At 37.3% G+C, this 465,047-nt stretch overlaps 18 protein-coding genes across 50 annotated transcripts; 12 read left to right on the top strand and 6 right to left on the bottom strand.

The window, feature by feature from the left end:
- Positions 1 to 37,813: 37,813 nt before the first annotated feature.
- On the bottom strand, positions 37,814 to 127,830 carry khdrbs2 (KH domain containing, RNA binding, signal transduction associated 2). 10 transcript variants are annotated; one of them, XM_055170437.2, is made up of 14 exons: positions 127,391 to 127,828; positions 110,890 to 111,017; positions 93,220 to 93,336; positions 88,873 to 89,019; positions 81,399 to 81,526; positions 76,705 to 76,903; positions 62,561 to 62,643; positions 62,427 to 62,485; positions 61,419 to 61,611; positions 57,734 to 59,106; positions 57,191 to 57,238; positions 53,858 to 53,964; positions 41,929 to 42,002; positions 37,814 to 41,301 (listed from the first exon to the last, which is right to left on the bottom strand). In XM_055170437.2, exons 1-9 carry the CDS (start codon positions 127,479 to 127,481, stop codon positions 61,583 to 61,585), a joined length of 981 nt encoding a protein of 326 aa, XP_055026412.1. In that variant the 5' UTR covers positions 127,482 to 127,828; the 3' UTR covers positions 37,814 to 41,301; positions 41,929 to 42,002; positions 53,858 to 53,964; positions 57,191 to 57,238; positions 57,734 to 59,106; positions 61,419 to 61,582. The 10 variants fall into 10 exon arrangements, with proteins under 10 accessions (XP_055026412.1, XP_055026411.1, XP_055026413.1 ...); XM_055170436.2 differs by having other exon boundaries at positions 57,734 to 59,103; XM_055170438.2 differs by having other exon boundaries at positions 57,734 to 59,103; positions 61,419 to 61,605; positions 127,391 to 127,827.
- Positions 126,848 to 147,989, top strand: LOC129416166 (isoaspartyl peptidase/L-asparaginase). Of its 3 annotated transcripts, none has more exons than XM_055170439.2 (7): positions 126,848 to 126,906; positions 135,476 to 135,684; positions 136,581 to 136,723; positions 139,676 to 139,833; positions 145,318 to 145,436; positions 145,609 to 145,719; positions 146,775 to 147,989. In XM_055170439.2, the coding sequence occupies exons 1-7, from the start codon at positions 126,863 to 126,865 to the stop codon at positions 146,975 to 146,977; spliced, it is 987 nt and encodes a 328-aa protein (XP_055026414.1). In that variant the 5' UTR covers positions 126,848 to 126,862; the 3' UTR covers positions 146,978 to 147,989. The 3 variants fall into 3 exon arrangements, with proteins under 3 accessions (XP_055026414.1, XP_055026415.1, XP_073729329.1); XM_055170440.2 differs by lacking the exon at positions 126,848 to 126,906 and adding an exon at positions 134,126 to 134,224 and having other exon boundaries at positions 146,775 to 147,985; XM_073873228.1 differs by lacking the exon at positions 126,848 to 126,906 and adding an exon at positions 134,538 to 134,587.
- Positions 147,990 to 153,081: 5,092 nt separating this feature from the next.
- LOC129416160 (sorbin and SH3 domain-containing protein 1) lies at positions 153,082 to 210,229 on the bottom strand. 11 transcript variants are annotated; one of them, XR_008635188.2, is made up of 28 exons: positions 210,112 to 210,229; positions 199,212 to 199,254; positions 198,571 to 198,657; positions 196,411 to 196,527; positions 195,407 to 195,519; positions 194,531 to 194,663; positions 193,993 to 194,129; positions 193,815 to 193,875; positions 191,048 to 191,122; positions 188,892 to 188,921; positions 188,689 to 188,785; positions 187,409 to 187,523; positions 184,003 to 184,086; positions 178,006 to 178,055; positions 175,732 to 175,907; positions 170,512 to 171,843; positions 168,451 to 168,527; positions 167,732 to 167,896; positions 167,559 to 167,605; positions 167,326 to 167,440; positions 167,119 to 167,244; positions 164,749 to 164,943; positions 163,758 to 164,306; positions 161,246 to 161,344; positions 158,950 to 158,996; positions 158,812 to 158,864; positions 157,987 to 158,093; positions 155,413 to 155,446 (listed from the first exon to the last, which is right to left on the bottom strand). XR_008635188.2 is itself a non-coding variant. In XM_055170418.2 (27 exons), the coding sequence occupies exons 1-27, from the start codon at positions 210,115 to 210,117 to the stop codon at positions 155,379 to 155,381; spliced, it is 4,389 nt and encodes a 1,462-aa protein (XP_055026393.2). In that variant the 5' UTR covers positions 210,118 to 210,228; the 3' UTR covers positions 153,082 to 155,378. The 11 variants fall into 11 exon arrangements, 10 of the variants coding, with proteins under 10 accessions (XP_055026393.2, XP_055026399.2, XP_055026394.2 ...); XM_055170418.2 differs by having other exon boundaries at positions 153,082 to 155,446; positions 158,812 to 158,996; positions 210,112 to 210,228; XM_055170424.2 differs by lacking the exon at positions 158,950 to 158,996 and having other exon boundaries at positions 153,082 to 155,446; positions 210,112 to 210,228.
- A 1,252-nt stretch (positions 210,230 to 211,481) lies between these two features.
- pik3ap1 (phosphoinositide-3-kinase adaptor protein 1) lies at positions 211,482 to 232,863 on the bottom strand. 3 transcript variants are annotated; one of them, XM_073873224.1, is made up of 17 exons: positions 232,597 to 232,863; positions 226,907 to 227,326; positions 226,579 to 226,823; positions 225,501 to 225,645; positions 225,161 to 225,303; positions 224,463 to 224,589; positions 222,744 to 222,940; positions 222,295 to 222,465; positions 221,857 to 221,917; positions 218,159 to 218,434; positions 217,992 to 218,060; positions 217,696 to 217,896; positions 217,516 to 217,578; positions 217,190 to 217,357; positions 215,378 to 215,451; positions 214,586 to 214,686; positions 211,482 to 212,486 (listed from the first exon to the last, which is right to left on the bottom strand). In XM_073873224.1, exons 1-17 carry the CDS (start codon positions 232,664 to 232,666, stop codon positions 212,372 to 212,374), a joined length of 2,646 nt encoding a protein of 881 aa, XP_073729325.1. In that variant the 5' UTR covers positions 232,667 to 232,863; the 3' UTR covers positions 211,482 to 212,371. The 3 variants fall into 3 exon arrangements, with proteins under 3 accessions (XP_073729325.1, XP_073729326.1, XP_073729327.1); XM_073873225.1 differs by having other exon boundaries at positions 215,378 to 215,448; positions 232,597 to 232,860; XM_073873226.1 differs by lacking the exon at positions 232,597 to 232,863 and adding an exon at positions 228,380 to 229,687.
- A 307-nt stretch (positions 232,864 to 233,170) lies between these two features.
- On the top strand, positions 233,171 to 248,196 carry kifbp (kinesin family binding protein). Its single transcript, XM_055170625.2, has 7 exons — positions 233,171 to 233,707; positions 233,820 to 233,918; positions 244,659 to 244,738; positions 244,820 to 245,003; positions 245,153 to 245,246; positions 246,822 to 246,934; positions 247,007 to 248,196. Exons 1-7 carry the CDS (start codon positions 233,261 to 233,263, stop codon positions 247,883 to 247,885), a joined length of 1,896 nt encoding a protein of 631 aa, XP_055026600.2. The 5' UTR covers positions 233,171 to 233,260; the 3' UTR covers positions 247,886 to 248,196.
- A 6,006-nt stretch (positions 248,197 to 254,202) lies between these two features.
- Positions 254,203 to 258,064, top strand: srgn (serglycin). 3 transcript variants are annotated; one of them, XM_055170942.2, is made up of 4 exons: positions 254,203 to 254,256; positions 254,799 to 254,875; positions 255,937 to 256,084; positions 257,426 to 258,064. In XM_055170942.2, exons 2-4 carry the CDS (start codon positions 254,809 to 254,811, stop codon positions 257,661 to 257,663), a joined length of 453 nt encoding a protein of 150 aa, XP_055026917.1. In that variant the 5' UTR covers positions 254,203 to 254,256; positions 254,799 to 254,808; the 3' UTR covers positions 257,664 to 258,064. The 3 variants fall into 3 exon arrangements, with proteins under 3 accessions (XP_055026917.1, XP_055026916.1, XP_055026918.1); XM_055170941.2 differs by having other exon boundaries at positions 254,217 to 254,334; XM_055170943.2 differs by lacking the exon at positions 254,203 to 254,256 and adding an exon at positions 254,583 to 254,601.
- Positions 258,065 to 259,536: 1,472 nt separating this feature from the next.
- Positions 259,537 to 267,380, top strand: vps26a (VPS26, retromer complex component A). Its single transcript, XM_055170597.2, has 9 exons — positions 259,537 to 259,729; positions 260,394 to 260,543; positions 260,625 to 260,700; positions 263,660 to 263,816; positions 263,963 to 264,127; positions 265,078 to 265,184; positions 265,400 to 265,468; positions 265,705 to 265,847; positions 265,987 to 267,380. The coding sequence occupies exons 1-9, from the start codon at positions 259,727 to 259,729 to the stop codon at positions 266,098 to 266,100; spliced, it is 984 nt and encodes a 327-aa protein (XP_055026572.1). The 5' UTR covers positions 259,537 to 259,726; the 3' UTR covers positions 266,101 to 267,380.
- A 1,035-nt stretch (positions 267,381 to 268,415) lies between these two features.
- On the top strand, positions 268,416 to 278,394 carry supv3l1 (SUV3-like helicase). The gene is made up of 15 exons (XM_055169391.2): positions 268,416 to 268,897; positions 269,077 to 269,154; positions 269,283 to 269,390; positions 269,474 to 269,588; positions 269,716 to 269,884; positions 269,979 to 270,090; positions 270,181 to 270,258; positions 270,402 to 270,493; positions 270,639 to 270,819; positions 270,914 to 271,007; positions 273,586 to 273,805; positions 276,251 to 276,331; positions 276,442 to 276,618; positions 277,541 to 277,689; positions 277,808 to 278,394. The coding sequence occupies exons 1-15, from the start codon at positions 268,621 to 268,623 to the stop codon at positions 278,199 to 278,201; spliced, it is 2,325 nt and encodes a 774-aa protein (XP_055025366.2). The 5' UTR covers positions 268,416 to 268,620; the 3' UTR covers positions 278,202 to 278,394.
- A 2,480-nt stretch (positions 278,395 to 280,874) lies between these two features.
- On the top strand, positions 280,875 to 296,053 carry hkdc1 (hexokinase domain containing 1). The gene is made up of 18 exons (XM_055169392.2): positions 280,875 to 281,122; positions 282,012 to 282,174; positions 283,340 to 283,488; positions 283,735 to 283,854; positions 284,020 to 284,115; positions 284,210 to 284,309; positions 284,498 to 284,681; positions 284,824 to 284,979; positions 286,117 to 286,350; positions 286,440 to 286,744; positions 287,417 to 287,565; positions 291,102 to 291,221; positions 291,462 to 291,557; positions 291,651 to 291,750; positions 291,873 to 292,056; positions 295,088 to 295,243; positions 295,394 to 295,627; positions 295,713 to 296,053. Exons 1-18 carry the CDS (start codon positions 281,060 to 281,062, stop codon positions 295,861 to 295,863), a joined length of 2,760 nt encoding a protein of 919 aa, XP_055025367.2. The 5' UTR covers positions 280,875 to 281,059; the 3' UTR covers positions 295,864 to 296,053.
- A 9,111-nt stretch (positions 296,054 to 305,164) lies between these two features.
- Positions 305,165 to 322,205, top strand: hk1 (hexokinase 1). Its single transcript, XM_073873223.1, has 19 exons — positions 305,165 to 305,263; positions 305,989 to 306,855; positions 309,982 to 310,144; positions 313,027 to 313,175; positions 313,452 to 313,571; positions 314,350 to 314,445; positions 314,555 to 314,654; positions 314,860 to 315,043; positions 315,119 to 315,274; positions 315,366 to 315,599; positions 317,547 to 317,851; positions 318,481 to 318,629; positions 318,856 to 318,975; positions 319,064 to 319,159; positions 319,250 to 319,349; positions 319,489 to 319,672; positions 320,216 to 320,371; positions 320,583 to 320,816; positions 321,051 to 322,205. The coding sequence occupies exons 2-19, from the start codon at positions 306,793 to 306,795 to the stop codon at positions 321,196 to 321,198; spliced, it is 2,757 nt and encodes a 918-aa protein (XP_073729324.1). The 5' UTR covers positions 305,165 to 305,263; positions 305,989 to 306,792; the 3' UTR covers positions 321,199 to 322,205.
- An 806-nt stretch (positions 322,206 to 323,011) lies between these two features.
- Positions 323,012 to 330,288, bottom strand: tacr2 (tachykinin receptor 2). The gene is made up of 5 exons (XM_055170972.2): positions 329,717 to 330,288; positions 327,378 to 327,572; positions 327,019 to 327,169; positions 326,149 to 326,345; positions 323,012 to 325,361 (listed from the first exon to the last, which is right to left on the bottom strand). Exons 1-5 carry the CDS (start codon positions 330,109 to 330,111, stop codon positions 325,169 to 325,171), a joined length of 1,131 nt encoding a protein of 376 aa, XP_055026947.2. The 5' UTR covers positions 330,112 to 330,288; the 3' UTR covers positions 323,012 to 325,168.
- Positions 330,289 to 331,479: 1,191 nt separating this feature from the next.
- Positions 331,480 to 354,524, top strand: tspan15 (tetraspanin 15). Its single transcript, XM_055171229.2, has 8 exons — positions 331,480 to 331,682; positions 335,411 to 335,596; positions 338,043 to 338,117; positions 340,062 to 340,157; positions 341,532 to 341,645; positions 348,766 to 348,816; positions 349,423 to 349,539; positions 353,328 to 354,524. The coding sequence occupies exons 1-8, from the start codon at positions 331,497 to 331,499 to the stop codon at positions 353,484 to 353,486; spliced, it is 984 nt and encodes a 327-aa protein (XP_055027204.2). The 5' UTR covers positions 331,480 to 331,496; the 3' UTR covers positions 353,487 to 354,524.
- Positions 354,525 to 362,814: 8,290 nt separating this feature from the next.
- rufy2 (RUN and FYVE domain containing 2) lies at positions 362,815 to 376,725 on the top strand. Of its 6 annotated transcripts, XM_073873218.1 has the most exons (20): positions 362,823 to 362,967; positions 363,147 to 363,297; positions 363,481 to 363,618; positions 367,568 to 367,741; positions 368,149 to 368,267; positions 368,677 to 368,777; positions 369,499 to 369,624; positions 369,716 to 369,778; positions 369,861 to 369,926; positions 370,055 to 370,124; positions 370,197 to 370,298; positions 370,664 to 370,780; positions 370,886 to 371,053; positions 371,136 to 371,233; positions 373,389 to 373,508; positions 373,627 to 373,756; positions 373,881 to 373,975; positions 374,051 to 374,099; positions 374,642 to 374,722; positions 375,750 to 376,725. In XM_073873218.1, exons 3-20 carry the CDS (start codon positions 363,543 to 363,545, stop codon positions 375,891 to 375,893), a joined length of 1,899 nt encoding a protein of 632 aa, XP_073729319.1. In that variant the 5' UTR covers positions 362,823 to 362,967; positions 363,147 to 363,297; positions 363,481 to 363,542; the 3' UTR covers positions 375,894 to 376,725. The 6 variants fall into 6 exon arrangements, with proteins under 6 accessions (XP_073729321.1, XP_073729319.1, XP_073729320.1 ...); XM_073873220.1 differs by lacking the exon at positions 363,147 to 363,297 and having other exon boundaries at positions 362,815 to 362,967; XM_073873219.1 differs by lacking the exon at positions 362,823 to 362,967 and having other exon boundaries at positions 362,995 to 363,287.
- A 364-nt stretch (positions 376,726 to 377,089) lies between these two features.
- hnrnph3 (heterogeneous nuclear ribonucleoprotein H3 (2H9)) lies at positions 377,090 to 383,982 on the bottom strand. 3 transcript variants are annotated; one of them, XM_055171236.2, is made up of 10 exons: positions 383,847 to 383,982; positions 383,036 to 383,145; positions 382,746 to 382,901; positions 382,454 to 382,597; positions 380,846 to 380,984; positions 379,480 to 379,664; positions 379,149 to 379,354; positions 378,907 to 379,042; positions 378,761 to 378,817; positions 377,090 to 378,637 (listed from the first exon to the last, which is right to left on the bottom strand). In XM_055171236.2, the coding sequence occupies exons 2-10, from the start codon at positions 383,121 to 383,123 to the stop codon at positions 378,579 to 378,581; spliced, it is 1,170 nt and encodes a 389-aa protein (XP_055027211.1). In that variant the 5' UTR covers positions 383,124 to 383,145; positions 383,847 to 383,982; the 3' UTR covers positions 377,090 to 378,578. The 3 variants fall into 3 exon arrangements, with proteins under 3 accessions (XP_055027211.1, XP_055027212.1, XP_055027213.1); XM_055171237.2 differs by having other exon boundaries at positions 383,851 to 383,899; XM_055171238.2 differs by lacking the exons at positions 380,846 to 380,984; positions 382,746 to 382,901; positions 383,036 to 383,145; positions 383,847 to 383,982 and having other exon boundaries at positions 382,454 to 382,590.
- Positions 383,983 to 384,406: 424 nt separating this feature from the next.
- On the top strand, positions 384,407 to 387,076 carry LOC129416816 (phenazine biosynthesis-like domain-containing protein). Its single transcript, XM_055171239.2, has 9 exons — positions 384,407 to 384,582; positions 384,706 to 384,802; positions 385,127 to 385,225; positions 385,313 to 385,422; positions 385,526 to 385,555; positions 385,646 to 385,734; positions 386,037 to 386,212; positions 386,300 to 386,362; positions 386,905 to 387,076. The coding sequence occupies exons 1-9, from the start codon at positions 384,499 to 384,501 to the stop codon at positions 387,015 to 387,017; spliced, it is 861 nt and encodes a 286-aa protein (XP_055027214.2). The 5' UTR covers positions 384,407 to 384,498; the 3' UTR covers positions 387,018 to 387,076.
- An 83-nt stretch (positions 387,077 to 387,159) lies between these two features.
- LOC129416818 (phenazine biosynthesis-like domain-containing protein) lies at positions 387,160 to 389,783 on the top strand. The gene is made up of 8 exons (XM_073873222.1): positions 387,160 to 387,658; positions 387,797 to 387,893; positions 388,062 to 388,160; positions 388,240 to 388,349; positions 388,449 to 388,478; positions 388,571 to 388,835; positions 388,955 to 389,017; positions 389,203 to 389,783. Exons 1-8 carry the CDS (start codon positions 387,500 to 387,502, stop codon positions 389,313 to 389,315), a joined length of 936 nt encoding a protein of 311 aa, XP_073729323.1. The 5' UTR covers positions 387,160 to 387,499; the 3' UTR covers positions 389,316 to 389,783.
- dna2 (DNA replication helicase/nuclease 2) lies at positions 389,419 to 401,944 on the bottom strand. Its single transcript, XM_073873215.1, has 23 exons — positions 401,520 to 401,944; positions 401,070 to 401,120; positions 400,055 to 400,980; positions 399,804 to 399,977; positions 399,516 to 399,699; positions 399,167 to 399,315; positions 398,944 to 399,075; positions 397,874 to 398,102; positions 397,666 to 397,783; positions 396,746 to 396,902; positions 396,474 to 396,665; positions 395,018 to 395,248; positions 394,783 to 394,899; positions 394,585 to 394,694; positions 394,357 to 394,466; positions 393,020 to 393,241; positions 392,640 to 392,833; positions 392,390 to 392,479; positions 391,354 to 391,561; positions 391,185 to 391,274; positions 390,902 to 391,084; positions 390,626 to 390,772; positions 389,419 to 389,902 (listed from the first exon to the last, which is right to left on the bottom strand). The coding sequence occupies exons 1-23, from the start codon at positions 401,547 to 401,549 to the stop codon at positions 389,849 to 389,851; spliced, it is 4,098 nt and encodes a 1,365-aa protein (XP_073729316.1). The 5' UTR covers positions 401,550 to 401,944; the 3' UTR covers positions 389,419 to 389,848.
- A 1,840-nt stretch (positions 401,945 to 403,784) lies between these two features.
- LOC129416819 (E3 ubiquitin-protein ligase TRIM62) lies at positions 403,785 to 407,212 on the top strand. Its single transcript, XM_055171242.2, has 6 exons — positions 403,785 to 404,533; positions 404,647 to 404,742; positions 405,255 to 405,488; positions 405,600 to 405,643; positions 405,819 to 405,952; positions 406,485 to 407,212. The coding sequence occupies exons 1-6, from the start codon at positions 403,910 to 403,912 to the stop codon at positions 407,048 to 407,050; spliced, it is 1,698 nt and encodes a 565-aa protein (XP_055027217.2). The 5' UTR covers positions 403,785 to 403,909; the 3' UTR covers positions 407,051 to 407,212.
- Positions 407,213 to 465,047: the final 57,835 nt, after the last annotated feature.

Here is a 465,047-nt window from a genome sequence, read left to right as displayed (position 1 = left end):
CTCAACTTTATAGTCAATGTGAGAAAAGAACAAAGATAGAGAAGGAGAGTGAAATTTAGATACCAAATACCTTGAACCAGCTGCACAGCAATATATTAATTGGGTAATAGAAAATCTTGATTCCTCTTCCATTTTAGTCGAGAATAAATCTGCAAGTTTATATTGCATAACATCAGAGAGTCTTCAGAGACATGGAGTTGTGTTGATTTTAGCCTCGCAGGAGGTACTTCACACGTTTCTCATCGGCTCTTACATTAAAGCTATCTGTAAGCCCTTCATCCTCACTTCTGACTTTTAAGCATAATTGCGCTTGAAATGAACATTTATTTTGAATGTCAAGCGTCATTAAGGCTAGCAGCATTTGTTCGTCGTCTGCCACAAATGTTTTTTTTCTGAATGTCTAATGTGGGGGTGCAGTTGCTATGCAATGGCGTACTGCTTTCTCTGGCTGCAGACGTGTCCTTGAACATTGAAATATGCCCTTTACTTGATCAAAACTCTCCGTAGATTCCTTTACTTGCTCCCTTCATAATGGTTTGCCTCCTTTTTCTTACCTTGTACCCTGGATACGCCAACTTGCTAAATTTAGAGGCAATTAGAGGCACCGTGGCGTTAGACCTGCATTGCGAATGCAAATGGGTCCCCTTGGTAGGGCAAAGACAAGTAATAGTACCATTAAGGGACAAATTTAATGAATGCTCCTACCTTTGAGTGTGCATATGGTTTCGGCCCAATTGTTATTCTTCAAATGTGCGCCGTTCTCTTTTATTCTGCGTTGTTATGTATGAATCACTAAAACGTCCTGCAGTTTCTCTGTCCTGAAGTAATGGTGTCGTGGGCGAGACTAACAGTCTGCTGTCAAAGGAATAACTGGTTACAATTCAGCTTGATAAATCTCAACACATAATGGTCAGTACTATAACACCTGTCATTAAGTATATCAATGTATTATTTACATTGTTCCAGAGAAACATTCAAATTTATCAAATGCACAGTACTTGATAAAAGTGTGCCAAATGCCTGAAATAAAAATATTTAAGTTGAATGGAGGAAAAAATACATTTCTTGTGTTTCTATGCTTGATGATACACTGACCGAATATAAGATTTATTTTATATGACCTCAGGTCACAGTGTTGCTCTTTGAGCACGTTGTGAGCAAGTGCTGGGTTTGCTTCAATCCCGGTCACACTAGTTGAATTAAATTAGCTTTGCAATTTAAAAATGGAGCTCGACGGACAAGGGATTAGTGCAAAATAATATGCATCTGGATATAAGCAGTGCACAGCTGGGGAATTGTCAGCAAGAGACCTTCATGTTTAATACTTGGTAAAGCTTGGCTGAATTTGACAAAGCTATACCCTTCCACTGTCTTGCATCAGTACCCAGTACATTGGTGCCGTTGTAACTTCATGAAATGGATTTGCTTATTAGGCATTGTGGCAGGCTTGAATTCATACTTTTACAACTGAGTAACTTTCAATTTATGATGCTACATTTGAATTGAATTCACAACACCTGTGAATTTGAAGAATTTAGATTGGTTTAAAGGTATTCATTCTTGTAAGCAGATGAATTTTAGTTCTACATGACTTAACAGAAAAATGTATATCGTTCAGTTTGCACAAATATGCCTAGTACTCCCTTTCTTAACATATTTCTCTAAATCAAGTTATTGTCCAAATATAACAGGTTTAGTTTAGTCATAAAACATTCAGATCATAAATAAAGAAAGTAAATATGGTCATCATTTATATTTGCCCCATTGGGGTAAAACATTTGTGGTGTGTTACACACACACACACACACACACACACACACACACACACAAAAAAGGTATAAATTGCACTAAAAGTGGTTTACTTGCTTGTAATCATAGAAGGATCACTTTGAGTGCTACATAGCAACACTGTTGAACCATAATTGGTGCTGTTATGGTTCTGCATAGCACCATATGAAGTGGATGGATAAATGGATTCTGCCTATAAAACTGTACTTTTGAATGGCCTGAGGGTGGGATTAAGCGGATTTGACGCAAAGTATTTGATGAACGTGGTGTACCTGTCCAGAGCACTTGGTTACAATCATTATTTCATTTTTGACGGAGGTTGCGTTTAGCGGCTTTTGCATTTGAACTGTTCATATGGTTTTACATTGGTGCTATAGTTTCAGCAGCAACAACATAAACAAACAGCTTTTGTCGTCTACATGCAACTTCCGGAAGCCATTTTGCATAGAACCAATAGCAACAAATTCTTTTAACAGCACCTTTGTTTATATATTATATCTAACGGGTAACTACACTCACCTAAAGGATTATTAGGAACACTGGTTCAATTTCTCATTAATCTAATGGTGTAATGGTGAGGGGTATGTTGTCTTGGCACACTTTAGGCCCCTTAGTGCCAATTGGGCATTGTTTAAATGCCACGGCCTACCTGAGCATTGTTTCTGACCATGTCAATCCCTTTATGATCACCATGTACCCATCCTCTGATGGCTACTTCCAGCAGGATAATGCACCATGTCACAAAGCTTGAATCATTTCAAATTGGTTTCTTGAACATGACAATGAGTTCACTGTACTAAAATGCCCCCCACAGTTACCAGATCTCAACCCAATAGAGCATCTTTGGGATGTGGTGGAACGGGAGCTTCATGCTCTGGATGTGCATCCCACAAATCTCCATCAACTGCAAGATGCTATCTTATCAATATGGGCCAACATTTCTAAAGAATGCTTTCAGCACCTTGTTGAATCAATGCCACGTAGAATTAAGGCAGTTCTGAAGGTGAAAGGGGGTCAAACAGTATTAGTGTGTTGTCCCTTATAATCTTTTAGGTGTCTGTGTAAAATTAATATGTACAATGTTAGCTACAGGTCCTTAAAATTCTTGCCTGGCTGCCAATCCTCTTCACACATTTGTTCTTCATGCTCATCATCTCCCCTTGTCTTAAGGAAGCAAATTTTTTTCCCAATGAGGTATGGTTTCAGAGATCCGTTTAGCCACTAGCCAGACCGATAAATTAATAGGGACTGAAAGTTAATTTCAATTCAGGTGCGTAATCGCAACGTGTGTGCGAATGATGAAACTATCTATATACTATAGGTGCTATTGTATAAGGCACTTAAAAGTGGTTCCCCTATGATTACAAGATTACGGTGCTTTTTTGTATATGTGGCATTTCAGGCACTGATTATTAACATCATTTTAATGTTTCTGAGAATATTTGTTTACATTTAGGTATTTAGCAGACACTTCCTAATCCAAAGATTAGGAAACAGTACAGTGATTTGTCATATGGAGGTAATAATACAAGAAGTGCTTATACCAAGTTTCACAATTCTGAAACAATACCTGTTGAGAGAGAAGATAGAAGAGAGAAAGAGCAGTCGGCAAATTTGTCATTTATTGTGTAAATCCACTTTAAAGGGGACATGTCATTAAAATCTGACTTTTTCCATGTTTAAGTGCTTTAATTGGGTCCCCAGTGCTTCTATCAACCTAGAAAATGTAAAAAAGATAAAACAAGTAACTTAGTTTTGGTAAACCATTCTCTGCAAGCATGTGAAAAAATAGGTAATTCAAATATCTCTCCTCTTGTGATGTCATAAGGGGACAATACCACCACTTAATCTGCACTTAATCTAACCACGGCATTGCAATTTAGTGCAGAGAGAGCGAGAAAATACTTTACAGCAAAATTGTTTTCAATTTCAACTTACTTTCGGTTTCGTTTTTTTAATGGTCTGACTAGTTGCTAAACTGATCTCTTGAACAAATGCCTCGTCAAAAATAACAAATGTTTTGGTTTCCTAGGTAATCTATGTGTTGTTTTTTTGCTTATATAAATAAACTACATTTAAAGAACTTTGTTGTTATTTATTCTTAGCGGAGTTTACCGGAAGCTACTTGCAGCCGCTTGTTTATGTTGTTACTGCTGAAACGGTCTATAAAGTGGCATTTTTTTAACATGCTATAATAAATTATACAGTATTTTGAGCTAAAACTTCACATAAATACTCTGGGGAAACCAAAGATTTATTTGACATCTTAAAAAATGTCCCATTTAATTTGAAGTTCAAATACTTATTGTACATCTTGTATGCTATGCCTCAACTCGATTTAATTCAAATTTAGGAATTGAATTAGTTCAGTTCTGAATGGTGCGCATTCCTCTATTATAGAGTACATCATTCCTGCATAATATGGTTTTCCAGCTGGAGGCCAATTGGGGATAGTGCATCTGAAAGCATAATGTATTCAACGGTGTGCCTGTCCATGCTTAAAAGCGGTGATGCCTTTTACCTATCTGCATGTAGGGATAATTTCTCTCCATTTATCTTGAGAAATTGAGATAAATGGGTTCTTCTGTTTACACGTGTTTATGTAGTGCACTGAATGAAGTATAATTGTGTTTTGTAATTGTGTAAATGTAAGTGCTCAATTTTTAAGAAACCATATTTCTCCTATCTATTCTCATTCATTCCAGCCTATCAGTGCATTAGCAGATTGTAATCGCAACATTAGTTCTTTACAAAAAAAATTAGAAATTGATTAAAAAAATAAAAATAAATGGCCAGTGATTTCTATGAAATGTGACCTTGATGAGTTGAAGGGTGCAACGCGTATGGTCCTCTGTGAGCAGCAAAAGGTCTCGTGCCACTGGATGGTAATTAGTTCCATTTGTCAGCCCTTCATGAGGTTAATATCTGAGAATGACCAGTCTCATACTGGGACAGATACAGTTGGCTGCAAAGGGTAACAGAAGTACTTCACCATCACAAGCGTATATGCGTTCCATGTTTAAAGCTTGATTTGTCCAATTCTATGAATCTATGGCAAATGTTTTATCTCAATAGCTTCAAAAGAACAGACTAAACATTAATTTCTGATGTAACCCTCAAAAGAGATTTTCTCTGCCACGTGCTATTCAGAATTGTTTAAACATTTAAGACCCTGATGAAAGAAAATGTACCGTATGTGAGCGTACGTAATGGATTCTGCCTAAAAATATATATTTTTTAATGGCCTGCGGGTGGGATCAAGCGGATTTGACATGTACCTATTTAATATATGTATAGTACGTGCAAGGTGCATTCGGTTAAAATCATTATCAAATTTTTGACACATGTGGCGTTTAGTGGCTTTTGCATCTGAACTTTTTTGTATTCAACAGAATAAAGAAACTCATACATACAATAATAATGACAGAATAAAATGTTTTGGGTAAACTATCCCTTTAACAAAGACCTGCTTGTCGATTTTATTGATTGTCGATCTTAACTTTTTTGTATTCAACAAAATAAAGAAACTCATACATACAATAATAATGACAGAATAAAATTTTTTTAGGTAAACTATACCTTTAACAAAGAACTGCTTGTCGATTTTAGTAGGGTTTAATGTAGTTAAAGGGATTGTTCCCCCCAAAATGAAAATAATGTCTTTAATCTGTTCATCTTCGGAACACAGTGTAAGATGTTTTATATTTAGTCCGAGAGCTTGTTGACTTTCCATTGAAAATCTATTAACGGTATACTGTCCATGTCCAGAAAGGTAATATAAACATCCTCAAAGTAGTCCATGTGACATCAGTGGGTCAGTTACAATGTGTTGAAGCATAGAAAATACATTTTTGGTCCAAAAATAACCCTAACAACTTTATTCAGCATTGTCTTCTCCTCCGTGTCTGTTGTGAAGCGCATGGAGTGACGCGGCTGACGTGTTATCTGGTGCGCCCCATCTGTTTTTTTTTTGTGCACCCGGGGGCACAGTCTGAGGGAGACGCACACTGCAAGTTTGGAAAAAATAAACTTCGCAAACATGTCTGAGGATAACACGTCAACAGCGTCGTACGTCAGCAGCATCACTGTGCACGGGCATTCGCAACAGACGCGGGAGAGAAGAGAATGCTAATTAAAGTCGTAATTTTTGTTATTTTTTGACTAAAATGTATTTTCAATGCTTCAACACATTCTAACTGACCCACTGATGTCACATGGACTACTTTGATGATGTTTTTATTACCTTTCTGGACATGGACAGTATAATGTACGTAGATTTTCAATGAAGGGTCAGAGATGAACGAAGGTCTTACGAGTTTCGAACGTCATGAGGGTGAGTCAATAATGGCATTATTTTCATTTTTGGGTGAACTATCCCTTTAATTAGAATCTCATGTTCCTATATAATTTGAAAAGTTTTGTTTAAAAATAAGTTTTTCCTCAGGTCAAGATAGGAGTATAACAGTAATAACGCTTTTGCCCGGTAATGATTAATCCATCTGTCAGAGCAGCTGTTTACTTTGACCTTACGACCACAAAGCCTCTGTTTAAGGTTTTACACCTCATTTTCAAACCAAACCGCGGCTCGATAATTTAAAATATTGTTTTTTTGCATTCTCCGGTTTAAATGGAAAATATCCTCTGCTTTCTTTTCAGCTGTCAGCCGCAACCTCTCTTATCTTGATGTGTAGGGCTCTTTGTGGTAGCTTTTATCGACTCGTGGTGTAATTTCTCCTCCTCTAATCTTGCAGAAAGTAAGCTTAAAATGTCATAGATAAGCACTTTTTGGAAATTGTTTGTGGCCCAAAGGGAATAATTTTGTATTCTCCGGCATTCCACCTTGGCGTAAGCAGTAAGAGATGAAGTATAAAGTCTTGCATTCATAGAGAAGCGATTTGATTCACCGTGCTTTAGCGGTGGACAAATATAGGACGTTCTGAAAGGGTACGGCAGTTTATCATGTACGTATTGTGTATACGTTTTTCGAAAAGAAATGTCCTAGATCTGTGAATAATAAATATGAACGTGTGAATATTTCTGAATGGAAATGGGCTTGGTTGCTTGATGCTGTGTTTCTTATCTAGAGTTTGGTCTCTGGTGTATTTTGTTGTTGTCACATTGGTGTATTTTCATAGCTAAATTACATGTGCATAAAATCGATCCTACCTTGACAGGGCTGCATACATCCACACACAGTATGTTTTACATAGTGTTAGATTGTGAAAAAAATCCATTACACTGATGCGAAACATCCTGCAGTTGCCTCTACACCCCTGCGCCTAATGTGTCTGGACATTGATTAATAAGCATGGGACTCTGGTGCACGTGATGGTGTGAAATGAAATAGTGCTCATCCTAGGCTGATGTTCGTTTCGTTCTTTCCTATACCCTTCTCTTCCTGTGGTTCACTATAAATGTATTCACCTTTTCTGAGCTCAGAATCCATGCATAACAATAAGTGCGCTGCGAGTTGCATCTACTAATCTTTGGTTCTTTGACAGTTTGCCTCGGTGTATGTGGGAGCTGGGAAGAGAATGTGTGTGTGTGGCAGGCAGTAGACTGGAAGAGTATTTGATCATGTCTTTGACAATAGCTGTGACAGTGACAGCCGGCACTGCCGGTGGAAAGTCAGTCTGACTAGAGCTTCTGCCGGTGGATCTTGTTTCTGGAGGGTTCGGTTTTCTGCTCTGATCTGCACACAACATGGATGATGACTCTTTGGGACAGACTTAAATATGTTGTACATTGAAACCTTAGGGTTATGTTAACCAACCACAGACTCTGGAAAATAAAATGGTTACTTTTTAGATACTGTATATGAATAGGGTACACTTTGGTGTCCTATTAAGTTTCTAATATATTCCCTATTACGTTTTGTTATGTAAACTATAAAGCTGCGTTTACACCAACCGCGTTTGAAGCGTCAAAATCGTGACGTCTACTGTGCCTAGTTTGCTGCTTGAACAGTTTGAATGCATTGGCGTGTCTAGAGCGAAGCATTTGACGTGCGTCAGAGGCAAAATCCGCTTCTTGTGGGAGGGGCAAGTGCTATGCAGTTGTATGTTTGCAAGATGGCTAATGTTGATAGTGCATTTATTGAGAGAGTTCCCGGTTTGTATTTGGTCACCTTACTATAGGGGGAAAATAAACGGTGCGGGTCGATAAACGTCACGTGAAATGTGTATTTACAACTTACCAGATTTCCCAATGTCCTCACTGACACTCTTCCAAGCGAGGTCCTTTTTATTCTTGTCTCTGTAGAAATAAGAACTTGTGTCGTATAGCTCTGGGTGACTGCTTACAGACAATATCAAGTGTTCCTTTATGTTGAAGAAGTGACTCCGGGCGGGGCTGCCGTCACAGCAGCAAGAAAACTCCTGATTGGTTAACGCGGCACAAAAGACACCATTTGCGCGTACCGCGCCAGATGCTCAATTCACGTGAACAAGGCGGAATTGCGTCTTCCGTGCCGCGCAAAACTCCTCATTCACGTCGCGAGACCTCCAGACGCATGTCAACGCGTCTTCACATTAACTTAACATTGAAATCACTTGCGCTTGACGACTCTACCACGGCTGGTGTAACTGTGGGTTTACACCAAACGCGAAGCATGCAATCGCATTGCGTTGCTTGTTCTAGATTACTCGCGGGATTTAACTTCGTGTCATGCAAATTTTTTGCTCGAGTTGCATATTTTCAACTTGGGCGAAGACGCGTTTGAGGCGAATTGCGCGTGTTTTCACAGCAAATGGGCCGCCCATATCGCGTCATTCGCATCGCCCCATGCGAGTACGCGTCTGATCGCTTCTTTGCATTGACTTTGTATGTAATCTACTAGCGCAAATCGCTGAACTCGCATCTGGTGTAAACCCACAGTAAAAGCAGCATAACAATTTACACTGATAATTTTGTTTTAAAGTTTACATACTTTTAATGTATTTGTAATAGTTGTTTATAAAATAAAAAATGAAAAGAAGAGTCTCAACATCATACAGTCGCTGGTGGAAAGAGATTAAATACTATATGCAGAAAACGGTAAATAAAGGGTTCCCACGGGTCCTTGAAATCCTTGAAAGTTTGTGAATCTGGGGGAAAAAATTCAAGGCTCTGGGAAGTTTTTGAAAATATACATACATAGATACAGGTCATTGAAAGTGCTTGAATCTATTTTATTTATGAAAAAAATCCATATTATTCCCTGTGTAGTGTAGGATAATATCATAAAAGTTCTAGACTTTTTAAGCACACATGCTAAACTGTTCGCTTTAAATCTTCTGTATGTGAATGCTGATTCATACCAAAATGCTTTTTTGCATAGTTTTGTTTGACACATGAAAACCTCTCGGGTTACTTAGGTAACCGTCAGGGAACAAGACACTGTGTCTCCCTTGCCGCACTTCCTGCGTCCCTGTAACGCCGTCTTTGGCAAATATTTCAGCTATACTTCCTGGTTCTTACGTCACCCTGTCTTTTTCGTTAAGCCTCACCATTTGTTGAATTTGATATACACATTCAGACGCACTTACCCCTGGAGGCGTACCCAAAGTGTCATCGAAGTGACGCAGCGCGAGTTCCCTCGAAAGGAAACTGTAACAATGTATCTTAAAAGGTAACACGATGTAACCTTGCTCTCACTTGAAATGTGTCTTCACATTTAGTCCTTGAATTTGAGGGTATTGGACCTGGAAAGTCCTTGAAAGGTCATTGAAGTTAACTAAGGAACCCTGTAAATAATTTAGAGGACATAGAGGATTTTTCTGAAGACAGTTTAAAGGGGACATATCATGAAAATCTGACCTTTTCCATATTTAAGTGCTGTAATTGTGTCCCAGTGCTTCTGTCAACCTAAAAAATGTGAAAAAGATCAACCCATTAACTTAGTTTTGTTAAACCATTCTCTGCAAGCATGTGAAAAAATAGGTCATTGAAATTTGGCTCCCCTTGTGATGTCATAAAAGGATAATACCGCCCCTTAATCTGCAATATCCAACCACAGCACTTCCTTTTCTTGCATAGATCAGCTAATTTGCATTTTTAAGGACACACCCAAAAAGGCACGTTTTTGATCACACCTACAAAGTGTCAATTTTAACATGCTATAATAAATTATCTATATGGTATTTTGAGCTAAAACTTCACACATGTACTCAGGGGACGCCAAAAGTCTTGTGAAATGTCCCATTTAATGGCTTAGATCAAACAAGAGACTTGAAAATATATAACAGCATTAAACAGTTGTTGATTGTTTAGGTAACCCCATACAGTGTTGGGAATCAAGGGTAGGTAAACATTTAAATTGGGTTATTTTTATAAATCTAGTTATTGTGTTACTTAACTTATGTGGAATTACTTATTCGGGGAATCAAAAACGAATCCTCTTATTTTTAAATTTGACCCTGTCTGTGAAAACCCAGCTAAAGTTGTGATTTACTGTTTTCTACATAAAATCATCCACAAAACGTTAAGTACATTCTGTGAAAATATAACCTTGATATATTTTATTTTGAGTGAGTAAGGTCGTGGCAAAGATTGAAATCAATGACAGAAATCCAACTCTAATGCTCCAAATCTAACATAAATTGAGACTTTAGCCGAATCTCATAGACAGGGTGACAAATTATTAACATTTTGCAGATTCTGCAAGGTGTAAACTTGTGACCTCAATGGTAGTTGTTATGAATATTAATATATGTTTGCGGTGTGAAAGCCCTGGGTACCCAATCTGTATTAGCAGCTGTATGATTGACAGGGGTGATGTTAAATTAGGTCTTACTCTGCTGTACTGTATACTTTATTACAAGATTTGTTGTAATCTGTGATCAGTCTGTGCCCTCAGCGTCTTCATCTCGCTGCCGCAGAACAAATATGAGTGCGAAGAATATCCATTACTTTGATTTACTGGAAGAGCGTAATGAATTTTAATGCAGAGTATTGTTTGATGTCATCATTATCCATGGATGCACTTTCTGTACCCATTACCGTAGTTATTGGGAAGACATGCAGGTACACTACTGTAATAAGCAGCTGCAAGCAGTAGTTAAAAAACAGCCACTTGTTTATGGTTACAGAAATGTGTTACAGAAATAGATTGAATGAATGTTATGCAAAAATGTTTTGTTATAGGAGCTTTTTGTCATATCTTTTTATCTGTAATTTTTGATGGAAATGTTGTTATATGGGACTGTGATCAGTTCTCTAAACATCTACTGTCAGATTATTCCCCTGGAAGTGAATGGATTGCAGAATGGAGATTAATGTTTTCCTTCGAGCACAAAATATGTGCTCATTACATTACTGAACTGGAAGGGAAAACCTTGTATTTACAAGAATTGCAGATTAAAGAAAGTTATGCTAAACAAAATTCAAATCGTAACACAGAAAGCACAAACCCGATTATTCATTTTAAACCTGCATCTTCAATAAGGAGACAAGCCAGTGTGGTGACTTCCTCTGGAATAAATATGAAGATAGGGGGATCGTTTATCATTCGGTTTTATAATATGGACAAGGCTTTAGTGCGTTTTTCCATTTCCTTTAAACCATATATATTTGTTACATTTTTTGCATTGTTCTTAAACCATAGAAATTGACTGACTAGCTGCTAAAAGATTACATGACTTCTGACACAAAGGTGTTTCCTACTCCCACACCGCATGGGACATAATCTACTAAATACAGTACATTAAAATGCTCTTCATGAATTGAATTTGTTAGACTAGAGCTTTGGGGCTTTCTCCTCTTGCATGCCAACTAGCTCTCAAACATGCTTTGCAATTGCCCAGTCCCTGTCCAAGTATGTCAACAATTGCAGGATGGTGTTTACCTACATTTCAGTTGTTCATTTAATCGCAGCGGCAAGGTGTCGGTGAAAGCTTTAGCTTTTTGTTTAATCTCTCAATGCGGTGGTGCTCAATCTGTACTCATTAATCACACCAGCTTGTGCTAATGTGCCGCTGTCCCACCGGATGGGCATTTCAAAACTCCCATGTGGTAAAAAAGCACAAATTTACCTCCGCCCTAATTTATTAATTGACCTTTTCCCTTCAAATCGCACTTTGGCTCAACGGACACACGGCAGCCAAAACTTTCACACTATGCGTCTCAGTTCGAAGCCCAACTGTGTCCGAAAATTAGTTTTCGACCTTGTCATGTGTTTCTTTTTTAATCTAGGACCGGACTGATAGATTATTGCACTGCCTGCCAAGAAACGGGGAAGGGTGTTTGTTTAGAAGGGCAGAGATGCATACCAATAACATAGTTCATCAACTCCCATAACGCTCATTGTCTTTGCAAAATATTGCTGAAATTAGAATGAATTATGGAATAAAGTCTAAGATTTCATAAGGCCAAACTTGGAGTGACCTCCATCATCTGAAGCTCATTTGAAGGTTTCACAAATCCAATCATCTTTAGATGCATCTCCATTGCCACTTTGTGGTTTGCGGTGTGTTGTGCTAATAAAGAGGACAACAGTATCAGACTGCGGTTACAGCTACAGAAGGGTTGCTGTTGTCGAATATATCAGCTAAATCTTCCACACACTATAATCCCATTGCAGGGCGGCCTGGGAGTGTTGTAACTCAGAATGAGTTTATCTATTTAACAAATTAGAAACGAACTACGGGGGTGAAATTATTATGATACATGACTACCACAACCTAAGGTCTGTTTTCAATTAGTGTCAGCATCTACCCTGATAATGGAGTAGGTTGTAACAACAGCACTCTGTACAAGACACTCATTTGTACTGTTTATGGATTATCAGTACACAAAAATGCTTCAACCCATGGTTGGGTAAAATATGGATGAACCCAACTGCTAAGTTAAATTAACCATGAAAAATCTATATTTTACCCAAGCATGAGTTGAAGCAACCCAGTTTAGTTTAATTTAACCCTCCTAAGCCCCAATTTTTTTGTATACGTTATAGTTCCGAGGGGGTAAAAATGACCCCAGAGATTAAAAGAGTGATTATAATACATTTTTAATGATACAAATAATATATCTTTTTTTTGTTTACTTCCCATCTATACATTAATGCTGTGTTTTGGGAGATATGAAGTACTTTTGTATCTGTTTACCACTAAATTCCTCAACTACACCATTAGCTTGCCTGTAAAATTTCACATAAATTATGATCTAAAGTTGATTTAAATTGTTTTAAGATATTGATCTAGATGTAATGTGTTGAATTCGGCCATCAGGTGTTTAGGAAAAAAACATAAAATAATTATTTATTTAGGAAATAAATCATTTCGACCAGCAGAGGCCCATAGAGACCCATTCATTTCAGTGGATGTGGCCAACTACTCAAGTCACTACTTTAGTGATACATTTTGTGAATTTATGTATAATTGTTCTCACCAAGATGTGTACAAATGACACGCAGTGTGATTATTGTGTATAATAGATACGCCAATTTCCGATTTTGCGTGCATATGATACGCCAGTCCTTCCCATTCACTTATATGGCGAATCGTTTCGTGTCGTTTTATTTATTGTTTTCTCATTTTTTTCTGTTTTTAAACCATTTTCGCTTGGGTTTAGGGTTAGATTTTACATTTGTTTAAGCAGGTTATTTAATATACAGGCTTCTCTATGTTTTCATCTATATTTAAGCCATGGTAGCTTGGAGTTGGGGTTAGAGTTGGGGTTTGGGTTAGGATGTCATTTTTATATAACAAAAAGTTGTTCTAACCCTAAACCCAAGCGAAAATGGTAAAATAACAGAAAACAAATGAGAAAACAATAAATAAAACGACACGAAACGATTCGCCATATAAGTGAATGGGAAGGACTGGCGTATCATATGCACGCAAAATTGGAATTTGGCGTATCTATTGCACGATAATCACACTTGTACGCTTTTTGGTGAGAACGGGTTGATAATAAACATTAGAAAGGACATTAAAAATAAACATTATTTTAAATAATACAATAATTTCAAAACTCGCGCATGTCTACTTTTCTGTGTTTAAATTTTCTGATTTTTTTTGACAAATAAAATGTCCTATTCATTTTCAATTGGGGTCATTTTTACCGCCAAGGGACTATTTAAGTAAAACATTTTACGCCTCTTTAGAATAACAAAATCAAGCCAAGTTTTTTATATAAATCTTGACAGATAATCTGGAAAAGTCACAAAATCTTATTTCACTGAGATGAAGGGAACCACACTCTAAAAATGTCTGGGTTATTTTTGACCCATAATGGGTAAATATTGGTTAAAAATGTACCCAATGCTAGGTTATTTTAAACCAACTGCTGGGTTATTATACCCCATGATTGCATAACAACAACTCGACATTGGGTAATTTTTGACCCAGCATGGGGTAATTTTTAACCCAACATGTGTTCTGTCCAATATTTACCCATTATGGGTCAAAAATAACCCAGCCATTTTTAGAGTGCATGTTTTTAAACTAAAAAAAAGTGGCTTGGGGGTAAGATTGACCCCAAGGGTCTTATTAGGGTTAAACACAACAGATTGGTTTGTCTATATTTTACCCAAGCAAGCAGATTTTCTTGAGTGTACATTACTTACTACTCAGCATTACAATAAGCAGGCATGAAACAAAATCTTACAATACTCCCATTCCCAAAATAGACAGGATAAATGGTGTAACAACCCAACACTAATCACTTTGCTGGTGTCGACCTGAGAGTTTTTTTGACTACAGAATGCAAATGTAGCTGCTTTGTAAAGTGTAAGAACAACGCACTCCACCAGGATATGGGCCATTATAGTGCATAGCTTCTCTTCTTGACAAAGAAAAGCCAGTGGGATTTGGAAGTCTTAGTACTTTACTTGTGTGTTGTATCACAGCTTTTCCGTCCATTCTGGAAATGCAAATGAACTGGAGACGGGGGCATTGGGAACTTATTAACACACCGTGTTTTTTTCCTCCGTCTCTGAGGATATAAATGAGTGGTCCAGACAGATGAAGAGCGTGTCAGTAACCTGTGCCGCTGCGAACGAGTCACTTATACATCTGGTGGGAGAGCTCAGAGCTACTGCCTTGTTCTGTCCAACTCCCTCCTGGCTCCTCTAAGTAACACACTCAATTTTTCATGACATCTGGGACGATGAGTTCATCAGTTTTAAATAGGACATTTTCTCAATATTACCCGTTTTAACCAGGTGGCTTTTGGCATTCTCGACTGATATGAAAATGAGCAGGTTGAAGGTAAATGTGCTAAATAGAGACCTTGTGGCGGTCAATGAATGTTCTCTTTTACTGTATAACTTTGAGTAACTTTGAGTGCTGAAAATGTAAGAATAATTATACCACAGGGCTGTTGAATGCTTTATTCTGATTTATTGAGAAATATTCCACAGGTATACATTATTAGGTATACAGTACTGTGCAAAAGTCTTAGGGCATCTAGTCTATAGTGATCATGTATAATTATTTTTTCAGTCTTTTTATTAGAATACAACCAAAAAATACAGGAAATGTGTATGTAGTATTAGAAACTGTATAAAAGTATAAGCTGAAATGTTATAGGATAAACTCCCTTTCCACTTGAGCAATAGCAGGCAGCTGCAGGATCTCTTAAACCTAAATGAAATGAAATCCTAATTTCTAATTCTAATCGAATGACTTCAGGACTTCAGTCTCCTCAAAAAAGCTCAAGATGTGTTTCGTGCCAAGAGAGGTCACACTAAATACTGACTGATGCCTAAAGAAGACATTTAGTCCTGTGTACATATTTCCTGCATTTTCTTTTTGTATCTTAAAAAAGAGTGAAAAATAAATATGGATGGACTTTAAACTTTGCTAAAACAACAAAGCTGGTGATGGTGGCCTTAGACTTTTGCACAGTACTGTACACCTAACCTGTCAAATGTTTTAAAATAGACATTACCAGATCAATGTCTTAGCAATGTCTGTGGTGTCCGGTCCTTTGAATTATTTTAAAATAATGCCTGTCGTCAATTATTCCTTATTTGAAATTTAACAACGGTTTAGATATGAGAAGCACTGCATAGTTTCCTTATATAAATTTGGTAATTTGGAGGGCAATCAACTTAACAGAAAACCTTTTTTGAAAAGTTGAAACAACAAACACTCTAAAAAAAGATGTGTTAATTTTTACACCATTGTTTGTGTCATGTTATTTAACACATCATGTCTAACTAACAGATATGTTTTTTATAGTGAAGGATCAACAAAATCCACATTTGTATGTGTGTGAAAAATGGGGATGCCTATTGTTATACGACCTGTAAAAACCCAGCAAAAGTCTTTTTTTTTGTTGTTATTTTACCTTCTCAACATAAAATCATCCTACATATATGTAAAGAACTTTCTGTAAAAATATAACCTTGATATCTTTCATAGTAACTGAGTAAGGTCATGTCAAAGGTTGAAATTAAAGTGATTTTTCATGCTCCTAATCTCCTAATTGGATTATGAGACTTTAGCTTGCATTATCACAGGCAGGGTCACATATTTATTTTGTATATTCAATGTGAAGTATATATTATGAATATATACATATTCTAAGGGTCTTATCTAGCGAAAAGATTTTTGACAATAAAAATAAGAAATATACACTTTTAAACCTAAATTTCTTGTCTAAGTCCGGTCCTGAAAGCGTCAGCGTGACCTCACGCAATACATCACGACGTCAAGAGGTCACAGAGGACGAACGCGAAACTCCGCCCCAGTGTTTACAAGTGTGTTGAAAGAGGAGCGTTCCGACATTGTTGTATGTCAACTGATACTAATTAATGTCTTAGTGGCAGTTTATTGTTTACAATGGTCCGCAATGTGTGTTCTATATATGCAACACGTGACCTCCCTACGTCACTACGCATTTACGTTAGGTCACGCTGGACCGGACCTAGACAAAAAGTTGTGGTTTTAAAGTGCATATTTGTTATTTTTATTGTCAAAAATGACAATCGTTTCGCTACATAAGACCCTTATGCCTCGCTTGAGATCGTTTATAGTCCTTTGAAACTCCGTTGATAAAAACTGTTACGTGTTTAGTTAAGTGTTAAGTGTTGGTGTCCATTAAAGTCCATTAAAATGAGAAAAATCCTGCAATGTTTTCCTCAAAAAACATCATTTCTTCTTGACTGAACAAAGAAAGACATCAACATTTTGGATGACATGGTGGTGAGTAAATTATCTGGATTTTTCTTTTAAGAAAATTGACTATTCCTTTAACACGCTAACATGTCAAAGTTTTATTAGCAACCTCCAAATTCTCTCACAAAGAGCAAAGGGCATTGATTCATCCCTATTGTTGAGCCCTTCAGTATTGGACAGAATCTGCCTGGCCTATTCAGTAATCTTTTGTAGACTGCAGTAAAGGTACAATAGAAGTCACAGAGCTCTTGAATTGCTGTTTATATGACCTTGACTATATTTGTTGTTTTTGCTGTGTGTTGATAATCATTTCTGATCTCTTGTGTTGACTTTTCCGATTTACTTTTGTTTGTTCTATGCAGCCTCTTCTCTCAGTGTGCAGCTGTATATTTTTCTCAATGAACTCACTGAGCATGCCGTTGCTTAATATAAATAATCTTGCATATGAAACAGAAGCCCATATGGCTTACCGTATCATATTTGGGAGTGTTTGGTTGGAATTTTCACTTAAAACGTTCTTTTGCAGGCCATTTAGATGATCACAATGTTCTGTGTTAAATGTCTTTGCTACAACAATTCCAAGCACAGAATTGTTATTTTCAGTACAAAAATGCCAAGCACTATTATTCCCGACAATGAACAGGGGGAAAATCTCATCATATTACTTTGCCTACCAAATAATGATGAAAGATATTTAGCAGTTATTTTCACCACAGATAATGTTCACACGCAACATTTAATGGGCAGCTAACGCTCAATTATGGCCTCAGATATGCTAATGATGAAATAATTAGTTTCAGAATGACAGGGTGGCTGTCATAAATTCAGAGGATGAGCGGACCGATTTGGATTTTGACAGTAGTTTTAGAAAGGCTTTAGAAATATAAAAGACTCTTATCCGATCTTCAGAGATATGTCTCAAAGTGATCAGAAGTTTGACGGCTGATGTTTTTGTCTGGGATTGCTCTTGCAATTCCACTGATAATAATCAAGGGATATAATTGGATTTCATCATCCAGCATGCCATTATAGAAACAGTTCACATCATTGACACGAGCAGAGGCCGACGGAGCACAGAGTGTATTCTTAGATAGAAAACAAACAAGCGCGCACCTCCCTCACCACTGTAACCTCCAGCACCCACAATGCATCAGCCTGGCAGTAGACTCCTCTCTCCATCCTCCTACACACTTCTTTCTAAATTTGTCTTGCGGGCATGAAGATAGACACTGGCAATTCATTGCAGACTAACATCATTATCCCAGTTGTGTACGGCTCAAATGCCTCTAATAAGTTTGTGCTGGTATCACTGGGTGAGAGTAGAGGAGTGTCTGCGAGGGGCCCTGAATCCCCAAAGATGTCCTGTTGTGGCTCCAGGAACCGGAAAACAAATGACTTGCTGTGCGCTTTCCCATTCATCAGAAGCATATGTTTTTTTTCTCTATTTCTGTCTCTCTTCTTTTCTATGGGTTTCGGTTTACGTGTCATTTTAGTGCCAGCTTTGCTTAGACACAAAGCTCCCGTGGGACTCTTCCTAAAACTATTTTTTATTCAGTGGTGCACAAACAAACAGGTTTTTGCATTTTCCCAATCGTTCTTAAAAAACAGTAAGTTGCTTTAAGGGAAAATACACCAATGATTTATATATTTGTTTGTTTGTTTCTCCTTGAAACGTTAACATGTTGATTTGATATGATCAATTATAAAGCATAGCACAATGCAAAATTAATGCATTCTTGCAAAATTAATGTGAATAATAATGTATGCGGCTGACTCACAACACTGAACAATTGAGCTCTGAACCTTAGTTACCCCAAAACTAAATTTTATTGTATGATATTTTACTATAATTGGTAACCTAAAGTGTCAACTAAATTCAATTATATTTATTTGTATCGTGATGCAGTTAAATGCTGTATTCTTGGTTGAGAAATCTTCCACAGCTATGCATTATTTTATGATAAACACACACCTGACCTGCCAAATGTCTTAAAATAACCATCAGAGCAATGACTGTGGTAGCCGTGGTATAAGCTGGATAATTAAATCCTGTCCTTTGAATTATGTAAGGAATAATTGACGACGGGCCATTGAATTATAAGAAAATAATGCACACCAAGGTGGTAATGCGGCACGACGCGAAGCGGAGTGCCGTTACACCGCAGGTGTGCATTATTTTCAAATAATTCAAAGGACCGGAGTCAATTATTCCGCTTATACCACGGTTACCACAAACATTGCTCTGGTACCTACTTTTAAGACATTTGACAAGTTAGGTGTGCGGTTTACAGAAAAATAATCAACACCCATAGAACATTTATCAGCCAATCAGAATGCAGCATACAATAGACCCGTGGTATAATTGAAAATAATGTACACCCACAGTTTATGGCTTCGTGTCGTGCTGCATTGCGTATTTTTGTAAAGTCTGCAGTCTTGTTATATACTACAGGCAGCATGTATAATTTTAAAAATAAAGGTTCCTTAAAGGAACATTCCACTTTTTTTTAAATATACTCATTTTCCAGCTCCCCTAGAGTTAAACATTTGTTTTGGAATCCAATCAGTCGATTCTCCGGGTCTGGCGCTACAAATTTTAGCATAGCTTAGCACAATCCATTGAATCTGATTAGACCATTAGCATCGCGCTCAAAAATAACCAAAGAGTTTTAATATTTTTCCTATTTAAAACTTGACTCTTCTGTAGTTACATCGTGTACTAAGGCCGACAGAAAATTTAAAGTTGTGATTTTCTAGGCACTATAATCTCATTCTGGCGTAATAATCAAGGACTTTGCTGCTGTAACATGGCTGCAGGAGGCGCAATGATATTACGCAGCAGCCGAAAATAATCCTCCTAGTAACTTTCAATGGCAGGGGACTATTTTCGGGCAGGACTAATATCACTACGCCGTGCAGTCTACTGCAGTCATGTTACAGCAGCAAAGTCCTTGATTATTACGCCAGAATAAGAGTATAGTTCCTCGCCATATCTGCCTAGAAAAAACACAACTTTTAATTTTCTGTCAGTCTTAGTAGTACACAATGTAACTACAGAAGAGACAAGCTTTAAATAGGAAAAATATCAAAAGTCTTTGTTTATTTTTGAGCGCGATGCTAATGGTCTAATCAGATTCAATGGATTATGCTAAGCTACGCTACAAGTGGTAGCGCCAGACCCGGATATCAGCTGATGGATTCCAAAACTGTAAAAATCAAATGTTTAACTCTAGGGGAGCTGGAAAATGAGCATATATATTTTTTTAAAAGTCGAATGTCCCTTTAAAGGTTATTTGTTGCACTGTATGGTTCCATAAAGAACCTTTAACATCCACTTGCACAAAAGGTTCTTTATAGTGGAAAAATAATCTACGGATTATAAAAACAAGAAAGAAATTCTTTTAAGAACCATTGACTGAAAGATTCTTTAGGGAACCAAAAATGGTTTCTCTATGGCATTACTGTGAAAAACCCAGCACCTTTATTTTTTAGATTCTAGCCAAACTTAATGCAGGCTGCACAGATGAATAGCGTGCCATTCTGTGTCCTTGCCACATTCTGTGTAAACCTTGAACAGAGTGACAAACTTGGTTGCAAAACGGATTGCTGTGGACTGCCGGGCAGTGATGGGCTTATGTTCAATGACATGGAAATAAATAAAAAAACCTTCTCAATCTGCTTTTTTATTTTTTTAGTGCCTTTCACGTCAGCCACAAAAAAAAAGTTTGTGTCTGAATTATCTTCATTTGTGGCTTTTTCTCACCAAACATTAAAATATGTGATCTTTCGCATATTAATGAGTTAAATTAATCTCCATACGGCACTTTGTAATTAATTCAGTTTTAACGCTCTAGTTTTGGCATTTTAAATTGATCGTGACAACACCTCTATTGTTTTCTTATTCAGTTTGAAAAGCAGGTGTTGTATGTGAAAAGGTATTTTATTTGGAACAATGTGTTTGCATATAAGCACATACACATTTTTAAACCCACCAAGGCTGTACTTATTCATACTTATGACTAACACGAACATCCATCACTGATGTTCCAGGCAAAATGTAAAAAAGTACTGACCACAGCTTCCAGCAATGCAATTTTGGGAACAAAGCAATAAAACTCTTCATTTTAGGGCTGATTTTGCTTTAAGGCTTCAAAGATGCATTATGTTTTCATAAAAACACAGACATAAAATTCTCCACCGTGAAACCTCGGAGGTGCATAAAAAAGGGGCATCTTCGTGACTTTGTACAGATGTTTTCTAGCCAGATAAACCCATACAGCAATTGTGTATTTCAACTGAAATGTGATTTCATTATTACTAAAGTATATGATTTGGGATTTGGGATATGAATCTGATCCACCTAAAAATAACACACTTTTGCAGAGCTTGACTTTATTCTTTAGTAGAGGTTAATTATCTTTGCCCTGGGTTTGATCTAAAGTTTGCTCACTGCTTCTGTTTTATGTATGATGGACATCTCTGCTATCATTCATTATAGAAGCTGGTGGTTCTGTTTAAAACAGCTCTGATTTGATATTATTATTTTCAGAGCAGTAAAATCCCAGGCACATTGGGTGTGGGTGGAACATCAGTATACTGCAAAGAATATGCACTGAATTGACACCAACCCAGTGTGTGGGGTCAAAAAAGATGAACCCAACCTGTTGGGTTGTACAGTAAATTAACTTATGGTTGTTTCAATCAAAAATGCTGGGCTGTTTAACGCATTGTTGGGACAAATATAAACATTTTCTTGGTTTTGTCCTCTTTTGACCCAACGTTGGGTTGGGAAAAAACGAATTATCTATAAAACAGCTTTAAAGCAAATAATAAATAGCCTAGAGCTGAGTTTATAAATAGTTATTAAACACAATGTAGTTTATGTTAAACAAATGATGTTTATGGTATTAGCGAGACAGAAAGTGCTTTGCATATAACCCTGTCTGTGTCATCCTTCGGTAGCTTGAGCAAACAGCATGCCTCTGAGCATCTCTGAAGATGATCACCTCAAGCCCAGTGGACCAATAATATTTTTCATACATTTTCTCTCACCTTTAGACACTGCTCTGGGCTGTAGAGACAGCCTGCTGTGATTTAACACAAAGGATAAAGAAATGAATAACTGCCTCAGCCAAAGAGCAAAGCCACAATCCTCGCTATAGCCAAGTGTAAACCAGATGCATGTGCTGGACTCAGATTAATTAGCGTCCTGCTGTACATCCTAATACCTTAGAATCTTACATTATACATACACTAAAAATGATATCATATCAACATATATTTTTGTTACTTTAACTTAAAAACTTAAAGGAAAACACCACCGTTTTCACTATTTTACTATGTTCTTACCTCAATTTAGATGAATTAATACATACCTATCTTTTTTTAATGCTTGCACTTTTAATCTTTGAACAGCGCGTCGTGAATGTGTTAGCATTTAGCCTAGCCCCATTCATTCCTTGGGATCCAAACAGGGATACATTTAGAAGCCACTAAAACGTTAATGTTTTAAGACTGTTATGCTACGTACACACCAAACGCGGGGCATTGCGTTACTTGCTCTAGATTACTTGCGGGATTTAACTTCATGTCATGCAAATTTTCATGTCATGACACGTTTGAGGCGAATAGTGCGTGTTTTCGTGTGATTGCGTCTTTGCATTGACTTTGTATTTAATCTATTTGTGCAAATTTTTGAACTCGCGTGACGTGTCTGGTGTGAACCCACAGTTACATGAGTAGTTACACGAGTTAGTATGGTGGCACAAAATAAAACATGGCAATTTTTTTAAGCGAATAAAAAATGAGAACTATAATGTATGGCAGAAAAGCACTTAGTTTGCAATACTTTGATCTTGGCACGCAATAACATTATCACTCCTGACTACTCCTCTTCTCCCTCAAAGCCAATATTACTAAATATAGTATGGCAACTGTTTGTTCAAAGTTAAATTAACATTTAACCTTAAAGGGACAATAACAAGGATTTACCCCCATCTAGTGGTGAAATTGTATTATGCATTTAAACGAATAGTGCTCTCTAGCGCCTCGCTTTTCCAAATGTGTGTTGCAACTATGGTAGCCATTATATTAATTTACTGATCTCCTTGTCCGTTTCAACTGGAAAGGCATTTTCGGCTGGAGCTTTTTGTCCCTCTCTGCTATTATCGTTTATCAGTATGGCGGAACGACATGGAAGCCTCCTTACCCGTTCAATGTAAGTAAAGAGAAGAAATTCTAAGTTTAGAAAGAAAAGTCAGATCTTCGGCAGAGGTAATTTAACACCAATGAGGACATATTTATGAATAAAGACATTGATTTTGATTAATAAAACACTTACAATCCTACTTACTGTGCCTTTAATAAGTCTTTGTCTTTACAGAATAAAACTATAAAATAACAGCCTCATGCAAAGCATTCTTGGAACCAGAAATCCTCATCAACTGTCTTAATTGTACTTATATTTTGCATTAACCAGAATCTTGACGAGAAGTAACAGCTACCAACAGCTTCATATGCAGTTCTTCAGGATCATGCTCATGTAGCAGAGGTTCACGTGTCCTCTATGAGAGCCGTAGGACCCAAATTGTCATTTTGCCTTCAAATAAAATGAAATTACTTTTAGCACCCTAGACAGTATGAAAGAGGGCAGTGTGACACTGCAGGTAGTAAAAGTGGGAGTGGATTTCTTGGGGCTGTATGTAAACTGTTCATTATTCCACTGGGGTCCACATCATTAACCTCTCAACCGTGTGACCCACCCAGCACATTTGATTAACTTCACTGCCTAACTCCTCTCATTTCACTGAGAGTCACCTGCAGTACTGCTGTCAGAACCCATTACACCTGCAAAACAAACCCTTCCCACAAAATATATTAATAATAAATAATCATGATCTGATGAAAGGCTCGGTTTAGTTTTGTGTGTGAGAGTGCTTATATACCTGTGTGCTGTATTGCTATTATGTTTGCAAAACAGAGAACCTTTCCCTTGCTTGATTTTTGGACAGTCTGTTTGCAATAAGAAGCTACACAAGGGAAAATTTCTTTCACTTTGTAACTGAGTAATTGATCTGAGATTGGTAGCTCAAGAAACAAAGAATTGATTCCCCTTTTTTTAAAAGTCACTTTATATAATTTACATTTAGGCATGTAATTAATTTTAATTGGAATGTGAGAGACATGTACAGAAATAGCAGTGGGTTGAGGGTGGGTGGTTGTATTATGGGCATATGGGGGCTGTGTGGCCATCTACCTTCCCTGTGTATGATAGACACACATTTTGGCATGGAAAAAATATTAGCATTAAAACATTTCCACTTTGCTAGAGAACACAGTGTACTATTTCATCTGATTTTCTTCTGTTCTTCAAGGAAAACACCTTTTTCAGTATTTTACTATGTTCTTACCTCAACTTGATTAATACATATCTATCTTTTTTCAATGCCTACACTTAATCTTTGTACAGTGCGTTGTGAATGTGTTAGCATTCAGCCTAGCACCATTTATTCTTCAGAATCCAAACAGGGATGAATTTAGAAGCCACCAAACACTTCCATGTTTTCCCTATTTAAAGACTGTTACATGAGTAGTTACACGAGTAAGTATGGTGGCACAAAATAAAATTTGGCGATTTTTAAGCAGATAAAAATGAGAACTATATTGTATGGCGGAAGAGCACTAAGTTTGAAGCACTTCCACCTTTGGGTGCAGTAATATTGACGGAAGTTTGAGCAAGAGGGGGAGTAGTCAGGAGTGATGATGTTACTGCGTGCCGAGGTAAGTAACTTTTCTGGTTATGCGTACTGTCAAATGACTTTAGACCCACATTTCTGGCAAAATACAACCTGATCACTCAAATATAAAGTTTATTATAAGCTCACAATTGACCTTTCCCTGAAGTTTGATTGACAGGCGGCCTGACCAATCATAACACCAAAAATTATGACGCTATACGCCATTGTGTCCGACACTTAGGCTATGTCCACACGAACCTAAAAAAAAATCCGTAAACACGAAATCACTGAAACCGACTGAAAGCGGTGTAGTATATATGCCGGACCAGTATGGGGCGCTGTAATTCTGCCACAGATATACACTATACACAGAGAAGAAGACTTTGAGCATGCACATAACCAACGTATGGTGTTGTCCATTATCGCTTGTTGGTCACCACAATTGCATAGAAGCAAGAGATTTTGTTGTAAGCTAGTAGGCTTTAGTACCTTCTGTAGCACGAACACAATCACATAGTCCGCCGTTATTGTTGTTGCTGTTACGTGTGACGCTTCCGACACGTGATGTGATGACGTTTTCGCTTCACAAAATATACGGATTGGCTGTAAACCGCAAGGGTGTCAGTTTCAGATTTATCCACTTTAGGAGCTGGTTTCAAAAAATAGCGGATTCAGTCTCCCAAAACGCCGGATCCGTGTGTATGAAACGCCAATACGATAACAAATTTATACGTATACAATGATACGCGTCTCCGTGTGGACAGCCCCTTAAACCACAAAGAAGAGTTAAACTGGCTGCACTCTATGTAATTTTAAATAGTCCTTTGCGATATGCTTGTTGTCACTCTCTGCTATCTCAGCTAAAAGCCATGTCATAGTGTTTGATCTCAGCTGTCACTGTACAACAATAAAGGACTTATACCAGAATAAAACAAACTCGCACAAGAAGACTCGTCTGGAGTTTTACCTCATAGCCACACCGCAGCTCAAAACTTCTGACACTGCCAGAATTTTATCAGAGGTAAAATCTCACCAAAGTTTTACCTTGACAGAAACCAGAGGCGCTAACCACACGTTACGTCGTTACAACAAGCACACTATAGGCTACTGTTACAGTAGTTACGCTGTACTAACGCTAGCTAGGATGACCAACTGAATGTGTTGTTATAAATACATGCTGTTTCTGCTTTTTAATGATTGTAATAGTGAACAGAGAGCTTTATAACCAGCTTTATAGGAACAGTGTTGCTCTGTAATGTTGTTATCCTCCGTATCTATGGAGGTGGTGGTTGTTTCGTTTAACCCTGTGACTTGTAGGCAATAGCTTTAGTCTTAATTTTGTTATGCTCACATCCTGAATATATCCCTCAAATGCAAATTGCAGACCTTCTGTCTGAAATCGGCATGTCATTTTTTTTTAAATTGGTCACTACTTCTAGCCTGGTTAAAACCAGACCATTCTCAGTAGTAAATGAGTTATGGTCTGGCAAAGCTTCATAGCCAAATCATTTCCAAAGTGGCGTCACCAACGGACGTCTCTCAAATGCCTCTGTATCCAATTGGATAGACCTAAAATCAATCACAGCGATGAAGGAGATGATGGATGCAGAGCTATATCAGACTTTTGCCGGATCCAGTCGGTAAGACAGCGATAATATCTTTTTTTAGATTTGAAGGCTTCGGGTGTTGTTCTTTGCTCGGGTTTAACGAAAAGGAAAAGTCTAAATCGCTTAATACAGATGCGATAGCTGATTCAAACGAGTGATGTTCCACCAAAGGCATCCATCTTGTGCTGTTTACACTTGGTATTAAGATGTGTTTTCATTGATCGTATCACAAGTGGACGAGAGAGACACATCACGTTTACACCTGGTATTTAAATCCATCTCTTTTGTCCACTTACGACCGCTTCTGGCCTGAATGCTGTGAGAGGATGGTCTGTCATTTAAACGCGGGCCGGAGTAGTGATGAGTTTATATGGACGCAAACTAATATTATGTCAGAGTCCACTGCTTTTGTTGTAAGTAAACATGCTGCACAGTGTTTTGAACATGTATATGTTAGAGCTTTCTCTGAATTTTCAGCGCAATTGATGGAATAGGATCGCACAACTTTCACACGCTTGCAAAATGAAACTGCGGAGATCAGCCGCTTTAGTTTTATCAATGAAAGGCTAAAAATAGCGCTGTACACCGTGTGTTCGCGCTAAAAGTCAGAAAAGACGTAAAACATTGTGTTTCAGATTAGATAAATAGGCGGAGAGAAGGCGGTCGCATGTGGCTGTTCGAACACATGTGCGTTTTACACTACAAAAGCAATCCGATCAAAAGGGGTTTCGACTACCTCTGAATGTGGTTGAAAGTGGTCGAAAGTGGACGAGCTCAAAACGTTTTGAACACCGTTTACACCTGGCATTAACGTCGTCCCCTTGTGATCCGATCAAAGGAAACACATGTTGATGCCAAGTGTAAACAGCCTGTAATGTACAAAATCTGCTTCACCGTGGCTGCTCTGTCGTCATCGTGTAAAGCCCGCCCCAATGTTTCTGATTGGTGTCGCAATTTCTCTGTATTTGGGCTTGAATGGGCGCTTTGCCGAGCAAATCTAAATTTTCCCAGGCTACACTATTTCCAAACAAAAATTGCACACAAAACCTAAGTAAATAATAACTTGTAGTATGATTGACAGTTCTAAAATAATTAATTTAAACATTAAATACGTTTCATTTTAACCTTGCTTTCCGTTTAACCCCAGTAAGAATCTGTGGTGATTCTCAAAATATTTCTTTCAATACTGTAGGCTAACTTTGCTATAAGAAAAGTAAAAATTTGAGTACAAAAAAATACTTCCTCTTTTCCCATCTGTACAGTTAAGTGGATACTGTCACATGTATTAAAAACACGTCTACATCAGAATGCAACACATCAAAAGGGCAAAACGAAGGCTGGTAAAGACTCTTTTAATAGAGTGAAGTCCTTGGAGGATGCTGGGAAGACATAATGGCACTGACAATCAACTGGCTGAGTGCCTTTCCCGCTCTCTTTTCATCGGCTGGGATTTGGAGGTTGCCTCTGTCTGTGTCTGTTCGAACCCGACACAGAGCGAGAGAGTCAGCTCGACTTAAGCGGAGCAGAGATAAAGACCACGAGGCAGTGTCGAGACCCTGTTACCCATAATCCCACAGACTGCCCTGTGACAGTGATAGATTAAAAGAAAAAAGAATCAAAGCTTTTGCGTTGTGGTGACCGTAAATAAATACATCACAATAAAAGTCTGATGGCTGAAAAAATGACTTCCACGCCAAGATGGCAACCATTACAGATCTGTCTGACAGAAGAACAGAGGCTGAGGCGTGATTGCTTTTTCTCTTTCAGACCTTGCAGCTTTAACAAAGCAAACGAAAAAAAATAGCTTTCTCTTGCCGGTCACTTGTTTATGCCTGTTGAAGACCAGTAATTCACATTGCAAACATCCTCATGTCACTTGCTATCCGAATAGATGCCTCATTAAAAAGGAAGTAATGAACATCTCAAGCTAGTTTTATAATGCGAAACATGTCAATGTAAAACCAAGCATGTACAGTATATTTAATAAGAACTATTGAAATAAATCAAGTTTACCAAAACCCAGGTGTAAGTTAAATTCTTACAAATATGTATGACTGCAAATAGACTCATCTAAACTCCCTTTCGCCTTCAGAACTGCCTTAATTCTACTTGGCATTGATTCAACAAGGTGCTGAAAGCATTCTTTAGAAATGTATTGATAGGATAGCATCTTGCAGTTGATGGAGATTTGTGGGATGCACATCCAGGGCACGAAGCTCCCGTTCCACCACATCCCAAAGATGCTCTATTGGGTTGAGATCTGGAGACTGTGGGGGCCATTTTAATTCAGCGAACTCATTGTCATGTTCAAGAAACCAATTTGAAATGATTCGAGCTTTGTGGCATGGTGCATTATCCTGCTGAAGTAGCCATCAGAAGATGGGTACATGGTGGTCATAAAGGGATGGACATGGTCAGAAACAATGCTCAGGTAGGCCGTGGCATCTAAATGATTCCCAATTGGCACTAAGGGGCCTAAAGTGTGCCAAGAAAACATCCCCCACACCATTGCATTCATGAGAAATTGAACAGGTGTTCCTAATAATCCTTTAGGTGAGTGTATGTATGAGTACATAATTACTGGCATCTCATGGGAAGATTTTAATTTGTATTATCTTGTTCATTATTACATAACGGCACATTAATATTTTCCCATTTTTCTATTTAAACCATGACTGTCCTTTAGTTGTGCTGTCATTACCACCATAAACAACAATTTCTCCTTGAATGCATGTATATAAACTGTACTGTAGGAAGAAGAAAAAAATATTTTTTAGGTGGTGACCATGTGGTCAAACCAGAAGTTTTGAAAGATGATTCGTTATATGTTTTATTTAAATAAATAAATCTATAATTAGCCCATTATTAAGGATTACAGTACATTCAAGATCCCTTAAAGTATTGAGATATGACATGGACAGAACGTGTACAGTATTGTACATTAACCAACACTGTATGCTGCTAGCTGCAGATTATTTAAAAGCTGCTTTGCTACCATTAAAGATGGAGAACATCACCCTCATGACCTTTCCAACAACCAATTAAAACAGCATTACAGGCACTTCACAAGTGTGCCAATGTTCCAATTAACAAGATAAATAACAGCATTTGAATTCTGTCCCTCATCTAAAAACAATGTAACTTGTTAATGGACGTTTCCGACTCTTATACCAAAGTAAATGAAAATAAACAGAAACATTACAAAGTGTAAAAAAACAATTACTATAATCAATCATTTTGAATAATGTCGCATCATAAAACCAACATGAGTCAGAAGTGTAAGAATAGATTGACTTGACTTGTGAGGTATTCTGTATCGCTGTCAGTCTATTAGCTAGAATTGAAATAAGTTCATGTTTCAATGAGTATGTGTCAGACATGTGGAAATGATAATTGTGACATGGTGGAATCTCATATTGCTTTAATTTTCACCTATAATTTAACATTTCAGATGCTGCATCCGTGTTGTTTTTTCTCTCTGATAGCCAGACTGGATAAGATTATTCTTGTCTTGTTACCATGGTAACATGTGGAGACGGATGTTTGTTTATAGTTTAAAGTATGCGTACACTTTTGCCATAAATCATTTGTTTAAATAATTTTTTTTTTAATCTTTAGACCCTCCTCTAAAGGAGGACATTTAAATACTTAAATTGTGACAAACAGACTAATGTACAAATGTAGATGATGTAATGGTGTTTAAAACAAGTCACACTTTGAGACAGAGTCATTTGTGTGGTCTTGATTCAGAGTTTCTTTTCTGTAGGCAGTATGTAATGGTTCATGTACAGTATGCAGAATTGAACATTTCCCACACGTTGAATCCCAAGCTAACGTTCAGGGAGGTGGCCTTTATCACTCTTGACATGTGTTCTGTGTCGGCACAAGGACTTCAGTTGCGTTCGGTGGAGAATTATAATGAGATACTTGCCTGCCTGACGAACAGCTTGCCCCTCCAACACAGCTTATACTTGCATTGAACTGATAAGAAGACAAACTGTTATTTCAATAATGTTAATCGTCTTTTTTTCCACATCTCTGATTCTGATTTTGCAAGTTGCACTCTTTCAGTTTCCACCCACGTTTTGGACAGTCCTCACCAGCTATTTGTATAACACGAACCAGTTTGACTCAGTGGCAGTAATTGTCCTCTTGACATTGCATGATGAATAATAATATAATGTCAAGAAGAAAGATCAAGCCGAAAAGATTACCATCCAGTTGAGTCCTTTTCACTTTGTTCAAAATACATTAGTTGATTTTTTTTATGGTCAGGCCTCACACCACTTTTCCTCAGTTGTTTCATGGAAAAGGACCCCAAAGGAGCCAATTCTTTATCTCGGCTGGGGTTCTTTAAGCTTCTGAGAAGAAATTTCCTCCATGTCATTTATTCAAAGTTTAAGACTACAGGTGGACCACAGCATGAGTGATATCATGAGTACAAGGGCACAATTTCCCATCAATTTTTTTTTCCACAAAAACACAAATAGCTGATACTGAATGCTTTTGTAGGGAGTAAAGAAAAGCAACTCTCTATGAGCTTGTGGCAGGGCTATAGTATTAACATGCTTATTCAACATTGTTGAACTGAGAGCCATAAAACATTACATTTTTCGGTACTTTCGTCAATTCAAACTTTTGTGTCTCATCAGTAGGGTGACTATACTGTACGTTCCATTTTTCAGGGAAGTGTCCTGGCCAGGATTTTGGGTGCATCTTCCGAAAGTCGTATTTGTTGTATTCATATTTGTTGACCACATATGTCATTGAGGTTCTCAAATTTCAAATAAAAAATATACAATTATTTTAGTTTCTTTCTTACCTTGAAATGTAGGTTGCTTTTCTAAAAATAGAACCTGAAATAATAAACCTCGATGACGTATGCGGTCGGCAAATACGACTTACGGTAGACACATCCGAAATCCTGACCAGGACGCATCCCGGAAAAATGGCACGTATGGTCACCCTGCGCATCAGATCATTTGTTATAGCATGTCCAAAATGGAAATTGGCTACTGCTCCTCACTCAGTTATTAACAGACAGTGAGTGATTTTGGTTAAAAATAGATCTGATTACTTTGAATATAGTATCTTTAGCTGAATGAGTGCTACAATGTGTGGGTGGGGCTTTGTTAGTGTGAAATCACATAACCAAGAGAGTCAAAACTGAATGTCTTGGAAGTCTAAAATGGGGATAAAATATGGGTGGATTTTTTTTATTATAGGGTGGTTTTATTCACACACATTTATGTCCAAAAACCTTGTAAAAGTGGATTTATATGTACAAAAGGTTAAGGTTAGGGAAACATTTAAATTGAATATACACTCATTGAAAGGATTATTAGGAACACCTGTTCAATTTCTCTTTAATGCAATTATCTAGTCAACCAATCACATGGCAGTTGCTTCAATGCATTTAGGGGTGTGGTCCTGGTCAAGACAATCTCCTGAACTCCAAACTGAATGTCATAATGGGAAAGAAAGGTGATTTAAGCAATTCTGAGCGTGGCATGGTTCTTGGTGCCAGACGGCCCGTCTGAGTATTTCACAATCTGCTCAGTTACTGGGATTTTCACGCAAACCATTTCTAGGGTTTACAAAGAATGGTGTGAAAAGGGAAAAACATCCAGTATGCAGCAGTCCTGTAGGTGAAAATGTCTTGTTGGTGCTAGAGGTCAGAGGAGAATGAGCCGACTGATTCAAGCTGATAGAAGAGCAACTTTGACTGAAATAACCAATTGTTACAACCGAGGTATGCAGCAAAGCATTTGTGAAGACACAACACGCACAACATTGAGGCGGATGGACTACAACAGCAGAAGACCACACCGGGTACCACTCATCTCCGCTACAAATAGGAAAAAGAGGCACGAGCTCAACAAAATTGGACAGTTGAAGACTGGAAAAATGTTGCCTGGTCTGATGAGTCTCAATTTCTGTTGAGACATTTAGATAGTAGACTCAGAATTTGGCGTAAACAGAATGAGAACATGGATCCATCATGCCTTGTTACCACTGTACAGGCTGGTGGTGGTGGTGTAATGGTGTGGATGATGTTTTCTTGGCACACTTTAGGCCCCTTAGTGCCAATTGGGCATCATTTAAATGCCACAGCCTACCTGAGCATTTTTTCTGACCATGTCCATCCCTTTATGACCACCATGTTCCCATCCTCTGATGGCTACTTTCAGCAGAAAAATGTCACAAAGCTTGAATAATTTCAAATTGGTTTCTTGAACATGACAATGAGTTCACTGTACTAAAATAGCCCCCACAGTCACCACATCTCAACCCAATAGAGCATCTTCGGGATGTGGTGGAATGGGAGCTTCGTGCCCTGGATGTGCATCCCACAAATCTCCATCAACTGCAAGATGCTACCTACTTATTATGGTCTTCTTAATAATCCTTTAGGTGAGTCTATTTCTCTTTATATGTAATACCTTATTTAATTAATAATTATATTTTTATACAAATTTAGTGCAAAGGGTTTTTTTTACGTCTAACCTGCCTAATCAACCTGTTTTTTATAAAATCAAGGACACGGTTTCAATAAAAAAACTTTATCCCCTAAAACAAATTCAGTACATTTTAAAATGACTTTGCTATCAATTCATCAACCTTTATGACAGCTGTCAGCAAATAGCCAACATTTTGATAATCCACAAAAGACCAGGGAGAAAGAGTTTTCGAAATCTAAAGTCCGTGAGCAAAATGGAGAGAGAAGACATTGGAAAATGTCAAAGTCTCTTTCTCTTTGAAGGTCTTTGAGATTTCACTTTTATTCCTTGCAGAAACGGAGGTGCAGTGTTTTCATAAGAGACAAAAGCCAAGCAAACTCGGCTGCAGGGCTTGCCACATTGATAAGGTGAGGTCAACACAAGCTCATAATCGACTTGAACAGCTTATGGCGCTCGCCCTCAGGGAATACCCACATATCAACAAAAGCAGTTCAGTGGAGGAAGTAATAATCTGCTGATATCTGGACTGTGGCATGGGACTACCATCGCCTGTGGCATTCAGAAATGGTTTCCAAACAAATCCTTTCTAGAAAAAAGGGAAGAGTGTTTTAAGTGATTTATCAATACTCTTTGGAGCCTTTGTCTTAATTTATTTTAAACCCTCGGGGTCTTAGAGCACAAATGCATTTCTAGCATAGATTGCATTGCCTACCTACATGTATGAATTTAAAATGTCTGTGTAGTTAGACTGTATTTTGTATGAATGTTAATTTCTACATCGATTTACCTCTTTTTACACTTTGGTTTCTAGGCAAATCAGATAAATATATACAAATGATGCAAATTGAATTTAGCCTAAATCGTAGCCAATGAGTCAACATTGGTAACAAAGACTGACATGTGTCAAATCAGCTTTGTTGATCATCACCCATTTATTTCTATTCAACATTGTTGTCATTATGTTAGATTTTGAGTCACGTTATTTGAACAAAAATCTTCTTCTTTAAGAAATCTAACAGAATTTATTGAGGTTTATACAACATAAAAAAAAACTAAGAAAATAAACATATTTTCTAACCTTTTTTTAAACCTCAATAAATGTATTAAAAAAATGGTTTAGATATATTTATTGAATAACAAGTAATCTTTTTATGCATTTGCCAGATGCTTTTATCCAAAGCGATTAACCGTGCATTGCAAAGTATAAATTTTTTTCAGTATGTGTGTTCACTGGGTTGGAACCTGTGTCCTTTTGAACTGCTAACGCAATGCTCTATCACTCAGCTATACAATTTATTAAATAGTAAATATGAATTGTAAATCATGAAAATGCAAAAACAAGCAGTCACTACATACAGTTTTACGCCTCATATAATTTTCCATTGATTATCCAGTAGAAGATGTTGTCTACAATCGCACCTGACACCATAAACAAAGGCTGGTGATCCGAGGGACACATGACTATGATGGATCATGAACTCTCAAGTGTATGACTTGGGAAATATACATCATGCTGTCATGTATTTTCATACAGCGTGAACACAAGCGTGTGATGATACATAGGGAAAACAGCATGACCTTCACTATAAATCCCCAATAAAATCATTTTTCCCGTTTTGCATATCCCAAGAATAACTCTGTGCCTTATGTTTTGACACAGCAGTCTGTAGCTATTAGGATCAAACTCATTTATGGTGCAACACCCTTGTAGCTGTGACACTGTTGAAATACAGCGACTCCGCAGTGGATGCCAACGAAACAATAGTTTTAGTGACAGCATGCATTGTTCAAGGACATGCTTGCATCGGAAAAAAAGCTTCGACCTGTTTCTGCCAGACATTGCGTCTGTTTTTTGTGCAGCTCGGCTTTTTGCGTTAATGGTACGTTGTGGCTCGGCTAAACAAAGAAAAATGACGCAGACACAGGACTGTCAGAATAGTCCGATTACTTTTTAATTAGCAGATGGATGGAGGCATGTTAATGTGATGCCCGCGTGTACAGTAGCTGTGGTTCCTGTGCTGTTGTTGTCGCATATGAGAATGAATCCTTAATTATGAACAGCTGGTGAAAACCTCACTGAATCTGATTATAAGGTTCTTCTCACTTCTTAAGACACGCTGCAAATGTACCTCAGGAAACAGGAATGGTTTTCACACACAACCTGTTATAAAATATTCCACTTTCGAGAGACTTCACCAGTGCTTGAGAAGATATGGTGTCCCTTTAAATTGAGTCAGTATGTTGGACACTTGTTTATACAGAAAAGTCTATTGCAGGTACATTTCTGGGAATGCTTAAAACTCGTTTGAAGTTCCTCTGTCCTTGACTACAGTACAGTGAGACTTAACAGCTTTTTCATGGATGTTTGAAACAGCTGTCACACTGACGGAGCGGGTTTAGCTTCATTGTGCCATATAACTGTTCAGAAGTGCTCTCCATATGAACAATTTGCAAGGAACATAAGGCTGGAAAGCCACATTACCGTGACTCTAAAAACAAATCGCATTTCATGTTTGCTTTGGGTTGTTGCGCCATGTAAAAAATGTCAAGACTAATACAGAAATAATGTATGATGTGCAGTATGCTTTATAGTGTTCCAAGGCCCAGGGATTTTTAAAATAGGAAATTTTGTTGCATTTATCATCCATCCCCCTGTATTCAAAAGGGGAATTAAACAACTTTAATAATAAAGCACTACACATGTCTTGAACTTGAAACACTCAATTATTTATTTTTTAAGAGCACCTATTTCATTGCTAAAAACAAGGTTATTTTGTGTATAATACAATGTGTTTGCGTGGTTTATGGTTAAAAAAACATTATTTTCCACATACCGTACATTTTTGTAGCTCCAGATATCCTGCCTTCCTCAAGTGCATTGATTTTTTACAAAACATATCGATTTGAAAAGCGCTGTGTCACTGATTGGCAAGCTAATCTGTTTGTTGTGATTGGCCTGAATACCTCTGACGTCAGCCGGAAATGTCACGCTCCTTACCATGTTTAAAAGATTTGCTCACAATGCTAACAGGAGTTAACTTACAGGCTGTGAGTCCAAGCGGGAGGAATTATGATAATGACCGTCGTGTCCATGTCAACAGGCTCAGTATTGTTGCCTAATCCACGTGTTTGTTGTAGTCCAAAAAAAGATTTACGTTATAACTTGCATCATCGTTTAATTTGGGGTATGTACCTTTTGCATAGCATTAACGTACTTATACACACAAAAGGAAATGTAAAATCGTGAATCGGACAATAGTTGTTCTTTAACTAACACTAAAAAAACAAAGAATAACCAGGTAATTTTTTACTACTCAATGCTTGAGAGTGTAAAAAATGTTTTCTAAAGATTATGAGAAATTAGATTTTTTTATTGCTTTTGTTGATCATACTCATCATGTTTCGTGCAAACATCTACATTTACTGTATGCATTTGGCACATACATACATATTTATTCAAAGCGACACACAATGCATTCTCAATCCATATGTTTATCAGTACGTGTGTTCCCTGTGAACAAAAGGGAACAAATCAGAACAATATTTGAAGGCTCCCTTATTCATAATTTTTATAAATTAAATATACTAGAACTTGACATGTCCATGCAGATGTATATTCATTAAAAAATAACCAACCAATATGAAATATTTAGATTTTTTGGTTGTTTTAGCATATTTTAATGCTTGTTTTGTTTTATTTTGAATAATTTTAAGCCATCTTGGAAATGTGTTTTGGCCCCCTGACTGAAAATCACTGAGCTACAGTATTTCTGTTCATTACAAAGATAAATCTAAATAACTACTGTAACTAACCTTACCAGTGGCGGCTCATGACTGCTCTTCCGAGGGGCGCAAATTCAAAATATGTGTTTGGAGTGTCATGTGTGTTGTTTGTGTTTTCAAAATAAGGGTTTGTTGTGTCATGTTAACCATGTGCATTACGTGTTTTGTCAAAATAAGTGCCTGCCTCACACACGTCAAAACCTTTTATGATAAAATATACGCTCACATTCACAAAATACACGCGAGACACTCCCTTAACAGTAAACTCTGATTACGCATGAGATTATGCAAGTATCTGGCAAACGCGAGCTCTTTTATCATAAACCCTTTAGACGCGTCTGCAGCAGGCACTTATTTTGACAAGACACGTGATGCACATAGGATCACTCAACGCGCAGAACCCATATTTTGAAATTACGAACCACATACATGACGGGCTACATACATGTTGTGACGAATTTCGCATCAAGCGCCCTTGAATAAAGAAGTCACCGACCGCCACTGAACCTTACACATTATAGGCTTTTGATTAAACCTTAGTGGGCGTGCATACCAAACCCCTTAGGGGCTGGACACACCAAAACTTTCAAACGCCTGGAAAACGCCAAATGTCAGCTGTTTTTTCAGCTGAGTGCCAGCTTTCTTCAGCTAAGCGCTTTGGTAGCTCTGATACGTCAGCTGTGAGACGGTTGGTTGCTGTGATACTTAATTGTCCCGTCCCTCCTCCACTGTGATTGGACGGCCGCGTGATAACTGACATTGACGAGCGGAGCTTTTCATCAAAAGTTGAACATTTTTCAACTCTCGGCACTCAGCGCTGAGTACGGAAAAACCGCCGTGCGCCGGTTTTTCAAATCAGTTTCTAAACTTGTCATCTGTTGTACGCTTATTGAGAAAGTGATGTCCTTGCTTCATAGGGCTCAAAGTCTGACTCATGTTAATTGGGAGAAGGAATGCAATTTTGACTACAGATATTTAAAGTAGTCTCTCAAAAAATATAAATATGCATGTAATGGTTTGCCTATACAAGAACCATTTAAAAACATTTTAAAATAAAATACACAACTAAAACTTAAAATTCAAGACAACTTCCTAATGCAATAAATTTGCATTATCTTGAAATGTGAAGTACTGCTTATGGCACACTGCAAAACTTCTGGTTCACGCTCTGAACGTCACAGCTCTAAATCTCAAGAGTAGTCATGCTGTAAGACACATTTAAATGCAATACTGTCAGAAAGTGTGTCGACGAGAACTTTTTTGTGCTGTCAGCTCATCCTCATATCCTATCACCGGAGCCTGGATTCATGCCTGAAAAGAACCTATGAATTCTGATGAACTGTTTCATCAAGTTCCCATTTTCAACTGGGTTTTGAGATAAGACTAGCTCATCAAATGACACCGACTGTTTAAACAAAGCTACCTGTCTCTAACCAAGAGGAACCATCGGTGTTTGAACTTCTGCGCTGCGTTGTTTTATCTTAGAGAGAGCTTCCCGACTCGCTCTCTTCGCTGTCTTTGCTCTGAAAGTTCAATTTCAATATTTTCAATAAATCAATATTTTGAGAGTAGATTAAAATTCTTCCATTATTTTTCTTATAATAAGCGAGGGCACACAATACGCATTTTCTCTTTGTCTATGTAACCTTTATTTAGCATTTTGCACACGAGTCATAATGGATTCAGGTGTGTGAGCACTGATCTCAAGAACAAATTGACAACAAATAGAGGAAGGGAATGCAATACAACCAAAAGCAGCAGTTCGTCACAACAGCGATTAACATGTTTGATTACTATTGGGCATTTAAAGGGACCATAATGTTTTCTGCACTCTTCACTGAACCCCACTTACTGTATGTTATTCAAGGTTTGTGCAGCAATAAATAAATAACCACGTTTTACATTCGCTCACTTGTGATGTAAGTTCTGATCATGATTCCTGCAGCATTGTTGTCCACATATGCCCTCCATGTTTCACGCTGCTGATCACGATGGGCCAACCTGCTGAATTCTCAATAGGCAATCATTTGTAAATGCGCAATTATATTTTAACATGCTCACGGTCACAATGTCAAAAGCTGACAATGGCATTCTTTCCCCCTTGCAGTAGTAACACACGAATGATGGAGATCTTTAAGCATTTCTGTTGACAGAGCACCTCTCAGGTCCACTGCAGTTTTTTCCAGGCATTAGCTTGCAACCCGCCAGATGCCAGACATCAGACATGCTTATTCACTGTCAAACAGATGCTCCTCGGATGCTTTATGCTTCAGTCCTCCTCTTTCTGCTGCTGGGGACGGGTTCATACAGGAATGAACCTGGGTGACATTCGGCCCTTGTGTCGGTGGCAGGCCTAGCTGCCTAATGAAGGGACACGGGTTGGCTTGGCACACCATTTATTAACGTCAGGGAGAGTCACAGCAGGGTCTGCTGCACACTTTAATGATGGCACACTCGGGCACAGTGTTTGGAGGCATTTGTGTGAGAGAGCTGCAGTCACATCAGCTATAGGCTTTGAATTTATAGACGGCCAATTCTTTTGAAGAGGAAACGGCATTTAATGTGAAATGTAAAGTATACAATTTTTAACAAAGTCTGGATCTGTAATTCATTAAAAAAAATTCCAAAAATACAATTTAAAAATATTTTTGGCCAAAGTATCACATTAATGGATTCTGCGAAATACTAAAGCAACATTTCTGAATGGCCTGAGGCATTTGATCATTTGATATGTTATTCTTTGTTTATCTTTGACCTTAAATTGTAGACTCTGGGATCTTAAACCTGAGCACATTTGATTTTCTCAGGTTTAAAGAAATCATGGACCTTCATTTGTACAGTTAAAAGAAAATTTTATTTTAAATTCTGTCTAAGCTGTGTCTATAACCCCAAGGACACTTAAATGTTGTTAAATTGCCACTTAGAAAAACATGATTGAATGCTCTGGAATTTTTACAGCAAGGATATATCTCACAGATGACAGGCATCAAGAAACCTTAAGCAGACAGGCTGAGAGGTGTCAAACATTTATTTGAAAATATATGATTATACATCCTAAAAAATGGGTCAAATATGGACAAACCCAACCATTGGGTTATAAAAAAAACCTATGCTGGGTTTGTTTTCACTTATTAAGCTAATATTGTGCGTAGTTCAAATGTGTATACAGATATTTTTCTTTCCTGTTAGGTACATTATGGCATAAATTTGGTTCGAAATTGAAGTGTCAACTGTACATATGGTTTCATTAATCATTGTATAAATATTGAGGGGGTTTTAACTGTTATTTTTGATTATCGGGGTAAATGCATCATTTACTTCGAAACTCCAAAAAGGCCTAAGGGAAGCTTTTTTTGCATAAATAACTACTCACAATCAAAGCTGACCTTTAAAGCCAATTAGCTTTTAGTATCCCTTTAGTGTGCTGTCAAGCCTTCTTGTAGAGAGAAATAAAGCTGGAGGTTAATGCAACATGTAAAGATAAACTATCAAATTATTTCATATTGATGAAAATAAAATCTAAATTAGTGAAGGTTTTCAAAACAAATGCTGCAACACTGAGCGACAAAGCCTTAAGTAAATTGAAGGAGCATGGAAAGGTTTTAGGTTACTAGTGGTTGCAAATCTGCCTAGATGCAATCCACCATGCAAAAGATTTTAAGTATATGACATTGCTAAGATTTTAGCAATGTCATATACTTTTCTGATGAGACATTGCATAAATTACATACTTATTATATCCAGTTATGTCCGTTTATCATTTGGGATTAAAAAGATGCGTGAAAAGAGGATCTATGATCAACTGATTATACACTCACCTAAAGGATTATTAGGAACACCTGTTCAATTTCTCATTAATGCAATTATCTAATCAACCAATCACATGGCAGTTGCTTCAATGCATTTAGGGGTATGGTCCTGGTCAACTCCAAACTGAATGTCAGAATGGGAAAGAAAGGTGATTTAAGCTATTTTGAGCATGGCATGGTTGTTGATGCCAGACGGAATAAACAGAATGAGAACATGGATCCATCATGCCTTGTTGCCACTGTGCAGGCTGGTGGTGGTGGTGTAATAGTGTGGAAGATGTTTTCTTGGCACACTTTAGGCCCCTTAGTGTCAATTGGGCATCGTTTAAATGCCATGGCCTACCTGAGCATTGTTTCTGACCATGTCCATCCCTTTATGACCACCATGTACTCATCCTCTGATGGCTACTTCCAGCAGGATAATGCACCATGTCACAAAGCTTGAATCATTTCAAATTGGTTTCTTGAACATGACAATGAGTTCACTGTACTAAAATGGCCCCCACAGTCACCAGATCTCAACCCAATAGAGCATTTTTAAGATGTGGTGGAACAGGAGCTTCGTGCCCTGGATGTGCATTCCACAAATCTCCATCAACTGCAAAATGCTATCCTATCAACATGGGCCAACATTTCTAAAAAATGCTTTCAGCACCTTGTTGAATCAATGCCACGTAGAATTAAGGCAGTTCTGAAGGCGAAAGGGGGTCAAACACAGTATTAGTATGGTGTTCCTAATAATCCTTTAGATAAGTGTATAAAAACTAGACCTTACAGCATAGCATCAAAATGTATTTAGCCATATTGAAACCTTAAAACAATGTCTGGCTCAACATAGCTTTTACCACGGTGTGGTAAATCACTGTAAACCGGATTGCATTTGGGACTCTTTGAAGAATTCAGATTGGATTTTTGCAGTATTGCACAATAAGCAATCCAGTCTGTCTCTCTGCTGTGGTTTAAATGAGCCGATCCAGACGTGAGTTGAATCTTCAAAACCATTGTTCATCTTTCATCTGCTGAAAAAAAAACAATAAAATGCTATAGTTTGGTGTCACTCAAATATAATTTCACATAAAACTGTGAAACAATGGTCTTTTAAAAGACCCTGTGAAATTCATTGAAACATTTTCTTTAATTTTGTGTTGACATGTATCTTATTGAAACAATAAGTCTGGTTGCTGTATATTAAATATGCATATAAAATGCATATATGGTGCACTTTATATGCATAAAAATTCATATATTTATCTGATGTGAATCATACAAACATTACGATTATTATAAAAGCAATAATAAAGCACCACTCCTAAACCCAATGTGACTGGGAAGAAAGCAAATTGTACAAATCTCATTTGCATGTTTAAGTACAAATTTGTACAAATTAACCACCTTGTAAAATACTTAACTGCCATAAGTTAAATAGCCAGTTGTGTTGAAATAGCCAAAGTACATGAGAGTTCAGATGCAAAACCAACAAAGTGCATGCAAGCTTTATTTGGGAAAAACATTTCCACGAGCATTTGGTTAATATCCTGATTTCATTTTTGATGTGCAGCTTTTGCATCTGAGCTAATCGTGTGCTTTTTTTAACTTATAACACATGATAACATATACCAAACATGTTTTTTACAGTGACTTACATAAATGTTCTGCCAAGAATGTCCCTATTTGTGAAAGTACTTTAGGATCCATGATACTGTAAGTAGGAGTTACACTGTGGAAGGAGAGAAAGGAAAGAAATATGTCTTACCATTCATCTCTAGAGCATCATTGATTTCTGGTATATATTTTGCCCATGTACAAACAAGATGATTAACACTGTAAGACAGCGAAAACACAACTCAAACTATGTTGGCAGTGACCTTGAGAAGGCACTGTTACTTTGACAATGCTCGGTCTGTTAGATGATGTTGTCTACATCCCTGCAATTATCTTCAGTTTTCAGAACAAATCCCTCAGCTGAATTTGCCAAGTGTGTTATGTTACCGTAATGGCAGAGAATGAGAGAGTTCAAGTGTGTTCCTGCAGGCAGATGGTGTCATTGTATCACTGTCAACGCTCTGTATTTTTAGTCCAAATGTATTAATTGACTCTTCAATCATAACATGCACACACAGAAAAAAACTTCTAAATGAGACTCAAGCTTTGAGCAATGTAATTTGTTCAAAGTCAAACTTTCTTTTAGTTTTTTCTAACCAGCTGTACATGTGCTCGAGAGGGAAAGATATCAATTTGCATTTGTTAAATGTATTAACAGTAATCAATTTAAAAACTAATCATAATTTAGCTCATTAATTCTCTTGGTTGCTTTTTTAAAGGAAAAAAAATGTTAAAGTAGGCTATGCAAATTTTATAGGAGTATACTGTGTTATGCCGTACTGGTGTGTCTTTTATACAGAAAATATCTTTTTTTTTTTTAAGTGTAATACAATTTAAAGCAACACTATGTAGTTTCCATGTAAAAATGACTTACAGCTCCCCCATGTGGTTGAAAAGCGCAACAGTGCCTGGTATCAGGCACTCTTCTGCAGGCAGGGGGAGGGGCGGAGCTGTGTTTCCTACCCTCCACCGCCACTTTCAGAGTGTGCTTGTAGCAGCTAGGAGGCTGCTCAGGTTGCAGCAACAGTACCATTTGTCCAGTTAAAAGTTGTTTTAACACTGAAATAATTTTAGAGACATTATTTAAAGGTAAAAAAACTACATAGTGTTGCTTTAAAGTGATTTGATAGTTGTGTAATGATAATTGATGTTATTGAAGAAGGTCTTGAGTCTCATTTGTCTGGTAACCTACAATAGGTGCTTCATGTGTTCTTCTAATTACCATTTGTTATCAAGTAGAAAATTATAAATCAACATGATTTTCTTAAGTTTCATTGTTTGTTTATAACCATGCGACTATTTATACAGGGCTCAGCATGAATAAGTACCTCCATTTGAAAATTTAAAATTTTCTCCATTTGTTAGTCAATTTGAGACCAATTTGCTGTATTTTTACACACCAGTTTTTTTTTAAACATTTACAGTATGTTCTTAACATAAGTGTAAAAGTCACCATCTTAAGGATACTAAAAATAACACATTTAAATCCAATGAGGTGATGCAAAAATGAGTACACCCTACAAAAATTCTTTAAAAAAAAAACCAATCTAATATTTTGTATGGCCTCCATTATTTTGGATCTGAATCACTTTTACCCTGTGCTTCTTCTAAAATGAATTAGTGACCTTAGATGTGTGTTTTGGGTCACAATCATGTTAAAAGATTGCCCGGTGACCAACAGCACGGAGTTACATCTTCTCTTTAAGTATTTCACAATACATCTATTCATGATGCCATCTATAAAATTCAACTCTCCAACACATGCAGCACTCATGCAAGCCCACATGTTATCATGCATTTTTCATTGTACTCTTCACCCTTGCCACACCATAAAGTTTGGAACACCTCAGAACCACAAAGATTCATCTTTGTCTCATTACTCCACAGCGAGACCCAATAGACTTTACCTTTCTCAATATGATCTCTAGCAAAAGGCTTTTTGTGCATTGGCTTTACCAGTGGCTTTTTCTGTGGATGACAGCCATGCATGCCTCTCCTTTGCACTGTACGTCCGTCATGTGGTGTCACGGGAAACACCCCAGCTTGACTTTCTAATGATTTAACCAATTGTGCTGAACTTGCATGATGATCACAAAAAGCTCTTGACGAGGTGTTAACTTCAGTAGACGTCCTGGACATCACAAAGAGCTTCCCACAAATCCATCCTTTTTTTAATTTTTGGATCCCTTTCGTGACAGTATTCAAACTTATTAGCAATGCATAACTAATTATCTTGAAACCTTGGCCATTTTATGCAAAGAAAAGATTACTTTATTTCTCACGTCTTGAGATTTCTTTACCATGTGGTGCTATTCTGTCACCATTACATGAAAGTGGATTTTCCCTCTTAAATACCACTCTCAATTACCATCCTGTGACCACCTGTGTGGTGATTAATTATATTCATAATTTCCCACTGAATTCCTGTTAATTACACTTTATTTAATTTTTTGCTAACATATTCATCGGTGTGTACCCATTTTTGCATCACCCCTTTTGATTTAAATGGCGTGTTGCAGGTTAACCACCACTGTCGATTAATGGGTACATAAATCACTCAAGATATGTGTATAATTTTTAAAATGTCTCAAAAATGGTCTTAAAGACCACTTTTTTATGTTTTTGGTATTAACTGTTTTTACGCAATTCTGCGATGACGTCACGTTGGGGAGAAGTGGAGAATGCCTCAGCCAGAGCCATAGAGATAGATGAGACATTTATTGCTGTTTAATACTTACGTATATAATTTGGAAATCATATATACATCGTAGGAAATATATAATGTGTTTTACTGCAAAGATACCATGCTAATTATTATTTATGATATATGTGGAGATAAATAAAACTTCGCAAATCTGCTGATTTGATCCATTCATGTCCTGACCACCAGGCTAGAGATTTTTAAACATCCTTAATCCACACTTACTAGTCTATCAAATAATATCTCAAATATATTGTTTTGTGAAATAAAAGGATGCTTTGTTATATTGTTTATGCGATTATAACGAAACACACAATCATTTTATGCAGCAGCAGTCAGCAGCTGCAGCATACTCGGATCCGACCGCATACATACTGTAATAAACAGGCGTTCGGCGGCTTTTTACATCACGACAGACTATGCCATTTGAGGAGGAACCGCTCATTGATCACCGTATTTTTATAAATCCTGTACATGTTTGGACCTGCCGAACAGGTTGAGCACTACTTTGTTGAGCAGAGAGGCTGCACAGTTTGATCAGCGGGCTGCGGGAACCGGCGCACATCACGCCGCCAGACGGTGTTAACTCCAAATGTATAACTATTATCAGATCGGCCCACCGGGAAAGTCCCGACTCTCCCGATTGCCATTCCGCTACTGGCTGTAAGAAAGTGAGTGCGTTTGGGTCGCTGGTCCCCGCGAACAGATGTGACGTGCCTCACTAAGCTTCCAGGATTAGAGACATGCTGCCAAAACCGTTTGTGCTGAAGATCGCATAAAGTTACACCCATTTCAGGCTGTCTGCCTATCTCTCTATACTATCCTCGTCTTTCTATAGTCATTCTCAATGCTCTCAAGGCGGCTTTGGTCAATTCTCTCCCCAGCGTGACGTCATACAGTGCGTTGTGGGGGAAAAGAGAATCATTGCAAACCACTGTACTTTTTCATACTTTTTCGGGTTTTGTGATACCCAACAACATAAAATACAATGGATAACAGTTTAAATGTTTATTATCAACAAGCAAATTGCACAAATTAGTTGAAAAATTTAACCTGCAAAACGCCCTTTAAATGAGTAATTTTTTTGTATCCTAAAGATGGTCAGTGACTTTCTCTCTTTTTGTTATTTAAAAGAATTCTTTAATAAAACTGGTTTGTTAAAATGAAAGTAAATTGGTTTCATATTGACTAACAAATGGAGAAAAATCTTAATTTTCAAAGGGGGTGTACTCATTTATGCTGAGCACTGTAAATAAAGACTATTTAAGGATTTAGGATGCCATGGAAACTGATACTGTACATATATCTACAGGTAAAAAGAGGTATTCATCATTTTTTACTGTATAATGCCAGTTAAGAGGTCGAGATATATATATATATATATATATATATATATATATATATATATATATATATATATATATATATATATATATATATATATATATATATATATATATATATATATATATATATATATTAGTACTGTGCAAAAGTCTTAGGCCACCACCACCAGACTTCTTGTTTTAGAAGTTTTAATGTCAATCCATATTTGTTTTTCAAGCAATATTTTATTAAGATACAAACAGAAAATACAGGAAATATGTACAAAAAAATTACATTTTCAGGACTGATTGTCTTCTTTAGGCATCGTCGATGTTTAATGTGACCTCTCTTGGCACTAAACACATCTTGAGCGTTTTTGGGCAGAATGAAGTAAAAAGATTAATTTCTTTAAATTATAGATTAGGATTTCATTTTATTTAGGTTTAAGAGATCCTGCAGTTTTCTGCTATTGCACAAGTGGAAGGGGAGTTTACCCTACAACTTGACACATCACCCTACTGAAAAATCCAGCTAAGACCTACGGAGCCCTTCTGATGACATGGTAAAACCTTTTTTTTAAATCGTGGCCACGAATTAGCAATTCGTTCCCACGAATTATTAAATCGTGCGCACGTTTTAGTAATTCGTTCCCTCGTTTAAGCTAAATCGTGCGCACGATTTAGTAATTCGTTCCCTCGTTTAAGCTAAATCGTGCGCACGTTTTAGTGGTTCGTTCCCTCGTTTGGGTTGAATCGTGCCCACGTTTTGTTAGCTCGTTCCCTCGATTGGGTTGGATCGTGGCCACGTTTTGTGAATTGGTGCCCAGAATTTCATTTAAACCATTGGGACATTAACACAACGCTAACAAGATCAAATTCACTCTAGCCATTATTAATGACGCATACTTAATGCAGTTTTATAAATTCCTGCCAAGAATTTCATTAAAATCATCGGAATAGTGACGCTTATTGCAGCTCAATGCATTAATACATTGCTATTAAGTATAAAATTCATACACCTTATGGCTTCTGTTTATCAGTTTATTTACTCCTTCACAGAATTTCATAAAATATATTGGGACATAACGTGAACTAACGCATTGATACAGTGCTATATAAGGATCAAATTCATACATCTTGGGTCTTAAACCGTTTTATTAATTCCTGCCCGGAATAATAAAAAACAATAATCGGGAAACTAACATGACCCTTAACGCATAAATACAGTGCTATTTAAAGATCAAGATTAATCCACATACCCCATCAATGAGCCATACCTCATACACAGCTCCACCAATTCCTGTGCAGAACAAAAAAAAACCTCAACACAACCTTTAGGACATTAACATGACGCTTAATGCATGCTAATGCATTAAATACAGTGCTTTTAAGATCAAAATCACTTTATTAATAAGTCACATATTCCTGCACAGAATTAAAAAACATATTGGGACATTAACGTGACGCATTAATTAATTTTGTCATTTATTTTGGTTTGTCCAACTAAAAAATCACCCAAGTGACATAAAGAGATTTTATTAAGTTATTTTATTTTAGTGATATTTAAGCCCCTGAATTATTTAGTTTAATTAATTCCTGCGTCACGGTAATGTCCCAATATGTTGGGACAATATATGGGCAGGAATAAATAAAACAGAATATGTATATGACTTATTAATACTGATTTTGATCTTTTACTGTATTTAATGCATTAGCATGCATTAGCATCGCTGGTCAAACTGTGCAGCCTCTTTCCTAAACATAAAAGTGCTCAACCTGTTCGACAGGTCCAACCATGGGGATTTTTAAAAATATATGGGGATCATTGAACGGCTCCTCCCCAAATGGCATAGCCTGTCGGCCTTTGACGTAAAAAGCCGCGCCGCTCAATGCTTGTTTATTGCAGTACATATGCGGTCGGATTGATCCATCAAGCAGATAGACTATTTGATAGAAAGTGTGGATTAAGGATGTTTAAAATCTCTAGCTTGGTGGTCAGTACATGAATGGATCAAATCAGCACATTTGCAAAGGTTTGTCTCCATATGGCTATATAATACAGTTTTTCTCAATTGCTTTGGCTCAATTCTCAAATGAAAATTTTATTTTCCAAAACAATAAGATCAGATCTCTAAACAATTAGCTTATTGTTCACATCAGATTGGAATTTCTTATTGATTTGAGCAAATTGCAAATGCTTTGGCACATGTGTGCAAACAATAAGTACAATCGTCTGCAGTTTGCCCAACAACTTATTGCATATGGCTTGTTGATCAAAACTGATGAGTCAATTCTCACTTAAACTGTCAAACTCTTCACAACTTCTCAATCATTTGTCATCGTGTACACCATCACATTCAAAACGATCCATTCACTTATCAAAAACTACTAAACATGCATGTACATTCCATAAATATCTGACATAGATATTGTTTGTAATGTCTGCTTCATTGGAGATTTTTTCCCTGGTGCATGGCAATGGAAAACATAAGATGTGATGTGGATGAAAATCTTTGGCCTGACCAACAAGAGCGACAGGATGTCCAACAAGAGCGACAGGATGTCCAAGAAGAATAATTAGTTTATCATTGAGGTTATTTTGTAGTTATTTTAAATGTAATACACATACAAAAATAAATGAAGTGAATAAATAGAAATGTTCATTTACTTTTTTCTATGTACTGTTGACTCTTCTCAATTATTACGATTTTTTTATGAAACCTTATTTTCTATGGTGGACTTTCATGGTGAAAAAACAACTAAACATTTTGACCAGTGTTGCTCACACGATGACAAAAATACTTTATATTTTGGTGCCCTTGGCCAAATTACTGACAAGATAACTAGGTTTTGAAGCATGAATAAAATGTTTTGGGTGTGTAACTTCATTTTGCAGACATGCAATTACAGTTTTTCTCAATTGCTTTGGCACATTTTTCGCAACAGTCTTATTATTCTCTAAACAGTGAGTGCAAATGTCACAACTGTTTGCTGGAACTTCAGAACTTAATTGCATGTCTGCAAAATGAAGTTACACACCCAAAACATTTTATTCATGCTTCAAAACCTAGTTATCTTGTCAGTTATTTGGCCAAGGGCACCAAAATATAAAGTATTTTTGTCATCGTGTGAGCAACACTGGTCAAAATGTTTAGTTGTTTTTTCACCATGAAAGTCCACCATAGAAAATAAAAAAAATCGTAATAATTGAGAAGAGTCAACAGTACATAGAAAAAAAGTAAATGAACATTTCTATTTATTCACTTCATTTATTTTTGTATGTGTATTACATTTAAACTGAAATCTTGCTTGTCCAATTGCTGTACATTTCATATTTCTTATGTTACAACAAAAATACAATAGAAAATAACTACAAAATAACCTCAATGAAAAACAAATTATTCTTGTTGGACATCCAGTCGCTCTTGTTGGACATCCTGTCACTCTTGTTGGTCAGGCCAAAGATTTTCATCCACATCACATCTTTATGTAAAAAATCTCCAGTGAAGCAGACATTACAACAATATAAATGTCAGATATTTATGGAATGTACATGCATGTTTAGTAGTTTTTGATAAGTGAATGGATCGTTTTGAATGTGATGGCGTACACGATGACAAATGATTGAGAAGTTGTGAAGAGTTTGACAGTTTAAGTGAGAATTGACTCATCAGTTTTGATCAACAAGCCATATACATTAGTTGTTGGGCAAACTTCAGATGATTGTACTTATTGTTTGCACACATGTGCCAAAGCATTTGCAATTTGCTCAAATCAATAAGAAATTCCAATCTGATGTGAACAATAAGCTAATTGTTTAGAGATCTGATCTTATTGTTTTGGAAAATAAAATTTTCATTTGAGAATTGAGCCAAAGCAATTGAGAAAAACTGTAAGTTCTGAAGTTCCAGCAAACAGTTGTGACATTTGCACTCACAGTTTAGAGAATAATAAGACTGTTGCGAAAAATGTGCCAAAGCAATTGAGAAAAACTGTAAATACAAATAAGAAGGGTAACTTTGCAGTATCACATTACATATTTTCTACTAAGTGACTTTCATATTATAAACGAGAGTATTCAACTGCAATATGGCAATATCCTCACAACATTATTATTTCTCAAAACTTTGACAAAAATTATTTTCAAAGGAACTGTATTATTGCAGTTATTCAAAGATGCACACATTATTCCGCATATGATTTAAATATTAGTCGAGAGTATATAACAGCAATGAACGTCTTATATGGCAATAAATATCCAAATAACTTCAAATAACAACATAATGAAATTAATAAAAAGACAAGGAAGCAGGATTGGCATGTAAATTGTATTATTATTACCGGAAAAACAGCAAAATAACTGAAATAAACTCTGAGATAAATGAGCAATAACAGTGGAAAAAACGTTATTATCTATCAAAACTTTATATGACAAAAATTATATTTAAAGTTATTCAAAGATGCACACATTATTCATGAACACGTTCATATCTGGCCTGGCTTATGTAATAGCTGATTGACAGGTGCGCAACTCCGTCTTTCGAACAGGTATAATTTTGTATAGACAGTTACTCATTTAGGAAAATTATCCATGATTTAATGATTTTATTATTATTATGAAAATGTTTTTTTTTTTTTTGCAGATTGATTACGATTTGTATACCCTAGTTTAAATACAATACCTTTTTTTTTACCACGGAGGGCCGGTGGTATACGGAATTTCCCGATAGATTTTTTGGTCCCACTCCGCCCCTGACTGTATTAATGCGTTAGGCATCACATTAATGTCCCTACTTTTTAATGGCCTACTGGGCACAAATTAATAGAACTGTATAAGACCCAAGGTGTATGAATTTGATCCTTATAGCACTGTATCATGAGCCAGCTCACGTTAATGTCCCAATATGTTTTTTAATTCTGTGCAGGAATAAATAAAACAGACTATGTGACTTATTAATAAACAAAGTGATTTTGCATTAAGCGTCATGTTAATGTCGGTTGTGTTAAGTTTTTTTTTATTCTGCACAGGAATTAATAAAACTGTATATGAAATATGGCTCATTAATAAGGTATATAGATCAATCTTGATCTTTACATACTGTATTTATGCGTTAAGCGTCATGTTAATGCGCCGATGGTTTATTTTTTATTATTCCGGGCAGGAATGAATAAAACGGTTTAAAACCCAAGATGTATGAATTTGATTCTTATATAGCACTGTATCAATGCGTTAGCTCACGTTATGTCCCAATATTTTTTATGAAACTCTGGGAAGGAATAAAACTGTATATATACACGAGCCCAAGGTGTATGAATTTTATACTTAATATACTAAATGAAATTCTGGGCACTTATTCATAAAACGTGGGCACGATTTAACTTAATCGAGGGAACGAGTTAATAAAATGTGGGCACGATTTAACTTAATCGAGGGAACGAATTACTAAATTGTGCGCACGATTTAGCTTAAACGAGGGAACGAATTACTAAATCGTGCGCACGATCCAGCCCAAACGAGGGAACGAACCACCAAAACGTGCGCACGATCTAACAATTCGTGGGAACGAACTGCTAATTCGTGACCACGATTTAAAAAAAAGTTTTACCATGTCATCAGAAGGGCTCCGTAAAGACCAGCATAAGCTGGTGAGCTGGTTTTGGCTGGTCCCCAGCTTGGTTTTAGGTGGTCCCCAGCTTGGTTTTAGCTGGCTTTGGTGGTGTAGGAAGCTGGCTTTGCTGGTGTAGCAAGCTGGTCTAGCTGTGTTTTTGTCACATTTTAAGCTGATCCAGCTGGACTTAGCTGGTCATGCTGGAATACCAGCTGGCCCACCAGCATGACCAGCTTTGTCAGGCTGGGAGGACCAGCGTAAACCACCTTAAACCAGCTAAATCCAGCTACCAGCTTATGCTGGTTTTAGCTGGATTTTTCAGTAGGGCAGTTTACATTTTTATACAGTTTTTAATACTATATACACACATTTTCTGTATTTTCTGGATGTATTCTATTGGAGAGATTGAGAAACAATTATATCTGATCACTATAACATTGCAAAACACTATAACACTACAAGCAAAACAACAAATCTATTTCTGGCATGGTGTGTAGATAGATAGATAGATAGATAGATAGATAGATAGATAGATAGATAGATAGATAGATAGATAGATAGATAGATAGATAGATAGACAGACAGACAGACAGACAGACAGACAGACAGACAGACAGACAGACAGACAGACAGACAGACAGACAGACAGACAGACAGACAGACAGACAGACAGACAGACAGACAGATAGATAGATAGATAGTAAAAAAGGTTTAACCAATTAAATATATATATATAGATAGATAGATAGATAGATAGATAGATAGATAGATAGATAGATAGATAGATAGATAGATAGATAGATAGATAGATAGATAGATAGATAGATAGATAGATAGATAGATAGATAGATAGTAAAAAAAGGTTTAACCAATTAAATTATGCAAGTCAATTCTACCTACTTTTATAGTTTTGACTTGTAAGAAGTTGACATAACTTAGAGAAATAAGTTGTTTAACTTAATTTGTTAAGTTAAAGTAACATAAAAATATGTTGATTTGATAGCATTTTTACAGTGTATTTTTCAAAGTCAGTTCTACAAGAAATTTGAACATAGATCGAAGCTTTAAATGAATTAGTTATCATGTTTTCAAACGTCCTTGAATTATGCAGATTTTATGGAGAACAATTATCCGCCTCAAACAGCTGTAATTTGCAAAGAATTAAAGAGATGAAGATATGGTTAAGTGATTAACTGATTAGGAGAAAACAGTCCAAATTCACAAGCCGTCGCAAAGCACTCTGGGATTGTGGCCCCCGGCTTACAGTACATTTATAAGCTCGGCATGAGAATGACTTTGTACTGCATGCCAAAAAACATGAATGACACTAAAATCATTATACCACTGAAATCATTATATCACCATAATACAAATTAGACAAATAGCAAAAAAAACTCTTTTCCAGACACTTCATATATACTATAGAAAGTTCTACAGCAGCGAACAGCATGAGTCACAAATGCATGTCTTACTTATAGTAAGTGTATGAATGGAGCTTTCATTTAATTAATACTCAAGAGATAAAGTCATTCATAATAAAAACACTCGGAATGCTGCTAATTGAGATTTATTAGTCACAGTTCAGTATATAGTCATACTTTAGGATGCTAAGTGTACTAATTTTGATACAAACTAGTTTAGATACTGCTATGAGTCTACTTAAATGGACGGCAACTTTGTATTGGCAGAATCACACATGCTTACATATGAGGTAAAATTTGATGCAATAATGCGTTCCTCTAATCATTTTATCTACAGTTTTTTTATCATTATTAAACATTCAAATCCATCACGTGGCTCTATGGGTTATGTCATTTCGTTGTTTATATACTTTATGGATTTAAAATAACATTAATTTTATAGGATAATGCAGTTGTTGTGCAAAATGCATTAATGACACAATTAAACAAGTAATTTATTAAAACTTAAATAAATAAAATGTATTACAATTTTATTAAAAATGCTTCAGATGTAAATATGATATCAACATGTCATTATTCCGATTGAATATTATTTGATATGAAAGTTAGTCAATACTTTTATTTTGGAGGTTTTTGCATGAAAGCAGGGATGTTCAGATTGTTGGAAATGTAAGTCCCATGAAAAAGACTGAAAGCTCTATAATATTTCGTTTGATGTCTGTGTATGCACAAATTTTGTAAGCTGTGCACACTGTGCCCCCTTCAAAAAAAACTGGTGCGTGACGCCCCTGCTGAAACCTCATATACGAAAAATTTCACCCATCTTCTCATGCAGTCGCATGGCTTCTGTATATGGAGGTTAAAATGATGCCGTTTCTTGTTCTGAGGTTCTGTTTCCAAACAAATCTACTTACCTGACATACAGCATCTGCACGGATTGTTTACAAGCACTTCAGCTAAATAAATCCAGCTTTCTTGCTTCTCACCAACTGGTTTGCAGCACATACTGACTGGAAAGCACCTGGAGTGGAAAGAAAAAAGACGTTTTTTCGGTTAAACAAATGAAGCGTTGAAAGAGGGATATTTTACTCTTGGCAACATAAAAAACGAGAGACTAACTCTGGATACTGTATGTCTAAAGACTTTTGTGTATGAAGCTGATGCAACGGTCTGTTACAATATTGGTGACTAAAGATACTAAACTTTAAGAGACCAAAGTGACTAAATTGCTCAGAGATGGTTGTAATAACATGAATCTGATCTGTGTTGACTCGCTAATGTATTTTGTCTGAAATTTCGATTCTTGCCTAAAAATTAATAGCCTGAATGTCTCAGGGGCCTTTTTGTTTCAAACCACATCATGCTGTTGTTTTGTTGCGTCGATTAAAGGCTTTTAAAAGCTGCTCTCTCTCTCTCTCTCTCTCTCTCTCTCTCTCTCTCTCTCTCTCTCTCTCTCTCTCTCTCTCTCTCTCTCTCTCTCTCTCGCTCTACAGCAATGGGCATCTCTTTCATAGAAAACAACAGTCATTTTCAATGTGATTGAAAATCTACTGCTGCTTGACAGCAAATTGAATTTTTAGCTAGCGAATTACAGCCTCGCGGCAGATGAAAACATTGTGTATTAATCTGTTATTGTCATTATAAATGCATTCTGTCTCACCACAGACAACAAAAGAAAGAAAGAAAGAAAGAAAGACATTGCAAATCTGTAGTTAGATCTTTACATTCAAGATCAGTTAGAAATCCTTCAGGTTTGTGCATTTCTGGGACAGCTATGTGTCACAGAAATACCTTTAGCTCACACTGTAAAAGCATTTTTTCCAAATCAACATATATTTTTATGCTATTTTAACTTTCAAAACTTACAATAGTATGTTGAATTGACTTGCAAAACCAAGTTGTTTTAACTTCATGCTGCATTTTTGCAATGCACAAATCATCTTGGTTTTGACTGCTGCAACACTTGTGAAGTGAAGACTGATGAGTTTGTATACATGTGGCCTTCAAACTTGACTATTTCATGCCTAAAGCACTGCTGGGAAATGGCAAAGTCACTACCTGTGTGACATTGATTAAAAACATTAACCATTTTATTTATAAAAGCCTAAAGTCATTTAAAGCCTTGTGACAATATCACAAATATTTCAAATAAATCAATTGTTAATTTCCAATTATGACTATATACAGGAAGGTCATTTTTCATTTAATAATTTAATAAGTTCTGGGATTTGTAAAAAAATATGTATGTACATTTTTTGCATATCATGTACATTTTTATTTTAAATACATTCTCAAACTTTAGAAAGAATGCAAAGCAAAAATATTTTCACCAGTGGTCTCAGACTTTTAGATCCAAATGTAATTGCAATATACGTAAAAAAAAAAAAACATTTTATGCCGACCTTTAACTGTATGAAAAACCACAGCAGTGTTAATGTAGCTACAAACATCTAACATATACCGCAGCTTCTCTTGTAATATCTTCCTATTTTCAAATAAGCCATCTGATAAGCATCAGTGATTTAATCATCCTTTGTGCCCTTACAAATGATCCTCCATCTGAAAAACACACAATCTGTTTGAGCATGCTCCTGTCTTGTCCTAATTAGACGATAAAACATTGCTGACCTCTACGAAAGACTTTCATCCATCAAATGGACCGAAATAAATCTGTAACATTGGTCAAAAGAAAATAGGATAATTCATGAATAGATTGACAAATGCAGGAATACAGGAAAACAGACAGACTTCAGGCTATCTTTAGAAAATCTTCTACAATGACACTGTTGCATAAATTGATCACAGTTTGTGTGTGATACATAATGCTGTAACCAGAGAGTAAAAGAGGGGAATATGCTAAATGACATGCATTTTCAGTTCTCTATTTATTATTGATAATGTACAGTGTATGTGTGTGTGTTTTACTTAAACACTGTTAATTGTTCAAAACGTTGCTGAAGGCCATATTATTTCATAAGATAGTCATTCCTTAGGGTAGTGTATTGAATCTATAGATGGTTTCAGCAGTAACAACATAAAAAAGCGTCTGTCGTGGTCCGCACGTAACTTCCGGTAAACTCTGCTAAGAATAAATAATAACAAAGTTCTTTCAACATAGTTTATTCATATAACAAGCAAAGGCATTTGTTCAAGAGATTAGTTTAGCAACTAGTCAGACCATTAAAAAAATGAAACCGGAAGTAAAGTTCGGATCCAGACTTGTATCGCGTCAGCACACGTGCGTCCGATGAAACTGTCTACAGGTTATTTTCAACCCATTGCGACAAGCCCAACAGTTGGGTTGAAATTAACCCAGAGCATTTTTATATTTGACCCAAAAATGGGTTAAAACAACCAAGCATTTTGGATTGAAACAACCCAGCGTGCTGTGCTTGTCCTTTTTTGACCCAATGCTGGGTTGAAAATAACCCAGCATGTTTTAGTGTGTATGTCTAAAACTGTAAGTCTGCATCATACAGGGGTGGGTTTTTGTTTTCAAGATAACTCAGTGGGATTTCTTGGCTAAATGGTTTATTAATTGCAGTGCCACAACAGAACATTAGCACATGCCATCAAATGCTTTGTTTCATAGTGGCACTTGAAGAGATGTAGATTTGTGCTAATGCTTTAAGCGCATGCTGTGGTCAGTGAATGTACTTAGGCCTCCTGTGTTTCAATAGCATATAAGTTCACTGGACCACAAATTCTGAAATCATTCTGATACTAGTGAAATGTAGGAGGACATTGGCATGCATGTTTTTAAACTGGATAGTGAGTGGTTAACACAGTTTTGTGCAAGTGGCACTTATCTTAAGTTTCAACCCATGGTTGAGTAAAATATGGACAAACCTAGTCATTGGTTTGTATAGAACCTGTAAATATTTGACCTGAAAAAAATTATTCATTCACTTCACCAAATTTTTTCCAAGGTAAGTGGCTGCAATCAATCTATTTAAGCTACATTTAGACAAAAATTCATGATAAATATTTTGTTTAAATGTAGCTTAAACAAACTGATTACAACCACTTAGCTTAAAAAAAAAACAAGTAAATTGAATAAATAATTTTTTTTCAGTGTACCCAGCATTCATTCGTTTATACTCCCTTCATTTATTGTCCATATTTCAAACAACCATCCGCTGAAACAACCCAGCAGCATTTTTATAGTACTGTATATTGAATTCACCCCTCTGTTTTATGTTTGCACGTGTAGTCATTATAGGGTTAAGGATACTTTTGTGACCTACCAAGTTTGATTCAATCCATCGCATCTCTGCTTACAAAGAGACTGGCACCTGTTGGAAGGATAAACATTATTTCAGAAATTGTTTTTGAGGCACTATTAGCACAATACACTAAATGAATAGACAATGAGTGAGATTACAAGTCCAAACCAACTTACAACGGCATGCACGATTAACAAATGGATTGAAAACAGTTGGACAAAGCATGTGTTTTACTATCAAAAAAGTAAACCAATTTGTGGGGCAGGACAAAAGCTGTCAGAGAAGATTCGAGAGCAACCATCTTTTTCAGCGTTTCTGGTTAAAATCTTTAGTTTAGCTGGTCAGGTATTAAACATCAGTTTTAGCTTGTTTTAAAAGATGGATTGTTATGATTTGTCTTATGTGTTAGTAAGTCATTTTTGTTGTCACTAGTTAACTTTATTAGTGGATTTAGAGGGCCGAGGCATTTAGTTGGGGGTTAGTGAGGGCAGGTTTACTTTTTGAAGTATAAATAACTTAATTTATGACTGGCATTCGCAACATTAGAGTTATTATTAGGGTTACCTGCTTAATGTCTAGTCATCCTTTCGGTGTCTTAAAACGCGTCAGCATTCAGTTCTAACAGTCACAGAAAAGAGTTCAGGTCTCTTTGGGGCCTCAATATTTAAAAGCATTGGTATTACAACACAAATCCAGCCTTTTGATGTTCATTAACATAAAGAGCAGAAGAATATATATACTGTATAATGTAGGTAGCAAAGATAAAGCATTACATTTAACTGGATCCCATTCACTCCTGTGAGTGAATTGACTGTACTGTACCGTACTGTATGTACGTAACACCAAAGGCTGGGGAACATCTTATTGTAATGTGGGGACGTTCTTACCTCCTCAATCTCCATATCTTTCTCTAGTGCAGATGCTAGTGCAGACAAGTCGGTCACAATTTTTGTTTAATAAGCTGAAGCTTAAAGAGTGTGTTAAAAAAGATTCAATTTATTGATCTAAACAGTTGATTAACATGTTAAACATTTAAATGACTAATCAAGAGTCAATGAACAATTTAGAGCTAATGTTAAAAATTATTTAACAAAGTTTAATTGTATTAATGTAGCTCATCTAATATTACACAAAATGACGGTTTCTTTTTGTTGCATTTCTTTATGTATATAAAAAGACATATTAGCCATTTTCTCAGCTCAAACAGGCATTTAGTACTAGACAACCTATCTAATTTTACAAAAATGATCTCATCCTTATTAACAATTATAGCAACACAAGTTTAACAATTATGATCACCTATTTAGAGAAGCTTGCACAAGGCGCTTTACATCTTTTTTATTACATTTTTTATACTGTATGTACAAATACAAGCTACACACAAAGCAAAGCACTTGATGCGGCTACTTACATAGCCAATTGCTTTCAAACCCAATACTGATATCAAAATTAAATATACAAACTCAGTATTTACTGTCATCAAATCAAGAAGTATTAAGAAAGATGTTATGTACAATGTGAGTCTCTTCACTGTGGCGAAGACATTTTTTGTTGTTGACTGAGGCTAATTCCATGCTTTACATTTGGGGGACAAACAATGGAAAACTAAAGGAAGTAGCATTCCATGTGGAAAAAGAAAATCTATATATACTGAATTCAATTTTATTCAACGTTCATGAAGTTTTTTACAAAGAAGTCCACAATTTCAGATAAAAAACAAGGGAACTAGTTGGGATTTCCAGGGTTTGGGGTGAGTTTAAAAACACTTATCAATTATTAAGATGCCTTTTTTAGATTATTTCCTAACTTAGGTTGATGATCTGATGATCTGGAGCACCTTTAATATCTACCATAGGGGTGATCTCTGTAGCCCCCTCGACTGAGTCTTGATGCTGGAGCTTTTAGGTTGGGTCGGGATGATATCCATTCCTCTTCTGCTAAAATAAAGGTGATTAAACAGATGAGAAATGCAGAGCTCAATTTCAATCAGGTTCATTAAAAACGTAACATTTTATGTATTTCTGAGGTTAAGGAAGAAGGAGATATAAAACAAATGATGTGTTAGATACGAAAGATTGCAGACTCTTTAAATGGTTGAAAGACATTGCTGTGACAATTCATCTGGGGACAGCTATCCTAAGGGCATAATTTCATGTGACATTAACCTTTGTTTTCTTTTTGTTTAAGCATTTCAAAATAAAAAAATGGACCAACTTACAGATACTGTGTCAAAAAGTCTAAGGCCAATATTAAAAATATTTTTTTTTTGTTGTATTATTACAATTTTATACATTTTGTTAATGACAAATGATATGATTTGCATAAATGTTCTTTGAAAACCGAACAACACAAAAGTTTCCAGCCTTATGATTTTCACAAAAATAACGCCTTCCAGAAAAGTTTCTTCTTTAAATATATAAATACAATATATCATATGAAAGAACAGACCCTCTGCTTTCAAAAAAAATATGTTTCATCCTACACATATTTGTAAATAGGGGTAGGTTTCTTCAAAAATAAAAACATTTTAATAAAAAGAGATAATTGCGTTTTTTGTGAAGGACTTTTGATAGAGATCAGATTCAGAACGATGATCAAAACTTACATGGAGTTCAAACTGTTTGTCCTAAGGGAATACTTCCGGGTTTTAGAAGTTGGGTAAGAGCGCTAATAATAATAATAGTGGAAATATGGATTGCCGGAAAAACTCGTCATTGGCAGAGAAGCGTTTTCTCTTAATTGACAAGTTAACTCGTCAATGGCGGGGAAAGAGTTAATGTGTCTCCTTTTCCTTCAATGACAGAATTAGTTTGAACTGGTACTGCATCAATTCCAAAGGACAGACAAAATGTTCATAATATGTACCCCAGCTGCCACGGAGGCTGTACCCATTCAACTCTTTCGCCGCCATTGACGAGATAAATTGTCAATTAAGAGAAAACGCTTCCCTGCCAATGACGAGAATTTCCGGCGTTCCGCAATACCGCTATTATCCACCAGGTGCAACTTATACAACCCGGAAGTAGCGCCCTCGCGTGAAAGAGAAAGAACTCTGTGTATGTTTTAAAGATCGCTCTGCATCTGATCTCTATCAAAAGTCCTTGACAAAAATTGAATTATCTCAGCTTTTTGCTCAAAATTTTGTGTTTTTGAAGAAACCTACCGATATTTGAGAGGTGATAAAAAGAGAACTAATTAAGGTAGGATGAAACGTTTTTTTTGATTGAAAGCAGAGGGTCTAATCTTTTATTTGAGATATTATTTGTTTATATATTTAAAGAAGAACATTTTCTGGAAGGCATTAAACTTTTGCGAAAATCATGAAAAATGCTGGCGCTGGCTGGCAACTTTAAAAAAAAAACGCTGGCGTGGAAAGAGTTAAAAGTACAGCTTTGAACCTATCTTAGAGGCACCTGCAATATTAGTACCAAACAGTGGCGGCTCGTGACTGCTCATCCGAGGGGCGCAAATTCAAAATATGTGTTTGGAGTGTCATGTGTGTTGCTTGCCCTTTCAAAATATGTGTTTGCTGCGTCATGTGAACCATGTGCATCACGTGTTTTGTCAAAGCAAGTGCCTGCTGCGCATGCTTCAAAACCGTTTATGATAAAAGAAATGCTCACGTTCACAAAATACACGCAAGACACTCCCTTAACAGTAAACTCTGATTACGCATGAGATTATGCGAGGATCTGGCAAACACAACTCTCTTTTATCATAAACCCTTTAGACGCGTCTACAGCAGGCACTTATTTTGACAAGACACGTGATGCACATAGGATCACTCGACGCGCCGAATACATATTTTGAAATTACAAAACACACACATGACGGGCTACATACATGTTGTGACGAACTTCGAAAAAAGAAGTCACCGGCTGCCACTGGTACCAAATGTATACATATCTGTAACTAATGGTACATATTAGGACCATTAATGTCCCAGTGACAGCTGGGATACATATTTTGACCAGTTTTACAGTGTACCTAAACCTCAAAAATTTACTAAAGATCATCTTGGATTATTCAATGTAGATCCGAAAATCTGATTCCTTTGAATAGTGACCTATAAATGTGCAGTCTCTTTTTTTATTCCTTTTACTGTACATCCCAGATTTTCAATGTAGTCTTAGACTTGACTGTATGTTTCAAAATTCCCATTTCCTATCCAGTGTACATGTTTAGCTCGATCCATTGTCATAAATTTCAGAAAAATACGCAATGTCACAATGCCCTAATTATCAGTTACCAAAGGCAGATCAGATGAGGCATGAACTCCTGGCTGAGCTCACAGTATGACCCTGCTGTCATTTAAACACAGTATGTGTTGGGAGCCGATGCACCATTAGCCTCTCCAAATGTGATCGCTGGGCCATTGAAGAAACAATCAGTCTGCTTTCAGGGCAAAGAACCCTAACCTTCATTGTTGCTAATGACTGTTTCTTTTACAACACACAGAGAGAAAAGGGGAAAACCCATTAGAGTTCATGTCAAAACTCTTTATATTACAGTATTCTGTGTAATGAGCACCACCAGACTAAAATCTCTCCCTTGAACACATTACATTTAAAAAAGATTCTTCTTCACCGTGAAAGCTATCTCTGACCTTTTGCAGTTTTAACTACACAACAAGCACGACGTGTCGCAACACAACGAAATCTTGGTTTCTTGTCAAAAAGTCTTGCAATATTAATCGACTCCTGTTCGCACACTCCGCTGTACAATTTGCCACACTGTAAAATGAATGAGTGAGCACGTCTACAATGGGAGACTGGCATCGGTAGAAATGCCAAGAACAGAGGGAATCCTGTATCAAATGTAATCCAGCGAGGGCACGTGTTCAAACGGCAAAGTAATGACTGAATGGCCAATCCTACTCTCTTGGTGGGCATCAGCAATGCCTCCAGCTCTCAGCTGGCTTTGGTCCATGATTTCAAGTGCATCTCAAACCCAGCCCTGGGGCACACTAGTAGGGTAAGATGGCAGCTGCTCTGCCATGGGCCTGGGTGATTTAGCAACTGGCAAACACCAAAAGGCGTTTCTTCTTACCTTTTAGCTGTGAAACATTTAACAGCAATATGGAAAATGAATGAGACATAAGAGGTTTCTTACTGGTACGGGCAATGTGCCATGACTTAGTTTCAGGCCGCCTGCTACATAAACTACTGCTATGTTGAAGTGGATCATCCAGAATGTTTATGAATGTTTTAGGGAACAAAAAATGTTGCTTTAGAAGGATTGCAGATCATATCCTTACCGTAATTATTGTAGGTTTCATCGTTATTTCCTTGTCCATATTCATAATACTCTGAGACACTGTTGAGAAAAAAATATTTGTGAAAACCACATACAGTAAATTAGTTCTTCTATAAGTCTTCTATAAATAAATACCTTTTTGACTGGTTACTGTAATTGTCATCATAGGCCTCATAACTCTGGTCATCATATTCCCCATCATAACCATCATCATACCCCTGAAAAGCACAATAGCATAATCACAGATTCAGACATCGGGGGACTAAATCAGGCTCAATGCAGCATTCTAATTGTTTAGGGTTGAAAAATCAATGTTTAATTACATTGCAAAAGGATTTCTCTAATAAATATACTCCCAGAGTGGAGGTCTGGCACAGATGAATCATGTCCAACACAAAATATTGATCAATGAGTAAAACGACAATTGTCTCATTTGCCATGTCTGTAGACAAGTGGATAATGTTTGGGTCGATACAGTATGACTGACAAATGAAACAATAAACAGATTAAAACTTCATAATGGGGTCTTAGGAAATTCTTGCATTTTTTAGCTGTCACTGATAGACTGACCAATTATCACACTATACAGCACACTAAATGTGTAGTGAACCTGTTCAGAAGATCAAAAGAAAGACTCAAATAGACCGACAAGTATCAAATAATCAAAACTGACCATTTTGGCCTAATGGAAATCCTGCAGCACTTTTGAATTTCTTCACTTTGGTATGAAAGCATCTGCATAATGTCTTTATAATGAGCTGGACGGCAGGAGTACACTATCTTATACCTAATGCCTAAGGCTTAAGCTTAATGCTTAAAATCAAATGGCTTTAAGTGTGCAGTTTTTAAATATTGATGCCCATCCATTTTTGGCCAATAGGCTATTGTTCAAGTCACATCAGCATTTAACTTGATTTAGGTTGCGTAGGAGATGGACATTCTCTTTCTACAGTCCATTTAATTACAATACATAAAACGGGTGAGCGAATCAATATTTTTGAGAGTGTTTATTTCTTTTTGATGTATTTAAAGCAAAAAGTCATGGACTAAAGCCATGAAATTCTACATTTTGTTGATTTTGCGCTCTTTCACAATCGCGAACAACTGGAGGGACTCACTGGCAGCTGACATCTATTTCCAGATTGTACAATCAGCATTTTTGTCTCTTGTAAACCCTCAATTAAACTAATAAATGTGACCATTTAGTGCTGTGTTCACTTCCAATACGGACACAAATATGGTGGCGGGCATGGCGGAAGTGACGTCTTTGGTACCCATGAATACTGTAAAAAGCGTTTCTGTGCCTTAGTAGATTTAACAAAAATAAAATGAGTAAACTCTTGAATTCTAAATTTTTGAATTCTTGTCTTTTTTAATCAAAATATGAGTTAAAATTAAAAAAATTCTAAATGAACACATTATTAAGTAAATTCAACTTAATTTTATATGTATAATCCACTTAAATTTGTAAGAAGGAAATAACTTAATAATTTGGGGTTGGATCTATGATTTTATTAAACATAACTAAAGGGCGATTTATAGTCGTTCGTAGGTTCTACGGCGTAGGCTATCCGTAGGCTATCTGTAGCCTGTGCGTAGCTCTGCGTAACCTGATGCGCACCTGGCAAAAATTTTAACAGCGCGTCAGATCTACGCGGACCGCAAGCGCTGTGATTGGTCCACCAGAACCCTTCCCGTCAGGTAAAAAAAACTGTGTCATAGGTATTTCCGTTTGCGACGGTGAAAACAAAGAATTGCTAAGTTGAGGAGTGATTTAACTCAAACTGCAACAAAAGTCGCTGTTTATTTACATCCATCATTGCTAGTCTTCTCAAATTATACACCACAAGTTGGTGTTTCTTCTTCGTTTGTGGCTTAACTTGCAAAGGTGCTTCTTCTTTGGCGTTCGCGCTGCTACTGTGGTTACACGCGTGGTTACTGCCTACCAGCGGCCTGCGCGCGTGTTTGCACGTCGACGCGGACGACGACGCAAAAGTATAAATGAAAACCGACGCAGAACCTACGTCGTTGCGGCTACGCTGTAGGACCTACGCACAACTATAACGAGCCCTTAACTAGGCAGTGGACTCGTAGTTCCCAGCATGCATTGCATGGGACTGCATTTGGAGAATAAAATTTGAATTTAAATGCTATTTTATGTGTTTTAACTAAAAATAAAGACTTTTTAGTGTTTAATGTTTATTAATCTTCATGATTTGGAAGAGTTTCTGTTTCTACTTTTAATTTTATATTTACCATTGTTAAATGTAAAAAAAATTAAGGTAAGTGGTTGCAATCACTTTATTTAAGCTACATTTAAACAAATTAAAAAAACTTTTGTTTAAATGTGGCTTAAATGAATTAATTGCAACCACTTACCTTAAAAATTTTGTACCCAAATGAAATTGAGTGGGCACGTAGATTGAATGAAGTTTCGTGCCCTCATCTCACGGAATTAAAAAAACAACAAACCATAAATAAGTTAGCCGTTTCAAGAAAAATAAGTTAATCTGAGTAATACTATTAGTTAACTCAACTTGATTTTAATCAAATTAATTAATAAATCAGAAGACTGTCAGGATTTGGGATGCGGAAGAACCCAAGTGCGGACATGGATAGACAACACAGGATATTATTAACAAAACAGGGTAAAAACAGGAAAAGAAAACCCACGAGGGGGCAAACACAAATCTAACAAGACTGCACTAAACACTATCACTTAAACAAAACACTAAACTGGACGACAAGCTATACACTGCAAACTCACTGGTAGACTCTTTGATGAACAGAGTAACACTAACGAACCTGCACTGGACAACAAACACAAGGACTCTTAAGTAGGGAGAAAATAAATTACATACACCTGGAAATAATCACAAGTAAGGGATTGTGGAAAAAGTGACGAGACCTGGGAAATGCGTGGTCAGAATAAACCAACACTAAAACCACGCATCTCCCACATAAAACATTGTACTGTCAGAACCCTGCCATGATAACTAAATCTAAATACAAACAAGGATCTGGCAGGATCCTGACAAAGACATTAAATAGTATTTTTCATTTAAATGTTACCTATTTTAATTAAGTCTATGTATAATGTGCTTTGTATGTATTTTTACACTTAATTTATTGGCCTTTTCTTAAAATGCTACTTAATATTTTCACATGAACTAAAATCCATATTATTAATTTGTCCTTACTCAAAATATCAGTTAGTTCAATAAACTTGCAGAAAGTAGTTTGAAAATGTTGTCTTCATTTTATTGAGTTAGATCCAAGTAACAGTTTTAACAGTGTATGCTAATGCATACAAACTCCACTTAAATACTAAATGAATCATTAGTGCAAAGTTCAGATAACACAAAACACTTGCTATATTTAATTAGGCCCAATCTGTCAGAAAAACCTGGGCAAGCAATAAAAAGCACTTAGATTCTGTTGTTTCTACTGACATTAAAATTCTGCACAGCATTCCGGTTTCATGCGTATGAAAAAGGATTAGACTAAATTAAAGTTAAGGATTATGCCAGGGATTAAGTTGTTCAAGTGATCAAACACAGAAGTTTCCTTCCATTTCTTTCGTCTCCTAGTAATGAGGTCAGAGATCTGTCCTCCTCTCACTAATTGACCGGTTTGTTAACATTGCCTGTTGATAAAGAGCTATATTAAGCAGCAGAGTATGAAGACGCAGCGTATTTTACAGCATATTTCAGAACATGTCAATCACACTTGCACACTAGCAACAGCTTTCATAGGAAATGTGTTAGCATTGAGAGGTAGTTCATGACATCATCGTTAAGTAGGGTCATTCCATTATGAGCAAAATTAATGCTTCGTTTAACCACTTACGGAAATGGCAAACATGCTTTTTGTCTACTGAAAATAGTGAATAGTGAACTAAAAATATACATCCAAAAGGAATTGATTTTCTACTGTTAATTTATATAGTAAATTTGACAAGCCAAACACATTACATAAACAAGACATAAAGTACTTGGCAGTAAAAGCATGAAACAATGTGTTACATACTGTACAGCAAAGCAAAAAACCCTCGGCGTCCATGCAACACTATGTGGCCAAGATATCACACACTATAATGATAACAATAATAATGTGTTGTTCAAAAGGTCCTTGCGTCTGACCTCTTTGACTTTAACATGCACTTACAAACCACTGTGCATCACTAGAGGAGGCTCTAGTTAATGGTGCTTGATGGTTACATTTCAACACTCATTTGAAAGCACAATTAACTCTGCTCATATTAGCTAACAGGAAATAAATCAAGTGTTAGAGAGCCCAGCAAAGAGTAATTAATATAGCAGACAGCCAAAGGTCTTTAATACTCGGCTTCATTATCAATTGACAACCACCAACACCTCACGACAGTGACTGATCTGCGCTTGAGCCAGCAGCCGAATATGTTTTCACACTTTAAGAATGGAACAGAAAATGGATGGTTGAAAATCTTTTTGTCTGTGGTTTCGTCTGGAAGCCTCTTTGTCTGGCACACGCTTGCTTAGTCTATACCGATTTTTCAGAGCTAATCATTTCTGCTTGAAATATGAGCAAACATGGGCTTAAGGCCAGAGAGAGTGAGCGTCTGATATATACTGACGTATAGCATCCAATAAGCTGTATTTCTGTTTAACGGCCCATTGTGGTTCTTGCAAAAACGGAGTGATTTATAATTCTCTCAAACGTAATCAAAATAAGATTTGGTACTTAAATAGACATCAGTTTGATTTTAAAGGGAAAACGTATAGGTGTCTAGTGATATACAGGTTTAGATTGTCAGATAAATACAGTATTTTGTCGATTAAACACAGTGTGTACGACAGAGGGGATGAAACAAGGTGATGAATATATTAATAACACTACTGTGCATCTAAGATGATGGAAATTTTAATAACAGATTTTATGGACAGACCTACATTTGGATCATTATTAGATCATTCAAATTTGAGCTACTGTTTGCAAATTAACCATTACTGCACCCATACAATTATTAATAGTTACCCCATAATAGCAATTGCATTATTTGTTGCAACTGACTAAATAGATTACGTTCTGAATCAAATCTCATTGAATCTTTCTATGTTTGTTATTGTGTGCTGTTTCATATCTATTGCCCAATGCTGAAGTGAAAAGATTTACGAAGCCTTTGCCTCAGGCAAATATTATCACAAATAATTTAATCAAACAAATTACGGTCTGCGCGTCGGATTCGATTTTATTTTTCTTCTCAGCAAAGGATGTCGCCCCTTCACAACAGAAAATGCTAATAATTGGTATGTGTATTCATATAGCATGACAGCTCGTTGAACATTTTTACAACAGAAACCAAAGAACAACCACATGAATATTTATGAGCTAAAGGAAAATTGGAGGGGATTCTGAATCCGCAGGCTTGAGTGACGAATCAAGGCAATGCATAGTGAATGCAACAAAAATGTGTACTCCCTTCACTGTAAAAAAATTAACGTGAAATTTACAGTAACTTACTGGCAACAATTAGCCAGTAAGTTACCGTGAATACTTTTTACAGAAAGGGTACTGTACTTCCATTTACAGTATTTTATGTATACACTGTGAAATCAAAAACATTTAAATACTGTGATTTTAGTTGTATTTACAGTATTTTATGTATACACTGTGAAATCAAAAACATTTAAATACTGTGATTTTAGTTGTATTTACAGTATTTTATGTATACACTGTGAAATCCAAAGCATTTAAATACTGTGATTTTTGTTGTATTTACAGTATTTTAATAATACACTGTGAAATTAAAAACATTTAAATACTGCGATTTTAGTTGTATTTACAGTATTTTATGTATACACTGTAAAATCAAAAACATTTAAATACTGCGATTTTAGTTGTATTTACAGTATTTTATGTACAGTATACACTGTGAAATCAAAAACATTTAAATACTGTGATTTTAGTTGTATTTACAGTGACTTACTGGCTAATTGTTGCCAGTAAGTTACTGTGAATGTTTTACAGTAAGTTTACTGTATTTACATTTACAGTATTTTGTGTATACACTGTGAGAACAAAAACAATTAAATACTGTGATTTAAGTTCTATTTACAGTATTGATTGTTTTACTGTAAAATAAAAAATACTGTGATTTCAACTGTTTATAGTACTGTATTGCATACAATACATAAAAAACAGTTAAGCATTGATGATATAGGGCTGTATGCCAATAATCGTACAACATCAATACATTTAAAAGCACAAGATAAACTTTTACAATCACCCAAATAAAAGATCGAATTCAGTGACCTGATGACAGGCATGTAGATATTACTGCTACAGTAACCTTCAGAAACAGAGCTTGCTGTTACCGAGCAATCTACTGCGCATTTGCAAATCATGTTGAAATAAATTTTAATAGGGGTTATTTCATGCACAACAAGTGTGGCTGTAATAGCCATAGCAACTGTTTTCCTGATTCAGTAATGACTAACCAGGGAATATACAGCAGACTGTACAATGCACAAGACCTAATATTTGCATATAAAACAGTTTAATCTGTAAGCCAAACACCCTTTTATTATTTTCATACCGTAAATGCAACTTTTCATATTTTTAACTGTCCGTGCAAAGACAGGAATCCTAAATCGCAGACCTGGAATAATATGCAGGGCCTTCAGGCATTTCACCTGGCTCTCGGTGAGGAGCAAATTATTAAACTCCTTTTTGAGATGCGTGTCGTACATCTGTTTTATTAAACGAGGAAGTTCTGCATGAAGAATTCCATTTTAATAATTAGTTCACCTGAGAAATGTCAAGTCAGCGCTGTAGAGAAGCCCATTGTTAAAAAACAATTACAGCCCTGGTGCGAACCTTCCTTTGATATAGTGCCAGTGAGCTTTTCCTAACATTTCTATTCTCCACCATCAATCGGCTCTTAGCATGCGAAGTGGTGTGCGATACTGTGTATTTAGGGAAGTGTTTAAAAGGTCAACACTCAAGAGCTTCTTTCATTGACCCAGTTCATTTATTCATTCACCCTGAGCTAGCCATGACCTTAAGATGTGTGTGTGTTATGCTTATTAATTCGTAATGTTTCAAATCAGAATCTGATTGTTCCTTATTCATTGTTAAACATAAACCATTCATACTTTTCTGTGGCTGAACTGAATATTTACGCTAGAAGAAGTAAACACAATTCTGGTTTATCCTCCATTATGTTTCATGCTAGTATTTAATTTTGCATAATTAGGTTTTGTGATTTCATCCATCCCATTTGCAAAACCTTTAATTACGTTCTTATTTGGCTATTTGTGAGGTCATTGACACTGATTGGACTAATAGGGTTTTAATTTGCATGTAAATAAGGCCAAAAATTTGACAAATACAGCCCATATTAGGCATTTAACTACTCAGAAAACATAAACATGTCTCCAACCTTTTTAAAAGATTTAGAGAGATGATCCAAATATACACAGAGTATTTACTGCTTTTGGATTCATAATAGGGATGTGCATGTATGTCATTTTTTCATTTCAATTAATCCATAGGTCTGAAAAACGAGTACTGGATTAATTGAGGTCGGGGCAATGAAAAGGGTGTCATTGTGAAAATGAAAATATTTTTATTAAAAACACTCAAATAAAACTTAATTTTGATGAAGCTATGACAGAACAATGAACACATATTAGATTATTAATGAATATATGTTTTTTAACAGAAACCTCTGAAGGGAAAAGCTGCGTGATGAAGTTACACTAAAGGGTTAATAAACACAAACTGATGCGCTTTATATATGACGCACATAATATTAAGCCTTAATACAACATAAATGTATTATACAACGTGCATCTGCACAAAATGCAAGACTTAAACTAAGACTTAAAACTAAGTTATGTACTGCTCGTAATGCTCGTACGGCTCTGGTATCTCTTGACATTTGATGTTTAAATATGAGATGATAACCCATTGAACTTGTGACGACGACTGTATTTTCGTTTTACCAAAAGTGAATCCGAAAATCACGGCATCCTTTTAAAACATAGTGTCTCGACTCGAGGTGTGTTCGACTTTACAGCATTGCACGGATCAGCCGGTTGCTGCGGCACGGGTGCTTGGACTTATCTGTTTGTTTTTGAATCATGTTAAATTACTGATGTCATATGATACGCCGGTCTACACAGCTCAACGCGATGTCAAATACGCCCCCAGTCTTTACTACCACAGGCGTTTGTAACACTAACCTAACCAGACATCCAAATGCTCCATAACTACAGAAAATAAATAAATAAACCCATGAGCGAGCTACCTGCAATTAAAGCAACACTACAGAGTTTTTGCTCCCCCTACATGTTAGAAGCGGAATTGTCCATTACCACTGTCGTAAATAATTTAGCCTACTGCAGCATAGCTGGCTCTGATTGGATTGTACGTCTGCCGTAAAGCAAGTTTTTGTAGTTTTCACTCGAACTACAGGACCACGACCCGATGGTTGTAAACTTCTTTAGTGCGGTTTTGGCCGATAGAGGCCTGCAAAGCGAATGTGAAAGTGCCGTTCACCCTGTTTCGAGTGGATGAACGACTGAAACTTTTTTGGAAACGTTATTTTAAGGTAAAAAAACTCTTTGGTGTTGCTTTAAGACACGAGCTACCAGCAGCTCACAAGCTACCAGCAGCTCGCGAGCGACGTGTTGGAGACCCCTTATAGACGGTTTCATCTGTGAACTTCGGTCTGTATTTATTTATCGGTCTGGATTGTGTCTAAACTGATCTTTGAAACAAATACCTTGTTGAAAATAAAATGTTTTGGTTCGTGAGGCATAGATCACCTTTGTGACGAGAGGTTTTGCAAACAGGCAAGAATTCAAGAAACTATAGCAACATTACACAGTAATGTTATCAGTGTAGTAGTTGATACACTTTAGATACAAAACGAATTTACTTGTCATTTATTTCCTTTGTTTTTAAAAAAAAAAATACTGTAAAAGCACTCTGCTGTTGTTGTAGTTCTAAAATTAGGTTTGAGAGGAGCCTAAACATTCAGGTCTCTCAATCATCATTATGGTCGTATATAAGGCAGCCTTCCGGCCTCAGGGTCCAGCTGCAGTTTTTCCGGCATCCCTCCTCCTCCCCATCTCATCCTTCACTGCTCTCTTTCTTCCTCTAAGCAGTTCTGTTGCAAGGGGGGGTCGAAGTTGGGGCTCGAGCCCCGGCCTCAGGTTCGCTCTCTCTGAAGGTTCAGAGCTCAGCTGCAGAGCTCCCTTCGAGGACAGCATGCCAAGTTTGTTTACCATTAATCATTAAGATCTAAATGTGCAGGCGAACTATTGAATTGATTTTATGTGGAAGTCTACCGGAAGTTGCGTTTAGTTCACAAAAAGTTATCTGTTTATGATGTAGCTGCTGAAACCGTCTATAAATCTTCTCCTGCTGTTTTGAGTCATCTAAAATGTACAAAAGCAAAAACAAATAACACAGTCTCCTCATAACTCCAAGTAAATCCCAGATTCTGAACACAGCGTGTGAAAGTTTATGTGATTGTACAAAACGTATAAATATTTCAGAAGGTAAGCATTGTTTAGTTTATGATTTTATGGTTCTATGATCTTAAACAAAAATGGCATTTTAGCACTGAATTGTTTAACATTGTATACTATTAACACAACAATGTTCCACTAAAGCTAACGCTTATGTTAACAGTAGTCCTAACACTGTACATGTGAAACATTAAGAAAAAAGAGATACAGTATGCAGCGTGAACGGCACAAAACATTCAAAGAAACTGAAGACTTTATATAATAACAAGGCGCTTCAGTGCTGTTACTATGAATGACGTAATTCTCGCCTTTCAGTAAAAGGGCCAATCCTAAAGGAGGTTTGTACAGTGTGTTGTGAAGCACTTGTGTTGTAGATGATGCAATATTGATAAAGTGTTTATTTAGCGCATTTTGACATTAAGAAACAATACAGTTGATGTCAGGTTTAGTTTTCTTCATGGCCACATTCAGATGTCTGTTTATGTTGTGGGTAGAAAAAGGGGCAGCAGCTCAAGCACAGAGGAGTGGCAGAACGCTTTGTAGAAAAGTGAAGAGGCTTTTGAGAGAGCACTTGTGATGTCTGAGTAGAGCTGTTATGCTGAGAGGAAGAAGAAGAGGCAGTCTGGCACGACTCGGCTGATGTACACAAGAGCTGTGATTAACTGCATTCAAATCCCCACCAACAAAAAGAGCAGAACATCGCCACACAATGAAGAGAGCATTCCTGTGTCTTTCTTCTTGATAAACTGAAACCTGAATAACAGCTTAAGTTTCTATCAATGCGGATGGTGAAATGTAATCTGTTAGGTGGAAACCTTGTATCTCCATATTTTTCATTCAAACATTAATACTACTGGTCCCCATATAACTGGTATATATGAAGAGTTTGGTTCCAAAACGCATTAAATCCATTTTGACAAATTTCGGTAAAAACGTGTTTTCTATACCAAGAATGTGACAAGATGAAAACCACAATTTTCTGTTACAAACTTTCACATGGCATCTTTAGGTTATAATAACATAAAAAATTCAAATCCATAACTTGATTTTCAATGATTTATTGTAAAAACTGTTTTTTTTTCCAAAATTCTATAAATCTATTGGATCAGTATAAATGTGCATTAATATTTGCCTTTTAATATTCATTTAGTTAAACAGTTGTACACACTGATAAAAAAATAAACATTAATGGCATTAACCAAAACACTTACTTTGTCATATTAAGATCACTGTCATTGCTGCTGTTATACTTGAGGTTGTCGCTTAACATTTTTCACAGCGATCAGCTGTAAAATGTTTTGGTCCTGCTCGATTTTCGTTGACTTTGAGTAAAATAATGGAAAGTTTTTCATAAGATCCCTTGGGGTCAATGTGTTAGCCCGAGAGAAGCTTGATGCTGTCGGGAGAACAAGCAACTGGCTCCGAGTGCCTCTCACGTAAATTATTAGATGTTGATTGCTTACGTTTCTTTCCCGTCACAGAAAACCACAGGTTGTTTTTGTTTGTTTGTTTATCACGAAGTACAAAGTAGATGAGAAAAACTAGGACTCTGTGTACTCAACGCGCCGCCATTGTTTGTTTACATTGCTTGAATGGTGGGCTGTAATTTTTGGATTTATTGCATTCTGTAAAAAAAGGAGGAGTGCCATTTATTGCGTTTTGGAAAAAAAGGGAGAAAATGTGACAGAATAACATGGCGGATATTGTATTTTGTGTAAAATTAAGAATTTACTTTTAAATACTGACCTTATACAATACTGATTTTGGCAGTAACTAATTTTTTTTAAAAATGGCATTTATTGCGTTTTGGAACCAAACTCTTCATATATATATATTAGTAATATTTGGCTCAGAACTTGTTACATATTTCTGAAGGAGTGACTTTATAACAAGGAAGACATCAGCCTGTTTTGAGGATGGTGAAAACAATGGTATACAGATAAGTAAATTGTGTGAAAAAGAATGCATTTTTCAAATGAGGTGGAATCGCGTCTACCACGCCGCGCTAACGGCGCATTCACACGGGGCGTCAGCGTTAACGCTTCCCATTCACTTTTAATGGGTGACGCCATGCGTTGCCGAACTGAATTGTGGATCCGTCGGCGCCGCGTCAGTGCCGTTGCTCGCAGCCGAAGTTGAACATTTCTCAACTTTTTAAGCGGCAACGCGTGCGTCAGCCAATCAGATCGCCTTATGCAAATTACCTAGACAGAGCCAGCCAATTACGTTTATGGAAGAACGGAGCATGTGTAGCGGCCACTGTTATTGGCTGTTGGCCACACTTCAGACAAGCCTTCCGTTAAGCGTTAACGCTTACGCCCCGTGTGAATGCGCTGTAAACGTCTCATTCGCGCAGCGAGACCTCCAGATGCGTGTCAACGCGTCTTTACATTGACTTTTAACTGTTCCTTCACACGGGGCGAAAGCCGTAACGCTTGATGGAAGGCTTGTCTGAAGCGTGGCCAACAACCAATAACCGTGCCCGCAACACATGCTCCGGTCTTCCATAAACGTAATTGGCTGGCACTGCCTAGGTTATTTGCATAAAGGCCGGGATATACCGGGCAGCTTTCCAAGTATAGTCCCCGCGGCAACACGCGGATGGCCGCGTTCAACACTATACGCAATACAAATTATTTCTTATTCAAATGATTACTCTACCAGGCCGTCAGTGCAGCACTGATGTGGTGACATTTACAGTACATTAAAACATTAGGATAAGTGAAGAAAAATAACTGATCCACCATTGCAAACACAGTTTAGAACAAACAACAAGACAACAAAGAACAGGAATAAAACAATATGGTAACAAACATGCTCCACAGCTTTCTGTTCTTGGACGAGGTAAAAGTTAAAGAAGAAAAACGATAGTGTGTGTGCAAATTCTGTGCAAATTTCCTTTGTATAATTGTTTGTAGTGGAGTGTCCTGTCTAAATATTTTCACGCAGATGCACTGTTGTACGCGGACTGTACGCGCACTGTCCGCGCGGTCTCAAATTTTGGGCTGCACGCGGACGGTCCGCGCGGCCGGCCGCGGACCCTCCTGATGACAAAAATGACGTCATGCGGACGGCGCGCATATGCGGACGTCCCTAGTATACTTTCAGCTTAAGGCAATCTGATTGGCTGACGCACGCTTAAAAAGTTGAGAAATTTCTACCGCAAGCAACGTCAGTGACGTGGCACCGACGGATCCACAATTCATTTCACAATGCATGACATATCCCATTAAAAGGGAATGGGAAGCGTTAACGCTTAGGCCCCGTGTGAATGTACCGTAAAAGGCTTGACGCCTCTACCGGGGCTGGTGTGAACGCAGCATTACAGTTCACTTCGCAAATAACAGACTAACAAAAACAACATAACAGATGATTTTCTGAGGCAATAACTGCGCTGTTTAGAGACACACAGAGGTAGCCTCGTTCACACAATCTCTCGCTCGCTTGCTCGCCCTCTCTCTCTTTCTTTCTTTCTCTCTCTGTGTCTCTGTTGCTCTCTTTCTAATAACTTCATTAATAACTGCACTAGAATGCTATCAACGGCTCAAGCCTCCATTGCCAGCTTTAAAATGACGTAGAAGCAAAAGACAATGACAAGCAAAAGAGCCGTTGGATGAGATGCGGAAGAAATAGTCCTACTCACAATAGCAATATAAGTACAAAAACCGGACAAATCCCTTTAAATATATCATCTGATCGATGTCTTGAGGTGTGGTAACCGTAGTATAAGCGGAATAATTGACAATTATTCCTTACTTATCCATCTCTTTTTAAACAACGCATTCTGTGACCAGAATTTTTTAGGTTTTAAATATTCTCATTGTAGTTGACATAGTTTTTACTCTATGCAGGACTCTGCCGTTTCTGCAAATACACACCAAATTAGATGCAATTTTTAAAAAACAAAATGACTAAAATATTCATGAATTGTAAGACAAAAATCCCAAAGGATGGGCAAGGCTACATTTCGAAACTGCTTATTTCTCAGTCCACCTTCCTCCACCTGCGAACTTCAGACCCAATTACTCACAGAAAAATGTCCACGTTTTGGAAGTGTCGAGTAATATAGAGGCTCCCCAGCAGAACTCAATTCACACTGGTAATGAGCCTGTACTCCACCATTTCTGCATGCAGACAGAGCAATCTGACACAGCGCTACACGTATAGGACTTCTGTATATGGCAAAAGCTCAGTGGGAACTGAATCCATGAGATATTGCCTTTTTCATTTGGTTTGAGTTTGACGTTCACTTGGATGCAAATTTTCAAAAATAACCTTGAGCGCAAAAACTTTTTTACAAATGATATAAAGCTTCCCATTAATTCTTGATTATCCTTAGTCATATTACCAATACTTATTGATAACGTGATGATCTCTATACTTTACACTATTATTCATCTTTAACACCACAAAGTTGTTCTTTATGGCAACATGTGAACTCGCAATAAATAGTTTTCAATCTGTAAGAGTGTGTTCTGCCTGCACTGATTCATTCAGCCTTAAATAGACAAAAGCAGCTTCTGTAAGATTTTTCAATTAGTTTGATTTAAGGTATCATAAAAGGTATCTTAATCGTGTGTATGTATATGTGGAAGCAAGACTTTCTGTATATGCTTTATACCCAAACTTTAATCATTAAATTAACAAAACTGATGACCATGTACTCCACATAGTCCTTGGTACCCTATTTTCAAACTGAAACACAAACTTCCTAATAAAAATACGATCATTAAATACACTGGATATGAGTTCACTTACATAGTCTTCGTATGATTTGTGCGTGACCTGCAGTATCGATGGTCTGTATCCAGGGGTCCCTGGAGATCCTCTGGCCCGGGGTGCAGATACTCCTCGAGCAAGTGTGGGTGTGGGGAGGGAGGTGCGTGTACCCACAGTTCCTCTGGGTGCTGCTGCTCCTCGTCCAAGTGAAGGGGGTGGAGCTGCACCTCCTCGACCTCTAAAGATTTACAAGCAGACAGAGATAAGTTACAATAGTCTGCTTATCTTTGTATTTATTCCAAAACATACAAACAAGCTATCAAAATACACAATTAAATATTCACATCTGCTTAATCTTCATAAATTCTAAGAATCTTACAAGCTTCACTTCTTCGAATTATTTTGTTATATTTATGTTAAAATAGTTTTGCAATTTAAAAAATAATAAAGATCTAATTTCCTTACCATAAACAATATGGGTCTGTTTCCCGGACAAGGCTTATCCAAGTTCAATACTAAAATGTATGTTTGAGATGTCTTAATTTAAAAACATTTTGTAAGATGTACACCAGTATTGTTTTTTTGCACGGTATGTTCATAAAAACGACTTAAAGTAACACTCCATTAAAAAAAATATATGCTCATCTTTCAGCTCCCCTAGAGTTAAACATTTGATTTTTACTGTTCTCCAGGTCTGGCGGTACCACTTTTAGCATAGCTTAGCATAATTCATTGAATCTGATTAGACCATTAGCATTGCGCTAAAAATAACCAAAGAGTTTCAATATTTTTCCTATTTAAAACTTCTCTCTTCTGTAGTTACATCATGCACCAAGACCGACAGAAAATAAAAAGTTGCGTTTTTCTAGGCCGATATGGCTAGGAGCTATACTCTCATTCTGGCGTAATAATCAAGGACTTTGCAGATGTAACATGGCTGCAGCAGGCGTAGTGATATTATGCTGCGCCTGAAAATAGTCCCCTGCCATTGAAAGTTAAGGCTCTGCGGAATATCATTGCGCCTGCTGCAGCCATGTTACATCAGCAAAGTCACTGATAACGCCAGTTTGAGAGTAAAGTTACTAGCCATATCGGCCTAGAAAATCACAACTTTTAATTTTCTGTCGGCCTTAGTACACAATGTAACTACAGAAGAGTCAAGTTTTAAACAGGAAACTATAGAAACTCTGGTTATTTTTAACGCGATGCTTATGGTCTAATCAGATTCAATGGATTGTGCTAAGCTATGCTAAAAGTGGTACCGCCAGACCTGGAGATCCAAAACAGTAAAAATCAATTGTTTCTCTAGGGGACTTTAGGGGAGCTGGAAAATGAGCATATTTTCAAAAAAAGTGGAGTGATCCTTTAAATGTCCTAATATAACTAAAGCCTAGTCCTGGATTAATCTAAACCCTGTCTGGGAAACCGCCCCTCAATGTTTTAACACAGACACTTCAATAAAACTTGAATCCACTCCATAACATCCTTCATAAAGCACAATATTGATTGGACAGAGTTCTGTGTAGCCACATAAAAAATCTGGTTTTTATAGTTTATCAGCACAGAGCCATGCAGTCCATGATGGTTTGATATTACTGCAATATTCTGTGGAATCGCAGCAGTATAACCTATCCTACTAAACTCATTTTGCAGTGACAACAGTACAGTAATTTGGTGCAGCACAATTGTTTACATTTGAAAAATTTACATTTGGTGTTGTGAAGTCTTTTGCTGCAGTGAGCTGCTGTTAGCTGTGTTTTTATCTTCAGCAGCCCATTAAAGTGCTGTGAACCATTCTACCAGTGACACAATAATGTTAGACAGCATAGTTTTCAAAGATATTGCAATCTTCATCTGCCTCAGCTCAATTCACAATTCTGCTCTGGTTACACATTGTACCAGTCTAGCGAAACGCATCGTTATAGTCTTCAATAACCAGCTTTAGAACATACAGTACTGTTATATATGGGCATTCAGTCCAATAAGGGACAGCTCTCTGCTGAGCTTTACTGCATTTAGTGCTTAAGAATTTTGAAAGTCGTGTATTTTGGAGTACTACTCATTTTTTCCCTGCCATGTGCAGGTGTCCTTTTTAGGACAATAGACAAATGCATTGCTACACCTTTCTGGTGGAATGAAGAGGCGAGTTTGTTCGTTTATGGTCTAATTTTTCTGACCCGATTGCTGGTGCAAAACAGCAGATGGAGTTGGCAGTGCCGATGAATGGCAGATGTTTCGGTCAGCAGACATCTACATTCCACCCATCCATATCCGAAGATACTACAGAGTAATGTCCTCATCAGTGTTGTTTTTCTGTACTGATTTGCGGTAATGACTTCTCAGGGCACCGTAAGGAGCACATCAGAGAGAGGTGGGGCTTTATGGCTTTATCCATAAGAAATGGCAAACGAAGAGACCGGATTTGGAATCTATTACCTGGGGTAGTGCAAGCTGTCGCTGTTGTGTGGGGAAGTATACAGGGATCTAAAGATTTAAACAAGCCTGAGCAAGTATGGAATTTATGAAATAAACATTAAAGAGGGAGAACTTGGTGTGAATAATGTATGATGGTACATGTAAGTTATGCTTTTGATGTGAACAATTAAAGCCTCACCTGCTAACCTGATTAATAACTCTGAGCCTCTGGGTGTTTTCATTTTTAAATAGTGCACAGATGTGTGGCTGTGAGAATTAGGCTTCTGTTAGAGTTAAAGGAGTGTTTCACCCAAAATTCTCTTATAATTTATTTACCCTCATGCCATCCCAGATATGTATGACATCTTTTCTTCATCTGAACACAAAGGAATCATTTTATATTCATTAAATGTTACATTCTGTACTTTTGTCTCATATTCATCTCACAGATTTCTTGTCTCCAGAGCAATTTTGTCTTTCCTGTCACAATAGTTATGGAATTAATTTTACATCCATTAATCCAAATGACTTCAGCGGGTTACAGTAAATGCGCGTTTACACCGGATGCAGAAGAGGCGACAAGCGCGAGTGATTGACATGTTAAGTCAATGCAAAAACGCGAATAGGCGTCCTGCGGCACTTTACACGTAAAAGGCGCGATACGTGCAGAAGGCACATATTATGCGTACACTAACATGATTATTGCGTATGAGTGATTTGAGGTTTTCTTGAATTTTTTGCGTAAAGTTTTTGTTGAATCACAATTTGTTCGTGAAAACTAGGGCCGGGACTTTAACGCGTTAATTAAGATTAATTAATTACACAAAAAATAACGCGTTAAACATTTTTAAAGCATTTCAATCACACTTATTTTTGCACCGCAGAACATTTCTCATTGGATGAGTTTCGGCGGACCGATTATACTGGAGCACCAACTAGCGGTCATGACTTCAGACAACAACAAACCACAGTGAAAATGAACGAAGAAGCTGATGAGATCGCTTTGGTTGGCCCTGTGGATGGGAATTTTTTTTATAAAAAAGAACGTATGGAAGCGTCGATAAGAGCATGGTTGTGTAAGCTATGCAACAAGGAATTCACATATCACCGCAGCACATCGAGCCTCAAGTATCATCTCAATGCGTGGACGTTAGCCCGACTCTGAGTACAACGACTTGGTTGAACAAAAATAAACAATATTTTGTTGCTTAAGCTTATGTATTCAGTCATTATTCATGGTATACTAAAAATCCATGTGAAAAAATAACTTCTCAATGTTCTCAGGTCAAATATTTATATGTGATTAAAATGTGATTAATTTCGATTAATTAATTACAAAGCCTCTAATTAATTAGATTAATTTTTTTATCGAGTCCCGGCCCTAGTAAAAACACATCTTACGCACAAATTTGTGCGTTCGCATGCTTAGTGAATCAGACCCAATGTTTATGAGAGATAATGATTTATATTTTTTGTTTATGTAGTGACTGATACGCTGTTTACCTATGGCAACATAAATTAGTGTGGTTTAATATGGTGCCAAGTTGATAACGTTGAATCTGATTGGTTCTTGCATGTCTTGAAATAAAATACACATGACTAGTCACAACTAGTCACAAGACACACAAGAACCAATTAAATGTGATGGGGTAGTTTCCCAGACAGGGTTTAAGTCTAGTCCCAGACTAAAATGGATGTTTGAGCTGTCTTGGGTGAAAACAGCTTGCACTGACATAAATATATAAGCGCCATTGTTTTGTCTCAAGATGCACACCAGCAGTGGCGGCTTGTGACTGCTCATCCGAGGGGCGCACATTCAAAATATGTTTTCGGAGTGTCATGTGTGTTTTGTTTGTGTTTTCAAAATATGTGTTTGTTGCGTCATGTGAACCATGTGCATCGCGTGTTTTGTCAAAATAAGTGCCTGCTGCATGTGTCAAAACAGTTTATTATAAAAGAGACGTTCACAAAATACACGCTCCCACTCTGATTACGCATGAGATTATGTGAGTATCTGGCAAACGCGAGCGTCTCTTTTATCATAAACCCTTCAGACGCGTCTGCAGCAGGCACCTATTTTGACAAGACATGTGAGGCACACAGGTTCACTCGATGCGCCAAACACATATTTTGAAATTACAAACCCAACGGGTTACATACATTACATACGAATTTCGCATCGTGCGCCCTCAAAAAAAGAAGTCACTGGCCGCCACTGTTATATAGACCGTTCACCATAAATGAATAAAATTCATGTCTTGACTTACAATCTGACTTCAGTATTGTATGCAATTGGTTACATTTAAGATTTACTATACCTGGTGGTGGCTGCAGAGGCCAGACGTAAGCCACGCCCCCGAACAGTTCTTCCTCTGCTTGTATCATCTGAGCCATTTAAGTAGGAAAGCTCACGAAGCTGCTCCTGTCTTATCTCATCATTGTAATCCTATAAGAGGTAAAAACAGCAAACATCACATAAAAACGTATTTATATACCAATGATTAAAGATACTGTTATCTTCAGAAACTATACTTTTTGTCATTTTCTGGCTTTCAATGTCCTTGTTGCTGTTATAGGGCCATGTGCTAACCAGCTGAACACAAGAACTATGAAGGTGTTGTATATGCATCTTATATGAATACTACTTCTCAATTCCTGCCAAAAAGAAATTATTCAGTTGGATACACATTTTGCAGGCACCGGCATCAAAGTAACTCAGCTACAATTGCATTGCCAGAATGTTGGCATGGAAGTCTTAAATTGCTAACTTAAATTGCTTACTAAATTGCTAAGGAAAATAAACAAAACCTGTTTTAGCTGGTTTATCAGAAGACAAGGTATGTTTATGCATACATATTGGCACAAAGACATATTGATAAAAAACGGCATATGATGCGTCGTCCAACACACGCCGCAATGCCAGCTCATTTCTCATATGGAATGAGAGGAATGAAAGAGGCAGAAGAAAAATAGAGCGCGGCGGCTTATTAACTTTGTTTGACATCAGCTATCAGTGCATTGTTGTGAAAGAATAATTCCACTTTCTGCATTTAAAAAGTCCCTCTCTCATTTGATCGAACATGACAGGGCCCTGAATCACAAGGCCGATTACAGAGTGGATAGCGCTTATTTTATTATCATGTCACTGCCACAGGCAGATAAACGGAGCCTCATTTCCACCAGCCACTTATTTTCCTTCCTGTTTGGCACAGCAGCTGGGTACAGGCAAATATCAGACACGGCAGTTAGAGGAGAGTGCCTTTTTTATACAGATATGCTCAACAATCAATAAAGATTGCATCGTTGCGGTTTAAAGCTTTTTCTGTGGCCACTTAGTTTTCTTTACTGTCAGTTTCCTAGGAATAATTGAGGAGCTCAACTTGCACAAACCTCTACACGCTACCAAAGATGAGATAATAAAACAGCACATAGTATAGACGGTTTCAGTAACAACATAAACGGCATCATGGAAAAAATCGAACTTCTAGTAAACTTCCACAAAGAATCAAATAGAACAGTCCTTTAAGAGTAATTTGTTTCTGATAACAAGCTAAAAAAAAATAACAAGTAGATATCTAAAGCGTATTAAAAACTACACTGAGCTAATGTTACTGTGTAAAATTAATGTATAGAATGTTAAAGGGACACTTTATTGAAAGTTACCAAGGGGACTATTTTTGGGGGCGGCATAATATCATTGCGCCTGCTGCAGTCATGTTACGGCAGCAAAGTCCTTGATTATTACGCCAGAATGAGAGTATAGTTCTAACCATATCTGCCTAGAAAATAGCAACTTTTGATTTTCTGTCTGTCTTAGTTTACTCTTTGGTTATTTTTTAGCGCGATGCTAATGGTCTAATCAGATTCAATGGATTATGCTAAGCTATGCTAAAAGTGGTACCGCCAGACCCGGAGATCGTCCTTAATCCCATCCTCAGGCCATTCAGAAATACTGCTTTGCTGGCAGAATCTATTAAGAGTCTGATAAAAAATGCGAGTTTACAAGAAAACATGTCAGACACTGTTAGAGGGTTTTGCATCTGAGCTCTTCAAAATGACGCTTTCATGTTTGCATAAAGGCGATTGTTTGTCTCTGTTAAATTACATATTCAACTTCAGATCTACATAGGAAATACATTTTGTTTGGAAATACAAATGTTTACAGGGTTCCCACACCTTAGTTAACTTCAAATTCAAGGACCTTTCAAGCACTTTCCAGGTCCAATAAATAAATTCAAGGACTAAATGTGGGGACGCATTTCAAGTGAGAGCAAAGTTACATCGTGTTACCTTTTAAGATACTTTTAAGATACTTTTGAGGGAACTCGTGCTGCATCACTGCGGTGACACTTTGGGGACGCCTCCAATGATAATGCATCTGAATGTGTATATTCATTTCAACCAATGATGAGGCTTAACCACAAAGGAAGTGTGACGCTGGAGCCATGAAGTATATCGCTATCTGAAAAATTGCCAAAGACAGCGTTACAGAGGCGCAGAAAGTACGCAAGTTTCCATTTGTCAAACACAACTATGCAAAAAAGCATTTTGGTATGAATCAACATTCGCATACAGACGATATAAGCATTTAAAGCGAACAGTTTAGCACATGTGCTTAAAAAGTCTAGAATTGTTATGATATTATTCTAACACTACACAGGGAATAATATCGATTTTTTCCCCCCAGAAAATAGATTCCAGCACTTTCAATTAAGTATCTATGTATGTATATTTTCAGGACCTTGAATTTTTTCCCCCAGATTAACAAACTTTCAAGGATTTCAAGGACCCGTGCGAACCCTGTGTTTAGAAATAGGACTACGGTCACATGTTAATGGGGGGGGGGGGTGTTAGAAGTCATTATTACTATATTATTTAAAGAATATCTTTTTTGGAGAGGGGTGTTAATTTGTTTCTCAGTAAACACTTGAGACAATCCTTAAAAATATTAAATGCGTGTTAAGAATTTTGATAGGAACAGCTGGGCGGATTGCTGTTTCTGAGACAAGTAGTACCTGGAGTCAGTCAAGAGGAGCATCGGATGCTGGTGGTTGAAAAGCAGTAAGAAATATAAATATAACTTGAGCCGAGTGAAAATAGTCTATGCCACTTGAGGAGGGAGGAAAACAACTCACAGTGTAGTACATACAACATGCTCCGTCTGTGGACTTTGATTGTTATATCTATCATCTCTGGACAAACTAAGATTGACTTTCACTTTCATTGCACATACTGTCAACTCCAAGACCAGGCACTAGGTATGTGGGTTGAGATACCCTCTTGACTAGAGTTGTAACATCAGAGTCTGTGAGGTTTTTCCTGTTGGATAGGCAGCTATAGTGTTGTTCCACGTCTGATTGCATTCCTTTCCCTTTAATTGGAAAATGATGGCAACAAATGGGCAGACAGAAATGTATTTTATACTGATCAGATGTAATAAGCATACTGATGGATTCATTATACAGTGTGTCTCATGGTGAAACTAATTATGTTTTGAATTCTAATGGTATGGATTGATTCAGGGTGTAAACAGGGAATCTTAGTAAACACCAGATCAGAGTGGGCCAGAATTAAAATGACAAGATTTTGTAGCTCTAAATTCTGCTGGGTTATTTTTAAGCCAACGCTTGGTAAATATTTACGGAAGCCGAGATAAGCCATGCACTATTATTATTTTTGCTTGCTTGTTTTCTCGTGATCACGACTTATTTCTCGTTATCTCTAGATAACAAAAGTTGTTTTCTCGTGATCTCGACATAACAAAAGTTGTATTCTTGAGATGTGATGTGATTAAAGCTTATGTGTACTCGATAGAACGTGTTGTTTTGTTTGTAAACAGCAAAAGTATATTTTGCTAAATTAGCATGGATGAACAAATGAGATTTTACTTGGATCAGAGATTCACTCAAGCTGAAATAGATTTGTCAATATTTACAATTTTACAGTGGTGAATTTAGGGACCATCTTTAAAGGGGAGGTTTAATGCTATTTCATGCATTCTGACTTATTAACACAGTTTAAGAGTTGTAGTCCTCATGCTAAACATAAGCAAAGTGTCAAAAAAGCAGTTGAGTTTGTGACGGAGTATTTCTGAGCCAAACTCATGCCTCCTTTTTCCTACAAGTTTCGGAAAGTTTTTTTCAGATGGGGGTATCCGTTACGACTAATTGACCCCATATTCCTTTTATGGGCCTTTACCACCAGAAAAGCACGCACATCAACAAGAGTGAGAACGCGGTATCACTGCACAGGAACCAACAACTTTGTTTTAGCAAGATAGTTCGACAAAAGAAGTGTGTTTTTGGATGTGAGAAGAAAACCTTATTTAGCTTTCCCTGTCTTAAGACAACAATGGATGCAGTTCGTTTTTCCCGGACAGCAAGGTAATTTGGAATGAGTTTGTTTGTTCCCTGGCTGCATTTTGGGCAGGATTGCTTTACAAACAAGGCTCAGTTTGACTCCGGATTTTCCCCCTTTTTACAACTATTGGAGGGGTCGAAACTTTAAAAGACCCCGTTTAGGAGTCACAACCACAGGCGTAAGTAATTCAAAATCTTATGTGTTTTGTTTGCAATCGCGCATACATGCATGTAATGTAAACAACACCAACAACAGCACTTAGTACTGCATTTACAATATTTACACCTTTTAAAACAGGCAAATGCAGTTTAAAAAATGGATTATGTTGCTTTTTTATTAAAATAGCGGATAAACAAGCAAGGATTAATTATCTGATAGAGACGTCCTGCTGTAATCGTTGCTGCTATTGTTCCTGTTCATCCATTACTGACTAAGTATGCGATTCTGGATCATATTTAAAATGTAAGGCTGGTTATTTAAAAAAATATATTAATCTATGTCGCTGTAAATCCAAAAGTAGTATCCAAAGCTGCCTATACTCTTAACTCTTCAGCTCCGCCCACCGCAAGCCTTCAAGTGTTCGACCTTTTACGCCAAAAATCGGAAAGGCTGTTCTTTCTTTTATAAATCTTACAAAACAAAAGACTCTTTGTATGATAGGATGTGTAAAGCCCGGTGGTGGTGTTTTATTTTTAATAAAATAAATCTATTAACATTTACATTGTAGTTGTGGTGCTTTTACATTTTTGGATAAATGCGCCTACATTTTTGCTGGTGCTCCTAACTCTTTAAAGTTGGGAGCACCAGTGCTACCAAATAAAAAAGTTAATTTTGAGCCCTGCTATATATAAGCAAGATTAACATTAGATTGGCAAAAACGTCTTGTGTTACGTCAGCTTTAAGTTACTCAATAATATACAAGTTTTTACTTTTAACAGCATTTAAATGGAATGACTTAAAGTCAACAAACAGTCACAAAACCAACGTGTTTATGTGGTTGTCAGTTAATGCACACTTTTTTGATCGATTTTTGATATTTATTTAAATAAACTGTTAAATACTATTAAAGATAGAAACGTGTACAGTATTACTTTAGAGAAGGTCCCTAAATTCACGAACATGAACAATAAAACTTTATGTATTTATTAAGTCTATCTGCTACACAGCTACACGTGTGGTAATGGCGAAGACCCCAACTCATATGCATTAGCAGTCCACTTCAAAATACACTGAATATTATGGACAGGAAATTACATTATGAAATTTGGATTATCATGTCAGGATAACGAGAAAACAACTTTTGTTTTTCGAGATCATGAGAAAATTAAATCGTGATCACGAAAAAACAACTTTTGTTATCTGAAGGTCATGAGAAAACAACCTTTGTTATCTCGAGATAACGAGAAATTAAGTCGTGATAACGAGAAAATGAGCAAGCAAAAATAATAATAGTGCATGTCCTCTGTCGGCTTTCTTAAATATTGGACATGTTGGGAGATAAATAAACCTATGCTGGGTTGTTGTTAACCCAACACTGTAAGGCCTAACAGTCAACTTAACTCAAACCATTTAAGTAAACCGGTTGCATTAGGCCATTTAAGTTTTAAAACATATAAATTTAAATACTGTGAACTTGAGTCATGTGCAATTATGCACTTATATGTAAGTAGTGTGAACTTAAATATAGGTGCATAACTGCATATGACTCAATTTGTTTAAGTTCACAGTACTCAAATGCATGGTTTTAAAACTAATGCAACCGGTTTACTTAAATTGTTTGAGTTGAGTTTACTTATAGGTTTTACAGTGAACCATGAGGTGGAACAACATTGCATTGCATAAAAAACCCAGCATATAATTATTTATTAACCCAACATATGTTCTGTCCAATATTTACCAGGCATTAGGTTAAAAACAACCCAGTAGAATTTAGAGTGTAGTTGCCACACAATTAAAGCTTGTATATTCTGTACTGTATATTTTTGTACGCTAACATATACATTTTAGTTTTGTGTATCTTTAAATGTTTTAATTATGCAGAAAGATGTTTATTAGGTATTTTAAATGGCAACCCATATTGTGTAACAACAAACTGCAACCTAACATGTTCATTGAATTGAGTGCGCTCACTGGATACGTGTTCAATGAACTGTAAGTTAACATAGCCAAGTCTTTTAAAAAATGTGCCTATACAGAAATAGATATTTAAAGATAAACCTGACAAATGTTCAGTGAGGTAAAAGTATGACGACTAGCCCTGATCTGCTGTACAAGACTGCAAACCAAAGGGATCCTTATTGTTAAATGTTGGTAATGTGAATGAAAAAAGGAACATGAAGCTAAATAGAAAAAGGTTGATGGGGCAAATATTATTTTGCTATCATTGCATTACAAACTCGGTATATACAGTAAGTCTGAGTCTCAGCAGTTGCTCTCTATTACTGGTATATGAATAAGACTTCCTTTAAAATCTAGTTAGCTTGCTTCTAGGCTTGCTGGTGCTAAAGAGAAACCCACTCACACCTGCTAAAGATGCTGTGTTTTACATGAATCACCGCTTTTCTAGTGCCTATAGCAATGTATAATGTTGCATAATCTTATCCACATAGTACGCATTCAGCAAAGGATTATCAGTTGTTCCTGTTGATTTGACTGGAATTACAAAACATGTATATTGTCTACTGTTTGTAATACATAATACGGTTTAAATGATTAACTGTAATATGAAAACAAAGGTTGTGAAACATCAAGCTGCATAGAAACTAGATACATCTCAAGAATCAAGATGGTTTGGTCTCTTCTGTTTGATACGCCCATTCTGCAGTGGGCAATAAAATAAAACATAGAGGATGCGACTGGATCATTGATGTGGATGCTGTAAAGATGTGACCTAAGAGAATAAGTGCTGTGTTGTAGAGCCCATGGCAGGAGAGGTGAAAGCAGGATGGGGCCAAAGGGCCAAAATCTCTCTTTGAACACTTCTTGCCCGAGGTCGACACCTCACACAGCTACATTAATATTTACAGTCCAGACTATGTAGAAATATTCAGTTCACACATTCATTATCTGCGAGAGCTCCAGGACTCACTTTTCTTTTCCGTCTGATTCTGACATTAGGGTTGCTTTTTTGTGCAGCCTGCCTTAAAAGGCATCGCATGCTAATGCATTTAACAAAGAGAATTCATAACCCAGGGACAAATTCATGTGGATTTTAAAAAGATATCGTCGTTCTTTCAGCATTCAAATCAAACATCCAATTTGGCCGGGTTCCCCAATGTATTTATTTAATCGCATGCATAACTCTATAATGTCTTTTATGCTGTTGCAATAAACATGAACCAGCATATAATCAGCATTGGTTGGTTCGAAAACCATCTCATCTTTACCTCCAGCACACCATATCTCTCGAGGAATCAGAGTATGAAAACTTACTGGAACAAGGAATTTCTTAATCTCATCCAGGGCATGACTCATGCGGGAATACGCTTCTCCAGCTGGTGCAAAGACCTCGATTAAAACATGAAGATCATAGTTCAAATGGGCGTATTTCGCCTCGCCGCTTTTCCTCAGCTCTTCCTCCTGGACATACAAAAAATGCATAAAGTCAGAAATTCTGTTTGAGCACTAATTATGTCATTAATAAATAAAAAAAATTGCATAAATGACTGTATGTGCATTTCAAACATTTATGAGGCTAAATTTCAAATTACAGCTGTGCAAATTGTAGGCAATGTATTCTGACATGGGTCATTTTTTCTTCATATTGTATAACAATTCTCATAAAAGCACATGAAAATTGTGAACAGTGGACCTGCTCTATAACACATATAATGAATGCGTATACTATGAATCATTATACTTAATGCTGCCTGGGGGCCTTTTGTCAGAAATAAATTGACATTGTCACCTTTCTGATTAAGTCTTGCTTTCAGATGAGCACCTTTTTTGTGACGTATTGACCAACGTATCGTAACCCATCCTTGAAATGTGACATCAACAGTTAACCCATTTAGTGAGTAACAAACATACACACTCATTGGGCAGCTATTACCTCAGTGCCCAGGGAGCAATAGGGGAACGTGTCTTGCTTATGGGCACCGCAGTTGAAACCTTCCAGCTGTGAGACTCAAATTGGCAACCTTTTGGTTACAAGCCCGACTCTATAACATCTAGGCTGCCTCCACTACAACTGCCCAGAGATGTATTTAGCTTCTCAATTCTCTCTGATTGTTAAAGTTGTTCTGTAGCTCTTCAGAAAACTTGAAACTTTAGAAAGCTTATAATTATCGCAGCCAACATAACCGTCTTATGTTGATTACCATTTGACTGTGGGCTCTACTTAAAACAGGACAGCTTTGATGTAGGGGCCATTTAGCGGTGCCTGATCACTGATGTAGCCCCTTCAGTTTTAATAAACACTTACTGATGCCTCCATCATGTCAAAGTGACCCAGCCATTTTTCCCATCATCCTTTGGATGGACGAAAGGTCAGGAGGCACTTAAGGTTTCTCTGAAGGGCAAAATCATATTTTGGTTCTACCACTGGAAAATTGTGTAGTTCAGAGAAGGTTCAGACTGTTTTGTTTTACCGATTCACGCATGTAGGTTTGCGCGCGTGTGTAAGCGCCTACACTCATTTTAAATTGAATGGCTAGAATAGGATGGGTGGTAGGAGACAACAAGAAGGTAACAGATGACATTTGTTCTGTTTCAAGTCTGAAAGCTTTAACATTCTTTTCATGTCAGTCCATGAAGAAAATGTTGCATTGTTTCAAAAGACAGGTCTATCTCCCAGGATGCATTTCAAAAGGCACTCAAGTAAGTATGTCTGAGAACAACACAATCCTCTTCAAATATGACAAAATGAAGGGTTCCTCTGATTCCAAGTCAAAAAACAAAAACAAATAGTAAACTTGACATTTATAAACATGACAATTTACCAGTGCCCCTATGGAGTTAAATAGCTGAAAATAAAAATTGTACCCCGGCTGTCACTGGGGCAGTACCCTTTCTAAAAAAAATATCTCAAAGATACATATTTGTATAGTAAATACATATCTGTACCTAATGTTATATATAAGGACATTTTTAAAGCGTACTGCACCAGTGAGAGTTCAAATTCCTCACGGACATAAACTATTGCTATAAACATGCACAACAGACTTTTAATTTAATATGTATAACAAGCCTGTACTAGTTCAAGGTGAATACAGTAAATGGAATATGTTTGCATTAATGATTGCCTTTGGGATTTAAAACAATCCAACATATTCCTGTTTGAGTTTCCCATAAATTTAAATGGATTTTAGATGACACCACATTTATCTGCATGATTTTGCAAAAAGTTCTTCAAGGTTTTGAAGAAAAGTGCTTATAAAACTGATAAAGAACATTTAGCTTCCTCACACAGAAATGTTCATGCAGTAATAATCAAATTCTCGATTTGGTTAATAGAATATAGGCTACAGGACGTATGACTATATTTGCTTTTTAAACACATTTATAATGTAGTTAATTTTTACATTGGCAAATAACAATAATCATTGCAGTATTGTTCATATTGTTCTGTTCAATCTGCTTGTTAAGTCTGACGTCATGCAGCTCTTCCGGGTCTAACCGATCTCAAATGCCATAAGGAACTAACAAAAAATCACGCAAATATGCACTCGTGTCATAATGCAAAACTACCAAAAACACCTTATCCTAATTTTTATCTTCATAACAAAATCCGAAATTGCCAGACATGAACTCATGGACATGGATTTTTTACGAATTAATAATATATTGCTCTGTGAGCCTGGAAACTGAAGAAATTTTTGCCTAAATGTGATGATTTAACATACCATGGCTGCAATGGCACAATGATATTACGCAGTGCCTGAAAATAGTCCCCTTAGTAACTTTCAATAGCAGGGGACTATTTTCGGGCACTGCGTAATAGCATTGCGCCTCCTGCAGCCATGGTATGGCAGCAAAGTCCTTGATTATTATGCCAGAATGAAAGTATAGTTCCTAGACATATCGCCCTAGAAAATCACAACTTTTAATTTTCTGTCAGTCTTAATACACAATGTAACTACAGAAGAGTCAAGTCCCAAACAGGAAAAATATCAAAACTCTTATTTTTGAGCGCGATGCTAAATGGTCTAATCAGATTCAATGGATTATGCTAAGCTATGCTAAAAGTGGTACCGTCAGACCCGGAGATCAGCTGAATGGATTCCAAAATGGTAAAAATCAAATGTTTAAGTGGAGTGTCCCTTTAAATAATATTCTCTATGGAAATCAGTGGAGGCTTGGACCCGGAAACACTATTCGTACATCATGACTTAACAAGCTAATTCCCACAAATCTAGATTACAGTAAAATCATCACCTAAATCCCATGCAGTATATTATACATATATATTATATTTATGCATTTGGCAAACGCTTCTATCCAAAGCGACTTACAGTGCATTACAAGCTATACATTATTTTCAGTACTTGTGTTTCCTGGGTTTGAACCCATGACCTTTCGCTCCACTATCTCAATGTTCTATAAACAAGTACTTGCTTTATAGTGCTGTATTTAATTCAATGCAGCAACATTCAATAACTTCAGTATGATCTATTATGAGACAGGAGCAACAAACTGTGAAATAATATATTTAGAGTGATTATCTGTAGGTAAATAACCAGCATGTCTCTTAGGGCAGCAATTTGGCTGAATCACAAAATAGCATTTCTAATCAGCAACATTCCATCTAAAAGTCATGCTTTGTAGACAGGGTTCCTACCTGCTAAATTATTGTAACTACATTTAATAAGATATGCGTTACTGTAGGTTTACAGCTGATACATAGTACACAGCAAGTATCGTAGAACAGGACTGTAAAACAAAGCTACCATTTGAATTTTTCAAAAAGAACAAAACACTACTGTGAAGTAATCACTATCATGAGAAGCTGCTGAGTTAACCGTGTTTACATTATGTCAATGTCTGAATCAGTATAATAAGACTACAAAGTCTTTTTCAGACAAATTACATAATTTGGTTGCTTGTCATGTACCCACTCACGGCAAAAATATTGACAATGATAAACTAAACAAACTAAACAGCTTCTTTGGTTCAGTTATTCGGCTAGTCCTTTGCTGCTTCATATGTGATAAAATGCTGGATTATTTTCAACCCAGCATTGGGTCAAAAAGAGACAAACCCAGCAGTTGGGTTAAATTAACACAGAATTTTTTTTTATCTGACCCAACAATAGGTTAAAACAACCCAGCATTTTGGGTTGAAACAGCCCAGCATACAGTAGATTAAATTACACCCAGTGGGTTGAGTTCATCCTTTTTAAACCCAATGCTGGGTTGAAAATTACCCAGTGTGTACTTCTTCATGAAATTGTTTGTCTGTTCAAGAATGTTTTACTGGCAGAAAGCTAAAAATATATTTTGCAGGTAATGATCCTCATACACAGCATCATCTCACTTTGCTCTGTCAGCTCCTGCTGATGCTGTGTTTTACTTACAGAAATTATAGTCTTATAAGGGATAAACCTTTGGTGGGGGGAATAAATGATTCTACTCTGAAATAAATGCTGTTCATAGCATGTGCTATTGCACTCGCTTAGTAGACAAAACCTAATACTCCATGGTTTCACATATGGTTCATTTTATTAAGGTTCATGTAAGTGTAAATCCACCTAATAAAATGCACCTTACTTTTGTCAGATAATATACTGTATGTATTTGCTGATTAATATGCAATAACGGGCAGTTAATGAAGCCATCTCACCTTGCCTTTGTCTCTCATCGAACCCTTGCCAAGGATGGACATCTTTGCTCCCGTTTCCTCTTGTAATCTTTTCATGGAATTGCCCCTGGGCCCCAGCAGCTTCCCGACAAAATTAAACTGTAATAGAAGAGAGAAGAGGCAATACAGTCGGTCTCTTGCACAGCTTGTTTCCTAGACAGTTGCCTCAGCTACCGCGCAGTCAATAAAAAACTATTTGAAATAAGTTTGTTTTTCTCATCATGCGCAATACCTGTTACAAGCCAGAGAATGAAAATTCTCCTTTTGCCTCAAAAATTAAATCTGTGACAATATTCAATCAAGATTTTTGTGAAGTTTGTCAAAAGCCATTAGTCAAAAACCCTACACGCAGGAGTCTACACCTGTTTCAGCAGAGAGTCGTAGTCGCTCATGTGTCTAATCGATGTTTGGGGTCAGTGGTCGGTCTTTGCCGCTTTCAAAGATATTATAACATGTACCAAATGCCAAAAGGGATCCTCAAAACGATCCAGAAGTCCATGCTTGAGTGAGGCGTAACATAATGAGTTCATTTCCAATGGGGATTCAAGTAATACTGTCCAGATGATGAGCTATCTAGCAATTGCCTTGGGGCAGCAACTAACATTTCAGATGCGCAGCAGATCAGCGGTCATCGAGAACACTTGGCCTGCATCATTTTTACACCATCTTTCAATTGATTCACACATAACACGGTGCGTGCAGATTGCAATCAGTCTTGGGCTTCTAAAAAATTTCTGAGTGACCTTGTAAAAAACTGTTTAAAAAACAGTGCCATGTCTTTTAAAAATATTACCACAATTCCCTCTTTAGATTTGATTTGCTTTTTCGAAAACATCTTTATTAAGCAATATTCACTTTCTTGTATTTGTACATTTACATTTAATACATTTATTACATGGCTCACTGGAATGCTTGATTCTGATTGGCCAAAACTTGCAGGTTTGTTATTCCCAGATAACAACCGCGTAAAACTAATAACACACAGTAACATGGATGCTGCCAATCGCTTTGAAAGGCACGGTTTAATATTACAAAAAAATGTAATATAAAAATTTATTTTAATATCATGTATGACATTATATTTACAAATGATTAAATCAAACAATGTGTTTGTGACATTTGAACGTCTTATCTTAAAACCAAAAGTAAACTGGGCTCATTTCTTAAAAATGAGCTAATAAAAAATTTCAAATCAATATAATTATTGCTCCTTACTTACAGTATCATAGCTGTGTAATAAGTGGGATAATGTACAAGCAGCCGGTTGTCATCGCGAAATAAGCCCTTTCAGTGTAATACAAGACCCTCGACTTCGCGCCAGGACCTGATCACATTGTCTGGGCTTATTTCTGCAATAACAACCGACTGCCTATACATTATCCCTTACAAAGTATACATTGTATATCAGCATGTGTGTTCCCTTAACAGTCATTGAACGTCGCTAAGCAACAGATAATCTGTAACAGATAATTCGAGTGGAGTGACATCAATTTTCCCATCTCGCTCAATGTGAATCATAATTAGGATTTTCATTTGCCAGCTTCATGTTCACTGATGGGAGAGCCTCACTTTGGAGCCAGGGCAAAAGAAAACACAGAAACACTGACATTAAAAAAACCCTGCATCTTAAACGGAGACTCCACTTTTTTAAAAATATCATATGCTAATTTTCCAGCTCCTTTAGAGTTAAATATTTGATTTTTACCGTTTTGGAATCCATTCAGCTGATCTCTGGGTCTGGCGCTTCCACTTTTAGCATAGCTTAGCACAATCCATTGAATCTGATTAGACCATTAGCATCTCACCAAAAAATAACCAAAGAGTTTTGATATTTTTCCTATTTAAAAATTGACTCTTCGTGTACTAAGACCATTGGAAAATTAAAAGTTGTGATTTTCTAGGCAGATATGTCTAGGAACTATACTCTCATTCTGGCATAATAATCAAGGACTTTGCTGCCGTAACATGGCTGCAGCAGGCGTAGTGATATTATGCACTGCCTGAAATTATACAACAGTTCTTTCTGGTTCTCGAATCTGATTGGCTAAGAGCTATACGATATTGTGCTGATAACGGCACTGTAACCGCTTCACCTTTCGTATTATTCCGCCACCTAGTGAATGGAGGTCCTAAGCAAGCTCATCTCTGAATGGAAAAACACAGACGCGATGTTTTAATCACTCTCCGTGTGTCTTATTAGTTTACTAGCTCATAAATCAGTCTGATCAGTCAAAGATCAGCGCTCTTGTATGTTACGTTAAAGTTAATGGGAGAAATGTCTTGTCACATCGTGTGGACGATTAACACTTGGAAAGAGGAATATAAACATTCGTTTTTTTTCTGGAGCTATATCTTTTATCAGAACGCGAAAACACCGTGGAACTGCAGGTAAGCCCCGCAGCTTTTAAATGTGGACATTGATCATTTACTTTATCGTGACGTGACTATTAAAACATGTTATGAGATATCGCCACTGGTATATTTATAAGCAGCATGCAAAAACATCTCTCTGACACTTATAAAAAACCGTTTTATATAGTAAGTTACTGACAAGAACAAAGTTTAATAATAATAATCGAGTGCTCGTATCGCGTTAAGAATAAATGAGAAAGCAATAGTAACGTTACACAAGTATAGTTTTATTAACTTTTACCTCGCGCCAAAACAATAACAACACAAAAGACACTAAATATGAATAAAAAAACAAGTACTAGTTTGATCATGACACCAAATACTGCTGATTTGATCTCATTTTGACGATCATAAACAAACAAGGCCAACATGAGAGCCAGGGAATACCTTTCAGAGATGTAGCCCAGAGAGGGCGGTGGTCAGCGGGGCGAGTGAACACTGACGTCCGCTCATGCTTTGGTTCTCATTCGTACCGAATCTGACTAAGCAAACGTTCAAACAGGCGCTATCTTTACTAATCGACTGCAGATTTAAATATAATACAGATACATTCTCGACTGAACTAATCTTAAAACTACACTTTGTGACCAAGAAACGGTAATATAAAGAAACGGCTTTTCCGTCCATTGAGTTGTTATGAGATTCAAAGCAGCCGAAAGTTTTACCTGTTATTCTGGCCGCCCTCAAATCCGTGGCGGAAGAAGTAGTTCTCAAACAAAGAGGCTTTTAAAATAACTCCGTTGTTGTTTTCTAGTTTTCGTTTTTAAACGTGTGCCGTCGAACTGTTGTATAAAAGCAATATCGCTCTCGGAGTCGTGTGATATAGCTCTATATCATCACGGCTGTGATTGCCTCCGGCACTCGGCCTGCGGCCTCGTGCCTCTGGCCTAATCACAGCCGTGATGATATAGAGCTATATCACTCCTACTTGAGCGATATTGCTTAAATAGTCCCCTGAGTAACTTTCAATGGCAGGGGACTATTTTCGGGCACTGTGTATGTAATATCATTGCACCTCCTGCAGCCTTGTTTCGCCAGCAAAGTCCTTGATTATTACGCCAGAAAGAAAATATTTTTCCTAGCAATATCGGTCTAGAAAATCGCAACTTTTAATTTTCCGTTGGTCTTAGTACACGATGTAACTACAAAAGAGTCTAACTACAAAAGTTTTAAATAGGGAAAAAATCAAAACTCTTTGGTTATTTTTTAGCGCAATGGTAATGGTCTAATCAGAATCAATGGATTATGCTAAGCTATGCTAAAAGTGGTAGCACCAGACCCGGAGATCAGCTGAATGGATTCCAAAATTGTAGAACTCAAATGTTTAACTTTAGGGGAGCTGGAAAATTAGCATTTTTTTAAAAAAAGTAGTGTGTCCCTTTAAGACATACTCTCAGTGCTGTTATACCAAATATAAGCCCTCGTGTAACACCACCTAGCCATTTAAAATAAGAAACCGAAACTTTTAAATATCTTCTAAAATAACACAAGCCAATCGATCTCTTAAGTCTTTATCCATAAAATATGAGTCTGATTTTATATACTTTTAAACATATATTCCTGTTTTCTGTTGCTATGAGTCAGACATCACTGTGGGAACAGTTCTTGCCCTTCATATGTTTGCAAAGGTTACCTGATGTGTGTTGGCCAAAATGAAACAGTCGGCTATAACGCATGTTGACACACCCCGCCTACCACATGGCTGGAAACTTCTAAACACACGCTCCACACAGCCAGGTGCAGCTGTAGCTAGATGAACTGTCAACATATTTGCTTGGAGCCACGAAGCGAATGCAGTTTCAGGTAAGGTAAGGATAGAGCATTATATTTAGCAACACTGCAGCATTGCGCAAAAGCGTCACAACCGTCCCTCCGGCGGGTATGCTATAGGTGTGCTGTTTGCCTCGCTTCCAATGGGTGTGTATGACAGGAAAAGTCTGCAGCTGGCTGGGCGCCTCTGAGCAGATGGTTGCCTCAGATACAGTGTGAAGAAGCTCAATGGGTGACTGCGGTGGAGTGGCCTGTTTTCATTAAGCTAATGAATGTCTGGAGTCACTCGCCGGCTCCGAAGTGGGCAATTTAGGTTTTATTAGGAAGCGCAGTTCAGTGCTGGATGAGATTTGTGGTGATGCAAGCTGTCCCTCACATTCCTCGGCAAATGCTGGATGCAGAATGGTGACAGACAACACATAAATGTTAAATGTTGATGTATTCCAAACAAATGTAACTTTTAAATTGTGTGCTGTTGTCCAAATTTGTGACCCTGTCTCTGGAATCAATATTATGAGATTCAAAGTTTGATTTCAATCATTTATTTTAATCTTTGACATGGCCTTAGTCACTATTAAACATATTTACACAAAAAACTGTAAAATGACTTTAGCTGGGTTTTACATTTGCATGTATACATAAGGCACAAACTTTAATTCAAAGCAACTCACTGTGCAGTCAGGTATTGATTTTTAATTGCTCCATGTGTTGAAATCAAACCTATGACCTCAATATTGTTAGTCCAATGCTCTACCAGTTGAGCTATGGCCTGGAAAAGCATGCACTGCTCTGTTTATTGATACCAATAAAGCTTGGATGGCTGTTCGCTGTGCTATCATGCAGAATCACTTATTGAGCTCTGAGTATGTAAGGCTGGCTGAACAAATGGCTTTTCACACACGAGTCCCTTCACCTGTGCTAGATTCTCTTTGATGTACATTACATTGATTTCTCTGTCAAAATCTTTTCAGAACCTATTCAAGCCACTCAGACCACTGAGCTCTTGATCAGCTTTACATTGGCACGATCGCCAGAGACATTTTAACATTTATCACCCAGTGATAGTGGAGTCATTTCTGTTGATTCATCAGAAACGCTCTTCATACTTTATATATACGACTTTAAAGGTGCAGTGTGTAAATTTTAGTGGCATCTAGTGGTGAGGTTGCAAATTGCAACCAACAACTCAGTTTACAGCTCACGCTTCGCTTTTGAAATGCATAGAGAAGCTACGGTAGCTACCACAGGACAAACATATCACCGTTAAAGATAACTTAGTAAAAAAAGTTTGTCCGTTAAGGGCTTCTGTAAAAAACATGCCGGCACAAAATGGAGACTTCCATGTAAGGGGACACTCTGTGTATGTAGATAAAAACGTCTTATTCTAAGGTAATAAAAACATAATAGTTCATTATAAAATGTCTTTATACACCCCTGATAATATAGTTTTGTATATTATTTTGCATTTCTGTCAAGAGATCCTTCTAAAAATTACACACTGCACCTTTAAAGGTGAAGTGCACGATGTTTGAAAGCCAATGCATGCCTCTACGCCAATAGAATCTGGACATTCTTTTGATAGACCCGCCCACACATACGCAAACCCAGGCAACGATGTCGGTTAGAAGACACGCCCCTTACTGCTGATTGGCTACAAGTGTGCTTTGGTAGTCGGCCCAACTCCCTTTTCCAAAGCATTTTTCAGAAATCGTGCACTCAGAATTTAATCTCTTTGTCTTCTGTAAGTAAAATCACAAAGGTACAGTGACTGGAAACAGTTACAGTATAACTCATTGCCCTAAGGCTAGCTTTACTTAAAGGAGCAGTATGTAAGACATTTATATGGTCTGGCCAGGATATTGTCATTTAAAAAGTGGAGTTGCAGCCCTCAACTGATGTTTATGTTGTCATTTTGTGTATTGGCCCCCAGTTGTGTGATTGCAGTACCAGTTTTAGCCACAAGTTTTGTGATTGCAATACCAATTTTGGCCACAGTCCTACATACTGTTCCTTTAATTTAAACGTGTTGCTAATTAAATGAACAGATCAAATACATTTTGACGCAATCAAATAGCACTCAGCATTAAGTGAAAGGGACACATGCTTTTATAAATTCACTAAACATGTCGACAGTGGGGAAGTATTTTTAAAATTTTGGACGAATAGTTTTGGTTGCCAAACATTGCTCAAAACATCTTCCCTTTTGTTCAGCAAAACAGAAATGTATGCAGGTTTGTAACAACTTAAGGGTTAGTAAATGATGAAAGAATTGTTATTTTTGGGTGAACTGTGCCTTTAAGAGTCTAAGGGCCCGGTTGCATGAAAGTCCTTAAGCTATACTGTAGCAACCACTTCTCCATTGCGTGATTTGTCAGAGACTAACGTAAAGTACTTAGTATAAACACTTAGGTAAGGGTGACAGTTAAGACCTTTGTTGCAACGCTCTTAAAGAAATCCCTTACCTCAGGAATTTTTTTCTCCCTCAGGGAAACCGTCACTTAGGAAGTTTCCTGCAACCGGTGCACAGATATACTAAGCGGGGCAAATTAGCGTAAGAGCGCAATTCCAAGAAAGCGCAGATGGGAGTGGTAATATCTGCGGGTTATTTACTAAAAAAGCGCAAATTAAATAACACAAGCTTAACAGCTGATTTCCATAATGACCAACGCATTCTACCAAGAGCAGCGCAAATTAGTTCAGGGTCCCAAATATGCAGAGCTGATCTTGAATTCAGCACCATGGACATCTCAGCGAAACATCAGGGTGTGTAATCCCAGCTAACGAAGCTATAGTACACTAAAAAGTGTCTGGTATTACATGACTTCTCCTAGTGACTTCTATTTTATTTACTTCAGCAAATAAAAATAACCATCAAGTTGTTTTAAGCGAATAACATTGCGATGACGTCGAGCCCCATATATAAAGACAACTTCAGTGGAAACAGCTAGAAGGTCAGTCCCGTGGTTTTAATGTTCGCTACGTCATAATTAATTCGGCAAATGCGTTTCCATCAGTGGCGGCTCGTGACTGCTCATCCGATTTGTTGCTTGCGTTTTCACAATATGTGTTTGTTGCGTCATGTAAACCTTGTGCATCACGTGTTTTGTCAAAATAAGTGCCTGCTGCACACGCGTCAAAACCAATTATGATAAAAGAGACGCTCACGTTCACAAAATACATGCAAGACAATCCCTTAACAGTAAACTCTGATTACACATGAGATTATGCAAGCGTTTTTTTTTAATCATAAACCCTTTAGATGCATCTGCAGTAGGCACTTATTTTGACAAAACACGTGATGCACACAAGATCTCTCGAAGCGCAGGAAACATATTTTGAAAAAAGAAACCACACACATTACGGGCTACTTACATGTCGTGACGAACTTCGCATCGAGCGCCCTCGAATAAAGAAGTCACCGGCCGCCACTGATTTCCATCTCCCATTTTTTGCATTAACTTTTTTCGCATGAATCAAAAACCACCTCAAGTATGCGTAAAAACTTTTTTGCAAATCAAAAGATTTTGAATCGAAATTTGGCGATTCCATCACTCGTTTTCAATGCGATGTTTCAAAATGTGCATAAAATCATGGTGATGGAAACATGGCTTGTGATGCCTTTTTTTATTTAGCAATAATTGCAGCCATTTCAAGCGCAATGTAATTAAAGACATGCTTTTTCTGAGTTAAATAATGCTGTCATAAATACCAGTCATAACACACATGCAAACATTAGTCAGCTGTGTTGCGTGAATCATTTAAATAATCTCCTCCCAAAAATTTTGCGTCTAAAACGGAAACTCTTAGAAATGCATATGCAATAAAGTCATTTCCAAAGCCACATCTTATCAGCGCTAAATATCCACCGCGAGTCTTTAGTAAATCCCGACATCGTTATTTAACGACAAAATGATGGCTTGTGCGAGCACAAGCTGTTCGTAAATCTGGCCCCAAGTATGCAAATAGTCTACATTTTTGTATCCTAAACTCTATTGATATGACAAAGATCTATATTTAAGTAGGATTTTCACCACTATTTTTAGCACACAGTGTGAAACATGCACATCATCTGTTAGGAAAAAACAATAGTACACTGATCTATTTTTGGTGCATCTCATAACGTCGCTGAAGAAATTGGAACATGTTTTTGCATGGTCTCAGCCTGATTGCTGCCCATTTGTAATGATGACTGAATACGTTCTTTAATTTACATGAAAACGTCTTGCTGAGGGTCACAATGACATTAAGCTGAGCCACAAGACACCACCTAAATTGTTATTTACAGACTGCTGTTTCAGACTGTGCCAATTAAACCTGAAACTACATTCTCTGCATAAACATCAACCAGTCTGCATCCTACGCTATAATTTACTATCATGTCTACGGCCAAAAACTTCTGAATATCCTTGAGGCAGTTTCAGCAAAAATGGCATAAAAGGCTCTTCAAGCGTCAGAGTGAAAATGCGCTGCCAGCCAAAGTTGGCAAGGGGAATGTTTAACATTAACATTAGTAGCAGTTAGGCTGTTTGAGTTGGAGGTTGAAACATTGCACTCTTGCCATAAGCTGTGGAAACGGATAAGATCCACAGATGGAGTTAGATGGGTATTGCCAGTTTAGCCAGCTGTGAGCCTAGCGCTGACTGATAGCAGGATTATTGCTGGAGACTAGGATAGCTGTAAAAATGGCCAGGAGGGATGGCTTGGCCGCAGACGCTGGACATTAGTGGTTTGGGGGGTTTAAAAAGTGGCAGGGAACTAACAAGCAGCAGGAGAGTGAAAGAGTAAGTGCTTTAATACTTTCTACTTACCACTTTCTACTTTAAAAATTAAAATATGCCTTTCACCATATACTATTTATACAAGCAATAAGCCAGTTAAGGTCAGGTGCTATGTGACTTACCATTATTATCACTTTTCTCATACACATTTGCCATGCATATATTCTATTCTCAGAAATACATACGCAAGTAGAATGCACATTATAGAAAGCACATAAAAACACATATACCAAACAGTTCAGCACCTCTAAAGAAGGAAATGGAGCCTGAGGAAAAATTGATGATACATCCGCCGCATTACAGAACCCATATTGAGCTCTGACAGTCTGGGGCTGACAGCACAGATGCAGGGTAAACAAACAGCACATTAAGACCATCTCACAGTCAGTAGACTGACAGGTTAAAGACAGTCATCCATACAGATGAGAAGCAGCCATCCTCTCCTAGATCTTAAAACAAACTGATGTCCTAAAAAATCATATGTTTACAAGGTTGCCGAGTGTAACATTATTTACGTCGTAAAGATTATGGCATGTGCGCCGCAGATAAATGGCCTTCCATTGGCGTCTTAGTGGGTGTGTTATCCCATGTGGTGCTGGTCGGTTGAAACACACTGGGATAAGCCGTATAAACCGATTAGGAAAGATGTCACATTCCCATTGGCTCATTGATTCTTTACTTGACTTTCTTGTCTTTCCAACTACTGCACCCAACAAGAAAATCATTGTGTTTATTAATAAATAACCTTCCCAACAACAAACAACAGCAGCTTCTAATACATTAAGAAGATACAACTATTCCTCACCATTGTGTATTTTTGGTTTTGATTTTTTCCTGTCCGTGTACCGCTCGATTTTGTATCTGTTTAGCAGCTTATCTATGTTAAACACCTTTGACAAGGTTGGTCGGCCTTTGGGACCGGGGAATTCTTTAACAAGACTACAATGGGATTATCTTTGTGTGCAGAGCTTGCTACACCTCCATGTAAAGGTCATATAACTGAGGCAGATAAGCCTGAATCTATAGGGACAACAACCACAGGCGTAACTATTCAATGGATTAGATGAGTTTTTTGGAACTATACAAGGAAACCTTGGAAGTCTGTCTGTGGTAAATCTTTTAATGTCTTTTCTGGTTACTTGGTTTTGTTGAAAGGTTTAGGTAAAGCCATGTGTATAGACAATAATGAAACAATGCTGAGACTTCTAGGTGTTCTACTTTGACAGTTTTATGAAGATATTCACATACACTTCCTTCTGGCTTATGCATGAAACAGATCTTACAGTATGTTCAAATGTTCTGGATGCTATACTGACTTAACAGTTATTTATGTGAAATTATGTTGATTTAACTTTATTTCATCTTTACAATTTATTTTTCATTCAGTTCAAAATAGTTCAGCGTGACATTGTGAAAAAAATTGACATTCATGTGTTGTCACCGTGGTGCGGATAATGCTGTTTTATATGCTCCCCAGCATGTGTCACTAAAAAAATGTGTTTGTCAATTGAATCTTTCATCCCTATGGATTTAGGTGAATGATAGAATATAGCTTATCTCTGCACCATTTTGATTCATCAGCGTGATCTGCACCAAAAACAAGCATCACTTCAACTGTGCGTCTAATGAGTCTCTGCACAAACAGATGTACCCATAGGACATTTACTCAGTCTTAATTACAATCCTCTGATATATCATATGCCAAAGCAGTTGGCTGTAACTAGCAAAAACACACACTGCAGCATAAAGCAAGATGCCCCATATTTTTACCCGCACACATATTTCAGTAATACCTTTTGAATAATGGCAATCAAAATGACATCGTCCTCTGTGGGGAAAAGACCACAGGCACTCAAAAAATCATTTTGCATAAAATCCTATGATGTGCAGAAACACCCTTTGATAGATTGTCCAAAACCATCACTTTAATCTGAATATAGTGGTTTCCATGGCAACCACATATTTTACTTTACTAGACGGTGATGCAGGTACCCCTATTCATCTTCTGGCCTCGCTGCCTTGCCTTGACTATCAGGGCTCATAGGCATCTGAGGTCTGTTTCAGCAGAGACTATAATTCACTTGAAACCTCTTCTCTGTGTCGGTTATTGTAAATCACACACTACTGTATTTGTTTGCATACAGATAACAGTTTATAAAGAAAAAATGAGAACATTGTGATGTCACAATGATATATGTACAGGTCCTTGTAAAGTGATCTAAGAAAGAAGAATTGAAGTAGGATGCAAGCACGAATAAAATAACTGGTGATTCAATATTTGGTGGACACCATTCAGAAATCATAATTTTCCATATTTGCTGAATGTTTCAATGCAGAAGCAAATGCTGTACTTCTTAATAAGATTAACGTTTGTGTGCGCTCGAGTGTATGTGTGTGTGTGTGTTTATAGGTAAATAATCACTGTGCTGAAAAGATGCTAAAAAATTTAATAAATGATGGTTGCCCTTGATTTAGAGTATGTAACTCGTTAAGAGGATTGTGGAAGGCTGAAAGGCTGTACACTAAACAAAAATAAAACACAAAATCTTTACTTAAACAAGTTTTTGTTTACTTTGTCTTCCATACCCTTGACAATACTGCATGGAGACGTAGACTTAATATGCATTGAATAAATTCATTATGACAAGAATCTGTTGTCAATGCCACTGAAAATGCATTCCATATTTACAGGTATTTCACATTTTTAATACTCTTATAATTTATAGAAATAAATGTGATGTGAATATTACAGTAAATAATTCATCAGATTACTTTGCACAGCAGAGATGTGCAGTAAATATGTTGTCATACAAAGCAAAGATCTGGAGCTCTATCTTACACTCGGTGCAATGCGCGACGCAAGTGTCTTTTGCTAGTTTCCACCCTGCGCAATTATAATTTTCACGTTAGCGGCGCGTTGTTTAAATAGCAAATGCATTTGCGCCCCCTTTTGCGCCTATGGGCGTTCTGGTCTGAAAACGAGGTGTGTTCAGGCGGATTGTTGGTGCGTTGCTATTTTGAGGCAACTAAAATAGACTACGCCATTGACAAACAAAAACCTGCTCTAAAGTCTAAAGTCAATGGCGCAATATGTTTTTTTGCTATTTAAAGAGCGCATTAGTAATATGCGCCTAAATGGGACGACAACACGGGTTTGCTTAACATATACATGAATGCGCAGCAGCACAAAAAACGCTTTTAAATATGAAAGATTAAAGGATTGAATGTAAAAGATTATTATTGAGTCTCTTGGACATAAATGAGGACTAATTATGAGACGTTAGAAGGCACAAAGAGCTGCTTCACCTGCAGCCTGGTAAGTAAATAAATGCTTTGCTTTAAGCAAATGCATCTGTTTTTAAATGTTTTTTTTTTAATGCTACCTCACGGTTTTATTGTATATGATGACTCTATACCTGTCGATATGGTGAGATGAGAAACATTTTTAAGTAATGCTTAAAAAAAACTGACGCTGTCCAAGTGCTGAAACGTGCGGAGAGCCGTTTGTAAATTCTTTATCTCCTGTTTGTTACAAATAAAGTCTTTTTAGAGTACAAACCTTTTCTTACATACTTGTAAATAATGTTTTGATGATATTGGATAGCCATAGATTTAAAGCAATTAAAAGCCTGCTTTTTTACTTCCATGACTAAAAGAAAACTAATGAAAAAATAACAATTTCAATACAAGTGAAAAACAACACAATTATTTAACATTAATCTTAAACTGGGGATCTTCTTCCTCCGCTTAGTTTTTCAGTTTACAAAGTCCGTCATCTAAATAGGGATTAGACATAGCGCCAGCGCAACTTGCTTTTAAAGGGGATGAGAGCTGAGACTCTCATTGGTTTATTGCACGTTACACCCAAAATACTCCCATTACAATGGGACCAACCCTTTTCGACCATGCACTCGGCGCACAAACCATTTTTCCCGTCGTTAAATTAGCAAAAGTGGATTCGGACACGCCCATTTAGACGTTGCGCTTTAGACAATGCCCCTGAGCTATTACAGTCTTAATCTAAACCAATTCACTGGAATAAATATGCAAATACAAAGTAAAATCATCACAATTTAAAGGAAACATTGACAGATTTTTAAGTGTTGGAAGCTCCTCGTTTTCTGTTTACACTACTGGCCCTTGGGGTCTATATGACCACAATTTGAAAGCATAATTGTAAGAAAAAGAAACATTTTCAATAATACAAATAATATATCTTTTTTTAACTTCTCATCTATAAAATAAAGCTGTGTTTTGAGAGATTTGAAAGACTTTTGTACCCATTTACCACAAAAATCCTCAACACCATTAGCTTGCATGTGAAATTTAGATTTTTTTATGAAAAAAATCACTTAAATGATTATCTAAATGTAATTTAAATAGTTTCTGGATATTCATCTAGGTGTTAGGTAGAATTCCACCTTTTTCTGGTTAGAGATAAACCTAAAGAATTACCATTTAAGAAAGAAATAGCTTTGACCAGCAGAGGCCTATAGAAAGCCATTCATTTTACTGGATATGGGCAACTGCTCACATCACTACTTAAAGGGAAACTTCACCCATTTGCATTAAGCTTTGTACCGTTAGAACCCCAGTCATGTTTTTTAATGGTCGTGCATCATTCCCTCAGTTTCCCCTGAGAGGGGAGAAATACTGATTTCAGTGAGGCACTTCCTTCTTTCAATGATGTAAAAATCGTCATTTTGCGTCTCTGAAAGAAGGAAATCCTGTATCTCTATTGAGTGTGAAAGACTACAGACACTCATTCCTCATTTTTCCATGGGGGGGGCTTTGGGTGGCACCCACTCACGCTTCACACCAATAACTTATAAGGGGGGGGGACTTACTAAAATATACGAACACACACCCAAAAAAAACGACCAGCCGCCATCTTTATGCTAAGCTAAGCTAAACAGAAGTTGTGGAGCGAGCCAGAATTCATGTTACAATAACAGTGGAAGTTAATCAATATTACATGGAAGAGGGTGATTTTACAAGCGTGATGCTCTAATCCGCTGTTCATTGCACCTTTATGAGCCACAATACTGCAAAGAGCTGAGGCAGATGTAGGAACAGAAGCCCGAGGAGTAGGCCGGAGCCTGGGCGTCGGCTGGGTAGAGGAGCCCGGTGAAGAAGCAGCAACCATCGGCCTCTGCTGCGTAGAGAAGCTTGCCTGTTCTCTCGCTGTGTGGCTTCTTTATAACATTTCTGCATCAGATAAGGATATGGACGTTTGTTTGGTGAAGGTTTCTATGCAAGAGAGGAACTTTGCGCGCGTTTGGAACGTTTATTTCACGGACATGTTTCGGTTTACGAGCAGACGCGCTGCGGAGTATATAAGCTTGGACGGACTCGCGCCGTTTGCTTTCGGTTTAACATTTCTGGATCAGATAAGGATATGGACGTTTGTTTTGTGAATGTTTCTGGTCGCGTGCTTATTTCAAAGACGTGTTTCGGTTTACGAGCACAAGCTCCAAGAGCTGAGGCAGCGCGTCTGTGGAGATATCACGGCGCATTCACACGGGGCGTAAGCGTTAACGCTTAACGGAAGGCTTGTCTGAAGCGTGGCCAACAGCCAATCACAGTGGCCGCTACACATGCTCCGTTCTTCCATAAACGTAATTGGCTGGCTCTGTCTAGGTAATTTGCATAAGGCGATCTGATTGGCTGACGCACGCGTTGCCGCTTGAAATGTTGAGAAATGTTCAACTTCTGCCGCGAGCAACGGCACTGACGCAGCGCCGACGGATCCACAATTCAGTTCGGCAACGCATGACGTCACCCATTAAAAGTGAATGGGAAGCGTTAACGCTGACGCCCCGTGTGAATGCGCCGTTATGCAGGGGACGCGTTTGTGTGGAGGATGCAGGGATAAACGGACGTCTGACTAAAGTGAGTGTTTATATTTTCGTTGTTATACTAACGTGGCATTTATGTACACAATAGCATATCTGAGCGGTGTTTTATATGTCTATATTGTGAGAGCAGTGAGGCCAATAATAACACAAATGTAATTACAGTAAACGAGAGACAAAAAGAAAATTGGTAAAACTAAATAAACATTTAAATTGCATACACTTTTTTTAAGTACTTGGAAAGACATTTGTACTGCGGATCTGAAACCGCACGTTACTGTTTGAATAAGACTTTGCTACACACCAGGCCAGAGTGTTATTGTGTGTACCACAATGTAACATCACGTTTAAAAGTAAATCATGATTGGTGTCAGTTAGACACAGTGGTGGTGGCTATTTTCTTTGTTTTACTAACGTGGCATTTATGTACATAATAGCATGTCTGAGCCATAGACTGTAAAAAAGAGGTCTGAGCCGTGTTCCGAGTAATGGGAGTGGCTTGCAGAGCTGTGCATTGTGGTGCATAGTGGCAGTTGTAGTTTTTCATACAAATGTGCTCTAAAGTCACATTTTGTCTTTTCTCTGTCAAATAGGCACAAAATTCTACATTTATGTTACATTTTGACTACAAATATGACTCACTTTCCATAAAGATTAATGTTCCTATCGGTGAAATGGCCCTTTAAGTGATACATTTTGTGAATTTATGTATATATAAACATTGGAAAGGACATAAAATAAATATTATTTCAATTAGTATAATTTTTTGTTTTTGATGCATTTTAAAATGTTTGTTTTTACGAAATGACAGAAATTTAACTGAATGTAAGCGTGTGTGTGTGTGTGTGTGTGTGTGTGTGTGTGTGTGTGTGTGTGTGTGTGTGTGTGTGTGTGTGTGTGTGTGTGTGTGTGTGTGTGTGTGTGTGTATGTGTTTGTGTGAGCATGTGTTTTCTACATTGCATTTGTGCACAAGTACCAGGCCTTCATTTCTGTGTGGAAATTTTCAGATTTGTGCTAGATTTATTGATTTTTTTGACAAATGAAAAAAAATACATTTTTGCATTTGCCATTCATTTTCAAGTGGGGTCATGTTAAAATCACAAAATTGTATATTTCTTAGATAAAGGTAACCTTTTTTTTAAACTAATGAAATGTTGTTTGGGGTCATATAGACTCCAAGGACCAATGAGGGTTAAGGAAATATCAGATAACAAAGATAGTTTGACCTTTTCTAAACACTTGAAAATGCCTTTTACTGTAGATTCCCTATGCCAAAACCTGCTGCAGTCTACAGGCACTCCAGCAGAAAACTGGTTTCCTGTCGTTTCTCCCTAATTTCTTCAAAACAACTGTCTGTAGACATAATGACCATAAGCTGCTAAACTGATTACATTTCTTTGCATTTAAAAAGAAAGTAAACGGTTACTTTTCAGTACATACACAAACTGTTCCTTAGTATGCAGCCTATTAAAGGATCCACAAATAAATACAGCACTGAATAGCCTGAACTCTTTCATTTGAAAAATCTTTATCGATTTGACTCTATTCTGTTTTGCAAAAAACACAAGAATACGAGTTTTTCAAAAACACATCCTTCAATTTCTGCACATATACGGTCAGTATTATTAATAACTTATTCAATGCATGATTACAGCATATTAAAATACATAGTCTAAACTAAATCAATGCAATTACATTGTAGGGCTAGCTCCCCCACTGCAGGAAAATCTTACCATTAAAAAAAGAGTGTAAAAAGGAGAAACAAGGGTTTAGGAAATAAACTAACATAATCAAACTGTTACAACTTTAGCACAACATCTAAATGCCTACCTTCAACTGCACAAATCTACTAAAACCATAAAACAGTCAGCATACATTTTAGCACTATACGAAATCATTTCCTAAAGCAAAGTAACAGTGAAAAACTAGTGAGCATATGAGAAGCTCAAAAGCTTTAAGGATTCATCTGTGTTATGCTCATGGGCTTTCAAAACATCACAAGGCAGATTACACGTCTGCCTCGTGTTGCATGATAATCTCAGAGAGGTTCAGAGTAAATAACCAGTTACTAAAATTAGCCCTGTACAGTATTTATTTTTCATTATACTATGATGCATATACATTCATCTTTTATACTTGTAAAGCTTCATTGTTATTGGCAATATGTGATATCCATTACAGTTGACATCCTGTGATGTGATATAGGCAATGAGTCAGACCATTAACTGTATCAACTATATAATCAAACTGGCTAAATGAAAACTCAGCCAGTAGACTACAGTTTGACTTCATGGTAGATCTAGAGAATAAACCTGATCCTCATAAAAAATAAAACTGATTAAATGTTGAAACCTGCATCAAAAGCTCAATCAATCTTCATACAAAACAAAATAAAACAGTGCACACAACTGATAGTGTTTATAAATAATATTCAAGTGTTTTACCAATATTGCTTGCATTTATTGCTCTACAATTTAACAGTTGCATAAGAGGTAGCCAGCTGGTATAACAAAGCAACAACAACAACAACAAAAAACAAGAATAATTTCCTGATTATAAAACAAGGCAGAAAAATATCTGAACAGGTAGAAACAGATGTGGCATGTCTGTTACTAAGGGAGCCAGACCTTATCAAATATATGTGTAAATAAGAGCATCTGCAGTACAGCACACATATCAGAGTATTAAGTCATAATAACAAGCGCAGTAATCTCATAACATTAATGAATTACATTTCACCCCCTGTGATCTCAAACATGAGTGTAACATTGATTTGGCTGTCATGTCATCACTCTATTGTAGATATTATACAACACTGAGGTGGAGGAGGTCTTACCTTAGGATACTGCTGTACTGGAATCAGCACTCTCTCTGACAACTTGATGTTTTTGTTGCTGATGATATCCAAGTATTTCCTCACTTCACCATCCTTCCTCAACTCATCTCCTTCAAATTTTTCAATTTCTAAATGAAAGAAAACAGGTCTGGTCAATGTGATAGTTGGCAGTAGTGAAACATACAAATCAAAAGATTGTCAGTTATGGAATCACTTCTGACAACACTGCAAATACACCAAAATGTGAGACCACACTGTAAAAATGTACAGAAAACTTGTGTTAATGTAAACAAATATATAATATTATTTATATTATTATATATAATTAATTATATAAGTATTAAATCGATCTAATTTTTAGACATTATTTCACATGCAAACCGTGTGCCTCAATATTTTCTTGTAAATATTTTTTTTTATAGTTTAGGTTCAGTAATTTCACTTTAATGGCAATGAAAAAATGAGTAATGAGTCAGTTATTACAATGCTTTATTTTCACAAATGTCACTTTAGTCATTTCATTGGTAATTAACAAATTTGACTGTCTTCGCTGCAAAACCCTCTAAGTGCATGCAAGCATATTTAGCGAAAACATTCAATTTGAATGAAAAAATCACTTCTTTGGACAAGACATAACAAACAGTTGCAAAATCACTAAAGATGCAACTCGAAACCAGCCTGGGTTTCCCCATGCTGCCTTGTGTGCTAATTTATTCACGCTGAAAGTCTAGCATGGAAACTATGGACCAATGTTGCCCCTGAAATAGGGAACCAATCACAGAACGGGGAGGGGGCAGCAAGACGATGACGACATCTATGCGACACACCAAAGCAGTTTTGTTTATCCAACACGGCAGTAGACACAAAGTTACTTTTCGATGCAGCCTTAGACAGTGTTTTAAGTAGTTTTGAACGCAAGTTTATTAAAAAAAGCAACTTATGACACCAAACAATTTCATATCCAAGAAGGATGTTTAGATATGGCAAGACATGATAGCCATTGAGTTTTATAGGACCAACCTGCTAGGCATCGTCGAAGTCCATTTAACTTATAAATGATAAGTGGTATTTATTAATATCATATTGTCATTATGCTTGTACTGTGGTTGTCACAGTGCCACTAAGTTGTGTTGCTTTTCAATATCAATAAACAGCTACGGTTTAGTTGCATAGCTTTTAGCTGTGTGCACACGCACCTACGCGATAAAAGTTGTTTACATTTGAATTGATGTTGCTCTACATACATCATCTGGAATAATTGAAACGATTGGCTATGAGCTACCTACAGACGCATTTGATAGACATTCGTAGCGCCCAATAAACTGGTCTGGGCATTTATATACCACACCTCAAATACGAGTAAATGAGCAAATGGTTCCCAGACCACATCTCATTCTCCATGAGACTGGTCTGGTGTTAGCCAGGCTAAAACACTGCAAACATGTAAACTGAAGTACACATTAGGGGTCGCTGAGCCTGTGATCCATATCACTGCCCTATCGGGTTGTATTAAGGTCCAAGTACTCACAAGGGACTCAAATCTGAATGTAATCCACAGTCACATTCATTTTTTGTGCACTTTGAGGAGTTTGCTGAAAAATTGGCGTTGTATTTAACGGATTCTGAAAAAAACGATATTTCAGAATCGCCTGAAGCTGGGATTATGCGGATTTGAAGAAAACGTATTTCATAATCATACAGTATAATATGTGCCAAAAGCGTTCAGTTAGTATCATTATCTCATTCTTGATGGCGTTTAGCTTTTGCATCCAAGCTCTTCATTTCTAGGTCATCAACGAAATAGTTTGTGACACTAACCATGCTAACCATGTACAGCTTCTCTACAAAAGGGCAGATTTTCACACCCTGTAACATTCATAAATCATGCAGAGCACTTTGCAGTGTGGAGGAAAAGGCTTTGTGTACAGTCATTCAGATCTTCTGAGCTGCATGGTGGCTTGTTATTAACAGCAATTAAATAAACATTCAGTGTAGAACTTAACCTGTCAACTTAATCCTACTAAACCCTTATTCGCATGACAAACACAAATTGAAAAGCTCCTGCACAAAACAGTAATATTTTGTGCTCGAGGAATTTTATGGTGCTTTCGAGAATTGAACCAGAGACTTAGCAGCCACACAACATTAAAAAGCCTTGAAATGAAGCTGTCACCTGGCTTCCTCCAGGGATCTCCTTCTGTCACTGCTAAATTAATGCTCAGCAGAATTGAGAAATATGAACCTGCGCAACTCTTGTAAAACATAGAGAGGGAAGTGATAGGAAAGGAGTAGGGGAGAGAAGTGAAAGAAGAGGAAGAGAGCGAATAGAGAAAAGGAGAGAAGAAAAGAGGAGTGGAGAGGAATGGAGTGAACAGGAAAAGTAGAAGTCAGCAGCAGTTGAAACCATTATTTCTCACGCCAGCTCGGGGTGAGACTCTCTCAGCTGCCTAAACCTGCACAAAATCACTTTCTTCTACTTTCAAATTTGCAGCAGGTGTGACAATGTAATAGGTTGCTTGTGAGTCCCATGTTATGCTTGTAAGTTATATTATGTGTACTTGTTGTCTTTTGATTGCTTAAGGCTGCATATTAGGCAAAGAAATGTTACTTTAGTTTTGCTTTGGCTTTAAGTTTGTTTTATCACCTTCTTACCCCTCTTGATATTTATGACTTTATGGTTCCATGGGTGGGTTTTATGCGGCCTTTGTTCTTCCTGTTTTACATAGTGTTTATGGAATTATGGGTAATGTAGTACTGCTGAAGGTCAGCTCAACCCTATGTTGAGGGGCAATCACTTATAAACTCACCTACCTGTAAAGGATTATTAGGAACACCATACTTACACTGTGTTTGGCCCCGTTTCGCCTTCAGAACCACCTTAATTCTACATGGCATTGATTCAACAAGGTGCTGAAAGCATTCTTTAGAAATGTTGGCCCATATTGATAGGATAGCTTGATCTTGCAGTTGATGGAGATTTGTGGGATGCACATTCAGGGCACGAAGCTCCCGTTCCACCACATCCCAAATATACTCTATTGGGATGAGATCTGGTGACTGTGGGGGCCATTTTAGTACAGTGAACTCATTGTCATGTTCAAGAAACCAATTTGAAATGATTCGAGCTTTGTGACATGGTGCATTATCCTGCTGGAAGTAGCCATCAGAGGATGGGTACATGGTGGTCATAAAGGGATGGACATGGTCAGAAACAATGCTCAGGTAGGCTGTGGCATTTAAACGATGCCCAATTGGTACTAACGGGCCTAAAGTGTGCCAAGAAAAGATCCCCCACACCATTACACCACCACTACCAGCCTGCACAGTGGTAACAAGGCATGATGGATCCATGTTCTCATTCTGTTTACGCCAAATTCTGACTACCATTTGAATGTCTCAACAGAAATCGGCACTCATCAGACCAGGCAACATTTTTCCAGTCTTCAACTGTCCAATTTTGGTGAGCTTGTGCAAATTGTAGCCTCTTTTTTTCTATTTGTAGTGGAGATGAGTGGTACCCAGTGGTACTTCTGCTGTTGTAGCCCATCCGCCTCAAGGTTGTGCGTGTTGTGGCTTCACAAATGCTTTTATTTCAGTCAAAGTTGCTCTTCTATCAGCTTGAATCAGTCGGCCCATTCTCCTCTGACCTCTAACGTCAACAAGGCATTTTCGCCCACAGGACAGACGCATACTGGATGTTTTACTCTTTTCACACCATTCTTTGTAAACCCTAGAAATGGTAGTGCGTGAAAATTCCAGTAACTGAGCAGATTGTGAAATACTCAGACTGGCCCGTATGGCACCAACAACCATGCCATGCTCAAAATTGCTTAAATCACCTTTCTTTTCCATTCTGACATTCAGTTTGGAGTTCAGGAGATTGTCTTGAGCAGGACCACAACCCTAAATGCATTGAAGCAACTGCCATGTGATTGGTTGATTAGATAATTGCATTAATGAGAGATTGAACAGGTGTTCCTAATAATCCTTTAGGTGAGGGTATATTACTCATTTTAGATGTTTGTGTTCATGTTATTTTCTGTGTTTATAGTATTGTTTTTTTTTAGAATATCATTATATGCTGTAGCATTAAGATTTGTGTTCACGGGAAAAAAGGTCAGTAAACTATGTATGAACTTGTGTATCCTGATGCCTTTTGGACTACATCTCCACAGCAAGAAAGAATAGAGGATCCTATGCTTTTTAAGACCTGTGAACCAGCAGCATAGCTACTTTATTCGGATACAACAAAGGCTGCCTGTGGCATTTATTTTACTATTGTTCACACTTCACACATTCCTGAAATGTATCTCTGTTTGATTCCTCTGAAATGATCACCTCTATTTCTATAAATAAACTGTTTATTTTCCCAGCAATGATCTTAAAGCAGCTTTGCAATCTGGAAAATAATTAAAAATACTATTGGCTTGTTAGAATGCAATCTGCTGGTAACAAACATTATTAAAATAAAAAATCTCAAAGAGTTCAAAAACCATTAAAATGTGGGGAAACATTTTTTGTATTAAAGCTCAGAATTAACCATAGCATTTTCTTTCCAGATGTTCATTCGAATACAGACTAATAAAAGCCTTATTCTTGCAAGTTCAAAAGCTATGAGTGATGTGAACTAAAAAGTTACAGAGGTCATTCTTTATCATTGTGCCTGTAAGCAAGATAATTCATCTTAGGTAGCAGCAGGAGGACTGTGCAAAATAAAAAGAAGTGGTAAAATAACTGTTTTTCTAGAACAATAGTAAAGAATGACATGACTTAAAAGTTAACTCATTGTTGTTATTGATTTTGAGATAACATTTTTCTGCTGAGATTCTGCTTTCTCTCTCTCTCTCTCTCTCTCTCTCTCTCTCTCTCTCTCTCTCTCTCTCTCTCTCTCTCTCTCTCTCTCTCTCTCTCTCTCTCTCCTCTACTAAGTCAAACGAAGCCGAAACTGAGAAACGCAAGTGATACCTAACAATAAGGGATGCTGAGAAATGCTTTTGGGGGTGAGCAGGGCTGTGTGGCTATATATCTTGATTTATACTTCCCAGAAGAAAGGCACAACATCCTTAATGAATGTTTGTTTCTGCTTAAATAGACGTAAACATACAAACGAGGGGCACATTTTTCTCATCATAATCCACAGGGAGCTAAATCGTATACTGTGCTGTTTCTGTGCTATTTTATTTGTAAAGGAAAGATTTCTTCAGCTGCTCAATTCAAGGCTGCATGCTATATTCCTTTGATTTTTGCACCGTAAAACCTGCCAGTGAGCTATAAGACAAACAAACCAACACAACATTAAACAAACAACAGATCTTTAGGACCTCTGTTGGGCTTTTATTGATTTTGGATGCCCTTACACATTAAAATCTCTTGAGTACATGCGTGTCGTCTTTGCAGGAAAGTAAAAGGGTTTTTGGTTGTTACGCTTTGACCATTCCAATGGTGAGTGGCTCGGAGGAGTACAACAGAATAAGAAGGGAAATTTAGGCTTCATTTCATGCTTGCAAGATGATTTAAGATAAATCTCTTTGAGTAATGGCCTACAATTTAATAAACGCTGGTTATACACATGATCAGAAACACCATGAGGCCAATCCAACAAATTATAAATGATGATTAATAACAATATAAAGGTTGGTATGGCTGTTGGAAATATTATATGGTAAATTGAAGGTTTTTTGATGTAGTAGATGTCCACCCCTTAAGCCACCTTTTATAACAATCCATCAAAAAGACAACCAAGCTGTGACGGCTTCCAGCAAATCTGGAAAGATAGCATCCAGCTGGCTGTAAAATGAAAATTTTAACTCAGAGTGACATTCATTTTGTAAAAACATCTTAATAGGTCAGATCAGGACACTGTGAAATACCAAAGTTAAAAAAATCACACAATTCTGGATGGCAAAATCTTTCTCTAGTAAAACACATTTGAAGGTCACATGTTATAATGTAATTCCTTGCTGTCATACTTATGTTGCGCTTTGTTTCTCTGTGATCTGTAAGATTTTTAATGCATATTTTCTTTGTGCTTTCCTGACATTAACACACATATACATATACACATACACTAAAAGCTACAAAGGTACTTTCCAATAGTAATTAAACATAGAAAGGCAGTGACTCACAGTATGGAGGTGGCAACCAGCACAGAAATGAGAACTGTGTTTAGTCTTGGCAAACTATCCCCAGCAATATTTCCAAAGAATCTGCTACAGATTGTGACCATACCATCATTCCCATCCTATTCAAATGATTATAATTCACCAGTCCAAAAAAATAATAATAACAGAGAGCTCAAGCAATCTCTGCTGTCAAGGCCCTTTGACTGCCTTTTCCAATTTTATAACATAAATCCTCCTTTGAAGGATATTCTTGTTCTGTAATAATGCCTAATCTGAACCCATTCAATCCAATGAACACAAACAAATTATCCTGAAGTTTCATGACGCACTTTAGAAAATTAGACTGGAAAGCCTGCACAGATCTACTTGTAATAGTATAAATAAATGCTATTGTAAATACAGTGAAGCAATTAAAAATGTTATCACACACAAAAAACATTAGCAAAAGTGCTATTGCAACTGGAAATGAGAATATTCACTACAACAGGGGATTTAATATTATTTATTAATAGCAATTTATTGAGTAACTTAAGAAACTATTAATAGGAGTGTTTTAAAGTTGAAATGAAATTAAAATGAAAAAACTGTTATTTGTTTTACAGTATATATTGTTTTTTTTTTACAAATGACTTATAAGCTTCATTATTTTTTTAAATCCTGGGTTGTTTTTTTGCCCTTTAATCAAAAATGCAAAGTGGAGCACTGTGAACACAGACAGGCAGAGTGATACAAACAATGCAATGTTTCTTTGCCGGGGTGGGATATTTGAAATTTTTCATTGACATATAGGCTACTTTAATAATTTCCCGCCAGCCTTTTTGCCTTCCAAGAAAAAAATTCTATAAATATATAAACATACACATATATCCAATGAAAAAGCATACCCTCTGCTTTCAAACAAACAAAACGGGTAAAAAAAAAACTTTCATCCTATCTTTTTATAACCTCTTAAATATGGGTAGGTTTCAAAAATATAATAATTGCATTTTTGTAAAGAAATTTTGTTAGAGAACAGATTTAGAATGATTGTCAAAACATACACAGAGTTTAAATGAAATTAAATAATTAAATTCGTTTTTCCTTTTTTATAAATTGGGTAAGCGCCAGTGGCAGCTCGTGACTGCTCTTCCGAGGATGTGCTAATTCAAAATAAGTGTTCGGATTGTCACATGTGTGGTTCCCTTTTCCAAAATATGTGTCCTGCTTGTGGAGAGATCCTGTGTGCATCACATGTTTTGTCAAAACCGTTTATGATAAAAGAGATGCTCACGTTCCCTAAATACACGCAAGACACAGTAAACTCTGATTAGGCATGAGATTATGCGAGTATCTGGCAAACGCGAGCGTCTCTTTTCAAGTTCAAGTTCAAGGCAGCAGGCACTTATTTTGGCATGACACGTGATGCACACACGATCTCTCAAAGCGCAGAACACATATTTTGAAATGACGAACCACACACATGACAAGCTACATACATGTTGTGACGAACTTCGCATCGTGCGCTTCAAAAAAAGAAGTCACCAGCCCTCACTGGTAAGCGGCATCTAGTGACTAATAGCTGAATTACAGATTACCGTAAAAACACGACAGAAAAGCGTAATTAGCAGGGAAATATTTTCTCTTAACTGACGAGATAACTTGTCAATGGCAGGGAAAGAGTTATAATAAGCCAAGATGCTTTTTAAGACACAAATAAAAAAAAATCACAAACTTGATTCTGAATTAAACAAAAGCACATCTGCATGGAAGATGAAGCAACAGAAACTTTTTAATGTGTTTCAGATGAGTTTGGGTATAGGGGCTCATTTTAATTCATGCATCTGTGCAAAAAATACTTCAGTCATTTCTATTAGAAGCCTCCTGTTTCTTCATTTCTTATCTTACTGCATTACCTTATTTTACCATATTACATAAGCTTTGTGCCCACCAGGTGCTTCTTCTTCTTATTCCTTTATTTCGTAATGCCATTCCAGTATCTATGGCTATATTTATGGCGATAACCAGTTAATCCATACACAAGTTTTATTCAGACAAGGTTGGGGGAGGGACAATTTTGTATCTCCAATTTGTCTAACTTGCATGTTTTTGGCCTGTGTACTGGAGTAAACCCACGCTAACACAGGGAGAACATGCAGAAACTCCACACAGAAAGGCCACCTGCCCTAGCCGGGCCTCGAAACGAATATATACAGCAGGTAAAATAAGTATTGAACACTTCACCATTCTTTTTTAGTAAACATATTTCCGAAGGTGCTGCTGACATAAAACCCTCACCAGATGTTGGCAACAATCCATGCAATCCACACATTCAAAGAAACCAAGATGTCCACAAATCAGGTTATGTGTAATAATGTAAAATAACACAGGAAAAGTATTGAACATGCTTACTAAAATGTATTTAATGCTATATACAAAAACCTTTGTTGGTAATGAAAGCTTCAAGACACCTCCTAGATGGAAAAACTAGTTGCATGCACTGCTCAGGTGTGATTTTAACCCATTCATTCTTTCTCTGAAAGGTTTGCCTGTGTCATGTTACATGATTACACATAACTTGATTTATTGACATCTATGATTCATTCCTTTGAATGCGTGGATTGCATGGGTTGTTACCAACATCTGGTGAACATTTCATGTCAATAGCACCTTTAGAAATATATTTACCCGAAAAAAAGTATTGATGTGTTCAATACTTATTTTACCCGCATTATATAAAAAAGTGGTCTCTCTGACAATAGTGCTGTTGAATTCACATGACAGCTGCAATACATTTTTGAAAATCAATGGTAGAATAATAATCAGACAAATGAATCCAGGATGAATCATAATACTGTAGTTTTGTTTCAGGAAAGAAAAAGAAAAATTTAATGCCAGTGTTTCACCTCCACACAGTGAAGGACATTTTGTCTTTCTTTCTAATTAGAATAAAAGTGAGACTGACTGCTTCACTCCTCTCACCTGCACTCTGAACTCCTAATAAGGGGACCAAAGACAGGTCTTTAATATAGTAAGTCGACAGATGTCAGCACAGTGGGCTCCTGCACCTTTCAGGGGTTGCCATAACAAAGTTAGAGCTCTGAGTGACACTAAATGAATTAGGTGAGTTAAAGGAAAGTTTCACCCAAAAATAAAAGCATTCAATCATTATTTTCTCACCGTCATGCATTTATTTTATTCATGCACCAGGGAGACCTGTGTTCTTGTGGTTTCATAAATCAATACGTATTGAGAAAACACTGATTCATTCATTCAACACATGTGCACAGATTACTAAAAAGACAGCCTACATATACTCACATACTCATACTGCCTGCAGCTAAAGACTGTTTGATAGTAAAACAGAGACATGTATACAAAAAAGCCTAAAATCATTCACAAATCTCTTTTACTTAAATAGCTCTTCCAATCATACAGTAATAAAATCCCTGATTGAACTTTTGCTAGAGGCTGTTATTACACACAAATAAGAAAATGAGAGTAAGGTTGCCATGAACTAGAAGGAGACAGGATTTCTGCTCCAGCTCCACTGGTTCTCCTGGCACATGCAGTGTCACAGATGAGGATAAAGAAGAGCACAGGGACACAGCGAAAGCTTGTGGATTGCAGACATTTGTTCAACCTGTCTGAAGCCCCCGGCGTAGTGAAATAAAAACATCACACACTTAATTCTGTATGCATTTTGTTCTCCTGCCAAAATGCACATTAACATCTGCCGCATGTATAATATTGAGCAAACACATACAAATTATTCTGGGGGTGAAAGAACAAGCCTGTTTGAATATATCCACTGTCAGCCATTCCCCTCACCAAAGAGGGAAATTTCATCAAGCCACCAAACACGCTTACAGAAAGGTGCTTCTCATTGGCTCAATGGGTTTCCCATTTTTAGAAGGTGTTGTTGAAACAGCAGAAGAAAAAAACTGATATCCATCCTGAGAAACAACTACACTTGGAAACTGACTGGAGTTTTATCAATCTATGCAATGCAATTCCTTGTACATTCACAGCTAAAATCACTGGCCTTATGGTACTGAAAAAACCCCAAACATGATGTAAAAATGTCCTCATTTAAGCTTAATGAAAATGGCATTTAAAGGTGTAGCTAAATTGGACAAGCAGCAAAAAAGGTTTGATCTAGTGAACAGACATACAAGTGTATTGTAATGCAAAAGTTGCTTTAGATAAAAGCATCTGCCAAATGCATGCATTTAAATGTACCGTAAACCTAGGTGACCTTTGCTAATAATGAAAAACTGAAGTGTATTGAAATTCAACTGCATTAAATGGCTGTACAGTAAGACTGTCTGGATGACGATTGATCGAGTTTCATCATTCATGTACCAAACACATCAGTTATAGAATGCTATAAAATCATGATGCAGATATACTATAATAATTAAGCAATATCGCTCGAGTAGGAGTGTGATAAGTCAGACACACGGAGAGTGATTCAAAAAAGCGCGTTTGTGTGTGTCCGTGTGTGGGTGCAGTTTTTCCATTCAGGGATGAGCCTGTTTAGAGGACCTCCATTCACTAGGTGGCGGAATGATACGAAAGGTGAAAGCGGTTACTGTGCCGTTATCAGTAGAATATTGCACGCCTCTTAGCCAATCAGATTCGAGAACCAGAAAGAACTGTTGTATAAAATATAATAATTCACAACTAAACAAGGTCTTTATATTGCTTTCAGTGACTACAAACCATAAAAGAGACAAAGACACGCCCTTTATTATTTAGGGTATTAAGCCATTCATTCTGGCTGTTGAGCAACATCAACCTATTTATCAAAAAATCAAGGTAGCTGCCATTAACCTATTAACCTACACATGATTGCTCTGTGATAGGAAGCTATGGCTTGATAAGTTCTAAAATGGGAAGCTGTTAGGACAACCTGATCCTATCAACTACCCATTTTAAATAGCTCACTTTCTACATACTAATGTCTCCTCCTTGGAAGATTGCAGTAGTCAGTCTGTCAATGGCTGTTACTATGCAATCTGCAGGTCACATATAAATGGCAAGATTTAAGGCATGCTTAGGAAAATGGAAACCTTGTGAAACACAGTTTTCTGTTTTAAAGATTATCGTTTTTTAGGAGTTTGTAACTGCTATGGTAGTTTGTGCAATTGGGATTTGTTTCCAAAGTATAGGCAGAATTTGAAGGTGTTTGTATTACTGTTATTTATACAGTACTATTATACACTTTAAATCTTTACACATGGGGGGAGTAAATAAAACATACAGTAATACCAGAAAACACTTATTCGTTATCTGATTAAAGGCAGAGTAGGCAGGTTTAGTCAAAAAAAAGTCTAAAACACTTTTTTCCAAATTTGTTTAAACTCTCTTTATATACCAATACATAAGTAAAATGTAGGTACTCTGAAAAAGAGAGTATAAAAATCAAGTGTCTGTAGACATCTCACGACTGTTTTAAACACAGCTAATTTTCCATTCACTCCACCCCCTCCCTTCTAGGTTTCTTCTAAAGCAACGCCCCGAAACACGTGAACACGTGATGCCGACTGCTTTGCTGTTGGAGAAGCATTTACCTCAGACAAGCGGAGAGGAAGAAGCGCAGTGCATGCAGTAACATCATGTCATAATACACCTAACTTTATCACTATGAATATAAACACATAGGATGGCTTTTAGTACTCACTATTGAGCTAGCATATCGATACTAGTAAAGTTTAAAATATATTTTGTTTGATTCGGTAACGAACGAGCTAGTTATATTTAGCCTGTAAGACATCTAAAAACAGGTTGCATTGATTGAAGTTTTTTCATTGCCATCAGTTACACTGTGATGAAGGTGAATTTCGTGGAGGATTTAAAACATATACAGTGTTTTGCATGTAAGAGTTTCTGTGATGAAAGCATTGTTGACTCTGAAGAGGACTACACTCTGGAGACAATACCGCTACCGGATCGTCGACTCGGGGAAAAGCCACGCGATATTTAATCTTGTTTGATTTATTCCTCTTTTTTGCCTTGTTTGCCTTCGCTGACTGCATATGCAGGTACTGTGAGTTCTGAATGCTCTTTCTCTGCCGTACTTTTGCTCTTCCTAAATTTCGTGCCTCGTGCACTTGATAATCAATTGGGTGTGCGCATGTCTGGGCAGATCCTGTAGCAACAGGGGTGGTAGCTATGATTGCGAGAGAGATTGACAGTCGCACAAGCCAATCATTTGTTTCGTCCCAAATGGAAATAATTAGCTGTGTTTAAAACAGTCGTGAAAGGTCTACAGACCCTCGAGTTTTATACTCTCTTTTTCAGAGTACTTCCATTTTACTTATGTATTGGTATATAAAGACAGTTTAAACTAAGTTTTGTAAAAAAAAGTTTTTTAGACAATTCTTGCCTATCCTGCCTTTAAGTGTGTATAAAACTGTGCTGTTATCTGAATCTCTGTCTAACAAAAACAAATGTCCAATATATGCCCAAATGTTTTACTCATATGTGAGAAATGCTTGACGTGCATGTTCAAGCGTTCATCAGAGAGGACATTTAAGTAAAGTCCTACTTTATGGTTATCACCTTTAGGTAATATCCATTTGAAAAGTGTTGTCGGTAAGCATATTTTTTGCCTGCCTCACATTTTGTCCCTCTGAGGCACAGAAAGCTACAGTATTTTTGAAAACTGGCCCCAGAAGTGGACGCAGTTGCAGTCTGTCCTTTTCTAACTAAGTAGTTTGCATCAAGTCACCTCTATAAAAAGCAATTCAGCAATGTGCTTTACAAGATCAAAATGACAGACTGGAATTTGAAGAATTCTTTCTGTTCTCTCGAGAGGAACAGCTTATTCCAGTTTGGTGCTTCTCTGAAGTGGACTGAAGTTTCACCTGGAAATTGAAGCATCCGGGTGGATACGATGCATATGTTTTTAAAAGTTCTGGTAAAGGACAGACTCGGGTATTTCACAAAGTTCCTTATAAGTTTGCAAGGTCCATTTATACAGTAAATCCCCTTATCACAGTGTCCTGTACACTTTTAGAAAGAAAGATACAAAACTGTCACATACAGTATAGGTCCTGTTATGTACCATTTAGGTACAGATAAAGTATATATACCAACATGTACCTCTGAGGTACTATGCGCTCTTTAGGTACAAAAGTGTTCCTTTCAAAAACAGCTTTTACCTTTTTTCTAAGTGGGGCCAAATTTTAGTTGCCAAAGCTAAAACTGTAAAAAAAAAAATACAGCATGAAGTTAAAACAACTTGAAGTGTTGAAATGTTTTAACTTATATTTTTATGTTACTTTAACTCAACAAATTATGTTGACTTGACAAAAATGCTGCATTTTTTTACAGTGACATGGCTTAGTTGCACCCTAGAAGGCAGACACAGATTTTAGATCATAAAATTTGACCAGCTGTTTTTGCCTTATTACAATTTTATAGTTATGTCGACAGAGACTGGACTTGTTCCAAGCAATCTGTTAAACACTGCCAAAGGCCAAAGTCGCTCTTAATAAAAGGTTCCTAGTAAATTCACATTTAGTGTGTGAATTTCCCAAAATAATTCAATAAATAAAAATAAAAAGAATACACAACACCATAGAAATCTCATATACAATATAATCTAAATAATTTAACATTTGATTAACAGATTACAGCAAATACAGTATGCAATCTAACATCTGTTTACACTATAAAGCATACCATCATATAAAAATGGCAGAACTACACACAGTGGCCAAAAAAGAGTAGGCTACATACTAATACTGTAAGTCTTTCCCACAAAAGACTTCCCCACAAGAATATTTAAGCATATTTAAAACATGAAATCTTTAGCTGTACAGAAAGCCACCTGATGTATTTGTCACAAATGCTCTATTCATTGCTAAAAATGTGTTTTGAAAAGGATTACAGCTTTTGTAACATACAAAAAAAAAACATAACCCTAAAATTATCAAATTAATCTTTGCAAGCTACTTCACTATTATTCGAAGAGGTCTAGACATTAATGTTACACAGCAGGCATGGATCATTAGCTGAAGTGCTTAGTCGTCAGTTGTTTTCAGGCCGCCTGGTGTTTAGGATAAGTTACCCATTTATTGATCGTTGTTGTAATATTAATCACTTCCCTTTTAAAGGGTGTGAAAAAAAAATAAGTACAGTAGATTCTGGGAGAGGCTCCACAATCCACCCGTTTTATACACTTTTATGCGGGTATCCGCGGGTACCCGACCCGTTGCAGGACTCTGGCTCCTACCCTGAACTTTCTATTGAATGCATACAAATTCATAGTGACTTACAGTGCAATCTATACATTTCATTTGTATCTCTCTGTGTGCGTGTGCACGCGTGTGCATGCGTGTTCCCTAAGGATCGAATCCTTGACCTTTGTGGTGCTACTGCAATACTCTACTACTGGAGCTATAGGAACACATCATATAACAAATAATGTATAAATAATGTATACACTGGCAGGGTACCAGTATCTCAGCATGAAATTCAACAAACCGCACAAAGAACTAAATTAGAAAAAAAATGATTTGCCACTACTGAACCTGTCTTTGTAATGTGTTACAGTTGAGAGAGCTTTCTTCATATTTTTATAATTTGCATGTGGTAGTCAGTGTAACAAAGTGAATGTCTAATAATGATCCAAATGAAAATAGTTTTTTCCTTTACTTTGAACTTTGATCTTCACTATACAGCCACTGATTATCATTAATTCCATGTCAAAGAAGCCTTGTGTGCAAAGCAGAATATTCAGATTAAATATGCAGACTTTCATTATAAATTATTTAGCATACAAATGACTTATTATCCCATTTGTGGAGATAGAGTTATCTTGATCAGCTTATTATTAGGCTATTAAAGAAAAGTTTTTATTTCTATGCACAGACAAACCCTGACATAATTGCCATTTTAAAAATGCATAAACTGTGTTACAGTATTAGTACATGTTTTACGGGAGGTTACACAGAATTTGAATCAAAAGATTAAAAAAAATAAACAAAATAAGAGTCATAAGACTCATTATAAGAACCATCAAAAAATGTTTTGATTATGTCATGAACTGTACCCAATCAGATGCATGTGCTTTAGATTTTAAGAAACAAACTGAAATAAAATAACACGCTTTTAAGAAAATCAAATAAATTCTTCATGTTATTTACTGCTTAATGACATGTTTTTACTGAATTTTCTGACTTGGGCCAGTTGTCATTTAATTACATGCATGCTTATTCAACAACACACACCCCACTGAGCTCCTCTGCACTTGAGATAATCTAAGCCAGTGTGAGTATATTGTAATAGCCGTAATTGCCTCTTAATTACTCTGCTTACTATCTGATGGCTTGTCAAGGACTGCTTTTATCTTATTCCCATATAATGACTTTCTTAAATCATACCATATTACCAGGTTCGATCATTATATGACCTCACATAGATGAACAAATGAATGCAGTCTGAAATATTATAAGCAGTTGACTGACTGCACAGACAATTTTATATACTGTACAAAAATCTGGTATGATGAAAATGTACAGTATCAAAATCTTTACTCCATCAATGTTCATGGCGATCCTCAGTATAGAGAAAATAAAGATTGTGTTATTTTGTATTGCAGATGTAACCCCATCTGTGAAATCCAGACTAAAGCCTTAAAATCTAAATTTGAGATTTGGAGCATCAAAGTTTGATTTTACTGATTTTAATCTATCTAAATATATCAAAGTTATACTTTCACAGAATGTTATTTACATTACAGTATGTGCCATGATTTTTGTAGAAAACAGAATATCACAAAAATTACTTTAGCTGGGTTTGCAGGCAGGGTCACATGAAAATTGCTTGAGGATTCAGTACACTGTATTACCAGGTTTCACTGAATGAGTGAGTTTGCCTTATTGCTTGAGGTGCTTTCCCAACTGAAGTAAGTGATGTTTAATTTTGGTGGTAGGTTAAAGATTGTTTCAAGACCATAATAGGCTAACTTAATCACGTAAACCAAAAACAGTCTGTTTTTCTATATGTGTAGCTAGTTACAGTTGTATTGCATTAATACCGCCGTTGCGTATTTCATGTATGTTTGACTGGAAAAGATTTTCATATTGTTATACTTCACTCGTTGTCTCAAGTGCGAAAAAAAGCCTTTATAAAGTAATAACGAGCCTTCCTTTAAACACTCATCTTTTCTTACTTCAAAAATGTTCACCTGAGGACATAATGACTGATAAACACCTGACTGACTGCACATTCATTCTGCCAGGGTTCAGGAACGGGCGTTGGTACAGTGCATACTCATAAAACGCTTGCATATATTGAATACATACAGGACAATGAATGTACAGAAAAGACGCCACGCCAAACAGATACGAGCCCAAATAATGTAATAGCAGAAACAAAATCAAGTTTACCTTCAGCGAGAAGGCGCAACGCATGCACGAACGACGGGTCCAAGCTTTCCTTCTCGGCAATGAGATCTGGCAGGTACTTGTCCTGATCCATCACTATACCTCTCCCAAACACCGCGAGTGCAGGTGAGACCAAAGTGCTGACTGATGGAATGAGTCTGTGGATTTTGCTTTTAAACGGACTGCGTAATATCTGGCAGCTTTAGGGATCGGGTGGTTGTCGCACGCGTGAAGCACACGGTTTGAACGAGATCAGTGCTGTGTACCCATATCCTCAAGCACGATATAAACGCAAGTCTTTCATATAAAACCTCCCACCTCAGTCTGAGAATGTATGCTCTCACTCCGCCCATCTATATCTGGATTGGTCGACTGCATGCAAAAATCAGATATTGTCTGTATGGCTTCGGGTCTTTGAATACGCACAAAGCAGATCCGTCACCGCTGTCCATGGTTCTGAACGCTTTGTCTTCTTTTCAAATGCTTTTCTAAACTCGCAAAGAGCCTCGGTGAACAGTTTCATTGAACTTGCTTTGCATATAGGTTTTTGACAGATTATGTTAAATTGACCGTATGACTTTGCACAACAAACGCTTTCACGTTACATTGGCATACGATTTTTTTCGAGGCGACTTAGGACTTTAGGTACACGAGACTGGTCTCACATTTACGACCCTGTCTGTGAAATCCTGGCTTAAGTCTCATTCTAATTTGTTATTTGAAGCACTGATTTCACATTGCTTTCAATCTTTAAAATCACATGCCTTACTCAGTCAACATTAAAGATAGCAAGGTTATATTTTCACAGAATGTTCACATTTATTTAACATTATGCTTATTTCATGTGAATCAAACACATTCTGGGACATTTTGTGCTGCTACAATGTTCTAACAGTTGAGCTACAGAAAAATGTGCAGTGCATTTTAAATAAAACAGAATTTCATTTATTTATTGAATAATGAATAATACGCAATGAAACATTGGTCATTTTTCACATACATCCTTAAAAATAAAGGTGATGCCATAGAAGAAATGTTTCTTTATGGAACCATCTAAAAATGGTTCTTCATAGCAAGCATATATATTTTTATTTTTAAGCGTGTGCTCATGCAAAGTAAAAGAAGGGGTAAAACTAATTATATTATTTGGAAATACAAAATCATAAATAACTAGGACAAGCATAAGTTACTCGTTCCGAACAGCAGAGTTGGAAGTGGGATTTGGTAACGTCCGTGAATACTAATAAGCGGATTTTCCATTTGCCTCAGTTTGCCAAGATGGATTAAGCTGTTGTGACAGAAAGTCACAGATAGTGCAAACACTCACAAACACACACCAACACTTAGCCAAACAGCTAAGCACATATGGGGGTGGGGGGATAGACAAAGAGACAAAAAGTAGAAGGCAGTGAAAGGAGAAACAGGGACCAGCTTGCCTAATTAATAACTGAATGGATTACAGTGCTGTTGGCAAACATCTGCACCCCAAGTGTCATATTTACTGTCTGCCTGTGAACTATGAACATAATTACTGAATAGCGGTCCGCACAGAGAGTGTGTTGAGAGTTGATGCTATAAATTAAAAACATTTGGCACAAGCTATCACAGAGCAAAACCTCAACTCTCCTGTGAATACTGCTGCCAAGATATTCATAATGTATATGAGGTTATGAAAATAAGACAGAAATACAACCATGCATGCTCACTGGATTAAACATTTTAGTGATTTGGATGTCAAATGCATAAATGAACACATGTCACATTACAAATTTCTATTTTTTATTGTTTCAGACTATTTTTGTAAGTTATACGTCATCTTGGTTTTTCCTTCTTACTGATGTTGTAAAAAATATAAGATTTTGAATCATACTGAATGATTATACATGTATCTAAAATCAAAGAGACATCTTTTGATAGGGTAAAATAATACAGTTACAGGATCTGTTATTTAATTTAATTTAGTGGTTGAATTCTCTCTAATTTCTTCAGCTGACATTCACGTCAGGTAACTGCAGGCAGGTCCTTGTTTTATATAAGCTTTAGCAGTCTGGTTGAAATCCGTCTGGCAAATAGGACAATCAAACGGATTTGTGGCTCATACATTGATTTTTGGGTAGTGAAAAGGAAAGGATTAAGGAAAAAGAAATAAGGTTTTATGGAGGATCAACAACTTCTATACATCACTCATCACTCAACATAATGAAATTCTATTGAAGAGCAAAGGCTATCACTTACTATGCTTCTTTGGTCCCATTCTTCAAGATGAAAAACCTTTTTATTAATAGATTGTGATTTATCAAAAGACATTCACTTTGTCTAATTTGTTTCTTCTCTCATTTATTCAATGTCTTCCTTTTTGTGACATCTTAAACCTTTATCTTTTAAATGTTAGTGAGAGTAAACATTAACATTTCAATAGCAATTTAATCAACTTCACCATCAATCATTTCTTTCTTGGGTTTTGTGTTTATACCTGCCGTTTTAAAATAAATAAATTATTTGATATTAAACTGGGACATTTGTTCAAGGGATAAAACCAGTGCAGTCTGTGTTTTTACTCTAAATACTGTAATTTAAAGATTTACTTTGCATGTATTAAACCAGTTAAAATAGCTTTATGCAGCACTCTAGTGGCCAGAAATATTACTACAGCATCACATATACAAAATTGTTTCTAATTGTTAATAATTTGGGAGTTTCACATTTTTGACCTTTAGGAGGAAATTTTTTATTAAAGTGATTGTTCGCCCAAAAATAAAAATTCTGTCATCATTTTCTCACCCTCATGTTGTTACAAACCTGTGTAAATTTCTTTGTTCTGATGAACACAAAGGAAGATTTTTTGAGAAATGTTTGTAACCAAACCATTTTTGGACCCCATTTACATCCATAGTATTCTTTTTTCCTATTATAGAAGTGAATGGTGTTCACAAATGGTTTGGTTACAAACATTTCTTATATCTTCCTTTGTGTTCATCAGAACAAATACATTTATACAGGTTTGTAACAACATGACATTGAGTAAATGATGACAGAATTTTTATTTTTGGGTGAACTATCCTTTTAATGTGACTTGTTGACAATAGATGGTATTTTCAAGCATAAGTTTAATTTGAAAATATTAAAAAAAATCATAAACAAAACATCTGTCATTCAAAGTTTGTCACTTTAATATTCAAAATATTATTCTCAACATATAAAACCATCAAATTTTGTCTTAAGTGAGTTTTCTAAGACGAAGACACACAGGATCCAATTCATCATGAAGTCACATCATCAAGAAATGAAAGATTTTTTTTACTCCTGTGAAGAATAATTGCTCTTAACTGAGACTTTTAAATGATAAATTACATGGCTGTGACAGCACCACATGTTTAAAATACTCAATTTTAATCTCACAGTCAAACTGGAGCAAGTCATTTTTAAATGACTTTACAGTTCTGAACAAGCTCCCGAACAAAATTCATTATTAAAAACATGACATTAGGTGTGCACGAGAGAATGGCACAGCTGCCGTTGTAATAAATTGATTGCCATTTGTTTTGTTTCATAAAAATAATTGTAACACAGAAATTGACGGATGACTTTCAGGTGTCTGAGACCTGAGCCATACTTTTTCCGAGGCACTTTTGTGTGTATTGAAAACTTTGAGTGAATGTAGCCAGCGCGGGGATGACGGCTTTGTTATTTTAGCAGAGTCTCAGATTGTAGAAATGCAATAGCCCACAGTGTGAATTATTAACCAGCACTATAGAGAGAAATACAGAGAGGGAAGGAAATCTGGTAATGGGATATTAAGCTTTGCTCAATTTGAGGACCATGGGTTCACATGGCATCACACACCCCTGAGTCACATCAACCTTCTGCGTCTTCGCTTTGAGATTTATGTATTTATTTATTTTTACAAGCTCTCTGCTTCACACAAAACCATACATTTTACCCTGACAGGTGGAAATTGAAGCAATGCTATAAACATCATATAGGCTGGAAACAACGTAATGTGTTTTAGTACTACATTCTGTTGGATTAAACATTTTTTGCCCCCTTATACTGACAAGAAAGAAGTCAGGTGGCATACATAACAAGATAAAATGGATTCAGCACATTTAAAACTTTAATAAGAAAACAACATTATAATCTATGCACAAAACCAGCAGGTATATTATTATTATGGTTTAATTATTATGGTATTTTTTTCTAAACCAGTATTTTGTCTTGTTCAGTAAAAATATATATACAAAAAAAGAATATTTAGGCTGTATACCTCTGAGGTAAAGTTGTATTTGATAATAAGGCCTGTTTTCAGGAAGTGTTTTTTGAAGTTTTTTTAACTTCATTATTTTAAGCATAAGTTTAAAAAGATTCAGTAAGGTTTATGCTAAAAATATGAAAAAACCTTGCCAGTGGGGTAAGGAAAAATGAACAATATTATTTGACAGTGTACCTTGTGAAGTAAACATGGGTGGGTATGGAGCACCAAACTGTTTGGCTCTGTTAATTTAAAGATTTGTACGCTCACATACAGTAAAAAAAATTGTGTGCTCTGAAGAAAAATGCCAATGTTGTGACAATGCATCACAATGGTGAAGACCGGAATGAAAATAGCTGCCCCTGGCTATAAGACTCCATGCAGGCAGTAGGGTTAAACAGGAAGTTTGCAGTTCCCTGACAAGCCAAAACCCTTTGTCATCCACAATAATTTCCTTTGTGAGCTCTCCTGTGAGAAAGTTTAATAAGAGCCTGTGGGCAAAAAAATGAAAAATAATAAATATATAAGACCTTACATTACTAATTGAAATAGCTTTTTTGAACCAAAGGCTTCCAAATATCTGGAGTCATTTCAGTCTGGCTTTTCAGTTCAGCAATTATTTCAGTCTGAGAGACCTCTCCATGATCAATTAAGATTAACTCATTTTATGGCTCCCAGGTTGCTTGTATACAATGCTGGAAGTGTCTTGGCTTCCAAGTACCATTACAGAGATAAAAGGCAACTGAGGGTTTTCTATACATAAGCAATGTGTTTTCAGAGAAACTTAATCATCTGTTTTTATATAGGAGTGCACAATATATTGAAATAATTTAAATATTGCATATATGCATATGGCAAACTAATTGGTTTTAAGTTCACGTAACATTTTAGCAAGGAGACTGGCACACAAATGACGTGTGTAACATGATCAACAATAAGTAAGAATGTGCAAACATGTTTGTATAATTTTTAGTTTTAAAATATATTTTAATAAAGTTCAATTTCATTTTAAAACTTATCATAGTATATATATGTATGTTACATTATTTACAGTAGCGAGATATTGGTTCTCACTTTTTTTTAAGTCGTGCCATCTACAAACTGAGTTTTGATCTAATAGAAAACCACAGACAGAGATGAAGTACTTCAATAATGTTTTCGAATGCATATTATTTTCTTTGTTTTCCAATGTGGACACCCGATGTGAAGAATCCTGAAAATAATAATAGATTCTACAGTATCTGCAAAATGTAATCCATGAGCTACAGTACATTGTGCCCTCTATCCCAAAGGTTCAATACCAATTTGCACCCAGTTGATATTGTCATAATGCTAGTCAAAAGTATACTTTGTAACCTATTGTGTGTTACACATGGAATACTGAGCATGTACAGGAAAATGACAAATGAACTAAGATCTTGATAAAATGTACATAATTTAAAAAAATGATAAACACCATATTCTGTGATCTGACACTGCTAAACTATCAGCAGTTTAGACCAATGAAATCAGAGGCAGTGGCTGCCATTTCTCTCATTCAGTTGTGTCAAGGGAATCCAATAAATGTAATTGCCACAAATGCACAACATACAGCATGTTTGTAGAAATATGTGCCATTGATTCCAAGAAACAAATGGTTCTCAGGTGCAAATGAATTGGTGAGCGGAGGGCAATGCATCACAGAGTATATACCTCCCCATACATCACATACTGTAGTGCAAGTCACTGGGAGCGCCAGCCATTTGTTCTGCAGTGTGGCAGAAAGGGAAATGAACTTGCTATCATTCTCAGGGACAAACAACGGCTAGTGTTTCCCTTCTCATTAGTTGAAAACCACATCTAAATAAAGAATCCATAGCTTAAGTGTTTGATCTCCCTGTTGTCTTCTTAAATGCATGAGCAATACTCAGATCAATGAGTAAGACCCACTAGGAGAAAGATGATGCTTTAATTCATCATTAACCCAATGAGATTGGGTTAATCAGTGCCCTTTGGACTCGTGGCTCTTTAATGTATTTTATTACAGCTTAGCTTTAGAAGAGAAATCAGCCCAAAGACATTATTTGCCTGTTTATTCCTCTTAAAACCAACTTCACAATAATCTGGTCACAAATATATTTTCATTGCAATCATGAGCAATAACCTTTATTTAAAGGTTTTCAAATGCGCCCACAGGAAAAATACTGTAGTATACTTTGGTAGCCTATTTACTATAGTAAAATGTAGTAAAATAGTGGTTTTGAACCTTACCATAGTAAATATTAAAATATACTACAGTATTTACTACAATTTATTAATACAGAATACTACAGTAGGTTGCCTATAGTAAACATTATAGTATATAAGTACAGTATATAACCTATATAAACAAAGTAGATAACCTAGTACTATAGTTAATTTTTGAAATCCATCCATCAAATCAAAATAATAATTTATGGGGGAAAATATTATATATTTAAAAAAAACTTTTAAAGTATCTTCACAACCGATATGACCTATGAGGCGTTTTACTGCATGCATCATTAGGCAGACACAGTTCTCAGGTCAGGTTTTATAACAACACGCCATACCAACGTGCAAGCAACGAGGTAAGTTTGACCTGCAATAGTTCAATCTTTATAACATGAAAACAACTAAGCATATATATTAATTGTTTGAAACGCCTGGATTAAACTAGTTTAGATCGGCGCATACTATTTAATTCCGTCGGCATGCATACAAAAAGCGCGTCTAAATCAGTATTTCCGGTTTAGACACGCGGTATGTTTTTGTTGTGTACACGTCATGGATTTAAATGATTGTCAGTCACTGACATACACGTTTAGAAATATAGCTACTGTTTATTCAATGTACAGTAGAGAAATATCTGACCACATGCTAACCGCACGCGTTTGTTCAAAATGCAGAAAAGTGGTCATGCACGTAACTTCACAAAGTATTAGTTTTGTGTGGTAAATATAAACATTTATAAATATACATTTGAACAGTACGCACACTGTCCACGGAATATATTAAGTACATTGACAGTAGGTTTCAATAATAAGTTACAGTAATACGGTTACACATTAATCTTTTCATTTTCCAAAGTCCACAAATATCTTAATTTTACGTGCCATTATGGCTATAGTTTCTGGCAAAATGTTGTATACGGCAGTATTTACTATAGTAAACTAGTCAATTGTACTGTATACAGTATTACTTTGCTCATGTATTCAATAGTGTTCTGTTCTGTAGTTTTAACTGTATTAAACTGATAAGCTGTAGTAAAAATACTGTATCATACTTGAATATTTACTGATATAGTTCAAGGACATAGTATTTAATACAGTAGGTTTATACCTGCATAAAAATACTGTATTATAGTAACTACAGTATTTTTTGCAGGTATAAACCCACAATAATACATTCAGGCTCTATAAATCAAAGATCTTCGTCAATTTTATACTGGATATTTTCTAGCTTTACAGTAGTAACTGTAGAGATTGTGCTGTTTTAGCCGAGATTATGGCCACGTTTTTGTAAGGTTGTTCATTTGCTGTCTTGTTTTGGAATACAAATGAAAGCAGTTGTTTCAGGTAAAGTAGACGGAATTGCTTCTTTCATACTATAGTGTATCTCTCGGAGACCTTGCTTTAATGGAGCCTGAGTAAACATGACAAGAGCCTGAAAAAAGCTTTGCTGTAAACAACCATATCCACCCTCATGGAGATGAGCTGTGAAAGTTGCATTTACCCACTCTGTCAGTGTTCATCTGAATAAATTACACAGCTCGGTACAATTCAAGGGCAATGTATTAAAATGTACTAGCTCTCCTGACAGCACATGCACATTTTTTTCAGGACTGGAGGTAGACTGAGGATGAAGAAGACTGCGATTGTGGTGCACGGTGGAGCGTGGGCCATACCGGACGCACTGGCAGAAGCATCAGTGGACGGAGTCAAGTATGCTGCCCGGGCCGGCCATTCTGTCCTTACGAATGGAGGCAGCGCTCTTGACGCTGTGGAAAAAGCTGTTAGGTGTTTGGAAGATGACCCGGTGTTTGATGCAGGTTAGTTATGCTCATAATTAGGCCCAGATGTGATCTGCATACATTACTGATTTTAAATCCATGAAATTGTGCAGAAATAAATTGTTTTTAGTAGCTGAAAACACGGATTAGTGAAAATGCTATACAGTATATTTTGTCCTTGAACTTTATTGTGAATTGCTAATGGTAAGTAATCTTTTCTTGCAAGTACTTGGAGCATATTAAGTGCACATTCAGTGGTTTGTGAGAGACTTCATCTAGGCTCTTAAGTAGGAATGTACTGTATTTCAGCACACCCCCCTGACACCTTGCTAATGATCATCTAGAGAGTAAGGTGAGAGAATCTCAAATAATTATCAGATTACACAAAGGAAAGCAGTAGCAAAACAAGACACTTCATTAACACACCCGGCCTGTCGGTGTCAATCTCATTTGTGATGGCTAACTGCCGCTCTAAGTGAAATGGCTGATCCTTTTCTATATCTGAACTGCACTTTCAGCAGCTCATCAGAGGATCATTTTAAACACCGGAGTATCCAGAGGCGAAGACTGATCAATAGATGACTAATACAATCCTGTTGAGAGTGCTAAGAGCTAGACATCAGAGTGGATAACAGTCAGGAGTATGTCAGAGAAACGGGTGCTGGTGTGGGCCTCCATGACAGAGATAAAGAAGAGAGATTTGTGATGTTGTATTACTCCTACATCGTTTTTTTTTCATATATCAAGCTGGAGCGATGCCTGTATGCTGTCTCGAATAACAATGCACAACTAAGTTGGTGCTGATAGTTTTTTGTAAATTGTGTTGAAAAACGTGTTTGTCCATTTATCACATTAAACAAAATCTTTTAAAGTTTATGGAGTTAAGCAGACATCTAGACATTCAGAATTAGACTGTAAAAGCTTTCTTGATGCAGGTCATGGTGCCGTGCTTAATACTGATGGAGAAGTGGAGCTAGACAGCATCATCATGGATGGGAAAACACTTGCCACTGGAGCCATTTCCTCTGTGAGAAACATTGCTAACCCTGTTAGTCTGGCACGTGCTGTGATGGAAAAGGTATCTTTTCTACACTCATTTCTTTTACTAGTGGTTCGATAGGTTTTTTTAATGGCCAATATTAAGAAGCAATGTGGCTGATTGGCCAATTTGAGCCTGATATAACACAAATGTATTTACAGTAAATGAGAGACAAACAGCAAATTGGTGAAAATAAATTATTAGGAATTCCATAATTTAGGAATATATCCTCTTAAATATTTACAGGACATTTGTACAAATATGTTTAGTTCAGGCATGTAGCATGCACTAAAACTTGGCATCAAATCATGAATAAATCAAAAGGTAACATGATGGTTGGTCATTTTGTCAGATGTTGGCTTTACATTTGTGGGGGGGGGGGGTCATTAGAAACTTATTTGTGAAAACCCATCTGAAGTCTTTTATTTTTGATTTATTGTTTTCTTTACCCTAGATTTCACAGTTTGCGTCACATTAAAGGATTTATCGGATGATTTAAAAAAAATCATATCATTAAACATACCAAATATCGTCAATATACTGGTCTCTCACTATTTCAGCCCAGTCTCACGAAATTACGTACCTATAGGCACGTGATTTTTTTGTGATCTTAGCAAAAATTTCTGTTTACGTGACATTGTAACGTATTGGTTACTCAACTGTTTTTCCTATTTTCTTACCATTGTCGCTTTTGACGTCCTTACCCAAACCCAACTCTAACCCTAACGCCAGGCGACACTGGTTTAAAATTTAGAAAAAAAAATTAAAATCTGAAATTTTTTTATAAACCAATACTAAAAGTGACATCCTAACGCAAACACCAAATCTAACCCTAAACCGAAGCAACAATGGTTTGAAAATAGGAAAAAGCAGTTGAGTAACCAATACGTGACAATGACAAGTAAACAGAAATTTGTGATACGATCATGAAAAAACACGGAAATTCGTGACAGTATCAGGAAAATGAATAAAAAAATTACGTACTGGGTAGCACTATTTACATAATAAATATGAATGTAACTATTGTTTATGTGATACACTTATGTATAGAAATTCAATATATAATCTTTCATGAAATAAATGCCTAAGGGCGACTCAATAATTGCTCATTATGGAAAAATATGGCAGTGTCTTAGTTCACAAAGGAATTAGTGCTTATATCAGGAGAGGCCTATCTGGCGATATCTGAAGATTTCATATAAAGGCCTGCAATCGCTAAAAATACCCTAATTTTGTTCCTCTTTTCTTATAACAGATTAAATGATGTTCACTCTAGAGGTGATGAGATATCACACCTCTTTGGGTTCAGGTTTTCTTTTCCTCAAAAGCTTTAACTCGTCATTTGTTCAGCTGGTTTGTGATGAAAGACTCAAAGGGAAGTAATTGCTGCCTGATTTTCAGATTGATTTCAATCAGCGCTTTTTGTAATGGCACAGATAGAGTCAGACATAAAGATTTTTCTTCCTGTGCACGGCACAAAAGTCTAATGCCATCAAATGAGGAGGCACTTTTATTTATATAGTATTTTATACAGAGAGAGAATATTTAAAGTGTCTGAAAGAAAGGAAAGTAAATCATTAGTTGTTAAAGTACAGCAATATTATAAGATCTTATACAATTCCTAAAGTCTGATGTTATTTGTGAGAAACCAACAACAAAGGAGCCACTACACTAGACTGACAACATGTCATAGTCTCATTATTTATTTATATTTTTTGTATTATGCAGCACTAGATTTGATATTTTGCGTCTTATGCAATTCATACATTTTTAAGTGTGGGATTAATTTTATGCTCAACGACAACCTTTCACTTTAAATACAGCGAGTTCACCTTGCAAGCCAGATGACATGGACGAAACAAAACCCCTGGAAAACATGAGAATTGATTTGCTGCAGCACCTGTCTTGACTGCCCCAAAAGACCTTGGCCTTACACTGGATTGGCAGATCTCTTTAATAGCCAGTATTAAAAATTCATCAGGTCTTGATCAATGCTGCGATCGGGCTTCGCTGACCTCATGCTCTGGCTTGTGCATCTAAAATGCACAGCTTTTGACAAAGAAAAATCACATTAATAACCACTTTAATATTTAAAAATTTCCTGAGCAAGTTTGATGTTGTTCAGAGATTTACACCGAGATTAAATTGTAATATTAAAGGCATTACACATAATAGTAGTTCCACATGGTGATGTTTATTCTTAATATTAATATAAAGTGAAACGGGATATACTGCGTGGTGTATTGTCATTTTGGGTGTTTTTTATGTTGGAAGTTTTGTTTTTAAATAGTGTTTATGTTTGTTCATTTGAAGCAGTTAAAATAATTAATATGGGTTAATCAATTTATCATCTGCATTTTTTTTTATCTTTCTGCTGTTTTAGTTATGCACTATTACAGTTTGCAAATGTAAAACAGCATTTTTAAAGAAAAGTGAAATGAGATTGGTAGTGTCATTCATTGGTTAATTTGTTAAGAATCAGTCAGATTTTTTTCTTGTATTTGGTTTCTTGCTAAAAAAAAGATAATACGGTAACACTTTACAATATGGTTGTAGTAAACCTTAGTAAATAAATTAACTAACATAAATTGTTCAATTGTTCATGCATGCTGCTTTACTTAATGTTAACATTTACAATGCTTTATACATGTTTAATAAATGTATTAGTAGATGCCGTTAACATTAATAAATATGAATATGAATCAATCTAGTAGAAGTATTCTTTATTGTTAGTATGCATAATTGTTAACAAATACAACCTTATTGTAAAGTGTTTCTGATAATACTTTACTTTCCTGTGGACACTGGCTATGGCCCTGTTTTTGTGGTCAGTAAATTGTGTCCATATTGTATGTCTGATTTTATACATGACATACATGAATTATTTACATTAAAATGCTAAATAAGCTTCTGCTTTCAGATAAAAAACAGACATCACTTATTTACATTTTGTCTTGATTTTTTTGCTCTCTTTCATGTTTTTTTAATCAGACAGATCATGTCATGTTGACAGACAGAGGAGCAAACATGTTTGCAGAACACATTGGTTTTCCAGCGGTCCATGATTTGGTTACAGAGACAGAACGTAAGGAATGGGAACACTACAAGAAGTATGCAGTCGGCGTCAAAGAGCTCTTCAACTCACAAAGGTGGGTAATTTCATTTTTGTTGCTAAGCCCGTACTGTTTCTAAGCCTTAAGTTTTTTGTGTGCTCTATAGTGCTCTAAGATGTTTTCCATTTGCCAATTCCCAGACACACTTGACCTCAGAGACAGATTTTGACCTTATGGTTAGATTACATTGTTAGCAGAATCTTTTGAAATATTTTTGTGTGCTTGCAAAGAAAGCATCTAAAGTAAAGGGTTGTCCTGAACAAATCCTCAAAACATCCATGAAGTGCTTTTTTGTATCTCATGTCATGTTTTGGAGGTAGGGGTCTTAAAAGGGTCATATTGGAGAAATTGATTTTTTTATACTGCAAACTGTGACTTTTAAAGCTCAAAACTTTTCTTAAAACTTCAAATGCCAAACAAATGTATGATATGATCCCATTAATATATAAAATCCCTTTCATCAAATACAATTAGGGCTATATACACTTACCAAAAGGATTGTTAGGAACACCTGTTTAATTTCTTATTAATGCAATTATCTAATCAACCAATCATATGGCAGTTGCTTCAATGCATTTAGGGGTGTGGTCTTGGTCAAGACAATCTCCTGAACTCCAAACTGAATGTCAGAGTGAAAAAGAAAGGTGATTTAAGCAATTTTGAGCGTGGCATGGTTGTTGGTGCCAGACGGGCAACAATCTTCTCAGTTACTGGGATTTTTATGCACAACCATTTCTAGGGTTTACAAAGAATGGTGTGAAAAGGAAAAAACATCCAGTATGCGGCAGTCCTGTGGGCGAAAATGTCTTGTTGATGCTAGAGGTCAGAGGAGAATGAGCCGACTGATTCAAGCTGATAGAAGAGCAACTTTGACTGAAATAACCACTCGTTACAACAGAGGTATGCAGCAAAGCATGTGTGAAGCCACAACACGCACAACCTTAAGGTGTATGGGCTACAACAGCAGAAACCCCACCAGGTACCACTCATCTTCAACCCAGTCTCACCCCATGGCGTCAATATTTGACGACACTTGACCATGCGTCAATATGTTGACGCGGAGGGTATACCTTTCGCGTCATTTTTTGACGAACTGGGGACTTCAATACTATTAAGTCTGTTGCATTCTCTTTCCTATTTTCTTACCATTTTCTACCATTTTCGCGTCGGTTTAGGGTTAGATATACATAATGACATCCCTACCCAAACCTAACCCTAACCCCAATGTCAGGTGACAACTGTTAAATTTCGCGTACCCAATAGTATTGAAGTCCCCAGCTCGTCAAAAAATGACGCGAAAGGTACACCCCCCGCGCCAACACACCGACGCATGGTCAAGTGCCGTCAAACACCGACGCCATGGGTGTGAGACCGTGTTATCATCTCCGCTACAATTTGCACAAGCTCACCAAATCGGACAGTTGAAGACTGAAAAATGTTGCCTGGTCTGATGAGTCTCGATTTCTGTTGAAACATTCAGATGGTAGAGTCAGAATTTGGTGTAAACAGAATGAGAACAGGCCCCTTAGTGCCAATAGGTCATCGTTTAAATCCCCCGGCCAACCTGAGCATTTTTTCTGACCATGTCCATCTTTTTAGGACCACCATGTACCCATACTTTGATGGGTACTTCCAGTGAACATGACAATGAGTTCACTGTACTGAAATGGCCCCCACAGTCACCCGATCTCAACCCAATAGAGCATCTTTGGGATGTGGTGGAACGGGAGCTTTGTGCCCTGGATGTGCATCCCACAAATCTCCATCAACTGCAAGATGCTATCCTATCAATATGGGCCAACATTTCTAAAAAAAGAATGCTTTCAGCACCTTGTTAAATCAATGCCACGTAGAATTAAGGCAGTTCTGAATGCGAAAGGGGGTCAAACACAGTATTAGTATGGTGTTCCTAATAATCCTTTAGGTGAGTGTACTCTTGTGATAAGTTATCATTCAGTCCTTAAATTTTTTTGACAGTGTATTGAAACAACTTGAAGTGCAAGTTAAAAAGTAATTCAGTAAAGACAAGATTTAACTGCACACACACACATTAGTTTATTACACCCAACGTTTTGGTTAACAGTCTTAGTCAAGGTACTTCTTAATTCAAAGTGGGGAACATCATAAATAAAGGCAATGATTACCCACAAGTGACGATCATGAAATCATGATCAACGATCTCATAGATAGTTATAAATACATATCAACCCCAACCTGGTATAAAGTAAATCCTATCATCTTATAAACAACATTCTCTTTATATAGCATAATGAAGAGATTGCATGCTTATCTAAAAAAATGTGGCTCCCCACATGTCTTACCACAAGACAAAAAACAGCTTTCTTTCCTATTATGACCTTAGATATACCTGAATTTTTGCTTTTGTTCTTAGTCATATGGTTTGAGGACAGCAGAACAGTTTTGGCTTTGAGGCCATTGGGCTGAGAATGGCAAAACATTCACATGCTGCCCCTGTACAGAGCTCATGTCATTCCCTCAGGCTCTCAGACAGTTCACTTAGAGCTGTACAGGCTCCAGCACAACAGCCGTACCTGCCACCCTCACTTCCCCTGGCTGAGCATCGAGTCAGGGCCGTGCTGGGGTGTAACCCCGGCTCCCGAGGGAGTCTGCAAAAATAGTGCTGTGAAGGTGCTAAGTGACAGTTGGCTGAGCTAGTCTTTCATCCCTCCCTACTGTGGCTTCATTATTGATAGCCTGCCTGTTCACCCTACACTACAGCCAGTGGGCTTTTTAACCCACACCCCTAAAACTCAATTACCCTCCACCTTCATTTAGGTGATTATAAAGCTTCCCTCTGGTTTGACCGTGCTTTTATATAACCACAGTTACTGTGTCAGCGTTCCCAATTCACACGGTGGCCATTGCATTATTTTTATAAAATAATTAAAAGTACTGAGTTACAAAAGTGCTATTTAATTTGTTCCTGACACAAACTAACAAAAGAAGTTTATTTTACTACCTTTGTGTATTAATATTTAACATATACACTCACCTAAAGGATTATTAGGAACACCGTAGTAATACTGTGTTTGACCCCCTTTCGTTTTCAGAACTGCCTTAATTCTACGTGGCATTGATTCAACAAGGTGCTAAAAGCATTCTTTAGAAATGTTGGCCCATATTGATGGCATAGCATCTTGCACTTAATGGATATTTGTGGGATGCACATCCAGGAAGCTCCCGTTCCACCACATCCCAAAGATGCTCTATTGGGTTGAGATCTGGTGACTGTGGGGGCCATTTTAGTACAGTGAACTCATTGTCATGTTCAAGAAACCAATTTAAGATGATTCGAGCTTTGTGACATGGTGCATTATCCTGCTGGAAGTAGCCATCAGAGGATGGGTAGATGATGGTCATAAAGGGATGGACATGGTCAGAAACAATGCTCAGGTAGGCCGTGGCATTTAAACGATGCCCAATTGTCACTAAGGGGCCTAAAGTGTGCCAAGAAATCATCCCCCACACCATTACACCACCAGCAGCAGCCTGCACAGTGGTAACAAGGCATGATGGATCCATGTTCTCATTCTGTTTACACCAAATTCTTACTCTACCATCTGAATGTCTCAACAGAACTCAAGACTTATGAGACCAGGCAACATTTTTCCAGTCTTCAACTGTCCAATTTTGGTGAGCTCGTGCAAATTGTAACCTCTTTATCCTATTTGTAGTGGAGATGAGTGGTACCCGGTGGGGTCTTCTGCTGTTGTAGCCCATTCGCCTCAAGGTTGTGCGTGTTGTGGCTTCACAAATGCTTTGCTGCATACCTCAGTTGTAACGAGTGGTTATTTCAGTCAAAGTTGCTCTTCTATCAGCTTGAATGATTCGGCCCATTCTCCTCTGACCTCTAACATCAACAAGGCATTTTCGCCCACAGAACTGCCGCATACTGGATGTTTTTCCATTTTCACATAATTCTTTGTAAACCCTAGAAATGGTTGTGCGTGGAAAATCCCAGTAACTGAGCAGATTGTGAAATACTCAGACCAGACCGTCTGGCACCAACAACCATGCCATACTCAAAATTGCTTAAATCACCTTTCTTTCCCATTCTGACATTCAGTTTGGAGTTTAGGAGATTGTCTTGACCAGGACCACACCCCTAAATGCATTGAAGCAACTGCCATGTGATTGGTTGATTAGATCATTGCATTAATGAAAAATTGAACAGGTGTTCCTAATAATCCTTTAGGTGAGTGTATCTTTATGAGACATCGCTTTTATTAAAAGCGACTTAAAATGTATTCAGTCTATGCATATTTATATCGCTTTATCACTACTGTATGTGTTTTTCTAGGAATCGAACCCATGACCTCTGCGCTGCAAACCCAATGCTCTACCATTTAAACTACAAGAACAATTTATGTTGAATATACATTTATAAAACGTAACACAGCCACCTGTTCTACAGGATAAGAACTTTACCAACTAATTCCCGCATCTGCACACTTCATTAGGTTGTGTATGGATGTGCGAAGATTTACTGCGAAACTCTGTGATCACTTTGAAGTGTGAAATACGAGCCACCGTCATGCGGCTTTTAAATGCTGTTTTCTCCTGGACCGATGAGCAAGATCCAGGCATCGCTGGTGATTTAAAAGAGCAATCAAGCAGCTGTCAAAAATGATTGATGCCTCGCTTCTGAAACCTGACAAGTGATTCTTCGCCACCTGCTTCAGACGAATATTCCTCACCAGGAAGGCGTTCGCTCTCCGGTTTCTCCAAAAGGAGAACGACACCGAGGCTGTTTTCTTTAATATCACCTTGATCCGTCGTCCTCCCGCTTTCAAACACATAACACTTGCTTGTTTTCCGCAGTGCTGGTGCCCTAATCAGAGTTTCATGGGATATAAAGCCTGTGAAATACAAGGGCCTGTGTTCATCTTACATTCTGCTGTCTGTCTTATTTCCTTTAAAGTGAGACTGATGTGCAGATCATAAGATTCCCGTTGTTTTGTCTTCACGTACACATCAGCAACGATACAACGCTTTCTCAACAAATGCTCCTAGTGTACTTTTCTAGGATATTGCAGTGATTCAGAGCAGCAAAGGGCACTTTTCTTCCCGCACTTCCTTTGTTGACAGGCAGATGATGATGAGTCAATTTGGGATGTGCAGGCACTCTTAAAAGCATGTGTGAGGCTGTTATTAGCCGGCACAAATCTCTCACATCGCCAGAACGGTGCTTTCTTGACTGAAAACCCCAACGGAAACAAAAGTAATTGCACAGAGGCTAAATTTAGAAGAGAGTCAGAGGCTTTTACATTTTTCTTTATTCACTAGATTATAAATGTACCGTGCTAAGTTGAATTGCAAGACAAAAGCCTACATGAAGGAGAATAACAGAGCTAGGGGCGCATTTGAGTGTAATGATGAATAATAATGTACCTTCTGAAAATACCATGTCTCAGACCATAAAATTATATATCAGAAGAAAAATCTCAGGGCTAATCCTGTTATTATTCAACCTTAAAGGACCTTTTTTTGTTATTACAGTGGCCATGATACTGTTGGTGCCGTGGCTTTGGACTCTTTTGGCAATGTGGCGTGTGCTACATCCACCGGAGGAATTCGAAACAAGATGGTGGGAAGGGTCGGAGATTCTCCTGTTATAGGTGAGCCTGATCAAAGATAGAGGACACAGATAATGTCATGGGTTGAATGAGCCGTTTTGGTTTGACGTTGTCAACTCTGATCGATATTCAATTGTAAGAGTCTTTTCTCCCGAGGTAACACATATTAAGGCCTGAGTCTTGTCTGTCCTGCTGTCTTTTTCTGTGTGATAAGGATCTGGTGGCTATGCAGACAACAGAAGTGGTGCAGTGTCCTGCACCGGACATGGAGAGTCTATCCTCAAAGTCACCTTAGCCAGATTAATTCTCTTTCATATGGAACAAGGTATGCGACTTTTACACTAATCCTCATGAGCGTGTCAGTGTGCATGCACCCTTGCTTGTTTATTTGTAGAGTATGTATGGGCTCGTATTTGCTTCTCTTGATGGATTTTATGTCTTATCCATAAAAAAAAATAAAGCTTCATTGATTCTTTTTTATTTGGATAGTTGATGGATAAAATGTCCAATTTTCTTATTCAATATCACAAGATTTTAAATGACACTATTTATATACAGTCTCATGCACGCAAAAAAATCACCAATCAGTGTTCGTGTCAATCTTACATCAGTTTAAAGAAACAGTAATACATATTTTGAAAGGGACTCGTGTGGACTCGAGAATAAGTCTGATTCCAAATGTATTCGAGTACGAGTCGAGACCGTGTCAAAATGCTCAAAAGTCCATGACAAGACCAAGACCATTAAAATATGGTCTCGAGATCAAGTCCAAGACCGAGTCCGATTCTCGAGTACTACAACACTGGTATAATCTATTAAAATGTTGCTGTATATATAATCATGGCTAAATGACATTGGAAAGATACACATTTGTTTATTCATATCTACTCCTATATTTGTGTTTATACTATGATGTAATTTCAGTTCATATTGTTTTGGCTTATTTCGACTCCTACTCACCCACATACTGCTATTATTATCAGATTTTGTACAACCGAGCACAATGAATGTCAAACTGCACCAAAATGTGATGTGATGCTGCTATTGCCAGTCATTTTAATTGGCTAGTGAGGCAGGAAAGATGTGATAGGTTGACACAACAGTAGGCAGATGATAATGAGCTGTATGTGTTTGTGTGTCTGGGGGGGAGAAGACTGGAGGGGTCAGCAGGCTGTTGTTTTCTTCTGCATTCTGTGGTAATGAAATCTTTGCTGTTTTCATATTTCCACTTTATTTTTTTAAATGATTGGGCTTCCTATTAAAACAGGAGCCTTTTATAATACTTCGACTATAGTGTTTGGTTGGTGTTTTGTGCTTAAACCTAAAATAAAAAATCAAATGATCGGTTGATTCAGAAAGTGTTTTCTTTGTGCATTGCAGGGAAATCAGCCACATTAGCAGCAGACACCTCACTGGAGTACATGAGAGAGAGAGTACAGGGAGGTGGAGGGGCTATTGTTGTGTCCTCTACAGGGGAATGGGCTGCCAGGTTTACCACACCACGCATGGCTTGGGCCTCCATAAATGGGGACAGTCTGTGCTACGGATTAAATCCAGGAGAAGAGTTAATGGAGCCGAAATGATTTTCCGACAATAGGGGTTTTTATGTTGCATATGTCAGAAGCTAAATAACAATAACAATTTTAAGACTTTATTTCAATTAGTAACAATTACAATTTTAGTTGATTTTGTTAGTTTGTGGTCATTTGGGGTAACTGGTTAAATGTAAATAATTAGAAACCTAAAGAGTTTGTTTTTTACATGACTAAATGTAAGAGGCTCTTTTTCTCAAGGAAAAACAAATAGTTCACAGCATGGCATGTTTTCTGATGGGCTTGAATTATATCAAATATGGTACAATAAGGTTGTATTATTATTATTTAGTAATAATTATTATTATTACTTTTATTATTATTGATAGATATTGTGCAGATATTAAAGATATAAAATAAGATATGGATAAGTTTTTAAATATGAAAACTAATAAAATTCATATAAAATACATTCACAAAAATATTCTTAATCAAAGTAGTTCACAAAACTGCCACTGACTCTGTATTTTTTGTTTATCTTCCTCATTTGTCTATAGAGTAGTGAAGATTCAGGAATAAAAATGGAAAACTGTTTAATTATTCCAGCCGCATGGGAGGTTTAAGATGCATAATAAAACTATTTGCATAAAGCTTAACCCTGTACTAGAAATAGGAAAGTTTTAGAAACTGTTCTTAGTTTCTGTATCTGTTTCCTTGGCCTCCTTTCATTTGTTGTTTTCAATGTGTGGTTTTAAATTAGGACTGGCTATAAATATTTAATTGTGAGGGTATGCTATACAGAGCACCCTATGTCCTATTATTAAACAGCAAGGATTTTTTTGTATATTGATTTTGTATATCATGCATACAGTACAAACACAATTTCAGAGCAAACAAAATTTTACTCAACACATTTTCATAAAAGAGGTTTGTTAGGTTTTCAGTTTTATATCTGTTAGATTCTGAGAGGAAATGACATCATATAGTACATTAATTAAAAATCAAGTCAGAGGAAACATCATTTGTTAGCAGATACCACTCAGCTTTATATTTTGTAACATTTTATTACATTTCAAATGTGACTAAAATGTGCACGATTATTTTCTGTCCTTGTAACATATATCCTTCTCTTTAGCTGCATTATATTAACAGTAGAAACATTTTACTCAACGTTTTTTCTTAATGTAGCAAACGCAGAATCTCAGGCAGTGCCCAAATTAAAAAATATTATAGTTTATTATAGTAAAATTACCATAGAAAAATGAAATAAAGTTACTCTAGTAAATACTATAGTAAATACTACAATAAAGATACTAAAAAAAAGCATATTAAAATAGTCTATAGAAAACGAACTATAGGAAATGAAGTAAAATTCCTCTAGCAAATACTGTAGTATTTTTTAACCATTCTATAATAAAGTAAACTGTATTAAAGTACTATAGCAATTTATGGTAAACATACTATAGGAAATGTAAAATTTCACTATAATATCCTATAGTATACTACAATACACTATAGTTTACTGTAGTAAGAACTAAAGTATACTATGGTACGTACTACAGTTTATCAGTTTACTATAGCTAATACTAAAGTATACTACAGTATTTTTAATGCGGGTGGATGTCTACTTCACATAAATCAGTTTCTCTTCTGTTTTAAATGTATCTGATTATTCACAACCCCTGTGGCGTGGATGGCAATTAACATGTTGACATGTTTTGATCAAAAAACAAAATAAATGTTTTTGCCAGGATGCCTTTACTGTATTTGATCAGAGTGCTGTTAGATCAAAGCAATAAACCGAGCAGGTATGTCAACATTACAATAACTACCCAGCAGTATAAAACTAAAGTCTGATTTCTAAAAAAAAAACAACAGTATGCAGAGAGAGCAACTCCTGTAAAAATAAACAGATCTAATGCCAACAGAGCTGAAGTAGGTCAATAGATGGAATTTATTATTTTTTTCTCGGTAACCATTTTCTCCAAGCTGCTAAAACTCACTCTGTTAGATCTGCTTGAATCTATTTAAAAGAAGACGTATTTATTGAAATAAAATGCCTAGTTTCAACTTCAAAGCAGTATGAAAAGCCAATAAATACTTGAATGACATAAATCACTGCTTAAACATAATCTTGGCCTTATTGTAAGGTTTCACCCCACCACTTGCTTTGAATATGTTTGTATAAAACATATAAAAAAAATTCAAAATCAACAATTTTGCAAGACATTATTAATTATTATGAGATTAATCCACCTTTTCTATAAACTGTCAGAAATAATGGTCAAAAATGTCCCTATAGCTGTCACATGTGGCGGCATACCCTTTCAAAAAGTTTGCACCTAAAGAGCTCATATTACTTAAGAGGTGGTACCATATATCTTTTACCTAAATGGTACATATTAGGACCTTTTTTAAAGGGTACTGTAAGCGTACCTCTGTAATGCTAATATGCAACTTTGAAGTACTAGGTATACTGAAAAAAATATACTTTCAATTTACTCAATTTTTAAGGTAATTGGTTGAAATTAATCTATTTAAGCTACATTGAAACAAAAAAATAGAAAAAAAGTTTTTGTTTAAATGTAGCTTAAAAAATTGATTGCAACCACTTACCTTAAAAAATTGAGTAAATTGAATGATTCATTTTTTTCAATGTATACTTTTTGAACGAGTAACAGCTTTGTATCTTTTTTTGATTGCGTACTCATCCAGAATTAATCATAAACAGTGTATTTTTTATTTGCATTAATTGTTACTGAAAGTGTCTCTTAATTCTGTAAGAGGCAAAGGACTGAATCACATCGAATCACATCAGAACATAAATTCAATAGCAAGTGTGAGTGGATTCTGCATGATCCACATTACATATGCTCAGCTTTACAATACAGGTTCTCCCCTGCTGTCTCAATATTTATGAAAAATATCTTTGATCAAGATAATTCCACATATCACAGTCTAGAGTAAACAGTAACACAATTGGTGTTAAATGGTTTAAAGAATTAAACAGAATTTACCACCTGCGGTTGGAGAAAATGAGTTGTGATTTAGCAGTGATTCAGTGTCACATAATCAGTGTCCTACTGTGTGTTTTTCTCTTCTCTCAATTGAACGTTTCTTCAATTATAAATCAACTGCCAACATCTTAAACTGCAAGGGCTTGTACAGTACCGCACGTTTATGCTTTATTGAGTTCATATTGTGCTCAGAGCGCCGGTGTTGTTTTATTGTTTTTATTAAATGCCTGAATAGCATTATGTACTTGTAAAGCTTTCACTTTTTCAAGGGTCTAGTTAATTTATAAGTAAAATGTGTTACTTATTTCGGCAAGGTGCAGTACATTCTAAATTCTTGATTCTTGTCTCCTGCGTGTGTCTCGTGTGCACGATAACGGTATGTCAGGATGCCATTTCTTTTTCTTTGGTGCCTCTAAGTGGTACTAGGCAGTATTGCAATCGATTCATAAAATGATTATGAACAATCAAACTCAACAAACTTAAATGAGCTTCAAGGGTTAAAAGGAGACAGATTGATAAAGACTGACATCTTCAAAATTATAATAATTCATTTAATTTGTCATATTTTATTTTTGGGTTAACTTTCCTTTAAAATATGTTACCCTTGACCACAAAACTAGTCATAAGGGTAAATTTTTTAAATTGAGATGTACACATGAGCTGAATAAATAAGCTTTCCATTGATGGTGTGTTGGACAATTATTCAGCCGAGATACAACTATTTGGAAATCTGGAATCTGAGAGTGCAACACATAAAACTAATGATAAATACTTTTTTATATATTTACAGGTAGAATTTTTACAAAATATCTTGATGGAAACTGATCTTTACTTAATATCCTAATATTTTTTGGCATAAAAATATCGATAATTTTGACCCAAACAATGTATAGTTGGCTAGAAATATACTTGTGTTACTTATGACTGGTTTTGTGGTCCAGGGCATCATATTACGTGAAAGGAGCAGGTCATTCTCCGCTCCGTCATTCAGCCAATTTTTTTTAAATTTTCCAATCCTGCAGCCATGGATCAAAGCGAACATCAAACTACAAGGTGTGTAGTGTACATTAACTGATGACATCTGCATCTGTGTAGTTCTTTAATGAAAAACAGTTTACGCAATGTGATGTTGGAGCATTATAGTATTCAAAATATATATTTTTATATATTTTTTTAAATCACATCCTCATTGGAGGCTGAACCACTCGGATATTAAAAACCTAGAATCGCCCCTAATTATTGAAAAGGTTTTTTTTTTTTGCAACTACAGTGAGGAAAATAAGTATTTGACACCCTGCTATTTTGCAAGTTCTCCCACCCAGAAACCATGAAAGGGGTCCGAAATGGCCATCGTAGGTGCATGTCCACCGCGAGAGACAATCCAAACAAAACAAAAAATCACAATATATGATTTCCTAAACTATCTATTTGTATGATACAGCTGCAAATAAGCATTTGAACACCTGTCTATCAGCTAAAATTCTGACCCTCAAAGACCTGTTAGTCTGCCTTTAAAATGTCCACCTCCACTCCATTTATTATTCTAAATTATGCACCTGTTTGAGGTTGTTAGCTGCATAAAGACACCTGTCCACCCCATACAATCAGTAAGAATCCAACTACTAACATGGCCAAGACATAAGAGCTGTCCAAAGACACTAGAGACAAAATTGTACACCTCCACAAGGCTGGAAAGGACTACAGGGAAATTGCCAAGCAGCTTGGTTAAAAAAGGTCCACTGTTGGAGCAATCATTAGAAAATGGAAGAAGCTAAACATGACTGTTAATCTCCCTCGGACTGGTGCTCCATGCAAGATCTCACCTCGTGGGGTCTCAATGATCCTAAGAAAGGTGAGAAATCAGCCTAGAACTACACGGGAGGAGCTGGTCAATGACCTGAAAAGAGCTGGGACCACCGTTTCCAAGGTTACTGTTGGTAATACACTAAGACGTCATGGTTTGAAATCATGCATGGCACGGAAGGTTCCCCTGCTTAAACCAGCACATGTCCAGACCCGTCCTAAGTTTGTCAATGACCATATGGATGATCCAGAGGAGTCATGGGAGAAAGTCATGTGGTCAGATGAGACCAAAAAAGAACTTTTTGGTCATAATTCCACTAAACGTGTTTGGAGGAAGAAGAATGATGAGTACCATCCCAAGAACCCCATCCCTACTGTGAAGCATGGGGGTGGTAACATCATGCTTTGGAGGTGTTTTTCTGCACACGGGACAGGGCGACTGCACTGTATTAAGAAGAGGATGACCGGGCCATGTATTGGGATATTTGGGGAACAACCTCCTTCCCTCAGTTAGATCATTGAAGATGAGTCGAGGCTGGGTCTTCCAACATGATAATGACCCAAAGCACACAGCCAGGATAACCAAGGAGTGGCTCTGTAAGAAGCATATCAAGGTTCTGGCGTGGCCTAGCCAATCTCCAGACCTAAACCCTATAGAGAATATTTGGAGGGAGCTCAAACCTGAAACCTGACTGATCTAGAATAGATCTGTGTGTAGTAGTGGGCCAAAATCCCTCCTGCAGTATGCGCAACCCTGGTGAAAAACTACAGGAAACGTTTGACCTCTGTAATTGCAAACAAAGGCTACTGTACCAAATATAAATATTGACTTTCTCAGGTGTTCAAATACTTATTTGCAGCTGTATCATACACATAAATAGTTAAAAAATCATACATTGTGATTTCTGGATTTTTTTTAGATTATGTCTCTCACAGTGGACATGCACCTACAATGACAATTTCAGACCCCTCCATGATTTCTAAGTGGGAGAAGTTGCAAAATAGCAGGGTGTTCAAATACTTATTTTCCTCACTGACCAAAAACATTGAAAATAATTATCTCTATGTATGAAGGGAAGCCTCAGTGTTACCTTAGTAATGCATTTCCTATCACTTGCCTCATAAACTGCTGTCAGTTCAAATAATTTGAACAGCTTTTTTGCGTAAAATTTTACTTTTTTCGAGTAAAATGGTTAAATGAATAAAGAAAGCAACTTGCCCCACCTAATGTAGGCTATCTTGCACTTGTTTATCGTTGCTGCTCCTTTGAATTGGTTTGATGTAGGTTTAAAAATGAAACTGTTGCTGAAAATTGTGATAAATAAACAAGCTGTGTCAGTTAAAAGCTGAGATATTGTTTATTAAATATTGCATAATGAGAAAATCACAGCAGTAAATAGTGTTTCAATTCAATGTAATTGTAACAGCACTGCAAATAAACAAAACCAAACAAACAAGAAATGCAAAATTCGCAGCTGCATACAGATCATAAAGTAATAATTATACATTACACATCTCAGGTGTCTTGAATAACTGCGGTGATTGTGGTAAAGAACCTGGTAATTGTCTCCTGTCACAAACTTATGTTAACATGTGTTTACCTCTAGGCATAAAACAACAACAAAAATGAGGCACAGTTCAATGATGAGACATGAGAAAGGCATTTATATCCCAACACAGTGTAAGAATCACGCATTCAGTTATTAGATTGCCTACGTTAAGCAAATCTCTGTGCTTTCCCGATATTCTTCATTTAATATAATCTGTAATATTTATAGAGGTTGCTGTAACTTCAGTCACTTATTTATACTTTACATATTTACAACTTTGACTGAATAGGAAAAATTACATTTCAACCTTCCTATTCCAAGTTACACGCTTCTCAGAACACTACATTCATGAATGCTACGCTAGATTTGAATGTTTCAAAAGGCCAAAACACAAAGTTCTCATATTTAATAAATGTGTTCTCGATCTTCTATCATTACTTCATGACAAAGTTTTAGCAACAACCACTGATTTACAAAAGGACAAAAATATAATCTAGACATTTTCAATGAGATTTTCCAATGTCTCCTTTTGAACCGGACGGAAGTGTAAGATACGCATTCAGTTGAGGACAAATAATCCTCATGCGCTCTAGCAGCACAGTCTCTGGCATTATATGGAATGGACCGTATAAAACTATAGGGGAGATTTAAAAAAACAAAAAACAATGCAATTGTCACATTGTTAGAGGACAGAAGCCAAACTGGTGTTTTCTAGTTCGTAATACTTCTTAAATGGAAGCAAAAGCAAATCTACGACCATACACACTGTAGTAGATATGAACAACATTCTGGTAAGGAAGACTAAATGCTAATCAATGGAAAAAACGCAACGGTCCAGATTTAGCATCTTCTACTGTAAATGGCACTTTGAAAACGAGGTACGGCAATCTCATATGGATCGTCCAATCCCAACACACAAACAAATGCCAGCCATAACACTGTAAATGTCAGTGAGTACCTGGATTAACATCATCATCAAGCCTTGTGTTAAAGGAGGTACTGTAAAAACACTGCGTCTCGTAATACACTCTTCAGAACAACCAAATCAAAATGAATTGAATGATTGAAAAAGACGACATACACAGCACTCAGGCAAATAAATAGTATGAGGCAAAGCATTTAGTCAGAATAAGTTCTGTTTTATGGGGTTTAGTTTTAGCCCTTCACATCTTAGTGCTCAAACAAGCTTATTCATTTTTGGTTAGCAAGTCCAAAATTGTATGCACTGGAGATTTGTGAGTTGGTCAGTAATGATCTAATAAACAGAAATGTTGTAAAATTCAGTAAGTGCTGTGATGATACAAACATGCTGCATCGAAACTCTCTCTAGGCTTTAAGTCATGTAGCTTATGAGCTAAAAGGTCAATATCCTCCTTAACTTGACACTGACAGAGACCTTAAATAATTTTGATGTCTACAAATGGCTTTTTTGCACTGTCAAATACACTGTAGAGGTCAATGCTCATATTGGAATATATATTGAAATCACACTTCTTCAAAGAGTGTTTTATGAATCCACATTTCTAAAGCAATTTAATAGAAACACTTCATATTAAACTTTCTTCAAAGCTTTCCTCACCCCAGTAACTTTTTAATACAGACACCTTCAGATGCTTTCACTATACTGTCAATCTTACACTCTCACATTTATAGCAAAAATAAATTGTATAATTTAATACTTTTTTTTCAGAAATGGCTTGTATGTCAGGTATGTGATGAAGTGTTTTGCGCTGCACTTCAGTACAGTTTGCAGCTGTAAACTCGTTCATTTTCCTCAGGATAAGAAATATAAATGGCTTTTAGCTAAATCTGAGCATTTCAAAACAAATAAAATCCTTCATTTATTAGATAATACCAACATCTGACACTGTTGTTCAATTGAACTACGTGTTCCTTGCTGACATGCCGCAAACCTTACTGATCACATACCTCGACATTCACCCGGACAAGATTAAATTTTGGTTGGGAGGAGATAACTTCATCTGATGTCAATATATTATGAGTGTCCCAAACAGGGTCTGCCTGTTAAGCACAGCGCTAGAATCTCTTCACACACACCATAAATTCTTCAATGATGTTGGGTCACAAATGGACGACTTTTACATAGTTGCCAGGAAAAGTGCCAAACTGTTTTGTCCTCTTCGATGTACCTGCACAGAAAAGCCAACGGTAATCTTCTGTGTCCAGCAAAATATATATAAAAAAGTATTAAATAAGCTAACTTATCTTATTTTAAAAAATGCATATTTGTTATTTTCTTAAAGGTGTAGGGTGTAGATTTTAGCACCATCTAGCAGTGAGATTGTGAATTACAACTGACAGCTCAGTCCACCGTTTACCAAAACGCATAGAGAAGCTACGGTAGCCGCCACAAGACGAACATGTCAGTGTCTAAGACAAAATAGTGACAAAACGCACTTTGTGGAGCAGTTTGTCTGTTTAGGGCTACTGTAGAAACATGGCGGCACAAAATGGCGACTTCCATGTAAGGGGACCCGTGGTGTATGTAGATAAAAACGTCTCATTCTAAGGTAATAAAAACAATACAGTTCATTTTGTAAGGTCTTTGTACACCACTGATAATATAGTTATGTAAATTATATTGCATTTCTGTCAAAATTTACACACTGCACCTTTAAAGGACAACAACACCGTTTATCAATATTTTACTATGTTTTACTTCAACTTATACAAATTGATACATACCTGTCTTTTTTCAATGCATGCACTCAATCCCTGCACCGCGCGTCGTGAACGCGCCAGCATTTAGCCCAGCCCAACTCATTCCCTAGGATCCAAACAGGGATACACCCAGAAGCCACCAAACACCTCCATCTTCTCTCTACTCAAAGACTGCTGCATGAGCAGTTACACGAGTTAAGTATGGTGGCACAAAATAAAACGTGGCAATAAATTAGAGGTCTGCGCGGGACACAATTTTTAGTCCCGCTCCCGCCCGCACCCGCAATGTTCAGTCCCACTCCCGCCCGCTCCCGCAAAGATTTGTAATTTTTAGTCCCGCTCCCGCCCGCATCTGTGATATTTTGTCCCACTCCCGCCCGCAAATGCCCGCAGGCAGGATGGATGGATGTTTACTTTCTGTCTCAGGAAAGGTCTTAAAAAAACGTGCGTGCACATATAATTCCTTACCAATACTTGGTAACAGGCCCAGATGGCTAATCGGACCAGGAGAATTCCCGGTGGGCCGGTCTGTTTTTTGGCAACGAGGCCGGTTGTTGTCATGCCACCAGGTTGAAGGTTGCTGTCATAGGCTGCCTGCAGTCACAGCAGCCCCACCACTTTATGCCCAAATTGATTGTGTCCTGAGTCCCGACCACTTATTGGAAGAATTTTTGCATTCGAGTCCATTAACTTAACATCTAAAATGAATGGAAAACGCAGGACGTGCTGAATTTCTTCTTCTATTCAAAGCGTTCGCCTGTAAATACGAGTTTTGTTTCAGACGCGTCTATATCAAGATTTAAAGTAAACTTGGCAACTTGATGCGAACGGTCTCTCAAAAGAAAAGGATATACAAATCGTATTTTTTTAAGTCATAGATGTAACAATGAATCGTCTGTGAATCGTCAAATATTGTCTATTGCAAGAGTATCAAAAATCTATTTGATGCAAAACTCATCAGTTTATTGGAAAATAAAGTAAGTTTCATGTATGATGTCAAGTAATAGATTATTAAATATTTCCATTTCTTAATAAAATACATTTGTTTAATGTTTGTTCATTATTATTCATTATATATATATATATATATATATATATATATATATATATATATATATATATATATATATATATATATATATATATATATATATATATATATAATGAATAATAATATATGAAAACCAATAAAACGTGGCGATATTTAAGCAGATATTTAAGCGGCAAAAAAATGAGAACTATATTGTATGGCGGAAGAGCACCCAGCCCGCAGCACCCCGACCCCGGTGCGCAGCAACATAATCACTCCTGACTACACCCCCTCTCACTCAAACTTTCGTCAATATTACTGCGCCCGAGGTCGAAGTGCTGCAAACCAAGCGCTCCTCCGCCATACAACACAGCTCCCAATTTTTTTCGCCTAAAAAATCACAACATTTTATTTTTCGCAACCATACCCACTTGTGTAACCACCCATATAACAGTCCCAAAATAGGGAAAACATGGAAGCGCTTGGCGGCCTCCAAATTCATCCCTGCCTGGATCCCAAGGAATGAATGGGGCTAGGCCAAATGCCAACACATTCGCAACACGCCGCACAAAGACTAAGTGTACGCAGTGAAAAAAGACAGGTATGTATCAGTTTGTCTAAGTTGCGGTAAGAACATAGTAAAACACTGAAAAACGGTGGCGTTTTACTTTAAGCATAAATCTAGTGACGTTATAAAATATTTGCACTAAAAAATACTAAGAGCATTAAAGTTTGATTTGGATAATTGATTTTACGTTCATTTCAATATTTGGTATGATATATAGTGATATCAAGGTTATATTTTCACAGAATCGTCTTTATTTTATGTAAAAAAAAACACAGGGTTTTCACAGGGAGGATCACAAATAAGTAACTAAATAAGAACACGTTTAAAGTAGCATGTAGTTTTATAGGTAATGATTTAACACAGAAGACTCAACTTTCTGGAGATTTAATGCTATTAGTAATGACACCTACCCACAAACCAGCCATCATCACATTTCTCCATTACGTTGACCAGATCTCCTTCCTGTAGTTCCAGCTCATCGTCATTCTGAGGCACATAATTGTACAGAGCCTGAAATCTACAACAGATTACAATGCATCATCACACATTGAACAGCACTGAAAACAATCGCACAATACACAGTGTATTGACCGAATGTGAAGGCTGGTTTAGTCTAACACCGAAATATAGAAAACAGTTAATGAGCTTCAATGAAAAGCATTGCACTTTGTTTAGTCTGTGTGTCACAATAGAAGTCATAAGGCTGCCCTGCTGGCACTGCGGCGTGCCAAATAGCAGGCAGGGAATTTCAACAACACTTGCATAGTTCAATAATACAAAAGCAAATAATATGGTCTCAGATTCACTTTAGTTAATGGATTTGCTGTTGCTGGATGACATTTTCATCTTTCATTTACAGGTTGAAGCTTAACACAATAGTTGAACATTTCTTCAACTGTGCAGAGCGCATAAATATTTAATAAGGTACGCACTGATGATTGGTTGTCTGTCTGTTGCTAAACAATTCAAAGTACTGCATTATATAAACTCATATAATGCAGGATAATGTAAATTTGGCATTACAATCTAATGCACCTCAATCCTGGAATAATCAAGTAACTTAAAGTTGGGTGCTGTTAACCCCTCTTTCAAAAAGGGGGACTTAATACATTCTTAAACCAGTCTAAGGATGGTGTGTATCTGGTTTTACCGTGGTGCTCCTCCTGAATGTCCTGCATTTTTAAGGGCAGTAAAAAAGACAGTAAATTGACAGATGCACGATATGTTGTACTTACATTCCACAGCTCATGCGTCCAGGCTCAGGACTGCTGCTCTGGGACAGGGGTTGCTGGGAAATGATGAGAGAGCGTTTATATGGAGGACACAGTAGTCGGTGGGCGGAGTCTATGGGGCGTGACAAAGTGCTGCAGTACCTCACTGAGGTCTCTGCAATATTCATGATCTCATTACACACTGCCTCCTATTGGTGGAACAGGGTCAGCACAAGAGGTGGCCACAAACCGGGAGTGGGGTCAGTCATTCAGATGGAAATTTGAGTTTGAGGAAGGGACGGAGTGGTTAGAGAAGATAGGAATGGAAGTCCGGTAAGTAACAGGGCAGAAAGGAGGGAATGTCCATTAATACCAGGAAAGCCAGAAGTGATGGTAGTTTCCAGAAGACAGGCATGGAAGAGTGAGACAACACAGTGAGTGCATATGGAAGGAGGGAAATTAAAGCCAGTTTTATATACACTCTCAGAAAAAAGCTACAAAATTAACTTTTAAAAAGGGTCCTATGATGTAACATTTTTGTACATATTGAGGTACCAATATGCACCTTTTATGTACAAAGTATACTTTTGTAAAGGCAGTGGTGGGCCGTCAAGTATAGATAGATAAACACTATCTGAATCACTGATTTATATTTTAATATAGTTTTCAATGAATGTGTATTAAATGAATTCCATAGTAGTCTATTATCTTCATTTCACAGCTTTTCTCTTGGTTGCCCTTCTTCCAGTAGTGTATATTTATGATAAAGCATTTATCCAATCATATTTCAGCCAGCGGCTGACATCATGTGTTGCCAGGGTCAAAAAAATCTGCCTAGGCCTTCGGAACGAACAGTGCAGGCGCCTTCAGCTTAAGATAAATGGCAATGAAATCATTGCATTAACCAATCAGATTTCGAATTGGCCTTCTAGAAGGCTTACAATAATGTTAGCATTTTTGCCTCATTTGATTGGATTGACCCTCAGCAGTTTCAAACATACCGGGGAAAAATTTCCAAATGCAGCTTATAAAAACTGGGTTTTTTGACTTGTTAGCTGTACACCTTGTCACACAGCAGCTTTTAGGTATTATTCTGTTTTTAAGTTAAATCTGTAATAAGCTGTCGACCCCAAAAAACAACAGAAAAGTGGAAACAGGCAACTTTTCATAGTACTCATATTAGTAGAACTGCGTCCACTAGGGGGAAACATAGTCGGCGATCCACTTTTTTCTCCTTAAAGGCTGAGTTTTACGGCTCGACAGCTTATAAAAACTTATTTCTGAGATTTTTTGGCCTGTTAGCTGTACACATTTTCACACAGCAGCTTTTAGGCATTATTCTGTTTTTTGTAATAAGCCAGAAATGACAAGGTGGCAGCCTCTCGCAATACAAAGTCAATGGAGACGGTTGGATTGTTTCCCCCCGGTGGGCGTGGGGCGCTGCGCTCTGTCTCTATTGACATTTTTGGCTGTGATTATTCCCGTGTCATCTGCTTCGGTCGCACTGGCATTCTCAGCCCTAAAACGAATTCAAACTTATGCCAAAAATACTACTGGACAGTCTCGGCCTTCAGCATTAGCCTCTATGGCAATAGAAAAGGACTTCATGTTGTACAACAGAGTGATCGAACTCTTCTTGAGGAAAGAAAGGAGGATGGATTTTGTGTACAAATAATCTGTAGGCTAATTTGGTGAATTTAATGCATTTTATTTAATAAGCAAATACTATTTGTAAAATGTAAATTTTGTGAATATCAATTTTTTTATAGTAAACCTTTGAAAAACTATTTGCATTATCCTTGAATTACAGACTGTCAACAAAGTAATTTGTTATACTTTTGATTCTTCAAAACAGTCGGTAAGCAATTTATGCAATTTCTTTTGCAAAAAATAAAGAGTTGCCTTTATCTTTCAAATGGGTTTCTGTATAATATTTGCTACGTTTCATAGTGTCTTTTTATAAAAAGTAACAATTTGATTGTTATTCCTTCAGGTTTAAAATATACAGTAATTTCTATTTTACTTTGCAATTTAACGGTTGATGTATTGCTATTGCCCTGATGTCATAATGATAGTATTACGAGACGGATTAATTCATGTAGGACAGCACTAAAGGCCTAGGTGGGAAATGCACGGCCCGTCACAGTGAAAAGGTACCACCCTAGTTTTGTACCTTCATGTACCTTTATTTCTGAGAGTGTGGGACTGGTTTATTCGCAAAGCAGATTCCCACCATGTTTTCTCATGCATTATACATTATGGGTGAGTTTAGGATTACAGAATATTAACATAAAACAAACACTGAGCCTAATTGGATGCAATGTGTTTTTTTAAAGGCCAATCGGTACAGATCATGAACCTTCTCATATTTAACATTCACATGTGACATCAAGTAACAAGTATGGAGTATTCAAATGTGTGGAGTTATCGTATAAAAGCCTCATTAAAGTCAACTTACCGTGAATGAATTGGCGTTCATGTTGTTGTCTTGGATGTCAAACAGCATGACAGGACTTCTTGAAGATCTCCCATAATACTCTACATCGTTTTTTAATGGCTGTGGACAAAAATACATGAATAATAATAATTAATCTGCATCCTTTGATCTCTAAGGTTCCCAGCAAGCAACAGTTGTTATTTCACCATCTAGGTTAACTATAGACCTGATATAGTCCGGCTATAAGTACCACTGTGTCGTTTTTAACTTGCGAGATGTATGATATCCCACCATGGGCAAAGTCAATGATTACAGGGTGTTTTTATATTTATTTATTTATTTATTATAGGTGATGGTTAGATGTCTATTAAAGAAGACATATCATGAAAATCTGACTTTTTCCATGTTTAAGTGCTATAATTGGGTCCCCAGTGCTTCTATCAACCTAGAAAATGTGAAAAAGATCAACCCAGTAACTTAGATTTGGTAAACAATTCTCTGCAAGCATGTAAACAAATAGGTAATTGAAACTTATGATGTCAGAAGGGGATAATACCGCCCCTTAATCTGCACTATCCAACCACAGCACTTCCATTTAGTGCAGAGATTAGCTCATTTGCATTTTAAAGGACACACCCAAAAACGTCACATTTTTGCTCACACCTACAAAGTGGCAATTTTAACATGCTATAATAATCTACATGGTATTTTAAGCTAAAACTTCACATAGTATATGTACTTTGGGGAGACAGAAAATGTATTTAACATCTTAATATTGTCCCCTTTAAATTTTCACCGACAACCCCTTATTGTCTTGTTTTTGCCTAGACGCCTTTTTTAAACGGCTATTAGACGTCTTTTAAACAAAAAATTGCTTGCTGGGTTGAAACAAGCCTGCACCAAACAACTTTATCAGTTTTTTGTTCTCCAGAAGACTTCAAGGATAAATCAATTTTCTTAAAAAAAATCCAGATAATTTACTCACAACCATGCCATCCAAAATGTTGATGTCCCTCCCCGTCCAGTCGAGAAAAAAACACGTTCTCCGAGAAAAACATTTCAGGATCCCTCTCACCCCAATGGACCCCAATGGACCCCAACACTTTAGATTTAATGATTTAATGCAGTTTAAACTTGAATTTTCAACTAGGCATAAGGGTCTTATCTAGCGAAATGATTTTCATTTTTGGCAAAAAAGCACTTTTAAACCACAACTTCTCGTCTATCTCCGGTTCTGTGACGCACCAGTGCGAACTCACGCAATTGCGTAATTCTGTGGAAAGGTCATGTGTTACATATATGAAACGCACATTTGAGGACCATTTTAAACATTAAAACTGATACAAAGACATTAATTTGTATCATTCCACATACAACAACTTCGGAACGGTCCTCTTTCTCCACACTTGTAAACACTGGGGCGTAGTTTTGCATTTGTCATCCGTGACCTCTTGACGTGATGACGTATTGCGTGAGGTCGGGCTGGCGCGTCACATGACCGAGAAGTTGTGGTTTAAAAGTGCATATTTTTCTTGTCAAAAATCGCTAGATAAGACCATTATGCCTCGTTTGGGATCATTTAGAGTCCTTTGAAACTTTGAAACAAGTTTTAACTGCATTAAATCTGTTACGTGTTGGTGTCCATTAAAGTCCATCAAAATGAGAAAAATCCTGGAATGCCTTCCCCAAAAAACACAACTTCCTCTCGACCGAACAAAGAAAGACATCAACACCCCGGATGACATGACACAGTAAATTATCTGGATTTTTTTTTTTTTAAGAAAATGGACTAATCCTTTAAGTACCAACAGTGATAAAGTGAAGCAGTGAAAATACAAGTTAAGGGTGAAATAAAACTGAATTAGTGAGTTAGTATCAGTCACAACATTTCATATAAAACCTCAAACAAACAAGAGTCAAAACAACATGCTGGGATTCTCAATACTGTACAAACAGTGAATTTTACTGTACTGTACAATTACCATGTTTATTTTTCACTTATTTTAGACTTTGTAGTATCAGCTGAGGGACTGCACTATACCTGTAAAACATGCTTCAACTTGAATTTCTTTGATGGCAAGACGATTACTTGGATGTTTAAAAATTGTGAACAAGTTGGCAGCTCTAATAAATATTTATTGACATTTACACCACTTGCAGTGCATCACAAGGAAGTAGGCGGTTTGGGATTCAGCCATAATTTTTATTAGTATGTGTGCTCCCTGGGTTACGAACCCATGACCTTTTGCACTGCTAATGCAATGCTCTACCATGAGCTATACAGGAGATTTTCATCAGAAAAGCATGCAACTTCACAACAAGCAGCATGAAAAACCAACATCTAGGATTCATGCAGCAATGTTTTTACATGTGTGTGCTCACTTAAAAGTGTGTTTACTTTCTAACTCACTCAGATGAGTTATTGTTCCCTGTTTCAGTCTGTTACAACTTGTGCACTTGTAAACCGTGACTTTGCTTAAACGTCTATAAAATTGGGACCTTGAACAAACACACCACACCATGCAGAAGATACCTCTGCTGGGCTATTGCCCCTGCTGTAAGGAGCCTTGTGGAGGCTGCCAGCCCTGTCTATATCTGCCCCATTCCTTTCCTGTAACTCTTGATCCAACCTGATACCCCCATTAAGCCAACCCTCAAGCCCAGCACCCCCACATGGACTCAGGCTGCGAGAGAGGCGAGGAGAGGGCGGGAAAAGAAGGAAGTCCTCCCCCTGAGGTGGAGTAAAGGTGAGGAACGGGTTGGCCGAGCAGGGGCGGGGTGGATGGGCTGGAGGTAAAGGAGATGTGGATGGAGAAGCCATTGGGGAGATACCGTAGGGGCTGCTGCTGACGGGAGGCACAGGGCTGGCTGACAGGGATGGGGGCAGGTATTCACCCAAGCGGTATGAGGTGCTTGGCAGAGGGGGAAGGGGCGGAGTGGGTGCGGCAGGGGGGCTGCTGCTGACACCTCCCACTGTGAGAGAAATCCACTCATTGGAGATGGCGTGGACCTCAGGTGAGACAGATCGGCAGGGGGAGCGTGGGAGAGGAAGGGGGGAGGTGATGAGCCGATTACGAATGGGCTTTTGGGTGGCATGGTGGGATATCAGGATGGAAAAGATGGAGGAAAGGAAGGAAGAAGAACGTAAAAGGGATGGTAAATCATAAAACAGCATAAAAACAGTAGGGATGTGTAAAAAAGAGTGATGGTATGGGAACAAAATTTTCGTGTTTAAATGAGTATAGCATTTCTGGTTCATTAAAGTTTATGGCATGATTATTTCAGTCAATTATACTATACATCTGAACACTACACCAGAAATACATCTGGCTTTTTCATAATAACGTAGAATATCTTCCAGTATATATTTTTTAACTGAAATAAATAAGGAACCATTTTCAATTTCCAACCATCACAGCTTATAAATAATTCAAAATAATAGGAAAATGAATGATCAAAACAATGTATAGAGTTTAAAATCCAATGATCCTCATATCAGGATCAGAGATTTTTGTAAAGTTTACCTGTGGAGAGGCATTAGTGCTCCGGTGAGGAGAGTGGCTGACAGGCGGATCCGGGTAATCCACTCCGTTTTTCACTCGGGGTCTCTTGTGCACCTCTATGTAGGTTACCGGGAAGATTCCCTGCCGGTTAGTGCCAGAAATTTTGCCTTCATACCAGTTTTCATCCACTCTACGAATCAGTGTAATACGCTCCCCCTTCCTGCAGACACAAGACTTTGGATTAACTACTCAGATTGCATTGATTTCACACCAGGAGAACGATAACTTCAGTGAGTACGAGAGCAAGTTTCAAGGTAAGGATTTTGCTGTTCTAAACCTATAAAACAAAACTAATGATGACTTAAAGGTGGTGTGTGTCAATTTTAGCATAATCTAGTGGTGAGATTGTGATATTGCAACCAACAGCTCAATTCTAAAACGCAACAGCTACTGTAGAAACATGAAGGCGACTTTCATGTAAGGGGACACGTGGTGTATGGAAATAAAAACGGCCTATTCTAATATAAGGTAATAAAAACAATACAGTACTATGTAAGGTCTTAATACACCACTGATAATATACTTATGTATATTATATTGCATTTCTGTCAAGAGATCCTTCTAAAAGTTACACAATACACCTTTAAAATAAAAAAATCTTTGTCAATATTATTTAAAAAAGTGGAGTGCAGGGCTTAGCATGTACAAAGTATTTTTAATGAAATTTAGTACAATAAAAAAATTATATTTGAGGTTTAGTGCAGATGATGGTTTTAAACCTTAACGTAGAGATAAATACAAACTCAGAAAAGCTGTCACTGGAACAGAAAAAAATGGATACTAATGTGTACACTTAAGGTATCAATATGAACCTTTAACTCATTCTCCGCCAGGCTTTTTTTGAAAAGTTGCCCGCCAGCATTTTTTGTGATTTTCACAAAATGCCTTCCAGGAAAATTTTCTTCTAAAATTTTATAAACGTACAAATATATCAAATTAAAGAACAGAACCTCTGCTTTTAAACAAACAAAACAGGGAAAAACGTTTAATTCGATCTTGATCTCTTAAATATGAGTATTTTTCTTTAAAAATAAAAATTTTTGAGCAAAAAGCTAAAATAATTGCATTTTTGTGAAGGGAATTTGTTTAGAGATCCGATTCAGAACAATTTTCAAAACATAAACGCAGTGTAAATTAATAAATAATGGTTGACTTTTTTATAAATTGGGTAAGCGTCATCTAGTGGATAATCACGGTATTACAGATTACCCTTAAAACTCACTCAATCAGGAACACGTTTTTTTCATGCAAATGTTTTCTCTTAATTGACGAGATAACTCGTCAATGCGGGGAAAGAGTTAAAGGTAGGGTTTCACATTTTAGAAAATGCTAACGGTAGCCGACTAGCAATGAATCCCACCCTCCATTCAAATCGTCATCCAAAGTCACGCCTCTTTCAAAGTACATGAATACGCAGAGATCAAACGGTCACATCTCATGTCTCATTCACCCGTGAAAAAACTTTGCAGTACAAAGTGAATAACCAACATAATCAACTGGTTTACATCAGAATTAGTTAAAGCACACTTTCGGTTGTGTAGACGTAGTAACTATATTGTTACGCTAATCCGTAAACGAACACAAATTTCATAAGAAACACAATGTTTCATCAAAGTAGAATATCTGAATCCATCTCAATACAAACATATCGGATACCTACCTTACCAAAATAAACAGTGCAACGACCCTTTTAGACCCTTTGCCTCCTGCAGCTGTTTACGTCTCGTGGTAAAGCAGTAAAGTTACCGATGTTCATTTGGGTTTTTGCTATTTGCTGATCCAGGCAGTTTTTGCTGTTGTCGTTATAAAACATGTCTTTCGTTTTGTGGCTCCTGTGCATGTTGTCAATTCAGCAGGAAAGTTTGCCATTCTCCCTCTGTTTACAGACGGGAGGTGAGCACACGTGAACGCGCCCATGACGTATGATGTCTGTGTGAACAAGATGCGCGGTGGCATTCAAATTACGCTTACGGATAAGGGACAAAAAAGGCAACGTCTGTTCGGACAGAGATCTATGATTGGTTGAACATTTTTTGGTCCTACGCCTTTCACAGATGACATAGATTTCTATAAATGCATTTAAACAACTTAACATAGTGATTGCTATCAGGATGTGAGGAGACTTTTAACCAACATAACTAAAAATGTTCAGGAACAAATGTGAAACCCTGCCTTTAAGGTACTACTTTTCATCTATTTAGGGTAAATAAGGTACACATGTGAACCTTTATGGAGACTACTGCCCCAGTGACACCTACTGTACAAATTTGTTTGATAGTGCAAATTGACAATAGACTAAAGCATGCTTTATGATAAGCTCTATAAAATTACCTTCCTGAAAGACATTTCAACGACTGTGTCACCGGTAAAATTGAAACGAGCAATAGCCTCCCCATATTCCAGCACTTGGACCGGAGCACACTTTTTGGGCTGAACTTTCTCTGTTGGAGGCAGGATCTGGAGAAATGGCATGGAGATAGAGATCTTAGTGTACATCCAAATACTAAAAATGTATACTAAATTAAAACATTAACATACATCAACGTAACTGCGTGGAAAAATTCCAACTCTCCCATGATGCTCTCCTTCAAACCAGTTCTGGTCAACCTGCCGGTAGATGTACACAACATCTCCCTTTTGAAATGGTAGTTCCCTGACAAAATGACAGCACAGTGTGTTTAGATTACATGTGTAATATAGTGCAAAATAAATTTTATACCAACACTTATTTATTGAGAATCATTGATGATTGTGAATATTGTAACACCTACTTTAGAGTTTCTGCTCTGAAGTCAAATCGTGCAAGAGCAGGAGTCCTCTGCAAACAATCAAAGGCATAATAATCATTAACATCCCGTTTACAGTACTGCATCCATTGCATCATACCGACTGATCTGTCACAGAAAAAGAGCCAAGCAGGATCATTTACAAGTCGATATCTCACCTCTATGGGTTTTTTCTTGTCTTTCTCATTAATAACCAGCAGGTCACCGAAGCGATCATTAGTAATGAACTGTTGATGAGTCACTACAAGCCCAGCGTGTCTCCGAGAGGCTGTGTCTGCTTCTTCCTGCTCTCGCTTCAGCCGTCTCTGCTCTTCCAGAATTTTCTTACAAAAAATACAAGTTTAATTCACTTGTGTGATTTTAGAAAAACACTTTGGAAAAGGGAGTCGGGACGGCTACCAAAACACACTTGTAGCCAATCAGTGGTAAGGGGTGTGCCTACTAACCAACATCGTTGCGTGAGTTGCATATGTGTGGGGCGGTTCTATCAAAAAAAGGTCCAGATTCTATTGGGGTAGGGGCGTGTTTGTTTAGGTGATTTCAAATGTCAACATTGGCTTTCAGAGATCATGCACCCCGCCTTTAAAGTACAATGCTAACTGTAATAACGATAGTAGACTACATTTAATGATTCTGTATAAAGCCAACATTATTATGCAAATCATCCAGCATATGTGCTTTATCAAGCCTGGTAGATAAAATAAATGATAAGCAACTAAATATAGATAAATAAGCAGTTTATTATATTTTATAGAGCAAGAACGTTGGATGCTGGTTTGGTTAAGAGAAAGTTTTTCAACCAGCAAGTCTCACTTGGTCAACCATCTTCATCAGCACCATATCTACAAACTATCATATGTCAAAACAAATGGGTCACCTCTTTATCTCCGTAGCGTTTCCGGACAGCCTCGTCTGAGTTCTCTCCATGACTTATTGGGTGTGAGGAATCTGAATCTGTTTGAGAAACACACAATTCAGTTTCTGTTTCCATGATAGCAAAAAAGTGCCAGAAGCATTGCACACATGATTTCTTTCCTTTAAATCATTGAAAAGATGTCTTTTTGGATGATAAAACAGAAAAAAAAATATTATGTTAAATACAATAGACTATTTAACCCAGTTATGTGAACATGCAATGGCTTAAACATCTTACAGTTACATTATAAAACTTACAATAGTTTGCACAACTAAGTTTTTGAGCAACATGTGACTTGTAAGATTAGCATAAGCCATGGTTTATCAAAAAAAGAAAGAAAAAAAATCAAAACTCAGTATGAAGGAAACATTTCAAGTGGCTTAACAGCGTGCAAATACACAACATTATGACAATCTTTTCACAAATGTGTGATGTGATATGTATAATGTAATTTGAAAAATAGAAAGAAAGTAACAAAAACATAATAATTAAATAAATAAAATCAGTGCACTGGCCGGAAATTAAATAGATTCACCTTTGTGTTACACTACTACAGCATAACATTTGCATAATTTTTTTTTTCATTTTAGATCAAATCTGTGAAGCTGCATTTCCAAGGCTTCGGAATAAAGAACTTTACCTTCGTATTAAGTAAATTTTATTTTTTCCTGAAACAATGATAAATTTCTCGCTAAGAGTGACTTATCTCTTTAAAGGATTAGTCCATTTTAAATCCAGATAATTTACTCACCACCATGCCACCCAAAATGTTAATGTCTTTCTTTGTTCAGTCGAAAAGAAACCACGCCTTTGAGGAAAACATTCCAGGACCCCTCCCACCCGGTAATGGACCCCAACACTTTTAATGCAGTTTAAAATTGCAGCTTCAAACGACTCCAAGCAATCCCAAACGAGGCACAAGTGTCCCATCCAGCAAAACGACCGTCACCCTTGACAAGAAAAATATGCACTCCTAAACCACAACTTGTCCTCCTCCTCCGGCTGTGTAACGAGCCAGCACGATCTCACGCAATTGCGTAATGCCGTGGAAGGGTCACGTGTTACATATGAAACTCACATTTGCGGACCATTTTAAACAATAAACTGACACAAAGATATTATAATTAGTATCATTCCACATACAACAACGTTGGAACGGTCCTCTTTCTTCACACTTGTAAACACTGGGGCGTAGTTTTGCATTCGTCATCCGTGACCTCTTGACGTGATGACGCATTACGTGAGGTCGCGCTGGCGCGTCACAGGACCGGAGGAAGACGAGAAGTTGTGGACCAAAAGTGCATATTTTTTATTTTTCTTGCCAAAAAAGACAATCGCTTCGCTAGACAAGACCCCCACGCCCCGCCTGAGATCACCCAGAGCCCCTCGAAACTGCCACATCAAACCGCATTAAAACTGTTAAGTGTTGGGGTCCATTAAAGTCCATCAAAACTAGAAAAATCCTGGAATGCCTTCCCCAAAAAAACACAATTTCTTCTCGACCGAACAAAGAAAGACATCAACACCCCGGACGACATGATGGTGAGCAAATTATCTGGATTTTTTTTTAAGAAAATTGACTAATCCATTAAAGTATGTATTTCATCTGTTAATGATTAGCAATGGATGCATCAAATCTTTAAACAAACTGAACGGCCCACAGCATAAAATTTGTCTGGTTTGTGGTAACACTTTTTAGAGATCACACATTGCAAATTTTACACACAGTAATATTCAAGTAATAATAAAGAATAATAATACTACTAAATGGCTGAAGTGGAAGTTTTTGAATAAAAGAAATGATATGACACACAGTTACACGGCACAACAAAAAAAAATAATATGCCAATTTGGTACCAAAAGATGGCCACACAGTGCACACTGCAGAAATGGAAAAAGTAAGTCACTTGGTGATGAAGGATAGAGGAAGAAAAGGCTGAAGATGAGTGGTCACAGACAGACATAGTCATGCCTGAACATGAGTGTGAAGTATTGAACACTCATGGCACTCGGCATAGCCACCTTCAGCGTGATCTTTACATTCCACATCCGTAAGGTCATCCGAGTTGCACCCTTCACAAGGAGAGGTTTCTCCATTACTCAACCTCTCCAGCACCTCCAAAGAGGACAGGCGTTGAGGAATAACAGGCCTTGGCTTGGGACAAAAGAGACGGTTCTCTGTCAGGTCTCCGGCCATGGGCTTCATGGCCGAGAGGGGGCAAGTCTTTTTGGCCTGTTGACCGTGTAGTGATCTCCTTAAGGAGAAAGGGGCCGGGCCCATTAAAAGTAAGTTCCTCGGTGGAGAACATCTCTTGTCTTGCAGTGTGGTGGCTTGTTGACGCTCATGCCTGAGAATGGTGGTGAATCGAGTGTAGGAAGCAGGGCAGGTGCCTTTACATTTGCTTTGTTTGAGGTGGAGAGGGAAGTGATCGTGATGGAGATGATGGTGATGGTGGCCTGTAGGTTCTGAGGTATCGCTGGAGGAATTCTCTTTGGCAGCATCATGTCTACAACTGGTTTTCTCCTCCATTTTCCCCTCATTTTCCAAAGGAAAGTCAGTTCTTAAGGTGTGATTCACATGTGTTGAAACAGAAGGTTCCTCTTTGGAAGTCAAAGCTGGGCAGTCCTCATTATGTGCAGGACCTGGCATAACCAAAGTCTCGGCTGACAGAGTCGACTGGAGGAAGCAGCTTGGTACGGGGCTCTGTGAAGGGCTTGGGTTGCTAGGAAGTATAGGCATCGAGGCAGAGCGAGTGGGGGCGGAGCTGGATCGCTGTATGATACGCTCAAACTCCATCACCCGGAACGTGACGGCATCCCGCGGGATGATTTCAGTCCTCTTTTCGGTGTCATCTCCAGGCTTCTCAAACAAAGAAGCCAGGCAGCGGACACTACCATTGGGGCTGGACCCCAGAGAGCTTGGCCTCTGAATGTTGTGCATGTTCTTATAAAGGGCAGAAAATTCTGTACTTCTTACTGATCCCAAAACAGGTCCATTTTTATGAAGGTTTTTGTTCTCAAGTGAACAGTTGCCCTCTGAGGCCGAGTTTAACCTGTGATCATTGTCGGTTCCATCTCCGTTCTGTGAGCCACAGGCGTCTTCGTGTAGATCCTCACAGCTGTGCGCTTTGGGCCGCTGTGTCGGCTCAGCCCGTCTCTCCTGGCTCTCATCAGTAGCGGGCGATAGCTTGGGCTTAAACTTAGAGGGAAGGATTTGAGGGATCCAAGCTTTGGCAGCTGACAAGGACTTTTTAGTCTTATATTGAGAAGCTAGCACATTACTGGCAATAACTGAGTGACTATTTACAGATGAGCTGGGTGAAATCATATAGCCATTCCCACCTTTATAATCCACTGGCAGGCATGCAGAATAACAGAACAAACAGTGCATTAGATTACACTTGCAGTAAGCACAAACACAATAGTCCCACACAACTAGCAAAGGATGTATAAAAATATTACATTTGTCTGATGAAGAATTTTTTTATCAGTAAATATTATCTGAGGGGCGGTTTCCCAGACAGAAGTCTAATGTATTAGAATAAATAGTCTCAGGGTCAACTATAAAACATCAGGGCAGTACATCTGGTCACAATATGTACCTCAGTTGTCACTGGGGCAGTATCCTTTAAAAAGGTCCTAATTTAAACCATTTAGTACAGCTATAGTACCAATATGTACCTTTAAGGTATAAAAATAAGCTTTAGATCAAAAGATGCCATTTTAGAAAGGGTCCACCTCAGTGACAGCTGGGGTACATATTGTGACCATTTATTCTGACATATGTATAAACACTCAATACGGTAAACAATAAAGCAAAATATTTCCCTTAAAGGGACACTCCACTTTTTTTGAAAATATGCTCATTTTCCAGCTCCCCTAGAGTTAAACATTTGATTTTTACCTTTTTGGAATCCATTAAGACGTTCTCCGGGTCTGGCACTAGAACTTAGCATAGCTTAGCATAATCCATTGAATCTGATAAGACCATTAGCATCACACTAAAAAATAACAAAAGCGTTTCGATATTTTTCCTATTTAAAACTTGACTCTTCTGTAGTTACATCGTGTACTAAGACTGACAGAAAAATAAAAGTTGCGATTTTTTTAGACAGATATGGCTAGGAACTATACTCTCATTCTGGCGTAATAATCAAGGACGTTGGTGCTGTAACATGGCAGCAGGAGGCGTAGTGATATTACGCAGCAGCCGAAAATAGACCCCTTTGTAACTTTCAATGGCAGAGGACTATTCGGATACTAGAAAATCGCAACTTTAAATTTTCTGTCTGTCTCAACACACGATGCAACCACAGAAGAGTCAAGTTTTAAATAGGAAAAATATCGAAACTCTTTGGTTATTTTTTAGCGCAATGCTAACAGTCTTATCAGATTCAATGGATTATGCCAAGCTACGCTAAATGATTATATTGATAAAAAAATATAGTGTCCCTTTAACTATCTAGATTCAAAATTTATAAGCTAAAATATACATTTAAAAAAATATTTTTAAAAAATAATAATAAAAGCAAAACTGTTAAGAATTTGTGAAGCATTGATATGGAAGTAAAGTAAACAATACTTAAACTAAAAAATAAAGAATTAAAAAGAAATAAAGAAGAAATAAAGATATTGCATAATAATAATAATAATAATAATAATAATAAGTATTATTATTATTATTATTATAATTATTATTATTATTATTATTATTTAAATCATATAAACAACTAGAATGTTTAATTTCGAGAAATTGCAAAAGAATACACACTGATAGTTCCTTAAATAACATTACAGTGAAAACTGACCATACCCATATTTTGTTCAAAAGAATCTCATTTTGATGCCAAAAATTACATGCAAGTTACTAAAATATTCCCCAGAAAAGCTGTTGTTTGAATTACAGTCTGAATGTTTTCTCAGTTTTCTCTGGCTCTTTTCTTTCATATGTCACACTAAAGCATTGAAAAGACAATATCTCTTTGTATTTGAAAGGTGTTTCAAGAAAACACTCTGAAAATAGAAAACAGACTGAAAACCATTTATCTAAAATTTATCACTTGATGTCTGACTTGCAATGCGTTTTCAGTGCACCATCTGTTTCCTATTCTGAACTTTGCTCTGAAAGAGACAATATGCTTTTTCATTTCACCTCTCACAAACTCCCCCAAACCACTCCAAGACTCATTCCCAATCTGGTATTAACTCATCAGTGCTACTAAAAGCACTCCACCCAGATCTCTCACCAAGAAACCTTTGTGTACAGTGAGGTCACTAACCGCTATCCACAGGAAGTACTGGCAGGAGAGTTCTGAGGTTGCATAACAAGATCAAAGCATAACACAGACCAGATTAAGTAAGCACAGTAATACATGTTTATCTGCACTACTGATCGCAGCGTTGCTAGATACACCTGAATTCCTTAAAGCTGTACAAGAACAATGTCTCCTAACAAATAAGATATATTATAACCGCAAATGTTTATTTTAGGAACAATATTTTGCTGTGGGAATAGATCGGGACAGACAGTTGTGATTACTAAATGCAAGCCAGATTCAAATTCACTGCAGCCACACCACCACATTAACACCACAGCTCGTTATGTTAAAAGTTAAACTGCTAAGCCACAACCAGGCATCATTTAACCCTAAATTCATCACTTAACCCTAACCCTGTAATCATTTTTACAGTCAGGTACAAATTTGGAAAAGTAATTTCTGAGAACTTTATGAAGTGATGTGTGACTCCATATTTACTCCTGTTTTCAGGACTCTTCACAAGGATGTCAATCCTGTATTTATTTACTAAAATATTTTGCTTAAAAATACCCCAGAAAAAATAAAGTATACTAAAATGTACTTAAAGGGCTAGTTCAGTGAAAATTACCCCATGATTTACTCACCCTCAAGCCATCCGAGATACATGTCTGTCATCTTTCAAACATAATTTGAGTTATTTTAGAAAATGTCCTGGCTCTTCCAAGCTTTCTCTGACTAAGGCATTGTGTCATGTTAACTATTAATGCATACACCCTGCGTCTTCAAACCTGTTGTGTGCTGCTTGACCCAAGCGGTCCACCCTTTGGTTTGCATGTGCTAGCATTCCTTTGGTTGACCTAACATGAGTAGTTGACCCCCTCATTCCTGACCACCCCTGAACATGCAGCATGTTTATCTCTGGTGTAGGGTGAGTCACTATCATCAGATCGACCCATTCATCTCTACAGCCAAACCCTGTCCACACCGTCCACTTCTAAAGCATTCGGCCACCCAACTGATCCGCACCTCACGTGCTTATTCTGACCAAAAGATCACACCAGCAAGTGTGAAGACTAAAGGTAGAACCGGACATCTGTTATGTGTCAACTGTAAGAAAAGATCAGCTTTAACAAAACGCAGAAAGACAAATGGGCAGTGTACTTGTGTGGAACAGTAAAAGTAGGAATGTGGTAAATGCTGAGATGAAGGAAGCTCAACGAGGAAGAAATGGATCTGCTTCACTCTATGTGACATTTATTTAAAGAGACATTCTACTTTTTTTGAAAGCTCCCATAGAGTTAAACCCTTGATTTCTACGTTTTGGAATCCATTCAGCTGATCTCTGGGTCTGGCGGTACCACTTTTAGCATAGCTTAGCATAATCCATTGAATCGGATTTGAACCATTAGCATCGCGCTCAAAAAGGACCAAAGAGTTTTGATATTTTCCTATTTAAAACTTGACTCTTCTGTAGTTACATCGTGTACTAAGACCGGTGGAAAATTAAAAGTTGCGATTTTCTAGGCCGATATGGCTAGGAACTATACTCTCATTCTGGTGTAATAATCAAGGACTTTGCCGCCGTAACATGGCTGCAGCAGGCGCAATAATATTATGCAGTGCCCGAAAATAGCCCCCTTGGTAACTTTCAATAGCAGGGGACTATTTTCGAGCACTGTGCAATATCAGTTTTAAATAGGAAAAACATCAAAACTCTTTAGTCACTCCTTAGCGCAATGCCAATGGTCCAATCAGACCCAATGGATCACGCCAAGCTATGCCAAAAGTGGTACCGAATGGATTCCAAAACGGTAAACATGAAATGACCAACTCTAGGGAAGCTGGAAAATGAGCACATTTTCAAAAAAAAGTGTCCCTTTAATAATAGGCTATGAAGACCTAAATCGAAATATTAATAAGCAAAAAAGGCCTTATTTTCATTAGATCCTCAATAAACTCACATACGAACTGACTGTGATCCTACCTTTGGATGAAGTGCTGGGGTGGCGCTTGTTAAGCGCTCTCAAGCCCTGCAGAGGGATGTCGCCGCCCTCCAGGACGCTCTTGTAAATGTGGCGATCACATTCCGGAGCTGCCTGCCCACCGGCAGACAAGCCGTCCCTCGTTTCAGCTTCACTGCCGCCTGTTTTACAGGCCGAGCTGGGCACAAATAGAGATACGAGGTTGTGACTTACATAAATCAGCATATTCACGCAACATGTCTAAACAACATTTAAAATTAACAACTGGTATGGGCATCTTTTGAACAGTGACGATAAAACCATGATTTGTTAGTCAGAGACAGGTGGTTAAAGGGGAGGGGTGTTCTCCTCCTGGAGAGGATATGATTGATCAAAAATATGTGAGTCTTTATCCCTAACGAGAAAGTTTAGACTGTCCAATGAATGAAAACGATAAAACAAATCTAATAAATAGATAAATGAACTGATAACTGAACTGTTAGCTAAATAACTCTGTATTTATTCAGCCGTGTTTGCTCTTTGATATAGTTGAGACAGCACCAGCTGCTCTTGCCCTTATCTGTGCATTCCACAAGAGCGTGTGTGGCATCCTTTAAAAAAATTCATATAAATCTATGCTTTCTCAGCCAACCATTAAGTCATTTTGGAGATGCACTGCCTCAAATATGCTGTCTTGTGTCTGATATTTCCACATCATGAACTGCAGTAACTCTGTGTAATCTTTACAAATGAGTATGTCGAGAAAAAATAACTTCCTTATCTATATGATACTTTGCAGGCCACTATAACGCAATATTACAGGCTGTCTGGAGTCCAGTAAAGCCTATCTGTGTTTCAACAGACCATTAACACGACAGCTACATACTTAGGGATTTGCCAGAGAATCCAGGCCTACACTATGACAAAGATATCATATGCACAGTATTAGTCATATACATCAACAGCTCCGTTGATGTATATACACTTTCACCAGCCAAGGTGCTATTTGGTGAACCAAAAATAGCTCATCACTATAAAGAAATGTAGTTTGGGATTTTTTATAATTCCCACCCAAAGTGTTGTGTGTACAGTACAAAGTGCATTTATCTTGTGACTCTTGTGATTGACATACGGTGAAAAATGGCCATGAGTGACGTAACCGGAGGAATGCGTCAGATGCTTTCCGCTGGAGACATGTGAGGTGAGCACACGTCATTCCAGACGCTACTGGCTCCATACTCAGGAACCTGAGCAGCTGTCTGACAACTGCTGGCATAGAAGATGCTCTCACCTGATTTATCTGACCATTCGTTTTCCCAAAGCAGCTCAAAGTATTTTCATGCTGTTCGGCTCGTTTTCAAGGATAGCGCAGTTAGTCATAAAGTAAAAGTATGTTTCTCTGGAGGTTACACATACTCTGGCTTAGCCTTTCAGACATTCCTCAAGTTATGGGAGCATATTTTTGGTGTAGTGTTCTGGCTGAACACAAGCTGGGTTTTTGGTTTACAACTGGAGTAGTAAAGTGAAATGTGGAAAAACTATAAAAACATTGAACAATCCAATTATCAAAGAGATGAATTCATTCATTATTATGTGTCACCATTACATGTTTGCTAAATAAATCAGGTAAAAATGTGCTTTGTATTACTAATAAATGCATTTAGTGTTTGAAAATATGTACAAACAATAAATAAAATGTTTTACGTTAGACCTGCTTTAGATGTTATTTTTAGTTTTTTGTAAACAGTAAAACTGAGAATGGAATGTTAACAGATACCGTTCACAACTTCAAAATGATCTTTAAAATGTAATAATATTTATTTCATCCCATCATCAAACCAGAGAGCATGTAAACAAGTCTTCAAAGTTGTTGTCATAATAATGCAGCTATGATGTGCCGTGATGATGCGATCACATTCCACGGATAACCGTATCTCCCCAAAACAATAAACAGATTTGGGGGAATGGGTGGAGGCATGCTTTCCTTTTTTTTGTCATAAATTGATGTTTTATTGTTAAACACACATCATCACACACTATGAACACCATCCTCCCCTGAACCTTTTACACACACATGCACACAATATAACGCTTGTAAGCACACATGCGCTGGACAGCCTGTACTGCAAATGGTCGCTCAGGAAACCGAAAAGGAAATGAGGGAAATCTCCACACAGCCCGTGACAGCTCTCCCTAAGAACAGAGGCTATAGAGCGAGACATACAAACACAGACACACACGCCCACATTTGAAGAAAATGGTGAAGAGGAACGTTTGCAAAAGAAGCATTGACTTACTATTGCTGTAGGTCGGAGGATGTTTCCAAAGGGCTGAAAGAGGGGGCACTCTGCAACAAACCAAACAAAGAAGTCATTGATAGCTCCACGGGCTTGACTCTCTGGCAGCTAAAAAAGAAGAAGGCGCATTAGTCAGCCAGGCGTGCGACCGTCAGTGACACTCTCTCTCTTGTGCTGCGTCCGAAGCTCTTGAACTTATCTGGACGAAGCGTAGGGTGAAGAAGTAAGCAAGTATCTTGGCCTGCATGCAAGTTAGGGGGGAAAACAAGCGTCTGGAAGCGAGGGGTGGGATTAGCGGGGGTAGTGAGGGGCGCCCATTTGGGAGGGGGCTGTCAGCGGTTCCACCAATCAGATTCTTTCTTTCACTGTGGCTCTCTTTTGTCTGCTACTGAGTCACTCTCATTACTGGCCGACCAGACCAGGAGACAGTTAACCAGCTGGTGTGGGAAGCAGGCCAAATGACACGGGCAGACGTATGCACGCACACACTCGCAGATTTACACACATCTACGATAAGAATATCTGGGACATGCTGTTTAGATTCACAGGGTGATATTAATAGCGCGTCAAAGGAAGTTCACATAATTTGCGGCATGAGCCAATAAGGAGAGCGGCTGTTATTGCCGGGCGGCAACTCCCAATGGCAGATCGGAAAGAGCCATTCACCGGGGCTGCTTATAGCCCCTTGCATTTTGAATGGTTTAGAGGGGTCTAATTATAGGCCACTGTTTCTGTTGCTCCCCTCCATGTGCTCGTCGCTGATGGTAAAAATAGCAGACGTGACAGCACCCCCCCACACCCCCCCAAAAAAACAGCACCGGTCGTGTTTGCAAATACGATTGCACAATCCTAGCCCGCGATGTCCCTTTAGAGGAATGCCACATGCATGCCTGCTCCCCAAGTGCACCCTCCCTCCTCTTACCGACAGAAGAAAAGCACAATCCTGACCGCAACATGCTCATCCCATTGGTTGCTAGGTTGAATAACCTTTGGGAATTAATACAAGCTTTGTAGGAGAATATCAGGTCAGATGCATGGATTACTCTGTTTATACAACCATGTACGTTCTAGAAGTTACTTTCTGTCTTTTTTTCTCTAAAGCAGCCAGCATAGCATCCCAAGAGGCCTTCACACGAGACTTGACACAAATGGCACAATACCAAAACAGGAAGCATGCTTGAAAGCCTTATCTAAAGTGGCACACATCTTAATCTAAATACTTGTGACAGCCACTACAATACCTTTGTGTGATGCAGCTGATAGATGACATCATAAAAAAGTATATATAAGCAGATATAAACACATTACAATCCTGTATACTGTATATAAAACCTTAAGGTGTAAAAAGGGCAAACAGATGATTCTGTTAGTGAAAAGTAACCGAAAGGTCCTTGAGTTTGTAAACCAGAGATTGACAAACAACCGATGTTGCAAAGCTAAGACTGTCATAAGTGAGATTTAAGCTGGCTACTTTACATTCTTTGCATTACGTGTGGAGATGGAGGGTGAAAGTGACGTGCACTGTATGTCTCAGAGGATAATATATCAAAGCCTTACGTTATTTGAAATGCCAACCAAAATAGCATTTCTCATATAAGGGCTTTTCTCTATACTGGAAACAGCATCAGGACATCTCAGACTTCATCAAGGTGTAGCCTATTATTTTAGTAGGTCAATATCGTACAGTATACTCTGTGTGTATCAACAATTTATGAATGTATAAAACATTTAATTTAAAGTATTTATTGGACATATACTCTAGCTCATATAGAAAAACTAAAAAAAAGAGACAGCAATATGTTTACCACAATAATTACTTGGATATAAATTCCTGTAAGGCTTATTTGTGGAACACAGTGATAATAATGTTTGTTTAATGTGTTTGTTTCCAAACAGGTGCAGGAGATGACTCAAGGAAATTTACAACTTTTCTGTATTATAAATAGCATACAATGTGAGCATGCACGCAATGCAACTTAACCACATGAACGAACGGGGCTTATCAGTCCATTTATGGAACTAGTACTGTTACTGTAATATGAACTAAACTGATACAATCAAAGTGCAACATATAAACAAGACCGTTGACTTGATAACATGAGCTCTGGTCAAACGGACGCATAGCGGAAATGGAGACGTATGTGGCATGGGTGGCATTCCATACGATGGTAAACACAGGAGACGTGTTGCTCTGTTTGTCACCGACCATCATATGGTCTGATGTCAATCACTGAGCAGGACGGGTCACATGCAGTCTCAGATCAGATAACCTCAGACTCACATACATAACTTCATGCTTAAATTTCTCTTAGTCAAGGTGTCATCAAGCTTAAAGGTCTGTGGGGACCGATTGTGACCTCAATCTATTGTTGAGAACATAATTGATGTTTATTAGGAGCAAATCTTCTCTTATTTTGTGAAATGTGTGAATGCTATAAACGCCATTTTGTCTTTAACAACTATCTTACATAAGGACATTTCTAATTCTCCAAGAGTATCTCAGCATTGCATCATGAAAACAGCTGGACTGGGAAGCATCAGTAGTATCCCTAAGGGAGATGACTCCTCAGTTTCTTCCCTAAACATGGAGATCTGAAGAGAGAAAGGAAAACCTTCTCTAAACTTGCCGTGATGCTGACTGTAAGATTTATGAGTCTCCCCATCCGGAATGCAGCCTGTGACTCAGTGACCCATACTCAAGGGTTTGGTTTCACTGAATGAAGAATAGTTTTAAAGATGTGTCAGACAGTAAAGGCCATTCAAACAAGACAGATGTATTAAAGGAACAGTTCGCTCGAAAATCTCAATTCCGAATATTCAAATTACAGCAAACAGACAGTTAAAAATTTAATTCTTAAAGAATTAGTTAATTTTCTCCAAAAAATCCAGATAACTTTCTCACCACCATGTCATCCGGGGTGGTGGTGTCTTTCTTTGTTCGGTCGAGAGGAAATTGTGTTTTTTGGGGGGGCATTCCAGGATTTTTCTCATTTGATGGACTTTGATGGACCCCGGCACATGGCGGTTTTGGTGCGGTTTAAAATTGCAGTTTCAACCGAGTTTAAAAAAACTCTAAACGATCCCAAACGTGGCATAAGGGTCTTATCTAGCGATCTAGATCTAAAAATATACACTTTTAAACCACAACTTCTCATCTATCTCTGGTCCTGTGATGCGCAGCACGACCTTACGTAATTGCGTAATGCCGTGGAAAGGTCACGTGTTACATATATGAAACGCACATTTGCAGGCCATTTTAAACAATAAACTGAAACAAAGACATTAATTAGTATCATTCGACATACAACAACGTCGGAACGGTCCCCTTTCTCCACACTTGTAAACACTGGGGCGTAGTTTCGCCTACGTCATCCATGACCTCTTGACGTGATGAAGTATTGCGTGGGGTCGCGCTGGCGCGTCGCGGGACCGGGGATGGACGGGGGGTTGTGGTTTAGAAGTGCATATTTTTTATTTTTCGTGTCAAGAGTGACAATCGTTTCACTAGATAAGACCCTTATGCCTCGTTTGGGATCTTTAGAGTCCTTTAAAACTGCAATTTTAAACTGCATTAAAACTGTTACGTGTTGGGGTCCATTAAAGCCCATTAAAATGAGAAAAATCCTGGAATGCTTTCCTCAAAAAACATAGTTTCTTCTCGACTGAACAAAGAAAGACATTAACATTTTGGATGACATGGTTTTATCTGTTTTTTTTTTAAAGAAAATGGACTAATCCTTTAAGGGTTCCCTTAATACACAAAAACATAATGGGTTTCTCACAAGAATGGGTTTCTGAGCGAGGAGCAACCACCCCCATCACCTTGGGGTGTGTCATGGTACTGTACGTGTCCATAAGCAAGTGTGAACAAATGTGCCATTTACTCACAGGTGTTGAGTTGATGACAACACTCCACAGGCTCTGTGCCACTGATAGCATAGCAACAGCCTTTCTATCTTTTACAGAACGCACCGACAACAAGCCACCGGCACTTTACTTACCCACAACCGGTATCAAGGTCAGATAGAAAGTTTACACAGCAAAAAAAATGACTGGAGAGATTCCTGCAGAATGTTATGAGCTTTTGCATTAATTGAAGTGGCTGAGCAAATCTGGCGGGTAAGCTGATAACGCAGTGCAACTTTTAAGACAATGTTGCTAGGCAACGATCCCCAAAACAGGCAACAGGGGAAAGCTAAAGGGAATCAGTTTGGGCACTGTTTGTTCCCAACTAGTTGCATGGCATCTTGCTGTACATTTCAAGCCTGTGTATTACATAAATGAGTAGCCTACAGTTCCTACACAAAGTGCCCAGTGTTAGCACATTAGCTATAGACTGATGTGAGTACTCAGGATTACAGATAGTGATCAAGACCGCAGTCTCATAGTTCACTAACTTCTAAAGTAGTTTGCCTGGTGATCCACAACCACAAGTCAGATGTCATTATATAAAAAATTACAGCCAGAAAAGAAAAATATAAAGTTCAGATCAAGGAATCAGAAACAGAATATGATCAAGATGCCTACTGTGTAATTGAAAAGTGATGCTTAACTTGTCTACCCATAAGGTTCATCTTCTCAGTCACACATTTAGATGAAATCATCCTCTATGTATGTCACTAACATCTGACTTTATAGACCCCTTCAAGGTTTGTAAACATTGAATGACTATTGGGTGCGCGCGCAGCATGGGGTCAAACTGTTCATACCATCCAGGCTTTATAATTTAATCTAACAGGGCTGAAAAATTATGACTTACCTGAAATGAAGTGAGCATTACAAACACAAGCCTCTTTGATATTTGCATTGTTCCAGTCTGCACGTTAATTGCTTGCAGCATGAATCGCGAAAACTTAACGGAAGACCTGGTGCGATTTTAACAGCCCACAACGTAATTAGGCATTTTTGACGATAGCGAATAATACGCAACTCAATCTGCTATAATGGCTTTTCTGACCCGATATGCGCAGTTGGAACCGCCTGTGACGTGAACCGTGAAGGGGTCTATAGACAGTTTTAGCGGTAGCAGCATAAACAAACGGCTTTTGTGAACCAAACTTAACTTCCGACAGACTTCCGCAATAAATCAAAAATAACAGAGTTCCTCTAGAGTAGATTATTTCTGATAACAAGGCAAAATAAATAACCAGTAAATTACCTAGTTCAAATTTATAGCTAAACTGTAACAACCATTACATTTAGCTGATGTATACTGTGTAAAATAAATGTATACAGTGTTAGCTACAGATCCTTAAAATCTTGCTTGTCTGCTAAATCCTCACATAGGTGATCCATGCTCAGTTTAGTCACTAGCAGTGGCGGCCAGTGACTTCTTTTTTCAAGGGCACTCGGTGCAAAGTTCGTCACAACATGTATGTATCCCGTCATGTGTGTGGTAAAATAAGTGGCTGCTGCAGACGCGTCAAAAGGGTCTACGAAAAAAGAGACGCTCGCGTTTGCCAGATACTCACATAATCTCATGCCTAATCAGAGTTTACTGTGTCTTGCGTTTATCTTATCACAAACGGTCTTGACGCGTGTGCAGCAGGCACCCATCCCGACTAAACACGTGATGCACATGGCTCACATGACGCAACAAACACATCTTTTGAAAAAACAAGCAACACACACGACACTCCGAACACATATTTTAAATTTGCGCCCCTCGGATGAGCAGTCACGAGCTGCCACTGGTCACTAACCAGACCGATAAACAAGCACAGACAGGAAGTTAACTTCGGACCAGACACAAAACTGTGACAACGCGCGCGCGTCCAATGAAACCGTCTATACAACTTTTAACAAAACCTCTGCGCTGCTGTTAGTTAATAGCAAGGAGTAACATAGATATGAGGGAAACATACATATTTGCATACAGGAAGTGGCATAAGGATGGATCATTTAAACATAAATATTAATGTAACAGGTCCTGAACAAAAAGGGGATGACATGCAATGGGGATTGGGATTGGTGGTTAATGTTATACCGCAAACTTACCACTTTGCCAAACTCCATCTCAGTAAAGAACCTATACCACGGCTCATTCTCTAAATCTACATCTTCCGGACATACGTCCCGAGTCTACAGAAATATGGCAACAAAGAAAGGAGGATATAGACAGAGAAAAAAGAAACGATTCAGAATACGAAGACAATGAGGCTGAAAGATGATGTCACATGAACTCGCCCTCATGATATTAGAGAGTAAGAAAGGCTCCAGGCCGAGACAGCAGAAGAAACAAACATGAAATTAGATTTGTTTGTTTTTTTGTTGATGACCGAACACTAATGATAGGAACATCTGTTTATGTCAAAGGAAAATACTGAAAGATAATGGAAATAGAATTCATCACATAACTTGTTATTGATTAAGTTATGTAAACATAAACGGAAATTCAATGTATATACATTACAATACTTTATATTACACTGTAAAAAATTAGCTGTAATTATTTAAACTTACTGTAGAAGATAAAGACTGAAAATGTTTTATGTTCATTTAACATTGAACAAACTGTTGCCAGTAAATAACATAAATGTAAACTCTACAGTAATACCCAGTAATACTGTCATTTCTACAGAATTTTTTTACAGTGTATTTTATTCATAAAATAATTTTGCTTTTAATATATTGTAATATAATGAACTTCATTTTTACATTGCTGATTATTTTTATAAATCATTTTATTTAAAATTGTAATATATGGTGGACTGATTGTAGTCCTAGTGGTCTTGGACATTCACCTTAAGCGGCTACTTAAAGGAATAGTCCATCTTCTCAAAAGAAAAATCCAGACAATCCACTCACCACCACGCCATCCAAAATGTTGATGTCTTTCTTTGTTCAGTCGAGAAGAAATTATGTTTTTTGAGGAAAACATTCCAGGATTTTTCTCATTTTAATGGACTTTAATAGAGCCCAACACTCAACACTTAAAGGTGCTGTACGTAACGTTTCTACTTAAACTAATCCATTTTCAATTGCCTGTGTGCGAATGGGTTGTAATATCACATTAAAATGATCCACTTTGCGGGTTTTGCTATTACCTCTGAAAAAAAATATTATTATTTTTATGTGAAAGTACCGGGCCGGATTTGGCGCGAAATCCAGTGACGTCACCCGCATGCGCGTTCCCGAGCCTCTCGCCTCGTCTACTGACTTTGCGCTCAACAGCGACGACACTGTCTGATAGCAGACTGAAACGACCTGCTCCCAGCACAACACAGACTCCAACACAAACTCCACATATTGTGAAGAAAAGTTATCTGCTGAAGCTCTTAAGGCCAAACGTGAATCGGATCAACAACGGACAAAAACACGGATTAACATTGGCAGGGCATTTGAATTATGGAGAAACCTCCGCTTTGTTTTGGGTCTAAAAACGGATCCGGAGTTGGCTTTCATCCTTTTGGACAGGTAAGCTAACATTACTACAAAGCATGTCAAATATATTTCCATTGTGCTTTAGTTTTTTAGACGTTGTTTCGGTTTGCTAGCCTTCGCTTTAGCGTGTGTTCGCCCAGCCGTCGTCGATCGATGACGTAAACCTGCGGACGCGTTTGTTTGCGTGCGTCCGCTTTTTAAAAGTCTTTAAACTCGTACAGTCTGACATTGATGGGAACTGAGATTATACAGTGTGACATGGACTTAACTACGATATTGATCACACAGTGTGGCAAGCAACAACCCTAAAGGACTAATAGCACAGTGTATTTACTGTTATACTGAAATTGTTCAGTGTAGTTCACTAACCGTTTTCGTTATCTTACCGTAAATGTACATACGTAACACCACATTACACAGGCTAAATGCAGTCAATTAAACGTTGCAGTGGGAGTTTACCTGAGTTTCCAGCATGTTGTGTGATGCTTTCTCCGGTGTGTTACATCTCAGTTTGGCCGTCGCTCATGAGTTCGAGCACGCGCTTGTAAACGTATTGGTTGCAATCTAAACCATCACCGCTAGAGGCCGCTGTAAACTACATACAGCGCCTTTAACTCAACACTTAACAGCCTTTTTCAACGGAGTTTCAAAGGAGTATAAACGATCCCAAACGAGGCATAAGGGTCTTATCTAGCAAAACAATTGTCATTCTCGACAAGAAAAACAAAAAACATGCACTTCTAAACCACAACCTCCCGTCCAGGTCCTGTCCTGCGTGACCTAACGCAAATGCGTAGTGACGTAGAGAGGTCACGTGTTACATATACGAAACGCACATTTGCGGACCATTGTAAACAATAAACTGACACAAATACATTAATTAGTATCATTCCACATACAACAACGTCGGAACACTCCTCTTTCTCAACACTTGTAAACACTGGGGCGTAGTTTCGCGTTCGTCCTCTGTGACCTCTTGACGTCATGATGCATTGCGTGGGGTCACGCTGGCGCATCACGACCGGATCTAGACGAGAAGTTGTGGTTCAAAAATGCATATTTTTTATTTTTCTTGTCAAAAATGACAATCGTTTCGCTAGATAAGACCCTTATGCCTCGTTTGGGATCGTTTATAGTCCTTTGAAACTCCTTTGAAAAAAAAAACGTTGGGTGTTGAGTTGGGTATTGGATGTTGGGCTCTATTAAAGTCCATTAAAATGAGAAAGCTCCTGGGATGTTTTCCTCGGGAAACATGGTTTCTTCTCGACTGAACAAAGAAAGACATCAACATCCTGGATGACACGGTGGCGAGCAAACCATCTGGATCCTCTTCCAAGAAAACTGACTATTCCTATGATATAAAATATTATATATAAACTACAATGAACTACACATAATACAAGAGGCACATACTGCACACATTATCTTCTGTCCTAGATCAGATCTGACCTGAGCCATTTTTAATACAATTAGAAAAAAGGCCAGGGTTTAAAATGCACTGCATGTCCTCCACAGTAAACCTATTACAGCTGTATGTCATCAGAAAACATTATGCAATAGCAACAGCTCCAAGAATGAGTCACACTAAAACATCAATCATAAAAAATACAACGCTTCCATGAGAAACAGCAGTTTACAGTCCACACATGTACGTATACAGTAAGTCTGTATACAGCGCTCGGTCTGGAAACTATTAAAGTCTTTGGTGACTATCACTCATAAAGGGTTCCCCTTCTGCGTATACTTAGCAATGACGTGTACACTAACTGTATATATCAACACAGTCGATGAGATGAGGATGTGTATTTTATGAATTACATCATCTAAAAGAGATCCCCAGCACAAGTCACATACTCATATCTGATGATGTCATGTATAAGACTAATACAATTGCAGCCGTGAGTGGTGAGTATGCTGTACTTGTAAGTGAAACAGGCAAAAATCAGCCCTAACTGCAACGCACGGCATGCACAGAACTCCACCACCAACAGCACATGCAAACATACAAAAAACATCATACCGGTCTCTCCAGCCTCAGTACAGAAGATTTTCCTGGCTCGTACTCAAATATGCTCCTGGGCTCGGCACGGTACTTCCTGGTGTCTACTTTCTTGTCAGGGGGCTCCCACTCGTTCCTGCAAGGATGCATGGAAACAGAGTGTTACGGTGAGGGAGGTGGAGAGTTGCTATGGCAACCAACAAGGACAAGCATAGATATCTATGAGGACAAGTATTGGCTAAGCGTTACTATACGTGCTGCTTACAGCATCTTTTAAAAGCCCTGGATTTAGGCTATTCATCTAATAGCTATGACTTTGAAATAACATGTGTTTTATAATGCATTAAATCTACACACATTATCAGTATGTGTGATCCTGGGATAAAACAACGCTCTACCAATAAAGCTACAGGATACTTTCTCAATTAACTATAGCCATAGCACAAACGTTGTATATAAAAAGAAAATTAAATGGCCTCATTACCACCAAATTCTAACAAATTAGAAAGTAACAGGAGTTAAAGGAAAACACCACCGTTTTTCAATATTTTACTATGTTCTTACCTCAACTTAGACTAATTAATACATACCTATCTTTTTTTAATGTGTGCACTTTTAATCTTTGTACAGCCCCTCGTGAATGTGTTAGCATTTAGCCTAGCCCCATTCATATCTATGGCTCCAAACAGCGATGAATTTAAAAGCCAATGAACACTTACATGTTTTCCCTATTTAAAGACTCTAACATGTTTAGTTATACAAGTAAGTATGGTGGCACAAAATAAAACTTTTGTTTGGAGCCATAGGAGTTCTCCAACTTGGAGAAAATATCAAAGATTAACGTTAGCAAGTATTATTGTGGTAATATCAAATAACTTCTTGATGGTTTTACTATGGTATTTTTAACCCATCATGGGTAAATATTGGACAGAACACATGTTGGGTTAAAAATAACCCAATGTTGGGTTGTTGATATGCAACCATGGGTTATAAGAACCCAGCATTGGGTCTATTTTAACCCAGCTGTGTGTTCTGTCCAATGTCCCAACATGGCTTAAAAATAACCCAGACATTTTTACACAGGGTGTAGCAGTTGTTGAATTTGAAATCACTATACAGCAATCGCTTATAATGTCAGTATGACAAATGTTGCCATATTGAGGCCAAGTGAAGAAATGTCTATGTTGTGCAACACTAGCATGATGTAAGAATTCACACTGTAATACAAAAATTTCATCACATCATTCAAAACTCCTGTGTTAGAGTCTTCATAAGTCAATATACTTTATTAAAATGGTCACCTGTGAGGTGTTAGGGAGGACGTGCGTGTTGGCACAGGCATCTGTACTTTTGAACTTCCCACATCAGCAGCGCTTTTTGAGCGAGGAACAGTCCGCACTTTAGAAGAAACGCAATTGACAATTTTATGCACTGGAACACAGCTTTCTTTTAAATAAAATCCGGATTCATTTAATAAGTAAATACAAATTATTAAAACACTTACCATCCTCAGCAGCATGTGTTGGGCTGTCATCTAAAGAAAACGTAGGAAAGAGATTAAATTATTGCTAATATTGAGTGATTAAAGTAGCTTCTAAATGTGTATTGAACGTAGTACAATGTAAAAATTCCTTGTTGCACTTAAATTTTTAAGTTTAATCAATTTGAAAATTACAATTACTTTCTTGACTAGTGAGAAGTTATAAAAAATAAAGTTGAAAAAATTTTACTTTATTTGTATAATTTATAGCAACTTCCTCATAATTCTTCTTCATCAAGAAAGTGAAAATGAATTGTAAATTTAAGTTGATTTTACTTAAAAATATAAGCGCAACAAGGAATTTTTACAGTGTACTATTTAGAGGAGGACTGGGGCTATTTAGAGGAAGACTAACTGGCAAAGCTCTCCTGATTTTGCCAAGGTGTTGATGTCCTCAGGGCAACATTATGTTGACCCTGGGACAACATTTCAATCAACCAATCAGATTTTAGAAATAAGTTTACAGTTTGTTTTAAGTTTAAGCTTAAAACCAGGATTAGCTGTTTCTAGACCTTTGTCTTTCACTTATCATGTCCGTCTGATTTTAGGGTTTGGTTATGGTTAGGGTTTGGGGTGGGTTTAGGTTTTATTTAGAAAAATGTTGTCCTTGGGTCAACACAATATGTGGCCCTGGGGACATCTCTCACTTGGCAAAATCAGTTCGAGCTAGCTGGCAAAACATAAAAGTCCTGGCTAAAAAAGAATTCAAAATACGTGACCGTCTGGGAAATTCAGGCTAAAGTCTCATAATCTAATAATTCGATAAGGTGCATCAAAGTTTGATTTCAATCATTGAATTCACATTTATTTCAATCTTTGACATGACCTTACTCAATATTAAAGATATCAAGGTTTTATTTTCACAAAATCATCTTTACATTATATATGATGATTTTTCAGTAAATCATAAAAATATTCTTGCTGGGTTTTCAGATACTAAACATACAATATGTGACAGCTAGCCCATGTCACCCTACACAAAACAAAGGCCCAAAATACACCACATACCCATACCAAAACATAAGACTGCGCTCTAATGCTGCATCTCCAGGGGGTTTCTAAACATCTAATATATAGCAGGTGAAAATGACTAGGATTAGTGTGACATATATAGAAGTCATTATCAGCCAATCATCAACTAGGCCACAATATTGCTTTAACATAATTTAACCAGTAGATGGTGGGCTTGCCCTAGCAGTGTATTTTTCAGATGGCCTTGTTTCAAATCACAAATTAAATAATTTTCGACAGAATGCATGCATTTCTAAAACTTTAAACTATTCCAGGTCACATCGATACGAGCTAAAATAAATATTTCAAAACATCGCATCGCATTGCTAATCCAATAGATTCACAAAGGCCATTAGCTGTGTTGTGACCACTTTAATAATTCAGCAGTATAGTTCTCTACAAGCCCAGGCATCAAACACATCACAGAGGAATGAGAGCTTTTAAAATAGAGTCAATCAATCTATAAGTTTTAAATACATGGTGGTGTGGTCTTGAAAATAGCTCTATTACCTTGAGTGCATTGATGCCCCTAAAGTGCTGTAAGTGCCACTAAAGTTGTTGACAGTGTGTATGTATAAAACCACATTTATTGGTATTTGTGACAGAATGGAAACAAACATATTAAAATGCTATTAGTATTTTCATACAGTAGCAAACCCTGGTGACCTCCATCTAAATAAAAATATACAGCCACATTGTGTGTACGACCTCTGATCATCAGCCATTCTAATAACAAATGCACATTAGTTTATGTTTTCGGTTATTAACAGTCTGAAAGTACAATATTGATGTTCATCATGGCAAGGCAACATCTACTTTTTGTAAATGTATAGTAGGATACAAAAGTTCATATTTCAAGGAATTCAGAATTGTTCTTTTTTATTTGAATGATAATTTCATTAGAGAATTAACAAGAATTTCTTATTTCTGACATCATAATTAAATGCAAGGTGGTAACTGTATACTAGATTAGCAATTTTGATATTTTTTTTAGTTCAAGGAAAACCAAAATGAAACTGACATTTAACAATGACCAACAGAAGCTCCAAAGACTCCAAATGGATGTGAGATGTCCATTAAAGTTCACATTAAAACTGTGTCTAAGGTACCTCTGGTTCTGATCGGCCTGTCATTGCTCTCAGGGAATATGTAGGTGGGACGATATGGATTTTCTTCGAGAGGCTCTGAGTAAGATGGGTGAAAGACAAAACACAAACTGACAAGGATGAACACACACCAAGATGTGACCAGACTTGATGAACACAAAAACATAAAAAATGTTAGTAGCACTTTATTTTACAGTGCGTGTACCTACCTTCTACATATATGGCAAATATGCTGAACTCACAGACAAATGCGTGGCACCCAATTTCGAGTGTATGGTAATTAAATGGTATCATTACTGTACTTACCAGTGGTACATTCTTGGTAGTTATTATTTAACTCTAGATAAGTACTGGGTAATATCAGATACATACTCATAGTGTAGATATACTGTAACTACCAAGAAACACCACTACACCCACAAATGAACATGCAATACAAATATTTAGTACTTACATGTAAGTGTGGGTTAATGACAGGTACTTAAAGTGTATGTATACTGTAACTAATATCAAACACTACTGTACTTACAAATTGTATGTACATGGTAAGTGTGTCGTACATACAGGCCTTTACCTACTCAAGCATTACCTACTGGGTACATTCACTAGTAGGTCCATAGTAACTGCATGGAAACAGGACTGTAAAATAAAGTGTTGCATTTTACACATTTATTACACAGGACCTAACACCTAAGATATAGCATAGTATACATATGCCACTGTTAGTTATATTAACTAGTAAAACCATAAAATAAGATGCATTGTTGTCTATAACTTATATTGTACATTCATTTGCAAGTACAGTAGTGCCTCTTGTCAGCCACAGCATACCTACACTATAAGTGTCAGGACCCGTCTGAATCATGTGTTAAATTAGATTTAGTCTTTGTGTTCGGGGTCCTGGCAGTACCATGTTTTATGTGGGAGATGCATGGTTTTAGTATTGAACTATTCTGACCACGCATTTCCCAGGTCTCGTCACTTTTCCCCCGATCCCTTACTTATGATTCTTTTCAGGTGTGTGTCATTAATAGCCTGGTAATACCATCCTCTGCTATTTTGCTTCGCTTCATAGACAGAGTCTGGCTGGGCACAATTGACAATCGTTTTCCTTCTCGTGGGAGGGGCTTGTCTGAAGTTTAAAATCATTGGTCTAAACGTAAGCCAATCACACATAACATTTAGATATGATGTGCTTTATGCGCCGGATCAGCCGCATCGATCGAATCTCTGCTGTAAAATACACGTATGATGTGAAAACAAACCCATCGAGCGAAAATACCAGAGTTAACATGGCTATGAACGACTTTTGCAGATTATGTAAAGTAAATCGGGCCATAGCTAGTTGAACACTATCCTTACGGTGGCTTTCCACTCACGTCTAACGGGAGGAAAGCCCCTCTCTCCTCTCAAACTCTTCCACCAGACAACCATAACCATATGTAAATTAAATCTTCCTACCTTATTTTCTGGTTAATCAGGAATGTCACCAAAGAATGCTTGCCCACGCGTCCTCCACCATTAACTGTGAACAATATAATTCCCTTCCATGATTTCTCGATCGTTGTGCACGTCAAGCTGTGCTGCACACAGTTTCTCGCTGACGATCGGTAAAGTTGATAAATTAAACTTTTCCAAAAACTTGTCGGGAGTAGGGCAACAACATAATCTCCATTCAAATGTTTAACAAACACTTTTCTTGTTCGGGTTTTAGTTGGCAAGTGCCGGTTCTCCACAACAGAGCAAATAGCTTTCTGTGTCTCCATGTCCGCAACAAACTACAACCGTGACTCGGCGTTTAGCGTCTACGTCACGGCTCTCAGCCCGCCCTCTGTTCGTTGATTGGACGGTCGTTTTGAGACCGGGGGAAAACGGTTTGAATGGGAGGTATCTCAGACTGAGTACAGAAGCGTAATGAAATTTAGCGGAAGTACGAAGTCTGACGTAGTCAGGCTATGTCATTAAGTTTTCCCTACTTAAAGTCCTTGTGTTTGGTGTTTTGTACTGGTCCGTTTTGTCCTGTCAGTGTGAGTATTTGAAGTCTGTTTAGTTTAGCCTAAGTCCGGTTGCTTGTTATTGTTTTTGTAGTTTAGTCTAGTTAGTATAGTCCTGTGTAAATCCTGTCTTTTGTTCAGTTTATTGTTTGTTATTTGCCCCATCGTGGGTTTTGTTTTCTTGTTTTATATTAATAAAGTGTTTAGTGTTCATATACGTCTGCGCTTGGGTTCGTCTCTAAAAATCCTTACAGATGATAACAAGCAACTGGACTTAGGCTAAACTAAACAGACTTCAAATACTCTCACTGACAGGACAAAACAGACCAGTACAAGACACCAAACACAAGGACTTTAAATAGGGAAAACTTAATGACACACACCTGAAAAGAATCATGAGTAAGGGATCGGGGAAAAAGTGACGAGACCTGGGAAATGCGTGGTCAGAATAATTCAATACTAAAACCACGCATCTCCCACATAAAACATGGTACTGCCGGGACCCTGAACACAAAAACTAGATCTAATTTAACACATGATTCAGACGGGTCCTGACAATAAGTATGTATCTGGTATTACCTAGTACTTACCTAGAGTTACATAATAACAAGTATGTACCACTGATAAGTACAGTAATGATAGCATTTAATTACCATGTAGATACTCAAAAGTAAGTACCACACATTTATCTGTAAATACAACATATTTACCATGTATGTACAAGGTAAGTACACATACTGTAAAATGTATATGTGAATAACAAGAAAAAGCTATACCTGGGACTTTGTGGATCTGTTTAAACATGCTTTTGTACCAGTCCTTTGATATCTCTGTGTTCTGTAAGAGAACAGTATGCAACGATTACACAGATGACATCTATTATTTAAATAAGGTTTTGGATACATAATACATGCAGGTGTTTCCTACAGTAAATACTACGGGGGTGTGCCTTACCCGCACTGGGACTCGAGGTGCTGGTGCAGTAGACAGTTTAATTCTCTTGCCTTGCATGTCTACTGGTGTTTCAGTGGGAGTTATTATCTGGCTGACGGCAGGGCTCTGGTTAGGGCCACTGCCCTTCTCTGCAACTGTATTTGAAAAACAAACAAAACAAAAAATAAATGCACACTAACCTGGTCATTTTGAATACATGTGTGTTTGAGTGATTGGATGTTTGAATGAAACCCTGAAGAGGTTTAGTACCATGTGATTTTCACCATATCCAAATTAGCTAGTCTGTATCTGTGGTTTTCATGCAACTGCCCAGAATAATGGCAGGTGTGATCCTCACCCTAATTCCTCATTCCTACGGTTAATATCATGCTCAATATATTATGAACCCGCAAGCAAACATTGATAGCACACCGAGATTGAAATAATAATACCAAAAAAAATCTTTGCACCACACCATCTTGTTTTCATTCATATATCATATAAATCATTTTACTTTTCAATACTTCTTGAAGTATTGAAATGCTATTGTGTGATTTACCTCCTCTGCTGTGCTGCAGTAAGACGATTGTAGGATTCACGCTGCTGGTAGGGGGATACGAACAGGACGCTTTGGTTGATGAGCTAACAGCGCTTCGTGGCTCAGGACGGGACGTATGCTGAGGTGAGTCCACCTGAAGGACACACAGAAGCACTCTTCCTTCACATTTTGGTTGTGACATACAAACTACTTTGAATCTCCCAGAATTCCCTCTTTGAGGCCATTTGGATAAAATTTGCATAAACTTTTCTATCAAGTAAATGATGGTTAGGAGGAAGACTTCCTTACAATATTGCTGAAAACAATGAAAAGGTAATACTGATTATTTTTGTTCTCTTTTAAAGAGGTTATATTACAGTTCATTACAAGAATATTATGTCATCTTGCTTTTAAAACACTGATAACAGTTCGATCATTGCAGGCATTGAAAGTCACATAAATGATTTTCTAAAATGTGTTATAAATGTATTTTTAAGTTAAAATGTATCTCTCTGTGGTCTAAGGGGTTTTTAGGGCTCTGGGAAAGTTTTAACCAGCACTGACATTTGTGCTTAAAAACATAATAATGGCTAAAGTCTCATAACACTGTGTTCAGCACAAACTGGGCTACAATATCATATGAGCAACATGTATGTACATGTTTGTGTTTTTAAGAGAAAAATGTTTATGCATAGTTTATGAAAAAGCAATAAAAATTGTATTTGCCAATAATACAGTATATTAGATGATATTGCTTGCATAACTAAATTTACTTGGTAGTCCAGATACGGTATGAGCTGTTACATTTACTGCCTGTATATCACTTTAACACAAAAAATTAATTTTATAAAAAAAGCATATAGCTAAAAAGGAATAAAGTGTGGCACAGTGACTCACCTTTGTCTGTGTCTCATTGACTTGTGTTGAATTTAAATCAGCTGTGGTGTTGTTTACATCTTTATGCGCCAGACCTGTTTCTGTTTCTCCATTGACCGCACCAAGCCAACCACCTGTGATGAGTCCAAGCAGTTTGGATTTAAAAAGGATCTGTAAATATCCCAGAAACTTCAAACATAAAAAGGCATAAACATGATACAGAGCCGCCCGCACTTGGCAGTCAAACTGTTTGTTTTCAATGCAAACCGCAACTTGCGACAGAACTGATTCCTTAAACCGCCCCGAAACGAATCACCAGCCAGAATCTGTCAGAACTGAACTAAGTCTTCCTTCACAGAGATGCGAATTTATTGCTGAAAAAAATATTCTCTGAACTTTGTCATGAGAACAAGGAGACCATTGAACCCACTATAAGAAGTGTTTGTTTCAATGGCCTTTTTATTCAGGCACAACAACAATTAAGGCATCTCTCCCTAGAGCTGGAAGTTAGCCAGGATAGTTCCAACATGGAGACGGTGAAATGTCCTAACTGAAGGTCCGCGTTTCCAGACCTCACAGTGGGTGTGAGGACAAAAGACTTCTTTGATGACCTCCAGCAAATATGAGCGTTCACGCGGGGTTATTCGGCCAATGAAGTTGACTGTCAGACAATGTTGTATATGTTCAACACCAAGCCACTTGAATAAACTGTGATGCATGATTTAATGGCCAATTTTGCCTGACATTTAATGATTGATGATATATCAATACCACAGCTTCACAAATGTAATAGGAAAAAGGAAACTCAAGGAAGCAATAAGAAAGCCTTGCAGTTAATGGGGGTACAGCAAAACAAAATGTTTGAGAGCACTTTTTAGCATACATTATCTGAAGCTACAAACAAATCATAAATGCCATTATTATAATATACAACAATTAGTCTGGCACCGTACCGCTGTCTGAAATATATTCGGAGCACTCACTCTTTAAAAACATAAAGCTTGCATTTTTCATTTCCAACTCACATTTGGCTGGGTTCTCGGGTGGCTCTTTGCTTGTGTTCTCTTCATCATCAATGTGCACAAGCGTCGCTCTCAACATAACAGCACCCTTCCCCATGCAAACACGAGTTGGGTCCAGCTCTGCACAAACAAGAAAAACAAATAAATTATGATCTTTTCTAATATATTTATGTAAATGACACACACATATTTAAAGGAAATGTATTTTTTCCCTGCCTGTGAAATTCAAGTCTCATTATGTCTAATTATGAGATAAGGAGCATCACAGTTTGATTTCACTCACTGATTTCATGTTTACTCAGTCAATATTAAAGATATCAAAGTTAAACTTTCACTGAATGTTCTTTACCTATTATAACATGATTTTATATACAGTATATTACAAAAAAATACTTTTTTGCCTGGGTTTTTACAGGCAGGGTCATATATGGTTATACATCAAAACAGGGCCGGTTCTAGATATTTGGAGGCCCTAGGCAAAATTTATGTTGGAGGCCCCTCTAATTTTCAGAATAATGTGAGAATTTTTCTAACCTATAAGAAATCATTTAAGCACTACAGTTATCAAACATCTTTTCCTCCATTACTTTATCAAGTTAACAAATTGATTACATTTATGTTAAAATTTGATTGGAAATTATGCAAAACCACACATGTTAAACATTTTAAGGCAGGAAAAAAAATTAGGTTGTTGTGGAAGCAGGATTTTTTTTTAAACCCAGCGTTTGTGGGATAACACAAGATAACAGTTTTTCTTTCTTCAAAGAGTGAAATTAAAAATAAAAACACAGACATTATTTCATTAAATGAGCATCAGTAGTTTTTTAGTAGTTTTTTTTATTTTAGCTGGTTATAAAGAGGATTTCCCCTCTTACTGAACCAATAAACAGTATAAAGTTATCTATTATCTACTTTTAGACCACAGATATATTCATATGTATTGCATTAGGGGAGAACCGGGGCAAAAGTAACGTGGGACGAAAGTAACACAACGATTTTCTCTGAACCTTGATAACATTTACATCCCAGACTATGACAGCATCTTTAGCACACAAACCATTGACAGAGCTAACAAATATTGCGTTATTTACCAACACATTCTCACTTCCCAAGGCGTCAAAATCTGAAGCATGCTCAAACGCCCTCAGCGCCAGCACGAAGACGCGAAGGGCGCCCCCATGCGCCACCACATCGACGAAATGGGAACTCCGTTACTTTCATGCTAATCCCTCAGCGTCGGATATAGACGAAAGGGAATCCCGGAAGGTGATGCCGTCACGTTATGTGACGATCGGCAGGATCATGCCGCTTCTGGACGGTAACTACTAATTTTTTTTCCAATTTTTAAACCATTGTCGCTTGGGGTTGGGGTTAGACTTGGGGTTTGGATGTCAGTTTGTTTATACTTTTTGTCTTCTGATTTTTAAGCCACTGTTGCTTGGGGTTAGAGTTCGGGTTTGGGTTAGGATGTCTGTATTGGTTTATACTTTTTGTCTTCTGATTTTTAAACCATTGTCGCTTGGGGTTAGGGTTAGAGTTGGGTTAGGATGTAATTTTATGTAACAGAAAGTCGTTCTAACCCCAACCCCAAGCGACAATGCTAAAAAATTTGGAACAAAAATTGAGTAGTTACCGTCCAGAAGCGGCATGATCCTGCCAAACGTCGCATAACGTAACGGCATCACATTCCGGGATTCCCTTTGGTCTATATCCGACGCTGAGGGATTTGCATGAAAGCAACGGAGTTCCCATTTCGTCGATATAGTGACACATAGGGGCACCCTTCGCGTCTTCATACTGACGCTGAAGGCGTTTGAACATGCCTCAGATTTTGATGCCTTGGAGAGCGAGAATGGGCTGAGACCATGGATATATTCATATGTATTGCAATACCTTATATATAGGCTTCTTCAACTTCATGCATAGCTGCAAGAACCGACAGGTGGATGACATCAACGCCAAGCGTGAGCGAATTGTGAAATCATACAGAGGAGTTTGCTTATCAAGCCTTCTCGCGTACTTTAATGTCAAACTTTATCTATTGCTGTCAGTAGTGATTGTTGGACTAGCACATATGGATTTAGCAGTTATGGAGGCCCCCCTCCGAGCTTGAGGCCTATAGCGCCGGCCCTGCCTTAAAAACGTAAAAAATATTTCTCTCACCAGTTGGCATGAGGTCAGGCGAACTCTTCATGGTTCTCAGCGGTGTTACTCGCACAGCAGATACAGTGCGTCGGCAGGCTGGATGAGCTTAAAGACATATATCCATCAGCGGGAATATTGAAATGAACTGTCACAGCAAAATGACTATTAGTAGACTTTATTGTTGGACTTTATAGAGAATAATACATTATTCTTGACTAACCATAGCTATATAAAGCCCCTGGGACATTTAAAATTTAACAAAGATAGTAATTTACAGTGTTCTTGGTTGTCTGGCACAAATATCAGGAAAGATGGATGAACGGAAGGAAATAGACATCCTGGCAGTGAGAATACTGATTCAACAATGAGTCAAGCCAGAGGACAGAGAGACTCTGTTTCTGATTGCTAAGTCATGAGCCAAATAGACAGATTTATTCTTATTTACTATTGCCTTCATTTACTGCAGTGTTTTGATATAACCTGAATGATGCCTTATTTTTATATATGATTCTATATGTAGTTTGAACAAATTTACAACACTCATACAGTACAGACAACACGTTTATGATGTTTATACAATATCGTTGTAATAACAGGTTAGCTAGACCTGTGTAATGTTAAAGAGCTGGATGAAGGTACAAAGAGAATGGCGTGCTTACCGGGGGCTGCATCAAATTTCACTGTGCCCTCTGCTGGAGAGGCCTGCAAATGAAAAGAGGTGAAAGATGAGATGAATCTGAAAGGTGTTCAAACGGGAACAATGTTATTTCACGTCAGACTGTGAAGAGCTGCTGCAAAAGCTGCCTTAAAAACAATTAATTAATTTGAACAAATTTCCAAACATTTGTGTTTACTAACGTTTCAATATTGCATTTCCCTTATCTGCTATACTTTCAATCAACAGATTGCGTCTTGTGTGTATCTTATCCATCTACATCAAATGCACTGCAATCCACCTGGTGTTTTTAGTAACGTTGTAATTACACATTTCACCTTTAAATGAATTCAGGAGTAATGTTACAAACAATTAATTGTGTTGAAGCACCAGCGGCTGTGGTTTACACTGGAATAAGATACAAAGTGATTTGTTACCGAGCATTGGTTGAATGGGAAAAGTGCCAACAGAAGTGAATGACTTTCAGTAGATAGCAATGGAAAGTTAAACAAAAAAAAAAACAGTTTCTTTTCAGTATTTCAGTAGACCAAGATATAAGCCAAGAACCTGGACCACAAAACCAGTCTTAAGTAGCATGGGTAACAAAAGCCAAAAATACATTGCATGGGTAACAATTCTCTATTTTTCTTTCATGACAAAAATCAGGATATTATGTATAGGCTAAAGATCATTTTTCATGAAAAAAAAATGTGTACTTAGGGATGCACCGATAGGATTTTTTTGGACCGGATTTTTAACCTTATGTTACTAATAAGTGAGGGATTGGACATAGACATGATTTTTTATCTTTTCCCATTTTTTCCTTTCAAAGCGCCATTGTGTGGATGGGTGGACTCATCTTCTTATGCGTATTGTCACTAATATGGAAAGTATGAAAATATGGAAATTAGTATGATCATTTGCTGGTAGGCTATGTGCCTTATTACAATGTTTTACGCTACGTCCAACAACTTTAAAGCTGTGTGCTGTATATCTTGTGTCTGTTTGATTTATAAATATACAAAGAACGATTTTCTTTTTGTTGTTAATATGAACATCTGATGGGAGATGCCATCTTACTTTAAATTATTATTAATCCCTGACTGCATTAATGAATGCATTTAATTGCATTTAATTTAATTAACCAGCAGATTCACATTGCCAAAAACACTCCACTCATACGTTTTTATGCGTAAATATGCACTATGTATTGTTTAATAGCCTCTCTAATTAATAAATCTGCATTAAGAAAACGAAATTTACCATTAAAGGCTGTTTTTAATGTGTTTGGTACGTTGCTTACGTTATCCGCTAAAGCACTCTGAAAGCGCTATTCATTTTACCGTAACTCCTCAACCATTTGCGCTATCAAAAAAGGAATGGTTCCTAAAAGAAGATAAATTGCACCAATCGCTTACCTGTAGTCGAGCGCGTTCAGGGCGCAGTAGAGAGAGCAGATCTGAGTGAAAAGGGAGTAACACCGTTAAACGCCTTTGAAGCAGTGAGGTAAAAAAGCCTCCTAAATGTATAACACTGTTGACGCGCTGTTGGTGCCTTGGGACTTGACAGTCCGACTGTTTAAGTTGATTTTCAATAAAGCAGTGTTGATTTTGTTAGCTTCTGGGTCCTGTTATGTTTCAGAACCTGGTAATGCTTAGGTAAGCCACGGGCTTGTTTCTCGCCAAACTCGCTGTATACACCTGAAATATAGTCTTTGGCAGGATTTGCGTGCACTATTATGTGCATCCTCTTAAAAAAATGATGATTAAAAATGGATTGAAGTGCGATCGGAGCTTTTCGTTTTGCGTTTCTGTGGACAGCGCATCTCGGGAACGGAGGTATGACTTTTAAGACTTGGGTAAACTTCCGCGGGGTCTTAAAAAAATAACATTCAGAAAGTTAAATTTAAGTCCTAGAATGAAGATCTGGGCGTTTTAAAGCCATAGATATAACTTTCTGAAGGTTAGTTTTTTGTAAAAACCCGCGGGAACCCTGATAAGTGCAAAAATAGAATTTAAAATGTGTAACGCCGGTATCAACGGTTTTGCGAAATCCATATCATGGCGTGACACAATACCGGTAATTACTATCATACCGGTTTATTGCCCACCCCTATGAGATGGTATCATATTATGGTGTACAGTTACACCAATCAGAACACAAAAGACTTCCCTTACATTGTTTACACAGATAATAGACCTGGTCTAAATGAAAGCATCTAACATAGACTATAAATAACACAGAACGTCTCTTTATGAACAGTTATGTAACAGCATTTGCAATTTAATCGTATTGGATTATGTAAATATAGTGTTTATATTACTTGTGTATATTTCATATCACACTAGAAGAGGAATCACAGTAGATTTAAAAACAGTCCAACAATGATATCTGCATGCAACACAATTTAGGATTTTTGGAGGGATTACCTAAACATTTTATTTCTTTCTTTCTTATATGAAACTCTGCATGCTTTATAGAAGATATATTACTAATACAGATTTAGTTAAGCCTTTTGTAACTAAATCAAAAAGCATATGAAAGATTTATTCATACTAATCTGTCTGAATAACCATTTGGCGGCTTACCTGTTAATATAAAATCTTCAGCTAAAGGCCTTTAGCTCAGCTTAAAGTCCTAACAAAGACCCAAAACAGGGAGGGAGCCCCTTTAAATTCACTTTGTAATGGCCTATCATACGAATCCAATGCTATCATGCCCTGTTCTCTTCTAACCACCTTTCATAACCACGCTTTGCCTCTTTTATGGCCATAAATGCCAAGATGGACCTGTCAACACCTGCCACCTGGGAATGTGGCACCCACTCAGTATGTGATGCTCAAATTATAGCATTCTGCTTTCCATCCTCTTCATCCCTGTCTGGAATGCCAGACACCACATGAGGATGTAAACTATATTAAGATAACTGTAAGATAACAGTCCAAATATTTTACGATGGACATTTTGTCATATTAAAAGTACTTGGTGTTATTAGCGGCACATTTAAGAATGAGGCACATACCAGGTCTGGACCAGAGACAAACTTGGTCACAGTAAAAGTTTAAAAGACTTATGGTCTTTTAAAGGTCAAATGCTGTCCTTAAAAAGCCAAGTTTAGGCCACTTTAATGTATTAGAGACACTTATATTAATGAATACGATGTGATTTAAATGTCATGCTATAAATAATGATTAAAAAATGAGCAAAGCAACGGATAGGATAGCATAAATCACTAAGAAATAAATCTAAACTTAGTTCTTTTGTGCCATTAAAACATTACTTTTAAACTTTTAAAGTTCATCATGAGTAAAGAAATGGGTGAAACACCATTTGTACTTAGTCCAGTTCTTATTAAAGTCAGAGATCATTCAAGTCACAGGTCATAAGTCTTGGTGAGAAAAGGGGGCCTGCGAGGGCTATTTTGTAGCACAAGCCAAATCCTCAGTTTTATTCCAATTCCAACTCGGCTAAAGAAATGTTTAAAAAAAAAATTACAAGGAGATTCAACCTAAAACAATGCTGGGTTATTTTCAAAAATGGGACAAACCCAACTTCTGGGTTAAAGGATTAGTCAATTTTCTTTTAAAAAATCCAGATAATTTATTCACCACCATGTCATCCAAAATGTTGATGTCTTTCTTTGTTCAGTCGAGAAAAAATTGTGTATTTTGAGGAAAACATTCCAGGATTTTTCTCATTTTAATGTACTTTAATGGACCCCAACACTTAACAGTTTTAATGCGGTTTAAAATTGCAGTTTCAAAGGACTCTTAACAATCTCAAACGAGGCATAAGGGTCTTATCAAGTGAAATGAAAAATAAAAAATATGCGCTTTTAAACAACAACTTCTCGTCTTCCTCCGGTCGTGTGACGTGCCAGCGCGACCTTGTGTAATACGTCATCACGTCAAGAGGTCACGGATGATGCGAAACTTACCCAGTGTTTACAAGTGTGGAGAAAGAGGACCGTTCCGACGTTGTTGTATGTGGAATGATAATAATTAATGTCTTTGTGTCAGTTTATTGTTTAAAATGGTCCGCAAATGTGTGTTTCATATATGTAACACGTTATGCCTCGTTTGAGATCGTTTGGAGTCCTTTGAAACTACAATTTTAAACTGCATTAAAACTGTTAAGTGTTGGGGTCCATTAAAGAAGTCCATTAAAATTAGAAAAATCCTGGAATGATTGTTAAATAAAAGGCATGCACAATAATACAACACTCAACTACAAACAAAACAAGTGTGAGCTTTTGTGAGCTGTGTGACACTAATTCTTATAAATAAATATCCTTTAACAATAAAACGTTGCAGTATTATTTTGTTGCATTCTGAATTTCTTAAAATTTCCTGTCAATAATCCTGCTGCATTTGACCATTTTTAAAAACTTGGCAAAACCCCAAGAATTCCGGGGTGTAGAAAAGACTGGACTTTGATATCATGTGATTGCAAAACTATTGGCACAACGAAGGACTTTTTGAAACTTATGAAATATCTGTGACAACCCTCCAATCACCAAAAAAATCCAGATGATATTACCAAAGAACCTTTTGGCACATCATTACAAAATTCCTAAAATTCCCAACAGTGTGTGTTTGCATATTACACTTTTTGCTTAATCTGAATATGTTTTTAACCAGCAACTTTCAGCTATAACATTTTTTATATCAATTATTCAGAATTCTTCCGATTCTGTCATGTTTTGTTAATAATTAACAAGCTGAAGGTCATCACGTACTGTACTGCCATCCCTGACAGTTTTCCCATTCCGTTATGCCAGCCCCATTAAAATGATAAAAGAGGTGACACAGTCAAAAGTGTCATGATATTCCATCTCTAGGGATTGCCTCATTCTATTTCCATGGCTATTTCAAAAAAATTCAGCTTCCTACACAAAAGAGATGTACAAGGGGCCTGCTGTATCCGAACAGGGAGGGGGGGCTCGTTACATAACCCAGTTTTACTTCTGCTTTGTCAACAAATGACAGAGAGAGAAAAAGGCTCACCAGAATCACAGCACACAGCTCCAAACATGGTTTGAGAAGAGCGCTGTGGGAGAATGCCACTAAATAATATAAACATCTACAGCAGACACTAGACCAGGGACTCATCCGTCCTTTGCTGTGCACATTTAAACAACCACATCATAAAAGGAAAAGTATGCAGCTGCTGTGTGTTTTTCAGGCATAATTGATCCATATATGCCTTAAGTCACAGCTATTAGTGTGGATTTTAGCAAGAAAGAAAACTAAACAAAAGCAGGTGTAGAGATAATGTAATTCAGTTCAATAATACTAGCAAGAGGGGAGAGCAGGAGCGAAAGTACCATTTTTCAGAAAAATTTAATTTTAAAAATAGACAGAGATATATTTTTGCTGTGATCAGTAACTCACAAGTGTGTTCTATCAATATCAGGTGAGATTTTGTAAAAATGTAAAACGACTTCAGTATAATTTTATTTTAAACTTAAGTAGTGAATTGTTACTTTTGACCCCACCTGCAGGGACGAAAGTAACACACAGGTGAGTCAAAAGTAACACAACAAAACAAAATAGATTTTTGTGTTACATGTGTTTTTATTAAATATACATGACTATGACCTCGTTAATATGTAACTGCAAACATATTTTGTAATTTATCTTTGTCAAAAATAATGAAATTACATTTTCATCAAAAGCAACAGTACAAAGTTTTTTTTACAGATATTAGGACACATTTCTCAAAACTTAGGTCACTTTTGCAAAACTCTTCACACTGTTCAAAACAATAACATAATACAAAACTGAATAAGACAGCAATTTGCTACATTTCTACAGTAATATTTTAATGAAATATATTTTAAATTTTAAAATTAAATGCTATAAAAACAATTGGACAATTGGACCAGCCACAGCTGTCCACAGCCGAGTAGATTAGCATTACCATTGTATCAGTAGAATTAAATAAATAAACAACATAAAATATTGATGAATCATGTCTGATTCATTCCAGTAACATATATTGCAGTGAATTATAAACAGAGATGCGTCCTTGATTTACACAACAATGCTACATGTTGTTAGTGTTTTTTTAGGTCATTGCTTTGTGGATGATAAAGTGTGTTTGTCGGCTGCCAACCTTTGCTAGTGTTCTGGAAGAATGAGTTGATTTGAGACTTGAATAAAGTGTTTTAGTGCATTTTGAATGTGAAATGAACTGCTTTGCCAAGCTGAAAGTTGGTTAGGAGAACTGTATGAAGAGTTTTGCAAAAGTGACCTAAGTATTGAGAAATGTGTCCTTGCATCTGTAAAAAACTGTAAATTGTTGAGAATAAAACATTTTTTCAACACTATGAAAATGAAATTAAATCAAATTAGAATAATATACATTTTTTACATATACAACACTATTAGCAGCGGGACAAAAGTAGCAAGTGTTACTTTTGTCCCGACAGGATCTCCTCACATTTAAACCCAATTTACTTTTATTTTGAAAAACTCTGAGAAGTCAAACTTCAGTATGAGCACTAAATAACCTGTAGATTGATCAGTATTTTAACACATTAAACCAAAAACACAACGCATTATAAGAAAAAAATTACAGCTTTAGGAATTTATCATGGTTGAAAACACCTGTCTGGATCTACACGCGAAAAACGTTAAAGTAAATAACGCAATATTTGTCAGCTCTGTCAAGAGTTTGTGTGCTAAAGATGTTGTCATAGTTTGGGATGCAAATGTTATCAGGGCTCGGAGAAAATCGGTTTGTTACTTTCGTCCCGCATTACTTTTGCCCCAGTTCTCCCCTAATAACAATTATTTTAATACTAAAAGTTATTTTAATACTAAAAATCATTTAAACACTGTACCTTTAAGCAAAGACTACCAATTACAATGACTTAAATGGTCAACAAATTGTTATTAAGCACAATACTCCTTGGATTTATAACAAATGAGGCATTTACCACAGAAGGACTACAACCGCTGAGAGATATCTTCCCAACTGATAAAACACACATCACGCCCCCTAAAATAGGGTGACATTTAAAAATAAAAAAACGGCACAATATTATGTCATGGAACAGATATGTCCATTATCTCTGGAAGACGTGAGGACATCACAGCTGTGTATGATGAGTCAAAGTCTCCTGGCTTGGCCCTCACAGGCCCCTGCATTTGCTGAGCGGGACAGGCGAGGTGGGAGGAGCGCATGGTGCATGCACAGCATCAACAATAGCTTGAGCCAGAAAAAAGCCTTTGTGGGCAGCATGGATGTTCTAGAAGGACAGATGAGGCAACGATAATAAGTTTCACACTTGGGCTACAAAGCAGTGTGGAATGACAGGCCCTTCTGTCTGCGTACATATCGAATGAATGACAAAGTTCATAAGACACAGAGGGATTGATTTCCAGTTTTAGACTGAGATTTGGGATACTGAATTTTGGTACCCGTAAGTAGGCCTACACAGCTCAGAATGTGAAATAATATACATATGTTGACCATATCTCTATATTAGTTGCTTTTTTTAATGATATTTAGAGTTAATATCGTGCAACCTAAAAATTCTCTTGCAGATAACAATCACTAATAAAACAAAAAAGCAACTTATCAGGCATTATAATTTGAACTTGATACTTTTCCAATGCATTTCCACCCCGAGTCCTAATAAGTTTTGCTACGAACGCATTTGTCTCCATGACATATTGATGACCTGCTGTTTGCTCTATGTTATAAACACGGTGTTAGAAATTGTAAAGCAGTGCAACCATTGGCTGGCGACTCTCAGTCAACAACTGTTCAGCCAATAAAGATTTTTGGAGTCACACTTGGAATGCAGACACCGACAACTGCTGCAGACCTCTTAGTTATGTGGCTGGTGCCTGATAATTTTGTCAGGGGATGTCGACTTTTCCACCACAACTAAAAACAGCACTGTGATAATCCAAACATTTCAAGTGCTTCCCTAATGGTGGGCAACATGATGAACAACCTGAAATCTCGGTGTTGAGCAATAGCACAAAAACAGGCTTTATAAAGAGCGCTCTTTAAGGAGCAATTCACAATGATTATAATCAAATTTAAAGAATGACAGACTTTTCACACCCTTTATGCTCTGCATTTAAACTATGAATCCTCATTGGTCATGGTCAACCACCATCCCAACACTGATCTCATACCAGCTGGTCTACAATCTGTCAAAGCAGCACGCGGTGTACAGAAAAATCTGTCAGCACAACACAACCTGAACCAGACACTTGTTGTTTGCATTGGCACACTGCTTTATGCACAAAGGCCTTGAAATTTGTGCCATTGTCAAAATATAAAGGCTCACACACATTCAAAGTACCACTCAAAACCACAGCCAATGGGGCTTGAATAAAGTGAGGGGAGAGATGAAGGTTGCTTAGCAACATAGGGTAACATTAACTCGATGTCGAGTCGATGGGTCTGGTAGAAAATCCCATCGAGGATGACTCAATCATTGAGTTTACAAGAAAGAAAACAATGCACAATGACGCCTCTAAAATCAATACAAAACCTACTATCATGATTGAGTTATGCAATAAAGTCAATGGCATATGGCTTCTAGTTTTAAAATAGATACACTAAAAATACCCCATATTTTCATCTGTGGGATATCTGTGAAAAACTGGCAAAAATTGCATAACGCATGACTCATAATTACGCAACCTATTGTAAAACAAAACAGCAAAAGTATTAATACAATAATTCCCAAAATCCTGTCGATGTGAGCTCCATAAACCACCATGAATAGAAAACATGCGATTCTAATCCCACTCAAAGCACTTAACCTGTCCACTACCAATCTCCTGGACTTTAATGTCTTATCCCACTTGCTTTTGTTCTCTAGCTGTCCATATTCAATCTACATTATGCAAAACAAAATACGTAAGTGCATCCAATAAGAAAGGCAATCTTTCATTTTTAGTTCACAAGTATCTGAAATAGCAGTAAAATGTGAAGTGGCACCAAATGAGACTTAGGGAGACATTGAATAATGGCACGCTATTAGCAGTCAAATCATGTCTGGGCATAATTTCAATGTTAAAAGGAAGCTGCAAACAACTTTCATGGAATTTAAGAGCACTTGAGGTGCTTATAGAAACAGACTAGCTTTAAAATATTACTATAAAAGGTATCATGGTCAACAAACTTGCCCGCTGTAACAACCTGATGATCCACAGAGCCAATCTTTTGGGTGCCTGTTCACCACATTAGACAGTAACACGATTCTACATGTGGGTTATAAAATATTAACCACCCAACACAAATTATTCATTATCTTTGTAAGGTGACTGCTTCCAAAGATGCTGGCAGTAACTTCACCCAAATGTTGCCATCTCTCACCTACTTAAGATTTTAATGTTGCTCACTTCCTCTTTGCTGAAATTCTATATATCACCTGTGCCAGAAGATGATAACATCAGTGTATATAAGTCAAAACATCTATAAACACAGATATAAATTAGGTCGTATTAATGAATATCGAAGTTAAAGATGAAATACAGAATTATTTAATACTAAACACTATGCCTTTTAACAATATAGTGGTAGGAAGAATGCATTATACTGTAATACTGTATAATACCAATAAAATCATTTTAAATGTACAGTATGAAAAAGTTTAGCTATTAAGATTTTCTATAGGGTTTAACATTTTTAGTACTGATCAACTAAAGTAGTCCCAGGGATCGCAATGCTGTTCCTCTGCCGTCATCATGTTATTAAATTTAAACCACTGGATTCCTTTCAAAATGCCACAAGAAAAATGTTAAACATTTTTTTAAATTAGTGTTTCATTTTATTAGTCTCCATTTAAAACTTCCCCTGGGATATTTACACAGTGGTTATGTGGAGACCTGTTATTTTTCATCCCCAAATACAGCATTTGTATACTTTTCTGTTTACGAGCCAAATCTCTAAATCTACATCGTATACGGTTAAATGATCCCGAGGGAACAGCCACAGCTTTAACCTTTCCTTTGCTTTTAAACATTACGTACAAACCATAAAAACATCACAATCCATGTCCACTGATCGTATACACAACTTTTTATGACTTGATAAAAGACTTGCCACACACTTAAATGATTCATGCTTTTATAAAATTGACTACTTTTGCTTAAAGAACTATAATGAATACTTTGAGACGGTTTTACAGCATTGTTTGGTGCCTGTGTGCCAGTTCATTTTGGCAAATTAACCATTTAACAACATGCTGCATCAGAAAGCGCTGCCTGCCTTATATCACAAACTTGCCATCTAAAGTCCTAGGTTAAGATCTGATAAGTTTAATGTTCGTAATTGGTTCTGAATTGAAATCACCATGGTTACTAAATTGATAAGATATGATTCTAAGTAAGGATGTTCCCAATCTAATCTTTTTTGTAAACAAGCAGATATGCTATTGTACCGTGACACTGACTTCTATATAAACTGCCTGATTTGTCCCTTTTATTTTTTCAGGACATTAAAAAAGCACTGAACGGAGTTTCATGTAACTGTCTATTCCCATATCAAGTCAATGCTTCCTTATTTGGATGTCAAGTGCAGCAGTGATGAGAATACAAATAGCCTACAATGAATCTTTCACCCTATCACCTTCATAACCGCTTCAACCTTGTAACATTACGAATTTCCTTATTCATATTTTATTTTTACAAGACTATATATAGCAACATAATCACTGGTGCCTAAGTAACAAATGGTAACCCACGTTGCCGCACTTCTGCAAAGCGCTGCAAATGTACAGTAGGCTATCTGCAATGGATGGATGCTGCGGTTAACCCTGAGGCAAAAAAATCAAACAAAAACGAAAGCGTGCAAACTTTAAGCAAAATATCATTTAACCATTCAGATACTGGGACTATGACAGACTGAAGTATGTGGATGCATATACTCACCTTCATAAGGAAGCAGTCCAGCTTTCTGTATTGATAACACTGCTGTCACAGCAGCACGCGCTTGCCCGAGCTTGGAGCCTCGCGCTGTCATTACAATATCCCCTCGCTCACTGGAGTGGGTGGAGAGGGGCGTTCCAGCAGGAACATTTACGTCTCACAATAATAAAACTCAGCTTTTAACATTAATGTTTTTAATGTTTTAAAACGCTTAAATATAATGTTTTAAATAATAATATGTGACCCTGGACCACAAAACTAGTCATAAGTAGCACGGATATATTTGTAGCAATAATAGCCAAAAATACATGGGTCAAACTTACAAATTTTTATGCCCAAAATCATTATGTTTCATAAAGATATTTTATAAATTTCCTACTGTAAATATTCCAAAACGTTATCAATAGTAATATGTGATATGATTTTTACAGGATCCGGTGAGCAGTCAATCTAATCAGGTTTCAAATACATTTGTGAATTCTGAAGTGAGTCGGTGTAATAATTAGTTTCGAGATTTTTTGGTAAAAAATCTATATATATTTTCCAAAAATAAGCTTTTTTATGTCGATTAGGGCGAACGAAATCATTAGTGAGGTAAATATGCACGTCTCAGAAATATCCACTAGAGGTCGCTGATGACAAATGGACCGGGATGGTCCTCCAGTTGCTACCATTATATGATCAACAGTGCTGTGAAGTGAACGGTGGTCTCTGTATGAGTCCACTTAAATTACTGAACATGAGTGAATATTGATCGAGTGCTGCGGGCGCCATCATGTGTCGAGACGTGGGGATTCATTCAGCACCCACGTGATCAAATAGCCTGCGCGCGTATTTTGGCAACAGAAGTGGTGTTGTTCCCCATTGGTCCTAACGTGTTAGCAACTCAGAAGGTTTATTAAAAAACGTTTTCCCAGCATCAAAATGTATGGTTTTTGCGTTTGGTTTGCACTAATATAATATACTAATATACGTATATGTATCTGGCAACTTTATTTTTGGCCATCTGCTAACGTCTTCTATCCACTCCACTATAGTACACGGATCTGGTAGCTGTGTTGAAAATGTTGTAAGTCAACTTTTTAAAATAACTTTCTCTGTCTGTGTTGCTTCACTGTTGATTCATACTTCCGTTGCCAAAATGCGTGCGCATACGCTGCCACGTCATCATTGTGTACAAACAGTAAAAGGGTCTATAATGTCCACTGTGGTTTCAGACACCACTAAATACATAGGCTACAGGATGTTATTTCGGGCACAGCCCTGATGTGTAGATCTAAATGCTATGCAAATCATGCATGGCATTTGCAACCAGTTATTGGTTCACATAATTGGTTTAATTCTTTACAACACACACTTAAAAATATTGTCTGTTTATTGTCTGTTAATTCAGTTACCCATTCTCCCCTCCAGAAAATACAGAAGCAAGTAAAAAAGAAACATACATGTCATCGTGGTTCAACAAACATAAAGGGACAGCGAAAAACACACATACAGACACTCACACTGTCACTTGCTCTCTTAACACCACGCATTCACACATTTTGTGCTGTTAAATATACTGCTTTCCTTCTTTACTCTTTATAGCTCAGTAAAGAGTGATATTTAACATAACCAGCATTGAAAGGCGAATCCATGAATAAATATAGGCTACTAAAATGATTGCAGAATGTATTTGTCATGCAAAGTTTAAATAAAAAGTAGGCAAATTGTTAATTTTGCTGTTTGGTATACTGCCCTACAAAGGCTAAGTGCATCAACTACGCAAACACTGAAACTGAGAAAAATACCCTTAAAGTTTTTACACCAGCCAGTCAAACATGTTATTGCAATTTTGGCACGTACGTTTCTCTGAAATGGGACAAAATTAAACCAGGAGACTTTGTCACAAGACACAACAGATCTCACAAAGCCCATTTCAACCCTTAACTCAATTTTGACCAAATGCCTGGTTACTGCGCTTTGGCTTTGTAGGGCAGCCAATATCTTTAAGAGTGGTTAAACTGAACAGCAACCAAACAACAATATCAGTTTACCCATAAAACATAATGCATTCCTTCATCTGAAACCATTTAGAAATGGAAACTAATAAGATGGTTATTTTCATTGCAAGTTGTCTGATAAATTTCAGCACTTAAAAAACACTGAAGTCGGAGCTACAGTCTTTCGTCCCACCATAAATGGACATTTCAGCTCACTTAGAAAAGTTCATATAAATTGCACAGTGAAACAAAATGAAAGCCACCCATGTTGAAGTGGGTCTTCACCACGTCCGTCTTGGTATAGGTGGAGGTGGCATGGGCCTTTGAGGCGTCACTGGAGGAATTGCACGGGAGGGATTTGATACATAACGTTCATGTAGCGCACTCTCTGCATTCCTAAAAAAAAGTGTGGGTAACATTTACAACAAACTCAACATTTTACTCTTACAATAAACTAAATAAAATGTAGTTTGCAGCATTTGCACTTAGGCTGATGCACAGTTTTAAATCAGTTCTGTTTTTCTTTTCCCCTTTCTCCATCTCAGCATTACTAATATATCTGATTTGCATATACGAGGAGCTTCTGAAAATGTAGTGCATTTTATAACCCACATTTTATCTTCAAGATTTAAAGTAAGATGTTTGTACACATGATGGAAAGTTAAGCTAAGTGGAACCTGACTTCGTGGTTGGAAGAGTTTTTGATGCTGTGGTTTGTCACATGAAGAGGTGTAGCGTTTAACTGTGCTTCACCTACTAAGTTTTATCTAAACATCTGGTGCATTAGGTACGTCTTGCAATAACATTTTGAGAGTATGATCATTCCAAACCACAAAATATCCTTTACTATTGGCATACGCTGTTTTAACTTTCACACCTGTTTTTAAGCTGTAGTTAAAACAGCCCTTTACTATGACCAAGAAACTAAACACATTTTCTAAGACTGATACAGCAGCTGTAGAGGTCGACCGATAATGGATTTTACTCATACCAATAACTAAGTCCCTGCTTGCCGATAATTATTTGACCGATAGTTTTTAAAATGGAAACTGGATAAAAAACAAACATAAAACAAGTGAAACAGTGCTGAAAATAAAAATATATTCGTTACATTAATAAGAACAGTGGCGTGTTTACGCACCTTGCAAACCACGCAATTGCATGGGGCCCCGCGGGCTTGGGGGTTTTAATATACTCTCTCTGTGCTCTCATAACTGCACAACATTCACTCGATGGTCAAGTTTACTTTAAAGGCTTCACACCTGTGATTGGTGGTTTGGTTTGATCAGTGACACGCATCTTTTGTTCCACACGTACAGGTATAAACATGATAAATACACCACATAGGGGTTTAAATCACGTCAAAAATGCATAAATCATATTCTGTATCTCATCATTGTCATTAAAATCTCATCTTTAGTGTATGTCTAGTCTATATGCTTGTTGTATCTCACAGTAAGTTTGTTTTTGCAAACATGAGAGTTATGTGATTCCCATCCATAAATTCAAGCAATAACCAACTTACAATGTTGTTTGCTGGTGTTTGTTAGTTCAGTTTGTTAGATCAGTCTGAATCATAATCTAATGCTTCCTCTTTTTCCTCATTTAGTTTTTTAGTAAGATATCAGACACTGAAGTTGCAGTATTAATTACATTGCTGTAAGACATTTGCAAGCAAAAAATTCTTGTTTAAAAAATTGTTATACGCCTCTCTCAGATATCTTTTGCTTGCAAATGTCTTAATTTTATATACTGAATATTATTGTTGTGCAATTCAAATGAAAAATGGGGGGCCCCGGTTCTTGGACATTGCTTAGGGCCCCCAAAATGGTAAACACGCCACTGAATAAGAAGTACTGAAGTAAATACTCCCACTGGTTAAATTGAAATTACATAAATGTATATATGTGTAGTACTTTTTTTACTTCTTAGCACTTAATGATTATCTAATCAAAATAACAAAAGATGTATTGCAGTTAATAAAAAATAACTGAATTCAGATTTGATTTGTTGGATATGTTAACGTAGCCAACAGCTGCGTATTTATATTATAGTATATATAATATAAATTATAATATAGTTAGCTTTTTCTTGTTATTTACTTATGGTTAATATGGATAAAAATCATGGATAAAAGTAACCAGCTGGATATAAACTATGCAAATTAATGGTAATAATCATGACATTAAACACTTGGGTTGGATTTATCTGCATGTGTTTGAGGTACTACTAATATTAGCATCCTGTCAGCCTTGACGGCAAACTTGGGTTCCTGCTGTTGCTTCTCTGCTAATGCAGCATCTGTTCAGCAAATGAATTACTTTATAAAGATATGAAGAAACGGACGCAACTCGGTAAACTTTCGCCATGCATCTTTTGCCAAAAGCCGATTGTTCCACCAATTAACTATCGGTGCCGATTAATCTGCAAAACTGGTTTAATCGATCTATCTCTTAGCAGCTGTATCTTATGATCAAGCCATTTGAAACTCTTACCGCTCTGGTAGTCGTGGTGGGACTCTGGGTGGAGGGAGCACAGGTGGACTATCTGCTGCAGGGCGAGTGGGCCGTGGAGGGAGCGGAATATCCGGAGGTTCCTTAAACCAAACCAGTAAACACATAAGAGAGGTCAAACAGAATCAATTTGTGACCCTTTCTGTGAAACCCAGGCTAAAGTCTTATAATCTGAGATTAGGAGCAACTAATCACTAAATCAACAAGTTTGATTTCAATCTGTGAGATGACCTACTCATTCCGTATTAAAGATATCAAGGTTATATTTTCACAACATGTACTTTACATTATGTAAGATGATTTCATGTAGAAAACCAAAAATCACTAAAAATAACTTTAGCTGGATTTTCACAGACAGGGTCACATATAAGATTGTGCCTGTTTTTTCTATCTGAAAATCATGAAATTCGTTTTGTATTATATCGTTGCTGTTCTTCTAAAAGCTTGTATGTCCAAATTCACTCATTTTCAATAAACAGAAAATGATTACATGATTTCACACTGTGTTGTCCAAGTTGACAAGCAATTTTTTAATACATTTTATTAGATAAATATTTGCAAAACCCACTGAGAAACGTAAAGGGTGATGCATAATAAAAGTTTATGAAATGAAAATCAGAAAATACGGAGATATGAGATTTTTCAGATGGACAGCGACGTTGTCCTGATGTAAAACATTTCATGAATAAAGCATAAGGACGTTGAATAATGGATGAAGTTGACAATTATCATAATCATACTTTCTTTGTTTTAAAAACTCTAAAATAAGCTTACCTCACATTCTCCTTCTGCTCCGCTGCTGGAGCTGACCGTGCTCTGAATGCTCAATCTGTGACTGCTACTACCTACTCGAGACAAACATTAAATTTTACACCATGCACTACAGAGCATCTTTTAAATTCAATTGACTTGTAACAATGTGTGCGTTTTAAGATTTTTAAAGAGAATTTTTTTTAAGTTTTAAAGGTGCAGTGTGTAAATTTTAGCAGCATCTAATGGTAAGGTTGCGAATTGCAACCACGGCTTAGTCCACTGCTCACCGCTTTTGAAACACACAGAGAAGCTACGGTAGCCGCCACCGGACAAACATGTCATCATCGGAGACAACTTAAAAAATTATCCGTTAAGAGCTTCTGTAGAAACATGGTGGCACAAAATGGCGACTTCCATGTAAGGGGACCCTTGGTGTATGTAGATAAAAAGGTCTCGTTTTAAGGTAATAAACACATAACGGTTCATTATGAAAGGTCTTTATTACACCCCTGATAATACAGTTTTGTATATTATTTTGCATTTCTGTCAAGAAATCCTTCTAAAAATTACACACTGCACCTTTAAGAGATCTTATTTTTTAGCACCAGTACTAATGAAAAGCAACGTTGAAAAGCAACGTTCTGCAAATTTCAGATCCAAGCTTGATCAAGTAAGGGATAAACCACGGCTAGCCATGCATTAAAGGGTTTTAATGCACGACGTAGAGGCGAAGAACCACCCGACGCGTAGCATGGCTAGCCGTGAATTATCCCGCTTATACCTTGGTTATTTGCCAAGTTAAAGCTGTTATTAATGTTTACAGTGTAATTTTTTAACAGACGGGTAAAAATTACAGTCATTTTCTTAAGTTAAGGCTCGCACTCCATCCGCTTTAAATAAAGTAGTGCTGAAATAAAACCTGCACACTTTAAAGAGAGATGCACTTATGTCTCGCTCGCTCGCTCACTCTCTCTGCAAGTGTAACTGTGTTACTATGGTTACCAATGTTTATAGTAGCAGATTAATTTCTAATTGTAATCAAACTGACTAGAACTACCTGTGCATTAAACGGTTTTAATGCACACCTTCCAGCCAATCAGAATCGAGAATTTAAACAGACCATGGTATAAACAAACATAAACTAGCTGATTATATATATATATATCGTTTATCGGCCGATAACTGCTTATTTTTAACATTATCGGTTATCGGTCTGATAGCAAAATTAGGCCGATAAATAAAAGCAAATAAATTATGGATTATTTTGGTTTGTTGAACCGCTTCACTTGCTCATTGCTGGCCATGTGGAGTTTTGATTGGTGCTTTCTGTCACATAGCACGAAGATGACACATGTTGCGGGCTTAAGAAGGGTATGCTAGTCTAGCGCAAAGACAAGATCTCTGCGGTCTGGGAGTTTTTCATTGTGAAATTAATATGTATATTTATCGGCCTATATATATCGGTTATCGGCCCCCAAATATAAAGAGTTATCAGTTATCGGTATCGGCCAAAATCTTCATATCGGTGCATCCCTAATATATATATATATATATATATATATATACTTATATTTATATCATTAGAATATAATGTTTGGTAGGACTTGAAAATTACAGGTGTGTTTAAACTAAGCTTAGCAGGAAGTGGCCATCCAAGACCATGTCTGGATGCTTCTGATCAAAAAACTTTACTTCATCAGTCATTCAGTCTCCATTAAAAAACATATTAAGTGCTTTATCAAAATAGATCTAGTATGAGCTGTGAAACGTGATGACTTTCACTTTCAGATGGTATTTTTTGCAAAAGATTATAGAAGTTATTTTGTGACATACTAGAAGTGCTTGAGGTGCTTCCTGTCTGCCAGCTTCCTCTCTGCAGCGGTCTGCTCACAGGAGGGGGTTGGGTAATCGAACGAGGTGTAGATTCATACACCGAGCAATTTATGTTCTTATTAGGCACCCAATGAACGTTTGTTTGCATTGGCGCTGTAATCATAAGCTCTAATGAAAAGACAGAAAGAGTCAGATGAAAATTTCTATTTTGAGTCTCATGAATTTAAAGATTAATTTCTCTATACAAAAACAAATAATACAAAAAATGTGGTGTATGGTATGACAGAACTCCATGTTGAAAGATTTATATAGTACAAATGGATTACCCGTCGTTCCTTTGGTTCGACAGCGTCGGGTGATGCTGTCTCTTAACTTCTGTAAATTTTCCTTTTGAGATAAATGGACACACATTTGCAAGGTTAAACCAGTTGTCTGAGTAATTTTAAAGGGTTACAAAAGAACTCTTTTCGTCATTACATTTCAATATATTTTGACTATATTTTCCTGCTGATAACGGAGAGAATGCGATCTTCCGTCTTGATCAAACTGCCAAGCCTTGAACTCGTGAACAGCCTCTTCAACGGTCAGCTCACCCACCTTCACTCTTTCCTGTAGAGAGATGAGCTGCCTTTGTCCGGGAGTCTTCATGCCAGCATATGGGTCATAGTCACTGCTCATTTCCCTGTCTCTCACCAGCCGTGCAGGTGCTACCAGGATGAGAATATAGTTTTTATATTTTACTTTCAACGTAATCTAACCCCAAACACTTTCCATTACATTCAGACGCAAGAAAGTTGCATACCTGTACAAATATCCTTTTCTGGCCTTTTGCTTACAGAGTATAGAGGAGGGTCTTTATTAAGCGAAAACACTGTAAAACGTAAAAAAAAATAATTTCTTCATTAAAAATACCTTAGATCCACTCCACACGCTGTTTACTGTAAAAGCGTAAAAGGACACGGTTTGTACCTTTAGAAATGTAAGTGGCATTCTCCTCAGGATTTTGTTTATGGACCGGTCTTGGAATGGGTGCAGGTGGTCGATTGAGAAGCTCAGGAACGTTGGGATGCGGTTCCACAACATCATAAACATCATCTGGGAAGCATGGATTGTACGGATCCTCCTCCTCCTCCAATTCACCATAAACTTCTGGGTCAACGCCCATGTCATGGTATTCACCATCCATATCAGGTAATTCTCCGTTGTTTACCGTAGGTTCAGACTGTAAACACTTGCCAGGTTTTGCTAAATAAGAATCAAAGGAGATTGAAGCTTAGTAGGCCAATAGTAATCAATAATTAGCTCAAAATTAATAGTAATATTTGCAATGTATACACTCCATAAAAACGCAAAACTTAGTTTTGTAAGTCAATTCAACCTACTATTTTAAGTTTTGACAAATTAAGTTATAGAAGTTAAAGAAGACATCATGAAAATCAGACTTTGTTTGTTTCAGTGCTATAATTGGGTCCCCAGTGCTTGTATCAACCTAGAAAATGTGCAACAGATCAACCCAGTAACTTAGTTTTGGTAAACCATTCTCTGCAAGCATGTGAAAAAATAGGTCATTTGGCTCCACTCGTGATGTCAAATGGTGATGATACCGCCTCTTAATCTGCACCATTCAACCACAGCACTGCCATTTAGTGTAGATATCAGCTCATTTGCATTTAAAAGAGCACACCCAAAAATGGCACATTTTGGCTCACACCTATAAAGTGGAAATTTTAACATGCTATAATAAATTATCTAGATGGTATTTTGAGCTAAAACTTCACATGCCTACTCTGGCGACACCAAAGATTTATTTTACATCTTAAAAAAGTCTTGTGAAATGCCCCTTTTAAAGTAATATAAAAATTTTGATTTGATATCATTTTTACAATGTTAAAATGTATTTATTTATGTCAGGTTTGTTACCAGGTTGCATGTTAATAACATTGATATAATAATAAAGTTTCAGTTGATTCCCTATCATCCCAGGTGTTACAATAAAACAATGCTAATATTGTAAATATCTCTAAGTAACAAAGTTTCATGCTTTTATACAATTGGGTAAAGACCAAGGCTTTGAACCGATTCACGGAACGAAAAGGAAAACCAGAAACTTTTGTTGTTTGCAAGGAACAGAAACGAAAAATAAAAAAGTTCCGTAACGAAAAAAATATATATACGTTCCGGAACAGAATCGTTTATTTAAAGTAATGGTAACCGGTTAATACTAGGGATGCACCGATAGGATTTTGGGGCCGATATCGATACCGATTTAAACAGACAACTTCTGGGCGATACCGTTGCCGGTATTAAACACTTGTGTACAATACTATACAGTTGGTCTATTAGCTAGTTTATTTCTGCATCAAATTATTTTTACCGAACATGGATTGGATCTAATTAACATTCAACTGACCATATAAATATTGCTACTTCAAAAAAAGTTGACTTCTTTTCCCCCAGTAAAGTGCAGTTTGTTTCTTTTATTGTCCAAGACATTTGAGCCAGCTCAACAAAGGTATTCTGTCGGTGCTTAAGTATAGTGCACACCAGAACATTAAATCATTTTAATTGAACAACAGACATGCAACTCATTGCCTTTATGCGGTTAATTAATAAACAATCGGTATCGGCCTTTCTCATGCTATTGCCGATATGCCGATGAATATCGGCGGCCGATCCACTGGTGCATCACTAGTTAATACCGTTATTTTTTTTCGTTCTTTGTCAAGATTTCTGTGCAATATGGTGAAGTTCACTTCCGGTCGTCGTTGACTCATCTGAGAAATGAGAAGCTTGCCACCAGCAAGTAATCTACTCAAGTCAAAGTCTCTAATGCTCAATCATAAGAGGTAAATATTGTAGGCTACCAAGTATCTCAAGTTTTTTTATACTAATTAGTGGTGTAACGGATCGCAGTTGATCCGTGATCCGTACAGATCACGTCCCACAGTTTGGCTCGCATGGATTAATACGCAAATTTGAATAGGGTGAAAGTTGATCATTTGCATGTGTTTCACAGGCCTGCAAATGTTAACACTTAAGTAATTTTAAACAATTTAACCACAAAAAGGCGCTAAAGTGAGCAATTTTCTATACGCACATGTGGTTGAATGTGTCCGGTCAAACTCCAATTAAACGTGATTATCCCTATGCACTTCAAAGATCAGGGGCCCTTTTTTAACGATCTGAAACGCAAGTGCGAAGCTGGCATCCCCATCGTTGCGCAAAGCGCTACAATGATGTCAGAAGACGGGGGAATCCCAAGCTTGCCAGCATAAATCAGGCACGCCGTGTAACAGGAGGTGGATCTGCCTCTACACATGACCTGACGCCAGCAGAGGACATCGCTGCGTCCACCCTCACCCCTTAAAGGGTTTGGGGGCTTTGAAATCGGAAACGCAAGCAAGGTCCAACCCCAAAGTACACTTACAAATCAAGTTCATATACATTAAGGTTTCTTATGAAAACATTTTAATTATTATTTACATAAAATAAACGTAATACAGCCATACAACAAACTTATGAAAATATTTTACTCGTTATTTGCATGAGAATTTTTTAACGCAGCCACACAATAAATAAAAACTATCACCACAATTCTCACCACTATGATATCCCTTATCTCATGTGTTAATATTTTTTATTGTAACAATTTATGATTTGCAAAAATAACTGTTGCATCTGTGTAGATTAGATAAGCAATGCGCGTTGTGCACGCTATATATTATGGTCAAGCATGCGCCCTTAAAATAGCATAATGAGCCACGCACAACGCGCCACTGACTTTAGACTAGTTTTTTTTGTCAGTGGCGCAATTGTTTTTTGAAACTGCAAACTAGCATCAGGGATGGTTTGCGCCGGAACACGCCTCCTTTTTTGCGCTGAACCGCCCAGGGAGCTCAAGTTCATTCCCTAGTTTGCCGACGTGCGTCTGTGGAGGGAAAAACCCGCTGTGCGCCGGTGAAAAATACGAATTATATATGCGTCACTGACAAAGTCAATTGCGCTGGCTGCAAGATAGGGCCCCAGAACTCTTAATGTATAAACTTTAGAGAGAGTTGGGCTACTGTGTCTCATACTGTAGTGTGTAGTCCATTAAAATACATTTGGCGAATAAAGCACTAAAAAACAACGTAATTTTAACTTTACGTGGAGCGACTGTTTATGCTGCATGTTCTTACCAAAGCGCTGTTTGGAATTCGTCCTCCGTGTGCGTGCACGTGTTTAAGTGCACTTAACAAATGTAGGCATGTCAGGATTACAGTTATGCCGCTTACATAATGTAGCCTTTTTAATGTTTGATGACAAGATAGAGACTTAAGGAAAATTATGTAGACTAATAATTTAAGGTTAAAGTCCTAATGATCAGCCTACTTATCTGAATGTCCCACACCTGACCTGGAACGTTATTAACCATTTCGAGAACTTTATTTTTTTGTTCTAACCGGATCAGGAACGTCAATTTTAGGGTTGAACCGAAAATCGGAAACGTCAAAATACTGTTTCTGTTCGGAACGAACCAATTGGGAAAAATTCTGGTTCAAAGCCCTGGTAAAGACAGATTTATACAGTATTCACTGTACTACATCAGGGCAGACAAACAGAAGGGTATCTGGAGGTTATTATAAAAATATAGAGTGACATGTGGTGTCAGTGATGTTTTCCAGTACCTTCAAAAAACTTTCTCAGCATTCTCTCTTCTGGGTTGGCGTCTTCCATAACACTCTCTAGGTCCTCATCTGTAAAAACATAGATTATGTGAACATAATATACATTAGACTTTGCCTGAAAACTTGAAACATCTTAAAATGCATTTACATGCAATAAACGTGACTTTGTATCTGTTATCTATACTAAGTAGACTACCGAAAAGCTGAATCACTAACGTTTTTTGTTGATTTAATTAATTTCTTTATCATTTAAAACACTTCAATCAGTGTTTAAAATGTATCATAAATAAACATGCATTGTTTTGCCAATTATAAAAGATGTGCACTTTTTACTGAACAAACACAACTTTTGAGTGTAATTCATGACTGCAATAAATGTCAGGAAATAACAACAAATATGTATAATTGTTAAATTATGACAGTTTTAATAAGTAAGAGTGCCTCATACAAATTCATCTCAGGATTGAGTTTTATCATACACTCATAAATGTCCTCATTATCAAATCCTGTGATAAACTCTTGGGATTTTGTCAACATGTCTTCATAGATTTCATCCCCAGGGCTGTTCTGAGACTCTTCCATATGGACCTTAACCATGTCCACTGTTTCCTTGTTGGTTTTATGAAAGAAAAAAGTTTAGCATAAAACATTACAGCATTCAATTTCCCTCACAAATGTAACATGCACTAGACATCCTCATTCTCAAGATTAAAAAATGTGTTGCATCAGTACTGTAAGTCTTACACAGCAAGATCATTTAGTTTCGCACATGCTGACCAAAAGTTGTTTTTAAATGGTTGACTCAGTTTACCAGAATTCATAAGCTATTGTGCACATAAAGCATGTAGACAAATTTTCATTATAAAAATAGAAGGGAATGAACTCACAACATATTCATCCATAAACTGTTTTAAATCAGAGAAGCCACTCTTTTCTGCTAGTTTGTTTGGGTAATCCCCATCTTTGTTCATCAAGCTGTAGGCCTGCAAAGCTCCAGGACACCGCATTAACAAAGATGTCAATTTCTTTAAACCGTACTTAGCAGAGAAGTGAAGCAGTGTTGGAAGTTCCACATCACGACTATCTAAATGACAAAAAAATGATTTTTTTATAGTAGTTTATGTACTTATTATTACAATGCTTTCAACTTTTATGTGCAGAAGTAAACATCACATTTGAGAAAATGGCATAAATTTACAGTAAGGTTTTTTTGTTAATAATATTTTATGTATTAGTGGACATAAGCTCACAATGAGCAATGTACATTTTCACAGCATATATTAAAATATCATCGCTGACATTTCCGAAATTTCGTATATCTCCAAATTTTGTCATAAATCATTATTATTGGTCATCCATCCTTTATGTTTGTCAATGGGTTCTGTACAATACAAAGTTAAAAAGTGCTTGGTAACTTAGACAACACAGTGTGTAATCATTTAAAAGTACTGTTTTTTCTTTTTCTTGAATAAAAGTGCATTTAGACATACGGCAGTTGCTTTCGGAAGGACAGAGATGATATGTTTGTTTATTGTGCATTAAATAATGCTATCAGATTTCAAAAGACAAATAGTAATTGTTGAAACATATCATATAATAATATACTCTCGTATAAACACAAAAAATGCTGGGTTGTTTAAAATCCATGGCATAGTCAAATATGAAAATCTTCTAGGTTACTTAAAACCAGTGGCAGCCGGTGACTTCTTTTTTCGAGGGCGCTCAATGTGAAGTTCATCACAACATGTATGTAGCCCATAATGTGTGTGGTTCATCATTTCAAAATATCCGCATCGAGTGATCCTGTGTGCATCACGTGTCTTCTTAAAATAAGTGCCTGCTGCAGCTGCGTCTAAAGGGTTTATGATAAAATAGACGCTCGCTCATTAATCGCATAATCTCATGCGTAATCAGAGTTTACTGTTAAGGGAGTGTCTTGCGTGTATTTGGTGAACGTGAGCGTCTCTTTTAGCATAAACGGTTTTGACACGTGTGCAGCAGGCACTTATTTTTTCAAAACACGTGATGCACATGGGTCACATGAAGCAAAAAACACATATTTTGAAAACACGAGCAACACACGACACTCCAAACACATATGTTGAATTTGCGCCCCTCGAATGAGCAGTCACAAGCCACCACTGCTTAAAACCAACGGTTGGGTTTGTCAATATTTTACCTAGCCTTAGGATAAAAGACTCCAGTATTTTTAAGAGTGCAATATAAAGAAATCTAATACATCATGTCATTTAATGTTAACAAATGAAAAATTTAACAAACATTAACTATTAACTAACTTAACACCTGTTCTGGTAAGACCCTGCTATAATGGGACAAAATGGGCTTCACATAGAAATGCTGTATTCAACCTAAATAAATTTGTAAGCATTTTGTATTACTGTCTTAGCAGCCTCTGTGTCAAAATGTATAAGCAATTTGATAAAATAAGACATTTAAAAGCATTTCTTAATGATACAGTTAAACGACAGTGGCCTTGAACTAACTTTGTGTTACATTAAAGATGTTTCTCACAAAATGCATTTGCAGCTCGTGTAAACTTTATCACAACCTAAAACGTGTAATAAACATGACATAAAAATGCTTACTGCCTGTTGTGTTCTCCTGTTCAACTTGACTAAACATCTCTAATCCACACAAAGGCATCCGTTTTTTGAGACAGTCAGCAAGCAAAATATCCAGTGACTCAGGAACATTTGATGTGATGTTGAAAGCCTAAAAATAAAATTATGCAGAATTAGATCTTTTTTGTAAACATGCAAAGCTCAGTTATTAAAGTACAGTTAATAAAAAGAGAAGTCTCTATTTGCAAAAATGTCTCTTTCCTAAAAAACTTTCAGCCTGCAGTAGCTTTCTACATAAGCCTGTGTAATGGAAAACATTATAGTGCTTTAAACTTATTACGTAAAGTGTCTTTTATATTTACGTCATGTACGTTTGCATCCAGACATGCTTTTAAGCTTAAGGGCTCTGTTTACACTCTAAAAAAAATGTTGGGTTTTTTTCAACCAAGTATTGGGTCAAAAAGGGACGAGCCCAGCCCACTAGATTGTAACTGAACCCATGCTGGGTTGTTTTAACCCATTGTTGGGTCAAATATAAAATTTTCTGGGTTAATTTGAACCTTACTGCTGGGCTCATCCCTTTTTGACCCAACGGTGGGCTGAAAATAACTCAGTATGTTTTAGAGTGTATATTTTATGTGTACATGTATTTTAACATAATTGTGAACAAACTTTATTGATATAAAATAGCTTTGGCTTAATGGGTTTTATTTAAACATTACCTGACACATGAACTGCATAGGGTCAGACATTTTTTCTAGGTATGTGCAAATTTCTTCCATTTCTGTGTAATATGTTACTGTGGATGAACAGACTGCTGAGTCATTTTTATAAAGCGTTACGGAGACTATCCCAGCTGGCATATCTAAAAGAAATAAAACAACATCAGGCAAACTTAGAAAAACAATCAAAACTACATTTTATCAATGCCTCAAACACAATGCTTCTTTTATAATAAATAACCCCTATTAACAGGAAGCAATATGTAAATTCAGCTGAAACCGAAAGAGACAGTGAGGAACTGATATAAAAAGTTCCTCTTTCTGATGCGTTTTTTCTTACCAGGTGATTGTACAGTAACAATACACTTGTTTACAAGAGTCGCAGGCATTCGTTTAGCTGTCGAGTGTTCAGAGCTAAACTCCACTTCCAGGCCGTCTTCGTCATCTAAATTCTTCATCATGATTATATAAATATTCACACAAGTCTTTATGGGAACAGACAAACGGTGAGAAAGTCATGAGATCAGAGTACAGTAAAGCCTATTCAAATCATTAGGATATATCTTAATTCAGCAAATGTTCACGTAACACCGACTCCAGTTTTTACACTGAGCTACGTGGTGAGGTCCCAACAAAATGTGATTTGATTCGACCTAATGTCAGCAAATGCTTTAATACCAAATGCTGAATCAGCAATGAGCAGTGTTAGAGTTTACAGCATTGTAAAACGACTGGATTTCCACACCAAGTGGAAATTTCCGAGCTTATATAAAGCACGTCTTCCTTCAGATCATTAAATCATGGATTGCATAAAACATAATTGTTTGGGTCCTTAAAAAGTTTAACAAATAATTAATCATGTTAATTAAATAAAATCCAAGAGTGGCGCACATAAATTGAGCTTCTTCCACACAGTGGGACCACGCCGAATACCGTAAGCCTTATCCCTAAAATTATGCAAAGCGTTAAAAAAGTTTATCTTTAGAATCTGCATGAGTCACATCCTGTCAACTTTATATTAAAGAAAGAAGTCTGTGTCAAGGAGTATTGCATCTGGACTTGTGCGTCATAGCTGCAGGCCCTAAAATAGTTATACCATTAAAATAGGACAGCGCTTTACAATGATGTTATATTTGTTTAAATTAGCTAACATGAACTAAAATGCAGCATTTATTAATTTCCGTTCTTGTTCTTTTTACTATATATTTTTTTAGTTGTAACTGTTAACATTAGTTCATGCACAATGAACTAACATAAACCATTGCATCGGCATTAATAAAAAAAATGATTGGTCTAAACTTAAGCCCTGTCCTAACCAGCAGACTCTTCATGATTCATGTTAGCTAATGCATTTACTAATGTTAAAAATACAACATTATTGTAAAGTGTACAGTACTCAAAAATAGCTTTACATGTACCCCACGTAGCACTCTGTCTGGTTGAATAGTGAGACAGGGCTGGTCTTCAAGCGATGGCTCAGAGACATTTAAAGAAGCTGGCTCAGTAGGACCAACATCATCATCATTTGGCTGTTCTATCTCATCAGGCAAAGGTAAATCTTCAGGAATGTCAGGAAATATGAAGTCATCCTTGTCATCTTGAGGATCTCTCTGCTCTTCTAGTTGAATATTATCAATCTCCTGGCAATTTGCATCAATAGATCCTTGAAAAAACATTATAAGTTATTGCGCGGAAATATGTTTCCAAAAAAATTAAATAAGATGAGACAGAACATAAAATACATACCATCATTAATGCACTCCAGTACAGTAGAAACATATACTGATGGTTCATCGTCTGAACTGAGCTTTCTCCAATACTGCCAGTGTTCAAAATAGCCCTGGGATATTTCCGTTTCTGATAATCCACACAAAAATGCAACAACTTTGTGAGGGGGTTGGAAAAAATCCTGAAAAGTGTCCAGTGTTTCCGGGTCATTCTGCATGTCCATGAACTCTGCAGACAGTAAAGGTATGACGCACTTGCAGGAGCCAAACAGCTCCTGACTTTTCAACAAAATATTTTCATTTATATTATACAAAACGATGGAGTCCTCCAGAAAGCTACATGACGCAGTCAAGATTTGCTTTAAATAATCGGCCCATTCACTGGCCTCGCAGGTATGAACGATTAACACCTCGCACATTGTGGACTGTCCAGGATGTGCTGCAAAACAATGCACACAGTTTTTATTAAAAACACATCTATCCATCTAAAGCACATATGCATTAAAAGTATGCCAGCAAGCATGCTAAAACAAGGCTAAATTTGGGCTGCCAGTGAAAGTCTAATAGACGTCTAACCATAGCCCAAAAATAGACGATGCATATAATTTTAGAGCATGTAAAAGAAACGAAAGCAAACACCTCGTTGGAATATCAAACATATTCAAGTTATTTTGGCAAAAATGGCATGTAACCAAATTCAAGGTTATTTAGGGTAGAAGTGGGTTACTCATAGGCGGAATATATTGGGCCTATTAGCCGTCATTTCAACATTTCAGTTTTTGCTTGCTGGGTAATAATTTACTTGATGAAATATTTAGAATTATACAATAAATAATAAAAAACAGTGAAAAGCTACAAACTAATATTTTTAAGGGAATATTCTTTGTATTCCTCCAAACTTTATTTCTGTAAACAACAAACTCTATCTACTGTAACTAATTCAAAGTATACGGTTTATTTTGTGATTAATAAATTTGTGGGTAATATACTGCTCTATACATTTACACTTCTATACCTTTCCTCTAGAAGAGTATGCACTGTTTAAGTTTATTTTTTTAAAAGTTTTTGTCTGCTCAAATTTATGCTCGGCTAACAGCTGTCCAAATGCACAAACTTTAGCCTAAATGTAAAATTTGGCTTGCTTATCCCGTGAAAGTTAGAGAATAAGGAATTTTGCATAGCATGCAAAATGCTGTAATGTTTTTTTTCTGATTTCTAGCATTATACGTTAAGACACGACAATAAAAAATCTGAATCAACTTACAAATAATATCCACTATAATTATACTGCTGTATTAAACGTATAATTTGTCATAATTTTAAACAAACGTCCCCAATCTTACACCATCATCGGTTTATATTCCAAAAATAATTAAAAAGTGCAACTTCTAAATCTTTTTGGTTATTATGTAAACTGTAGCATCTATAGGCCTATTATTGATTCACACATAACATTTATTGGTAATTATGTAATATATATGAGATAACTCACCTTACGTCTTGTGATACCAGATTGTAATAAATACTGTCCTGCTATAGTGGCTGCACACAGTGTTGCTTCTATCTTCCAACGACACCTTTCTGTTTATCGTTTTTCTTACCTTACGATCAAAATACTCTTAGTACTTGATTGCGGTACATGGCCCATCTGCCCTCAGCCCATGACTTACATCTACTAAAAAAATAGTCCATTTCCTGATGGTGGGTGGCCACGTCACTTCCTAAAATACTATGTGAAGCACTGTCTAAACTGACATAAGCTACTGTAGGCTGTGCACCAAATAACAGAAGTAATGCACAGTTCAAAAACCATCTGAGTTAACAGGTTTTACAAAAATACATTGTGGCCTCTTCAAAACTGGCCGGCGAAATCTAAAAATTCACCTTATATTTGTCTTATCTAGGGTTTTCTAATGTTACTAGTTAGATTTATAGTGGTATCAGTGGTATGCAATACTACATTCAGTTGGTGTTGGAATGGTATTAAAATTCTCAAAGCTCAAAACGAAACAAAGTGTTTCATGCATACCAAATGAATGCATAGTGCATTAAACTGTTTAGTTCACCCTTGAAATGTGAAGAAATATGGAGGGTAAAATGTTTCCTTTTCACAACAGATCTGTATTTAAAATAGTATCATGGACTGCATTTCAACAAACCCATAGCCATCCAAAGTGCTTTACAAGTTGCCTCACATTCACCCATTCAACTCACTCATGCATACACCGACAGCGATGTCAGCCATGCAAGGCGACATCCAGCTCACCAGAAGCAGCTGGGGTTGGGTGTCTTGCTCAAGGACACCTCGACACTTGGTCAGGTGGAGCCAGAGATTAAACCACCAAGCTTCCGGTTTGTAGACAACCTACATAAACCACTGAGCCACTGCTTGGATATCTATTATAGATATCTTAAAGGTCAACAGGGCATTTGATTCAAAATCAGCCAAATATATTATATTTTTTTACCTTGCAGAGCAGATAAAATAACTGGACAAATGCTCAGGTAAGGCTATTAAAGGTGCCATAGAATTAATAACTGTATTCAGCTATAAGCATAGATGAATAATAAGAGTTCTGTAAATGATAATGACAGATTCTGAGCCTAAAACAAGATTCTTTCGTCCTCCTTATCTAAACCTCGTGCATGCAAAAGACCGCTGGATTTTTTGCCAATCTCAACATAACAACAACTGTGACGTTACAGTTGAGACGTACGCCCCAACATTAAATTACAATGTTGTTACAATGCTAAAAACTAAGTTGTGACTGCTGAGTTGGCGCTATATGCTACCGTTTAAGCCGAAGGTATACTAGGGACGTCCGTGTAAGCGCGCTGTCTGCATGACGTCATTTTCGTCATTAGGGGGGTCCACGGTTCCCCGCACGGACCGTCCGCATGCACCCCAAAATCTGACGCCGCGTGGACAGTGAGCGTACAGTCCGCGTACAACAGTGCATGCGCGTGAAACTATTTAGACAGGACACTCCACAACAAACAATTATACAAAGGAAATAGACAGCACTTGCACACACACTATCGTTTTTCTTCTTTAATTTTTACAAGAACAGAAAGCTGTGGAGCATGTTCGTTACCATAATGTTTGATTCCTGTTCTTTGTTGTCTTGTGGTTTGTTCTAAACTGTGTTTGCAATGGTGGATCGGTTACGTTGCTTCACCTATCCTAATGTTTTAATGTACTGTAAATGTCACCAAATCAGTGCTGCCCTGATGGACTGGTAGAGTTATACAATGGAAAGTATACCTTGCGCGGGAAGTATATTTGGAAAGCTGCACAGACCTGTACGCACGCGAGCCGGACATGGACGCAGAAAAAAGGTATACCCCAGTCTTTACCATTGACATTGCAGTTACATTTTGCAAGTCCATACTGAAAAAAACATCAACTTACCACTCAGATCCATTAACAATATTCTGGGAAACAGCCAATCAGAGCAGAGCTAAGCTAAGCTTCAAAATAAGGTACTAATAAACCATTTAATTCTAAGGCAAATCCTAGGGTTGTAAATGGACATGCAAAATGTTTCTGGATAATTTTTACACTTAATAAAGCCACATAAGTTCTATGTAGATATCAGAGAATAATTGAACATATTATTTCAATGCATTCTTTGGCATCTTTAAAGGGTGAAGGCAAGAAAAATCTAATCTTTTTGTCTCGTTTCAAGTACCTTATTTATTTTAAAGCCTAACTTTTAAGGCCACATGACCATATGTGTACTAAATATTGTTTGCCACTAATTCTAAAAAGCTTTTAAACCTAACTGGACTTTAATTTAAACAATAGACCACCAGTGAAAAGTTCCTATCTTGCCATTAATGACATTATTGAGTCCACAACTGAGTACAAGGCGGAACTAAAACCTAGCCGTCTGCCCTAGCAGTTTTCCAGGTACTTTTGGGTCAGGTTATGGCTGCATGAGGAAACGAAACAAATAAATTATGTAAAACTGAGATAAATTAACCACTGATGGTTTTTGATCCTGACCCTATGTGCTAAGTACTGTGAGAAATATTTCTATGGTTTCCCACAACAGTTTAATCCGGCAGTTCTTGTAAGCCAATGACTTATCAGTCTTGGTTAGATAATGGTGTTTGTGACCCTAGGTTTATTAGAGAAGTCCTCAATTATGGATGTCTAGGTTTGTTGTGCTCTCAGACAAGCATGCTTTAACTTATTTTTTTATTTGGTGATGTGAAAGAAGAATAAGGAGTGTCATCTTGGATGAACTGAAATTGCCTGGGAGGAACCTCAAATAGCTAGGGCACATTATTAGAAAAATATTTTTTTTTAAAACAGCAACTACTAAATATATGGCTGTAACAGATCCTGAGTCAATTTTATAATTTAGATTGATAAAAGCAATCATTTTATTTTCATAATTCACTTTTTACCTAGTTATTTAGGTACTTAATTAATACATACCCCATAGGTTATCCTCTGCTTAAACAGATGGCTATTACATGATATAATAGGTATACATTATCAAACAAACAACCTGGACCATGTTAACATTGTCATGTGATTTTTTTTTTTTACTTAAAGGTCCCGTTCTTTCTGTGTTTTTGAAGCTTTGATTGTGTTTACAATGCGCATTATAACGTGTGTTCATGTTTCACATGTAAAAAATGCGGTATTTTTCACACAATTTACTTATCTGTATAGTGCTGTTTTCACTGTCCTCAAAACAGTCTGATGTCTTCCTTGTTCTATGAAGTCCCTCCTTCAGAAATACGTATTGAGTTCTGAATGTAGTTTGTTAAGTGTGTTGTGATTCGATAGCAGCTTCGCTTGCCGTTAGCTTAGCTGGTGACTGACGTATTCCTGTGGGCGGAGTTTAGTCAAAAAACTGTTCTAGTGACGTCATTAAAGCAGGAAGTAGAGGGCTGTAGTCCAAACCGGCCGTTCGTTGTAGGCTTTGAAAGGCAAATTCTGTTAAAGAAAATATATCGCCTGGCAGTGATCTTTGAGCTTATCATGTTACAGGTATTACTTATGCTATTATAGCAACATTACACACTAACTAGGGTTCAAAAAATGGGATCAGAAAGAACATGACCTTTAAGTGTCTAAGCACCACATTTCAAAACAGACTCTTGCCCGAAGCACGATGTGATGATAAAGTATTATCAAAGGTACTGAACAGGCAGTTCAAAACTATATTTGACATAACATCAAACCCACAAGCCAGTGTGTGAGCAGAGCTGGAAAAAGCTCTCAGCTAAAGTATTTTGGACCCTATGTATTCACAATTATATGTCCCCATATATTTAATTGCAAATAAACCAACGCCCCTTTAAGAATGCTGCTTCTGTGCATTTGGAAAACATATCTGCAACATAAACTGGCAGCTATTACAGTTAAAGAAGACCAAGTCCAACATTCCTATGCATAATACTGTACTTTTTACTACATTTTATAAAATCAAGTTGTTTTTTTACCTTTAATACTTAAATGCATTAAAATCTAGTACTAGCTTATGTATACTTTTATTTAATAAAAACTTTTATTTTTACTTGTGTGCTAGATTTTTATGTAGCCTAACTAATTAAGTATTAAGATATTTAATATGAAATGTAGTGGAATATAAAGTATGATATACTTAAAAATGTATTGAAGTAAAAGAAAAACACCCTGATAAAGTACAGATAGCCTTCGTGAAAATGTAAAGGAAAATACTTGATTACCTTTGCCACTTGAATGGAGAAAGACACAGGGGCAGATATGGAACCTTATTGGGGTGGACTGATTCCACATGCGTCTACTCCGAATTTGAGACCTCACCTGACACACACATTCGGTACATACACAAAGGCGCACTTATAACAGCTGGATAAGCAAATTGATTATGATATTAGTTTAGAGTTTTTGTTCATTTGTTCGATTTAATCATTTTTTTTCTAAGCTAGGTAAGTGTGTCTCCGAGCTATGAAATCCAGAGCTGTGCAGACCGACAAGCTGGTGACGTCAAAGTACCGCGAGAAATCATACAAAGGCGCCTGCTTTCGCGGTATTTTGATGTCATCTGCTGTCAGTTCTTGCAGTGCTCCGTGATGTAAACACATGTTTTGTCTTTGCTTGAATTGCCTGTAGGTGGCGCCAAAGTATTAGTATCTAGCTTTTCTCGTAAATAATTTTGCACATATGCAAAAATATGTTATTGTAATAAATAATCTAGTATTTAACTTTTAATCATTTAAAATCCATCGCACATACATACTGTCTTATATATAACATCCGCCTGTATAAATGGACGCTAGGAGAATTTTCTCGAGCCTTTTGAGTGTACAGCAGTATTCGTCACTGACCTCTGCTGGGTATCTCTTGTAATAACTAACGTTATAGGAAAACATGGCTGCCAACCAGAGCACTGAGTGGAAGGCCGTGTGCGAGAAATTTCGCCTTGCCCAAAATCTTAACGATGTGGAGTCGAAAAAAGACCCCGAGAATAACCCTTTCCGCTCTAAATACAAAGCGAGGGATCTACTGAAGGAAATCCACTGTTCTTTGAAAAAGATTGACATCGGAGAGGAGGGGGAGGTTGACAATGAAGCTGACTGCAAGTCCGGGCAGATGGTGGATGGAGAGCTGGAGAATGATGCTGGGAAAGCGTGTGCAGGAGACTCTCCAGCCGGTATGAGTGCGGCGAGGCTCGCGGTGATCGAGTATTATCTCGGTGTGAACCACATAGAAACCGAGGAGCTATCCGCCGGCGAGCAGCATCTCATGACCTGCATGAAACTCGTTGACAAGTGCACAATAACACAGGAGAACGTCTCGTTGTTTATACAGGCCCGGGTAAATATAAGAGGCCTTACTAAGTGTTTAATTTACGGTTTTTATTGTACACGTGGAATAACTTACTGGTAAATATTGCTCCTTAAAGTGTGATTATTTTTTTTTTTTGCAGAATCAGCTCGGGATTTTGTGGGCTGGAAGAGATGAAATCGAGAAAGCACAGGGGTTTTTGGAGATTGCCGAATCAATGTATTTGCGCTACATGAAAGAGGTGTGTGTGCGTGTGTAACTGGTAAATATCACGTTGTGGGGACAATAGATAGGTGTGTGTCATGCACTACTGAAAAGAAACAGCTAAAACCAGCATAAGCTGGTGAGCTGGTTTTAATTTGTGTAGCAAACTGTTTTAGCTCTGCTTTGGTCACTTTTTAAGCTGGACCAGCATTGCCAGGCTGGGAGGACCAGCTGAAACCAACTACTGCCACCCAGTTCACCCAAAAATGAAAATAATGTCATTAAAGGCGGAGTGCACAATTTTTGAAAGCCAATGTTGACATTTGAAATTACCTAAACAAACACGCCCCTACCCCAATAGAAACTGGACCTTCTTTTAAAAGACCCGCCCCACACATACACAACCCCGGTAAGGATGTGGGTTAGTAGACACGGCCCTTACTGCTTATTGGTTACAAGTAGGGATGTTAACAATTAATCGATCTTCGATTAATTGTCGATAAGAATTGAATCGATAAAAATTAACGATTGTCGACAAAGCAAGCACGTGTGTCCGGCGCCTGCGCAAAGCACATACACAGCTGGTGAAAAAATTAAACAAGCGCGAAGAAGTTAAACTAGCCATGATCACAACCAGAGGTGGGTAGAGTACCCAAAATCTGTACTCAAGTAAAAGTACAAGTACTTATACGAAAATGTACTCAAGTAAAAGTAAAAGTATCAATCTAATTATTTACTTGAGTAAGAGTAAAAAAGTATTAGATGAAAAAACTACTCAAGTAGTTAGTTACTCGTTACTTCCGATCTGATAAAGAAGTAACGCAAAAGCACTGAATTTCAGACTACTTGAAGGGTTTTCACAAACCTCTCCTTAAAAGTCTCATTGTTCTGCTTATATACAAGTAAAGCAGCCTATCTCAGTCCTGCAATGGGTACATTAACATTACATAATGTGTCGTTTGAGAAAAAATCTCAAACACACACACACACACAGATGTTTTTCTGACGGTTAACTCTGTATTTATTTTCATGTTCACAACACAAACTTGTCAGCATATGCCTTTAAACATGCAAACAGTAAACAAATAAGAACGTGTGTGTCTGTTTGTTATCATGTTTTTATATGAATAGGTTATTTTCATTGCCATTTAAGTGCAAATACTGAACATAAACAGGAGCTTAATAAAAATGATCATTTTAGAAGTTCATATGGAACTTATCTGTTTTTGCAAATCATCTCTACATTTATTATAATTTATAATACATGTTTCTTTCAAATCAAACTTTATTCTTTTATTTTTATTCATTCATTCTTTAGGAAGGATTTAAATAAAATACAATCCCGTTTTTATTTGAATGTATTTTCTACACATTAGTGAGGTGTCCGGATTTGTGTATAAATGCAGTCATTACATTATGCTGTTAAGTTTGTTTAGTTGTGGGGAAATGATATGGAAATGTGCAGATGTGAACGTGCTGTTTGTATGGTTTAACTTACATTAGGATTTGTAATCGCTTGCACAAGAGTGCATATGGCAAAAAAACTCTGACAGTGTGTGAAATGACCATTAATACTGTTCAAATAGACAATACTGTGACACTTACTTCAGGCTGGATCTTGAATTCCTGTACGCTAAGATGTCAGCTCGTTTATTGAACAAAGCACGCATCACATTATGAAACTATTCTTTTTGACCTCTTGGAGTGAAAACATAGACCGAACTTGAAGCCACGCATGATCTGCCTCCGATAACTCGAACAACGCACACGCGCCCTCATCTGCTTCTCCTATCATCTACAAGGCCGCGCGGTCGCGCGCGCTAAAAGGGTGACCTCGCGGTCGCGCGCGCTAAAAGGGTGACCTCGCGGTCGCGCGCGCTAAAAGGGTGACCTCGCGGTCGCGCGCTAAAGGGTGACGCAGCCTTTTTCGCGCAACTTTCGAACACGCCCTATAAACTTTAAAATATATATATATATTCATTAATTATTACCATTTGACAGTAGCGCAGTAACGCCGCCGAATGTAGCGAAGTAAAAGTACAGTTTTTTTCACTAGAAATGTACTTGAGTAAGAGTAAAAGTACCCATCCTTAAATTTACTCTAAAAGTACTAGTTACCCGAAAAATGTACTCAAGTAAATGTAACGAAGTAAATGTAATTCGTTACTACCCACCTCTGATCACAACGATGCTTGATGCCAAACACTCGCTTGGGCTTTATAACCTCATTCGAGACGAGGCTGGCTGCTAACGCAACGAAATGGCATCCGTAGTGGATCTGAGAGGTTCCGATGCCGAAAATCTAAACACAGTTACTGAAAGCAAAGACCCTTTTCAGGGAAGCCTGCAAGATTAGCATAGCAACGCTGCTAACACTGCTTTACACAGGGAAGGAGACCAGAAGCCATTTTTAATAAACAGATTAAAATGTAAAACTTACATTCTGGCAAGAAACTGTTAAATGTAAACTGTAACTGACTGTCGTTACACTCTGAACGCCCACAACATATATCATTGATCATCATCATGACTGGCTGAGGCGCTACACGCTAAACGGATTTTCTAATGGAAGGTTGAAGTCTTCATAATAAGCATCTTTGTTGAAAATATGCCGCAGGTCTAAAGCTGAGGTGACGACGGGAAAAGTGCCCTTTGTGTGCTTCTTGGATATAATTACAACAAGTGATGTATCAACGACTCAGAAAGCGAGGTCAACAACTAGAAAAATAACACTTGATGATAATGAAAACTTATTTTGTCATGGACGCACGGCCTTTCATCCGACTCTGCGCGGAGGGCCCGTTATGAGGCGGAGTTTACTGTGTCTATTAGTCATTATATTTCATTACGAGATTCAATTGATGATTTTTATCAAAACACCAACTACATTGACTCATTTTACAATCCCACTAGCATGTTATTTAGACAAAATAAAAACTTTTAATTGGCGTGAGGAAGCTGGCATTTTTACGCACACTTTTATGTCATTGGCTATATGTCACTGCTGTAATGGCTTATTGCACTATTACTGTTAACGATTATTCGATTGATTGATCGTTAATTTAAATGATCATCGAATGTGGGAAATTGCATATTTTGACATCCCTAGTTACAAGTGTGTTTTGGTAGTCGGCCCGACTCCCATTTCAAACATTGTGCATTCCGCCTTTAATGACTCGCCCTTATGTCGTTCCAAACTTATAAGACCTCCGTTTATCTTCGAAACACAGTTTAAGATGTTTTATATTTAGTCCGAGAGCTTGTTGACGCTTCATTGAAAATGTACGTACGGTGTACTGTCCATTTCCAGAAAGGTAATAAAAATATCATCAAAGTAGTCCATGTGACATCAGTGGGTCAGTTAGAATGTGGGTTGGAGCATCGAAAATACATTTTGGTCCAAAAATAACAAAAATGACCACTTTTTTCAGCATTGTCTTCTCTTCCGCGTCTGTTGTGAAGCACATGCGTGAGACTAGAGTCACGTGACTGCGGTGATGCGGATGACGTGTTATCTGGTGCGCCCCAGCAGTTTTTTTTGGGGGGGGGTTTGTTTGTTTTTGTTTATAGGTGCACAGGAACAATCCTTCCTAAAATGCATTAAACTTTCGTTTACAAAGACGTGAAACTCACCGAGTGGTCGGGTGTTCACTGATATGCTCACACAAAAATCGCTGCAAAAGATGCTTTCCAACAGGTGTTTTAGCATTCGTTGTAAACTTGTGGACCTATTTTTCCAAACGCCTCACACCCGTACATTCTTTCATTGAGAGCTTGAATAATAAACACTCCAGCCCAGTTGGTGGCGATAATCCACTTTGCCAATTGACCTTTCGCCGGCCCCTCCCCCAAAACGGCCATTGTCCAATCACACATCACAGCAACCGTTATTATGCGAGCACCTCCGACAAACATTCACGCCCGCAGCGTTTGTGAGCGGTGCATACAATGGATAAAACATTGTGGACTGCCCCATTCAGTTAAATGTGTCGAACATTTACGAAGCATAAATACGTCTGCACAAAGGTAAGGCTTACAGCTAACTAGTTACAGTGTGGTCTAGATCTACTAACTAGAGGCAAGAACACAAATTGGACCAAAGTTATGATTACCATGAATATAATTGCCAGAATGTTAACCTACTCTCTATGCTAAATTTAATGAGTTATTTTGCCAACAGTAGTTAACATGTTAGCTAACGCTAGCTACATTAGCTGCTGTTGTGTTGGGACTTTCAGCTCCCCAGACCCCAACTTTATTTTTCGTCAGTTTACGACAAAAACTACAATAAAACCTGTTGGAAAGCATCTTTTGCAGTGATTTTTGTGTGAGCATATCAGTGAACACCCCTGACCACTCTGTGAGTTTCACGTCTTTGTAAACGAAAGTTTAATGCATTTTAGGAAGGCTTGTTCCAGTGCACCTATGCAGCCATTGTAGAGGTGGGGGGTAATACAGTGCTTCTCAAATAGTGGGGCGGGACCCCGAGGGGGGGCTCGAAGCGACACCAGGGGGGGGGGGGGCGCGCGAGACCCGGGGAAAATACTTTTTCAGGAAGTGTTTTTTTTGCACCGTCACTTAAAGACATTACAACCAAAACACGCTGATAAGCCGCTTGATTTATTGATTACATTTAATTGAATTTTTCAGTATCAAATGGTCAAAAAATATACTGTAAATAAGGACTGATTTATTTTATTTAAGGCAAATTGATGCATTTTTAGTCTTTTCTGTTACAGACTAAAAAAAACAATGTTAATAAAGTTATTCTTTGTTGTAAGTTGATTGATATTTCTTTTTTTGTGTTTTCTTTAATGTTAATAAGGATACAATGTTTTGCAGACGTGTAATTTTATAGACAAATTATACTATTTACAGTCGCGGCGGAGAGTTGGGGGGGGGCGCAAAATGTTTACTTCTTCCTAAGGGGGGCGTGACAGAAAATAATTGAGAAGCACTGGGGTAATACAACAAACACCCGAAAAATCTGAAAACAGGGCTTTAAGTGTAAAATACCAAACTTGTCTTTTAAAGGAGCATTTCACCTGTAGAAACATTTATCTTTTTTAAAAGTGGATAATATTTGTAGTCGAAATGTAACAGACATTTCGAATTTGGTGCCTATTTGACCGAGAAAATTAGTGTTTGTAGTCTCACTCCCTCTACAAATATATAGGACTTCTTTCTTTCAATGATGCAAAATGATGGTTTTTACATCATCGAAAGAAGGAAGTGCAACACTGGAATCCATATTTCTCCTGTCTCAGGGAAAACAGAGGGAATGATGCACGCCCATTCAAAAACATGACTGGGTTTCTAACTATACACAGCTTAATGCAAATGGGTTACTTGATAAAAGTAGTCTGCTGAATGATGACATGAAGCATCTGAATTCACCCGTAAAAATGTTTTAATAAACTGTTGAAACGTTATAGTCACACACCGACTCAATAAGAAAACGTTATTAGGGGCAGTCGTAGCCTAGTAGTTGGAGAGTCGGGCTTCTAACCCAAGAGTTGCCGATTCGAGTCTCACGGCTGGCAGGTTGCGACCAGTGTTGTATAAAGTACTAGAAAGCAATACTTGAGTAAAAGTACAAGTATTATACTAGAAAAAGACTTTGGTAGAAGTGAAAGTTGTCTTTTAAAATATTACTCAAGTAAAAGTCTTAAAGTATCTGATATATACTGTACTTAAGTATTAAAAGTAATTTCTGATATTTAATGTACTTAAGTATTTGAAGTAAAAGTAAAAAGTTTTTTTTTTTAAAGCAAGCGGTTAGAACTTTGATTGTGAACTTTATTGTGGCTTTCTTATAGTAAAGCATATTCAGGGTTCCATTATCTTCTTAATCTCAATCATCAAATAAAAATCATTTTTTTCCAGGACTTTTCAGGCACAATTCTCTTAAGTTCAAAGAGCAAACAGCATATTTTAGAGCTGACATCAAATAAAAAAGCAGAAATTTCACTTTTGTATGAACTTTGGGTAAAAATGAAAAATAAATAATAACTTATTTATTTCAAAACATGAGCATATTTTTGAAAAAAAAGTGGAGTATCCCTTTAAGTTTACAGTGGGGCAAAAAAGTATTTAGTCAACCACCAATTGTGCAAGTTCTCCCACTTAAAAAGATGAGAGAGGCCTGTAATTTTCATCATAGGTACACTTCAACTATGAGAGACAAAATGAGGAAAAAAATCCAGAAAATCACATTGTCTGATTTTTTAAGAATTTATTTGCAATTTATGGTGGAAAATAAGTATTTGGTCAATAACAAAAAAGCAAGATTTCTTTCTCTCACAGACCTGTAACTTCTTCTTTAAGAGGATCCTCTGTCCTCCACTTGTTACCTGTATTAATGGCATCTGTTTGAACTTGTTAGCAGTATAAAAGACACCTGTCCACAACCTAAAACAGTCAGAATGCAAACTCAACTATGGCCAAGACCAAAGAGCTGTCAAAGGACACCAGAACAAAATTGTAGACCTGCACCAGACTGGGAAGACTGAATCTGCAATAGGTAAGCAGCTTGGTGTGAAGAAATCAACTGTGAGAGCAATTATTAGAAAATGAAAGACATACAAGAACACTGATAATGTCCCTCGATCTGGGGCTCCACGCAAGATCTCATCCCGTAGGGTAAAAATTATCACCAGAATGGTGAGCAAAAATCCCAGAACCACATGGTGGAACCTAGTGAATGACCTGCAGAGAGCTGGGACCAAAGTAACAAAGGCTACCATCAGTAACACACTATGCAGCCAGGGACTCAATTCCTGCAGTGCCAGATGTGTCCACCTGCTTAAGCCAGTACATGTCCGGACCTGTCTGAAGTTTGCTAGAGAGCATTTGGATGATCCAGAAGAAGAGTGGGAGAATGTCATATGGTCAGATGAAACCAAAACATAACTTTTAGGTAGAAACTCAACTTCTTGTGTTTGGAGGAGAAAGATGCTGAGTTGCATTCAAAGAACACCATACCTACTGTGAAGCATGGGGGTGGAAACCTCATGCTTTGGGTCTGTTTTTTTGCAAAGGGACCAGGACAACTGATCCGAGTTAAGGAAAGAATGAATGGGGCCATGTATCGTGAGATTTTGACTCAAAACCTCCTTTCGTCAGCAAGGGCATTGAAGATGAAACGTGGCTGGATCTTTCAGTATGGCAGTGATCCCAAACATACCGCCCGGGCAAAGAAGGAGTGGTTTCGTAAGAATAATTTCAAGGTCCAGGGGCCTCATTTATCAAACGTGCGTACGCACAGAAGTGTGCGTAAAGTGTGCGTAGGAACAGTTTTACGCAAAGTGTGGAATTTATCAAATTGCACTTATACTTAGAAATGTGTGTAAATATACGCACACCTCTGAGTATGCGTACGCAGAGCATCTAGTGGTAGAATAGCGATACTACATATAGGACCCTGTTCCAGTGAGTAAAGAAGTGTCTATTTTTTATCCACAAGCAGGTGTTAAAAATGATTAATGTCAGTATGGTAACAGCAAATAATTATAATGATTTATTTGTGATATGTATCTGTAACTGTGAAAGCTCTACATGTGACTTGTATAAATGAAGTCTCCGACAAATGCTTGACACAGTGCAATGGCTTATCTTGCGTTATTGGAAGACTTGGCAAATAATCCATTCCGCCGGTAGCGCGTTTTAAAAAATCGCGCCAATGATGCTGGTTATATGCTGCTGTCCAAGGTGGAAAGTTGTCTGTCCTCCTCCAGTTGCACTCGTTTCATGTCGGTGTGCTGTGACGCGTTTTTTTTGCTGATAATTTAATGTCAAACCACTTTTTTATTTCTGGAAGTGTTCTCTCCTCATATTCAACGGAATTAAACTCACTGGTAACATGTTCCCATGCAGATTTGTTTTCTTTTGTTAGTCATTCCTCCCGCACTAAGTAAAGCAAACAGGGTGTGTTATTAGGATTTATCCACCAGTAACTCAATTTCTGTGTCTGTAAAATTCCTCTTTTTCGCTCTCTTTGTCATTATTGCGATGAGGGGAAAAAGCAAAACCACGTGACATATAACGGGAGGTGTTGTCACCATATATGGCTCATTGGAGGCGTTTCGGAATGCAAATGACTATGAACGTGCACGAGCATGGTGCTTAAGAACAAGTGGGATTTATCATCAAGGATTACTTACTGATGTGCGTACGAACCCCGTCCGCACGTTTGATAAATCCCGATTTTTTTGTACTTAGGCACATTCTAAATTTCATTCGTAGGTACAAAAATAGAAAATTTTCTACGCAATGTTGATAAATGAGGCCCCTGGAGTGGCCTAGCCAGTCTCCAGATCTCAACCCCATAGAAAATCTTTGGAGGGAGTTGAAAATCTGAGTTGCCCAGCGACAGCCCTAAAACATCACTGCTCTAGAGGAGATCTGCATGGAGGAATGGGCCAAACTACCAGCAACAATATGTAAAAACCTTGTGGAGACTTACAGAAAACGTTTGATCTCTGTCATTGCCAACAAAGGGTATATAACAAAGTATTGACATAAACTTTTGTTATTGACCAAATACTTATTTTTCACCATAATTTACAAATAAATTCTTAAAAAATCAGACAATGTGATTTTCTGGATTTTTTTTTCTCATTTTGTCTTTCATAGTTGAAGTGTACCTTTGACAAAAATTACAGGCCTCTCTCATCTTTTTAAGTGTGAGAACTTGAACAATTGGTAGCTGACTAAATACTTTTTTGCCCCACTGTAGCTGCTCTACTAAGAAAAAATGCCAACTCGTTGTGTGGCAATGAAAGCACTGTGACTTTGTGAATGTACGCTTGCATTGTTGATCAATGTATAACATTAGCACAACATTAATTAACATAAAAGGAAATCTCAAGTTTGACAAAACGTATGATGCTTTTGAAGACGTGAATACAGTGCTAAACACTTTCTTTATAACCTGCCACTGATTAACATAGCAGTTTTTAAAAAATATTTCTCAATCTAACATTAGCCTACCGGGGGGAATATTCGGCCGGCAGTTATGCTATAATGTTACCATAAACAGTTAAGCGTGTTTCAGTTGAGGGTTCTCTGTGATTTAAATAAATCCATGGGAAAATCAGCGGTGTAACGTTAACGTTGACGTTTATTAAACATGTGCGCCTGGCCATCACATTAGACAGATAATTATCTAATATCTAATTATTATCATAACTAATGTTGAATCACATTGACATTGTGGCTTTACTAAATAACTATTTTAACGTACCTTGATGCGATTCTTCAGGTTGGACGGGGAGTTTTTAAATGACAAAATGTAAGTGATTTTCGGTAGGCTTAAGAGGCACTTTATTCGGTAATCGGGAATTTTTAATTCCAATGTACAAAAACAAATACGGCCACGGGTGTATAACGTTAGCTTTCTCACCCTGTTCATCATCGGGGTGGTCGATTACGATAACGGGAGGTCCTCCAGTAGGTGCATTCATTGCAGTTTCAGTTGTGCTTCCTCATCCTTTGCCAACACTACGCTAAAATAGAGTGTGCGTGAAATAGAGTGTGCGCAGCGTGCGTAAATCAATCTAGAAGCACTGATTCGCCCAAAACCTCCCTTATTGAGGTCGCACACATTTCTTCTGATTTTATTTTGTAGTAACGAGTAACGAATATGCTTAGTGGAAATATATCGGAGTAAAAGTATACATTTTATCTAGAAAATGTAGTGGAGTAAAAGTGAAAGTAGACATAAATTTAAATAGTGAAGTAAAGTACAGATACGTGAAATTTCTACTTAAGTACAGTAACGAAGTATTTTTACTTCGTTACATTACAACACTGGTTGCGACTGTGGTGCCCTTGAGCAAGGCACCTTAACCCTAATTGCTCCCCGGGCGCTAGGATGGCTGCCCACTGTTCTGGGTGTGTGTTTCGACTTGCAGTGCATGTGTTCACTCACTAGGATGGGTTAGATGCAAAGGTCACATTTTGCACATCACTTTCACATTTGTGAGCTGCCTACCTAGACAGCAATTTGGGGCATCATAACCATGTTTTCGCCTACAATTTTCACAATGTCAGTTACTAGTTATAATATCTTGCTTTGATAAATCTTATATGCAGTTACTTCCATTTTTAGATTAGCCTACTTTGAAATGTAAAAATTTTTGAGAATTGCATAAACGAAATATAATTGTTACTATAGGTCACGTGTACAGCACTTGCATTAAAATTTGGGGTTACTGCTTTTTGTAAATAAAAATATTGCATTGTAATTATGTATTTTATATGATGAAGGGACTCTATGTCCTATTGAAGAGTTTTGTTGCAAAGCGTTTTTTGGTTGTGCATTCCAATTAATATCAATTCAACTGCAGATGGTTTGTTTTGATTTAAACCTTCATAACTTAAAAAATACAGCTAAGTAGCACCATAAAACAAAATAATAACATGATAACATAATAATAAACATGTTTTGACAAAAATGTTAAAAAATGGATTTGTCTCGTTTTGCAACGAAACTCTTCTATTGTTCTGCAGCTCATTTGGTTTTGATTCCCATTGAATACTGATAAAATCTATAACCTCTGAAGGTCACTTAGAATAAAAACATCTGCCAAATCTATAAAAAAAATGGGGTTCTGGGAATAAGATGGTTTAAATTTATCTCGTACTAGTTAGAAAGTGCTAGAAAGTTTACATGGCAGAACTAGCTATCCATGCTTTTTCAGGTTTATAAAAGAAACTTGTGTTTTGATCTAATGTTTTAACTGATTATGATTATCGTATTTTTTATTTTTATTAGGATGGCCAAGCACCAATGGATCTTCAAGATTTTTTTGTGCCAGAAGGAGAAGAATTATCCCAACAAGAGAGGACAAGAAGGTAATATCCGGAATCTCAACGCCTTCCTTACCCTTAATTCAAAGAATTGTTTAACACCCATCTTTACTCTTCTCACAACAGGTTTGAAATGGCTTATACTCACACACTTTATTACCTTGCACAAGTGTACAAGAATCTACAGCAGTATGAAAGAGCTGGACAGTACTGCCATAGTACACTACAGAGACAACTGGAGTACAACCAGTTTGTGCCACTGGAGTGGGCCATTAATGCAGCCACATTGTCACAGTACTACATCACCAAGGTACGATTAATATACAATCTTATTAAAGTAGATTGGTCTGTGGAGTTTCTAAACAACTTTGTTTACTCTGTAATCTTAAATTTGGGTATTTAATGCCAATGACAGGATCAAAGAAAATCACTTATGTCTTTGTTTTCACTGTATCACAGACACGTTACATGGAGGCTCGCCACTGCTTGGCTGCAGCTAGCGTCATTGCTACCCTTGCTGGAGAAATCCCTTCAGAGGCAGCTGCCAAAGAAAGTGTGTTTCTGAGTAATAATGTTTAATGGGAATTTATTAGGCTATTGGAAAAAATGGTACTTTCCTCTAATTCCATTGCACAACTCTCTCATTTTAGGCATTTCACAGGTGGCTTTAGTTTTACTTGCACTACAGTATAGGAAAACTATACTGAAATACTGTCCTTTATTTAACGGAAATAATAATTGTGTTTGACAGCATCTGTTTCTTGTTGTGACATTCTGATGCAATTTAGTAATCATGCTTGTCAGTTGTATATCATTGCTCCAGTTCCTAAATTTGTAACCGCCAAAAGACATCAACTCTGTTGGCGTACAAGTATGCTAAATATTTTGCATGAGAATGTTTATAAGATGTTTACTTAAGTAAATATTTGTCTTTACTTAGATGTAACTCATCAAAAACTGGAACTAAGGAAAAGGAACTAAACAGTTTATAAAAAGCATAAGACTGTATAACCATGAGCAGATTATTAGGTATAATAATTTTAATGATGATATTTATGCTTATTTTAGTTTGTTTGCTTTATTCATGGTTTCCACGGGTCCTTACAATCCTTGAAAGTTTGTGAATCTGGGGGGGAAATTCAAGGCCCTGGGACGTTTTTGAAAATATACATGCATAGATACATGTCATTGAATGTGCTTGAAATTATTTTATGCAAGAAGGCAGGAAAAAATCCATATTATTCCCTGTGTAGTGTAGGATAATAAAAATTCTAGACTTTTTAAGCACACGTGCTAAACTGTTTGCTTTAAATGCTTATATCTTCTGTATGCAAATGTTGATTCATACCAAAATGCTTTTTTGCATAGTTGTGTTTTACACATGAAAACGTCTCGGGTTACCTATGTAACCTATGTTACCTATGAGACGCTGCGTCTCCCTTGCCATACTTCCTGCGTCCCTGTATTGCCGTCTTTGGTAATATTTCAGATAGCAATATACATTTCTGACTCCCGCGTCCCCCTGTCTTTGTCGTTGAGCCTCACCGTTGGTTGAATTTGATATACACGTTCAGATGCACTTACCCCTGGAAGCGTCCCCAAAGTGTTACCGCAGTGACTCAGAACGAGTTCCCACGAAAGGGAACTGTAGCAATGTATCTTAAAAGGTAACACGATGTAACCTTGCTCTCACTTAAAATGTGTCCCCACATTTAGTCGTTGAATTTGAGGGTATTAGACCTGGAAAGTCCTAAAAGGTCCTTGAATTTGAAGTTAACTAAAGTGTGGGAACCCTGTTTATTTAAGTTCTAGGGGCAGTTTCCAGAAGACAGGTCTTATCCTAGTCCCAGACTAAAATGCATGTTTGAGCTGCTTTAATTCTGTTTCAATTTAACATATTTTGTTGAGATTGTTTCGTCTTAAGATGCACACCTGTAATGTTTTTTTTTGTAAGGTATGTTTGTAAAAACGTCTTAAATGACCTAATAATAATAAGGCCTAGTCCCTGTCGGGGAAACAGCCCTCCTAATGTGTTTGTCCACTTCCTTCTCTCTTACAGCACTTTAGTTCTTTAAAGTTTATATAACATAGGTTTGTATTAAATACCTTTTAATGCATCTTTTTAAAGGTGAGGCTGAAAATGAAAAACGTGAAGAGCTGCTTCAGAAGCGAGCTGAAATTGCCAGATGCTGGATTAAGTATTGCCTGAATCTGCTGCAAGATGCTAAAAAGCTTCTTGAGGTAATCCGTTTGTTATTTAATATTGGTAAAAATCGTTTTTTTTTTTATTTAACTTCTTTCTATTCTGCACAGGATAACATTGGAGAGCTAGACTTGGATCGACAGGAAGAACTGATGAGAGCGCGTCGGAACGAAGAGGATGAAAAAGAGAAGGGACGAAAGAGTGCCGTACTTTTTGGTTCGAGCGATACATTTGACTCCATTTGCAGTCTGGAAGAGAAAGTAAGCAGTATTTTCCCTTTAGATTTCGAAGAAGCCCGTGCAATCTTCCTGGTGGGTCAAAGCTATGTAGCGCAAGCCAAAGAGTATTATGCAATGGATGGTCACGTGACCGATCATATAGAGATCTTGCAGGACCATAGCGCTCTCTTCAAGGTCCTAGCCTTCTTCGAACAGGATTTGGAACGGCGTTGTAAGATGCACAAGCGTCGAGTTGACATGCTGGAGCCGATCTGCAAAGACTTGAACGCTCAGTACTATTTGCTTATCTGCCGGCAGCTGCAGTTTGAACTTGCAGAAACCTACTACGAGATGATGGACTTGAAGTTGGCTGTGGCCGACAAGCAGGATCAGCCCGACGTGCACACTGTTAAAAAGTTTAACCACTTGTGTTCTGCTTCTATGAAGTATTATCAGATGTTCCTGGACTCCATCCGTTCACCAGAAGGCAAATTTCCTGAGAAGATTGAGGATGACGTGCTGAGGCCTGCGCTTGTGGCCAAGTTTCGAGTCGCAAGACTACAGTCTAAGCTTATCTCCAATCATCTCCCCACTCAGCTGGAGAACCTCAACCTCTCACTAGAAACTTACAACTTTGTAGTACAATACTGTGAGGAACATCCAGAAGCCAAGCAGGTGGTAGAAACCGAGTTAGAGCTGAGTGAAGAGATGGTCTCACTGCTACCTCTGAAGATCAACAGAATTCAATCCAAAATGGTCTCTTCCACCTAATATAAGATGAACAAGTGTATTGTCTGCACTGTAATATCGCTAACAGAAATATAAACAACTGGCAAATATACTACTTCTTGGTATAAACTCGTCCACTACATCCAAGCTTTGCCTTTGTTACCTTATAACCAAAAACTTTTGTGGACTGACGCAACTGCATGTTTACAGTCACTAATCTATTTAAATGTGCAATTGTAATGTTATTTCATGTGAAATGTTCTTTCAGATGTAATGTTTATTAAGTCCAAGGTGTAAAATATAGCTGTATTAATATTAATGCATTTTATTCCAATAAATAGTTAAATACAGAATTAGCTTAGTTTTGTCTTATTTAGCATACACAAAATTGAACTAATTGACTTCACATTCAAATTTACATCAATCTACACACACTTAAAACCGTTAAAGTTGTGACAGCCAGCAAATTACAGCTACAATCCTTATATAGTATGTTGACAGTTTATCTTGCTAAACGCAAAGAGGAAAGTACCAAAGATTACAGTGCCTAATGTATAGATAACAATTCACTCTTAAAAAAGGATCATGTGTTCATTTTTACACATCTTTGTGCATTAAGCTTTTAACACATTATGTGTCATTTTATGTTGATTGAAATATAAAATATTAAAATATAACACAAGTTGTGTTAAAAGTAACACAAAATGTGTTGTTTTAATGATAACACAGAGATGGGTGGATTCTGGGACAACACATTTAGTGTGTTTTCCCAGAATCAACACTTATGTGTTGTTTTTAAAACATCCGTAAGAGTGCTCATTTTGGAAGTTAAGCCTTGTGCGTTACTTTAAAATACACATGGACTCAAAATGGACAAAATGTCCATGCCCTAATAAAAATAAATTAATATTTTCCACTTTTATTGACTTCTTTTAACTAGAATGAGTTCTGATCATAACTACCTAACTAAATAACGATTGGATTCGAATTTTTTAAATGCCAGTTTACGTGATGTTTATGTTTCACATGATGTTTACATGATGCCACTTTTTATTAAATTTTTCTACATATACTAAATGTGGATCTGATTTAAAAAAAAATATTACATCATAGCAACATTAATTTTGATGCATTATTTTTTTAGCATTTTCAGATTTTTGTAAACATATTATAAAAATATATGATATAACAACTGATATAAGATCTTAATAACAGTTTTTAGGCCAGAATAAGACATCATCTTAATGAAACATTTGTTCATTTTTAGCATTTAACCCTATAAATACTTGTTTGTTTACATAATGCCAGATTATTTCTCATTTTGGCTAAAAGTATAAGGGTCTTCTGAACTTCTATGTCAAAATCAAGCTCAATTTTATCACTATAAATAAAAAATAAAAACAAATGAAAAACGATGCAAACAAGAAATGTAATGACATATTTAAATGAAAAAAGCTTGTGACCTATAGTGGCTCGTATACGGATTGGAATTTGTAATTTGCAGAAAGTATAATGGCTTTCTTTTGTACACAAAACGACCACAAACATTAAAGGTGAAGTGTGTACATTTAAGAAGGATCTTTTGACAGAAATATAATATAGATAACTATGTTTTCAGTGGTGTATAAAGACCTTACAAAATGAAATGCATTTTTTATTAGGGAAGAGCAGGGGCGAAAGTACTATTTTTCTGAAAAAATATTATTTTAAAAGATAATGTTTAAGATAGTGATGGAATTTTGAACAAATGTAAAACGACTTCAGTATAATCTCATTCACATACATTGCGCATTGTTACTTTTGACCCTGTCAGCTGGGACGAAAGTAACACAGCAGAACAAGATAGATTTTCGTGTTACACTTGTTTTTAGTAAATATTCATGACTATAAGCTTGTTAATATGTAACTGCAAACATATTTTGTTATTTATCTTTGCACAAAATAATGAAATTACATTTTAATTTTAAATTTCAGTTTTATCAAATGTTTCAAAAGCAACCCGACAGTACAAAGTTGAAATGTTAAGAATAAACATTTTTTGAAAACAGCTTTCTGGACCTACACGTGTAAAACAGTGACGAAATAGCGCAAAATTTGTCAGCTCTGTCAAGGGTTGTGTGCTAAAGATGCTGTAATAGTTTTGAATGAAGATGTAGTCAGGGCTCAGAGAAAATCGCTTTGTTACTTTTCATCATGAGTTACTTTTGTCCCGGTTCTCCCCTACCTTAGAGGCTGTTTACACTTGGCATTAACATGTGTTTTCGTCGATCGGATCACAAGTGGACGACGTTAATGCCACGTGTAAACGATGTTCAAAACGTTTTGAGCTCGTCCACTTTCGGCCACTTTCAACCACATCCAGAGGTGGTCGAAACCACTTTTGATCGGATCGCTTTGGAGTTGCGGAACGCACATGTGGTTGAATGCGTTCGAACAGCCACACGCGACCGCCTTCTCTCCGCCCTTTTATCTAATCTGAGGTATTAAACACAAGTTTTGACTTCTGGCGTGAACATTCCGTGAACAGCGCTATTTTTAGCCTTTCATTGATAAAACTAAGCGGCTGATCTCCGTAGTTTCGTTTTGAAAGCGTGTGAAAGTTGCGCGATCCTATTTCATCAATTGCGCTGAAAATTCAAAGAAAGCTCTTACATACTCATGTACAAAACACTGTGCAGCATGTATACTTGCTAAACAAGCAGTGCACTCCGACATAATATTAGTTTGCGTCCATATAAACTCATAATTACTCCCGCTCGGGTTTGAATGACAGCAGAGAGACTCGCCCACTGTCTCACAAACCACCCCCTCATAGTATTCAGCACAGAAGCGGTCGAAAGTGGATAAAAGAGACGGATTTAAATACCAGGTGTAAACGTAATGTGTCTCTCTCGTCCACTTGTGATCCGATCGACGAAAACACATCTTAATCCCAAGTGTAAACAGCCCCTTAGAATGAGCTGTTTTTATCTATACACTGAGGGTCCCTTGCATGGAAGCCGCCATTTTATGCCATCATGTTTCTACAGTAGCCATAAATGGACAAACTCTGTTGTCTCGTTAACTCCTTTTACCGCTACCGTAGCTTCCTTTTGTGCTTCGAATTGGAGGGGTGCAATTCGCAACCTCATCACTAGATGCTGCTAAAATTTACACACTGCACCTTTAATTTTTCAGTACACAAATGCAAACCACACTCAGAAATCTATAGCAACACACACACACACAATTTTAACTGCATCTTTTATTCAGTTTGCCTGCAGTGCTATAATACTGCAGAAGACAAAATAAAGGAAAAACAGTATTCACTCCATACATAGGCCAACAATAGGAAAATGGCACCATCAGACGAAAGACAGTAAACATTTCAAAACTTTTAATTTTGAATCCTTGTCAACAAATTTAAAGAATGTATAAACAGAATTCATGATTTATGTTTAAATAGCACGCAGATTAAAATTCCCGTTTTAATTAGGACATTTTTGTCCTTCCTTATCCAAGTGTAACAATGTTGTATAACTGCTTTAAAAACATTTATGAAAAAAAATTAGAATAAAATATTAAAAATCAAATAAAAATACACCTTACAGCAATAAATACATATTTAGCAAATGTTATGCTGTTTGCATTAACACAGCCAAAATCACAAAACAAGAAAGTTAAAAAGGACAGAAAAATGTCATTGCAAGTGCACAAGGGTTAAGTGCATTTAACTGTTTTGTTTTTCTTGTAGTTGAGATTTATACTGAGCAACATCCGTCATGTGTTTATAAGGAATAAACTGTGCAACTAACGGATTTCTAACAGACACTTAAACTAGTAATGTGAAACGAGCAGTTGACTCATAAAGTAATCCAAACCTATTGCACTTCCTTCTGTATATATTTCAGTCATTTTAAACCACTGCTTCTCTGTCTTGTTCTCTGTTGTGTTCTTGTTCTACTCGATCCAAAATAAAACAGGTATTTTACAGGGCGGTCATCGATGACCGATACAAAATTTTATGGTGATAAGTGTCCTCCTATAATTTCACACTAACAAAAAAGCTGAAATAGAGTCTGAAAAAACTTGAATTTTATTTCAGAGTATGAAAACCTGTTTGTTAAAATCTTTTGCTCCTCAAATTGAATTCAGTAAATCTGGCAATGATCCAGGTCAAGATTAACCAAAGAAACCTCTGCTTTACATGCAAAATACAAAAAGAAATTGCGTCATAGTTTCGACCATAAAGTGGAGGAAATACTGAGAGTGCAGGTTGTTTCCCAAGACTGAGCCATCACTATGAAATGTTTTAGTCAGGTTTCTAAAAAAATTACCATTATGAAATAACTGTGAAGCCCTACCAAGCCAAAATAGCACACTCCTTTGTCTTGTGATTTAGCATCACATCATTATACATGAGATGTGTGTAGATCTCTTTTGGTTTTGTGAATTCTTTTAGTCAACTTTAGTATGTTTAGAGACAAACAAAATACAGACTCTGGACCTAACCAACTCTGAGCTATATTTTGACTGAATGAGAAGAAACTCATCGTACATTCCAGATTTTGACAAACAGTCTGTTTCTTTTTCATTTGAAACGGGTTCAATGGGACTTAAACCTAGTGTCACAATGCATTGTCATAAGTTATAGAAATCATGAGTTAAAGATTTAAGAATTAACATGTTCGTAATAACATTTGTGTTCTTAGAATATATATTATTCGAGAAAAATACTTTTTTGTTTTTTAAATGATTTGAAAAAGTGACATGTCCAGTTGCCATATGGAGAAATTAGCCATGCATGTAAACTTAAAAACTTTACATAAGTTATAAATGTATAAAGACAGAATTTCCCACACTTTCCTAGCATGCACGTATGCAATGGAACTATTCTCCAGCCATACTGTAAAATTATTAAATGGAGAAAACATTGTCATTTCCTGTTTGAGCAAAACCACTTCCTGAAAAATATGACAGCTTAGTCTCATCTGACAACTGTGTTGACATTATCATACTAACAGAGTACAAGCATTTCTTCTCATAACAATATAAATTTGCAATTATATTCATAAAATAGATTTATATCAATTTTACTGCCTAAAACTAATTAAGTGTGTCATTTCCTGCAAGTGGTTTGTTCCACCCAGTCTGTGTGTTCTAGTTCTAACTTTTTTTCATGAAGATGATTTACAAGCACATTACTGAAGATACAATCTTTCTTTATATAATGCTTCAAATGGCGGTTTTCTCCATTTGCTAACCCAGGAGCTAACAATGGAAAACACAACAATATGGGTGGGTTACTTCTTTGTTTTGTAATCAATTGAGCATATTAAAAAGTTTATAGAATGATGCTATTCATAATTCTGCAGTGCAATCACTCAAAGTTGATATTTGTCAAAATGCCCTTGAATTGTAATGTTACAGTTGTACAAAAATTTCACATTCATGTAAAATTAGCCTTATAGGAATTTCTAGATGATTCATGTGGAAATAACCTTGTACTGTCAACATACAGTGTAAGTTATTCTCACCAACATGTATATACACTTTTAATTAGCAGTGTCGAAGACTATAAGTTATAGCACAATAAAATACATGTATAGTGATGTGGTAAGTAATTTGGCATAATGTAGAAAATTGTCAAGTGTCGGTGATAGGGCAGTGGCCTCCAGGATGTTACAGCAGATGATTTGCAACAAGTGTTGCTTAAGATTGACACTATAGTGTAGAATAACTCAACTGTAAGGCGCTTAATATTTGGCAAGGAGGCTAACTGTCAAAACAGAACGAGCAGAACAGGCCCTATTGGCATTGCATTAAAGTAATAGCAAAAATAGTCAAGGAAACCTAAATAAGTTCTAAGATCACCTATAGCATTATTTGTTTATGAAAAAAATATTTGGTTATACAGTAAAATGCATGCATTTAAGCATGGCTAAAGTGTTTTAATATGTCTGTAAAATGAAATTCATACATGTTGAGCATGGCTTAAATGTTTAAATCAGGGGTTCCCAAAGTGGGGCTTGCAGGCACCAGGTAGCATTCTATTAATAGTGTCACGACCGGTGCAAAGTTCTGGTTGAATAAATAACATTTAATAAAAATAGACAAGAAACAAAACACGAGAAATAAACAACATCATGTAAGTAAACACAGGAACACTAAAACTGAGAACAGGTACACACAAGGAATCAGAAACAATGAACTGCAAAGAGTATGACAGAGACAAGGGTATATACACACACACAAACACACACACACACTAATTGACAACAGGTGAAACAAGACAGGCAATCAATGAGTAAGTGTCCAGGTGATAAGAATCAGAACAGACACAAAACATGACACGGACTAACCGTGGCAAATAGTCTCAATTATTTATTCAACATTTATGTTAACATTTTAAACAATACTAAACATATCAACAGGTAAAAAAAAGGTTTTGAGTAGACTATCTCAAAAAGTAGCCTTCCAGATCCATTGTGGTAGCCCTTGCTCACAAAAAGGTTGGAGACCCCTGGTCTATAGCTACTTGGGTTTGGGGGGTTTTCTGTCATCACAATTTAAAATAAAAAAATTATTACATTAAGATACATTAATAACATTTTTGTAATGCAAATGCAGTGAGAAATTATGTATCTCCTCATTTAAGCTTTCTTGTTGCAATTTTTGTTTTGTTTTAATCTGATTTGTTGTGCCATAGCGTATGTTTTTAAAAAGACCGTTAAGTTTGCTTCATGTTTGTCAGGTGACGCTACTATCCGTCCAGAAAGGTTTGTTATAATGACGTTAATATGTAGCCCCATCTTTTTAACATTGTGTGCGCAGTAAACCTTGCCAAACCAAGACGTTTTGTAGGCAGATTTCAGGAAACAATGACGCACACGGGGCAGTACTTATTATTGTACTGAGGAAAAGCTCTTGTCTGAAGTTCGCTGAGACATTTTCTTTCACGTCTTCTTCTTGACAGAGAAAATAGGATGAGATTTTACCACAGAATAACTTTGGCACTGGCGATAATATGCCTGTTCGCACACAGTGGACTGGGTAAGTTTATTTTTCAGCATTCGTTTGTTTTAAAGATCAGTAATTAGTTCATAAAAACAAACATGGTACGATTTGAATTACGATATGATAAAACGTCACATTCAAGAACATAATAAATATCTCTGAAACTCGTAACTTACTGCTCTTCAGAAAGGTTCAGAAAGTACTATTTACAGCTCTAAACAAGTTATATAACTTAACGTAAATTTAAAAAAAACGTTTAACGTTAATTTTTATAACTTTTTTTTGTGTGTTAAAGTAAACAATTAAATTGATGGAATGAGTAAGTTGCTTGTAAGTTACCGTTATTTCTGCGTAGCGCTCATGATAAAGACACTTGTAACTACCAGGAAACGCGTAAAAAATAGACTACAGTCTTTACGTAAGTTAATCTAAAACAACTCATTTACCTTAACAAAGATGTTTTATTAATGTATTTCCTTCTTACACAGACATTTTTTAGGTTTCAGACGACATTAGAAATAAGTTTTGAATTAACATCTTTATCATCCTAGGGTAGTATAAGTCACTTGTGTGGAAATACTGCTTCCTGTCTTTTTTTAAAGTAGCCTTAATTGCATCTAGTCTTTGTGTTGTAATGTTATGCTTGCAATGGACCCTGATTCTGATAAATAAAGCCAAACTGATCAAATTTCATACTTTCATACAGAAAAACAAATGATCATAGCTATGTGTGACATTTTAAACTGGTTTTCAGTATGCTATTCAAGTATTAGACTTAAATTGAGTCAGTGTAGAATATAACCTTTACATGTTTTGATCAATTTGACAATCAACATTAACTGTAGGGACTTTTTGTAAGACATTTACACATACTGTGAATTGTACCCAACAAATATATTTATCTGTATGGTAAATTTAAATGATAAATATAGCCTAATGATATAATGATAATGATAAATATAGCCTAATGATATAATAGCCTAATATCTTAAGTGTTTGTGTATTTAATTGATTTTGTTGGAAAGTTCAGGATTGTGTAAAGCTTTTTATTAAATATACATAGTTGAGTGTGCTCATCTATGACTTTGTATTATCAGTGAGCACAGGAGCCCCAGCCAAAGGCCAATATATGTGGGTGAAATGCAAACCTGATGACAAAGATGCGAACTGTATCACACAGAAAGGTCCCGAGGTGCCCCTTGAAGGGAACAGCCCTCGACTTCCACCTTCTGCTGCAAAAGAAATGTAAGTTAGTCAATTATTCATTTTGTTAAGAGTTAGTACACAAGTATGGTGTGTCATCATGTTGAAGTTGCTTTGCCTTTTTCCATTTAAGATCTTGTCATGTCATAATTTAGTGGCCACGATTGAGTAAAGAGAACAAGCCCAGCTGAAAAACCTTACCTAGGGGTATTTTTCTGGAAAAGTTAATTATATATATTTGTGTATATATATAATTTCTCATCATATACTTGTGATGAAGAATAAGTTGGTGAATCATACATAAGGATCATTGCAGAACAGCTTCTGTCATCTATTGATATTCACTTAAAAGATTTTCAAACCTGGGAGATTTTTTTACAGGTATTGTTAAGAATTTTACTAAACAAGGTTTGAAAATGTGAAAGCAAAACATGTTGTGAAAGGTGTTCATGCATAAAGGAAGTCAGAGGTTGCTTACAAAATGCTTGCTCTAGCATCAGCAAATGGAGCAATCGGAAAATGGAGATTTCTTTGATTCAGATATGTTTTAGTTGTCGTTCTTTCTTGGAATGACTCGCACCAAAATATATGAAGACAGTTGAGGGTATTTCCAGTGTCATGGTTTAAAGTAAGTGTAAAGGTTTAAACCACATAATTCAGATGTTTGTTGTATTTTCATAACCGTTGTGAAATTTGCTGAAAAGTGCCTAAAGAAAATAAGGCCTTTTCTGTAGGCTTTTACTGAGCATAACATCTCTGGATTGTGTCATATATGTTTATAGCTCATAGAGTGGTTTTGTTTAGTTAGAAAACAATTTTTACTATTTGTTTTATTTTTACTCACATTAAAAATGTCTCACTCATTTGATATGTTTATCTCATAATGTGTTTATTTGTGCATATCAGTGAATTTACCTATCAGCCAGAAGCCAAATCTTATGTTTCCGCTCTTTCGTTTTATCTTTTTGTGGTAGTTTCATTTTCTGCTCAGCAAAAAATTATCTTCATTATTTCTCATGCTGGGTCACTTCCTTCCACATATCAGTCACACGGTTGCCACAACTGTAGTATTTCCTCCATTAGCTACATAATCTTTATTTTAAATATTACTCATCTTAATAAACATTTTCATGATAAGTAAGCTGTAAAAACTTTGTCCTAAACTATAGAAATATTTTTTTATCTTTTTTTTGTTTGTCACAAGAACTACTGAATTGCATTTTTGGAAACTTGAGATTGGTGTAGATTGCATTTTGCTTTTACAGTGCATTAGCTGGATGATTAAGAAACTAGCCATTAATGTTCTCAACATAAAAAATACAGGAAAGGCTGAGAGGATGTTGGACCACTTTTGAATGCCTTTGTGCTTTTGTTTTCTAACAGATTTCCAGTTACCACAGAGGAAGCCACTCCTGAGATGGAGGAACAATCAGGAGAAGGCTCAGGTAACTCGGACACAAGGATTTTTCTGAGCGATGGTCCACAGCAAGAGATTAACAAGATTGAAGAGGAGGGATCAACAGAGGCCAGTGGAGACATTGATTATTCCAACTATGTCTTCCCTGAAAAAATGGATAAGCTTTCTGAAATGGATTTGAAACAGGAAGATATGATTCCGTAGAGGGCTGCAATCCACCCAGTGTTTTTATTTTTGTTTTTTGTCAGTACAATGTGAAATATGCAGAATATTGCTTCTTGGTCACATATATAATATAAAAAAGTATATTTGTAACTGATATACCCTGCAAGTTGTATGTATATCTATAAAGAATATTATATAAAATGTTATTTTATTTACTCTCTGTGTCTACAGTGTTACCCATAATCAGATCAGACATAACTATTAAAACAATCATTTGACTTTTGGGGAGTGGAAATATTGCTCTTGTAGAGGCAATCTCAACAAAATGTTGGTACATGGAGGAGTGAATTTTGTACAAATTTTATCTACAAACTTCTTTTTGCCAGCATTATATTGTATTGTTTTATCTATTGATCATTAAACAAAACACCTTTTAAACTAGAGTATTTTTCTTTGTTAACGTGTCACACCAACGAAAGAGGAATGAACAAATGTTTTACAAATGAGATGAGATGAGGTCAGCCTTTCAAGCTTCCTGTCTTACCAGAAGACTGTTATCACACTCAGGCTTGTTCATCTATGTTGTGCGTTTCCTGACTCCTACATCTCATGACCTGTTTCTTAATGTCTGTGGTATTAAACACTGAAATCTTCAATTTATTTTCTAGCCTGAAGAGTCATGCTGCTTGAAATGTGTTATACTTACAGTTATTTTATAACAAACAACTTAGACTATTGACACAGTAATTTTCAAAATAAAATAAGTAACTTTGTAGTCATAAGAGACATTTGCATTTCTTTATATTCTGACAAATGTATTCACAATGGATTATGTTATATTTACGTGTCTTTGTGGCACTTTATTCACAATTGTTTTATTTGCTATTTTCGTAATAATAGAGACAACCATTAAAAAGACAGCAGGAAAATGATATAGACCGTAGTTTAAAAACATATACCGTAAATGTTAAAAATATGTGTTTCGAAATACTTGGGTAGCCCATGTCATTTCCTTTTTACACCTACACAGATTCCATACTTCACAGTTTTTAGCAGCAATAAAGTGCATACCCATATAAATCATACATGAGTACTCATGTGCTTTTGTACATGAGTACTCATGTGCTTTTGTACATGAGTTCAATATAAATGCCAACTGCTTAACATTTAATAATTTTTATTCCATTAAATGTGTCTGAATATTAACAGCATGCTACAACATGCAGCACAATTACCAGTAGCCTACTCACACACCTGCACTGACTTGCTCAACATTGTATTCATCTTATCATTGTGTCTCAAAACCAGTAACAGCCCTTATTTTGTTGATTTTAAATAGCTGGACTAATAGTGAGATAACTGAGAGATAATAACATCTTTCCAAGTTTGAAACCGGAACTTTCCTCACCATGGACATGTAGACTATAAACTGTTTATTGGAGGAATGTCATAATTAACAATATTTTTTTACGTAACCTACAAAAATAAGGCAAGAAATTATTCTATATTCTAAAGTAAATACAATTTGTATAATAAATACAAATATAATCATAAACAACTTTGAGGTGCAATTGCAAACTATCAAGAATTACAGATAGGATACAACATATATGTTTTAAAGGATAAAAGTGTTAATTAAACTGCATCGCAAGCATACATCACAAGGGAAACGTTTACCTAAACATAAGAACTTTTATTTTGAAATACGCATATACTCGTTAATGTTTCTGCATTCACTGGCGTTTCTCAATCCGAAGGCATAAGCCTCCGGAGGTCGCATTTGCAGGCTGCATGCGTCATCAAGACGTATTATTTCAGAATACGAGCAATTATAAAGTTGACTATATTCTTAGTTAATCGTAAATTGCTGTAATATCCTTATGACTTGCGAATGTAATGCTTAGTTAACTTTAAATAACTAGGCCTGATGACGTATGTATCCTGCATATGCGACCTCCGGAGGCTGCAGCCTTCGGATTGAGAAACGGCCACTCACTGTGTTGCTGTGCTTAGTTTTGCTCAGAGACACAGGAATCAAGCGGACGCTTACATACTGTAGGAGCTAACGTTAAAGCTAAAGGTGCTAAAGCTACAGAGCTGAAATGGTGAGTATGAATCAGACTGCATTTTTAACGTGAAATTTTGCCCCGCTTACATTTCTTGTACGTGGAACAGCAGCTCATAGTTCTGGCATGTTTGCACTTTTCCTAGCCTAAAGTAGGCCATGGAAGTGGTGAAGGATTCGTTAAGGGTGGGGAAGATGGGTTATCATACAACGATAACATACTTTTAGTAAACTGACTGACAGTCCTCGTGAGAACTGTATACTGTTTGAGGTTGTTTAACGTTATATAACTTCCATACGCAGTTACAACAGGGCATTTCACGACACTTGCAGTATAAAGACTATTAAAGGTCGGTCTAAACTATAATGTTAGAAGGTTTATTTAGGTTTTCGACAAACCTAATATTTGTAAGAAATTTGTTAACGCTGTTGTGTTTTCTACAGTCATTCCTGGCGTTATTTGTGTATTGAGCAATCCAATTTCAATGACTACAACAAAACATGCTTTTGCACTTGGTCAGCATTTCATTGCAATATAAGGGCTCATTGTTTTTCCAGCCTGTTAGATGTGACCAAAACATTTACCATACAGAATAGGTTTAAATCTTCATATAGATGAGCAGATTTCTTTCTAATGCTGCAACAGATTTTGAATGAGGTATTTTTTCCTCACACCAGTTACTATGTACATTTGACTTTTTCAGAGTTTTCTCGGGGGTCTTTTTGGTTCTGTGTGTGATATCGATGTTATTCTGAATGATGCTGAAAGCAGAAAAACGGCAGAGCTGAAGACAGAGGAAGGGAAATTGGAAAAGCACTACCTGTTTTATGATGGAGAATCAGTTTCAGGAAAGGTGAGTGAGCAGACTTCACCTGTTCTTGCTTGAGTTACCTTGTCATGTCATTTTACACAGCTTGTCTTGTGTCACCCCAAGGTAAATATCAATGTGAAACAGACAGTCAAGAGACTTGAACATCAGGGAATTCGCATTGAATTTGTAGGACAGATTGGTAAGTTCATAAACACATTATTCTCTATCCAAAGTCGTTCATCTATCACAATTCTCTCATAATTTACTTATCCTCATGCCATCTCAGATGTATATGACTTTATTTCTGAACACTCTTAAGTATGCTGGCCGGGATATTTTTATTCCAGCGATGGGTCCAAAAGGAATCAGCCCAACCACTTGGTTTATGATTTAACCTAACCAATTGTTGGGTCAAATATAAACATTTTTCTGGGTTAATTATTTAACCCACTTTCTGGATTTGTCCCTTGGTTTGAAAATAACCCAGCATTTTTTAGAGTAAAGAACTAATAAGTTTACATTAAAATGGCATCATGCTATTCAAGTAATGCAAATGACTTCAGTGGCTTAAAGGTGGGATAGGCAGGAATTATCTAAAAAACTTTTTTACAAATATGTTTAAACTGTCTTTATATACCAATACATGGGTAGGGTGTTAGTACTCTGAAGAAGAGAGTATGGAACTTGAGTGTCTGTAGACCTCTCATGACTTTTAAACACAGCTCATCATTTCCATTCGGGACAGAACAAATGATTGGCTTGAGCGACTATCACTCTCTCGCGCGACCATGGCACCACCCCTGTTGCTATGGGATCTGCCCACACATGCGCACACCCGATTGATTTGATTGTGCACGAGGCACTCTAGGAAGAGCAAAAGTACGGCAGAGAAAGAGCATTCAAAACTCACAGTAACTGCACATCCAGTCAGCGAAGGCAAACAAGGCAAAAAAGTAATAAACGAAGAAGTCAAACGAGAGTAAATATCACCTGGCTTTTCCTCGAGTCAACGATGCGGTAGCGATATTGTCTCCGGAGTGTAGTCCTCATCAGAGTCAACAATGCTTTCATCACGGAAACTCTTCCATGCAAAACACTGGCTTAATAGTGAGTAGTAGTACTAAAAGCCATCCTATTTGTTTATATTCATAGTGATAAAGTTAGGTGTATTATTACATGTGATTGTGACATGATGTTACTTCATGCACCGTGCTCCTTCCTCTCCGCTCGTCTGAGGTAAATGCTTCTCAGCGCGGCGCGCGTTCATGTGTTTTGGGGGCGTGGCTTTAGAAGAACCCAGAAGGGAGGGGGTGGAGTGAATGGAAATGATGAGCTGTGTTTAAGGTCTACAGACACTCAATTTTTATACTCTCTTTTTCAGAGTACTTACATTTTACTTATGTATTGGTATATAAAGACAGTTTAAACGGGTTTGTAGAAAAGTTTTTTTTTGGATAGTTCCTTCCTATCCTGCCTTTAATAAATGTTTGCTAAAGCATACAAATGCATTTTTAAGAGAAAATTGTATGCGGTTTTCAAAGCTTTGCTATTTTGAGCCCTTTATATTAAAATAACATTATAGCATACATACACTGTAAAAAAGTTGCTGTAATTATGCAGCTGTTGCCAGTAACTTACTGTAGAAAATAAAGACTGAAAATGTTTCATGTTCATTTAACTTTGAACAAACTGTTGCCAGTACATAACATAAATGTCAAATCTACAGTAAGTTACTGCCAACCAGCTGCCACACTGTAAAAAATGTGCTGTAATTATGCAGCTGGTTGCCAGTAACTTACTGTAGAAAATAAAGACTGAAAATGTTTCATGTTCATTTAACTTTGAATAAACTGTTGCCAGTAAATAACATAAATGTAAAATCTACAGTAAGTTACTGGCAACCAGCTGCCACACTGTAGAAAAATTGCTGTAATTATGCAGCTGTTTGCCAGTAACTTACTGTAGAAAATAAAGACTGAAAATGTTTCATGTTCATTTAACTTTGAACAAACTGTTGCCAGTAAATAACATAAATGTAAAATCTACAGTAAGTTACTGGCAGCTAGTTGCCAGTAATACCCAGTAATACTGTAATTTCTACAGAATTCTTTTTACAGTGTATAAAATTAAAAAATATTAATTTGTGTTCAAAACAAAGTCATACAGAGTACATCTCGAGTTGCCTGAGGGTGAATTATTTCTTTAAGGCATTCATGCAGTAAACAAGGTTCAATATCTCAGTTCTGTTTTGCTGCAAGCTTAGGAGAGCATGTGGATGTCACATGGAAAAGGAGCTAGTCTGTGCTACACATTTTTTGTGAGGGAGGAAATCTGTTATGGCATCCAACTGTACACGTGTCAAAAGCTTTAACGGTGCACATATTAATGGCTAAAACATGTCTAAAACATTTTTTGTTTCTAAATTCTAAAGCAACATTAAACTTTATTATGCAGCGCTGGATTTTACTGCAAAATAAACACTGGTTGGGTGATCAGTACCATGTCCTTTTTTATATGATAAATATATGACTGCACTATATTGTTCTCATTATATAATGCATCATTGACGCAGCATTGTCCGCTCTGATATTTTTTTACATTGTTCCTGGCAGCCGATCTCCTGTACTGTGCTTGTTTCATCCCACTTGTAGCTGTCTTATATAGTAAATATTTAATGTCCATAAGATGCCATTTGATGTACAGTCAGGATTAAATTGCAAAATCAACCTCTTAGCAATGATGAGGACAGGGTTCTGCTCACTCCACTGGGGTTTCTTTTGCAGTAATGACCATTTAACTGTTCATTATGCCTTGCATAGACTATTACCAATACAGTTATTGTCTTTCATTGCTTGATCTTAGCAATCCAGAGTGTGCTGCATGCGTTTACAAAACCAACTTTATGAAACGGTTTCCCAGATAGGGATTGAGTCTTGTCCAAGACTAAAATGCCTGTTTAATGTTGTCCAAAATTAAATCAGCATGCACTGACATATCTTAATATAGCAGTGCCATTGTTTAACTCAAGATGCACACAAGTAATGTTTTTTTGTAAGGTATGTTTGTTGAACTCCATTAATCTAAACCCGCCCAGGAAACTGCTCCTAAATCTCTAGAAATAGCATAAGAGGTTGTTTTTTTTTATTTTTCTCCTACAGAGCTGTTCAGTGATAAAAGCAATACTCATGAGTTTGTAAACCTTGTGAAGGAGCTTGCTCTGCCTGGAGAGGTGACCCAGAACCGCAGCTATGACTTTGAGTTCATGCAGGTGGAAAAGCCGTACGAGTCGTATGTTGGAGCGAATGTGCGGCTCAGGTTAGTAGACACTTTGTGGAAACGCTGCAGTAAACACTTCTGGTGTGTTAAAAATAAAAACATTACTCTGTTGCTTTAGGTAGCCTAGATGCTGTGTTATCCTCCTAAATTTGCCTGGAATGATCATGTGTTTAATGTCTCATCAGGTACTTCCTTAAAGTTACAATTGTGAGGAGGCTGTCCGATTTGGTGAAGGAATATGACCTCATTGTCCATCAGCTGGCAACTTACGCCGATGTTAACAATTCTATCAAAATGGAAGTGGGCATTGAAGACTGCCTTCATATAGAATTTGAATACAATAAGTCCAAGTAAGTGCAGTTGTATCTTAAATTTGAGAACTTTGATATTGATGTATTTGCAATTAACTTGAACAAAATTTTTATTGATTCACTAATTTTACACATGTGGGTGATTCAGACTTCAGAAAATTCAGACTCAAAAGGTGTCCAGCATCAGATTTTTTAAAAAAGCCATTGAAGCCAATTTTTTTTGCGCATATGAGATTAAGGTCTAAACTTACTATAACCATTATTTTTAGAGGATTTAAAAAATATTTCCTATAGAATTATTTAAATTTTTTAGATTATCATTATCAAAAATTATCATTACCGCAACATGATATTACATAAAATATATGCATTTACAAACTCATGTTTTGGAAATGAGAACTAAAAAGTTGTCTAGGTACTATAACAAACAAAATTTCAACTTTTATCTGGAGAAAAAAATAAGAACTGCCTACCTGGTAGCCATCTTGAGTGTCACAGTCAATTATGTCCCTTCCAAAAAATTTTTTTTAAATGTTAGGCTTTAACAATGATTGAAAATTGTTGTGGAGGATGAGAAAATGTTTCTTGGACAAATTTATATTCCTTATTATTGTCTCTACATTTACCAGGGATCACCAAATACCACATGTTTCTTTACTGTAAATGTTTAAAGTATAACATGCAAGATTTTTTTTTTTATTATAAATATTTCCATGTCAAAGAAAAAATCCAGTCATGGACACGTTGCAGTAATGAAAATTTTCCCCTCAAATGTGGAAAAAAAAACAAAATTTGTTTGTATGATGACATCATGTGCAAAATAGTACATGAAGAGATGTTTGTAACTGTACGCTTCTTATTTTGATACTCTTACTTTGCATTTACTTTTTCATCAAAATGTTTCATGACGCCTCATAAGTTTAATTTCGTGAGAATCACTCATACTAGTTAAATTCTGAGCTAACAGTTGTCGTCTTATTACTTGTCAGGTATCACCTCAAAGATGTAATTGTGGGTAAAATTTATTTCCTGCTTGTACGAATTAAAATCCAACACATGGAGCTTCAGTTGATCAAGAAAGAAATGACAGGAATCGGTAAGATCTGAGTGCTTTTATTTTGCAGAAATGATATATAAGGTGTATAATTTTTCTTCAGTGAAAGTGTAAGGAGTCAAAAGTAGTTTAGTTTCTTCATTTTATGTTCAGTCACAAGAAGTCTTTCTCATCTTCCTTAAATACCTAAAATGCCATAGTTTTGATTTTTTTTTTTTTTAATAATGTAAGATTTATTAAATTGATCATGCTTGTAGGGCCAAGCACAACTACTGAGACGGAGACTGTGGCTAAATATGAGATTATGGATGGAGCACCTGTCAAGGGTATGCAACATTTTCAATATACTGTTGTCTAAATTGTGTAAAATACATTAGCAAATACTAATGGTAGGTTTATGTTAAACAGTGTTGCACCTATTGTGTTCTTATTTTCCATTGAACAAAAAAATGTAAACAATTTCGAGTGACAGATATTTTAGCCATTGAAATATTGTGCTGTTAGTGTTGCCAGTTTTTATATTCCCGAATTGAAAATTGTGTAATAACCTGAATTTTGCTAGGTGAATCTATTCCCATTCGTCTTTTCCTGGCTGGTTATGACCTTACACCCACAATGAGAGATGTAAACAAAAAGTTCTCAGTGAGGTACTTTTTGAACTTGGTGCTTGTGGATGAAGAAGATAGGAGATACTTCAAACAGCAGGTACAGTCCATTTGTTTGAGAGAATTAAAGAAATAGTTTGCCCAAACATGAACATTTTATTTTTAAAATGTCTTCTGTTTGTCAAGCAAGACATGTTTACTCATTTTTGAAGTCCCTTTTATGCTTTGTTTTTGAAAAGGAAATTGTTTTGTGGAGGAAGGCACCAGAGAAAATGCGAAAACGCAATTTCCATCAGCGCTACGAGTCACCTGAGCCTCGGCCAAACCTTTCTGCTGAGCAGCCTGAAATGTAAGCATGGTGATGAGAGCGACCCACCAGGGATACTTGTGCCTCTCAGTGAGCGGTCACAAGAAAGAACTACCACTGAACATACATACAGATCGCTGTTCACATGGTCGTCCCTCACAGCTTATTGCTGATAAACTGTGCCTGAATTTGCTCTATCCACCCTGCCGTCCACAGCAAGCAATCTGTTACAAGTATACAAGGACACTTTTTAGAAAGCACTGAAAACCATGTCCATCGTATAGCACATCTTGTTGCACGCCTCCCTAGATGAAGAAATGTTTTTAAAAGTGCACTCACTGGTATCCTCTATGTTCCACTTAGAGCAAAAACATGTAGACCTAAAACACATTTTAAAGAGCTTCCTCATGCATGCATGCTGGCTGGTTGGTGTAAATCTGAGTTCATAGTAACCGTTATTAAAGCTGTGGGTCCATTAAAACAAGTGAAGAAATGTAATGAGAAAACGCCCAGGCCAGACTGTATTCACAATCAGCTTTAATGTTGTCATACATTTCTGTTTAACTTATTTTGTGTCTGTGTTCTTTTTTTTCCTTATATAGTCTATATGTGAAAAAAGTTCTGACCTTGAAATTACAAATATATATGTCTATATACAGTATATATATAAAATATTTAAGGAGGCTTTTGCAAGAGGCTTTGTACTAGAAGCTTAAAACTATGGCCACTTGTGTATTTGGGTATTTATATATGCAACTTGTCAGCCCAGTTTTGGGTAACACTGGTTCAGTAGTTTTAAAGGGCAACTTGAAGTACCCGTTTAGTTTTCTGAATTTCTTAGATGATTCTTCACTAATTGATGCTTAATATCAGCTACACTGCACTCATATTTTATAATGCCAACATTTTCAGATAGGCCATAGAGAATTCATGAAATTGTTATATCCCTTGCATGTCATTCTGCTTTAAGGTTTCTTTAAATAAGGGTTGTTGACAATTTTCATTTCAGACGTGCTGCTTTTCTATATTTTGTGTGGGTTATGAAGCAAAAGAATTTATTTAGACTCTTTCAGTGTCTGTCCCATAGACTAAATGATGTATATTACAGGCTGTTAACTTTAACTTTTTCTTCTGCTTTGGTTTTAAAACACGCACTACATTACTAATAGAAATGTTTGCATTAAGTGACGCTATGAAAAAGATATAATGGTGAGTGTTTGCCAAGTTGTGGAGGGGAACTGTGTCATTTGTACATCTTGAAAAATTGTACATATTCAGTCATAGATTGTTTATCTGCCAATCTGTCAAATAAAATGCAACTTTGTACTTTTGCATTTTTACTTCGATTGTGAACACCATGAGCTCTTATCCCCTTTGTACAATGATCAAAAATCTGAATTTTCTCATTATCCATTATGTGCAATCTACAGAACATGATTATTATCAGAATACACATTTCACAAGTCGGTAACACTTTACAATAAGGTTCCTTAGTTAATGTATGAACTAACATGAACAAATCATGAGCAATACATTTGTTACAGAATTTATTGAACTTGTTAATTTTAGTTAATAGAAATAAAGCTGTTAATTGTTTGCTCATGTTAGTTTACAGTGCATTAACTCAATGGTTCTCAAACTGGGGGCCGGGACACCCAGGAGGGCCCCAGTTTTATGACATTTTATAAAATACATTACTTTATCATGAATTATGTGTAATTAAACCTAAAAAAAATAAGGCTACTAACCAACAGCACGTCATTGTATAATTTCATGTTTTGTTTAATTAAAATGTTCTTTGCATTAGTTTGCATTAACTAACGTTAACAAGATTTTATTAATAATTAATACAAGTATTAATAATTGTGAAATTAACAAAGATTAATAAATGCCGTGTAAGTGCAGTTCATTAGTTCATGTTAACTAATAATGTTAACTAATAAAACTTATTGTAAAGTGTTACCCCCAAGTCTATGAATTACTAGGAACTATTGATTTGAAAGCTTTTGATCTAAACAAAATCTGACAACCAACATCTCTTTGCAATAGATGTGTCTGTTAATCACACAAAATATACTGAGTATATTATGATGAGTTTGAGATACTGCTAATCCCATTTTCAGTTTCACTGACTGCACTAATAAATTGTTTGTAGGCAGCGCGTGCCTGTTGTCGTACTCGTCTGAGTAGTTTTGGTGTATGCCACATATAAAACCAAATAACAGTCAAGATTGTAAATGCTGTAGCGAGCTAATTCTCCTCAAAGAGCATCTTTTAGTACATATATAACATATTTTCTTAAAAATTCTCGAATGTTGCCTTTTATACTTTAAATACAATTGTAATAAAAAGCAGGCATTACTTCGGACTGCAAAAAAATTCTTGGGGCCTTTCGCACGTTGTCACTGAAGGGAGCTTGACCTCCTTGTCATCATAGGCGCTGTAGCTGTTGTCAACTGTAACGTAGCCGTATCATAAATATGACGTTTATAATATGAATTATGCGATTGCTGCATTCGACACTATTCTATTAAGACCGCTGCAATAGATTTGCGAAACTTTTAAAATGTCGGTAAATCGCTGCATTTATTTGTTGTCGCGCTCCCACATCCGACACCGAATATGTGCTAGCGCTACCTCGTCAACTGTTGAGATAATAAATAACTCTTCCCTACATCCTACAAGAAGGACATGTGAAAACTTGGCACTGGTGAGGAGGCATTCGTCTTCAAACAGCTCATCGAGATCACTGGACACCTCACTGTTTGTACCTCTCCCCATCAAAGGTGATGAGGGAGGAGACGGGGCAGTCGGCGCAGAGTTAACGAAACCCCTCGACAAAAGTAATGAAATTATTTGAAGTAATTTATGGTGTATAATATATTATCGATAGATCTGGCTACAAATGACTGATTAAATAAGTAACAGGTTTCTTTGTAGACTGTTCAGTCACCAATATCAGAAACGATGTTATCATTATTATTAAAACGGAGGATCTTCTTTTTTTTGCCTGTTTTGACAGGTGAACTTCTTAAAGTACTAAATAGATTCTACAAAAGAAAAGAAATGCAAAAGCTGGCTGCTGACCAAGGACTTGATGGTAGGTTTCGTTTCTTGGTAACAGGGATGCCTATTTGCTCTCTCGAAATTATAGATATTTTAACATTACGTGTTATTGTGTTTGTTATATGCATGTTTAAAATCATTCACTTGTTTGCTTTTCAACAGCCCGTCTCTTTCATCAAGCTTTTGTAAGCTTTAGGAAATATGTGCTGGAAATGAACACTATAAGTGCTGACTTACACATCATTTTTAATGACATCATCTGTGGAGCTGGTGAGTACTGACATCAAAATAAATCATCTGACAGCATTTGTAGATAACCTAACATAGTTTTCTTTTATTTCCCCTCATTCCAGGGCACATAGACGATATTTTTCCATACTTCATGAGACATGCCAAACAGATATTTCCCATGTTGGACTGTATGGATGATTTGCGAAAGATCAGTGACTTGCGGGTCCCTGCTAACTGGTACTGAAAGTGTTTAATCCTTGTGTAGTTGACATATGCTCTTTTAAGAACATGAACCATTTCTTGAACAACATCATGGATATTCCTTTACAATACATCTTGGAAATGTGATAATTGTGTGTTGCAGGTATCCCGAGGCCAGAGCTATTCAAAGAAAGATTATTTTTCATGCCGGACCCACAAACAGTGGCAAGACCTATCATGCCATTCAGAGATACCTAGCAGCCAAATCTGGAGTTTACTGTGGACCTCTAAAGCTGCTGGCCCATGAAATCTATGAGAAGAGTAATGATGCAGTGAGTTTAATTTTTCAGACCATACTATAGTCTTTTATCTTGAAATTAATTTTCATGAATTAAAAAAAAGATCCTCTATATGATTCTCCATTAGGGGGTGCCATGTGATCTAGTGACAGGAGAGGAGAGAATATTTGTTGATCAAGAAGGAAGGCAATCTGACCACATCGCCTGTACAATAGAGATGTGCAGTGTTACGACTCCTTGTGAGTACAATATGTGAATACTTTGCATTACTGTCAACATTTAACGTAACAATGTAATTCAATGCATCATTGTTTAAATATTCTTTTTAGATGAAGTGGCTGTCATTGATGAGATACAGATGATCAGAGATCCTTCCAGAGGGTGGGCGTGGACGAGAGCTCTTCTTGGTGGGTTTAATAACTAAAGACGTCACCATTGTGGCACCATCACATTCAGAAGCAGAATATTTACCACTTTATGTTCTCTGTTGGAATTGTTTTTTAAAATGTATACAGATACAAATGTGATGATGTATACACTTCCTGAATAGGCTTGTGTGCTGAGGAGATTCATGTGTGTGGAGAGGCTGCAACCATTGACTTTATCACTGAACTCATGTTTACCACTGGTGAAGAGGTTGAGGTAAGACTGAGGTTAAGTCCTTCATATAAATTCATTAAGAAACGTTAGGGATGGACTATCTGTTTGTCCAGTCGATGTTTGGAGGACCTGTTTGAAAACATACTAGTATGATTTGATGAAAATGCTCTGTTCTTTATCTCTTAAGGTTCATAATTATAAGAGGCTCACTCCATTCTCGATCTCAAATCAAGCAGTGGAGTCACTGGATAACCTGAAGCCCGGGGACTGCATTGTATGCTTCAGCAAAAATGACATCTACTCCATCAGCAGGCAGATAGAAATCCGTGGCCTGGAGTGTGCTGTTATTTATGGCAGTCTGCCTCCTGGTAAGACTCTTTGAATAAGTTTTGTTTAGATATGAAGGTTATTGAACTGGCTGCACATTTTTTACATTTATGTAACATTGTGTTTGGGCGACAGGCACTAAGTTGGCTCAAGCAAAGAAGTTTAATGATCCAGATGACCCTTGCAAAATCCTTGTTGCCACTGATGCAATTGGAATGGGACTGAACTTGTGAGTTATTCCTTAATATCATAAGTATTTATCATCTAAGGCATACATGGGCAACATACGGCCCGGGGGCCGGATCCGGCCCGCATAGGGCTTCAATCCCGCCCTCGCGATGCACTCGCAATTTCGATGAAACTGTCATGGTTGCAGTGTTTCCATACATTGATTTATCAGTGACAGAATCAACACTGGCTGCCACGTAGATTTTTCATGATTCCCATTTACACTTTTTTTTACCATTTAAAACATCTTAATTCATTGCAGCCAGCGCTCAGCGTGCCTCGTCTCTCTCTCTTTCTCTCTCTCCTTATTACGTGCAGCGCCTCAAGCCCCCCGCCCCCTCCCCTCTCTCATGTTGCATGCAGCGCAGCTTTCTCACATAACAGTGAAAAGTATTTTAACTCCACGTTCCTGCGTGTACTTTCTTTTTCGCGTTATTAACGTCAACAGTCACGGGTGTTATAACAGAGGAGACGGATGATCATATTCATCATGACTTTACAAAAGGTTAGCAGTAGTGTTTCCCACATATACCCCGTTCTGGTGTGAGTCTGTGTCCGAGCTTTCTCCCTACCTATGATGCGGTATGCCCGTGCACATGTTCTGTAGTAACAGCAACCGTGTATTTTCTCATATTTTTGAATTTGCAACAAATTGTCTGCGATATACAATAAAACTACCACTCGTATTTAAAATAAAAAGCGCTCATAACACAACAACACTGATGAGAAGAGCAACATAAGTACAGCCTCAATGTAAATGTATGATGATTTTTTTCAGACGATGTCGCGTTTTTAGCAGCAGTTAAAGAAAGAGCTGGTTTGATTAAACAAAAAGAGTTACTGGGTCCTGTTTAGTCACTATTTTATAGACAACAGAACAGATAATGTAAAAAAATAGCATTCAGTTGTGTTAAAATGCAATATAATGTGACAAATCAAAGAGTAAAACACGACGCAATGATGTCACATATATGCTAATCGGGGTGTGACGTCATCACCGCCACAGTCTCTCAAAATCCTGTGGGAAACACTGTGGTTGTCAATATAAAATATAAAAGAAATAATAATAAATCGTGTGTGTGTGTGTGTGTGTGTGTGTGTGTGTGTGTGTGTGTCTGTTGCTGTAGTAACCATGGTTTTATTGTGGTAAAAGTGTACTAACCATGGTTTTTTGGTCAATTGATTACTATGAGCAAAACCATGGTTTTACTACAGTAACAATGGTTTTTTGGTCTTAACTGTAGTAAAACCATGGTTCATTTTCGTAAGGACAATATGCAGGGTAGGAAATGAATCCTTGAAATGTAATCCAGTTATTGTAATGTTAGAGTAGCCTAGGTCAGACAGGCCTAGCAAAATTAAATTTCAGGCCATGAAATAGGCTGTCAAAGTAACTGTAGATTAGCCTTAATTAATTAATTTTTACCAATTAGTCATGTAACTATGTCTAATTGCAGTTTTCCCAAGTGTGGCCCTCCGCTTACTTTGGCAAAGTAAATGTGGCCCTCAGTCTAAAACTGTTGCCCACCCCTGATCTAAGTAGAAGGCCGCAATGAGTTTTTTCCTCCTTCCCCTCCACCTCACACGCAAAAGCATGTTATGGAGTGCTGTCAATACCATGCCAAACCATCAGATGGCAATATATCCTTAACCTTAAAGCCATGTTGGCCAATCAGAAGCCATTGCAAAGTTTCCCCTCAGCACATCACAGGCAAAAAAATAATTATTCATTTTGGATTCTCTGTCCTTCAAACATTTGTGCCAAGTTGTTGCATGCATTAAAGGAATAGTCTACTCATTTTCAATATTAAAATATGTTATTACCTTAACTAAGAATTGTTGATACATCCCTCTATCATCTGTGTGCGTGCACGTAAGAGCTGTAGCGCGCTGCGACGCTTCGATGGCATTTGGCTTGGCCCCATTCATTCAATGGTGCCAGTCGGAGGTGAGGTTGGAGGTGACCGGGCACATCAGCGTTTTTCCTGTTTGGGACGAGTGGTTGTGCGAGCGGGTTTGGTGGTACAAAATAAAACGTAGCGCTTTTCTAAGCGGATTTAAAAGAGGAACTATATTTTATGGCGTAATAGCACTTTTGGGAGTACTTTGACTCGCCTGAAAAGTCTGCTCCCCTTCTCACTCTCATAATGGGAGAGGGAGGGTGTTACTGCGCCGAGTCGAAGTACTTCCAAAAGTGCTATTACGCCATAAAATATAGTTCCTCTTTTAAATCCGCTTAGAAAAGCGCTACGTTTTATTTTGTACCACCAAACTTGCTCGTATAACTACTCGTCTTAAATAGGAAAAACGTTGATGTGTTTGGTCACTTCTGGCTTTGTCTCTGGATGGTGCCATTGAATGAATGGGGCTAGGCTGGATGCTATCGAGGCGTCCCAGCGCGCTCCAGCGCTTACGTGCACGCACACAGATGATAGAGGGATGTATCAACAATTCTTAGTTAAGGTAATAACATATTTTAATATTGAAAATGACTAGACTATTCCTTTAATATAAAGCATATTTCAGGTGAGGTTTGAGCATCTCCAATTAATCGAGTTCTGTTTTAACATCTTTTGTAGGAGCATTAGGAGAATCATCTTCAATTCTTTGGTAAAACCAAATGTGAATGAGAAGGGGGAGAAGGAGCTGGATACTATTTCCACCTCACAGGCGCTACAGATTGCTGGGCGAGCAGGACGCTTCAGCTCTGTTTTTAAGGAGGGTGAGGTGACTACTATGCAAAGGGACGACTTGCCTGTTTTAAAGGAGATCTTGGGGAAGCCTGTTGACCCTATTGAGGTAAGGCTAGTCTGATTTTTGTGTGGTCGCAGTTAAGGGATGCACAGAATAGTTTCGGCAACCCAAACTATTTGGCTATAGAGACTAGAGGTCGACCGATTTGTCAGCCGGCCGATTTTTGGCATATTTAAAAAAATCGGCTTTGGCCAATTTAGCTGCAAAATTAGGCCGATTAATATGCAGGCGCATCTGTGGCACCTAAGTGCTGTTGTAGAACTCGTGCCGCTGCCTCTTGCTGCAAGCAAATCGCTCCCGTGTGTGTGCAGCCGTGCCTTGTTCACAAACAGCTTTAGTAAACGATGGCGGGATCGCGCAAATTAAGCAGCCAGTACAACAGCGCGACGGGCTTATGTCTCGCGGTGCACTGTCCGTGCAAAGATTAGGCTCATTTCATGTGATTAATGAGTGATGATGATCTTTGTTTGCGTGATAGCAGTAACACTTTGTTTACAGTTTTGCGCTTCTCAGCCTGGATTAGAACAGCGTCCGATTCGCGAACTGACTCCTTTGAACGGATTTGTTTGAATGAACGGTTGAAACAACAGATCTGTCCCAACACTAAACTCACAAGACGTCACTGTCAGCACAATCAGTCACTCATAGCGCCTCAGAAATGAGAATGTAAATGTGTTTAGAAAGATTTGAAACATTTACTATGTTAACTTTATAATGAATAAATAATTTATCAGGTCTACCAAATAAGGATTTTATCCTACAAAGCAATAAAAGCCATGGTAAAAAACTGATCATAGATGATGACAGCAGAGTGATATCTGTGTCTGATAAATGCATGGTGCAGAGGAGGTTGTAAAACTCTTCAGAAAGACCAGTCATAATTTTTTTAAATACTTTGACTTAAATACATTTTTACATTTAAAATATCTGCTAATGATGCGAACATTTAGATTATTATGTATGTACCGTAAAACTTCAAATAATAGCCGAGTCCCAAATAGACGCCTGTCTCTTTTAGACGCCTGGTGTGACGACAGGTTTGGGTAAATAAACGCCTGTCTCAAATAAAGGCCTGGTCTGTTTTTAAGTTTCGGGTTGTATTTAATCTTCTAAAACCCGTCAGATAGTCTGTTTAAGACAGTTCTATGGTGCAGATTGAACACGCTAAAGTTTTTTTTGCTTACCGGTAGATGTCACGTGACAGACGCAGTCTTTCCGTTACTCATCACTATGACAACACAACAAGCTTCGTCGCCAGGATTGAGGTGATGATGACAGTAGCGAAGTGGCAATCGGAAGAGACGGGACTTTTCCCGGTGGGCCGGTAGTGTTTTGGGCCGCTGATAATAGCCGGGCTTTCAGTCTTTTGTCATGCATGCACTCCCGCCACACATTGTATTTCTCGCACGGAAACACTATTTATCATATTTAATATGCTGCAGCGCCCAAAATGTATCTGGCCGCACTGCTCTCTCTCTCTATCAAGCCCGTCTTCCCTAGAGTTCTAGTCGAGCGAGCAAATACAAAAAAAGAGAAAGAGGCTACACAATAGCCAATCAGAAAATAGCACTGTTGTATCTGGGTAAGATTTCACGCAACAACCAATAAAAAAACATATCCTTGTTTGCTTTATTTATACTGCCAATAATTTAAGACTGTTGTTATTACACGAACTAATTTGTTAAACACATTCAAATTAAAAATAAAACGTAATATGTGGTAACCTCCTGCTGTCATGCTGGAACAATTAAATTAAAAGCCTGTCTCTTATAGACGCCTGTCTCTTTTAGACGCCTGGTGTGATGATAGGTTTGGGAAAATAAAAGCCCGGGCTATTATTTGAAGTTTTACGGTACATATAGAAAATCGGCCAAACATATCGGCCATCGGCTGCCCTGATTTCTAAATATCGGCATCGGGCAGAGAAACCGCCATATCGGTCGACCTCTAAACTCCACCCACAGGAATACGTCAATTGCCAGCTGCGTTTTTTTTACACTTGAAACATGAACGCATGTTTATTGCCCACTGTAAACACAATCAAAGCTTCAAAAACACAGAAAGAATGGGACCTTTAAGTATCTCTAAAGGGCGAGATGAAGCAAAATGGCTTTTTATCTATAAACTCGCATTACATGGATAAGAGAGAGCATCAGAACAATACGTATTAAACAAAACAAAGTTTTACAAATGGGATTCTCAGTTAAATAAGCTTCTTGGATAACCGTCATATGAACCAAACCATGACATTGGTCTATTGTTTCACCCCTATCGAAAAGGTTATTGCTCTGTAAAATTATTCAGTCTTTACATTTTCGGCCAAACACTGGAAATGCTTTTTTGCTATTCACGTCCAAGTAGTTTTGGTTGCTGAACATTCTGTGCGTCCCTAGTGGAGTAATTGCATCTATTTTATAAGAAATCTAATAATTGGAGAAAGGTGTTGATTTTCTGTTTTTTAAGTCTTATGAATTTTGATTTTGATATCAGGTAGCAGGATTACACCCCACAGCAGAGCAGATAGAGATGTTTGCCTACCATCTGCCCCAGGCCACTCTCTCAAATCTCATTGTAGGTGCCCATACTGGAAATAATATTTTTTAGATTTTTGTGTTTCTGTATATGCATAAAAAATTGCGTAAGCATTAAAAGGGCCATTTGCATTCTGCACCTTTGTACAGGATATATTTGTGAGCCTTTCACAAGTGGATGGAATTTACTTTGTGTGCAACATTGATGACTTTAAATTCTTGGCCGATATGATTCAGCATATTCCTCTGAATCTACGCTCTCGCTATGTCTTCTGCACTGCCCCCATCAACAAGAAACAGCCCTTTGTGTGCACATCTTTCCTCAAGGTGAGAAGAATAAACTTTATTTATGCACAGTTCACAGTTGAATTGGATTAGGGAAGCTTAATATAAGGTTTAACCACTTGACTTTAAACATTTAGGCATTTGAATTAGTGTAGTTAAAATGCATTGGCAATAATATCACCAACATAGTGTTATACAGTATTAACAACAGTTATTTCTTGTGGTAGCTCTTTTGGTCATCATTGCATAGTTACTTAGAATATAAATATTTCAAAATTTCTAATGTATTAAAAGGACACTCCACTTTTTTTGAAAATATGCGCATTTTCCAGCTCCCATAGAGTTAAACATTTGGTTTTTACCGTTTTGGAATCCATTCAGCTGAACTCGGGGTCTGGTGCTAGCACTTTTAGCATAGCTTAGCATAATCCATTGAATCTGATTAGACCATTAGCATCGTGTAAAAAATGACCAAAGAGTTTCAATATTTTTCCTGTTTAAAACTTGATTCTTCTGTAGTTACATCGTGTACTAAGACCGACAGAAAATTAAAAGTTGCGATTTTGCCATGTTACATCAGCAAAGTCCTTGATTATTATGCCAGTTTGAGAATATACTTCATAGCCATATCTGCCTAGAAAATCACAACTTTTAATTTTCTGTCAGTCTTAGTACACGATGTAACTACAGAAGAGTCAAGTTTTAAATAGGAAAAATATCGAAACTCTTTGGTTATTTTTTTGCGCAATGCTAATGGTCTAATCAGATTTAATGGATTGTGCTAAGCTATGCTAAAAGTGCTAGCGCCAGACCCGGAGATCAGCTGAATGGATTCCAAAACGGTAAGATTTAAATGTTTAACTCTAGGGGAGCTGGAAAATGAGCATATTTAAAAAAAAAAGTGGAGTGTCCATTTAACATTAATGCTAACATTATTAATTTTTTCATGATGTGTTCTCTGTAGTATGCCAGACAGTTTAGCAGAGACGAGCCACTGACATTTGACTGGGTGTGTCGACATGTGAATTGGCCCCTGGCTCCTCCCAAAAACATCAAGGACCTTGTTCACCTAGAAGCTGTTCATGATGTGCTAGATCTTTATCTTTGGCTCAGGTAAATTTTTCACCCAAAGAATAACCCAAACCTCTTAATCGTTTTTTAGGTAAACGATAAATAATGAAGTATCCCAGTCCCACAATTATAATCCCGTTATATTTCTTTCCTCCCACAGCTATCGCTTCATGGACATGTTTCCAGATGCTAACCTCATCCGTGAGATTCAAAAGGAACTAGACAACATGATCCAAATTGGTGTGCGTAACATCACTCGACTTATTCGTGCCACAGAAAACCAGGGTGCCTCTACAGAGCTCACCACTGCCTCCACAAGACTTCCTGGTTCAGACCAGCCACCAGTCAGGAGGGGGCGACAGTCCAAGGTTCAGAATCAAACAGAAGAGCTCATGGTAACAGACTCATCACTGGGTTCAAGGCTGGTACGGGATGGACTGCTGACCAAGGAGCTTTTACACCAACTGCAGAGAGAGTGGGTCAGAGAACAGAGCCAAAATGGAGACTCCTCAGTTTTAGCAAATAAGATCAAAGGGAAAAGAAAGAAAAAGTGAACTGTCTTATTGTGACTTTTCAGTACTTTGGGATGATCCATCCCGTTGAACGATACGGCAGCATGGATGTCTTTCTGTGCATTGCAAATGTTTGGGAGTGATGGACATATATCTTGCTGGGAGTGTGAAAAGAGGATTATACTTTTATCCAGCCAAATAAAATTGATATTTTTAATGCTCCCCATTACCTGACCTCATCACAGGATATAATTATTCTTCTAAAAAATTATAAATCTTATTTTTATCCTTACAAAACTCCATGACTGTTCTCATGATCATGTAATGCAAGATTCTCAATGACCTAGTAATCTTGTCACCCCATTGAAGGACAATAATATTTACCCTCCTTCTATATTTAGAAGGAGGGTAAATATAATTATTTATTTAGTAGCGTTAAGCAATCTGAAGCTATTTTTGTAGCTCTTCTTGACCAATGAATTACTACAGCTCACATGTGGAACGATTTTTTTTATCCAGTGTACACATTACTTGCTTACAGTCAAGGTTAATGTAAAGGTCCATTCTAAAAATCAATGCAAATCAGAGCCCATCACATGTTGCGTTTTTTCTTTTACTGACGCTTAAGACCTATTAGTTACCAAATATAACCTTAAACTCTTTAAAACTAAAGTCAGTTATTATCACAAAGTTTCAGTGGAAGATGGTTAACCTTTAGCAAATGTTTGTTCCCCTGTTTTTTATACAATGTTTCTGTCAAACTTGCAACCTTGTTAGCAAACATAATCTGTATGATTTTACTGTTACCAGTGAAACAAACATTATTAAATAATAGGTAAATAACATTTGTGGTTAGCAGTTTTAATAAAAATATGCAAGGTTAATGAGTTGCACAGTGTAAAATGTAAAAAAAATAACATTTGCATTTTTAAGTATAATTAACTTGGTTTTGAAATCATTTCAACTTTGATTTTTCCTGACTAGCAATTAGTTGCTTTAACTTATAAAATGAATTTAAAATTGATCTTATTTAACTTTATTAAGTTACAGCAACTTACTAGTCAAGATAAAGTCAAAGTTAAAATGACTTCTAAAACCAAGTTGATTATATTTTAAAATTTTAATGCAATAATAGCCTTTATAAAAACACTGCAGTACACAGTTTAGTACCAATTTATGGTTTGCATGTATTAATAAGCTAATAAAGAGAATCTTGTTTGTTAACAGGTTTGAATGCAAGAAACAAAATTTGTCCCACAAAATGATGTGTTGGATTTACTTAAAATATATATGCACCATTTTTGCATCACACTTTTTAAGTATTCCCAACTTTTATAGTTTTACTTAAAATTAACAAGAAAACCTGTGTTTTATGTACTTAAATTTTTAAGTAAAGAATGTTGATGAACTCAAATATTTAAGTTCATATAACACATATTTTCTTGTTTATTTTAAGTGAACTTATTCCAAGTTGGGATTACTTAAAAAGTGTGATGCAAAAATGGCGCATATATATTTTAAGTAAATCCAACACATCATTTTTTTAAAGTGAAGTTGAAGCAATTTAGTATACCCAATTCAGCTAACCTGCATGTTTTGGACTGTGAGAGTGTACACAGAAACTTCTCCTGAACAAAGTCTTTGTCTGACTTAGCTCTTGCTTGAATCAGAGACCTTTTTGCTGTGAGGAAACAATGATGCGCGCAAACCCACTGTGTTGCCCTCTACACTGAGCACACACTTCTCAATTATGGTAACAATGAACAAACATATATATTTTTAAATAACTCTAAATACAACATATAACTAACATTAACAATATATCAACATAAATAAAGTCAGCAAACATTAAAACAGTCATCTTTTTCAGCAAATATTAACTAAAGAAGTGAACATGTTTTTTTTTAAATTGCTTGTTCAGATTACTCAGTTTGGCAAGTTGGGTAAACAAATTGGACAAAAACTTAAAACTCCAGTCAACAAATGATATTTGTTAGCAGGATGATTATGCTTATTTTTATTCAGTGAACACAAATTAATGAATTGATGCCTTTCAACAAGAAAAACTTGTTTTGTTTTTTTACAGGGCATGTGCTTCACAAAATGGCTACGACAGATGTCATAATTTTTGGCTGGCATCACAATAATAGGTTACTTACGATTCAGCATGGAGTTCACTAAACTGTGAAAAATATTTGGTAGACCTTGCTCTCTGTGTTTGCTAAAAGCCCCATTTAATCCTTGTCTGTTACTATAGTAACTACATTAGCTAAATACCTTAATCTATGCACACTACTACTTTTGTAACCATTTTCTTTGGTTTAGTTAAACCAAACTTTTTGCACATTAACACATTTATATATTTACTGCCATGCATTTACATAGAAAGCAGATCATGATTTTATCATAGTCATTGATCATAGTTCTGAATAAAGATAAGAGTCCAACATGTCTGTTCTACATTTAACCTCATGTTTTGCTCACTGTATCTCTTTTACCTTCAAATGTTTACATATTTAAGGATGTTTACCTATTTAACTTAAACAGAATAGAAAGGATTCTGTTTGATCTATTGTTTAACTCTTGGTTGTTTTTTCTAGGTGCTGTTCACTGGGCAGGTCTCAAAGGAAAGTGCTGTGTGGAGTAAAGTCAAACACATTGCTAGGAGAGATTTGAGAGGCTGGAGCAAGACCATTAATGATTTAGCCAAGAAAGGGGAGGGAGAAGCATATGCTTGTGTATGGAATAAAACCTTTGAGGAAAACTGTCCTCCACACACAAGTGAGAAGCCTCTTGGTGTACAAGAGAGTTAGATTTAGGCACAAAGGTGCTTTGTTTAATTTTGATGATACTTTAAAAGTTTTATAATACAAGGACACCATCTGCTTCAGGAAGTCAAGATGTTTGCGGTGCATTTGTTGTCATTTTATTTCACAAAGCTCCAGGAGGATCAGATTAAGAAGGTAAAGTAACTCTTCATCATTAATGTGATCCTTTAAGTGAAATCCAGATCTGGAGCATCAGTTAGATTTAAATCGATTTTAATATTGGTAAAAGATATTAATGTTACATTTTCATAGAATGTTCTTTACATTACTTAAGATGATTTAGTGTAAAAAAAATAACAGGCAGGGTCACAAATAATTTTAACCTAAAAACATTTTTTATTTGCACCCACAAGATTCCTATTGGTTCATGTTACAGGTACTGAAAGCTGTGATGGCTATGAGGTTGCATTTGTAATCTAGCAGTTATGCCTACACAGATCAGTTATTCATTTGTGTCTGTGATGTTTGTGTAATGTTGAGTAAGAGTTTGTGCCCTATCTGTGTATTCTTAGATTTTGTCTGTTCATGATGAATGTGATTGCAATGTGGCCTGTGAAATCATTAACTCTTCTCTCACAGGCCATTCTGTGGAAAGATAACTACAGTGAGGATGGGACCTTGACCTCTTCATCTACATTTATGAGATTGATTTCTTTTCACAAGTTCACTGTCGCCCCTTTTTTATTTTTAGGCAAAATACGTACAGTGATTTTTACCTCATGTTTATGTATGTATTATGCGTACATCTTTACTTTAAAAGATTTTAAAAATTTGAATCAAGTCAAATGTGTCCAGAATGATAGTGTGTAATACTTTACAACAGTATAAATTTTATCTCTGGTAACACGCCTATTTTTATCTTTCACTCTGTCATACTGCGTCACATACTCTTTATCTAGGTCATTTTTCCTCTGAGATCTTTTAAATGCACTTAAAATACTGTTTATCATTATGTTGCATAAAATGCAGCCTTATAAATGCACTCATATATGCCAAAGTGATTCAAATATCTGTTTCTCAACAGGTGGACAGATATCTGTATGCAATGCGCCTGTCTAATGATCAGCTGGTAGATATATCAGCTCGGTTTCGTCTGGAGATGGAGAAAGGACTATCAAGTGAAAGCAATGCTGCTGCCTCAGTGAAGATGCTCCCAACTCACGTGTATTCAACTCCTGATGGCTCTGGTACATTAAAATAACACAGCTATTTACAAGACCCATTTGTTAAAAAAACACCTCAAACATTTTCAACTTGCATTTTTCACTTAAAGTGAAGCAATTTTAATAGAAAAAAATGAAGTCATTTAAAGAGCACCTATTGTCCGATTCACGTTTTTACATTTCCTTTAATGTGTGTATTAGTACATGTTAACAATATGCAAAAGGTACAAACCCCAAAGTAAACGATGACGCGAGTTATTGTCTCCAACATGAATCTCTTTCCTTGGACTACAACAAACACACGGATTGAAGGCAAAAATGTACTTCCTGGGATTGGTGATGTGGACCAACATTATCATAATTCCTCCCTTCCATCCCTTCGGACTCACAGCCTGTAAGTTAAGTCCTGTTAGCAACCGAATCTTTCAAAAATGGTAAGGAGCATGACGTTTCCGGCTGATGTCAGAGGTATTCAGATGTACAGATTAGCTGGCCAATCAGGGACACGGAGCTTTTCAAATCCGTGCTACAAAAATCTGCGATATGTGGAAAATAATGTTTTTTAAACATAAACCTCGCAAACAGATTGAATTATACCAAATATAATAATGTTTTTTAGGAATGAAATAGGTGCTCTTTAAGTAAATCCAACTTTAAAGGTGACATAGAATGGTTGAACGGAGTATTTATCCTTGTTCTGTGATGTGACATGTAGACAAAAAACATTTTGTTTGGGCCTGTAATGCCTTAGAAGCTTCCTAAAAACCTCTATCAGATAGCTCTATTAGGGTGGGGGATTTCAAACAACTGGTTTTGCACCTATTTGGCTCCCCCTACTGGCTTAACTTGCAATCTCATTAGTGATTGGCTGACTTTGCTGCCACTCAAAAAATGTAGCCAATTATTTATACTTGTGGAGGGGCAGTTAGATGCCTGTGATGTCATAAGCATCAGTTTTTCAGATTGGGCTGTTTTCTGGCTGACATTTCTAAAAGAGGAATTTCTATGAGACTGAGATGTTTAGCATGTTTAGCACTTTTTGTATGTTTGTGAATGTGGGTAGACTACCATTATTCAACAAAGACAAGGTAAAAATGGTTTTTCATTCTCTGTCCCCTTTAAGTGTAAGAAATAACCTTGAATGTCACATCAAGCGATTATTTACCAAGTGGTTATGGTATTCCTGCAGAACGGGGAGAATTCCTAGCACTGGATCTGGGAGGCTCAAAATTCAAAGTACTACAGGTGAAGGTTTCAGATAATGGGAAGAGAAACGTTCAGATGGAGAGTGAAACGTATCCGATTCCTGAAGAGATCATGAATGGAAAAGGTTCAGAGGTGATCACTGCTTTACAAACCTTGTTTGAAAATATAGAAATCATAAAAGTGGTTAAAAAAGGTATAAAACATATTACAACAAAAATTTTAGGATCACAACAAAAGTTGAGAACCACTTTAAAAATAATAATTGATAATTGGTTTTTATTTTTTTTATTTTACAAGCGATAATGTAATGAATAATCTAGAATTAAAAATATATATTTATGCTAAGTATTGTATTAATAATTTTTTTTTATTTTCCAGCTTTTTGAGCATGTGGCAGAATCTTTGAAAGCTTTTCTACAGAAGCACGACAATAAGCAGAAGAGAAAACCTCTCGGCTTGACTTTTTCTTTCCCTTGTGCCCAATCTAAAATAAATGAGGTACAGTACAATGCTCATGCTCTTGCAGTCATATAATTTGCTTAAAAAAACTTTTCTAGACATTGTTGACATAATGTCAATATACCAGTGAGAAAATGAGTGAATATTTCAAACACTTACCGTAATCTCTTCATTGACTTTTTTGGGTTGTTTGTTTTGGCACAGGCTGTCTTACTGTCATGGTCAAAGAATTTCAAGGCCAGAGGTGTTCAAGGTGCAAATGTGGTGCAGTCATTAAGAGATGCAATGAAGGAAGTTGGGGTATGAATTTAGTTTTTCTTATCTTTTACACTAAACAAATCAGAATGCAGAAAGCTATATTTGCTATTAAATTGTTTTTTCTATGTGTGTGAAGGGTGTTGATGTGGATATCCTAGCTATAGTCAATGACACAGTTGGGACCATGATGACCTGTGGATATGATGACCATAACTGTGAAGTGGGAGTTATTATAGGTAGGATCCCAACCAATTCTCTCTTAATAGATTTGATAATGTTATGTAATTACACAAAAACAATATTGCCTCTGAAAAAAAAAAGGTCTTTGACAGTATAAAGGATACAAGCCATAAAACATAAAGAAGGCAGGGTAGCTGTTTCTTGAGGAATATTCAAGATTTTAACACAATCTGCCTTATATCAGGTACCGGCACTAATGCGTGTTACATGGAGGAGATGAGACACATTGACATGGTGGAGGGAGATGAAGGCAGAATGTGTATCAACACTGAATGGGGAGCATTTGGAGATGATGGGGTGCTTGATGACTTCATCACAGATTTTGACCGTGAAATTGATGCTGCCTCAGTTAATCCAGGAAAACAGCTGTAAGTTCTTATTATTTAAGTCATTTGATGTGTGCACGTATAACTTATTATTGCTAATAAAAAGTTTATTTTTGGCTTTGTGAAAAGCATCATCAGACTGAGATATTAATGCATTATCTCTGCCTGGTTGTGTTGATTCCAGTTTTGAAAAGATGATCAGTGGAATGTATATGGGAGAGCTTGTGAGACTGATCCTGCTGAAGATGGCCAAGAAGGGTTTGCTCTTTAATGGCCAGGTCACGGATGATCTCCGAACCAAGGGGAAATTTCAGACCAGCTATATCTGCTTAATTGAACAGTAAGAAAAATACTGCCTAATATATTAATAAATATGAAGTGACGTGATTGTCAAGTACTGTAACCCATTCTTGAAATCTGACCACTGCATTTAAAGCTGCAGTGTGTAAATTTTAGTGGCATCTAGTGGTGAGGTTGCAAATTGCAACCAACAACTCAGTTTACAGCTCACCCTTCGCTTTCGAAATTCAAAGAGAAGCTACGGTAGCCGCCACAGGACAAACATATCACTGTTAAGGATAACTTAGAAAAAAGTTTGTCCATTTAAGAGCTTCTGTAAAAAACATGGCGGCACAAAATGGCGACTTCCATGTAAGGGGACCCTCTGTGTATGTAGATAAAAATGTATCATTCTAAGGTAATAAAAACATAACGGTTCATTATGAAAGGTCTTGTTACACCCCTGATAATATAGTTTTGTATATTATTTTACATTTCTGTCAAGAGATCCTTCTAAAAATTACACACTGCACCTTTAACCAAGTGAGTAGTAAACACATGCACTGCAAGTCGTGCACACACACGCCCAGAGCAGTGTGGCTGTATCACTGCAGCACCCGGGGAGAAATTGTGGGAAACATGTTTTGCTCAACGGCACCAACCTGTGGGCCATAAGACTCATACCGGCATTCTTTGGGTTACAAGTCTGACTTTCTAACCATCAGGCCACGATTGCACCCTAACAGTGTTAGAAATGGGTAACTGGGTAACAGTATAATTAATCACATTTACTGGCTTCCTTTTGAGTAAATCAGCTTAGACCAACATAAATTTTTGTTAATGGATAGTTCTGGTCAGGTGCTGGTTTAGCTAATGGATCAGGGCATCCTTACTAAAAGTCTACGTATGCACAAAAGCCAAAAATTGCAAACGGCAAAAAATACTTGTGTACGCACATTTCCGTCCCCGTTTTCTGCATACGCACGCTTTATAAATGAGACCCCTGATCTTTTTTGTGATGCTTGTAGGCCAAGTTTTACTGAAAAACACAATTAAGAAAGCCTAGTGGAAACCTTAGCACACTAATATCCAAAACACAACACATACTTGCCAGCCAGGTTACCTTTTCAGCAGTTTTTGCTTTGTTTAATTGAAATACATCAGTTACTTGTTTATTCTAACCGGTAGATGTTTCTAGGTATAAAAGTGGTTTGGAAAACACCAGGGACATCTTAACACAACTGGGACTTAATCCATCAGAAGATGACTGCATCGCCGTCCAGCACGTCTGCACCATTGTTTCCTTCAGATCGGCTAATTTGGTTGCCGCCGCCTTGGCTGCCATTCTCACACGGATCAGAGAAAACAAGAAGCTGAAGACCCTCAGGACCACTGTAGGAGTCGATGGAACGCTCTACAGAACACATCCACAGTATGCTTTTCTATTTCAGAGTCAAACATTTTACGTGATAAATAATTTATCGTCCATAATATTTCAATAGCTGTATCTGAATTGCCCAGGTACTCCAAGAGACTTCATAAAGTGGTCAGATATCTAGTATCTGATTGTCACGTGCGCTTTGTACTATCCGAAAGTGGCAGCGCAAAAGGTGCTGCCATGGTAACTGCAGTGGCACAGCGGTTAGCTGCACAGCGTCAGAAGGTCGATGACACCCTGGCGACTTTTGCGTTAGACTTCACGCAGCTCCAGGAAATCAAGGAGAAGATGCACATTGAGTTGGAGCGAGGTTTAAAGAAAGAGACGCACTCCACAGCTTCTGTCAAAATGCTCCCGACATTTGTTTACAGGACTCCAGATGGGACAGGTGAGGCACGCTGACTTAAGAGGAACCTTCATGGTAGGAAATGTCACACCATGATTTTGCCAAGCAAGAAATGGACCATCATCATACTAACTTAAACTCAAATCACTCTGACCATAACGTACCCCTTAAAATTGGAGAGAAATAATATGTTGATAAGAACGGTACACTGTCAGAAAAATAAATTGGTCAAAATATGTACCCCAGCTGTCACTGGGGCGGTACCCTTTCAAAAAATACAGCTTTGGACCTAAAGAGTTCAAAAGTGCATATTAGTGCCAAATGTATACTTATCTGTACCTAATGGTACATATTAAGACTTTTTAAAAGGTAACTGCCTTAGTGATAGCTGGGATACATATTTTGACCTTTTTTAACAGTGGAAATAAGCCCCTAACCCACTCTAAAACCTAGAATCCTACAATCTGATTGGTTGATAGAAAGTTGCCCTATGACCAACAATGATGTTGTTGATCCAAAAAAATGTCCTACTTTCTAAAATCCCGTTCATGGTTCTCTGCTCTAAGTTCTTAGCTTTTTATTTAGGTCTTTATTTAATTAATTTAGTTTCTTATTTGATGGATATGCACAAAATAACATAAAGATACATTATAGTCGTTTTGATTTTATTGGCTGAGCTATACATTGTTTGACAGTAAATGTTGTTCCTTCCAGAGAGAGGAAAGTTCCTTGCCCTGGATCTCGGAGGAACCAACTTCCGTGTGTTGGTGGTTAAGTTACGTACTGGCATACGTAATTCTGTCCGGATGTACAACAAGATTTATGCCATCCCACTGGAAATCATGCAAGGCACCGGAGAGGAGGTGAAACTCTAGCTTTCATTTAAAGTATTACAGAAATGCACTTTAAATATACAGTAAGCAAATGTGTTCATGTCACATCATTTTAGGATCTGTGCTCATGATAGAAATTCATCAGTACAACGTTCTGAAAATGTAAAGATGATATACATTTTTTTAAAGATCACATAGCACAATGTTTCTGCCAATCTCATTCTTGGGTACTTAAAGGGGTGGTTTCCCGGACAGGGACCAGCTTAAGCCAGGACTAGGCCTTAGTTTAATTCATAAATATAACTAGGTTTAACAAACATGCCTTAATGAAAACAATACTTCTATGCAATTTTAGGCAAAACAAAGGGATCTGATGTATTTTAAGAAATGTCAGTGCAAGATGTTTTTAGATCGGATAGATCTTACATTTATTTTAGTCTAGGACAAGTCTAATCCCTGTCAGTGAAACTGCCCCATAGAGTATATATTTAAACCTTTATATGTCCATAGTCTTATGTGTTGTCTGACTTATAAAAGACAGGACAGCCTTTCTGTTTTTTTCCGGAAAAGGCCTAACTCTTGGAAGCGTATGGTGGTAGTAGATAAAGAGTTATGAATACAGCACTATAGTAGTTGGTTACATTACATGCACTTCCCTGGTGAAAAATGAATATGCTTTATTGTATTTAGTGCAAATATACATAGAAAGAAGTACCATCTTTAAATATATTGAAAGTATGCTTACAACATATTTGCTTACAATTAAACTTTTAACATACTTCAAAATAATTATAATTTAGTATTTTTCTAAAAGAATTCTTTAAAGTATACTTTAAAAAGTATACTTTAAAGTTAACATATTTCTAAAATAAATTATGTAGTATCCTTTAGAAACAGTATATTTTAAGTAAATTTTGAAAGTATATGTGGTGTACAAATGTATATTATCTTTATGGAGAAATAACGCATACTTAAAATTACGAGAGGGCAGTATGTATAGTAACATTTTATATTATACATGTATACATTTGTAATGTACTTTCAACATAAATAAAACACATTCTAAATTCACTTATCAAGTCTGCATTTTGCACAACTACAGTTATGTGCTTAAATTGTATTAAGTACACTTGAAGTTGTTCCACTTTAGCACACAAAAGTACACCAAATACACTTAATGTTGTACTTTATTATAATTAAATTACAACTAAAATATATTAAAGTGACACCATGTAATTTTTCAACCTTCATAATAAATTTTCAAGACCCTTGTGGTAGTACATCGACTTTAAATAGGTTGAATGACATGTCTACCATAGCCTGACGGGGTCTGTATCACTTTTACTCGTATTTTAAAACTTAGGGTTTCTGGTAGTAACCAGAGCACCAAAAAAAAAAACTACAAAATTCGACTGCTTTACGGCATACGTCACTTCCTCCACACAATTTGTTTTTAACGTGAATTCTGATGGAGGCTACTTAACGAGTGTAGAGAGCAACTTACAGCATGTGGCTCCGTAGCACAGTTTTAGTGTCACGGACCTATAACCCGGGTTCGATTCCCCTTTAAGGCAATTTTTTATAAAAACTCACGATCTTGATTCATACATAAATGCGATCTTCTTTATAAATGACGGCGATTATCTTGCTTATCGTTCGCTGTATTCAGATGCTGTGTTCACGTATTTACCTTTCTTTTACTGTGTCTATGGTATTTATTTACATTACAATCCAGGATGCTACAGCAGTCAAACTTGCTCACAGTGTAAAACCAAACCCTACTCATTCACCAATCAGATCCGAGCGTTTTTCTCTTCTCTCTTCCTCATTTGCTGCGTTCCGCTGTCACTCGCGTGACGTATTACAAAGCGGCAGACTTTAGGTCTGCTTGGATCACATCGGTTTACTTGGATTTGGAGCGACAATTTTCACACAAAAGAGAGAAAAAACGAGCGCCATTGCGGGAAAATCCTGGTGGCGAGGGAGAGAGAGACGATGCAACAATATTTGTTTGGAAAAAGGCAAGGTCGTTTGTCAATTGGAAGGCTGCAGCCTCCGGAGGTCAAATATGCAGGCTGCATACGTCATCAAGCCTCGTTTATTAAGGTAAACTGAGCATTACATTCGCAAGTCATAAGCATACTGCAACAATTTACGATTAACTAAGTACAATAGTCAACTTTATAATTGTTAATATTGTGAAATAAGACGTCTTGATGACGTATACAGCTTAGAAATACGACATTCGGAGGCTGCAACCTTCGGATTGAGAAATGGCTTCTGCCACGACGAGTTCCTCATCAGAAAGTTGTAACATGACTGCGTTTCTCCCTGTTGTCTCAAAATGTTGATCGTTTAGCGTTTTAAATGTTAAGTTTTTAGTTTAGTTTTAAGGTTGGCCAGTTAATTTCCTTTGCGACAGTGCTGCGGCGCTTGTGGCCTCTAGGGGCGCTAGGCGTGAAAAATACACGTCTAGCACCCCCTAGTGGCCAAAAAGTTTCATGGTGTCCCTTTAAGTACAAAATTAGTTGTTCCAAAACAGCACTCTTTAAGTAAACTAATCAATAGCACACTTTAAGTATACCGGTCATTAGTATGGCCACAAGTATACTGAATGTCAAAATTAAATATATTTAGTATACTATTTTTTTACCAGGGTTATGCACCGATAGCAAACAAACACTTTAGATTAGACTTTTATTTATTCAGTGCCTGTGGTTTAGAACGAGGTATTTTAAAGGAACAGTATGTAGGATTGTGGTCAAAACTGGTACTGCAATCACAAAACTGGTGGCTAAAACTGGTACTGCAATCACACAACTGGTGGCCAATACACAACATGGCAACATAAACATCAGTTGAGGGCTGCAACTCCACTTTTTAAATGACAATATCCTGGCCGGATAAGTATTTGAAATGAAAATTATTTAATCAAGGCCATTTTATAATGAATTGATATAAATTTCTAACATACTGTTCCTTTAACGTTTGGGACTGCTCCATCATTCAATTGTAAACGTTTGGCAAATCAGGCCTCAAACTGGGCCTTGTTTGTAAAGTAATCGTCTTCGAAATGCAGGTAATTACAAACATAAACCCATTCGCAATTACCTTGCTGTCCAGAGAAAAACAAATTGCATTTACTGCTGTCTTAAGACAGCGTTGCTTAAAAAAGTTGAACAAGGATTACTTCTCCTTACTTCCAAAAACACACTTCTTTCGTTGGGCCATTGTTGATTCTTGATATATAACAAAGTGCAGTGATGCTTGTAACTTCCATTCGAAGGAAAAATGCTAATGAGGAGCGTTTTCACTCTCACTCTGATTGACGTGTGGGTGTGCTTTTACAGGGGAAATGCCCATAAAAGGAATAAGGGGTCCATGATATGTAACAATTCGAAAAAACTTTCAGAAACTTGTAGGAATGATGTGGAGTCAGTATACTCAACTGCTTTTTTGACACTTTTCCTTTGTTTAGCATGAGGAATCTAACTCTTTAACTGTGTTAACAAGTCAGAATGCATGAAATACCCCTTAACCCACCCTTTAACAATTTTTTCTTACAGCTGTTTGACCACATTGTTCAGTGTATCTCTGATTTCCTGGACTACATGGGTATGAAGAACACCCGCTTACCTCTTGGCTTCACCTTCTCTTTCCCATGCAGTCAATCGGGTATTGATAAGGTAAAAACATTAGTTACTGTATTGGATATTGTTGGAATCCTAAGAATTTCAAAAATGAAAATACAAGTGTTCATTGGTTACTTCTTTTGTATTTCTATGCAAAAAAAAATTGGGGGTGAACTATACTTTAATAAAAACAAAAAAATATATAGTAGGTAAATACAAATAATAAATAATGTAATAAATAAAAATATCCAAAGCACACATAGTTACTGTCTCTTGTATGATCTACTTGTTCAGGGATCTTTAGTGAGCTGGACAAAAGGCTTTAAAGCAACAGACTGTGAGGGGACTGATGTTGTGGATATGCTGAGAGAGGCCATCAAAAGACGAAATGTGAGGGGAAAACAAACATCAAGTATTTTCACAGTAATGAAGTTAACCACTAAACGTTCATAGTGTGATATCAGTTCATTTTTTGTCTTTTAGGAATTTGACCTAGATATTGTTGCTCTAGTGAATGACACAGTTGGCACAATGATGACATGTGCATATGAGGACCCCAAATGCCAGATTGGTCTTATTGCTGGTATGTTTTTAGTCAATAATATATTCAGCTATTATGCTTTATGCTGACCGACAGCCTCACTGTTGATTCTAAACAAATACGTGAAATAAGGTTTACACAGACTGTATGATCTAACTCTGCAGGAACGGGCAGCAACGTATGTTACATGGAAGAGATGAAGAACATTGAGTTTTTGGATGGTGATGAGGGACAGATGTGTATAAACACAGAATGGGGGGGTTTCGGGGAGAACGATAATATTGAAGACATCCGAACCAGATACGACAGAGAGGTGGATGAAGGATCACTGAATGTGGGAAAACAAAGGTAAATTAAACATACCTTTATTTGTAAAACGTGTTTCTTAAATTACTGTTTTCTGGTATTTTCTAGTGGTTTTCATGACTTAGCTATACAAGTGCCATACAAATGAAATGCATGCTTAGATTGTATCTTGTGCTGCATTAACTTTTTGCACACATGGAGGCAGTATTGTACAAAGATCTCGTCACAGTATTGGGACAGTGTTTGCAACCTGTTTATCCATGCAAACAGCAATGTACAACAGTGTTTTGTGAATATTTTAATAGTTTTTTTATTTAGTTGTTTAATTTTTTTTTATATACATTTTGGAAAGGATTTGTGTTGTATGTTTTATTTAAATAAATATGTTTATTTAATATATGAGGAGCCCAGATGCAAAACCCTCTAAGTGCATCTGACATGTTTTTTTTTGTAATGAGCATTTTTTATCAGACTCCTTAGTTTTTTCTGAATGGCCCGAGGCCAGGATTAAGCAGATTTGAAGCAAAGTATTTCATGAACGTGTAATACATGTCAAAAGCATTCGGTTAAAATCATTATCTCATTTTTGTCGAAGGTGGCGTTTTGCTTCTAATCTCTTCATACAAAAATATGTAGACGGTTTTAGCAGGAACAACATAAACAAACGGCTTTTGTGGCCTGAACTTAAAGGTGCCATACAATCTAAAACTGTATTTAGGGATGCACATTTTCACGTTTTAGGGATGCTCCGAATTGAAAATTCTTGGCCGAAACCAAAAATCAAAAAAGAGGAAACCAAGTTCGAAAACTGAAACACAGAAGGAAATTATGCCAATTATTAGTACCGTTGCATTTATGGCCATGACTGTGTGCTAACTTTACTAGGGGTTTGACGGATCACAAAACCCACGGTTCGGATCACATTACAGTTTTTGAGGCACGAATTGAATTATTTTTCGGATCAGCAAAAAAGGGGTGGGAAAAATCTAATAATAAATAAAGAAATTACAACATTTATAAAAAAGAACAAAGTTGCACATTAAGTAAGGTCTGAAATTAGCATTAGGTACAGAAATCGAATTAAATGAATCATAACACTGTCTTTATTGTAAAAAATTAAATATGCTTAAAATCACCTCTGTAGCTCTAAAAAAAATTATATATATATGTCTTGGGTTGTCTGATTAACATCAATGACACAGACTTAAGTAGGTTAATTGAGGTTACTGTCTCTTTAAGACCAAATAAGCACAGACTGGTTTCTGACTGTAATATATTTATACACTTAAGACATAAACAAATGTTTCTATTAGAAAAAGAATACTGTGGATATCATTTTGTTTGAATGTGCCTATCAAGAACAGAAAGATGTTATGTTCGCTTGCTTTTTGAACGCGTCTCTCCCGTGTATGCACTTTTGTGTGCACTTAAACACGCACATGCACTTACAGACGGAGGGCGAATTCCAAACAACAAAGCATAAACACTCGCTCCACATAAATACGATACGTAATGTATTTTAATGGACTACAGTTTAATATACAGTAGCGCAACACTCTCTACAGTTTACACATCAAGAGTTCTGACCTTTTGAAGGCATGATCACGTCTGACTGGAGTTGGACCGGACACATTCAACCGCATGTCTGTCTGTGCGTACAGAAAGCTGCTCACTTTAGCGCCTTTTTGTGATTAAATTGTTTAAAATCACTTGAATGTTAACACTTGCAAACCTTTGAAATACGTGCAAATGATAAACTTTACATACTTAAATTTGCGTATTAATCTGCGAATCGCATGCAAGCCGATCCATGATCCGTACTGTTTCACAACCTCGGGAGCTAGGGAACGAATTGAGACACAGAAATACGTCCACACCACAGACATGTTGCTTCAAACAAGCATGTGCAGGTCGCGGTTTCCGTTTGCTTCATCACAACATTTCGGCCGTATTGTTTCGGTGAAAAGAGTCTTTCAGCCGAAAACCGAAAATGCTCTTTTGGCCCATTTTCGGCCGAAAATTTTCGGTGGCCGAATATTCGGTGCATCTCTACTAGGCATGGATGAATAATAAGAGTTCTGTACACGGTAATGACTTATCATTTGTCTCAAACATGATTGTTTATTCCTTATGTAAACCTTGTGCATGCATGAAACCAATAAAAACTCAACATTACACGGACGGTGATGTACGCCCCAATATTAAATACGATTAATTACACATTAATTACAATGTTGTTACAATGCTAAAAACAAAGTTGTGACTGCTGAGTTGGCGCTATATGCTAGTTAATGCTGTATGCTAGTGTTTAGTTTGAAGTTCTACTCTTGACGTTTTGCAGGTCCATACTGTAAAAACACAAGTAAACTTGCGTGCATGTCCAATCTCAGAACAATTTGTTGTTCCTTAAAATCGGTATCTTCTTCTGATACACATCAAACATATAGGGTCTGTTTACTTAATGTGAGCTACTGACTTGAGCCTCATGATCCTCTCTGTGAAACAACCAATCAGAGCAGAGGGCAACATTTATTATTCATGACCCTTCCAAATAAGGTAATAATGGATAATTTCATTCTAGGGAAAATTCTAGGTTTGTAAATGGACATGTAAAAACGTTTCTGTATAATGTTTGCACTTAATAAAGTCACATTCCTTCTATGTAGATATCATAAAACAATTTAACATTGTATCAATGGCATCTTTAACTTCTGTAAAGAATTAATACCAAAGAGTAGATTATTTTTTGATAACAAGCTAAATAAATAACAAGTACATTACCATTATCGTTTAAATCATCGCTAAGAACTACACTGAGCTAACGTTACTGTGTAAAATTAATGTGTACGATGTTAACTACAGATCAGCTGCCAAATCTCTCTTTACACAGCGGTGATCATTGCTCACTGTCTCACTGGTACTTTTTCTAGAGGTCAGTTTAGCCACTAGCCAGACCCATACAAAGACCGTAAGTTAACTTCGGGCCAAGCGTAGCCACGACAACTACGCATGTGCGTCCAATGAATCCAATGTATAACCTGTAAAGCCAAATGTTTAAAATTCTTGCTTGCAGGTTTGAGAAAATGACCAGTGGGATGTATCTGGGAGAGATTGTGAGGCAGATCCTTATTGACCTTACAAGACAAGGTCTTCTGTTTCGAGGTCGCATCACAGAGAGATTAAAGACCAAAGGCATCTTTGAGACCAAGTTTCTCTCACAGATTGAGAGGTAACATCTGTAGCATTTTTGTCCAAATTTAATGACAGTAACCATGCACATTTACAAATCTTACCGTAGATATTATTTGTGCGGAAAATAACACAAAGTAGAAACTTTGTCAGAAATTGTTTATTGACAAAGCTCATCTCATTCACATAGTGACCGCTTGGCACTGCTGCAAGTGAGGAGTGTACTCCAGCATCTGGGTTTGGACAGCACGTGTGATGACAGTATTATTGTCAAAGAAGTGTGTGGAGCTGTTTCACGTCGGGCAGCTCAGCTCTGTGGAGCAGGCATGGCAGCCGTTGTGGACAAAATCAGAGAAGATCGTGGGCTGGATCATCTTGAAATAACTGTAGGAGTGGATGGTACACTTTACAAGTTACATCCACAGTGAGTAAAGATACCAGATTGTATAATTTTACCATTTAATGGTCACACTCAAACCCTAAACTTGACTTTTCCCTTCTTATTATAGCTTCTCCACAATCTTGAAGGACACTGTCAGACAGCTCGCTCCTAAGTGTAAGGTGGATTTTATCTTATCAGAGGATGGCAGTGGAAAAGGGGCGGCTCTGATCACAGCAGTTGCAAGGCAACACAATGGAGATAAGCAAGATGTTCGCTAAACGCTGTTCACAGAAGCATGTTCTTGTATAAGATGCCTTATGCTGTTTTACGTATTATTTTAATTCTGTGTACATAAAAATAACTGCCCTTATGGATCTTGGCATATAGTGTTCATTTTATTATTTTTTGTAGTATTTTATTATTTTAAAATGGGATGATTAGTGCAATAAAGTTTGCATCGCTACAAAATGTTTCGGTCTCACGTTCATTATGTATGAGCATCAACCAGTTGTCTTGGTATCTACACTCACTGTATTTCACAGTCTCTTTGAAGGCCTTTCTGTCATTCACTTTCCTTTTGTTCAGACTCAGTGAGCAGTTTTGCATGAGCAGTCAGAATGAATGGTGCACAGAGGCCAAACCAGGGGGCGGTGGCCGTGCGCACAGGAATGTCATGACTGTATTTAGTATTTCAATTTTGAATTTGACATGGATCTTCGAATCAAACATAGCTGGCTTTGAATTATAAACCTACATTAGTTTAATAAAAATTCTGTTTTAGTTGAGAATTTACCATGAGTATATCAAGTATGTTGCAGAGTAAATCAGCATTTTTGTACTGTTTCAATACATTCATGTGTAATAACAATTGCACATTTCCAGCGGTCTTTGCTAATTTAAATTCAAATGGGATTAGACAAAGCGATTAAAGTAGGCCAGGCTCTGGTCCCAAATCCTTATGGAGAAGGAATGGAAAGGTTTACTCACCATAATCCTTCCCTTTAATGCTAACTAACTAGGCCTACTTCTCTGGAATAGTATGTTGCAGCTGTAGCAATAGAGACCAATAGCATGCACACTAATACTTGCATGCAAAATCATGCATGCATATTTACATAAAAGCCTAGACCAGGGTTGCCAGATCTTGTGGAAAAAACAAACCAGACAACACTGGATTGCATTCGGTTGTATTAACAAACTCTACTAAGCAGAATAACAAAGAAAAACATATTTCCCTTGTAAATGCTTTCCAAATAAATAAATAAATTTTCACTGTGATGCATATTGTGTCTGCCAAGCAAGTACTGTATTTTCACATTGTTTTGTTTGATTTTAATAATAATCACAAGAAAATTTCAAATGACAATTGCGGAGGCATTACAATAGCACTCTTCTCAGTCCAAATGCATTGTTATGTTATGTAAGCGTGCATAGTTAAATCCTACTTGATCTCAAGGAGCCAGCCAGTTCAACTGACACTGAGATTCCCTAATCTACTTTTATAAGTAATGCACCTTTTTACGTTCCCAAGATTCATTCAGTTATGGAAAGTGATGAGATGACTGAAACTTTACCATATGTAAGTACCGAAACTACATTCTTCCTGTTTCTGTGCTGGTGAAGCTGCTATGCTTGGATACAAATGCTTATGGAGATACAAAAATAATTAGATATAAAACTGTACAGATTGTTTTTGCTGCTTAATGTTGGAACACATTTAGTAAAATCTTGTTTGATCCAATTTTCTGTGGATCCTCCAATAACTAATTGTGGCCCTCTTGGGGCTCATCATGGACCCCGGATTGTTTACCCATTGGGCCCAGGAGAGGGGGCACCATTCATAAAAATGTTATTTAAGGTCCCAGGTTTTTTAGCAATGTACCTGTGTAAAAACTACCTGCTTATATTATTCTGTTACGGTACAATATTGAACACTGCAAAGTTTTATGTATTACTCAACAATTGATTTTTGTTTATTTTTAACTAAAAATACGGATTGGAGCTTTTAAGTTGATTTGTCATAAACATTATGACCAAATATCCACAATGCAATTACAGTTCAACTGTTAGGATAGTAGTTACATTCAATATTTTAGTCTTAACACATTTTATATGTAGATAAATCATAGTTGGTCCTATATCTTTTATGGAAATGTGGTTTGCTGCTGTTTTCTGTATTTAATTTTGTTAATGCCTTATTTCACCTTATTGGATTAAGTGATTTAAATAACAAATAACACATTAGTTTGTTTCTAAAATAATTTTTAGCTAAATTACTGTATATAGGGGGTGAAGAAATGTAACACACTGGTTACAATCAACTGTTTTTAACAAGATTAACCTCTATAACATAATGCTCTGACTTCTTACAGTACAAATAATCTTGTTGCACTTGAACAATGACATTAGAGGTATACGTCCATGACTAATTTATGCATAAACTTAAAGCATTAGTCCTCAAGGACAGTTCCTGGGTAGGTCATTTGTGATGTGAATATAAAAAGCTTTGCAATAGTGAGACGGTGTTTCACATTTCTATTGTAACAGAGGCTAAATAAACATAAACACTCCCAGCATCAATAAGTCTATGAGGAAGTGATATCATACACAAAAATACTTTATCAGTTGGACATTGTCCCCTTGTAAATACGTCTGTCCCGGAAAATTGTGTGATGCTCATAAGTGACTACTGTCTCAGTCACTATTAAGTATAATAAAAGTAATGATCAACTATAGACGGTTTCATCAGATGCATGTGCGTTGTTGCGGTTACGTGTCTGATCGGAACTTTACACTGTAAAAAGTGTTTCTGTGCCTTAGTAGATTTAACAAAGATAAAATGAGTAAACTCTATTAAAAAATGTAATCCTTGTTTGTTTTAATCAGAATTTGAGTTAAAATTACATAAAAAGATGAATAATTTGAGTAATTCTAAATGAACACTTTATTGAGTAAATTCAGCTTCATTTTATCATGTATAATCCACTTAAATTTGTAAGAAGGAAATTTACTTAATCATTTTGTGTTGAAACTACATGAATGATTTTAGTAAACACAGCTAACTAGGCAGTAGACTCGTAGTTCCCAGCATGCTTTGCATGGGACTGCATTTGGACAGTGAAATTTAAATTTAAACGCTATTTTATGTGTTTTTAACTAAAAAGAAAGACTTTTTCGTGTTTAATGTTCATTTATCTTCGGGATTTAGAAGAGTTTTTGTTTCATCTTTTGTAGTTACCATTGTTCAGAAGACTGGTGCTTGTGCATAGACTGCATACTGAAGTATGTCGTCCTTTACAGCTGCCCAAAACGAAACTGGGTGGAATAAACAGTTCGTGCCCTCATCTCACAGAAAGATAAAGTCTAAATCAATGTTTATGGAAACAACAACAAACCATAAAAAAGTTACCTGTACCAAGAAAAGTAATTTAAACTAAGTAATACTAAAACTATTAGTTAACTCAACTTAATTTTGTTGCGTTTGTATTAAGTAATATTACAGTGTTTATTATACTTAAAAAAGGCTACAAGTTGACTTAAAACATCAAATGCAGCCACTTGCCTCAATTTTTATAAGTTAGATTTAGGTATCACTTTTTACAGTTTACTTGCGGTCTCTGTATGTTCAATGGTCTGACTAGTGCCTATTTGAAAAAAATTACAAATGTTTTGGTTGCCTGAGGTGATAGGAAACTGCAATCATGGATCACTTCTCTGTGAAAGGAGGTTTGGCAGCCTGTTTGAAGTTAACATTGTATACATTACTTATTCATTTAGCGGCCGCTTTTATCCAAAGTTATCCAAAGACTTACAATTGCTATATATGTCAGAGGTTGCATTCCTCTGGAGCAACTAGGAGTTAAGTGTCATGCTCAGAGACACAATGTTGTGTCACAGTGGATTCGAACCGGGTCTTTCACACCAAAGGAATGTGTCTTATCCACTGTTCCATCACCACCCCACATTGATTATAGTACACATTTTACACAGTAATGTTAGCTCAGTGTCGTTTTTTATAAGCTTTAGCTATGAAATATGCTCCGTTTCTCAATGTCAAGGAAGGATCCTCGGAAGCTAGAATTTTCGAGGATGCTACGTCATTGACGTCCGCCGAAGGACTGTTCCAATGTCGAGGATCCTCGAAATTTCAGCCAAGGACTGAGTCCGAGAAATATCCCATATACAGGAAAGGATGCAAATTTGTATCCTTCGTGCTCTTCACGTGCTGAAATCACCCACAATCCTATGCGCGCAGCACCGAAAGCACACCTTTCAATCACGCAATGACGTGCACTTGCTAGCCTGTTCCATTTAACGTGTTTGAATGCTTCAAAAGGAGCCTCGCCTAGCCTCTGAAGGAAGTGACTTGTAAGGACTAGTCCTGCCAAGGAAGTATCCTTGACATTGAGAAACGGCTATGAACTATGGTAACCTACTTGTTGTTTATTTTGCTTGTTATCAGAAATAAACTACTCTTAAAGGACTTTTGTTATTGATTCTTTGCGAAGTTTACCGGAAGTTACGTTTGTTCCACGAAAGCCGTTTGTTTATGTTGTTGCTGCTGAAATCGTCTTTACTTATTCATCCATCATACCTAGGCTATACACTCCCACTAGGAACCACCATTTTCATCAGAAGTGTACAGTAACAGAATAAAAATAGACCTTTCTCATCACTTCATCTCCGTAGATGTATTTTTGTTTGGCCGGTTGAGAAATGTAAACGTTATTTTGGTCTAAGAAAAACTTCAGCACCCCTATTTACTTGTATGTTAAGTATGTAGGTTCCTCACCAAAATGGCGGTACCAGGACTTTGCTATGCATTACTGTGTTTTGGGGTGGTGATTATGGTTTTTCTTTTTTTTGGTGTTTGATCCATACCTGTTAACTCACAAGATGTGAAAAATGTGACAAGTTTCCGAAAAAAATCTTTAAAGGGGGGGTCTGGGGGCCCAAAAGAAAAATTAAGAATTTAACATGTAAATGAAGCATTCTGGTGCAGTCTGACAAGAAAATAAAGGGAAAAGACAACATTTGCAAGTGAAATAAGCACTTTTATTAATACTGCTTTTTTACCACAATTTTTTGGAACACCAGCCAACATGTTTTAATTTTATATATACACTCTAAAAAAACAAACGGTGCTATATAGAACCAAAACTGTTGCCCTGGATCGCAATCACAGAAGAACCGCCTCCAGTGCCACACAGCACCGGTGAAGCACCAGTGAAGCACCTGTGTAGAACCATATAGGGGCCATATAGAACCACTATAGCACCAAATATGGTTCTACATAGCACTATATGGTTCTACACAGGTGCTTCACTGGTGCTTCACCGGTGCTATATGGCACTAAAAACGGTTCTTCTATGATTACGAGCCAAGAACCACTTTTGGTGCTATATAGCACCGTTTGTTTTTAGAGTGTACAAAAAATGCTTTGAGCAATATTTATATAAATTAAACTAAACACTGTATAATTAATGTAAATTAACAATTTGTAAGTGTTTTCATGTGTAGCACGACACGCTGTAATATGGGATCAGCTGGGAACTATAGCTGCCTCGTCGTCTGTATAGGTCACAGGGCCAAATGAGTGCCCTAAGCAGATTTTACTGTGGTGCCCTCTTTAGTAAAAAAAAATCACACACAACTGTATGTGTGAGAATAAAACGTACTAAAATTGTATTGTTATCATTTATAAATGTATTTTAACAGCAACACAAACTGCATTTATACAAATATGCAATTATAAATTATAGCCTATCTGCATCTTTACCTTGCAGGACTTTAGCTAAATCTAATGTAACAAAGCTAATCTTACATGTCAGTATCAATCAAAGCATTTTTTTTGGAACCAAAGCTATACATTTTCACAGGCTTGTGAACTGACCTGAAAGAAAGGCACGGGTTTTATTTTGGACTTTTCTATTCCATTTAAAGACAGAATGCTGTCTCTTTTCAGGCATAGCTATCAATTAATTGTGACGTGTGTCACTGTTCAAGCGAATGGCGTATGATATCAAATTATCGCGAGAGCAGACTCCTCCGCATGCTTTCTTGTTGCTCTCGCGGTACTTTTACGTTTTTATTGAAGAGATCTGCGCAGCACCATTAAAACACACATTTGATCATCTGCAGTCAGGTGGCCGGGGCGCGGCAGATGCGGGGATGGTTGGAGTTAATATAACATCATAACCGGAATGCTCTTTCGTGACTGACTTTTCAAATGTTTAAAATGTTTTAATTAATACTCATAGTTTAATATGTTCCTGCGTGCCTTATTTATAGACACTGCGGTCTGCACGAGGCCCTTATTGTCTACCAGTTGCTGTTGCGTGCTGACAAGCTTAATAACAGGTTGGTAAAAGTTTGATGCGTTAAACGTTAAGAAAAAATGTATCACGACAAACTTGATAGACTTAATAACAACAGATTACACTTGATTTGGCAAACTATAGTAACGTTATTCAAGTTATAAGTCAATTTAAAAGCATAACTTTGTTGGAAACAAACTTACCTCAGAATAACTGATGTAACGTCACCGCGAAATGTTGTCCATGAAAAATAAGAGGAACACCTTACTGCGTTTGAATGCTGATTAGTCAAAAAACGCGAGGATGATTAAGACGCGGGGCTTCACTTTGACAAGTCTCACTTTAGTCTATCCGTGTGTCTCAATTCGTTCCCTAGCTCCCGAGGTCGTGAATCAGATATCGTGTACACAGGTTCGGGCACTGGTAAGGACCCTAGCTCACTTCACATTGGGACGATGTTCACTTATTTTTCTGTCACGGCTGCTTAAGCGCGTTGTAATCACTCACAGCTGTTACTCATCAACAACCGGCAAAACCAACATCTTTCTGACTTAATTTTAAAAACAGTACATTGTGAAAAATGCTGTCATTATTCTCTTACATATCTGTGCACAAAATTGGAGGCATATAATTACATTTTAAATGTAATAAATATATTTACAATTTTAAATAAATATTATTCTTTTAAATATTGAGTAGATTGTGGTCCCTTACTGTGTAGCAATGTGTGTTTATATTTACAACTAAAACAAACGTTTGTCTTTATAAAAGTTCTGTAACATTTCATAAAGTTTATTGAGTTGGTTCACGTGATGTTCGGTTGGCGAGCTTCAGAAAAGGTCACGTGATTTCCGGTTAGGGAACATAGGGATCATCGATGCTCACTGGTTTTTGCGTTGCATTGTGGGAATTTTTAGGGAACGAACGTTCCAGTGCACTGAACGGATTTTGCGATTGAGACAGCCCTTAAAATGGCCGACTCCCTGATCAGTGCCCTGACTACTGAACAAGGGAGCTGATTGAGACACACGGTATGATCTTACATTTTCTGACTGAGGTAACGTAACGTATATAGTATGTACTTTGGGATATTCATAATCGGACATTTACTCACTCATCAGTCTAAACCAGTCTAATCGGTTGTAGAGTTACCACATCTACAACACAGTACAGTATATCATGTCCTCACTTAGACAACAGCATCCCATTATGCCCTACTAGTATGTGAATTGAAAAATAGTATGTCTGATTCCTTCTGTTGTCAGTATGCGTTAAAATACATTCTTAAAAAATAAAGGTGCTTTACAATGCCATAGAAGAACCGTTTTTGTCAAAATGTTTTTTTAAAGCAATGGTTCTCAAACTGGAGCCCGTTGCACACTGGGGGGCCCCAGTTTAATGACATTTTATAAAATACATTAATTTATCAGAAATTCTGTGTAATTAAACCTCAGAAAATAAGGCTATTATGCAACAGCACTACATTGCACAATTTAAAGGCCTGGTTTTACAGACAAGGTTTTGCTCAGGCCAAGAAGACTAGGCCTTATAGAGGGTTTTCACCACGCGTCATCAAAGCGGCAGACGCCATATTGGAGGCACTCCGCATCACAACAAAGCACAGGCAGTAAAGTATATCCCGAACGTCGTCAAGGAAAATGGTTAATTATTGCCGTGTTTGAGGTTGTACCAACAGCACAGATTGAAAAAACATTTGGAATATTATCGACTTCCAAAAGTTATTAAAAACCAGGGAAAGGAATGCAAGAAATTATCAGAGGAGTCGCTTGTGGTTGGCAAAGCTCAGGAAAATTGTAGTATTGTATTAGAAATATGATTGAAGTCCATAAAGTATAAAACAATTATGCTTCTACTTGTTGTGCTTTAATTAAAGAGTATTTAATATGTTCTTTTAGTGTTTGCACAAAATGTACTTAAACACAACTCAAATTTGCGCTGCAATGCCTTAATACCAGTGTGCTTAATTGCTCATAACAACTTTTCTATTGTAATGATAATAATATTTTTAATAGTAAATTGTAAAAACAATTATTGCTTTTATTGTTTTACTGTGTGCTTATTTTACTGTAAAGCACATTGGTAGGACACTGACTATTTTAAATTAGCTATTTAAATAAAGCTGACATTGACATATGGGCTCGGAGTCGGCATGAAAACCAGGTAGTTGAATATATCGGGATATGCAACTGAAGGAAGAATCGCCGGGTCTTCGCGGAACCTAGAAGAGGGAGCTAACTCGTAAGGATCTGCACCGCCTATAAATTGTAATTTCTCGAAATATCGTGCCTTTTCTTGTGGTCCAAGTCCTTCCCTATATGCCTTTGCATCTTGGACGCGTTTTCTGATGTTTAGACATGTCTACATTCACTGAAAGTATCCAAAGCGCACAATACTCCACTGTACTCCGTTCAATTCTGTACAGCGAGTGCCTCCACAATGGCCGCGCATCCGGGTTACCGCCCAGAACGTGACGTCGGTGAAAACCCTCTATATTAAAACATATTGGGGTGGTTTCCTGGATAGGGATTAGACTAGTCCTAGACTAAAATAAATGTAAGAGCTGTCCAAACTGAAAACAACTTGCACTGAAATATCTTAGAAATACATCAGTGCCCTTTGTTTAGCCTCAAAATGCATACAAGTAATGTTTTTAGTAAGACATGTTTGTTAAAACTAGTTATATTTCCTAATTGAACTGAGGCCTAGTCCTGGTTTAAAATAATCCCTTTTCGGGAAACCACCCTATTGAGGTGGTTTCCCATACAGGGATTATCTTAAACCAGGACTATGGTTTAATTAGGAAATATAACTAGTTTCAAAAAACATACCTTACTAAAAACATAACGTGTGCATTTTGAGGCTAAACAAAAGACACTGATGTATTTTAAGATATGTCAGTAAAAGTTGTTTTCAGTTTGGACAGCTCTTTATTTTAGTCTAGGACTAGTCTAATCCCTGTCCGGGAAACCGCCCCTTTATAATATAATATTATTATATTAAAATATTTAAGCATCTTTTATAAACATGCCTCAGAAAAAGATATTACTGATGTGTATCTTGAGACAAATCAATTACACTGGCATATTTTAAGATCTGCCAGTGCAAGTTATTTTCAGTTAAGCCAGCTCCAACATGTGTTTTAGTCTAGGATTAGCCTTAAACCTTGTCTGTGATGGGGGATATGTTTTATTTAATTTAAATGTTAAGTTTTGGAATGTTTTATGTTAAATCTTCTTTGAGGCGGCCATGAAGAGATGCACCGTACACAAGGGGGACTCCACACCAAAAGAGAACCACTGCATTAAAGCATCTTTAAAGGTTTTTCAGATTATTAAAAAAGGTAAGAAGGAAATGGTTCTTTTAAAGAATAGTTATTTGAGGAACCAAAAAAGGTTATTTTATGTCACCGCTGAAAAGAACCTTTTAAGCATCTTTATTTTTAAGATTGTAGATACTACATTCAAAAAATAAATGATGGGTTATTTCAACCCAGAGTTAGGTCGAAAAAGGATGAACCCAGCCCCATTAATTTAACCTAAGCTGGGTTGTTCCAATCCAAAATGCTGTTTTAACTATTGTTGGGTTGAATATAAACATTTTCTGTGCTATTTTAACCCAACAACAGCTGGGTGTGTCCCTTTTTAACCCAATAAAAATAACCCACCATTTTTAGTGTGTATACATGTTCTTCATAAAATGACATTGCCATAATAAATCCTCTATTAAATATATAAATAAAGAAAAATCTTTCATCTATGCTGGTCTCGTGACGTATCTCTAGTGAGACTATCCGATTGGCTTTGAGCAGTAAGAGGATGTTAAGCTCTCACACTCACGTGCTGTTGACAGGAAAGGAGGATGGGCGAATACCCCAGAGCATGACACACAAAAGCTGGCCTGTGTTACAAATTGTGTTTCCAATTACTATGAATCTAGTTGCCCTCAGTGACATGCATTTAGCAATTAACTCGCATTGTAAAATGGATTACAGGAAAATTAGGTATTCGTTTCCTTGAATAATGAGATTTTGCACAATTTAACATCTTTGTATGTTTTCTCCTGTAGGGTCTTTCCCAGCTGTCCAAACATTTTAGGACAAGCAGGTCACTTCTGTTTGACCCCCTAATGTCATTTTTTTGGTCTCTTTTTTGACTGTCCCCCCTGCTGATCAACCCCGAAATTACATCACTAACTCTGATGTCTCCTTGTTTTCTCCTGCTTCACATATAACCGTGAATAGATGCATGAAGCTACATTGCCTTTGCTGATTTGACTTTGGCTGTACGATTGCATTACTCAGCATTTTCACTGAGGCTGTTGAGGTTCATAGGCTGCCTCAGAATCCCTTTGGGTCTGTGACGCATTGGGGACGTGCTTTACGTGACGCTCTCTGGTAAAGCCCCTTTCTTTTCTTAAGTCTCCTCCTTCAAACAAAGAGGAAGAGAATGAGGGTTAACACGAGAGAATAAGGAAGAGCAAAGAGAGACTGAAAAGGAAAGAAAAGCACAAGAATGAAGGTGGGTGAGGAGTAAAGCAGGCAAGGAGGGGGCTGTCAGCTGTGCTTGGCCTCAAAAGCCTGCCCATAAACCTCAGCCAATAGGAGAAGAGTGAATGGGCGGTACTTTAGCAGTTCCCCATCCCAGCCTTTGCTGCATCTCATGCGAGCACGTTATATACAGCTAGACTTCCTAGGCCGACGAGGAAAAGACAGACCGTTGCTGGGAGGGAACACCACTACATGCCGGCATCTCTTATTACAGTTAACCCACGTCGCTTCTGACCCTCAAACCCGTTTCCCTGCCTTACTGGAAAGGATTGTAAGGTATTTCTTCAGGTTTCAGGAATTTTTCACCAAAGAGGTGAAGCAGGATGATAGCAGCACAGCTTCTGGCCTACTACTTCACTGAGCTGAAGGATGACCAGGTCAAAAAGGTGAGTTGACATCTTTTGTACTAAACGTCGATTTTAACGGTGACCACACGTGTCATTCCTTGCTCTTGCACGCCCATGAAGATGCGTGACTGCAGGTGTCACCAAGGCCGCAGCATTTCGAAGCATGTATAGCCTCTCGTCTGAGTCGTGAGATGCGCCATGTCTCACGTACCTCTAGCTGCAGCAGATACGTCACACTCCATGCGCCAGCGATGGTAGGAGGATGAGGTTTACCCTTGTTAGCCATCGCAGCAGAATGTCGGATATGTGCTGCAATGTCCTTGAAAGCAGGATGTGGGGCGTCGATGGGGCATGAGGAGAGAGACGTTTTTTTCGTCTCTGTGTGTGAACGTGCTGATTGGAGAGTATGTCTCCATGTGGGGGAAGGTGGTCCTGAGCATACGAAACCCCCTCCCTACCGGTATCGGGTTACCACAGCTGACTGACAGCTCGTGCTTTGGGAGTTTTGACGAAGCATTTTAGTTGTAGGGAGGAGGGGGAAAGACACAAACACTGAGCGGGAATGCATGTATATACGTGCCTAGATAGCTTTGAGGTGGTGCATTCTTTTATTTTAACTCATGTGCCTTTGCTAAAAAAAATTGGTTTTTATAAAACACCTTTTTAGATGTTTTAGGATTTAGCTTTAGTGTGTTAAATTAAGAGTTAGTTAGTGGCTTAAGTAGGATAAAATCTGTTACATTTTTATTTGTTACATGTCATCTTTATTACCGCATATTGTTATAAAACCTTTATATGGTTGAATTTAGAAAATATCTGCAGCAAATAATATAACTGACCTTATATATATTTCGTAGATTATTTTATCCAAAAATGTACAGTGCATTCAATCATTTTCTCGGTATGTGTGTTCCCAGGGGATCAAACCAATGACCTTTGTGTTGCTATTGCAAATGCAATGCTCTACCAGTGGAGCTACTGGAAGTCATGGCATGAATTTAATTGATATACTCCTTATCTTATCCTCATGCTTATAATTCAGCATCACACTACTTCTGACACCAATGATGCAAAGTCTAAAAACTGCATCCTGGATTCGATGCATAAGACATTATATAGGCCTCATTAATAACTTAAGAAGACAATTTAGTCACATCCTCAGAAGCAACAGTTATATTGTGTAACAACATGGTTACTGTAACAATGAAACCTATCCTGAGCTGTGACACATGCAGTCTAACACCTGCGCTGCTCTCAACTGATAAGAGTTTTTATGACCGCTATTCTTTACTAAGGTGATTGCAAAACAATATTGTTTTACATACATGTCTCACATCACTCATCTAAAAATATATAAATAGATGAAAATAAAGCTACCATTTAATTTGCATTCACTGAGACTTTAGGCCTTTTTGAATGCCTCAGGAGACGGCTGGACTTTTCATGTTGGTTATGCAATGACCTGGTTTACACTCCCTCCTATTGTTTTTGTCAACTAACCAAATTAAAGAGCTTTAAATAGTTTGATAATGTTTGTGCATAAAGTCATAATCGAAACAGAGACTTAAAGGTACAGTGTGTCATTTTTAAAAGGATCCCTTGACAGAAATGCAAAATCATATACAAAACTATATTTTCAGGGGTGTATAATGATCTTTTATAATGAACCGTTATGTGTTTATCACCTTAGAATGAGACATTTTTATCTACATACATCGAGGATCCCCTTACATTAATGTCACCATTTTGTGTCGCCATGTTTCTACAGAAGCCATTAGCAGACAAAGTGTTTTTTTTTACTAAGTTGTCTCCGACGATGGCATGTTTGTCCGGTCGCGGCTATCGTAGCTTCTCTATTGCTGCGTCCGAAACCACCTACTTCCATGCTATATAGTAAGGCGAAAAAACTGTAGCGACGGTGAGTATTATGTCCGAATACATAGTATTCCAAAAACAGTATGCGAAAAGTACCCGGATGACCGAAAGAAGGGCGAAAGCACTAATCCGGCCGTTTTCACGCTGGTATGACATGATGTGATGACAACGTATGTCACGTGATGTATCAACATGGCGGATATAGTATGTCCGAATCGCATTCATACTACTAGGATTTACACTATATAGTACCTACTGTTTTAACAGTCAGTAAGTAAGTACTTCATCTCATTCAATACCTACTGAACAGTATGCGGTTTCGGACGCAGACCCAGTGTTTCAAAAGCGAGGGGTGAGCAGTGGACTGAGCCGTTGGTTGCAATTCGCAACCTCACCACTAGATGCCGCTCAAATTTACACACTGCACCTTTAATAGAGACTTTTCTTGTATGTTTGGTATAAGTTATTTGGTATAATACTGGTATACATATAGATTTATTTACCATACTAAAATATATATTTTAAGGGAATTTATATTCTTATTCTTATAACAGGTTTATTATTAATCTGTATGTTGTCAAATAACTAAGTAAAGCGCATAAAGAAATTAAAAACACTAATGTAAATAATTATTCTACCAATAGCATCAATTACAATGTTCAGACCCAGTCTCACATAACATGTGCTCACAGTATTATAAATCATGAGTCATGCTGAGGTGCAGGTGCTAATGTTTATAATTGTAGCTCATTCTCATTCCATTAGACTTTCATAAAACTTTTTCAACTTGTCATTTACTTGACAAATATTGTCTGTGTTTATGAACTGTATGTCTCATTGACTTCTGGTATGTCTGTTAAATTTAGTTTCTTGGTTTTATATTTCAAGGACAGAATGACCTCACTGAAATGACATTGAGGCATTGATTTGATCACACGTTAACTTGGCACACGCAGCATTACTGTGTGTTCAGTAATAATATTGATTACAATTAAACATCTTCTTTAAGAAGACACCAAATATTTACTCAAGTTGTTTCTACATTTACATTTTACATTTAGTTATTTAGCAGACGCTTTTGTCCAAAGCGACTTACATATGATGTAAACAATAGAAGCAATTATAGCAACACAAGAACAAGAATAAGTGCACTGGAAATAGTCTCATCAAGTCCAACACAGTATACATAGGCAATTTTTTTTAAGAAAGAAAAGGAAAAATAGATAATTAAATTGAACACAAATACTGTATGTCCTCCTAATAGTAATTTGTTATTATCTTTTTTTTCAGATTGACAAATACTTGTTTTCCATGCGGTTCTCTGATGAGACACTGCGAGACATCATGGCCCGTTTCCGAAGGGAAATGGAGAACGGGCTGGCCCGAGACACCAACCCAACAGCTACTGTCAAGATGCTGCCCACCTTCGTAAGGTCCATTCCTGATGGATCAGGTCAGTCTGCAAATCTTTTGGACTAAAATCACATTAAAATGCACACACACACACGCATTCACCAAAAGTAGTCTTAAAGGAACAGTATGTAGGATTGTGGCCAAAACTGGTATTGCAATCACAAAACTTGTGGCTAAAACTGGTACTGCAATCACACAACTGGTGGCCAATACACAAAATGACAACATAAACATCAGTTGAGGGCTGCAACTCCACTTTTTAAATGACAATATCCTGACCAGACCACTGTTGTCAGTGATATAAGTATTTGAAATGAAAATGATTTCTTAATGTCTAGTGACATATCAGGGCCATTTTATGATTAATTGATATAAATTTCTTACATACTGTTCCTTTAAGCAAATCCATGAATAATTTCACAATCCTTCTTTTAGATATATTATGATACTGTTTAAAGCATGTATGCCACTGTCTTTTTCTTTTAATAAATGGCCATGTATTGTATAGCAAACTGGAGAGCATGCATTTCTACACATCTTAGCAAAACTTTCTTAAAGGGATAGTTCACTTTAAAATGAAAATTCTGTCATCATTTACTCATTCTCATGTTATTTTAAACCTGTATGAATTTCTTTTTTCTGATGAACACAAAAAAATATATTTTGAGAAATGATGGTTAACACACAGCAGTAAGTGACCGTAGACTTCCATAGTAGGAATTTAAAAATATGATGGAATTTAATGGGTACCGTCAACTGTGTGCTTACTATCATTTATCAAAATATTTTCTTAGTCATTTATCACAATACTTCCAAAATATTTTTTTCCTACTATACATTAGGAAAATGGTTTTGTCAATGGTCACTATCTGCTGTGTGTTTATCATGGTTTCTCGGAATATCTTCTTTTGTGTTCATCAGGGGAAAAATGCATACAGGTTTAGAACAACATGAGGATGAGAATTGAAAATGATGACAGAATTTTCATTTTAATGTGAACTATCCCTTTAAAAACAAATATCACTTCTCTTCTTTGTATCTTTTTAAAATGCTTTTACAACAAAAAGATAAACTAAATAAATACATATTGAACTGATGACTTCATGTAATAAGATCTGTACTCGGACATGAGTGGGGATTGTTTTGAGTAAAGTTATTAAACTTGTTGCGAAAGTAGTAACAAAACTAGTTTAACCAGTATTCAGTTTGTAACATTATACAATTCCTAATTGCTATTCTTTCAAAAAACTTTTATATAATAACCTTAATGCCAATCCCCCAATGCATGTTTTTATGTTGTCAGTATAGTGTGGTCACAATATTGAACCAATTCTTCCTGAACCAAAACACATTAGAGTTGCATTGACATGTGACCATGCCTTTCTGCATGACCTGCAGCCTCCAATCAGAGTCACTTGGTTACATCACAGATTATGTGTACTGTAATCCTAGATTGGTACATGTCAGTTGATTTCCGTGTACTGCATCTGACTGCTATCTCTCATGTGTATTAATACATTTGAGTGGTTATTTGTCAAGTTTAATTTTAGCAAATAATTACAGATTTATTTATTTGCTAATCATATGGATAAAAATGAATCTTAACCTTATTGATTTGTGTTGTTGCTTTTTGATTGATGCACCTTGTTTGTAGTATAGTACTGTACACATAAATCAAGTCTAGAAATAACCTGTCAGAAGTTCACCTCCCTAGTCACAAGTTATTGGACACTAGAGTATAAACAGTTCTACTTATCTATTAATATCCCATTCATATAATGCCTGAGTGTTTACAGAAAGCCTGTGGTATATGAAAATGCCCTATACTGAAAACCAGCCCCTGCTGGTTAAGCTGGTATATTCCAGCCTGGTCAAGCTGGTGGGTCATTTAGTTTTAGCTGGTGGATCAGATCACCTACCTTGAAAGAACTCATGTTTATTGTGTTTTTTTACAGTGATTACTAAATTAAAAAACTATCACTGTAAATAACATTTTTATAACATGAATCTGTCTGTAATGGAATATAATATGTTTAGTACTACATGTGATTTTGCTGTTTTTTTTTACTATTTACACCTTACAGTAGTGATAAAATAACAGATAACAGTATTAAAAACCTTATAAAGCACATTACATTCAAATCTAACAACATGAGGTGGTCAGAAATAAAACCCATTGAGTTTCATTGTTGCTTGGCAACATGAACTGAACATAGTATCAACAATCTGGACACGTCGAGGAGCCTTCGGGAACAAGAATGATGCATTTTAACATGCCATTGCTTTTCTCTGTTTAATCTCTTTTACTGTAAAAGTCACAAGCAGACTTGTTAATCACCGCTTTAGTATAAAATTTGCTGCCAAGAATTCATGGCTATGTGCGTGTATAGGCTGTTGACTGAGAGCGCTGCCTTAGTTGATTGGTTAATGTCAGTGCCAAGCTCAGTTAAGCATTCCCGAATAAGCCCCCTTGGTCACAACCAAAATAAATGTTGTTACACAGTCTCACCATTACAAGAATAGTACACTATTGCCAGTTTCGGTTGGGTTATGGTGTGATATGGCAGTACTGGCAAATTTCTTTTGGGTTGCCTAAAAACATTTTCCAATTAGATTTCGATTAAAATTATTAAAATCTTCTCCACCCCAAACAAAATCTCATATGCTTTGTCTTTTGAAACCGGTATGAACTTTTCCTCATTGGACAAAAGGAGATATTTAGAAATATATTGGTTGTTCTTTCCCATGCATTTACAGTGAATGTGACTGATCTTAAGCACATAATATAGTTCTTTCATACATAATAAAGCATTTTTAAAAATGAATTTTTATTTTCTGGGGGAACTTTTGATTTAAAATGTGGACTCTTAATAGTGTTGAACAATATTGGTAATAGGAACGATTTTTTTAATTCTCTTACAGAAAAGGGAGATTTCATTGCTCTGGATCTGGGTGGCTCTAATTTCCGTATTCTGCGTGTAAAGGTATCACACGAGAAGAAACAGACTGTGCAGATGGAAAGTCAGATATATGACACACCAGAAGATATTATCCATGGCAGTGGAACACGGGTACATACAGTATAACCAGTTCTTTGTTCACAACACACTTCATATTACTCATCAGTAACAAGTGTCTAGTGCAAATATTTTTAGTGTAAATATATATATGCAAAATGACATACAACAAACTAATAGCAGGTAATATGATATTATTGATGATATTTTTGTGATTGGAGAAACAAAAAATATCACATAATATATCTTAAATGAGGTGTTTTCATCTTCAGAGGTCCTACCATTCATCTTTCTCTAATCTCTCCATTCTTGGCTCATTGTTTCCTGCAGCTGTTTGACCATGTTGCAGAATGCCTTGGAGACTTCATGGAAAAACACAATATTAAAGACAAGAAGCTTCCTGTGGGATTCACATTTTCATTCCCTTGTGCACAAAGTAGACTTGATGAGGTAATAAACAATTTGATTCAGTTTGAGTGACAGTTTTGCAACCATGTAACAATGTACATAATAAAAGGTATCCTGGTTATTAACACATGTATGGTTTAATAGATCAACACTGGGTTTGGCAAAATTTATGTAAAAATAAAAAAATGATAAATGTCATAGTTTTAATAAGCTTGAAGCTTTTAATCGGAGGCTGACATTTTGTTTTTCATCACTATACACGACGTCAAATGGTTGCAATAAACCCCATTCTATTAAAGCTACAGCGAGGTAAATGTGATAAACAAGTTGAATCAGTATATGAACCTATAAAATGATGTGAAACAGAAATGAGAGCTATAAACGCACACAGACAGCAGGTGGCGGTATTTGGATCGTATTTCTTTATAAATACAGCATCAGGTCTTCTGTTCAGCCCCTTCACAGAGAGTAACATAAATGAAGAATAATACTGAATACTAATGAAAGAAGATCAAAATATAGGCGATATGAGAGGTGAAAACTATAGAAGATACCATAGTATATACTAAACTGTAGTAATATTTCACAAGAATCATTAGACGTCATTAATTTAAGAACGCAAACATAATGGCGGCCTCCATAGGTTAAAATGAGTATTACATGTTTTTAAATAAAACTATTTAATGTGTTTGTATCAATTAATTTTAATAGTTGACGGCAAATATTAAGTAGCAAAGCATATAAGTCTACATAGCCGGGGTACCTTAAGAGATATTAATCCTGTACACATTTTTATACATTGTTATTACATGTTTTTAAGGCTGTTCTGCTGACTTGGACCAAACGTTTCAAAGCCAGCGGGGTTGAGGGAATGGATGTAGTTAAGCTTCTAAATAAAGCCATCAAAAAACGTGGGGTAAGTTTCATTGAGTAATTCCTAATCTTCAACCTGAGTTTCATTAATATGCTAAAAGACCAGGGGGAAATTTATTGTAAGAATTTAATTGTAACAATTTCATTTGCAGGACTATGAAGCAGATATCATGGCTGTCGTCAATGACACTGTAGGAACCATGATGACCTGTGGCTTTGATGACCAGCGCTGTGAAGTTGGCATCATTATTGGTATGAAACCAATCCAGATGTAATACCTACAGACCTCTAAATAGATTGCACTCGATTTGTACTCATATTAAATTGCTTATGATTAGAATGTAACTTTTGTGCATAGGTGTACAGTACACAAATGGCAATAACACTTCAAACATTATCCAATCAAAGCTTTTGTGAACATCTGTGTGTGATGGCATATGCATCTTTGGTCTCTCAGGTACCGGCACTAATGCGTGTTACATGGAGGAGCTCAGACACATGGACATGGTGGAGGGAGATGAAGGCAGAATGTGTATCAACACTGAATGGGGAGCATTTGGAGATGATGGAACATTGGAAGACATCCGAACTGAGTTTGACAGGGAGATCGATCGCGGGTCGTTCAATCCCGGCAAGCAATTGTAAGCCACAAAGTCTCTCACAAAAATGTACTTTATCTGTTCAGTCTTTCAAAAACTAATGTTAATGTTTCACAGGTTTGAGAAGATGGTCAGTGGGATGTACATGGGTGAGCTGGTGAGACTAATTCTAGTAAAAATGGCCAAAGAAGGACTGCTCTTTGAGGGCCGCATCACCCCAGAGCTGCTTACAAAAGGAAAAATTGAAACCAAGCATGTTTCTGCTATTGAGAAGTTAGTCGTTAGTCTTTTATTACCAGTTCCTCCTAAAATTAATTTATGGATTAACATGGATCAAACTCACAATGATCACTCTATTCTCTAGGAGCAAAGAGGGACTATCCAAAGCCAAGGATATTCTGACCCGCTTGGGCGTCGAGCCATCTGAAGATGACTGCATTGCTGTGCAGCATGTTTGTGCTATTGTCTCTTTTCGCTCTGCTAATCTGATTGCTGCCACTCTGGGTGCGATCCTCACACGTCTCAAGGACAATAAAAATGCCCCACGTCTCCGTACCACAGTGGGCATTGATGGGTCCCTCTACAAGATGCACCCACAGTGAGTATTGTATTTAGATGATTGGTTTAAAATTAGACTGCGGTAGTACCATGGTACTTTTGCCTTTTTTTGTAAGTGAAATACAATGGTGACATGAATAGATTATTTAGCCAGACACAAAAGCATACACTGATAAATGTTATGCAAAATGTTTCATGCCTAATAAAGTAAAATATACACTCACCTAAAGGATTATTAGGAACACCTGTTCAATTTCTCATTAATGCAATTATCTAATCAACCAATCACATGGCAGTTGCTTTAATGCATTTAGGGGTGTGGTCCTGGTCAAGACAATCTCCTGAACTCCAAACTGAATGTCAGAATGGGAAAGAAAGGTGATTTAAGCAATTTTGAGCGTGGCATGGTTGTTGGTGCCAGACAGGCCGGTCTGAGTATTTTACAGTCTGCTCAGTTACTGGGATTTTCACGCACAACCATTTCTAGGGTTTACAAAGAATGGTGTGAAAAGGGAAAAACATCCAGTATGTGGCAGTCCTGTGGGCGAAAATGCCTTGTTGATGCTAGAGGTCAGAGGAGAATGGGCCGACTGATTCAAGCTGATAGAAGAGCAACTTTGACTGAAATAACCAATTGTTACAAACGAGGTATGCAGCAAAGCATTTGTGAAGCCACAACATGCACAACCTTGAGGCGGATGGGCTACAACAGCAGAAGACCTCACCAGTTACCACTCATCTCCACTACAAATAGGAAACAGGCTAGAATATGCTCACCAAAATTGGACAGTTGAAGACTGGAAAAATGTTGCCTAGTCTGATGAGTCTCGATTTCTGTTGAGATATTCAGATGGTAGAGTCAGAATTTGGCATAAACAGAAGGAGAACATGGATCCATCATGCCTTGTTACCACTGTGCAGGCTGCTGGTGGTGGTGTAATGGTGTGGGGAATGTTTTCTTGGCACACTTTAGGCCCCTTAGTGCCTATTGGGCATTGTTTAAATGCCATGGCCTACCTGAGCATTGTTTCTGAACATGTCCATCCCTTTATGACCACCATGTATCCATCCTCTGATGGCTACTTCCAGCTGGATAATGCACCATGTCACAAAGCTCCAATCATTTCAAATTGGTTTCTTGAACATGACAGTGAGTTCACTGTACTAAAATGGCCCCCACAGTCACCAGATATCAACCCAATAGAGCATCTTTGGGATATGGTGGAACGGGAGCTTCGTGACCTGGATGTGCATCCCACAAATATCCATTAACTGTAAGATGCTATCCTATCAATATGGGCCAACATTTCTAAAGAATGCTTTTAGCACCTTGTTGAATCAATGCCACGTAGAATTAAGGCAGTTTTGAAAGCGAAATGGGGTCAAACACAGTATTAGTATGGTGTTCCTAATAATCCTGTTAGATTAGAATGTTAATTCTGTCATCATTTATTGTTACAAACCTGTATAAATTTGTTTGTTATGATGAACACAAGGGAAGACATTTTGAAGAATGTTTGTAATCAAACCGATCAGAGGCCCCATTGACTTCCATAGTATTCCTTTTTCCTACTATGAAAGTCAGTGGGGCCTCTGATCGGTTTGGTTACTTTTAAATCCCTAAGATTTAACACTGAACTCTCTTGTTAGCTCTTGTAACAAAGACAAGTTCTATTAATATACATTTAACAGGAGCAGACGTGCCTATTTGTTTTGCCACAATGGACATACTATAAAACTCCGGACACTAAAAGTTCATAGAGGTCAGATTCATTTCTATGACATTTATATCACCCGGTTCACAATTTTAAGCCTTCTGTGAGTCTTATATAGTTAATACTTTGTTTACTCAGTGAAACTTGAGAGCGCTATAAGTTTGATAAGCTTTCAGAACAGTATGTGACAAAAGACCTTCATGGTCATAAGCTAGACATCACTGAAAACTATTTTTAATATAATGATTCTAATTGGTCTGATGTGTCTCTAGATATTCCCGACGTCTGCATAAGACCGTACGTCGTCTGGTGCCAGAATCTGACGTACGCTTCTTGCTCTCTGAGAGTGGAAGTGGCAAAGGTGCTGCTATGGTTACAGCCTGGGCTTACCGATTGGCCGATCAAACACGTCAGATCGCCGAGACTCTGGCAGAGTTCCGGCTGAACAAAGAACAACTACTGGAGGTGAAGAAACGAATGAGAACCGAGATCCAGAATGGATTGAGCAAGAGCACCCAAAGCACAGCCACGGTTAGGATGTTGCCCACCTATGTGCGAAGCACCCCGGATGGATCGGGTAAAATTATACAACAATTTACAGAACAACATTGTGTATTTCCTTTAGTATAGGCAAGTAGATTTTCCTGATTATTTTCTTGTAATGGCCACAGATTAAAAACTCATGCATCATTTAATAAAAACCATTCAGTGGTCCCCTGATTTGGACAAATTAAAGGTCCAAGGTGATTCGGTAGCAGCTTAGCTTGCCTTTAGCTTAGCGACTGACGTATTCCTGTGGGCAGAGTTTAGTCAACAAACTGTTCTAGTGATGTCATTAATGCAGAAAGTAAAGGGCTTTAGTCCAAACTGGCCGTTCGCTGTAGGCTTTGAAAGGCAAATTCTGTTAAAGAAAATATATCGCCTGGCAGTGAACTTTGAGCTTTATTATTTTAGAGGTATTATTTATGCTATTATAGCAACATTACACATTAACTAGGGTTTAAAAAATGGAATCAGAAAGAACGTGACCTTTAAATTCTCTTGATCTTTGTTGAATTGCATCATAATATAATCCTAGGCTTATTCAATACAGATGCATGACATTGTATTATATCCCTGTTGGTGATTAAAGCTGAAAAGATTTAACCTGTATCCCAGCCTATATGCATACTCTGTATCTGAATCTAAATTTTCTCTTTGGTTCAGAAAATGGAGACTTCTTGGCCTTGGATCTTGGAGGTACAAACTTCAGGGTGCTGTTGGTTAAGATTCGCAGCGGCAAGAGGCGAACTGTGGAGATGCATAATAAAATCTATGCTATTCCCATAGAAGTAATGCAAGGAACTGGAGAGGAGGTGCACAATCACTTTTGCATTTTTCACACCGTTTAAAAACTCTTTTAAAGATCTTTATAAGCATAGAATATATTAAAAGTCTTTTTCGAAAGGTATTAAATAACTTGAAAAAAATATATTTTTTTCTTGGAAACAAGTAATTTTTCTGCATCTTTGAATTAATGGCATCAAATTAAAGAGTGTAGCAACAATTTTTTTACAACTGTTCTTCAACAACCACCTGCAGCTCTTTGATCACATTGTGGCCTGTATATCCGACTTCCTGGATTACATGGGAATGAAGAATGCCCGGCTGCCTTTAGGCTTTACCTTCTCCTTCCCCTGCAGACAGACCAGCCTGGATGCGGTGAGCTGGTTTTTCTCTTAACTCTTCTAAATGAAGTTTTAACTCAAACTGCACATTGAATGAAATCCTAATTCTGTGACGCATGCAGGGAATTCTGGTAAAGTGGACGAAGGGCTTCAATGCCACAGACTGCGAAGGAGAAGATGTTGTAGGTCTCCTGAGAGAGGGGATCAAACGAAGAGAGGTGAGCCACAGCATACTGTCACAAAAGTGACATTGATCGCCAATGTGTGTACAGTTCACTCATGTTTTGTATATGCTGTATTGCGCACAGGAGTTTGATTTGGACGTAGTGGCTATAGTGAATGACACAGTGGGTACAATGATGACCTGTGCATATGAAGAACCCACTTGTGAGGTTGGACTAATCGCAGGTACAAAAATATAATAATATACTACGTATTCAATATTATATTTAAAATTCAATTTATATATATATATATATATATATATATATATATATATATATATATATACCTACCAGAGCTTGCTAAGATGTGTGTGCGGTTTTAGGAACGGGCAGCAACGCCTGCTACATGGAGGAGTTGCGTAACATTGAGACAGTGGAGGGAGATGAAGGCCGAATGTGCGTGAACATGGAGTGGGGAGCGTTCGGTGACAATGGCTGCCTGGATGACATCCGGACTATATATGACGATGCTGTGGATGATCTTTCTCTTAATGCCGGCAAACAGAAGTAAGCATTTCTTACCTGGTCAAATGTGTCACACATTTAATTTTGTTTTTACAATTAATTGCTTTGGCATGTATTGCACTCATAAATGTCTTTTTGGAAGTATCTGCTAGATCAGTGGTTCCCAAACCTTTTCAGCGTGCGGCCCCCCTTGTGTACGGTGCATTCCTTCGTGGCCCCCCAAAGAAAATTTGTGACAAAAAACTGTTCCAAAACTTAAAAACATTAAATTATACAAAAAAGTAGTGCTTTTGGTTAGTTTAATTACACAGAATTCATGATAAATTAATGTATTTCAAAAAATATCATAAAACTGGGGCCCCCTGGCACCGTCTCGCGGCCCCGTTTGAAAACCACTGTGCTAGATGAATAAATTAAATTTTTATGTACCATATTTCATAAATTGTTCGAAAATAAAATGCATCGTAAAGTTGCATGTATATAAAGTTTAAGTATTTTGAATGCATTGTGTGTTGTGTGTAGCTTTTTATGATTTATCCTGTTTGTTTGTTTGTTTGTTTATGTTTGTTTTATGTTCACTTTCAGGTATGAGAAGATGTGCAGTGGTATGTACTTGGGAGAAATTGTGCGAAACATCTTGATTGACCTGACAAAGCGTGGTTTCCTCTTCAGAGGCCAGATCTCTGAGACTTTAAAGACCAGGGGTATCTTCGAAACCAAGTTCCTTTCCCAAATTGAAAGGTACAACAGCAATCGTCTGATATATTGTTTCATTCCATCATGAAAATCAGACATTAAACACCCGTTTTTAGATTATAGTCCCCAAATTCTATAGTAGGCCTACTTTTTGTTTACATATTGTTATATTTTGTTTAGCATATCCTTTTCAAAAAACTGCTCAGTGTCTGATTGGCTCAGTGGCTTAAAACATTTTGTCAATCTTTCCCTCTAGTGACCGTTTGGCATTACTGCAAGTGAGGGGCATCCTGCAGCATTTGGGCTTGGACACCACATGTGATGACAGTATTATTGTCAAGGAAGTGTGTGGAGCTGTATCCCGCAGGGCAGCTCAGCTCTGTGGAGCCGGAATGGCTGCTGTCGTGGACAAAATCCGTGAGAACCGTGGACTGGATCATCTGGACATCACTGTTGGGGTTGATGGCACTCTTTATAAACTTCATCCACAGTGAGTCATTTAAGTATTATATTTCGTACACCATCAGGCATTTGTGGTAATTAGGTACATATTCCAAGTTATGTGTTTTATTAATTGGTTAAAAAAATTGAGGGACTAGTTCACCACCATATCAAAATTCTGTCTTGACTTACCTTAATTTCTTTGCAAATCTTTATGATTTTCTTTCTACAGTGAAATGATTCACTGGTAGTGGTAATGAATATGACCTCCTTCCTCTCCACATTTCTCACGTATAATGCACCAGACTGTGAAGGAGCTCGCCCCGAACTGCAACGTCACCTTCCTCCTTTCAGAAGACGGCAGTGGAAAGGGCGCTGCCTTGATCACTGCGGTCGGGTGCCGTCTCCGTCAGCAAGAACAAAAAAACTAAATCCTGCACAGAACAAACCCTCAGCCCTACTCACCGGCTCTCTCCAAGCCTCTAAATATTCATGTGCAGCTGTGACTTTGCTCTCCTTCACTAAGATCCATTCGCTCATGCCCAGAGCTGAGGTTTAACTCATTGCTTTCCGTTTCAATCCTTTAAAAAGTATTTGTTACTGTAAGCCTTTCTCTATATGTGTGTGTGTCAGTGTGTGTTGTTAGGGGTCGGCCTATCTCTGGCCACCCAAGATGTTCTATAAGATGTTAAAATGTTGTTATAATATTTATGGATGTATATTGAGGAAAGGGAAGAAATGTAAACACAAACATTACAAACATTAAAAGTTAAGACATTTGACCAATATGAATATATTATTTATTTTATTTTTGTATTTGGTGGCTGCGTTGTACCATGATAGACGTGGATTCCTAAGATAAAGAAGATATTTTGTCGAGCGTATGTCAAGCTAATTCCAAAAGTTTGTGTACTGTATTTTGCTTGTGGTGTGAATATTAGGAATTGCACAATGATATTATCATGGCCAGAGTGGGAAGAAAATTTTAGTCTTGCGGTCACAGCTGCTATTCCTCTGCAATCGGTTCCCTTTTGGGATGCCCCTTTTGTATTAGTCAAATCATATAAATGAGTAAGAAAATATATTGCCTTTGCCTATTAACATCTTACCATATGATATCTAAAGACTTTAGCAGATTGTTCCGCACATAGCTTTTGTCAGGTTCTTGCTGTGTATGTATGCAGGTTATCAGCCCTGCAAACAACAGTGCTGATTTCCAGCTAATGTCTTTCTGTGTGCCCCGGCTTGGTTGTTAGTGAGTGATCACATGTAGTTAATGTGGGTGAATCTGTGTAGTGACTCATAGATGAATGCATGCCTTATTTGTTAACTGAGGTTTAGCATCCACTGATTTTGTACAATTTCATAGTTGCACTATTTAAATAGATGTTCCTGGAAAACATATAGAAGAAAACCATTAAAATATTTTGAAGAACTACATTTATGTTCCGCTGTTTCCTTTAAGTTGACCAAGCAATTTAGTGTTAGGTATCTAAACCTTGTGTGATGTGTGTGCGTGTGCAATAAAAGAAAGGTCTTTTCTTGAATTAATGTACTGTACTAAAGGTTGACTTGCAAGGTAATAAAGGTACACCAAACGCTATCTCACGAGAATTCAGTCATATTTTACGAGTTGGCTAATTTGTATTAATTCATACGACCGCATTCGTAAGTTTTTGTACAATTTGCCTTGACCCCAGTGATGTTGGGGTTAGATACACTGAAAAAATGATTCATTGAATGTAATAATTTTTTTAAGGTAAGTGGTTGCAATCAATTTATTTAAGCTACATTTAAACAAAAGTTTTATATTTTATTTAACTTTACCAATCTTTTTTGTTTAAATGTAGCTTAAATAAATTGATTGCAACCACTTGCCTTAAAAAAATTATTAAATTCAATGACTAACTTTTTTCAGTGTACGGGGTTAGGGGTTTGGTTTCCTTGTTGTTGTTTTTTTCATGAGAGTCGTACGTTTTTGCACGATTAACTTCGTATGAATTCATACGAATTAGCCAACTCGTGAAATATGTAAACTTAAATAATCCACATCTGATCTGAACAATAAACAGTACATTTTAATTCCTAAATTAGATAATTTTATATTAAAATACTTCGTATCGTCCCCATTCGTGTGATTTTTAACATGCCTCTGGGAAACCAAACAATTAAATTCAAGTTTTAGGGGAAAAGGCTGGTTATTATTCTACTTTTCTGCAATTACACATTTTTAGGTAACATGCCAAATTAAATTTAACCATAAAATCCACAACAGACAGTAAAACCCAGCTGAATAAACTCTGATATCAATCCAATGACACTTTATTTTCTTTACACCAAAGAACAAGGTAACATTTAAATTGACATCAGAACAAGTGTTTGGACATACATGCAGATTTATACATAATACATGTAAACATTGAATTTGAGCTTCCTTGTTTACGTACAGTACAATTATAACACTGAAATGTTTGTTTAGTTTCAAGTATAGTTAAATAATGTTACGGATCACTATCAATAATTTTGGTATATATCTTTTTACTATTTTGACAATATACAAGCTAATGGTACATGCAGTGTAGAGTATAAACACTTGGATGGATATTCTGTAGTATTAATCATGTGACCAGCTTTAGGATACGCTCATTAAAATAATGACTCCAATTACAACCAAAAATGTTCTGATTGAAGATCTATTTAAGTTCCCATTTTCTTTCTTTTTGTTTTGGAACTAATTCTCTGTATTTTTTGTAAACCAAGAAACACATATTCGAGAAACATAATAATATATTAAGAACTTTCTTTTCTCTCCGGAGAATAATATATATACAGCATAAAATGGTTCTTGATACCGTACTGTAATGATGATGTTAAGAACCCTTACTTTTAGAAATGTAACAGATCCAAATTTAATATTGAGTGTGCCATTTGTAACTGCCACTTGTAAAATTCATTGCTATTTTACAGTGTGATAAAGCACTATATACACTCACCTAAAGGATTATTAGGAACACCGTACTAATACTGTGTTTGACCCCCTTTCGCCTTCAGAACTGTCTTAATTCTACGTGGCATTGATTCAACAAGGTGCTGAAAGCGAAATGTTGGCCCATATTGATAGGATAGCATCTTGCAGTTGATGGAGATTTGTGGGATGCACATCCAGGGCCACCACATCCCACAGATGCTCTATTGGGTTGAGATCTGGTGACTGTGGGGGCCATTTTAGTACAGTGAACTCATTGTCATGTTCAAGAAACCAATTTGAAATGATTCGAGCTTTGTGACATGGTGCATTATCCTGCTGGAAGTAGAAATCAGAGGATGGGTACATGGTGGTCATAAAGGGATGGACATGGTCAGAAACAATGCTTAGGTAGGCCGTGGCATTTAAACGATGCCCAATTGGCACTAAGGGGCCTAAAGTGTGCCAAGAAAACATCCCTCACACCATTACACCACCACTACCAGCATGGAGAGTGGTAACAAGGCATGATGGATCCATGTTCTGACTCGACCATCTGAATATCTCAACAGAAATCGAGACTAATCAGACCAGGCAACATTTTTCCAGTCTTCAACGGTCCAATTTTGGTGAGCTCGTGCAAATTGTAGCCTCTTTTTCCTATTTGTAGTGGAGATGAGTGGTACCCGGTGGGGTCTTCTGCTGTTGTAGCCCATCCGCCTCAAGGTTGTGCGTGTTGTGGCTTCACAAATGCTTTGCTGCATACCTCGGTTGTAACGAGTGGTTATTTCAATCAAAGTTGCTCTTCTATCAGCTTGAATCAGTCGGCCCATTCTCCTCTGACCTCTAGCATCAACAAGGCATTTTCGCCCACAGGACTGCCACATACTGGATGTTTTTCCCTTTTCACACCATTCTTTGTAAACCCTAGAAATGGTTGTGTATGAAAATCCCAGTAATTGAGCAGATTGTGAAATACTCAGACTGGCCCGTCTGGCACCAACAACCATGCCAAGCTCAAAATTGCTTAAATCGCCTTTCTTTCCCATTCTGACATTCAGTTTGGAGTTTTGAAGATTGTCTTGACCAGGACTACACCTCTAAATGCATTAAAGCAACTGCCATGTGATTGGTTGATTAGATAATTGCATTAATGAGAAATTGAACAGGGTGTTCCTAATAATCCTTTAGGCGAGTGTATACTGTAGTGTATGTACAGAATATATAGTATGTATACTAGAACTAGTACATAATCATCAATACATAAACAAATAAGGCTTGGTGCTTATGCCATAAGAGTACATTAATACTCCAACTGTAAAGCCCACAGAACCCCCCACACAACATGATAGGAGTGAAATTCAAATTCAGCTGTGAGGTATTGAGTGCGGCCATGCTTGATTCCTCTCTGTCCTTTTTTCCATTACGATAATACACTAAGCTTTGATAAGTGTGGATGTGGTATCTTCAGGGTCGCTGGCATGGTTGCGGACCACAACGCTGGCGGTCTCTGTGCGAAAACTGCGCCTCATGTGTAAGGTTTTCATGTGCTGTAGTTCCATGTTGTCCTCCTCAGATATATTCACAAATGGACAGCACTGGAATGCTTTGCGGAAACCTGAGCGAAATCTTTAGGAAATGGGAAGGTGCAGTCACATAAATACTGATAGTATTACATCTTCAATCCAAGACTAAGTTTAAAGTGTAAGACTAAGACTAAGTATAAAATGTGTTGTTTATGAATACATTATTGAATACAGGACTACACTGGATAGCAATGGAAATTTTATTATAACACACAGTTTCTTTGGAAGCACACACGCACCTGACCTTAGTGTTGTCAAGACCACCTAAACCGAGACCAAGTCTTGAAATAAAATTCCGAGTCCTCTTTGTCTGAGACCGAGACGAGACCGAATAAAAATGTGGTCGATTCCAAGGCGAGACCAAGACCTTTAAAAAGTGGTCTTGAGACCCAGACCGGTCTCGGGAGCTGCAGCACTGCCTGACCTAAGTTAACGTCTTTGTTTGTCGGTCTGGCGAGTGACTAAACTGATCTCTGATATAAATACATTGTGAAAAAAGTTTCAGTTTCCTAAAGACGAAGGAAAGTGGCGAGCATAGATCACCGCTGTGTGGGGAGAGGTTTGGCTGCCGGGCGGGAGTGCAGGAATCTGTAGCTATACAGTTTTTTTGTTGTTCGTGTGGCTCAGTGGATGGTTGGTGCACTTTGGCTATGATTTGAATTATGGGGTAGTTTACGTGTTGTTTATTTTGCTTGTTATCAAAAATAATCTACTGGGACTCTGTTGTTATTAATTCTTTGCGGAAGTCTACCGGAAGTTAAGTTTGGACGTTTGTTTATGTTGTTGATGCTGAAACTGTCTATAAAACAGTGTGTGAAGTGTGTCTTTACCTTTGGTTTAGACAGCAGTAAATAATGGGGTTGTACATAGTTGAACTCATTGCCAGCCAGAAGATGGTCAGGTAGACCTGCTGGATGTAATGTTGCTTGTATATGTCCTTGTTGAAGCTTCCCAGAATGAAATAGATGTGGTAGGGGAGCCAGCATATTGCAAAGGTCATCACCACCACTATCATCATCTTCACAACCTTTAATAAATGAAAGAATTTGCACTTGATTTCTACACAAAGCGATATCTTCAAACCAATCCAACCCTGCCAGCAATGAAAAGGAGCTAGCAGACGCACAGGCAATTTTCTTCTCCAGAAGCCATCTTTGCAGTACCCAGTAAATGATTTAGATTCCTTAATTACATTTGATCCAAAAATACACGTTTTAAAGATGTACCGAATTATGAGAATTGTCAGATAGTAGTGGCGTCAATTAGGATTATGCAGAGAAACTTGAATAGATGACATAAGTTACAATGAAACAGAAGTAGCGATTATCTAATTTTCCCTGTAGAGACCTATCCGAGTGAAACGGCTTTTAAAAATGTAAAAAGGTAGGGCTTCATCCATCAAGAATTGATTGGATCATTGGAAGTTGGGTCATGTTTCTATATGCTAATCGCTGCGATTTTTTTCCGGGCTCCACCCATCTGCCATACCCTGTGACCTGAAGTAAAGAGAAGTCGCTTCGAGGAGGGGATGAAAATTTGTGTTTTTGATTAAAGATTATGAGGGCACATGAATAAAAATAATAATAATGAAGCTCACAAGTCATTTGTATAAAAAACACAATATTCCAAAAGATTTAAGTTTTTAATTTCAATTTCATTGTGACTTTAAGTTATATACAGTATGTTTTAGTTTCTCTGACCTTGCGTTTTGCCTGTATATGATTCTGGTAGTGATCTGATGCTTCTCCAGGGATCTCACTACCCCACAGCCTCCGGCCCACCAGGCTGTAGGTGACCAGCATCACCAGCAGAGGGAGTAAGTAGTTTAGGATAATCACAGCAATCTGGTACCTAATGAGATTATCACTTCATCAGTCAAATGTGTGTTTGAAATATACTTCACTATCTGACTTTGCACTAAACAAAGGAGAGTGGTAATACATTCTCTCTACTGGGAAGAAAATTTAAATTAAAATGACTCTCAGTAGAAAGGCATCACAAGGTTATTAAAGGCAATGTGACACTGCAGGAATAAATAATATATTATCCAATCTCTTACGAGAGCTGATGCTTCCCTCCATAATCTCCAGGCCATTCCACCATACAGACAGTCCGAGGAAAGAAGAATTTGGTGCTGGCATAATAACACTGAGGAAAGGCCAGAGCAAATGCCACGGCCCAGATGAGCCCGATCAGAACTTTAGTAGTGGTGGAGGACAGCCTGGGTTTCAAGGGATGGATTATAGCCATATATCTGCAAATTTCAACAGAGTATATCTTAATAAAAGTAAACAGTATATGAATACTGTTATGAGTTTGGTTCCAAAACGTGATAAACGCCTTTTTTATATATGGTCAGTATTTAAAAGTAAATTCTTAATTTTACCCAAAATCCAATATCCGCCGTGTTATTCTGTCATCTTTTCTCCCTTTTTTTTTAACCCTACCTTTTCTGTAGAATGCAATAAATCTGCTCAACAAATCAAAGAGCACCATTCCACGCAATGTAAACAACAATGGCGGCGGGTTGAATACACACAGAATCCTAGTTTTCCTCATTTACTTTGTACTTCGTGATCAACAAACAAACAAAAACAAAATAACACTTTGATGGCATTGATAAACCTGTGGTAGTTTTCTGTGGCGGGGAAGAAACGTAAGCCATCAAAATCAAATAATTTAAGTGAAAGGCACTCGGCGAAGGATAAATGCCAGCTGTTGCTTGTTCTCCCATGACAGCATCAAGCTTCTGTCATGCTAACACATTGACCCCAGAGGGTCTTATGAAAAACTTTCCATTATTTTACTTGGAAGCAGTCAATCGAGCAGGACCAAAACATTTTACAGATGATCGCTGTCAAAAAAGTTCAGCACCCACCTCTCAAGGATGACAGCAGTGTTCTTAATATGACAAAGTAAGTGTTTTGATTAAAGGCGGGGTGCATGATTTTTGAAAAACACTTTGAAAAAGGGCATCGTTGCCTGGGTTGCGTGTGTGGGGCGGGTCTATCAAAAGAAGGTCCAGATTCTATTGGGGTAGGGGCGTGTTTGTTTAGGTGATTTCAAATGTCAACAATGGCTTTCAGAGATCATGCACCCCGCCTTAAATGCCATTAATGTTTTATCAGTTTATACCACTAGTCAACTAAATGAATATAACATGGCAAAGATGAATGCACATTTATAGATTTATAGCATTTTGGGGGAAAAAACTTGTCATGGATTTATTGCATTTTGCAGAAAAAAATAATCAGTTTTTATAATAAATCTTTGAAAATCAAATTATCGATTTGAATTTTTATGTTATTATAACCTAAAGATGCAGTGTGAAAGTTTGTAACAGAAAATAGTGATTTTCATCTTGTCACTTTTTTGGTATAGAAAACAAATTTTTACCCAAATTAGTCTAAATGGATTTATTGCGTTTTGGAACCAAACTCTTCAATTTCTCTTTAAATGTAATATCTTAAAATCATCCATGCTGGAGCACAGCCAGAAAATTAATGATTGTTTGAGTTATTTGCTATATTTAGTTAGGTGGGCACTAAATCATGATGTCATCGCCACAGTCGACGTCATATTAATAAATGATACAAGATATGTGCTACTGTTAAAAAATTGTCTATCTGTATGGTTCCATAAAGAACCTTTAACATCAACGGAACCACGCTGTTTCACAAAAAGCTTCTTGTAGTGGAAAATGTTTTTACAGACTAGCAAAAGGTAAGAATTAAATTAATAGGCCCATTTTAAGAGCCTTTGATAAAGAGGGTGCTTTGGGGAAAAAATTCATCCCTGAGTGCGAAGAACCCCTTAGTTATAAGATAATTTTTTATTAAAATAACTTATTATTTATTACTTAAAATGATTTAAACGCAGTGAGTAAACGTACATTTTTTAAGGATAGTGAATAGGTAAGTGGGTACGGCGCGTTTGGGGATCGACGTTGCACACGCGCTCCACCATCACGATTGGTGACAGTTCTAATATGACGTAAAGGATAAAAACCCTCCAAGTACATCATAATCATTTTTAGGATGTTATATTGTTAAAAAAATAAGAGGAAAGAACGTTGCAGAAAATTTGCTAATCTTAAAATAACGTTTATGAACATTATGCAAACTGGACATTTTCACATTTTAGGAACATTCAAAATCACCGTTCCCACAACCAAAATATGTTTGGAAAACGCTTATTAATATAGCTGGGTAGTTACCTCATAGTTTAACTTAGCCATGAGCGCGTAATAGCGCTTTTTCTTACAAATACAACAACACAAAATCCTACAGGCTTCATGCAATACCAATATAACCTATTTACCATTACCAATTCATGTGTTTCAATAATGGTGATCAAGTGAAGCTTTCTATATGGGAAATTGCAACGTTATCCGCTTACCTGTCCACAGCAATAGCTGCCATTGAATAAATGCTTGAGAACATAGCTGTTATTGGAAAGAAGTTTTGAAATTTACAGTATCCTAAACCGAAATACCAGTCATTGTGCAAAGCATACACGAAATTGAAGACGGTGTTGAAAGTTGCCATTGACGCATCCGAGAAAGCGAGGTTTACAATAAAGAAGTTGGTCACTGTCCTCATTCGTTTATGTGCCAAAATGATCCAGATAACTGTGACATTGCCAACGACGGAAACAATTACGATTAAGGTGTATGCAATTGCCCATAGTGCCACCTGCCAGTTCGGTTGCTCGAAAAGGTTGCTGAAGGTTTTGTTTCCATCTTTCTCGTTGTAAAGAAGAGATGCTGAAAGTGGGTCCAAAGTAGTATTCATCTTTGTTCGCAGTCACAACAAATATACGGCTCATTCCAGTTAGTCCAGTGCTACGACATGGTGTATTTTGCACAAAGGCTATGCAACAGTAGAGTTCCAAAAGATGAATGAAAGTGCGCCAAATGGGATGCTGGGGCGCGCTGCTGTGACTGCAGTGATGTGAGAAACTGAAGGAATGTGTGTCAATTGTTGTTAGGGGTGTGTCGGGGGTACAATGACGCACAACATCTTGCTTAAAAATGTAATGAGATGCATGGTATTTACGCGTTTATGGTGGGCAGCTTGTTATCATTAATTATTGCCAATCTCCTGCACACTTTATATAAATATGCCACAATCATGTGAAGTATGGGCTACCTCTCCATAGACGTTGCCTAGCAGGCCTAATTACAAATTATGTTTATGCATTATAGCGCAATGCTTTACCAACTGAGCAACAGGAACATCGGTATTTCTAAACTGGTGTGAGGTGATTTTTTTCATTGTCTAGTGATGCGCCTGTCTAGGCAGCAGGAGGTGGAAAAGTGGAGAGTGATTAGGGCACATAACTCGTATGTTAAGATTTTAAATATGAGCTATTTGGCTGGTGTTTGTTGGTCTTTTTGTTGCTGTAGTACCATTGACAAACTAATTTTAGAAAATTTCTTTTCAACTAGCAGCAATTCTTCCTCAGCCAGATGGCCCCTTTAAAATTCTCACAATGCCATCATTTTCTTTATGGAACTGTTAGAGGATTTTGCATCTGTTATAGAGAATACGTTTGATATTTACTGTAAATAGCTATTTGACCATTGCAGGGTTTTATTTTTAAATAAAAAATATGATAGAGGAGACATGACTACATTTTACATTTTAATTGTAACATTATACATGTTTTAACATAAGCATACTGTGCAAATTTGTCCCTAATATTATTTTTTATATAATTCTGTATTGTAGTGTATTTCTAAATTGGGTGTGTTAGCAAATTCTCTGAAACCATAGATATCTAAGCCAGAAACTATATGCCATGCAAGAAAAAAAGATAAATAAAAATGCTTTAATAACGTTTTAACTACATTTTTCTTTTATCTACACATTTCTGGAACAAATTGATGAATGAATAGTTCCAGTGCTCAAAAAGTAGGCATACAAGATGTTTTATAGACTTCCTGCGATGCTGCGCAAACCAATCGGCGTATGACACCAAAGTACCGCGAAAGCAATTCAAAAGCTGTGGCTTCGGCTCACTCTCGCGGTACTTTGATGTCATATCCAGATTTTTCTGCGCAGTGCTGCATATAAACACGCCCACAATCTGCCGTATCGTTCTGTAAAAGAACAATCTGCGCTCTTATTGGTCTAACGATCCATCAATCAAAGCATTCTGATTCACGACTGCCTGAATGATAACGGAGCGCGCGTGCTCTGCTCGTTCAGGTAGACGCTTCAAACAAACCAGGAAGTGTTTACGCGAACATGACAAACACCAAATACAGGGTTTAAACATGGCAAACGAGGTCCGATATTGTGAGAGGTGCTCGTACGTCTTTCTCAAGTTCTTTTTAATCGTATATGCAACGCTTTTCTGGGTAAGTCTGATATATTGTTTAATTCCTTCCTACTGCATGATATATATTCGCTGAGATACTGTAGTGTCCTGGCGTCAGCAAATGTGCGCGCATAGTGTTATAATTTTTGGATAGATAAAGGGGAAAGGAAATGGTTGAATATTGAAAGTTTGCTAACCTTAATATTTGTTGCTTTTTTTTGTTATGCGTAACGTTATGTGTAGTATTGCTTTGAACTACCACCCATTAACCTGTTCTAATCGTCTTTACCACACCCTCCACTTTACTGCAGTGCATTGTGGTGCTTTTATGTTTACAGTTTCCATGTGCTTAAATAAACCTCATTTATGTACAATTTAATTCCATATGACAACACATAAAATATAATTCACTGTATATGTGATGTATCACTGGGTGATACAAAATTGCATTACCTTGTTGCTTTCATATTGCAATATAATCAGATGACCAAAATACTTCTGTGACAGAATAGGATGTGATCTCTGACCCCTGTTCAGTATGTATTGTAATTATACACCTATCAGTCATTTAATTTAAATTTCACATATAACTTATTTCTCATCGAACAGCCTATTGTTTTAGTTTCCATACCTTTTAGATGGGATTAGCAAGATATCTTTATGTTGAGATTTTTTCCCACCTCATTAGTACAACAAAGCTGTTTTATGCTGTGCCATATGCTTATGCTGTATACATTTATTCAGTCACATTTGTTTACAACCTAATATTACAATACTTTTTAAGGGAAAAGTGCAATTAATTCTTTTTGTCCGGTTTCCAAAGCTTAAATTTATTTGATTTTATATCTAACTATTCAGGGTTTACATTTACATATGTACAAAGTTCTGTAATATTTAAAGTTTATGTTTTATATAGCAAATTTATGCTATAAACATTCTTTATATATTTGATTTAGAAAATGTTTTTGATAGTTGTGTTGAACAGACGCTTAAAACTCAATAACACGCTCTTTAAAAGACATGTAAGTGTTTGCAGGAGAGATTTGAAATGTATGGGCCACACTATTTTGCTTCTCTCCTTTTTTCTGCCAGAAGCAGGTCTGTACATGTTGAACCTGTCAAATTGACAGCATAAACAATGGGACCCACACGACCCTATTTCACTCCATTGTGCCACCAACCAAAGCACCTGATGGCCCATTGGCCCCAGCTTTACAGTGCTGGATGACCCAGCGTACATTTTGTTCTGCTCTCGTATAAGTTTTACTACACGTGACAGACCAAAGGCTGCGTTGGTGAATTATGATGTATGGATGGCCTAGGGCCCTATTTTAACGATCTAAGCGCATTGTCTAAAGCGCACAGCGCAACGTCTAAATGGGCGTGTCCGAATCCACTTTTGCTAATTTAACGACGGGAAAAATGTTTTTTGCGCCGAGCGCATGGTCGAAAAGGGTAGGTCCTATTGTAATGGGAGTATTTTGGGCGTAACGTGCAGTAAACCAATGAGAGTCACAGCTCTCATCCCCTTTAAAAGCAAGTTGCGCTGGCGCTATGTCTAATCCCTATTTAGATGACGGACTTTGTAAACTGAAAAACTAAGCGGAGGTAGAAGATCCCCAATTTAAGATTAATGTTAAATAATTGTGTTGTTTTTCACTTGTATTGAAATTGTTAATTTTTTTATTAAAACCTTTAAAACCCGTTTTCTTTTAGTCATGGAAGTAAAAAAGCAGGCTTTTAATTGCTTTAAATGTATGGCTATCCAATATCATCAAAAAATAATTGACAAGTATGTAAGAAAAGGTTTGTACTTTAACAATACTTTATTTGTAACAAACAGGAGATAAAGAATTTACAAACGGCTCTCCGCACGTTTCAGCACTTTGGACAGCGTTTTTTTAGCAAAGAGTTTTTGCTAAAAAATGTTTCTCATCTGACCAAATCCACAGGTACAGAGTCATCATATACAATAAATCCGCGAGGTAGCATTTAAAAACATTTAAAAACAGATGCATTTGTTTAAAGCAAAGCATTTATTTTCTTACCAGGCTACAGGTGAAGCAGCTCTTTGTGCCGTTTAACGTCTCGTAATTAGTCCTCATTTATGTCCAAGAGACTCAATAATAATCTTTTACATTCAATCCTTTAATCTTCCATATTTAAAAGCATTTTTGTGCTGCTGCGCATTCATGTACTTTGTGATAAGCAAACCCGCGTTGTCCTCCCGTTTATAGGCGCATATTACTAATGCGCTCTTTAAATAACATAAAACATATTGCGCCATTGACTTTAGACTTTAGACCAGGTTTTTGTTGGTCAATGTTTATATTGAAATATTTAAACAACGCGGCGCTAAACGTGAAAATTAGGGTGGAAACTAGCGAAAGACACTTGCGTTGCGCATTGCGCTGCATTGCGCCGGGTGTAAGATAGAGCCCCTAGAGTTGCTATTCTGTTTACGAAGGCGAGGGTTTATATCTGATCTTAACATATCATTTGATTAATGTGCACTATAAGGTGGATTAGTAAAAAGCAATCTTAAGTATGCCAACTCGATTGACTTATAATAGATGAAACAGCAAACCGATTGGCTAAATGGTTTTGGATACATAAAATCTTTTTTTTTGCTATTATGTGACATGGTTTCAACTTGGATATTTTTGAAGCAGCAAGTTGATTTCTATCAAGATGATTTGTGTTTTCATTTTTGAAGTATTAAAAATGTTTGTTGAAGCAATGTGGTTTTCCATAAACTAACATTAAAATAAACATATAGGTATTATAAAGACAGAAGCACCAGGATAAAACAAGATCTCATCCACAGAGATGCATCACTTGTAACAGGGTGTTGGTGCACTTATGTTTATAGTCTTCATAGTCAACCAAAAAAGGTCATAACTGGTCCACACTCCAGTCTGAAGAGGATTTATATCTTAACTTGACACATTTCTGGTTTTGAATCTCTTCCAATATCTCAGGAGGAATTAGTTATTGACAGTTTGTAGATGTGCTATTCGTGACATTTTTGTTTAATTTCTTTGTGTGCCATTTAACGTCCAAATATTTTGGTTTTGGACTTTGATGTAACACATATTGATCTCTTATCATATTGGAGAATAAAGGCTATTTTAGAACATATTCGTAAATTAAGTTTTGTGTAGTAAGGAATAGAAAATTCAGAGAAGAGATCAGTACAAAAATAAATGCATTGTCAAAACAAATTGGTTGCAAACCCCCATGCGCACAGGCACCACACGCATACGTGCACATGCAAGTGAGTTAACAGGCATAGAGGGGTTTTACTGCAATTATCAGTGCTCCATTATGCTGCTTATTATTTGATTATACCATTAGGTTGTGTCATAAAAGCTGTGTTCTCTGGCATGCTAAAGTCCATTTAGTGCATTTACTACAGTTATGTACAACTTCACTGACATCTGTTTCTCTCAAATCTAGATTTCACATCCTTTATTCTGAGAATACATTAACTCACATGGTCAAATTGTACAGTTCTCCTTTGTTTTGTTTACCTAAAAATTAGCTTGCAGAATAATATATAATATGAAGAAATACAGAAATTAATGTATGTTAGACTAAAATGTTTGTTTCAGGTTCATTGAAGTCCTTTTTCAGAATCATGAATGTAACATGTTTTATTAACTTTTAACCTGTTATCATACTCTAGCTTATGGTTAGACTCATGTGCTTACTCATTTCCTCAATTGTGTCTGATGATATTTTATCACCATGCTCTGTCTGTTTCAGTTGATAGGTGGGTTTATTCTGGCCATCGGCATTTATGCAGAAGTGGAAAGGCAACGCTACAAAACCCTAGATGGAGTGTTTCTCGCTCCTGCTATTATTCTTATTGTCCTGGGTGTGTTCATGTTCATCGTCTCCTTTATTGGTGTCCTGGCATCACTCAGAGACAATTTGTGCCTTCTCAGAGTGGTAAGTGTTTGCCATCAGACTCTTGAATATAAAAGTGTCTCATATGTTTAACCTAGTGGTCACCAGTTTTTTTATAAGTGACAAAGCCTGCTTAGTTTTTCAAACGTATTTTCAAAGCTACAACCAAATGAAAAGAATATGCAGCTGTTTAAACAAGACCTGTTCTTGAATTTTATTAATTTAAGTTTTGTTGTTGGTATACATGTACTATACTTATTTGATGAATGGACATGAGCTGTTTTTTTTAATACAATTTTTTTATTTTATGTACTTTCAAATTTTCGCATTACATATAGATGTTTTGATTTTTAAATGTAATCTTTCCTTGTAAAGTGGAAGTTATCACACAATGTAAAAACCATATTGATCTAACCTCTGAACATCTTTTACGATCTTATCAAAACTGATCTTTTCACACTATAAACTCGAACAGTACAATGTAGGGATGCACCGATAGGATTTTTTTGGGCCGATACCGATTTAAACAGACAACTTCTGGCCGATACCGATATCAAACACTTGTATACAATACTATACAGTTGGTCTATTAGCTACTTTATTTCTGCATCAAATTATTTTTACTGAACATGGATTGGATCTAATTAACATTCAACTGACCAACATAATATAAGAGAGGCACAAATTAAGCTAAAACAAATATAATAAGACAACATGACAACCTTCAAAGGTGGTTTTTGATATTCAGCATTTCTTTTATTAACAACATTAACTCATTTTTTACATATAATGGATTTCTTTAATAAACATAAATAATGCCAGTGCTATTGCTTTAAACAGAGTATAAATACTTCTTTTCCCCCACTAAAGTGCAGTCTTTTTCTATTATTGTCCAAGACATTAGAGCCAGCTCAACAAAGGTTTTCTGTCGGTGCTTAAAGGAATAGTCTACTCATTTTCAATATTAAAATATGTTATTACCTTAACTAAGAATTGTTGATACATCCCTCTATCATCTGTGTGCGTGCACGTAAGCGCTGGAGCGCGCTGCGACGCTTCGATAGCATTTAGCTTAGCCCCATTCATTCAATGGTACCATTTAGAGATAAAGTTAGAAGTGACCAAACACATCAACGTTTTTCATACTCAAGACGAGTAGCCATACGAGCAAGCTTGGCGGCACAAAACAAAACGCAGCGCCCCTCCAAGCGGATTCAAAAGAGGAACCATATTTTATGGCGTAATAGCACTTTTGGGAGTACTTCGACTCGCCTGAAAAGTCCGCTCCTCTTCTCCCTCTCATAATGGGAGAGGGAGGGTGTTACTGCGCCGAGTCGAAGTACTCCCAAAAGTGCTATCACGCCACAAAATACAGTTCCTCTTTTAAATCCGCTTAGAAAAGCGCTACGTATATTTTGTACCACCAAACTTGCTCGTATAACTGCTCGTCTTAAATAGGAAAAACGTTGATGTGTTTGGTCACTTCCAACTTTATCTCTAAATGGTACCATTGAATGAATGGGGCTAAGCTAAATGCTATCGAAGCGTCGCAGCGCGCTCCAGCGCTTACGTGCACGCACACAGATGATAGAGGGATGTATCAACAATTCTTAGTTAAGGTAATAACAAATTTTAATATTGAAAATGAGTAGACTATTCCTTTAAGTATAGTGCACACTAGAACATCAAATCATTTTAATTGAACAACAGACATGCAACTATTAATAAACAATCGGTATCGCCCTTTCTCGTGCTTTTACGATATTCCGATGGTTTCAAATTCATCAAAAATCGGCCGATAAATATCGGCGGCCGATACATCGGTGCATCACTAGTACAATGTACTTCTTTAAAATGAGTGAAAATAAGTTTATTCAACTTTTAATTTCAATGAACTTCCCTCAAACTCGAAAATTTCAACTTGGAAATAGAGTCATTTCAATACAACAGCCTTATTTTAACAAACACTGCAAATATTTACAAACTTTTGGTGGTTGTGATTAGGTGTATGGCATTCATTCTGCCATTAAAGCTAAATTCTGTTACTGCAAACTTACCTCAGTTTAACATTAAAACAACACAATTGGTTGAGGTGGATTTCCAGTACCCAGCGTGCTTTGCATGAACTTGCGTTACGAAATCTCTTTTTTTAAAATTAAGTGATATTTCATGTATTTTTAGTAAAGAGAAAGACTCAGTAGTGTTAAACATTGATTTATCTTGGAGATTTAGAAAAGTGTTTTCAAAAGTTTTGAGTACTCTAAACTTGTCAGGTTTTACAGACAGAAATATTGTACTAGATCACATCAATTCAGAAAGAAGGTGTACATTAGTCAAAGTCATTTATCAGTTTAGATTCACATAGGTTACATAGTAATGTACTCTAGGGCAGAAATTGAGGTGAAATGTAGAAGTAATTTTTAAAATGAGTTTTGCTGTGATGTGCATTTTTGTTTCACTTGAATCTACTCTTACTTTTGCATTGCAGTTTCTGTACACTCTGGCTATTTGTCTGGTTTTGGAACTTGTCGGTGGGATTGTTGCTCTGCTATTTAAGAACAAGGTACATTTTGCCATCATTGTTTTCACTGTATTTTCTTCTTGCTTTTTGCATATATTTGCATGCAGGTTTAAAAAGTCAGCTTTAATTAGTATGGTACAAACTGGAAAATGTATATGTTTTAACATTTTTATGTACCTACTATCCTCGCTGTATGTCATACCTTAACAATGACGGACAGCGCAATAGCATGTTAAAATTTTATATTAGTAGTAATTTATCAAAAATACAATAAATCAGTAAAACAAGATTAAAATGTGTAGCTACAAAATGTGGCAGTATATATTAATAAGTTTTAATTGATATAAGTCTTGTATCCTTTTATAGCCTGGTTCTACCAGACTCTCATTTCATTTGTATAAAGAGTCTGGCCTCTCTCCATTGAGAAACGTTTACTTCCTTGTAGGCGGGTTCTTTGTTAAAGTTCAACACAATTGGATCTGCCCAGAGTCACTCAGGATCTGCCATAGGCAAGTGCTAATGTGTGGTCGTGACGTATGTCATGCTCCGAAACTGGCCGGAAACAACAAGTCCGAATGATCGGATCAACAAAACTTAGCAATAATTTTCTTGCTTCAGCTTTAACTTCTGTATATTTGGCAGTTTTGCAACAACGGACCGAATAGCTTTTCTCACGTCTTTCTCCGCTGCCATTATTGAACTACAACTCAAACTGACGCACATCAATGTCATCGTTCTCGGCCACTTCCTCTGTTTGCTGATTGGTCCTACAAAAATTAGATTTTTCGAAACGCTAGAATAGACAGAAATCCCAGACGTAGTACTGAAGGAAAATGAAATTGAGCGGAAGTGCGTAGGAGGGCGCAGATAGGCTAATCCTTTTATTGTGTTCAGTGCTAATGTATAGAAGAGTTGTGAGGTAATGATATTACCAGAATTCACTCGGCACATATTATAGGTTCATCAAATACTGTTACTTAAAATCCACTTAATCTCGGCCTCAGGCCATTCAGAAATACCGGTTTGTTGGTACACTCACTTAAGGTAAATAAAATTGTAACACTTTACTAAAGGGTTGAATTTGTTAACATTAGTAAATGTCTTCGCTAACATGAACTAACAATAATCTTTGTTAATGTTAGTTAATGCTACATGTATATCATGTTCATAAAGCATTAACTTATGTTAACAGTTACAACTTTTAATTGTAATAATATATTAGTAAATGCTGAAAATAACATAAACTAAGTTTAATAAATGCTTTGGTAGTATTTTACCTTGTTAGTTTATGTTAGCTAATGCTTTTAAGTAGAAAATAATTGACGACGGGCCGTTGAATTATTAGAAAAATAATGCACACCCGAGGTGGTAATGCACCGCACCGCAATAATTCAACGGCCCAAAGTCAATTATTCCACTTATACTACGGTTACCACACCTCAGGACATCGATCACATGATATATTTAAAGGGATTCGTCTGAAAGAGAGAGAGAGAGAGAGGGCGAGCGACAGAGAGAGATTGTGTGAACGAGGCTACCTTTTGCGTCTCTAAACAGTGCTGTTATTGCCTCTGAAAATCGTCTGTCATGTTGTTTTTGTTAGTCCGTTATTACAGTTAACTATGCGAAGTGATATGGAACTGTAATACGGTCAAGAGAGCTGCCTGGAACTACGTTCGCTGTGCGTTTCCCAGAAAATAATATTATATATCAGCCAATCAAATTAACTTATGTTAACAAATACAATCTTATTGTAAAGTGTACAAGAGTAAAGTATAAGAAAACATGTCATATGCATTTAGAGGGTTTTGCATCTCAGTTCTTTAATTATATTGTATAATTATACCAGACCAGTCCTTAAATATGAACTTTTTTGGACAAAGTTTATACAAAAACTACCATGTGATGCAAGAAATCATACAAAAAAAATTTGCTTCAATAACAATATGGGACCTTTCTTGTAACCCTACTTTCCTGTGGTTGTAGACAGAGGAGCTTGTCAATAAAAATATCCGTAAAGGCATGGTGAATTACTACGATGACCTTGATTTCAAGAACATAATGGACTTTGTTCAAGAAACGGTAAGAGATTTTTGTTTGTAGGAATAGTGATTTTGCTTTAAAGGTATCTTTTTGATATAGTTTTAAAAGCAGGTAATTTATTACGGTATTCATCGATAATGAGACAATTTGTTTACAGTAATACCTTTACATTCTCCTTGCATGAAAGTTTAAATGAAAGGCCCAGTGACTGGTCGTTCATGCCTTAAACTCTTAAGTTCATTTGACCATTTGCTTTACACACTGTTCATGTACTTACTTTTAGTATGTAAGAGAAAAATAAGACCGTTATTGAATAAGCCTTTCTACCACCTACTGAATTAAAGTGATTCTTAAAATGTCCAGTCACGAATGAAGTAGACTGTTGGATATGTAATTATAAAGATGTTAAGGACCCAGCAGATAAATCCACAAAAACCACCTACACTGCACACAGCCAATGCCAGAGGTATTCAGGCATTCAGGTCAAGTGGCTTTAAGGTGCATTCATGTGAATCTGAATATGCCACTGACTGAAGACCTCCATGCATCTGTATGCACCAGTGCACCTGTATAATCACTGTTATTACAGTGAGTCCTCTCAGCTGTGTTTAATTATTCCAAATATACTTTTTATTTAACAAGCTTGACTCACTAAAACTCAAATGCTAGTCAGTTTTAAACAAATAATTTCTCGCTGTGATGAGCAAACCGAAAAGACTTAGCACATAATATCTGCCCCATTGTTAAGATAAAGCGGACTAGTTTCTATTTGAATCACATTTAATATAACATTTTCTGTTTTTCAAACTTTTGTCAAACAGTATAAGCTCAACTAGTTATTTGTCAATGTTATTTATCATTCTGCAGGATAAAGTGGTTTACTCCAAAAGGATCGTTCTCATTTACTTTTGAAAGACACCCCATGCTGTAGTTATTTACGTTTGTTATTTGTAATAGTATGCAATTATGCTAATTTTTTGATAACTGATAATTGACCTACATCAATGAATATGTGTTTCTTTTGACAATCGACCAGTCACTTAAGTAATTGCTTCAAATGATATTCGCTGCCATTTAAATGAGCTGAAGGTCTGGAATATGAATTTGCCATTCAGTGAGAAAAGACTGTAGTCTAATATTTATTCATGAAGTTCCTTTTGAAAGCTGTCGGCGCAATAAATGAATAGAAGACAGCTCAGATTATTCATTTCACTGCGTATATTCACTGCCCTGTCTATATAGATATTTAACAGAAGAAAATTTGTAGATTTAATAAAAATGTTTTTCTTTTATGTAATGTGCAAACATAGATCTCACAGCACAGACAACCAGATTCACTAAAATGTTAGCCTGCTGCTATTTCTATTGCTATTAAATAAAGTTGTTATACTGCTTTGATTCTTGTTTTTCCAGTTCAAATGTTGTGGGGGAAATGATTACAAAGACTGGGAGGTTAACATGTATCATAACTGCACTGCTCCTGGACCTTTAGCCTGTGGAGTTCCTTATACCTGCTGTTTGAACAAGGTCTGTAAATATCTTTCATTCTCTATTGCAATGTGAACATGGTTTGTCAAAGCACATATACACATTAGATCAGGTAATGAGACTTTTCATCTAGTTGAAGGAATCATGTAATAACTTGCCTTATTTTCTTATTTTAAATTGAGCCAATTTACTGTAAACATAATAAAAAACACTGCATAGTCCGCAAAAGCATGTTTTCTTCATTTCTATCTCAAGGATCTGATTGCATGTGTTGATTCTTTATAACTTTATGCTATAGCTTGGTTTCACAGACAAGGCTTAGCTAAAACCAAGACTAGGCTTTAGTTAAATTAAGATGTTTTAGCATATAAAAATAAGCATGGAAAAATGACGTTACTGGTGTGTATCTCTATTAATGGCACTGGCTTATTGTAAGATCCGTCAGTGCAAGTTATTTTCAGCTCATACATGTGTCTTAGGGGACGTGCACATCAAAGCTTTTACGCTGGCTGTCGGCATATGTTTTCAATTGTTTCAAATGGAAGTGCAGTGTTTTTATGAAAAAAAAACAGCAGCTGGTGTTTTTTTCCAAAAAGTTGCCAGCCAGTGCCAGCGTTTTTCATGATTTTCACAAAAGTTTAATGCCTTCCAGAAAATGTTCTTCTTCAAATATATAAACATACAATATACCATATGAAAGAACAGACCCTCTGCTTTCAAACAAAAAAAACCGTTTCATCCTACCTTTAGTAGTTCTTTTGTAATCAGCTTTTGAATATGGGTAGGTTTCTGCAAAAACGCCACATTTTGAGCAAAAAGCAGAGATAATTCCATTTTTGTGACGGACTTTTCATAGAGATCCCATTCAGAGCGATCTTTAAAACAGACACCGACATGCAGCAGCTTGCCATAGGGCAATACTTCCGGTTTTAAAAAGTTGCGGAAGGGCGCCACCTGGTGGATAATAGCGGTATCAATGGTATCAAATGCGGTATCAAGCGGTATCAATGGTATCAAAAATTTCGTCAATGGCGGGGAAGCGTTTTCTCTTAATTGACGAGATATCTCGTCAATGGCGGGGAAAGAGTTAACAATCTAAGCACATTGTCTAAAACGCATGGCGCACGGTCTAAACGGGCATGTCCGATTCCACTTTTGCTAAGTTAACGACAGGAAAAATGGTTTGTGCGCCAAAGCGCAGGGTCGAAAAGGGTTGTTCCTATTCTCCTAATGAGTGATGTGTGTGTTTTGTGCGTAACGTACAATTAACCAATGAGAGTCTTAGCTCTCATCCCATTTAAAAGCCAGTTGCACTGGCGCTATGTCTAATCCCTATTTAGAAAGTGGAATTTGTAAACTGAAAAACTAAGTGGAGGAAGAAGACCACCAGTTTAAGATTGATGTTAAAAAATTGCGTTGTTTTTTTATTTGTATTGAATTTGGTATTTTTTGTATTAAAACCTTTAAAAGTTGTTTTCTTTCAGTCATGGAAGTAAAATTAACAGGCTTTTAATTGCTGTAAATGTATGGATAGCCTACATCAGGGTTCCCCAAATCTTACCCTGGAGGGCCGGAGCACTACAGAGTTTAGGTCCAACCCTATTAATAAAACTTACCCACCTGTGATCATGAAGACCTTCATTTGCTTGCTCAGATGTGTTTGATCAGGGTTGGAGCTAAACTCTGCAGTGCTCCGGCCCTCCAGGGTAAGATTTGGGGAACCCTGGCCTACATGATCAGTGTAATCTCAAAAAATAATTTACAAATATGCAAGAAAAGGTTTGTACTCTAAAAATACTTTATTTGTAACAAACAAGAGATAAAAAATTTACGAACGTGTGGCAAGCCGAAACGTTTCAGCACTCGGACAGCACAGTGAGTATTTTGAAAAACTTAAAAAAGGTTTTCATCTCATCATATCCACAGATATAAAGTCATCATATACAATAAATCCATGTGGTAGCATTTAAAAAAAACAACATTTAATAATAGATGCAATATTTCCATTTGTTTAAAGAAAAACAATCAATTACTTACAGGTGAAGCAGCTCTTTACACCTTCTAACCTCTCTAATCGGTCCTCATTTATGTCCCAGAGACTCAATAATAATCTTTTACATTTGAATGCTTTAATTTTTCATATTTAAAAGCTTTTTTGGGCTGCTGCGCATCCATGTGGGTGATAAGCAAACTCGCCGTGTCGCCCCGTTTATAGGCGCATATTACTAACGTGCTCTTTAAATAACAAAAAGAATATTTCGCCATTGACTTTAGACCAGGTTTTAGTTGGTCAATGGTGTAGTCTATTTTAGTTGCCTCAAAATAGCAACGCGCCAACAATGTGCATGAACACACCTTGTTTTCAGACCAAAACGCCATGGGCGCAAAATTGGGTGCAAATGCATTTGCTATTTAAACAACGTGGCGCTAAACGTAAAAATGCTAATTGCGACGGGTTGAAACTAGCAAAAGACACTTGCGTCGCACATTGCGCTGGGTGTATGATAGGGCATTTAGTCTAGGACCAGCCTTAAACCCTGTCTGTAAAACCAGGGGAATATCATGTTGGGAACTTTGACAAAGCTACTGCTGTCGACTGCACTAGTTGTTTTTTTGTTTGTTTGTTTTTTGAGAAAAGTAAATGGGTTAATCTTAAAATCAATTGGACCGTTTTAGCACATGCCGCTTTATTTATTATGTGCTTTTTATTTTTAATCATTCCAGACCATCTGTTCACTTAAGGGATGTGTGTTATTTAGAACTGAATGCCTTTTAAAGACCTGGTAAGGTCAGTTCTGCCAGATTTATTAAATCAATAAGCAGGTTCATTAAAGAAATGGCACAATTTGTGACACCCAGTGAATTAGGAAGAACTATTATAAAGCATCTAATAGTATTTTGTAATATTTCTGGGCATTGAGATATTGCATGAAAAGGATGCTGGCTGATTTAGTTTGTTGATGCCTTTTTTTCTAGCCCAATTATTTGAGCCTATTGTCTATTGTCTAGTCACAGCTGTGTCTGTGCAGTTTACCTGTGGACATGCATTACGTCTTTATTATCAGGCAAAGAAACTGCTTTTTGTATGTTTACATTTGCACATTATGGCTAAAATTGTCAAAAAGGATATAACATTTAATGATAATGAAAGCATTTTTAATCTCATTCCATCAAAGATATGTTTTTTTTTGTTTAAAAGAGAGGGACAACATGGTTTTCTTCTTCTGAATCAGATAAGAAACCACGTAGCCACTTAGATATTAATAAATATTATACCTAAGAATATTTGTACCGTTCCTCAAACAGAACTGTGATTATTTTAATTTATTATAAAACTTCAAAGTTCAGCAACACTGTCACCCACCAGAAAAACCAGAATTTTAGGAGTAATGGTTGATGGCCATCCTCAGTAACCACCAGGGCGTTGAACCAGATTTTTTCCCAATTGGTTAGTGCCGAACAGAAACAGTATTTTAACGTTTCCGGTTTTCTGTTTAACCCTAAAATTGACGTTCCTGAACCGGTTAGAACAAAAAAAAAATCCCAAACCGGTTAATAATGTTCCATGTCAGCTGTGGGACATACAAATAAGTAGGCTGATCATTAGGACATTAAACTTAAGGAAAATTATGTAGACTAATAATTTAAGTCTCTATCTTGTACTCAAACATTAAAAAAGGCTACATTATGTAAGCGGCATGAATTAAGACAAGGAAAATTTCTGCCATGTCGTTTATTGGCAAACAACTTAAACAAATGTTTTTATTAGAAAAGAGGTATTTCGAGATCATTTTGTTTGTATGTGTCCTGTCAAGAACAGAAAGATTGTTCACTTGCTTTTTAAAATGCGTCTCTCCGTGTATGCACTTTTGAGTGCACTTAAACACTGGCACACACACAGATGGAGGATGAATTTCAAACGGCGCTTCAGGAAGAAGATGCAGCATAAACAGTCGCTCCACATAAAGTGTAAATTACGTTGTTTTTTAGTGCTTTATTCGCCTAATGTATTTTAATGGACCACAATATGAGACACAGTAGCGCAACTCTACCTCAAGTTTATAAATCAAGAGTTCTGATCTTTGAAGGGCATAGGGATAATCACGTTGCTCATTTTAACGCCTTTTTGTCATTAAATTGTTTATAATCAATTCAGTGTTAACATTTGCAAGCCTTTGAAACACGTGCAAATGATCAACTTTCACCCTATTTAATTTGCGTATTAATCCGCGAATCGTATGCGAGCCGAACTGTGGGTCATGATCTGTACGGATCACGGATCAACTGCGATCCGTTACACCACTAATTAGTATTAAAAAAAAAAAAACATCATGAGATACTTGGTGGATATTTACCTCTTATGATTGAGCATTAGAGACTTTGGCTTGAGTAGGCTATTTCCTGGTGGCAAGCTTCTCATTTCTCCGATGAGTCAACTACGACCGGAAGTGAACTTCACTGAGTCATATTTCACATAAATCTTGTCAAAGAACGAAAAAAATAACTGTATTTGTAATTGGTTTAAATAAACAATTCTGTTCCGGAACTTTTTTTTTTAAGTTTCTGGTTTCGTTTCTGTTCCTTGTTTAAAAGTTTCTGATTTTTGTTTTCGTTCCGCGAATCGGTTCAAACCCTTGGTACCCACACATCCTACTGCAATGCTCTGCTGTCCAGACACAGATCATGAAGTCACAAATTGTCCAAAATCTGGCTGCACTTTTTAATCAATAGAAGAGGACACATCTCACACTTCTCTTAATCTTACTCTTATATGGCTATCTGTTGCTGACCACAAATTCAATGCTTTGACTGGCCTACTTGAACAGCAGACTCCTCCTAATCAATGTCCTCTCCAGTTCACTGAGCAATTGGTGTCTGTCAAGAAAAAAAATATTTCACAAGATTGCTTCATTTCTCTGTGATAGAATGAGCCTTATACCTCATGCTGACCTGTTGAGATCAGAAGAAATAACTAAAAAAATCTAACCATAAAAACATTCACTTTTTCACCCACTTTCCAGTTTGTCTTCTGGTGTGTTTTCTTGTTTTATTTGATTTTAAAAGCGTGTTTTTTGGTCCTGTGATGTATGTTGCATCATTTGTTCTGTATGGTCATCAAGCATATCACTTTTTGGAAGAGAGTCGGGGAGAAATCAATTAATATGGACATATCTAGTAGTTCTATATAGATGTATCTGTTTATATGAATATATCTAGTTCATTATTTTTAGTACTGCATTAATTTCTTAAAGGGATATTTCTCCCAAAAATGAAAGCTTACTTTACTCACCATCATGTCATTAAACCCCCAATGTCTTTTTTTTCTTCAGAACCCAAATGCAACATTCTCTGTCTGAACTTTTGTTTAGGTGGTTTTTGAAAAATGTACTTTTTAAATAAAATTTGGCTAATTTTCAGTAAACAATGACAACGTTTTCATTTTTAGGTGAACAATCCCTTTAAGACTAGAACTAGGTTAAAATGACACATCTAAATGTAATGTAAGGAAAACACCACGTTTTTTCAATATTTTACTATGTTCTTACCTCAACTTCGATGAATGAATACATCCCTATCTTTTTTCAATGTTTGCACTTTTAATACAGTGCCTCGTGAAGGTGTTAGCATTTAGCCTAGCCCCATTCATTCCTATGGCTCCAAACAGGGATGAATTTAGAAGCCACCGAACACTTCCCAGTTTTCCCTATTTAAAGACTGTTACGTGAGTAGTTACACGAGTAAGTATGGTGGCACAAAATAAAACTTTTGTTTGGAGCCGTAGGAATGAATGGGGCTAGGCTAAATGCTAACACATTCAAGAAGCGCTGTACAAAGATTCAAAGTGCACGCATTGAAAAAAGACAGGTATGTATTAATTCATCTAAGTTGAGGTAAGAACATGGTAAAATATTGAAAAACGGTGGTGTTTTTATTTAAAAGAATAATTTGATATTCTTGATCCAATAGACCTTTTGCGAGTCGACGTCACAGTTACGTCATGCGCGCATGTGGTGGCAGAAAAACAGTGGAAATGAATGAGACATGAGTGAAACGATCAATATAACTCACTAGAAAATGTCTTGTTGTGCTGTTAAGTGTCAGAATAGGAATGCCAAAATACATGACCATTTTTATAGTATACCGTCATCGAAGACACCATTTGAAGATAAACATAGGTGTTTACGGTTGCAATAAGCCCTCAACCGGACAAACTGGAGTGATGAAATCATCTGAAAATCTTTTAATAATTTGAATAGAAAATAATTAGAGAAGATATCCGGTGTTCTGTCGAAGTCTGATCCCTCTATGTGTCTCTTATAGCGTTTTTATCACTTTACGTTTATAATTTATTTAGAAAGATTAAAGATTTGAATGAGTTCATATAATCAATATTACTATTTAGTAAAGTTTTCATTTTTTTTTCGTTTTCTATTACTTCTTTTTACCTTATATCTTAGCCTATGTCTTCTTCCTGTTTGTTCTAAATTATGCTGTTTACTTATAAATATATAAACATAGCACACACACACACATGATGTAAAGTGTTAATAATATATAAACAGGCCTATACAAATTAATTTGTATGTAAACATAATAGTTTTAGAACAAATACGTAGGCTAAAAATATAAGGAAGAAATTGAAAACAGGAAATGATGAAATATTTAATAATGACATTATACAGAATACATGATAGTATTGCTCTTATAAGTACTTCAGCGATTCATACTGTAAAAATAATTGATTTACCAATAAAGAACAATACATATACATTACATACATGCACACATATCAGTAGCCAAGCCATTTAAACTTTTAATTTATTTAAGAAATAAACGTAACTTGGTGAAAACATTTTAAGAAACATTACACTAAAGGTAAACATAGGGGAACAAGCCTTCTACAGAACACCGGATCCATAAAAATCACAGTTTAATGCTAAAACACTTCACACCCCATTGTGGAGCTGTCACTTCCTGCCATCAGTTGGGCTCCGCCCACAAAAAACTTCATCTCTGTTTGCAAACACGCAAAAGGTCTAGATCCACAGTTAATGCAATCTTTCTTAGGCAAATAGATTATAGGATTATCAAGATGTTTGAGTGTTTTACTACCTTTATGAAGATATTAAGACTTTTTTCTTTTTATTCTGTATTACAGCCTTCTGAAGTTGTTAATACGATGTGTGGATACAACGTCCTAATGAAAGAGGTAAAGTCCCTATTTCTGATTATAGTCAGCTCAGCTCACACACAGATTTGTGAGGGTTGCAAAAGCCACTAAGCGCCACCTCCGTCAAAAAGGTGATAATGATATTAAACGAACGCTCTCGGCCTGTATTATATCTTCATCAAATACTTTTGCTTCAAATCCACTTAATCCCATTATCAGGCCATTCAGGAATCCATTAAGAGTCTGCAAAAAAATGCTTATTTACAAGAAAACATGTCAGACGCACTTAGACGCATCCTAGTTTTGAATCTGAGCTCTTCATTTGCTCTAATGAAAGAAAAAGACAAATTTCCTATGCGGATTCACAGGTCCAGGGTATTTTTTGAGGGATCAAAGGTCTTATGAGTAATTGAGTCATCTGGGTAGAGCAATGAGAAACACCTCAGAATTTTAATGGGCTGTAAGAATAAGCACTGCTTATTAAGCAGCATGGATTGAATAACGATGTGCCTTATAATAAAACAGCATCCAGTTAGCATCCAGCCATGCAATTACAGCCAGTTATTTAGCCAAATGAAATAAAATAGAAAGATGACTCGTGCATGCATATAACCTCTGCTTCTATGCTCTAATCTTTGTCTGCAGCGGCTAGATAATACAGAGATCATTCACATACGTGGTTGCACCAGAGCCGTCTTTATTTGGTTATTGGACAACTACAAAAGTATGGCTGGACTTCTTCTTGGTATCTTACTGCCTCAGGTAGGACTCAAAGGGATATATTCCCTTTATACAGTAAATCAAGGTAAACATCCTGCCAAAACGTCATTTTGTTTTGCTGGATGAGGTTGTTTTTCTGAAGCTGTTGTTTGAATGCTATGTCATGTAATGCTGTCGTTTTAAATGGTTACATATAAAAGCAACTATTAGATTTTTTATTAACTTAATATATTTTATTTGATGTATTTTTATTATTTATTTCACGGCCTACCTGAGCATTGTTTCTGACAATGTCCATCCCTTTATGACCACCATGTACACATCCTCTGATGGCTACTTCCAGAAGGATAATGCACCATATCACAAAGCTCAAATAATTTCAAATTGAACATGACAATGAGTTCACTGTACTAAAATGGCCCCCACAGTCACCAGATCTCAACCCAAAAGAGCATCTTTGGGATGTGGTGGAACGGGAGCTTCGTGGTTTTGTGCCCTGGATGCGCATCCCACAAATTTCCATCAACTGCAAGATGCTATCCTATCAATATGGGCCAACATTTTTAAAGAATGCTGTCAGCACCTTGTTGAATCAATGCTACGTAGAATTAAGGCAGTTCTGAAGGCGAAAGGGGGTCAAACACGGTATTAGTATGGTGTTCCTAATAATCCTTTAGGTGAGTGTATAATAATAAAGTCACTGCTTATTCATGTTTATCAGTTATTACAGATATTTCAACACAACACATCTTCAGAAGCTCTACTTGCACGCATTCCATCCCACAGTCATTGTCAGCCTGTAATCATGCTAGAATAACCTTTTCGAACTTTACGATGCCAAGGACCCCCGACCCCAGTTTGAAAACCACTAATCTAGTCAATGCATCTGAGATTTAAATGGACTATCGGTATTAAACATTAAACCCCAATAATAATGAGAAGACACTAAGACATATTAGCCGTTGTGTAAAGATTTAATACAACAGCGCTCTTTCTCATGAGATATTTATCTATTATACAGCAGTTTTAACAATAAATTTATATAAAGTAACTTACCGTATTTTGCAGACAATAAGTCGCTTAGGAGTACAAGTTGCATTAGTCAAAAATTCGTTTTGAAGATGAAAATACATATATAAGTCGCACTGGACTATACGGCGCGTTTATTAAGAAAATTATTTTACAAAATCCAAGCCGAAGATCAGACATGTAATTTGGAAAGGCAAGTTATTCAACTCAACAATAGCACCGAACAGCAGGCTGAATAGGCTAAATTAACACGACAAGCCAAATCAAGTTCAAAAAGGTCTCGAAGTCATTCCACATCACTGAATCCGTTAAATTACATAAATACAGGAGCAGCATAGAGCGGACAGAGGCGGTCTTAACATAGAGGCATAGGTAGGCGGCCGCTTGGGGGCCCCCTACCAGCGGTCATATTGGGGGGGCCCCAACCAACCTAATAAATAAATAAATAAATAAAACCCTTATCATAAACAATTAATTGTTAATTGTATTAGTATTCTTAAGACATACATTGTAACTTTGAAATAGTAGTTAAAATGTCCAGTTCATGTTTATCTGTCACTACACGCATACACCCTCTTCTTTCACAATGAAATGGACTAGTCCGTAACGGGGAAACGCACATACAGTTACTTATTTTCAATATAAAAAGTGATTATAGACTGGATTTTTTTTTATCTTTTATCACAGTCTTGGGCATGTGAAAGATTACTAACAACATTGGCTTTGATGCATTGCTAGTTTTTGTGCAGCATCAGATTTAAAAAAATTTCTCCCTCATTTACTGTTAGTGGCTGTTTTCCCCCATTGACTTTTTTCTCTTTTTTGGTTTGTGTAGTGCTACACTTTGTGTTTTCTCGGCTTTCCATCTTCATTTTGGAGTACATTTGTTTTCGTTCTCTTTTATAGATCGGATAGGGGGGCCCCATACATACCTTCGCCTTGGGCCCCCAATTTGCTAAGTCCGCCACTGAGAGCGGACTCTCACGAAAATCTTTTGACGTGTAAATCGCACCTGCACTTAAGTTCCAAGACCCACTAAACTATGAAAAAAGTGTGACTTATTGTCCAGAAAATACAGTACATTTAGACACAATATGGTCTGTTATTTTGTCTGTTTGTGCTCCACTAACGAAAATGTACATTTAGGAACTTTTTATTCACTGGTTATTCATTTCATCATTATCTGTCCTTATGCCAAAGTTTAGCCTAATGAAGTTGCCCTCTTTCTAAAACATCATCTCATTAAAGGTTTTTTCACACTGATGAAGAGGTGGGCAGCCAGAAAAAGCTGTTCAAATGTACTCTCTCTCTCTCTCAAAAAAGTGTAGTGAATAGGAAAAAAGTAGTTTTGAACAAATTAGCAGTCTGTAAATCCATCTCACATCAAACGGGCACTAATGTGCAGCTGTTGCTGTGTATCCCTCTGCTTTGACCTGTTGCACTAAAAAAAAACAGTCACATAGAACAGAGTCACAGATGCGGATAATCATATTCATACAAACTTTGAAACCATTAGAGAGTCATTTCAGTAATGCAACAAGTTCGACAAGCCCAACACAGACAGACACAAAAGAAAATGTTCTCTTTTAGAAATGATGGGAATAGAAATCGCAGTACGTTTGTATTAGGTCAGACTGTCCCTATCTGTAGGCCGTTTCATAGGAAATGATGCCAGGAGTTTGATCTGTGATGTGAACAGGTGTTGATTAGAAAAATGCGGATATAGAAGTTCATGTTTCGGCCATACACCAATATTCACATCAGACTAACACAAATGTAATTTTGGATTATTAAAGATGCTATCTAGAAGTAACTCTCTGTGCTGTCATATCAGACTGTTTGTTGTGATGACAAAACCGAGTCAAAGTTCCTTTAGAGAAATCGCGCCACTAGGCCGGCATGTTTGCAATGCCTCTGGACTGTTATTTCAGTCATACAAGACTAAAGTATTATCTACTTGAAAGAAAGATATCTCTAGAATCATGCTAAAATCACAATGCTGCATAATGAGTTAAAGGGATGGTATCATGTAAAGTGTGGACAGCTGTTCTGTTTAAAATGATAGTTTAAAAGGTTTGTGGATCTAGAGAGCCTATAATGGTTGAAAGAGGGCACACAGGGAGAGCTAGACTTTGATATGTGTCTTATTGCTGATATTATTGAATTGTAGCTTGTTTGTAATGGGTCATTGTTCTGCCTTGTTGGGGTCAGGGAATCGGATTATGGAGCCAATAGAAAGTTGAACAAGATGTTCAGTATAGCGTTCAAAAAGTTAGATGTGTCCTACACGGTTCAACTAATTTAAAAACGCAAGAAACCCAGACATAAAAGGAAGCATGCAAGCAAATTTGCAGACAAAATCAAATATTTTTTCAAATCCTTTATTAAATTATTTAATATTTTATAACGTTGATTGAGGTGTACTTATTATATTTCGAAAGGGGTTTTTTGCCAAAAAAACATACAAATTTAATTAAAGGTATTGTGGAGGATTTTCTTTTTCTGGGTGGATCATCAAGACTATTGGTCCTCCTAGTTGTCAATCAAGAGTGTTGCGCAATTGCATTTTTTTGTGGAAAAGGCGGTTCTTTTCTAAAATTCGAAACTTTATGATAATTTATGACTATTTTCCAGCCTGTTTTTAAAATTATATAAAAATTAATCTATTAACATCACTAATCCAGCCATTTCATTTTATTTATTCAGAGAACGATGACAAATTATTTATATGTCAAAAGATCAAAGTTATTTTGATTCCAAATGTCATTTATTAAAAAATAACATAGTCTCATTCATTTCAGTTTTTTGGTGTGCTCGTAACCTTGCTGTACATCACTCGTGTGGAAGATGCCATTGAAGAATATGGAAACTACATGGATGGTCTTCTAGATGGATCAATGGGGGCCAAGCGCCAGAGCAAGCTGGCAAAATGCTGCAAGTGCATGCCTCTGATTGATTAAGTGCTGTTACTTTTATAATTTTAGAAACACTGGCACAAGCAAGTCATTAGTACTTTAAACATTTACACTCATAGTTTATTGTTTATAAGTGACACTGTAAAAATGGACGGTACAGTAAAGTGAATTCAAAATGCACTGACGTTAGAACGGACTACTTTTATTCTCTCAGGAATATTCTGCTACAGTATATCAGGCCTTACCTACACTGAAGATGCCATATATTGACTCGGTTTTGTAACTACGTGTTGAATCTCAAAGTATCTTTTGCAAAGATTAGCATTACTTGAGAGAACGATGAGCTGTATATTTTAAAGTACATTCATCACAAAATGAGTGCTGTTTTCTTTTATTTATAATACATTGTGTCTAATAACTGAATAAAGTCTGATTAAAGTTAATGCTTATAAGGTAAAAGTTTTTTTTAATTTACGTTTTCTACAATAATGGTAAACATTATTACCTCATTGTCTACTACTACTCATGGGGTATTAAATATTGACAGGGTTTGCTCCTCTTAGTTTTAATGAAGATATTTTTCATTTTACATTTTATTTTGAATGTTTATGGCATAGTTTACAGAATGACATAATATAATGTTAGCATTTTATTTATGCCTATTTTCAATATTAACATTTGTCTGACAGAGCTGGATGTATGTGTCTCTGTATCTCTGTGTGTCTTGAATAACTTTTCTATTGTTGACAAATGATGATGGCATTGTATGTTGCTTTATTTTCTATTGTCTTAAGGCTGGTGTTTTTTATCTATAAATGTGGGTGTCAGGAAAGTAATCTGATTACTACTACTAAAGTTTTTATGCAACATGCACTGAATATTGCATTACCCATGTACGCATGCAGTGAGAGATAATTATAATTTTAATGTTATGATGATTTTGAAAGTGTGGTGGTGCTAATATTTCTATTTGGTTTTGGGTTTTTTCTCAGGTCTTTATAATTTCTGTTGGTTTGAACTCTCTGTTAAAGACTGAATCTCCTGCTAAATAAATGATTTTTTCCAGAGTTATTTGTGCTTTTTTAGTGGGTTTTCTTATCTGTTCTGTCATGTTGCCTTGGCTTTGCATGGGGCTGAATATTGTGAATATTTTCTTAATGTTTTTACTCGTACATGGGTACATTTCACAATTTCCCGTATAATCAAAACCTCTGAAATTGTGTGTTAGGGCTTCAAATGGTCTATTCCGAATAGTGCTGGCTGTGATTTTGGTTAGTACAACATTTATTATGGATCTTTATTTTGAAATTAAAGAGCAACTATTGTCCGATTTACATTTGAACATTTCCTTTGGTGTTTAAGTGTGTATTAGTACATGTTAATATGCAAAAGGTACAAACCCCAAAGTAAACGATTGCGCGAGTTAACGTCTCCAACGTAAATCTCTTTTCTTGGACTACAACAAACACACAGATTGTAGGCAACAATTTTTGGGATTGGTGATGTAGACAAGAGCGACATTATCATAATTCCTCTCGCTTTGGACACAGAGCCTGTAAGTTAACTCCTGTTAGCAACCGAATCTTTCAAACATGGTAAGAAGTATCACATTTCCGGCTGACATCAGAGGTATTCAGGCCAATCACAACATACAGATTAGCTGGCCAATCAGAGACACAGAACTTTCAAATCTGTGTGTTTCAGGCAGAGAGTGAAATCTGGAGCTACAAAAATGTACGGTATGTGGAAAATAATGTTTTTTTAACCATAACACATTGTATTATATCAAATACACAAAATTAAGTTGTTTTTAGCAATGAAATTGGTGCTCTTCAAAACCATTAAAGCTGCAAAAATATTTCAATAAATGTCATACTGTAATTCAACTTAATTTCATACACTGTAAAAAAAATTACGTAGAAATTTGCAGCTGGGTTGCCGGTAGTTTGCCGTGGATTTGGATGTATGTTGTTTGCTGGCAAGATTTTGTTCAAGGTTGAATGGACATTGAACATTTACAGGTCTTTGTCTTTACAGAATAAAACTAGAGAAACAGCATCAATGCTTTGCATGAGGCTGTTATTGTATAGTTTAATTCTGTAAAGATAAAGACTTGTTTATATTTAAAATGTATTTAACTTTGAACAAACTCTTGCCAGTAAATAACATAAATTTAAATCTACTTTAATTTACCGGCAACCCAGCTGCAATACCATTGTAATTTTTTACGGATTTTTTTTACAGTGTAGATCATTTTATTTTATTTTTACAAATGACTTCAAAAATGAAATGTGTACCTTATATGTATATATTTTAACATTTTTAAAATGTTTCTTACTATCAAAGATGCAAAACTCTATAAATATTTAACTTTTTCTTCTTTCTTTTAACCCTTTAATCTCATAATCTCCAAATATATATATTCTTCACATTATTGCAGTACCCACTTTATACCTGAGAGGTCTGGACCCACCTCTGAGTTTGTATTCACACATTGTCATGTTATTATGTCCATGTAGTATAATGTTTTTTTCTCTTTTGTGTGCTGCATTGATTTTTTTAATCATTGTGACCTCATCTCACCTCTTGTGTCTGTGTCTGCTAAGTTGGAATGCTTATAAGTGTTGGTCAATCCTGCCTTCAACATCACATATTAAACACAGCTCCCTATATATTGACAAAGATCTCATCAGTCCTTAGCTCTCCCCCGCTGTTTCCTAACATATAATTAAGATGTCTCTCCAGGAAGGAATATGAATCAACCCCCCGAGACTAGTGATGCTACCACTACAAATCAAGCAGATCTCTGCCCATCGAAAAGGTGTGGGTGTTTCGGTTCTCTGCAATTTGCTGTTTTGATTAAGCTATTGAATCTCTTTATAATGCAGAGAAGAACGAAAAGCAAGGTACACAAAGAAAACGTGCAGCCGAACCTTTTTAAATGAGATAATGGATCACTATTGTTGTATTGTAGCAGAAAAACAGCTTAACATTTTAGTGGAACACAATGACACTGAAAGAAAAACTCTGGTGGCAAATATTTGTCAAAAACATGCATACTGTAACTAAGATGTGAAAGCACATGCACTTAAAAAAAATTGTGCTAAACAGTACTAAAAGCTTGTAATAATAGGGGAACCACTATATACTTAGTGGTGATATAGCACCATGGTTTTACAGAGCAAAATATGGTTCTACATAGGTGCTAAATGGCACTTAAAATGGTTCCTTTATGATTATGAGCCAGTGAACCACTTTTAGTGCCATTTATCACCGTTTGTTTTTAGAGTATGTATTTGCTCCGTGGCTTTTATGGAAGGTATTTTCCGGCCAATTTTAAATTAATTAAATGATAAAAAAATGCAAAATATTTCCCACATTTGAAAATTAAATGTTAAAATTAAAATTTAAAGATTAAATTTAATTATTTCATTTTCAATGTGATGATGCATTATTCCTGACAAATTGAAAAATAAAATGCATTTGATTTGACATTTCATTTTCAATACAATCTCGAGGTATATGGAAGGTATTTTTACCTAGAGATTGTATTGAAAATGTAATGTCAAATCATCAAATGCATTTTATTTTTCAGTTTGGCAGAAATGATGTTTCGTCACATTGAAAATGTAAATGAAATAATTAAATTTAATATTTAAATTTTTTATTTTAGTATTTAATTTTCAAATTTATGACATGTTGTGATTTTATTTTATTTTTATTTTATAATTTAATTCATTATTTTAAAAAAGGCCAAAAATACCTTCCATAGGCTTTAGGTCATTATGACAGATAAATATTGACAATAAACTATCGATTATTGAAGTAAAAAACAACATCTTGCAGTTTAATCTAAAATCAACCATTAAAATATTAAAATATCAGAAGAAAACAGTTTGATGAATGGCAGATTCTAAATTAAAGGTGAATCAGATGTAAATAATTAGATAAGTAAATGAACCTACATTTACAGTAAATTAAATTTAATGAGAAAATATGAGTAATGCTCAGTAAAACCTGCGGCTGTAATTTAGGGCCTTCTGGGATGTTGCTAATTCATTTAGGTTGTTGCTAAGCGATTGCTTAATCACAAATGTACTTGGATTCCTCTTTTCACCATCAATAGGCAATAACTTTGTGCACATTTTAAGTTTATCCCTAGGATACGTGGAATACTTTGGGCTTGTAGTTTTGAAATACTCATAATCCCAAGTTTATGAGCAAGGTGCTTATTTTTTATAAGAGATAGATCTTGATATTTCTGACACATTTGATTTGAATAGATAGCATCTGAAGACCAAAAGACAATATGTCTTCTGCCCACATCCTCCAACAGGAAGGAAGTCTTAATTTATTTAATGAGATGAGGTCCTTCCTCATTTGAGCGTGTTCTTTAAATAGATAAGATCATAATGACCTCCTTGGGCTGAGTTAATAATGAAGTAGGTAAGAGCTGTTGGGTCTTCACCCCTCGCTGATCTAGCAGGTGCTTTCACCAACATATTTACAATGTCCAATGGCAACAAACAGTTCTGTCAAGCAACTCAATAGTCATACTTCACCCTGCCTTAGAAAATCCAGCTGAGGTTATTTTTTTGTGATTTACTGTTTTCTACATATATACGGTAAAAAACAAGTGAGTGAAATTAAATCTCATAATGGATTTCACAGACAGGGTCACATATCTGCCATTCACAAATCCTTCTGAGATATACATTTCTGGCAATTGTTGTTTCTGTTAATGTGTAAGATTCAAATCACACTGCATTGTGTTGGGTTTGGAAACTCAAACAATGAAATCTGTATACATTAAGTTTGGATAAAGCCCTCAGTGACCTTTCTGTGGCAATAAATTGACAGCAGCTTTTCTAGAGATGATTGAAAGGTTTTAAGAGGAGACAATCTACGAATGCAACACACCAGTCTGTCATCATCTAGCGTGTGTGAAAACACCTATGAATATTAAGCAATACCATTAGCATATTCAAACTTGTACATTTTCACAAGAACTGATTTGTCTGCACCGTGATGGCAGAGTGCCTCTCCATGATAATACCGTGACTTTCCAAAGGTCTTGAAATGACAGACGAAATATATGCACTCATTATACTAATGATTCCTTTTTGTGAAAGATCAAAGCTACTTATAACCAACCAAAAACCCTTTAGCGAGAGTCATCCAAAAGAGCTAGTAGTTAATCTTATGTTGTTTTCTGGTTTAATGTCTGAAGAGTCGATCTCCCATTCAAGGGGCTGACAACAAGGATTCACAGATCGTTGCCCGTGGCATCTTTGGAGTTATTGTGGGACCTTGAACTGCTGTCGAGTGTCATAAAGTATGTAACTGAAGCCACAGAAATAAAAGAATTAGATAGTTTGATGATTCTTGTAACGTTTAGAGGGAGACAGCAACTCTGCAGGGTTTTGGGATAATGAATTTCCCCCCTCACCTCCCCTTACCCCTCATAATGATGGTTGTGAGGACTGTTTTTACATAATGTGAAATTTGTTTTTCTGTTACACCTGGATGGAAAGCTAAAGTGTGTAATTACATGTAAATTTGGAGTCACTTTAATGCGTGAAATAGCTCGTAAACACGCAAAGATCCAACCAATGGTATGCCATATAAAATTGTCTTACACTTTATTTTGTTAGTGCACTTTACACATTCTACTAACTAGATTAATTTTAACACACAAATATTGAAAATATTGAGAATATTACATTTTGTTCATGAAATATCTCAGACCTAAACTTAAAATCATCATGCAAATGTAACAATAGAAAGAAATCGTTAAAGTCTGCTATGTTTTAATGACCATTGGAGTTTAAATCTGTGTTCCACAATGTGCTTACAGTGTTATCTCTGTTTCATCTGAATATTTGCATTTAGCCTAAAGATTTAAAGATAACATTTACATTCTTCACATATTAATACTGTGCAAAAGTCTTAGGCCACCACCACCAGACTTGTTGGTTTAGAAGTTTTATTGTCTATCCATATTTATTTTTCAAATTTATTTTATTAAGAAACAAACAGAAATACAGGGAAAAATATATTTTCAGGACTAAATGTCTTTAGGCATCGTCGGTGTTTCGTGTGACCTCTCTTGACACTAACACATCTTGAGGGTTTTTGAGCAGAATGAAGTAAAAAGACTAATTTCTTTAAATTAGAAATTATGATTTAATTTAATTTAGGTTTAAGAGATCCTGCAGTTTCCTGCTATTGCTCAAGTGGAAGAGGAGTTTACCCTAAAAACTTGACACAACAGTTTACATTTTTATACAGTTTTTAATACTATATGCACATTTCCTGTATTTTCTGGATGTATTCTATTAAAGAGACTGAGAAACAATTATATATGATCGCTATAACATTGCAATAACAACAAATCTAATTGTGGCATGGTGGCCTAAGACTTTTGCACAGTACTGTATATGCAAAAAAATAATAAAGAACTACAAGCAATTTATAAGACCAAACAATATCCTTTGTACAAATGTCATATTTTATGATGGTGACTTAGTGCTTTATTTCTTTCTATAAGAATACATCATTAACTAAAACTATCCAAAGAGCGCCACAGAGCCCAAACTCTATTAGTATAAATCACAACACTTTGAGTCAATAAGTCATTCAAGTCCAAAATTCTCTTGGTGCCAGCAACCTTCTTTCTTTAATCAATTTTGTCCACTTCTTACATCACATTACTTTAGTCTCATGCTACCAGGTTATAAATTGACTTGTGTTTATTTAAAACTAATTTTTTTGTTAATAACTATGCATACTGAGACACACTGGATTTGCTCAGGAGAAATCAAAAGGTAATGAACCATATAGCCTATATAACACCAAGACAGCAAGAGACTGCCTGCATCAGTCCACTCATTTAGTATGAACTCCAATGACTACTATAAATGACTGTATTCCAAACAAAGAATAAAAGACACTTCTGTGATCACTTCATGCATCCTAGTTCATTTTGTTCACACTGCCTTGCTTACTTGCTAAACTATTAAAGCAAATATAATAAAACACAACATAAACATCTTTTGGCATTTATTCACCTTCAGCTTACAACATTTAGGCATGGCTTTTTTATGAGATTTTTGTACACTTTAAGAAGTACACTTTAATAAACATGGGTTTATTTTCAAAAATTTCAAAAAGTAAAGCTTTGCGCCTAAATAGTTCATATTAGTACCTCAGAGATACATATTGGTAAAAAATTTATACATATCTGTATGTCATGGTAATGTACATATTACACTTTCAATTCTGCTGGGTTGTTTTGAAGCCAATGGTAAGTAAATATTGGACAGAACACATGTTGGGTTATAAATAAACCAAACCCAACCGTGATTTGAAACAACGCAGCAAAGGTTTAACCCAACAGGTGTTTTGACCGACATTTACTCAGCATTGGGGTAAAAACAGCCCAGCAGAATTTAGAGTGTAGGATCTTTTTAAAGCATACTGCCCCAAAGACACCTGGGGCCTCATTTATAAAAGTGTGACTTAGGCACTATCCCACATTTCACCTAAGACCATTTCTGAAATGATCATACGTGTGATTCAGAGAAAAGGAGCATACGTACAAAAAACATGTTTTTTGTACGTACGCTCCTTTTCTCTGAATCATTTATAAATGAGGCCCCTGGGGTACATATTTTGACCATTTTTTTCTAAAAGTGTAGAGCAGTGCGTCCAAAACTGTGGGCCGCGGCCCCCCAGTGGGCCGCCGTGGTACTGCAGGGGGGCCTTGGCTAGGCTAAATCAAAATATAAAAATAATTAAAATATTCTAATTGTTCTGAAATGTGATTTTCCCCTCCCTATTAATATAATATAATATAATATAATATAATATAATATAATATAATATAATATAATATAATATAATATAATATAATATAATATAATTGAATCCATTGCTTGTAAATGGTTTTAGATTTTTTTTAAACATAGTTATGTAATTCATTGCAACAGATTTGTGAACTATGTAGCTTCTTTCCATTATAATTGTAAATAGTATGCAGAAAGTATGTAGTGTTATGGATTTTAATATATTTGTAAAGAAGGTATACGTCATCTTTCATCAGAATATAAAAATATTTCTCATAATTTTTAAAATATTCCTCGTAGTTCTTATAATTCACATTAGATTCTTAAAAAGTGGTTAATAATGTTGATAATTTTGTGCAAAGAGACAATCTGCTTTAATAAAAATATTTTGCTTTTGCTATGTTTTGGGGGGGTCTTACCACTCTGAAGTTTGGAAAGCTTTGGTGTAGACTATAGTGTTGCACAATAGTATGGATTACCATTGGACAGATGAAATGTATACTTAATGCACTGTGTAAAAGTGTAAATGTGCTGTAATTTTAACTTTATTATCGGTACTGTGTTGTCCATCATGTTTGTACACTTTTGCATTTTATAACAGTGCCCCAAAGTTCCTCATTATTAAACTGTAAAAACTTTAGACATAATACACTGAACTTTCCTGTTACACATACTGAAACCAAAACTTAGATTTACATTTATGTAATTATTTTTATTTAGTAGGAAAACACTGCCCTCTTCTGGTGAAAGATAAAGTATGGAAGTGGAAAAGTGAAATAAAATCTATGAAGACTATTTATTTATTATTTAAAATAACACTAAATACAAGTTAAAGTTGTATTACTTGTATAAGATCAGTTGTTTTAAGAACAATCTGATAATTTCTCCACTGAAATTTCAGATTGACCAAACCGAGTCAGAAAGTAGCAGAAACTATAGAATGCACATGGTACAGCCCTTATCAAAACTAACCATTATTTTACTACAAATAAAAAACAAGCAAAAAACATGGTTGCTACAGTTAGACGATGATTATCACAAATTAACCATGGCTTTAAAAGAGGAACTATAGTTTAACCTTGTTTTTGTTGTTAATCAGTACTTTTACAATAGTTATACTATGGCTAATTTTGTCAAATAAATGTAAAGTATACTACAACATTAACAATTTTAATATGCTTTATTAAATCTCTGCACCATTAAAAATTCTGTGTAATTCGTTGGAAATAAATGTCTATGTCCTGATATTAGTTGTGTAATGATATTTTATGTGTAATACAAGAATATGACGTTTGTCACGTCACACAAAATACTGGTGCAATATCCTATTATGCATTATACATAAGGGTGTGTTTTATTCCAGTTGCACAACTGTTCGTGTTCTTAGCTCACTTGCCTGGTAGTTCATATCCATTAGTATGCAGTACCATTCTGAACCCCACTTCCTGAATACCCTGCAGCTTGAAGTGTATTGGTTGGTCAAGTCTGGCAATTTGTCCCGCCCACTTTGTTTGACCGCCTCTGTTACCCCGCACCCAATGCACTCATCTGTTCCAGCAAGAGACATCTCGTCCCCACTGGGCTGGCTGTTAATGCAGCAAATGGTACTTCCTTATTTAATCAGCACTGGTGAGCTCTTGCATCCGAGAACACCAGCACAGGGTGTCGACATCCCTGGGGTAAGTGTATACTATTTGCACTAAGTGTGTAAAGATTCTGTTCTATTTTAAAGCAGAATTCTAAGCCTAACCAGTATGACAAGGCATAAACTCTTTAAATGCATGACTGTTGTGTTATTTCTCTTAACATTTAAATGTTTTTTTTCTGTTTGAATGTGTGTAATCTCCTTTCATGTGAGGGGTTGTAACCGTAACGGATGGGACAGTGATGCAGGAAATCAGTGTCACATGATCCCTGTCACAGACCCTAAGAGCAGATCAGCAGCAGATAAACTGCAAAAACATGCTGTTGAGTTTTTCAAACTAAGGGCTGGATATAGGTCAGCAACGGTACAGAAATCAGTTTTTAGAACAGCATGTTTTATCTTGTTAATGTTTTCTGCAATAATATAGTAAGTCATTAATACAGGACATGGGGCGGCATGCTGTTAGTTCTATTACATAAAATGAAAGTGATTGTAAAAATGTTAACCATGTAATGAGGACAACGCATGTTTTCTGTATTTTGTTCAGTGGATTTGGACAAAAAGTTCATCCTGCTGTATTACTAAAAGGAGCTGTGGAGAGCCTCGGTCATGTATTCACCTCAGAGCCTTCACAGGTGGGGCATCACCCCTAGCGAAAGTGTGGAGCGTTTAGCCTACAGTCAAGGTAAGGCTCTAAAACTTTAATAGTAAAATGCTGTTTAAGCTGTTTGGATATTTTATAACGAAAATGTATCTTTTAGTTAGGCCACACTCTTGGATATTTTATTGGATACAAATTATAAGTCAAATATTGTTGTGGTCAATGGTGTGAACGTCAAAAATGTTAAAATACTCTGGTCAATAAGTGCATGTTTAATGTAAAACAGTCATCTGAGAAGTTGTAACATTTATGACATTTAGCTTAAATTGTTTATTAAAGTTTTTATTTTTGGAATGTAAAGAGTGTCATGTGTTAAAATTGTTCTAAACAGCAGTTATTACACGTCTACATTAAAATATATATTTCATAGCCCAGACAATGTTTCAAACGAGCGGTAGAGGGTATTAAAGCCAATTTGTGTGTTCGACTTCTTGAGGGTCGGCGCAGACCAATCCATGTAAGACATCAGACTATCGCGGGAGCTGTGCTTTCGATTAGTTCTCGCGATACTTAAAGTCATACTTCGATCGGTCTGCGCAACGCCTTCATGAAGTGAACACACCTTATCCACGTTATGACGCCACCCCTTTACTGCAGACGGAATCGTGCTGGAGTTCTCGGGTGTAAACAAATCTATAATCCAGTTTAACGTTCCCCTTATATTTATATGAACGGACACATAGGTCGCCTCTGGGGCGTCGACGCAGAACATCGCAGAAAATCGATTCGTTTAACGTGTATCGATGCCGTTCAACGCTTCGCCACCGTGGATGTTAGGTGAAGCGTTATCCTAACATTTATGATATTGACTTCAACGATGGCGACACCTGCAGAACAGGACCTTGTGTTGTCAGAAGCGGAGAGCGGTAAAGAGCGAGCGCAAGGGTTTGGTATCCTCAGACTGCAGGAGGATAAATCAGCCGCCGAGAAAGCCAGCGGCGCTACTGCTGCCATGAGATCCGGAGACGGGAGATGGCAGGCGCCCATATTTGCCTTAGCCAGAAAAGCATCAGAAACCTTTTCAGGCGGCATTCACGTTCTCCCCAAAGTGACAGAGCTCAAAACATCGCCTTTTGCCGAGGAATGGGGTGGCAAGGGTAAGTTTCGGCTGAAGGTTTTTTGTACAATGACAATGAAATTCGCCATCGGTTGTTTAGACGTACGCATTGTGAGTGATGTCATACGTGCATGATGTCATACATGTTGTATCGTGTTTGTTTTCATCTTAAATGGTTTAACGCTAAAAACATAATGCCATTTATTCACATGTATTTTTCCGATGACCTGTCAGTCAAATCAGTTCCACTGTGTTGTCATGGTAACACGTTGTATTTGTCCTCCACTTAGCCATTGACAATTATCCTAACAAATGCGTAGTGAATGAATGGAAACCAGTGATTAAATATGAAACCTGCAATCTTTTAAAGTTATTTACCTGTGAACGGAATTAAGCTTAATCACTTTCCCAGATCAAGAAGTGACATTGTGGGAAGTAATTATGATAGTTGGAAGTTGACTAGTACTCTTGACAGATAAAACATGTTTGATTATGTTTGCATATGAATTATTGATTTACCTGATGGTGAAAACTGATAACACCACAATTATTTTCTTTGGGCTAGTAGTTGTAGTTGAAACCAGGGATGCACAGATAGGATTTTTTTCGTCTGATTTTAATAAACAATTATACCTATTTTAAAAAACAATTATTTGAACGTACCTAGTTTAACAAACAAAAAAATAATTGGACGATACCTGTTTTGAAAAAAGATTATGTGACAATACCTAGCTTGAAAATAAAATTTTGGGACGATCCTTGTTTTAACAAAAAAATTTGGCCGATACCTAGTTTGACAAAAAAATGTTGGGCAATACTCGTTTTAACAAACAATTATTGGACGATACCTCGTTTAACCAAAATTTATTGGACGATACCCATTTTAGCAAACAATTTTTGGACGATACTTATTATTTATTTCTTTTAAAAAAATGCAATACCCATATAAACAAACAATTATTTGCAGATCCCTAGTTTAACAGCAACAACCAAAAAATGTATTGGACGATACACGTTTTAACACAAATGTATTGGACAATACATAGTTTGACCAAAAAAATTGACAATACTCGTTTTAAAGGCGGGGTGTACAATTTTTGAAAAAAAAAAAACGCTTTGGAAAAGGGAGTAGGGTCGAGTACCAAAACACACTTGTAGCCAATCAGCAGTAAGGGGCATGTCTACCAACCAACATCGTTGCCTGGGTTACGTATGTGTGGGGCATGTATATCAAAACAAGAAGGTCCAGATTCTATTGGGTTAGGGGCATGTTTGTTTAGGTGATTTCAAATATCAACATTGGTTTTCAGAGATTGTGCACCCTGCCTTTAACACAGAATTATTGGCAAATACCTAGTTGAATCAAAAATTATTGGCCGATACCCGTTTTAGCAAACAATTGATGGAAGAAACTTGGGATTCGCGATCATTTGCATGTGATATTATTCGCATCTCGTCAGTAGAGGCGGTTCCTTGATTTGTGGTGGGTCCCCATCGCCTGCTGTTTAGATGGAGCAGCATTTGCTACACGGGGCCGTAGTTCACTGACAAGCTGGGCCATGCGCAGGCGATACGTCCGCGATAATCAATGCAAAATTGCCCCGATTGTCAGTGAACTACGCTTTGTGTGGTGGGTGCTGCTCCGTCTGAGTGGCAGGTGATGGCGATTTGCTGCTGGTCACGGAGCCGGCTTCGCTGACGAGATGCGCAATGACACATGCAAATTATCGCGCATCCCTAGACGAAACCTACTTGGTTTAACCAAAAATTATTGGACAATACCTGTTTTAGCAAACAATTATTGGACAAAACTTTTTTTTTACAAACCGATACTAGGGATGCACGATATACCATTACATATCGTTATCAGCCGATAACTGCTTATTTTTAATATTATCGGTTATCGGTCTGATAGCAAAATTGGTCGATAAATGAAAGCCGATAAATGATGGATTATTTTGGTTTGTTGAACCACTTCACTTGCTCATTGCTGGCAATGTGGAGTTTTGATTGGTGCTTTCTGTGACATAGCACTAAGATGACACGTGTTGCGGGCGGTATGATAGTCTAGCGCAAAGACAAGATGTCCGCGGTCTGGGAGTTTTTCATTGTGAAAATAATATGAATATATATCGGTTATCGGCCCCCAAATATAAAGAGTTATCGTATCGGCCAAAATTTCCATATCGGTGCATCCCTAGCCGATACCTATTTTAACAAACAATTATTTACAATACCTAGTTTGTTGGACGATACCTGGGGGGTTTTCTGAAACTTTTTTTTTACTCCAAAAAAATTGGCTGATACCTGTTTTAACAAACAGTTATTGTCCGATACTGATTTTAGCAAACAATTATTGGCGAATACCTACTGAAACAAAAAAATCACTGGCTGATACTGGTATCACACGATTAACAACGTTGTTTTTTGATGCATACCTGATACATTATATTTTGCACAGACTTCTTTTCTGTTTTACCATTTATTTCATATTTACAAATACTTAAAAGTATCTATGTAATGCAAAAGACATTATACAACTGCCCAATTAAGAAACATTCGGTGTGTTATATCAACATTTGTCATGCTACAGCCAATATGCTGATGATTTTAAATGAGTTAAAACAAAACAATGAAATTTATTGACACTGTTATAGCTGATAATGTTGTCATGACTGACAATATAGTCAAAACGGTTAAAGAGTGCTGAAAGGGCTTGTTAAAATTTGCCCTTTGTTTAAACTAACCCAGCCATGCAGTGTGGTCACATGATAGCCCTGACTACACAACCAGAGGTTAAAGTGCTGTACTGAGTGTTTAAGTTGTTCTTTTTAAATCACAAGAATCAGGAGGCATGGTTTTGGAAAGAAATGCTTTAATATCAAAGTTATCCAAGAATATATTTGTGTCTTCTAGCCTTCCGAGATCCAATGGCAATGGAACGAGCAAACTTGCTAAATATGGCTAAGCTCAGCATCAAAGGTCTAATTGAATCAGCTCTCAGCTTCGGACGGACCCTGGACTCGGATTATCCACCTCTGCAACAGTTTTTTGTTGTTATGGAGCACTGCCTGAAGCATGGGCTTAAAGGTACCGGCAGGCATCACCAAACAGATTAAAAGAAAATCATTTGTTGACTATAGTGTACAGTATATTTACTCAGTTCTAAATATGTCTTTCGTTTTGTAAGCTAATGTTAAATAATCATTCTTCTATGTATCTCCTATGTATTTTTTAGGCCTGTGTCAGAGTTATTCTTAGGCACCAGACAGTTGTCACTCACTATGTGGCTTAATAATAGCGGAAAAAAGAGGAAATATTATTTTTGTTAGTTTTACTAATTTTCAGATGTTAAATCACATGAAGCTCTTTATCTATTAGATAAGTACTGACACATTATTGCAATGCTATTAGATTATTGGTGTCTTTTAAGATTAGGTACACTTTGTGTGTCAACTCTGAGTTGCTTAACAAACACATTTGTCTCTATCTCCCAGTGAAGAAAACGTTTCTTGGATACAACAAGTCACTGTGGGGGCCTCTGGAGATGGTAGAGAAGCTGTGCCCAGAAGCAAGTGAAATCGCAGCCAGTGTACGAGACCTACCCGGGCTTAAGGAAGTGCGCTTCTGAAGATAACATTAGGCCTTACAATTTCTGTCTTTAAGTTCAATCTTTTTAACCCACAAAGCTCAAAATTTTAAAGCTCTTTAGTCTGCTGTTATATTAATATACACATGATCTCCCACATTCGTTCCCCGCACATCAACAGATCTGTTTTTCACAATAGGGAAGTGCAAATATCAGTTTTGGTTCCCTGACAAAACTGAAACTTGCAACTGTAAGTCAAAGGCTGCACATTTGTCAGACACATGCATGCATACATACATATATGTACTGTAGATAGATCTGTCTGTAGTCTATTTCCCTGCACATCAGAATACAGAATGAATTACATTTGTACTCTATTATTTTACTAACTTTGGTGATAAGCTTTTTAACATGATGAATGTATATGTCTGATAGGACACCTCTAGGAAGAGCCAGAGCATGGCTGAGACTCGCACTTATGCAGAAAAAACTGGCAGATTACCTACGTCTCCTTATCACCCGGAAAGACATACTTAGGTTCGTTTTTTTTATCATTTCTTGCTCAGGCAAACAGGAACCAAGCAGTGCATCGCTAAAGGGTTTGCATCAAATGCATATGGCACTGATATATGTTGTGCAAGTTGTTTTTAAATTAATGTCATTTAATGACTCACCCTCATGTCTTTCCAAACTCGTAAGACCTCCGCTGATCTTCGGAACTCAGTTTAAGAATTATTATATTTAGTACGAGAGCTTGTTGACCCTTCATTGAAAAACTAGTAACGGTATACTGTCCATGTCCAGAAAGGTAATAAAAACATCATCAAAGTAGTCCATGTGACATCAGTGGGTCAGTTGGAGTGTGTTGAAGCATCGAGGATACATTTTGGTCCAGGAGTGGCGAAGATTATGGCTTTGTTCGGCATTGTTTTCTTTTTTCGCGTCTGTTGTGAATAGATTTTCAATGAAGGGTCAACAAGCTCTAGGATTAAATATAAAACATCTTAAACTGTGTTCAGAAGATTAACGGAGGTCTTACGAGTTTGGAACGACATGAGGGTGAATCATTAATGACATTATTTTCATTTTTGGGTGAACTATCCCTTTAAATGTCCTGATACAACTAAGGCCTGGTCCTGGATTAATCTAAACCCTGTCTGGGAAACTGCCCCTGAAATGTGATTGCATATTTAATATGTGTTTTTGTGGCTGTTATAATTCATATAAGCAACCAAAATGAGCTCTTTTGCTTGTGCAGTGAGTTCTACGAGAATTCGGCAGTGATGCTGGAAGAGGAAGGGGCCGTCATCGTTGGTCTCCTGGTGGGGCTTAACGTTATAGATGCCAATTTATGTGTGAAGGGCGAGGACCTCGATACACAAGTATGAATCTTGTACATTGGTTGTTGTAATAACACTGATGCTAATAGTTTCTCTTTGAAAAATATTCATTGTTTTGTATCGAAATCCACAAGTTGGCGTTATAGATTTTTCTATGTACTTGAAGAATGACATTGATGACTACAGAAGTGAAGAAAGGTAGGTAGCATACTTGATTGTATTAAATAATTATAATAAACATATGCATATCATGAATGAATCATGAAAATGGTTTCAATAGAAATGGCCAAATTGCTGCTATTTTGGATCAGAAGAACTATGTTGAAGAATTAAATAGACAGCTAAAGTAAGTTCATGCTATTTCTTTTTTCTGGTAAGGTCACTGCAAACTGTTTGTTGGTATATTGAAGCATCTACATTAAATTTGATCTAGTCATTCTTAATTATATATTAAACTTTTTGTTTTGGTCACAGTTCTACAGTTCACGGCTTACAGGGACGTGTGGAGTCCTTAGAAAAATCCAACTCTAAACTAATTGAAGAGGTACAGTTTGCTTTCAGGAATTTAAAGATTGCAAATGTATTTGATATTAATCCTGTTGTTGTTTTATTATAGTTAGCTATAGCAAAAAACAACATCATTAAACTACAAGAAGAGAATCATCAGCTCAGAACCGAAAATTCTGTGATTCATATGAAAGCACAACAGCGTCTTGAGGTATTATGGCATGTTTGTCTATATGTTTGTCTGGATATCTGCGACTCAATTCAGATAAATAGAGAGTTTTTTATGCACTTAAGCTCATTTTAACAATTTATTTAACAGGATGCATATCAACTCTCCCTGCATTGTTTGCATCTTAATAGTCGAAGTGTAATTATTATTTCAGGCAATGCTGTTGTACTTGTATTTGAATGATTTGCTGAAAGTATATCTAAAATAATGTTGCACCTTGTAGTTATTTTGTTATAAACGTATGCAGAAATGAAGTTACGTTATTAGAATGTGGTCAAATACATCCTTATTTACAAGTTATCTAGTTAGTAACCAAATTTGATGCCAAAACACTGTTTCACACTTAGGTTACAGAGGGAGATTTAAGTTGTGAACTGGACACGTACAAACAATCAAGGCAGGGCCTGGATGAAATGTACAATGAAGCAAGACGGCAACTTAAAGAGGAATGTCAACTTAGGCAGGTGTGTGCTCACCCATACTAAAAAGTTCCTGCAGCGGTGCTTGAAACATTTAAGAAGTCAAACCTGTTTTTGTATGTAATTGTTTTATGTTTATATTTAATCCAGGATGTGGAGAACGAGTTGGTTGTGCAGGTGAGCATGAAGCAGGAGATGGAGATGGCCATGAAACTGTTAGAAAAGGACATTCATGAAAAACAAGACACTTTGATTGGACTTCGGCACCAGTTGGACGAAGTCAAAGCCATCAATGTCGAGATGTACCAAAAAATGCAGGTAGACCATCTTGTGTTTTTGAACAAAGTCATCCTCATGGTTTGTGGTTAAAATGCATTAAGCAATCTGTAATTATCAACAGTCTTCAGATGATGGCATGAGGCAAAAAAATGACATGATAGCCAGACTGGAAGAGAAGACGAATCAAATAACAGCAACTATGAAACAGCTGGAGCAAAGGTAAGAAGCTTTTATTCATTTCTTTTAGATCATATCCAGCATAATCTTCAGTCATAGTCCTGATGTGCTTTTCAGAGGATTTACATTTAAAGCTCAATAACACCATCTCTGTAAACATATAATTGCGAGTTAGTTTACATACATACAACGAATAAATCGTTGTATCTATTGTTTTGAATTGTGGTAAAGTAAGGAGACGGTTTTAAAGGGACATTCCACTTTTTTTTTAAAGTATGCTAAATTTTACAGCTCCCCCAGAGTTAAAAATTTTATTCTTACCGTTTTGGAATCCATTCAGCTGATCTCCAGGTCTGGCGCTAGCACTTTTAGCATAGCTTAGCACAATCCATTGAATCTGATTAGACCATTAGCATCGTGCTAAAAAATAACCAAAGAGTTTTGATATTTTTCTTATTTAAAACTTGACTCTTCTATAGTTACATTGTGTACGAAGACCGACGGAAAATTAAAAGCTTTTCTAGGCAGATATGACTAGGAACTATTCTCTAAAACTGGCGTAATAATAAGTGACTTTGCAGATGTAACATGGCTGTAGAAGGCGTAGTGATATTACGCACTGCCCGAAAATAGTCCCCTTGGTTACGTTCAATAGCAGGGGACTATTTTCAGGCAGTGCATAATATCACTACGCCTGCTGCAGCCATGTTACGGCAGCAAAGTCCTTGATTATTAAGCCAGTTTAAGAGTATAGTTCCTAGCCATATCGCCTAGAAAATCACAACTTTTAATTTTCTGTCGTCTTAGTACACGATGTAACTACAGAAGAGTCTAACTACAGAAGAAGTTTGAAAAAGGAAAAATATTGAAACTCTTTGGTTAAACTTTGGTTAATTTTAGCGCGATGCTAATGGTCTAATCAGATTCAATGGATTACGCTAAGCTATGCTAAAAGTGCTAGCGCCAGACCCCGAAGATCAGCTGAGTGGATTCCAAAACTGTAAAAATCTAATGTTTAACTCTAGGGGAGCTGAAAAATTAGCATATTTTCCCGAAAAGTGGAGTGTCCCTTTAAACACGAATCGTTTATGTATAAAAAGTTGCAAATTGTAGCGTTAATTTATTTGACCAATACAACATTAAAGGAAAGTGTCAGCCAAATTCAAATGAAAATATTTTATTTAAATAGCAATGCACCTCAGGATATGATATTCTGATTTACCAGACAAGATCAGATTAGTGTTTTTGTTTATTCATTAGATCCAAAGTTTTTTGCATGCATGTGTTTTTAAGGTTGCATTGAATGGCTTTCTCTCATCTAACCACTCATTTGTGTTCATTTCTTGTTGTGATCTGGTGCCGTCGGAGCTGTCATGTCAACTTCTCGCTCTCCATATAAATCATCCTCCCCTTTCATCTCCATTTATTTACTGCCATCAAATTTCTGATGTTTTATGACTGCACTGCTTAACAAGTTCTTAAAGCTTTTGGATGAAATTGAAATTCACTGATATTTACATCCTCTTTCCCTTTTTGTTCCCCCTTTTCATTTCTTTTTCCCTCATCTTCTCTCTTTCCTCTTAATTTCATGTTTTTGTCAAACATCAAACAGCGACAAAGACCTACTGAGCCAGACGAGAACTCTTGCTATGTCGTTTGTAAAATGTGCTAGCACAGATACAGAGCACCAGTACAAACTGGTCAAAGATATTTCCTTCTGATATTAAACTTAACTGTTTTTGTCACTTAACACTAGTTACTGTGTGTATGGCAGTATCTTAAGTGACAATTAATTGTTTTTTTACTAGCCTTTTTTCAAGTTTTATTTGATGCTGGTCACCGTTTTTCCACATACTATCTCGTGATCCCCAAAAAAACACAATTTCTTGTTGTATCGTTGTAGCATATTTACCTGTAACATTTAAATCACAAACATGTTGTGTCTTTTATCACAAAATTCAATAAACTTGTTGTTTTAAACTACTGTTAACCGTTTACTTAGTAAGTCATTTCTCGAAAGGTCTCTGGCTTATCACAGCTCTTCTCTGTCACCTGGCTCTGTTTTTGTTTCTGCTCTCTTGTGCCTGTTGAATTATGGCCATCTTTTTATTTTGTATCGCATATTTTTCCATACATACCCGCCCTTTCCATTACATTCAGAGCCGTAGTTTTACCCAGTTGGTTTGAATTACACCAGATTACAGGATGCTGAGAGGGAACGGGCCAGCGCAGAAGATGGAGTGCGCAAATTCAAGCAGGACTTTACTAACAAATGCGACAGTCTCCAAAAGCAGATAGCCCAGAGAGAGAAGCAAATGTAAGTTTAGTTTTTTCTTAAAAGTTCGGTTTGAAATAAATGTTATTGTAAACTGCACTCATTTATTAAGATGCAGAAAATGTAATAGGAAATTTATGTGACTTTCTTTTTTTATTAGGATGCAGCTGGAAACGGATTTGAAAATCGAGAGGGAATGGCGACAGACCTTACAAAGTGAATTAGAGAAAGAGCGAGAGAGCATCGCTCAGCTCACCGCCGAGGCTCAACAGATCAATGGGCTGAAAAAAGTAAGTTCACAAAAAAAGAGGAATATAAGTATATAGTAAATTTATATACAGACTAAAGTACTCGCAGCATTCAATATGGTTTCCTGTTTAAATGGTGTTCTGACGTGTCTTCATGTTTTCTCAGGAGTTCCACAGGATACAGGATGAGAACTCACAACTAAAGGGAATCTGTGAGGAGCAGGAACAGGCACTGGAGGAGCTGGGCTGCAAACTCAGCGAGTATGTGATTTCAACCTAAATGACATGCTGGAAACTTAAAAATATTACACGGAGTAACATGGTTTGCTTTTTCAGGTCTAAAATGAAAATTGAAGACATAAAGGAAGCAAATAAGGCACTACAGGTTTGAATTAAAACATTACTTGAGAGACGAAACGAAAATGCCTAAAAGGTTTAAAGGGGACATTCCATGAAAATCTGACTTTTTACGTGTTTAAGTGCTATAATTGTGTCACCGGTGCTTTTATCAACCTAGAAAATGTGAATAATATCAACCCAGTAACTTAGTTTTGGTAAACTGTGAAAAAATAGATCATTGATATTTGGCTCCCCTGGTGATGTCAGAAGGGGATAATACTGCTACTATCCAACCATGACACTCCATTTAAGTCCAGAGATCAGCTCATTTGCATGTTAAATGACACACTCAAAAACAGCACATTGTTGCTCACACCTACAAAGTGACAATTTTAACATGCTATAATAAATATGATATTTCGAGCTAAAATTTCACATACGTACTCTGGGGACATCAAAGATTTACTTTACATCTTTAAAAAGTCTTATGAAATGTCCTCTTTAATACATGTTTAGTAGTCCGTGCTTGTTATGTTTTATCTTTTAACATGTTTATTTATTAATTGGCTTTGTTTTTTACTATTTTAGGGTGGTCAGGTTTGGCTGAAGGACAAAGATGCTACACAATGCAAGCTTTGCGAGAAGGAATTCTCAATTTCCAGAAGAAAGGTCAGAACTAAAAAAATGCAGCCTTTTAATTTGCAATGTTGTCTCTGCCCTTACAAAAATTAACCAGGGTTTTACTACAGTTAAAACCAAAAAACATGGGTTACTACACTCTTACCATATCGTTATTTTTCGTAAAGGTATGATAGCTTGTTTTACATTGTAAAAAAGTTACAGAAAATCTGGTTACCTTAAAGGGGAGATTCAACGGTATTTCATGCATTCTGACTTAAAGGAATAGTCTACTCATTTTCAATATTAAAATATGTTATTACCTTAACTAAGAATTGTTGATACATCCCTCTATCATCTGTGTGCGTGCACGTAAGCGCTGGAGCGCGCTGCGACGCTTCGATAGCATTTAGCTTAGCCCCATTCATTCAATGCTACTATTTAGAGATAAAGTTAGAAGTGACCAAACACATCAACGTTTTTCCTATTTAAGACGAGTAGTTATACGAGCAAGTTTGGTGGTACAAAATAAAACGTAGCGCTTTTAAAAGAGGAACTATATTTTATGGCGTAATAGCACTTTTGGGAGTACTTCGACTCGCCTGAAAAGTCCGCTCCCCTTCTCCCTCTCATAATGGGAGAGGGAGGGTGTTACTGCGCCGCGTCGAAGTACTCCCATAAGTGTAATATCATAATGCTAAACAAAAATACGCAGAAACAGCTTGTGTTATGGAAGCTTTCAATAATTTTAAGTTAATTCAACTTAAAAAAATATTAGTTGACACAACAATTTTAATTTTTGAGTTAAACCAACAAATCTTTTACAATGTATCCATTCTTATCCACCAATGTTTGAGTAGCACAAAAAGCTACTGACTTTGTGCACTGGAAAACATTTGTGTGTAAAAATTACTCAACACTTGCATAAAAAAAAATTTGGTCACTTTAAAAGCACCTTGCTTCTAAAAACATCTGAAATATCTCTTAATAACTAGATATGGTAATTCTCCAGAGCAAATGTTTGAATGAATGGATATCAGATTGTACTAATCAGATCTCTTTGTTTGTCTTTGAACAGCACCACTGCCGCAACTGTGGAGAGATTTTCTGCAACGCTTGCTCTGACAATGAGCTGCCACTCCCTGCTTCACCTAAACCCGTGCGTGTCTGTGACACGTGCCACGCTCTGCTGCTGCAGCGCTGTTCCTCCAATGCCACATAAAACCAGAAATGACAGCGCACCCTCACAACAGCCAATATCAGCTTTATTTTGAACACTGCGCTGGCCTGCATTGTGTTAAGCTGTAACAAAGTGACCAAAATGAATGCATCTGTCATTTCAAGTTTGAAGTTTACATTTCACACAGAAACAAGCCTGTTGCCTCAGAGCAGATTTAACGGCAGCTTTGTGACATATGTGAAGTTGGCCAATGTAGTGTTTATCACCGAGTGCCCAAAGAAATGAGTTATGACTCTGAATGTTTTCCTCTGGGCTGAAAGTAGAAGTTTTGATTTTTTTATCTCAGCACAACGTCCCCATGCATGTTGTAAGTATACTTTTGATATATGAAGGATGAACAGGATTCATACCTCAAACCATGTGTCAAAAGTACACAAATATAAAACTGTACAAATAATTTCCAAGTTACTATACTGTATTCTTATGAAATTGTTTCTTACATTCATTTGTGCCTGTATTAAAAGCCAAACTGACACACAGGGATTTTACAAAGTTGTTCCCCTAATTATAGATGGGCAAAATCTATATTATGTATATATTAAAAGTAAATATGTTTTCAGTGCTGCTTGGGTATTATTATGGTTGAAATCATGTCAGATAGCACAGATTCTTGAACAGCGTTTCTACTCTGCATTAAAGGTAGCAGATTTACCTTGGAGCAGAACTGAAAAGCTACTTGTGTTTTTTTGTTTGTGCTAAAATGTTTTTGATAACTATTCAAAAGCCAACTAACCTAAAGTACCTAAAAGTTTCAAATGTGAAGTTTTATGTACATATGACTAAACCTGAACCACTAAAGCTGATCATAACTCCACCTACTGTGTGATGGCACTTTTAAAATGTTAATATTCAGCCTGTACAAAAACTCTAAATCTGGGGACACACTTGATGATTTTCACACAGATTATAAATGTAATTTGCTTATAATGACTGATCATGCCTAAGCTTCTCCAGTTCTCTTGGTTTACAATCGCGGATAAATATCATTTATTTATACATATCATTTTAGCAAGTCCTTAGGTGTGTCCCCACTAAAAAACAACACAATGATGTCTGTGAATGTATATGTATCCATCCAGGTACTCCATCTATCTCTCACCAGAAGCAAAAAAAACACACTTTATTCTGACCTGCATTTCAGTAAACCAAGAAACCTTCATTCACTCTTTGGTCAAAAGTAAAATGTATCAATAAAAGGATTTATTCTATAGATGTGTAAATTTCACAGGTCTCAATTTAGAAATGTTACTAAGCAGCAAAAACAGGTAAACATCCTAAATGATGTTATTGCTTTGGGAAAGATAAGATTCAAGTGCAATTCCACAAACAACTCGAGCATCAAGCTATTCATACTCAATTGTGAGGTCAAAACATATAGGGGCAGTTTCCCAGACAGGGCTCATGCTAGTCCCAGACTAAAATGCATGTTTCAGATGCCCTAATTTGAAAACATCATTCCTAGACATATCTTAACATATATCAGTGCCATTGTTTTGTCTCAAGATGAACACAAGTAATGTTGCTTTGTAAGGAATGTTTTAATAAACTACTTAAATGTCCTGATATAACTAAGGCCTAGTCCTGGATTAATCTAAACCCTGTCCGGGAAACTGCCCCACAAAGCGCAATATCTTTAGTTAGACTTTAACACAGAAATACAGAATATACATTTTTTTAGAAGCAAATGTACAGTAGCCGGTCAACCTATGCATCTTATATATATTTAAAAATTTCCTTTTCAACAATTTATATTTATATAAATTTACTTATAAAGGGACACTCCACTTTAAAAAAAAAAATGCTCATTTTTCAGCTACCCTAAACATTTGATTCTTACTGTTTTGGAATCCATTCAGCTGATCTCCGGGTCCGGCGCCAGCACCCCCAGCACAGCTCAGCACAGTCCACCGAATCAGATTAGACCATTAGCATCGCGCTCAAAAATAAAAACGTTCAAACTTGACTCTTCTGTAGTTACATCGTGGACCAAGCCCAACGGAAAACTAAAAGTTGATTTTTCTAGGCAGATATGGCCAGGAACCACACTCCCACTCCGGCGCAATAATCAAGTACCCCGCTGCTACAACACGGCTGCAGGAGACACAATGACACCACACAGCAGTCGAAAATACTCCCCTTAGTAATTTTCAATAGCAGGGGACTATTTTCAGGAACAATGCAACATCATTGTGCCTCCCCCAGCCATGCCACAGCAGCAAAGCCCCCGATCACGCCAGAACAAGAGCACAGCTCCCAGCCACATCCTCCCAGAAAACTGCAACTTTTAATTTTCCGTCTGTCCCAGTACATAATGCAACTACAAGAGAGTTAAGTTTTGAATAGGAAAAATATCAAAATTCTTTGGTGACTTATTTTTTTAGGTGCAATGCTAATGGTCTAATCAGATTCAATTGATTGTGCTAAGCTATGCTAAAAGTGCCAGCGCCAGACCCGGAGATCAGCTAAATGGATTCCAAAATGATAAATGTTTAACTCTAGGGGAGCTGGAAGAATTTTTTTTTTTTAAAGTGGAGTGTCCCTTTAAGCTTGGAAAATACTTGGAGCATATTTAACATGTGACACATTCATACAAATGGACTTTCCAAGCTAAAAGCTTCAACTCCACATGGGTGGGTTGAAAAGTTTATGCATCTATTGCAAGCGTCCTCAGACCATTCCCCTTAATCCACTTGCTCGAGAGTTGCTGTAAAAACTTCCTCCACGACCTGCAGCGGTTTTATCCCCCCAAAACAAAGGACAATTTTATTTGAATGTCAGCTTCACGCATTTTCTTCTATATATTTAGGTAATGAAACTTTAAAAACTGAATTCCATGCAGTGATACAAACCCATTTCAGACGGTCCGCTTGAAGTTGAATTTAAAAAAAGCTCAATGTAACGATGCTCTATAGAAATACAATGCAAAGTGAATTACTTACAAAGGGCAGCAGAACATTCCAAGTACACTTTGTTAGGAAATAGGGAGAGAACTTACGCATGTGATTCTTGTCTTTGGACATGGCAGCCACGGCATCTTCATGAGACCCAAATTCAACATCTGCCTCTCCTGTTGATTTTCCATTGGGCCCTACGTCAATGTGCACCCTCAGAGGGATCAAAGGGGAAAAGAACTGAATAAAAAAAGAAATCTACGCTTACTTAAGGGCAATAACATATTGACTTTGAATTAAACTTTCTTAGAAGCAATTTTACATGCAATGGCTACACCTTTCTTACATTCGCCACATCTCCCTCTGTAGCCCGAAACGGTAGACCTCTCATGTGCACAAAATGACCACTGTGAAAGCCTGAGTTTGAGTTGCTGCTGTAACCATGACCCCCCATTCCTCCTCTTCCTCTATCACCCCGAACACGCTCTTCATACATTCCATTACTAAAGCCGTAGTTGTTAAAGCCATTGTAGTTGTCAAGCCCACCGTATCCTTTTAAAGCAGAGACATGTCTTAGCTAATATGCACTCCATAATAGCTATTCTTCACAATAGTCATAAAATACCATCTCTCATTACTGTCAATTAAAATTTTATGAACACTGAAAAATCGCATACCACCACTGTAGCCACCTCCACTGCGTATCTGGTCCAGGACAGCGCCTCCTCTTCCAGGCCCAAAGAAGCCTCCGCGTCCCATCAAGGGTCTGTCATATGGACTAGGCCTCTGTCCCATCATCCTCCTGGGTACTTCGTAGTATGCACGCATTTCATTTCGGCTGCTCTTGAATATTTCTATGTACCTGAGTTTGTTTGAAATGCAAAGTGTTAATGCATTTTACAATATACCGTAAGCTGCTGAAAGTTTGTAACAGCAATGAGGAAGTTTAGGGGATACTGTCTTTGGGACCCACAGACTAATTTTTATAATTGCATCTGTATAACTGGCAGTTCTTGACAGTTTATAACCAGAGGGAGAAAGTTATAAGAACCTATTATGGGTCCCAAAAGTGCTGACATTTAACTTTCTAAAAACCATTTCAAACATAAATGTCTTTTAAAAGGTGCAGTGTGTAATTTTTAGAAGGATCTCTTGACAGAAATGCAAAATAATATACAAAACTATATTATCAGGGGTGTATAATGACCTTTCACAATGAACCGTTATGTGTTTATTACCTTAGAATGAGACGTTTTTATCTACATACACCAAGGGTCCCCTTACATGGAAGTCGCCATTTTGTGTCTTTTAAAGGTGCAGTGTGTAATTTTTAGAAGGATCTCTTGACAGAAATGCAAAATAATATACAAAACTATATTATCAGGGGTGTATAATGACCTTTCACAATGAACTGTTATGTGTTTATTACCTTAGAATGAGACGTTTTTATCTACATACACTGAAGGTCCCATTACATGGAAGTGGCCATTTTGTGCTGGCATGTTTCTACAGAAGCCCTAAACGGACAAAGTGTGTTTACGAAGTTGTGTCCGACGATGGCATGTTTTTCTGGTGGCGGCTACCGTAGCTTCTCTATGTGTTTCAAAAGTGAGGGGTGAGCAGTGGGCTGAGTTGTTGGTTGCAATTCGCAACCTCACCACTAGATGCCACTAAAATTTACACACTGCACCTTTAAAGGGATAGTTTACCCAAAAATTAAAATAAAAAATTTACTTAACCTCACGTTGTTATAAACCTGTATGAGTAAATGATGAACAGAATTTTCATTTTTGGGTGAACCATCTCTTTAACATATTTTACATTGCCTGTAATAAAAGGCTTTTTTGTTTCTGCAGTATGTGTTGCCCAATGTCATTATGACATCATATTTCTACCACAATTCCTATTTTTCCCATGACACTTTTGAATGTAAAATTATACATTTCAAGCATAATAAAACGATCATACCATCTTTTTCCAGAGCAGAAAGATGCATGACCCCCCTCCCCACATTATCACCCATCCCAGTCTTGCCGGCCCCACCTGTGCCCTATTCTTTCCTTGTGTTTCCCCAGAGCCTTTTCTGCTATCTCCTTTGAGGCAAACTGCACGAAGGCTTCCCCTGTGCTCCTCCCCTGGTAGTCCATCGGCAATGTTATCCCATTTGGCACGATTTTCAACCCTTTAACCCAAGGACAAATAACCCCACATGGGGAGACATGTTAAAGAGCCGCAACATTCTCTTCTGCAGAAAATAAATCTCCCTTAATTTAGCCCTTAAATCATTCCCTCTTTCAGACAGAAAAGCCATAGATCACACCACTGAAGATATTTTCATCCACACATTTCAATTACATGTTCTAAATGAAGGAATTACATTAAGAGAATCAACACAGATTAAACAAAGCTTGAAGGATGTTGGCGACATTTTAGAATTAAATGGATAGTTCAACCAAAATGAAGATTCTTTCATCTTTACTTACCTTCAAGTTATTACAAACCTGCATACATCTCTTTGTTTGGAAGATAATATGAGCAATGTTTTGAGCCAAACAATTTTTGAGCACTATTGACTTCCATAGTATTTTACAGGTTTGTAACAAATTGACAGTAGCCTCTTTCACACAGTAATTTCGGTAAATTACCATGAATTTACCAGAATGAATTTACCAGTAAATACAAAAATGTGCTTTTCACACATGCAGTGACGTTCCATCTTTTTACCAGTAGACATCAGTATCAAAATACCAGTAAACTCGTAGAGAAAGTGCAAGTTACCTGTGGTGCCAGGCAGGCTCAGTGTTGTATTTGTAAACAATGGCGGGTTATGCCTTCATATTCACAGTCCGTATTTTGTTGTTGACGGTCGCAAAGATGCTTGTGAGCAAACAACATTGCGTTATGCGACGTCAAACGTAACCTGCGTCTTAAACAACAGTACTGTTTGCACAATAAGCTTCACAGAGGGTGTGCTAAGGACATTCGTAATTCGGCAAATAGATGGTAAGGTGTTTAAAACAACTTCAGTGAAGAAATGTGGACGTTAACTTCAGGTATGCTCAACTTTTAAGCAGCGTGTGTGAAAACGTCCGTAAACAGTGTGGGGGTAAACGCGGCATCCGTATCAAAACATTATGATTGGCCCAAAGCTGTCAGCGCGGTCTGACGTCGTCCCTTCTAAATGCCGGTAATCCATATTTTTCGTTCACACATAGCACTTACCGGTAAATAACTGGTAATCTTACAACCTCTCTTACTGGTAAAATGGTTCTGTTTACACATGACCTGTTGACTGCAATTTACCAGTAAATTACCAGTAAAGACTGTATGTGTGAAAGGGACTAGTGAGTGAATGATGACAGAATTTTGGGTTGAACTATCCCTTTAACATAACCAAACAGGGTCCCAACATTATGGTTCATATGACACATAAGGTCAGCTTTTTATTTTAAAGGTTTCTTTTTTATATAATACTAAAGGAAATAAAAGCAGACCAATAATGCATTAAAGTGCATTAAAAATGATTTTAGGTAAAACTGACATAACTTCATGATGCTGTCCTACATAAGCCTCAAAATTATGTTATAATCATATAAACTGAATGTCTGCAAGCATGGATTGTGTTTTAAAAAATTGCAAAAGCACATGTACCTGAAAAAAACTGTACAATTTCTTCTTTACTGCAGCCGAAAGGCAATCCTCTTAAGCGGAGCATGCAACCACTACAGCTATCATAGTCTGTAGGGCTGCATCGTTTTAGCACCCAATCCATCTCACTGCGATTTGATTTGAACACTATGGGAAAGATCAGGTAAAATTACAGTAAACAGCACTTCAATGCAATAAAAATCAATACTAAAACAGATGTTCAGGCATATGATGTGGTTTAATACTGCTCTGCTTTATATCAATGTGCATGACAATACTCTACACAAAAATGTACCTTCAATATAACGATGTCCCATGTATTTGCGATCTTTGGCCAGAGCTTTTTTAAAGTCCTCTGATGTCTTTAGCTCCACAAATGCCTCTCCACTCGGCCTCCCCTCTTTAGAGAAGGTAAAACACACCCCATTCACTTTCCCCACAATGTCACAATCTGCAAAATGAAAAGGGGGGGAAATCACTGGTCATTTTTAATGTACACCCAAAAGTTTTTATGCAGGTTATATTTTTCTTCCATAGACACATAACCAACGTCAAGAGATGGCTTCTGTCTTAGTATATACATACCTGAGAAAAAGGAAGCCACTTCCTCTTGTGTGCATGACCAAGGCAAACCACGGATCCGCACTACATATCCTTCATCATTATGAGACATGTTTACCTTATCAGGCCTGTTACTGGAAAACACATGCATACAAACTCTGATAAACAGCACCGTATAACGATATTCATGTTATTTATGTATTTATGTTAGCTATGTTGGAGTTATGATGACACAGGGGTTGTGTCACGAATTCTAGTGAGCACCCTACATGTTATAGAGAGCATATAAAATGGGGATTGAACTGAACTGAACTGAACGTTACATACCAAAAATACTGCTATTTATTGTTTTTTTGTTTTGAGTCATAGTCATGTTGACAAGAATGAGAAGCATTAAGTTAATTCAAGACCACTAACTTAGAATTAAAGCAACGTCGCCTGTCATGACATGTCATGTCATGTTAGGTAAGGTAAGTTATTAACTAGCTAAACAAGTGCTAAGTTAACCCCCTAGTCTAGGTCAACAATCAGTAGGCTTTAAAACTTAAGTGGCTAGCTAACACGGTGTACAGGTTAGCATTTTGATACCCAAACAGAACTAGTTCAGTCCTGCGTCAAACTGAACCGAAACTGCCTGGTGAACTTCAACATTACCGTAGAAGAACGCCTGACAGAACCCATGACCCACAAGTTGTCAGTTTCCGGGACGAAAACAAGCACTTCAGCGATCCAAAGTATAACATTTATATGCACCGTTTAATGTATTGAATTAACACGAAAAGTACATTATACAATAAAAGTGCGATATAGCTACATAAATATGTAAATATCTCACCGACCGCCTGTCCTCTCAGGTAACCGTGAACGACAGTCCAGCAGTCCAGATTGTGAAGTCTCGCGAGATCACGGTTGTTGGAGGACGTTGACCTCGCTGCAGGCACACAGAACGGTCTGAGGTGTGAGCAGTGCTCTTCCGAGCATAACAGTGGCATTGCGGTAAAATTGAAATGTTTTCAGTCACCAGCCCTATATATATTAACTCTGAACAACACGTTAGACTATAACCAGCAGAGCACTGCGTTTTTTAAAGCTATATGTGCAGGGTGAAATAAAGGCCATATGCAAATCATATTAGAGTGAACCATCTTTTGTCAAAAACTTTAGATTTCATATGAAATACTAAAATCTGCCAACTTTGACCAGGCTAAAATCTTTACAAAACATTATAAAGCCAAAAAATATTCTATATTGAATTTGCAACCAACATTTTGCAACCAACAAAAAATGTTGGTTGCAATATTCAACTAGCTTTAACACCTAATGATACAAACATACCATCTAAAGTGAGATTCTGAAACACTGCAACCTGTAGCTTTAAAGTGAGGCGTTACACCATTGGGGTCAAAGTCTCAGCGACCACTGAACTATGAAAACATAAAAGCTACCAAGCGAATCTTCACAGATATTCACAGAGTAAGAGAATTTCAATGGAGATTCCAGTATTTACTGTTGACGCCTTTACCAATTTACCTTTCAAAGGTAATCCTGCTGCAGTATGTCTGATAGAGAATGTAAGTATAACATTACCCAGGGCACAATTTTATAGGCTATTGTCTTATTTTATGGATTTTTGTCTTATTGTTAAATATATGTAGTTGCAGTTAAGATTTTTTATATACCTTTTGTATATTTAGGAACTTCGAGATGAGTTATATCAGAGCATTGCTGCTGAAATGAACTTATCAGAGACTGCTTTTATCACAAGACGCAATTCTGGGGATTTTTCCTCAGGTACTGTGTGCAGATGAGACACATGTGGTTAAAAATACACAAACTACTCTGATAATCACATGCTTTCAGTATCTGCAATATGGTCACACATACACTGAATAAAAAACACCGGTTCCACATGATTGAGGTCTTCTTACAATTATTATAATTTGTTTAAACTTGCTAGATTTGCATAATTTAATTATGTAAGTTCAACATAATTGAATCAAGTTTTCTTAAAATCAAATTAATTTTAATTTTATTTTTAGAAAAGTTCAATCATTTGGAACCGGTGTTCACAAGTTTGTGTGTGCTTCACAATAAAAAAGGTTTATGTTTTTAAAGGTGCCAGGTTTGGTTTGCGATGGTTTACCCCCAAAACTGAAGTTCCACTTTGTGGTCATGCAACACTGGCCTCAGCAGCTGTTTTGTTTTATATGAAAAGTAAGAAATACCTGTCTTTACACAAATAGTTAACTCAGAGATAATTATTTTAAAGAACCTTCATTGTAACATATTATCATCACACAGACAATGTGAACCCTGTTGTTGTGTTTGAGACTTTGAGTGGGGAGCTGTGCGTCCGTCAAAATGAAGAATCTATAATCATGGACTTCCCCTTAAATAAACCAAAGATTCAGGTATGAACAAGAAAACCTCACTCCAACCAATCCAAAGTCTCATAGTGTTGATCAATTACTGAGGATCCTGTTGTTATGGGTTCATGATTCTTTTCTTTTGCAGGCCCAACACGAAGTCAAGGATCTTTTGAAGGCGAGTTTGCCGGTTATCAATTTCGTACCATAATTTGGGGTTTTTAATATAACATCTTAGTGGAAATCAGTCTTCTTATTACATTTGCAGGCTGTTGTAGGAGACTTACCCATTCAGGATGTGTGCTATTCTGAAACCACTAAGAAACTGATGGTTTGTCTAGCTGATACTTGTGAGAGGTACTGCTTCACACATTTAGAGGCATTTCTAAAATGAAATAACATGTATTGATTTCACAAATTTGTAGGAATAAATGAGATGCGTAATGTCAAGAATGAGTAAAAAATATAAAAATAAAGTCTGATAGAGAATGGATTCTACTCGCTTACAATTGAAATACTTTTTTGACAAGATTTTAACCATTTATAATTTATGTATGCAGGAACTTGCAGTATATAGTCAGTAATTATGTTAAGAAAGGCTGCTCTTGGTTTTTCTTTAGCTATAACACTTTGTAATGTTAACTGTAAGTTGTTGGCAGGTCCAAACTTACGTCTTTGAAGCCAGAAGCAGACGCCCTGCTGAGAAATGAATCTACCGGTAAGATTAAAGGTGTCATTGTTACTATGAAAGGAGCACCAACAGCACAGCCTGGATATGACTTCTACTCTCGATACTTTGCCCCTTGGGTTGGTATCCTTGAAGATCCAGTCACCGGTAAGCTTAAATGGTGACAGTGGAAGATGTGTTAAAATTTTTATGTAAATCTAACACTAAATGTCCTTATTACTTCATTTCTAAAAGGGTCTGCACATACAGTTCTTGCTGGTTACTGGTCTGAGAAGCTCGGGAAAAAGAAAATGTTAGGTAAAGGCCTAATTTTTCTTCACTGCTTTATAATACACAATGTACACAAAATATAACACTGTCCCATTTCACAAGACTTTTTTAAAGATGTAAAATAATCTTTGCTGTCCCCAGACTATGTATGTGAGGTTTTATCTCAAAATATCATATAGATAATTTATTATAACATGTTAAAATTGGGTGTGCTCTTTTTGTCCTTTTAAATGAAAATGATCTCTGCACTAAATGGCAGTGCCGGTGGTTGGATAGTGCAGATTAGGGGGCGGAATTATCCTCTTCTGACATCACAAGGGGAGCCAAATTTCAATGATTTATTTTTTCACATGCTTGCAGAGAATGGTTTACCAAAACTAAGTTATTGGGTTGGTCTTTTTCAGATTTTCTAGGTTGATACAAGCACTGAGGACCCAATTATAGCTTTTAAACATGTAAAAAGTCTGATATTTTCATGATATGTCCCCTAGAGAAAACTAAATACTGATCATGTAAGTCCATATAAATTCATTTGTTTTAAATCTAATCTGTCTTTTTTTCTGGTTTAGCTTACCAGTGTTCCAGCCGTGGAGGGGAGCTGGAACTGGAGATAAGAGATGACGGTCGACTGGACATTAGCGGTCGGGCACAGATCATTCTTCAGGGAACCCTTAAACTCTAAACATACTCCCACAATCTACTTAATAAATTTGAGAATAGATTAGAAATGAAAAATTTTGACTGAAGACTCAGTAGTTACTTTTTTTGCTTATCGTGTAATCTTTTCTAGTGTTGAAAACATTTAAATTTTAAATCGTAAATGGCATACTGTCTGATTATAAACTTGAAATCTGTCAGTCAAAAATAATGTTTATAACAATAAATTATTCAGTTCAGTAAGCATTTATTCAACATTATTATAGCAAAAGCCCTGCCTCAAAACAACAAGTAATTAATACAATTATTTTACACTAACATACTAGTTCATTTGAATTAATAAAACATGGTCTGGTGTGAGACAATGTCTTCTCATTTGCTGTCCCCTGATACTGCATTACAATAATAAAGAGGAACTGAAATAATCAGACATTAATGGAGTCCTTTACAAAGTCTCAGTGTCTGTAACTTTAAAATGACGCAGTACATTGTGGGGTCAAAGTCAAAATGCTTTTAATTACCGCTGAAGGTGACACAAAGAACCTCACTGTCAATCTTCTAAACCTTGTTATACCATTATCAATGGAGATTCCAGTATTTACTGTTGATGCTTTTACCAATGTACCTTTCAAAGGTAATCCTGCTGCAGTGTGTCTAATAGAAAATGTAAGTATAACATTACAAAAGATAATCATAGATGTGTGTTTATCCATAGTGTGCAAACTTGTTTCATTCATTATTTTTAGTAAAAGTTTAAATGTGTTAGCAGTTAAGGTTATTATATAATGTGTCTGTGAAATTTAGGAACTTGACGATGAGTTGTATCAGAGCATTTCTGCTGAAATGAATTTATCAGAGACTGCTTTTATCACAAGACAGACTTCTATGGATTTTTCTTCAGGTATTGTGCAATTGAGACATGACACGTGCACAAAGACCAAACAACTTTGATTCATATCATTATTTCTAATCTGTTATTGATGCGTTACTGGTATCCACAACACTGGACATGGTGGAAAGTCAAGTTAAGTGTTACAAATGTATATCTGTCTTTTGCATACTTGGAAAGGTGCAAGGTTTGGTTTGCGTTGGTTTTCCCCCAAAACTGAGGTTCCACTCTGTGGTCATGCAACATTGGCCTCAGCAGCAGTGCTGTTTTATATTAAAAGTAAGATTTTCTCATCAATTTATTTATAAAAAAAATTGTAATCGTATAAAACTGTTGAATAAACAAAAATATTATACAGACAATGTGAATCCAGTTGTGGTGTTTGAGACTGTAAGCGGAGAGCTGTATGTACGTCAAAACGGAGACTCTATTATCATGGACTTCCCCTTAAACAACCCAAAGCCTCAGGTATGACCAAAGGACACATCTTTACTTACAGTAACCAATGAAGAGTATCAAGATTAATCAAGTACTATAGATGCTATTATGGGTTCATTTTACTTGCAGGACCAAAATGAAGTCAAGGAACTTTTGAGGGTAAGTTTCCCAGTTATACATTAATGTCATAATGTGGGTTTGCTAATATAACATGTCTTGGTGGAAATCAATCTTTTCTAATATATTTGCAGGCTGCTGTGGGAGACTTACCCATTCAGGATGTGTGCTATTCTGAAACCACAAAGAAACTGATGGTTCGTCTAGCCGACACATGTGACAGGTCTGAACTGATGTCTTTGAAGCCAAAAGCAGAAGCTTTGCTGAGACACGAGACCACAGGGAAGATCAGAAGTCTCATAGTTACATTGAAAGGAGCGCAGAACGCTGAAACTGGACATGACTTCTACTCCCGTGTCTTTGCCCCATGGGTTGGGGTCCCTGAAGATCCAGTCACCGGTTAGCTCATACAGTTCTACAATATCAAGAACGTGTGGGAAATGTGTCTGAACAAGTCATATGATGACCATTAAAACTGATGCTTGCTTACAGATATCATTTCACTTTATTCCTAAAAGGGTCTGCACATTCAGTTCTTGCTGGTTACTGGTCGGAAAAACTTGGGAAAAAGAAAATGTTGGGTAAATCTCTTTTTCCTTCACTGCATCATTTTATCAATATACACAAAGACATCTGAATTTATTACAAAGGGAAATGAATACTAACACTTCTCCATATAAATGTGTTATATTTACATAAATAAAATAGCAACTGCTCAGAATAAGGTACTGTAGTAATATCTGCTGTTTGTTTGTTTCTGGCACAGCTTACCAATGTTCCAGTCGTGGAGGGGAACTGAGATTGGAGATAAGAGATGACGGTCGACTGGACATTAGTGGTCAAGCACAGATTATTCTTCAGGGAACCCTTAAATTTTAAACAAACTTCCAGTCTACTTAATGAATTTAAAGTAACCAAGTCCTTAGATGTGTTAATTGTTTTGGTGTACTATTTAACAGTTGTATCTAGAAAAATAATTCAATTCACTTTGTTACAACCTTTTTTATTAAACAAAACTTTAAAATATTTTTAGAGCATGAGAAATAACATTGCAAAATACAAATATAAACATTCATACTCTTAATTATAAAATGTACATACAAAAACAGATGAATAAAAATCACCAGTGTTTAAAAAAACAATGACATGAGGTAAGAAGTGATTGGGTAAACAAAATGTAAGCTTAATCTGCAATTAAACACTTCATTGGCAAATCCATCATTGAGGAAAAGAGCTCTTCAGTTCCACTGTGGAGTCTGCCATCATTGCTTTTAAGAATTGATGAAATTAAAAACCTTGATTTTATTAATAAAACAAAGTTAAATTCAAGCTTATTTAAAACTTAAAAAGTTTTACAGTATCAGTCTTTGTGAGGTATGCTGTCAATGAAACGAGAACATTTTTGATTGAGATCACAAATGGATTATGGGTAGTGCTTCATGGGCAGCAGGAGGTAGCTGGAAGATGTGAAATAAATTAAGGAAAGTTTCAGAACCCAAATTCAGCGTGTTAACTTTTTTATTCATTTAGGTTTTACCTTATAATCACAAATGTTATTTCACATATTGTTTATAATCAAATGTTTATAAGTAAAGCAGTGGCAGCTTGTGACTGCTCATCCGAGGGGCGCGAATTCAAAATAAGTGTTCGGAGTGTCATGTGTGTTGCTTGCGTTTTCAAAATATGTGTTTGTTGCGTCATGTAAACCACGTGCATCACGTGTTTTGTCAAAATAAGTGCCTGCTGCACACGCGTCAAAACCGTTTATGATAAAAGAGACACTCATGTTCACAAAATACACGCAAGACACTCCCTTAACAGTAAACTCTGATTACGCATGAGATTATGTGAGTATCAAGCAAACGCGAGTGTCTCTTTTACCATAAACCCTTTAGACGCATCTGCAGCAGGCACTTATTTTGACAAGACACGTTATGCACACAGGATCTCTTGATGCGCAGAACACATATTTTGAAAAAAGGAACCACACACATGACGGGCTACATACATGTTGTGACGAACTTCGCATCGAGCGCCCTCGAAAAAAAGAAGTCATCGGCTGCCACTGCTTGAAAGTGTAAAGAAAAGTCATATAAATGGATACTGCAAATGATAACATACTGGATTACACTGCACTTATGTACACACAATTGTAAAATAGGGCTTTCACATATTAGTTTAAAGGATATCATATTTTGCTGTTGAAGATGACCGAGGAGTTTCTCTAGAGGTGCGTAACGGCGAAGAGAGGGTGCAGAGCCAATCATGAGGAGCTTGTGTTTGGCTCTAGTTATGGCCACGTTCAGCCTGCGCCAGTCTTGCAGCAATTCTCCCAGCTGAAAGACAGTAAGGGGAAATGATTAAGCACATAACAGCCCAACATTACCACCACACACATAGACAACAGATGCAACCAAAGTTCAGTTTGAGGGCTCCATTAGACAGGAACGGTTTATCAGACTTACATTGCCATCAGTGTTGTTTCTAACAAAAGACACAATGATGATGCTTTTGTCACGGCCCTGGTACTTGTCCACAGTATTAACTTCCAGAGCTTTAAAGGCAGGTCCCTGCATCAGACTGGAGATGCTTTTCAGCTGCTGCCGATACGGGGCAATGACCCCAATGTCAGCTGCCCTGCATCCAGCCTACAACATAAGCGCAATGCAAGAGCCAGCATTTTATGTTATAGAAGCTATTATTTATGTTAGATAAGCTATTATCTGTTTATAACAAACATGTTCTGACCTTCAGCAGCAGGGTGACAATGACATGTACCAAGAGGGCTTCCGTCTGGTTACTGATTCCACCTTTCTCCACTGTCTCTGGAGCAGGAACCTGTTAAAATGGCAAGATTTAGGATTTAAAATGAAAGCGTCAGATTTCTATGACTTCCAAAACAAAAAGTCAGACTGACCTCAGAGGTATTTAGGAAACAGACGGGATTGTTGGGCTCCAGTGCAGCCTGGACCCAAGCAATGTACTGTGGCTCACATACATAGAGATCCAGCTCTTTCTCAACCAGCGCTTTGCTGGGCAGCTGCAGTACTGCACTAGCTGTTTTATCAGAGCCACACTCCAGTCTGCCCTCATACATTAGGGCATTGCTAAGAGACATGATGGCACTGAAAAGTGAAAACAGAAAATGATTTTAAATATTAAAACAGTACATGAGACATAAATGTTAACATAAAAAACATTTAAAGGGCACCCTTTTATGTAAAATCCACTTTTATAAGGTGTTTGGACATGTGTGTTGGACCACTATACAGTGAAGTAAATCCACCTACTCCTTATTTTTTAATCCCCATTAAACCAAAGCAGTCTCACTGGACATGCCGTTTTGATACTCGTATTAATGTGACATCACAATGATAAAGCCCCGCCCATAACCACTAACTGACAGTCCTGCATTACCATAAATTCCACCCTCAGTGAGTTGTACGCTGTCCACCATATCTCAATAGGGAGATAAAATTGTCTCAGACTGTATTCATAGGAATTTGTATCTATATTTGGATCTATTTTAACTCAAAGCGCTCACTCTTTTGGTAAGGGAGTGAGGAGCAGTAGCTCATCTGCATTTAAAGTTACACACAAAAAAGTGCAGTTTTGCTCCCACCCAAGGGCATTTTGGACATGTTATAATACATTTACATTTAGGGATTTAGCAGACGCTTTTGTCCAAAGCGACTTACAAAGATTGGGACGGGAGACAATAAAAGTAATGTGTGTGGGAGGCAATAGTACAAAAAGTGCTTATAACAAGATACAAGTTTCACTATTTCGAAATAATACTTAATAAATGATCTGTGGAGTATTTTCAGCTGAAACTTCACAGATACATTCTGGGTACACCTAAGACTTATATTACATTGTGGGCATAATAGGTCCTTTAAATTGCACTCAAGGAACATAACAACCAAATACATCTGAAACTGGTTTAACCTCACCTGTTCATTCGGTACTGAACATTCAGCTGAACAACTGCCTCACTGTGGTGCTCCAGACGTTTGAACAAACTCTCATCCATGCCCAAAGCCCTGTGTAACATTTAAAGTAGAGCTTAAGTTAAACGAAGATAAAACGGAGAATTAAGGTAAATAAATTATGCTGATGATGATAGTGTGTTAGTAGCCTTCTAACTTCAATGTTCAATCTATGTTACACTAAGACAAACAGATGTGGAACTGAAAAGATTACCTGGCCTCAGCATTCTGTACAATAGGAGGAAGCTGTTGGTGATCTCCCACCAGAACAAAGCGCTGAGCATAAAACAGGGGACCCAAACACACAGGCTGACTGATCTGAGACGCCTCATCCACAATGCAGAAGTCAAAGCGTCTACGGCTGAAAATCGGATGTTTCACACCCATACAGGTGGTTGCCACAATGAGCTAAAAAGGACAGTGAAGCAATTTTTTTCCCCACATTTTTTTGTGAAATACTTGCAACACACCAAATATAGGGCAGTCATGTTCAAATTAAACAGCATTTCAATAACATTATCCTCAAAGCATCACATAGATAGAGTATACTGTATGTGTAATATGTGCGAGTCTGAGCAGTTTAAAATCTTTTACTTCTTGGTTGTAGAGTTGTTCCAGCTCCTCCAGTGTTTGTATGCCTTTGGCCCGACCCGACTCCTCTGTGAAGGGCAGGATGTCATGGTGCACTTTCTGAGCACGACCCAGTCGAAGGAAGCCGATCTTAAACCTCTTGAGCTTCAGAAGGATGTTGTCCACGGCTGAATGCGTGTAGCTAGTGAGAAGGACACTGAAGCCGCAAGCATGAAGAATACGCACCTGTAAACAAGAAAGTTCAGAAAAAAATCCATACAAAAGCAGATGTATTCAGTGAAATAATAACTACTAGAGATGCACCGAAATTATATTTTTTCACAGATACCGATAACCAAGTATTCAGACCACATCTGCCGATACTGATGGTTTGATGGTTATATAAATAGCATTAACTTAAAGGAATATTCAATTTTCTTAAAAGAAAAATCCAGATAATTTACTCACCACCATGTCATCCAAAATGTTGATGTCTTTCTTTGTTCAGTCCAGAAGAAATTATGTTTTTTGAGGAAAACATTGCAGGATTTTTCTCATTTTAATGGACTTTAATAGAGCCCAACATTTAATACTTAACACTTAACAGTTTTTTTCAACTGAGTTTCAAAGGACTATAAACGATCCCAAACGAAGCATAAGGGTCTTATCTAGCAAAACGATTGTCATTTTTGACAATAAAAATAAAAAATATCCACTTTTAAACCACAACTTCTCGTCTAGATCCGGTTGTAATGCGCCAGCATGACCCCACACAATACGTCATGACGTCAAGAGGTCACAGAGGACGAACGCGAAACTCCGCCCCAGTGTTTACAAGTGTGTTGAAAGAGGACCGTTCCTATGTTGTTGTATGTCAACTGATACTAATTAATGTCTTTGTGTCAGTTTATTGTTTACAATGGTCCGTTATGTGTTAAGCTCTATTAAAGTCCATTAAAATGAGAAAAATCCTGCAATGTTTTCCTCAAAAAACATAATTTCTTCTCGACTGAACAAAGAAAGACATCAACATTTTGGATGACATGGTGGTGAGTAAAATATCTGGATTTTTCTTTTAAGAAAATTGAATATTCCTTTAATACTGAAAATTACATTTTATTACATTAATAGTCAACATTAAACTATCAAACTGTTTCATGAAATTCATTGTATTTTTCGGTTCTCTTTTGATTGACAGGATACATCGGCCATGACTATAGGCGATTAACCGATAGTGTGAAAAATTGCTTTTATCGACTGATAATTACAAAACTTAGTTATTTTAAGGTCAACACCTGTATTGCTATTGACCAATCAGCATCCAGGGCAAGAATTTCAAGATTGAATACATAAGCTCTTACCAGTGTACAAATGGTTGTTGTTTTCCCAGTACCAGGCATTCCCACAATAAGTGTGTAATCTTTGGACAGCAGCACTTTTTTCATAGCTTGTTTCTGGGGTTTGTTAAGTCCTAACAGGAAACATATCATTAAAACTTATGGATCAGAAAACTACTATTTACAAGAGGACGTCAAGGACACATTTCTAAGAAGCTCACTGCAAAAAGAGATGATTTAATGCATGGTTACCTTTCAAAATGTTGGCCACGGTGTCCTTGGCATCTCTAGGTAACACACTGCTCAGGCTGTCAATAAACTGTGGAGGTCTGAAGTCCACAATCAACTCCCTTAATCTTTCACTGTATTAAAAACACATATGCATTGCTGAATAAAATAAAAACATTCTACCTATATGAAAGATTTAGATGAATAAAAAACATATCTGACCTGGTTGGAGTGTTTTCCATTAGCATAGAGAGGTTTCCTAAATGGGTGCTAAGACCACCTGCGCCTTCATCTTGGTCCAGTCGGAAAACTGTGTTTGAAGAATACTTGGAAAGATTTCTGGAACGGCAGGAACGTGAAATTAAGACATACACTCTATCTATATTCAAATTTGGACATTGGAGCAAAATTAGAAAATGAAAACTATGTAAGTTTACAGTGCCTGCATTAGACTTACTTATCCAAAGAGCAAATTAGTCCAGTGATTGTAATGTCTGTGACGTATCCTGTAGCCAGGCCTATGAGTGACGAGTCCTGATCACTGATGACTATCCTATCACCCACTATGAGCCCGGTGAGAGTCTGCTCTCTTTCCATTTTCTCAAAACTGTGCTTATACACACCATCAGACAGGATGGTGACGCTTCCAGCCAACCGCATGTTTCCCATGCAGCCGCCACTTTTCTCTCTGAGAATAATGCAAATACCAGACACAAATCCAAAACCACTCAGTTAATTCAATCAAACACAATAGTTGTGTACAGGCCAACATTTAAAACCAACATTTTAAAGTGGGAAACAATGGCTTAGATGAGATTGCTTTTGACTTATGCATATGGCACATATTATGCAAAATCCACTTTTACAAAGTATTTGGTCATAAATGTGTGTTGGCAGTGTGTGAACAACAACCCTACGATGAAAAAAATCCACTTTTTATTTCCCATTAAACCAAAGGTTTAAACATGCTGTTTTGATTCTCTTGTTAATGTGATGTCACACAAACAAAGCCTCACACTGACTGACTGGTTAATTCCACCCAAAAGTTTTTCTAAATGTATTTATTAGCACACTGTAGCGCTAATGCGGAAAAATATACTATTTCAGACTGTATTCACAGGAATCAGATCTATTTTTAACCAAAAAGGCTCACTGTCTGTTGGTAACGGAGTGAGCAGTAGTTCATTTGCATACAAAGTCACACACATTAGAGGTCTTCAACGGGACCCGTACGGGTCCAGGTCAATATTTTAAATGGTCAGTCAGTTTCGGGTCAGTCCCAGTTTACTTACTTTGGGTCCCGTGTCTGAATAACATTGTGTGTAACACCCGAGTCAATCGGAAAACACCTGGCCGTGATCAGAGCGCCAACGCACTAAAGTGCATGTGCAGTCTCAAGCATACCATCGGTATCTATGGCGACTGACAACTTGCTCTGTGTTTGGGTCCAGCTATCAAATAATAGACAGGCCTGCGTCAGATATAACATTTTTGGCATGCCTCGGTTCTGCACGGGTTCGGGTCCAACTTTCAAATATTAGACGGGTTAGGGTCAGTTCTTGGTAGTACATTCACAGGTTTCTTCAGGAACAAATTTTTTGACCCGTAAAGACCTCTAACACAAATGAAAACAGTGCTTTTTTGCTCCAATCCATATAGGGGCATTTTGGACATGCTATAACAAATGATCTGTGGGGTATTTTGGATTGAAACTTCACACACACATTCTAGACACACTTGAGACATTTAGACATTTAGTTGTAATATAAAGGACAATATCTAGCAGTAGTCATAAAACACACAGAGGGATGAAATTACATCATGATCACTCTGGGTCTGGGTTTGTTGCGTGATAATGACTAGCTAACTGTACACAATCCCTTCCGTAACTAACTCTGTTGTAAAACACTCACCTCTGCTGGGAAGTCTGAAGCCAGATGTTGCGACGGCCTCCTTTGTTTTCCATAGTGAGAGCCTCCAGGGTGCAGAGCAGCAACCAGTGGCTAAAATACTTAAGGTGCACCTGGCTGAGGTGCTGGCTCTCCAGCTGCAAAAAGGCCTTTAAATCTTCACTCAAGTTCTCCTCCGGATCTCTCTCTATAGTTCTGAAGAAGAAACCAATACAATCAAATAACTGCTTAACCGTTTTATAGATAAAAGGTGACAGGGTAAGAGACACACATACCTATTGTAAAGTGCACAGTTTCTTCTCTGGGGACAGTATTTGCAAGTCTGCTGGTCAGAAACGATTGAGGGCAATGGAGCCATTTGACTTTTACCATCCACCTTGACCAGGTTGTTGCCAACGTGATGGGCCAACGTATTTCTTATTTTAATCAGCTCTGTGAAAAATTCATAATTACAAATTTCATAATTATTTGTAACACAAAGCTATCATACTGCTTAAAAACATAAATGAATCATAGCAAGTTATATGAACAGCTCTTAGAAAACGTCTGGGATTTTACAGCTTAAAGGCTTGGGTCCCTTTTAAAGTGCACCTATTTAATTGCTAAAAACGTTATTTTGTTCATTTGGTATAATACAATGTGTTTGTGTGGTTTATGGTTAAAAAAACTCATTACTATCCACATACTGTACATTTTTGTAGCTCCACATTTCACTCTCTCCCTGAAACGCACAGATCTGAAAAGTGCTGTGTCCCTGATTGGCCAGCTAATCTGTAATTTGTGATTGGCCTGAATACCTCTGACGTCAGCCGGAAATGTGACAATGCAATGCTAACAGGAGTTAACTTACAGGCTGTGAGTCCGAAGCGGGAGGAATTATGATAATGTCGGTCTTACCTACATCACCAATCCCAGGAAGTAAACTGTTGCCTACAATCCGTGTGTTTGTTGTAGTCCAAGAAAAGAGATTTACGTTGGAGACGATAACTCGCATCATCGCTTACTTTGGGGTATGTACCTTTTGCATATAGTTAACGTACTAACTCACACACCAAAGGAAATGTAAAAGTGTGAATTGGGCCATATTAAAATGCTCTTTAATATGGAAAAGCGAAACCAGACGTTTTCAAATATGTTTTTGTGTTTGTTAAGTAATATTATAGTTCATACATGATAAAAAACAAATCAAACAAACCTCTTCTGTCCATGTGGTTGCCCACAACAGGATGTAAACTGCCAGTCTTCAAGTAAACAAGAAATCCAGCTTCTGGATCACAACGTCTATCCATGCACATTAGTGTGTACAGGATAACCTACAATACAGAGAAATGTTTTCAATCACAAGAAGGGTTGTGTTTTTTTTATATACACAATACATTTACAGGTTCTGTTGCAGTTGGTACCTGACTGCGATGCTCAATGGAGTTGGACTCCTTGCCGGTTTTCAGCTCCAGAGGTACAATCCTATCCACTGGCTTTTTTCCCTTCCGATGAATCCTGACTCCAGCAGTCACATCGATCTTCCCCTTCAGGCCAAATCTCGGAGACCAGATGTTCTCCTCGATGTCTGCAAAATCTGTGACTGTCACGCTACAGGTTGCATCTTGCTTGCTGAGAGCACCGTCACTAGGGCTGATGATTAATAACCACATTGGTAAAATCAAAACTGAACCCATCAGTAATGCTCAATGTAAGCATTTACACCTTTAATGCAAATTTAGCCTTATTTGGGTGTATTAAGTAATAAAATATAATCAGGGTTCCCACACTTTAGTTAACTTCAAATTCAAGGACCTTTCAAGGACTTTTCAGGTCCAATACCCTCAAATTCAAGGACTAAATGTGGGGACACATTTCAAGTGGGAGCAAGGATACGTCGTGTTACTTTTTAAGATACATTGTTAAAGATTCCTTTCGAGGGAACTCGCGCTGCGTCACTGCGTGACACTTTGGCGACGCCTCCAATGGTAAGTGCGTCTGAATGTGTATATCAAATTTAACCAATTGTGAGGCTTAATGACAAAGACAGGGTGACGCGGGAGCCAGGAAGAATATCTCTATCTGACATATTGCCAAAGACGGCGTTACAGGGACGCAGGAAGTATGGGAAGGGAGACGCAGCGTCTCGTTCCCTTTTCAAGGAACAACATTTACATACGTAACCTGAGACATTTTCATGTGTTAAACAAAACTATGCAAAAAAAGCATTATGGTATGAATTAACATTTTCATACAGAAGATATAAGCATTTCAAGCGAACAGTTTAGCACGTTTGCTTTAAAAGTCTAGAATTTTTATGATATTATCCTACACTATACAGGGAATAATATGGATTTTTTTCCAGAAAACTTCTTGCATAAAATAGATTCAAGCACTTTCAATGACCTGTATCAATGTATGTATATTTTCAACAACTTCCCAAATTCACAAACTTTCAAGGATTGTAAGGACCCATGGGAACCTGTACACTTACAGTTTTAGGGTCAGCTGTTTTCTCCCGGCCTGTGGTGAAGTATGGAGATATTGTTTTGCCCACTCCGATAAAGAGGGAAGATATTCTTCAACTTCTTGTCTCATGTCAGCCTGGGTCAGCTTTAGACTGTACCTAAACAAAAATCAAACAGACACATGAATACTCACAAACTATACTTTAACTAAACATTGTACAACCACAACATCTGTATTTGATCTCTTACATTTGTCCAAGGTAGTTAGGGCTTTTCAGTGCCTCAGTGGCAAATGCTTGTATCCTCTCTGGAGAAAAGTCTGATGACATAGCTGCTTTTTGGAAGATATCATGAACTATAGTACCATTAAGCATCTGCTTGGATCCCCCATCAAAAGCCTGTGCAAATAAATATCACACAAATCACGACATTAAAGTCTCAAAAATTAGACACAGAATAGGGTTTGCATAACTTTGATAATGTATGTAAAGCAGAATACATGCATGTACAAGGTGCTTATGAAAAACACTGTGCAAACAATATTTTTGTTTTCCAGTCATTTGTAAGTTTTCCCTATCTGAAGTTTTTATTTTCACACCTTGAACATCTCTCCCAGCACACCTCTCCTCATACAGCGGATACTGCTGGCAATGCTGGTCCCAGACATAAGCAGGTCAGGCATCAGAACCAGAAAACCAGAGTCCCTATCAATCGTCCATAAGCCAGAAACAGACTTCCCTTCCAAATGAATGATGTCCCTCACTGCAACTGGAGTACTCTCCCTTTAGATAAAAAAGTAAACAATTTTTATTATAATTATCAAGAAACCCAAGCTATGCAAGAAAAACAATACAGAAAGCTTTCTCTAGTAAGTAACATTTCATACCAGCCATCTTTGAGAATGCAGGTCTCTGTGGGATGTGCTGTCTTTGAGCAGGTGATGGTTAAGTGCTTCTCAGTGTAACCTTGTAGTGAGGTCACTTCCTGTACATCCAGAACCCAGTATCGATTATGAACACCAGAGGTCAGTATAGCATGTTCTGGTATGCCTTTGTTTTTCCTAAAAACAAAGACAATTAAGTAAATAAATGCACAAAAGTTCACATATGTATACATGAACAGGTAAATCAGTCATACTCAAGATTGAATTTCTTGGGTTTTGGCGCCTCAGATTTTGGCTCCATGACATCATCAAACCAATCGTCCAGATCATTAAATTCATCCTCGAATGAGTCTGACAAAGCCTTCCCATCAGCACTTTTGTTTTTCTTTTGCAGCTCAGCAGTAGCATTTAAAGGTCTCTTCGTAGTGACCAGACAGTTGAGAAAAGTCTCTTTTTCTTCCTCGCTGGAATCTTTTTGCATTCGTGAAATCACAAAATCGCAAGGTTTTGCTTCTGAAACTACACTTGGGTCCGACTGGGGCTTTGCGTTAAGAGAAAATGAATTCTCTTTGTCTTGGGTGCTACGGCTGAATTGGTGAGAGGACTTTGAAAGCTTTGATGTACTATTTAGTTTTACAGAAGGTTCAGGTACCCATCGGCTATTCTTCAAATGAGAATGCACAGGTTTAATTTTTTTCTCAGGACTCTTTGAAGATGCTTTTTGCATGCTTGCAGGGACATTTATATTGGCCCCTGGTGAGCTTGGGTCACAATCAGACCCTATAGGGAGTGTCTGAACTTTCATAGTCCTGGGGCGTTTGGCACTCTGGATGTTCTCCGAGCTGTGCAACAACCTCTTCACAGAGCCAGACTGATTTGTGCCGTTCTTAAGCTCAAAACTGTCCAATGGCTCCGGACTGCTGTTTATCTGTGGCAACATTAGCTTGCGTGTCATCGTGCTGGTTTTACCCCTGACAGGTTTGGAGTGCAGACCACGTGAAATAGGTGAGCGGTTCTCATACGAGTTGTCTGGAGAGACGTTGCTCTTGGTCCTCAGACTATCAGGTGTCTCTGGCACAGCAGAAGCGCTTGGAGAGTGCAGGATCTTTTTCTCCTCCACAAAACCAGTTTTCATTGAAACGGAGGATCCAGGGATCCTTTTAGGGGACTTTGTTGAGACCTAAGAATACAAGTGATACTTAAAGATATTTAACTTTTACAAAACCATAACAACAGCTTGCTGCATTCAGACTAACATCATGACCTTACCTTCGAAAGAAAAAAGGCAGAAATGTTTGACTGCACTCCATTGTACTCCATCTACAACACCATAAGATTTATATTTACATTCATTCACTTAAGTGATTGACAAATGAAAGCATTTAACATTTTGTCAATGTTAATGTCAACAGTAAATGTTAATAGACCTGCCAGTGACAGCCTTAAGAAAGTTAACCATGATGACTAATTGTAAACATATTTTCTTGTTATACTTGTAGCAAACCCACAGAAATCACAAATTATCCACAGTTTAGTTACAGAAAACATAAGTTAATGATATTTACAGTAAAATCAATCCATCAAAAAACATGGTTACTGTCTTTTTACTATAACAAAAACATGGAGAGAATCGACACATTTTAATAGTTCAAAGGTAACGTTAGACCTTAATATATTTTTTAAATAAGGAAACATCCGTGTTAACTGTCGAGTACTTACAGAGGATCGGCTGGATTTACACTTCATCATCGCGACTGTAGGTAAGGTTAAGGGAGGCAATACGAAACAAAACTGATGTTAAGTCCGAAGATTATATAAAGCCCTGCTGATTTAACAACGTAAGTTACAAATCACATCACTGTAAAATCAGGACATTACAAACGGCTGCTGTTGTTGTTTAAATTTCATTTACGCAAAACAGATAATCTCACAAAATGACATAAATCTAAAATGTCGTGTACGTATTAAACCGTGTTTTAAAATACAATGTCAACAATACTGTTATATCTCGTCAGCGTAAACTCTGTAATCTCGAATCTCCCGCGTAATAACCACTGACAACAACACATGAGACGATTCTTCTTTGAGATTTGTTGACGGCTTACAGACCATCGTAAAAGCTGAATACCGCCATCTACTGTATTGGAGTGTCATGGCTTCATTGATCCCTTAATTTAAAGACCAACTTATGAAAAACTGTCTATTTCTGAGATCAATTTAAGGTCATATTTAACTCATGATTTGTTCATATATTATTTAAGTTTTCTTTCTTCACTATTTTTTCATCCACGTATTGTGCTTGCGCGTAATGTGCTTCCCCGACAGTCAGTCACACAGCCACCTAGAGAGGCGCACGTGGTCACTTTGTGTAGAAACATAATTTATAACAGATCCACAAACGAGTTTATTAAAATCAGTTTATTTGCCAATTTCATTAAAAGCATTCGGCTGAAATGTTTTAGTACTTAACAAATGAAGAAAAAAACGGATAAAGCTGTTGCTTTGTTTGAGCCCTATAAGTTAAAGGTTCAAATAACATATAAGTTTATTTCTAAAAATTTCAACAGTAAATAGATAGACATTACACGGTAAAATATAACAAATAGAAAAAGAAAATTAAAACAACAGAAACAATTTACATAAAATATGCTTTCAGTATTTTTTCATTTTTTTACCATAAGCAAAATAAGCATAAAGGTTAAACCAAAGGATAGTGACAATGCAAAGGTTGCTGACAAAAGCCATAACAACACTAATAGAGTTTTATATCTAAATCTTTAGTGTTTTGATGGGACAAAATAACACAAAAATAAAATAGCTTGTGCTTTTGCACATTTAGTCATAAAGTACACACAAATACACACTGTTAAAGGTATAGTTCACCCAAAAATGAAAATTCTGTCATAATTTACTCACTCTCATGTTGTTACAAACCTGTATACATTTCTTCGTTCTGATTAACACAAAGAAAGAGATTTTTAGGAATGTCTGTAACAAAACCGTTCATGAGCCCTATTCACTTTTATAGTATTATTTTTCCTATGAAAGTGAATGAGGCTCATGATCGGTTTGGTTACAAACAAAATATCTTCCTTCGTGTTCATCAGAACAAAGAAATTTATACAGGTTTATTACCACATGAAAGTGAGTAAATGATGACAGAATTTTCATTTTTGGGTGAACTATCACTTTAACAATGTGTGTTTGTGTGTACTTTATGACTAGATGTCTCTAATGATGTGCAAAAGCTCAAGCTATTTCAATTTTTTGTTATTTTTTCCCATCAAACCACTAAGGTTTTAGATATAAAAACAGTTTCACGAGCTATGACTAAAAAAAGCACTGCTGTCAAGAACATTCAGGGTCAGAAATTATAATTTTCCAGTGCTCTCATTTACAAATATTACAATTTGTTGTTGTAAAGGCTTTTGTAACACTGCTTGAACACAAATTTGTTCGGACATTTAAGTTTGACATTCCTTACTCCTGTTCAAAATTGGTGAAACATCAATAATTCTCTGAAGAGAGAGTTTGAATTAAATCAACAAACAATCTGCATGTGTAAAATATATCTACCGTGTTTAAGTTTCATGCTATATTTGGTATATACTGTGTTTTTACTACAGTTACCATAGTGGCCATGATATAGTAATCCATAGACTCAAAAAATATTATTACAAAATAGTGCTACATAGCACCTGTAAAGCACCTATGAAGAACAATCTGGGGGTGATATAGTTCTATATAGCACAATATGGTTCTACACAGGTACTACATAGATGCTATAAAGCACTTAAAATGGTTCCTCTATGATAATGAGCCATTGAACCACCGTTTATTTTTAGGTAACCACAATTTTATCATGTTTTACTACAGTAAATAACCTTAATATTTGCTGAAAAATAATTTGCATAATATTAAAACCTACATTTTATTTACAGTGCTTTAGATGGAAAAGAACATTTACTTGATTTGCACTTAATGACATTTAAAAGATAACTATGGTTATTTTAAATGCGTATTGGATTGTCCTAGCAGATATTCAGTTTATTGTAATGTAATACACTTATAACATAATGTGATATCTGAGCCCAGTTTCTGAAATATTCATGCAAAGCTACCACACAGACAGTAGAAGGTCTACTTACATGGAGGCTGAAGAGCAAGAACTAAAATGTCCAGTGTGCTTAGAGAATTTTACAGACCCGGTTTGCCTTCCATGTGGACACAACTTCTGCCAATCTTGCATCCAAGCTGTCTGGAACATGGATGATGACCCCAAAACATTTAAAGGAGGGCCTTTATTCTGCCCTGAATGTCAGATCATACTTCCATCTGACCTTAAGCTTGAGATCAACTCAGGTTTTCAAAGGAAATTTCAAGATGTCCTTGCACAAGGTCTTCCACTAGACCAATCTCAGACGACACCTTCAACTATCATGTGTGACCACTGCATTGAGAAGACTGAGGTGGCTGTGAAGAGCTGCCTCACCTGTGATGCCTCACTGTGTTCTGCGCACACTCTTCTGCATCAGCAGAGAAAGGTCTTAAGAGGACACTCGCTCATTGAGGTAACAGAGGATTTGATTTCCTTTAAGTGTAAGGAGCATGGAGAGGAACTGAAGCTCTTCTGTCAGGAGGACCAGGTTGCTGTATGTTGTCTTTGCATTGTGGTTGGGTTGCATAAGAATCACCAGGCTGTCAAGTTAGAGGAAGCATGCTCAGAATTCAAGGTAAATATAATATATTTTTATTTTAGAGTTTTAACTTGTAAATGATCATATTTATAATTTTGATAGGTACATTTGGATTAGTTACACTTACTGTAGTTTACTGTTTTTTTTAGAAAGTGCTAAAAAGCAATGAATCACTTCTTCTACAGAGGAGAGATTTAGCTGAGTGTGCTGTGCAAGATTTGGGGTCATTATTTTCTGAAGTCTCGGTGGGTATTTCATAAAGAGTATGAATACATAAAGCCAGTAAAAAGTTGTAATTTTAAAGTATTTTTGTCTTGTTTTCAGCACAAATATCTAGTCTAGTCTAGTTTTCAGACAAAAATATACAATTTAAGTGAATATGTGCTTAAAACAAGCAGAAATATCTTCCTATGGGGTGAGAAAATTTTTCTTGAATTAAGTGTTTAAGAAAAAAGTAAACTTATTTTAAGACCCCCCCCCACCATTGGCAGATATTTTTGCTTGTTTTAACCACACATTCGCTTAAATTTTATATTTTTTGTCTAAAAACTAGACTTATTTTCTTAGGGTCATTTTGCTCATCAAGAAAATGCATCTTAATTTAAGAATTTTTAGATATTTCTACTAAAACAAGGCAAAAATACTAAGTAAGGAATTCATTTTTGTAGTGTTCTATTGCAATGTAAATTAATCAGTTGCTAATTAATTCAAATTTCCAAGCAATGAGAATTACCTTTACCTGTGTGTTGGTTTTCAGAAAAATGCACAAGCATACCGACTTAAAATAGTTGAGAAATACAGGCAGATTAAAGCACAAATTGAGGAAGATCAAAAGCTAATGTTGACCATTCTGGAAACAGAGGAGTTTTATACCAACAAGTGGCTGAAATGGAGAAGTGAATCACTGCAGCGTCACATAAGAGATATTAACACTGTGCTAAAATCAAGCCAGTCGCTCCTTCAGGAAGAGAATGACATCATATTTCTGCAGGTTCATATTACAGTTTAACAGTGTGGGATTTTTGTTCGATTGTTTATTTATTTTTGTAATTTGTATGCACATTTTATTTCCTTTTTCCTTTTCGTATTCTATCAATAACAGGCTACAAAATTACTCTTACAGCATCTCAGAAAACATGGACTTGGGTGAGTTTTATCATATTGTCCATAACTTGTGCTTCTTCATAGTTTATGTAATGTTTTTCTATGGGAAAATGTTTCACACTTTGAAAGCATCAATGTGACTTTAGACTGTTTTTAACTTACAACAAAACAATGGTGACATATTAATGTTTACACAAATTTCTCATTGTGGCTGTAGATCCCATGTGAATTTGCCACATGTGCTTGTAACAGAGCAAAAGCACAACATAACAGACAAGATGAAGACAGCTGAAAAGCTGGCTGACAACTTACATGAAGTTGTTTTTCAAAACACTCAACGACTCTGGTCTAGTAAGTGTGATCTTTAAAGGGGATATATCATATTTATATTTAAAGGGGACTTTTTCCATATTTAAGTGCTAAAATTGGGTCCCCAGTGCTTCTATCAACCTAAAAAATGTGAAAAAGAACAACCCAGTAACTTTGGCAAACCATTCTCTGCAAGCATGTGAAAAAACCGGTCATTGAAATTTGGCTCCCCTTGTGATGTCAGCAGGGGATAATACCGCCCCCTGCACTACCCAACCAAGACACTGTCATTTAGTGCAGAGATCAGCTCATTTGCATTTAAAAGGACAGACACAAAAACTGCACATTTTTGCTCACACCTACAACGTGTCAATTTTAACATATAATAAATTATCTATATGGTATTTTGAGCTAGAACTTCACATATATATTCTGGGGACACCAAAGATCTATTTTACATCTTAAAATGACCCCTTTAAATGATATTAATTAAAAAGACCATTACTGGAATATTTTCTTATTTTACAAAATATGTAAATAAAGTATTTTATTATTGTGTCGTTTTCACCCTAAGGTCTCAGAGCAATAAGTCTAGACCCAGAGACAGCACATCCTGAGTTAAAGGTCTCAGAAGACTGCCTGGAGGTACACTGGAGTAAGAAGACAGCCCAAAAGAAGAAACAGAGAGTCCACATCACTTCTCAATACAGTGTACAGGCAAAGGAGAGATTCTCCAGTGGTTCCCACTTCTGGGAGGTGGCCGTCTGGAAGAAACCCTATTGGTTGATTGGCCTCTCATATGGGTCAGCTACTGGAGAAGACAATTCAGTGCATTCCAATGGTGGCTTTAACAATGTGTTTTGTTACATATATCATGGTAATGGAATATATCTTGTTTGTCAGGACTTTAATGAAAAGGCACTGACAATAGGGAAAAAGATCCAAAAAGTTGGTGTGTGGGTAGATATTGAGAAAGGGGCAGTGATGTTTTATGACGCTGATACGCTGACATTGCTTCATTCGTTTTCTGTAGATTTGTTGGGGCCAGTCTGCCCTGTTTTTAATCCTTGCATTGATATAAATGGGATAAACCGTCAGCCTCTTGCTATCGTCCATCCAAGAAACAAAAATAATTCTTAAAGCTCCCAACAAAACAGACAACCAATTTCTTAGTTACATAAATAACAAGTAAAAAATATAGCTGCAAGCAGCGATACCGGGGTCAAGCCAAACATGGCAAAAATAATTCATACGTGATGACTGTCATGATTTAAGATCTAAGTTTGCACTAGTTTTAGGAAAAAATAGACATTTTTTGTATCTTTTGACCACTAGGGGGCACTGTGCCGAAACAAGAGATGGTGCCTCAGGCCATGCATGTGATGACACATACCAAATTTAGTGTAAATACGATAAAGCGATACAGAGATATAGCCTTAAATGACTTGACCACTAGTGGGCACTGACCAAAACAATAGATGGTGACTCAGGTCTTGATTGTGATGACACATACCAAATTTAGTGTAAATACGATAAAGCGATACGGAGATATAGCCTTAAATGACTTGACCACTAGGGGGCACTGACCAAAACAATAGATGGTGACTCAGGTCATGATTGTGATGATACCCACCAAATTTGGTGTAAATGCGATAAAGAGATGCAGAGATATAGCTTCAAATCTCTTGACCACTAGGGGGCGCCGAAAAGTTTACAAGCCCTCTCAGAACATGTTGCTGATGAACCATACCTAGTTTCATAACAATACGCAATTGCGTTTATGAAATACTTGAACTTAAAGAAAAATTCAAAATGGCCGACACACAAAATGGCCAACCAAAAACCATGTGGTATCGTTTGACTCGGCATGCCTCACGAAATCTAACAAGACCACTCTCATAACTTTACATTCAAGTTTGGAGTAGTTATAAGCAAAAATAGACATTTTTTATATCTCATGACCAGTAGGGGGCAGTGTGACGAAACGGTGCATGCACCCTCAGGTCATCACTGTTATGACATATACCAAGTCTCATATTAATACGCAAAAGTTTTGCGAAGATACAGGCTCAAACACATTTTGGGGTGCTCGCCCTCGCATTCTTTGATGCGTTATACGACAACGGATAGGTCTACCGAAAAGCTTTTGATAACTTTTTGTCTGGAGTGTCTCTAGATGATGCGTACCAAAAATCAAGCCAATCACTCGAGCGCTCTAGGAGGAGTTCGAAAAAGTAGGTGTTCAATATAATTCAAAATGGCAGACAGGAAGTAGGTTTGACTCAGACATATTTGGTACAGTCGGACTCAGCATGAGCCAAGGAATCAATAGAGTGAAGTCTTATGTCAGTGTGGCAATTTAATCAAATGATATAAAGATTTTTTAAAAAAAATTACATATCCTGACCACTAGGTGGCGCCGTCCTAAAGATTTATTGGTGCGCTCAGAACATGTCACTGATGAACCATGCCAAATTTCGTAGCGATACGCCATTCTGTTTGTGAAATACTGAACTTAATGAGAAAATTCAAAATGGCCGACACCCAAAATGGCCGACCGAAAACCGTTTGGTATCGTTTGACTCGGCATGCCTCAAGGAATCTAACAAGACCACCTTCATGATTTTAGACTCAAGTTTGAAGTAGTTATAAGCGAAAATAGGCATTTTTTGAATCTCGTGACCACTAGGTGGCGCTGTGACGAAACGTTGCAGGCACCCTCAGGTCATGACTGTTATGACATATACCAAGTTTCGTGTCGATACAATAAAGTTTTGCGAAGATACGGCTTCACGTCCGTTTTGGCGTGCTCGCCGCCATATATGTTGTCAATTTATACGAGAACGGATAGGTCTACTGAAAAGCTTTTGATAACTTTTTGTCTTGGGTGTCTCTAGATGCTACATACCAAAGGACATGCAAATCGGACAAACGGTCTAGGAGGAGTTCGAAAAAGTAGGTTTTACGAAAAATGCAAAATGGCGGAAAGATGTGCATGACACAAATGACATCAATGTATGCAATTGAATCATCATGAGCCAAGGATTCAGAAGAAAACAGAATTTAGTTTCTAGGACTCACGGGTCAGAAGTTGTGAGCATGAACATAAGTGGATTTTTGGACTGTTGGTGGCGCTAGAGGGTTTGAGTCAGACACGCCAATGTTGCTATAGTAACTTCTGAGACTGTCCTCTACATGTGTGCCAAATTTCATAACTTTCCTATGTACGGTTCTATGGGCTGCCATTGACTTTCGGCGGAAGAACGAGGAAGATAAATAATAATAATAAATATAGCTGCAAGCAGCGATACCGGGGTCAAGCCAAACATGGCAAAAAATGATTCATACGTGATGACTGTCATGATTTAAGATCTAAGTTTGCATTAGTTTTATGAAAAAAATAGCAATTTTTTGTATCTTGAGACCACTAGGTGGCGCTTTGCCGAAACAATAGATGGTGCCTCAGGTCATGACTGTGATGACACATACCAAATTTAGTGTAAATACAATAAAGCGATACGGAGATATAGCCTTAAATGACTTGACCACTAGGGGGCACTGACCAAACAATAAATTGTGACTCAGGTCTTGATTGTGATGACACCCACCAAATTTGGTTTAAACACGATAAAGAGATGCAGAGATATAGCTTCAAATCTCTTGACCACTAGGGGGCGCCGAAAAGTTTACAAGTCCTCCCAGAACATGTTGCTGATGAACCATACCAAGTTTCATAAAAATACGCAATTGCGTTTCTGAAATACTTGAACTTAAAGAAAAAATTCAAAATGGCCGACACACAAAATGGCCGACCAAAAACCATTTGGTATCGTTTGACTCGGTATGCCTCACGAAATCTAACAAGACCAGTCTCATAATTTTACATTCAAGTTTGTAGTAGTTATAAACAAAAATAGACATTTTTTATATCTCGTGACCAGTAGGGGGCAGTGTGATGAAATGTTGCATGCACCCTCAGGTCATCACTGTTATGACATATACCAAGTCTCATATTAATACGCAAAAGTTTTGCGAAGATACAGGCTCAAACACATTTTGGCGTGCTCGCCCTCGCATTCTTTGAAGCGTTATACGACAACGGATAGGTCTACCGAAAAGCTTTTGATAACTTTTTGTCTAGAGTGTCTCTAGATGATGCATACCAAAAATCAAGCCAATCACACGAGCGCTCTAGGAGGAGTTCGAAAAAGTAGGTGTTCAATATAATTCAAAATGGCCGACAGGAAGTAGGTTTGACTCAGACATATTTGGTACAGTCGGACTCAGCATGAGCCAAGGAATCAATAGAGTGAAGTCTTATGTCATAGTGGCAATTTAATCAAATGATATAAAGATTTAAAAAATTGTTTTTACATATCCTGACCCCTAGGTGGCGCCGTCCTAAAGATTTATAAGTGCGCTCAGAACATGTCACTGATGAACCATGCCAAATTTCGTAGCGATACGCCATTCTGTTTGTGAAATATTGAACTTAATGAGAAAATTCAAAATGGCCGACACCCAAAATGGCCGACCGAAAACCGTTTGGTATCGTTTGACTCGGCATGCCTCAAGGAATCTAACAAGACCACCTTCATGATTTTAGACTCAAGTTTGAAGTAGTTATAAGCGAAAATAGGCATTTTTCGAATCTCGTGACAACTAGGTGGCGCTGTGACGAAACGTTGCAGGCACCCTCAGGTCATGACTGTTATGACATATACCAAGTTTCGTGTCGATACAATAAAGTTTTGCGAAGATAAGGCCTCACGTCCGTTTTGGCGTGCTCGCCGCCATATATGTTGTCAATTTATATGAGAACGCATTGGTCTATCAAAAAGCTTTTGATAACTTTTTGTCATGGGTGTCTCTAGATGCTACATACCAAAGGACATGCAAATCAGACAAACGGTCTAGGAGGAGTTAGAAAAAGTAGGTTTTACGAAAAATTCAAAATGGCGGAAAGATGTGCATGACACAAATGACAACAATGTGTGCATTTGAATCATCATGAGCCAAGGATTCAGAGGAAACAAGAATTTAGTTTCTAGGACTCACGGGTCAGAAGTTGTGAGCATGAACATAAGTGCATATTTGGACTGTTGGTGGCGCTAGAGGGTTTGAGTCAGACACACCAATGTTGCTATAGTAACTTCTGAGACTGTCCTCTACATGTGTGCCAAATTTCATAACTTTCCTATGTACGGTTCTATGGGCTGCCATTGACTTTTGGGTGGAAGAACGAGGAACAAGAATAACAATAATAATAATAATAATAATAATAATAATAAGAAAACTAACAATAACAATAGGGTTCTACGCCCCTTCGGGGCTTGACCCCTAAATATAGCTGCAAGCAGCGATACCGGGGTCAAGCCAAACATGGCAAAAAATGATTCATACGTGATGACTGTCATGATTTAAGATCTAAGTTTGCATTAGTTTTAGGAAAAAATAGCAATTTTTTTTGTATCTTGAGACCACTAGGTGGCGCTGTGCCGAAACAATAGATGTTGCTTCAGGTCATGACTGTAATGACACATACAAAATTTAGTGTAAATACGATAAAGCGATACAGAGATATAGCCTTAAATGACTTGACCACTAGGGGGCACTGACCAAACAATAAATTGTGACTCAAGTCTTGATTGTGATGACACCCACCAAATTTGGTGTAAATACGATAAAGAGATGCAGAGATATAGCTTCAAATCTCTTGACCACTAGGGGGCGCCGAAAAGTTTACAAGCCCTCTCAGAACATGTTGCTGATGAACCATACCTAGTTTCATAACAATACGCAATTGCGTTTATGAAATACTTGAACTTAAAGAAAAATTCAAAATGGCCGACACACAAAATGGCCAACCAAAAACCATGTGGTATCGTTTGACTCGGCATGCCTCACGAAATCTAACAAGACCACTCTCATAACTTTACATTCAAGTTTGGAGTAGTTATAAGCAAAAATAGACATTTTTTATATCTCATGACCAGTAGGGGGCAGTGTGACGAAACGGTGCATGCACCCTCAGGTCATCACTGTTATGACATATACCAAGTCTCATATTAATACGCAAAAGTTTTGCGAAGATACAGGCTCAAACACATTTTGGGGTGCTCGCCCTCGCATTCTTTGATGCGTTATACGACAACGGATAGGTCTACCGAAAAGCTTTTGATAACTTTTTGTCTGGAGTGTCTCTAGATGATGCGTACCAAAAATCAAGCCAATCACTCGAGCGCTCTAGGAGGAGTTCGAAAAAGTAGGTGTTCAATATAATTCAAAATGGCAGACAGGAAGTAGGTTTGACTCAGACATATTTGGTACAGTCGGACTCAGCATGAGCCAAGGAATCAATAGAGTGAAGTCTTATGTCAGTGTGGCAATTTAATCAAATGATATAAAGATTTTTTTAAAAAAATTACATATCCTGACCACTAGGTGGCGCCGTCCTAAAGATTTATTGGTGCGCTCAGAACATGTCACTGATGAACCATGCCAAATTTCGTAGCGATACGCCATTCTGTTTGTGAAATACTGAACTTAATGAGAAAATTCAAAATGGCCGACACCCAAAATGGCCGACCGAAAACCGTTTGGTATCGTTTGACTCGGCATGCCTCAAGGAATCTAACAAGACCACCTTCATGATTTTAGACTCAAGTTTGAAGTAGTTATAAGCGAAAATAGGCATTTTTTGAATCTCGTGACCACTAGGTGGCGCTGTGACGAAACGTTGCAGGCACCCTCAGGTCATGACTGTTATGACATATACCAAGTTTCGTGTCGATACAATAAAGTTTTGCGAAGATACGGCTTCACGTCCGTTTTGGCGTGCTCGCCGCCATATATGTTGTCAATTTATACGAGAACGGATAGGTCTACTGAAAAGCTTTTGATAACTTTTTGTCTTGGGTGTCTCTAGATGCTACATACCAAAGGACATGCAAATCGGACAAACGGTCTAGGAGGAGTTCGAAAAAGTAGGTTTTACGAAAAATGCAAAATGGCGGAAAGATGTGCATGACACAAATGACATCAATGTATGCAATTGAATCATCATGAGCCAAGGATTCAGAGGAAACAGAATTTAGTTTCTAGGACTCACGGGTCAGAAGTTGTGAGCATGAACATAAGTGGATTTTTGGACTGTTGGTGGCGCTAGAGGGTTTGAGTCAGACACGCCAATGTTGCTATAGTAACTTCTGAGACTGTCCTCTACATGTGTGCCAAATTTCATAACTTTCCTATGTACGGTTATATGGGCTGCCATTGACTTTCGGCGGAAGAACGAGGAAGATAAATAATAATAATAAATATAGCTGCAAGCAGCGATACCGGGGTCAAGCCAAACATGGCAAAAAATGAATCATACGTGATGACTGCCATGAACTGATGACACCCACCAAATTTGGTGTAAATACAATAAAGGAATACAGAGATATAGCCTCAAATGTCTTGACCACTAGGGGGCACTGGCTAAAACAATAGATGGTGACTCGGAACAATACTGTAATAACACCCACCAAATTTGGTGTAAATACGATGAAGAGATTCAGAGATATAGCCTCAAATCTTTTTGACCACTAGGGGGCACCAAAAAGTTTACAAGTGCTTTCAGAACATGTTGCTGATGAACCATACCAAGTTTCATAACAATACGCAATTGCGTTTCTGAAATACTTGAACTTAGAGAAAAAATCAAAATGGCCGACACCCAAAATGGCCGACCAAAAACCATTTTGTATCGTTTGACTTGACATGCTTCAGGAAATCTAACAAAAGCACTCTCATAATTTTACACACATGCTTGCAGAAGTTATAAGCAAAAATTGACGATTTTCATATCTCGTGACCACTAGGGGGCACTGTGACGAAACGGTGCATGCACCCTTACGTCATCACTGTTATGACATATACCAAGTCTCAAATCAATACGCAAAAGTTTTGCGAAGATACAGGCTCAAACACATTTTGGCGTGCTCGCCCTCGCATTCTTTGATACGTTATACGACAACATATAGGTCTACCAAAAAGCTTTTGATAACTTTTTGTCTGGAGTGTCTCTAGATGATGCATACCAAAAATCAAGCCAATCACACGAGCACTCTAGGAGGAGTTCGAAAAAGTAGGTGTTCAATATAATTCAAAATGGCCGACAGGAAGTAGGTTTGACTCAGACATATTTGGTACAGTCTGACTCAGCATGAGCCAAGGAATCAAAAGAGTGAAGTCTTATGTCATAGTGGCAATTTAATCAAATGATATAAAGATTTTAAACAATTTATTTACATATCCTGACCACTAGGTGGCGCTGTCCTAAAGATTTATAGGTGCGCTCAGAACATGTCACTGATGAACCATGCCAAATTTCGTAGCAATACGCCATTCTGTTTGTGAAATACTGAACTTAATGAGAAAATTCAAAATGGCCGACACCCAAAATGGCCGACCGAAAACCGTTTGATATCGTTTGACTCTGCATACCTCAAGGAATCTAACAAGACCACCTTCATGATTTTAGACTCAAGTTTGAAGTAGTTATAAGCGAAAATAGGCATTTTTCGAATCTCGTGACCACTAGGTGGCGCTGTGACGAAACATTGCAGGCACCCTCAGGTCATGACTGTTATGACATATACCAAGTTTCGTGTCGATACAATACAGTTTTGCGAAGATACGGCCTCACGTCCGTTTTGGCGTGCTCGCCGCCATATATGTTGTCAATTTATACGAGAACGCATTGGTCTATCAAAAAGCTTTTGATAACTTTTTGTCTGGGGTGTCTCTAGATGCTACATACCAAAGGACATGCAAATCGGACAAACGCTCTAGGAGGAGTTCGAAAAAGTAGGTTTTACGGAAAATTCAAAATGGCGGAAAGATTTGCATGACACAAATGACATCAATGTGTGCAATTGAATCATCATGAGCCAAGGATTCAGGGGAAACAAGAATTTAGTTTCTAGGACTCACGGGTCAGAAGTTATGAGCATGAACATAAGTGGATATTTGGACTGTTGGTGGCGCTAGAGGGTTTGAGTCAGACACACCAATGTTGCTATAGTAACTTCTGAGACTGTCCTCTACATGTGTGCCAAATTTCATAACTTTCCTACGTACGGTTCTATGGGCTGCCATTGACTTTTGGGTGGAAGAACGAGGAACAAGAATAAATATAGCTGCAAGCAGCGATACCGGGGTCAAGCCAAACATGGCAAAAAATGATTCATACATGATGACTATCATGATTTAAGATCTAAGTTTGCATTAGTTTTATGAAAAAAATAGCAATTTTTTCGTATCTTGAGACCACTAGGTGGCGCTGTGCCGAAACAATAGATGGTGCTTCAGGTCATGACTGTGATGACACATACCAAATTTAGTGTAAATACGATAAAGCGATACAGAGATATAGCCTTAAAAACTTGACCACTAGGGGGCACTGACCAAACAATAAATTGTGACTCAGGTCTTGATTGTGATGACACCCACCAAATTTGGTGTATATACGATAAAGAGATGCAGAGATATAGCTTCAAATTTCTTGACCACTAGGGGGCGCCGAAAAGTTTACAAGCCCTCTCAGAACATGTTGCTGATGAACCATACCTAGTTTCATAACAATACGCAATTGCGTTTATGAAATACTTGAACTTAAAGAAAAAATTCAAAATGGCCGACACACAAAATGGCCGACCAAAAACCCTGTGGTATCGTTTGACTCGGCATGCCTCACGAAAACTAACAAGACCAGTCTCATAATTTTACATTCAAGTTTGGAGTAGTTATAAGCAAAAATAGACATTTTTTATATCTCGTGACCAGTAGGGGGCAGTGTGACGAAATGGTGCATGTACCCTCAAGTCATCACTGTTATGACATATACCAAATCTCATATTAATACGCAAACGTTTTGCGAAGATACAGGCTCAAACACATTTTGGCGTGCTCGCCCTCGCATTCTTTGATGCGTTATACGACAACGGATAGGTCTACCGAAAAGCTTTTGATAACTTTTTGTCTAGAGTGTCTCTAGATGATGCATACCAAAAATCAAGCCAATCACACGAGCGCTCTAGGAGGAGTTCGAAAAAGTAGGTGTTCAATATAATTCAAAATGGCCGACAGGAAGTAGGTTTGACTCGGACATATTTGGTACAGTCAGACTCAACATGAGCCAAGGAATCAATAGAGTGAAGTCTTATGTCAGTGTGGCAATTTAATCAAATGATATAAAGATATTAAACAATTTATTTACATATCCTGACCACTAGGTGGCGCCGTCCTAAAGATTTATAGGTGCGCTCAGAACATGTCACTGATGAACCATGACAAATTTCGTAGCGATACGCCAATCTGTTTGTGAAATACTGAACTTAATGAGAAAATTCAAAATGGCCGACACCCAAAATGGCCGACCGAAAACCGTTTGGTATCGTTTGACTTGGCATGCCTCAAGGAATCTAACAAGACCACCTTCATGATTTTAGACTTAAGTTTTAAGTAGTTATAAGCGAAAATAGGCATTTTTCGAATCTCGTGACCACTAGGTGGCGCTGTGACGAAACGTTGCAGGCACCCTCAGGTCATGACTGTAATGACATATACCAAGTTTCATGTCGATACAATAAAGTTTTGCGAAGATACGGCCTCACGTCTGTTTTGGCGTGCTCGCCGCCTTGTATGTTGTCACTGTATACGAGAACGCATTGGTCTATCAAAAAGCTTTTGATAACTTTTTGTCTTGGATGTCTCTAGATGCTACATACCAAAGGACATGCAAATCGGACAAACGGTCTAGGAGGAGTTCGAAAAAGTAGGTTTTACGAAAATTCAAAATGGCGGAAAGATGTGCATGACACAAATGACATCAATGTGTGCATTTGAATCATCATGAGGCAAGGATTCAGAGGAAACAAGAATTTAGTTTCTAGGACTCATGGGTCAGAAGTTATGAGCATGAACATAATTGGATTTTTGGACTGTTGGTGGCGCTAGAGGGTTTGGGTCAGACACACCAATTTTGCTATAGTAACTTCTGAGACTGTCCTCTACATGTGTGCCAAATTTCATAACTTTCCTATGTACGGTTCTATGGGCTGCCATTGACTTTCGGCGGAAGAACGAGGAAGATAAATAATAAATATAGCTGCAAGCAGCGATACCGGGGTCAAGCCAAACATGGCAAAAAATGATTCATACATGATGACTGTCATGATTTAAGATCTAAGTTTGCATTAGTTTTATGAAAAAATAGCAATTTTTCGTATCTTGAGACCACTAGGTGGCGCTGTGCCGAAACAATAGATGGTGCCTCAGGTCATGACTGTGATGACACATACCAAATTTAGTGTAAATACGATAAAGCGATAAGGAGATATAGCCTTAAATGACTTGACCACTAGGGGGCACTGACCAAACAATAAATTGTGACTCAGGTCTTGATTGTGATGACTCCCACCAAATTTGGTGTAAATACGTTAAAGAGATGCAGAGATATAGCTTCAAATCTCTTGACCACTAGGGGGCGCCAAAAAGTTTACAAGTCCTCCCAGAACATGTTGTTGATTAACCATACCAAGTTTCATAACAATACGCAATTGCGTTTATGAAATACTTGAACTTAAAGAAAAAAAATTAAAATGGCCGACACACAAAATGGCCGACCAAAAACCATTTGGTATCGTTTGACTCGGCATGCCTCACGAAATCTAACAAGACCAGTCTCATAATTTTACATTCAAGTTTGCAGTAGTTATAAGCGAAAATGTACATTTTTTATATCTCGTGACCAATAGGGGGCAGTGTGATGAAATGGTGCTTGCACCCTCAGGTCATCACTGTTATGACATATACCAAGTCTCATATCAATACGCAAAAGTTTTGCGAAGATACAGGCTCAAACACATTTTGGCGTGCTCGCCCTCGCATTCTTTGATGCGTTATACGACAACGGATAGGTCTACCGAAAAGCTTTTGATAACTTTTTGTCTGGAGTGTCTCTAGATGATGCGTACCAAAAATCAAGCCAGTCAAACAAGCGCTCTAGGAGGAGTTCGAAAAAGTAAGTGTTCAATATAATTCAAAATGGCCGACAGGAAGTAGGTTTGACTCTAACATATTTGGTACAGTCGGACTCGGCACGAGCCAAGAAATCATTAGAGTAAAGTCTCATGTCAGTGTGGCAAATAAATCAAATGATATAAAGATTTTCAACAATTTCTTTACATATCCTGACCACTAGGTGGCGCCGTCCTAAAGATGTATAGGTGCGCTCAGAACATGTCACTGATGAACCATGGCAAATTTCGTAGCGATACGCCATTCTGTTTGTGAAATACTGAACTTAATGAGAAAATTCAAAATGGCAGATACCCAAAATGGCCGACCGAAAACCGTTTGGTATCGTTTGACTCGACATGCCTCAAGGAATCTAACAAGACCACCTTTATGATTTTATACTCAAGTTTGAAGTAGTTATAAGCGAAAATAAGCATTTTTCGAATCTCGTGACCACTAGGTGGCGCTGTGACGAAACGTTGCAGGCACCCTCAGTTCAAGACTGTAATGACATATACCAAGTTTCGTGTTGATACACCAAAGTGTTGCGAAGATACGGCCTCACGTCCGTTTTGGCGTGCTCGCCGCCGTATATGTTGTCACGGTATACGAGAACGCATTGGTCTATCAAAAAGCTTTTGATAACTTTTTGTCAGGGGTGTCTCTAGATGCTAGATACCAAAGGACATGCAAATCGGACAAACGCTCTAGGAGGAGTTCGAAAAAGTAGGTTTTACGGAAAATTCAAAATGGCGGAAAGATGTGCATGACACAAATGACATCAATGTGTGCATTTGAATCATCATGAACCAAGGATTCAGATGAAACAAGAATTTAGTTTCTAGGACTCACAGGTCAGAAGTTATGAGCATGAACATAAGTGGATTTTTGGACTGTTGGTGGCGCTAGAGGGTTTGAGTCAGACACACCAAAGTTGCTATAGTAACTTCTGAGACTGTCCTCTACATGTGTGCCAAATTACATAACTTTCCTACGTACGGTTCTATGGGCTGCCATTGACTTCAATGGCGGAAGAACTAGGATGAATAATAATAAGAAAACTAACAGAAACAATAGGTGTCTACGCCACTTCGTGGCTTGACCCCTAATAATAAGAAAACTAACAATAACAATAGGGTTCTACGCCCCTTCGGGGCTTGACCCCTAATAATAATAATAATAATAATAATAAATATAGCTGCAAGCAGCAATTACCGGGGTCAAGCCAAAAAGGGCACAGAAGAAAGTAAAGTTGAGTTCGGATGAGCAGTTTAAAGAACCTAGGAACATCTTTTGATTTCAGACAAAACAATATAACAGTTATCAGCAAAAGAGCTGTGTTCTCATTTAGTGAAATCTCCCCCTCTCTTCTCAACTAGCATTGATAACTAGAACACTGAAGGAAATGTGAGTGGTGCTTGCAGTGGTAATACTCAACTTACAAAATGTTACAGTGGTGTTAATGAGTCAAAAGAGCCCATCCCCATGTCTCTACGATAATCTGATGCAGAGATATAGCTCTTGCAAAAACGGTTGATAAGGTATTCTCATTGGTTGCTAGAGAGTAAATTGACATCCACCAGTGATTATAATCCAAGCCATGAAATGAATAATTCATGATGACTTATGGTTTTAGATGTGTTGTTGCAGTAGTTTTAGGCAAAAATACCATATTCTATCTCAAAACCACTAGGTGGCACACTGACAAAATTATGCATGCAACCTCAAATCATAACTGTGTTGTATCTAGCTAGTTTAATGACTATACACTTTAGTTTAGTGAAGAAACAGTTGTATGACCATAGGATTGGCTTGATATCACAGGTTTTGTTCAATTATAACGCCATCTAGTGGTGGAAGCATACAATTTTTTTTGTGTAGCCTCAGACTGTGGTCGTACATCAGCGTATCAAATATGGTGAAAAAATCTCTTTTCGTTGCGAAGTTATAAACATTTATGTGTAAAAAATACAAAATGTAAAGATAATTTTTCGTTTTTTGCATTTTTCGGCCATTTCTGATGAAAATTTTAATATAACCCCAATAGAACTTTTTGTTCAGAAGGTAAGGTTAGTTTCTTCCTATGGTGTTTTCGAGTCGATCGGAATTACGCTCGCGGAGATATTCGCATGTGTTTTTTAAGTGCTGTTTTGCTGCGCAGGGTTAACCGTAAGGCGAAATCTGGCATGTTTGGTATCGTTGGACTCGGCAACTATTCAGGACTTCAATGAAACAAGTCCCGTGAAAAAACGGCGATCATGTCCAAAGTTATAGGCATGTAAAGCATAAAACTGACCACTAGGTGGCGCTGCGACGAAACGGTGCATGCACACTCAGTTCCTGACTGGCATCTCAATTACCAAGTTTCGTGTCAATAGGCCTAAGTTTGGCGAAGATACAGCCTAAAATCTGTTTTTTTGCGCTCTACCTAAAATTTGTTGAGGCGCTATACGACAACGGATTGGTTTATCAAAATTCTTTTGATAACTTTTTGCCGTGAGTGTCTGTAGATGCTACATACCGATTTTCTTGGCAATCGGGCAAAAGCTCTAGGACGAGTTCGCAAAAGTAGGTTTTACGAATAATTAAAAATGGCGGAAAAATTTTCATGACGGAAAATGATGTCATAGGGTCCAGTCGAATCGTCTTGAGCCAAGGAATCAGAGGAATCACGAATTTCGTTTCTAGGACTTACGGGTCAGAAGTTATAATTGAAAACGTAAGTGCAACTTTGGACTGTTGGTGGCGCTAGAGGGTTGGAGATAGAGACTCCAAATTTGCTGTGGAGACACATTGGACTGTCCTTTATCAGTGTGCCAAATTTCATAACTTTCCTACGTACGGTTCTATGGGCTGCCATAGACCGCAATGGCGGAAGAAGAAACGGAAGAAGAATAACTAATAAATATAGCTGCAAGCAGCGATACCGGGGTCAAGCCAAACATGGCAAAAAATGATTCATACCTGATGACTGTCATGATTTAAGATCTAAGTTTGCATTAGTTTTACAAAAAAAATAGCTATTTTTTTGTAACTTGAGACCACTAGGTGGCACTGTGCCGAAACAATAGATGGTGCCTCAGGCCATGACTGTGATGACACATACCAAATTTAATGTAAATACAATAAAGCGATACGGAGATATAGCCTTAAATGACTTGACCACTAGGGGGCACTGACCAAACAATAAATTGTGACTCAGGTCTTGATTGTGATGACACCCACCAAATTTGGTGTAAATACAATAAAGAGATGCAGAGATATAGCCTTAAATGACTTGACCACTAGGGGGCACTGACCAAAAAATAAATTGTGACTCAGGTCTTGATTGTGATGACACCCACCAAATTTGGTGTAAATACGATAAAGAGATGCAGAGATATAGCTTCAAATCTCTTGACCACTAGGGGGCACCGGAAAGTTTACAAGTCCTCCCAGAACATGTTGCTGATGAACCATACCAAGTTTCATAACAATACGCAATTGCGTTTCTGAAATACTTGAACTTAAAAAAAATTCAAAATGGCCGACACACAAAATGGCCGACCAAAAACCATTTGGTATCGTTTGACTCGGCATGCCCCACGAAATCTAAAAAGACTAGTCTCATAATTTTACATTCAAGTTTGCAGTAGTTATAAGCAAAAATAGACATATTTTATATCTCATGACCAGTAGGGGGCAGTGTGACGAAATAGTGCATGCACCCTCAGGTCATCACTGTTATGACATATACCAAGTCTCATATTAATACGCAAAAGTTTTGCGAAGATACAGGCTCAAACACATTTTGGCGTGCTCGCCCTCGCATTCTTTGATACGTTATACGACAACGGATAGGTCTACTGAAAAGCTTTTGATAACTTTTTGTCTAGAGTGTCTCTAGATGATGCCTACCAAAATTCAAGCCAATCAAACAAGCGCTCTAGGAGGAGTTCGAAAAAGTAGGTCTTCAATATAATTCAAAATGGCCGACAGCAAGTAGGTTTGACTCAGAAATACTTGGTACAGTCGGACTCAGCATGAGCCAAGGAATCAATAGAGTGAAGTCTTATGTAATAGTGGCAATTTAATCAAATGAAATAAAGATTTTAAACAATTTATTTACATATCCTGACCACTAGGTGGCGCCGTCCTAAAGATTTATAGGTGCGCTCAGAACATGTCACTGATGAACCATGCCAAATTTCGTAGCGATACGCCATTCTGTTTGTGAAATACTGAACTTAATGAGAAAATTCAAAATGGCCGACACCCAAAATGGCCGACCGAAAACCGTTTGGTATCGTTTGACTCGGCATGCCTCAAGGAATCTAACAAGACCACCTTCATGATTTTAGACTCAAGTTTGAAGTAGTTATAAGCGAAAATATGCATTTTTCGAATCTCGTGACCACTAGGTGGCGCTGTGACGAAACGTTGCAGGCACCCTCAGGTCATGACTGTAATGACATATACCAAGTTTCGTGTCGATACACCAAAGTGTTGCGAAGATACGGCCTCACGTCCGTTTTGGCGTGCTCGCCGCCGTATATGTTGTCAGGGTATACAAGAACGCATTGGTCTATCAAAAAGCTTTTGATAACTTTTTGTCAGGGGTGTCTATAGATGCTACATACTAAAGGACATGCAAATCGGACAAACGCTGTAGGAGGAGTTCGAAAAAGTAGGTTTTACGGAAAATTCAAAATGGCGGAAAGATGTGCATGACACAAATGACATCAATGTGTGCATTTGAATCATCATGAGCCAAGGATTCAGAGGAAACAAGAATTTAGTTTCTAGGACTCATGGGTCAGAAGTTATGAGCATGAACATAAGTGGATTTTTGGACTGTTGGTGGCGCTAGAGGGTTTGAGTCAGACACACCAAAGTTGCTATAGTAACTTCTGAGACTGTCCTCTACATGTGTGCCAAATTTCATAACTTTCCTATGTACGGTTCTAGGGGCTGCCATTGACTTCAATGGCGGAAGAGGAAACATAATAATAATAATAATAATAATAATAATAATAAGAAAACTAACAATAACAATAGGGTTCTACGCCCCTTCGGGGCTTGACCCCTAATAAATATAGCTGCAAGCAGCGATACCGGGGTCAAGCCAAACATGGCAAAAAATGATTCATACGTGATGACTGTCATGATTTCACATCTAAGTTTGCAATATTTTTATGAAAAAATTGCAATTTTTTTGTATCTTGAGACCACTAGGTGGCGCTGTGCCGAAACAATAGATGGTGCCTCAGGTCATGACTGTGATGACACATACCAAATTTAGTGTAAATACGATAAAGCGATATGGAGATATAGCCTTAAATGACTTGACCACTAGGGGACACTGACCAAACCATAAATTATGACTCAGGTCTTGATTGTGATGACACCCACCAAAATTGGTGTAAATACGATAAAGCGATACGGAGATATAGCCTTAAATGACTTGACCACTAGGGGGCACTGACCAAACCATAAATTATGACTCAGGTCTTGATTGTGATGACACCCACCAAATTTGGTGTAAATACGATAAAGACATGCAGAGATATAGCTTCAAATCTCTTGACCACTAGGGGGTGCCGAAAAGTTTACAAGTTCTTCCAGAACATGTTGCTGATGAACCGTACCAAGTTTCATAACTATACGCAATTGCGTTTCTGAAATACTTGAATTTAAAGAAAAAATTCAAAATGGCCGACACACAAAATGGCCGTCCTAAAACCATTTGTTATCGTTTGACTCGGCATGCCTCACGAAATCTAACAAGACCAGTCTCATAATTTTACATTCAAGTTTGCAGTAGTTATAAGCAAAAATAGACATATTTTATATCTCGTGACCAGTAGGGGGCAGTGTGACGAAATGGTGCATGCACCCTCAGGTCATCACTGTTATGACATATACCAAGTCTCATATTAATATGCAAAAGTTTTGCAAAGATACAGGCTCAAACACATTTTGGCGTGCTCGCTCTCGCATTCTTTGATGCGTTATACGACAACGGATAGGTCTACCAAAAAGCTTTTGATAACTTTTTGTCTAGAGTGTCTCTAGATGATGCATACCAAAAATCAAGCCAATCACATGAGCGCTCTAGGAGGAGTTCGAAAAAGTAGGTGTTCAATATAATTCAAAATGGCCGACAGGAAGTAGGTTTGACTCAGACATATTTGGTACAGTCAGACTCAGCATGAGCCAAGGAATCAATAGAGTGAAGTCTTATGTCATAGTGGCAATTTAATCAAATGATATAAAGATTTTAAACAATTTATTTACATATCCTGACCACTAGGTGGCGCTGTCTGAAAGATTTATAGGTGCGCTCAGATCATGTCACTGATGAACCATGCCAAATTTCGTAGCGATACGCCATTCTGTTTGTGAAATACTGAACTTAATGAGAAAATTCAAAATGGCCGACACCCAAAATGGCCGACCGAAAACCGTTTGGTATCGTTTGACTCGGCATGCTTCAAGGAATCTAACAAGACCACCTTCATGATTTTAGACTCAAGTTTGAAGTAGTTATAAGCAAAAATAGGCATTTTTCGAATCTCGTGACCACTAGGTGGCGCTGTGACGAAACGTTGCAGGCACCCTCAGGTCATGACTGTAATGACATATACCAAGTTTCGTGTCGATACACCAAAGTGTTGGGAAGATACGGCCTCACGTCCGTTTTGGCGTGCTCGCCGCCATATATGTTGTTAATTTATATGAGAACGCATTGGTCTATCAAAAAGCTTTTGATAACTTTTGGTCTGGGGTGTCTCTAGATGCTACATACCAAAGGACATGCAAATCGGACAAACGGTCTAGGAGGAGTTCGAAAAAGTAGGTTTTACGAAAAATTCAAAATGGCGGAAAGATGTGCATGACACAAATGACATCAATGTGTGCATTTGAATCATCATGAGCCAAGGATTCAGAGGAAACAAGAATTTCGTTTCTAGGACTCACGGGTCAGAAGTTATGAGCATGAACATAAGTGGATTTTTGGACTGTTGGTGGCGCTAGAGGGTTTGAGTCAGACCAACCAATGTTGCTATAGTAACTTCTGAGACTGTCCTCTACATGTGTGCCAAATTTCATAACTTTCCTACGTACGGTTCTATGGGCTGCCATTGACTTTAATGGCGGAAGAACGAGGAAGAAGAAGCAGAATAATAATTATAATAATAATAAGAAAACTAACAAATACAATAGGGGTCTTCGCCCCTTCAGGGCTTGACCCCTAATAATAAGAAAACTAACAGATACAATAGGGGTCTTCGCCCATTCTGGGCTTGACCCCTAAATATAGCTGCAAGCAGCAATGCCGGGGTCGAGCCGAAAAGGGCACAGAAGGATGTAAAGTTGCGTTTGGATAAGCAGACTAAAGAACCTAGGGAAACCTTATGATTTCAGATGAAAAAAACGCAAAAGTAATCAACAAAAATAATCTATGTTCTTGTCTACTGCAATCGTCCTTCTGTTATTGACAATCATGGAACATAAGAGCACTGAAAGACATGTATGTGATGTTTGCAGTGGCAAAACATGGGTCACAACATGTTACAGCAAGTTAAATGAGTCAAAAGAGACCATCCCCATGTCTCTACGCTGTTCTGATGCAGAGAAAAAGCTGTTGCAAAAACAGTTGATAAGGTATTCTCATTGGTTGCTAGACAGTAAATTGACATCCACCAGTGATTATAATCCAAGCCATGAAATGAATAATCCATGATGATTTATGGTTTTAGATGTGTTTGTTGCAGTAGTTTTAGGCAAAAATTACCATTTTCTATCTCAAAACCACTAGGTGGCGCTGTGACAAAATTGTGCATGCAACTTCAGGTCATGATTACGTTACATTGAGCTAGTTTTATGTCTATACACTTTAGTTTAGTGAAGAAACAGTTGTATGACCATAGGGCTGGCTTGATACCACAGGTTTTGTTCAATTATAACGCCAACTAGTGGTGCAAGCAAGCAATTTTTTTTGTGTAGCCTCAGACTGTGGTCGTACATCAGCGTATCAAATCTGGTGAAAAAATCTCTTTTCGTTGCGAAGTTATAACCATTTATGTGTAAAAAATACAAAATTTAAAGGTAATTTTTAGTTTTTTGCATTTTTCGGCCATTTCTGATGAAAATTTTAATATAACGCCAATAGAACTTTTTGTTCAGAAGGTAAGGTTAGTTTCTTCCTATGGTGTTTTTGAGTCGATCAGAATTACGCTCGCGGAGATATTCGCGCGTGTTTTTTAAGCGTTATTTTGCTGCGCAGGGTTAACCGTAAGGCGAATTCTGGCAAGTTTGGTATCGTTGGACTCGGCAATTATTCAAAACTCCAAGGAAACAAGTCCCGTGACAATACATTGACCGCAGCCAAAGTTATAGGCGTGTAATACATTAATCTGACCACTAGGTGGCGCTGCGACGAAACTGTGCATGCACCCTCAGTTCCTGACTGGCATCACAAGTACCAAGTGTCATGTCAATAGGCCTAAGTTTGACGAAGATACAGCCTAAAATCAGTTTTTTTGCACTCTACGTAAAATTTGTTAAGGCGGTATACGACAACGGATTGGTGTATTGAAATTCTTTTGATAACTTTTTGCCATGAGTGTCTCTAGATGCTACGTGCCGATTTTCGTGGCAATCGGACAAAAGCTCTAGGACAAGTTCGAAAAAGTAGGTTTTACGAATAATTCAAAATAGTGGAAAAATTTTCATGACGGAAAATGACGTCATAGGGTCCTTTCGAATCGTCTTGAGCCAAGGAATCAGAGGAAATGAAAATTGTGTTTCTAGGACATACGGACCAGAAGTTATAAGCAAAAACATAAGTGCAACTTTGGACTGTTGGTGGCGCTAGCGGGTTAGACATAGAGACTCCAAATTTGCTGTGGGGACACACTGGAGTGTCCTTTATCAGTGTGCCAAATTTCATAACTTTCCTACGTACGGTTCTATGGGCTGCCATAGACCGCAATGGCGGAAGAAGAATAACTAATAATAATTGTAAAAAGAAAACTAACAAATACAATAGGGGTCTTCGCCCCTTCGGGGCTTGACCCCTAATAATATATAATAATAATAATAATAAGAAAACTAACAATAACAATAGGGTTCTACGCCCCTTCGGGGCTTGACCCCTAAATATAGCTGCAAGCAGCGATACCGGGGTCAAGCCAAACATGGCAAAAAATGATTCATACGTGATGACTGTCATGATTTCACATCTAAGTTTGCAATATTTTTATGAAAAAATAGCAATTTGTTTGTATCTTGAAACCACTAGGTGGCGCTGTGCCGAAACAATAGATGGTGCCTCAGGTCATGACTGTGATGACACATACCAAATTTAGTGTAAATACGATAAAGCGATATGGAGATATAGCCTTAAATGACTTGACCATTAGGGGACACTGACCAAACCATAAATTATGACTCAGGTCTTGATTGTGATGACACCCACCAAATTTGGTGTAAATACGATAAAGCGATACGGAGATATAGCCTTAAATGACTTGACCACTAGGGGGCACTGACCAAACCATAAATTATGACTCAGGTCTTGATTGTGATGACACCCACCAAATTTGGTGTAAATACGATAAAGACATGCAGAGATATAGCTTCAAATCTCTTGACCACTAGGGGGTGCCAAAAGGTTTACAAGTTCTGCCAGAACATGTTGCTGATGAACCGTACCAAGTTTCATAACTATACGCAATTGCGTTTCTGAAATACTTGAATTTAAAGAAAAAATTCAAAATGGCCGACACACAAAATGCCCGACCAAAAACCATTTGTTATCGTTTGACTCGGCATGCCTCACGAAATCTAACAAGACCAGTCTCATAATTTTACATTCAAATTTGCAGTAGTTATAAGCAAAAATAGACATTTTTTATATCTCGTGACCAGTAGGGGGCAGTGTGACAAAATGGTGCATGCACCCTCAGGTCATCACTGTTATGACATTTACCAAGTCTCATATTAATACGCAAAAGTTTTGCGAAGATACAGGCTCAAACACATTTTGGCGTGCTCGCCCTCGCATTCTTTGATGCGTTATACGACAACGGATAGGTCTACCGAAAATCTTTTGATAACATTTTGTCTAGAGTGTCTCTAGATGATGCATACCAAAAATCAAGCCAATCACACGAGCGCTCTAGGAGGAGTTCGAAAAAGTAGGTGTTCAATATAATTCAAAATGGCCGACAGGAAGTAGGTTTGACTCTATCATATTTGGTACAGTCGGACTCAGCACGAGCCAAGGAATCAATAGAGTGAAGTCTCATTTCAGTGTGGCAAATGAATCAAATGCTATAAAGATTTTAAACAATTTATTTATATATCCTGACCACTAGGTGGCGCTGTCCTAAAGATTTATAGGTGCGCTCAGAACATGTCACTGATGAACCATGCCAAATTTCGTAGCGATACGTCATTCTGTTTGTGAAATACTGAACTTAATGAGAAAATTCAAAATGGCCGACACCCAAAATGGCCGACCGAAAACCGTTTGTTATCGTTTGACTCGGCATGCCTCAAGGAATCTTACAAGACCACCTTCATGATTTTAGACTCAAGTTTGAAGTAGTTATAAGCGAAAATAGGCATTTTTCGAATCTCGTGACCACTAGGTGGCGCTGTGACGAAACGTTGCAGGCACCCTCAGGTCATGACTGTAATGACATATACCAAGTTTCGTGTCGATACAATAAAGTTTTGCGAAGATACGGCCTCACGTCCGTTTTGGCGTGCTCGCCGCCATATATGTTGGCAATTTGTACGAGAACGCATTGGTCTATCAAAAAGCTTTTGATAACTTTTTGTCTGGGGTGCCTCTAGATGCTACATACCAAAGGACATGAAAATCGGACAAACGGTCTAGGAGGAGTTCGAAAAAGTAGGTTTTACGGAAAATTCAAAATGGCGGAAAGATGTGCATGACACAAATGACATCAATGTGTGCAATTGAACCATCATGAGCAAAGGATTCAGAGGAAACAAGAATTTAGTTTCTAGGACTCACGGGTCATAAGTTATTAGCATGAACATAAGTGGACTTTTGGACTGTTGGTGGCGCTAGAGAGTTTGAGTTAGACACACCAAATTTGCTATAGTAACTTCTGAGACTGTCCTGTACATGTGTGCCAAATTTCATAACTTTCCTATGTACGGTTCTATGGGCTGCCATTGACTTCAATGGCGGAAGAGGAAGAATAATAATAATAATAATAATAAGAAAACTAACAATAACAATAGGGTTCTACGCCCCTTCGGGGCTTGACCCCTAATAAGAAAACTAACAATAACAATAGGGTTCTACGCCCCTTCGGGGCTTGACCCCTAATAATAAGAAAACTAACAATAACAATAGGGTTCTACGCCCCTTCGGGGCTTGACCCCTAAATATAGCTGCAAGCAGCGATACCGGGGTCAAGCCAAAAAGGGCACAGAAGAAGGTAAACTTGAGTCCGGATGAGCAGTTTAAAAAACCTAGCAAAACCTCCTAATTTCAGACAAATTAATATAACAGTAATCAGCAAAAAAGCTGTGTTCTTATTCAGTGAAATCTCTCCCTCACGTCTTGAGGAGCATTGACAATTAGAACACTGAAGGAAATGTGAGTGGTGCTTGCAGTGGTAATACTCAGCTCACAAAATTTTACTGTGGTGTTAATGAGTCGAAAGAGCCCACCCCCATGTCTCTACGCTGTTCTGATGAAGAGATATAGCTCTTGCAAAAACAGTTGATAAGGTATTCTCATTGGTTTGCTAGACAGTAAATTGACATCCACCAGTGATTATAATCCAAGCCATGAAATGAATAATCCATGATGACTTATGGTTTTAGATGTGTTTGTTGCAGTAGTTTTAGGCAAAAATTACCATTTTCTATCTCAAAACCACTAGGTGGCGCTGTGACAAAATTGTGCATGCAACTTCAGGTCATGATTACGTTACATCGAGCTAGTTTTATGACTATACACTTTAGTTTAGTGAAGAAACAGTTGTATGACCATAGGGCTGGCTTGATATCACAGGTTTTGTTCAATTATAACGCCAACTAATGGTGCAAGCAAGCAATTTTTTTTGTGTAGCCTCAGACTGTGGTCATACATCAGCGTATCAAATCTGTTGAAAAAATCTCTTTTCGTTGCGAAGTTATAACCATTTATGTGTAAAAAATACAAAATTTAAAGGTAATTTTTCGTTTTTTGCATTTTTCGGCCATTTCTGATGAAAATTTTAATATAACGTCAATAGAACTTTTTGTTCAGAAGGTAAGGTTAGTTTCTTCCTATGGTGTTTTTGAGTCGATCAGAATTACGCTCACGGAGATATTCGCGCATGTTTTTTAAGCGTTATTTTGCCACACAGGGTTAACCGTAAGGCGAATCCTGGCATGTTTGGTATCGTTGGACTCGGCAACTATTCAAAACTCCAAGGAAACAAGTCCCTTGTAAATACGATGATCATAGCCAAAGTTATAGGCCTATAAAACAGTCGTCTGGCCACTAGGTGGCGCTGCAACGAAACTGTGCATGCTCCCTCAGTTCCTGACTGGCATCTCAATTACCAAGATTTGTGTCAATAGGCCTAAGTTTGGCGAAGATACAGCCTAAAATCTGTTTTTTTGCGCTCTATGTAAAATTCGTTGACGCGCTATACGACAACGGATTGGTTTATCGAAATTCTTTTAATAACTTTTTGCCTTGAGTGTCTCTAGATGCTGCATACCAATTTTCGTGGAAATCGGGCAAAAGCTCTAGGACGAGTTCGCAAAAGTAGGTTTTACGAATAATTCAAAATGGCGGAAAAATTTTCATGACGGAAAATGACGTCATAGGGTCCAATCGAATCGTCTTGAGCCAGGGAATCAGAGGAAACAAGAATTTTATTTCTAGGACTTACGGATCAGAAGTTATAAGCAAAAACATAAGTGCAACTTTGGACTGTTGGTGGCGCTAGCGGGTTAGAGATAAAGACTCCAAAATTGCTGTGGGGACACATTGGACTGTCCTCTATCAGTGTGCCAAATTTCATAACTTTCCTACGTACGGTTCTATGGGCTGCCATAGACCGCAATGGCGGAAGAAGAATAACTAATAATAAATATAGCTGCAAGCAGCGATACCGGGGTCAAGCCAAACATGGCCAAAATCGATTCATACGTGATGACTGTCATAATTTAAGATCTAAGTTTGCATTAGTTTTATGAAAAAATAGCAATTTTTTGTATCTTGAGACCACTAGGTGGCGCTTTGCCGAAACAATAGATGGTGCCTCAGGTCATGACTGTGATGACACATACCAAATTTAGTGTAAATACAATAAAGCGATACGGAGATATAGCCTTAAATGACTTGACCACTAGGGGGCACTGACCAAACAATAAATTGTGACTCGGGTCTTGATTGTGATGACACCCACCAAATATGGTGTAAATACAATAAAGCGATACGGAGATATAGCCTTAAATGACTTGACCACTGGGGGCACTGACCAAATAATAAATTGTGACTCAGGTCTTGATTGTGATGACACCCACCAAATTTGGTGTAAATACAATAAAGAGATGCAGAGATATAGCCTTAAATGACTTGACCACTAGGGGGCACTGACCAAAAAATTAATTGTGACTCAGGTCTTGATTGTGATGACACCCACCAAATTTGGTGTAAATACAATAAAGAGATGCAGAGATATAGCCTTAAATAACTTGACCACTAGGGGGCACTGACCAAAAAATAAATTGTGACTCAGGTCTTGATTGTGATGACACCCACCAAATTTGGTGTAAATACGATAAAGAGATGCAGAGATATAGCTTCAAATCTCTTGACCACTAGGGGGCACCGGAAAGTTTACAAGTCCTCCCAGAACATGTTGCTGATGAACCATACCAAGTTTCATAACAATACGTAATTGCGTTTCTGAAATACTTGATCTTAAATAAAATTCAAAATGGCCGACACACAAAATGGCCGACCAAAAACCATTTGGTATCGTTTGACTCGGCATGCCTCACGAAATCTAACAAGACCACTATCATAATTTTACATTCAAGTTTGCAGTAGTTATAAGCAAAAATAGACATTTTTTATATCTCGTGACCAGTAGGGGGCAGTGTGACGAAATGGTGCATGCACCCTCAGGTCATCACTGTTATGACATATACCAAGTCTCATATTAATACGCAAAAGTTTTGCGAAGATACAGGCTCAAACACATTTTGGCGTGCTCGCCCTCACATTCTTTGATGCGTTATACGACAACGAATAGGTCTACCGAAAAGCTTTTGATAACTTTTTGTCTAGAGTGTCTCTAGATGATGCATACCAAAAATCAAGCCAATCACACGAGCGCTCTAGGAGGAGTTCGAAAAAGTAGGTGTTCAATATAATTCAAAATGGCCGACAGGAAGTACGTTTGACTCAGACATATTTGGTACAGTCGGACTCGGCATGAGCCAAGGAATCAATAGAGTGAAGTCTTATGTCAGTGTGGCAATTTAATCAAATGATATAAAGATTTTAAACAATTTATTTACATATCCTGACCACTAGGTGGCGCCGTCCTAAAGATTTATAGGTGCGCTCAGAACATGTCACCCATGAACCATGCCAAATTTCGTAACCATACACCATTCGGTTTGTGAAATACTGAACTTAATGAGAAAATTCAAAATGGCCGACACCCAAAATGGCCGACCGAAAACCGTTTGGTATCGTTTGACTCGGCATGCCTCAAGGAATCTAACAAGACCACCTTCATGATTTTAGACTCAAGTTTGAAGTAGTTATAAGCGAAAATATGCATTTTTCGAATCTCGTGACCACTAGGTGGCGTTGTGACGAAACGTTGCAGGCACCCTCAGGTCATGACTGTAATGACATATACCAAGTTTCGTGTCGATACAATAAAGTTTTGCGAAGATATGGCCTCACGTCCGTTTTGGCGTGCTCGCCGCCATATATGTTGTCAATTTATACGAGAACGCATTGGTCTATCAAAAAGCTTTTGATAACTTTTTGTCTGGGGTGTCTCTAGATGCTATATACCAAAGGACATGCAAATCGGACGGACGGTCTAGGAGGAGTTCGAAAAAGTAGGTTTTACGGAAAAATCAAAATGGCGGAAAGATTTGCATGACACAAATGACATCAACGTATGCAATTGAATCATCATGAGCCAAGGATTCAGAAGGAACAAGAATTTAGTTTCTAGGACTCACGGGTCAGAAGTTATGAGCATGAACATAAGTGGATTTTTGGACTGTTGGTGGCGCTAGAGGGTTTGAGTCAGACACACCAATGTTGCTATAGTAACTTCTAAGACCGTCCTCTACATGTGTGCCAAATTTCATAACTTTCCTATGTACGGTTCTATGGGCTGCCATTGACTTTAATGGCGGAAGAACAAGAAGAAGAATAATATATAATAATAATAATAATAAGAAAACTAACAATAAATATAGCTGCAAGCAGCGATACCGGGGTCAAGCCGAACATGGCAAAAAATGATTCATACGTGATGACTGCCATGATTTAACATCTAAGTTTGCATTAGTTTTATGAAAAAAAGCATTTTTTTCCTATCTTGAGACCACTAGATGGCACTGTGCCAAAAGAATAGATGGTGCCTCAGGTCATAACTGTGATGACACATACCAAATTTAGTGTAAATACAATAAGGCGATACGGAGATATAGCCTTAAATGACTTGACCACTAGGGGGCACTGACCAAAAAATAAATTGTGACTCAGGTCTTGATTGTGATGACACCCACCAAATTTGGTGTAAATACAATAAAGAGATGCAGAGATATAGCCTTAAATAACTTGACCACTAGGGGGCACTGACCAAAAAATTAATTGTGACTCAGGTCTTGATTGTGATGACACCCACCAAATTTGGTGTAAATACAATAAAGAGATGCAGAGATATAGCCTTAAATGACTTGACCACTAGGGGGCACTGACCAAAAAATAAATTGTCACTCAGGTCTTGATTGTGATGACACCCACCAAATTTGGTGTAAATACAATAAAGAGATGCAGAGATATAGCCTTAAATTATTTGACCACTAGGGGGCACTGACCAAAAAATAATAAATTGTGACTCAGGTCTTGATTGTGATGACACCCACCAAATTTGGTGTAAATACGATAAAGAGATGCAGAGATATAGCTTCAAATCTCTTGACCACTAGGGGGCACCGGAAAGTTTACAAGTCCTCCCAGAACATGTTGCTGATGAACCATACCAAGTTTCATAACAATACGTAATTGCGTTTCTGAAATACTTGAACTTAAAGAAAAATTCAAAATGGCCGACACACAAAATGGCCGACCAAAAACCATTTGGTATCGTTTGACTCGGCATGCCTCACGAAGTCTAACAAGACCACTCTCATAATTTTACATTCAAGTTTGCAGTAGTTATAAGCAAAAATAGAAATTTTTTATATCTCGTGACCAGTAGGGGGCAGTGTGACGAAATGGTGCATGCACCCTCAGGTCATCACTGTTATGACATATACCAAGTCTCATATTAATACACAAAAGTTTTGCGAAGATACAGGCTCAAACACATTTTGGCGTGCTCGCCCTCGCATTCTTTGATGCGTTATAAGACAACAAATAGGTCTACCGAAAAGCTTTTGATAACTTTTTGTCTAGAGTGTCTCTAGATGATGCATACCAAAAATCTAGCCAATCACACGAGCGCTCTAGGAGGAGTTCGAAAAAGTAGGTGTTCAATATAATTCAAAATGGCCGACAGGAAGTAGGTTTGACTCAGACATATTTGGTACAGTCGGACTCAGCATGAGCCAAGGAATCAATAGAGTGAAGTCTTATGTCATAGTGGCAATTTAATCAAATGATATAAAGATTTTAAACAATTTATTTACATATCCTGACCACTAGGTGGCGCCGTCCTAAAGATTTATAGGTGCGCTCAGAACATGTCACTGATGAACCATGCCAAATTTCGTAGCGATACGCCATTCAGTTTGTGAAATACTGAACTTAATGAGAAAATAAAAAATGGCCGACACCCAAAATGGCCGACCGAAAACCGTTTGGTATCGTTTGACTCGGCATGCCTCAAGGAATCTAACAAGACCAACTTCATGATTTTTGACTCAAGTTTGAAGTAGTTATAAGCGAAAATAGGCATTTTTCGAATCTCGTGACCACTAGGTGGCGCTGTGACGAAACGTTGCAGGCACCCTCAGTTCATGACTGTAATGACATATATCAAGTTTCGTGTCCATACACCGAAGTGTTGCGAAGATACAGCCACACGTCTGTTTTGGCGTGCTCGCCGCCATATATGTTGTTAATTTATACGAGAACGCATTGGTCTATCAAAAAGCTTTTGATAACATTTTGTCAGAGGTGTCTCTAGATGCTATATACAAAAGGACATGCAAATCGGACAAACGCTCTAGGAGGAGTTCGAAAAAGTAGGTTTTACGGAAAATTCAAAATGGCGGAAAGATGTGCATGACACAAATGACATCAATGTGTGCAATTGAATCAACATGAGCAAAGGATTCAGAGGAAACAAGAATTTAGTTTCTAGGACTCACGGGTCAGAAGTTATGAGTATGAACATAAGTGGACTTTTGGACTGTTGGTGGCGCTAGAGAGTTTGAGTTAGACACACCAAATTTGCTATAGTAACTTCTAAGACTGTCCTGTACATGTGTGCCAAATTTCATAACTTTCCTATGTACGGTTCTATGGGCTGCCATTGACTTCAATGGCGGAAGAGGAATAATAATAATAATAATAAATATAGCTGCAAGCAGCGATACCGGGGTCAAGCCAAACATGGCAAAAAATGAATCATACGTGATGACTGCCATGAACTGATGACACCCACCAAATTTGGTGTAAATACAATAAAGGAATACAGAGATATAGCCTCAAATGTCTTGACCACTAGGGGGCACTGGCTAAAACAATAGATGGGGACTCGGAACAATACTGTAATAACACCCACCAAATTTGGTGTAAATACGATGAAGAGATTCAGAGATATAGCCTCAAATCTTTTTGACCACTAGGGGGACCAAAAAGTTTACAAGTGCTCTCAGAACATGTTGCTGATGAACCATACCAAGTTTCATAACAATACGCAATTGCGTTTATGAAATACTTGAACTTAGAGAAAAAATCAAAATGGCCGACACCCAAAATGGCCGACCGAAAACCATTTGGTATCGTTTGACTCGACATGCTTCAGGAAATCTAACAAAAGCACTCTCATAATTTTACACACATGCTTGCAGAAGTTATAAGCAAAAATTGACGATTTTTATATCTCGTGACCACTAGGGGGCACTGTGACGAAACGGTGCATGCACCCTAACGTCATCACTGTTATGACATATACCAAGTCTCATATCAATACGCAAAAGTTTTGCGAAGATACAGGCTCAAACACATTTTGGCGTGCTCGCCCTCGCATTCTTTGATGCGTTATACAACAACGGATAGGTCTACCAAAAAGCTTTTGATAACTTTTTGTCTGGAGTGTCTCTAGATGATGCATACCAAAAATCAAGCCAATCACACGAGCGCTCTAGGAGGAGTTCGAAAAAGTAGGTGTTCAATATAATTCAAAATGGCCGACAGGAAGTAGCTTTGACTCAGACATATTTGGTACAGTCTGACTCAGCATGAGCCAAGGAATCAAAAGAGTGAAGTCTTATGTCATAGTGGCAATTTAATCAAATGATATAAAGATTTTAAACAATTTATTTACATATCCTGACCACTAGGTGGCGCTGTCCTAAAGATTTATAGGTGCGCTCAGAACATGTCAATGATGAACCATGCCAAATTTCGTAGCAATACGCCATTCTGTTTGTGAAATACTGAACTTAATGAGAAAATTCAAAATGGCCGACACCCAAAATGGCCAACCGAAAACCGTTTGATATCGTTTGACTCGGCATGCCTCAAGGAATCTAACAAGACCACCTTCATGATTTTAGACTCAAGTTTGAAGTAGTTATAAGCAAAAATAGGCATTTTTCGAATCTCGTGACCACTAGGTGGCGCTGTGACGAAACATTGCAGGCACCCTCAGGTCATGACTGTTATGACATATACCAAGTTTCGTGTCGATACAATACAGTTTTGCGAAGATACGGCCTCACGTCCGTTTTGGCGTGCTCGCCGCCATATATGTTGTCAATTTATACGAGAACGCATTGGTCTATCAAAAAGCTTTTGATAACTTTTTGTCTGGGGTGTCTCTAGATGCTACATACCAAAGGACATGCAAATCGGACAAACGCTCTAGGAGGAGTTCGAAAAAGTAGGTTTTACGGAAAATTCAAAATGGCGGAAAGATTTGCATGACACAAATGACATCAATGTGTGCAATTGAATCATCATGAGCAAAGGATTCAGAGGAAACAAGAATTTAGTTTCTAGGACTCACGGGTCAGAAGTTATGAGCATGAATATAAGTGGATTTTTGGACTGTTGGTGGCGCTAGAGGGTTTGACTCAGACACACCAATGTTGCTATAGTAACTTCTGAGACTGTCCTCTACATGTGTGCCAAATTTCATAACTTTCCTACGTACGGTTCTATGGGCTGCCATTGACTTTTGGGTGGAAGAACGAGGAACAAGAATAATAATAAGAAAACTAACAATAACAATAGGGTTCTACGCCCCTTCGGGGCTTGACCCCTAATAAATATAGCTGCAAGCAGCGATACCGGGGTCAAGCCAAACATGGCAAAAAATGATTCATACGTGATGACTGTCAGGATTTAAGATCTAACTTTGCATTAGTTTTATGAAAAAAAAAAAAAAATTTTCGTATCTTGAGACCACTAGGTGGCACTGTGCCGAAAGAATAGATGGTGCCTCAGGTCATGACTGTGATGACACATACCAAATTTAGTGTAAATACGATAAAGCAATACGGAGATATAGCCTTAAATGACTTGACCACTAGGGGGCACTGACCAAAAAATAAATTGTGACTTAGGTCTTGATTGTGATGAAACCCACCAAATTTGGTGTAAATACGATAAAGAGATGCAGAGATATAGCTTCAAATCTCTTGACCACTAGGGGGCACCGGAAAGTTTACAAGTCCTCCCAGAACATGTTGCTGATGAACCATACCAAGTTTCATAACAATACGCAATTGCGTTTCTGAAATACTTGAACTCAAAGAAAAATTCAAAATGGCCGACACACAAAATGGCCGACCAAAAACCATTTGGTATCGTTTGACTCGCCATGCCTCACGAAATCTAACAAGACTAATCTCATAATTTTACATTCAAATTTGCAGTAGTTATAAGCAAAAATAGACATTTTTTATATCTCGTGACCAGTAGGGGGCAGTGTGACGAAATGGTGCATGCACCCTCAGGGCATCACTGTTATGACATATACCAAGTCTCATATTAATACGCAAAAGTTTTGCGAAGATACAGGCTCAAACACATTTTTGCGTGCTCGCACTCGCATTCTTTGATGCGTTATACGACAACGGATAGGTCTACCGAAAAGCTTTTGATAACTTTTTGTCTAGAGTGTCTCTAGAAGATGCATACCAAAAATCAAGCCAATCAGACGAGCGCTCCAGGAGGAGTTCGAAAAAGTAGGTGTTCAATATAATTCAAAATGGCCGACAGGAAGTAGGTTTGACTCAGATATATTTGGTACAGTAACTCAGCATGAGCCAAGGAATCAATAGAGTGAAGTCTTATGTCATAGTGGCAATTTAATCAAATGCTATAAAGATTTTAAACAATTTATTTACATATCCTGACCACTAGGTGGCGCTGTCCTAAAGATTTATAGGTGAGCTCAGAACATGTCACTGATGAATCATGCCAAATTTCGTAGCGATACGCCATTCTGTTTGTGAAATACTGAACTTAATGAGAAAATTCAAAATTGCCGACACCCAAAATGGCCGACCGAAAACCGTTTGGTATCGTTTGACTCGGCATGCCTCAAGGAATCTTACAAGACCACCTTCATGATTTTAGACTCAAGTTTGAAGTAGTTATAAGCGAAAATAAGCATTTTTCGAATCTCGTGACCACTAGGTGGCGCTGTGACGAAACGTTGCAGGCACCCTCAGGTCATGACTGTAATGACATATACCAAGTTTCGTGTCGATACAATAAAGTTTTGCGAAGATACGGCCACACGTCCGTTTTGGCGTGCTCGCCGCCATATATGTTGTGAATTTATACGAGAACGCATTGGTCTATCAAAAAGCTTTTGATAACTTTTTGTCTGGGGTGTCTCTAGATGCTACATACCAAAGGACATGCAAATCGGACGGACGGTCTAGGAGGAGTTCGAAAAAGTAGGTTTTACGGAAAATTCAAAATGGCGGAAAGATGTGCATGACACAAATGACATCAACATGTGCAACTGAATCATCATGAGCCAAGGATTCAGAGGAAACAAGAATTTATTTTCTAGGACTCACGGGTCACAAGTTGTGAGCATGAACATAAGTGGATTTTTGGACTGTTGGTGGCGCTAGAGGGTTGGAGTCAGACACACCAATGTTGCTATAGTAACTTCTGTGACTGTCCTCTACATGTGTGCCAAATTTCATAACTTTCCTATGTACGGTTCTATGGGCTGCCATTGACTTTTGGGTGGAAGAACGAGGAACAAGAATAACAATAATAATAATAATAATAAGAAAACTAACAATAACAATAGGGTTCTACGCCCCTTCGGGGCTTGACCCCTAATAATAATAAGAAAACTAACAATAACAATAGGGTTCTACGCCCCTTCGGGGCTTGACCCCTAAATATAGCTGCAAGCAGCGATACCGGGGTCAAGCCAAACATGGCAAAAAATTATTCATACGTGATGACTGTCATGATTTAAGATCTAAGTTTGCATTAGTTTTATGAAAAAATAGCAATTTTTTGTATCTTGAGACCACTAGGTGGCGCGGTGCAGAATTAATAGATGGTGCCTCAGGTCATGACTGTGATGACACACACCAAATTTAGTGTAAATACGATAAAGCAATACAGAGATATAGCCTTAAATGACTTGACCACTAGGGGGCACTAACCAAACAATAAATTGTGACTCAGGTCTTGATTGTGATGACACCCACCAAATTTGGTGTAAATACAATAAAGAGATGCAGAGATATAGCCTTAAATGACTTGACCACTAGGGGGCACTAACCAAACAATAAATTGTGACTCAGGTCTTGATTGTGATGACACCCACCAAATTTGGTGTAAATACAATAAAGAGATGCAGAGATATAGCCTTAAATGACTTGACCACTAGGGGGCACTGACCAAAAAATAAATTGTGACTTAGGTCTTGATTGTGATGACACCCACCAAATTTGGTGTAAATACGATAAAGAGATGCAGAGATATAGCTTCAAATCTCTTGACCACTAGGGGGCACCGAAAAGTTTACAAGTCCTCCCAGAACATGTAGGTAATGAACCATACCAAGTTTCATAACAATACACAGTTGCGTTTCTGAAATACTTGAACTTAAAGAAAAATTCAAAATGGCCGACACACAAAATGGCCGACCAAAAACCATTTGGTATCGTTTGACTCGGCATGCCTCACGTAATCTAACAAGACTAATCTCATAATTTTACATTCAATTTTGAAGTAGTTATAAGCAAAAATAGACATTTTTTATATCTCGTGACCAGTAGGGGGCAGTATGACGAAATGGTGCATGCACCCTCAGGTCATCACTGTTATGACATATACCAAGTCTCATATTAATACGCAAAAGTTTTGCAAAGATACAGGCTCAAACACATTTTGGCGTGCTCGCCCTCGCATTCTTTGATGCGTTATACGACAATGGATAGGTCTACCGAAAATCTTTTGATAACTTTTTGTCTAGAGTGTCTCTAGATGATGCATACCAAAAATCAAGCCAATCACACGAGCGCTCTAGGAGGAGTTCGAAAAAGTAGGTGTTCAATATAATTCAAAATGGCCGACAGGAAGTAGGTTTGACTCAGACATATTTGGTACAGTCGGACTCAGCATGAGCCAAGGAATCAATAGAGTGAAGTCTTATGTCATAGTGGCAATTTAATCAAATGATATAAAGATTTTAAACAATTTATTTACATATCCTGACCACTAGGTGGCGCCGTCCTAAAGATTTATAGGTGCGCTCAGAACATGTCACCGATGAACCATGCCAAATTTCGTAGCGATACGCCATTCGGTTTGTGAAATACTGAACTTAATGAGAAAATTCAAAATGGCCGACACCCAAAATGGCCGACCGAAAACGGTTTGGTATCGTTTGACTCGGCATGCCTCAAGGAATCTAACAAGACCTCCTTCATGATTTTAGACTTAAGTTTGAAGTAGTTATAAGCGAAAATAGGCATTTTTCGAATCTCGTGACCACTAGGTGGCGCTGTGACGAAACGTTGCAGGCACCCTCAGGTCATGACTGTTATGACATATACCAAGTTTCGTGTCGATACACAAAAGTTTTGCGAAGATACGGCCTCACGTCCGTTTTGGCGTGCTCGCCGCCATATATGTTGTCAATTTATATGAGAACGCATTGGTCTATCAAAAAGCTTTTGATAACTTTTTGTCTTGGGTGTCTCTAGATGCTACATACCAAAGGACATGCAAATCGGACAAACGGTCTAGGAGGAGTTCGAAAAAGTAGGTTTTACGAAAAATTCAAAATGGCGGAAAGATGTGCATGACACAAATGACATCAATGTGTGCAATTGAATCATCATGAGCCAAGGATTCAGAGGAAACAAGAATTTAGTTTCTAGGACTCACGGGTCAGAAGTTGTGAGCATGAACATAAGTGGATTTTTGGACTGTTGGTGGCGCTAGAGGGTTTGAGTCAGACACACCAATGTTGCTATAGTAACTTCTGAGACTGTCCTCTACATGTGTGCCAAATTTCATAACTTTCCTACATACGGTTCTATGGGCTGCCATTGACTTCAATGGCGGAAGAACAAGAAACAGAAATATAGCTGCAAGCAGCAATGCCGGGGTCAAGCCGAAAAGGGCACAAAGGATGTAAAATTGAGATCGGATAAGCAGATTGAAGAACCTAGGTAAACCTAATAATTTTAGATGAAAAAACAAAAAAGTTATCAACAACAATAATCTAAGTTCTTGTCTACTGCAATCGTCCTTCTGTTATTGACAATCATGGAACATTAGAGCACTGAAGGACATGTGAGTGGTGTTTGCAGTGGTAAAACGTAGGTCACATCATGTTACAGCAAGTTTATTGAGTCAAAAGAGACCACCCCCATGTCTCTACGATGTTCTGATGCAGAGATATAGCTTTTGCAAAAACGGTTGATAAGGTGTTCTCAATGGTTGCTAGGGAGTCAATTGGCAATCACCAGTGATTATAGTCAAAGCCATGAAAGGAATAATCCATGATGACTCCTGTATTTAGATGTGTTGTTGCAGTAGTTTTAGGCAAAAATACCATAATCTATCTCAAAACCAGTAGGTGGCAAAATGACAAAATTGCGCATGCAACATCAGGTCATGATTGTGTTACATCTAGCTACTATTATGTCTATACACTTTAGTTTAGTTAAGAAACAGTTGTATGACCATAGGGCTGGCTTGTTATCAAAGGTTTTGTTCAATTATAAGGCCATCTAGTGGTGAAAGCATACAATTTTTTTGTGTGGCCTCAGAATGTGCTCATACATCAGCGTATCAAATCTGGTGAAAAAATCTTTTTTCGTTACGAAGTTACAACCATTTATGTGTAAAAAACACAAAATTTGAAGTTACTTTTTCGTTTTTTGCAATTTTCGGCAATTTCTGATGAAAATTTTAATATAACGCCAATAGAACTTTTTGTTCAGAAGGTAAGGTTAGTTTCTTCCTATGGTGTTTTCGAGTCGATCGGAAAAACGTTCGCGGAGATATTCACGCATGTTTTTTAAGCGCTATTTTGCTGCGCAGGGTTAACCGTAAGGCGGATTCTTGCATGTTTGGTATCGTTGGATTCGGCAACTACCCAGAACTCCGAAGAAACAAGTCCCGTGAAAATATGTCAATCGGGGCCCAAGTTATAGGCATGTAAAGCATTGGTCTGGCCACTAGGTGGCGCTGCGACGAAACTGTGCATGCACCCTCAACTCCTGACTGACATCACAAGTATCAAGTGTCGTGTCAATAGGGCTAAGTTTCACGAAGATACAGCCTAAAATCTGTTTTTTTGTGCTCTACGTTAAATTCGTTAAGGCGGTATACGACAACGGATTGCTGTATCAAAATTCTTTTGATAACTTTTTGCCATGAGTGTCTCAAGATGATACATACCAATTTTCGTGGCAATCGGACAAAAGCTCTAGGACGAGTTCGAAAAAGTAGGTTTTACGAATAATTTAAAATGGCGGAAAAATTTTCATGACGGAAAATGACATCATAGGGTCCAATCGAATCGCCTTGAGCCAAGGAATCAGAAGAAGCAAGAATTTTGTTTCTAGGGCTTACGGATCAGAAGTTATAAGCAAAAACATAAGTGCAATTTTGGACTGTTGGTGGCGCTAGCGGGTTAGACATAGAGACTCCAAATTTGCTGTGGGGACACATTGGACTGTCCTCTATCAGTGTGCCAAATTTCATAACTTTCCTACGTACGGTTCTATGGGCTGCCATAGACCGCAATGGCGGAAGAAGAAGAATAACTAATAATAATAATAATTGTTATAAGAAAACTAACAAATACAATAGGGGTCTTCGCCCCTTCGGGGCTTGACCCCTAATAATAATAAGAAAACTAACAATAACAATAGGGTTCTACGCCCCTTCGGGGCTTGACCCCTAACAATAGGGTTCTACGCCCCTTCGGGGCTTGACCCCTAAATATAGCTGCAAGCAGCGATACCGGGGTCAAGCCAAACATGGCAAAAATAATTCATACGTGATGACTGTCATGATTTAAGATCTAAGTTTGCATTAGTTTTAGGAAAAAATAGCAATTTTTTGTATCTTTTGACCACTAGGAGGCACTGTGCCGAAACAAGAGATGGTGCCTCAGGCCATGACTGTGATGACACATACCAAATTTAGTGTAAATACGATAAAGCGATACGGAGATATAGCCTTAAATGACTTGACCACTAGGGGGCACTGACCAAAACAATAGATGGTGACTCAGGTCATGATTGTGATGACACATACCAAATTTAGTGTAAATACGATAAAGCGATACAGAGATATAGCCTTAAATGACTTGACCACTAGGGGGCACTGACCAAAACAATAGATGGTGACTCAGGTCATGACTCACGAAATCTAACAAGACCGGTCTCATAATTTTACATTCAAGTTTGCAGTAGTTATAAGCAAAAACAGACATATTTTATATCTCGTGACCAGTAGGGGGCAGTGTGACGAAACGGTGCATGCACCCTCAGGTCATCACTGTTATGACATATACCAAGTCTCATATTAATACGCAAAAGTTTTGCGAAGATACAGGCTCAAACACATTTTGGCGTGCTCGCCCTCGCATTCTTTGATGCGTTATACGAAAACGGATAGGTCTACCGAAAAGCTTTTGATAACTTTTTGTCTGGAGTGTCTCTAGATGATGCATACCAAAAATCAAGCCAATCACACGAGCGCTCTAGGAGGAGTTCGAAAAAGTAGGTGTTCAATATAATTCAAAATGGCCGACAGGAAGTAGGTTTGACTCGGACATATTTGGTACAGTCAGACTCAACATGAGCCAAGGAATCAATAGAGTGAAGACTTATGTCAGTGTGGCAATTTAATCAAATGATATAAAGATTTTAAACAATTTATTTACATATCCTGACCACTAGGTGGCGCCGTCCTAAAGATTTATAGGTGCGCTCAGAACATGTCACTGATGAACCATGCCAAATTTCGTAGCGATACGCCAATCTGTTTGTGAAATACTGAACTTAATGAGAAAATTCAAAATGGCCGACACCCAAAATGGCCGACCGAAAACCGTTTGGTATCGTTTGACTCGGCATGCCTCAAGGAATCTAACAAGACCACCTTCATGATTTTAGACTCAAGTTTGAAGTAGTTATAAGCGAAAATAGGCATTTTTCGAATCTCGTGACCACTAGGTGGCACTGAGACGAAACGTTGCAGGCACCCTCAGGTCATGACTGTAATGACATATACCAAGTTTCATGTCGATACAATAAAGTTTTGCGAAGATACGGCCTCACGTCTGTTTTGGCGTGCTCGCCGCCTTGTATGTTGTCACTGTATACGAGAACGCATTGGTCTATCAAAAAGCTTTTGATAACTTTTTGTCTTGGATGTCTCTAGATGCTACATACCAAAGGACATGCAAATCGGACAAACGGTCTAGGAGGAGTTCGAAAAAGTAGGTTTTACGAAAAATTCAAAATGGCGGAAAGATGTGCATGACACAAATGACATCAATGTGTGCATTTGAATCATCATGAGCCAAGGATTCAGAGGAAACAAGAATTTAGTTTATAGGACTCACGGGTCAGAAGTTATGAGCATGAACATAAGTGGATTTTTGGACTGTTGGTGGCGCTAGAGGGTTTGAGTCAGACACACCAATGTTGCTATAGTAACTTCTGAGACTGTCCTCTACATGTGTGCCAAATTTCATAACTTTCCTATGTACGGTTCTATGGGCTGCCATTGACTTTCGGCGGAAGAACGATGAAGATAAATAATAATAATAATAATAAGAAAACTAACAATAACAATAGGGTTCTACGCCCCTTCGGGGCTTGACCCCTAAATATAGCTGCAAGCAGCGATACCGGGGTCAAGCCAAACATGGCAATAAATGATTTATACGTGATAACTGTCATGATTTAAGATCTAAGTTTGCATTAGTTTTATGAAAAAATAGCATTTTTTGTATCTTGAGACCACTAGGTGGCGCTTTGCCGAAACAATAGATGGTGCCTCAGGTCATGACTGTGATGACACATACCAAATTTAGTGTAAATACAATAAAGCGATACGGAGATATAGCCTTAAATGACTTGACCACTAGGGGACACTGACCAAACAATAAATTGTGACTCAGGTCTTGATTGTGATGACACCCACCAAATTTGGTGTAAATACAATAAAGCGATATGGAGATATAGCCTTAAATGACTTGACCACTAGGGGGCACTGACCAAATAATAAATTGTGACTCAGGTCTTGATTGTGATGACACCCACCAAATTTGGTGTAAATACAATAAAGAGATGCAGAGATATAGCCTTAAATGACTTGACCACTAGGGGGCACTGACCAAAAAATAAATTGTGACTCAGGTCTTGATTGTGATGACACCCACCAAATTTGGTGTAAATACGATAAAGAGATGCAGAGATATAGCTTCAAATCTCTTGACCACTAGGGGGCACCGGAAAGTTTACAAGTCCTCCCAGAACATGTTGCTGATGAACCATACCAAGTTTCATAACAATACGTAATTGCGTTTCTGAAATACTTGAACTTAAAGAAAAATTTAAAATGGCCGACACACAAAATGGCCGACCAAAAACCATTTGGTATCGTTTGACTCGGCATGCCTCACGAAATCTAACAAGACCACTCTCATAATTTTACATTCAAGTTTGCAGTAGTTATAAGCAAAAATAGACATTTTTTATATCTCGTGACCAGTAGGGGGCAGTGTGACGAAATGGTGCATGCACCCTCAGGTCATCACTGTTATGACATATACCAAGTCTCATATTAATACACAAAAGTTTTGCGAAGATACAGGCTCAAACACATTTTGGCGTGCTCGCCCTCGCATTCTTTGATGCGTTATACGACAACAAATAGGTCTACCGAAAAGCTTTTGATAACTTTTTGTCTAGAGTGTCTCTAGATGATGCATACCAAAAATCAAGCCAATCACACGAGCGCTCTAGGAGGAGTTCGAAAAAGTGGGTGTTCAATATAATTCAAAATGGCCGACAGGAAGTAGGTTTGACTCAGACATATTTGGTACAGTCGGACTCAGCATGAGCCAAGGAATCAATAGAGTGAAGTCTTATGTCATAGTGGCAATTTAATCAAATGATATAAAGATTTTAAACAATTTATTTACATATCCTGACCACTAGGTGGCGCCATCCTAAAGATTTATAGGTGCGCTCAGAACATGTCACTGATGAACCATGCCAAATTTCGTAGCGATACGCCATTCGGTTTGTGAAATACTGAACTTAATGAGAAAATTCAAAATGGCCGACACCCAAAATGGCCGACCGAAAACCGTTTGGTATCGTTTGACTCGGCATGCCTAAAGGAATCTAACAAGACCAACTTCATGATTTTAGACTCAAGTTTGAAGTAGTTATAAGCGAAAATAGGCATTTTTCGAATCTCGTGACCACTAGGTGGCGCTGTGACGAAACGTTGCAGGCACCCTCAGTTCATAACTGTAATGACATATACCAAGTTTCGTGTCGATACACCAAAGTGTTGCAAAGATACAGCCACACGTCTGTTTTGGCGTGCTCGCCGCCATATATGTTGTTAATTTATACGAGAACGCATTGGTCTATAAAAAAGCTTTTGATAACTTTTTGTCAGGGGTGTCTCTAGATGCTATATACCAAAGGACATGCAAATCGGACAAACGCTCTAGGAGGAGTTCGAAAAAGTAGGTTTTACGGAAAATTCAAAATGGCGGAAAGATGTGCATGACACAAATGACATCAATGTGTGCAATTGAATCAACACGAGCCAAGGATTCAGAGGAAACAAGAATTTAGTTTCTAGGACTCATGGGTCAGAAGTTATGAGCATGAACATAAGTGGACATTTGGACTGTTGGTGGCGCTAGAGAGTTTGAGTTAGACACACCAAATTTGCTATAGTAACTTCTAAGACTGTCCTGTACATGTGTGCCAAATTTCATAACTTTCCTATGTACGGTTCTATGGGCTGCCATTGACTTCAATGGCGGAAGAGGAAGAATAATAATAATAATAATAATAAGAAAACTAACAATAACAATAGGGTTCTACGCCCCTTCGGGGCTTGACCCCTAAATATAGCTGCAAGCAGCGATACCGGGGTCAAGCCAAACATGGCAAAAAATGATTCATACGTGATGACTGTCATGATTTAAGATCTAAGTTTGCATTAGTTTTATGAAAAAATAGCAATTTTTTGTATCTTGAGACCACTAGGTGGCGTTCTGCCGAAACAATAGATGGTGCCTCAGGTCATGACTGTGATGACACATACCAAATTTACTGTAAATACGATAAAGCGATACGAAGATATAGCCTTAAATGACTTGACCACTAGGGGGCACTGACCAAACAATAAATTGTGACTCAGGCCTTGATTGTGATGACACCCACCAAATTTGGTGTAAATACGATAAAGAGATGCAGAGATATAGCTTCAAATCTCTTGACCACTAGGGGGCGCCGAAAAGTTTACAAGTCCTCTCGGAACATGTTGCTGATGAACCATACCAAGTTTCATAACAATACGCAATTGCATTTCTGAAATACTTGAACTTAAAGAAAAAAATCAAAATGACCGACACACAAAATGGCCGACCAAAAACCATTTGGTATCGTTTGACTCGGCATGCCTCACGAAATCTAACAAGACCAGTCTCATAATTTTACATTCAAGTTTGCAGTAGTTATAAGCAAAAATAGACATTTTTTATATCTCCTGACCACTAGGGGGCACTGTGATGAAACGGTGCATGCACCCTTACGTCATCACTGTTATGACATATACCAAGTCTCGTATCAATACGCAAAAAACTTTTGCGAAGATACAGGCTCAAACACATTTTGGCGTGCTCACCCTCGCATTCTTTGATGCGTTATACGGCAACGGATAGGTCTACCGAAAAGCTTTTGATAACTTTTTGTCTGAAGTGTCTCTAGATGATGCGTACCAAAAATCAAGCCAGTCAAACAAGCGCTCTAGGAGGAGTTCGAAAAAGTAAGTGTTCAATATAATTAAAAATGGCCGACAGGAAGTAGGTTTGACTCTAACATATTTGGTGCAGTTGGACTCGGCACGAGCCAAGAAATCAATAGAGTGAAGTCTCATGTCAGTGTGGCAAATAAATCAAATTATATAAAGATTTTAAACAATTTCTTTACATATCCTGACCACTAGGTGGCGCCGTCCTAAAGATTTATAGGTGCGCTCAGAACATGTCACTGATGAACCATGGCAAATTTCCTAGCGATACGCCATTCTGTTTGTGAAATACTGAACTTAATGAGAAAATTCAAAATGGCCGACACCCAAAATGGCCGACCGAAAACCGTTTGGTATCGTTTGACTCGGCATGCCTCAAGGAATCTAACAAGACCACCTTCATGATTTTAGACTCAAGTTTGAAGTAGTTATAAGCGAAAATAAGCATTTTTTGAATCTCGTGACCACTAGGTGGCGCTGTGACGAAACGTTGCAGGCACCCTCAGGTCAAGACTGTAATGACATATACCAAGTTTCGTGTCGATACACCAAAGTGTTGCGAAGATACGGCCTCACGTCCGTTTTGGCGTGCTCGCCGCCGTATATGTTGTCACGGTATACGAGAACGCATTGGTCTATCAAAAAGCTTTTGATAACTTTTTGTCAGGGGTGTCTCTAGATGCTAGATACCAAAGTACATGCAAATCGGACAAACGCTCTAGGAGGAGTTCGAAAAAGTAGGTTTTACGGAAAATTCAAAATGGCGGAAAGATGTGCATGACACAAATGACATCAATGTGTGCATTTGAATCATCATGAGCCAAGGATTCAGAGGAAACAAGAATTTAGTTTCTAGGACTCACGGGTCAGAAGTTATGAGCATGAACATAAGTGGATTTTTGGACTGTTGGTGGCGCTAGAGGGTTTGAGTCAGACACACCAAAGTTGCTATAGTAACTTCTGAGACTGTCCTCTACATGTGTGCCAAATTTCATAACTTTCCTACGTACGGTTCTATGGGCTGCCATTGACTTTTGGGTGGAAGAACGAGGAACAAGAATAACAATAATAAGAAAACTAACAATAACAATAGGTGTCTACGCCACTTCGTGGCTTGACCCCTAAATATAGCTGCAAGCAGCGATACCGGGGTCAAGCCAAACATGGAAAAAAATGATTCATACGTGATGACTGTCATGATTTAAGATCTAGGTTTGCATTAGTTTTAGGAAAAAAATATAAATTTTTTTGTATCTTGAGACCACTAGGTGGCGCTGTGCCGAAACAATAGATGGTGCCTCAGGTCATGACTGTGATGACACATACCAAATTTAGTGTAAATACGATAAACCGATACGGAGATATAGCCTTAAATGACTTGACCACTAGGGGGCACTGACCAAAAAATAAATTGTGACTCAGGTCTTGATTGTGATGAAACCCACCAAATTTGGTGTAAATACGATAAAGAGATGCAGAGATATAGCTTCAAATCTCTTGACCACTAGGGGGCGCCGGAAAGTTTACAAGTCCTCCCAGAACATGTTGCTGATGAACCATACCAAGTTTCATAACAATACGCAATTGCGTTTCTGAAATACTTGAACTCAAAGAAAAATTCAAAATGGCCGACACACAAAATGGCTGACCAAAAACCATTTGGTATCGTTTGACTCGCCATGCCTCACGAAATCTAACAAGACTAGTCTCATAATTTTACATTCAAATTTGCAGTAGTTATAAGCAAAAATAGACATTTTTTATATATCGTGACCAGTAGGGGGCAGTGTGACGAAATGGTGCATGCACCCTCAGGTCATCACTGTAATGACATATACCAAGTCTCATATCAATACGCAAAAGTTTTGCGAAGATACAGGCTCAAACACATTTTGGCGTGCTCGCACTCGCATTCTTTGATGTGTTATACGACAACGGATAGGTCTACCGAAAATCTTTTGATAACTTTTTGTCTAGAGTGACTCTAGATGATGCCTACCAAAATTCAAGCCAATCAAACAAGCGCTCTAGGAGGAGTTCGAAAAAGTAGGTCTTCAATATAATTCAAAATGGCCAACAGGAAGTAGGTTTGACTCAGACATACTTGGTACAGTCGGACTCAGCATGAGCCAAGGAATCAATAGAGTGAAGTCTTATGTCATAGTGGCAATTTAATCAAATGAAATAAAGATTTTAAACAATTTATTTACATATCCTCACCACTAGGTGGCGCCGTCCTAAAGATTTATAGGTGCGCTCAGAACATGTCACTGATGAACCATGCCAAATTTCGTAGCGATACGCCATTCTGTTTGTGAAATACTGAACTTAATGAGAAAATTCAAAATGGCCGACACCCAAAATGGCCGACCGAAAACTGTTTGGTATCGTTTGACTCGGCATGCCTCAAGGAATCTAACAAGACCACCTTCATGATTTTAGACTCAAGTTTGAAGTAGTTATAAGCGAACATAGGCATTTTTCGAATCTCGTGACCACTAGGTGGCGCTGTGACGAAACGTTGCAGGCACCCTCAGGTCATGACTGTAATGACATATACCAAGTTTCGTGTCGATACACCAAAGTGTTGCGAAGATACGGCCTCATGTCCGTTTTGGCGTGCTCGCCGCCGTATATGTTGTCACGGTATACGAGAACGCATTGGTCTATCAAAAAGCTTTTGATAACTTTTTGTCAGGGGTGTCTATAGATGCTAAATAACAAAGGACATGCAAATCGGACAAACGCTCTAGGAGGAGTTCGAAAAAGTAGGTTTTACGGAAAATTCAAAATGGCGGAAAGATGTGCATGACACAAATGACATCAATGTGTGCAATTGAATCATCATGAGCAAAGGATTCAGACGAAACAAGAATTTAGTTTCTAGGACTCATGGGTCAGAAGTTATGAGCATGAACATAAGTGGATTTTTGGACTGTTGGTGGCGCTAGAGGGTTTGAGTCAGACACACCAAAGTTGCTATAGTAACTTCTGAGACTGTCCTCTACATGTGTGCCAAATTTCATAACTTTCCTATGTACGGTTCTATGGGCTGCCATTGACTTTCGGCGGAAGAACGAGGAAGAAAAATAATAATAATAATAATAAGAAAACTAACAATAACAATAGGGTTCTACGCCCCTTCGGGGCTTGACCCCTAAATATAGCTGCAAGCAGCGATACCGGGGTCAAGCCAAAAAGGGCACAGAAGAAGGTAAACTTGAGTCCGGATGAGCAGTTTAAAAAACCTAGCAAAACCTCCTAATTTCAGACAAATTAATATAACAGTAATCAGCAAAAAAGCTGTGTTCTTATTCAGTGAAATCTCTCCCTCACGTCTTGAGGAGCATTGACAATTAGAACACTGAAGGAAATGTGAGTGGTGCTTGCAGTGGTAATACTCAGCTCACAAAATGTTACTGTGGTGTTAATGAGTCGAAAGAGCCCACCCCCATGTCTCTACGCTGTTCTGATGAAGAGATATAGCTCTTGCAAAAACAGTTGATAAGGTATTCTCATTGGTTGCTAGACAGTAAATTGACATCCACCAGTGATTATAATCCAAGCCATGAAATGAATAATCCATGATGACTTATGGTTTTAGATGTGTTTGTTGCAGTAGTTTTAGGCAAAAATTACCATTTTCTATCTCAAAACCACTAGGTGGCGCTGTGACAAAATTGTGCATGCAACTTCAGGTCATGATTACGTTACATCGAGCTAGTTTTATGACTATACACTTTAGTTTAGTGAAGAAACAGTTGTATGACCATAGGGCTGGCTTGATATCACAGGTTTTGTTCAATTATAACGCCAACTAATGGTGCAAGCAAGCAATTTTTTTTGTGTAGCCTCAGACTGTGGTCATACATCAGCGTATCAAATCTGGTGAAAAAATCTCTTTTCGTTGCGAAGTTATAACCATTTATGTGTAAAAAATACAAAATTTAAAGGTAATTTTTCGTTTTTTGCATTTTTCGGCCATTTCTGATGAAAATTTTAATATAACGTCAATAGAACTTTTTGTTCAGAAGGTAAGGTTAGTTTCTTCCTATGGTGTTTTTGAGTCGATCAGAATTACGCTCACGGAGATATTCGCGCATGTTTTTTAAGCGTTATTTTGCCACACAGGGTTAACCGTAAGGCGAATCCTGGCATGTTTGGTATCGTTGGACTCGGCAACTATTCAAAACTCCAAGGAAACAAGTCCCTTGTAAATACGATGATCATAGCCAAAGTTATAGGCCTATAAAACAGTCGTCTGGCCACTAGGTGGCGCTGCAACGAAACTGTGCATGCTCCCTCAGTTCCTGACTGGCATCTCAATTACCAAGATTTGTGTCAATAGGCCTAAGTTTGTAGAAGATACAGCCTAAAATCTGTTTTTTTGCGCTCTATGTAAAATTCGTTGACGCGCTATACGACAACGGATTGGTTTATCAAAATTCTTTTAATAACTTTTTGCCTTGAGTGTCTCTAGATGCTGCATACCAATTTTCGTGGAAATCGGGCAAAAGCTCTAGGACGAGTTCGCAAAAGTAGGTTTTACGAATAATTCAAAATGGCGGAAAATTTTCATGACGGAAAATAACGTCATAGGGTCCAATCGAATTGTCTTGAGCCAAGGAATCAGAGGAAACAAGAATTTCATTTCTAGGACTTACGGATCAGAAGTTATAAGCAAAAACATAAGTGCAACTTTGGACTGTTGGTGGCGCTAGCGGGTTAGAGATAGAGACTCCAAAATTGCTGTGGGGACACATTGGACTGTCCTCTATCAGTGTGCCAAATTTCATAACTTTCCTACGTACGGTTCTATGGGCTGCCATAGACCGCAATGGCGGAAGAAGAATAACTAATAATAAATATAGCTGCAAGCAGCAATGCCGGGGTCAAGCCGAAAAGGGCACAGAAGGATGTAAAGTTGCGTTTGGATAAGCAGACTAAAGAACCTAGGGAAACCTTATGATTTCAGATGAAAAAAACGCAAAAGTAATCAACAAAAATAATCTATGTTCTTGTCTACTGCAATCGTCCTTCTGTTATTGACAATCATGGAACATTAGAACACTGAAAGACATGTATGTGATGTTTGCAGTGGCAAAACATGGGTCACAACATGTTACAGCAAGTTAAATGAGTCAAAAGAGACCATCCCCATGTCTCTACGCTGTTCTGATGCAGAGAAAAAGCTGTTGCAAAAACAGTTGATAAGGTATTCTCATTGGTTGCTAGACAGTAAATTGACATCCACCAGTGATTATAATCCAAGCCATGAAATGAATAATCCATGATGATTTATGGTTTTAGATGTGTTTGTTGCAGTAGTTTTAGGCAAAAATTACCATTTTCTATCTCAAAACCACTAGGTGGCGCTGTGACAAAATTGTGCATGCAACTTCAGGTCATGATTACGTTACATTGAGCTAGTTTTATGTCTATACACTTTAGTTTAGTGAAGAAACAGTTGTATGACCATAGGGCTGGCTTGATATCACAGGTTTTGTTCAATTATAACGCCAACTAGTGGTGCAAGCAAGCAATTTTTTTTGTGTAGCCTCAGACTGTGGACGTACATCAGCGTATCAAATCTGGTGAAAAAATCTCTTTTCGTTGCGAAGTTATAACCATTTATGTGTAAAAAATACAAAATTTAAAGGTAATTTTTCGTTTTTTGCATTTTTCGGCCATTTCTGATGAAAATTTTAATATAACGCCAATAGAACTTTTTGTTCAGAAGGTAAGGTTAGTTTCTTCCTATGGTGTTTTTGAGTCGATCAGAATTACGCTCGCGGAGATATTCGCGCGTGTTTTTTAAGCGCTATTTTGCTGCGCAGGGTTAACCGTAAGGCGAATTCTGGCAAGTTTGGTATCGTTGGACTCGGCAACTATTCAAAACTCCAAGGAAACAAGTCCCGTGACAATACATTGACCGCAGCCAAAGTTATAGGCGTGTAATACATTAATCTGACCACTAGGTGGCGCTGCAACGAAACTGTGCATGCACCCTCAGTTCCTGACTGGCATCACAAGTACCAAGTGTCGTGTCAATAGGCCTAAGTTTGACGAAGATACAGCCTAAAATCAGTTTTTTTGCACTCTACGTAAAATTTGTTAAGGCGGTATACGACAACGGATTGGTGTATTGAAATTCTTTTGATAACTTTTTGCCATGAGTGTCTCTAGATGCTACGTGCCGATTTTCGTGGCAATCGGACAAAAGCTCTAGGACAAGTTCGAAAAAGTAGGTTTTACGAATAATTCAAAATAGTGGAAAAATTTTCATGACGGAAAATGACGTCATAGGGTCCTTTCGAATCGTCTTGAGCCAAGGAATCAGAGGAAACGAAAATTGTGTTTCTAGGACATACGGACCAGAAGTTATAAGCAAAAACATAAGTGCAACTTTGGACTGTTGGTGGCGCTAGCGGGTTAGACATCGAGACTCCAAATTTGCTGTGGGGACACACTGGAGTGTCCTTTATCAGTGTGCCAAATTTCATAACTTTCCTACGTACGGTTCTATGGGCTGCCATAGACCGCAATGGCGGAAGAAGAATAACTAATAATAATTGTAAAAAGAAAACTAACAAATACAATAGGGGTCTTCGCCCCTTCGGGGCTTGACCCCTAATAATTATTATAAATATAGCTGCAAGCAGCGATACCGGGGTCAAGCCAAACATGGCAAAAAATGATTCATACGTGATGACTGGCATGATTTAAGATCTAAGTTTGCATTAGTTGTAGGAAAAAAATAGCAATTTTTTCGTATCTTGAGACCACTAGGTGGCGCTGTGACGAAACAATAGATGGTACCTCAGGTCATGACTGTGATGACACATACCAAATTTAGTGTAAATACAATAAAGCGATACGGAAATATAGCCTTAAATGATTTGACCACTAGGGGGCACTGACCAAACAATAAATTGTGACTCAGGTCTTGATTGTGATGACACCCACCAAATTTGGTGTAAATACGATAAAGAGATGAAGAGATATAGCTTCAAATATCTTGACCACTAGGGGGCGCCGAAAAGTTTACAAGTCCTCCCAGAAGATGTTGCTGATGAACCATACCAAGTTTCATAACAATACGCAATTGCGTTTCTGAAATACTTGAACTTAAAGAAAAAATTCAAAATGGCCGACACACAAAATGGCCGACCAAAAACCATTTGGTATCGTTTGACTCGGCATGCCTCACGAACTCTAACAAGACCAGTCTCATAATTTTACATTCAAGTTTGCAGTAGTTATAAGCAAAAATAGACATTTTTTATATCTCGTGACCAGTAGGGGGCAGTGTGACGAAACGGTGCATGCACCCTCAGGTCATCACTGTTATGACATATACCAAGTCTCATATTAATACGCAAAAGTTTTGCAAAGATACAGGCTCAAACACATTTTGGCGTGCTCGCCCTCGCATTCTTTGATGCGTTATACGACAAAGGATAGGTCTACCGAAAATCTTTTGATAACTTTTTGTCTAGAGTGTCTCTAGATGATGCATACCAAAAATCAAGCCAATCACACGAGCGCTGTAGGAGGAGTTCGAAAAAGTAGGTGTTCAATATAATTCAAAATGGCTGACAGGAAGTAGGTTTGACTCAGACATATTTGGTACAGTCAGACTCAGCATGAGCCAAGGAATCAATAGAGTGAAGACTTATGTCATAGTGGCAATTTAGTCAAAAGATATAAAGATTTTAAACAATTTATTTACATATCCTGACCACTAGGTGGCGCCGTCCTAAAGATTTATAGGTGCGCTCAGAACATGTCACCGATGAACCATGCCAAATTTCGTAGCGATACGCCATTCTGTTTGTGAAATACTGAACTTAATGAGAAAATTCAAAATGGCCGACACCCAAAATGGCCGACCGAAAACGGTTTGGTATCGTTTGACTCGGCATGCCTCAAGGAATCTAACAAGACCACCTTCATGATTTTAGACTCAAGTTTGAAGTAGTTATAAGCGAAAATAGGCATTTTTCGAATCTCGTGACCACTAGGTGGCGCTGTGACGAAACGTTGCAGGCACCCTCAGGTCATGACTGTTATGACATATGCCAAGTTTCGTGTCGATACACAAAAGTTTTGCGAAGATACGGCCTCACGTCCGTTTTGGCGTGCTCGCCGCCATATATGTTGTCAATTTATATGAGAACGCATTGGTCTATCAAAAAGCTTTTGATAACTTTTTGTCTGGGGTGTCTCTAGATGCTACATACCAAAGGACATGCATATCGGATAAACGGTCTAGGAGGAGTTCGAAAAAGTAGGTTTTACGGAAAATTCAAAATGGCGGAAAGATGTGCATGACACAAATGACATCAAAGCGTGCAATTGAATCATCATGAGCCAAGGATTCAGAGGAAACAACAAGTTAGTTTCTAAGACTTACGGGTCAGAAGTTATGAGCATGAACATAAGTGGATTTTTGGACTGTTGGTGGCGCTACAGGGTTTGAGTCAGACACACCAATGTTGCTATAGTAACTTCTGAGTCCGTCCTCTACATGTGTGCCAAATTTCATAACTTTCCTACGTACGGTTCTATGGGCTGCCATTGACATCAATGGAGGAAGAAGGAAGAAGAATAATAATAAGAAAACTAACAGATACAATAGGTGTCTACGCCCCTTCGGGGCTTGACCCCTAAAAAGAAAACTAACAAATACAATAGGGTTCTACGCCCCTTCGGGGCTTGACCCCTAATAATTATTATAAAAAGAAAACTAACAAATACAATAGGGTTCTACGCCCCTTCGGGGCTTGACCCCTAAATATAGCTGCAAGCAGCGATACCGGGGTCAAGCCAAACATGGCAAAATATGATTCATACGTGATGACTGTCATGATTTAAGATCTAAGTTTGCATTAGTTTTATGAAAAAAATAGCAATTTTTTCGTATCTTGAGGCCACTAGGTGGCGCTGTGCCGAAACAATAGATGGTGCCTCAGGTCATGACTGTGATGACACATACCAAATTTAGTGTAAATACGATAAACCGATATGGAGATATAGCCTTAAATGACTTGACCACTAGGGGGCACTGACCAAACAATAAATTGTAACTCAGGCCTTGATTGTGATGACACCCACCAAATTTGGTGTAAATACGATAAAGAGATGCAGAGATATAGCTTCAAATCTCTTGACCACTAGGGGGCGCCAAAAAGTTTACAAGTCCTCCCAGAACATGTTGCTGATGAACCATACCAAGTTTCATAACAATACAGAATTGCGTTTCTGAAATACTTGAACTTAAAGAAAAAATTCAAAATGGCCGACACACAAAATGGCCGACCAAAAACCATTTGGTATCGTTTGACTCGGTATGCCTCAAGAAATCTAACAAGACCAGTCTCATAATTTTACATTCAAGTTTGCAGTAGTTATAAACAAAAATAGACATTTTTTATATCTCGTGACCAGTAGGGGGCAATGTGACGAAATGTTGCATGCGCCCTCAGGTCATCACTGTTATGACATATACCAAATCTCATATTAATACGCAAAAGTTTTGCGAAGATACAGGCTCAAACACATTTTGGCGTGCTCGCCCTCGCATTCTTTGATGCGTTATACGAAAACGGATAGGTCTACCGAAAATCTTTTGATAACTTTTTGTCTGGAGTGTCTCTAGATGATGCATACCAAAAATCAAGCCAATCACATGAGCGCTCTAGGAGGAGTTCGAAAAAGTAGGTGTTCAATATAATTCAAAATGGCTGACAGGAAGTAGGTTTGACTCAGACATATTTGGTACAGTCGGACTCAGCATGAGCCAAGGAATCAATAGAGTGAAGTCTTATGTCATAGTGGCAATTTAATCAAATGATATAAAGATTTTAAACAATTTATTTACATATCCTGACCACTAGGTGGCGCTGTCCTACAGATTTATAGGTGCGCTCAGAACATGTCACTGATAAACCATGCCAAATTTCGTAGCGATATGTCATTCTGTTTGTGAAATACTGAACTTAATGAGAAAATACAAAATGGCCGACACCCAAAATGGCCGACCGAAAACCGTTTGCTATCGTTTGCCTCGGCATGCCTCAAGGAATCTAACAAGACCACCTTCGTGATTTTAGGCTCAAGTTTGAAGTAGTTATAAGCAAAAATAGGCATTTTTCGAATCTCGTGACCACTAGGTGGCGCTGTGACGAAACGTTGCAGGCACCCTCAGGTCATGACTGTTATGACATATACCAAGTTTCGTGTCGATACAATAAAGTTTTGTGAAGATACGGCCTCACGTCCATTTTGGCGTGCTCGCCGCCATATATGTTGTCAATTTATACGAGAACGCAATGGTCTATCAAAAAGCTTTTGATAACTTTTTGTCTGGGGTGTCTCTAGATGCTACATACCAAAGGACATGCAAATCGGACAAACAGTCTAGGAGGAGTTCGAAAAAGTAGGTTTTACGGAAAATTCAAAATGGCGGAAAGATGTGCATGACACAAATGACATCAATGTGTGCAATTGAATCAACATGAGCCAAGGATTCAGAGGAAACAAGAATTTAGTTTCTAGGACTCACGGGTCAGAAGTTGTGAGCATGAACATAAGTGGATTTTTGGACTGTTGGTGGCGCTAGAGGGTTTGAGTCAGACACACCAATGTTGCTATAGTAACTTCTGAGACTGTCCTCTACATGTGTGCCAAATTTCATAACTTTCCTATGTACGGTTCTAGGGGCTGCCATTGACTTCAATGGCGGAAGAGGAAACATAATAATAAATATAGCTGCAAGCAGCGATACCGGGGTCAAGCCAAACATGGCAAAAAATTATTCATACGTGATGACTGTCATGATTTAAGATCTAAGTTTGCATTAGTTTTATGAAAAAATAGCAATTTTTTGTATCTTGAGACCACTAGGTGGCACGGTGCAGAAACAATAGATGGTGCCTCAGGTCATGACTGTGATGACACATACCAAATTTAGTGTAAATACGATAAAGCAATACAGAGATATAGCCTTAAATGACTTGACCACTAGGGGGCACTAACCAAACAATAAATTGTGACTCAGGTCTTGATTGTGATGACACCCACCAAATTTGGTGTAAATACAATAAAGAGATGCAGAGATATAGCCTTAAATGACTTGACCACTAGGGGGCACTAACCAAACAATAAATTGTGACTCAGGTCTTGATTGTGATGACACCCACCAAATTTGGTGTAAATACAATAAAGAGATGCAGAAATATAGCCTTAAATGACTTGACCACTAGGGGGCACTGACCAAAAAATAAATTGTGACTCAGGTCTTGATTGTGATGACACCCACCAAATTTGGTGTAAATACGATAAAGAGATGCAGAGATATAGCTTCAAATCTCTTGACCACTAGGGGGCACCGAAAAGTTTACAAGTCCTCCCAGAACATGTAGGTAATGAACCATACCAAGTTTCATAACAATACACAGTTGCGTTTCTGAAATACTTGAACTTAAAGAAAAATTCAAAATGGCCGACACACAAAATGGCCGACCAAAAACCATGTGGTATCGTTTGACTCTGCATGCCTCACAAAATCTAACAAGACCAGTCTCATAATTTTACATTCAAATTTGCAGTAGTTATAAGCAAAAATAGACATTTTTTATATCTCGTGACCAGTAGGGGGCAGTGTGACGAAATGGTGCATGCACCCTCAGGTCATCACTGTTATGACATATACCAAGTCTCATATTAATACGCAAAAGTTTTGCGAAGATACAGGCTCAAACACATTTTGGCGTGCTCGCCCTCGCATTCTTTGATGCGTTATACGATAACGGATAGGTCTACCGAAAATCTTTTGATAACTTTTTGTCTAGAGTGTCTCTAGATGATGCATACCAAAAATCAAGCCAATCACACGAGCGCTCTAGGAGGAGTTCGAAAAAGTAGGTGTTCAATATAATTCAAAATGGCCGACAGGAAGTAGGTTTGACTCAGACATATTTTATACCGTCAGACTCAGCATGAGCCAAGGAATCAATTGAGTGAAGTCTTATGTCATAGTGGCAATTTAATCAAATGATATAAAGATTTTAAACAATTTATTTACATATCCTGACCACTAGGTGGCGCCGTCCTAAAGATTTATAGGTGCGCTCAGAACATGTCACCGATGAACCATGCCAAATTTCGTAGCGATACGCCATTCGGTTTGTGAAATACTGAACTTATTGAGAAAATTCAAAATGGCTGACACCCAAAATGGCCGACCGAAAACGGTTTGGTATCGTTTGACTCGGCATGCCTCAAGGAATCTAACAAGACCTCCTTCATGATTTTAGACTCAAGTTTGAAGTAGTTATAAGCGAAAATAGGCATTTTTCGAATCTCGTGACCACTAGGTGGCGCTGTGACGAAAAGTTGCAGGCACCCTCAGGTCATGACTGTTATGACATATACCAAGTTTCGTGTCGATACAATAAAGTTTTGCGAAGATACGGCCTCACGTCCGTTTTGGCGTGCTCGCCGCCATATATGTTGTCAATTTATATGAGAACGCATTGGTCTATCAAAAAGCTTTTGATAACTTTTTGTCTGTGGTGTCTCTAGATGCTACATACCAAAGGACATGCAAATCGGACAAACGGTCTAGGAGGAGTTCGAAAAAGTAGGTTTTACGAAAAATTCAAAATGGCGGAAAGATGTGCATGACACAAATGACATCAATGTGTGCAATTGAATCATCATGAGCCAAGGATTCAGAGGAAACAAGAATTTAGTTTCTAGGACTCACGGGCCAGAAGTTATAAGCATGAACATAAGTGGATTTTTGGACTGTTGGTGGCGCTAGAGGGTTTGAGTCAGACACACCAATGTTGCTATAGTAACTTCTTAGACTGTCCTCTACATGTGTGCCAAATTACATAACTTTCCTACGTACGGTTCTATGGGCTGCCATTGACTTCAATGGAGGAAGAAGGAAGAAGAATAATAATAAGAAAACTAACAGATACAATAGGTGTCTACGCCACTTCGTGGCTTGACCCCTAATAATAAATATAGCTGCAAGCAGCGATACCGGGGTCAAGCCAAACATGGAAAAAAATGATTCATACGTGATGACTGTCATGATTTAAGATCTAAGTTTGCATTAGTTTTAGGAAAAAAATATAAATTTTTTTGTATCTTGAGACCACTAGGTGGCGCTGTGCCGAAACAATAGATGGTGCCTCAGGTCATGACTGTGATGACACATACCAAATTTAGTGTAAATACGATAAACCGATACGGAGATATAGCCTTAAATGACTTGACCACTAGGGGGCACTGACCAAAAAATAAATTGTGACTCAGGTCTTGATTGTGATGAAACCCACCAAATTTGGTGTAAATACGATAAAGAGATGCAGAGATATAGCTTCAAATCTCTTGACCACTAGGGGGCGCCGGAAAGTTTACAAGTCCTCCCAGAACATGTTGCTGATGAACCATACCAAGTTTCATAACAATACGCAATTGCGTTTCTGAAATACTTGAACTCAAAGAAAAATTCAAAATGGCCGACACACAAAATGGCTGACCAAAAACCATTTGGTATCGTTTGACTCGCCATGCCTCACGAAATCTAACAAGACTAGTCTCATAATTTTACATTCAAATTTGCAGTAGTTATAAGCAAAAATAGACATTTTTTATATATCGTGACCAGTAGGGGGCAGTGTGACGAAATGGTGCATGCACCCTCAGGTCATCACTGTAATGACATATACCAAGTCTCATATCAATACGCAAAAGTTTTGCGAAGATACAGGCTCAAACACATTTTGGCGTGCTCGCACTCGCATTCTTTGATGTGTTATACGACAACGGATAGGTCTACCGAAAATCTTTTGATATCTTTTTGTCTAGAGTGACTCTAGATGATGCCTACCAAAATTCAAGCCAATCAAACAAGCGCTCTAGGAGGAGTTCGAAAAAGTAGGTCTTCAATATAATTCAAAATGGCCAACAGGAAGTAGGTTTGACTCAGACATACTTGGTACAGTCGGACTCAACATGAGCCAAGGAATCAATAGAGTGAAGTCTTATGTCATAGTGGCAATTTAATCAAATGAAATAAAGATTTTAAACAATTTATTTACATATCCTCACCACTAGGTGGCGCCGTCCTAAAGATTTATAGGTGCGCTCAGAACATGTCACTGATGAACCATGCCAAATTTCGTAGCGATACGCCATTCTGTTTGTGAAATACTGAACTTAATGAGAAAATTCAAAATGGCCGACACCCAAAATGGCCGACCGAAAACTGTTTGGTATCGTTTGACTCGGCATGCCTCAAGGAATCTAACAAGACCACCTTCATGATTTTAGACTCAAGTTTGAAGTAGTTATAAGCGAACATAGGCATTTTTCGAATCTCGTGACCACTAGGTGGCGCTGTGACGAAACGTTGCAGGCACCCTCAGGTCATGACTGTAATGACATATACCAAGTTTCGTGTCGATACACCAAAGTGTTGCGAAGATACGGCCTCATGTCCGTTTTGGCGTGCTCGCCGCCGTATATGTTGTCACGGTATACGAGAACGCATTGGTCTATCAAAAAGCTTTTGATAACTTTTTGTCAGGGGTGTCTATAGATGCTAAATAACAAAGGACATGCAAATCGGACAAACGCTCTAGGAGGAGTTCGAAAAAGTAGGTTTTACGGAAAATTCAAAATGGCGGAAAGATGTGCATGACACAAATGACATCAATGTGTGCAATTGAATCATCATGAGCAAAGGATTCAGACGAAACAAGAATTTAGTTTCTAGGACTCATGGGTCAGAAGTTATGAGCATGAACATAAGTGGATTTTTGGACTGTTGGTGGCGCTAGAGGGTTTGAGTCAGACACACCAAAGTTGCTATAGTAACTTCTGAGACTGTCCTCTACATGTGTGCCAAATTTCATAACTTTCCTATGTACGGTTCTATGGGCTGCCATTGACTTTCGGCGGAAGAACGAGGAAGAAAAATAATAATAAATATAGCTGCAAGCAGCGATACCGGGGTCAAGCCAAACATGGCAAAAAATGATTCATACGTGATGACTGTCATGATTTAAGATCTAAGTTTGCATTAGTTTTATGAAAAATATAGCAATTTTTTCGTATCTTGAGACCACTAGGTGGCGCTGTGCCGAAACAATAGATGCCTCAGGTCATGACTGTGATGACACATACCAAATTTAGTGTAAATACGATAAACCGATAGGGAGATATAGCCTTAAATGACTTGACCACTAGGGGGCACTGACCAAACAATAAATTATAACTCAGGCCTTGATTGTGATGACACCCACCAAATTTGTTGTAAATACGATAAAGAGATGCAGAGATATAGCTTCAAATCTCTTGACCACTAGGGGGCGCCAAAAAGTTGACAAGTCCTCCCAGAACATGTTGCTGATGAACCATACCAAGTTTCATAACAATACGCAATTGCGTTTCTGAAATACTTGAACTTAAAGAAAAATTCAAAATGGCCGACACACAAAATGGCCGACCAAAAACCATTTGGTATCGTTTGACTCGGTATGCCTCAAGAAATCTAACAAGACCAGTCTCATAATTTTACATTCAAGTTTGCAGTAGTTATAAACAAAAATAGACATTTTTTATATCTCGTGACCAGTAGGGGGCAGTGTGACGAAATGGTGCATGCACCCTCAGGTCATCACTGTTATGACATATACCAAGTCTCATATTAATACGCAAAAGTTTTGCGAAGATACAGGCTCAAACACATTTTGGCGTGCTTGCCTTCGCATTCTTTGATGCGTTATACGACAACGGATAGGTCTACTGAAAAGCTTTTGATAACTTTTTGTCTAGAGTGTCTCTAGATGATGCCTACCAAAATTCAAGTCAATCAAAAAAGCGCTCTAGGAGGAGTTCGAAAAAGTAGGTCTTCAATATAATTCAAAATGGCCGACAGGAAGTAGGTTTGACTCAGACATATTTGGTACAGTCGGACTCAGCATGAGCCAAGGAATCAATAGAGTGAAGTCTCATGTCAGTGTGGTAATTTAATCAAATGATATAAAGATTTTAAACTATTTA

This window comes from Misgurnus anguillicaudatus, chromosome 11 (genome assembly GCF_027580225.2).
Source record: "Misgurnus anguillicaudatus chromosome 11, ASM2758022v2, whole genome shotgun sequence".
Classification (NCBI taxonomy): domain Eukaryota; kingdom Metazoa; phylum Chordata; class Actinopteri; order Cypriniformes; family Cobitidae; genus Misgurnus; species Misgurnus anguillicaudatus.
Note: the sequence above shows the minus strand (reverse complement) of the source record. Positions and strands in the feature narration are given on the sequence as shown.

Coding starts and splice junctions, on each gene's coding strand:
- LOC129416166 (XM_055170439.2), top strand. CDS start 126,863: ATGAGTGAGTTTGCCTTATTGCTTGAGGTGCTTTCCCAACTGAA. Junction 126,907..135,475: donor GAGGTGCTTTCCCAACTGAA/GTAAGTGATGTT, acceptor CATTTTTTTCAG/GACTGGAGGTAGACTGAGGA. Junction 145,720..146,774: donor TCTCTTTCATATGGAACAAG/GTATGCGACTTT, acceptor TGTGCATTGCAG/GGAAATCAGCCACATTAGCA.
- khdrbs2 (XM_055170430.2), bottom strand. CDS start 127,481: ATGGATCAGGACAAGTACCTGCCAGATCTCATTGCCGAGAAGGAAAGC. Junction 89,020..93,219: donor CGATGAGAGACAAAGGCAAG/GTGAGATGGCTT, acceptor TTGTATGTCCAG/GAGGAAGAGCTGAGGAAAAG. Junction 81,527..88,872: donor TTAAGAAATTCCTTGTTCCA/GTAAGTTTTCAT, acceptor TACCTCTTATAG/GATTACAATGATGAGATAAG.
- LOC129416160 (XM_055170418.2), bottom strand. Junction 158,997..161,245: donor TGAACGCCAATTCATTCACG/GTAAGTTGACTT, acceptor TTCCACCAATAG/GAGGCAGTGTGTAATGAGAT. Junction 155,447..157,986: donor TGATGATGGCTGGTTTGTGG/GTAGGTGTCATT, acceptor TTTTCTGTGCAG/GTACATCGAAGAGGACAAAA.
- pik3ap1 (XM_073873224.1), bottom strand. CDS start 232,666: ATGTGGAATCAGTCCACCCCAATAAGGTTCCATATCTGCCCCTGTGTC. Junction 227,327..232,596: donor TCTCCATTCAAGTGGCAAAG/GTAATCAAGTAT, acceptor ATTGTTTTGCAG/CACATCCTGGACAGTCCACA. Junction 212,487..214,585: donor CCACCACGACTACCAGAGCG/GTAAGAGTTTCA, acceptor ACTTTTTTTTAG/GAATGCAGAGAGTGCGCTAC.
- kifbp (XM_055170625.2), top strand. CDS start 233,261: ATGGCTGCCAACCAGAGCACTGAGTGGAAGGCCGTGTGCGAGAAATTT. Junction 233,708..233,819: donor CGTTGTTTATACAGGCCCGG/GTAAATATAAGA, acceptor TTTTTTTTGCAG/AATCAGCTCGGGATTTTGTG. Junction 245,247..246,821: donor AGAGGCAGCTGCCAAAGAAA/GTGTGTTTCTGA, acceptor ATCTTTTTAAAG/GTGAGGCTGAAAATGAAAAA.
- srgn (XM_055170942.2), top strand. CDS start 254,809: ATGAGATTTTACCACAGAATAACTTTGGCACTGGCGATAATATGCCTG. Junction 254,876..255,936: donor GTTCGCACACAGTGGACTGG/GTAAGTTTATTT, acceptor TTGTATTATCAG/TGAGCACAGGAGCCCCAGCC. Junction 256,085..257,425: donor CCTTCTGCTGCAAAAGAAAT/GTAAGTTAGTCA, acceptor GTTTTCTAACAG/ATTTCCAGTTACCACAGAGG.
- vps26a (XM_055170597.2), top strand. Junction 263,817..263,962: donor GGAGCGAATGTGCGGCTCAG/GTTAGTAGACAC, acceptor ATGTCTCATCAG/GTACTTCCTTAAAGTTACAA. Junction 264,128..265,077: donor TTTGAATACAATAAGTCCAA/GTAAGTGCAGTT, acceptor ATTACTTGTCAG/GTATCACCTCAAAGATGTAA.
- supv3l1 (XM_055169391.2), top strand. CDS start 268,621: ATGTCGGTAAATCGCTGCATTTATTTGTTGTCGCGCTCCCACATCCGA. Junction 269,155..269,282: donor TGCTGACCAAGGACTTGATG/GTAGGTTTCGTT, acceptor GCTTTTCAACAG/CCCGTCTCTTTCATCAAGCT. Junction 277,690..277,807: donor GATCTTTATCTTTGGCTCAG/GTAAATTTTTCA, acceptor TTCCTCCCACAG/CTATCGCTTCATGGACATGT.
- hkdc1 (XM_055169392.2), top strand. CDS start 281,060: ATGTTTGCGGTGCATTTGTTGTCATTTTATTTCACAAAGCTCCAGGAG. Junction 284,116..284,209: donor ATGCAATGAAGGAAGTTGGG/GTATGAATTTAG, acceptor ATGTGTGTGAAG/GGTGTTGATGTGGATATCCT. Junction 284,682..284,823: donor GTTAATCCAGGAAAACAGCT/GTAAGTTCTTAT, acceptor TGTTGATTCCAG/TTTTGAAAAGATGATCAGTG.
- hk1 (XM_073873223.1), top strand. CDS start 306,793: ATGATAGCAGCACAGCTTCTGGCCTACTACTTCACTGAGCTGAAGGAT. Junction 313,572..314,349: donor CACAAAGTAGACTTGATGAG/GTAATAAACAAT, acceptor CATGTTTTTAAG/GCTGTTCTGCTGACTTGGAC. Junction 318,630..318,855: donor TGCAAGGAACTGGAGAGGAG/GTGCACAATCAC, acceptor AACCACCTGCAG/CTCTTTGATCACATTGTGGC.
- tacr2 (XM_055170972.2), bottom strand. CDS start 330,111: ATGAATACTACTTTGGACCCACTTTCAGCATCTCTTCTTTACAACGAG. Junction 326,346..327,018: donor ATATACAGGCAAAACGCAAG/GTCAGAGAAACT, acceptor CATTTATTAAAG/GTTGTGAAGATGATGATAGT. Junction 325,362..326,148: donor TACTGCTGTCTAAACCAAAG/GTAAAGACACAC, acceptor CATTTCCTAAAG/ATTTCGCTCAGGTTTCCGCA.
- tspan15 (XM_055171229.2), top strand. CDS start 331,497: ATGATAACGGAGCGCGCGTGCTCTGCTCGTTCAGGTAGACGCTTCAAA. Junction 331,683..335,410: donor TATATGCAACGCTTTTCTGG/GTAAGTCTGATA, acceptor TGTCTGTTTCAG/TTGATAGGTGGGTTTATTCT. Junction 338,118..340,061: donor CTCTGCTATTTAAGAACAAG/GTACATTTTGCC, acceptor CTGTGGTTGTAG/ACAGAGGAGCTTGTCAATAA.
- rufy2 (XM_073873216.1), top strand. CDS start 364,394: ATGATATTGACTTCAACGATGGCGACACCTGCAGAACAGGACCTTGTG. Junction 373,509..373,626: donor GCCCAGAGAGAGAAGCAAAT/GTAAGTTTAGTT, acceptor TTTTTTTATTAG/GATGCAGCTGGAAACGGATT. Junction 373,976..374,050: donor CTGGGCTGCAAACTCAGCGA/GTATGTGATTTC, acceptor TTGCTTTTTCAG/GTCTAAAATGAAAATTGAAG.
- hnrnph3 (XM_055171236.2), bottom strand. CDS start 383,123: ATGTCTCATAATGATGAAGGATATGTAGTGCGGATCCGTGGTTTGCCT. Junction 380,985..382,453: donor AATTGTACAGTTTTTTTCAG/GTACATGTGCTT, acceptor CTTGGGTTAAAG/GGTTGAAAATCGTGCCAAAT. Junction 378,638..378,760: donor AAGCGGACCGTCTGAAATGG/GTTTGTATCACT, acceptor AAACCGCTGCAG/GTCGTGGAGGAAGTTTTTAC.
- LOC129416816 (XM_055171239.2), top strand. CDS start 384,499: ATGGAGATTCCAGTATTTACTGTTGACGCCTTTACCAATTTACCTTTC. Junction 384,803..385,126: donor TTCTGGGGATTTTTCCTCAG/GTACTGTGTGCA, acceptor ATGTTTTTAAAG/GTGCCAGGTTTGGTTTGCGA. Junction 386,363..386,904: donor CGGGAAAAAGAAAATGTTAG/GTAAAGGCCTAA, acceptor TTTCTGGTTTAG/CTTACCAGTGTTCCAGCCGT.
- LOC129416818 (XM_073873222.1), top strand. CDS start 387,500: ATGCTTTTAATTACCGCTGAAGGTGACACAAAGAACCTCACTGTCAAT. Junction 387,894..388,061: donor TTCTATGGATTTTTCTTCAG/GTATTGTGCAAT, acceptor ATACTTGGAAAG/GTGCAAGGTTTGGTTTGCGT. Junction 389,018..389,202: donor TGGGAAAAAGAAAATGTTGG/GTAAATCTCTTT, acceptor TTTCTGGCACAG/CTTACCAATGTTCCAGTCGT.
- dna2 (XM_073873215.1), bottom strand. CDS start 401,549: ATGATGAAGTGTAAATCCAGCCGATCCTCT. Junction 396,903..397,665: donor CAACCACATGGACAGAAGAG/GTTTGTTTGATT, acceptor AATTTTTCACAG/AGCTGATTAAAATAAGAAAT. Junction 393,242..394,356: donor CAACAACCATTTGTACACTG/GTAAGAGCTTAT, acceptor TCTTGTTTACAG/GTGCGTATTCTTCATGCTTG.
- LOC129416819 (XM_055171242.2), top strand. CDS start 403,910: ATGCAAAGCTACCACACAGACAGTAGAAGGTCTACTTACATGGAGGCT. Junction 404,534..404,646: donor AAGCATGCTCAGAATTCAAG/GTAAATATAATA, acceptor TGTTTTTTTTAG/AAAGTGCTAAAAAGCAATGA. Junction 404,743..405,254: donor CATTATTTTCTGAAGTCTCG/GTGGGTATTTCA, acceptor GTTGGTTTTCAG/AAAAATGCACAAGCATACCG.